We start from the raw sequence: 456,747 nt of genomic DNA on the forward strand, positions 1-456,747 counted from the left end.
ATCAACTTTTGCACCCATGCTCATGCTAATTCGGGATGTACACTTCGTAACTCGATCGTTCATTTGAGCTGAGTGTTTACAGCATGCGTTGAGGCCTGATGCTTCCAAGGCGCCGAGTCGGCTGTTGGTGATGGCCAAGGTGCGCGAAACTCAGCACGCGTTACAAAGGTGCCTCAACCAAGCCTTGGTGCTAAGGCATCCACGTACGCTGTATCACCACATGTGGCGAGTATATAACCAGATGGAAGAAGCGCTATTTGAGGCTCGGTAGGAATAATTCGCTGTTGACCAGTCCTTTCTCAAACACACTCATTCATCCTTTCGCTTCTTTCGCTTCTCTTCTACACGTTCTTTTGATAAGACATTTACCGCACATCTTTTCACCATACATCTTTCTCTGCATCCATCTCATTATATCATAATGTATACCGCCGCGTTCGTCACCGTTGCAAGCCTGGCGCTGAGCGCAACCGCCGCGCCAGTCGCAGCATCACCTCTCGACATCGGCAACGGTCACATGCAGCTGCAAATAAACATCGATCTGAGCGGCAAAGATGCTGTCGCGGCCAACGCTATTGATGCTCAGCAGCTGTTTGCTTTCTCTTCGACCCACTTCGTTCATGCTGTCCCTGAGGAGGTGGTCAACGGCACCGAACCAACCGGCGGTCTCGCCGGCGCATCCGGCACCTTCAACTTCGGCATCAACAGCGCTTCCAACATGATCTGCTACAACATTACGCTACACAACTTCCAAGGCGAATTCGACTCCCCCGCGACTACGGCGACCCACATCCACGAGGCCGCGCGCGGTGCTAGCGGACCACCCAGAATCTCATTCCCGAACCCGGAGCTGATAGAGGGAAGCGAGACGGTTAGGAACAGCGCAGGTTGTATCAAGGGCCCATTTACGACTGGTGTAATGGTTGAAGGAAAGGATTCAGGCGAGGGCTTCCATGTTAGCATGATCGAAGCCAACCCGGCGGCTTTCATGGCGGACACTCATTCCAGCTTGGCGCTACCTGGTGCAGTTAGGGGGCAGATGGCATGATTGGACCGTTGATCTTATGTCACTCAATAATTATAATGCAAACTCTGTACACGTTATGATAGTACCTGCGAAATGACAAGGGATAGGTCCTAAAAGCTTCCATTATTCATAGCAATCATGCCTCTTCCGCAGCAGTTTTTCGCTCGTTCTCTTTCGCACGGATTATTGGAACCACCCTGATACGCATGCCCTTGTACCTTTTCCTAAACCAAATTTTGGGGATTGCCTTGGCCCATTCCATTATCGAACCTGCAGGACGTCCCCGGTTCAGTGTTGCAGAACCAGAAAGGGCATAGAAGAAGTGATTCAGCATGATGCCTTCAGACTCAGAGATCTTGATGACTTTGGGTCCTTCCTGGTCCGGCTGACCATTGTGAAGCTTATAGCTCACGCGTAATTCGATCTCCTTGAGTGGAGGCCAAGTTATGAACATCTGTCGCCAAGACGCATCCGGATTGGGCAATCCGTTCCGTCTGTTGAGGGTACGAAGGAGGTGCCAGCAGCTGATGTAGGGCAGATCGGGGTCGTCGAAGGGTATGACTGACCGAAGTTTCGTGGGATCGATGAAGCGGCTCAGGAGAGGGTGTGCGATACAATCGGTGAGCACTTCCGATTCGGTGGAACAGTCGCCACGATGAATATTCCACGTCTTTTGTAGGAAGGCTTGCCTTCCATCTGAACTGCTTTGTTCTTTCATAGACGTTTCGTACCGGAATAGGGCTTTAGAGGTCTCTAGTCCGCCCCTGATCAGTTCGCACCAACGCTTTTTGACGCGTTCGCAGCGCAAGAGATCCTCGATGGACAGCATCCCAAAGGCCATATCGAAGATTTCATTGGGAAGTTGGGTGGGATCCATGATGAAGATGGTCGTTTGATGTGAAGGGTTAGTCGTGCGCTACACGGCAGAACTTATGCTAACACGATGTTTGCTGCGGGCACTGCATGGAAATGTCATGAAACTGCCGGTAGTATCGCGTTTCGGGTAGCTAGTCTGCCTTCTCCAGCACAGCAACCTTGTCCTCCGCTCTCCGCTCGAGAGCCGCCCATCTCCTCAGATACCAGATCTGCACAGCGTACCCCACGACTAACGTCAACCCCAATACGAGCATGGGGACTAGCAGCCACCGAACAGTTTTCTATACGTCACAACAGTCAGCACCTGGTCTTCAAATTTGTGTTCTTGGTTTCAATCTTACAGTCTCCACACACGCGAGCCTCCTTGCCGCATCATCCGTTGTTCGTATGACGGGGAGCATAATACACGTCGCTAGCTCACGTGTGCATGTAAACTCGTTGTTGTATTTCGTCAACACAGTCGGTATTTGGCAACGCTTGGATGACTGGTAATGCAAGATCGAGGACCATATTGCGGATGCAAGTGTGCTGGCGAAGGATACGACTGCGAGAACCACAGTTGTGATGTACACGGTATTGCCTCGGAAGAGATGTTGCGAGTTCTAGATGCGTCGTAAGCCCTGATCAAGATACAGCAATCACAAAGAACAGTACCTGTGTATCTTCTTCCATTATAGCTCTGGGCTTCGCTCGCATGATCCAGATACTCAGTACACTTGCCACGACGCCCAATACCGCTCTCGCAACGGCTAGTCTATCATACGTTTCGTTGTAGTCCACAGCGATCCACTGCTGAGTCGTCTGCTGCTCGTCATGTTTTCCATCTGTTCCTCTCCAGATGTACCAAGCGTCAGCGGGGAAGTATTGAACCAAAAGCCATTTTGCGTGACCAGTGAGACCGAGGGTGCCAATAGATGCGACCAAGAGTAGGATGGAGCTTATGAAGAGTATGCGATGAGATAGGCTGGAACAAGGCATCTTGGTGTTGGGGCTGGGAATGTCGAAGCGGGCGTTCGCGATGAAGAAGAGAAAGCAAAGTCTAAGTATGAGAAAATGTCCACAGTCTCGAAGAAATGAAGTCCCTAGAACTACTTCGTATTGATTGCTAGCATCACCGAATACCCACAGTCTCAAAGACCTGCGTTCGGCCAAACCTCGGTAGAGACGTACGTCCGTGGCTGTACCCTATCATACTGTGAGATATACGTCGATGGAAACCATTGCAGGAAATGAGGGACTACGGCCACCTGTCGTGTAGCGCATGTATGAAAAGAACAACAGCAACTGGACAGAATTTGATTCATGTCAGCTGTATGCGCAGCATTTACATTTGTCGGTGTTGATGTGGTGAGCAGGCTGGCCTATGGAGCGGCTAAATTGCCGGATCATGTCAGCACCGCTTTAATTTGCGGGGACCAGAGCGAGGCCTACATAAGCGCAGCAGCACTGCCACTTCAGGGCGCTGACTCGGGGTCAGTAGGGCCAGTATTAGTCCCAGTGCGCAAATGCTGCCTTGCTGACTGTCGAACATAGACTCAAAGTAAGGAGTGCATGCTTCGTGTGACCGGTAGGTGCGCTGGCATTCATTTCCATGGGGCGACTTCGTGTCGAGACATTGGCTGAACGTCTTACTCGAATGCTCTTGAGTCGAGAACTAGCAGCGGTACGTAAGCCGACCAGACGACGCATCACTGCCGAGGCATTTGCATACAATACTACACCGCTGCCCTCTTGGCCACTTTCGTAGCCTACTCTGCGCTCCTTCCCGCCTTCCTTTCTCATCGCCGGTCCTCTGCTTCGTGAAGCGGGACGCCACCCAATTCTGCGGTGCCATGCTGCCCATCGAGTTCGCCTCCATTTATGGTGTGTCCGTGTTTTGTCGCCGTATGCGCATACGCCTCCGCATCAGGGTATCCGTCTCTAGTCATTTCTGGCGTGCCATACGGATTCATAGAATCACCGTCGCTCGACGGGACAGCAGTCCCCGCGGAGTGGCGCTTGGAGCGCTTGAGGATGTAGAAGATAGCGACACCGGCGAATGCGATAACCGCAAGCCCTCCGACGACGGCACCCGCGATTATGGATGTATTGATTGAACCACTGATTCCAGCAGGAGGTTGATTCTGCTCGCCGGCCGGGTTCGACGTTGAGGATGGGGTAGGTGCCGAGATTGACGGATTGCTATTCGATGCAGGTGTACTGGACGCTGCCTGTTGGGACGCGACTGACGTTGAGTCCACTACAACACGTCAATAATAAGTCAAATATAGCGTTTGCGCAATGTCACGTACCATTGGCCGGAAGCGCTTGGTACAGTGTCGTCGACATCAACGGATGGCTGCCTGTCCAATCGCAGTAGATACGCGTGTACGCGTCGGAAGCGCCAAAAGTGGTGAACATGATGTCCGAGTAGCAAAGCCCATAGTCTCCGTCGCTGTCCAGCTGGTTAACGTGGCCGAGTCTACGCGAGACATGCAGCTCAACTTACCAGGTACTAGTTACACCTCCAGACCCATACACCGTCGTATGTGAGCAGCTTGTCCATGCCTCACAACCTGTCTTCGGTAGGGGGGAGGTCGTGGTGGTTCCATCAACCTCGAAAGCGGATGACGCTTTGCACGACTGATACAGGCTGCCTGTTGTAAAAAGGTAGCCGTCGGACTGAGGAAATGTCTTGATCGACCCTATTGCCAGGTCAGATAAGCGCAACTCGAGATGGACCTCGCATGCCAGTGTACTTACAGACCGGCTTATCGTCTTGCGTGCCAATGAGCTCGTATCCCATAACCACGATGCCATTTGCAGGTCCTTGCCTTGGGAGCATTGCAGGAGCTGTGGGTGCAGGCATTGGGGCATGTATCAGTGCCGCAGCAGCGACATTGACAGAGACCATTCGCAAGAAGAAAGAAAACATGGCGATGTGTAAAAAGTGTCGTATGGGACAGAGCACCAGAGCACCCAGCGCATGCACTGCTCAAGTCGGTGGAAGGAGAGCGACAGAGACACTCTCAAGGTCCGCGACCTCGTCGCAAAGTGGGTTTTGTCTTTTGGACCCCAACCATCGTGTCATTTTAGATACGCCCGACTATCACGACATCCTGGTCGTGTTCGACGGCTGTGAGTGGGTGCATGAGGCACAGAAACACGATTGAGGTTTAGGGGATATGCGGGGCGTAGCCTTCGAGCACGGGCAGCGTTGGGCCGGGGGTTTGAGAGGCGGATAAAGTGCGACTTAGTCCATTCATGGTTTGGTTGGCGCCTGCCAAGCAGGCGTTCCGTCGTGGCGGGGCTGGGAGCCTCCTAATCCTAGGTTGTGCATGCAGCCTTCCGCAAATCTCTGCGATAGGGATCTCAATGTGCGGGCAAGACTCGCCGGTCGATACAGGGCTGCAGTGCGGTCGTCGCTCTGTGAAACTGTGCAGCGATGCCTTGCAATATCCGGTCATCTCAACGTCGAGCTGATGCAGGCACGGTCTGTGTCTCCGAGCTCATCCTTCCGCCCCAAATCGCAGCGGATGCTAAAATATGCATCAGTCGGCCTACTAGCTACGCGCCAGCCGAGGCATACAATACATGAACCCTTCGACGCCACATGAAACCTCGTTGGAACGGTTCGTCGCATTGATGGTAAAGGTGCTGCAACCGGATGGCGCACATCGATCCATCTTTTTGAAGTCAAAGTACGTTCGCCAGCAATCGTCTTTTTAGCGCGTGATCTTGAAAGACAAGGAAAACTCTTAGGTGTGTCCTGAGGAACTTGTACAGAAAGACATGCTTCTTCGTGTATATGTATAGCATGGCCAGGACCCCAGGCTCGTACTGAGCCGCAAGGTGGGTCCTCAAAAGCAAAACCAGGTGCCAATTCTCTTGCTCCTTCCTTTCCATCCCTTATCAATCGGCTCCATGTCTTCTTTCGTATAGACATCGGTCTCGAGATCCATTTCGCTCGCTTTCCTAAATTTGGTCTTCTTCAGAAGTTTCCAACCGACGATCATCAATAGGAAGATAGGAAGTTCCAGGTAGAAGCTAACGAAATCCACGGCGGCAAACTTGGGGCTGAATGACGACCATCCCTGTACTAGCACGATAAAGATGTTTAGGAAGACGCAGATGTAAGGGCCCCAAGGGTACATCCAGTTTCGGAAGGGTAGCAGGTGTTCTTTTCCTTGGGCTTTGAGACCTGCGCGGAAACGCAGCGAAGAGATGCCGATGCATATCCAGCTCAGTTGGTTTGAGACGCCCACAATGTTCTGTAGCCATGTCCACAGCTGGCCTGATCCGACAAAAGAAAGGGAGAATAGGACAATGGACACCAAGCTAGTCGTCAACACAGCGATCCACGGAACTTGGTATCGCGTCAGCTTCGTGAAGACTTTGGGCGCATGTTCGTTTGCTCCGAGCGTGTACAACAGGCGCGAGCCAGCGTAGAGGGCATGGTTGCCTGCCGATATGACACTGGTGAGGACCACTGCGTTGACAAACGATCCAGCCGCTTTCGAACCGGCCATTTGGAATGCGATGGTGAAAGGCGATGTACGCGATGACTTCGTCGAGAGGCCCGGATAGTCGTACGGTATGTTGAATCCAATCATGATGGCCGTGAGGATGTAAAAGAGCAAGATGCGCCAAAAGACGTTCTTCACGACCTTTGGAAGCACGCGTGCTGGATCGCGCGTCTCTCCGGCGGTGATTGCGATGGACTCGGTTCCACCGTAGGCGAACGATGCAGTCACGAAAACGGATGCGAAGCCTCCAATGCCACCCACAAATGGCGCATCCCCAGCGGTCCAGAACTTGCCTCCGATATATCCATAGTCGGTGTTGGCACCAGCATTGACTGCGATGCTCAGGATAATGAAGATGACGATGGTCACCACCTTCAAAAGACTCAACCAGTACTCCAGCTCGCCGTAGGCTTTGACGTTGATGATGTTCGCCAACACGATCAGCACCCATACGGCTATGCCAACAGCATACCATGGGACGCTATCGCTCCAGTATTGTATCAGTAACTGCAAAGCGACCAGATCGGCCGCCGTGCTGACAGCATCGTTGAACCAGTAATTCCATGTCAAGGCAAAACCAAATGCATCGTCCACGTAGCGACCGGCGAATGTGCAGAAGGAGCCTGCGACGGGGACGAAGGCAGCCATTTCGCCAAGAGATAGCATAGTGCAGAAAACGATGAAGCCGACAATCGAGTAGCAGATGAGTAGCGAAGCTGGTCCGCCAGTTGCGAGAGCTTTTCCAGTTCCGAGAAAGAGTCCAGTACCGATCGTGCCTCCGATGGCTATCATCTGTACCTGCCGGGCACTGAGGGAGCGTCGAAGGCGATCTTCGTTGACGAGATGGGAAGGTATCCGGTCCAGGGATTCGGGCGATGCCGCCGCGACATCATGAGGATCTTTCTCAGGGTCGGTAGTCGTCATGGTCGGAGCGAGGTCTATCGCGGTGATGCGATGCGATGTAAGAGCTGAAGCTTAGAGCTGGCGCATGGAAGCTTTTCATGGCGAAGCTTACTTCTCGACTGAGCACGAGCGCGATACCCATAATTCGCAGGCGAGTCAGCGATCATTACACTTCTGGCGCAATTCGCACAGCTTGCCACGGAGCACGTCATTTTGCTCGTAGCGGATTGGTGGTGCGGGGGAAACCAGAGGGTCGGAAACATTTTCACTCTAGGTTTGCATTGCGCTACACCAAGAACGGTTAGCGCAAGACTCCTCTCGGATGGCTATTACCAAGGCCGCCTAGGGCGCGAGGAAGCTTGTTCAAAACAACCTTGGAAGTTGGATCATTCACTCGCTGACATGCATGGTCAGGGCATCTCGTCTTTCATATTCTACTTTCTAGATCTTACGTGCGACAGCTTTGCCCCCGAAAACCATCGGACCTGCATTGATCTCTACACGTCGCACCGTCCCTGTTCAACGGCAAGAATCGCGGCACCAAATCTCTCTTAGAAAAGTCCTGATCAAACCTCTTTGATGATGTCCGCAGCCTTCTCCGCAACAGCATACATCGTCGCCTGCAGGTGCGCCGCCGGTATTAACGGCAAGATAGACGCATCCACCACCCTCAACCCTTGTACACCATAGACTCTCAACTGCGGATCGACACATCCACCCAACTCTTCTGGCATCAGCGCACATGCGCCGCTCGAATGCGCATACGTCGGATCCAAAGCAGCCGCCTTGATACTTGCGTCAAAGATCTCGTCGTCGGTCTGGTATTGTGCGCCCGGCACAGTTTCGACAGGCGCATAGCGCTGCAGCAGGGGCGCAGTGGTCCAATGCTTTCTGTTCCAGCGCACGAGCTCGCCAAGCACCAGCTTGTCGACTGGATTTTGGAATGCGTTGCGGACAACGATCGGATTTGCTGATGGGTGCGTGGTGTTGAGGGTTAGCATACCGCGCGAAAGAGGTTTCTGTACTGCAGTAGTTGCCCGACCCCAGGGTTGAATCGGGTATTCACCCGTAGCCGCGTCATCGGAGAGGTAGTGCTCCATAAGGATCTTGCGCTGTGCCATAAAGCCCTTCAGCAAGGTATCGATCTTCGAATAGCGTTGTGGTAGGTAAGTAGTGGCATTTTGTTCAGCGACGAGGGCGGTTATGTCAGCGTACTTGTCCGAGAAGTCCTTGAATGCAAGAAAGAGTGCGGCATTGCCTCGTCCAAAGGTCCATGGACCTGTACGGTTAGCTTCGTACAGCTCGGCAGCTGTGGCGTTGAAGACTGGATCGGGTGTTGTAACAAGCATGTCGGGATTGGGGACGGACTGGTTGGAGAGGTTGAAGCGCATGTACAAGGCTTGGTGATCTTGGAAGTTCGAGCCAACGGCGGGAAGATCTTTCTTCACGGCAATCCCAGCAGCAGATAGTTCATCCTTCGGACCGATACCCGACAGCATGAGCAGATGCGGTGTGAAGACGCCTCCGGCTGCAAGTATAACTTCTTTCTTGGCAAAGACCGATGCGGTCGAGGAGTCGGCGTTCGACGTATACTTAACACCACTCGCCGCGAGCGTAGTACCGTTGTTGAACAATATCTCGTCCACGTGGGTATTGGTCATAAGATGCAAGTTCCTTCGTGTTTGAACTGGGTCGTAGTATGCTCTGCGAGCATGGCTCCGCTGCTTGGTGGAATTATCAATGGAATTCGGCGTCCAGAACGTTCCGATGGGTCTAGTGAGACCTTCGGGTGAGTGAGGGATGTCGGTTCTGGATACGAACGATCCCATGATGTCGACGTAGTCTTCGTATTGGTAGTTGGGTATGGATACTTTGACTGGACCGTCACCGTATCTATTCATGGTTAGTTACCGTACAATTGAAATCGACATGAGCACGTACGCGTTGGCATCGAAGGTCATGTTGAAGTGCTGGCGGACTGCCTCCGAAGGGCCATCAAAATGAGTAGACTTTTTGAAGTACTTCGCGAGGCCGTCATAGCCCCATCCTGGATTTCCTAGCTGCTCCCATGCATCGTAGTCTGCATCGGAGCCTCTATCCCACTGCATCCCGTTGACTACTGAGCCACCGCCAACAACATTGCCTACATGCACCATCCAAGTCTTGTTCTTCATGAAAGGTTCTGGAGCAGAAGTGATGGGATAATAGTTCTCGGCGTTGATGTTGGCAAAGTAAGGCACGCTTGTCGTAGGTCTGTTATCGATGGCGCCATTCTCAATGACCAGAACAGAGACTTGATGCTGTCAGTGATGTAGACCATACTGGGGAGAGGCGTTGTGCTTACCACCTGTATCTTCAGTCAAGCGATTGGCAACTACTAGCCCGCTGAGTCCTCCGCCTACGACGATGTAATCGTAGGTCCCTGACTCCGAGGACGTCTGTCGAATGCTCACCGCCGCTGCTGTGGCTGTAGAAAGAAAGCCGAGAAGGCTGACGAGCGAGCTGTACTTGAACGACGGCATCTTCGTGATCGTTGGGCTTTGGCAACAAAGGCGATACTGGATTACTTCTCGTCATGGGACCTAGACAATTTAACGTCAAGCATTGCCATCAATCCAGCGGATTTAGCCAAGGCAAGGGTTAGAGCTCTCAACATCGTTGAACCCGGTCCGCACGTGGATGGCGGTGTATTGCATCCGAGCCGTTCTGGAGGAATAAGTTGCCAGTATCAGCAAATCCATTCGCATGGTATTCATCTCGGTGTTGACCTCAATTCGACGTTGTAATGTTGATCGTGCATCCTTCCAATGCGTGTTTCCAGAGGACCCCCACTTTGGCGCCTGCCGAGCAAATCACGAGGAGTAGCGTGTGGGGCGCCAAGCAGCGGCGGCGGCGCGTCTTCCTCCGCGGGAAACAGCCGTTCCGAGGTCGCATGCCGCCTCACCCAAAACACCATCTTCCGGCAGATGTGTTCCTCGCCTCGATGCGGCTCCATTGATGTCATTTCCAGCAGTGATACAGCGAAGGCCAAGAAACGAGCGCAATCATCAACCCCCAGGTGAACTCTAGAGATCTTACTCTCTTCCTAACGCACACGTCCTTGGACTCACGTAGGTGGCAACACAGCGATTGACAACGGTACCTGCCCAGGCTCTGAGCAAATTACCTCGTCGCAGCAAAAATCCTACGGAGTTTTGGCATGTACCGAACTCAAGGATGCGATGAGCCTCGGATGAGCAGGTACGCCGCTAGGCTTTGGTATCCAGCCAATAGTAGGTATGAAGGAATACTGACCCATGCCTACGCGGGCTATGCGCGTCTTCGTATCGACATGGCTTACCCACAAGTAACGGTAAAAGCACCCGAGATGTCTGCTACCCTGTAGTGCCTGGCGAATGTCCTGCGACCACTGAGAGTCTGTCGACATACTGTGCCTCAATGGACTAGTACTCAACATGCGACGGATAAATCTCTGACAGAGGATACACGGGAAGAACAGCTGGGGAAGGCATCCTTCTAGGCAGGAAAAGGTGCATGTCCGTACTCTTGACCTTATAGCAATGATCCTCTCGTTCCGTTACGTCCCCGGAGTTGGCTTCCATCTTCCGTTCTCTAACCTCACTGCTGCGCACTGGGGGCAAAATACGCCACCAAGATGGCAGGCGACAAAAACATACCCACGATGCATCTCGAACTCATCGTTGTTTCGATTTGCATGATTTTGTTTAGCACCGCTTTCGCTGGTTGGCGAATCATCATCAGGTTCAAAGCGTCTCCGTGGATGCGAGCAAGCGACTGGTTGATGATCCTAGGAGTAGTAAGTGAGCATACCGCTTTGACCGAAGTTCATGCGTACCTAACCAATCCATACAGGCAATGAACAACTCCGCGATGGCCGTATCCATCGTTTCTGGCTTTCACGGTGCGGGCCGTCTTTTGAGCGATCCCTTTTGGCAGCCGAATACAGTGGAGAAGATGGTCTACCAGAACCGTCTCGTCTTTGCGAGCCAGCTCCTCAATGTTTATGCTATGTGGATTGTCAAGCTCTCCATTTGCACATACCTCCTGGCACTCAACTTCTCAAAGGGATACCGTTGGGTCATATGGGTGAGTGCACTACGACTAGACTTGATATGACTCAAACGCTGACATCAATCGGCTCCGACAGGCGACGATCGTTTTCGTTACGATCTTCAATTTTCTACTACCCGTGATACAACACTTTGGTCTCTGCCGACCTCTCGCATCGAGATGGGACATACGTATTACCGACAAAGAGTGCTGGTCGCCCGTAGTGCGGATAGGTATTGCATATACCCAAGCCATTTCCAACATCATCACGGATCTGGTGTATGCGACAGCACCGATCGCATATCTCCGGTCTGTCCGGCTCAGTAGCCGTACTCAGTGGAGTGTGCGGGCTGTCTTTCTTATGTCTTTAGTGTAATTCCCTCGACCCCATGATAGCCAAGAGCAAAGACTAACGAGCAACAGGTGTACAGCCATATCCGTCATGAAGCTTTGGGATTTCCAGCGGCTTCAGGGTATGAAAGAGGCTTACTACGAGTCGGTTACACTCTCCATTTGGTCGATGACGGAAGTTTCCGTGGGCATCGTGGTTGCCAACCTACCACCGCTGCGCAAATCTTTCGACAGCCTTCTCATTCACGTTCTCCCCAAGTCATCGAACGACAAATCGGCCTCAACTAGATTCCAGAGCTTTCATCTGCCAACGTACCATAGTCATCTCGACCCCAGAGCTACAACCAAAGGCATTACGGGCCGAAGCACAAGACGGCACTCCATGACTACGATTCCAGGGGACCACGAGAGCGACAAGGCAATCCTGGAAGACATACAATTGAGAAAGAGTAACGACAGCCATTACATCATTTGCACGACACACATCAGCGTGGAAAAAGGTCATCGAGGCGCTTAGACTATTACGAAACCACAAAGGTCAAACGTCATTATCAGGCTATATATTGTTGGCTCTTCGGATCATGTTTAGAGACGCTTAAACGATTCATTGTCACGATCTCGTCATAATCTATATACTAGGCGTCGGGCACCTCCGACCCTCTTTTGCAGTTAGCAGGCCACGGATGACTCTCAAATGCGCAGAACCTTGCACCTTTCTCCTGATACCATATCCCATACGCTCATACACTATTTCCAGCCGCTTACTCTGTCTGTTCCTGCTCCTGCAAGTCCTGTACCCTCCTGTCGGCCTCAGCATCAGCTCCCTTCTTGCTTACAACAGCCTGCGCAATCCACGTGCTAACAAGCACCACCGCGCAGACCAAAGTGGGAATCAACATCCTCCTGCTCGCTTGCGCTTCACCGCACATCTGTTGGCTGTGATCATCATACCCACTGGAAAGCATCTCGAATATACTGCAAGCAGCTAGTTCGCGCGTGCAGTCGAAAGACGGGTTGTAGTATGAGTAGGCAGCACTAGGTACGCATGCCTCGCGTTCCAGCCGTTTCTTGGTCTCGAAGGTCATGATTGTGGAGGTCAGTGACATGGCGAAGGCGGCGAGACCGAAGAAGATCGAGCAGGCTAGTGCCCATGGGAAGCGGGAGCCTGCGGTCTTGGGGTTCTGGAGCAGTTGTCAGCAGGGCCTCTAGAGGTTGGAGAGAATCCGGCATACCTTCTCCTTCATCATCATGAACGCCACTGTCAGCCATCCCACGACTCCGGCAACCAACCCAACACAACCGCTCACCAAGACCCAGATGTCGTTGCTCGCCACATATTGCATGTATACTTTGTTGAAGTCTCTGTTTCCGGCGTCGTACTCCTCCCAGTACGCCCTGCGTGCGGGTGAGCCGACGGGTCCGTAATATGTGTAACTGCCTTCTGGATAGCTTGCATCCATCGACTCGCTGTAGTGTGTGACGAGGGCGACCGTTGCAATCGAAAGAGCAACCAGGGTTGTCGACGCCAGGAGGGAGGTGGCTTGCAAGGCCTTGGGGAGGATCGATGAACTCATGGCTGTATCGTATACTGTAGCGTTGGGATTGAGATGTGACAGATGACCTGGAAAGGGTAGAGGTCGGGATGGAAGTACGAGTGCGATATGAAGCACAAGGCTGGCAGCCCATGACTACTATATAAAACCACGACAAAGCTACGCGGGGTAGCATTGCACCACGTTCTTCCACCCGCATGCTGGAACGGGACCGGAGTAAGAAATGCCAAAACGCACGACTGCGCCTCCGTCAGGCATCCCGCGTCCGATTTCTACGACCGCAACCCGACCGCCAAGCCCGTGCAGCGCGTGCGATGAAAGAAGAATGCGCAGACATCATTCGCGCGGATACACTTGGTGCTGCAGTGTATTGGAGCGGAGTCTAGGCAGATCCTGACGTCGTCATAGCGACTACGCCGGGTTGTGGTGTTGTTTCGCCAATGGATCCTGGACCCGAGTTCGCTACCAACGCCACGTACGGTTACTTCGACAACAAAGGACTGATCTGTTCTTTTCCTTGCCCTCGTACTCGGCTCTACGATCGCCTTTACTTCGTACAGTTTACGTGTCGCGTTGAAGAATTCTGCCTTGGAGATGGCCTTGCAATAATGCACATTGCAACTAACACAGTCCAATTTGTTGATCAACATAGCACGTTCCATTGTTCAGCCTTGCATTCCTTTCATATCATTCTCTCCATTCCTCATCAACCTCAATACTCATCATCATACCTCTGCTCGTCCCTCCCCTCATCATACGCATTCTCCATATTATCACCAAACTGCTCCACACCCTCCGTCATGTTATCCCACTTATTCTCAATATCCTGCGGTATATCCTCGACTTCCTGCACTTTCTCACCCGTCCACTCCGCTGCGTTCTCTGGGAAATCTTCCACATCCTGGACGCCGTTATCCCACTTCTGCTCGACGTCATCGCCAAAGTTCTCGGCGCGCCCGACTTGCTCGCCGGTCCAGCCTGCGGCGTTTTCGGGGAAGTTGCTGACGTCGTTGCCGAATTCGTCGACGCCGTTAGATACGTTGGCTTTGGCGCTGTCCCAGCCGTCTTCTGCGATGGGGTGTTAGAGACCATGTAGGTAGGCTGGGTGAGTGGAGGGGCACGTACCGATCTTGTCGCTCTCATGCATCAGCAGTGCACCGCCTGCGACACCTGCGACACCGGCTGCGGCGTACTTCCAGCCATTACCACCGCTCTTCTCTTCCTGTTGTTGGCCACTACGAGTCGGGTCGTATGCGCTCTGCTGGTATGCACCCTGGTTGCTGTAGCCATCCTGACCGTAACCATAACCACCTTGTGGTGGTGGAGCGCCGTAGTTGCCCTGTTGTTGCGCGTAGCCGGGTCCGGGGTACTGGAAAGTTCGCTCGCCGTTCTGCTGGTTCACGAAGATCCAACGGTTCTCGCGTTGATCCCACTCAGCATACCATGGCGGCGAGACTGGTGGTGGTTGCTGAGAGTGCTGTGGGGGAGGGTACTGTGAGTAGCCCTGCTGTTGTTGTTGGGGTGGGTATTGCCCATATCCTGACTGTTGCTGTTGCTGTTGGTCCTTTGAACCAGAGCTGGTGAAGTCGGAGATCAATTCGCTGAGGAAACCCATGATGAGTATGCTGTGGGTGTTGGGTAGGCTGAGAAGTTAGTGGAAGTTGTATGAGGACTGTCAATGTGGATGCAGGTGGGGTGAGGTATTTATTCAATGATCTACTTATGCCCCTCTTACGCATCAATCGGTCCACTACATCTGCAGCTAGATCTGTTCGAGATGGCCCACGATGCGTAACAAATGCGAACGGCCGGACCTTTGAAACGTGGCGCAATCTCGGTGAGGCGGTGAGGCGGTGAGGCGGTGAGGCGGTGCCGCTGTCCGGATTCGGCAAAAAGCAGCCACGATGGCATGCAGCGAGAGGCTACTGCAATCACGTTTGCTTCTATTCGACCTCATTCAACCGCTGGCATGTCAAACTCCAACAAATGCAGCGATTTGGATGAGGCGTTCACCATCTATGCGGAGGATGTCAAGCTTCTTTAAGCTTTACTTGGCACGCGGATGCTCCCTTCCGGATGAGCTAGGCTCTGACAGCCCCACTTGAGCGATAATTTTGAGGCGCAGTTCAGGGGCTGTTATTGACACAGACGCGTTGTACTGCGCCACCCGGCCGAGATGACGTTGAGGGGTATGGTAGGAAACAATCGTGCATACAGTCCATCTGACCAAGGGCGTGCCAAGACATAGCATAGTCTAACCTAACTAAGTAGGTAGCATGCTAGCGCGTAGAGCTAAGATGCCACCTCTCGCTTATTTAGAAGAACTCTTCTAGAATTAATTAAGAACTAATTCTAACTCTAATAGCTATAACTTCTTTATTTTAAAAGATATAAAATAACTTTCTATTATAAAGTTATAAATCTACTAGAGATCTAGACTTTTATAATTAAAATTTATTTTATATCTTCTAAAATAAAGAAGTTATAGCTATTAGAGTTAGAATTAGTTCTTAATTAATCCTAGATTAATTCTAGATTAATTCTGGATCGATTCACTTAGTGGGCTTAGCATGCCATGTCTCGGCGCGGCCATGGTCAGATGGCCTGCGTCCTGGAAACAATCTCACGAAAGCCAGCTACGCATAATCAAAATCCCCTCGAGTTGATGTTAATTGCGGCCGGATACGACCGTCCTATACGCGCGGAGCTATCACAACTAGTCGAAATCAGGATCCCATGCCCCCCATTCTTGGAAATCGTAGTCCTGAATCCACCGTGGGAACCCGTCACGCCAGAAAATGTAGTATGGTCCGAAGTTGTAGACAATCTCTAGGCTCGCTCCAAGCATTGCACTTCTCTTCTCGCTACTCCAATACTCGAAGTAGTCGATAATATCCCCGGGCAGCTGCTGGCCGCTAAGCTCGAAAAACAACAGCTCTGGTGGCCATGGACTATCCTCCAGCGTCTCTTTCTTCAACGTGTTTGGCTGATCGCGGGTTGTGGTTAGAGTTATCGCCCGTATTTTATCGCAACGCAGCAATGCTGAAAGCGTGCGGTCGGTAAGTTTGGGTGCACCATCTATGCGCACGTGTTCTAGGTTCGGCAACGCTTCGATCATGGCAACAACAGTTTCGTCTGTGATTTCTAGCGCCTTGTTGCGCGATGGATCGCCGCAATAGATATTGCAGACCTTTTCTCGGAACTCCAATGGAGCGTCGGTGATAACCTTAATCATTTGGCTGTAGCAGGCACCTCGTCAGCTTATTGGAATGTTTGCAGCGCTGGTAGCGCTACAGGCTAGAAGACTGACTCTGTGACATGGACCTGGCCCGGGAAGTACAACGTCGCAGCATCCTCATTGTTGCTGGAAATCGCCCGTCTCAAGACCTCTAACGAGTCGACCTTCACGAAAGGATCGCCATGCCCAATAGGATGAATGGAGGATGGAAAGGGCACATCTTCTCGTCCACGTTGCTCTTTCACGAAGTCATGCCCGTTGCGGCATCCGTCGACCCTAGCCAATGGCCACTCTCGCTCTCGAGCAACCCCCACAAGCCCTGCGAGCTCTCCAACTCCCGTGGGATAACCGCGTCTCCATACCGGAGGTTGCGACATGTCTTCGATGGATGTGGTGCGGGCAGTTGCGAGCACCTTAAACAGAAAAATCGGTCTGGTCTAACCCAGTCGACGTTAGTGTTAGAATGTAATTTCGAAAAATTCACGAGTGATGTAGATTCGTACGTTGACTGCTTTAAGCCGATGTTCAGTTTAACCCTTGAGCGGGGTGCCAACACAGCATGAGATGGAAAAGAGGGCCGTAGCCAATTGCGGTGTAGCCGATCGACACGCCACATCGTGGCCACGTGACCACGCGCTTTCGACCACGCCATTATCCCAAAGCGACAACAAACAACCTCAAAACAACTCGACGCGCTGGTCGTACGCACATAGGACCTGGACAATGGTTTGAAAAGCGACATTGCAACCTTCAGAAATGCTTCATCGTATTACTGTCCAAAGTCAGCGCGAGCGTGGAATGCATCAATATCACGCGGCATTCCAGAGCCACCAAGGGCGGGCCTTGCTAAGCATTTCTCAGTACCCTTTTCCACAATGACAGACTCAAGACGGGCCAGCACCCATGAGCAAGTTTTGGAGAAAAGCGCGCGACCCTCTGACGTGTTTCGTCGCCTTCACCTCGACTTTGGTCGGCCTACTTTACCGCAGATTCTTCTTATACCTATAGCAGTAGCTTGTTATATCGCAGCCTCTCTCGAATATCTTGTCCTCAACAACCTATTCCGCGCATCCCTTAAACCACTTTCTCGATCGCTTTCAAGTTCCCAAAGCACTTCAAGCTCATCATGAAGCTCCTCGCGATCTTCCTCCTTGCCCTCATGGGCCTCGTCAAGATCGCCTTCAGCGTCGCTATCACTGGCCTCTCCGACGATCTCACCGGATCTGCAGTCGCCGGAGACTGCCACAACGGCGACGAGAAGTGCACCATCCTCCCAATCATCCTCCTCGGCCGCCACTCAGTCAAGCGATGCATCAACCACAACTGGGTCGACGTCGAGATCTGCAACGTCGGGGTCATCTGTATTTCTGACCCTTCACCTCACTGTGCCCTTGCGACCATCAACGGTGAGATCGCTGACAAGGACGAGACACCTGTTGTCGCCACCAGCGGGATATCATCTAGACAACAGGTCTGTCTTGAAGGCACTCAGCAGTGCGCATACCTCGATCCGATCAAGCGGCACATTATCCAACGCTGCTATGGCCGCAAGTGGGTGAATACCAAGGTCTGTGAAGCGACTGAGACCTGTATCGGCGGAGCTGCGCCCCAATGTGTCGCTCAGACTGTTTTGTCTCGCGACGAGACCGACGAGGAAGACACCAACGAAGAAGACAACGACGAAGACGACATCGACGCCGTAAGTCCCTCATTCATCCCCTCCTATTCTAACCCGTGTATACTAACAAACCCCAGGACCTCGCCAACAAAACCGACCTCCCCTGCACCAAATGTAAGAGGATGCGCGATGATTGCTTTAGAGTGGGTCAAACCCACCAGTCCCCAGTCCCCAGCGCCCTTTGCTCCTCGCAGTAACTAACAGTGCCGCAGAACCATCGCTGCAGAACAGGCTACTGCCGCCACGAATGCCTCAACAGGATGAGGAGGTATCTGGTTGAAGACGGGCGACATGGAAGGTATCGCGGTACTTGTCAGGACTACTGCCCGCAGTTGTGTCGGTGATGCGGAAGCGTAGTCTCCGGTCGTCCTTTGCGTTTGTGTATCGATGAGCATACCGTTGGCATGAAGGGTTCGATGATTGGTCTTAGGATTGAGGGTTGGCAACGATGGTATAGCTTAGGATGACGTATATCGTAGCAGAGCTAGTTCATGTCGCGTAATGCGTGATGAATCGGCTTCTCGTCCTTCTCTTCATTGTTTGTCTTGACATCTCTATACCGAAGCTGAATGATACCTCTGCTAAACATCCATTGCACAAGAGCAAGATCTCAACGACCCCTACAATATATCATGCACAAAACAACCTTCTCATCAACAGCCCACTCGCGCAAACTTTTCTGGGGTATCTAACCTAATCAAAAACCACCTTCTTCCCAGCCGCAGGCCCCTTACCCCCAAGATCAATCTTCAACTTCTTGCTTTCCTTCGCCAACTTCGCCGCCTGCCAACTAGGATGCAACTCACCCTTATCATCCCTCTTAACACCCAGCCCCATCTTCCTATCCTTCTTATCATCCTTCTTGCCCAACGGCTCCGCATTACTTCCACTCTGCTGCACACCGCGACCACCCAGCGGCTTGCCCCGTCTTTGTCGCTTGTCGTCACCGGCAACGGCACCTCGTTTGGGGTCGAATTTCACATTCTGTTGTTGTTTCTCGAGATGTTTGGCTTTGGCGCCGAATTTCGCTTCGGCGATCTTTTGGCGCGCGCGTTGGCCGCGACGGTTCTTGCGGGGTGCGTTGTCGGCGTCTAGGTCGGAGGCTTCGGATTCTGAGCCGGAGAAGTAGGCGGCGTGGCTGAGGGCGGGGAGGAAGGCGGAGGAGGTGGGCTTTTCGAGGGCGGCTTTGGTTTTGGTCTTCTTTGTGGGTATGGCGGCTTCGGAGGACGAAGAGTCTGAATCTGAGTCGGCGGACTCGTCGGAGGCAGGGGCTACTGATCGCGAGACAGCTACAGTATCGCTGTCTTCTTCGTCGTCACTGGTGTCGTCGGGTTGCGCGACTTCTTCCGCTTCGTCCTCGCTGTCGCTTGCAGCTTCCAGATCGGCGTCAGGGTCGTGTTCGCTCTCGCTGTCTGCGATACTCGGCGGTCGCTCATCGCCGGATACCGAGCCCTCGTTGTCTTCTTCTCCCGAGGACGGCTCAGCTATCCGCGCGCTGAAGGCCATGTACGGGTCGTCCGCCTCATCGCCCGCGTCTTTCATCTCGACGTCGTCCTTGTCAGCAGCCTTCGTCCTCTGCGCCTTCCTCGCCATCTTTTCTTCCTTGTGCTTCTTCATCTCCTCTGTGGTGTATTCCTTAACGATCTCCTCCACCTTTTCGTTGTCCTTGGCTTTGTCCACCCCAAGTATGCCCTTCAGGTCCTCGATAACCTGATCCACGGCCTTCTTCACCTGTACGACTTTGAACATTCTCGCGGTGACATTTAGTGTGCTAGTATCCTTGCTGCCTTCTCTGATGCCGGAGATGTATTCCTGTAGTGGTTCCGCATCCTTCAAGCTTTTGACCCGTGACAAAGTTTTGCGCAAATGCTGGTCGCCCAGCTGCTCCAAATTGAGCGCCTTGAGGACATTGTACTCGGCGTTCAATCGAAACACTGCTTCTTTTTGTCCCTTCTTGGTAGCATACTTCTTTCTGCGACTGTACTTCTGGCGCTCGAGCTGTGAAGCATGGCGCAGAGCTTGGAGCAGCGGTTTTTGCGCATCTTCGAGGCGCTTCTGGCAGTACTTGGCTTGTTTCGCGGGGTTCATTATGACGGGAGGAGGAAGGTTGCCGGAGACGGCAGTCGTCTCGCGCTTTCGTTTCGGCATCGTGGGCGTTGTTTGGCGGTGTTGCCGGTGTTGTTGGTGTCGGACCGCTGGTGGAAATTTTGGAGATGGGCGCGGCCTAATCGATAAGCCCACGGCCAGACCTTCCCCATGTGGCCGCCGCACCAACCTTCTTTCACTCTCGCTCTCCACTCGACTCTCAAGGTTGTCACTGTCATCACACCACGCGGGCTGTCGGGTACTTCTTCATGATGCATTGCAGTCGTTTCGAAGAAGGCATATCGAGATGCATACTACAAAGACAGCTAATTATACCAGCTTGAGTGCTCAGCGCGCCTTCCTCTTTCATCACCCATCCTCTCCATTCCATCGTCATTTCGCCTTGCGTCGTCATCATCATCATCTTCTCCTTCGCGTCTGCTGCTGATTATAGAACCGCGTCTCTGGCATCCACGGGTGCTGAGGCGGTCTATCGTCAGGCGCACCTCCGCCCCGCCCGCCATCAGGAGCAGCGGGTTCAGCGTCAGCATCCTCGCTTCGGCCCTGCCCTAGTGGCCGCTCACCGAATTCAGTCTGCCCTCCTGGCTGCAGATGAGGATCCGCCTCTCCGGGTTGTGGGCCCCGGGCGTTGTTCATAGCGGGCATCTGGTGGAAGTCGGGTTGCTGTTGCTGTTGCTGCTGCTGCTGCTGTGGCGGCGGCGGCGGCGGCGGCGGTTGAGGATTGCCATGGCCTTGGCCCTGAACACCCGGACCCCGAGCTGGTGGTGCTTGGTTCGGTGCGTTAGGAGCACGCTGCGGTGCAGGGGCGTTAGCATTGTTGCTCCTGTTGTTATTGCCAACGGGTACGAAGCCTGGCGGACCGCCGGTCAGGTTGTCTGTCTCATGGTCAGCTCTTTCCTATCGGTTCTGCTTACTACATGACAGGTTGTACGATTTGGCATTCCTATCATCTCTTCGCGCGGCCTGGGGTGTTTGGCTCTCTGGTCTATTTGATGAGCTCGCCGACTGTTGCTCCAGTCTTCCCAGATTGATGGGACATGCTTGCGTACCCAATACTTCTTCGTTCGTTCCATGATGCTTGGTGAGAATACGTTGGGTATAGGAAGAAAGAAACAACCATGACGATCTTATACTGAGGGATAGTGACTGCTGAGAGCATGGAAGAGGAAGTACTGATCCAATACTGGATGCGGAAACATTTCACGGAATGCCACTTACCACGTCTTCCTGACCCGTTGCGGTATCGTCGTCGAGCAGCTCCATATCGATAACCATCATAGCTCTCGTCGCTATCGTAACTGTCATCGTACGCGTTCCTTCGGCGTCTTGGTTCTTCGTATCCAGGATATCCACCATATGTAGGATACCCTCCATAGGCAGGGTATCCACCGTATCCACCGTATGCAGAATATGAACCTGCGTATTTAGCAGTGAACTAGTAGGCTATCCTGGAAACCTTACCGAAGTGAATGGGAGGCGGCGTCCTACTTCCCCCGAAGAGTCGTTTGAAGAAGCCCATGCTGTTGACACTATGGACACAGGAATTCGATGATGTACAGAAGACGCACTTGTGGGATGTCGAAGCTGACGTCGGGAGAAAGAGCTGCTGTTTAGGATCGTCGACGAGTGGAAAAGGAGTACTTTGGCCCGGCGAAGCGCAGTGGCACTATATGGACCACGACCCAAACGGTGAATATGCAGTAATCTTCAAATTAACTACTCACAATCACAGTCCTTCGTGACATTCTAACCACCGACGATACCCTTGATATAATGAACACCAGCGCGATCCACCGTACGCCAAACGCCTCCGAACTTGAACCATATTCCGCAAACAAGAATTCAAACGTATGATCGTCCATCGAAACATCAAGGAAGAAAGAGTGCCGGCACTCGAACCTCTTCTCCACGCCTGTCTCCGTCTGGTCAGCGCCTTACAGCCGGCCTCTCGCCCTTGGAAAAATCCGGCTTCTCCCCCCCGGTTCTAAACGCAAGATACGTCAAGCCATCCTTGTTTATATTGCGTTCGTACTTGAGTTTTGCCTTGGCATAGTTTTCTTTGAGTCTCTGTTTCTTTTCGGCTTCTCTCTTGTTGTGCTGGTTCTCATCGATCTTCTTCTTGGCTTGAGGAGACGAGCCTCCCTCCGCTACCTTCGTCTTCCGAAGAACAGTTTGTGATTCTCCGTTCGGGGCTTTTCTGACTGAGACTACGCCAAGCACTGCCTTTGCCACCGACGGTGGGAAGACCATCTTTTTATGTTGCCTGGAGATGTGTATTGGTTGGATGGTCGGTGAGTTGCGTGATGATTAGGTTGATTCAGGTGTGATAAATGATGCGAAAGGTTTCGATGAATGCTGGGTATCGAAGTTGAGGCTTTATGAGTTGTTATAAAGAAAGAGTGAGGCATGCGGGAGAGGCATTTATAGGTACGGGTGGACAAATACTGCTCTCCTCGCGGACTGTATGTGACATCGTCCATTCAAAAAGCTGGATTTTGATTCGTATGTCATTGACAGTATCGGCAGACCATGCGACATGCGTTCTTCGTAAGGTTCACAGTCAGAAAGCCCACGCTAGGTTCGCACATAGGGTATTCAAGCCAGCAGCTCTAGAATTGACAGGTTTCAAGTCATCCATTAGTCTGTCCCTTTCACTGCAACGCTGGGTCACATATCTATCGACGTCAGTCAAAGCGGAGACGATGAGCAGGTTAGTATGCATTCCACAGCACTACGATACAATCTAACAATCCCCAAGGACAGAATACTCGAGGAAGCAACTATCGCATGATGGCAAGAGAATAATCATCCTACATTAAACGGGAAGAACTACATGACTAACATCAAGTGACTCATACCTCAGTCTTGTGTAACGTACACATCAAGAAGTCCAGCCTTCTACGACTTCTGTATCATCTTTACCTTCTACATCTCCGAGCGATATAGCACCCGTTTCTCATCCCCAACTTTCGTTCTACGAAACTGCGTCATGCCGCGCCAACCTTCAGACGTCACCCCCAACCAGAAACCATTCCACCTCCGATACTGTCAAATCTCATCGCGGAACCAATTCGGAGGGTACTTGTCGTAGACCTTCTGCCTTTCGTATACAAGCGGCGACTCTTCATACTCTTCTTCCTGGTGAGTTCTCCTGCTAGGCCGCTTCACTTTCTCATGTCGCTCATCCCGAGCCTTGGGCAAACGACCGCTTTTCCGACCTTGCTCAAGCTCTTCGCCCAATTGCTCATACGCCGTTGGGTATTGATGCGCAGGTGCCACGTACTGCGATGGATTCCCGGTTGGATAGTATGGTTGAGCAGGGGGCTGAGGATACGTATATTGTGGGTTTGGGTACGGCTGGTTTGTATATTGCGGGTATACGTTTGGGTAGCCGTAAAAACCGTGAGCAGTCTGCGGTTGCGGTTGTGGTTGAACATACTGCTGGTGCTGGGGGTAAGGCTGCGCATAGTGCGGTGTATACTGCGGTGGATATGGCTGCGGATATGGCGGTTGGCGATAAGGCTGGTGCTGCTGCTGCTGCTGTCTATTATGATGCGACCGCTGACCTTTCTTCCCAGATGCCTGTTCTGCTTCGCTATCCGATGGGTCTGGGCGCATTACAGGCAATCCAGCGGCAGTTGAAACCGAAACGACGCTCATTGTGGGACTCTTCTTACGCCTGGATGACCGACGATGCGTAACATCTTTCGAAGCTTTGGCAGTGTGAATGGCATTGTCGTGGTACCGTACCATCGCATTATCTTTGCCTGGTCGCAGTGCTCGGATGGTATCGGTGCTTGATACCGAGCTACTGCGACGCGTTGAAGCAGAATTAGTACGTTCGGAACGAGATCGACTTCTGGTTCTGTCGTCTTTGTGTCCCTCGTAAGTTACTCTCACTTCCGCTAACTCATCGTACGAACCCTTAGTTCGAGATGTAGTACTGCGACCACGGTCATCACGAGAAGCTTTTCGTCTACTTTTAGAACTGCTTGCTGTACTCAACGCTTGTCTAGACGTTGGCTCGCGTTCGCCACTGGACTCATGGTCATCCAATTCGATATAACTCCTGGCTTTTGACGCGATGCTCCCGCCTCGCTCACTCCGATCAGGTTTGATACTTGAGGCTCGCTTCGAGGTCGACTTGCTTTGGATTCTCGGCTCGTATTCTTCCTCGCGCGCATGACTTCTGGCTGTCGAAGCGACGCTGATATCTCGCTCGTTGCGACTAGATTTGACACTGCTCCTAGGGCTTGCAGCGATACTTGGGGCTCGTCCAGGCACTGGGGCAGTATATTCTTCAGTGTGCTGGATGACGCTTGGTCTGCGGCTCTTCGCATTGCTTTCCGCTACGCTTGAACCACTGCAGACCTCAGAATCGGCATACTCTACGTAAGCGCGGCGCTGAACGGCACTGGAACTGCTGACAGAATGTTCGCTTCGAATAGTTAATGTCACACTAGCGGCCCGCGATGCTGGGGGTTGCGAAGATGGAGTTCGTAAAGCCAGGGCTCGCGAAGATGAGGCTTGAGAAGGATCACGCGAGCGGCTCTCTTGCAGGTATCTTGATGACTCTTTGATAAGGCTAACGTCACTAGTTGCGACACTCGGACTTCTAGATACAGATGCCGGCAGCAGAAGACGGTCCTCTTTCACCGCACTTCGGGCGGCACTAGCAACACTCTTAGAACGAGAAGGCTGAGGATTTTGAATCTCGCTTGGAACTACCGAGACAGACGAAGGCGGGTGCTGCACGGATACCGCACTTGTAGCCACGCTGATAACGCTTGGGGCGCGATAGTTTTGCACTCTTGACTCAGTCAAAGGTGGGTGACTTTCAGGGACCCGACTTTGAACAGCGGATATTTTACTCGAGGCACGAGAGCTATCCCCTGACGCCGGCAAAGCCAGGTATTTTCCTGATGCCGTGCTCGGAGTGACGCTTACTTCAGTCGGTGCGCGAGATCTTTCTCTCGGCGCGGGCAAAAGCAGAGGATTCTTGAGGGGCGTACTCGGATTGATCCTTACAGTGCTTGAAGCGTGGGGGTTGTTTGTACCCTGTGACGGTATCGGAACAGTTTGTGGAGGGTGTGCGTGGTGATATCCAGGTGCGCTATGTTGCGTTTCACTCACGGTACTCGTATGACTCTTCGTCTCGCTGACTACGCTCGCAGCGTGGGCATTATGAGTACTATGAGCTATACGTGGGACTCGCGACGAAGTTTCAGGATTTGCGTTGGCTATTGCATTGCTTTGAGTGTTGCTGACGGCGCTCACAGGATACGTACTGTAAGTCACGTCCCCAGGTAGGGGTCGTGAATAGTGCCTCTCTTGGATATAACTTGGTGCCGCGCTTGCTAAACTCGCGTTTCGTGTGGGTACTGCATTTGGAAGCGGCGGGGCGACAGGTACCAGCCTGCCTAGTGTAGATCGGCTTGGTTCGAGACTCTTTACTTTAAACCCTTTTCTTTTGTCGCTGGGCACGTCTTCAACTCTCTCAATGCGAAGGTCTTTACCTTCGGAACGGCTCCAAGCTTTCGCTGTTCTGTGTTTTTGGGTTGCGGAAAAGCTCATATCTGATTGAGAGAGAGCCCGTGCATCAAAGGATGTCTTTTTGGCAAGTTTATCAGGAAGACAATATACTGGGTAACGATAGAGAGGGTAGGTTGTCTCGCGGCATGTTTAAATAAGCTTCATGTGAATCGTCATTACTCAAGTTACTCAAGTCATGGAATAGTATGACCGCCTTCAAGTATTGTGTCAACAAGTAGAGTAAATCAGGTCGACACAACAGTGACTCAACGAAGACTCACGAGTGACGCAAGAGACACTTGAATCACCATACATATCTGGTGTGAGATTTAAGCATGATACACTTTGGAGTACACGTAAAATCTGCTGAGCCATGGTCTCCTCTGTCATTCACGGCCAGTCGTACTATGAGCGCGGATAGCGGTATTGTGACTTTCTGCGCGTATACACATGGAAGTAGATCTTATAATCACGGAACGGTCAGCATCTGATCAGGATCAATATGGAAACATGTGGAGTACGAACATATCTACTCGCGAAGCTATAGTTTTGAAATATTGGCGGTGCAGGCATTGTGTGACGCATTCGGTTAAAGCCAAAGATACCCAGGAAGCAACCAATCTCATTGGGCAGGCATGGCAGGCAGGCTGTTGCTTACACTTCAACTTACCCCGCAGCCAGGCTGCCTTACAAAACCACACTACGTTAAACGCCTTTCCATGCACGACTTCAAATGTGTTATCAGGCCGTTGAACGATATTCGGTCTGTCGCTGCCTCTACTACAAGCATACGATAGACCCCTGTGCAGCGCTTGGCAAGCGAGGTCACGCGGTTCAAGAGAAGACAGTCTTGGTAGGATATGCATGCTCATCACATGGAGGAAATCATATTCCGAGGTCAGAACGTTACGAACTCAAACACCGTGCTTGGTTTGCCAATATCGTTGACAATGTCACAAAATCAGACGATAGCTCGGATGACGGCGAAAGCGTCTGTTCGACCTCGATTGCGCTAAGCAGATCTACTTCCTTCATCGCATCGGAGGGGCAAGATACTGTTGCAGAGGTTCTTGAGGTGCTGCTGGAAGACCCTCAACTAAGTTGGCAGAAATTGGTTCGCTCTCAGACAACGGATACAGTTGAGATGAAGGTGGATGATGTCCATTTCTTCCTAGGTTCGTTCGAGAGAGATTTGCGCGCCGAAGCTGACTCCACCCTGCAACATCATACTTGCGCATTCTTGCGACGTCGCTTACGTTATCTTTCGTCTAAGATATACGAACACTTCAACGTTGGAAAGATCATCGCTCGTGGGGCGTATCTAGCCGACGAAGAGAACGCTTTCGAGTCGTTGCAGCGACTCCAGCCGATCGATTCAAACGATCCAGACCCTATCCTCATGCCGGCATTTTCCAAGATCCGGGAGTTCCTTTTCGGTGCAACCGCCTATCAGGCGCTGATAGAAAATGTGAGGAATTTCGCAAGGCATACGCGCAACTACGAGGACGAGATAGCCGACATCGTCATAAGAAGTATACACCCGCCCAAATTGGGTTTGAAGTCTCCTTCCAACGATGTTGAAGGACGTACGAAATACTTCTTGGAGACTTTCCTTGCCGATCTGGCGAAAGAAGCGGAGATTCACATGCTCTCTGCTTCAGGTCGTGCCGGGATCAAGAGCACTCGGGACAGGCTATCGAAACTTTCAACCGAAATCAATGCAGCATGGTCACAACAAGTGCCAGTTTGGCATTTTTACCCGCTCGTACATGCCAGTCGCAGCTGTGCATCATCCATGACTTCTCAGGAGGATATGACAGAAAAGCAGTGTGAAGTCGCGTCTTTCGAGACCTTCGTATGCTCGAGCAGAGCGTTCTTGCGACTGGCAATATCATTTGCCCCCAATACATATAAGACTAAATGCGAGCCCAGCTATGTTCTGTCTTCTAGACTAGACAAAGTGGATGACGAGGTCCACTCTAGACCGCATATCACGAAAATTAGATTTGCATGCGTAAGCCTTTCCTGCTCTAGAACTTATATGCTTTCGCGAGACTGAACCTCGATAGTCTTGCGGAGAGATCATCACCGACGACTATAGAGAGTTTCCTCAAGGAGCTGTCATCAATGTTTTACGACAGCTAAGGCTGCTATCCGTTCGGCAGATCTATCAGCAAGCAGCGTCGCAGCAATCGCAGCGAAGCAAGACATCGTTCTCCTTTCGGGGCTTACTACCTACGTTCGCTTCATGGACCGCACCAAATGCACAGCTTCCACAACACCAACCCGTCAATCAAAAAGGCAATCATTCGAGCATAAAGCCATGTGATATGCAGAAACAAACAAATCAGCATGAACACCACTTCATTCACTGGTGTATTCCTTGGAGTCGCTACGCTACACGTATGTCTGCGCTGCAGTCATGCGGGTTCAAAACAGATGTCGATCTCTTCAGAGCTCTGAAGCAGCGCTATGGACAGTCCAAGGAGCAATACAAGAGGTTGTTGTCGTTCAAGAAACCAACAGCCTTGCGATTTGTGAAGGCAAGCTCTTCTCATGCACTCAGAGCGTCGTGTAGACTTGGCTAATAGTATGTGCAAGTTCCGCCTATACCATCACCGGCTGGTAGATATTCACGAGATCGACGATATACCACCGGAAAATCAGAACCATGAGTACGAATACTCACCAATGCCAGCGGATAGCATTCCTCCAATCGGTCCGAATCTGCTGATGCACTTCTTTCTGCATCCGGAAGAGAGCCCCTCATCCGCAGTTCTGCTTCCAAGCATCCCGAAACGCAAGAATGACAAACTCGAACCTTGCCCAGTCCGCGGTAGTAGGTAAGTGTGATCATTCTCTCCAGCGGTAATAAGACACTGACACTTACAGTATCGGCTGGGGGCTTGACGTCGTTACCGGTGTTGACGAGCTAAAACTCTTCGGCCTAGCCCTGCTTGGTACTCTGGCAAGCATCATCTTCGGGCTTGTTTGGTCAGTGGTAAAACATGACATACAGGGCGCATTCGCTGTCGCAGGCTTCTTTTTCGCGATCTCCGCGTTCACTATCGCAAGTGTCAAAGCGCTGGACTTCTAAAATTTATGTGGTAACACACAAATTAATGTACAAGGATTTAGGGTTCTCTAATATACAAATTTGCCATACCGCTTCATTCATCCACCGCCTAGATCGTTGATCCAGCACTGACCGGTACTCTCTCTTTACTCATCCACGCTGGAACGACATGGTCCGTTCTACAAGTAGCATGTCTATCGGTCTTTTTGTATAGTCTAGCCTTAGTAGGCATGTACACTAGGTGCTTTTCGACTTCTCGATCGATCATGCTCTGCGCATACGGGCGTGTTCTCTCTACGCGCGCTGCACCCACAGAAGAGGCGAAATCCTCTGGTCGGATTCCCTCGCTATGGTAAATTCCGTCATACTCAGGATCGTACTCCCCGTCTCTGTCGTACTGCTCATCTTCATATGCGGATGGAGCGCGGCTTCCGTTGCGATGATCTGAGTGGTGACGAGAGCTAGAGTGTCGACTACTGACTTCGCTTGGGGCTCGCCCTCTGTGAGATCTCGCGTCGTACTCGACATAATCGTGGAAGCGACTCGAGGTACTATGTGCACGACCTGATTGACTAGTTGAACGTCCACTGCGCTCGCGTGTGGAAGTACGGGTCTGGGAAGGGGTGTTGCGCTCGCGATGGCTATGACGATTTGTGCTGCTACCGGCTACGCTACGATCCTGCTCAGCGGCTTTATATGCATACTCCTCATCAACCCGTGACTAAGCAATTGAGATCCTGCTCGATGCCACACTGGGGGCTTTTTGTGAATAAGGGGCAGGATGTGCTTCCAGAATATGTTCTTAGGTAGCATTAACATCGCTACTCTTGTGTCTTACCTATAGCTATTATTACTTATATAATTATATATTCTATAATATATTCTATTTACTCTAGTATAAAGTTTTATACTTATTCTTACTATTTAAGAAAATAGCTTAAATACTAATTTATATCTTAACTTATATATTATAAAAAGTAAAAAGTATATTAGTATACCTCTACTATTTTATATTACTACTAATATTACTTTAAGTAAAAAAAGTAGTTTTTACTTAAAAGAGCTAGTAACTTAGCTAACTTAAATAAATAAGTAGTATATTTACTATAGCTATCTTAGCGTAAAAAAAGTATTTACCTACTTAGTATAAATCTATATATATAGCTATTAGCGTATACTTATTATAAGTTATATTATATTATATACTAAGTAGACGCTTAAGATAAAACTTATATAACTTAATACTTTATTAAGTGTATAAGTTTACGTTTACATTTATAAATATTTATAAATAATACTTAGCTTATATAGCTACTAGTACTTAGTAGTAAGTTACTTTTACTATATTAGTAAGTAAAAGCTAGTAGTATTTAATATTAATAAAAATATATAGTTAAATTAAAATTCTAAAAGTAATAAAAGTAAGAAAAAGTACTATAGTATATATATATTATATAAGTAATAATAACGCTAAGGTGCTTTATATACTTTACTTCTAACTTATATTACTATATATATAAAGTTATACTTTAGAACTATTACTTTTATTTTATAGTATACTTAATAACTTATTATAATAAGTAACTTATAACTTCTAAAATTTATATATACTTATATAATTAGGTCTTCTTAAAAAGAGAAGTATTATTAATATAAGAGCTTAACATCGCTAGTAGCGTAAGAGCTGCGACTGCTGCAAGCTGCACTTGGCATTCTTTGTGCAGGTGGCGCATCGTAGTCTCTTCTAGAGATACTACGACTGGACTTGGTCCTACTCTTGTTCGGAAGACGATCAGCAGGCGGTGGTTCAGGTGCTTCTGGTAATGGTGCGAGTTGACTCGATACGTGGCCTGATGACTTATGGTTTCCCGACCTGCGGTCTTTCGCGACCTTCACGGAATAGCCACTACTCGATCTTGCATCCTTTCCTTTGACCTCCTTCTTGTAGTACGCATCTTTGCCTTCAGAGTTCAATCCGAAGACTTCACCTTTTCGACGGACCCATTTGTTCTTCCCGGCATATGAGCCTGAGAACATGATATTCGATGAATATAATACTGTAAGATATGGTATATGATTTTTAAGCTATTTACAATGATCGCAGAGCCTGTGAGAGGTGGTTTACGGGTTTAGAAGCAGAGGAGAACGTTTTCTTTTATCACCAGTATATGTGAAGTGGTTGCTGGCGCTCCAATTGCATGCTTCAATGAATGAGCACCAAGTTCATACAACTGTGTATGAATGGATGTCATGGCCAGATTGACGCGCAAGCATTCCATTACTGGAAGCTAGAAGATGAGGGTAAAGTTTGACAAACATTCGCATAATTAATGAGGAGCGAAGGCTATTAATAGTTCCAATATATGCTTCTGCCACTGTTTTTTTTTTGTCAGGTCATGAGTAGGAATACAATTGCGACGCGGACATTAACAACGGTTTGAGAGCACTTGCGATATTATGTGGAAGAAGATGTGGAACAAATGAGTGAACAAAGTTACTGCCTAGACTGGAAGTAGGTCCACACACCATTATTACTGGAAAAAATGGCTTTTTTCCGCCGTGAATACTGCAGATCCTCCTATCGACGCCCACGCCTCTTGGCACCGCCGAAGCCAGCACCAAAGCCCACACCGGGAATGTCAGGGCCCATACCACCAGGTACACGCATACCAGCCCCACCTCCAAAACCTCCAGCTCCATCCACTGGCTCGCCCATCCCTTGAGGCATTCCACGTTCTACATTTCCATAACAATCGTCGTCGTCATCGTCATCATCATCATCAAACATTCCCCCCATATTGCGGCGTTCGCCCATTCCATGGAGGCGAGGCGGTTTGAAGAGCTTGGCCCACTGATCCGCATAGACTTTCTCCCACTCTTCGGCATCACCATATGCTTCCGTCAGCAACTCGTAGTATTCCGCTTGCGCTGAGTCTCGGCCTCTTTTCTTGAGGAACCGATCGTTAAGAGGGCTGATAAACCCATTGTTGGACCGATATCGACTGAAGATGTACGCCTCTAACTCGCTCGGCGGCTGGACGAAACGTTGCGCCCGGTCGGCTGGCATTGGCTCAAGACCATGATCTTTCCTGTGCTCATTGTGCCTTTCAAGTAATCTAGCTCTCTCTTTCATCCAAGCCTGGGCTGTCTCCGCTTTCTCTTCGTCAGTGGGAAAAAGATGACTTTTGCCTTGTGCCTTCCTGAAAGGATAACCCCCGAAAGGATACCCCCCGGACGACTTTCCAGGTTTGCCGCGGCGCCTAATGAAGAAGGGGTCCATGTTTGGAGGAAGTAGGTATTGGTTTTGGACGTTAGTGTCAAGCCGGGGTTGTTGCTAAGTACCTCGGTAGCTGTTTTGGTGTAGGTCGATGCAGAAGAAGGTATCGTAGGAAGCTGCACTGGTCATAGGAGAGAGATGTTTTATACGAAACAGCTATAACTTATGATTGTGAAGAATGATCATGTGCTGTTGATGAGGCGTGAAGTGACGCCACGTACACCGCTGCGCTCGTCAGCTGAACCAAATGTCACAGACGCCATCAACATTCGATTGCTGTAAAAATGCTCATCTATTGATCACGAGACAATTGAGTGATGCCAGATATACGTTGCGCAGCGAGCCGCAAATCTCAAACATACCTAGGTACAGTCCATGGCTTAGACTTCGTCCAGATGAAAGTGATCAGGGAAGCAGATAGTAGTCATTAACTGTACTGACTGAATGGGCGTAAAGATGCGTTTGTCATACTAGTTCAGCAATTTCTAGTACTCCTACCGCCCATGTCTCGGACATCTGCCATCCCTGCTCGATACACAGATAACAAACCCATCAGTCTCCTCTCAATCATGCATGTTCCAAGCAGAAGCCTTATTACCTCCACCAGGCCAACGCGGGCCACGCCCATCCTCTTGACCTCTTCCTCCTCCCCCTCTACCATTGTCCCATCGACCAAAGCTATGATCTGGAACAGGCGGGCCTCCACGGCCCGTCCCCATCATTTCCGCAAATCGCGCGCGACGCTCATCTCTCTTTCGCTTTGAAAAATTCAAAGGAGGAAGGTGATCAGGTATTTCAAAAGGCCCATCGTCTCCACGGTGCAAAGGTCCACCGACACCCATACGCATCAACTCATCCAGCTGTCCTTGCGGTCTGCGAGAAGGTCTGCGAGAAGGCCGTACCTCAGACGGTATATCATGAGTGTCACTGCGCCTTCTAAACTGAGGCAGCCCTTTTGCATTCCTCTCATAAAATTCCTTTACACGCGCCTCCCCTGCTACTCGTGCGTCTACATTCCTACGATCCATACCTCCAGGATCCCTGGGACCGGGTATGGGTGACAACCATGCGTTTTTGCCGGGCTCGCCGTGGTGATAGAGTGGGGGTGGGGGTTTGCTGCCTTTAAAGAAATTGAAAAGGCCCATAGCGTGTGGTTTGTGCTGCGAAAGATGTGGGTTCGTCGAGTTGACTTTGGGTCACCGGAATTTGCTTGTAGGTGTCTTGTGGTATGTAGCAGGCAGTATGGGAGATTGTATCGCAGTAGACGTCGTGGTGCTGGGAGGTTAGACTTGTCTTTATATTACAGGTATACCGTGACCGCGACGTTCTGGACTGTGGAATTAGAGGGTCACAGTACATTGTTGATGTGAGGTGGAGACGTGTCAGTTTTGTCACTCATCACCTGCACAAAAGCGGTCGTTGTTGTGATCATCTTTGTGATCTTGCCATGAAATTTGAACGCTGTCATAATATATACATGTTGACAAGCATGACTGGTGACATCCAGCCGCCTGTCAATAGCTATTCTGAGATGACTCAAAAGAATGCTGTGATGCCCTCCTTCCTCCTCAGAGCAATGTGAAGGGAGATGTATACCGCGATACCAAGTCCCAGCATACCCGAGATGACGCCGAAGCCCATGAGGTACTTTGGCTTATCGTCGGCAGGGAAGAGGTAAGCGCCGTAGATCTGTGCGAGATTGCCCATGGCATTGACAAGCGCGATCGCAATGGCCCTGACCTCCGGCTGCATGGATCCGAAGGTGGCACTAGCGAAAGATAGCGAAACGGCGTTGGAGGACCAAAGTCCAGCGGCCATGAGAACAAGCAGTGCGTATCGCGCCTTGAATTCGTAGACGAACAGTACGCAGATCGAGGTTATGAGTGCGAAACCGAGCCAGCCTGCGATGACGAGACCACGGTGGTTGGAGATAGCGTCGGCGTAGTAGGTTGTGACTGCTGTGCAGACGAAGGCGACGGCGTAGATGGGGACGGTCATGTATTGAGCGGTGACTGTGTCGGTGTATCCGAGACCGGTCATGAGGGTTGGGTAGAAGTACGAGAGGGTGGAGGATCCGACAATGACCTGACATTTGTTAGTCGAAATCTTCGTGATTTGCGCAGCATGACTTACCATGTAGCCAAGGATGAAAGAAATAGTCCTCCAGTCGCAGATAGCCAGGCGGAAAGACTTTCCCTTGCCCATCCTCTCATCGCCTTCGGTATGTGTTTGGACACCGCCCTCCTTGAGGCGGGCGATGGCGATAGCACGCTCGCGGTCGGTGAGGCGCTTGGTGTTGGCGGGGAAGTCCAGCAGGATGAAGTATGCGCACATCGCCCAGACGATAGTTGCAGCTCCCTCGATGATAAAAAGCCATCTCCATCTATTACACAGTTAGTCATGAAGTTGTTTCAATGTTCAGGGCTTGTTCCTTACCCGCGAAGACCGCCAGTACCCTCCATGCCGCCAGTAATGGCACCTGCAAGAAGACCGCCAAATGCGCCACTGAGGATAGCCGCAGACATGTATACACCGAAGCGCTTCGACTGCTCGTCTTTCTTGTACCAGGATGAGATGATCAGAAGAATACCCGGGGCGAAACCGGCTTCGAAGACACCAACGAGAATTCGAAGTGCGACAAGGTGCTTGAAATCGTGGATGACGGCCATGCAGCATGTCAGGGCTCCCCAGATGATCATGATGGCAGGCAGGTAGACGGATGGCTTGAGGCGAACCAAGAGCATGTTCGAAGGCGGCTCGAAGACGACGTAGGTAACGAAGAATACAACCAATGCAATGGAGTATTGTTCAGAGCTGAGCGAAAGGTCATCAGCCATACCGGCGATTTTCGCATTTCCGATGCTAGATCTTGTTAGCTGTCGCTACTACGTCACTTGAAATACAACTTACTTCGTGCGATCCATGTACGATAGCAGGTACATCAGCCAGATTGTCGGGAGCAGAAACAGGTCGATCTTGCGGACCAACTTCGCTTCTTCATCCTTCGTCCATGTGAAATCTTCGGTGACCTCGACATGCTTAGTGCTGTCCATCTCTTTGAAGTCGACTGGATCCTGAGAGTGGCGTGTCGACGACATAGTGTCCTGATCTGCGGTTTGACAGGTGCGACGGCGTTGTGGCAGGAACGAAGCTGCAGGGGAGGGAACCAACTTGCAGTGTTGCGGTAACCTTTGCGGATATCTCCAGATGGGTGCGACACCCGTGTAGCTTTATAGAAGGAAGATACCTCACCTCCACAGGTTTTGATGATGTTGGCTCAAAACAGCTTGGACCTCCCCAGATTGTGTTCGGCCCTTTTCCCTACCCCAGGTGCCCAGGTCGCATACTAGGAGCCGAAAGCCCGCTACAGGCCCGCTACAGACCCGCCTGCACCGATAACTTGACGGTTACGATTGGTTGTGGAACACGACAGAACGTGTTCCATGCATGAACTCGCTGCTCGCCCGGCTATGTGCCTCGAGGCGAGCTTGGTGCCACTAAGCGAAGGCAAAAGGTCGGAAGCTCACGTGTTTGTCGCGTCGGCGCGTATGCTCGCCACGAGGCCATTGCGCCTCCGAAGATGGTTTGAGCCGAGTCTCAACAACACCCCGGCCTTGTGGACCTGGTTCGCGGCGCTCTCACCCGTGGGGTGTGTCTGGTACCGATCAACAGCACTCGATTGCCACATGCCTTTGTGGGGTACCTAAATGCGATGTACTTAAACATGCGGGGTGCCAGCGAAGTGGTGGTGGTAACTCGATTTTCCATTCTCTCGCGAGACCTGCCCTCCCAAATATCCCCAAACCTTCGCAGCCTACCCTTGTAGACCAATCGGAAATGTCTCCCTCTGCCATCACACCGCAATCTGACCAGACAGCACCTGCTGGTCAGGCCGCCAGCGGTCAAGTCGAGCAAAGTGTCCCAAATCCCGTCTACCTCACGACTGAGCCGAAGGAGGACTTTGACTGGAAGATAACCCTGAAGGGCAAAGTAGTCGCTATTACCGGCGCAAACAGAGGTCCGTGCATGTCGGATCTAGATTGCGGATAGATGCTGACCTTATAGGCATTGGACTTGGTCTCGCGACAGTATGCCTCGCAAACGAAGCCGCTGAAATATACTCTTTGGACCTCTTCGAGCCCGGCGAAGAGTTCCAGGCACTTCAACAAGCAAACCCCAAGCGCGTACACTACCTGAACTGCGATGTCACCTCTGAGGAGAGCGTCATCAAAGCCATTGACGAAATTGTGGCACAATCGGGCCGCATTGACGGTATGATCGCCAACGCCGGAATGACCAAGCACCAGCCCGCACTCAACTTCGACCGCCCGCAGCTCGAGCAGCTTTTCAACCTCAACGTCTTTGGCGCATACTTCTGCGCAACGGCGGCCGCGAAGAAGTTCATCGAGCTCGGTATCAAGGGGTCCATCGTCTTCACAGCATCCATGACGTCCTACCGGCCAAACAGGGCAGCGCCATCAGCGCCATATGGAGGAACCAAGGGCGCAGTCCGCAATATGGCACACACACTCGCGATGGAATGGGCGAAGCACGGCATCCGCGTCAACTCGATATCCCCGGGTTTCGTGCGCACGCAGATGACTTACTACGTTGAGCGGGCGCCCGACTGGAACTTGAAGATGCAGTACTATGGCGGCATGCCTAGGTTGGCCGACCCCCGCGAACTTGGCGGCGCGTATGTGTACCTGCTCTCAGACAGTGCCAGTTACACTACGGGTATTGATATTCCTGTTGCGGGAATTGTCGGCGCCTGGTAGAGGTTTTGGTTGCTTCTTCGTCGCGCTACATGCATTGGGTGGAGTTCTAAACTGCCGGCTGGCTGGGATATATCTAGAGTCAATTCAACGCGTCTTCGTCCAATTCTCGTCCCCACTAGAAATGCGAAGTGATGTGTATCGATGTTGGTGCAGTTGCTGGGGTTGATGCTGATGATGTGGTGGTGCTGACTGTGAAGGATGTAGCGATCCGCCTCAAACGGAAAGAACCCGGAACGCGCACAACCACGACTGACTAAGCACGTCCTGGCATTGTACACAACCCGTCGCTATCATCAAAATACCTCCTTTCTGCATGAACGCAACTTCTTCAATTCTCACAAACAGACTTCAGGACTGTATCATGGCCATCAGGCCTCCCAACTTCTGCCGGTGGTGGACAGTGCTTTGGACTGGCGCGGGGTCCTAGAACTGTATCCGACGCGGGCCTTTTGCGAAATTGCCACAGTTTCCCAACCACCGTCTGATCGCCTTTCCTAGGTTCGCGAGATATCAACAACTGGGCTCCGCATGCGCTGTGTCATCCTGGACTAGTCAGCAGCCTGTCCCGTTGGTCAGAGACTCGTTCCCCACGGCAGGCCTAACCGCCGAAGCGGATCCTCGAGGGCCAAGCGAAGTTCCACCAGCATGCGCAACATCATTCGTGATGCAAGCATCGTCAACAGGCAATCCCAAGCCGCGCAAACCCCGTCCCTCACGAGCGCGAGTAAGTTTGCCTTTCTCCACTGCATGTGAGAGCTATACTGACTCGACGCTTCTCTTGCAGGGCTTACGTACGACGACTGGATGGTAAGCTGTTCCCTCAGCACGTGTTGTCTTGTATCACCCCATGGTGAAGCTCGCTAGCCCGATCAGCGACAGCGTGCAAAGTATCCAGTTGATCACTAGCTAACACAGACAGCCTAACCTGTAGACGAAGGAGGGTGAAATGTGACGAGCTAAGACCGCGATGCGCAACATGCAGCAAATCCGACAGAGATTGCTTATGGCCATCACCTAATGACCCCCCTGGAGGTGGTGCAAGCAATGCATCTGGCTCTGTACAGTCTGACACGTCGCCGGCTCAGGATGCCTCTTCTATTGCCACTACATCACCGGCGCCTGCCAGACGAGCGATCCCACCTGAAATTGATCCTCAGCTTTGGAACGCTTCCCCCGAGCTCCTGTTTGAATCGCCATCGACTGTCATCAACTCATTACCTTCTCCCAACTCTGCACCTCTAGCTTATTACGACCTGCTTGCTGAAGATGCCATCAACAATATCGATAAGTACAATCTCAATGTGGACCTCGACAGGAACAACTTGTCCAGACAGCAAAGTCCAGCAACCGACGCAGCAAGCTCTGATCGACATCCGCTTTCATATGAACAAACGGAAGATGCCGATCCATCGGGACACGAGCCGTGGAACTGTATCGATGTCATACCCATGTCGGACGACGAGCTTGTGCTCTTCCAACACTACGTCAATGTCATTGGTCCCATTTTGGACTTGAACGACCCTTCCAAGCAGTTCACATACACTGTTCCTTCTCTAGCGGTCCACAATGTTGGCCTCTTGAAATCTTTGCTCGCCGTGTCGGCGCGGCACATGGCACTTCTGAACGAGCCCCAGCTTCGTCGGCTTAACATACATGATCCGGAACCAGGCGCTGAAGATGGCAGGACCAGACAACTTCATAGCCCGTTGATCCAAGTTGCGACGCAGTATTACTATGAGACTCTGCATTATCTATCGAAGAATCTCTTTTACCCGTCCTACAATAAGTCCAGGGAGATCATATCAACCTCCATTCTCATCAGTACATATGAGATGTGGGACTCCGAAGGCCAGTACAGTAATGGAGCCTGGGAGAGACATCTTCGTGGTATATTCTGGATACAGCGGAGTCAGAATAACAACGGGGAGTCCCCAGATCCGCTTCGGAGAGCTGCCTGGTGGCAATGGATACGTCAAGATACTTGGGTTGCATTCCGCGAAGGACGACGGGTCCTCACTATCTGGCGACCTACCAAGCGTTTGATGGACCTCACCCCGGATGAACTTGCGTTACGAATTGTCTACATATGTGGAAGATGTGTAGACTTTGCGGCAAACGAAAAGAAGTACGATTTGAACACGCGCATCGAGCAGGCTGGAAAGCTTTTGCAAGCACTGGAAGACTGGCATGCGGCCCTCCCAATGTCGTTTCAGCCTATCCATCGTGGACCTCCACCTGGACCTGGCGCTCTGTTCACGCCCATCTGGATCCATCCTCCTTCGTACGCCGCTGCCATGCAAACCTTTCACTTTGCGCGAATCATCGTTCTCATCAATCAGCCATCGATGGGAGGTGTGGACGAGTTCAGAATTCGACAGCGCACTCTGGACGAAAGTGTAGACATGATATGCGGCATCGCCATAACGCATCAAGGTAGAGATATCGCGAGCGCCATGGTCAACTTCAAGTCTATCTATGCTGGTAAGCTTTATCAAACGCACGTCGTTCAACACAATGCTTACATTTTCTAGCGGGTCTATGCGTTCAGAACCCTGTCAAACAAACCGCTATCTTGCATCTTCTCGAGCAAACACTCGACATAACCAAGTTTCCACCCAAGACATTACTCACTGATCTCACCAGCTATTGGCGAGCGGAATCATAACCTTCCACATCGTGCCGAATGCAGCTCAAGTCCGATCTTCCTCCATGAGTGCATATCAATTTCGTCATCGCGGCAATGCGGCATCTGTCGGACCGCAAGAAGACAGACTCTCAGCCGCATGTTCAGCCGCACTTGCCTTGACTCCACTACGATGCAGGTGTGGTTCCGATGAGTTGGTCGCATGACTCGCATCCGGGTCAAGATCAGGAAAGCATGACAAGGTCGGAGTGTCACGTTGCGAGGCAGAAGTCGGAGGTTGTAGCGGAGCAGACTCTTATTCAAGCTCGCCTTCCCCACAGACCCCACACGGACATGTATGTTCGCCGTCGTGCAATTCCCTGCAGAGATGGAGTAGAAGCGGGGTACATGTTGGAGGGCCGATCGCCTCTCTGGGATGGAAGGGCCTCGTTACGAGGCACATCGGCTAAGGCCCGTCGGGCGGTTCCATCGTGCCCGCCGCGTCGCTCGCAACTCCGTCAAGGCCATCCACAGCTGCTCGCGACGAGCACCAATGACAGTCCTCAAACTCCGCGGCTTTCCCGAATCAATAAGCCGCGGGGACATGATAATAGCTTCAGTTCCGAGACGGTTCCGACATGGTGAATTGAATGCGCTCGAATTCTCCCAACACTACATAATAATACGATAGAACATCAAAGACATCATCGATATACATCATTCTATAGCCATCATGCCAGTCAGCAAAGATAATCGTACGCTCGCCATACTCAATGCCGCTGCCGCAGGCAACTACGGCGTCATGGCCGCAATCGCGTACGACACCTTCTACACGTATCAATCACGATGCTAATTTGACTACAGCTATAACGTTGAGCAACTCACAGCTCTCGTTCGCGCAGCCGAGTCAAGAAAATCGCCCCTCATTATCCAACTCTTCCCATCAACCCTCAAACAACTACCCCTCCTCGCGCATACCGCAGCGCACGCCGTGAAGACCGCGACAGTACCTCTCTCTCTACACATCGACCACGCGCAGGATGTCGAGCACATTCGGGAAATCATCGCGACACTCCCTGTCGACTCAGTCATGGTGGACATGTCACATTACGACGAAGCCGAAAACCTAGAGAAGACGAGGATATTGACCAAAGAATGCCAAGATAAGGGTATCGCAGTAGAAGCAGAGAGCGGAAGGATAAACGGTGGGGAGGATGGTATTGCTGATACGGGAGATCTTGAAGGTATGTCTTACCAAACCTTTTGGAATGCGGAGATGAAGAGTAAATACTGACTTTACCAGCACTCTTCACATCCCCCGAAGACGTCGACAACTTCATCGCCGCCGGCGTCGATATCCTCGCTCCTTCAATTGGCAACGTCCACGGCGACTACGGCCCAGCTGGACCGAAAGAAGGTCAACTACACTACGACCGCCTCGAAGCGATCGACAAGCAAATCAACAAGCGCGTCCTCGTCGCATTACACGGTACCAACGATTTCCCGCCTGAGGTCATGCAACGGTGCATAAGATCTGGTGCTGTTAAGCTGAATGTGAATAAACTGTTGCTGGAGCCAGGTAACGAGGTTTTGAGAAAGAACGCGCCAACGACGCCGCTGGCGAAATTGATTGATATGCAGATGGATGTTATACAGGAGGCGACGGAGAGGTGGATGGATATCTGTGGGAGTAGTGGGAAAGGTGTTAAGGCGCCGTAGGGTGGTTACATTGGATTTCAATCGAATTCATCTTAGCAATGCAGGGCAAACAGCCTTCGCATATTTACCAGACCACAAGTTTTGCAGTGAGACGTAAGTTGCAACAACGTACATACGAAATCTACTGCTAACTGTATAAGCAAGCTGTGCAAAGCTAAGCCAAGCCCGGTGCGAGCAGATCTCTTTCATTTTCTCGACAGAGAAGATTCGGCGCCTCTAGATGATTGTACTGTGTGTTCTCATATCGCGCTGGTCACCAACCTCGATCTGCGGTAGTTCATGTCGGATACATCTTACAGAATTGTGGTGTCATCTTACACAAGAAAAAGGCTGAACAGGCCTGCAGCCTACATTAACATAGAAGCATGCAAAGTAGGTAACTTAACGTTAACATAGGCTGCAGACCTATTTAGGTTTTTTCCTAGGTTGACGTGGTGTTGCAAAAAGAGAAGCACCCACAGCGAAAGCATGGATGCATCAACAACAACTATCCCCAAGCCCTTTCCAACGTATTAGATCACCTTATAACCCTTCCCTTCCTGTTTTTGAAGTTCTGCGCAAATATCACGCCATCATCCAGCAACAGCACTACATCCACCACGCCGCCGTCCCTTCCGTCCGCAAAAAAATCACCAACATCCCAAAGAACACCCAGCTTCTTCTCACGCATCACCCAACACCTTAAATGACGCGAGGATTGGCAAAAGGAAGGTCTTGCCCGGAATCGAACCGGGGTTGCCGGAAGACACTGATTTGAGATCAGAATCCGGAGTGATGACCGCTACCTATATGGTGATTAGCGGGGGCAAGCTGGAAGTGGGAATCTGTGAAGACGTACACTACAAAACCAATGGTAATTTGGAAATTATAACAAATATAATGACTATGTTTGACGCTGCACCCTGCCGTTGTTGGTTAGAAACGTTGGTTGAGAAATTTGATGTGTGGGTGTTTGAGTGTGATGTGGGGCTGGCTGATGAGGGGTAGGTTTGTTGGCCCACCCCGCCGAATCAGCCACCTCATTCTAGGGAAAAACCGAACACCTTAGAGCCGACGTTGACATTAGGTCACCTACATTAAACATTTCTATGTTATTGTAGGCTGCAAACCTGTTTACTTTATGCAGGTTGTAGACCTGTTCAGCCTTTTCGGTTGTACGAGGTACATCTATGGAAGAATTTTACGTGGGTGGATGTGAACGTTAACCCTGCACTGCCATTATGATACTCGAATAACGATGCGTTGATCCCTGTTTCACGTTTTATGATGGTGGTATCAGTATTCGATAATTTTCCGGTCCAACCCTTTGCATTTTAGCGGTATCGATCAAATATGCCCAGATAACGCGACGAACGACACGTCCAAGCAAGAGGTGGAAGCGATTGAGGAAATCCGGGATGGGTTTGACTCGTTTGAATCCAGGTTCACTTGCTAGACTAGCACATGGCATCGCGAGGGAGTCAGGGGGTATGGCGCCAGACGAAGTGTGCATAACGTTGAAGTGCAAACAATATGTACCTCTATAGCTACTCCCGCTGCCTAAGATCCTCCCAGCTACTATTGCGTCTCCGATACTGATGCCGTTGAACCGTTTCTCTTGTGTCCAGCGTTCCTACATCATTGCCTCGTTCTCCTTGACCATGATGTGCTTTCTTCGGTACAACAACATCCATCTCCCAACTCATACGCTCATCAATCCGGCTCCATCGCCTATCAGCCCACTCCATCTGCTTTTCCACATGCGTCGTCGCTTCATCAGCAAGCGCGTGGTCTTCGAACAGGAACGCGAGTTCTTCCAAGGTGCGACCGTAGGTTTCGGGGAACATGAAGTACTGTGTGGATGTATTAGGGGATGGACTGCATTTGGGCATCGTAGACTAGGGATGGGAAGGTAACTTACGATGAAGATAATCTCAAACCCCAGCCAAGCGCAATACATGATCAGCCACTTTCCCTGAACATGCTTCAACCCAATAGGATTAAGTATGGTCGTCGTGAAAACCGCTGTCCGGCTAAAGAACTGGAAGATAGTGATCCCCTTCGTGCGCTGCGCAAATGGGAACAACTCGACCAAAAACGCTGGAACTCCATTAGCATCCTTTTCTCCATCAAACACGCTCGCACCGACTTACTGTATGTCAACGCATTATACCCAATATTATAACACATCTGATATAGAAAGATTATCGCAATCGTCAGCCTCGCCGGCTCAATCCTCTTCGTAGCCGTATACCGCTGCATCGCCACCGTCCACGCGACATAACAACACAAGAGACTACTCGCGCAGATGAGATACATCTTCCTTCGCGGGAACCGTCGGACCAGCAGTGAGATACACACAGCATTGACCAGATTCCAGCTATTGAGCCCGACATTCACTTTCCCGACAAAGCCAGGGTCGTCGTACCCGATCATGTTGAGCAGCTGGTTTAGGTAGTAGCTCAGTAGTGTGTTTCCAGACCACTGCGTGAAGAGGCCGAGGAAAGAACCGATTATCACGCGCTTGCGTAGACCGGGGACGGCGATCATTTCGCGCCAGGAGCGTTTTGAGTGTTCGAGTTCGATGCGGATCGTGTGTTCGATTTGGGCCATTTCTGCGGCGGCGAAGGGCGAGGTTGTGGCGCCTTCGGCGTGGTAGGTTATTAGTGTGGCGTAGGCTTCTTCGCGGCGGTCTTTGGAGATGAGGAAGCGTGGGGATTCGGGGATCATGCTGGGGAGGTTAGCTTGGTGGAATGTTGGAAGCGGTGGGACGAGGTAGTTACAAGATGAACACGATTTGGAGTAGTGATGGGCCGGCTTGGAGTAGCGAAGGTATGCGCCAGGCCCAGTCGTCTTTTAGGCTTTGGGTGCCGTATGAGACTCCTGCTGCTATGAGCGAGCCTACGAACCAGAGTGCGTTGAAGAGGGATGTCATAATGGGTCGTTCCTTTGGATATGCAAGCTCGCCCATGAGTGATGAACCTGCGATGATGCAGAAGGGTATGCCGAAACCGAGGATGAAGCGCGCGCCGACGTACATGCCAGCTACAACGTGTTAGTATAAACTCCATCTGATGATTGAACGTTCAGTCCTACCGCTAATGGAGAAGGCTTGTACTACAGATCCTACGACCATGATCCAAGAGCCTAAGAAGATTGCCCATCGTCGGCCAAATCTATCGTTCACGTACGGCACTAGTGGAAGAGCGCAGATTGCGCCTAGGTTGTATGCTGAAGACATGATACCGAGAAGCGCTCCTTGTGGGTTATTGAAGTCTACGTTGTCAGCAACGGCATTTTGTGGCCGAAACCTCGACTTACAGAGCCGCCATGTTGGCGCGATTTGTACTGCGTTGATCATCTGCGAATCAAATCCGGAAGTCATCTCAATCCCAATACACGTCGGCAGCAAGAGTGCATACAGCCTCCTCAGATTCCGCTTTCTGTACCAAGGTATCTGGTCCTGATCAACAATGCGCGTCAAAATCGGTTCCGCCTGCCTCGCAGCCGCCGCAGCGCCAACAGGCGCCATCTTTGGTATCACACTTCAGACTGCAGTTTCAGCAGAAGTCGAAGGAATGTCACTAGACAGATAAACGAAGCAGTGGCGGCTAGCAGTGATGGGCGCCAGGGGCGTGCGGACATGCCCGTTAGTTCTATATACCCCAGATTTGTGCGGCGCATCATGGCTCGTATCATCAAACTGCATGCAGGTGAGAAAGCGAAACTGGAAGGGTAGAGTTGTGCTGGGGTAGGGTGCATTGACCTTTGCCCCGCACCCGGGCGATGTTGGTGGTCATATACGAGGTCCAGTAACGAATCAAGGATCGTCCTTAAAGTTGTGGTACGCGGATAGAGTAGTACGCCACGCAGATTCGCTTTTGTGTCGCTGTTCGTATGACTGTGGGCATGAAACACACACGCATCTACGTTATGTTTGTTCGGCGCTATGCGACAAAGAAATCTGTAAGTCGGAGCCAAACGACGTGCGCATGATACACGATGACATCTCATACTCGATGTAAGTATCCTCAATCAGAGGACATGCCAAGAGGGGTAAAGTGCCCAGTAAGAACTTGATTAGCGATACCAATGTGACGGCCAGCCTGTTCCAGAATGGTCAGCACGGCACCGCATCCGGAGGACGAACTTTCGGCTCCATGGCATTGGATATACAAGCAGGATATAATGAGCCGATTGCGGAAGATGGACAACAGTGGGCCGTGCGCGGTATGTCTTATGGTAAGCGATGCGGTGTAAGTAAGCGATGGTGTCTGACGGACTACTCCAGATGTTGCGAACGTATGACAGAGGCAGCGCCGCTTCTGACCTGCAGTTGCACCAACGCAGTGTAGTTGACCGGTGACTGAAAGACTGTATTCGAAAACAAAGCGACTACGCGAAGGAAGGCTGCAACTTTCCTGCGATCCTCTCCAAAATGCGCTCTGGCAGTAAGCTTTCATACATGTGATCTGTCCACTCACAACAAACTCGCCGTGTATATGCCGGATCGATAATCTCCTCGATACCAAACGCGTTCGCAGTACGAACTGGGTTCATGAGTCGTTTGTACTCGTTCTCCAGCTCGGTATAACGCCTGTCTCGCGCTTCTCTTCCTTCTTTCCTCTCAATCTCCTTGAGTTCAAACGAATGTCCAACTTCAATGCCACCCTCGAGTGGTAAGGAGCCCCACACGCCGGACGGCCAAGCAACGCGCATGCGTGGGTCACGGCAGTCCAGCATGATGCCTCCTGCTACGCCGTAGACGCGTCGCACGATGACGTTGAAGATGGGCATGGTTGTGCTGTAATAGGTCGTAGCGAGAGTGACACCGTGCCGCATCGTTGCAGTGCGCTCTGCAACGGTTCCTATCGCGTAGCCTGGGACGTCGACGAATTGGACGAGCGGGAGGTTGAATACGTCAAGGAACTTTAGCATGCGTGTAATCTTCTGCGAACCCAATGCATCAAGTGCGCCAGCATTCTGCTCGCAGTTGAGAGAGACTATGCCGACCGGTTTGCCTGCGAAACGCGCAAGGCCTACTATGGCCGTAGTACCCCAAAGGGCTCCAATCTCGAAGAACGAGCCTTGGTCGACAACTTCGGTGATGATGGCCCGCGGGTTGTACATGCGGTTCTTGGAACGCGGTATGATTGATCGGAGGTTTTCTGACATTCGGTCGATTGGATCAGAGCAGTCGATTGCTGGAGGCAGCTTCGTACCGCAGTCGGGCAGGTAGCTCAAAACCATGCGTATCTGTTCAAAGCAGCCTGCCTCGTCCGGCGCGAGGTTATCGATTGTGCCATTGGTGCAATGCATTGCGGGCCCACCAAGATCTGTAAAGGAAAGACCCTCCTCGAATGTCGCGCTCTTCACAACACTGGGACCGGCGTTGAACAAAGATCCGATATCTGCAGCCATGACCGAGAAGTGGCAGGCCACCACACGAGCTGCTCCTAGACCAATCGCCGGTCCACAAACCGCGCCCAGATTCGGTATTCCTAGGTTGACCTGTTGTACGACTTGTGCGAAGGAGGGTAGCGGAGGGACGTAGGAGAAGCCTGTGGAGCGAATGGTCGTGACGGAACCGCCGCCTGATGAGCCATCGACGAGTTTGACGATGGGAAGCTTCAACGCGATTGCGAGCTTCTCCATGTATATCTGCAATCGTCAGTACCAGCACGGATCGATGCAGTGGATCGAACTCACGGTCTTCTCCATAAGCGCGCCATCAGCGTGTCCAGCGCGTATGGAGAAGTCATCGGCCGTGAAGACAATCTTTCGACCTCGTAATCGTCCGAAGCCTACCCGCCGTCAGTACATGTTCCCAATGCAGTCCATAGTACATACCCTGCACGTTGTTCGAAGGCACGTAGTCTTCCGGTTCTTCTTTCACCGGCCCTAACTGCTTCCACTTGACTGTCCCACTCACGCTGCCCACCTCCTGGAAGCTCCCGGGATCGAGCAACTGCTCGACACGTTCGCGAACCCATAGCTTCCCTGCTTGCTTCTGCCTCACGTAGCCCCTATTGTTCTTGTCTGGCGTCGCGGCACTTTTGCGCAGAGTTGCGATCTGCCCAAGGATGTCTGAGTAATCAGCGGGCAGATCTGAGTCTGCACCCTTTCGTCGTCGTCGCTTTGGTGTGTTGGGCGCGATGTGGGAGCTGACCTGCGCGAGTCGGTCTTTGGCGGTTTCGGATGACGTCGACGCGTCGTTGGGCGAGGGCTTTGGCTCGTCACCAGCCATGACTGTTGATGAAGTATAATTAAGGTTGTTTTCGAGCTCCAGTGATGGAGCGACAACGAAATCGTCACATCTCGATGATGCGGACCAAGTTGGGATGGTCGTGGTGGAATGTTGGGGTAGAGCTGGGGAACCGAGGCATCTTCAAGCTCCCCGCGCTTGCCCTCCTCCATCGCACTCCACCAGAACGCGACCATGTCATTGTGGATGAATCGATTGTTCAACAAGCGTCCTGCTTTAACATTCGATCCAAATCGCATTCCAGCTCTCAAAAAGCCTCCTTGACGACGGACAACGTAATCTCGCCTTACCTAACCCAACGACTCGTCCACTCGAGTCATTCCACTGATGGTATAGTGGCATAGGTACCCAGGTATATCCACGAATGTACTGCTTGACCGATCCATATTGCTGGCTGGACTCCAATATGACGCGACCTCCACAAAGACCCATCAAGCGACTTCTCATCGCGAATAGGTTAGTAGTCAAGTAACATTCCGGGGAGCGTAATTAATTGTCTGTAGGGGAGAGATAGCAGCACGAATTATCTCTTCAGCGCGAGAACTCGACATTGAGACGTTCGCAATCTACGTATCAGGCGACGACTCGCATGCCGTCCGAGCAAGCCATGCGATCAAGCTATCATCAGCTTCATCCTTCATGAGTATTGATGATCTTGTCGGCATCATCAAAAAGCACCAAATCGATGCTGTACATCCAGGATATGGCTTTCTGTCAGAGTCCGAAGACTTCTCAAAGAGAGTCTGGGAAGAAACTGGCGCCGTAGTTGTCGGTCCTGGATGGGGTATCTTGGGAAATACTGGAGATAAGCTAAAAGCGAGAGAGCTTGCTCAACAATGTAAGAGAAAAGGCGCGTTAGAGTCGCGAGATTACTGACACGTGGATCAGGCGACGTCCCAGTATCTCCAGCACTCCAGCAACCAACTAACAGAGTCGAAGACGTCCAACGCTTCGCATCGGAAGTCGGCTTCCCAATCATGGTCAAAGCAGTAGACGGAGGCGGCGGCCGCGGAATACGTCTCATTCGCAGCCAAGACCAGCTTGCTTCTTTAGTGAAAAGAGCAGTCGAAGAAAGCCCATCCAAGCAAGTCTTTGCAGAGAAGGCTGCAGTCGATGGCTTCCGGCATGTCGAAGTACAGACCATCGGGGACGGTACCGGAAACGTAACGCATCTCTGGGAACGCGAATGCAGCATTCAGAGAAGATATCAGAAGATTGTTGAGCTTGCGCCCAGCGTTGTGCCTGACCGGAAGCTGATCGCGAAGGTCATCGAAAATGCTTTGAAAATGGCGAAACATGTAGGTACTAATGTTGATGGCCATTCTGTCTCGCTAATATATGCGTAGATACAATATTTCTCTCTCGGCACCTTTGAGTTTCTCGTGAATCCATCAACGAAAGAGTACTACTTTTTGGAGGTCAACCCTCGCTTACAAGTCGAGCACACGATCACGGAGTCCATCTCTATGACTGATATCGTCAAGGCACAGCTACTACTCTCCCAGGGTGCATCTCTGAATGACTGCGGTCTACCAACAGCGGAACGAGATCCGGAAATGCCTCCTCCAGCGCATTCAGTTCAACTACGTATTACAGCGGAGAATGTTCAGACTGATTGGTCATTATCGATTGGCAAGATCACCTCTTCTCAGTTCCCTTCCGGAAACGGCATTCGGGTTGACACGCATCTCACCAGCGGTCGACCCGCCGTAGTATCTGCAGATTTCGACAGTCTGATCGCAAAGGTCGTTGTAACGGCGTCATCGTGGAAGGACACCGTTCGAAAAGCACAACGAGCGTTGGATGATACGCAGATCGCAGGAGTAAAGACAAACCTCGACATGTTGAAAGCCATCGTCGCTCACCCAGACTTTCTAAACGGACAATGCGACACGCAATGGCTAGAAAGCAAACAAACCGAGCTGCTCCAATCAAGCCAAGACATCGCTTCATTGCGTTCAGAAACGTTGAACTCAGACATCGCGCCATCCTCCTCAACAGCTTCAGTCTCAACAGCCAACACCCTCTTCCGAAAAGGTGACGCTTGGTCCGTTTCGATCTCTACTCCAACCACAAAAGCGAACGAGAAACCACCACCCCACCACCTCGAACTAACCCGCGTCCTGCGCAACGACTTCCCCACGTCCCTCAGCGCAGAACTCTCCTTCACTACGCCCTCAACAGCTTCGTCTACCATGCCCCAAACAACACCCTACACCATAACCCTTTCTTCAACGTCCGCCAGCGCATCAGCCGCAACGTCACATCATAGACGAGGGAACCCGAGTGATCCTTCACACATCAGTATCCCATTCCCGGGAAAACTGGTAGAAGTGTTAGTTGACGAGGGCGATGTGGTGAAAGAAGGAGACGTGGTTTGCGTGGTGCAGCAGATGAAAATGGAGCTAGAAGTACGCAGTCCACGGAGTGGGCGTGTAACGTGGGTTACCGAAGCGGAGGATGGGGAGGACGTGGCTGAGGGAGTGTTGGCTGCTATTGTGGAAAGCTCTCAGGAAACTCGTCTTTGAAACCATAATTCACTCGTTCATTCGTCTTTCATCATCTCCATATCTACATCCCATCCCATGCCTTCCTCCTCAGCGACACACCTTACATAGTCTCACACCTAACAGTCGTATAAACATTATCCTTCGTCGCCCGACTATACGGGCAAACCTGCCTCGCCTTATACACAACCTTCTCCAGATCCTCCTTCGCCAACCCGCGTACCTTGACGAGAAGCTGGACGCGCAGACCCATGTCTAAGTCTTTCATGCTGCCGACGAGTTCGACGGTGGATTCGACGATCGAGTCTTCGGGGGTGGAGGGCATCTTGACGCCGAGGGAGGGGGCGACGGCGTTCATGGCGGATTGGACTGCGTGGGTTAGTTTGGGTGTTTTGGAGGACTGGTATGGGATGGGGGAGGGGATGGAGACGTACAGCATGCACCGTAGCCGGCTGCAAAGAGTTCTTCGGGGTTGGTCTTTCCGGCGTCGCCGGGGCCGCCGAGGGCTTTGGCCATTGTTAGGTCGACCTTCAGGTTCTCGCCGTCTACATGTCTGGAGATGTGTCAGTTTGTTTCCTCGTGTGTTCAATGGAATAGTTCATCGTACCCTGTGCGTGCACCAACAACGTGCGCTTTCGCTGAGTAAAGCTTCGGTGCCGTCTCCGTGTTCAAGAAGCGACGGCATGGTACCATCATGCCATTCCGCTGAGAGACGCGAACCACATTGCGGAGCGTTGGTGTGAAGGTCCTGCTAGCCATTTTGTATGAATTGAGGTTTGTGTGAGGATGAGGGGTAAATTGAGATCGCGGATTTTCAAAGAATGAAGTTTGAAATGACCAGGGCTGGATTGTGCGGTTCACCCAAGCTCTGCCAAAAGAAATCTGGAGCTATGACAGCTGTGACGTCCACGCGGCCATCTCGCGGACATCATGCGGCGTTCAAAGTCATGACGTTTGCATTCAGCCAGCTTGGTGGATTCTAGCGCCAGGCACTCCCGCCGCTAGTGAAGCGAGATCTGAGGAGATCACATATCACTGCGAGCTGCAAGCATAGTAGACGAGTTGCAAATCTGCTTTTCAAAACGAAAGAACGTACTTCGGAGCTCGAAAATTGGCCCAGCTGCTCGTTTGCAGGCTTGAAACCGAGCATTACCAGATTTGGGAGCACTCGAAGTTGTTGCGTATTCGCCTGGGTATCGTCCCAGGGTTGTATGGTCACAGAAGCATCGAGTGATGGTATTCTAGCATAGAGATAAATTAGCTTTCCGAGGCAGCGGGCTGGTGTATGGAATTGTTTGTGATTGCCATGTCGATTTGGGAACATTCATCTGCTTGCGCTGTTTCAGGTGCGCTGGGTCACGCTCGTTCTTCGTGCGGGCTCTTGTCTTGAGTATCTGAACCCGTTGGTGGGGCCATTTCGGATTGTCGATCTGCCGTGGGGGTAGACTCGTCTGGTTTCGATGAGTCTTTCCATACTGTGCATCGCGCAAGCGATGAAAAGACCAAAATCTTGGCATCTGTGTGGTTACTCACTAGCTTACTGTCCATGAGAATGTCCACGATCCCATCCACTTCCAGCGGTATCCTGCGCTCGGACCATTTCGCAGACCAGTTTCCGGCTTCGTCATGGTATCTCAGATCTAGCTTTTCCCACAGTGCATCCATGAAACCTGCAAGCAATTCGAAAGCAAAGTGGGCTGCTCGTGTACCCACATCAACAGCTAGGTAGCCAGGGAAAGGATCAGCATAGGCTGCGAGAGGCTTGGTTAAACCTAGCATACTCTCGATACTCAGCCCAGTGTATTCACAGTCGTCTTTTTGGGTTGCCCACTCTTCAGCTTCACCCTCTCTGACTGGTGATGCCCACTCTTCAGCTTCACCCTCTCCGACTGGTGAAACTATTTTATGACCATTGTTCAGAGGGAAGGCGTATGATGCTTTTGCGTCGATCAAGGCCTCGAGGAATTCCACCTTTTTTGTCCAGTCTTCCACGGAGAATGCCTTCACAACACATATCGTCCTACCTGTCATAGGCTTTGCATACCGCCAGAGTGCTAGGATAGCATGCAACGCTTTCTCATCCATGTACCCAGTCGTTGTCATGAGCTTTAGACGGCCGTATCGGACGCTGGAATCGTTGAGTCTACTCTCAACTATGTGCACCCACTCGACTGTACCATCTATAGAATATGAGCGGAAGGTCCGGTGCAAATCCCCAATGGCGCGTCCGAGAGCATTGGAGATTGGAGCAAGATCAGCGTCATCTTTAGATGAGAAAGATTGCAACTTTCGTCGTAGCACGATCCGAGGGTCTCCGATGCTCAGGGGGTCTGCGCTGGGCGTACTAGACATATCACCCAGCAAACCACATGGCAGAAACGCGCAGTTTCTAGAAAGAGGGTTCCTAGAAGGTTCCTTTAGCCAGGAATCACCTTTACTGGGCCATGAGCTGAGACAACAGCTGCCTATAGAGAGGGCAATCCAATTTGGATCGGATTCCAGCTGGAAATTCGTTGGCTGGTTCGATATCCCTCTGCGAATCCAGGCCCGAATACAAGTCATCAGCAGCGTGATCCCAAGCTGTGTGACTGTTGCAGACCAATGTAGCGCTCTTAACCCAACAAATTGGCAGACAAACCCAGTGAAGCTTAGTGCAACAGCAACTATGACTGTAGACTTCTGAGTCTCGGTTCTTGAGTTTGGTGCATGTTCGTCTTTCTCCTCTGGATCATATCTCGAAGTGCGAATCTCCTTGTCTTCGGCGTCGTTTAAGATGACGTATGCTTTGAAGGGCTGATCACCCATGTCTTGTTGCAGTTGCAACCGGAAGATACGTTTCACCAGATAATCGCCCGTCGGTGTGAACACCTGCTCAACAGTAGTTGCTTCAATGACATACGAGCATAGCGCTATGCTCACGACCAGTAAGCATGTTCCTAGAAGGAAAGTTGGATATGCGTAGTCATGAACAGGCTTTGAATCCTTCGGTTTCTTCCAGTGATAAGTCGTGATCGCGGGAATTGCTACGGCAACAAATTGCAGAGCAAGTCCAAGAGTGGCGAATACCCATAGCTCTCTGCTCTTTGGGAGTGTGTTGTGTACATTGAGTATGAGGTTCGGTGGCTGAATCGCAAGTTTGCTGACGAGACGCTGTGCAACGCGAACCATGGAATTCTTTTCAGCGATCTTAAAAAGAAGAAGCGTCTTATCCGTTGGGATCTGTACTCCGCTTCTAGGACTTTCTGCTAAATCAATTTCAGAGAGTTCTGCCTTCTTTGATGCAATTTCCGCGCTGTTCATAACAATCTCTGTGTGCAATCTAGCGAGATGCTTCAGAGTCTTTGATTTGTTTGGAACCGGAGAAGCCGGCCAGTACTTCCGCTTAAACCCCTCTATGAAGTCTTTGAACTTCGTCGAAGGGCCTTCTGGGGAAGGCCTGAGAACTCCCACATTGTATGCCTCACTAAGATTGCCGATATGAATCTCACCAGGGAGTCCAAGGTCGATCCCATCCTGGTTTGTGATCATCTCCCTGGATTTGCATCTATAGGCCACCAACTCGAGAATTGTGGCATGACCTGGTTGACGAACGATTCCTTCCTCGGTCCAGAGTTCGGAAGTGGCATCTGACGTCGAAGAGAGTAGCTCTAGCTCTGCTGTCGCTAGCTTTTCTCGTGCTCTTTTGACCTAGGTTAGTAAGAGTACTAGCCTAAGATGAAACTCACTTACCGTCCAATTATGGCTTTCAGAACTCTGACATTGGAAACTCGGATTGCCGAAACGACCGTGGTGATGATTCCCAGTGGGCCAACAGCGAGCAAAATATGATCAGCCCATCCGAGTGACATGCTGAGAAACTGTTTCGTGACTTGCTCTCCGAATAGCGTTAAGAGAGGCGCCAAATCGCTGCCGAGGTTGTTGATGAACTCTTCGCCATTGAAACCGTTTGAGGGGGTAGGCGTGGCGATGATCGGTATTGCTGTTGGCGTGCCGCTGCTGGTGGAAGTAGTCACGGTGGGAGGCATGACGTAAGTAGTGACGGGTGAGAAAGTAGCGAAGCACAGCTGGAGTATGGGAGAGTCGCGCTGAGAGCGTTATAAAGGCAGGCAGCTGCGGTTGAGCTATCGCGCGAACCAAAAACGCCGCAAGGCTGAGCACGGCAATCCAGTCAGCGAGGCTGTCGAGGCGGCTTGACTGATGGCGAGGCGCATAAGAAGCCTTGGTTATTACACCTTCAATTCGCGTTGCCTCTGATGAAGCCTGGGTGTCTTCCGGTATTGTCTTGGGAATGCCAGAGGAACATTTGTGGGAGGGCAGGACGAAAGTAAGCTGCGGGGCTCAGGCTGAGAGTTCATTAACATCAGCTATGCCTGAAGCGAGGGTGCATGAGGCAGATTGGTATCTGAACGAATAAGACATCAAGCCAGGTCTGACAGCAGGCGCCTACCGCTGCACTCGGGCGAGGAAGGAGCCAACGGAACGGACTTCCAATTCTGACCAACCAGGGGGGTTTGTCATCTGTCAAAAGCCAGTAGGCTATTTAGGTACATTAGAGGCGTGTCTTCTTTGGTATGCGCTTACCTCGTGCCGATGCGATTGTGATTACTTATGGTTGTGCTTCGGTTAGCAGGGGCCTGTCAGTGGGGGTCTCAATCATCGCAGCTTTGCATGCCATCGTCTCGAAGATGATTGATTCAATAGTCTATAGTCTTCTTGATCGCATCGTAGACCCCTGTCAACGTCAGCAAAAGCGAGCACCCACATGTCAATACGTCGCAACTTACTAGTAACATCGGGAATGACGAACTGCTCAAACATGAGCCCAGTATGTGTCGCCCACCCCGTCACTCTCTTCACGGGCGCCTCTAATCTGAGGAAAGCCTTCTCCTGAATCGTAGCAGCGACCTCAGCACCAACACCAGCATTCATCATACTCTCATGTACTACAATCGCCCGTCCAGTCTTCTTCACGCTTTCTAGAACCGTCTCTCGGTCCCAGGGGTATATCGTCCGCAGATCTATCAGCTCCACACTGCATCCAAAGTCCTTCTCTGCTGCTGCTATCGCAGCTGAGCATGTGTATAGCGGTGTGCCGTACGAAACGATCGTGACGTCCTTGCCAGTCTTGAGGACTTCAGCCTTGTCAAGCGGGAGGTAGAACGCGTCGACGGGTACGTGCTCGACAGCAGCGCGGTATAGTATCTTGGGCTCCATGAATATGACGGGGTCTTGACAGCGGATCGCGGAGAGGAGGAGGCCTTTGGCCTGGACGGGCGAGCGGGGTATTACGACGCGTAGACCGGGCGTGTGGGTGAAGAGGGCTTCTGGGGACTGTGTGTGGTATCTAGTGACGTGTCAGTCGATTTCAAGAGGGAGAACTGCTGGAGTCATACAATGCGCCATGTCCAACACTGCCTGATGGCATGCGGATGACTAGTCCTCCGCAGTTGACGCCAGTGCTCCCCGACCGGTATCTGTACTTGGCCGCCTCATTGTGTATTTGGTCAAACGCAGGGAAGACGTAATCGGCGAACTGAACTTCCGCTACTGGCTTCATGCCCTCTGCAGCCGCTCCGATAGCAAATCCCACCAGACCCTGCTCGCTCAAGGGAGTGTTGAAGACGCGTTCTGTGCCAAAGTCTCCAGCAAGATTCATGGTACACCGGAAGACCCCACCGAACTGCACATCTTCACCAAACACCATGACGCGTTCATCTGTTTGCAAAGCATATCGTAGTGCTTCGTTGACGGCGGTATAGAGGTTTATGCGCTTGGTCTGACCCTTTTGTATGTCCGCAGGGAACTCCGGGTTCGCGAGGGAGGATTTGGCGGTGTGGTGGAGAATGGGCGTTGCATCGTACTCCACTGTGCCATTGAGGCGTGCGCCAGGTGCTGCCGAGGAGTATTGTTTGCGTTGAGGGTGGTGTTGACAGCGGGGCCGGAGAGGTGCTTGCGGGCGAAGCAGGTAGCGCGACAATGCGCGGATTGATGGTGTTCTAGCAGCCATGTCTATAGAAATGAGAGCAACGAGTTTCCCCAGAACCCCAGAAAAGGTACATGCAATAAGGTCATGCTGGGCACAAACGTGTGAGCCGACGGTTGTGCGGGTGTATGCCGCGGCTACCAGCGGCTCTCCAGGTTTCAAACGTTGCGGAGTTTAGCGGGCAAGCGCCGAGAGAGGAAGGTGCAGGCACGTGATGTGGCTGAAAGTAACGTGACTCGAGGTTTGCCAAGACCAGAGGCGCTGCATAATGACGATTGGAGCCAGAATGGTTCGCACGGCAGGTGGAGACTAGCGCATCCAAACTTCGATGTTTTGCGACAAATCTCCTAGATCACTGTGCGATTGTGATACAGAGGGCTTGCGATTGTCGTTGCTTTGGGATCTACTGCAGCGTGTGACCAAGACAGCTATGACCTATGATCGCAGGAAGTCGGCACCGTGTTGGACTTGGCGCCTAGTCTTGAGCCTGGGGAAAGCAATACAGGCTAGCGGGAAGAAGCTCGCCCGGAGTCAACTTTGTGGCCGGCCCCTTGTACCGAAGACGCGCACACATGTGTGATCAGAGGCCAATGTCATTGTGTGATGGAGTGACAGACTGTCGTTAATTACCCCGGGGTGTATACAAACGGTTGAGGTCTGACACAATAAGACTGCACGCGCCTTTGTCGCCTTGGGGAGGCTGCATCATACGTCTAGATCCCGACCGTGCGCAGACCCACCAAACCGCTGCTTCCGCATCATTATTTGCGCGCCCACCACAAAGCTTGGAATCCACCTCTCTCGCCAGTCCATCTCCCCGACTCGGACACTCTTCATCTTTCCGCACTGAGGTGCTTCCCATGGCCATGAGCGCTCCTCGTCCACGCGCAGCCGCCAATGGCTCGATGCGGACTGCTCGCCTCGCCTTCATTGGCCTCTTCCACGCCTTCGCGCCCATGGTGACCGCGTTGCCCATGCCTTTTGGCGACGCGACCTTCAAGACTGCCGGAGAGGAGGTCCCCACGGACAACGATGGAGAGCGCTGGCTTCTACTGGGTATCGCCGTCGCGCTTGTCTTGGCCGGTGGTGTGTTTGCTGGTCTGACCATTGCGTGAGTACATCGCGGTCCCGCCATCGTGTCACAACGCGCTAACAGGTCCTCTTCAGCTTGATGGGCCAAGACGAAATCTATCTCCAAGTCCTTGCTTCATCTGGCGAGAAGCACGAGCGCAAGAACGCCGCCAAGGTGCTGAAGCTGCTCGAGCGAGGCAAGCACTGGGTTCTGGTAACGCTACTCCTGAGTAACGTCATTACCAACGAAACCCTTCCTATAGTCCTGGACAGGTCCCTCGGTGGAGGATGGCCTGCCGTTGTCAGCTCCACCGTCCTCATTGGTACGCGCATTCACCCCCAGCCACTCTGTCTACGTCTAACAAGCCCAAGTCATCTTCGGTGAAGTCGTCCCTCAGTCCATCTGTGTGCGCTATGGTCTGCCAATCGGCGCCATCATGGCACCCATCGTCCTCGGCCTCATGTACATCATGGGCATCGTCGCCTGGCCGACTGCCAAACTCCTCGATTACCTCCTCGGAGAAGACCACGGTACCGTTTACAAGAAGGGTGGCTTGAAGACACTCGTCAGCCTGCACCAGTCGCTCGGACTCGAGCACGAACGCCTGAACGAAGACGAAGTCACCATCATTACCGCTGTGCTGGACCTCAAGGCCAAGGCTGTCGGCAACATCATGACGCCCATGAAGGACGTCTTCACCATGTCGTCCGATACTATCCTAGACGAGAAGATGATGGACAACATCCTGTCCGCTGGCTACTCGCGTATTCCCATCCACACTCCCGAGAACGAGAACAACTTCGTCGGTATGCTTCTGGTCAAGATGCTCATCACGTACGACCCCGAGGATGCTCTGCGCGTTCGCGACTTTGCTTTGGCCACCCTACCCGAGACGCGCCCGGAAACGAGCTGCCTTGACATTCTCAACTTCTTCCAGGAGGGCAAGTCCCACATGGTGCTAGTCTCTGAATTCCCCGCTGAGGCACGCGGTGCCGTCGGTGTGGTTACTCTGGAGGATGTCATCGAAGAACTGATCGGAGAGTAAGTCGTGTACCCTCAAAAACTCTCCCTACATTGTCGCCGGATCTTCCTATTTGCGACTTTCTATTGTACTGTAGCCTGCAAACCAAATTTGTACTAACAAGACCAGGGAAATTATCGACGAGTCCGACGTATTTATCGACGTACACAAAGCGATCCGACGCATGGCCCCCGCCCCTCGCGCCCGCGTTCCTCGAGGCAAAGTCGTCACTGATGTCCCCCGCAAACCTTCCGAAGCACAAGCTGTAGACTCCGAAACAGACGCGGAGCAAAATGGCAAGCCAGCGCCACGCAAGACCTCTCTACCTGAAATGCCTGAAGGCCACCCCAAGCCCTCTTTCCTCCTTCGTCGCCGTAGCAGCGGCAGCAAGGGAGCTGGCTCACCTCTTCGCAGTGACGATCCGACCGTCATGCAGCACCTGAAGCATCTCGGCCCTTCGAATGTCGCGACCAGGCCCAAGCAGACGCGTATCAACACTGTCAAGATTAAGCCCGGTCAGGCAGCCGTGACTCCTGACATTCCCAAGACGATACCAGAAGACTCCCAGGCTCCAACCGAGGCAACTCCGACTGAGGGTGTAATAACCCAGGATTCTCATGCACCTGAGGGTGGCATTGGCGAGGGCTTGCTAGCATCGGCAGGTCGCGAAGCCAGCGACGGCGTACACAGCGTAGCGGTGGGATATGGCACCATGGCTCCAAGTGGCGACCGAATGTCGTGGAGATCTGGCCGATCGGGTATGAGGGATCACGACGACGAACCTACGTCTCCGAAGGGTGGTGCAAACGATGACAACGAAAACACTCATCTCCTGGCCGACAACCGCAACGAGAACGGCGAGGCGAACAGATCACGGGCACGCTCCGTCAGCACCATTGCTTCCCTGCGCTCGATGCGCTCGCGTTCGCGCAGTCCCTTGAAAAAGCGACACACTGCTCGAAGCGGTAGCATCTCTGAGAACGTTGTCGATGTCAATGGCATCAAGAAGATCGTCTTGGAGACCACAAGCTCCAGCGACTCGGAAGAGAAAGCGAACGGCAGTCAAGTCGATGGTCAAGACGGCGAAAAGCATTCTGAAGCCGAGTCTTCGCATGCCGGAGGCAAAGGCGCAAGCAAAAAGAAGAGGAAGAAGCGAGGTAAGAAGAAGAAGGGTGGTGCTGGAGACAGCCACGAATCGCAACCTCTGCTCGGAGACAGGTAACCCCATTACCCGTTTCGAGTATGTTGTTAATCCCGGTTTCTCACAGAGGTCATGAGCGAAATCGGTGCGAATGCGAGTGCGAAGTTTCTCAGTCATTTCGAGTCTGGCAAAACTAATTGGCATGCATCGGCGTCTTCTCCTTCTTCTTCCAGTTCGCCTTCGATGTTCAATGGGAAAATGGATGAGAATAATGGGCATTGTTAGGACTGGTATCTTTTCAAGGAAGTGTATTATAAAAACGTGTGTCGTTTCTTGGACGATGGGTGCCGTCTGAGCTTGAAATATATATCTTGTAAGCTCGTGTACCCTGTCCTGTCTTTCATTACGCGACATGACATATCAAAGTTGTCTTGGCATCCTCAACAATGATCGTAACGTTACGTCCCAACGCGAGATCTGCCTCTTACTACCAGTCTAGTCCGACCAGGGATCATAATTCCTATCCCCACAATCCCCCGCTACATCCGACCACGTCAACACGTCTTCATCATCCTCAAGGCGCCCACACCACCCCGGTCTCGAAGCCGACGGACGGAACCCCCTCGAACTAACCCCCTTCTTGACACTATTCTTCTTGCTTTTGCCGCCGTAGTACTCCTTCCTCTTCCTCTGCCCCCACATTCTCAACTTATTCGGCTGCTCAATACACCACAACACTACCTCCCTCGCTGCGAAAGCATCTTCAACGGAATCATGTCCTACTTTCTCGCCACCCTGGATCTTGATGTCGAGGAGTTGGCTGGCTAGGTCTTTGAGTCCCCACCGCTTCTTCACGCCCCGACCTACAGCTTCAGCGGCTAGGATTGCGGAATCGACGATGCGGTCGTGTCGGATGCCTAGGGCTGACAGGTCATGCTGTAGAGCGTGTCCGACAAGAATAGTGTCGCTATCGATGTACTTGAATAGCTCCGCGCGTGCTTCAGATGATCCTCTAAGGGCTTTCCCCTGCGACACCGCAGTCGCCATAGCCTGTCTTGTGATCCCACTGTATTTCGTCCGCCAGTCCGTGACAGGTTGCGTGGGTTCGACGAGCGTATCGATGAGGATCTCATTAGTGAGGTAGTCGATTACCGAGATGCGGGCTAAAGCTGATGTGTTGTTCGGGTTTATGCCAACCATCTCGCAGTCGATGCATATGGCTGCGCGCTTCGGGTTGGTTTGGTAAGGGATGGGTAGTGTGGTTCCGAATTTGTGTTCGTTGGCTGTGAGAACTGGTCGGGCGTGGCAGTGTAGGTTGAGTGCGGTAAGTGCTGCGGGCTGTTTGCTGTCTGGGATGACGGTCCAGTCTGGGACTGGGTGTGTCTTGGGAGTTTGCAGTTTTGGGGTGGTGGCTTTCGGTTGGGGAGCTTTCGGAGGGGGAGCCTTTGGTTGAGGAGCTTTTGTATTGGAAGCTTTTAGGTCGGGGACTCGTGTTTTGGGTAGTTGTGTTTTGGATACTTGTGTTTTGGGTACTTGTGTTTTAGGTACTGGTGCTTTGGGGGCTGGTGGTCCCTGAACTTGTGGTTTCGAAGCTTTCGATCGTGGTGTGGTTCTCTGCTGAGTGCGCTCCTTGATGAATGTAATTTGCTTGGATGGTCGCGGCGTGGAGAACACATCTTGGGCATTCGACCACGAAGGTATCCTTATATGGCATGAAGACTCAGGGTCTGTTGCGAGAGTAGTCCAAGCCATTGTCGTTGCTATCCCGACACGAGAGGCTGCGAACTCGGCATTCTTCGTAGATATTGTGCTTGGAGTATTGATCACCTCCAAAATAGAAGTGCTGTCACTCGCAGTGGTAGGTACCGCATGCTTAGACCTAGAATGATCTGATAAGGCTATGGCACTGGCGAATGCTTTTGTACAAGAAGTACATGTGAATGCTGACGAGGCGGACTTGGGGTTCTTCTTTGGTGCCATTGGAGCTTTGCTTTGAAGGGGAAACAAAGGTTATCATGAGTATGGATGATAGCGGCGGGACGGGCTGCTGGTGATACCTGCCCAGGCTTCCATGCTGTGTAACAACGGAGGGCAACACAGCCTACCCCGCCCACTCAGTGTTCGCCACGTCGGTCCAGTGTTCATGCGCCTGATACTCATTGCAGTGATAATACCTTTGCATGGTATCAGATAAGGCGTTTTCTGCACAAATGTATGATCCTAGTGAGTTCGCAGGGAAGCACGGGAATTCTAGTGAAAGGCTGAGGTGGCGTTGCCTCACGGCGCTTTCGCGACACTAAGTTGAGAGGCTTTGAAGCTTCCGTGTGGTCACTAATAAATAGTATGGGTATCAGCATCGAAGCAAGGTTTGATCAAGGTGCATCTTTCGTGCGAGTTGTAAGGCGCGGGCACGATTTGGCACACAATCGCGCTATTCCAAAAGAGGAAAGGTCTCAGAGCGGGATACGGGTTGAGCCCGACCTCAGGAGCAACATCTCAGTGCAGCCTTCACAGTCCGCACTCCGAACCACATCGTCAACGTTGTACTAGACCCACGGCAGCTCCAATGACGATCATTACGCCCAGCCAAGTTAGGACAGTAGGTGACGATCGATAAGAGAACGTTGCACGTCGCAGCTCGCGTCGTCATCTCCAAGCCCCGCGTAAGGCGAGCAATTGCGCAAGGCGCCCAGCGGTATGGCCATTCAAGTACCAACCTTGCCATCGCGAGGTACCGCCGGCAGTATTCCAACAATTGCTTGGTAATTAGGGAAGATTTTCATCAATGAACAAGGATCGCGTGGGTGTCCTGAAGCTTGCGTTGATGCTTATCGAGCTCTATATAGTGTCGCAGCCCCCCGCGAATATCGTGCTACACTACGGGCTCGTAGAACGCAAAGATGTTCTCCGCCGCCTCTTCATTGCTATCCTTGTTATTAGCATACTTTGTCTATATAACAACTTACAGAGTCTTCTTTCACCCGTTACGCAACATTCCTGGTCCCTTCCTCGCACGCTTCAGTAAACTATGGCTCGCATGGCACGTCCGAAAAGGACAATCGCACGTCCACTTCCCCAAGCTACACGCGCGATACGGACCTATTGTGCGCATAGCACCCGACCAAGTCCTAGTATGTGACGAAGACGCCATCAAAACCGTTTATGGAGCAGCGACGTCGTTCACGAAAGGGGATTGGTATCGCATTGCTGGCGCGCCTGACAAAGGCCGGAAACCCGCCGAGGAGGTTCTCGATATGCTGACAGAGACCAACATGGAGAAGTATCGCAGGCAAAGAAGAGCTATCGGGCCGGCCTACAGCATTGCGGGGTTAGAAAAGCATGAGGGATTACTTGATGCCTACATCGATCAGTTTGTTGGCAGGCTGGAAGAGCTTGGAGGGAAAGAGGTGGATCTGGCAGAATGGACCCATATTTTCGCCTTGGAGTCCATGAGCCAGTTCACTCTAGGCAAGCGACCAGGATACACGGAGAAAGGCAGTGACGAAGGGAACGGAGATGCCAGTGATGCGTTGTGGCAGTGCTTTACCGTTATTGGTATCTTCCCAGGCTTCGTAAAGCTGATGCATGCGATACCGAAAGTCGGCATGTTGCTCGTCCTACCAGCTAGCTTACTCCTGGGTGTTAGACTACCGAAGGTCTGGCCCGTCTTCAGCTTTTCTGCTCCGAACATCATGCAACGATTGAAAGCATTGGAAAGCACGAGGGATGTCAAGTTTCCAGGGGACCGTCCGGGCCTCTTTCATGATCAAGGCACAGATGTGGAGACATCGGAGCAACAAGGGGACGGCATTGAAGAGACGGATATGCTGGCTACTCTGATGCGTCTGCATCATGGCAAGGAGGCACGTTTCCCTCCTTCATGGGTTCTCTCGATAGCTCTTACCAACTTCGGCGCTGGACACGACACGCTCATGTTCACCCTTTCTTCGGTCATTTACCATACATACAGGTCGCCAGCCATCCTCACCCGCCTACGTAAAGACATGGAAAGCCAGGGCATCTCAAAAAATACCAAATATTCCGAAATGATCCAGAAGGTACCATTGTTCCTCGCCATTATGAAAGAAAGCATGAGGATCTGGCCGACGCTCGGATGGTACATTCCTCGCCTTGTACCTGCTTCAGGAGCTACACTATGCGACACCTATCTTCCACCTGGTACTACGGTCGGGACTAACCTATGGGCGTCACACTTCGATCCTGAGATCTTCGCGAATCCCCATGATTTTGACCCAGATAGATGGCTATCTGGTGGCAGTGAGGATAAGATTAGAGAGATTGGTAGGATGGACAGTATGTGGATGGGATTCGGGGGTGGAGGTAGAAGCTGCCCTGGACAGCACCTCGCGAGGTTCTTCGTTGTCAAAACACTGGCTCGGTTGGTTATGGAATGTGATGTTGAGGTGACGGGAAAGCCGGAGATTGGTGGTTGGTTCCAGTGCACGATGAAGGGCGTTGGTATTAGCGTCAAGGAGAGACAGGTGTACTGATGGCAGTGACGCAAAGATGGCGCGTACGTCTGCATATCGGACTTTTGCAGTAGGTGCAGACAGTACCCTAGCCTGAAAGCTTTCCAGGTGAGTACCTGATAATATCTCGGCAGTCGATCCTTGTTCTAGTATTTGTGGATTGCGATGGTGGTGACGAGGCGGCGCTTCTGCAACCAAAGGTGCGGCCCGAAGCGTCGGAATGAAGAGTTCCGATGTCGGAACCGCCCGGCGAGCGCATCCCACCTTGACACCCTTTGGCTTCAACGCTGAACACCTTGAAATCCAGATGATTTCTCGTTCCGCATCATGTGAATCTGTCTCATCCTGCGAGACCCTTCGCCATTCTCATTACCTGATCTGCCCCGCCGATCGCCGATCGCACTCTATCCTGCTTGATTGTGGCGTCAGTCGTCCAGTAACGCAACAAGAAAACAGCCCCCAATTGTTCTCCATGCAGCGGCACGGCGCGGGGAGTATTAGCAGAATGCTTCGCGTTCCAACGACACGAGCTGCGTACACTCTACATGTCTGTCAGCATGGAGTATAATCCAGGTAAGGGTTGCTCAGATAGCGCAATATTACCCAGTAGATTGCGTCCATCCCAAATTGTAACGGGGCTAACGAGACTCCAGCAAGCCGGGGATCAGATGAGATTGGCGACTTTCCTGATATCATAGTCACATCGCACGATGAGCTCAACACGCCGGGAAGACCACGCATCGATCTTGAACCTTTGTTCTACGATGGCCATCGCCAATATGGAACTAGCCCTGGGAGGGGGGATGCTGCGAGGAAGGTTCTTGAAGATTGGGAAGAGAGATACAAAGCCGACCCAATTTCTCAGGTCGATTTCTTTCGCCCGGAAGAGCTAGACTCAACCTGCGGCGCCTCTTCAAGAGACGAGGACGACAAACTGGAACTTGACGTTGGTGATGAGCTGCTGACGGACCATACGGTGCCCCAAATCGTTGTTCATCAGCCAGATGAATCCAACGCGTCTGCAAGATTCACCGAGAAACCATCGTTGAAGAAAGCACTTCCATTGGGGCAGGAGGCACGTTTTGCGCCGGTGAATAATCTCGAGAATACACTGAGGCCCGCTATCCGTCTACGGCGACATAGCTTTAGTAATGTCTCCGTACAAGACCTCACCAGGGAGCCAAATTTGAACGCGTTCGCGAAGCCAAAGGTCCACCCAACACCACAGCCATGGAGTCGCATCGACGCGGGCCCGAAAGGTGGTTGGAAGATGCGTTCACGGTGTTCGCCTTGGCCAGAGAGCGGGCACCTCGTCGATATTGTGGTAGTCTATCTATACAACTCCGGCTTGTGCGACACGTCTACGGACGCCGATATTGACCTAGACGCTTTCCGACATCAAGCCCAACCTCACACGGAAAGCCCTAGCAACGCCCCAACGCAGCCGATCCGCCGTGCACGAACAGATATTGGAAAAATGCATCATCAAGTTTTGCCGACCATTTTCACAAACACCCCGAACCGCATTCCCTTCGAGAGCGTCAAGCCTCGACCCGTGAGCTGGTTACAGGATGAGAACATGCTGCGGAAACGGGTGCCTGGCAGCCGGGCTATCACTGTTGGCTTTGACTTGTCTTCGATGCTCTCTACCGTACCTGATTTCGAGGCAGCAGCGCAGCAACTCCATGAGCGTCTGTGTCAACTGCGAGAACACCGTCAAGCACCAATTGTGTTTCTTGGTCACTCATTTGGCTGTTTGATCATACTGCATGCGCTAGCATCACTTTCATCTGACCATGCCTTAGCCTCGAATGTCTTACCCCACACCGCGGGGGTGTTTCTCTTCTCTTCTCCACTTTCTAATCCTGAAATATGTGCGCGATCGTTTACTAAGATCCATGGAGTGAAACCCGGTGGGAAGGTTCTCAATGACCTTCTTGGCAGTACTTCCATGAGCCAGATGCGCGAGAAGGCTAAAGCTAGCTTAGTATCTTCACGACAAGGGCAACAAGACGCGTCTAGAGCTCCATCACGTGGGAACCAGGGCCCATCAAGCCTCAAGAATATTGCGATCGGGTTTCCAATAACACAGATTCACTCCCGAGATGATCAAGGGACTGGTCAGGGCTCAATCAGCGAACTCTTGGGCATTCCGGCCCGTACCTTGATGTTCTCCCGGGATGCTGCACATGTGCTCAAATTCGCCGCTTCCGACGACGTGGACTTCATGCGATTGACAATGCTAATGAAAGCCAATGTCCAATTATTTGGTCTTCTGCGAGCGTCCATCGATAACAACTCAAGGGAGGTAGACGCCCTACTCAAAGAGGGTGTCAACCCCAATCTGCGTGACAGGCTGTAAGTATGCAGGTCTTTCTTAGCTTCTGGAGTTTTCAAGTCGAAATAGTGCGACCTTGTACCGTGCTACAAAGTGTGTTCTCTGGGACATATCAGTGTGCCAGCTGCACTCCATGAGGTGCATTTTGAGTTATGACTGATCATGTCAAACAGGCAACAAACGCCACTTCAGATCGCCGTACGACTCAATCATGAGAAACTTGTTCACAGCCTTCTCAACGTCGACGGGCTAGATGTCAACGTACGTGACAGCCAGCTGAATACACCACTCCATCACGCAGTCCGCAACGGAAAGGAGACGATCATCACGGCTTTGTTGCACCATGGCGCAGATATTGCAGTGGAAAACACACACAAGCGAACACCAAAAGCCCTTGCTGAGAGACATAAATCTCGTAGGCACATAGCGAAAATGTTGCGCAGTCGCGTGGTGAAAGGACCAGATCATCGTCCCAGTGCCCAGAGGATTGGTAATGGTCGATCACCCACTTCGAAAGAGGGTAAATTAGCCTGCAAGAATTATCAAGTTACGGTCACGGAAGTGTATGTGTCAAAATCTAGCGACAAGCATTGGAGTGTGAACATTTCTGTCGAAGCGCTCTTGTACGGAAGCACCTCTTTGAAAGACATCCTTGGGCAGGTGAGACCCAAAGAGGTTGCCGCGAAAGTACCAGTCTGTACTTGGGTGCATGTTCCAGAAAACAACGTAGGTTCACAGCCCATCTGAAATCCTCTTGCATATCGCTGACATATCACAGATGGTTTGGGTCGAGGTATGTAGCGTGCCAATTCCGATTCCTTGCGCTGACTCAGGTCAGGATCTGTTTTCGAAGCTAGGCCTACATCCTGCAATATGGCAGGAAACGAGGAGATCTGTTACAGGATCTTTGCGCAACGTGCGTTACGTGTGTAGCTGTTCCCACGTTTACTGAATGATACAGCGAGCCATAACACCTCATATCGGGACGAGTGACCATCATTCAATCTTTGTATGCTTCGCATCATAGCTTTTCGATGAATGGTGCTGATGTGCTTAGATCCCTTTCCTGAGCTATGAAGCCAACGTGCGACACGAAAGACGTACGGAATATGTTCATGAGGTCGACCAAGAGCACTCACTACAAAATACCACCGATGCGAACATACCGGGATCGGTGACAATGGAAGCGCTGCGCAATATGTCGCACAAACTATCGTCAAAAGAACCCGAACTTCTACAAGTGCCTGTCACACACAATCTGCCCTTAAAGCCATCCTCCGACGATTATGACTCCGACTTTTCAGACACCTATGATGTGGACGATCCTGATGATTTGGAAGAAGAAGAGAAGGCATTGGTCACCGCATACCTACATGACCCTCCAGCTCTGCATATCCGACGGTAAGTTGCTACTCTTTTTCTTGAGTCTATCTTCTAATGGTGAAGGACGTTGGACCAGTACTATTACCATATGCTTGACAACACGAAAGAGCGCGACATCGACCAGGTCGTGTCTCGATGGGCACAAAACATGAAGTCCGAGGCTCGGCACAATATTCTCATGGTCGATCAGCTTTGGCTTTGGTCCACTCATCAGAAACCGTCTCCATATAAAGCTCAAGACAAGGTATCTGAGATCCGGACGAACCGTGAGCAGATGGGTGTGAACAACGGAAGTAAACTGGACGAAGAACCCCAGGATCACTACGTCATATCTTGCTTCCCAAGCAGAACAGGTACGGGTCAGCATGCCCACCGCGTTATGGACGATCTTAGACTACTGGTCTTAGATCCGACCCATCGAAAACGACATCCCATCCGTAAACCGGAAGATCTCACTTCACGCATATTGGAGACCTGCTGCAGTGTTTTTGATAGGCTACTAGACGCGGAGCCGCTCCGCTTTTTCCAGATGTTCGAAGAGAGTGTTGGAACGATAGTAAGTTCGGGAAATAATGCTCTGCTTACTAAGGCTGACTTTCGAAGGACGACAAGGAGAGTCGGCTCTTTCGATCCTTCCAACGCGGATCTACACATCTTATGCAGCTCAAAGCGACCAACAAGTACTACGAAGAAAGAAAGAATAAACTTCTCGTCGATCTTCTCGACATCCGCGAGGAAGTGAAGCTCTTGGTTGAGATAAAAGACATCCTCGATGAGATCAACATCATTCTCTCAGTACTAGACATACAACGGACGGTCATCGAGCAGCGACGGAAGGCGGAAGGGTTCACCTTCTTGGGTTCTTCAGCTGCAGAGGATCTCATCAAAGCCGACATAGATGACTTCAAGAAGCTTGAAGGTCACAGCCGCACGATACAAGAGAAGGTATGGCGGACATTGCGAAGAGCGGAACAGAGCTAATTCATAACAGATCAACACTTTGATGGATCTCAAACAAAAGGCAGCGAATGCCTGGGAAGCACGAGAAGCTCGCGAAACCACAGTTGCCGCGAGTAAACAAGGAAATGTAGGAAATTTCCATATCTTCTTGTTGTGCGCAGCTTACAATCTACAGACAATCTTGGTATTCACAATTGTGACCATAGTGTTCCTTCCTTTGTCCTTCATGTCATCCTTTTTTGCGATCGGCATTGCCGCTTTCCCCAAAGATGAAACCACTGGAGAGACCAACTGGCCGCTTGGTATTGTTACCGGTCTATTATGTAAGTGGCTTTTCCCCGTTGGCGTTGTCGTCAAGGCTCCTCCCGCTAATGCATCCTCACAGTCGGCATTTCTCTCAGCGTATCCATTCCCCTCATCGTTCTCGCACTGAACATGGAGCACTGCGCAGCGACTTATCGAGAACTACGTGACAATTACTTCGCGCGCATTGGGATGTATCTCATCGCGCTGGCGGTGCCCGTAATACCAGAAAGATGGGCCAACATGTTGGGGGAAGAATGGAATGCAAAGCTGCGAAGACGCTATGCGGCATATACAGAGGATGGGTCGCGAGATATCATGTCTAGCTCCACGTTGATGGTTCACAAAGGGCGAGAGGAGACATCGATAAATTGAAGTGTAGTAGCGAATCAGATGTAATGAAATCGATGGAGTATGCTTCTATTGCAAGCTTAGCTACAGTGCTGACAGCCAGAGCAATAGCACGTTGCCTCAACAAGACTTACTTTGTATGACAAGAAACTAAACAGGCCTGCAGCCTACATAACTATAAGATCTCAAAATTTAGTCAACCCAACGTTTGTGTATGTTCTGAGGTGTTGTTGAAGTCTTCGCAACAACACCCTCAGCCAACTGCCACACCCGAACAAGCACATCCTCAGCCACCTGGCTTGCAAGCCAAGCGCGCGCCTTTTCAACAACCAATTCCCAAGTTTCCTCCTCGTCCTGCATCTTCTTCTCCAGAAACAGGACTACGACTGCAGTAGCCAGAAGCTGCTCGGAGTTTGGCTCGCTGAGTTGAGCGGTAGCTAGGCTAGCGGCGTCACGGTCGAGTTTCATCTCATCGAACGGAAGCTTATCGATAGCTTCCCATGACCCTTCAAAGGACTGCCGCGCGATGAGGCGCTGGAGGAGGGTGCCAGTCTCTTCCTGTACTTTCTGCCTTTGTGGCGGAGAGAAGGAGGGACCCATGGCCGACCGGCTCGACCGTTTCGAACCCGACCGACCCGTTGATTGCAATACTTGCGCGGGAGATAACGTGCGCAGCGCTGACGGTTGGCCAGGATGAGCCATGGGTGCTGCACTGGCTTTCTCCAAACATGCAAAGCCCATGTCTTCGTCTGAGTCGGAATCTTCCACTGCGCTATTCATACCAAATAGTGCAGGGCCAGCAGCCATCCTTCTAGCTTGGAAGTGCCCGCCCTGTCCGCCTTGTCCGCCCCCGCCGCCTCGCCCGCCTTTCCCGCCGCCAGTACGGCCAAAGGGACCGCCGCCGTAGCTTCCACGGAACGTAGCGAAGGATCCAGACCTCGCCGACGCAGATGCAGGTCCACTGGCAAATCGTGTATCGCCACCACAAGAAGCGGCTACCGGTGATCTGCATGCTTGGCCATGCTCCAGGACCTCCCAGTCATCGTCATCCGCTAGATCAGTCCGTTTCACTGTCGATTCCAGAGCTTTTTGGCGTTTCTCGGCGATTTCGGTCTCGTTAGACTCTACGGCTACGAAGGAACAGAACTTGCCGCCGACCTGGAACTCCACTCCAAGACGGACAGCCTCGCGTCTCTGAAGCAACAGATACTGAGAGCTATATTTGTTCTTAAGCAGGACGTCAGTATCGCCAACGGTAGCCTCGGATAGCCATCCATGACCCTCTTCGAGCTCCTGTGTTGCTTTGCAGGCAGCAAGCTGGTGAATCATCTCGTCGGCCTCTTTGCGTACTTCTACTGGAATCTCTAGCTCCAATGGGCCTTGGGGTGAGGTGCCCTTGAGAACAACACTCTTTGGTTGCAGGTGTGATGACTCTGGAGACATGAGGAGATAGACACAGGTACGGTTGAACGGAAAGAGCGCTGGTATCTCGTGGGGTGTCTGCAAAAGCGTTGGGCGCTTTAGCTCCGGAAGACCCGCGAAGATGTCCTTTGACTCGCCGTCCTTGGGATGCTCTTCTACTACGGCCGGATCGTAGAGCGAGATGGGCTTCGCGTCGACGTCTGGGGCTTTCGTTTGCTCTTCGTCGTTATCGTTGTCCAGGTGAAGGTTGATACGAAGGTTGTCGGTAACAGACTCGACGCTGTCATTTTCGTATTTGACTTCGAGACGGTAATTCTGGATATGAGGGGTGAGTGCACCCTTCAGCATGCGCACAATCTTGCTATCAAGCTTTTCGTTGTTTGCAACCATCTGAGCGAAGCCTCTTCCGGCCCTCGCGACGCCTTCAATGAGCGCACTAGACACACCTCCTCCTATACCGATGGGGAAGACACGGACGTTGCCATTCTTCGTGTTCTTGGAGACGTAGTCGAACAGCTGGTCTTGAGCCCAAATGTCGCCATCGGTAAGTAGCATGAGCTCGGTAGGGATTTCGGTGTTGCGAGCTTCGAAACAAGCCTTGACCGCATGGAGTGTCTCGGTCCCGCCAAAATCGGCCCTGAACGCTTCTACATGTCGAATGGCCTCCTCCAGTGTATCTTGGCCATACAACTGACTCTGTTTCCAAAGAAAGGAGTGGCTGCTACCGAATGAACAGATGTTGAACATGCAGCCGATAGGGATCGATTTCAAGAAGACCTTGAGTGCCGACACCAGTGTGGGGATCTGATCGCCCATGCTACCCGATCGATCCGCAATGAAGATGATCTCGGGCTTTTGCGACTTGAGGTTGAACTTCGGTACCAGTGTGGTCATCAATGCTCGCTGATTGGGGAGCGTTGGGTGGGTCTCCAGGATCGCCTGAGGTACGCCGACATCCTTTGCAACCACCTGTAACACAAAGTCCTTGTCCAGGCCTGTGGTACCTAGGGAAAGCGTTGCTGAACCTTGCGAGAGCAAGGCGTCCTCATCGATGGTACTTGTTGAGAGCGACCCAAGCGTTACTTCGATGGGATGTGACGGCGAGATGACCTTCTTTACAGGAATACCTGCTGCCATCTTGACATCCACGGTAATGGAGATGCCTTTCGAATCAATCTCGGCCGATGTCTCTTGGAGCTTTCCGGGATAGGATCCGTAACGGGGTGAGATGGACGCAGGCATGGTAAGACGAATTCCATCGACTTCGGCATCGTGCTTAAGCTCTTGGATGTATTTGATGGACACATGCACAGATGCGCCTCCGGGAATGTTGCTAATAGCAGTTGAGAAGACATCCGTCGCCTCATCTAGTCGTTCGAGCAGCGCTGCGGCTTCGCCTCTCTCCTTGGCCTTTTCGTAGGTATTCTTGGCTTCGTTCTTCTCCTTGACTAAGCCGTAGATGGTACGCTCGCCGATCTGGCAGAAGAAGTCGACAACGCTGACGCCATCGAACAACGGAAAGGCATATCGGATCTGATCCAATGACTCCTTGGACCGGTTCACGAAGGTCTGCGTCAGGGTAGTGCGGGCGGCCGTGGAGATGATCGTCGTGTGAGCGTCAACTTTAATTCGGGGGAGGTATGTTCGCTCCCGCGTTCCGGGATGGGAGATGTAACAACCGCACAGGTGGCTCATCGTTGTTGTTCTTGTTCGAGGATTCAGATAACAGGAAAAGTTGTTGGGGTGTCTCGAGAAACAGCGCGCACGCTCCTGATATACTTGACCGGCTGGCTGCTGCCTGTTACAACCCTGGGTGGGAATTTCCTACCGCTGAGGTATGATAGGCCCCCAATGGACACAGCACGTGATTATCATGGTCGTGCCGAACTTCGAGCTCATGAGTCACAAACTGCGGGGGCCGTACCATCAAAGGGTCCGGACTATGGTGTTGAGAGCCCCGTACCTCGTTTGACGTTGTTCCCATTGGTGAGCGCTTCTCTTTTGGTAAATACCTTATAGCTACCTAGGTAGTACTTGTTTTATTCGACCACTCCAGAGTTTCAAAGCTCGCAGAATGAGTCGTATCCCACACCCGGATGGCTACATGATGCGTGGAATCATTGGTTTAGTAGTTTGTGCTGCGTTGTAGCTGCCTCCACGGCTACCCGAACTATTCAGGCATCCTGGATTTTGAGGGGCGGCCCGGCGCATCCATTAGGCTACGCGAGAGATGTCTGAAGCAATGATTCCAGGACAGCGCGCGAAGATAAACGCCTGCAACAGCATTTTGTGATGTCGCGCGTGTGGGTTGACGGAGGAGAAAGACGCCGAAGTGTCGCGTCGCCCGATTTCTCAGACACCAACTGTGTCATGACGTCAGGCATCATCGCACACTTTTGAAACCTCGCGTCTGACCACGATGATATATACGTCGCCCATTAATTGCTCATATGTTACTCTTACAACAATAATATCTCAACAGGCTCAACACACAAGATGGAAATCCCTGGGTACGACGCGCTGGTGTATTACGCCACACCACCCAATAGCTACATCGGCACCACCATCTTCCTCTCCTACATCGTCGCAGCACTCTACGCGACTATCAAGATCAGCTACTCGCTCTACGCTCAATACACGGCCATATTCAATGCCGTCAGCTCGTCAAAAGATGAGAAGCTCAATGCAGCAAAAGCGGCGCGAGCGCGTCACATCAAGATCTACGCGTTCCTCGCTTCGATCAGCTTCGCGACACTGTCCTACCACATGCTCATGTTCTTGATCACGCACTACCTGGAATGGAGCGGAGATAAGAGTCGGAGCTTTAGTAATGTCAGCGCGGAGAAGGTGAAGAGATGGATGTTAGAATCGACTTTATTCCAAGATTTCGCGCAGGATCTGGTTAAAGATGCACCGAACGCGGTGTGGACGCAGGCCGCGATTCTGGCGACGTGGTTCTGGAATATTTATATGGCGCAAAAGGGTAAGCAGCGTTCGATGCATATGCGTGAGTGGATGCTAACGCAGATATAGCGAGAACGCGTAGATACGACACGTCGATGGTGCGAACGTACATCTTGCTCGGCCAGATCCTACCCATTTCCTTTACAGTTTCGCTATTCCTGATCCAACTCCATCTTTCATCTCCGGATATCGTAGTCGCAAAAGAAGCACCCAAAAACGATGCTACGCCCAAACGTCGCAAGCCTATAGCAACACTGCAAATCCCGAACATTCTTCTCAACGCGGCTTTACTCGCACTTCCAGCTCTACGATCCAACTCAGTCTTCAGCGGTCTACTTCTTGTTACTCGCGCCGTTTTGTTACTTCCTCACTTTTCGGCCATGAGCTTGAGGGACGCAGATGTTGTCAAATGTATTACCGTGTCTGGTGGATTTGCGGTTGCAAATGCGGCGATGATGAGGAAGGATCTCACGCCTGGCAGCGTCGTGGGATCTTTAGTAAACGGCGGATATGCAGTGAAAGCTCTGGGATGGGATGCAGTATTGGGTCTGATAGTGTATGTTGTGTTGGGTTGGGGCGGAGGGGTCTGAATACACAACCGGCTGCCTTCTAGCTATCGATCAAGTGCCGCATTCATGCTAAGAAATACCTTATACAAGCAGAGCTCTACACAGGTTTGTAGACTACATCAAGACAAAAACATGCAAAGTAGGTGAGCTGACGTTGATGTAGGCTCTACGGTGTTCAGTTTCTTCCTACTTTGACGCGGAAAGGTGATTCGTAGGTTCCCTGCTGCATTATGCGGTGCCATGTCCAAGTTTGCTTGGTGCATCTTTACCCCTTCCCTTCTTGTACCAACCCACTCTCGCACCTTCCGATACCAAATGCTGAACCAACGGTGATGTGGCTTCCTGCAGAAGCGGGATGACGTCATCGTATATGAAGTGGACGATAAATCCCACCTTCAGTCCCTCGAGGTGTTTGATATGACGAAGGTACCACAAGGGTTCAAGCTGCTTGGCGTATTGAGCTTGAGTCTTGGTGCCGCAGTCGAATTTAAGCTCGATTTGGATGTGGCGTACATGCTCCTTCGGATCGCAGCTAGTCGCGAGAACGTCGTAGTTCAGTGTGAACTTGAGCTCGTGCATGCTTGCTACCCGGAGCAGTTTGGTACGGTATAAAGTCTCCGCTAACTCGATTCGGTAGGTCTCGTGGACGTGTTCGTACACTGCGAAATGTGGAATCTCAACGCCTTTGATGGTAAATCTCCTGATACCGAGATGCTTGGGGTTGCTGGTAAACTCTGCAAGATTCCAGTCCGTGGGATTATCGACCATGAGCACCTGATGCTGGCGGTTGCTACACCGGCTCTCGAGGATGTACGTGTAGATGATATCGCGGAGTTCCCGAGGTAATTGGTGCACCATCTTCGAGGTGAGCTCCGAGCACCAGCCTGGGCTGGCGTCGTCACATACGAGTCTCAAGAACCTGTTGTATGTTATTTCCCTTTCTTATGGATGTAATGACTTGTGTCTTACGACTGGTAGTGGACTCCTTTTGGGTACATTCGACGTTCCACATCGTTGCGTGGCTCGGTGGCTGCCATCTTTGCTTTTGAAGCTTTTGTACTAGTTCATATCGTTAGGTTCAAATTCATGATGATACCAGCCGCTACAGTTTCTCCAAAACGGAGAACATGTATGCATGACTGGGATCATCATCGGCGTTGCGCCGTGGAGTCGATATGCTGAGCATACTTTTTGTGCTTGTCGAGTAGAAGTGTTCTGCTTGTTTAGTAGTCTCAATCTCCTTCGTCACGGCAATTTTCAGTAGTCAGAGGTTCTGGTGTGCGGCAAAGGTGGACGAAAGCTCAACGACCGTTTGTTTGACCAAAGGCGTCAGTGGGGGTCAGTGCGTACCGAGCTGGGAGCTGTTTGCATCGTCTAGGCAACTAAGTCTCGAGTCACGTGTCTCTTCTGCGACAACCCTCCAGGGCGATTCGGAGGAGGAGAGTGGGTGCCTTTTGTTGAGCACCATATAGAGCGGTCAACATGATGGCTCAGACCGCCTTGTTGAAACTAAGTACTGCGCGACATACGTTTCACGACTTGAGGGCATTTTGCTCTTGGATGGCAGACATTGCACGTGTAGTACGCTCCGATTGATGACAATACTTCCTATCATGCGAGCAGTGACCTGAAGGCCTCGCTAATAGGCTTGAACTTGTCAGGTTGTGACAGCGCCCAGTCACGCACCTTGTCAACACCCTCCAGATCCGCCCGCATATGATCACTCGAAGCAGTTCCATTGAGTACCACAACTCCTTGATCCATGACCAGAGCGTAAAGCGCAACAGGCAGTCCGACACCCGCTACTTGAGCCAACGCAGTAACGGGCTCGGATCTGATTAGAGAAGGATTGCCGGTCAAAGTCCAGAAGGACTGGTACATGATGTCGTGTTCTCGGCAGAAGGCGCGTAACGGTACATCGTAGCGCGTCTGAGGGTAGAAGCGATTCTGAACGACCGACGGCTTTATTGTGGCGTTCTCGTGGATGGCTTGGAGAATGGGGAGGCCGACGTTTGAGATGCCGAGGGAGCGGATCTTGTCGGGCACATAAGACTCTAGTAGTTTCCAGGCTTGCAGTGTTTGGTCAATGGTAGGTAGTGGAGAGTGCAGAAGTAAACAGTCAACGTATGATTCATCATCTGACTCGTTGTATCGTAGGTTTCTCAATGATGATGCGACGGATGTGTGTATTTGGGTGTCCAGCGGCGCGTCAGGGTCGTAGGGCATGTTGGTCAGATCTTGGCCGGCAGGCGTGGTATACTTTGTTTGCAACTGTGACGCATGAGCATCAAGTGGGTCAGATCCACGCTTAACCTACGTATAGTTGATCTCGTCCAAGGAGACCTTCGGAGAAGGCTTCTCGAAGCGCTTCACCAACCAAAGGTTCCTGGTAATGCCGTGGTTGCGCAGCTGTGTCGACGCGACGGAAGCCTTGAGCGAGAGCTTCCTTGACTAGCCTCTTCGTTTGATCTTTCTTCCAAGCAGTACCGTAGATGAAGGCAGGTTTACCATCGTAAAGACGAGATGCCTTTTGATTTGTTGAGGTAGAGGCCATGTTGCGCGTGGTCGATAAGGGAAGGATGCGGCAGGGCTTTGAACAAGATACAGCGACAGAAGTAGTGAGTTTATGAGCAGATAATGGATTTAGACATCTGGATGACATATTGCGAGCCCATCAATAGATAGATGTAGTTAGCTCATACATCCACGATGATCACGAATGTGGTACATGACGGGAAATTTGAACAATGGAAATGACCTCATGTTCCATTGGTGCCAAGCCTTTATCGCCGAGGCACAAATCCGCGCTAGTGGACCTTCCATCACGAACACGACGCGTCCAGCCACCTCAATCTTCTGGACTCGTGTACCAAAGCCCACCCCGAATTACTTCCCGCGCTTCCGTCTGAGTGAACACTCGATCCGATATCTTCACATAATCCTGCAGCACCCGTGATTGCCCGGTAGTGGTGAGAAGAATCCTGAAGACGCCCGCTGGTGACTTTTGGTGCTCGAACAGCACACGTAGAAAAGCATCGCACTACTGCACACTAGCGCTAAATGCGAGGTTATTGAGGCTGTCAATGACACATATGCTGAGATGCGCAGTTGCTGCTAAGAGTGCTGAGAACAAATCGAGGGCTGCTAGCCAGCTCTCATCCGAGCCGTCTAATCCGTGTAGGACGTCCTGAGACACTTCGACAACATCTCCGTCGGACTGAAACTGCAATAACTGCGATATAAGGCCGTACACCAGTCCTATGAGGCCGACCTTTTCTACATGGCGATCTCTTTCAACCTTGGAATGGTCGCGGAACGAGGCCTCTCGCAAAGAGAAGGCGTTGTTCTTGCGCGCTTAGCTAAAGCCGTTACAACAGGTTATTAGGGCGGCTTCATACTTATCTAATGATATCTTCTAAGGACCGCTCTAAGAACCGCGTTACGTTATTATGAGCTTTTCGCGACAGTACGCTGTCATGAACCAGAAAATGGACATGATGTGATGGCTTTGAGATATGGTACCATTTCCGATTCGAGTGAAAAGGCCTATATACACCCAAGATACTTTCATGCGTGACTTGTCGCGCCATCCATACGGATATTTTCTGCTACCAGGTAGTTATCAGTCTTACGCGACTCTTTCTCAGCTTTTCTTGCTTTCTTCGCCGCCTTCCTCTCTTTGCGCGACGGAAACTCACTTCCAGGTCCTTTCAAAATGCTACCAGGATGTACGGCTGCCAACAATACGAGCGCCAGCACCATCGGTACAGCATCCAGTCCCAACACATACCCTTCCGTGCCCACGAGAACGTTTGTCGCACCCTTGACTCCAGCCGAGAACTCGATGAGCCGGAAGATGATACGCGTGGTGATGAGCACAAGGACAGCATACAGCGTATACGTCAACCACTTCCAACGCACCGTACCTGCCCGTCGGTCACTTTCCGTATCCTCTCGACCTCGGCGCTCCACCCTCAGCATATCCAAATGGAATCTAACAATCAGCGCCAGAAACATCAGGATGAAGACCTGCTGCACGCCCACACCAACCATATACACATTCTTCCCGTACCCATTGGTCTTAGCACCAGCCTGCGGGTTCATCATCACTCCACCCGCAGCCTGAACGATGAAGCTGAAGATATCAAGCCCCACAAACCAACGTCCTATCTTGACCGCTTCGATACGCCATAGCTTCTTCCGCGGATGCAAGAAGTACACCAGCCGGCCCGCAGTCATATACACGAAAGCGTTGATCCACAGCGGCGCTAGCAGGAAGAGCAGTGTAGACAAGATAACCAACGCCTCGTTCTGCTGGTTTCGCGTACCGAGCGCGCGGAGTATGAAGGAGACAAACTCCCAGATCGCGCCTGTGATGAGCACCCAGCAGAACCGTTTGCGATGGAGGACTGCGAGGCCAATATGTGCGACTGTGAGGAGACCGAAGAGGAGGGTGAAGACTATAGCGGCGGCGAGGGAGGGGCTGTATTGGTAGAGCGCGTTGCAGGCGTAGGGTGGGACGTGACCGTTTGAGTCGGGGATGGCGGTGATGCATGCTGGTGTTGTGGGAGTGCTGGATGGGGCTGTTGACGACGACATGGTCGGTAGAGTTACTAGATCGTCTTGCTACAGCGGACTGGTAAATGTCAAGTCTGTTTTGGGATATCGAAGCGAATGTGTTAGAAAGGTGGCAAAAGCACCATGAACATCTTTATGTGGTCATGCTCCGCGCGTGACACCTCTTTCTTTTCGTCCACGCAGCATTACCCGGGCTGATATAACGCTCCAAGCATTAGGCTCCGCGGCAACACGCGTTCGTGCCTAGATAAAACCCCTTTCAAGCAAAATGGCGTGCAGGTTTCTTTGGCAAACCCTCCGAGGAAGTTTTGGCATCCGTTCCGATGTGCCAAGCCACCCGCGGAGGGTTTCCATTCCCTCCGATGAGCATATAAAAAGCTGAAGTAGGCGTTTGTGTCCCCCGACTCTGCCCTACCATAGCAGCAAGCCAGTGCTTGGCTCATGTAAGACCAATCATTCAGTACCGAATGTCTTAGCACCGATCATGGGTGTAAGCGGAAGGCCTCCAAATACGTTTACAAGAGGAAAAGAAAAGGTTGTATAGACATGATTAAAGAATAAGTATCATGGAATTACCGTCGTGGTGTATAAATATAGTCATGCCAGGGTATCATGCAAATCATCGCTTCAGAACGCCATGTCTCTTCCATCTCTCGTCTTCATATCGTTTTTGCCGCCGTTCTCACGGGCATCATTCATTATCGCGCCCAGCGCGCCACAGGGTCAATGCTGTAACCTGCAGGTTTGCTGTATGCTGTGCTTCTAGTAAGAAGTGTTAGCTGTGTTCATGTTGCGAAAAGATTAACTGAGACTTACTTTGTGCCATCACTCGCTCCAAAAACAAGAAGCGCATCATGAATGCAAGTGCTCGAAGATCCAATGCTTTCAGAAACTTTTGAATACCCAAGAGCATGCTTGATTGGGTCGGTGGGGAACGCGACACCTCGTTCGCTTTCGAAGGGTATGAGGAGGCTCATAAGAACGCCCAATGTGTGTTTTTCTATCTTGCAGGCCTCAGAATCATCATACGAGTCTGCCGATAAGCAAGCTACCATCGCTTTCGTTCGCCCGCAACTCCGGGTTGCGATAAACCGTGTGCGCCGGCCTTGGCAACACAGGACCTTGGCTATCGCAGCTATCCTGACTTGGGCTCCGTGGCTGTTCGGTCTCAGCATGTTGTATGTGTATGGTCGGAACTTCTGGTACGTTGTGGTTCTTGGAGAAAGCTAAGCGATATTTCGACCGTGCCGTCATCTTGGGCTGAAAACCGTGTGACGGCATGTCGGGTCGCTCAAGGTTGCTGCATTCGATGAACTCATCATTACGAGAGGTTGAGCGAGAGCTCTTCGGACGGCTGATGCCGGTTATCGAACGGCGGCGCCCTGAGTCATCGCCAGAGCTGAATTTGCGGGCGACGATATCGTCTAGGATAGATTTGAAGTCATCGAGGAAGATGGTGTCGGATGCGCACTTGAAGACGAGGGCGAACCGCCAGTATGGGTTGATGCCGCTACTGGCCGTGACTTTAGCAGCGCTGACGGCAACGTCGGTAAGCAGGAAGACAATGGAGAGTAGCATGCACGCCAGCATGACGCCAAACCTCCTGTTGATACCGACGAGAGTCCACAGACTGAAGGCGTAGGTCTTCTTGATGGCATGTATGAGCTTCCATGTTGTGAAGATCCACCAGGGGTCGCGCAGCAGAGCCTCAAACGGCCGCATGCGAGGGTTGATGTTGGATCCGTTTGCAAGTTGATTGAAGTAGGCAAAGTTCGACCACGCCTCGGCTATCCAGAACGGTTGGACACAGATTAGCGATATGATGAAGAAACGAGATCCCCAGAGTGGTAAGAAGGGTCGGATCTTGAGCCACGAGACGACGTTATGGAGGAAATATGATATGAAGAGTAGAGTTGCAGTCGCGCTGAGGTACCAGCCATATCTCGGGTCGTCGACGAAGATGAAGGTGCCGTGCCAGATGGCAAGAACAAGCTGAGTGGGTTAGTAATTGAGATGTACAATGAAGCCATTCGCCTTGAGGGCAGCAGCGAGACTCACCTCAAGTAGAATAAGCTTGTGAAGCCACATGCCAGAGCGGTAGTTGCAGAAGACGATCAAGATGAGGATGATCAGAGCGCCGACGTTGTATCCTTGAGCCCATGCCTCGAGAAAGCCGCCCTCGGCCGTCATGCTCTCTCTGTTTGGTGGCGAAGTACGCGTCGTAGCCGTTCCGGGGAATCGCTTCGCTACGGCCAGCATGTCCATGGTGCTGAGCGGTGCCATTGTTGTTTCTTGTCAATCGTCAGATCAGAGCGAAGCTGAGTCCGGAGCCATGTAAGGCGACTTTGCTCACGTCGCGTATGAAGTGAGAGCGCGTCGACAAAGTGGGGCCTATCGTGGGCGAGAAGACGGGTGAGTGGCAGCAAGAGGCGTGAAAGAAACCCGGGGTATTGCTGCCTTACATAGAGTGGCAGAACCGGCTTTCGGGTATACGTTATAGCAAAATGTAACGTTCATACAAACCTCTGCCGCCCTTCCAATGTGGCGGGACCGGCAACAAGGCGGTTGGGCTGGGTGGGCACAGCGAGGCTTTCAGGGCTGCTGGCCGCAGTAAGCCTCTCGCGCTGGCCACGGAAATACGGAACACATGATCGCATTGCCATCGCGACGGACATGCCGCGGCTCTAAATTCTGACAAACATATTGCGCACCAAGTCTAGGTTGCGCAGACGTCTTATTGCGCGACGGAGCAAATAGGCGGAGCCGGGTGTTGTTGGTGTGATGCGCTGTTGATCGGCGGTGATGTCAGGCGTGGCTGTGGTTGACAGGGCTGCCTTCTCATCTGCCTGAGACGAAAGCGAAAACCTTACGCTGACTCGACGCCAAGGTCTGTTGAGCCTCATTTCAAGTAGTACATAGTAGTACATTTGGGCGCGCATTCATAAGAGCTACTGCAATAGCGGTCAACTTGACTTCCACTACCTGAGGGCGAGCAGTCAGCGAACCTCGCGCGTAGTATCTGTGTTGGGCGAACTGCAAGGAGCAATCGGTGTAAGCACACTAACTGTACGACGGAGGACGGCAATGAAGGGGCGATCAATACCGTGCCTGGCAACAATGTAAGCCATGGCAATGAGGAAAGATGTCATACTGTCGCAAAAGGAACAAAGAGGTTGTTCCAAGATCTCATATGCCCGGCATGATCTCATCCGACGATTCCACCAACCTGTCACGCCAACGAGGCTGCATCAAAAGTACAGCAAAGCAGAAAAAGCCATGAAACACGCATGCGGATGTCGAAAGTTTGTCTAAAAGTCGTTTCTATATCTATGATAACATTACGGAGGGTGACGTACGATCTATGACCCGATTGGCTGCAAGCGCCAGGGCGCAAACTAAGCCAGGGGCCGAGAACCCTTAGGCAGAGGAACAAAGAAACCGCCCAACCTCTCCAATCTCCCCATCCGCTTCTTCCAGGAAGCCTGGTATCTTCTTTGTGTTCGCGATCGTCAAGTCCAGGAAGCCCGGTTTTACCCAGTGTGCGTCTTTTCTTCTTTACCCGCAACCGCTATGCGCGTCTTGCCCCACCGGAAATCGTCCATCCTCCACAGCGTGTAGAACTGCGTGCAGACGTTGACGTAGGCCGCGGACCAGGTATAGGCAACGCAGCCAATGACCGTCTGGACAACATCGATGAACGAATCGCACGATATGAGGGTGACCATCAAGTCGAAGACGCGTCGGTAGTACTCGAAAGCTACGATATAAAATATGGTCCGATCGTCCAGGTCACCTGTTAACCTGATGTTAGCAAGATTCAAGAATCACAGGCTGAGTGGTACGTACGGAAGAATCTCGAGATGAGAAGCGCTGGGTTCTGCACCCAATGCGTCAAGGAAGCCAAAGCAGACGCCCTCTCCATCCAGCCCGTCGATCTGCGGCTGAGGAGGAGACTGTCGCTTGTGAGCGGCCCCAGCGTCCATCTACGGCGTTGACTGACAAAGACCGAAGGCGTAGTCGGTGCTGTAGTGTACGCTCGCGCACTGAGGTTCACACGCGTCCGCACGTGGGCGTAGTGTGCAATGACGAGACAGACGTGATCTCTGTCCTCGCTCATCATGGAACGGACGGTTCGAAACAGACCATCGGAAGCCTTGGGATAGTATCCAAATTTCCCCAGGATGAAGTCGCCCATTGTCTCCTCGCAGACTCGCAGTAGTTGACAGCAGCCAGGCAGGCAAGTCACCTTTCCACTTGTGAGACTCTGGCGCAGGCGACGCCGGTGCTGGCCAACCATGTACTCGGCGTTCTGATAGAGATACGAAATTGTCCAACCTCCCAACGCAATCGGGTCTGGTCGGATGTAGCCGGTTACTCCCACGATCTCTTCGCCTTCTCTTGCGGTCTGCATCAGGTTGTGGACGCATTTAGTGTCGAATCGAGTGTCTGCGTCAATTCCAAGAGCGTAGTCCACCTTTTGGATGGATTGGGTCTCGAGGAAGCCTGAGAGCTCGGCAAAGAGCTTGGGCGAGATCATCTTCAAATCGGGGTTTGCCTTGCGCTGATTGAACTTGTTCAGGAATGTCCGGATGAGAATGATGCCATCTCGTTTCCCGCGGTTCTCGTTCTTGATAACGCAGATGATTGGAAGCCCTCGGAATTCACCCTTGATGATTTCAATGTCCATTGGGCCGTCGTCCCAGGCAGTGTACGCCTCCTTCATGAACGTGCTAGTCGGACGCTCAACAATATCTTCTTTCAGATGGGCGGAAGTCGTCTTGGTCATGCCCTTGCAGCTCACGCGACCATCACAAACTACGACAATAGCCTTCTTGTGATCATCCAGCGACTGCTGCTCAGCCAGCGAAACCAGCGAATTCATCATCTCTTCATACGACTCGTTGTAGCAGCAAAGCAGGTAGACCAAGCTCTCCGGTGTTGCGGGGATCGTGATCTTAGGCGGGTTCAATCGCTTTCGGATGAGGGCATGGATGACCATGGTGATTTCGATCATATCCACAACGGCTCGAAGAATTAGGTTTGGGAAGAGGACCCAGGAATACTTTGCCCAGTTTGCGAACATGTACATTATGAAAAGGCTGAGTGGCTTTATTAGCAACTCGTGTCTTGCGCACTGAGGAGTGATGGCATTGATTCACTTACTTGAATGGTATTAAGATGGCCCATATTACATATTTCTCAATCCTGAGACGATCCGTATTGACATCGGGTAGATGTTCGATAGCGCTGCTCAAAACCTTGGAGGAGAAAAAGCGCGATCGTTTCTTGAGATTGCCAGCAATCTGAGCGCCCGAGCTCGCGGTATTGAGGACATCCATCTTCATGGGGGAAAGATAGGGATTCCTGCGTCGTGATGTGGTGAACGGCGAGTGCTGCAGGAGCGAAAGATGCTATTCTAGTATGTTGTAAAAACGCCATGTACCTTTTCTCGAATTGAGGGTCAAGTGTCAGGGTACGAGCGTCAAACTAAGCATATCCACATTGGAAGTCTGGTTAATCTCTAGAACGCCGGCTAGGCGATACAGTTTCAGGCGGTGTAACGCAGGGACGCCAGGGACGGTGACAGGGCTGATCGCCGAGGTACCTCCAGGCGGCGTGACATCTTGTGCCTGCGTGCGTGGCTTTCCTAAAACACATTTTTGTGGCGATTTTTCATGCTGAACACGCATTAGTTCGGAGGTACACCGGTGAGTCCAAACATACGGACCGCTTCGGAATACTTGGTAGTACCGAAGCTAAGACTTGGCGCGTAGCGAGACTCGCTGCTAGTGTATCAATACCGGATGAAATTTTGCCATCGCAATACGGTCCTGTCTCAGTGGGATTGTGCGTTCAGTAGAGTATCAAGATAGGAGTAATTTAGCGAGTTCAAATATATACCTCGTCCCTAAACCATGTCGTCTCTGAGACTTCTCGATTACTGAGCTTGTCATTTCGTACATCACAATTTGTACGACCACGGATTATCACTGGATTACGGAATTCCCATGGAGAAGTACGATCAGGATTCCGTTGTTGCGATCATCGGAGTGGGATATGTCGGCGAACATCTCATGGAAGTCTTCTCTTCCGCTTACCAGGTTATTGGGTACGACGTCTCGGCTCCTCGAATAGAAAGACTGCGCTTGAAGCACTCCCAGAGAGACAATGTCAAATTCTCAAGCGATGAGACTGATTTGAGAGACGCGGCACACTTTCTCGTTTGCGTACCGACCACCCTGGGATTGAACGGCCAAGTCGACTCCTCACATGTTCGCAGCGCAATAGACATGCTGCAACGCTACGCAACCGACAAGTCGATAGTGGTCATAGAGAGTACCGTTGCGGTCGGCATGACAAGAGCACTGCTTGGGCCGCTGGCCGGATCGCGCGGCATTCTTGCCGGGATGTCACCAGAGGTAGGATGACTTTTTGCTCCGAAAGAACGAGGACTGGCTGACACCTACCAGAGAATCGACCCAGGCCGAATCGAGCCGCCGCCTAAATCAATACCAAAGGTTGTCTCGGGGCTCGACGACATTGCCCCAGGCTCGCTGGACGCCATTGTACGATTGTATGAGACGGTCTTCGATACTGTGATCCCTGTCAGCAAACCCGAAGTCGCGGAAATGTCAAAGTTGTACGAGAACTGCCAAAGGACGATAGCCATTGCGTACGCCAACGAGATGTCAGACGCTTGCCAGGGACTTGGGATCGACCCGTTCGAAGTGGCGCGCACAGCCGCCAGCAAACCTTTTGGGTACCTGCCCATGTACCCTTCATTGGGAATCGGGGGTCATTGCATCCCGGTCAACCCGATCTACTTCATGTCGACGTGCAATCTGCCGCTTCTCCAACAAGCACACGAGAAGATGATGTCGCGGCCGTCGCGAATCGCCAGCCAGCTTCTGGCAACTATGCTAGACGAGTGCCACAAAAATCATGGTTCGACACACCGCCCCAGGCTTCTTGTCGTCGGTGTCGGTTTCAAGCCTGGCCAGTCGGACCTGTCACATTCGCCTGGCCTGCAGTTGCTCAACTACGTGCGACAGTCGGGAGAGGTAGATCTCATGTTTTGCGATCCTCTGGTGAACCAGGAGGCGATACCCGAAGTATCAAGATTGGAAGAAGGTTCTTGGCAGCCTGACGTCTTGAGGTCGTTTGACGCCATCGTCGTAGCGGCGAAACAACCTGGCTTAGATTACACAGTTCTGGAAACCTTGGCAGATGTGCGGATTGAAGTCTGGAACCGATGATAGCTGACGCGGGCGTCAGAGGCCGACACATGTTCAGTCGCATTCGCAAAGTGGCTCTATTGGTTGCTTGGCTGGCCATCTTCTGTACATTACGGTTTTCGCCTACTTAATGGTAATACACGCCATCTTTCGTAATCGGCCCGAGGAAGTGATCGTCCGGTCTTTGCATTCGGTACCCAAGTCTAAGACCGGCTAATTTTGTCTGCACATTTGGAGATCGGGCCTAACGGGCGTTTATTTAGTCGATACCGGCGCTTTGGGGCATTGACCCCTGAGGTTCGGATGTGAGCGGTGAGCTGTTGCACTACCACCGATGGAAACTCAAACACGCGGCGAACAGACGTGAGGGAAGCTTGTGCAACCGGCTTACGGCCTTGCTATGATGGGAACGGATGTAGAAAAGCTGGACAGCGCCGCATCAGTCATCCAGATATCCAATTCATCATGAATAGTGCATTGGGGGCTTACCATCCATTCTACTACACTCCGTTGGGAAATGTATGCCCGGTGATAAATCCACTCGTCAACGTTGAGACTATCAACTACGGAAGATGTGGACCAGGAGTTCAGCAACCTGAGTGTAGCCGTTGCTGCTCGAAAGACGTGAGTAGTTGAGATTTTGATACATCAACTGCCGTCTTACTCATCATTTTACACAGGGCATTCGTATGACACATCCAAACTTTGCTGGTCAACATGCGTGTCTTTGGGACTATGGGTTAGCATGCGATGGCACCCAATGGCCTCCAGGATTCAATACATCAGATACGCCTCGGCCCAAGCTGGGAGATGTTCCATACGGGACGAAGATATTCAATTGCAAAGTGGAAAATACGCTGGCCCTCACATACGATGATGGTCCCCGGGAGTGGACAGCAGATTTGCTGGACATCCTGAAGGCCAACGGCGTCAAAGCGACGTTCTATATCAGAACAATTAACCTGTACTGGGAGCTGATAGCTCACAAGTTCGACGAGAGGTCTGCGCTTATTAGAAGAATATACAAGGAAGGACACCAGATTGCGGGGCATACCTGGGGCCACAAGGACTTGGACAAGATGACTCCGCACCAACGCAGAGACGAACAGATAAAAGCAGAGATTGTCCTCAACGACATCCTAGGCTTTTTCCCGACCTACATGCGCCCGCCCTTCAACATCTGCGGCCCTGAATGCCAGGCCGAAATGGGAGAGCTCGGCTACCATGTGGTGAGTTTGCAGAGAGCAGAGTGAAGGACCAAACTGACTGTGCCGAAAGACTGCAGCCGACCTTGATGGACGAGACTGGGCAGGTAATTACACCTATACGGAAGAGAATTTCATGGAGAAGATCAAGGGCAAGAACCGTAACGGGGTTCGGGCCTGGTTGGGCCTGGCGCACGACACCCACGAAGGTACCGTGCATAGATACACACAGTTCATGATTGACAACGCACGGGCGCATGGATACAAGCTGGTGAGAGTAGGGGAATGCTTGGATGACCCAGAGGAGAACTGGTATCGGGACCCTTTGACGGGTGACAGGCCTGTCGAAATGCCTCCAAGAGACATGCTGTGATCTATTCTTGTAATTAGCCTTTGATGACAAGCAATGATGTGAACCAGGAATCTGCCTGTCAGCAATGCGGGGATGAAAGTCAGGACCGAAAGTCAGAACCGAAAGTTACGTGTAGTCCGTCCATGGATGGGTGCTTGATTAGTGATTATGTTCGGGAACGCGATGACGTCCCTGTCGCGTGCGGAAGATTGTCCGTGCCTCCGCCCGCGTAAACAGCTGTACCAACAAGCCATCATCCTCATATACCAGCAACCATGTCTCGCACCGCCATACCACGTGTCGCACTACGTCTTAGCTCAAGAAGCCCGTTATGCACATCTTCGAGGTCAATTGAGGCGCCAAGCCGCAGTCTGTAAGCTTCAATCGCTGCTTTGCGCAAACTTCCCCGCTCACACCACTTAGGTTTATATTGCGCCCAACACCACAATGCTCGATCCACGCTATCCGGAGCTTCTCCGTAAGCCTACAACTACACAAGAAGGCCGGTAAAGCGAACAAAGCCCATGCGCGAACCGATTCCGCACCACCCGTCAGCAACCCGGGTCCGCTCACACCTACCGACGAAGCCTACGATGTCTCGGGCTTGGAGGCACAGATCCTCAAGGCCCTAGAGAAGCTTACGCATGACCTCAGCCAATTGCGCAGTGGAGGAAAGACGAACCCTGAGATCGTGGAGAACTTAAAAGTGCAACTGGGCACGGCAGGAAACAAAGAGACGGTGAGACTGGGGGATATCGCACAGGTTGTTCCCAGAGGGAGAATGTTCAATGTTATCTGCGGGGAAGACACGGTAAGTAAAACCGTTACTACGACAACACCAAAAATGCTAACACCACACAGCACGTCAAGCACGTCACAAGCGCCATCGCCGCCTCACCGCACTCGCTCACGCCTCTCACGCCCGAACCTTCGAACCCACTCACCATCCAAGTACCGCTCCCACCGCCAACGGGAGAATCGCGTCGCGCAGCCGTCGAGTCGGCCGTCAAAGCTTCTGAGCGAGCAGACAAGCTGATACAGCAAGGACGCCAGGAACACAACAAGAAGTTGAGGAAGTTTGAGCTGAATCGCGATGTGCTACCGGATGACCTTCAGAAGGCGAAGAAGAAGATGGAGGAGGTGGTGAAGAAGGGACACGAGGAGGTTAAGCGCATCAGCGATGGCGCGAAGAGGGTGCTTGAGAGTCAGTAAATAGCATGGAATGGCATACTGCATTGTCGGGAAAGTACAAAAGTATTACATTATCATGCGCAAGACTTCTGGTGCACGACGCATGCGATTGAGAAGTGTTGCGCCTGGGCAGCTTTGTGTAGACTCTGCCTTAAGTCTGCCTCATAGCAGTTTGCATGTGCTTACACAACTTCTTAGCAAAACGGTGGCCAATCGAACCACCACGTACTACTTAAAACAGATGTTACAAGGTTTTGATTGGAGAATGTAGCAGACGGCATCAACACGAGCAATCCGAGCGGCTCAGCCTCCACAACAGTGCTTGGCGCGACACTCGCGCATCATCTGGTGACCACCAAAACCACCCCATATAGGGAGTGGCTAGCCAGATTCACAGGCCAGGCTCCACATGTAGGAAGATGACCATCGCGAGGAAGAGCTATGGCGACTGTCATAGAGTCAGACGACACTGGTACAATCAGGCTTGGCGGAGTGGACGGTACGAAGGTATGTGTGCTGATACTGACAGCCTCTCGCTGGACAGATGTTGACATTATCAGGGCACTACAATCAATACAACGTCCACAACCCGGGCTGAAGGTGTTGTGGTTACTCGCCTGCCTATGGAAGACGACCTCGAACTACCACCTAGCACCGAGACCAAGTCGATCTTCCACATCTACGAGAAGCATAAGTGCCATAAAAGCATTACGCCAGTCCTTGATCCCAATCTGGAACGACGGTCTGGCCCAACGATCAAAGAACAGAAGGCTACACGCAAGGAGAAGAAAGAGCGTCAAGACGCTGGACTACTTAGTGTAGAACCAGACGATAATGCTTTCTTCCTTCACCGACCATACCTCGCCTTCCACGTACCGCCTCGCGTCCTTTACACTGGCAGCAATAAACACACCGCGCAACCAGCTATCCTGATACACGAAGGCTGTTTCTGGAAAGAGTACAGGCTCCAACTCCTCCCATCGACCCTCGGCATACTCGACCCACGCGGCGTAGTACCATGGCGTCACACCGGCGGCGACAAGAACGCCCTCAAGCACGATCACCACAAGCTCAAAGGGTACAAAGTGCGGACGTGGAGGTTGTGGGGTGAGACGGGCAAGGAACACGTTCGTTCCGTGAAGAACACCCGTAAGACGGGCGAAGGAAGAGATCCCGATGTGAATACGATGACGGATGGCAAGTCGAAAGAGCCTGCGACGGCCGAAGAAGTGGTGTATTTGCGGTGGAAGAACCCTCTCTCACGCCACACGAGATGCTATCACTTTCAATATGCTGGTATCGACTTCTTTTGGAAAGGAACAGGTACTACCAAGGAGACTCGAACTTGTGGTGCTTTGTTGCGGTTCAACCATCTGAAGTTAGTCGCTAGGCTGCCTGTGGCCGAAGAGAAGAAAGAGAGGCGAGATGAGGTGTGTTTGGGAGTACACACGTCGTCTGTTGCGAGTAGAAAGAGTGGTACTTTGAAGTTATTCGATGTTGTTATCTTGCGTCTCATCAATGAAAACGCGCCCGAGATGCTACTTCGAAGTGAGGAAGGGGCGGAAGAAGAAGAGGCGGAAAGTACGAGGATCTTGCGGATGAAGAGAAGTAGGATCTATCAGGTATTTGTGGCTACTGCGATGTGTATGATCAAAAGTGAGAAGGAAAAGAGACATACTTTGCTGGATTTGCTGGTGAATGTTGCTGAAGGTGGTGCGGGTGGCTAGTTATGGATGGTTCGCTTCTCTTGAGCACATAACCCAGTTGAAATATACTATTAGACGTCAGTTATGAAATCATGGCAGTGTGTGCATGCAGTTTGAGTGTTGGTGTGTTGATGGAGCCTCGGCTGATTGCTATCGATAAGACTCGCGCTAAACCTGGAGGTCATGACGTGGGAGATGGCCATTTCTAAGAATTCGACGCCGCCACTCCTCCAACACCCCATCTCCCTTCGCCGACTCTCCTGTATGCCCGCATTTGCGTTTCCGAGACAGTACACCTGCGCACGCTGTTTGCGCACGAATCGAAGATCCAATGTCTTCGTTCCATCCCGACCCGCGCCGGCAGGGCCTCTGAGGCGATACGGGCAGACGGCAACACAGCGCAAAGACGAGGATGACGGGAAACAGGAGCTGGAAGACGCAGGAAACAATGGTCATGGACCAGACGCGGAGGCCGAAAAGGAGGAAGGCGCATTCACGCGACGCATGCGAGAAATGAGTGAAGACGCGCTGGAATCGGGAGGGCATGGCGCCGTCAAAGCTGTGGAAGAGGCAGGCTTCAGTGCAGACCTCAAGGCACAGCTCGAACAGCGAATCGCATCTGCAAACTTCAAGTCGTCTGAAGCAGAACTGCCCGCCTTCGCCTCCCGCCACACACGCGAGCTTGCCACAACAGAAGCCTGGACGGGCACCGAGTCCATCCACGATGCGAGCCTACGCATGCTGAACGACGCCCATAAGCCGCTGCGACTCGGGCGACCAGCCAAGATGCCCGGCGTTCCTATACCCCAGTCCATTGATACCGGACATGCTCGGAGCAAGGAGGGGCGGGGCGTGAGATTGGCCAACGCACGCGACAGGAGCACCGTCTACGCTTCCATCAATGAAGACGAAAGTATCGAGGCTTTCGACCGAGAGAAGCGGTTGCAGGACCTCAAAGACCGCTTCGAACCAGGTGCGCGTACCATCGTCCCTGGCTCCATCCAAGGAATCGCATCGCTTGCGAATAAGAGAATCGAAGATGCCATCGCTCGTGGCCAGTTCAAGAACATCCCGCGCGGCAAGAAGGCCAATATCGAAAGAGACTACAACGCATCGAGCCCGTTCATCGACACGACCGAATACTTTATGAACAAGATTATACAAAAGCAAGAGATTGTACCGCCGTGGATCGAGAAGCAGCAAGAGCTCACATCGGCTGCAAACAAGTTCAGAACTAGACTACGGGCGGACTGGAAGAGACATGCTGCGCGCGTGATAGCCAGCAAGGGCGGATCGCTACTGGACCAGATCAAGACAGCCGAGGCATTCGCAAAGGCAGAGCTGATTGCCAATCCTCTGAGAAGGAAACAACAAGAGACGCTCACCACTGTTGACGATGACGGGCACATGTCACAGATCACTTTGTCGGGCGGGCTGAAGGTAGACTCAGAAGGTGAAGGATCGAATGCGGAGCCAGTAGTCACGGAACAAGTCGTAGCAAAAAAGGTCACATTTGATGCTTCCCCTGAAGCTGTAGCGCAGGACCCAGCAGCAGCTACCATAGCAGAAACAACCACGGAAACCATGGAAGTACCCGTTCAAGCTCCCGAACCAACAGTCGCACCAGCACCGTATCCCTTCCGTGACCCAGACTGGGAACGTATCGAAAGCGGCTACTGGAAAGTCGCCATCAAGGACCTCAACGACAAGGCGCGCAGCTACAACCTCCTCGCGCCCGAGCTAGCAAAACGTCCCTACTACAACCTGCAGCGCGAGCTGAACTCTTGCTTCGCCGACGTCGCGCCCCAGCTCGCCGGGGCCATCCTCGAACGCGCACGCAAACCGCCCAAGAAAGCAGATAGTTGGCAGAGCTCCGGTCAGAAGAGCGTGCTCGACAACATCATTGGAGGGCCAGTTCGCGTGCGAGATGAGCGCCGCGAGAAGCAGTATGGGTTCCGCCAATTTTGGAAAGACCTCTGGGCCGACAAGTCTAGCAACCCTTATTGAGCCAGTCACCACCAAGCCCGATCCTCGCATCCTCATCCCGCGGACTCCGAAACGCTCTCGTCACCGTGTCCTTTCGAAACCCACTCGCCCACCGTTGTATGTAGCTACCGCGCCCTTGCTGCACGACATCGAGAGAGAGGAACATGATCGACACGCACACACGCTTTCGCCTATCCCTGGCTGTAATCCTTTGTAGCGACCTCGAGGTCAGCGATCAGCAACACGAATTCCAGGTTTTCAAGTTCTTGTTCGGTGCTTGTCATGGGCATATGCACGTGTTTTCGAATGCGGACGGATCTACATCCTTTGACCCGGAATGAGCGGTGCCCCCCGCTACCGACGCCCTGGGTCGATAACGCAGGCGTGAGGCGTCGGGAGTGCCGTGACGGGCAGGGGGGTTGGATGAAGTACTACGGCTGTACACCACACCACAACAAACACCAACAAGACGCATCCATGGGGTTTCGCGACTTACCCAATGTCCCAATCTGTCGTCAGCTGCATGAATCCGCGGAGCTCGGCGAGTCCGCCCTACGTGGGAGAAGAAAGTGAGGCGTTTGTTGTTGCTTTCGAACCTGTTTACCGGGAACCACGTTTTCTCGGATTCGGATACGCTTAATACGCGACTTTCATGCGTGAATCTCGATGGTCGCGTTTAGCCAACTATTGGTCTCTCTGATATACGCAAGGGAGACGGTGCTTAGTTGAGCTGACCGGGTTCAGCTCCTCGGCTCGGATGCATTGTTACTCAACCGGGCAGTACCTGCATATGGTTTCTCGGGTCGCTCAAGCGGCAGTTCTAGGCGGTACTTCCATGCGTTTTCCTGCTCTATAGCCAAGCGTTGTAGAGCTTACACGAACCCGACAGCCTGTTAGCGTGTAGACATGCGCCGAGGTAGAGAGCAAATTATGTTGGTTATCGGTGTGCATGTCGCTTTCTCAGCACCTCGCGTGTATGTATGTGTATGTGTGGATGACGGATGACAGACGGCAGCGGAGTACACCGCTGCGTTGTGGTTGTCATGTCTTGGCGGCTCCAGATACTTGGAGTAGGTCGCCGATATCCGGGTCTCTCTTCCAATTACTACGCCTTTATCATAGTGGTCGGAACGTCTCACTGGTTGCTTCATTTTATTCAGCACTATCAACAATACACGTGCGGTGATGCTTGGGTCACCAGTGTCGGGATTTGGCGGGTTGCTCTCGATACGAGTTTGTACAGTCGAAGCTCGCGAGTAATTTACATTGGTGCGTTCTACTCGCCAGGCGTGAGATACTGTACTCTGACGTCGATCGTGATGCTTGAAGTTATCTGCGTATGCACTATCAAGTTGCTGATATGCAGCGCGGCATCCCGTTCGAAGATCAAAGCAAAGAAGACGTCAGACCAGTATTGTTGTTTGCTTCTTCCGTGTGGGGTAGTGGAGTAGCCGCCCCTGTCCTTTAGCACTATCATGATAGCGTATACTGCACCCGCATGCACATCATTCACATCTCAGAAGAACACATGAACGAAACGCAAAAGCAACATCACTTTCCAGTCCCCAGAAGAACTACTCTTGAGTCATTGCAAAGCAAGCATCATTGGTGGAACAACCCATCCCTTTCAGAAAAAAAGGTAACATTGTCGATCCCACCCCATTACCATCCCCACACACACCTCCATCGAGCCAACTAACAACATACGTCTAACCATATCGCGTAATCCTACTTTCCATTGTATCCAAAAGCAGTAACGAATGTGATCATTTCCTTCTTTCGCAGGTTCCCAAAGGGGAACGAGCATACTACCAAGCTATACCGCTTCCAGCGACGACCGCAATGCCTGTTTCTGATGAGATGTGACAAGACCCGCTTTCCTTGTGGTACCGAACTGAACAACCACGTACCCGCCCACACCTGTGTGGCAGCTGTCACAGCGGATGCGGTCTAGCCCGTCAGCTTAGCCACGCGCGGTAGCGGTGCTGGGTGCCACACCCACGCTGACGGCACTGTCACTGCGCGTTCTGGAGTGGTGATTCGAGCCGGTGGACGAGTGCCTCTTCTCCTTGCGGACCGTGGTGCGCTGGCGTACGGTATTGCTGACCTTCCGTTCGGTTCCGGTCACGACCCGCGCGTTGGGTAAGGCTGCATCCACGTCGACGTCGTTTGCGTTGGAGCGAGGGCTTTCCTTCTTCGATACGCTCTGCGTGTTTGCTGTGCGGTTGCTGCTCTTGCCAATGCACGTCTTGTTGGTAGTGCCGTTGGCTGTCGTCTTGCCTGCACCGTCGTATGGCTGGCAGAAGCAAATCCGCAGTATGTGCCCGGCAAGCGGTCCGAGGACCCCTACTTCGCGCCGAGCTGTGGGTTGACGGGGGTGTACTCGTTTCTTTCTAGGTCTGGCTGTAGCCTCACCTGCGCAGCTTCGGGGCATGCTAACGTATGCGGTTGCTGCGGCTCTACGGTTCGCAGCCTTTCGCTTGCGAAGGACCCTTCCTTTTCCAGACGAGGTGCAACTTGCGATGATGGCCGTGATCAATCGGGCTCTGTGGAACCTCGCCTCATATTTGAGGTCCTCGGCGAATGATCGAGCTGATCTGCGAGGTTTGTAGCGCGGGCGTACATTCAGCTTCTCGTACGAATGACGCGGTCTGGAGCAAGGCGCAAGACTTTCGGTTTGCGCTATGCCGTCACAGCCTTGAACTAACGGTGCAGGCAAGATGAACGAGTCTATGGAGCCAACCGTAGAGTCGATCTGCGACTGCTCAGGGCGTTTGAAGTTGTGATGGAAACGTAGGTGCATAGGGAGCGGAACCGAGGATGTGGGTGGTGTGGTCATTGGCCTCAAAGAGGGCCTTGGGGGTGGCAGGCATGTCGTTGTCGGGAACGCACGATAGGTTGCAGGTGTGGTTTTGTTATCGTAGTACGATGTGGTTGCAGTGGGTGAGCCGCTGAAGTCCGAAGCGCTCGTAGTGCCTGGCGTCGAACTACCCTCTGGCTGGATAAGATTGCCGGACGGCGAGAAGAATGAAATCTTCGGTGTGTCGTAGTTGGGGCGAACGATGCCCGATGCTGCAGCTATTGGTAGTAAAGACGTCAATGCGGATGAGGTGATTGAGCGACGCGTAGGTTCTGCCTCAGCAACTTGATCCGGCTCCGGAGGTGACTCAGAGAGTGAAGCTTGCCGTTCTAGCTCGGCCATCTGCGGAGTGAACCATACTGGCGCGATAGGTGTGGGCGAACGCGAGGGACGCACTGGATGAGGGAAGTCGTGCTGAAGGTCGACATCGACACCAACTACTGTTCCCGAGTAGGAAGTGGACATGGTACTACAGAAGCTCGCATTGTGACTAGCCTCAGTCGCGTGGTCATGCTCTGTGAGTGAATGGTTGTTCTTACCTGCACCATAAAATGTGTGTCCAGCTGAGATAGTGTTGTTGGCCTCGTTTGACAGCGTTGGTACTCTAGCGCTACCGCCATCGTGCGCCCCATCGCGTGCTTCCGGGTACACAAGACGCACAGAAGAGGACCGTTCACGCGGGCGGACTGTAGCCGACGGTGGTAATAGCTTTGACACGGCTCCAAATGCCGTTTGCGACTCGAGCGTATACGGGTCGACGTCAGAATTGGGGACTATCGCATGAGCTGAGAAACTAGGATCAGCCATGGATGACTGCCCGTTTCTGGCCTGATTCTCTGAAGCTAACGCTTTAGTCGCGCTTAGGGCCTGGGATGCAGTAGGGAAACGATATGGCGTGTCAAATGTGTCATCGCCCAGTTGAGACATGTCAGATGCCTGCAATTGACTTTGTAGGCTATCCTCGCTCGCACCCGGCCGATCGCTATGGTTCTCAACGAGCGACATCTGCGTCGAGGACGACCTAGACCGGGTTCTCGAGGCAGCTCGAACATTGTGTATAACGCCACGAAAGAAGCTTTTGACATTGCTGGTACTAGCGTCGGAGTCGGCCTTGCCATTCCGATGGGTAATAGATTGCGATGGCTTAAGACTGGGAAACGCGGATGGGATTGCGGCATCATCAGCCCGGAACGAGTTGCTGTAATCCTTGCACAAGGGCACATCGTGTGTATTGCTTGGTGCTTTCAACAGATGCCCTCGCTGCACATCTTCTGTGATGCGCTGGAGAACATGTTCTTCTGGTGTGTATGAGATTCTGTGTGACGAGCGCGTCGGCGAGGCATTTTCCACCACACGGAGTGAAGGGAAGCGGCCCACGCTGAGGAGGGAGCCATGTGAGTTTAGCGTCGAGTAAGAACCTTGCTCCACAATAGTGGCTAGAGGCGCGCCATTGGAGCGATTTGCGAGCCGAACGGCAAGATTGTAGGGAACGCCTCGAGCTCTGGCCTGCTGCTGATATTCCATGGCGTGCTGCATATCTCCGGTCCCGGTAATATCGTGGCAGGCATAATCATCGTGATCTTGTGCGATGTAATGCCGATCGCGCCCTTGGCCTTGCGTTTGCGGTTGCATTTGCGACGAGCTCGTATCTAGGAAAGCTCTGTAATAGGCGAACGGATCCGGCTGCATGGCATGGGTCGATCGGAAGGACGGAGTGGCGTGGGTCTCGTTCAACGGATCTGATGGAGCTGGACCACATATTGGTTCCTGGCCGTTGCTGCGGTCTCGTAGACTGGCGTCGCGGGGCTGTGCTGTAGGCATGATGCTCATGTCCTGTCATCGATATTGTCAAAGATGAGATCCGATCGATGCTAGATCATAATGTGCATGAGTGTGGGACCCTGCTGATAGCAGAGCAACTTTGTTTGTGCGCCGCAGGGCATCCTGGGAAGTAGCAGGCCTTCCGCAGCGCCCTTTCCGAGATTGTATTGTTTAGGCAGGAGCAGCCATGACCTGCTCCTGTGCAACCGCCCTGTCGTATCTCGTGGCGGCTCATTCACCACTCGGAGGGCATGACCACGGCCATGGTATTCGCCGACTAAAGTCTCCCGAATCGTATGACCATTGCAGTCCGCCTAGGAGACAGCTCCAGTGTTTTCTGTCCTAGCGAAGGGAACATGTTCGACGCGGCTGTGTGCGGAGGGCCATCCAATCAAAATGCTCTGTACTCGCAGCCCCTAAGCCCCACGACCCTTCCTGGAATTGGCGATGATGCGCAAAAGCAAAACTGTTGCTGTGCTTCTTCGACCTCAACGTCGGACCCTCCCGTACGCAAGTACATCGCTCCAACTTGCTCGTGGCGGTTGCTCCTGCATGCAGACCCTATGCCCCAGCCTGCCTATCTTTGGCTAGCGCCGCTGTGAGATCATGACCCTTATTCATGGACAAAGTGCTCATCCAGAATTGATTGCACAAGCAGGTGACTAGCGAAGGATTCGAAGATCACCTACGCATGCCGCAAATGGCTCCATCAAGAATGCTGGTTTTGCATAGCTTCCATAGCCTCTGTTCACAGGCTGCACAATCAGAGTCTAATGATCGGCAAAACAAGCCGGGTCCGTACAATCAGGCCGGCGACGGGATCAAGTGGGTCGTGCCGCTTACATTGTATACAATGCGTTGGGAGACGAAACGGTGCACTAATCCAGGTTCGCCGATACGGAAAGCAGGCTGGCTAGTTTGACGCAGTCTCCACACAAGCGACGTACTTAAGGCTGGGGTAGCGATGAGTTGGCCAGGTTCACCATGGACCTTGTAACCTATCACGGTCGTGACAATTATAGAGCTCTGTTCCGAGCACATGTGGCTTGTCGTACGTCTTCTTCTCCATGTACCTTCATCCATCGTCGACAAAGTCCCAGGATAGCCTGGCAAGATTGAACTGCAGAAGCGACTTCCAGCTCACACCATCCACGAGCTCTCAGAGTTACTGCAGCAGCAGATTGGATACAAAAAAGCCGCCGTTTATCCATCACCGATGTAACGGAAGGTAACAAGCGATATGTCACCTATGCGATCCATTCGGTCGGTGCGAGTGCGCTGAGAATACTGAAAATAGACACGGGATGTGTCTCGTTGTCGTCAACCTATGAGCCAGCATGATGACGGTAAGCAAGGGGTAACTTTTCCAGGTAGCTGACCGGTACTGACCTTCGGCAAGTTCAATTCGCGGTGGTCGCCAGCCGTGCGCTCGCTGTAGACTCGTTTGGCTCGGGCTTAGCCGGGCTAGAGGAGGCTGCACGACGCGGCAAAGCCTTCCATTGCTTCCAGAAGCTGTACGATTTGGTACATGTTCGATGAACAAGATCCGCCCAGCAGCGAAATGCGCATTTTTCTCAGTCTAGACACACGGTTGTGAGACTGCTCACACCTGTCCGGTCAATTGTGCTGAGTCAACTTCCATGCTTCAGTGGTGAGTGTTATCGAGCCCTGGAAAACGCCCTTAAGCCAGGCTTACTGATCACATTGAATTTCTGTCCGTTGCCCTGCACTTGACGGCGATCCTTACCTCCAGTAGCTGAGGGCGGACACAATAAGTATCACGCTGGGCCGTTGTTGACAGCTGGATGGCCTTCGGGCATCTTGAGAATTCAAGTAACTTGAATGTCTAGCCTAGGGTGTGATTTGTCGACCTGTAGAATGGAGTGGATTATTGATCTCACGTAGAGACATGACTCAGTTCGGGCCGTGTTTTCTTGCACCCACGCTCTCCAAGTGTGATGCTCTTCTTCGAGCGCCTTTGGTCCGCAGGAGCTGGGCGTGACGAGCCGAGCTCCATTCACTCCGCCCAATGCGCCACGCTCGTGAGCCATGTAGTCGTGCTCCGCGCTTGGGTGGCATTGGCTGGTCAGAAAGTCTTCGAAGCAGCCATCTCCCTGCCGACCGTGGATGCTTGTCGTATTCCTGTCTGACCAGCGCTCAAGTCCGTCGACCTGATTCTCGGGATTGCATCAGGTCCTCGACTCACCGGCCCGATGATCGCAGTGCGGATGTTGTTTTGTCGTCAGGCTAAGCTACACTATCGCTGATTTAGCTAGCGCCAACAGGAGGGTATAATGATGTGGAGAGATCTACAGGTCATTATGAATCGCTGCACGCCCATGGATCTGAAGCTATGTCCTCGCAGCAAATCAGAACAGCGGTTTTCGACGCATCTACCTGCCGTTGCTGCACGGGAGGATACGCGAGACCCATGTGATCCACCCTGTCCACGTCAATAGATCGGCGCTGGCCAGGCATAACACCTAAGATTCGCTAGCTGCATGTGAAGCCACCTCGAGAGCATGGCGCCGGGGCCAGGCGAGTAAGGGTGGGAAATGGGTATTTCTCGAATCGGATCTCCATTATCTCATAATGTGGCGTATGCGCCGTGTCACAGCGGAAGGAAAGAGGACGGGACGGACCTTGATTGTCACATGACAGCGACTCCATAAGATCTTCCTGCACGGCTGTCGACCCCAGATATAAGACAAAGAGACCTGACTTTCTGTTTCCCATATCTAATTTCACCTGAGCTGCTCTTTTCGTACCATTGGCGTGATGAACGATCCTATTAGGGAACGTCGCCATACCATGACCCAGCCGCCTCTTTCCCAGAGCGCCAGCAAGAGCGAGCTTTGCAATCGACTTAAACTCAGTGAGAGTACACACAGACTGCTTCTCGTAAGTATTCGCCTGACAATAGAAGGCCGTCCGCTAACCCACACGCCCTCCGTAGGCCGAAGCTGTCGCTGCCAGAAACGCATTGAGCTCAAACCGCTACAATTTGACCGAGCAATCGAGGGCAGACCCCTCTGTAGCAGAACCATATAGATGGGACGAGTTGTCGGAAACGTCGAAACATCTGCATATTTTGATGATCGTACGCGATGCTTGCGCGGAAACAAGACCGTATTATGACATCGGTCGTTACATGCTTCATGTCAACGAAGAGAACTGGGTCGCGAGATGGTACCTCTGGCATAGCTTCCGTTACAGGTAGGTCGACTAAGGTTGTCGTGCAGCTGGGCTCGACACTGATCTTTGCAGAGACAACCGACCGAGGGAGCGAGTTCCTAATAACAACGGTACGTATATTTTTGAGTCGATGAATAGATGTTCTGTTCGGTATCTGGTGCAGGTTAACTAACGGATAGTAGGAAACAAACCATACTATGATCCCGCACGCGACCATTACAACGGACGACAGCCCTAGCTTTCAACACCAGGAACACGTATACTTGCGACGGCATCTGTTTTTGTAGATGTTGTAGGTGTCGCGTAGGTTCGGTCCATGTTGGATGATGTAGGTGTTGCGGTTTCGGTCTACTCAGAGGATCTGTTTGCTCTTCGAGTGTGTTTCATCCAACCGTGCCCTTCGTTTTCTGGTTTTAATACTTGGTTAAGACTTTTCCTTTCGAGTTTCGATGTTTCGGTATTGCTGGTCGCAATAAACGCTCATTCCAATTTCGGTTGTTGTTGGCCGCAGTTGTTCCTGCGTTTCAGGAATTGATGACGTCCTCTCTTGCTTTGCGTGCTCTTCTGCATGCGCGACATGTCTTCATGTTACCCCAATATTCATGCCCTCAGTTGCTGCATCCAAGCTGCGCCGTATCATACCGCAAAGAAACGAAGTGAGGATGAGGTTGTGAAAGAAATGTGCCTCGTCGAGTTACTCAATAAGTGGGGCCTCTCCGAGGTCAGGGGTCCAGTGCCTGCCGAAGCAGCCCGGGCTGGTAAGAAGACATTCACTTTGGCAGGTGCGATGGACCGGCGGTACTGTGCACTTATCAAGCATTGCGAGCCTTCAGTTAGCGGTGTAGAGATTCTGCTGATATTACTTCGTGTTAAGATACATGATCCGAAAATTGTCGGCGTCTATGCACCTTCCGACCCGATGAGGTATTGATCACACATGTGGTTTGTAGCTTTCAGCATCACTTTCGGTCATGGCGGACCATTTTCGTGGAGCGCGTGTAGATCATTGCGGATTTGCGCAATAACCGACGTAGATGGCTGTTGGATAGACATGGGCATTCCCAACATCAATTGCCTCACTGACTACAATTATCATGTATCTCCGGAAAGAATCTGTGTATTTCAAAGCATGGCCTGCAATTGTTTCACGAAAATACCTAGCGGTCGTCCGATCGGCACAAGCCCTGTTTCCCAAACGCCTTCGCTATGCAAATCAGAAGGATCTTCAGCTTTTTAAAAGTACAGCACGAACATGCGATCAAGCAGTCGCGGCCGCTGTGCTGCGTGCAACTTGTTCCTGGAGAGCTTTTTTGTATTGACTCCGCGCAGCGTCGATTGCTCGAATCAAAGGGTCCACGACTTGGTTGACGGCCTTCGCGCCTCCTCTGATAGCTCCGGGGTCGAACTTCCTCTTCTTCCTCTCTCGCTGGTTGGCGAACTCATTCTCTTTCCGTGCATGCTCGATTCTTGCTTCGCGCTCTGCTTCTGCCATATCGGCTACCGCCTTGATACGGTCGAGCGATTTGTCAAGCGTCTCGATGAGACGCGCAATCTCGCCCGCGCGGTCGGGGTCTCCTGAGTAGAACACGGCCCAGAAGTAGTGCAAGAACTCGACCGTCGTGTTATGGGTCATGGTGAGATTCTCTAGAACCCCTTCCGATACGTGAAGCTCCCTTGCTCGCTCGCTGGTGGGAATGGCTTTGGATGACGTGTAGTCATCGTTGTGTAGATGGCGTTTCCTCACAGCCGCAATGATCTGCGAGGATGCTGCACTTCGCGAGGATTTACTGCCAACTTTGGTCTTCTTGGGGACCGACTCCTCCTCGTCACTACTACTCTCATCATCGATATCGATCGTAGAATGGAGATCAACGCGCGAAAGCTGGCCGTCGCCGCCGAACTTGCGAAGATCCTGCTGTAACGTCGAGAGGGCCTGTGCAGGAGTACGCTTGGTGTAGGTCGCAGCACTGGTTGAGGTGTGCACGCTCTGGCCAGCGGAGAAGAACCGGCTTTGATCCTGTACGCGGAGAACGACCCTGTTGTCGTCATCTGCACGCTGTAGATCCCGCAACTGCAGCTCTTTGTATGTCTCTTCATCGACTCCGACGGGTCCATGCCGACCTCCATCCGAAGGTGGCACTTCTTTCATCATCTTCTCGCTCATGCGATTCAAAACTCGGAGGATGGGCGCCTTCTCATAATTGGTCGGGTTCATGGTCCAGTCGGGCCGGTTACCTTGTTTCTGGCTATGGTTCTGTTCATTTGCCTCGATGTTGATGAAGTTAGGGATGGAAGCTGCAAGCAGATCCTGGTTGTCTGTTGTCTCATCGTAAGACAGATACTTGTCGAGCTTAGGATCAAGCACGTCCTTTTCTTGGATGCGCTCACCCTTGAGCTTCTTCATCAAGCGACTGTGGAAAAACCTCTCCCAGAAGTCACCCTCGCTCAACTGGGGCACGTTCTCATTGTAAGCCCTCTGGACGATTGGATGCTGCCTGAACAAGAGCTCAATCTGCTCTTTAGTCAAGCTTAGCATGAGGGTGCCGTTGACAGACTTTGATTTGATGACGGACAGCACGTTGTAAGTTCCTGTAGCCTGCGACTTTTCCGTTGCGTGAGATCTCAACATGTGCACGCGTGTAGACCAAAACTGCATAGAAAACTGCAAGACACCGACGGAATCAGGCTTCTCCGCAAGCGCTCGGTCGAAGCGTTGACGAAGGGCTGGATTTGAATTGAGAAGCGACATCTGAAGCGTTGTATCCGCAAGCAGCTTCGCGTCATCGTAGTTTTCCTCGTTGTCTTTGCCACCAGCAGTCACAGTCTGCGCCATAGCGATGGCAGCTGAGGCGCTGCTGTCCCCACCATCCTTGCTACCAGCAGCAGGAGCCGGAGACGGAGCGCTCTGCTGTTTGGAGGCCTCGATCCATTTGCGCAATAGACTGGTTATGTTCTGCTGGTCGTCGCGAGCGGTAGCGGAGGTGAATGTAAGGGTGTGGTTGCCAGCTAGGGGCGCTGGCTCGGGTACGACGATTTTTATGGAGGCCTTGGCAGCGGTCGCGGGCGTCTGTTGGAGGTCTAGAGAGTGTCAGTGGTGTATAGCGTCTTTCTCGTGAGGCCTCGACGTACTGCCTATATCTGCTATGGCTATGGACCACGGAGCAGGCGCATTGGCCGCGCCACTGGTCGACTTCCAGGACACCGTCTTGCCATCCGCAGACACGGCGACCCTGCCGTTATCCTTCTTGTACTGGGCAGCGGCGTCGGCCATGATGGCGGGGGGTAAGGTCGCGGCGATCAGTGAGGCGTGCCTGGCTTGAGGCTGACGCGGTGCTAGCTTGTCTGGGCTTCCCCAGATTCACGCGTCGCACGTGACTACGCATTAGCGAACGGCATGGCAGCCGCTGAGGCTCAGGCAAGGCTGTACCCTACTCCAAAACCCAATTCGACGTTCAGCTGGAATGCATCTTTTGTTTGATGGGTTTGGCTATGTGGCCTCTTCATCTCCTCGCCCACTTCAGAACGCGTGTCTGCAAACATGGCGCATGGCTCGCATCAGCCAAGAGAAGTAACACATCAGGCGCAACGGATACATATCCGTGCCATGCAGCGTCAGAAGCCGTCAGAGGCTGCATGCGAGTTACATAAGGCCTGCCCTGCTATTGGCTGGTGGTGCGAGAACACTGGATGAGCGACCACTTCGTCATATCGCAGCGCCGCCGGGACCAGCAAAGAGTACCACTGCAAGCCTGCACAGGTCTGCAGACTATATTTGGAGAACAACAAGCAGCCGAGAAGATGCGGTGTCAATATAGACTTCACGGTGTTCGGTCGCTCCCTTGAATGTGGTGGGTGGTGACCGGTCAGAAATCCCGCGATCCATGATACGCGCTAGGCCGGAACACGGGGCCTGTCCTGGCTGCATCAACTTCTACTGCGTGCGACGCTTAACTTCGACTGCACATTGCTACAGCTGAGGCTTTTCTTCTCTTCATCGTCGTCCGTTTGGATGTCACCCATCCCTACCTCCGCTTTGTTAATCTAATCCCCGTCATGTTGCGCAACACCCTGCGCCAGTGCTGCTCCCGCCAGCTCCAGTGCGCCCCGGCGAGAGCATCCTTCTCGAGCCTCGCACAGCCCTCTCGAACCGCTCTCTCGACATGTCGCCGCCCGCTCGCCGTGACGCAGCGCCGCCAGTATGCCGTGTCGTCGGAAGACACCAACAAGGGCGTTGTGCGTGCCTCCCAGCCAGACCCTCAAACTCTTCGACCCATAGCTAACAATGACGGCATAGGACCCCAACGACTCGTTCCTCCAGGGCAACACGGCCAACTACATCGATGCCATGTACATGCAGTGGAAGCAGGACCCCGCCAGCGTCCACTACTCATGGCAGGTCTACTTCCACAACATGGAGTCCGGCGACATGCCCGTGTCGCAAGCCTTCCAACCGCCGCCAAACATCATGAGCTCGCCCCAGGGCGGCGCCGCGAACAGGCCTGGCATGGGCATGGCCTCCGCCGAAGGTACCGACGTCATGAACCATCTCAAGGTGCAACTGCTCGTCCGAGCCTACCAGGCCCGCGGTCACCACAAGGCCAAGATCGACCCGCTGGGCATCCGCTCCGAAGCTGAGCAGTTCGGATACAGCAAGCCGCGCGAACTCGAACTGTCACATTACAACTTCACCGAGAAGGACCTGGAACAAGAGATTGAATTGGGTCCTGGTATCCTCCCGCGCTTCAAGACCGAGTCCCGCAAGAAGATGAAGTTGAAGGAGATCATCGACGCCTGCGAACGCCTCTACTGCGGCTCTTACGGAGTTGAATACATCCACATCCCGGATAGGGAGCAGTGCGACTGGCTCCGTGAGCGCATCGAGGTTCCCACACCCTTCAAGTACTCCGTCGACGAGAAGCGCCGCATTCTGGACCGCCTGATCTGGGGTACCAACTTCGAAGCTTTCCTGGCCACCAAATACCCCAACGACAAGCGATTCGGTCTTGAGGGTGGTGAGAGTCTGATTCCCGGAATGAAGGCCCTCATCGACCGCAGTGTCGACTTTGGCGTCAAGGACATCGTTATCGGCATGCCGCATCGTGGTCGTCTCAACGTGCTCTCCAATGTCGTCCGAAAGCCCAACGAGTCCATCTTCAGTGAATTTGCCGGTACTGCCGAGGCCAACGAAGAGGGCTCTGGTGACGTCAAATACCACTTGGGCATGAACTTCGAGCGCCCCACCCCATCCGGAAAGCGCGTACAGCTGTCTCTTGTCGCCAACCCGTCCCATCTCGAGGCCGAAGACCCCGTCGTACTAGGAAAGACCCGCGCCATTCTGCACTACAACAATGACGAGAAGGAAGGTTCCAGCGCCATGGGTCTGCTCTTGCACGGTGACGCCGCTTTCGCCGGTCAGGGTATAGTATACGAGACTATGGGCTTCCACCAGCTCCCCAGCTACCACACTGGCGGTACTATTCACATCATCGTGAACAACCAGATTGGTTTCACTACGGATCCTAGGTTCTCCCGTTCGACTCCTTACTGCTCTGATATCGCCAAGGCAATTGATGCGCCCGTTTTCCACGTTAACGGTGACGATGTCGAGGCCCTCAACTTCGTCTGCCAGCTGGCAGCTGACTTCCGCGCCGAGTTCAAGAAGGATGTGGTTATCGACATGGTTTGCTACCGAAAGCAGGGTCACAACGAGACTGACCAGCCCTTCTTCACCCAGCCTCTCATGTACAAGAAGATCTCAGAACAACCCCAAACACTGGACATCTACACCAAGAAGCTGCTCGACGAGAAGACCTTCACCAAGGAGGACATTGACGAGCACAAGGCTTGGGTCTGGGGTATGCTAGATGAGAGCTTCAACCGCAGCAAGGACTACGTACCAAACTCCAAGGAATGGCTTACTTCGGCCTGGAACGGCTTCAAGTCGCCCAAGGAGCTTGCGGAAGAGGTCCTGCCCCATCTGCCAACCGCCATCGAGGAGACTCAACTGAAGCACATTGCTGAGAAGATCGGCGGCGCGCCGGAGGACTTCAATGTACACAAGAACTTGAAGCGTATCTTGGCTGGCCGCACCAAGACTGTCATGGACGGCAAGAACATCGACATGGCTACCGCGGAAGCCTTGGCATTCGGAAGTCTGTGCATGGAAGGCCACCACGTCCGTGTCTCCGGACAGGATGTCGAGCGTGGAACCTTCTCTCAGCGCCATGCCGTGCTCCACGACCAGGAAACTGAGAAGACATACACACCTCTCCAGAACCTTGCCGAGGACCAAGCAACATTCACCATCTCCAACTCTTCGCTCAGCGAATACGGAGTGTAAGTTCATGCTGTTTTGATGTATTTTGCCGTAACTAATCACCTGTAGGCTTGGCTTCGAATACGGATACTCGCTATCATCACCCAACGCCCTCGTCATGTGGGAGGCTCAGTTCGGTGACTTCGCCAACACTGCCCAGGTCATCATCGATCAGTTCATTGCCTCTGGTGAAGTCAAGTGGCTTCAACGTTCCGGCCTCGTCATGAGCTTGCCCCACGGTTACGACGGTCAAGGTCCCGAGCACTCTTCTGGACGTATGGAACGCTACCTACAGCTCTGCAATGAGGATCCCCGTATCTTTCCCTCGCCCGACAAGCTCGACCGTCAGCATCAGGACTGCAACATCCAGATTGCCTACACAACGAAGCCGTCTAACCTCTTCCATCTCCTCCGTCGCCAGATGAACCGTCAGTTCCGCAAGCCTCTCATCCTCTTCTTCTCCAAGTCGCTACTCCGTCACCCACTCGCTCGCTCCAACATTGAGGAGTTCACTGGCGACTCTCACTTCCAATGGATCATCGAAGACCCCGCGCACGCTAGCGGCGAGATTGAGTCGCATGAGGGCATCAACCGTGTCATCCTCTGCACAGGTCAGGTATACGCTGCGCTTGTTAAGGAGCGTGAGGCCCGCGGTGAGAAGGACGTTGCCATCACTCGTATCGAGCAGCTCAACCCCTTCCCCTGGCAACAACTGAAGGACAACCTGGACTCGTACCCCAACGCCCAGAACATCATCTGGTGCCAGGAAGAGCCCCTGAACGCCGGTGCCTGGTCATTCACCCAGCCCAGAATCGAGACTCTGCTCAACCAAACCGAGCACCACAACAGGCGTCACGTGATGTACGCTGGCCGCAACCCTAGTGCGTCGGTGGCCACTGGACTTAAGGTGTCACACAAGAACGAAGAGAAGGCCCTATTAGATATGGCTTTCACCGTAAAGCAGGACCACTTGAAGGGCGAGTAAACGCTGGATGAGGCGTGGAAAGGGGTAGTTGGTCATTGATTGCATTACTTTATTCCCATGATATGTATGTTTACAGCGTGTAGTCTCGTGTGCTGTCGTGGAAGCTAGATGTACTTCAATGACAGTCTGAACAAAAATTCTTTACTTCATACATTATCCTGCCTTTTACATGCCTTTCTGTGGTCTTCTCTGGGTAGCTTGAAGAAAGGGTCGTAGCCGGTAACCCCCTACTTCGAAACTCGGCCTGGCGTGGAACAAGTCGCCGTAGTAGGTAAACTTAGTCCTCCTACTTGGGGCTTGGGATGTATATCTCACAACATGATCGGGTTTTGAGGCATACATTGCGTTTCGCATCAACGGTTGCTTAATTAAAGACCTACTGACGAACTCTAGACTATACCCGAAGACAACTTCATTATCAACATCAGGTGAGCAAATGCGGATTCCCCTGATACACAAAACTCGGCTTCCTGCGCGCCTTCAGCTCAGACCTCTCTCCGTCTTCCCAATGATCCCACACATTCGCATGCTGCGGGCCCTCCACCTCACGGATATAGCCCAAAGCACAGTCCTCAAATTGGACCTTGGGTTGCGCTGCGTAGAAAGCATCATAGCGATGCGATAGTGCTTGTTTGAGTGATTTGACCCTGTTGTCACTACCGTGTAGCACGCCCCAGGGATCTCTGCACGCTTCGCCCTTGCATGATTTGAGGACCATCATCAACGCGTCGATGCGGTCGATGATGGCGGTGAACGAGCGACCTGCGATACGGTAGGTGTCACGTTTCGCTATGAGGTCCGCGTCTTCGCCGTCGAAGTAGTTTTCCAGCTGACCTGGGTCGAAGCGCATGTCGTAGTACTCCTTGTCGCCCGTGCAGAAAACGGAGTAGTAGATGTTGTAGTCCTCACCGATGAGGCGGAGGCCCTTGTACGTGTTGTTGCGTACAGAGTGGAGGTAGCCACCCCAGTTCTGGTCGGGCGGATGATTCTCTTTCACCGGGTTGTCGTAGTGGCCCCATATGCCTTCGGGGATGGCTCGGCCCCAGTACTCGATGTTGATGTGTTCTTGACGTTCTGCAGATTCGGCAAGAAGGGTGTCTTCTTTTGACAGAGGCATGACGGAGCCATCGAAGTCTTCGCGCAGACTCTGACCGGCGAGCTTCATGATGGTAGGAGCGAGATCGGTGTGCGAGCTGACAATATCGGTGGTGTGGCCCTTCATTACACCAGGTCCACGCACGATGAGAGGAATGTGGATGTCAGTCTCGTAGCCACACTCCTTGCCGGCATGAAGGCGATGCTGACTTAGGTGGTACCCGTTGTCAGTGGTGTAGATGATGTATGTGTCTTCAAGAAGGCCCTTGTGCTCGAGAGTCTTCACAAGTTGCTCCACCATCTCGTCTACTGACTGAAGGGCACGAAGGCGGGAGCGTTGGAACTCATCATTGTAGTCAATGACTGTGTCGTTAAGAAGTGGAAGTCTCTTGACCCATCCTGTGCCACCCTGCTTCTCGGGATTGAAGTTGGCATCGCGTGGGATCTTGTACTCGGTGAAGAGATGGGCATGTCTCTCTGCATATTGAGGCAGATCCGCGCTATACTCCTCGGCGGGCACGAGCTTCACGTTGCTATGAGGCGCGATAGGTGCAATGGTAAGGAACCAAGGCTCAAGGTGTTGCGTTGCTTCCTCGAGAAAGTCATACGCCTTCTCTGCAGTCACATCAGGCGAGTATTGACCTTTGTAGCTTATGGGTGGCCCACCGTTGCGACTCATGTGCGCGTTGTAGTATTCGTACGTATAGGGGTCGAGGATGAAGTCGGAACCGTTGTACCCGCCGGCGTAGGGTGCATTGTAGTTGTCAACAGAGTGGTGGTTCCAGAGCTTGCCAGAATAGTAGGTGTTGTAGCCAGCGTTCTGCATCCACACTGGGAGGTAGTCATCGTTGATACCTTCGCGGACGACCTTTGGGTAGCCACCTGAGACGCGTTAATGAGGCTGACAGTATACGCGGAGATGTCTGCTAACCGTAGGGTGCAAAGACGTCAGTCACATTCGTGTTGTGGGCAGCTCTTCCGGTCCAGAGGTTTACGCGGGACGGGCAACATAGCGCAACCGTACAGAAATGGTTCGCATACAATGTACCTTCATGGAGTAGATACTTTTGCAAGAAAGGCATGTGCTCCTGTTCTTGGTGAGTCAATGTCATTTGATGCAGCGCGAGATGTACGAACCAGTGACTTCATATGCCAATCTTGATCGTCTGTCAAGATGAAGAGAATGTTCGGCTGCTTCGCTGCTGCACAGTGCAGTGCCGAAGGAAGCACTGCATAATGGAACAGCTTGAGGAACTTCATGGTGACAGGCCGTTGTCGAAGCTGACGACTGGACTGGGTGAATTGTGCCCTTATAAGGCATTATGCGGTTGAACGCGCTCTCCCCGCGTTCGAACAGAGCCATGTTCATGGTCGATGTTCACGCGTCGTTACTGGACTTGAAGACGAGGCCGGCGCCGTGACGCGTGAGTGCAGGAAGCGGGTGGAGTTCATGGGTCGATGCATTGTCACGTAGTGCGACGCTAAACCTCGAGCACGAGCCTCACCCCACACCTGGCACCAGCCATCGCGGGAAATGTCTCCCTCGTGCTATCGTCTCCGCATTGCGTGCCCGGCTACGACGCAGCAAGCCGCAAACGCCAATCCTCTCGCGGCGATTCCTAGTAAGTCGCCGAGAATGCCGGCGCGCTCCTCTCATGGCTTCTCCATGTGGAAAGTTCGTCACCGACGAGACACGCAGCCATGGACAGGACAGTGGCAAATATGAGTACCGAACAATTGTACCGAAAGAGGACATTCGACAGACTTAACCAAAGAGCTGCGAGAGCGCGGAAGAAGTCGCGTATAGCAGAGCTAGAAGAAGAGGTCGCTGATCTGAAGCGGCGCCTTACGCGCTCGGAAGGCCTCGTCAAACAGCTGCAGAACAATGAAACATGCCTTCGAGAGATCATCAATTCGGCGCGAGTGTCCCTTCAGATGGTCGATCACCACACAGTCTCACCATTCGATAGAGATGCATCCTCACCATCGACTGGAGCAGTCCCAGACCCATCCTTCGCCGAGGCCGGGCTCGACATGTCGCAAACCTCAATATCTCCTTCGAATAATATTGGGGCCAGTGCAACGTTGAACTTCGCATCGCATTCACTATCTGCTGGCCGGAGCGATGGCTCAGCGACTATCGATGCTTCAGCTTACGGCGCAACGTCGACTGAGGGTGTGCTTTTGAGAGATGCAGATACTGGGCTGAGCCTAGAGCTGCCTATCAGTGCGGACGAGTCTCTTTTCAATATGTGGGATGGCACTTCGAGTAAGTCTCGCTATCGTGAACTGATCGGATATCAGCTAAATCCTTAGACCTGGAACCAGACGCGAACAATACATACTCATTGTCACTATTTGGCGCGAATGCAGCCCAGGACGGTGTCGGCATCCCAGGGGATTGGCCTTTCGCACCAGAGCTCCCGTTGTTAGACGTGGCTGGCACATCTTCACAGCCTCCGCCGTGGGAGCGACTGCCGCTTCATGCATCCGCCACCTGTCGGCTCGATTCTGTATTGCTCGGGATCATCGTTACCAGCCGTCAGCACGTGCAATATTTAGGGCAGCTTCCAGAAAAGTCTTTCCCTAGCGTTCGGTCGTTGCTCAACCCTGCTACCCGCAATTCGCAGAATCCGATTTCGGATGCTCTAGGTCAGCATGGTAAGATAAGTATGGCAGTCAAGGGCTCAGCCGAAAGGGTTGCGTGTTTGTATTATATGAGCCTGTTGCTACGCTGGCTCATGTCCCCCACAAAGCGCAATTATGAAGCCATGCCAGACTTCTTGAGGCCTGTAGAAGCCCAGCTAACAATACCCCATCCGATTTGGGTTGATACGATAGTTTGGTAAGCTTACGGTCAAAGGTTGAGTACCACTACTGACGATATAGTTGAAGGCCTGAAGCACGGAAGCGCATACTCCAGTATATGGACTTGTCTGAGGGGCGGGAGTTCTCCAAGCTACGGGAGATCACGGGCAATTCGCTGTCAATCCATTGGCCTCACGACATATCTAGTATCCTTATTGTCGCATCGAACAGTGAGCTGCAGCTCAATCCGGACTTCGAAAGTCACGTCCGGCAGCTAAAGCACTGGAAAGTCGGGCCCGACATGGTGGAAACATTCCCATACTTGGACTGCATTCCGACTACGCCTTGATCACGCATGCGTCGAATGACTTGGTCAGCGCCGCAGCTGATGCAAGACTTCATTGTACTATACGGTGTTTGTTGATCGTTTGTAGCAATTCGGGCTATATGTCCCGGCTACACCATTCCACCACAGGCTGCCCATGGGTGACGTCATACACCTTGCGCCATCCAAGTTATTGACTCTCACGCGTAAAGAAAGGGGGGCAAGATACGTTGTCTACTCGGCCGCGTTTGCTCTCAATAGGTTTCTCTCCTTCGTGATAAGTGCGATGGAAAATGCGATGACGGAGGCGACTAGCCCAAGCACTGCCACAAGTTAGAAAAGTCAGGCCTCGAACTTTCTTTACTTACCGAACACATGCTGCGTGGCGTGTATATATGCCGGCATCAGCAGCTCGCGAAGACCATCACCCACATGCTGAATGTAGGCGATATCTGATGTTGCCTTCTCGACTATCTCCGATGCGTCATTTCTTCCCTCAAGGGCATGTTTCAGGCCTATCTGCAAGACGATTTGAAAGGCTGCAGCAGCCCCGCTGACGCCTGTAACGCCCCCCACGTTACCACTCAGGTACAATCCAGAGCCAGCAATAGCCACCTCGTCCTCCGCCACTGCGGATGTCAATCCAACGAAGACGGCCGAATGCGCCATGCCTGTTGCAAAGCCGGCGAGGAATATCAGGAGCGATCCCCAGACTGTGGTATGCCCATGCCAGAATAGGAGCAAGAGAGTGAAAGACAGTGCCGAGCTGGCACTCGCTAGTATGGTAGGAGCTTTGTAACTTCCAGTCCTGATTTGTGTTAGCTCGTCATCTTACATACGTGAACGAAAGACTGTACCGCTTGATCCATGCCCCTGTCAGGAGGCCACCGACCGTATTTCCAACCACAGAGGGTATGAGGTAGGCGCCGGCTTCGCCAGTCGATGCATTATTGGTGACTTGGAAGTAGATTGGGATGATGAACATCAGCTTGCCACTAAGTTAGCCTTCCATCTTTCAGCTACAATTGCTGGGTCTTACTGCGGTCTGAGAAAAGTTCTGCAGGAGAAGGATTCCATAAGACGTGCCAACAACGTAGCGGGTGAGTAGTTGGACAGGAAAGATTGGCTCTTTCGCGAAGTACCGTTCGTATACGACAAACGTTCCAGCGCCGATAACAGCAACGCAAGCGGATGTGACGATGACGGGGTGGTTCCAATCGTATTTCTGGCCGCCAGTGTCCAGGACGAACAGCGCAGTGAAGATCGTTATACTCATGCAAACCGCTCCGATGAAGTCGATACGTCGTAACTTGTCGCGAGCGGATTCGCAGTGCCCAGGTTTAAAAGTCTTCTGCGGAACGTTCAACTTCCATTGGACTAAGACAATCGAAAGAATGACTGGAGGAACTTGTGCCAAGAAAGCCCTGCGGCATCCATCAGTAACTTGTATGCGTAACGAAGGAACTGCCATCTAAGGACTTACCAGCGCCAGCCAATCGTGGAAGCAAGAAACCCACCAATCACGCCGCCACAGCTTCTTCCTACTGTCTGCACCACATTGACATAGCTTCGGTATAGCGCGACTTCGTGGAAGGGCAGCAGATCAGTCAACAAGATCGACACCATGCATACCATTCCAGCGCCCCCAGCACCCTGAATTGTACGAGCAGCGATGATCTGAGCCATTGACCGGCCCAGTCCCGAACCGAGCGTTCCGATCGCGAAGAGGACATAGGCCACCTGCAAACACGACTTTCGCCCAAAGATGTCGCTCAGCTTTCCGAAGAGTGGTTGCGATATACACATGGCCAGCATGTAGCTTGACAGGAGCCAAGAGCCGCTCTCGAGGTCATGAAATTCGGACGAGATCTTGCCATACGTGGCTAACACTAGCGATGTGTCCGCTTGGGAGATGAAGACACCTGCTACGATCAGCGGAGGGCTGTGTCGACAGATTAAAGGCACCCACCGATCAACAAGATAGAAATGGTTGTCACCAGCGATCGTTTCGGCGTTGAGTGGTCTTTCGCGGACCCATCTCCTCGCTCAGGATCCTGCGAAGCGCCATTGACTGCCTACAAAAACTTAGCTAACAAAAAAGGTAATTTTGGGATGAGAGAAGCTCACCTCGTATGATGATGTCAGTTCAGGAAACAAGGGTGTCGCTTCGTCGACTTCTTGAACAGCCGTCTGTGCATCCCATCCTGGTTTGACGGGGCTTCGCTGACGATTTACCATATTGTGTGAAATTTGGAGGTGTACGACTTCGAAGACAACGTAAGGTCGTGATCAATTTCGAAGCGGCTCTGAGCTGGCTTGAACTCAGGATAGACTTGACTGCCCAGATACATCTCCACTTCAACGGTGCACGCTCGGATCGACATAGACTCTGCAATGCAGTGTCATGCAAGCCGATTACGCGGAGTTACGGCACGACCGACATCGTTTGAACAACGATATCCGCATTCGTCTCATCCAATCGAAAGTATACGGTCGCATATCGGCTCCCGCGAAATCGCTATGACCGCAAACGACATGGTGCCGCTAGCATGACCTTGCATTAGCGCCCGCTTTCGTACGCTACCACACTGACATTGCATATCGCATCATGAACGGCGAGACTCAACACCGAACTACGCCATTCGCGCGGCGATACCCCGCAATGCTTGTCTATGTACTCTGATCACAGTCACGTAGCAGAGTCGTGTTCTCAAACCATCAGACTCTACGAATCTCATGGCGTGTGCTGAGCTGAAAACGGTGGCTTCGGAGAAATGTATCCACTCCCGTAATTCTCAACACAGATCGCGACATTCGCAGCCACAAAGTCGGGAAGGACGGGACTGTGTGATTCGCGTATGAATCAAGTCTTATCCCACACCATAAGTATTGCTATCAATGCTGTATCCACTTCCGACATATGTCCGGTTCAACAACAACTGGGGCAACGACAGCTATCACAATGGCCGCAACCGATAAGTCAACGCCCGACATCTCCACGATTGAGGATGTTTCGAGCATTCCTCTCAAAGACATGGAGGACGAAGACAAGATTCAGACTGACGCCGATGGCTTCGCTGGCGATGTGGAGAATCTGCCGAAGGGGTACTATCTCAGTTCCTTCTTCCTTGGTACATGTTGCGCCGTGGGCTTTGGTGCTTGGGCTGGCAATGCTGGTAAGTCCGCTACTTGATAAATCACATGAGAAAATGCCTAACGATCGCAATACAGGCTTTGCATATGCTGCACCTATTCTGGGTACCATCAATGCGGACATTGGACCTGATCCCAATATCCAATGGGTCGCACTTGTGCATCCAGTTGGACTGTCCGTAGGTATGGTACGTACACCGACAAATCTTGACTTCCACTCGTTCATCACTGACTTCGACCAGACCATCATAGGAAGACTAAGCGATATCTTCGGTCGTCGTTATTTCTTCATCGTGGGGGCATTCCTCGCTATGATCGGCACACTTATCAGTGCTCTCGCTACCAACGTCAACATGTTGATTGTTGGATCCATGATCAAGGCACTCGCAGCTGCGACGCAACTGTCCTGTTACTACACCATCGGCGAACTCATCCCATCCAAGTACCGATATCTCATGATTGGCGCAATCAACGTCTGGAATCTACCTGGGCAGGGTTTCGCCCCCGTCGTTGCACAGAGTCTAGTTGCGACTCGAGTCGGTTGGCGCGCTGTTTACTTCCTACTCACTGCCGTCAACGGAGCGTCTTTGATCTGCTACTGCGTCTTTTACCATCCTCCCAACTTCCACCAGAAGCATGGTCAGAGGGAGAAGAAGATGGATTTTGTTAAGAAGTTCGACTACGTTGGCACGTTGCTTTATGCCGCCGGCCTTACTATGTTCCTGCTTGGTCTTTCATGGGGCGGCACTAAGTATAGCTGGACGTCGGCGGAGGTGCTGTCCTTCATCCTCATCGGCTTCGCCTGTCTTGTTGCTTTTGTATGCTGGGAACTCTTCATGGATCTTAAGGAGCCTTTGGTTCCTATGAGTCTCTTTCGTCATCGCCCGTGGGTCGTATCGGCAATACTCACGGGTATTGGGGCTGGAGTGTACTACGCTGGCGCGAGTAAGTATACCCTCATCAATCATGCTAGGATAGCAGCTAATAGCCCGCAGTCATCTGGCCCCAGATCACACAGAACTTCTACGCCAACGGCGACCTTATGCATGCCGCTTTTCTTTCCTCGTTAGCCAATCTTGGCATCCTGATTGGCGGTTTCGTGGGAGGATGCCTGGCTGGACCGATCGGTTATCAAAACTGGCAGATCACCGTGGCCATGGCTATAGGTGGAGGGCTCCTTGCGTGTAAGTCTGACTTTATCGCTGCATCTACACTATATCATGTACTAACGGAGACAACAGCCGTGTCAACAGCAAACCCAAGCAACCAAGCCCAATCGTCTGCGTTAATCTTCTTTTCCGCCATGATGATGGGATACGTGGCGGACATCGCTCTCGGGAACGCCATTCTCACGATAACCGATCAACGAGAGATTGGCGCTGCTGGCGGTGCTGCTGCATCAGTACGCACCGCTGTCGCGGGTACATGTCAAGCAGTCTACAACGTCGTCCTGGCGAATAGGCGTTCGACAACGGTGCCTGCTGCAGTTGTACCCGCCGTATTGGGCGCTGGCTTGCCTAAAGATAGCACTGCTTCGATCCTCTCAGCCTTGTCGTTGGGAACGCCTGCGGCATGGTCCGCGGTAAAAGGACTAACCCCTGAGATTAGAGCAGTTGCGGTATCGGCATATCATTCGGGCCTGTCACAAGCATTCAAGACGGTTTATCTGGTGTCTTTAGCTTTTACTGGACTGGGCATATTGTTGTCGCTGCTTGCGCCGAACACGAGTAAATTGTTGACTGAAAAAGTCGCGGTTTCTCTCCAGACGCGGAAACCCAAAGAGGAAAACGCAGCATAGCGCAATTAAACCACGAATAGTCTTCAGAAGCACGGGAGTATATAGCACGAGCGTGATGGTGATGTCTCCCCGTCCGCGGTCCGGAAGAAGTCGGGCAAACGTCAGCGCCTCAATCGCGCCCCGCCAACCCCTCGTGCCCCTCCACTTTTCCGTCTCCGCACCTGCATCATAGCCTGCCACCCACGCGCTCCCGCAACAAAGCGCGTCAATTCCCGCAACACTCTGGATGCCGTCCTCAGCTCGCGGGCCAGAACCATGTCGAGCATCTTCGCTCGGGAATTTTTCCACGAAATTCGGGCTTGCTCCGGAGAAACTGGCGCAGTGACACGCGCTGACCGCCGCCCCGGCTGGAGCATCGTGAGCTGCCAGTGACGTCCGGCCAGTTGCCGAGGGCTATAGCTTCCCAGCGGCCTGCCAAACAAATGCCACAGAAGTGTGGTCCGCCTGCCCGACTCTACCCACCCTGACTTCATAACGATAGCCAGCTCCGCTTTTCGCTGAACTTTGAGCTTGATAGCTTTTTCACCATCCCTCTCTCCAAATTTCCCCATTCCCCATACTGCTTTCCCATCTTCCCTTCCACCGCTGATACCAATTTGCTTTGTCGCTTCGCTCGTCTTTCCACTTTTACACGTTGTGAATTGAACTCTACCAAAAGTTTACACCATGGCTTCCAACGGTAACGAAGGAGGCCCAGCCGGGCAGGAGAAGATCAACACCGATATCATCACCCTTACGCGATTCCTCACTGAAGAGCAGACCAAGTACGCGGAGGCAACAGGAGACTTCACGTAAGTGCCAAACTCAAGCCACTTGGAACAGAAACCTGATCATTCTACCAGACTACTATGCCACGCACTGCAATTCGCCTTCAAGAGCATTGCCTACTACATCCGGAGAGCAACACTGATCAACGTATGCAAACCATCACAGACCACACCAGAGCGCAACTAACACCCCCAGCTCACCGGCCTCCAAGGCACATCCAACACAACCGGCGACGACCAAAAGAAACTCGACGTAATCGGCGATGAGCTCTTCATCAGCGCCATGCGCTCCTCCGGCCGCGTGCGCCTCCTCATCTCCGAAGAGCAAGAAGAAGCCATCGTCTTCAACGAGCACCCCAACGCGCGCTACGCCGTAGCCTGCGACCCCATCGACGGATCCTCCAACCTCGACGCCGGAGTCGCCGTCGGCACCATCTTCGCCGTGTACAAACTGCCCGAGGGCGCCAAGGGCACAAAAGAGGAAATGCTTCTACCCGGCACCGAGATGGTGGCCTCGGGCTTCACCATGTACGGCGCGTCCGCACAGTTGGTGCTTACAATGAAGGGCGGAAACGTCAATGGCTTTACGCTCGACAACGCGTTTGGCGAGTTCATCCTCACACATCCCGATATGCGCGTCCCCAAGACGAGGAGCATTTACTCCGTCAACGAGGGTAACAGCATGTACTGGGAAGAGCCTGTTAAGCAGTGGTGCGAGAGCCTTAAGAACCCGGCTGAGGGACAGAAGCCGTACAGTGCGAGGTACATTGGTTCCATGGTGGCGGATGCGTATCGCACGCTGCTTTATGGTGGTATCTTTGCGTACCCCGCGGATAAGAAGACGCCAAAGGGCAAGTTGAGGATTCTTTATGAGTGTGCGCCTATGGCTATGGTTTTTGAGAATGGTAAGCTCACGTCCTCTCTTCTTGTCACAATGTACTCTTGCTAACTTCTGTGTTTGTAGCTGGCGGTCTGGCGGTAAACAGCAAGATGGACCGTATGCTCGAAGTCGTTCCCGAGCACATCCACGACCGATCGGGTATCTTCCTTGGGTCGGAAGGCGAGGTCCAAAAGGTTATCGATGCGCACAAGAACTACAAGAAATAGGCGTCTGTGGATAGCTTGGAACGTGGGATGGCGTATAATTGGGCTATCACGGGCATATAAGCAGATACCTTGCTGGTCAAGACTCGAGTTTACGACATCGACGCAGTATTATTGAATGACGATACCAATCTCGACATTTCTTCATTTTCGTTCTGTCATGCGCGTGTGATACCTTAGGGACACCAGCACCCAAGCAGACAGATTGGGAGTCATAACATCAAGAGCCAGTCATGAATATTGTAAGATCTATTAGGAGTATCGACTACATGCCTAAGATCTTATCTGCTCATCTCTCCCCAGCAAAGCTATCCAGTACGGACTAGATGCTTCGAACCCGTAATCCTATCCACATCTACCATGAATTATCGAGACGCCGAAAACCCGAACATTGAGAGCCAGCTTGGTATCGTAAAGCTGCTCGTGAGGTATCATACTGTTTGCGCAAAGAAAATCCATCCACACAGACCCATATCATGACGTTTCGAAGACGTGGCGCCGTCTATGATAACATGCACAAAGCGGGGAACAAAGAAAAAAACATGAGGGGAAAACCAAACTCTGGAGATGCGAGTTTGGGTGTTGTAGGCAGCCGACGTTCCAGTGAAGGAGTCAGTTGCCGGGGAAAGAGGTATCGTAGTAGGTAACTGAGAAGAGGACATCGAATCGTGAAAACTTTTTGGGTGCATGGGTCATGAAAGCCGTCCCGTGTCGTGAATGAAAACCGTTACCCGTGCGCCGTTCGCCGTTCAGAAAGATCATGCGACCATCGTAACTTGTTGCCGTTCGAGAGAATCGCGAACCGAATCCTACTCAGTGGCAACTAGAAAGAGATCTAAGCATCTTCCTTGGTCTCCTCCTTGGGGGCTTCCTTCTCAGGCTCACCCTCTTTGTTCTTGACGTATTCGTCGTAAACGCTCATGGCCTCGTCGACCTTGGCGCGGAGAGCAGACTCATCAGAAGTGCTAGGATAGTCAGTACGGAAAATAGTGCGACGGAAAGTGGGAAACTTACAGGGTGATCAACTCGCTGTTGTCCATCTCGAGGAGCATACCGGTGATCTTGCCGGCGAGCTCGGGCTGCATCTCAGCGATCTTGGGGTAGAGAGCCTCACCGAGCATCTGCTTCTGCTGACCAGGAGGAGCGCCGCTCAGAGCACCCATGTCGACGCCAGCACCGGCGGGACCGCCACGGCCGCCCTGGGGGTAACCGGGCATGGGGGACTGACCGGATCGGCCGCCCTGGGGCATGCCGCCGCGACCACCCTGAGGAGGGAAGGCACCCTGACCACCGCGCATGCCGGGAACACCAGCCATCGGGACCTGGGGCATACCAGGCATAGGAGCCATGGGGCCGCCACGACCGCCGCGTCCGCCCATAGCCTGCTGAGCAGCCTGAGCAAGCTGCATGTATTGCTGGTTCATGTACGCAGGAGGGAAGGCACCGGGAGCCATGCCGGGGGGCATGTACATGGGAGGCATCTGCTGGCCGTTGGGACCACCACGACCGCCTTGCTGACCGGGCATGCCGCCAGGGAAACCAGCGCCACGACCACCTTGCTGGCCGGGCATACCGGCGGGGAAGGGCATCTGACCACGGCCACCAGCGGGGAACATCATAGGCTGCTGGCCAGGTGCGATGAACATCTGAGGGATACCACCGAACTGCTGCTGCTGTTGTTGCTGCATGCGGAGCTGGTTGCGGGCCTGGATGGTGGCCTCGAGCTGGTTCTTGCGGACGTCCTTGCGCTGGGCAAGAGCGACGTAGAGAGGCTTGCCCTCAATCATCTTCTGGTTCATCTCGGTGACAGCCTTGGTAGCCTCGTCGGGGTTGCTGAAGCAGACGAAACCGAAGCCCTTGCTCTTACCAAGGATCTTCTTCTCACCCTTGATGGTGACCTTCTCGCCGCTGGCGTTCTCGTCCTTCTTCTCGTCAGAAGAGTCAGCCTTGGACTCATCCTTGGACTCCTCAGTCTTTTCAGCCTCCTTGGGCTCCTCCTTGGCCTCGTCCTTCTTCTCGTCGGACGGGGTCTCGGCGCGCTCAGCGGGCATGGCATCGCGCATGACCTTGGCGGAGGTAATGGTACCGAAAGGAGTGAACATGTCGCGCAGCTTCTCGTCATCGACGTCGTCGTTGAGGTTCTTGATGTAGAGGTTGACACCCTGGTACTTGGACTGCTTCTCGAGACGAGCGGCCTCGTACTGCTTGCGGAGCTCCTCCTCGCGCTCGTGCTTCTTCTGGGCACGGCCGACGTAGAGCTTCTGGCCACGGAAGTCAACGTCGTTGAGCTTCTCGACGGCGTCAGAGGCGGCCTCGTGCTTGATGTAGTTGACGAAGCCGAACCCGCGGCTCTTGCCCTGGTCATCGCGCGCGATGGATGCAGAGGTGATGTCACCGTGCTTCTCGAAGAGCTCACGGAAGTCCTCGTCAGAGACATCGAGGTCGATGTTCTTGACGTAGATGTTGGTGAAGTTGGCCTTCATCTCCTCGAACTTGCTCATGCGCTCCTTCTTGGGGATGTGGTGGCCGACGAAGACCTTCTTCTCGTTGAGCAACATGCCGTTGACGTGCTTGATAGCGTTGTTGGCAGCCTCGGCGGTCTCGTAGTGGACGAATCCGTAGCCCTTGGAGTTGCCAAGCTCGTCCTGAGCGACCTTGCAGCTGAGGATGTTACCGAAGGCGGCGAAGGTGTCGTGGAGAGCCTTGTTGTCGATGGCGTGGTCGAGGTTCTTGATGAAGACGTTGCCCTGGCCAGTCTTGCGCAGAGCGGGGTCACGCTGGGACCACATGATGCGGCAAGGCTTGCCCTTGATGACGGTGTAGTTCAGCTCTTCGAGGGCCTTCTCGCCATCCTCAGAGCTGTTGTAGTTAACATAGGCGTAACCGAGCGAGCGACGGGTCACGGCGTCACGGCAGACACGGATAGACGCGACCTGGCCAATCGACGAGAACAGCTCGAAGAGCATGGCCTCGGTGACGGAGGGGTCGAGCTCGCCAACATAGAGCGACGCGGAGTTCTGGTTGTTCGCGGGGGCAGCGGTGGTGGGGGTGGGGGCTTCGCCCTGGGCGGCAGCGACGTTGGTGTCGACCTGAGCGCCGTTGGCGGCAGCACCGTCCTGGACGGGCGAGGTAGAGTTGGCGACGTCAGACATGATGTATATCTGCGGGGTCGCAGGTTAGCGGAGGGGTCCTAATATTGCGGGCACGAGCAGCGTCGACATGTGCCAGTGCGCTCGCTTCGCAAAAAGTTTCAGCACTCACCTAAGTTGCAACAGCAGATGTGCGGGGTAACAGAGTCGGCGTATGGGACCGGGAGCGCGGGCTGTGCGGGCGCGCTGGTTGCTTCTTCGTGCGAAAAAGGTGAGACCAAGTAAGACGTCTGTCGGTTGCAAGCGACAGTGGGAGACGAAGGGTTGGCGGTGGTCGTCGGACGGGCTTTTCTTGTTGTTTTCTGTATTTTTTTGTTTCTTTTTCTGTTATGAACGGTCCACTGGGAACCGAGGGCTTGGAGAGCTGTGGGTGTAGTTGGGGGTGGTTAAGCGTTTGGGGGGGAGGGACACGACGAGGTTGCCAGTCTTTATGCGCAGGTGTGTGATTTTTTGGGTGGTCCGGGCGCCGCGCTAGCTTCTTATAGACGGCGCAACCAGGGCGGTGAATGAAAGAGCCCTGGGCAGGCAGACAATGGCGATGGGTGAGCAAATAGGAAGGCAGTCGGCTGACAGGACCGGGGGCAGTGGCTTCACTACAGTGTTCTTGTTTGTGAAAGAGCAGACAAGCGTAACAGCCGCCGCGATACTGGACCCTGACCTTGTGCGTATCACATGTCAGATACGCGAGTAGGCGTATGAGGAGGGATGGAACAGAAGAGTTTCTGCAGTCGCGATCATGCATTGTTGCCAGTTCTGTGCAGGACTGTACCGATTTGATCAATACTCGAGAGACAAGACAAAGCAAGATTATCAAGTGCGCATCGAAGCCAGCTTTGGGCCGCTGACCAGCTATCCTGGGGTAAGGTGCATCTCTGTAAGACGACGCACGACATACATGCACAAGCACTGCAAGCTAGACAACCGTCTTCGGAGACAAGCGCAATCATGCATCCAAGGCGTATCCATGTCAAGTACGACAACCTACGAGATGGTATTTTGGGTAGATATTCAAACGGGTATCGATACGGTGCGAAAATGCTAAAAATGCCGACCACGTCATCGTCATCAACAAATACTTGAACTACTCCTTGAGAGTATCATCCCACCCTCCTTGCTCGGTCAGGTGGTCTTCTACGCGTGCTTTGCAGTCTTCGAGACCCTGTCCAAGTGCCTCGTTCCACTGGCTTTCGACGAGACCAACCTTTTCTTTGAGGTCGTCCGTCAGTCGCCGCTCCTCGTCTGCCCTGATGGCTTTCATCTCTTGATTCACACCCGTAAGATCCTCGCCTTCCAAGAGTCGTTGTGTCTCGAGAAGTCGGGAGCCTGCGGTCATAACTCCAGTTTTGACCTCATGCAGTAGGCAGAGCAGATTGATCTGCGACTCGATGAATTGGTACGCCGAGCGACCGGCGTGTGCCAACAAAGTGTAGAGATACTGCAGAGGGTAGTCGTGGTATGCTGGTGTTTCCGCATACTCTTGCGGTGGGACCAGAACTCCGAAGCCATGCAAGTTGCGGGGTACCTGCTGCACGATTTCTAGTAGTCCAGGCGCAATGTCCCAGAAAGCTGACAGCTGCGCTTCGACACCCCGAGTCACGTTCTGCTCGATGACGTTCATCAGATCTTCGTAGCGCTTCAATGTCTCCTTCTCGAAGGTGACTTTGCGATCCTGGCCATCGCGCTGGAAGAAGGTCGTAGCTTCCTTGACCTTCTGCTCGTTCTTGGTCTGGACGTACGGCAGGACAATGATGTCTCTGTAAAGATCGTTGCGCTCGTCTTCCAGGTCGAACATCTCCTTGTGTAGCTGCTCCCGGGCCTCAAAGAGCCATTTGTGCAGGGTAAGCATCTCCAAGAGCTCTGGTTTCTCGTCACCCTCTTCCTGCATCTGGTTCGGATTGGGCTCCTGCGCCTCGCTGCTCAAACGCCCTTTGAGATGCTCCATCGATGCCGTGGCCTTGGTGATGCGCTCGCAGAACATGGCGTGCAGTGGATTGGCGACTTCAGCCTGAAAGCTGTCGAACACCCACTGAACTACGTCCTGAGCTCTTTGATGCTCTCGTGCTTCAAAGTCTGCTTCTGCTTTCGCCGCCTCCGCAAACGACATGACTCCATTCCGGACATTGTCCTGGATGTTGTATCGCAGTTGGGCTCTTCTGTCAGACAGCGATGCATTTTCTTGCTCTTTTCGTGCTTCAATCTTCGTCTTGAACTTCGCCTTCGTACTCTTTACGTCGTCGAGCTCAGATAGAGTCCGGAGACTAGTCCGGATAGTTGCCAAATCGGGATGGCTATTGTTGACTGCGGGGTGATGACGTGGGTACGATGGCGGGAGAGTGACTAGTCGCGATACATCCAGCTTATGTGGGTCGGGCGTTGCCGTCGCAGACCTGGGATAGTAACCGTAAGGCTGCTGCTGCGATGGCTGTAGACTGTCTTCGTGCAGTCCGACCTTCTCGGGTGGGTATTCATTGGCTCCATAAGCTGGTCGACTGCTGGATTCGCCTCGTTGCCTTGGAGTAGACAGATCTTCACCCGCCCACTGTTGGTTCTCGCGGGCCTCCTTCGGTAACAAGCTCATGTATTTGGATTCCCGTTTACTCCGCTCCACCCTTCTGCCACCCCCAACACCAGATGAGCCGCCATCGCTCTCCCACCAGCGACTTGCTGAGCGTCCCCGCGAATCTTGCTCATCAGGAATGGTACTCATAGCCATGCTTGGAATAGGCGAGAGGGAAGGATGGTAATTGTTTGCCCACGAAGCATCGCGAGCTTTCTGGCTAGATGCGCTCGAAGGAGAGGCTGGTTCGGTATGCGGAGTGAAGTTGCCAATGGAGGATGCTGGGCTGGCAGCGGTCGTTGGCATCGAGGAGAAGCGTGTATCCGGGGATTCACCGGCTACAGAACCTTGAGATCTCCTGCTACTATGACCTACAGGCGTGGCCTGAGTGTTAGGTGTAGCTGATCTGCGTCCAGAATTGCCGTACGAGCGCCATAAGTCTCTTGTCAGATCCATAATGTCTCCGGCCATTGCGTCGAAAGCTCCGGAGTACCGATCACGGCGGAGTCGCGACTCAGTGACAATGAACTCGGCAAACAACTCCAGCCTGTCTTGGTCCGTTTCCGCAGCCATCTCTTTTTCAATGAACTGTCGATGTCGCTCCATAGAGGCAGTCGCAAAAGCGTGGACGTTTGCTGGCTTCGGGGTGCTCAGCGTTGAGCTTTGTACACCCATTTTCGACGTGTTGGGTGTTTGCGTAGCCGATTCGTTTGCAGCTTCTGAGTGTCGCGTCAGATCCGCTTCTCCATCATCACTATAGATACGCAACGGTGGAGTGGGTAGCGCTTTCGAGGGAATGGAGACGGGTGCTTTTTGTGCTGAACGACTGAGATGTTCCATACCTGGCGAGAAAGGTGGCGTTGCGACGGACAAAGATGCCGCCTTTCCGTTCACGTCCATCCGAGGCGTGGAATGGGACGACCCAGGGTCTTCAAAGAGGTGTCCGCTCCTGGGCGATCGTAGGGCGCCACCACTCCTCGGTGTACCTTTGGTGATGGCACCACGACGGGTCAAGCCTCCTTCAGGCGTTCCCAAGTCGAGATTGGCAGGCTTTGCTGACTCTGCTTCCAAATCTTGCGCCCAAGGGTTGTTGCTGGGCTCGATCCGTAGCTCTCGAGCAGCACGACTCTCGCTCCTTCGCTCACGGATGCCTCTGGTACTCGTCTCCCGTTTGTCTGCGCGGTAGAGAGTGCTGCCGGAACCCGATGTGATCGTTGTTGGCCCTGAAGATATCGAAACGCTTCCGCTTTCTGACGTTGGCGCAGGATCAGACAAATGAACAGCGCGAGGACTTGTATCGATGTGTAGACCGTGTGCTGCTGGAGACCTCGATCGCACGTTCGCCTGCTCGTCCTGCCAGCCCTGGGGTGTGGGTGGTATCGGCGTTAGTGTTGTTTGACCTGGCCTCCTCGTTGGAGGCGCGGAGGGTAAAGTAGGCGCTCGATTTGCTGGCGGTTCTGTTCCGGGGCCCATACTTTGCGATCTTGAGCTGCTGGGCGGCGGGCCCGGCGGAGGCGGGGGTAATGGGGCATTTCGACTCCAGCTCCCTCCTGGTGGGACTATGGGCGACTCGTCAATAGGTGTCCGGGTCTCGTAACCTGGCACACCAGCAGACGCAGCTCTGCGAGAGGTTGGTGCCCGGATAGGCGACTGTGTGTCGGGGCTGTACCGCCGTTCTAACGTGTTCGCAATGTAACTGTACCGAAGTCAGTATCGAGTCGTGCTACAGTGTACACTGACATACTTGGAAGTCGCCCTCTGTGCGACCAGCCCAGGAGAAGCTGGTGCCCGCTGGATCGCATCGGAAGTGCTGATATGGAGCGAGTCGATGTTGCTCGGGGCAGGACTATGGTCATTGTTCCGATTCCTAAACGACGACAGACTAAACTTGGAAGCCAACTTGTCGCGCGATGCTGACCGTCCGGGCCCGTTTCTGGGCGGTGGAGGAGGGAATAGCGGATTTGATGTTATGCTCGTCGCGCTAGAGGGTATGACCATAGATCCGGGTCGGCTATGGTACCCAGATATTGGTCGCGCCGAGGAAGGGGTGCTACTCGGCGGTGGGGGAGGTGGGGGATGAGGAAACGCGCCGGCCGACATCTGAGGCGACGAGGTATTGCTATGGCTGCTCAGGGACTGTGATACGTTCGGATTCTGGCCGGGGGAGTACGGAGGCGGTGGGGAGGGCATCGACGCTGTTGCCATTAGCATCACATCTCATTATGCGCGGGAGATTCCCACGAAGGGTTTGCGCAATTGATACAAGGCTTCGACACACAGGCATTGATGCTTTGCGAAGACGAAAAGAAAGTCTATCCAATCTACTACGTATGATATGAGAGGAGGAGGAAGTAGGAAGTGATATATACCTTCCATGCCCGTCACATCCTGGAGCCTCGTAGGGACCGACGTCTGGCTATGCTGGACATGCTGCCCGCTGACGTTCCCTCCCCGCGTCCATTGCTGGGGATTGTATGGCACGGCTGGACCCGAGCCCCTCATGGCCATGGGAGAAGCAGCGGCGCTGGGGGAAGGCGCATACGCCGAGGGCGTTGGGGAAGGCGTGAAGGGCAGGCTCAGAGATGAGGAAGTCCCCGGCGTAGACGACGAGCCATGCAGGTACGCGTGGGGGGAGTGATGGGGCGGGGCGAGGGTGGTGTTGAGGAGGGGAGGTTGCACAGCGAAGCGCCGGGGAGATATCTGCGGAGCCTGGAGGTGGGCGGGATGCGGTGAGGGCGGTGGTGGAGGCAGTCGGGGCGACGGCGGCGCGGGACTGTAGGCGTGCTCCATGGCTGCCACTATCAACTTTGATGTCGATTAGGGCTGGCGGCTCCCAAGTGGTACGGGCGAATCCAGCAGCGGAGACGCGATGGGGCGGCGTTGGTCGCTGCACCACTCTCGACGTTGTCACCTAGCACGCGAACGCAGAGGCCGAGGCGCGCAAGGATGCTGGGTCATGCTGTGTGTCGGTCAACGATGAGGATGGAAGGGAAGGCGGCCAATTCGACGCCGGGCAAGCAGACGTCGATCATGTCGGGCACGCGGCTTGCACGTCTAGCCTCGATGCAGTGTCGACGACGGAGGTTTGGCCCTGTAGCGAGGCTTGACTTTTGCTTGTCCAGCGAATGGGCGCCGCCTCATGCATACGCCCACATGCACCTTATGCGGCATCCCTGCCCGCGACCAGACGTCGGCGGCTAAGTAAAGAACAGGCACCACACGGCCGCCATCCTCAGGCCATATCTGCGCCCGTCTAGCAGCCCTCGGAACAAGCACTATCAATCCCAGGTGTGCTGCAAACCGCCGATGTATTCCGGGCGAAACTCGGACAGCCTCGTGACACGTTTGTCGTCCTGTCCGACATGCGACCGTTGTGGTGTTCGTCTTGGTATCCAAGAAGAAATCCCCACACGGGGCGATATAAATAGTCGTTGTGGGCCCACTCCAACACGCGCAACGGCCCACCCCAACCCGGGCCCTAAATCTCTACACCACCATGCACCGCCATCTCGAAGTGTCCTGGTGCCGAGTTGCTTTTCGCTGGCCGAGGAGGCAACAAGTCCAATTATAACGCAACACAACATTCGTTCCCAATGTCGCATACGTGGACATTGCTACCGATTATACATGATGATGCACATTCCTTTACGAGTTGGTGGTTGTGTCGCAATCCTATCATGGACTGAGGTGTGAGACAAAAGGCAGACAGATGACCGTGGGAGGAAGCGATTGCTTGCATGCTGATGGCCGTAGTACGGTTTTCGGCAATCGTGCATTCCTAGACCCAGGTCTGACAGCGCGTTAGCCCCAGACGCGGTCATGTATAGTGGCGGCACAGTACCACGTTATAGATGACAGCAGGGCGTTCTCCGCGTCCAAACCCGGCTGATGATGTTTGATCATATTAAATCAGCCGGCGCGCCATCAGATGATCAGAAGTGACGCTCAATGGCAAATATACATATGTGGTGCAGGACCACATGTGGCAGCAATATGTACCATGCTGCAAACGCTGTCTACCGAAAATGCCCATGAACGCCTCGCTCAAGTGCTCAACCTGCAAAACCTGTATGAGCTGGTGCAATGATCCACCGCTCACTTGTCTTAGTCGTCCTTCTTCGGTTCCGGTGCCGGGTCATCCTCGTCGTCCTTGGACTTCTTCTTTTCCTCCTTCTTCTTGCGGTCCTTCTTGAGTGCTTCCTGGACCTTCTCGTCCTTCTCTTCTTGTAGTTCGTCCCACTCAACATCGTACTCGTTGGCAACAGCCTTGATCTCCTTGCGAAGCGCATTTCCATCTTCAATCAGGACTTCCCACTTGCGCAAATCGAAATTATGTTGCGCGTACAACTTTTGCTGTCGGCGAGAAACGGTGAAGTTCATGGCAGACCGGTAGCTGACTTCGCGGTTGTGGTAGAGGAACCATACGTAACCACCGATAAGAGTGGAGAGACCCACCAGGTACTGTCAAATGTCAGATAAATCCTAGATTCAAGGTGTGATCAAGCTTACTGTGACGGGCTCCATGACATCCCAGCCCAACTCTGTCTGGAAGGTAAGGTAGTACACAACGCACCACCACCCCGCGATGCCGACAAAACCAGCCCTTGCAACGTTCTTTGCTGCCGCCTGAGCGAGGTCATCGCACTCTTTCTTCACGCTCGCCATCTCGCTGATCTTCTTAGACGTCTTGCGCAGACGCATTCGTAGATAGTAGGTCCTGTCGTTGAAGCTGGGTACACCAACCCGGATCTCCTCTGGCGCACCTTCAATCTCAATGGCGAATTCTTGCCCTCGAGCAGCATCGCGAATAAAGTCGCCAATCTCGGTGGATGAAGACCATCGCACAAACTTGCGCTCGCCTTGCTTGTCTGCTGGTGCTTCCTGGCCCTGTCCGGAGTACGACTCGACGCCTCCCTTTCCAGGCCCACCTCGCAGCTGCTCAGCTTGCTCAGGTGTCTTCCGATCTTGGCTGTTGAGCTTCCCTGTTTTCTGGACCTTTCCGTCGATACGGATCTCATCGACCTGTTCAAAGTCCTCCTCGCCGTCTTTCTCGCTGAGACTCTCGCTTTCGTTACTGACTGGTGTGCTTTCCACTTCCTCCGGCTCGGCGTCGTGCTGCATTGAGTCCTCGGCGCGAAAGTAGACATTCGGCTGACGATCACGACCCTCCTTGTCCTTAATCGTGGGTAGTTCGGCTTGTATCAGGCGTTCGAGGTAGGAAATGGGTTGCTGTGGGTGGACGAGGAGTGCTAGCGGTTCTACATCTTTGCGATCCGTGTTCATGTCGCTCGTCGTAAGTGGTAGGATGATCTTAAGCATCCGCGATGGGGTAGTGAGAAGTTTGCCTGTCTCTTGTTAGTGATGAAGTCCTCATACGACGAGAGAGGCATACCCTTGGTCATGGCTCCAGCGCTCCTCTGTCGCGCGACAGGCGGCAGGTCGCTTCCTTCCCTGTGCCATGGTGTTCGTATTTGCTTGCCCCTGTCTTCCTTCAGTTTCTTTGCGAAGTGGTCCTTCTCTTCCTGTGTGATGTTCTCATTCAGGTCTGCCGCAGGCCGCGCATTGGAGTTGCTGTAGTCTCCATACTTGTCAGTCTCCTTGTCTACGCCTCTGGGCTTGGTCGCATAGCATCTGAATTGGGAGGATGCCCTCAGCTGTATTGATATGCGTGGAGAGTTGCGTGTGAATAGTGGCGCGCATCGAGCGGTCGGGAATGTTGAAGCGCGTGGGAGCGAGGCCAGCGCTGACAGTCGGTGCCTCATTGTCGGCACAGGGATGATGCAATGGCCGGGGAGATCGGATCGCGGCGTAATACACGGAGACGCGAAGACGTAGTTGTGTCGACATTTCAACAGATCTCAGGAGACACACGCGACAAGCAGGGTTCCAGCATCCACATCTTGGGCGACGTCATTGCTGGTAATGAGTGGCTTGAAGCTGTGGCTGCGTGGCTGAACGTCCTCATCAACATCGATGTGCTAGCTGCGATCTTCCAACATACCTCACCTCTCCCTAGACAAAGCAACTCGTACTAGCTGGATACAATTGCAATAATACCAACAGTCACTTCTGTAAGCTATGCGATTGTGGAACTTACCTGCGAAATTGGCATAGACAAGACATCGGTACTTCAAACTATCGATGTGGATGTGAGTCGCAACACCGGCGGTAACGGACATAACGCCTCTGAGCACGCCAATTGAAACAACCATGTGGACATCACGTCAGATTCTTCACCGACGAAATTCGGCCCTTGTTAGGAGTACGTGAGGATTAGGAGTGCGTGAGGATTAGGAGTACGTGAGGCAAAAGGGCAACGCGGCTTTAGCGGAGATATTCGACTCAACATCACTTATCCACGAAGTTGCATGGGTCCGCTAATGCGACTGGCTGACACTCTCGAAGTCTGTATCACCGAACGTATTCGAAGTTGCTACGTGTGAACATATAAGAGAGACCTCTGCTACGACAGTATACAGTACCAAGTCAGCTTGATAGCTTTCACTCCTACCGCAAACCGTCTCATCTCTACACAGCCCGCTCCAATAAAATGGTCAAGACATTCCAGTTCCAGGACACCCAAGTACCATCTCCAGGTTTTGGTTGCATGGGCCTCAGTCATGGACTGGGTAGCAACCTCAGCCTTGAACAAGCCGAGCCCATTCTCCTCAAAGCCATTGAACTCGGTTGCACTTTCTGGGACACTGCCGTCGTGTACCAGGCAGGCGTGAACGAAAAGCTTCTAGGAGACTTCATCCGAAAGCACAACGTCCGCGACAAGGTCTTCAGTAAGTTCTTCCACTTAGAGGACAAGATCTCGCAATGGCAGTATCGCTGATAGTCTATGTCCAGTTGCCTCAAAGTGCGGCGTTGCATGCTTCGATGGCGAGTCAGGCGTAACCAACAGCCCAGCTCATATCAAGAAGTACATCGATGGTACGATTGAGAGGCTGGGATTTACACCCGACCTCTACTACCTCCACCGCATCGACCCCAAAACCCCCCTTGAAGAATCCATCCCCGCCCTCGACGAATGCCGCAAGGCAGGCAAAACCAAGTACATTGGCCTTTCAGAGTGCTCTGCCAAGACACTCCGAAAAGCAAACTCCATCGCCAAAATCCACGCCATCCAAGCCGAATACTCCGCCTTCGAAACCCTCCACGAAACCGACTCCCTCATCGCCACCGCCGCCGAACTCTCCATCTCCTACATCGCGTACTCACCCCTCGGCCACGGCTGGCTCGTCGACAACTTCGACTTCCCATCACCAGACTCCTTTGCGCCCGACGACTTCCGGCGCACTGTCCCGAAATTCCAAGGCGAGAATTTCTATCGCAACAAAGCGATTGTGGAGGAGATTAAGAAGTTGGCGAAGAAGAAGGGGTGTTCGACGAGTCAGATTGCGCTGGCTTGGGTAAGTAGTCAGGGGATGATGCCGATTCCGGGGACGACGAAGGTGGGGAGGTTGGAGGAGAATTGGGGGAGTAGGGATGTGGAGTTGACGGAGGAGGAGATGGCGGAGATGAGGAGGATTGTTGATCAGGCGAAGCCGGAGGGGGAGAGGTATGGGGAGGTGCATCGGGCTTGGGTTGGACATTGAGGATCTGAGGTGATGACGAAATGAGATACTTCTGGCCGTAGTTTACCAAACAATTGTTCCAGCTTTCATCGTAGCTTTCTTCGTCAAAATAGAGGCAGTGTAAGCTGCGCTGAGGGTATATACGAACGTCCAATCCAACCTTACGCAACGCCATCTGAAGGAACGATTCCACTGTCCAACATCCGAAGTACTGATAGAAATAACCACACCAACCCCCTAACCGACCTTCACTACCGACTCCGATACGTGTCCAAAAACTTCAACCGTTCCACAATCCCACCCCACCCATCCAACGTATGTTTCTTCTCCAACAACGCTAATTGATACCCATCACCACCCTCAACAGCTTCGTCGTCTTCTTTACTCCAAATACCCCTTTCCATCGGTAAAGGTTTCCCGACCTTCCATGCATCGAGTACTTTTTCTGCCAAGTCAGGGCGTAGACCTGTGCGTTTGAGTGCTCGGCTGATGAATTCGTCGGACCATTTTTGTTCGTTCAGCTCGGTGTAGAAATCGACGATTTCGTCGCCGGTGAGAGGTGGGTCGGGGTCTTCTTCGCCTGTGGATGAGGTGGAAGGGGCTGGGGATGAGGATATGAGGAGGGGTTGAGGGGGGTGCTGCGAGTAGAGGGTTTGGTCTGGGTCTTCTTCTCCTTCTTCTTGGAGGGAGCGGCGGAACTCTTCCATGGATTGGGTGGTTGATGCGTCAGATGCTGGTTGTTCGGGGGGTGAGGAGAATCGCTGCGGTTGTCGAGGAGCCATGTTGGGGACGAAGTCTTGTGGTCTTGAGAACGTGTCTTGTGTCGGCGATGATAGGATGGCTTGAGTGTCGAAATTAGAAATCTTTTGTCGGGTGGCACGCGGTGTAGGTGTATTTGAGGGCAGATCATCGCCAGATACCGAGTCTTGTTCTTGTGGGGGAGAGAGAGGGTGTAGCTCATCAATGTCAGGAAAATCATCTGACTCTATGCTTCTCACCTCTTCTTCCTTTAGATCTTCGTCTATGTTGACGATGGTGGCATCTTCATCCACTGTATCGGGCTCTTGAGACCGGATTTGCTCTTGCATAAGCTCTTCGGCATCTCCTGACGTCGAAGTAGTCTGGGAACTCGCAGCAGAAGATATCTCCACAGGCTGGTTCTGCGTGCCCTCGGCTTTGATCGGTCGCATTGGCTCTTCCTGGATAGGCGTCGCGCTTCCGCTCTTCCGACGTTTGGTGGGAGGAGCGAGTTCTTCCTCATCTTCCTGCTTCACAAAGTTGTCTTCGCGTAATCGCTTAGTGTACCTGGCAAGCTGCTCATCATAAAAGTTCGGAGATTCTTGGCGAGCGGTGGATGATGACGGCATCTTAGGCTCTGACGCGATTTTGGGTGGGTTTCGGGGTTGCGGTAATTCCTCAGAATTCGCTCCCTCAGAAGCTGACCGCTGTACCGGCTCCACTCTAGTTCGTGTTGTTGGAGAAGGTTGTGACAGTGTTTCGTCTGGTTTCTCGATCTCTGCTGGATGCTGACTGAGCGCCTGACTCCGCCTTGCGATTTCGTCGTGCTTTTCTTCCATCTTCTTCCTGATCTTCTCCCTTTTCGATATCGGATCGCGCAACCACTGTGGACGGACTACCTTGTCGTAATACTGCCGCCACTGCTCGACAGTTTGGTTTCCCTGATTCTCGGCCCACCCATCCCAAGCAGACAGGTAATCGTCTTGTCCTTCCACGCCATCGATAAACTCTACAAAAGCATATAATTCCAGCCAGTCGTCTATGCTGAACAAGACTTCTAACTCTTCCACACTATAGTCGCTGTTCGCTTTTGTTTTGCCCATCTTATCGAGGTTTGTCTCACTTGGAGTCTGTTCTGTTTTAGGTATTTGCTGTTCTGTAGGCTTGGAGGGGGCTGGAACTGGGGGCATACGTTCGTTCGACTGATCGGAAGGAGGAGACGGAGGAGCGTTATCAGGTATCGTGAAAGCCGAGAGCGGACGTTTGCTAAGTGTCTTGACCCATCGGTCGCGCCATGACTGCCATGTATGCCGTGGGTACTGTCGTTCGTTAGCGACCACTCCCGCGCGCGTTTTCTTTGTTGGCGCATACCTTGGCTTCGAGTTGCTTGTATAGCTCGTTCCCACTGATGGAAGCGCCTTTTGATTGGGCGTCGCGCACCCATTTGGAGAGTATCCTATCTTCCTCTGCTGTGTACGCTGTCCTTCCGCTCTTGGTGGGTTGATGAATGGAACCAGCCTCTCGCGCCTCACCTAACGGTGGTCCGGCTGTGTAGTCTTCGGGATCCTGGAGTTCTCCCTCCTTGATGGACTTTTCTATGAATTCATACGACGTTGATCCTGGGGGACAATCTCTCCGAGCGTGGTCGACGATGAGGTAGTCCGCCTTCTTTTCCAACGCAACGATCTCTCCGCCGTTGGCCTTGATGTCGTCCAGCAGCCGTTTCCGCGACGCTACGCGCTGCGCAACCCAGAATTTCTTGCCAGCGAATAATTGGCCGCCTGACGCGAAATCGAAATCCTCTGCGACGTCGATGTATACGGTCGGCCCAGCCATGGTGGGGTGGTGTTGTCGGGTTATGGTGGTGGTCAATGACGCGTTGGCTCAGGCGCGACGCGTGCTCACATGGGACACATGATTCACGCGGGGTCGCTTAGCCTCCGCGGCTGCTCAGCCTTATCCGACGCTTGCGCTGTCACCTCTGTGAACTGACAGACAGAGCGCGACGTGATGCCATAGAGCTTCGATTCGCGTCTTCATTCTGTTCCGCCATGCGTAGTGTCGCAGTCTGCTGGTCTCTTTCACCATGACGGTCGCCCGCACCATCATCATCTTCACCATCACAGTGTCGCTGGTGACATTTGTAGCTTTCTTCGGACGACTGCCAGCTTTCAGGTATCTACACCCCTCCTACTCATCATCCCTTCTAACATTCCCAGAAACACGCCCATAGGCTTCCTTAACCGCCTCTTCCTCATCCACATCCCTTCCGCATTCCGAAAGCTCGATCTTGCCCTCACCAATGGCCGCATTACCAATGGTGGCGCCCGTCTGGGCAATTATCTCATGCACGACAAGCACCCGCTGGTCGTCATCTTCTTCCTCGGCCTCGTAACCGCATGCGCGACGTTATTCCTGCCCACCGTTTGGCACCTCATCCGACCGCATCACAAGCTCCTAGCCTTCGTTCTGCTGCCGCAGCCGTACATGTTCCTATATCTCAGCGCGAAAAGCAACAGCCAGACATACATCACCACGCTCAATCATGCCGAGCAGATGCGACACTACCCGTACGACAGGGTCCTATACTATCCAGGCACGCCGTGCCGGACGTGCAAGTTCCTGAAGCCGGCGCGGAGTAAGCATTGCAGTATATGCAAGACATGCGTGTCGAGGATGGACCATCATTGCATATGGGTCAACAATTGCCTAGGGCGGGGCAACTACAAGTGGTTCCTAGCCCTGTTGCTATCCACCGGCATACTGATCGCGTACGGCGCATACCTGGCTTACTACAGCCTTTCGCCTTTGGTCTACAGACATTATCTGAAGTACGAAGGATGGTACAGATACAGCCCCAAGCAAGGCGTAAACACGAAGAGCTGGTTTGGATACTTTGACAGGAAGACTCACTACTTCCTGATCTACGCAACCATCTACCTCGACATGGGCGGTGTGCGCGGGTCTGGGGTCGGACTGCTGGCTCTTCTCACATGGCCGCTTCCGTTAGGCCTGCTCGCATACCACGTCTACCTGATCTGGGCCGGCATGACTACGAACGAGAGCGCCAAGTGGGCGGACTGGCGAGACGACATGGCCGATGGCGTCGTTTTCCTGGGCCATAGGCGGGAGGATACCATGCAAGAATATCGCTCAGCAGCACCTGCACGGGAACACACACATGCCTCAGCACATTCTTCTTCGTCGACGTCACCCTTCCCGACTCCTCCGGAAACCCCGCCAGAAGACGAAGAGCCGCCAACGACTTGGCCGCTGGAAAGCAGACACATACTCATACGCACGCGAAATGGGCAGCCGCCCAAAACACTGCCGAGCCGCATACAGTCAGTTGCTAGAGAAGATAGCTTCGAGCGCGTGTGGAATCTAGCGGCCGTTGAAAATGTGTACGATCTGGGTTTCTGGGATAACATTGTGGAGGTCCTTTCGAACTAGTAAATAGCAAAAGTAATGTTTGTACCCCTATGCTGAACGAGTGCCCAAAACATTGCGTACCCTTTTCAAGGATGGGGCTCCCGGTTTGTAAGTTATTTTTCATGTCTCCCACTGTCTTCTTCCAGATGCCGACCCCATCCAAGGGCCGTACAGGCGAAAGGGCTAAAGCGTCTTATCTACGTAAGCTTCGCATCGGTAACAAGACATCGCAGAAACAATATTTCTCTCGTAGATTTCATCAGGTCGCTCCTTCCGCTCCTTCACCTCCTTCAACGAGTATCCACGCCTGGCCTTGGCATGACTGCCTACGCTAGCACTAGCGCAAGTAGAGCTGTATATCTCATCGCAACTTCCCCGTCCTCTCCAGCTCCCCGCCTTTTCACTCAAAATGTAAGTGACCCCCACATTCTGATTTCGCAGACGTGCGCTGACCTGTATAGTGAAATGGCCGGTCGCGGAAACTTCAATTTCCAAAACAACTATCCCAACCGGGGCCACAATAGCCCTTACCAAAACAATCCGAACCAATATGTCAACCCGAACCAATACGCCAATAATTCGCAACGCGGCGGAGCTTACGCCCGTCCGAATCAATTCGTCAACAATGGGCAATCCAACAGGGCATACCTCAACAACTCGAACTACTCCACGAATAATGCGCGATACGACAACTCGAGTCACCCTACGAATAATGTGCAATACGACAACTCCAATCAATTCTTCAACAATGCGCAGTACAACATAACGAATAACATAACTTACGACAACTACAATGTGTCACATGGCAATGCGCAGTACGGTGGACCTTATAACAATTCGAATGAAATTGTCCACAATACGCCATATGGTAGAGCGTGCAATTCGCAGAACACAATGGGCATAGTGACACGAAACTCGAGGAACTGTCAGTCAACTGGTATCTCTTTAGAGGTTTCGCTAATTATGATAGTTGTTATTCCCGATGCAGACAACCAGAGACATTACGATAGGGCAATGAGAACCGCGCGCGACCATCGGCAGTCGGCCATCAACACAATTACTCAAGACGAGCCGCGTGTGAATTTGCATCCTTTGCAAATTAACCAGGTCAGCGAATTCGAGGCTTCGTACATCATCTTCACGACAGCCGAGCAGAGCTTGAACCAGCACTTTGAACAACGAGACCTCCGAGCCATGGTCACTTCGGTCATTTCGGTCACTTTGGCGGTGCGTGAGTATATTGCAGCAGAGGCCTCACAACAGGTGATAGCTTCTAATTCGACCCGCAACTCTGCAAATATGCCTACGAGTGAGGAGCCAGGCAATGAATCTCTCCGTCGTTTGGCTGCTGCTGCTGCTGCTGGGAGCGGCGAAGACTGGAGTGGGCAGCAAGAGTCCAGAGGAGGATGTGACTGCGGCTGGTGCGGTGAATGTACGGGTTGATACTGATCTTGAACCAGTCAAGATACTGCATTCATCCGTTAGCCTGTACTAACAAGCCTTGTGTCGGTCACCTCGACTCGGCGGCGTGCCAGTTGACCAATACTAGCTCTGCTGGTCTACGACACTAGATTCGTCTGGTCCCCATATACTAGCCTTGAGCTGGTCCCAATACTGGCTCTGCTGGTCTATGATACTGCATTCGTGTGGTCTAGTAATATCGCTATTGCGATAGCCCATATCAGCATCGCGCTGATCCTTGATACTGGCATATGCCGGTTTCTGTTCCATGTAGTTATAGCCTCTCTTTGTAAAATCTCGATCCGTTTCGTAACCATGCAGCCATCTTCTGTGACATAGATGCAAATAACATAGCCATGTGTGGAAGAAGACGATCGAGCAGTATCAGCGTTCCAAAAGCAAAAGCGAAAGAGTTCAAAGTGAAACCCAACCCCGAGATGAGTCAGATGATCTCCAGAAACGTTCTTTCTGCCTCTGGTACCACGACAAACGCGAAAGCAATCACCTCTACACTGTATCTAACGACGAAGCGTTGCAAATGGGTTTATATGTATTTCATTGCAAAGAGATATGGAATGCCTAGATACCTTCCGCCTGATGTCCAGCAGGTCCTTGAGATATCTGAGCCGATATTGTCGTACAAAAAGAGCTCGCAACAACGAAGTAAATGGAACTCTTCCGATCAAACCCTCTAGCCACCATCGGTCAAACACGATGGCTGTTGCCTCTGAGCCTCGTACGAGCCTCGACCGTCTCTGCAATGACATCCCTTGGGCGAGTACCACTGCCCGGACGAACAAAGCCTCTTGGATTATTACCATTTCCCGGACGGACACCTCGTGGGTTAGCACCATTACCGCGAATGCCTCTTGGAATGGTATTTCGTCGACCGCCACTTATACCCCCGCCGATTCTGTTAGGCTGGGCAGCAGCATCCCGACGGCAGCCACCTAGTGGAATTTTGACGGGTGCGGCATCCCGAGGGCAGCCGCCTCCTGGTGCATGTCTGATGGGCTCAGCCTCACGTCGGTAGCTGTCGCCGCGACCCGGGGTAAGGTCTCTCTTAGGAGAACCTCCAGGGTGTCTTATAAGACCACGCTTGCGTCCACCCAAGCGCGAGCCACGATCTCGCTCAGCCAAGTCGTCTGCCGGGTCGGTGGCGCGCTTGCCTCCCCATGAGACGTTGTGGCCTCGCTCGGCCAGGGCCGCGTTCGATGTAGCGAGGCCGTCGGTGTCCGAACCACCTGCTGGGAGTCCGAGAGCTTGTTTAATGGGCTCGGCTTCTCGTCGATGGCCGCCAGGGCTGTTGATCTTGATTGCCTCAGCATCGCGCTTGGGGGTCCATGGCACTCCCTTTCCACGCGCAACCACATCGTTCGATGCCTCAGCATCGCGTGTGCGGGGCCATGTGACCAGGCGACTACGGTCGGCCAGGGCCTCGTTGGAAATAGTGACTCCATCGGTGTCCAGGTTACCTTCTGGAAGTCCGATAGATCGGTCGATAGCCTCTGCATCCGCATGTCGTCGATGACCACCAGGGCTGTTGAACTTGAGCCCCTGTGCATCCCGACGTCTTCTGGACGAGCCACCTTTTGGAAACCCGATAGCCCGCTTGACGGTCTCCGCATCTGCATCCCGTGGAACGCCACCTGCTTTACTCCCGACCCTGAGGCGTGCTTCAAGGGCTTCAACCTCAGCCTCGGCTTCGGCCTCTCGTTTTCCTCGTCCGGTACTGGTATTGACTCTGCCACGAGCTTCAATAGGCACCTCTTCGGCCTGGCTGCGTGCTTTCAAGGGCTCGATGAGAGTTGGAGGGATCGCATCTTGTCGATGGTTTGCACTAGCAGAAGAGATATCATGAAGTGATGTCTATACCCTATTAGCGAAGACCTCAGGATACGAATATGAGATGAAATACCTTAGCGTCTGAGACGGGTGCTGCGAGGACAGCAAGAGAGAAGGAAAGCAATGTGGTGACTGCGTGCACGCGCATATTGGTATGAGTGGAAAGGGAGAGTATTGATCTACGGAAATTGAAGATGCGTGCAGATTGGTTGCGGTTCAGTTGATGGAGCTATCACCTACAGCGAGAGGAAATCGCCTGGTACTTTATCCATTGATCAGGCTCACCAAGTACAAGTATAACTAGGATATCGCACGCCGTACTCATTTCCGCTACGCATGTAGTGGCGCTTCTATCCGTGACTACGCCTCACCCTGATGAACACCTTGGAAACTACTGATGCCAGGTCGATTGCATTGTCTAGGCACGCAGGATAATTTTGTTGTGGTTATCCGTATAACGATTGGAAGAGAGCCAAGAGAGCATAACGATCGCGGCACAAATCAGGCAGGCTGAAACCCAGTCACGTGAGCCTGAGACCGAAAACGCGTCGCAATGCAACATGCTGCTCCTCACAACTTCTGTCACACCACATAATCACATTCAAAGCTCCCGAGGACTTTTCAAAAGGCGGTTGTGTAGATCTGGTGTCCATGCGTATCATATAGTCCGGAAGCCTACATATAGGCATTGCTATTGAGTGTACACTTTTGTGCATTGCGTTGTTGCAGGCTCCAAAGTCAACTTGCACTTGCTTGTATTATTCTTTCCACAGCTCAAGGCAGTGCATGTCAAATCCAGCCACGTGGTGCTTGCACAGCAGGATGCGGTATTTGGGGCGACGCACTGAGATGGCTTTGACCAGACACCCTCCAACCCGACTTTGGCAGCAGCCTGATGCGAACCTTCTTCGTATCCCTCGCAGTGTGCCAAGTTGATGGTTCCTGGAATTGACCCTGAGTCTCCTTGGGCAGACTATAGATGAGAGTCGGCATGACCGATGTCTTCCAAACACCCGTTCCCGTGTCTCTTGCGGTTTTGATGATCGTCAAGACCAGAAAGATCAGGGACAGGAGGAGTAACAGGAATGGGAAACTGAGCCACTCCCACTGTATAGCAATGATGCTTTGTGGAGATAGAGCATCGCCCGAAATCATCTCTACGCTGACAGATGATCGGATGACGTTGGTCATGGCGGTTGCCAATCTCTCCATGTGGTGAGTGACGTTATTGGGAAACAGAAGTGGATTGAATGCCAGCTTGCGCAAAGAGGGTCCATCGGGGTAGTTTTTGTATCGCAGGGCTGGCTTCTGTCCCTTGATAGCGGTGTAGTACGAAGGAAAGAAATCGTCGAATCCTATCATGATGTTTGACGCGGTGGTATTAGACATGCTGAAGCTTTCGTATTCCGCAGTTGAGTTGGTACGGGTGGCAAGAGGCGGAGTGATCGTCACATCTTCATCAAAGATAGTCATGGTGCCATTTTCACTCTCCAGCTCCACCGGATAACTCTGCCATGGCCATGGCCACGGTTGATCTGTCGTGTTCAGGTAGACGGCCGATATCGTCTCACTATATTGACCCCACGCGTATGCTGATGCCACCGTCTTGACGCACCAAGCCAAAACGCATTCATGAGCAACAGGAGTTTCATTTCGATACACACTATCACGGCCGTCGGGCGCCGAGACAATGAGTGTGTCCAGGATTGGATTGCGAAGATGCCTGAAGTTGATCGAGCCGCCAAAGACCGGCGCCTTTGTCTGCATATCAGTCAATGGCATCACACGTACGAGCAGAGCCTCATCTGTTGGCTTTTCATTCCCACCACCAACAACATACCCCGACATCAGTACAGGCGATCTACTTGTTGCGTTCAAGAAGTAGCCACAGACTGTTCTCTCGGCGTATGAATCGTCATCAATTGGGCGAACATGTGTGGCGGTCCAGTCGACTTTCGTCTCTAAGCACGCGAATTGCAGTAAATTTGTCGCTTGTACACATTCGCTGCACACGCCTAAAGTTTCGTATGGGGGCCAGTTACAGATGCTAGTAGGACAAGAGAGTGGTATGTCGGGGCGTGTAGTGTTGGCAAAAGGCGTAGGGTGGGTCCCATTCCCTGCGAAGTACCGGCCAAAGAGGTCTCTGAAAGCGGGGTCCACGAAATTCGTCTCGAGTCCTTGGAAGGTTTCCGGTGCGTAGAGCGGCTCGTACTGCACTACCCTTGGTATTGATCCGGCGTTAGACTGTGTCATCCACTCGTCTGGGAAGCTGACAACTTGCTGAAAGAAGGTATCGATCGCAAGAAGTAGCACAATTAAGAGCGCGCCGAGCGCCGCTAAAGAACGGCCCTTTGTCCGGAATAGTAACATTAGGGCACCCAAAGGTCCCCTGGAAGCTTTGTCGAATATCTCAAAATCCCACATAGCATTGGATCTATGGAACCAATGCCATTTCAGTTGACCGAGCGCCTCTGATGTTGGAACGATCAACGCAGCCGAAGAGACTTTACCCAAGACATTCGTCCAGGTGAGATAGGATCCGTCCAGCGACATGGGTTGGCCGCTGATTCGAAGGTAGATGCAGATGATCGCTATCATACACGATGCACTGAGCAACCAACTCATCATCTCGAATAGCCATCTCTTGAAGACGTTGTCCGACGAGTTGTACTCGGCTAACTTTCTCTCGATTCGTTGCGTGAAGTCGAGCGATGATTTCTCGTCTTCTGAAGAGTCTAGCGACCCTGGCGCATGTCGTCCTTCATGTTGTCCGCGTTTTTGTGTCCACGAAGGTTGGTATCGTATCGCGTTTGGAATGGAAGCCATCTCGGTGAGACTCGCATAGATGAGGATCGGGCCGTGATGAGAAACACGAGACGCGAAGGGGGGTTTTCTCGCGGTAAGGCTGGTCGTTCGATCGCTGCTCGAGGGTAAGATGACAGCGCACCGGCGCCTAACAAGCTATACATCTTGAACTGCCGGCTGCGAGTATGCCTTCAGTCATGGTAGAGTCATGGCGCTAAGCTGCGCATCTTGATCTTCGACGTTGAGCGTGCGCTTCGTTATCGTGCGCCTATGGGAGCTTTGCTGTTAGCGCTGCGGCATACCAACTGGCTGGCAGCTACCGAGGACGGGGACCGACATGGCCATGTCGCGTAGGCAAGTATAGCGACTTTAGATGCAGTCAAGATCGAGGATTTCCTGGTGACCGAAGACGGAAGATAGCTCTGGGTGATGAAGCTGGGACGAAGAGAAAAGACGTGAGGGCTCAGCGGGACGCGTTGGACGAGCTAGGTTCAGCAAGCGACATTCGCCCTGCGATGACGACAGCGCGCCAACACCAGCCTCAGATGTGGCCATTCATCATAGATCACGTATTATAACAACTATATGCATTGGCTGTATTTGCATACTACGGAAAATCTTGGTAGTTATATGAAGCCAGGTGGAACTGTCGATGCGGGGTGCACCTGTCCCGACACTCTCCAGCCCTGCTTTGGCAAGAGTCTAATTCTAACCTTGCGGGGATCGTGAGGCGATGCGCTTTCCGAGCTTGTGGTCGAGATGCTATCCTTCCGCACATCTTGTGGTAGACCGTAGATCAACGTAGGCAGGGCTGAAGTCTTCCAAACCCCCGTCTCGGTATCATTCGACGTTTTGATGATGGTAGCGACCAAGAATACCAAACTCAGTAGTAGGAGAAGCAACGGAAATATGAGCCATGGCCAGTTGATGCGGACGAACTTCTCTCGATCGTATGCCTCACCGAGGAGCGCTTCAGTAGTCTTCGTGTTCGACCGCATAACGTTCGTGAGGGATGATGCCAGTCGTTCCATATGGCGCGTAACGTTGCTTGGCGCTAGCCAGGGATTGAAGTCCATGAAGCGAGTAGCGGGTCCGTCAGGGTATTCCTTAAACCTCAATATAGGTTTTGAGCCCCTACCCGCAGCCGTGTAGGATGACGGGAAGAAATCGTCCCAGATGACCATGATCTGGAAAGCTGTCTCGTTCCACACAGAATAAGTGTTGTTGGTATCAGGATAATCCACGGCTGGCGCTTCGAGAGTGATGTTTGGCGAATACTCATACCAGTTGCCGTCGACTATCCATGGCCAAGGGACAGTATCATTCGCAATGTTGAGGAATGTTGACTCGGTAGTTTGGCTGTATAGGCCCCACTCGTACGATGATCTTACTCGCTGAACGCACCAAGACAACATGCACTCGTGCACCACAGGAGGCTCGCGACCGTATACACTATCGATCCCGTTCGATGCTGATGCGACGAGACCGTCGGTGATCTAAAGATCGGTGTACAAAGTCAGCGTTTGTCTCACATATAGTTCGTACAATGATGATACTGACGGGATAGCGAATGTCTCTGAATGCGAAGGAGCCAGTGCCGTAATAGGGTTCTTTCGTGTTCATGTCGGACAGAGGAATCGTGCGCACCAGCAAGACCTCATCAGTTGAGTTTGTGGTGCCGTTTTCGCTCACGACACGACCTGAGAGAAGTATTGGCGTAGCCGACGTAAGGTTGAGGAAATGACCGCAAACGTTCCCGACCGGGTATGGTACATCTGCTAGTGGGCCCTCCCATTTGACACTCCAATCAATTGTGGTATTCAGACAGGCATACGTGATGTTTAGATCGTGAGAAACATCCACGCAGCTGCTGCACGTCGCAAGGGTATCGTAAGTAGGCCAAGTGCATTTGCTAGAAGGACAGGAAAGCGGTATATCCGGGCGGAATCCACTTCCGAACGGAACGGGTATCGATCCGTTTCCGTAAAAGTAGCTTTTGATGACCGGGGAGGTGACCTCATCGTACATGGCTATCTCATCACCCTTGATGAAGTATTTGGAAAAATACGGACTATACGTCTTGACGATGGGAATGGAGCTTGGTGCCGTTTGCAGGGCCCAACGATCCGGGAATGTCACCACTTGCTGGAAAAAAGTGTCGATAGCAAGCAGCAACACAATTAGTAGGGCTCCTACAGAGGTAAAGATATGAAGTCAGTGTATTTCTCACATGGTTCGTACGGCCACAGCTTACCTAGGGCAGCCAGCGACCGTCCTTTTGTTCGAAAGAGGAGCAGCGTAGCGCCCCATGCACCTCGTGAGGCCTTGTCGAAGATTTCGAAATCCCACATAGCGTTCGATTTATGAAACCAATTCCATTTAAGCTGTCCAAGTGCTTCCGAGGTCGGCACGATGAGTGCAGCGGATGCTATCTTTCCTAGTGTGTTGGCCACCGTGAGGGACTGCTCGCTCTTGGTCATCTCCTGGCCGCTGACGGTGATATAGATTCCGATGACCGCGCCCATGCACACCGCGCTTATTAGCCAGCTGGCTAATTCAAAAAGCCACCTCTTGAAAATATTCTGGGATGCATTGTACGCGGCCAACTTCTTCTCTAGACGTTGTACCAGATCCAGTGGTCTCTTTCCGTTTTCGCCAGGGCTGGACGATGGCGATATGTAGCGCTCATTGTTCTGGACGTCTTGCGGTAGCTGCCTTGAAGGTTCGTACTGCGGAAGTGTTGTCATTTGGTTGCGTGGGTGAGTTGAGATGGCAGATGGATAACTAGGTGGTCTGCTCATGGGAGATTTGTGGATCGATTGATGATGCCCAACGACTGGCGAGTGAATGCGACACGCTATCGCATCGATTGTATAGGCGTTTATGAGGTCCCGTTACCCCAGCTTTTAGTGGGAATGAGGTTGGTCCGGCAATTCCACGCTGTGGTGTATACACATCCTACGACTGAAGATAACCAGCCGCCGGATACACACTAAGCCTGCCAACAGGATATAAAAGCCGCCGAAGGAACGGTTCTAGCGCTTAGCAGCTGCGACTCCATGGTCGTGCAGACTTGCCATGTCTACCTAGGTAACCATGTTGATCCTGCGTGTGGCTTGGCGGTAGGAGCCAATGACACCGGTCGGTCTACCGCTGGCTTTGACGCCGACTAGGTATGCGGAGATGTTGTCGCAACACAGACGCGCTCATGCCAGGCTCGTTGTCATGTTGCGCAGAGAATCGAGGATATTGGCTGCATGAGCGATTGGTACCGAGCCTCACATGCCTTTTGCGTACGACTGGATCACATGCCAATCTTGGCGCGCACTTTGAAAAACTTCATCATTTTCGTGTGTATAACGAGCAAGACTTTGTGGCTATATAAAACCAGGTGGAGCTGTCGGCGCGGGCTGAACTATACCAGAGACTCTCCAGCCTTGTTTTGGCATGAGCCTGATCCTGACCTTCTTCGACCTTCTATGGGAGGTGCGCGTTGATGCTGCCGGTGTCTTGAGTCCCTGTTGAAGGTCTTTTGGCAGGCTGTATATCAGCGTCGGCATGGCGGAAGTCTTCCAGTTGCCGATATCATCGTATGCGTGTTGTGAAGTCTTGATCATTGTAGCCACCAAGAATGCGATGCTTAGGAAAAGGAGAAGCAGAGGAAATGCAAGCCAACCCCAATGAACCACCACATAAGTCTCCGGGGATGAGGCGCTTCCAACGATGAGCTCATTGCTGTTAGCATCAGACCTGACTGCGTTCGTTAGAGCATGTGCTATCCTTTCCATGTGGTAGGTGACGTTATTGGGAGCAAGCCATGGGTTGAACCGAACTTCTCGAAACATGACCTGATCGATGAAGCTAGTTCTGATCTTCAGATATGGCTTGGCCGATGGCTCGGTGACAGTAATCAGGGAGGGGAACACTTCGTCCAGAACAAAGATTGTGTTCATGAACGTCTCGTTTGAGACGCCATAAGTGGTCGTATAGTTGTCGTTGGTAGGTGGAGTTATCGTGATATTTGCATCAAACTCAGTCAGCGTCATGCCAAGCCCCACACTCTCGCCCCACCATGGGTATTCGATCTGTGTCGTGTTGGTAAAGGTCTCGATGACCTCCTCTTTGTAACCTCCTCGTGCGTATGAGGAGCGAAGTGTCTTTACACACCAGGATAAGACACATTCGTGAGCCACTGGGAGGGCTCTGCGATAGACGCTCTCGGAGGAGCCATCCGCTGCGCTTACGATTATCGCATCGATGATAGGATAGTTGATGTGCTTGAAGTTGATAGAACCCCCGTACAGTGGTGACCTCAAAGGGTTTGTGACGAGCGGTAGCGTGCGCATGAGAAGGGTCTCTCCATAAGGGGAATCCGTGCTGTTTTCGACTCTGTACCCGGACATCAGGACAGGCAGTGAACTCGTCGCGTTCAGGAAATAGCCACAGGCAGTACCTACACAACGACAATGTCAGCCTTAGTCAACTTTATCTTGCATAGGTTGGTCGGCGGCCTTGCTTGGCATGGCCGAGACTGATAGTCGATGATGAAAGGCTCATCTCACCATTGGGATATGTATCCTCCGTCCCAGGACCAGTTGAGTTTCTAATCCAGTCCATCTTCATGGAAAGACAATCATACTCAAGCAGGTGTGACACGTCTTCGCAGGCACTGCAGACTCCCAAAGACTGATAGGCCGGCCACTCACATCTACTAGTTGGACACACTAGTGGTATCTCAGCCTGAGGACCACCCTCGGTGAGAAACGGACGTGTGCCATTTTGGTCAAAGAAAAATGGATCCAGGGCCCTCTTGAGGTCTTGGTTCATCGTGGCCACGGGTTCATTGTCCCAGGTGCTGTCGTATGTAAGGGCGAGGGAAGGGGTATATCGTACGGTTCGTGGAATCGAGCTGTTGCCCTGTAGCTTCCAACGCTCATTGAGGTCGGTAACCTGCTGGAAGAAAGTATCAATCGCAAGTAGCAGGACTGTCAACAGGGCACCTAGTGCGGCAAGTGATTTGCCCTTCGTTCGGCACAGGAGCATGAACGATCCCCATGCACCGCGCGATGCTTTGTCAAATATCTCGAAGTCGAATGCGTCTCTGGACTTCTTCCCGTAGAACCAGGTCCATTTCAGCTGCCCGATAGCCTCCGATATAGGCAGAATGAGTGCTGCCGAGGCGATCTTCGAAAGAACCGTGATTATCGTCAGGCCTGCAGGCCATTTGTTGTGGGCTTGATCGTGGAGATAATAGAGTAACCCGATAATTGTGCCTGCACTCTAAGTTAGCATATGTACATATTAGGCCGACATGGTGCCAGCTCACCCATGCAGATAGCACTTATCGCCACACTGATGATCTCGAACAGCCAGCGTTTGTAAACATTCTGCGAAGCATTGTAGTGCGCTAGCTTTCGCTCTATGCGCCCGGGGAAGTCGAGACGATGCTTCTCGTGGACAGATGCTCGATAGGATGGCGGAGGTGGTATATTCAGGCCTTCATTCGGGGATGACGAATGCAAGTGTCGCGATTGCACAAGTGTAAGAGGTAAAAGTCCTCCGTGTTGTCGTGACATTGTGCGCATGTTCCGTTGACGAGATCTGAAGCACACATGAGCGGTCAAGAGGTGACGCCCTGAAAGCGGTGCTAGAGTTAATCATTGGTAGCCTCCTGTGGTATGTCAATTGAATCAACAATCGAGCGCTTAACGGCCGAACATTCTGCAGCTCGTGTAGAAAGCGCGACATCGCTACTGGCTTGCTTCCTAGGGCAGGTCATGATTGCCAGGTGTGCATGTAGAAATGACCTGAGCGTTGGCGATGCGAAAGCTTCTGTGTCTGCCCAGCATCACCGTTAGACCTGTCAGAGTGGGGGGTTTAGCGCCCACAGCAGGTTGCGCGGGGATAAGGTCTTATCAAACCATGAGGCCGAGATTGTGGTAGCGCTGAGCTTAGCGTTCCCGCAGCTACTGCGTATTGAACCGTTCGAGGCCACATCAAGCAGTAAGAACGATGAGCAGTTTAAGCGCTGGGGTTGAGCTGTCATCGTGGGTTGGCGGGCACGCGGGCACTAGGCAGAGCGCAAGGCGGTCTGTTCGAGGCAAGGGGGGCCGATCTTGGGAAGCGAGCTATGGAGCCGAAGCTGCCCCGAAGACTCGGTGAGCTTGCACTTTTTGAGCCGTGGTCTTCTCTTCTCTAGATGCACGTACTTTGTTCTGCGATCTCGATACACTACTTGAGTATACAGTGATCATGTTTGGGGTGGGTATGTACCGGAATGTTCTAGCTCTCATCGCATGCAGAAGATGTTGTTATTGGCATGTACGGGTATGTTTTTCTATTTCCAAGAACCATCGAGATGAGGGCGCAGGCAAGAGCAGTGTCAGAGTATTCGTTTAGGCATCATTTCTTGCTCGACTGGACGAAGCAGATCTCGTGTATTGAATACATATTGAGTGAAGCGTGTTTGAAAGCCGCGCGGCGAGGGATTACTTAGGTAGATGTAGACGATGCACAGGTGTACAAAGACATATACTGCGCCGCAACGTGGGTGCATAATGTTGAAAAAGATCCGAATGCGCGCAATCCGGTAATACCACCTAATTTAGATTGCATGTTTGTGAATCCCCATTTCCATGGACTTCCTTATAGTTGTGTCTACCCGCAGTAAGTATCATTACCTAGGTACCGGATGCACATTGATGCGATAGCTGTCTTCCGTACCCCGAAAGCTCGTGGAAGACGGGAAAGCGCGGAGGCCTCAATCCCGTGTAAGTGTAGATACTCGCTTCACGACGCCATGTGGCTTCCCAGGCGGTCATCGAGTCGGCCACAAAGGGCCAAGTACCAAGGTAGGCTGATCCGACAACCTTGAACGGCCGGAAACTTGGGACCTAGGGGCGATCGATATCACCATGCATGGGCAATGTGATGGACTGCGCATAGGGCTCGAAGACAGCCTCCGGGATTGCTGGGCGTGTGTTGCACAGTAATGGCTTTAAGACAGAGGTAAACAAAGTGACATAGCCGCATGAAGGTTGGCGTTGACAAGGTTTACACACACGCAGCGTCCGTTTCAGAGAGCCCTGGTGTCGTCAGTCTAGATCCCGGGGGGCGCTTAATCCCTACCCGCAATTGGTGAAGCTCCTTGTACTGTCTACGGGTACCTGAATCAAGTCTCTACATCGATGCGAAGCTGACGCAATGGTATGAGTACAGCGTGGTGGACGTCATTACCAGCCGGACTTTACATGGGCCTCCAATTCACAGGACTGGCCGGTAATTAGGGGTTTATTTGCATGCATCACAATGGAATCTAACTCAACGCCGCCTACAGTCGCTTGGCAGGGGTCCGAACGTCCGAACTTTACGACAGATTCTTGCAAAGACACGAGCTCAAACAGACACTCGAGAGCGTAGTTGCGTCGCAAACAGAGTGTATTGAATGTCTATCAAAATGAGCCAAAGAGATTGGAGGAAGCGTAACGCCGGAAAGTATCACGTGTGGAAAGAATCTGTGAGTCGGTCGCAAGAACGGTTGATGGGCGTGAGGTACCGATCGCGTAGAGCCAATCGCTTCAACTCCCCGGCTAAGTCCAAAACGCCGCCAAGCCACATCACATCGATAAATCCTTTTGATTGGTTAGAAATCATTCGGGCAGTTGACGAGAACTACAGCAATTACAGGTGATGAATCGTACTTACAGGATCTCGACCTTACGGACAGGATCGCCTTGTAGAAAGCCCTGCCCTTTCGAGCGCTTCGAATGTGATATCCCGTGTGATGAAATCGCAGAATTCTCCTGATCCATTGCGATGCGTTCTCGTGCCACCACAAGCTCGCGGCCTAACGCCTTGTGTTCCAACGCGTCGGTCTTTGCGTTTCACCTTGCCTCATTCGTGGTCCAGCTATCATGCTCGCCGTTCTACCTCCCAATGGTTGCACAACTTCGCGTGATGCGCGCATTGTGCCTGCGGTGCCATGCCCTTGGGACTGCATCTGTGGCTTCGGAGGCGGTTACGAGGGTGAGAGTCACCACGGGTTGAAGCGCCGGTGACCAGGGAGTGGAGATGAGCCCGTTGTGGAGGGTGGCTCACAATGTCGTCGTTATGGTTTGATGTTGATGGATAAATGCACCGACATCTCCCCTCGTCAAGGCATCATCCTCCTTGTGACAGACAGTCGAACCACCTCTTGGATACATTCATCCCTTGCCGGACAGCCACATAGCCTTTCCGTTGCCGTCTCTTATCAGCGTCGTCCAAAGACCCAACTGTTACATACGTCATCATGCGCGGCACTACCTTCCTCGTTTTTGCGTCGTTCATTCTTCCGATTTTTGCTGGTCCGGTACCAGTTCCAGACGTCAGTGACATCATGACAAGCCAAGCAAGCCTCTGAACTAACTCATGTAGCAGATTGTCGACACGGTCGTCAGCCGCACATCAACAAAGATCCTCGATGGCCGAACACCTCTTATCGAAGCTATCCCAGTGCAAGGTCGCTCAGCGGTGACCATCGAGCGCGAAGTCGAGACAGAGTCTAGTGACCTGCTTGCCGAGCGTATGATTCGCGGCGGCAGAGGGCGTGGTGGTGATAAGAGATCTGTTGATGAAAGGGCCACTCGTGGCGGTCGCGGACGTGGTGGCGACAAGAGATTGGTTGATGAGAGGGCCACTCGTGGCGGTCGCGGACGTGGTGGTGACAAGAGGTCGGTTGATGAGAGAGCCATTCGAGGTGGTAAGGGCGACAAGAGGTCGGTGGATGAGAGAGCCATTCGAGGTGGCAAGGGCGACAAGAGGTCAGTGGATGAGAGAGCCATTCGAGGAGGCAAGGGCGACAGGAGGTCGTTGATGAGCCGATCCATTCGGGGAGGCAGAGGACGCGGAGGCGACTAAGGAATGACCATGGTGGTGTCCGTTGAGCAAGTCTCGCGGCGATTACTTTCCTGAAGCCTTGTAATTCCCAACCCCCGATCATTGACGGCTGCAAGTACGGTCGAATTGGCAGGTAATTTTGTATAACAATTTCGTAATATTTCTTCTTGGAGGAACTGGCTATTCATATCCATCCCGGGGGCGGAAGGTTGGGTTTCGGCTTGGGTACGAAAGGAGAGAAAAGATTTCCAGACACCCGCCAGCCCTGGTTAGGTTGCAATCTTACTTTTAGCTCCTTAGCTCTAGCTCTCGGTGTCCCAGAACTCCCAGATCTCGTGATCTTTTGTTGCATCTCATCCGGTAAACCATAGAGTAAAGTGGCATACGCCGAAGTCTTCCACACTCCAACGCGATCGCGCTCAACAGCGGACTTTGCAACAGTTGCCGCAAGAAAAATGAAAGAAATACAGAGCAGACCGATAGGAAGAGTAAGCCATTCCCAGCGCACGGAAACATAATTCTCCCTGGTGTAAGCGTCGCCTAGGGTCATGACTTTGTTATCCGACGATCTCACAACATTCGTCAAAACTTTGGCCAATCTCTCCATGTGTCGAGTGAGATTATTGGAAGCTAGCCATGGATTCTCTTCGAATGTCCGTACTGATGGGCCGTCGAAATAGTTCTTGTACCTTAGCAAAGCTTCTGGAGACCCATCTTCTAGAGTGTAGTATGAAGGGAAGAAGTCGTCGAAAACACCCATAGTCTTGTATGCCGTTATATTATCGACTCTGTATGTTTTGTCGTATGCCGTTGTATTCAATCGGTGTAAACGTGATGGAGGCGGCTTGAGCGTGATGTTTTGGGTGTAGATAAGGTCTTGGCCAGTCTCAGCCTCATAGACCTCCCATGGCCATGAGAACGGCTCGTCAGGTGTATTCAGATAAGTGGCAGTAACATTCTCGGTGTACTTTCCCCAGTCATAGGCCGACTTGATGCTTTGAACGCACCATGACAGGATGCACTCATGTACCACAGGTGTATCGTTGCGGAACACGCTTGCTGGGCCGTCAATTGCTGATGCAATTAGAGCGTCGAGAATCGGATTGCGGATGTCTTTGTAGTTCACGGAACCGACGCCGTAGAGTGGCTCCTTGGTGTCGAAATCTGAAAGAGGTATCGTCCTGGCAATCAAGGCCTCGTTGGTCACATTCTGTGACTCGTCGGCATGCGCAACATACCCAGAGAGCAGAATAGGCGCAGCACTTGTGATGTTGAGAAAGTATCCACACACTGTCCCATTCGGGTAGGGTACCTCGTCCAATGGCCCTTGCCAAGTAGCAGTCCAATCCACGGTAGTGTCTACTAGACAGTCGAATTTGATGTCCAGGAGATGAGAGACCTCGGCACAACTACTGCAAACTGCCAGGGTTTCATACTCTGGCCATGTGCAGTTGCTCGTCGGGCACGATAGAGGTATCTCGGGCTTTGTACCGTTCAGAAAGGGAATGGGCTGAGTTCCGTTGCCATAGAGGAACTTCTTGATGACAGGAGTAAAATCGCGATCTTCTTGTCCTTGTTCTTCCCCATGAAAGAAATCAGGAACGTAAGGCGGCATGTACATCGGGGCCCTTGGGATGGCACTAGTGGTATTTTGTAATGCCCAGCGATCCGGGAAGTCGACCACTTGCTGGAAGAATGGGTCAAGAGCCAGAGAGCAGAGCATAATCATAGCTCCAAGCGCCGCCAGTGCTTTGCCTTTAGTACGAATCAACAGTAGTAGTGATCCCCACGGCCCTCGAGATGCATTGTCGAAGATCTCGAAATCCCACATCTGCTTGGAATGTTCGAGGAACCAGCTCCACTTCAACTGACCAAGTGCCTCCGATACAGGTAGTATAAGGGCAGCGCCAGCCATCTTGGAGAGAATGGAAATGTAAGTATTCAGTGTCAACCCAGTCTTCTCCGCTAAGACCCACTTCGCAAGTGGTTTGTCTTGAAGACCGATAAGGACTCCGACGACAGCCGCCATACAGCACGCACTGAACAGCCAGCTTAGAAGCTCAAGCAACCATCGTTTGTATACATTGCCTGAAGCGCTGTACCTCCATAGGGTCTCCTCAATGCGTTGTGCGAAGTTTGCGGACGGATCGGACTTCTCGTTGATGGGTGGAGAGATCTCGATAGATGGGGGCTTGGGAGGTCCGTTGACGATGCCGAGTCCCGGATGATAGTAACTGATCGGAGTCTTCTCGTTGATGGAAGGGACCTGCAGGGAATGAACGGTATCGAGACGGACTCGAGGGCGTTCAGTCGGGAAGAAGCGAAGAGTCGGTCGCCGAGAATCAGACTGGTGCTGGATCTCTGGTGGTGGTTCTGGAATAGGCCAGATGACTGACCGACAACTGGAAGTCTCGATAGTGGTTGTAGGGCTTGGCTCGGCCGGGCTGATGGGTGGCGCGTTGATATGTGACGGACTCAGGTGTGTTGGTCGTTGAGGAGGGATGATGTCTGGTGTAGTTGGCGTAGTTGGTGTTGTACCGTATGTCTTTGCTGTGATTCGTTCATCGCCTGTATCCAGATAGATTGGAATGTCGGGAAAAGCAGGCGAACGCATAGGGGTGCGTGGAGAATGAGACATGTTGGGATAGTAGCCTGATGTGGATATCGGGAAAGGCATTAAAAGAATACGTGAATACGAATTAAGGTACGAAGAAAGTGGAGAACGATGGAAAGATGTTGCTTCGTACAAGATAGTAGAGCAGTGCCAGACTGGAGAGAAGCAGTAGACTGATACCAGGTACTTACCATCGGTGTCCATCACCATACTATAACAACATCGAGCTGCAGTATAAGCCTCCACAAGCCATTTCCATGATTGGAGCCTGCTCGAAACATCAAACAGCACTGTTACTGCGGCGTACATGCAAACTATGCCTTCGTTCTGGAAACCGGTGCATTGCCGAGCAAACGCACCATTCACGGCACGAGCTAGCCGCAAGGACCAGACCCAACCTCCAGAAAAGCATGCCAAGAAAGGCGGCTGAAGGCCATCTCCACGACACCTGCGTGCGGCGCGGGCGTCGGGAGCTGTCAAGCCGGGTCACCGCTGTGGGTGTAGCCGTACAGAGCATGTGTATAACCGCTGGGATGGCCGCATGGCTAGGCTAGCGTATTCTCGTTGCCGCTGTGGTATTAAAACATATGCAGCTAGGCGTATTCTTAGCTTTTGGCCCCTCCATGAGGTCACGTTTCGATGACGATGCATCAATGAGGCACAGTCGTATAAGCGCTTCGAGCCTCATCGGACGCTGCAGCCAATGTAAGGAGCGCGGGTTTGGGGAAACATGTTGGTTTTGCTCGGTGAGCGAATGGCAATGCCGCTTTCCAGCCTCGGAGGTATCGCGTGAACTCGCGCGACGTGGGTGGTTGTGGAGGTGGTGGGAACGACGGCCTCGGGATGTTTCGACAAATTTTTGGGGGTTCAGATAGCGGGGTCGCGCTATCGTTAAGCGCGGGGCCGATAACCCCACTTATTAATAGCCACCTATCAACGCCGCGGAATATTTAGCCATGCGTCTATTTTTCGAATATTCCACGTCGCGTCTATCGTGCATTCAGCATCTCGGTGCAAAGCAAACAACGCATGCATGCATGAAGCAAGCTTCACGTGACGGCGTCTCCCAGTGTCAAGCAGGAGCGTGACAACTGCCTTCCTCTGGAGTAGCCGAAGCATACCAGGTGTGTTATGGTGGACCATCGTCTGACACCTCTTAGCTAGCCCTCCCTCTACAACCAACACTTCGCTTACTGACTTGATACTACGGTGGCTTGAGGCTGAACATGCGATTCGGTGTTCCCTAGTACTGACACGTGTACTAACACCGGCGTACGCTAAATCCAGTCTGCCGGGTCGCGGCTATCAAGGCTGCATTGCGATCGTTGCGTACCATCACTGGCCAAGCTTATGCCCATCTGTTGTTGTTTCAAAGCCGCCAGATTCCCATTCGTTCGGAAGATACCCCACAGGTCCCGATCAGTCGGAGATCTGTTTTCTGTAGCCGCTGTCGCTTGATCGGTGTCATGGTCGCATAGAAGAGCGGGCCATTGGTGCGTTGTGTCGTCGAAACAAACTTATGATGGAAGTGGAGATCCGCGCAATTTCCAGCCTCTTCAGGCGTTGCATGCAAGGTATGGTTTGATATATTGCTGCGCCGCATGCTACATCGGAACGTTGAACGGCCAGACGGGTAACATTGCAAAGGTGTTGAGCTGATGTCAGCCATGGCTTCATTAATATTGCACGACCCCAAAGTGTTTATTGCGAGCCACAATGAGCGATGCAAAATCTTACACGGAAAAGGGAGGACTAGTTCATGATTCATTACCGGAGACGACCGCGAGCAACACTGACTTGTGCTGAACAGCCACAAATTATGCATCTTCATCTCCACTATTTTCATCCACGACCGTTTCATACCCGCTCGAAGGAATGCGGCTCACTTCCAAGCGGCCTCAAAACCCGCCTTGTGAGCGCCAAATGCAACGTCATTTGCAAGATCCATCGACCTCAGTCCACTTTACTTGCGACTTAGGCCTTCTTGTCTGGCGCTTCATGAAGCTCGATGGCGTTGCTATCCTGACCCATGACCTTGGCGGTGGTTGCAGCGAGCGCATCGGCATCATCCTTCTCACTTTCAAACAAGAAAGTAAGCTCTTCCAATGTTTTTCCGTACGTTTCCGGGAACAAGAAGTAGATGAACACAATCTCGCAACACAGCAAAGCGATGTACACGAAGAGGAACTTCCAGTCAAGGTCTTCCAGTCCGATGGGATTGGTGAAGGATCCAAGCATGACGGAGCAACGATTGAAGAGTTGAAACCATGAGAGACCCTTGGTTCGGACGTAGTAGGGGAAGATTTCGACCATGTAGACATATGTGAGGGCATTGTAGGCGATGTTGTAAGCGGGCTTGTAAAGAAAGATCATGACCAGAACCGCATAGCCTGTCTCTTTAGATCCAGTCTGGCGATTACGAGCCTGAGCAATGGTCCAAGCGGTGTACACGCACAATAAGCAACTCGCGCACAGCAGATACATCCTGCGACGTGGGTATCGGGGTGTGACAGTTGCCATGACAAGCGCCATGAGGAAGCCCCATGCTTCTGAGCCGACGTTGTAGCGCACCTGGGTATGACTATCTTCAATGCCGATCTTTTCCAGGATAGGCACAAGGTATTGGCTGATGAGATTGTTGCCGCTGTACTGGACGAAAATGCCAAGGCCGGCGGCGACAAGGGCACGGTGTCGCATGCCTTTGGATTGGAAGAGCTCGGCCCAGCCACGTTGTCGCGATTCGTTCTCCAACTCCAGGGCTTTCCTGATCTCAGCAATCTCAAGGTGAGGTAGCTCAGCCGATGCATCGCCTTCAGCATGGTACTTGATCAAGATCTCAAGAGCTTCTTCGCTCCGATCTTTCGAAACCAGCCATCGAGGGCTTTCCGGGACCGTGAAAGCGAAGATGATCTGGATAACAGAAGGGCCTGCTTGGAGGATGGAGGGGAGGCGCCAAGACCAGTCGCTCGGAATGAGTAGTGTGCGGACGACTACACATCGGAGCCAAGATCAGCATGCATTCATCTGCCTTTGGTGGAGGAAAATTGCTCACCTATACCCGCTCCGAGAACTGAGCCTACTCCGAAGAATGCGTTGAAGAGACTGCCTAAGAACTGTCGCTCTTTAGGGTGGCCTAGTTCGCCGAGAAGAGCGGCGCCGGATATGATGGCATAAACGATACCGTGGCCCAGGAATATGCGACTGAAGATGAACATGGCGACTACACGTATGTTAGTTGTAAGGATCTCTGGATGCGACAAGAATGCTGAAGGTACTCACGGTTCTGCGACAAGCCCTGCATTACTGCTCCGATGATCATAATCGTGGACCCCAAGACGATACTCTTCCGCCTTCCAAGATGATCAGACACGATAGAAACGAACGGAATACTTGATATAGCGCCGAGGTTGTAGCAGGCGACAAGCAATCCGAGTTGGCCTCCTTTGGGATGATTGAAGTATTCTTGCCAGTAGTGAAGAGCTTGCACTGAAAGCGTCATACTTGATCAGTATCACATCTCAAGGGACTCCGTAGTAGTATCTACTTACTTCCATTCATCATTGAGCTATCAAATCCAGAAGTAGACTCAATGAAGAAGCAGAAAGGTACCAACAATAGGTAGAGACGTCGGAGGTTTGGCTTATTCCACCATCGTACCGTATCGGCGGCGACGAGGCGCTCGATGATACCGTCGCCAGGGCCTGCAACTGCTGGTGCCATGATTTTTCCGGTTGAGATAGGTACTCAGTGTAGCGTCAGGATGGCACTTTCTCAACTTACATACTCGAAGCCAAGCACTTCACCGGTTCAAGAAACCGTCGAACCGACAAAGGGATGCTGGATCTGCCTCGCTTTCTTCTTGGCTTTGCGGGGTTTGTGCCCGGTGGTACGGTTGACGCATCCTTCATCATGAAGCATGACCGTTGATCAAAGGAAATACGAATGCCTGTCTTGCGACGATACAAACACCACCAAGTCTCATTGCTCCATACCTGGAAATATGAGGCTGATTCTCTCTGTCGTGCGGATAAATGCCGTGCTATGCTAGTCTGCCTTACTTAACACCGTCAGCTTCAATATCAAAATCGTGTACTCAGGTCCGTGAATGTGCATGCAGGGCTGGACTCAAATGACCCGATGCCCGACATGGACCTCAGCACTAGCCATGTATGGCGCGGTCCGTGGTGCAACAGGTAAGGTTGAATGCGGGGGAAATTCTCCTGCCCCTCCACAAGTTCTTTCGCACAGTATCGCCAACTTCTCGACTGATCTGGGCGACAAAGTGCGAAAGAGGCTGGATCGGCGGGCCAAAAATCCGGGCATTCTTCAGGCGGAAAACATTGTGCGGTAGTGCCGCAACGGCAATCGATTCGCAGGCGGCTCTCAGCAGGAGCTTACACCAATTCACGATGCGCATTCTGCTCAGTAGCATTGCTCTTCCGTAATTTGTGTCGTTTCAAGCTCTGAAGTAGATGCTTTCGCGTCGGAGAAATGACGTGAAGGGCTTGACGCGCCTGCCATTAGGGGCTGGCTCCCTCGTGGCGCACAGATCACCAAGCCACACCTTCCGGATAGCTCCAGCCTCCTCAAACTCCAACACTTTCCATCATCATCCCACTATGACTGAAGCGGTGCGCGAATCCGTCCAGCACTGTGGTAAATACACTGACATTGCGACCTGGAGGTTCAGTTGAATCCCATCGCATGCGAGAATTGCAGATCGAAGAAGTGCAAGTGCGATCGGAAGCTGTGGGTAACCCGCATGCCAGCTGCAGAACTTCATCTAACCAACACAGCCCATGCTGTTCTCAGTGCCAGACATCATCGCTGCCATGCCACTATCAAGAGGGTGGTAAGCGAGGTCTTCCAGCCGCATACATCACTGCTCTTGAGAAGCGGCTGGCAGACACCGAGGCTGCACTCTCCGCAACACTCACTGTCGTCCAAAACCAAGACTTAATACGGTTGAACGACGTTAGGCTTTCAGATCCATCATCGCACGCGCCAAAGCGACAAGGCTCAAAAGCAGAAAAGCTTGAAGAATGGAAGCGCCTGCCTTTGCAGACGACCGAGCAGTTGACAGCTTGGCTGCAAGCACAGTGTCGCGAGACGGCAGCCCCGGAAATACTTCCGTCGAGACACAGCAATTCCGTCCCTGATGGCGACAGAGCGCGCGAGACATCCAGGACAGCCGAAGGTCGACCGAATAGTGGTGCGTACGCTTCTCGCCAGCTACCCGGCGATACATCCCCACTGGTGTCAGTCCTGCAGCAACTGAAAGACTGCGAAATGCCTATAGCACCAAACATGCAGCGAGCTCCCACTGACCCAGCAAGATGGCACGAAAACTACTTCTAAAACTCGAGAGGAGTGTCTGGCAGATACTGCTGCTATGCCAGTCAGACTGAGTCAGGTAGACGCCTCGTTCTCAGTCACACGAGTCAACCACCAAAGATGCCGATTGTCGGCAGCCGCAGGACCAGTTTACACTCGGAAGGCGATGCTGGCCATTCATCACGCTGTGGTCGGCACTGGACGTATGACACGATCGAAAGCTTGGAACACTATTGCTACGGTAATACATTCTAGAGTTTGAAATACATTGGGAAACGCTCACGAAACACGCAGGCTCTTCTCATCGCACGATTGATCCTCTACTCGGCTTTGAGAACACTATCGAGTACTCCGCATCTCTTCACCCAACTCCTCGCACGCTTGCCGTAAATGTACATTGGAATCGTGCAAAGTGTGACAGCGACAGTGGTTCCACCAATGACATAGAATGCGTCCCTCACACCCTGTACCGCGATCCAGTCATTGGCGTAGAACGTCAGGCCGAATGCGAAAAGGTTCTTGACGAAGTTCATGATGGCAAAGGCTTCGGCGGCCTGCTCGCGATGGCAGTCGGAGACGTAGGTTACGACGGCGGTAGTTCCTAACTGAACACCCAGGTTAATCAGACCCATGCAGACGATGACTGGGATGGGCCACGGATCGCGGTTGTGGAGTGATTGGCCCCAAGCAAAGAAGCCGGTTGCGGTAAAGATCAGGTAGGTTATCATAACAGGGAGACGGAACTCAGGTTCTAAAGCATTGTCAGTTGTTTAGAATCACAGCTTGGATCGTCTGCACTTACCGAAAGTGCCCTTGTTGCGTGTCGACATCCACTTCGCCACACCATCGATGATCGGACCGGCTACCAGCGTGGCCAACAACGACGCCACGAATGAGGACAGATTCGTTGCGCCAACCGCGCTCACGGAGAAACTGTATGGTGGCGCGGAAAAGATCTGCGACAACGTGATGGAGATCAAGACAAGCCAGGATACGCAGATGGTGAAGAGCAAGGTCGCCCACATGACTACCGGGCTCATGATGACCACAAAGGGGCGTAGGAATGTGCGCCAGAAGGAGACATGATCCCAGTAACCAGACCATGGCATGAGAGTCTTGACGTAAGGGTATGGGGCCTCGGAAGAGACGGACGACTGGACCGCATAGTCTTCGACGCGCTCGGCGGACTTCTCCTTCTCAACCGCGTCACTTTCCACATTCTTGGAGCTCGTGTCGATGTTGATGACTTCGTGGCGGTGGTAGGCGGACTCGGGCATGAAGAAGATGATGAGAATGAGCATGATGACAAAAGCACCGCCCATTGCGTGCAATGCGATGCGGTGAGAGCCGTATTGGATGACGGATCCAGCGATTGGACTCGCTAGGTTGATACCACCGAGGACACCAAGGTTGAAGATGGCCATTCGGAACCCGCGCTCATGAACGTGCCAGATGTCTCCGACGGATGCTGGGATGAGTGCTTCAAACGGTGCCATGCAAAGACCTTGGACCGCTCGGGCTGCCGCCAGAGAAGGAAAGCTGGTAGCTTCCGCAGCCCAGAAACAGGACACCGCCAGGCCAACTGTGGTTGCGAGGTAGATTGGTCGTCTCCCGAGTTTGACGGCTAAGGTGTTGCAGATGAGACTACCCACTGCGATGGCGACGATGCAGGATCCATTGCAACCCAGAGTGAACCTCTGTAATGGGACGTTGAATTGTTCTGCCAGGGGCACGAAAGCTGGTGTGAGCAGCGGACCGACAGCTACAATTGATGCGATTAGCTCAGTATGTCGTGTCTTGATATCGCAAGCCTACCTCCTACAGCGCCGCAACCGTATGCGATGACGACGGTGAACATCTCCTTCTTCCATCTTGGCCAATTGTAGGGGTCGTTCGGCGAATCAGAAGGCTGCGGCACCAGCACAATCTGCCCAGTAGGATCATGCTTCAGCAGCCCGCGATCAACATCGTTCGTGATCTCGAGATCAATGCGACCAAGCTCGCTTAACGGAGCTGTCCCAGGGACATGTTCGAGCTTGTAGTCTTGGAGTATACCCAGAGGCATGGTAACTCTATGTCCGCGGTGTGATTGGAATGGTAGCGCAAGGGAGCACACGTGGAAGGATAAACGATATGCAAAGAAGCAATCTCGATCGCACAGCAAATAGATGGAAGAAGCGTGGAAGCAATCCTAAATTGTCGAAGATGCGACGGACACTATAATGTGGTGGTGGTGGGGGATGCCTTAATGCCACGGCAGTTGAGCTTGGGCGACTGCATACAGGGAATCGTGATTCGGTGGTGTGCGGGGAAGGATGGGTAGGATGCGGGGGCTAGCTCCGGGTTGGTCGCTCAGGTATCCACTGCTTCATGTTGCAGACGGCTAGTGGTACCAGCATGCCTCGGGTTAATGCGACCGATGGAGATGCTGTCAATCGTCGCCTCTTTTGGGTGTGCGACCGCATAGGGGAAACAAGAGATCGGCAGAGGCTCTGCTTTAAACTTCACATAAGGTCCCAACAATGGCTTCGTGGCAGTGGTGGCTTCATGAGAGGTAACGTAGCCACGATCGACATGCGCGGATGTGGACGGGTGTTGCTGATCTCTGAACTTAACAATATGGCGGTTTCAAGCTATCGTGATGGCTCGCACATGGCGTTGTAGGCCTAAAGGACAATCGCATCGGCTACGAGTCAGGTTTTGCACCGGACAACGTCCGCTCCACCAGGTTGGAGCCAGCGGCTAACGTTGCCGCATCATCAGGCCCACCCCATCACGACCCTGGCTTCTACTGACTCTTACCGTAGGTGCTTTCTAGCTCAGCGCAGACCGCGTCAGTAACCTCCTTTGTCGACGCCTTGCCTCCCAGGTCGCGCGTGGCAATGCCTCGCTCCGTGATGGCTTCCACGCTTTCCATCAATCTCTTTGCCGCTTGCTCTTCGCCTAGCCATGCTAGCATCTCAGACGCTGTCCAAAAGGTTCCGACGGGGTTCGCGACACCCTTGCCGGTAATGTCGAAAGCCGAGCCATGAATCGGTTCAAACATGGACGGATGCTGGCGTGTGGGGTCCACTGGTAACACTTAGCATGGGCAATGGATGCAACCATGTGGAATTGAAGAATACGTACGGTTGCTGGTGGGAGCGATGCCAATGGAGCCTGCCAGTGCGGCTGCGAGATCGGAAAGAATATCCGCATGCTGGACGAGTCAGCTAAAGCCGAGGTGAATACTCTGTGTTACCCACCAAGTTTGTTGCAACTATCGTATCCAACGATTTCGGGTCAAGTACCATCCGGCACGTCATGGCGTCAACGAGCATCTTGTCGCATTTGACATCAGGAAAGTCTCTTGCAACTTCAGCGGCAATCTCATCCCACATAACCATGCCATTGCGCTGCGCGTTGCTTTTCGTAACGACTGTGATCTGTTTCCTCGGCCTGCTTTGAGCTGTTTCGAAGGCGAAGCGGATGAGTCTTTCCACACCATGACGGGTGAAGATCGAGACCTCCGTAGCAGTCTCCCACTTCTGGCCTTTATGCGACCGGCCTCCTTGTCCTGCATATTCACCTTCGGAATTTTCGCGTACGATGACCCAGTCTAGGTCGCCATGCTCTGCGTTCCGCAAAGGCGATGATGTTCCCCGGAAGATCTTGGTGGGTCGCACGTTGGCATATTGCTGGAAGGTCTGGCAAATCGCGAGCCGCAAGCCCCATAGAGAGATGTGGTCAGGTACATCTGTCAGGAGTTCAGTACCAACATTGCAAAAGACTCAGCATCTGGTACATACCCGGGGCACCTACAGCACCGAACAGGATCGCATCATGCTTCTTGAGCTTCTCTAATCCTCCATCGGGGATGTATTGGCTCGTCTTCTTGTAGGTCTCAGAACTCCAGTCGTAGTCTTCAAATTGTAGTCCGAATGTGCCGTCAAGTTGTGCCAGCTTCTTCAATACTTTTACGCCGGCATCGATAACTTCAGGGCCAATGCCATCGGCGCCCATAGTCGCGATAGAGTGCGTGCGCATGTTGGTGGCTGGTGAAATGTTGGGTTGGAACAGGGAGTAACGGCTAATGAGTGATCGTAACGGCGGTAAGCACCTGAGTTGATATCTCTTGAATTTCTATGCGCAGTATCTTTTAAGCCTCATAGTCCGGACTAAGAAACCCCATATTCACACTTCGTAGACGATGGGACTGTTGCCGAGCTCGCCACTAGTGCGCTAGAAAAGGGTAAGTGCGGGGGGGACGCGGACAAACAAAGTCCGACGCTCCCAAACCATGCCACCACACCCAGCACTTCGAATGAATCCTGGCGCTTGAAACTATGTGAAATCCCAATGCTGCTCTTGATCAAACCAGAAGGGGATGTCGAAACCAGAGAAAGGGTCTAGGCCGTTGGAGTACTCTGCTGATGAAGCGTTGGCACCCTCCGTTCCAACGAAGATGTTCCAGTAGCTGTTGTGCTCAAGAAAGGTGGCATTGTGGTTCAGGTTGCTCGTCGCACTGGAATCGAATGCTGCATCATATGGAGGATACTGCGCGTCATGATGAGGATCGATATCGTTCCTCCTTTGGCTACCGATTTGCTCTGGATCATCGTTGCGGGTAGGTAATGATTGCTTGTGCAGACTTGAATGTACGCTCAGTTCACCTTTTTGAGCAAGGCCTGCATCTCCCGCGACCTCCGAGTCGTATCTAGAAACCATTTGAGCCGACTTCTGCAGCATCCGAGCCCGTAAGTCTCGAATGGCCGCCGAGCTTGCTTCAGGCCAAGCACTGCCGCGTAGCGTGAGGTGTTGAAGTATGTCGAGACTTTTATCTGCGAACCTTGATCGTACATGTTAGTTGAGTAACGCGATCTCGACGTATTGATTACCTTATGACGACGCTGTGATCAATTCGGCCCTCGTGGGCGGCGTAGAACATGATGAATGTGCTGATCCATACAGCCCAGGTGCAGGAGGGCCAAAGGAGTGCCAGTTGGTCATGATACTTTGGAGGCCCGTCTTTGCCCTGTATAGCGGTGTGCAAGGTAGTGATGATGCTACGCGCAGAACAGATGCACTGTTGTAAGGCGGCATTGTAGGCGACATCTTTACTACCCGTAGCTAAGACGGGACGATACAGCGAGATAATCAACTCGTGTCTAAGTAGTGTCAGCACTACAGTCGCGTAAGGAGAAGCGCCACATCGGCTATCCGGGTCGATAAAGTCTTCAACATCGTTCCACCATTGGCCAAGTTTAGCTATGATTGATGTCGCTCGGTCAGGATCATGCTGGACGTAGTGTAGCGACTTGTTGCGCAATTCGATGATTTCGCCACGCAGCCTGGCTTGCTGGGCAACCAGGTGCAGCAGGTGGAGTTCACGACCTGCAGGTTGTGAGATATGGCACAAAGGAAACATCACCTAACTTACGAGGCTCGACGCGCGTCTGCAGATGGTGTTCCGCGAGGGGAAAGCAGACGTCGATATCGTCGTCAGGTAGGCCGAGTGGGAGGCCCATGGATTGGGCAAGAAGCCGATCAACAGCATAAAGTGACCAGAAGACGCGTTGCCGAAGCTCCTTTGTGCTTGATGTGAAGGTCGAAAATCTGGCTGGGCAACGATGAAGGCCTAGCTGTACAGCCATCCGCATTATCAGCCCTCCAAGACGGGAGGCGGCGTTCAAGCGAAGCATAGAGACCAAGAAAAGCTGCACACTGAGTGCGGCTTGTAGTGTAAGTATTGTCGTGGGACGAGAAAGTATCGTCCGGAGACTATCTACAGCAGCATCATACGATGGAAAGACGATACAGGCAGGATGTCGAGTATTCGGTAGCCCTGGCGATTGTCGATGGTCTGCAAGCGAGATGGACATGATCGAACGCACTATCACCAGCTGTAGGTCTTCCGAAGCACCATGATCGGGAAAGCCATTTCTTGCATAGCAGTCGAAGTACTCTAGGACGGTCGCGGCGTGCACGAACGGGTAGAACGGGTGCCAATTGGCAAAATAGCTCCCAGAAAAAGCGACCAGGTCGCGAAACGTTTTGTGAGAGGTCTGATCGTGTGAGATCTCAGCTTCTCGCCATAAGCGTCCGGAGGAATTCGGTTGCACTAGAGAGAGATGGTCGTCTTCGCCTGGCACGATGTCGCTGCCGGGCGTTTCGCCGTCTGTAGGCACTGCAGAGCGTCGGATCGCACCATAGACTGCCCTAATGAAGAAGATACCGCTGGCACTGCCCACGAAGCCTGTAAACTTGTCACCAGGGACGCTTCGCATCAAGCCAACCTCTCGAGCAGGTTGTTCTGATGTTCGCCGTCGCTTTGCAGGCGGCTGTTCGTCCACGAAGACCCCGGATGGCGCATCTCCATCTTGACCACGTTCCATGACCGCGATCACGCTCAGTGATATCAAAAAGCGATATGGTGCTATATCCGATGATTGTTGATGCTGATCTGATAGGGCTGGTGAAAGCGCTGGATCTGTAACATCGAGACGGAATGACGGAGGGAATCAGGCGCGCGAGCTGTCTAATACTGCGTATTTCATCACCTGTGAAGCGCGTTCGGCGATACGCAAAGCGATGAAAATGCCATTGGTGGGCGCAAACGACGCGAGAGTGCAGTGGCAGCGGCAACGACGGCGACCGTGCAAACCTCGGCGAGCTCCGCAGCTGACTTGGCGTGCCTGACGCGTGCGCGCCCTCACCCGTTCCATCGCAACTTCATCCATGGCACCACCCAAATGATGTCTTCGGCAACTCTTGATGCCGCTGCCGGGCGTCCGCTACCCACCAGGGTCAGCAAGGCGTGTGAGAGGTGTCGTCGCAACAAGAGCCGAGTCAGTCACGCCCTCCCACCGCCTGTTCCGCGCGCCGCCGACTGAGTATCCAAGTGCGACACATCGCGCCCTTGCGCGCTCTGCATTCGAGCAAACGTCGAATGCATTGTAAGCAATGTCGAAGTTTCACGCGCACCGAAGAGGAGACGCACCCAAGGCCCCTCCAGCGAAGCTTCACATGAGCAACCACAGGCACCGGTTGAGCATCATGACACGCATCAAGCGACAGACCCGGAGAACAACAGTCGCGATGAAAGCAGACGCGCCAGTATCGCGGAAGGTGAAGCAAACTCAGCCATGGATATTGCACACCAGATCTACCGACTGGGAAGTCAGCCAACATTGAGCCGGACAACATCAGCTATACCGGGCGGCAATCTCTATGGCAGAGCCCCAACATCTCGCTTAGATCGTACTCAGAGACGCCCTATAGCGGCAGTCCTTGGTCATCCTCTGCCACCAATCGACATGATGCGAGTACTTTTAGAAGAGTATTTCGACTCGGTGCATTGGTTTAGCTTGGTCATCTATGAGCCAAGATTCCGGCCAAAACTCGACTCTATCAAGGATGGCCTCGCTTATCCGTCGCAGAAGTCATTCCTCCTCCTCCTGTCTACAGTTGTGGGAATGGGTGCATGGTACAAGTCTCACAGGAAGGACGTGGATCCGGATTTTCCAGACGAGGATTGGCACGCCTGGTCGCAGTCCCTCGTTCAAGGCGCGGGTTCCCAATTGGCTGAACTGATGGACCAGAGTACCATCTCGTCTGTTCAGACGTGCATCCTGCTCGGCTCCTACTATGTCTACCATGGGAAGCCTAATCTATCCTTTGCGTTACTAGGCGCAACCATTCGAACGGCACAAGCCATCGGCCTTCACCGCCAGCCGCTACGAGGCGACCCTCACTATGTCGAAGAGAGGAAAAGAGTCTGGTGGACTATCTACACATGGGACCGGTAATGCGCCCCTCCTGAAGATACGAAGAACCTCAGTACGGAGTCTGAGCCTCCTCGTATACTGTAGCATCATTAGCTAACTTGACCAGGTTTGCTTCCATTACGTACGGACGACCCATCGGCATCAACGAGAAGGACTGCAATACACACCATCCGATCGACGTATGCGAGTCGCCCTACTTCAGAGGGACGAAATCCCCAGAAGCCGACTCAACAATATGTTACTCGTCCTACCAACGAGAGCTCAACAAACTCTACCTTATCGCGTCGCCCATCATCGAGACCATCTTCGGGATGCGGGCGGTGGGACCCAACGAACGGCCGAGCGGACCACAATACACTGATCAGATCACGGACGTGACGGAGAAACTTTGGGCGTGGCGCCGACGTCTGCCGCCTCATCTTCTACTAGACATGGCTGCTGACTGCAGTATGGATCAATCACGCACCGCACGGGTGCACCAGCTGCAGGCGTTGTCCCTTCAGCTTACATTCGACAACCTTCTCATCATCTTCAATCGCCCCTTAATCGCAAAACAAGTGGACCACCTGATCAGGACGCAACCGGAAAGCGGGCATGGTAACGCATTATCTCCAGCAAGCCTTACGAACACCGAATCTCCATTTCATGCGGTTCATGGGTCCAGCCCGCTCAACAGAAGCCATATGTCGAGCACGGAGCAATGGTGGGATGCCGCGTTGAGAACATCGAAGGTGACCGAACTACCACGGCTTTCTCAGCTAGCCACTGATAGTCACCTGGTAGCTTTCTTGGCTATCAATCTGTTCAACTCTGCCATCGTCATGGCTGTGTTGGCGCTGTCTGATCCACTCTCGGACAGAGCACAGGAAGTGAAAAGGACCATCACACGCATATTTCGCTTGCAAGAGCTACTCGGCAAAAGGACACAGCTCTCAATGCAGAGTAATGCGGTTCTCAAAGACGTCATCCAGATGCTACTGCGCAGAGAAGCAGATGCCATCTTTGGCGAGAGCGATGTGACAAGATCGCACATCGGGACGGCGCAGATGTCTGTCGAAGACACCCTTCGTCTGCCGACGCAACTGCCGACGAGTGGACACAACAGACAGCAACAGAGTACAGTAGACAGCATGCAGCGCGTTCACGAGAGCATGGCGTCAGTGCAGAGAGGTAAGATTGATGCATTCCCGAAGCTGCGTACCAATCTAATCACATACTCTTCACAGTGTTTCCCGCCGCCCTCGACAGCGTCTCCCGTGACGACACAGCTTATGTCCCGCAATGGGGCACGAACGACAGTGGTATGGATCACCTGTCTAGCGAACACAATGATTGGACAAATGCTAGCGCCGGAGACTTCAACCTCGAAGGCGAGCTGGACTGGATCAGCGATGAACATGGTGTTGATGTTACTGGCAACGGCCTATACTGGTTCTGGGATTCCGTCTGGAACGAGCCACAATTCTAGCTGTCGCATCACAAACATCCTTTGGTGGGCACGCGTCTCAATTCGAGCAATTTCATTATTGCGATATGTGTTCAGTGCATTACAGACTAGAGTCTCGGGAGATCAGACACACGCCTGTGCTGCACGGTGCGATCCTCTGCGAACGCCCTATCTATGCCTGGTCCATATATGAGCGACTTGATGCCGACTCTATCCGCAACATTCTGAAAAGCCTGTTCCGCATCTGAGAACGCGAACTCATGAGTAATAAGACTATCTAGTTGAACACGATTGGACTCTAGTAGCTGGATGGCAAGCTTGTAATCTCCTGGCCCGTATCGAAAGCTTCCTTTGAGCGTAGCTTCTTTGTCGCAAATCTGGCCGATTGGAAATGCGATCTTGGGAGAGCCCAGCCCAGCTTGAACGAAGACTCCACCGCGTTTCAATGCAGCTACACCACAGTTGATGCATGGCTCTGCTCCTGTTGCATCGATCACAACATCAAACCCTGCAGCCAGCCCAGCCTTCTCCAGAACTTTTTGAGCATTCGTTTCTGGAAACCCAGCTTCCATCATGTATACGTCATCGGCACCGAAGCCAGTCGCAAAGCTCAGCCTAGGGGCCACTGCGTCAACAACTAGGACTTTCGCAGCGCCGAAAGCCTGTGCCACAGCGCAACACAACAAGCCTATGGGCCCGGCCCCGAATACCGCCACAGACCTGCCCTGAAGAGTTCCAGCGAGTCCGCAACAATGCACAGCGATGCTTAGCGGCTCCACGAGGGCACCTTCGCGGAAGGATATGTGTGACGGCAGCTTGTAGCAGCACTCTTCTGGTAGGCAGTAGAAGGTTGATAACGTGCCGTTGTAGGGAGGGGTGGCAGCGAACTGCATCGACTCGCATAGGTTGTATCGGCCGCTGCGACATGTCTCGCAGGTGTTGCATCCTACGCCAGGTTCCAGTGCGATGCGGTCACCCACCGACAACCCTGTGACGGCTGATCCACAAGCATCGACGATACCAGCAGATTCATGGCCGAGAGTGATCGGGTTCTCGACCACATATCTTCCGATTTGCCCATGTGTCCAATAGTGCACCTATGTTACCGTTAATATCAGTGAACACATTACAGACCACAGCGGGCATTACATACATCAGAACCACAGAGGCCGGTAGCCACGATCCTTACTCGAACATGCCTAGGAGTGGGAAGACTCGGAACTGGTCCATCCTCGTATGAGAACTGCCTCGATGGGCTCAGGACGAAGGACGTGTTCATTGGCGCTGTGAGTTGGTTCTCAGGCGACGTCAAAGACTCAGAGGAATTCTCGGGTTCGTGAACATCAGCTGAAGACATGACTGTGAAACACCGTGTACGGCAATGATTAGAATTGATGTCTCCATCTTGAGGCCCTGACTATATCACCGGCCAGGCGTCCTTACCCGAGTGCGAGAGCGACTGCAGTACGGTTCCGGCGGCTCATGCAGGCTGCTGACCTTCCGATGCGCACGAGTCGGAGCCGCCAGCCCGGAGTTCTCTGCCCCAGCACCGGTTCCGCGGCTTTTGAGAAGAGCGCTTCTGATTGGCTGGCAAAGCATCCCTTAGCGCTACAGCGTTGATCAACTTCTCGAGAAACACACTAGCATATGCCGACCAAATTTCGTCGCTGCAGGGCCAACGTTAGGACCGGAACCGTAACATGACCTGACTACATACGATGATGCCGAATGCGCTCCACTACGAAAATCTGGGGACGATAAAGCCGTCAGGCTTCCCCAGATTTCTCCATCATCCCACCGCATCTCCTCTGTGTGATCCATAACACGCACTACTTCTCTGCTCTTATTTTGCTCTACACTGGTTGAAAACATGGCTGCCCGCAGTAACTCAGTCGCCAGTCAGAGCGCCAACATCCAGCAACGTGCCTCGCAAATAGCTGGACAGGTCGCTGCCGAACAAGGATGGCTTGAAAGCAAGCTAAAGCCGAAGAAGATCACGGCCAGGTATCCTATCAAGGGCAAGACGTTGTTGTTTGCAACATGTGGCTTTGGCAGTCTTGGTGATGCCTTGTTTGGTTACAATTCAGGTGTGTTCGGGTACTTGCATGTTGATCAACAATACTGATTCCGCTAGGTATCATGTCTGGCCTACTGGTCAATCCAGTCTTCGTCAGACGTTTCTTCAGCGATTACGGTGGTGCAGATGGTAGCACAGCAGCTGTGAATCCTTCCATCACAGGAATCTCTGTTGCTTGCCTACAAGCCTCTGCCGCTGTCGGTGCTCTCATCGCCGGACGTCTCGGAGACATGATCGGTCGCAAGCGCACTGTCCGTCTCGGTGGCCTGATCTACTTCCTCTCAGCTTTCATCCAGATCTTCGCTCCAGGCTTCGCAACTTTCGTCGTCGGACGTACGATCCAGGGCTTCGGAGTCGGCTTCCTATCCATGACAGTTCCTATCATCCAAACCGAGATTGCAGCACCCCATGCTCGAGGCCTCATGGTCGGCATCGAGTATACTTGCCTGATTGCAGGGTACATGTTATCTTGCTGGGTCGACTACGGCTTCCACTTTATGCTTCCGGACGCGCTATCTTGGCAAGGCCCCTTCATCATCCAGATCATCCTCTCGTTCATCTTGGTGGTCATGTCATTCTTCCTGCCGGAAACTCCAAGATGGCTGGCCAACAACGGCTTCATGCAAGAAAGCCTTCAAACAGTTGCAGACCTGCACTCCAGCGGCGATACCGACGCACCGCATGTGCAAAAGGTCTTTCTCGAGATCCAGGAGGCCGTCGTCTACGAAGCTGAGCTCGGCAAAGCTGGATGGATGGAAATGTTCACCCGCTACCGCAAGCGCACAATCGTCGGCGTTACAGTGCAGATGTTCGCCCAGCTCAACGGCATAAACATCATATCCTTCTACCTCCCCTCCACACTCTCCAGCGCCGGCTTCTCAGACGAGAAATCCCTTCTCTACACCGCCGCGAACGCACTTCCTTACACCGCAGCCACTGTCGCAACCTGGTGGCTAGCCGACCGCTGGGGCCGCAAGCCACTCCTCATCCTTGGCGGTGTCCTCATGGCCGCTCTTCTCGGCATCGTCTGCGCCTTCACAGAAGCTTCCATGCCCATTATGACCCGCGCAAACGGTCAATTCGCTTTTATCATGCTCTACAACATTGTCTACGGTTTCACCTGGGGTCCAATGCCGTGGCTGCTACCCGCGGAGATCTTCCCGCTCCGCAGCCGCAGTAAGGGCATGGCGCTTGCGACGACGTCAAACTGGATCTTCAACTTCATTATCGGCATGGTTTCGCCGGACGCTTTCGCAGGTATTGGTGGATACTTTTACCTTGTCATCGCAGGGTTCTGTCTCTTCTCCGCAGGCCTGGCGCACTTCTACTATGTTGAGACGGCGAATCATTCGCTTGAGGAGATCGCGATTGCATTCGGAGATAGGGCTTTTGCTGATGGGGATGGTGAGGTTATGGATACTGTCAAGGCTCATGATGAGAAGATGCATAATGATAAGGTATGATGGGCTGTGGGTTTCGAACAAATATATAGTTCAAGCCAGCTTGGCGATGTATTTCTCTAAGCTCAACCCGAGATTCACAACAAACTGCCACTGCGTATTACCGCGAAAGAACCTCGACCAAATGTTCAACACGGCCAGACCAAGCGCGAAGGGCTCGCTGGGTACAGTCAAGAAACCATCAGTCTCTTCAGCATCCTCAAAGTCAATCACCGCATACGCTTCCTTGATGATACATCTCACCCAGTGAAGGATTCGATGCTCAGATCGCGACAGGGACTCTTCGCGGAATGGACGAGGAATAGAGCACAGCCATTTACCGAGGAAGATGGCGCACTCGAAGCTCGATATGGCATGCTGAACGCTCCAAAAGAACGCTTGGCTGCGCGCAACCCTGTCGATACCTAGTCTGACGGGTATACTGAGCGCATGGGTTGAGTACAAGAGGGCTGATAGTATGTTGTCGTTGCGCTCAATGTCTGGGAGGTTTGCTAGGCCGTTGGCTATGACGTCGGTGTCGCGCGACTCTAGATGACGGTAAGGTCCTATGTCGAGGGAGAGCCGCACGTAAGCTACCACCAACAGAGCGCTTGATGTGAAAGGGATGGGCCCACTTTCATTGTTGGGGTCGAGCATTGATTCTGGGGTTTGCTGCCAGAGGGACGTCCATGCGCGGAGTGCGCGGCCAATGACTTGCAGCTCTGCAGCTGAGATTGTTGCAGGTGATGTGGCGGGGAAGGACAGCTCCCTGACTACATGAATCCGCTGAAGCAGTGCATGGAGAAGGATGTAGTTGCCGATTGGGCTCGGAATTGGATGGACTAGTTCTGAAGTATGTTAATTCGCGTTCGATAGCTCTTCCGATAGTAGCTTACCTTCATTTGTCGTTCCTTGCAAAAGTATCGACAACGCTTGCTGAAAGGGCATGTGATCCTCGCGTCCGTCGCGTTGTAGCGCAGCCCACTGTGCGGCACTACTAGCCTGCCAATCCGGTGTACAGCAAGGGAGTCGCAGATGAAGTTCGCTGCTCCAAAGCAGGGGATGGATGTTGTATGCAATACTATGCACGTTGATGTAACAAAAGGCCACGAGCTTTGTACGTCTGGATGACTCGCGCTGTACCCAATTATCCCACATTGCTGCTCTAGAGGTCGATATATTCCTGGGCGGTTCCTCTTCTTTGAGACCTATATCTCGAAGCGACTGCACTAGAAGGCCTCGAAGTGCGAACGCTTGCTGAAGTAGGTCTTTCCTTTCCCATGTCGCAAACCCTACCAGGATCAGTAGGGTCTTCGCCATGTCCAAAGGCGACCATGGTCCTGTGCGTCTGCTAATGAAATGCGCTTCTGGCGAGCATATGTTCGTAGAAGCGATGAAGGAAAGAGTTTGTGGCCCGAAATGCGACTCTTCCTGTCGTAGGCGTTCGAAGACAATGGCTTTCGATACGCGAAAGAGACGTTCTGAGCTTCTCCGCTCGAAGCAATACTGTGCACCAGCTGCACACATGGCCAGAGTCAACTCCAGAGGCGAACATGACGGTTTGTAAGTTGGCGCATGTATGAACGGGAAGTGCGAATGAAAACCGCCAAAGAACGCGGTAATATACCTGGTAAGGGTATGTCGGGAAGGAATCTGGAAGTCGGCGATGGGAGGAGCAAAGCTCTCAAGTAGGGATACCAGGAAGTTTCGGTGCTCATCCGTTACATTGTACGTCCCGTTCCTCGTTCTCTTTTCGCCATCCTGCGCATTCGATCGCAAATGGACCTCATCGTCAGCTGGAGCTGATGGTAGCCACGTGCTGAAAGGCGTGCCGATGTCCTCTGCACCCGGGGAGGAAGGCTGATTTGCTGGTTCTTGGGAGTGCCGCCGAGACTCCTGACGAGGTTCTCCTAGTCGCATCCAGTCAAAGTCGTACTCAGGCGTCCATTGGGCGGATAGTCCAACACCATCGATGAAGTTTACAAAGTCACGGAAATCTTCAAACCCTTCGTCGCGATATGGCGGCGCCGGCTGGAGTTCTTGGTAGGTGGGCGGAGGATGTTGCAAATCAAGCTGGCTTGCGTGGACCTGCGGGACGAGATGCGCTTCGACGGCCCCAGCGCTGGGGACGTTCAAAGCGGGTGCGTCTATTGTCGTTGCAGTTTCAGTCGACGTGGTCGACTCTGCATCAGGGTTGCCAGCATGGTGCGTGATGCGCCAATGTCTAGTAAGCAGGTCACGGCGTGTAAACGCTTGTCCGCATCGACACGAGTACGGCTTTTCTCTGGTATCTATGCTGACATCAGTTCTGACGACGCCTTCATCGTGGAGTCACTTAGAGGAAGGCACGAACGTGTACGAGTATGGCGAATCAGATGCTCTGCTCGCTTGAAGCTTCTGGAGCAATGGGTACAAACGTGAGCGAGTCCGTGCATGTGGTGTGAGAATTGTTGGAGTTGGGGGTGAATTGGAGCGAGGTGGGTCTTGGTCTTTACTTCAAGGTTTTGCCCTCGGCCAATTATGTCTGCGGGGTAAATAGCGCCGTGGTTAGCGCAAGGCGCATCTTCGGAGTAGGTGGAACGCTTACTCCAAGATAGCGGAACTCGACGGGATGGCCGCCGAACGTCTCGCCGGCAGAACGTCGTGTCGGTACGCTATCCCTTAACCATTCTTGAGTGCATTTATGCGTGTATCAGGGCAATCAGTGAGCGCGTATCTCGGTAGATCACGCTTTCACCGCCACATGGTAGCAGTATGGCATCGCTTGCAAGATTACTCCCAGGTGTAGCCGTCATCACAGGCGCTGGAGGAACTGGTAGGTGGCTATCTTATGCGACGTTGTATTGCCATGCTCATAATGATCAGGCATTGGTGCGGCCGTAGCGAAGGGGTTCGCCCGTTCAGGCTGTTCGCGAATCGCCATCACCGACATCAACCCGAAGACGCTCGACCAGACCAGGGACGCTATCCTGAGCATCAACCCTTCCGCTCAGGTCTTCCAGCGAGCTGGCGACATCGCGGATGAGACGTTTGTCGACTCATTCAACGATGAGACCTTTTCCAATTTCAAGAGGCTTGACTATGGGGTCAACTGTGCTGGTGTGCTCGGAGGCGATGTCATCAAAGCTGTAGAGATGACGACCGAACATTTTGATCGACTCAATGCTATCAACTACAAGGGGTCATGGCTTAGTTGCCGCGCGCAGCTGCGAAACATGTTGAAGCAGAAGCCGCTTGACGAGCATCCGAAGCAAAGAGGTTCTATTGTCAATATTGCTAGTCAGCTCGGCATCGTAGCGAGGCCGGGTGCTGGTAAGTTGATCGTGTCGCGACATGCAGGATCTCAACTAACGAGCGTTGTACAGCGGCATACTGCGCGTCAAAAGGTGCCATCATCAACATGACACGCGCGAATGCTATCGACTACTCCGATGATGGCATACGCGTGAACTGTGTTTGTCCTGGGGTTATTGAGACACCCATGACTACGACGTCGCCAGCTATGGTGGAAGCTTTGAAGCCTGCTATTGAGATAGCGCCTATGAAGAGGATGGGCACGCCGGAAGAAGTCGCTGATGCAGTGCTTTTCTTGTGTTCAGCGCAATCATCGTTCATCCAAGGTCATGCATTAGTTGTGGATGGTGGCTACACGATAAATTGATCGGAAAGATATCGCGATGACGAGACATATTGGTTGAAATAGCGAAGCCAGTTTTCGGATATTTTAAATGACGACATATTCTACAGCTTCGTAGCATGCTTCGACTCTTGGTCTTGTCGCACGCCGATTTGTTTCCAGTCGTTTGCCGACTCCCAGGCAAAAGCCGCATCTAGTATTTTTTGTTCCTGCCAAAGGCCACCGACCAACTGCATACCAACCGGCAAGCTGACCTCAGAATCAACACCCGAAGGAGCAAAGCCTACGGGAATTGACATGGCCGGATGCCCCGTTACATCGAAAATAGCGGTGTTGATGGTGATGCCCATACTTGGCTTCAGCGCGTCTATCGGCGCATCCTCCCCGCGCTTCCAATCTATGTTGGGCGGTGCTACAAAAGGCGTTGTCGGCATGATGATAAGGTCATACTCCTGAAACAGCTTCTCATACGCGTCGCGGAGCTGTTGGGCCACATTCATGGTTTTCGCGTAAAGGCCCGGGTAATTCTGCATCAGCGAGAGGCCGTTGATCATAGTATTCTTCGTAGATGGGAAGAGCTTTTGGAATGATTCGTTCGTCCATGGTTGCCGAGCTGCTTCGTAGGCCGTTGAGAAAAGTCCTCTGCGACCGTGCGCGTATCCTAGCATGCTGAAAGTACCTGCTATTCGCTGTTGAATGGTCCAGATAGCTGGTCCTTCTAAGTGCAGGGGTAATGAGACCTCTTCGACGGTAGCACCTAGTTCTTCAAAGGACTGAACGGCTTTTCTCACGGTTGATTTGACGTCTTGGTTTACCAGGCGGTGCTCGAAGCCTTCTTTAAGAACGCCAATCTTCATTCCTGCGACCGAGCTTTGGAGACGGTCTGCGTATTGCGCAGACCCATGGGTTGGTGCACCAAGTGTACGGTCATCATAGTCATCCCTTCCGCCGATTGCGTCAAGACACAAAGCAACGTCGCGAACTGATCTTGCTATGGGCCCAGCATGATCACTAACAGCGTCGCCACTGGATATACCAGTGTAGGGAACAAGGCCATGCGTTGGTTTTAGTCCAACACCTAGTGTATATCGTCAGCCTCGCACTACATCATGACGTGATACGCAACAGTTACGGTGTACTTACATCCGCAGAATGACGATGGGACGCGAATACTACCACCTTGATCGGCACCAATTGCGATATCTACTAAGCCACCTCCGACTACTGCACAGCCACCAGATGTACTGCCACCCGCCGAGTAACCTTTCGCGAAAGGATTGTGAACGGTACCTTGCGCTGAAGTGAATGACGATGTGGAGTTGCAGAAGTTTTCGCATATGGTCGTTCCCACGATGTCAGCACCAGCATCTAATGTCCGGGTAACTACTGTGGCGTCTGAATCGGGTGTCCATGCAGGGATGGCGTCTGTTCCAAAGAACTGCGGTACTCCGGCCACTGCAATGTTGTCTTTGAGACATACAGTCTTTCCTTGGAGGAGATGTCCTTGTGGGTTACCGCGTATTTGAAACTTATGGGCCCAAGCATTGCCGAAATCTTGCTCTTCTGCTGATGGTCGGTGAATTCGTCCTCGCGGATATCTTTCGGTATCGGTAGGTGCTGTATAGTCGGGAAGTTGGAGTACGTGCTCTGCCACATCGTGGACCGCCGCTAGCAATTGGTGGTAGTCCCGAGACTCGTGTGCTGGAATGCCATTACTGATGCCAATGCTTTGTAGTACTGATTCTGCGTCCCCAACCCGTACAAGATCCTCACTGTAATACCGTCAATACTCGCACAATTTCCATTTGGAAAGTAAAGTATTTGGTACTGACCTTAGAGGCGAGTCGAAGAAGACAGACATGATGGTTACGTAGGTGCGGCTGTGTGAATTGGATACTACGATAGCTAAAGTCAATATAAGAATTTGCTGAACGGTATACTCTGCCGCGAGACTTTTACCATATTCAGGTAGATGAGATGTCCTTACGTACCGTTTGACCAATGGTGAGCAAGTGGGTCGACGGTCCCACAAAACAAACTAAGAGATCACGCCTGAGGCTCTCCAAATGACCCCAACTCGTGGCGAACTCGATTCGATAACGTACCAGAAAGTACCCAGAGCCTCGCGTTTTTGAGGGTCTGCGTTGCTAAGTTTCATAATGTCAGACCAAAGTCCAAAAGACACGTAAAAGACACGTAAGATTCCAAGTCTGCTCGTAAGAACAAGCTCATCCCCGGCCGAACGGAGGCTTATCCTTTCATATTGATTACTAGTCGGCCTTTCATAGATGCATGCTGGTATCTTTCTATGAGGCTGGGTATCTCCGTAAAGCCCAAAACGGTCAAATGAGACGAGATGCCGTGCTTGGCTACGACCTTGAGCATGGACTCAACTTCCTCCGCACTAGCGACATAGCTGCCTTTTATGGTAAGCTCATGGAATACCATAGCTTCCGAGTCGAAGTTCCAACTGTCTTTTGGTAAGCCGAGCGGAACCATGACACCGCCGTTGCCCAGTTGCTGAAGACACCACGCGTTGGCTGGTATCGAATCTGTGCATACTACGATGCCCGCGAGACCTTCGCCTGAAGTAAACTCTAGTAGCTTCTCTTCGGCGTCCTTAGCGCTCGAGTCCATGACTAGATCAGGTCTCAAGTGGTCGGGCAAGTCGAGCGCGAGCTGACGGCCTTGTTCACGGTTGTCCATGGCTATCGTCCGGTACCCAAGGGCTTTGGCGAATTGTATTCCAAGCTGACCAAGACCTCCAATACCTACAATGGCTACGGCGTCGCCTGCTTGAACCTGGGGACTAAGCTTTCGCAATGCGCCCCATACTGTCGCCTTTCATGCTATTAGCAATGATGTCGCGCAAAGAATTTCGACAAAAGGTGGACCTACGCCAGCGCACATCAAAGGCGCTCCCTGTTCGAAGGAAACTCCGTCAGGAAGATGCACAGTGGTGTTTGGATCGGCCAGCATGTAGTCCGCGAATGCACCGTCGTGTTTAAAGCCAGCGACAATTCTGTTCTGGCAGAAGCGCGGATCAGGACGTTTGGCTCGTCGTCCATGCTGTCGACATCCTGCGCATTGTCCACAAGCATTCTTGTAGTTGAGGACTCCAACGCGATCTCCAACCATCCATGAGCCTTGCACTTTCGCGCCAATCTGTACAATCTTTCCAGCCGGCTCGTGCGATGGTATCATGGGAAGGGTCGCAGGAAACTGACCATCCCAGACCTGAAGATCCGAGTGACAGAAGCCAGCTGCGTAAACTTCGACGAGAAGATCATTATATCCGCATTGAGGCACAGCCCGCTCACACAACTGATACGGTTTCTCAAACTGACGGGGTTTGTTAGATAAGATTCGATGTGTTTCGTGACGTCATCATACCTCTACTATCTGTGCAGCGCGCATCTTATCAGACATGTTCGTAATTGACCATGGATGTACTCAAAGGCGCGCGCCGCGTTATTACACTCAACACCCTGGTTATAGTCATCGTAACTTCATGCGAACGCGTCTTGGAGAGCGTAGGACCGTTTTCGGATGTTGTTGGAGACGAGATTTGGAGGTGGTTGGGGTCGACGATAAGGCCAAGCGAGGGGCAGCTGCGGAGGCAGGGGCAGCTGGCAGCTGGCGCATCCCATGACGAAATAGACAAGCGCGCCGTCGGTCCAGCATCATTCCATCCCACTTACCCCGCCATAGCTCTCAGGTTCGGCATCATGGCATTAAGAGGAAGTAGTCCCGTGCGGGCAGTTTGGTCTGACTGTTCCCACACGAATCCGTCCGACTGATAGCTCTTCATTTGATCCAATTGACAACCTCATCAACTCATCATCTCCCATACAATACAGCTATCATGGGCAAGAAGCGCGTTCTCATCTCGTACGGTGTTGATGTAGATGCGGTATGTGGATGGCTTGGCTCGTATGGCGGAGAAGATAGCACCAGCGACATATCGCGTGGTCTGTTCGCCGGCACAGTTGGTACGCAGCGCCTCTTGAAGATGTTCAAGAAGTATGACATCAAGACTACTTGGTTCATTCCAGGTCATAGTCTGGAGACATTCCCGGAAGACATGGCAGCAGTACGCGATGCAGGACATGAAATAGGCCTCCACGGTTACAGTCACGAGAACCCCTCCGATATGAGCATGGAACAGCAACACCACGTGCTGGACAAGACGTACCGCATGTTGACAGAGTTTGCTGGCAAGCCTCCCCGAGGAAGCGTTGCGCCATGGTAATATTCCGAAAACCACCGCTGGAGACATTACGCTGACCATCTCGGTAGGTGGGAAACAAGCCGCGAAGGTGCCGAACTGCTGCTCTCGTACGGCATTGAGTACGATCACAGCATGAGCCACCACGACTGTCAACCCTACTATTTGAGAACCGGAGATACCTGGACCAAGATCGATTATAAGAAGAAGGCCAAGGACTGGATGAAGCCACTCGTTGCAGGTCAACAGACTGGCCTAGTCGAAATCCCAGCAAACTGGTATCTGGACGTAAGTACCACTTACTGCGCCCTGATACATCGCTCACACTGAATGTTAGGACTTGCCACCTCATATGTTCATCAAGGCTTCGAAGAACAGCCATGGCTTCGTGAATGCGCGAGATACCGAAGACCTCTGGAGGGACCATTTCGACTACTTCTACCGCGAATACGACGAATTCATCTTTGTAAGTATCCCAGAAGGGCCTGAAGGACTCGTCTAACACTCCTGCAGCCCATCACAATCCACCCGGATGTATCTGGACGACCACATCTACTCCTGATGCATGAGAGGTTGATCGAGCACTTCAAGAAGCATGAAGGTGTTGAGTTTGTGACGATGGAGGAGATGGCGGACGATTTCAGAAAGAAGAACCCGCCGCCCGAGGGAGCGCTCATGCCATCTGAAGCAGGACTCAAGTTGAAGGAGTCCCCGATTAACTAAACAATTTGATGTCATTTTTGATTTTCCGACTTTGCTTTTTCTGCAGATCGTCCATTGCAGATGGTAGCGAAGACCCGTGGACGCATCGCAGCAGTGCCTAATGCGAACTACGAGCTAGCTGTCACTAGCACGCCAGAGACAACATCACCACTAGTCCGTGGCATCTACAATGTAGTAAGACCACGAACACGCGCCACCTAGCTCCACATGAACGCCGTTCTAGAAGCCAGCCCCGCGCAGGAACCGCCGTCATACGCAGCCACCGGCAACTGCCAAACGAGCCACTGCAGGGTGAACGCTAACGACACCCCACCAGCAATCGGGCATATCCATCGCCTCCAACCCCCTCCCAGATTCCAAGCCATGCAGCGTCCACGCGCCGAACCACGCTCTCCGCTGCTCATCTCCGCAATCAGTTGGAGTAACGATGATCCCCAGGCGACCCTTCCCTCCAACCGGGGTGTCCATTGGAGGCACCCCTGCGCCTGAATCGCGTAGCCGATGGAGACGCCCGCACCGCTCTCTCGCCACTATCAACCTCCAAAATAACGGGGCAGAGCGGGCTGGCAAGATCCACTCCTGCCCCGGATTCTGAGAGATACCGCGTTGGCGTGCTGATTACCACGCGGGTTATCAACGTTCTACCAGGGCACCTGCATCTGGCAAGGATAGGGCCGTTGCGTGGCATGCGTACATGAACGGATATATATACAATGACCCAAGTACCGATACTTGAAGTGTTGAACAACTGTTCGGTACTCAATCTGGGTCGACAGCACAACTACCTGACGACATTGCCATCATGTCGGCTGAAAAGCAAGACGATGTCATTGCGCCCGCACCAAGCACCAGCTCGGAGAGCATCAACGGAAAGGTTGACCTCGAGAACGATGGCGAGATCTTCAAGCGAGGAGAGGGATATGAGGATTTCCGAACGGTGTCCTGGGTTCACACCGCAGTCATCTTCTTGAAGCGTAAGTAACGGCCTTCTCCAGTTCACGACCATTCCGCTAACGATCATCACTATATAGTCATTTTCGCGACAGGAGTCCTTACAATCCCCAGCGCAATGTATACGCTCGGCGCCTTCCCCGGCGCCATCAACGTGCTCGGCTGGCAAGCCCTCAACACATGGTGCGCCCTCGTGCAAGGCCAATTCCGGAACAACCACCCAGGCTGTCATTCCATCGCTGATATGGGTCAACTAGTCGGTGGCCGTATTGTCAAAGAGATCACCGGCGTCCTCTTCCTCGTCGCGTTCATCATCGTCGCGGCATCGGGTATTGTGGGTGTATCGACAGCACTCAACGCGCTATCCAACCACTCCCTCTGCACAAACTACTTTTCCATCATCGCGGCGATCATGGTAGGAACGTGTGCGAGTGTAAGGAAGTTTGAGAAGATCGCGTGGGTTACGTGGGCGGGATTTATCTCTGTTTTCGTTGCTGTGTTCATCGTCGTGTAAGTCCAACCCTCTCCAGCCCTTCAAAGCCACACGTCTAACGCATCTCAACAGCGTCGGAGTAACAACCCTCGACCGCCCCGCCGCAGCCCCCCAATCCGGGCCCTATGAATTCGGCTACCACGTAATCGGCCACCCAACCTTCGCCGCAGGCATCACAGCCGCCAGCACAATCTTCTGTTCCGGCGCGGGTACCTCCGCCTTCCTACCCGTCATGTCCGAGATGCGCAACCCACGCGAATTCAGCAAAGCAGTGAACTGGTGCATGGGCCTCGTAACCGCCGCGTACCTCTCCTTCAGCCTTGTCGTGTACAAGTGGTGCGGAAAGTGGGTTGCGTCGCCTTCTCTCGGCAGCGCAGGACCCATGGTGAAGAAAGTCGCGTACGGCATTGGTCTTATTGGACTTTGTGTTAGTGGCGCGTTGTATGTGCATGTTAGTGCGAAGTACATCTTCGTCCGCATACTGAGGAACTCGAAACATCTTCAGGCCAACTCGCCGGTTCATTGGGGTACGTGGCTGGGATGTGTTACGGGTATGACAATTGTCAGCTTCCTCATCGCATCCGGCGTGCCGATCTTCAACTATCTGCTCAGTCTGGCGGGTAGTGTGGCGTTTGCGCCGCTGGCGTTGGGCTTACCTGGATGGCTTTGGATTTACGATCATCAGGGCTACTGGAAGGGGAACTGGTGGCAGAAGATCATGTATGCGCTGCACGTTATCTTGATCGGCATTTCGGTGTTCCTGACGATCGGCGGCACGTACGGCGTTATTGTCCAGATCATGGACGCGTACAAGGATGGGTCAATTGACTCGGCGTTCTCGTGCGCGGACAACAGTAACTCGTCTTAGATGGAGTTTTGTTCTGTAGTATTAGATATTCACAGCTTGTTAGTTTGAGAGATACCCTCGGTTAGCACCATAATGAAGATAGCCACGCATTCAAATTCGTTTCAACATTGATCCAGATTTGTCAATCCACTCTGCTGTATTCATTCCAAGAGGATCGATAGTAGTGGCCAGGACCCTCCATGCCAATTAGACCACCGGCTTCTCCTCCGGTATAAGGCCAACCATCTCGAGCACCCAGGCCGTGGAGTTGATCAACCCGTAGAAGAGCATTGGTATCACCTGCGAAGACGTTAGTACGCCAACTACAAAAATGCGCTTGGTTGTTGCTTACCCCGAAGAACAGATTGCCGAGAATGCCTCTGCGAAGAATAGTTTCTGCCAACTCAGTCTTCGTGATACCAGGAGCAACATCGCTCTTGAAAGGCCCAACAAGCCTGTAGAAAGTGACGAAGCTTGCTCCGAAGCAGTATACCAGAAGCACTTTCAACCCGTGTGCCATGTAAAGTTCGCGCAACCCGGGAGCGCCACCAAAGTCTTTCGCGAGAGTGCTCATGTACGCACTATGATCGACTCCGTACTTGATGCGCGAAGTCTCTTTCGCCAAGAGGTGGTAGTGCGGAGGATCGGTGGGCATGGTCATTTGATTAGTGATGAGCGCTGTCCACCACATGGCCTGTTGTTCAGCGATGGGCGGAATGGCGCCAACACCAGGTCGCACAAAGCCGATGAAGGATACGCTAGGATCTGCGGGCGAGACAATGTTGCGGATGGTGGCATCGGCTGCTGTAGGATATGATGGGTCGAGGAAGTAGAAGGACTGCTTGTAGCCTGTGCAATAGACTACGCAATTGGGTCGTACCTCTGTGTCCTTCATGCGTCTCCAGTCTTTACGATCGGGGCGCTTCTCGAATATTACTCTCCCGGTCTCGTCTATGCGCTCCGGGAATGTGCATGTGTCTACCCATTTCTTCGACTGTGCGTCTTCGGGTGGGTCTACGTAGCCGTTGCCGAGGAAAGCGAGCGGGTGGCTCTCTTTGTAGGGTCGGTTCAGATATGGCATCGCTTTGCTGCTCTTGTTTAGGAAGACGAAAGCTCTGCCTAGTCTGTCGTGTGGTAAGGCGCCGACGTGTTGACTGTATTGGTTTAGCATGTGCCCATTCGCTATGATTAGATGGAAGCTCACTTCATGCCCGCCTGTGTGCCAGTCAAGAACCATAACACACGCTTGATGACAAAGTCTGATACAAACCATCGGAATCGACTCGCAGCTATCGCGCGATGCACGTAGGCTGTCTCGAAGAGGTTGGTGATGAGACCGTCGATAGGCAGACCTCCTTTGAACTGCTTGCCGAAGACCTTGAAACGTGAGAGAGCCTTTGGGAAAGAAAGGAAGCCCGTTCTGAAGCACATGGTGACTGAGTTGGCGTCACCCTTCATGGCTTCGTAAGCGATGTCTACAAACGTTAGCGTGTGTCCGTCTCCATGTCCTCGTATAGTGTACCCATGGCAGTCTCTCCACAGCCCATGATGAGCACATCTTTGCCTGTCAGCTGTGCTCGCTTCTTGTACTGTGAAGAGTGAAAAGCTTCTCCTTTGACATTCTCAATGCCAGGGATATTGGGAATGTTGGGCTCGACGTGCAATCCAGTGCATATAGCAACATGCGAACAATCGAAAGTGCGCTCCTCTCCGTCGCTGTTCTTGTCGACGTATCTCACACGGTGCTTCCACTTCCGATCGATCGACTTAGATATAGGCTCGATCTTGTTGACTCTGCAGCCCATCTTCATGAGCGGCTGTAGGTCGAACTTGTCCACGTAGTCCTGCAAGTAGCCGACATATTGTGGAAGCGAAATGTGGTCTGGTGCTGACACGGGGAAGCGGTGGTCGGAGAAGGTGGTCAATTGCTTTGAAGATACCAGCTCGGCGTTTTCATAAGCACGGTAGTGAAATGTGCCTCCAATATTGTCTTCGCTGGAGTGTGTTAGGTCGTGTGGTGGTAAACCCGCTCGGGGCTGAGTGGAGTATGCCTACGCCTCGAACAAAACAGCCTCTATCGGCCGATCAGGTGTCGATGCCTCAAGCAGCGTCTTAAGAGTCGTCAGTCCGCCGGGACTTCCGCCGTGTTAGCATGTGATGATTTTTGTTGAGAGGGTGGCGTACCCAGCCCCAATGACGGCGACTCGCATCGCAGGAAGCTTGTCGGTGCCTGCCATTTCCACGATCAATCAAGAAACGATATCTACAACGTCTACAGGAAAGTGGTGTTCTAGAGTCTAGAGTTACGTCTCGTGTGGCCACTGCTGGATGTCGCATGCAAGGGACGCGTCGGTGATATTCCCTCAACCAATCAAGACGCTCAATCTAAAGGATGACATCAAGACAGGACGCGCGACTCCCGACGGGCACATGTTGCTCCATGCACTTTGCTCCATTTCAGCCTAGTCCCGGCGACGATGCCGTCGCCAATTGATGTTTGCTATCAAATTGGGTAGAGACGGACGATGCCTGTTCTGAGACTGCTGCGGGCCAGCAGCCGAGGACATGCGACGATTTGCACGTCATGCCCTAAATATCAACACCATAGCTCCACACCGCTGACGTCCACGACTACCTCAGCATGGAGCAGCCACGCGAGAAGGTCGCAATAATAGGCTCCGGCCTGGCAGGACTGGTTAGCGCGAACCTGTTGTTCCACGATGTGCGCCAGCGATATGCCGTCAGGGTCTTCGAGTCGGTAGGCCGCCTAACACCCACTCTATCCGCGACTGTACTCACAAAAGTAATTCTAGGGCAAAACGCTCTCCCTAGACGCCGCCTCCATCTCCATCCCCGATGCAGCCACCGACGCCTCCACCCGCGTGGACCTGCCCATGCGCGCGTTTGCGGGCGGCTACTACAACAACCTCAAGGCCCTGTACGACTACCTGCGCATCGGATACAACTCCCAGCCCTTCCTCTTCGAATTCGCGAAATGCCGCGATGCGAGCCCCGAGTCCTTAGCGACTGGCCGCCGCGACACGTCGTATTTCACACATGCGTCGAATCTCCACCAGATGGCGCCCCGACCGAGCAGAGTTAGCAGGACCTCGTACCTGATGCAATGGCTATACCTGGTACTGGCCTACTCGTGGTTCGCGCTCTGCTGTTTCTTCTTCGAGCCTAGACAAGGCGAGACTATGCAGCAGTATCTGGACCGCACATACTGTCCGACCTACTTCGTCACCTACTACTTACTCCCTCTCTTGTCGAGCGTATCCACCTGTCCCCACGAGTCGCTACTCGCCTTTCCTGCCAGCGACATCATCGAATACAAGCGGAGGAGCCATGGCGCACCGCACTATACTGTATCAGATGGCGTGGGAGGGGTGCAAGACCGCCTGGTCAAGGGTATCGACGTTACTCTCGAGGCTACCGTCACGGCCGTAGAGCCCTCCGAAAAGGGCGTTCGGATAACCTGGTCTCAGGGCGGGTCAGACGCTGAGAAAACGGAATTCTTCGACAAAGTTATTCTTGCAGTCGCCCCAGATGTCGTCGGCCGCATCTTCAGACCTCTGCAGCACCACATGCAGCGCATACCGACTGCAGTCGTGGAAAGTGTGGTGCATACGGATTGGGCAGTCCTACACGGTAGCGACGCCAGGCACGTCGATAAGAAAGGCGCGCAGCTCATCCACCTCAATACGGCAACCTCCGGTACGCACACAACCGAATCGCATCATGTCCAACCATGTGGCGTCGTAGTAACTACTTGCCCATGTACTCCTCTCGATGAGAAATGCGTTGCTCAGCGGAGCCGGTTCACGCGCGTTCTTCGCAGCCCGGAGAGCCAGCGCATCGTCAACGCCATATTTGATAAGCGCTCGAACTTCGACACAGATGACAAGTCAGTGCCACAGTGGAGGAATGGCGAGGACAATGTGTGGCTCGTGGGCGGCTGGTGCTGGGACGGTATGGTCCTCTTGGAAGGCTGCGTTGTCTCGGCCATGCGAGTGGCTGATGCGTTCGACGTTGCGGTGCCCTGGAGGCATCAGTAATTCATGGAGACAGGCGTATTCGGACTCGGGCTGTGAAGCATGGAGCATCCTCCTGCCTTTAGTCATTTCGTAGCCTTGCAGGTAATCCAATAGAGTAGATACCCGGGCAAGACAACATGCCCATAGCATCTTAGGACTCAGGAAGTGATGTAGGCGATTCAAAGTGTTTGCACGAAAGTCAAAGTATCTGGGCTTGAGGGGTCTAGGACGCGACTTCCTGTTGTGCGTATCATATGGCGTCTCGTCATACATTCTCGCCCGAAACGGCTAGCGTATTTGCCTCGTTGAAGCTTCCCGCGAAGTCCCACAAGCACCCGATTCTGCGTCGCACCAATCACGACCACACGTCAAACAGATGTCCGCTACGCAGATATTCGCCGCAGGGCTTGCGACCCTACTGTTTTGGCTGATGATGAGAGCGCGGGGGGCTCAAGAAGACAAGGCTTCAGTTTACGGGCTGCAACATGGGCGGCTACATCTGCAGCTTCCCACAGCCATGTGGATGAACATGGGGTATTGGAAGAACGCCACCACTTCAACGACACTAAGCGAAGCCTGTCGAGACATGCTGAACGTAATCCTTGCTGAGGCTGGCCTTTCAAGCGACAAAGGCCCAGCAGCACGGAGAAGAGCCTTGGTGGATCTGGGCTTCGGATGCGGGGACCAAACCATCTATCTCATGAGCAAGGAACCTATTCAAGCGTGCGACAAAGACTGGTGGGATGAAAGAGATCGCTGCGCCACATACCAACATTACATTGGCATCACGAAAGATGCTGTGCAGGCTCGATACGCCTCGGAGCGAGTTGACGAGCTCAAGAAGAATACGACGAAGGCGGCATCTCCTGAGATGGGAGATGGTGGAAACCCCACGATATCTCTCTTCTGTGCCGACGCGTCGAAACCCATGTCCTGGGGCAAACAGCTGCAAACAAAGTTGCAGCTTGCGAAGGACGATACAGAAGAGCGTTGGGTGTTGGCACTAGACACAGCATACCACTTCGCCCCCTCACGCTGGCCCATCATCGAGTACGCTCACTCGGAGCTAGAAGCAAACTGGATGGCCTTTGATCTGTGTCTCTCTCCTACCGCTACATGGGCCCAGAGGATGACGCTTCGCCTTCTCACTGCCCTCATGGGTGCGCCCTGGGCGAACTTCACCACACCACAGGGGTACCGCGAGAGGCTGGAGCAGATAGGATACAACCCTGAAGCCATCACCATCACCGACATCTCAGAACATGTGTTCGCGCCACTAGCGGCATTCCTGAAAGAGCAAGACGACAGGCTCAAGACGTTTGGTTTAGGCTTAGGTCGCTTTGGTGTTGCGAAAACCATGTTCGGCTGGTGGGGGCGGACCGGAGTTGTGCGTGGCGTAGTAGTGGTCGCGAAGAGATGAGTTGTATGTCGGTTATACGAGATCTAACCTCGCCTGGACCCTTTACCGGTGTGGTGGGAGGCCTGAAGTCAGCCCTGTAAGGCTGAGGTGGAAATAAGACACCAGCACTTGCCGCGAAAAGTGTACGCGTTGGACGACCCTCTGCGAGTTTGCGCCATGATGTCTCATTGACTAATCTGTGGGCTGGCCTTTGAATAGGTTCACAAGGGTTTGGCACTGCGTTTGGTATACAAGTATGCCTCCCTCTGGAGCCCCTGTGCGACGATGGTGGAGGATCGCATTCCCTCGTGCCGACACCCGCTCTTAGCCCCCAACTTCAATACAAACTGCACGCCAAGACAAGAGCCAAGACGGCGCAGTCGAGTTACGCGCTGTCAGACGATAACATCCGCATGCTTTATTAAATCTACGCTACATCCCTTACAGCGGGAATCTTGACTCCCCATCTTCCCTAACGGCGGATCGATCACACCAAACATGGAGCAACGGGAGTCGCATGAGATGCACAGCGTCAGCGAGGAGACCAGACAAGCAAATGCGAGTGCACCAAAGGTCCCGGAAACTACTCACGAGCCCATGTACACGTCGAGGCTGTCGAGAGCGTCTTCCATGACCGTTCGCGAGCCCATCGTCAGGACCCTCCACACTTCGTTCTGGCCGCTGATGGTCTTCATCTTTTACGCTACACTCGCCCTATTCACCTGGATCGTTCTTTGTGTCGCGAGCAGCCGGCCGATTGGAAGCAAGTTAAGCTATACGGATAATCAAGACTACTTTAAAGATGTAGCTCGTCTCTTGGCTAAACACGAGAGGATCCTTAGGGCTGCGCAGATCCTGCAATCGGTAGTCGCCCTACTCACCATTCCCATCACTTCAGCGATATGCTCTATAGCCTTCGCTGCCTATATCCAGGCTGGCAGCTCGAGAACGAAGTTGAATCTGCGTCAGACTATGGCGCTTGCAGATCAAGGCTGGATCAGCCCAAGAATGTGGGCTAGGTGGTCTAAAGTTGGAAGTCTTCCATTGTACTTCGCCTTTGCATTGACCTTAGTGGGTGAGTCATGCCCAGATCTTGGCAGGAAGCCGGCGTTGACGCGAATACAGGTGCTGTCTTCCCGATTCTGCAGACAACGTTTATCCAGGTTACTCCGACACGAATACCAACTCGCAGCACACAGTCCGGTCTGATTAGGGTCGCTGATATACCTGCTCTAATCAGCAGCACCGACAATGACATAAATACAGCAGTTGTTCGACTCCGTAGCATTCTAGAATCGCGCGCGGAAAGAGAACATGAGCCTTACCTCTGGATCGATGAACAGAAGGATGGACTGGATAATGACATGTGTTACGATACATTCAGTGTGGCCACCAATTGTAACCGCTTCTCGAGGAGTCTTTATCAACTTGATGAGATGAGCTTAGATGCCTGGTTCTCACCCGTTCCCTTGGACTTCAGCACCGGTGTCTATGTTGACCCTCAGTACGCACCGCGCCTCAATACCACAATTGAATACAGGAACATGACAGACGCTGAGTGGCCAACCGAATGCGTTCGCGACAGAGAAGATGTATTTTTCGCACAATACCGTGGAGGAGAGACGGGATACCGGGAGTTCGATATAATAGCTTGCATACCCGCCAATATCTCTGGCACGCCTTGGCAAGCTACGTACAACCAGCAGGACATTACCGAGGACCTTTTTCTCGCAATTTCGGTGCCTTCAATGTTACGCACTCCTATTATGTGGAAAATCACCGCCCGTTCGACGTTAGGCTACTTCGAACTTCCTAATACCAAGAACGGCAATCGCGCCGGGCCGTTACTCCATAAGCTATCCTTGGACAGCGCTAGAGGCTCTTCAACCAGCGGATCCAGTCGAGATGAGAAACGAGCAACCAACGAAACATACGCAGGAAATGTGAGACAACCCATTGGAAATCACATCGGTCCGCTGACTGCTATTGGACTGGCACTATTTGGCGAAGGCTCTTTCATCGAGAGAAGAGTTTCAAATCCATCCGCCTTCCTTGTAGATCGGCCTGAGGTCGATGATGAAGTATGGTTCAGAAACTTCGGCAACAACTGCCTCGGGAATATGCCTCTCAACTTTGCCATAGGGGGCCCGTGCCTCCGCGACTACGACTACCAGTCCGAAGTCGACGTCCTTGGCCGCGTGAGACAACTAGCCGCATTCTTTGATTCGGAACGTTCTGCAAGTAGGGCGTTCACTGTGGCCGCTTTCCTCGCCAACAAGGAGTGGCTGAACCCGAGCCAATTCCACAGATGGGGAGGATTCGACCAATCGCGGAATGTATATGTCGATACGGGCGTTCCAACCAAGAAGACATATATCGCGCTTTGGGGGGTCATCACCGGGTCCGTTTTCCTCGGCCTCCACCTTCTCGGGTTGCTAGTGCTTGCCCTGTACGCCTTTTGGATGAGGCCATTCACGCCTTGGTTGGGTGCAGAATTCGTTGTCAAGGCTGGTACGGCACATGCTGATATTCTGAGCGCTGCCGAAGGGGACAAGCAGTGGAAGCAGACTGTTTCTGCGTGCCCTGGGTTCGTCGGGGACGAGAAACCCACAGATGATGTGGGTCGAATCGCATTTGGTGCTACTGCTGCCTTGAGCACAGCACGGGACAAGAAGTTTGAAGAGCTATAGTGTGGGTGTAATTCTAATAGATCTGGTTCATCGTTGATGCGGAACTTTTGCCCGCAGCTCGTCTATGGAAGGAAGCGAACAGAACTTCCGCAGCCCACATTGGTATCGAATCGAAAGTCCGCGAAACCTCAGCGCAGTGGAGACTTCTAGGCTTCCGTGGCATGTGATGAGTACGACTTTTTTTCATAGGCCCTTCAATGGACTTGAGTCACAGCTATCTGAAAATCTAAGGTTCGGCATGGCGCTCCGGCGAACAATGCGCGATCGTGCGCTCCTGATAGTACGTAACCACCACTCCTGAGGTCTCCAAGGTCAGCAAACCCACTCATTACCCACGGGCAGCGTGAGTCGCAGATAGCTTTCCAACTCAATAATTAACTCAGTACCAACGTGCTGTGTGAGTCACAAAAACGCTTCCAACTCAATAAATAGTGCTCTGTCCCTCTCTTCTCTCCATTATCCTTTCTTCATCATCCATCACATCCAAAGTCCAAAATCCGAAGAAAGTTTTACCATTCCATCCCAACTATCTTCAAACACTATTACCAACACTACTACCACATCTACCAACACAACATCACCACAATACAACAAACATGTCTTCAACCACACCTGTCTACGCCTGCAAGGCCGACTTCATCGCTGCGGGTATGTCTCCCTACCTTCTGCCCGCCAGCGAAGCAGACACGTGCAGCATCTGCACCAAAGACTTGGCCTGCGAGAACCCCTCCGCCACCAAGCTCACCGCCGCCGACAAGGAAGTCCTTGAACTGGCCTTACAACACCCAGCCAACACAATTGTCTTCAAGTCAAGTTGGCTCAAATCCACAAAACCTCTTCACAGCCACTACACCAATGAAGAGCAACCAGTGTCAAAGCTAAACGCCTGCGGCCACGTTTTCGGCACCAACTGCATCATGACTTGGTTTGAGAGGTGCAACACTTGTCCTATGTGTAGGAAAGTACTGTTCCCAACATGGGCACAGGAAGAGATGGAGAGGGAGAGGGAGGAGAGGGAGGAGGAGGCGAGCAGGGAGTATTGGGGGTGGATAGAACCTCCTTTCTGAGTACTAGCATTTCACTGCACCGGTGCAGAAGAAAGCGACGACCTCCTGGGGTGGTTTTGGCGTTTCGTTTTTTTTGGGTTTTGGGGTCTTGAAGGTCGACGCGCATCATTATGAAGTTTGCCTGGGCTGGGTCAGAGGTCACTGAATACCTCCTGGGATAGGTTTGGCGTTGGCGTCTATCGGTTTTCACGGTTGCGAATGCCTCCGCGCATGGTCGTACCGTATGGTTTCTGTAGTTCCGAATGCATTGTCTCTCACTCACTCACCCGTTCTCTGCCGTCCCCAATCACATGTGACAGCACCAGATAAGCCTACCCCACGTGACATGACCTCCCTCCCTCCTATTGCCCTGCATATGACACGCAGACGACCGCATTACTGCCCGAACCTTAGCCCGATGACTTCATCCAATATACAACCTGCGACGTCACCTCTAGGATTTTAGGCCGAAAGAGCTGCAGGATCGTATGATCGGAGCGAGATATACCCCAGATGCGGGTTTATCTCTGGGCTAATTCTAGAAGGCATCTTTGCGGTAACTCTCCCGTTGCACGCGTGTGCATTTGCGGTGTCATGTCGGAGATTTATTTCGGAGGACTGATCGGGCCGCTATTGAAAAGAAAAAGAGAGGGCGGCGTCCTTTAATATGTGTAGTGTTGAGCGAGACGGCACGACTGTTGAGAAAGAAGGTTAGAGTATATAGCAGGCATGAATGCTGTCTCAACGTGTGCCGGGAATCTCGAGAAGCAAAGTTACAATCTTGTTAGGCTTGTTGGTAGGTGGAGTTTGTGTTCTAGGTCACGATAGAAGGGCGCCACCTCGCTTGTGCCGGAACCATGACCTGGCAGACCACGCGACGAAGAACGGCCGACGCGGCGGGCTTGTTTCAGTTCGCGGTGATGAGCATGGGGGCTGCGTGATCGATAGGGGAAGCCAACCGTCGCCTCGGGGGTGTTCAGCTTCGGCAACCCCGCACGTCGTGATGCAGACATATGCGCGGATCGCCCATAGCGTTGAGTTACTTTTCTTTTGCTAACCGATCGCCTCGAGGGAAGTGAAACTATCATCAAGAAACCTACCAGAATACGGCAAAGGATTGCCAGCTTGCTATATTGCTTTTTGTCTGCAATAGCTCATGCTAGCCGCATCAGTGCCCCGGAAGCGCCAGCCCCCATGAACGGAGGGCCTGCTGGTGTGGTAGCTTTCATTGGGTCACAGGTATATGGCTGGCAGGGATGCATGCAGGTTAGCCGTGTTCCGCGTCGGACCGTCAGATGTGCGACAAATCAGCGGCGCACAGCATGAGCCCCGCCGCGCTCCCTGACTAGGTCTTGCTTCCCGAAAGGCCAACACTACAAGTACACTTGTCGCATGGGCCGCACGGCTGAGGCACCCTGGGTGACGCGAGATAGGCGTTGAAGACGGCGGACTCAACGAGCATAGTGCATGACAGCTCTGTGCTCTGGACCAGGCAATTGGGAGGATCGCCTCTTTGGCTTTATCTACGTTCACTCGCTCCGCTCGGGGCTTTTTAATCCTGGTTCCAGTTACGCCCCTCTCTTTCGACGACTTTGGCTTTGATGTGCGCTCGGTATGCGGTGAAGTGAAGAAGAGCTGGATAGTATTGATCATGGCGGGGAAGCAATCGGATCGTTTCGACATTGTCAATGGCAAGCAGCTTGCGTTGTTGATTGCGCCTACACTATGCCTTGCGGTGGCTGCGGCAGCGGTGGCGGCGAGATGGTACACGAGGAGTGTCAGACGGGTCAACACGATCAACGAAGATGCGCTGATGCTGGCTGCTCTGGTAAGACGATGGAATGCTGACGGCGGTACCATGCTAACAGTCGTAGGCTATGAGCTTTGTCGTGGTTACGCTAGTTTACGTGCTGGTGTTCCTCGGCGGAGAAGGGCTTACGAGCTATGAGATTCAGGCGGACCCGACGAAGAACTTTGACGTTGTGGAGCGTTTCTGGCTGCGGGTATGTTTAGCTGGAGGCTTCTTGAGAGTTGGCTAACAGGCTTTCAAGATACAATTCGCACTGGATATCTGTTGGGCCACATCGGTTGCAACGGTGCAGGTGGCGTTTGCGAAATCCTACCTCCGCCTGTACGAGAAGAGAGTTTTTGCTCGCGTCGCTTGCTATGCGTCTATGGCGCTCATCGCGATCTGGTACATCTGGTCGCTCGCGGGTTGGATCAGCATGTGCCATCCACCGGGGGAGTGCAAGCTGCAGAGCAAGAAGTCGTGCATCATCATTGGATCGCTGCACGTCTTCTTCAACAGTGTCATCCTCTTTGCCCCGATACCTGCCATAGCAGCAGCAGATCTCTCAGGCAAGAAGAAGGCGTGGGTGATGGTCTTGTTCCTCCTTGGATGCTTGTACGTGAAGCTAAGCGCTCGCTCCAAATAGCTCTTGCTGACACCACACAGTTGTACTATCCTAGCAGTCCTCCGTATCGACTGCGCGATCGACGTCTTCGGCAACGTCAATGATGATCCGATCGGTGCGTCGTGGTGGCGTATCTGCTTTTCCCCAATCGAGGTCGCTGTCGGTATCGTCTGCTGTTGCGTTCCCAACGTCCGTTCACTTCCTTCGTGGCGCCGAACTCCTCCACTCCCGACTGAGGATGGCGGTATCGGTCTCCGCCGGATGAAGTTCCGCACACAGAGCAACGGCTCGTCGACATCAAATCTCAACGCACCTCCTTCGCAATGGATGCCAGGCATCAAACCGCAGGCGGCTGCCTTCGTCACGCTGAACAATGAATCGGCTCCTTCGGAGAGACTGGGCTCATTGGGGCTGAACGAAATCAAAGTTACGAAAGAATATAACCTTGATCGGTTATGAGTGCGTTGTTGGGGCGCAGAGTCGAGATGGCTAGCCACAGCGATGCATGTTGGGGGTAGAGACGTTGATGCACGAAGCAGGCGCGTAGCACGGCGGCTTCTCGGAAAACATGAGGTGCTTCATTGTACGACGTGGGAGGCAAGTGTCACTTCGGACATGAGCGCACTTGTTGTTGACGTCCATGTGGCACAGTCGTGCCGCTGCGGGAGGACGCGCATCTGACGTCACAGTCACATGACCGGAACACGTCAATTGAGAAAAAGCCGAACAGACCTGCAGCCTACATCAACATTTAAACCTACTAGATAGGTGACCTAGCGTCGATGTAGGCTCTAGACCTGTTCGGTCTTTTTCTTGTATGAGGTGGGAACGTGATCCACGGATGGATCCTTCGCCCACACGACTCAAGCCAACAACATCATCCTCCTACAAACGCTCAAGCCATCATAGCCCCCAAACCCAATCTTCGCCTCGGCATGCTGCCTCCACTATACCAAGCTGGACTCGCCATGTGGTACTTGCCAAAAGATCCCGACTATGAAGAGCCGCCAGGAGGTATGCACCTGCAGAGAAGACCCGATGAGCCAGCTACACTCAACTCACACTCACTATCGGCTCAGCTCTCAAGCAGTGAGCTTCCGATGGAAGGGGCATTACGAAGAGAGATGACGTGAGGAAACGCAGATGACGATGCTGTCCGTTAGAAAAGTAGCGATTACGGCGAGGCCCGTGAGGGCAATGGAGGGGTTTGGCAAGGCTTAAGAGAGCTTGAAGAGCAGGGCAGGAGTTAGATGATTTGTCGCAAGACAGGAGAGCTGGTGAGCATCAATCACCATGGCTTAGACAAGCGCAGAATATATGCGCGCATACATAATGTAATGAGCATAGACGACCAACTTGCTTTGCGATACACTGCGGGATCCGATGATGTTCTCGTGTTCCACCCAACATACATATACCCGACTGTTAGTGCATGTGGCAAGCCATTCCACTTACACAAGAGGCGAGGTGGCACATGGGAATGGGCGCATATCGGCTCACTTTTCTAATCGCATTAATTCGCAACATCACGTTGGCATTATTTGAGGTGTGGCTTCTCGAAAGTCAGAATGAGGCCATTTGCGCAACTTTGCTTGGCGTTCTTCCCTACTGAACAACAAGCTAATGCAAAGACAACAGGCTAAGGCAATGCTGTCACTGTAGTTCACTCCACATTGCTACCTGTCTTCGGTGCTGATAGGCTTGATGATTGACGGAGATTCGATGTCTCTCTTCCGAATCCTGCTGCTGTCACGACGCGCTCACCTTGTACAAAGAAAACACCGAACAGGCCTAGGGCCTACATTAGACCAACGATGAGCAAATATGGAGGCGTAGCGTCCATGTAAGCTCCAGGGTGTTCTATGTTTTCCTTGAATGGGGTGGCGCTGAGCACCTGAGACAACCACAACTGAGCTGACATCGCGCTAGCGCACGTTCTCTGTCAAATCAATCACTGAGTCGACATAACAATCCCATTGCACGGCTCCTATGTCGTTTGGTGAAACTGGCAGTCGGACTTGTCGCTCCTCAATTATTATCACGCTCACCATGCTCCGCAATCCCTATCTGATCTTTCTCAGTGCCACATTGTTTGATCTCATATTAGCCATCGCGCTCGTATCTCTCTTTGCGACTGCATATCCCGATCGCTTCCGCAGCATACTATGGAAAGAAGGCGGCACCAAAGGCTGGAATTCCGATCCTATCCAACGTGTATACGACTATGCGAACTATCGGAAATCACCACCCATACCATTGATATGGGATGAAAGGTATCCTCCCACGTCCTCAAAACAGCAGCCATTTGGATTTCTAACACTTCAACCAGCTGTACGTTATGCAACCTATGCATTGCCATCATAACCCTGTTCACATGGCTCGTCCGCTTCTCAATCATGTCTTTCAGCAAGCAAACTCTCGACTTCCACTCCTCGATCACGGTCAACGCGTTGTACGATATCATACTGGCGGGGCTGTGGATGTATAGTGCCTCGATCCAAAACTCGGGCGACCTGTCAGATCCAGAGCATATCAGTCTCCGGCCTTGGTATCTCGAACGCGGGTGTGCGGAGGCATGGAAGGAAAACCTGTACGGTTGCGAGCTTATGAGATGGTCGTATGGACTGTCAATGTTTGCTGCGTAAGTCGATCTTGCGATTCCTCATGGCAGGTGAGCCCTGGATTGGAACAACCTCGCTGATAACGTTTCTTTCACAGGTTCTGGTTCTTTCTTCGCTGTTCGTCGACCTGCTTATACCGTGCGTACCTGCTCGGGAGAAAGCACGAGCTAGAGGATATGGTGTGCGCTTACGACAACCTCTTGTAGCATGGAACGATCTAGCCACATTTTTAGTGCTGATGGCCGCCTTGAGGGCACCAAAGCTATTGAAATCGGGAAGTGTGAATGAATGATATACTAGTGATGCCGGAACGACTCCGGTGAATGCCGATCATTCGCTATGAAAACTTATGCTCTCTGCACTCGGAAATGAGTTCGAACAAGTGCGCTTTTCGCATCGCTCCCGCTGTCATCAACGGCACGCAGATTACCCGCGCGCGATCTGACTCGATCTTACCCCAAGTGTACGTGCAAGCCGAATTGGCCAATCCTGCCGTGGTGTCATCATCCAGGCAGGACCTTGCGAGTCTAAACGTCGTGCGCCGCAGTTCACGCATGCAAATGTCGCACAGGGCGATTATTACTCAAAATGAGCAACCACCAAGTCATCTACAAGCGAACACCTCGCCCTAGCCTGGCAACTGGAGGACGCCAGACGCTCCGTGGTCTGGGTGATTCGCGGGCTCATGTCGGAGCGGTCCGTCCGAAGTGGGGCCAGCCCGATCCAACCTCAACGCCAGCCCTTCCTTTCCTTCCTCTTCACCATCGCGTCGCATACGTGAATACCTGGCGTCTTGGTTTGATTCTGCTCACGCATCGAACACTGATATGTCATGTCTATACCAGCACTCATGCTACTACAGCATACATATCAACGTCCCAACTCGAACGCCCACCATGAAGGACGAGATAACATAACAGAGCTTTCGGTAGAACATCCAAGATCCTTGCACTCGGATATCACTCGATGTTTGTTTCCATGTATGGGAAACGCTTTCTCATCTTCTCAATGGCATTGCACCATTTTCTTCTGGAGGTCCCCAGGTTTCTGGAGGTCCGTACATATGGCATGTAAGCAACTACGTTCACATCACTAGAAAGAGCAGATCTGGTATTATTTGCGGATACATCGGCCAGTTAAGAAACGCACGTAGAGTTCCTCCTGAATGTTTGTCGCATTCTGCGCTTTCAAGGCTTATTGCGTCACCGACAAACCATCCTGATGGACAGATTCTTAGCGGTGACTGCCTCAAAGTCGGTGTCACCCTGAATACTCGTACAGACCAAATAGATATACTGCTTGTGTTCGGCGTCACAGTTTCATTCAGGAGCCAGAATGCTCGGTCGGAAGATCTGTGGATTTCGTTAGACGTAGTGAAAGGCCCTCAGCGCAAACGCGTCTTGGCCAATACCCGTCACGCGCTCCACCCTTTTCTGCGAACATATACCGCATAGCCTGTGCGCTTTTTGATAGCGCTAACAGTTACTCGCACTTGCATTTTTGTATTCCCCGCCTGCGCTCAAACTTTCCTCTTTTCAAAACCACGACCCCCACTGCATCCAGCTACAAGTCTCGTCAATCTCTCATAATTCCACCTTCACCAGTGATACTGCTCGAAACCGCCTCTACTAGCGCACTCTGCCACACCTTTGAGCTTCAGCGACAATACCAGCGTCTGCTATTGTGCAGCGCTGCGAATAAGCGCCAAGGCGTAAATACTCCTATTCACTTCGAAGTCACAGCCCCGCATTGTACTATATAATCTCAAGGTACTGCTCCATCTTTTATAAACTATCCTTTCCACCTCGATTGCAGAACTTACGACTCACGACACCAAACAGTCCACCTTTACCTCAACAGTACCAAACCGTCACCTTTACCTCGACGATACCAAACGTTCCACCTTTACCCGACGACACCAACCAGCCCACCTTTACCCCAACATACACCATGAGCGACAGAGCCAGTCAAGCGAAAGAACGCCAGAACTATGCGCGGAGAACAGTTGATCTCGTGATTGAGTGTCGCAACAAGGTCCCCAGCGACTGTCCCGAGCAGACGCTCATCCTGTCAGACGCGGCTCTCCGTGCGTATGTCAGGGGACTCGAGAAGTCAACATGGGACAATAGGACGGATATAACAGACTATCACCAAGTGTGTTCAGAGTTCATTGAGAGGCTTGAGATGATTCGTGACGATCTTCCAGCCGACTGGCGAGAGTTCTCAGAGCTACTAAGGGACGCTACAAAGTACCCGGAAGGCATTACACCCAACACCACTCCCGCCCGTCCGCTGCCACCTCAGACGAACCTCGCCTTGGAGGCTGTCACTGTAGAACCCGTCCAGAAAGATAACGACATTCCCGAGGTTGTCGTCTCGCCACCCGACGATGATTCCCCGTTGCAGCTTCCTGGTATAGCTATGAGCTTTCCAGCGGTATCAGCAGTAGTAAACCCCTTCGTCGGCCCCGATGGTGCGTCCATATTCAACAAGGTTGAGACAGAGGCGAAGCCTGCAGACAAGCCTTTCCCGTCCATTGAAGCCAAGGTACCAGAAAGAAAGCTGGCACCTCTGAAAAAAGGGTCGCGCTCCAAGAAGCCTAATGGCGAGTTGGCGCCTGGCGGTCTTGATACAAGCCCAATTACTGCTGCCGCATCCGTGGAGAAGACAATGCCGCCAGTCACAGCACCGAAACTCGTCTTTGACTTTGGTGCTTCCTCAACATCGTTCACAGCTCCTTCAACACTAGAGCCTAGCTTATCGGCCGAGCCAAAGGAGAAGAGATTACGACACACTTCGACTCCCTCACCATCATCACCCAGTTTCATCAGCAAAGATGGTTCCCCTCCCAAGATCGTTTCGTCACTGGCGGTCTCTCTAGACTCCGTCCCATCGAAGTCCACATCCACTCAGACTGACCTGGCGCCCTCTCCCAACAAGGGTCAGCTGGAGATGATCTTGAGCATTCTGGAGGAAGAGAGAACTGCGCGTATCAAGGCTGATACGAAAGTCGAGGAGCTGATGGGGGCCATGAGCCGCCTACAAGTCAAGGTTGATCGACTGGTGGAGGAGATTGAAGCAAGCCGGGCGGTGACGTTGGCATCAACCAAGTCCACCGCGAAATCTCAAGAGCCTGTGAAGCCTACAATGCATGCTTCGACCTCTTATTCCCGCATCAAGGCCGACCCCGAGGGCGGCAAGCGCGTGGCGCCAAAGCGCAAGTCCACTAACGAGATCGTGAGGGACCTCAGGAAGGAGTTTCCTCCTGAGACGTTCCACGTCGTCTTCAAGCAGCTGAAGCACGGCTCTCTGCGCCTTTCTGGGCTTCGGAAAGCCCAGCCTGACATCCTTCAGGCGCAGATCGAGAAGGTGCTGTGCGCCTTCAAGGTGCCAGCACCTCAGCGAAAGAAGCATGCGTCAATGGTGATCGATTTGGCTAATTTCGGAAATGGCCTTACTCGCAACGACAAGCGATACCTTCCTGTCGACACCAAGGTTAGGGACGCGGCCATCAGATTTGCGGATGAAAAGCTGGCCAACCACCTCTTCAACGACAAGAAATGGTTGTGCTTCCGCTGCGTTTCTGAGCAGCATAGGTGCATGCAGGGGTACATGGGTGGACGTGTGGTCTTGTAGATAGCGGATTGTGGAGTTTACGTGGGCGGCGTGAGGTATATAGAGGCACTAAATGTAAGACCTGCAGAATGCAATCAATACCCTCACGTGGACATCAACCGTTGCAACGTAATGTCTCTTCCACAGTGCCATGACACGACATCACCAAGCCTTTCAAAATCCAACGTATGAAGCACAGTAGTAACACGAAACATCACCCAGCCAGTCAAAAGTCAACGTATGAAACAAGTTAACAAGCACATTGAAGTAACTCTATATGGTATCTGCCCTGTCCATCCCATTCTTCCTTCCCTTCCTTAGATATTTCATTCCAAACCCCATCATTACATCAATCGCGTCGCAACCAAATGGCAACATGAAAAAAGAGGTGCGGGGGTATTAGGTGCATGTGCATGCAAGCAAAGATAGTTGAAACTCTCAACAAAGACACTAAACTACGTTGCGGCGAAACAGCGACAACAAACAAGGTGGGAAAAAAGGCAAGTCGCTGCATATATGGGTATATCCTCATCCCATCCCGCTGGAAACACTGTTGTATACGTAAGGAGAAAGGAAACGGTAAAGGAAAAACAAGTGGCAAGCGCTGATGAAGCGTCTTGTGTGTGGGTACTATCTCCGTTGAGGTGTCGTGTAGCTCGCTTCGTCGAGGGGTGCAGGGCAGAGCCAGGACCCAGGGACGAACAGCGAGGTTCGGAGTCACCTGTTGCGGTGCTTTATTTGTTTGTTTCTAAGGAGAGTGTGCGTGGTCGGACCAGCCGAGGGTGCAAAAGGTGGTATTATGTGCGTGTATGCGCGGTGGAGAGAGTGCTGAATCAGAGTTATCCCCAGTTGGAATCGTCGCCCCAGGTTCCGCCCATATCGCGGTGCGAGACGATGCTGTGCTGGGAGATATTGCTTGGGCGCCGTCTCATGATGAGACGGGAGAAGCGGTTTTGGTGCTCGTCTTTGGGTGGTGGCGGCGGTGGCTGTTCGAGTTGAACGCCGCGGTGGCTCGAGTTGTTCGAAATATTAATTAGTCTGGGGACATAGCGACGAGAGGTTGGCGTGCTGGGCGCCTGTTGCTGTTGTTGTTGTTGTTGGTGCTGCTGCTGTTGCTGCTGCAAGAAGTTTGGTGGGAGGCTTTGGCGGGGGTAGTGCGCAAAGTTGGAGTACTGCGATGTGGGTACAGACACCATCTCCTTGGGTTGCTGGTAGTCCATGTATGGCGCCGGCTGCTGGTAGCTCAGTAGATCGGGCGTCGATGCAAAGCCGGCGTTTGGCCAGCTTTGCTGCTGAGGCTGGAAGCTTTGCGCCATCGGTTGCGAAAAGTCCGATGGCATCGACGTCATGGTGGTATCGAAAGCACCGAAGCCACCCATGGCGGTCGCCGCGCTCATGCTGTGGTGCATGTCCTGGCTGACTGGCCATTGTGATTGTTGGATATCTTGGTGATGCATCTGTGGGGGCTCCACAGAGTCGATGTCCATCATCATATGCTCAGACGGCAGACCGTGCGAGCTGTGGAGCCTGTTGTCAGACGGTAGGCCGTGCGAGCTGTGCAACCTGTTGTCCGTCATGAAGTCGTTCGACTCCAACTTGAACTCCACGATTTCGCCTTGACTGTTGTCGAGGGAGTCCGGGGCTTCGGGCGTGACTTCAGTCGTGGGTTCGACGACGTCCTTCACCTCGATTTCCGCCAAGTCGTAGGTGTCCTGCACCAACTTCTCAATGTCGAAAACGCGTGTATCCCATTTGGTCTCGAGCTTATACCGTAAGCGGTTGCACTTCTTAGACTCCCACGCCAGCGACGGCCAGTTCGACTCGTCGCCATGGCGATCGAGCATCATTTGGTTCCATGCGCTGTTAAGTTCGGGTTGCTTCAGCAGACCGAGGATGACATTGGTGAAGTTCCACTTGGATCCGCCCTTCTCTTCAAAGTGAAGAGCGATGTGTTCGCATCTTTCTTCCCAGGTGGTTAGAAGAGAAGCACAGAAACCACAACCCCAGGCGTCCTTGTCGTGCATGACGATCTCGTACTTCTTGACGCATGGCGATGCTTTCCTGCTCGTGGGTTGACCGCTTTCTCTCGGTTGCTTGCAGTGTTCACAGCCCTGTGAGATGTTAGTCTTGAATCTAGATGAGGGTAATTCTGACTTACGTGTAGCTTGGTGTGATGCTCACGGAACCGCTTGCCAGCATGGAAGATCTGCTCGCAGTCGGGACATCTCCAGGTAAGTCGCTGCTCGTGAAACTCTTCCTCGTGCGACTTCCAGTATGGCTTCGACTTGAGAGCCTTGTCGCAAAATGTGCAGGCAAAGTTCTTGGGCGCGGGCGTCGATGTGGTGGAGATTGTGGAGAGACGAGATGATGCGGTCGACAGGCGCGAGGATGCGGCACTGTAGTGTGTAAAGGACGAGTCGGTAGACGCGATGGACGAGCGCGGGTCCGAGAGCATGCTGGGTACTCTGCTGGATGGTACACTCAGGTATGATGACGCGCGGCTTCCGACGGTCGACATGGACGATCGGTCGGCGCCCGACCGACGCATACCATCTGGATACGCGTGAGCATACAACGCGCCGCCAGGGCTGAACGTTGACTGACCTCCATTGCGCGCAACGGAAAGTAGCTGGAGGATCTGCTGGTCATCAAGATGCTTCAGCGCATTGACATGGTCAAAGAGCTGAGGTGCCAACTGGTTCTGGCCAGAGTGACGGGGGGAAGAAGTGACACTCTCGGTCACGCTGCTCAAGGGCGTGGAGCTTTGTAGACTGCGCCGCGCGCGCTTGAACGAGTTGCTCTGCTGAGGGGTGCTGAATTGGTAGAGTTGAGCGTCGTCGGCCTCCATGTTATCTCGATGTATGCGCAATCGCCAGTATCATGCCGGAGATTGGTGGTTCACGGTCCGTCTTGGGCGGGCAGAGCTGTGGTTACTATGTAGGGAGGGCGAGTGCGCGCGAAATGGAAGCGTTCGAGAAGCTTTTGACGGTATACGGATGGGTATAAGCTCAGTTCTTAGGCCGCCAGGAAGACATTGATCGTCCAATTTCCGGGCGGAGACGGACGGCTCTTGTTTAGAAGAGCAACATCCGTGGTCTGTTTCACGGGTTTCAAGAGGGCACTAAGAGGCTGCCTTGGCATGCAGGCACCCAGGCATGCATGCCTCCACACCTGTCTGGTACTAGAGCAAGTGACTATTGCACGGAGAGTTTCCGGCGCTGCAGCAACTCCCTCTAGTGATCAATATTGTCCATGGTGATCTCTCCTTCCGCGATCTCAAATTCTGAACGCGTCGAGCCTCACGATGCTCTAAGGGAGATCGCCGCGCCGGCGCTGCAGGGACCCCCAGCGCTACTAACCTAGGGCCGCATTCTCAGGGGTAATTCAGCAGACCACATGAAACGTGCATCTGCTCGCCATCTGAAAGCTGTCGTACCGCTCCACCTCACTGTCGAACGCGTAAAAGGTATCTGGAGCCGTCGCTTGCATCAGACGTGACATAATCCCAACTCCTCATCCCCACCATCTACGATCCATCGCGCTGTAAGAGAAGTTCGCACTCGGCCATTGGCCCGAAATTCGTCGCAGTATGCGTTCCTGCAAAAGTGCCCTTCTGGTGGCAGTGCTCAAAGAAGTAGGGTGGCCCTGTAAGACACCTCGAACAACCAACACTAAAAAGCCAGCCTGAGGCGTTTCGCAGTCACTTCCGTGAGCAACAACAGGTACTATCGCGATGGCCGCATCGGTAGTTCCGTTGCTACAGCACATCGCGTTCGTTTCGGCGGAAAGCCACCAATGGCGCGTTACGCGTAGTAGCGTGTTAGGCGCTTGTTGCTCACGTCTGTCGTCATCTTTCAGACGCATGTGGACGCGAGATAAGGCAAGGAGTTCTGCAGATCCCGCATAACGTCGAATGATCGCTCCAGCCATGCTCGCGAGCAGTCAAAGTGAAAGTGGCCCTTGCAAGATCTGCTTGGCTGGCAACGGTCTTTCTCTGGGGTACGCGTTGCCGACGAAGGAACGGGTGCTATTTTTGGCGGAGCACCATGGTCCGATCGCAACAGGTAAGACGCCTGTAAAACGTCGACCTTCCCTCCTGCTATGACCACCACCTTGCATAAGTCGAAACGCGCCCGCTGTAGAGAGGACTGGCCACCAGTATGATCATCGTGAGTATGAGCTGACCAAGCGGGTGTTCTGCGGCGCAGCTGCCTGTGCGTGCCCAAGGTATCCATCGAGGCTGTGTGCCAGAGTTCATGCAAAACAACTCCTACACCCCGTGAACTTACACCTGCATCAAATTCGAAATCCAGGAGGCTAAGAACCTAGTTGCACGTCTGATTCACGCGCAGAGTCCTTTGTAAGCGACGATGATTCGGCTTCCATGAAACGTGATCAGGCCTCCATCGTGTTTACGCCAAATCGCAGCCTCAACAAAGGAGATAGTCAAATTGCATGGAAGTCTGCATTCATGCTGATCGTGTGTCATGTGGCGGAGCAAACTCCTGCAGTGGGTGGGCTACTGCTTGGTCAGAGAAGAGGCATAGGGCTGACGCATTCGCACTCGTATGGACATATGATGTCGACGTGCCCAATCAGTCCGCGACACGCCGTCCCGTTGGTTTCTTGCTAACAGAGACGGACTATCACGGTTAGGACAGCGCGATCGAAATCTTGGCTAAATGGATAAACAGAAGTGGTCGGGATGTGGTGGTATCGAATCAAGAAATTCATCTCTTTCGGAGCGCAACCCATGTATCTTGCTCACACAACACACGCGACGACAGTGTCATGTGGGATGGTGGAGGACTTTTTGGCCGAGAACTCAGCGAGGCTTGTGAGTGGCGGGTCACGCGGATAAAGGAAAGCGAGCTGTCTGAAATGAAGCATGTCCTGCTGGTATTCCGGTAGAAGTCGCCAACTGCGACGTTGTCTCAGACGATGCGATGTATCGTGATGTGGAGCGATCTGGTGGTGGAGAGAAAAAGGAATGGTGGCACTTAAGCCACATTTGGCAAGCGCGAGAAGTCGCGTCGTAAGTCGCGTGTCGCGACCTCCAGAATCACGCGTAGTCCAAGCTTGCTCCAACCACGACACTTCCCCGCCATGTGCATGTGCAATTGAACGTATCCAGCCTTGCAAAATTATTACGTCTTTCGATATACATCTTCAGCACTTGCATTACGCGTTTAATACCCCTCCATTTAGGTTTCCTGGTCTACCCCGTCGACGAAGACTTCACGCGGCCTCTACCTACAACCACCATCACATATCCGAACATACGAACCGCCAGCGCCTCTTAACACCCATTTCTACGAGCCCAATCTAGGGACTTCAGCATACACCATGACATCAGCACCAACGTCCCCAACACGCGCGGCAGACGCGTCCGCGAAGCCTCGGCCAAAGCTGCTAGCAGCTCTGCGCAAAACCGTGGACTCTTCAGATAGCGAAGCCGGATCTGATAGTGAAGCGTCTGCATCTGAGAATGACACAGCACCCACATTCAGCGCAAAGCCTTCAACAACAACACGTGGGGAGCCGGCGACAACGCAGGTTGACGGGGAAGACGAGAGCGATGGAGAAGACGCATACGAACTCATGAAGAAGAGGCTCGCTGCCAACAAGAGCTCATCGACAGCACAATCGGCCGCCCCGCAACAAGCACAGCAGGAAGCACCCATTGTTGCTACCATCGAAAGTAGCGAAGATGAGGACGCAATGCCTGTACGAGCGAATGCCCGCAAACCAGCCACAACCCGGACGAAGACTGCAAGCCCTCGAGCATCCGCATCGCCAAGCGTACGATCACGACCATCTTCCCCAGGCCTCTTCGTGACTCCGGGTCCATCACCGGCTAAGAAGCCATCACGGCGATCAGCGAATGCCGGCTCAGACTCCGACGAGTCTTCGCGGCCCATCCATACTACCGACCTGCAAGAGCGGGTACGACGCATTCGAGAGGAAAGGTTGGCGAAACAGCGAGAGGAGGAAGCGCAGCAGGCACAATCTAAGAAGCTCGCACGACGGCTAGCAGATCAGGGCTCTGGCAGCGAGTCGGATGGCGAGAGCGGCAGGCGGCTTACACAACAAGCGAAGCCAACCCGCAAAGCTGGAAAGAAGGCCCTGGAGGCAATGGCTCGCGACCAGCAGCGCATAAGCCGTAACATGCAGCTTACCCACCAAGCCAAGACAAAGAAGCGCTTCACAACCCAGGATCTGTTCAAGAAGTTCAACTACCAAGCGCCCAACGCCGAAGTCGTACCTCTCCCAACGCCAGAGGCCAGCTCGGCCCTTACATCGTCTGATGCAGAGGCAAACCAAATACAGGACACGCCGCCGACGAGTCCCCAAAGACAAAATGCTACGGAGGAAAAGGGTGCTTCCGTAGATCAACAAACATCTACCACGGCGCCCGAAAGCAACATTCAGCCACCCGAGCCCGCGAGAGTGGACAAGGGCAAAGGGCGAGCACCCGAGTTCCAACACTTGCCGGTACATCCTTGGATGAAGCAGGCAGATCCAGTCACTGTGCATACAGCGGCAGTGGAAACCAAAAAGACCTCCGACAATGATATGGTGGAACTTTCGGACTCGGACGATGATGCAAAGGTGGAACAGCCCAAGAGCCGATTCCCCGTCTTTGACCGGTTACCCACAAAGAAGGATAACGAGGCAGGGTCATTCGTACATCTACGTGCTCTCGCTCAGTTGACCAAGTCGCCACCAAAGGGCAAGAAGGGACAGAAGATAGTGACTCGTGGTGAGATGGAATTCGCCCTAGCTCAGAAGGCTCGCCAACAGACTGCGAAAGCCAAAGAGGAGAGAATAGCCGACTTGATCAAGCGAGGTCACAACCCTGAGACTGAAGAGGAGAGGGAGAAGCGCCAAGAGGAGATCGACGACATGGTCGCAATGCTCGAGAAGCAAAGGCAGGAGGACCTTGAACTAGCCAAGATGGAGAGGAAGGAGGCGAAGAAAAACGGCGAGACCATCGATGACCTTCCCTCCAGCGATGATGAAGACGGCGACTATGTCGGCAGCGGCGAGGAGGACGCCAACCAAGAAGAGGACGATGATCAAGAAGAAGCCGAGGTTGTTCTATCAGGCTCAGAAGACGAGCAGATGGAAGACGACGCTGAAGACAATCCTCTCATCGACGGAATGGCTGACGAGGACGACGAGCCAGAGCAGACAGTGCAAGCCCAGAACGTCAACGAGGATGTCGATATGGAAGGCGAAGATGCCGTCGCTCCTGTTCGAAGGCAAACTATCAACCGTGCCCGCAACCGGGTCGTTGATGATGACGACGACGACGATGTAGAGGCTGCGAGGCCTGCCACACCCACTCAACCAGCAACTCAAACCGACGCAATGGCCGCCTTTGGGTTCGGCAACGCCAACACCGGCATAGGCCTCACACAGATGTTCGCAGGCACCATGGCCGAGTTGGAGTCTGACTCCCAGCCCGCTGCTGCCATCAACACCGAACAAGACTCTCTAGAGTTCCTACGAAACCTGCCCGACACCCAGCCCGCCGCACACTTTAGCCAGGCATCGGAGTTCGTAGTCCCTAACAGCCAGACTTTCATGTCGCCGCAGAAGCAAACACAGACTGGTGACGAGTCTCAATTCAGCATGGGGATCAGCCAAGTTGTCAGGACTTCCCCCATGTTCTCGCGGACCCAGGTCGAGGACTTTGAACCAACACAGGATGCAGGCTTCTCCTTCTCTCGGTCGCCAGCAGGCCTTGCCCCGCCACCATCAACGACCGATACCGTCATGGTGCCCATTGCCGAGTCGCCAATCAAGCAGAAAGGCAAGCTTCAGCGTGGACGGCGAGAGGCTGCTGTTGAGCTCTCTGACGTTGAAGACGACTTGATCGATGCTGAGGAAGAGAGCGAGGACGACATCCAACGTCCTCCTAAGCTCAGCAAAGATGCTTTCATGAAGTTGCAGCAAGCGGCTAAGAAGGCCAAGGCAGCTGAAGAATTCGACAAGAAGAAGAGCATGGCGAGAGAAGCCGTCATGGAACAAGCCGAGGAGTCTGAGGACGAATACGCCGGGCTTGGAGGAGCTAGTGATGATGAGGAAGGCGAGGAAGACGAAGATCTCAAGGACATGATCGACCACAACGACGTTAAAGTCAACGAGCGCCAGATTGCTGCTTTCTACGCGTAAGTTCAACTCCCATCTTCGTGTCATGTCAATACTAATCCAACGCAGTGACAAGACCAAGAAGGATGACGAAAAGCATCTCGCCGAGCTCTACAAGAAGATGCAAAGGAAGGGTGGCCTTCGCAGAGGTGGTGGCGGCTATGACGGCTTCGACATGTCTGACTCTGAAGACGAGGCCGAGTTGCGCCAGCGCAAGAAGCGCGCTGCATTCCAGAAGCAAACCAACGCTTTGTTGCAGGACCAGAAGGTCAAGGCACTCGCCGACGACGAAAAGAAGAAGGCGTTCTTCAAGACACTGGCCGACTTCGACGACGAAGGCGAGTACGACTATCTCAACATGCCTGAGAAGGAGCCGGACATGAACGACTCGCAGTCGCAGTCGCAAGAAGATGTTCAAGGCGACGTCATCGCCGTTCCAGACTCCCAGGCCGCCTCGCAAAACCTATCAGCACCAAACAGCCCACTCAAGCGCAAGTCCCAAGATTCCCAAAAAGAGAACCGGCCACCCCCACACTTGCGCCGCACAACAGCATCCGAGAGCCTCGCGCGCAAGCCTCTCACCGCCGACGACGTCAGAGACTCCATCTCAGAGCTCATCGAAGACACGCGCATCGTAATCCCAGACTCGCAGCTCTCGGACGCAGAAGACGACCACGAACCCGCCTTCGTCTCCGCAGCGCGCAAACCCATCATCGACCGCCTGACTCTAAGCCGGCAATCCACAGTCGAGGAGTCAGTAGGCGCAGACACCAACTTGGCTTTTCATGCTCCATCGCGCGCGGCTGCGACACCGGGCTTCCGCGTTCCGTCGCTCATACGCCAGGCAACTAGTAATCTGTCTGTCAGTAGCGAGCGGTCCGTGGGCAGCAGTGCGCCGAAGGAGAGTGGAGTGAGGAGAGGTGGTACTGGACGGAGCAACATCCATGCTCAGGCAAGGGAGGCGGAGCGGAGGGCGTTGCTGGATAAGAAAGAGGGCAAGAGGAAGGAGGCGTTGAGGAAGAAGGTTGAGGGTGGGAGAAAGCAGGGTATGCGGAGTGTGCTTAGTGATCTTGGTGGTGGGTTTGAGTAGGTGCTGCGAAGATGGGTTTTTCCAGCATGTACGCGCGTGGTGTTGGGTGTTATGTAGTGCGCTAGATAGGTATTACTTCGCTGTAGCTTTTTCTTTATACAATGATGCAACTACTTATCTACCATTTCTAAACTTACCTCCACCGCCTATCCCTACTCTCCTCCTTTGACGCCCTCGCACGCATAACGCACCTTCAATTTCTAACTGCTTACCTCTTGCATCCTGAACTGAGTGAGTTCAACCGCTCACACACTAGTTATGCATTATTGAAGAAAGTGTCGCCCTCAGTACTACATACAACATGCAAAAAAAAACAGCAAAAAAAAACAGATCAATGGAACAGGCCCCTGCCTCCGCCAGTTCGATGATTCACTCTCTAACGTTACTCGAGCACATCCGGCCAAGGGACGTCTCCCTTAGTCGGACACACTCAGGTGCCATATACCCGCTAAGCAAGCCTAGCAGGTATATGATACCCGACGCCCCTTATGGGGATGAATCTCCCATCCGTTATGTGTCAGTGAGAGGGATCGAACCTCTAACCTAACCCGAGTTGGGTCGGTTGGCAAGTCGTTTGTGTTGTGCCGGACACTTGTTTTGATGGAAAATAGTCAAAGTAAGTGGTATATATTAGGAGAGAGAAGGAGGATGAATAGAGGTTAAAGTAAATGGGGTGAGTGGGTGGCAGCGTTGTTGTGGTGATGGCAGTGTTGTTGTGGTGGTGAGAGCGTGTTTTGGTGGAGTGGGAGCTTAAGTGAAGGTGAAAGCGAGAAATGGAGAAAACCACGGAGTCGGCCGAGGGACGTGTTGGGTATGAACACCAGCATCGAAATCAAAGGATAGAAGAGAAGAGGAAGGATTGACGTGTTGAAGTGAGGAAGCTGAGTATCGAATGTTTAAGACTTTTGACTAGAGGGCGGAGAAGGTAAGGAAGCATCGCCAACAGAACAATGAAGCCTTCACCACCCTGACCAGCATCGGTATCAAATAATACAAGATAAGAGACTGGCGCATGAAAGCAAAGGAGTTGAGCAGAAGATGTGTGAGAGTTTTGACTAGAGGGCGAAGATGGTAAAAGAAACATCGCCAACAGAAGAATCAACCCCTCACCGCCCCTCACCTGAAGGAAGAAAGTAAACGCAATAGCCAGGTATGCGTGTCTAATGTTACAGTATATACAAGATCGTCTCAGTCATACATCACACTACACACGTTCACTCACCCAGATGGCGCCTCTACATCCTCCTCTTATAACTTCATTCAGCAGGTCATAGGGCTTCGCGCTCTTGGCATCATTCTCCACCGCATGGTCCAGGTGCTCTAGCTCTTCATCTCTAATCCGCCGCAACTCAACCACCAACTTGTCCAGCTCGGGTCCCAGACTCTCACCCCGCTGCTCGCACTTCTTCGCCCAGTCTAGCAGCACGCGTACCTGCTCGTTGTAGTGGTTACCAATCTCCGTCTCGACAGCCTCTGTGCATGCCATGGCGGCCTCGCGGCCCATGACAGCGGTCGACCACCCGAGCATGCTGGCGGCGGCGGTCCATATGGGAGTCATGGCGGTGGGTCGTATGCGGTGCTTGGAAATGACCTCGTTGAAGAACTTGTAGTGGCCGGCTTCTTGGTCGTACATGTGTTTCATCAGCGGTCGCAGGTGCGGGTGTGACCGTGTGAGGACGGGCGATTGGGCGGCGTAGATGAGGATGGCGGCGAGTTCACCCGTCTGGTTCACCCGCAGCGCGGAAGAGAGGAACTCCTGCTGCTGCTGCGAAAGCGGCCGTATTGGTTTGCCATCTTTCTGCGTCTGCAGTGAAGGCGGTGATTGCGCGGAGTCGGGCTGTGAAGGCGGGGGTTGCGGTGCGGAGGCGGTGCTGGCCAGGCGTGACGTTTGGCGTGGTGCGCATGTGGTACTGGGGGCAAGAAAGTCGAGCACAGGGTATTGGAGGCTGCGACGGGCCACATTGCGCGATAATGCCCGCGGTGAGAGCAGGACGGGAGACATGTTCCAGGCCGGGCTATTGTGTACAGGTGAAGGGGCGAAGCTATTGTTCTCGAATTCAGTGAGTCGGACAATAGGCGGGTGAGGTATGATGCGCTCAAGGCACGCTAGCACGACCCACTTTTCAACGCGGCATGGCCTGAGCTCAACGAGCGTTTCCCCGACCTTTGGACTTCCCACGTTCTTCTTTCATCCTCTTCCCCCCCTAATCACGCCCAAATTCACTCACGGCACCCTCCGCGACACCGGGTCCGTCTCCAACGCGCCTCCACGATCCAGAAATCATCGCGAAATCCTCGCCAATCCCACCCAACATGTCGGCCGATGATATCGACGACGAGCTCTTCGCCCTCGCTGGCGGTGACGAAGATGCAGACGTCGAAGAAGGCGAGGCGTGAGTACCATCTCTCACCTATCATTCTCCTCCTCTGCCTCTGCCTCGCTCCTTTCCCTCGCTCCTCTCCTCTCCGTTCCGCTCCGCTCTGTTCTCCACCGACCGCTCAACCCCCTACCGCAACATGGCGCTGACTCCACGTAGCTCGTCGCCCGCAGCCTCGTCGCCAAACTCGTTGGGTTCCGACGCCATGGACGAGTCGGATTCAGATCGCGACGATGACGTACCAGAGCGCTCCGCAGACGTCCCCTACCCCCTAGAGGGCAAGTACATCGACGAATCAGACAAGCGCCGCATTCTGGGCCTATCGCAGCTGGAGCGGGAAGAGATTCTCGGTCAGCGTGCCGAGGAGATGAGCAGCGCCAACTTCAAGGCTGAGCTCGCCAGGCGCGCCGCCAACGTCCAGAACGACAGGAAGCGCAAGGCTGATTCCGAAGACGCCGACGAGCGCAGGAGCACTCGCCCCAAGGTACAACCGCGGAAGAACGAGAAGCTCGAGGCATACAAGCGTGAGCGAGAGCAGCGTGGCCAGCAACGACAGCGCAACGACGACCGACGCAGTGGCCGCAGGCGGTCCAGCTCCGGAGATCGTGACGGTGGCTCGGATGTCGACGCTGATGGCGAGAGCGACGTGGAGTGGGACGACCGAGCACCAGAGAAGGCCCGCGAAGAGCTGCCTGCCACCCTACGCGATTTCGAGTCGGTTCGTGTTGGCAGAGGATTCTTCTCAGAAGTCTGCTTCCACCCTGGCTTTGAGGAGGCTCTGACTGGCGCATTCGGACGTGTAGGCGTCGGTCAGGACTCACAACGGCGGACACTGTACAAGATGGCGCAAATCAAGGGTATGCACGGCTCCAGCTGTACTACAAACAATGCTAACATTCTGTTCAGGCTTCTCAGCTGGCAAACCATACGTTTTCGACGGCAAGGACGGTAAGCGCGTCGCGACCGACCAATACGTTATTGCGCAACACGGCTCCGTGAAGAAGGACTACCAGTTCCAATTCATGTCCAACCAACGCTTCACCGAGAACGACCTCGACACCTACCGGCAATCCCTCATAGAGACCAATGCCAAGGTCCCCACACAGTCCTTCCTCCAGCGCAAATACGACGACCTCAAGGCGCTCCAAAACCACCACTGGACCGACGCCGACATCAGCGCGCGCATCGCAAAGTCGAAGAAGTACGCCCACCTCCTCAACCGCCCCAACGCCGACGCCCAGCCCAAGATCGCAACCCAATCAGAAACAGCCGCCGCCCGCATCGCCGAACTGAACCGCAAGAACCGCATCCAGGAAGCCGAGCGTGTGCGCAAAGCCCAGTTCGACCAACAGCGCCAGAAGAAGATGGAGCAGAAGAAGGAACTTGCTAGGCGCAAGGCCGAGGAAGAAGCTCGCAAGGCGCAGGAGGAAGAGGCGCTCAAGAAGAGCAATAATTTGGACGTTGATGCCCTGTTTGATGGCGATGGCTCCAGCAGAGCGAGCACGCCCAACCCGCAGCAGCCGCAGAAGAAGAAGACGGAGCGGAAAGGTCTGCCCACGTTTAGGAAGCCGAAGATGGATGATGATATCATTGCTAGTATGGATATTGGCATGGATATTGAGATTTGAGCGGCCTCCAAGCATAGGGCTGGGTGTGGCGTTAGTACTGGGCTTTGGCTTGCCTTCTTTCCAGCTTGACTTCTTTTGTTATAGATGAAGACACCAAAAGCTTGCACGTTTTGGTTCTTAGCATTGCGTGGTGTTTGAGGTTGCCGGCTGCCCTGAGACCCATGGGTGAATGAGTGTCTTGGGTATTCATGGTCTTTCGTGCCAGTATTTGGTATACATTCTCGAATTAGTATTATATACCAAAGACCTTTATTTTCGAGATCAACTCGTACACTTCATGTCATACTAATAAGACTACATCACATCATGTCGAACCCGAACTCGAATGTAGAAAACCTTGTAGATTCCACAACACTATCTCTACAACCACTTCCCCAATATCTACGTCTACGTCTCAAAAACCTGTTCCACATCCCCAAAATCGCCACGCTCCCTACAATCCCAATACCCGTCCTTCCCGCCCTTGAGCCTCCAAACCTCCTCATCGCCCAACGCCGCCGCCTCCACAGGCCCCACCTTGGTAAACCACCTAGGCTGCCACTCCTGGCCATGTTCCTCCAGCACACGCCTGCGACTCCGCTGACGCTCTTCCAACTTCGCCTTCAGCGCCTCGGCTTTATCCACATCACCATCCTCCAACGCCCGTTGATCAGGTCGCAAACGGGAATCAGTGGGCGCCATGTGGTCTTGCTCAATGGACGTGACTTGGTTGAGTGCAGCAGCGAAAGTAGTGAGCCCGTAGTGTTTCTCTGCTTTGTCAACCAGATCACCCGTTTTCCAGATTGTTTTTCCAGTGGGTTGGCCAGAGGATGTGAGTTGGAGGTCTGATGTCCATTTCCCTGTTAGACCCATGGGCAGAACGGAACCTGAAGCGTCGAAGACCTGGACGGAGACTTCTTCTGAGCGGCCGGCGAACATGCCGCCGGCTTTGAATGTGCACACGGCTTTTGCGCCGGTGGTTTCAGAGATGATGGTCATGGTGCCAGAGGGTTCTAGGTACTTTTCGCCGGCGATGACGTTGCGCAGGTAGGATGTAGCGAGTGTCCAGGAGTAGTGTTCGCCTGAGGCGTGAAGGAAGATACGGACGCGACCTTCGGTGTTGATTTCGGCGCTCTTACCCCAGAACTTTTGCATGGGCGTGGGAGATTGGACAAAGGTCCATTCGTTGGCTTCGGCTTGGCAGGCCATGCGGACGGGGCGGTGGACGACCTTCTCGGCGAAGAAGCGGAAGCCTTTGTCTTCGCGGACGAGTTCGTAGGTTTCGCCTAGCATGGGGTTGAAGGGCTTGCGGATGGCGCGGTCTTTGACGCGGGCGTTGCTGAAGGCGGAGATGGCGAAGGCGGCCATGTAGGCGAGGCGCTCGCCGTTGTCTGGAGTGGCAGTCACTGCGGCGTCGAGCAGCTCGCTGTATTCTAGCTGTTCTGCCAATCGTTGCAGCGCGGATGTGGGCTCGTTAGCTGATACCGGCATGGCAATGGTTGACAAGTCTTTGCCGACATTCTTTCTGAAGAATGCGATGAGACTTGGAGGCTGAACCTTGGGGGCTGGGACTGTGCCCCGACGTTTCACAGGGTCAAGCGGCAGAGGTGTGAGCGACTTGGGACGTGTAGGGAAGAGTGCTGGAGTGGTTTCCCGCGACATGCGAGGTCGGTCCAACATTCCCACACTGCCATTCTCTGAGGAAGACTCCGACTCGCCATCTGAATCGGCATCTGGCGACTGCTCACGTTCGCGGCTGTCCTCTTGACTGTCGCGCCGGATGGTCAGAAGCTGTGACTTGCTTGCGTCGCCATCTGGCGCGTCGAAGAACTCATCTACAGACTCGGCCACTGAGTCGAAGCTGTGCCGTGATCCTACGGCAGAAAGAGGTGCAGCCGGGGGCATTCGTCTTTGTTTGCTCTCGCTAATCAGGTCAGCGAAGTCCCTGACAACAGAGTCTAGGTCTCGAAGTAGAGCCATGCAGTTGTCGTGAACGCTTTCCTCATGTGGAATGCTTGCGGAGCTCATCATGGTGCTCGCGCGTCCATTGCGTTTGGGTACGGCAAGGGTGCCATTACCGGCCGCATTGGAGGCACCAGGAGGGACGGCTCCAGGCGACGCAACTCCTACTTGCGCTGACACACTCCTCTTGCTGAAAATGCCGCCGGATGGACTCTGAGTGCCGGAACTGCTCGGCTTGCGCTTCCAGAAAGCCATCTTCTCAGGGGCCTTTTGTTCTGGGAAGTAGTCACCCGCCTCGTCGTTGGACGGCGTTGGGGAGAGACTATCGCCCATGTTTCTAACGCTCATCGCAGACGATGCGTTGTACTTTGGATCGGTATCCTGAGCTAACCTCCGTACTGCATCCCGTGTACCTGAGACTCTGCCAACCAGGGCCTCGACTCTTGCCCATTCGTTCTCTTCGGCTGAATTCAGAACGTGTGGGAGGCTCTGGTATGGGCTGTCCTGGATTTGCAGAGTTGGTGAAGCAACTGCCCCTCTATCCGAAGCGGTTCTTGAGGCGCGATCGAGCGCGTTCTTCCACATCTGAAAGTCCTTCTCATTATTTGCTCGCAGCTGCCAGATCTCGGCGCCAGAATCGACGGATATCTCGCGTGTCTCCTCGTTCGCGCCCACAGCCGCCAGTGACAAAGGTATGGCTCCTCGCAGTGCAGATGAATGGTCGTTCCGGTAGTAGGAGAGCGTCGAAGATGTAAAGTCCAGAGAGAAGAATCTCCTGGCATAGCCCTGGTTCCTCTTTCTCCTCTTCTTCTGCAGCACTCCTGTCAGGAATGAGGAGCCGGAAAGACTCCCCTGTTTCTGCCCGTATTGTGATTTCGGTCGCTCGGCGTAGGCTTGCGGTAGGGATTCGGAGGATTCGATGGGGCCCATGGAGGGGCTCGATTTCGGGAGGCTCGTGGTGCTCGCGCCCGCCATGGCCTGCGCGTAGTGCATGTGGTGACCAGACTTGGGCGCTGCGTTGGTCGGATATGTCATGAGGACGAAGGTGGCAGTTTTTGACACGGTCTTGGAGAAGGTGTTGTCAAAGACCAGTCCGTACATGCCACCCTCGCCTGGCGGTACGTCGTATGTGCCCATGGATACCAAATCAGCCTCGCATTTTCCATGCCAATGCACCTGCCGCAGCCCAATAGCCGCCAGCTTATCTAAAACGACTGTTCTGTCATTCCGCGACGTCGAGGCTCCGCGTCCGCGTGTTGTAGGTGGCTCGAGGGTCGGCGTGCCGGGCCCGGATTCGACGAGGGCAGAGGTGGGCAGCTGGGGAGTTGCGCCGGTAGCTGTGCCGGGGTGCTTGAAGATGCCGAAGTTGAGCGACTTCTTATGCGGTTGGACGCTCCAGGAGATGGTGTGGCCTGACGAGACATTGACCCATCTTACAAGGTACGACTGCCTTCAGTCAGCGAGGAAGCGCGACGTGGATGCTGTACATACCTTGCTATGCACCTCGATGTTCTCCATTCCCGCCATGGCTGGATTCTGCTACTACAACTCTGTTTGCTATGCGTTAAGGTGGTCGTGGTGGTGAATCTTGGTACAAACACGCGGGGTGCAGGCGTGTAGCGCAAGCGTGTATAAATGTCTGGCGGTGGAGCGAATGCAGGGATCGACGGTGACGATGGTGACGATGTTTCCTAGCAGCCGGGCATTTCGGAAGTCGGATTGCTAAGGGTCGGGCGGGTGTTCGGTGCCTTGTCAGCTTTCACGGGCGCGCTGGTGACGATGTTGTCGACTCGGAATGCGGATTGCTGCGAAGCCGAACAGTAGAGCGCCGATCTGGGGGTAATTTGACCCTTTTCTGGCTCCAGACTGTTCAAGAGTACTAAGGGGAACTACCACGTTGCTTCTTTGTAACAGCTATGCAAAATAATGTAGCGCAACGGGCAGACAATGTTCCAATGCGTGGATGACATGTGTCGACGCGGGCGGTCTACGCGGGCGGCTGGTAGCCAGGGTCTTCAGCCTTACTACGCCATCTTTTCCTCAGCCACGCCTTTTCCACCCATAGCTACTCGACTGACCGGCTGTCTAGCCACACACTTTGCATTAATTACCCGTCTTTCTTCCATCCTGTTTCGCATGCCACGCAGCATGGGAAAGCACGTCTTCGCTGCGCCCACGCCCTCTGACGCATTTCTCATGTGCATCCTGCTTCGGCCGATGGATGTTTTCCTGCTTTCCGACTCCCGCATCATCCCGTTCCATCCGACTGATATCATACCTGACTACGGCCGAATACTTTTTGTCTTCTAGATCTCGTGACAGAGGTCCGCTGGCTGCCGGTACGAAGTACGCCGGCCGCATCGCTATACGTGTATACGAGCGCTGATTGAGTGCCTGCGACGCGCCCCACCTTCACAGCCGACCCTCAGGTCAAGTTCTCTCGCAAATGCAACTACACCGCCAGGCGCTTTTTTATACAGTTTCTTCCCTTCTCGCTTCTCTTCCAGAAACATTTTCACTCAGTCTTTGCTTCACACCCAAGGATGTTGTCGTACGGAACGGCAGGACTGCACGCGCTCCCTTCACGCACACGGGTCCTCGGAGACGCACACCACAACGCGTTTGCATACCCCAGGAGGATACATGAATTCGTGCGCACTCTCCTCTGAGCTTGAATATTCAGGAGTCACGAAGACTGCGCCATGGCATTGTTGCCTGCATCTCACAACGTTTGCCGCACTGACCCTGCGCCAGAAGTTTCTACCAGCCACCCTGTGTCAAGGTAAGCACAGTTACAAACATCGCACGTGTTTCATATCCATTCAGATCAGTAATCTGGAGTGCAACTCCAATATCGCGCGTCGACGATGATGCTCACCGACCCACTATACCCGTTACAACACGGAGCGTCACCCTCTTCGGACCTCGTTCCGGGCAAGCATTCTACGCGTACTACTCACGCGCAAGCCGTTAGTGCATCACAAACGTCCTTCCAAAATTATTCCGCGAGCGACTCAGTGTAGTATGCGCTCTAGTTGCAATATGTGGGGTGTTCGCATACGTCAAGTAATCTCGAGCAATTTACCTCGTTCGCACCTGTAGATCGCCTGGTGACCCGGATTAGTTGGTACTGGCATCAATCTGTCCTTCTTATACTTACCGTGCCGTTCTCTCTTCAATGCCTATTCACTCGCTACCTTCATTCTGTCTGAACCGCAGATAACGGACAACATAATGGTCAAGTCAATTACCCTCGCGCTATCTCTAGCAACTACCACCCTCGCAGCTCCATACAAAAACAGCTCATCATGGTCCGGCTGGGCCAGCGTAAAACAACTCTTCGTCTTCGGTGATTCTTACACACAAACCGGCTTCGACGTAAACGGGACTCAACCCAGCGCCTCAAACCCATTCGGCAACCCGGCGTACCCCGGCTACACGTCCTCCAACGGACCCAACTGGGTCGGCTTCCTCTCTACAACTTACAATGCTAGCGACCTCCTCACATACAACATGGCCTACGGTGGCGCTACTGTTGATTCCGACCTCGTGACACCATACGCCCCCACCGTCATCAGCATGAAGAACCAAGTCCGTACGGAATTTCTGCCTGTCTACGGTTCGCATCCCACTAATGCACCCTGGACGTCATCCTCCTCCCTCTTCGCCTTCTTCATCGGCATCAACGATGTTGGAAACAGCTGGTGGCTCAACAACGCGACGCTCTACGATACCATCTTCTCCGTATACGCCGACCTCCTCAACGACGTGTACGAAACTGGGGCGCGCAACTTCTTGTTCCTGAGCGTGCCGCCTGTCAATCTTGCACCGTTGACGCTGAACCAGGATGATGGCGGTTACGCGGTGGAGAACGAGGGAAAGGTTATTCTGGATTGGAATAAGAGACTCGGCGAGATGGTGGATGCGTTTCAGGCGAATCACAGTGGGACGAAGGTGTTTGTGCATGATACGTGGGGGTTGTTCAACAAGGTTATTGAGGACCCCGCGAGCTATGAGCAAACGGCTGGATTGAAGAATGTCACGGGCTACTGTGCGGCGTATATGAAGTAAGTACTACTTGGATATGACAGAGAAAGTTGCTAACAGATTGAAAGTGGAACACCAGATTGGTACACCAAGGATGCTTCGTGCGAGTACCCGGTTAACGAGTACTTGTGGCTTAACGAGCTACATCCTACCTTCCCTATCCACAACGCCACAGCGGATTCAATTGCGCAGTTCTTGAGCAAAGATTAGAGTACGCATAGAAGGACAGTCGGATGATAGGGTAGCTTGAAGTATCATTATATATAGGTAAGCGTCACAGCACCAAGGGAAAAGATGTAAAGAAGGATGATCGATTGAGAAATTCCGTGAAACTATTATTACCAACTAGCTAACTGACACAAAGGAAGAAAAGTGTAAACTTTTGTAAAAACGATCAAAACCTGTTGATCGAAACAAGCAAAACCTCTTTCATCTCCAACTCAATGACTCAAGGAAATGTGTGAGCAACGATCAAAACGCGCTAATCGAAACAGACCAAATGCAACCTCTTAGTAGTCAATGTGAGTCTTGAGCGGAGCAACAACACCATTACCAACCATAGCACCATGCTGTCCCTGCCCATGTCCATGGCCAGCAGAGACCAGCTCCTCACTGCCAAGGCTCCAGTCGGCAATGCCGCGGAAGCCACCCTCCTGGCTCTCCGCCTTTCCAGCACCAAAGGTCTTCGCATCCCACTTCTCGGTACCCTCAACACCCTTCCACTTGGCCTCTGCGCCGAACAGACGGAAGAGCTGAGCATTAAGGTGTTCGTACTCGCTGTAGCTCTTGGGCCATCCGCCGTAGCGCTGGTACGCCAGCTTGAGGAGGTGCAAGTGCTTGAGCGCAGTGGCGGACTTGTCGAGTGTGTTTGAGTCGACAGCCGCGGGACGAGGTGAGTTGGGTGAGTTCTGGACGTTGACGCCTTCGCGAGCGAGGAGCTCAGCGGTGGTGTCGTCTTCGTCGTCGGAGTCGTTGGAGGCGGAGGTTTGGTCGTTGACGAGGACGCGCAGGATGTCTTCGTGCACGCTGATGGCCTTCTTGAAGTAGTCGGCTGCGAGGCTGGCCGTCTTCTCGCCCTTGGCGGCTTGGGCCTGGTAGGCGTGGCCGGTCGAGGTGTAGAGCTGCGCGAGGAGCTCGTACGTCTCGATGGTGACGGGGGCGCGGGGGCCGTGGGCACGGCGCATGTTGTACGCGATGTCTTCGGCGAGGCGGATGGCCTTGACTTGATGGTTCGCCAGGTAGCGGGCGCAGATGAGACGGCGACCGAGGTTGAGCAGGACTTCGGAGGGCCATGAGCGCTGGGCATCGCGGGTTTGCCAGAGAGTGGTGAGGAGCCACTCGAGGGTCTCGTAGTCTTCCTGTTCGCCGAGAAGAGCGGACAGGTGAGATAGCTCGTAGAGCTGGACTTGAGCGAAGTTGATCTTGAGGTTCTTGCAAATCTCGAAGATCTGCTTGACGATGCGGTTGGAGAGGTCCAGCATCTTCTTGCGGAGAGTGGCGTCGGGACACTTCTCACCGTCACGGCCAACGAGCAGGGAGGCGAGCTTGAAGCCCATGCTGATGGCACGAGGACCATTGTAACCGTCGTTCTTGCGGGCGAAGAGGAAGCCGAGGTTGGCAATGTCGTAAGCCTCATGGAACTTCTTCGCCTTGGTGAGCTTGGCGACGCTATCATTGCTGGAGAGAATAACAGCGCGGTTGAAGTTCTTGTTGCGTCCGTGGCCGAGATAGTCAAGGATGCCAATGATGAAGATGCGTGGCGATTCCTTGCTGAAGTCCTTCAGGTCCTGGGCGTCGCGCTTGACGAACAGACCAACGGCTTGCTCCTCGACAACGGTGATCATGTCTTGCTGATCGTTGCGGCGCAAGAAGTAGCGAAGAGGAGCGGCAGCGAGCAGAATGTTGGTAAGGCTCTCGTTGTTGTCCAGGGTCGAGTGGAACTGCACCCAGTAGATGTACTCCATGGTCAGATCAGCGTAGATCTCCGAGAAGCCAATGCTGAGATCCCTGCGCAGGTTGTACTGGAGAGATGCCAGGAAGGCAATCGCAGTGCGGCTGCTCTTAGTCAAGTCGAATGACCACTTGGAAGCGTTGCGGGCATCCTTAGCACAGATCTGGCGGTGAAGCTCTTGAACCATGGCGTGAGCAGTGCTGGTCTGCTCGATGGCCTGAAAGGTCGCGGCAATGGACTTGGCCGACTCAATCTGCTTCTGCGAGGAAGTCTCCTTGGACACAATCTCGGAAACAGCCTTGGAGATCTGCTTGACCGCGACGTCCGACTTCTGCTGGCGCGAGTACAAAGACGCGAGCTCCCTCAAGCTAGTGAGCGAGGACTCGTGGCTGTAGCCGTTTTCGCGGGTAGATTGCTGGAACTGCGACTCAGACATGCTCAGAGCACGCTGGACAGTCTCAGCCTTCATGTTGCTAGAGAGTGAAGAGTGCATCTGCTTGACGTAGAGAGATGACAACGCTTGGTTGATCTCCGTGGTGCTGGTGGTGGTGGTCACCTGCTTGCCTGACTGTTGCACCGCCTCGTAGAGAGCGATAGCCTCAGACATGTGCGCCTCGCTGCTCTGAGCAACCTGAGCAAGTGCGAGAGTTGCGCTGATAGCGGTGGTCGACTCAGCACCGAAGACGGCAATGGCAGTCTCGCGGTACTCCTTGGTAACCTTGTAGAGCTCAGACCAGTTGGCCTTAGTCTCCTCCAGGCACTGGTAGTATCGCTCGTACAGCGTCTCGACAAACTTGACGTCGGTGAAGACCTTGTGCTGCTTGGTCTGACGAACGAAGGTGTTCCACAGAACTCCGTAGAAGGTCACTGCCTCAGCGTACCTGCGGTCTTCCCAGTAGGTGACAGTAACTACCAACATGGCGTCAAGTGCGTCCTTGTGGCAGACATCAGAGTCCTTGTTGAGAGCAGTGATGATCTGCAGGTAGTAGTCGAGCCAGTAGCCGTGGTTTCGAGGGTGGCTACGGCATCTCTGGGCCAAGATGTACAAGGTCTGGATGGTGAGCTCGTGGGTGTGACCGAGACGTGCGCGATACACAACCAAGATCTCCTGGTACGTGCTGATAGCCTTGTCGGCGTAGCCGTGCTTGTCGTAGAAGTTGATCAACAGGTTCTTCGATCTCTCGAAGGTGGCTTTGTCGACCTTCTCGGTGACCAAGACCGCGCGGAAGAAGCGGTTGTACACATCATCAACCTTGTCAAGCTGGCGGGTCTGCAAGTAGCACTCGGCGAGGCGTTCGACAAGCTCGATAGACTCTTGAGTGAACACAGTCGCCATTGTGACGTCGTGGATGGAGTTGGCAAGGAATGAAGACCAAGTACGCTGCAGAGTCGCGTGAATGACGTTGATGGCAGCGGTGTAGTTCTTCTTTGCCATGTGTTGAGTGACAAGCTGCCTGGCTAGCGACATGGTGCTTGCCTCAATAGTCTTTGAGCTTGCGATGGTCGAGAAGAACACATCTTGGTAGACAGATTCCGATACAGTCGTCGTAGTGGTAGTTCCAGTGCTGTTCAGGCTGTGCTGGACGAGCTCCTTCGAAGTCTCAGACAGTTGCTGGCTGACCTCGCGAGACTCACTGCTCTCCTGAGAGCTCATGTTCTTGTGGTAAGAATGGGCGAACTTGAAGATCGAGAGAGCTTGCGAGTGGGCGTTCATGCTTCGCATCTCCTTGCCGACAGTCAAGAGGCGCGAGACGATGCTGTTTGCGAAAGATAACTGGTGCGACTCGTACTGTTGCCAGACTGAAGACAAAATGGCGGTAGACTCGCTGGTACGCTTCTGGTTCTTCAAGAACTGGGCATAAGAGGTGGCGATCTCAATGTTCTTCTCATGCCATTCCACAGATTGGACGGTGCGGCACTTGGAGGAGACTTCCATCCAAAGCTCGACGTACATCCTTTCAGCCTCCGCGAACTTCTTCATAGAGAGAAGCTTCTGGATCTGGATCAACTGAGCGTTGATAGTGGAGATGGTGAGGGCTTCAATGGCCTCCTCTTCCTCGTGGTCATAATCCAAAGTGAAGTCGTCGTAGATCTCGATCTCGCGATCGCCGGTATCCTTTCCGAGAGTGACCTTGAGGTGGTCATTGATGTCATGGGCCTGGTGCGAGTCCCTGCCGTAAAGCTGGATGGTTGCATCCTGGATGAGACGGTAGATCTCGATAGACTTATCCTCTTCGTTGATATGGGCGTAGAGCTGAGCGAGGAGCTTGCGGGTCTCAATGACTAGCTCAGAGGTGCTTCCGTACTGACGCTCATAAGTCGTGATCAGCACCTTGAGGATCTCCTCACGATGAGTCATGATCTCAGTCCTCGTGGTGGTAGTCTGGGTCTCAGTGATCTTCAAGAACTGACTAGCACACTCCAGAGTCAATGGATGCATGTCAGACAAGACCTTTCGGCTGACGAAGGTGCACAAGTAGAGGTACTTGGTCGCTTCCGGGATGTTGGAGATGAGCAGATAGCTCGTCGCGATGGACAGGTACGTCTGGAGAAGACCAGGGTGGTTTTCTGGCAGGGTGCTCTTGCGGAGAACGACCACAAGCTTTTGCAGATCCAAAGCCTCGGGGATGGGGAGTTGAGTGTCCCAGCAGTAAGATTCCAAGATGGGGAACATGGTGCTCTGGGGGAACACCTTCTGAAGCTCGGCAGTAGGCTTGAACTCGCCAGTAGACTTGGGAGCCAATGGAGACTGCTGAAGATGCAGAACCCAGTAACGCACCGCGTACTCGAGGAAAGGATGCCTTCTGAACAACCTGTCGGGTGTGGTAGGATCGAACGTGTCGAAGGTAGGTTCGGTGTTGTGGTCCTTCAGGGTGTGCTTGGTGTAAGCAAGAACCCTGAGGAGCATGTCGGTCTCACTGTCCTTCAGAGGGATGGGAATCTTTCCGTTGGCAGAGAAGTCGTGAAGGGTGGAGTGGATGACGGGATGCTTGAAACGAACGATGCGTTGGTGCAAAGTAAACAGCGGCTCAAGAGTCCTGAAGATCTCGTTCGTGTTGACGCCCTTGTCGGTTACGGTGCTGCGCTGCACGTCGACTGAGAACAAGGTATTGATCTCATCGATTGTGAGAGGTCGCTCGGCAGCCAAAACCCATGACAACAAAGTCTTTGCCTCGTTGGTGGGGTTGAGAGCGGTAAAGAGCTTGAGAGTGAGGTCCTGAACGGACGGCTTCGACGACTCAAAGCTCTCCAGAGTCTTGATCAACGCATCCGGTGACTTCTGGGTGTTCAGCAACTCGCAAGTCAAAGTGACATGGAGGAAAGATCCGTTAGACATGGTGATGATACGGTCCAATAGTTGCTCTTGGTCGAAAGGACGCTGACCATGGAAGTGGTGGTTGTGGATCAGAGCACGCAGGGCAACGGCGTGAAGGTCGTCTCGAACGTCCTCCTTGACGATCTGATGCTGAACTCCCTTGGCCGAAGTTGGCATCTTCATGGAAGATGACAATGTGATGAGTCTGACTCCGTGACCTTGTTGAGTCACCTTAGCCAGCCTCTCAAGGAGATCAGCTGGGCTGAAACCACCCATAGCTTGGACAGAGGCGCTGTTGGAGGCTGCGATCTCATCAAGACCATCAACAACCATGACCAACTCGTTGCTACCAGATACGGGCTGCTGGAGAGCCTCGCCAAGTGCCTGCCACATGGTCTCTTCGTAGGCCTTGATATCATCGGTGCCTCTGCATCGATTGTAGGCATTGAAAAGAGCGTGGTACACGCCCATGTTACCAATGCGAAGGTTAAGCAGCTGGTACAAGAGCGACTTTACCACTGCCAAGGATGTAGCAGCAGTCGGGATGTCAGGCGACAGCGAACAGAAAAGTGTGTCGTACTGTTTCTTGTTCATAGGTCGCTGCAATCGCTCGACGATCGATCCCGCCAATGTCGTCTTTCCAGCGCCCGACTGACCGGTAACAAGGAAGACCTTGTTCTCGCTCTGGAAGAACCTGGTCATGTGCTTGTTGAACCAGAGGCAAGTAAACTCGGCTTGGTTGTCTACATATGTCTCGTGGTCTCTGGTGATGGCGGCAATGACACGGTCTTGCGAAGCCAACCAGCGGCTCAAGTGCTGAACATCGATGGCCTCACCCTCTTCAAACTCACCGCCTTCGATCTGGGACTGCCAGATCAACTCGACGACGGTGTTCTGGCGAGTACGGAAAGCATCAATGGTCTCACCGAAGAGCTCAAAGATGTCAAGCGTTGTCCGGCCAGGAGTCATGCCCTTGACGGTCTTGTAGAACTTGATGGCTACATCTACTACGAGAGTGATGAGGTCTGTGTACAACAAGCAGATCTGCTCGCGGATCTCTGAGCTACCTGATGTCAAGAGCTCTGAGCGGTGCAGAACCGACTGGAACGACATGGCGAACTTGTAGAAGACGGAGAAGGCCTTGTCAAGAGCCTCGGAGTTGTGGTGGCTCAACTCGAGAAGGAGTTGTGCATGTCCATATCCGATGGTAGCTGCCGAGCTGCTGTCCTGAGCAAATGGCTTGACAGCTTGCTCGAATTTGTGAAGCTGCTCAGCGAAGTACAGAGCGCGGATCAAAACTTTGTCCCAGCGACTGCCCTTGTGAGGGAGAGTGGTCAGGCGTTCAGATCTGATCCATTCCAGGAAGGCAACGTAAGAGACGTTGCCGATGCTCTGGAACACACCGGCGCCCAGCTCGGCCATGCTCTTCTTCCGGAGAGAGGCTGCCGAGTCCTGGACCATGGATGTTTGGTACTGGTTGCCGTTTCCTCGCTTCAAGTTGTTGAACGACGACTTCATCATGCTGAAGTTTCCGCTGGTTGCGCGAGAAGAGGTGAATGATGGTAGACGACCCTTTGTGCGGAAGAGGGCTTGAGGTGACTGTGGTGGAGAGAAAACCGCAGATGAGCCGTTCGCGCCGTTCGTCTGTTGCCTAGATGAGGTGGGTCTGGGAGATTGCATGATGGGCGATGAAGGTTGTGGAGATTTGATGGTAACCACGGACTCAGATGAGATGTTGGAGCTCACTGAGAAACGGATGGGGGATGGTGAAGGAGGACTGTCTGGTTGCGGAGACAAGTCAAAAATTAGCTCCGTGTTACGGCGAGCTGGTGTGGGTGTTGTAGGAGCAACACGAGATGATGCAGGCGAGACCGAAGGTATTGACTCTGTGAGTGGTAAGGTGTTTCTTATCACTGGACTGGGTCGTACAGTAGGTTCTGGTGATGGTTGGGGATCAATTCCAGGTACTGCCGAAGTGGAGTAGCTGATTTGTGCCGGAGAGGGTCGACCTTTGGTGACTGGTAATGACGGCGGCGAAGATGAATACTTCGTGGACGGAGGAGACGAGGTTACGTCGGTCTCGATAGATGCGATGGAGGCTGAGCGTCTATTAAGATCTTGAGAATCTACGGATGCCTGGGAGGAGCGCTTCTTTTTATGTCTCTCTAGGAAGCTGGATCAGTATGAGGATATGTTGAGGATGGGAGGCCGACTCACTGAAAATCTGTAACATGAGTTGAGAGGAACATGAAAGATATGCCTCCAATGATACTCAGGTCGTCCCTATATATCCCAATGGCTTCAAAAGCTACGATCAGATGCGGCAGAGCTCACAGACCACGAGCGGGGCACATGTGCTTTGATAGTATGGATCAACAGCTTGTCGTCATAGTCTGAGCTTGTGAGTATTCCCGATGAGTATCAACAGCTCTACGCGCATGAGCTAGTCCCTCGAACCAGGATGAGCTCTGTGGATGGCTCAAGACAGCCCTAGAGTCGATAATGCAGGTCGGCGATCATGCATCCTAGCCGAGCTTGACACGTCTGGTACGTCGTTTTTGGCATGAGTGAGTGCATTGACGCGCACGCATGGTGCATGAGCTCCACCGTATGGAGTACGTGGGGAGGCTGCGCTTGCTCCGTAGTCGAATGAACCAAGCCAATGCAACTAAGGACCCAGCCGGAGTGGGGAAGCTTGAGCTATGGCGATTTGATCTGGACAAATGCCGCAGCGACTCAACACAATCGCTGCAAGGAGCGGGGCTCAGTCAATCTATGTGAAGGTTATCCAAGACCGGTCAACAGGAGTACCGTTTTGGGAGCTTTGTCATCAGCCTGGTATAGCTGGGAGGCTGCACATCGATGCCATGGCGTCCAGTAAAGTCATCTGGAGTCCTCATGGTCGAGATTCTCCGTCCCTCAGAACCTGCTTCGATCTGCAGTCTTTCAGAGCCCATGCTAGACTGTCGGAGAAGAAGATTCCAATAGAGTGGTAACCGTACCGCATCCACGACATGCATTCTGCAGGAGTGAGATATCACATGTCTCGCGTTTCATTTTCCATGATTGTTTTTGCATCACCACGCCTTGCCCGTCTCCACTCCCGTCAAACACGTTCTCTTTCCGTAGTTGACGAGGCGGCAAGCACAGGCACCGCCGTTGGGGTGCAATGTCGTTCTCAACAGCGTGGGCAAGCCACGATAGCCTGCAAGCGAGCAGCCTGTTAGCTGCTCCATGAATGGTCGGCGACCACGTCTGCCGTAGCTCTAGATGGAAGTACGAGATACCTCGCTAGTGTTGATCGAGTTTAGGAAGTAGGCGGGGTTGACCTAAGTCCTATAGTGTGGATCTCATGGCCCGCGGCGAGAGCTGAACTGTCGCAATTAGGCCAGGTGGATCTGCGGGTGGAGGAACGGTCCTCCCGCTCTTGGGCCAAGCGGCCCACTCACATCGCTGCTCGCCGACATCTGCAAGCCTCAAGATTGATCTGCTCCTAGCATCATCGATGGGCGGCCCGCTAAGGCAGAGTGCAGAGCTGATGGGAGCAGGGCAGACCCACCACTCACGTCGATCGATTGCGCTGCCGGAAATCGGGGCAGGATACGTCCGGGATCTGAGTAGAGCCATTCCTCAGCCTCGGAGAGAGGTCGTCGATGCGTCTTTGGCTTTCGGCATTTTCCTTTTAGCCTTCCCCGTCGATTTACGCTTCCACGGCAGGGCTCGCTTATCGAACCGCGACAGTATCGTTGGAATCGCTTCTCGACGACGCTCAAGACACCGGCCAGAGATTCTGATAAATGGAAGAAAGATTGGGAGAAATGGGAGAGAGCTGATTTCGCTCCTCAGATTGGCATCGGGCTCCGTATCGACGTGTCCTTCGGAATGTGTGCTTTTTGCTTGTATCCACGCTACGTCATGCGCCAGCCCGCGCCCTAGCCGCAGATCCTGGCCTCCACTCACCTCCACTTCCAAGGCTGTCTGCATCTCCAACTCTAGTTACTTTAGACGATGGCGCATCCCACCAGCGTCCTTTTTGGCACTTTCTCACCAGCCGTATTCCTTATTGGGAGCCACGAAATTAAGATTCGGCTCGAACGCCGGGTCATCGGGCTTCCCGGCAACAGCTTCCCCCAGCACGGTACGGAAACCGTGCACGGCTAATCGTCGTCGTGTTTTGAAAGCCGGAACATTTTCCCAGCGAATTCTTTTGGTTGATTCGTCCGTGGGATCTGCAGTTTTATGTGTCCTGTAAGGCAATTGGGTTCGGAGAGCTCAGACAGCGTGTAGAGTACCCGCTGACGCCAACATAGCAGTACATGCTTTTAGCAGTAGGCGTGTCGAAAAATCTCAACAATCACGCAATCTCAATGAAAGAGCGTCTCCACAAGCTGTGATGGGCAGCTGGCGTCATTGCCGGTCGTTCTTCAGTCACCAACAGGAGAAGATTCCATGTAAAGTGGAGGCAGTGAGCATTACCGCCCGGCATGGCGCTACACTAAGCGACGCTGCAGCTACCCAGATATCGGCGATGTCTTGGACTCGATACTAGCTCACCAATATGATACATCTGGAGACTGCGACCGACAGGACCCTCGTCCGAAACGGTACGAAGGCGCAGCCATACCCCCAATCGGACGGAAGTTAGAAGAAACATACAAGCGTGGGAGGCTGTGGTAACGTAGCATTGCAAAGGTTACCACGCTGATCTGCACCACCCTCACAAGTGTCAAGTATACTCACGACGACAAACACGCTACTTCTCGGCTACCGTGAACGGTCGAGCGACAAAAGTCTCCGGTGAGGCTTCGCCGGATCACAATACTCACGATAGTCTATTGTAACCCCCACCGGGTAATCATCAACAGCACTACGTCTTTATGACGGCATAATTGCTCCGCGAGTCGTTCGCGAGAAAGGCAATACATGGAGTGTTTGAAGCAGACATGCATGCCACGCGAACGTGACGAGCACAGTCAGTGCGAGGCGCTGGGAGCCGTGATTGACATTCTGACATGCCGGATTCCCGTGGCGCCACGGAACGCTCAGCTGAACGTCGCCTCGCTTGTAGTGATCTACTTCAAGTGGATCATTAGTCTGACTCGAAATGATCGAAGATACAATGCAGCAAATCGCTCCACTTTGATCCTGCATCGCAATTTCAGTGTGAGAAGGATGAAAGCCAATCAGATCGGCTGCGCATGAGAAGTACGGCGAAACCGATACAGTGGGGGTTGCGCAGTGTGGTTAGCAAAGTGTTCCTTGGAGAACTGATCGGCAGTCTGTTTCCGGTGGTCGCGAGTCAAGCAGATGTCTGGTGATATCACAGGTCAGGATACGCGCTCTCCATATTTGACATCACACATGAGGGAGAATCACCATAGACTTATCGCAATTATCCCTAACTCCAAGATACGACTTCGATGGCCAGTCTGGAGCATGGACAGGCTCCGGTCTGAGTCAAAGATTGATGCTCTTCTTCAATAAGGGAAGAATATTACGCCCTCGATGGCAGGCGCGGAGTGTCTCTTGACGTCCAAACACATTAAGATTTCTCCGATCTCGTCGAGATGTTACGCGACAATGAGTCTGCGTCTAGCACGATTACGAGACAGTTCCAATAATATACCATCTTTTCGACTGCGATCATGATGTTCAAGTGATCTCTGGCTTCCATGACTGAACGTCTTGACACTGGAAACCACCGTCGCATTCCCCAAGAATACGAAAGTCAGCATTGGAAAGACACCGTTACTCGTTTTTTGTCTCTTAATGCCCGTGTTAGAGAGAGAGACCAAGACATTTAGATCGAACTCCGACTCTATGAAGATTTCACAACCACAAAGGAATACATCAGTAACGCATGACTACCAGCCACTGCCAAATGTTGCTGTACATCCTTTCTGAAGCATACCTAGGTATGTAGTTCCATAGTAATACACGGGAACCGACATGCATATCCTAACGCAGTCACCCGGTTCCACCGTTCCACGACATGATGCAGGGTGATGTCGGTACTAGTCTTAGTACTCAAAACGCCATGCACAGCTCCAGAACGGGGACTATACTTCACCTGCATGACATGAGCACGATTCTCTCCTAGCTGACACGATTAGCGGTAGGGGTGAACGCTTCTCGCATGCATGGCGTACCTAGTCTGTATACTCAAACGTTGAGATCAGTTCGCGCTGGGATAGAAGTAGCAGTAGTGGTAGTACCTAGGCACCTTTGGTTTCCAACTACTTCGTGATTACATGCCGAAATATGTCATTTTAGTTCTCACATGCTCCTTGCACATCGCATAGTCGGTCGGCGGCCCTTCCTTGATTATGTATGGCATGTACGATTGCGTGTGGTCGTAAAACCTAGAAATACTATCACGCGTCGGTTGGAAGTTACAACACTAGTATATCCGTGTCTGTTCCGGTCGCCTTACAACAATCTGAGCAGCTTGCCTGCTTTGGTCATGTGCTACTACTGGTGTGCAGAGGATAAGTAAAATAAGACCTCGCCCTCGTACTGCGGTAGACATCTTACCAGTACACATCAAGAAATCAGGATTATAAGAACATAAGATACCTGGCTCACTGCCCATATTGATGTAAACCAGAGTATGCTTGTGAATATTAGTAATCTACCTTGAAACTGCATGTCCGAACAGTTTTAGAGATGGCTTCAATTTTCCCAACTGTGTATACCTAGCTACTAAAGTACAATTTCAATAACCAGCTTGAACCAAGACCAGGCCCCAGTCTGTGCCAAAGAAGCACTCTGTTGTTCATTCTTCGCGACTGCGTCAAAGGTATAGTAATCTCGACACCCATCCACGCAAGATACATGCCTATTCCTCGGACCGGTGTCTTCATTCCATCCACTCCAGCCTCAACCTCGCCTTCGGAAGTCTGGGCATACCGAGCTCTCACTCTCAACTCACCCCGAACCCATAATCACGGAGACTTTCCATCTCCGTTCGCCACCGTAATCATGGAAACGTTCCACTTCCGTCCACTACCGAAAACCTTCGTTGATCATAAAAGCCGAGCGGCGGTAGATACAGTTACCCCGCCCCGCCCATCACGCCCCGCACACGCATCTAGTTATCGGTCGCCGACCAACCACGTGTTGTTGATTAACGTGCTAAACGCCGGATGGGTGACTATCGGAAGCGTTCCGATAACGCAGGTGATTACTTGGGCAGATAGGGTGCTTACGTCTGTAGTTCCGAGGTAGTGACCGAGGTCGTGGTTGCCTTTGTAGGAGGGGTGGCGGTTCCCAAGGTTGGTCCGTCGCGACTTCTGTTTATTGCCGCACGTTGTAACGGAGGGCTCTTTCTACTGCTGTTTCGATACTCGTGCTACTTCGTCTTCGTTTGGAGCTCTTCTTTACCTATCAGATCTACCCGACTATATCTAAGAATACAATATGTCTCCACCGTCAGCAATCGAGCCTCAAGCAGGCGACGAGACCAGAGCGAACACGGTGGCACCGAACGAACCTGGTCTGAACCAGAAAGATGGAAAGATCGAGATGTTGAAGTTTCCCAAGCCGCCAAAGTTTGACGACCCGTACAAGGAGCGGGCGTACCTGAAGGGCCGACTGGCCGCGGCTTTTCGCATCTTTGGAAAGTACGGGTTTGACGAGGGGGTTGCTGGGCATATCACGCTGAGGGTGAGTTGTGTAGCATATGTTGTGCGCAGTATACTGATTGCCCTAGGATCCTGTGGACCCTACGACCTTCTGGGTCAATCCGTTCGGTGTCGCCTTCAGCCTCATCAAATCCTCGGACCTTATTCTCGTCAATGCAAAGGGCGAGGTCATCGATGGTGGCGAGTGCCGACTGCTGAACACGGCAGCTTACATGATCCATCACGCTGTCCATTCAGCACGTCCCGACGTCGTCGCCGCAGCACACTCGCATTCGATTTACGGTCGCACATTCTGCGCACTTGGTCGCAAACTCGACACCATAACACAAGACTCATGTGCCTTCCACAACGACCACGTCATTTACGAGTCGTTCAACGGTGTGGTACTGGCCGAGGAAGAGGGCAAGAACATTGCAAAGTGTCTAGGCGACAAGAAGGCTGCGTTACTTCAGAACCACGGCCTGCTGACTGTGGGCAAGAGCGTAGAGGAGGCAGTGTTCTGGTTCATTAGCATGGAGAAGTGCTGTCAATCACAGCTGATGGCGGATGCAGCGGCGGTCGGGCGGGGTGGCGAGACGGTGAAGATTACAGAGGAGGACGCGGTTTACACACACAAGACGATTGGAAGCTCGCTGGCTGGGTGGTTTAGTGCGAAACCGCTGTTCGACGTTATACACAAGGAGACGCAGGGAGACTATTTGGAGTAGGCGTGTTTAGTCGAATCAAGAATAGTCATCACATGCAAATTGATGGCGTGCTCCAGGGCTGTCAGGGCTCTACCCGGCCCCACCGGCGTCTTAAGTCCGCCGCCGGACCAAGATGACATATGCGAAGGCGAGACAAAGTTTTTGTTGTTTTGACCTACGCGTTCTCTTGTAGCCAACACGTGCGCGAAAGTAGAGAAAGAAGTCGACACCTGCATGCAGCAGTGAAACACCAGGCGGCAGTGTGGCGTCGAGCACAAACAGCCTAACACCAGACCAACCCCTCTCGAGCGCCCGCTCCAGCTGTCAGCGCGAGAGACGATGGTGTCATAGCGTCTGCAGGGTCGCAAAGTTATAGTGAACCCTGGAGCGTCTGCTGCATCACTTGACGCCTCGCAGCTGGCGCCTTGATTTCTTTTCAAGCCTCTACAATCGCTCTCTCCACCGACTTGCTTGTTCGTATTGGAGGCGCATTGCATACACGACCGTCGCACAGCTGCACGCCAGACGCACGCGAAGCATCTCTAGCGGGGCATGGCAAAGGGTCCTGCAGTCGTAGTCGTCGCCAGGTACCGTCTCACCCAGCCTTGACGGCTCCACATTCCGCTTCTGTAGCTGACTTCCACCCAGACACGGCGCCCGACTCGACGCTGCCGACAAGTCATGGCATCTTTCCTCGCCCACGCCGTATGATCCGCCCCTCACGTACGGCGGCTGGTCCCAGGCAAAGGCCCTCGGCCAGCGCATAGCCGCTCTCCTGCAGGAGCGAGACATCCAGCAGGCAGAAGACGCGAAGAACGCGACCACCAACGACCCCGCGCATCTCGACTTTAGCAAGCTGAGCATCTCCAAGGACGGCAAGGCGCAAGGGCGGCCCAAGAAGAAGCGCAAGATCATCATACACTCGAGTCCCTTCCTGCGATGCGTCCAGACCAGCACGGCGGTTGCAGCCGGCATCTCGCAATACCACTCGCCTACCACGCCCCAGCTCAATGTGCCGACACCCCCCTCCAAAGACGCCAATCGCTCGCTGGGAGTCCCTTCGCCCAAAGCGCCGCGCACCAAGTCGACCTCGTCGCAGCCCCGAACCTTCGAGCCCCTCGCCGACCCCAATCTCGAGATACTGCCGCGACCTCATACAGGCCCTGAGAGGGTGCTCCTGCGCATCGACGCGTTCCTGGGCGAATGGCTGTCTCCCGAATACTACGCCGACATCACGGCCCCGCCAAACTCGACCATGATGGTGGCAGGCGCCAAAGCCGATCTGCTGCGGAGGGGCGACTACATACAAGAACAGCCGAACCCGAACAGCAGCAAGGGCCACTTCCCAGGAGGCTGGATGGGGAACAAGTCGGGGACTAGCACACCGAATGGTGGTAGAGGAGCTGGCACCGCTATGAGCAGTCTGGCTCAGTTTGCGCCGCTTCGAGAGCGCTCCAGCAGTTACGCTGGCCCACTGGGTCTGGAACGAACACCATCGAAAGAAGCAACCGCACCACTGGCGATGCCAACTCAGACACCCAAGCCGACCGCGATACCCAACCGCGTCTACGAACCGCCGCACCCCTCCTACTCCGTCTCGCCCGCCGACCCGATACCACGAGGCTACGTCGCGCACGCCCAAGAAGCCTGCGTCAAAGTAGACTTCCAATGGGACAGCATGCGTGCACCACAGAATTGGGGCGATGGCGGCGAGTACGGCGACGAATGGAGCACAATGCACAAGCGCTTCAGGAGAGGACTTGCGGGCATGATGGAGTGGTACAGGGCTCACGGCACAGCGCCTCCAAAGGATCAGTTCCCTGGCTTCATGTTTAAGGAACCGCTGCGCTTGACGCCACCGCCTATGTCGCACACCAAGTCCGACCCCTTCCCCAACTTCAGCGATGATCCTACCGCGGATGAGGAGGAAGAGCTGGTTCTGATTCTGATTACTCATGGAGCAGGATGCAATGCGCTGCTCGGCGCCATGACGAACCAGCCTGTCTTGATGGATATAGGCCTGGCGTCGCTGTCCATGGCAGTCCGGAGAGATGAACCTAGGCAGACATCCGCACCGGCCACAATACACACACGAAGACTTTCCGTAGCAGACCCCGGCATGTCGGATACCTACGATATAAAACTCTCAGCTTCAGTCGACCATCTGCGGCCTGGAGTGGACCCTTCGAAACCGCCATCCGCGCAGACACAAACATCATCCCCAGCCATCGCAGCAAGTCCATCGTTGGAGTACCGGCGAAGGTTCACAGGATCATCGACGACTAGCAGTCCACTTGATTCCCCCTTCTCACTCGGCGAGCCGTACAGGAACTGGAACAGCTCATTGGGTGGTGTGCGACGGACGATGAGCTCAGGATCCAACTCGAGATTTGCGCAGAGTGCGACAAGCGGTGCTGCATCTCCATCAGGCGGATTGTGGTCAGGCGCAAGCACACCCGCCACCGAAGCCGACATGGTCCTCAACTTCTCAAACCAGCATCCACAGCCGCCAAAGTCGACTTCCGCTGCCGCAGCTGCCTCCAAATCCAAGAGTAACTCTATCGCACACTTGGACGGCGCGTCTGATGTGAGCAACCGCTTGACAAAACTCGATTCGAAAGAAGAGCGAGAAGTCAACGATAAACCCACTCCTCTCGTTAGTGCCCAGACCCGCAAACAGAGCGCTCCGAGTACTTCTGCTGGCGGTCTCTGGGGCGCCAAGGTAGCCCCAAAAGCCAACAACGGACTCTGGGGGCCGCCAAAGTTGGACGACGTTTACGAGCATAGTCATGGGCCTAAGCGGCGATGGACGGTTACGGAGAGGGAGGAGTAGTTCAGAAAGGAAAGCACTGGCACCCGGGAGCCTACATCAAGATGGAAACACGCAAAGTACGTGACCAAATGTCAACGTAGGCTCCAGGGTATCCAGGTTTTCCCTCGAATGATGTGGAGTTTTGGCATGCTAACCGTATCTTCGGTATCCAGCAATGGGCTGTTGGGGTTATTACTGTGTTTCATTGATTCATGACTAGCATTTGTAGCGGCGGACTATGGCGTTTGATCAGCGAAGGCTACGGCTATGAATGGAATACCCTACCCAAGTGGGAACAATATCTATGAAACACGTGCATGTTGTTTGCCCATGACTGCGGTGCACTCGATCCAATATCGCGCTACGTTTGCCATGCTTCCAGGCCTGGGTTCCACCTTCAACGAGTGACGCAAGCTCCCGACGTCGTCTCACGGGATCATCATCAGCTGCATTACCTACATACTGCAGGCACCAGTCCGAAAAGCCCATTCGGAACACGTAACTACCGCATCCGAGCTGCATACGCATATCGACACCTACATCTACATATCTTCACCTCTACCCCTCTATACAGCCTTCATAACTCGCCCTCCGCAGTGCACATATTTGCACTCGCGACAACCGCGCTCGCCGCGGCAGACCAGCCCCAGCCGACAATTCTCGACCGTAGCCACCCCACCGTTCGTCTCCACCGCACCACGCTAAACCGATCACTCGCATTTGCGCGGGAACCGCAACGCGAGATCTGATAGGCAGTCGGCGGTCGGGCCGATACAATCAAGGCGGGCGCTTCACGCGCAGGCACGGTTAGCGCATTCGCGGTAAGGAAGGCTGGCTTGCATTGACAGTTGGGGAGTGGGCGAACTATTCACGCTTTATCCGTGAACAAGTCTGCTGCAAGGCGGTTTCCAACCATGTCTGTCAAGTTAGTATCTTCTCTCCTCTTTCTCTCACGCTCCGTTTTCCGCTCTGCCTGAACGTCCTGTCCTGGCTTTGTCGTGTGTGCTTGTGTTGCCCCTCGCATTCCTACCCCGCGGATTGTAACGAGAAGCTTTGGGCATACTCATTTCGGCATAGCAGCATGGGGTTCAAGACACACAAGATGAAGAAGTCGAAGTCTGACCGCAAAACTAGTTGGGTTATGCTCGCTGAGAATGGCGGGTACACTCCTCTGCCTGGCGAACAGACACTATACCAGTCTCCTCCTCGAACCACCCTCTCGTTGCAGACTAGCCACCAACGTAGTCCGAGCGAGTCCTACTCACAACAATGCAAGTCGGGCGTCGTATACCTCACAAATCGACGGGTACGTACATACCATCTCCATCATGTGGAATTCGACTAACGTGACCACCAGATGATCTACCTCCCTGTCGCCCCAACCCCCCAACTCCAATCCTTCGCCGTCCCCATTCTCAACGTAACCGATTCCCGCGTTACAGCCCCCTGGTTCGGCGCCAACAAATGGGAAGCCATCATCCAGCCCGTCCAAGGCGGCGGCATACCACCACAGCACGCCGAGCTCGACCTCGTCATGGAGTTTAAAGAGGGCGGCGCATTTGACTTTGCGAGCATATTCGAGCGGTTAAAGGAGCGGTTACGACAGGCTGTTGAGGTGGCGCGGGAGAGCGGCGGTGACGTGGAAGATGGAAGCAGAGGCGTTGGAGGCGTGAACATGAACAACGTACACCTGGAAGACCTACCCGCATACGAAGAGAGCAGACAACATGCCCGAGTACCGGATCCGCTGCCTAGTCCACCGATGGACGGTTCTGCAGCGGGCGTAGGCGGTCCTGTCGTTGCGGCTCCCGTGCCATCCAGCCCACAAGCATCGAGTCCGCTGTCGAGCCCGCGGACTCAACAAGAGCGCTTCGAGCCACCGTCGGATCCGCCGCCAGGGTATGAGGAAACTCAACGTGGGAGCATTGTAGATGAGCTGGAGAGACAGATGATGAATAATCCTTGGAAGGAAGATGAGGCGAGGCGGTGAAGAGGAACGTTGTCATGATTAGATGGGTGTGTTTGAGCAGGGCGTTCGGGGTCGTCGGCTTCACATGGCCGCATGGATTATTATCATATTATTCTGATACTCCACTTGGTCTGAGTTACTGAAGAGTATAGATTGATATTTGTTCAGTCTGGGTGTTTTTGCGAATGCCGTGTCTGCATCTCATCACCTACAGATCCACTGCTTCGTACAACAAAGCATCTTCCGTCAGCATCAACAACACGACAGCCAGCACCGCAGAACCGCACATGACGAGCAAAGTTCCCACACTGACATGTGAAGCACCCCAAATCGCCCGCAGAATCGACACCTGGAAGCATGTGAAAGCTAGCTTCCCCCGGAACGGATGACGCGCCCCACAGAAGCGCTAACCGGAAGCGTAACGTACCTCGGCGATTCGCATGCGAATGACCTAATGCTTGCCGCGACCGAACGGTAGTGCTGCTTCATATACTTCACGTCGGAGCTTGTTCTTCAGCTTTCCCTTTACACAGCTTCTATATCGACGACAGTACTCAATATGGCCAACCAAGCCCCTAACAAAGGTATGTTGGGTGAGAGTAGAGGAAGTGGCGTTGGTGAATGATGGATCAGGTTGCTGACGGTTGTACAGTTCAAGAACGCCTTACGCAGGTCGAGGGCCATCTCATGGGTGGAAGTGGAAGTCCTGGGGCTGCGGGCTCCAAGGGAAAGAAGGGATTGTTGGAGAAGAAGGCTGATGACGTGAGTTACACATCTTGTCTTTGAGCGATGCGACGGCGACTGCTGGATCAGCTCAACGTCCTTCCAGCTGAAGACTCGTTAACTGTCATTGCAACATCATACTAACCACCATCTCCCAGATTGTCATTACCTGTGCCCTCCGCACTGCCTTCACCAAGGGTGGAAAGGGTGGCTTCAAAGACACGCAAGCCTCGGACCTCCTCCATGGCGCCTACAAAGCGCTCCTCCAACGCTCCGGCATCGACCCCAACCTCGTCGAAGACATCGCTGTCGGCGCCGTCCTCGCTCCAGGAGGCGGCGCAACCGAGTTCCGTGCCGCTGCCCTCGCCGCCGGCTTCCCAACAACCACAGCCGTCAAATCGCTGAACCGACAATGCTCCTCCGGCCTGCAAGCCTGTGTCGACATCGCCAACGCCATCAAGAGCGGCATGATCGAAATCGGCATCGGCGCCGGCGCAGAAAGCATGAGCACACAGTACGGTCCCGGTGCCGTCTCTGAGTTCTCCGAACTCCTCGAATCGCACAAGGAGTCTGCAAACTGCAAAGTCCCCATGGGCGTTCTCTCCGAGCAAATGGCCAAAGCGAAGAACATCCCCCGTTCCGAGCAAGACGCCTTCGCCGCATCCTCCTTCCAGAAAGCCGTTGAGGCCCAGAAGAACGGTCTCTTCGACGAGGAGATCGCGCCCCTACAAGTCAAGTGGACAGACCCCAAGACACAAGAAGAACAAACCATCACCGTATCCAAGGACGACGGCGTCCGACAAGGCATAACCGCCGAATCGCTCGGTAAAATCCGCCCCGCCTTCTCCAAAGACGGATCCATCCACGCAGGCAACGCCTCGCAAATCTCCGACGGCGCCGCCGCCGTGCTCCTCATGAAACGCAGCACCGCCCAGCGCCTCAACCAACCCATCATCGGAAAGTTCGTCCAAGCCTCCATCGTCGGCGTCCCGCCGCTCATGATGGGCGTGGGTCCCGCTGCTGCTATTCCTGTTGTGCTCGAGAAGACTGGTCTCGATAAGCAGGATGTGGATATCTGGGAGATCAACGAGGCGTTTGCTAGTCAGTGTCTTTACTGCATTAACGAGTTGGGGCTGGATGTTAAGAAGGTTAATCCCAAGGGTGGTGCGATTGCGTTTGGGCATCCGCTTGGTGTTACGGGTGCGAGGCAGGTTAGTACACTGCTTACGGAGTTGAGGAGGACGGGAAAGAGTGTGGGTGTCACTAGTATGTGTGTGGGTACTGGTATGGGTATGGCTGCTGTTTGGGTTGCGGAGTAGGATGGTAAAGTAAGGATTAGGTTGAATGTACGTTGATTACATGATGGCATGATGGGTAAAATGTTATGTACTGTGAATGATATATACAAGAATCGTTGATCGTCCTTCTTCTTCTTCTTCTTCTTCTTCAATAATGCTCCGCTCGTTTGAGATGATGTCTGCAGTAACTTCTGCGTCAGTTCCTTATGCCTCAACTGCCAACACTGCGTTTACTCGAAACGTCACTCCTGCTCTCTCTCACCTCGACATAGAGGAATGGCGCTGTGTCGTAGTATGCTCTCTCTCCCTCTTCACGCGGGGGTGTCTTCTCGTCTCCGGCCTTGCGTTCGATTCCCATGCTGCCGCGGATCTGACTCAGCCCTCCCAGGTATGTATTTAGAATATCAACGTGCTTCCCAGCACGCCTCCCCCACCCTTCAACCAGCATCAATAGTATATTCGTACGGCAAATCCCCCTCACTGGGGTTAGGATGCAAGCGAATCACACTGCCTCCACTTCCCAGCGAACTCTCGCTCGAATTGGGCAACAGAGTACTCGGACTTCTGCGCGGCCTTTCACGGACTATGACAGAGCCTGTTTCCGAGCCTGAATCCGCATGCGAGCGCTGCGAAGGTGTACGCGGTGTACCGTAGAGGGTGGAACTGCGCTGTTGTTGGCGAGACGGAGCGGTGCGAACGGTTTGCGGGGAATGAGTAGTCGAATTGCTATCAGCGGACAGTAAGGAGCTGTTGAAAGAGGACAGAGAAGCTTGGCGCTCGAGTTGCGGTGTGCGGTAGGGGAGTTGGGAGTGCGAGGAGATGCTCGTTTCGGAGCTTGATTCTGTGGGCGCAAGACTGCGTGTGTCAGACTCGATGTCTTGGGCGCGTGCTTCTTCGATAACCGCCGGGTCGACTTCTGTCATGCCGTTCAGGATCTCTGCGAAAGTGGCCATGGTGTCGCGGAACTGTGTCTCGGTTAGGCTTGCGGTGGAGAAGCGTGCGTATTCGTATTGCGCGAGGAAGGTGGCACCGAGAGAGGGTGGGTTGAGCAGCCCGAATTCTGCGAGGCGGGCGAGGTATTCACGGAGGCCCATTGCGCGTGGGCGCTGGAGGAGGGTCACGATGCGCGCGTCTGGGAGAGGCGGCGCGTTGTCGGGGTATTGTTGGGCGGTTTCTTCGAGGGCTGGGTCTGGCGGTGCGAGGGAGACGGCTTTCGCTTCGATGAGGTTTGGCAGTTCGCAGATGACGCCCCAATACTGAAGATTTGGCAGATCGGGCGATGAAGGTGACGCCCAGCCAGGATGCGAGACGTTGCCCCAAGGCGGCGAATTCGCAGACACTGGTATGATTGTCGCATCCGGCGCATGGTGATGGTGGTGATGGCCTTTCTTCTTGTTCGCCTTGTGCTTCTCTCTTCTGCTCTCTGCGGTGTTTGGTCGCGTTTCCTCGCCCTTCTCTTCGTCCACGTCGACTTCGCCGCGAACGTCCCTCGGCCTGCTGTCCCATGCGATGACCGCGCTTCTCTTGAAGTGCTTGACAATCATCCATCGCACACCCTTGCCCACCTCTCCTTCTTCAATTGGCACATAGCTCTTGGGTATCGCCGCAAGCACAGTCCTATTTGTGTAGATGCGCGTCGAGTAGATCAACAGGACAATTAGGCAGGTCAACAGGTAGACACCTCCGATGACAAATAGCTTCTGAAGCTCTTTGGATTTGATCGATTGGTATATGGTGTCGGCGGGCGTAACGGCGAGGAGCAGGAGCAGGATTATAAGAAGGGTGGTGTACGTGGTCGAGTACCAGATGCGGAAGAGAGGAATGCGCATGGCGGCGGCGGTGGTGAGGGCTCGGCGTAAGGAATGTAGGCATCGGTCTGAGGATATTACAAATTAGAGCTAGAGAAGTGAAGTGTGGCTACATGGCCTGACTGCGCTGAGGATGCAGCTATGCGCTCATGGTGGCTGCTGGTGAAAGGAGGGAAGGCGCGCCATGCTACTGACGCAAACGGCATGCATGACGCACGGCCCACGTGTTTGCATCTCGTTTCCCACACAATCAGCGACTACCCTCTAAATTCCAGGGAGCTTTTCTTGAAATGAATCCACTGACTTACAGCAGTACGCATGACCTGTATCTTTTACTCTGGCACTTTCTTCGTTTCTCTTTGCCCCTCTACATCCATATACCAGCCAGCGCAGAAACGCCGTTCCTCCATCGATACCTTCGACCGTGACGTAGCATACACGCTCGGAGAATTACCACACCACCCCTTTCAAGGAATTAATTGAACACCGACTCCTCGACAAAGTATGACTCCCGAAACAGATCTCCTGAAGCAACATTGCCTTCGAATTTTATACACATATGTTCTAATACTAATGCAAACTTCAGCGCACATGTTCAATTTCTTCCTTGTATGAGCCTCCTTGTGCAAATGTTTCGAAACATCAAAGACTAGGATCCCATATCTGACCAAGCGGTCTATGCTCGCTAGCTGAGACACGCACCAACTCAAGCCGCCTCTAACGCCTGAACGCAATAGACTTCATGGTGGAACGCGGGATGTCTCAGGAGCTTGGTACTTCCCTGACGCTTTGTTCGCCAAGGTTATCAGGTTTGTACCAAGTTTCTTAACCACATCTTCATCCTGCTGCCCAAGATGTGGTTCAACTCTTCCAGGTACTGTATAGCGCTAACCTTCCCTTATCGTTCACGGCCATGCACGTTCGCAAGGGCTTCTGGAGGTTAGGCGTACAGCTCCAAACCGGCGTGCGTTGGTCTGCACAGTGTTTCTTACTCACTTTTTCGTTTGTCTCCTGATTCTTCACGAGTCCAGCGTCACATCTTGATTTCTTCATCCTTCATATTCTCAGTTATATCCTACTTCATCACATCATCTTGCTTAGTAGCTACGTTGAACGGTAGGTTTGTTGGAAGTCTAATGGTAGGAACCATCACATGGATAACTTCGCGGACCTGTGGCTTCGAACCAAGACTACCTATGAATACACCACAACACGGTTTCGGACTGCGGTAGTCGCCGGGCTACCGTGTAGTTAATCTTCGACCAAACCTGAACCGCTCGTAAACGCCACACAGAACGAGTCAAATCGATACCCTTCCACAAAGCGTTCGAGCTACGCGGCACGCCGTTTGCCCTTTTCGACAAACCTGACCGAAGGCGTCACGCGCTCAGACGTGATGGAGCGCCGCAGGACAAACAGGAACATGCAGGAAAGGAATTCACTCCATTGGATTTCACTTCCTAAGCACTGGCTTTCACAAGGTCGTCCGAGCTCTGGGGCTATCGAAGAGCTTGGCTCCGCAACCAAGGTCCCCGATCTCTTCCCATTTCGCTCAACCCGGCCCCGAGTTACACCTTCACCGTAAACACCAGGTTTAGCACCGCATACGTTCACCTTTCCGCTTTCCAGCAAACACTTCGACCACTGAAGCGCTACATCGACCCACGTTCAGACACTGCAGCGGGCTACCGACTTCGTAGTCAGGTACCTCCTCTTCTACCCCGAAACTTCGCACAGCGCCTCCACTCTTGTGCTTTCGGCCACCCATACCACTAAGGCGGAGCCAGTCAGGAGGAAACACATAGCATGCCCACATCATCGCACACTCTCGCGCGCGCTCGCTCTGGCCACCGCCTACATTAGTGACATTGGCCGCGCGTGCCGTACAACAGAAGGCTCCATATGTACGTCGCTGGGTTCGTCTACTACTTCCACCACGACCAGCAGTTCAAGACGATGGTCCGCACCTTTTCTAGCCTTGAGAACATGGAGCAAGATGGCTTGTTCAAAGCAGGAGTATGACCCAAGCATAGTATCGCTGGTGCAAATAGGTATCCAGCAGCGACGGTCATGCTTCTCGGGTGGGCAGTCAATGATCACATACAGTCACATCACATCGCGAGGGTGGAGAAGACTATTATGATCGTGATAACATTACTGCCTAACCTGTTTCAAGGCCAAGGGTCATGTACACATACACGATGGATGCTTTGAAGCACTTCCATCGATGAGAGCTCTGGTGTCGTATCGTCAACCTTTTCGAGCTCCCGGTGCGAGCTTTTACGGTCGCACTGTCCGAACGTCCTCGCGTTCCTTCCTCCGCCCGTTGTAGCAATCTTTGGGACCATCCCCTCACGCCGCCCGCCGACGTGTTCGTACCCGTAAATGGAAAGAGAAGAGAGTAAAAAGCCTTCGTGACCCGGATTAAGAGAGGTTGAAGGCACCCCGCGTGCAGATGTCTAATCGTGTCGAGGGTAATTTGGAGTTTTGAAAAGGCATGAAGAAGGAAATGCCGCCCACCGTAACACCATGCAATGCCGCAAAAAATGACAAGTTAGAAGGAAAGGTCCAAGTCGTAGCCATGTCACCAATTAAGGTGTGTGGTCAAGGCTCTTTGAGGCCGGATCCTGGGAAGAAAGAGTGCTCATGACTTGCGGAAGTCCGACAAGACAGGGTAGATGAGCTCGAAAGCCTGGTAGATCTCCTCACGGACCTTGGCACCAGTGAGGACGATCTTGCCAGATACGAAGATCAAGAGGACAATTCTCGGCTTCATCATACGGTAGATGAGACCAGGGAAGAGCTCAGGTTCGTAGGAAGAGAAAGTGTGATGGCGAGATGCAAGACCCTCGAGACGAATGGGGAAGCGAATGTCGCAGGAGCCGACGATGTTCTGAATCTTGAAGTCCTATGGGAACGTTAGCATTGAATCATACGTACTTAGTCCGATGCGACGTACGGTGAACTTAGCGCTGAACCCGAGCTTCTGGATAATCCGCGCGTATTTGCGGGAAGCGAGGCGGCTGTCATCTTCAGACTTGGCACCAGTTACAACCATCTTTCCACTCGCAAAGACCAAGGCCGTCGTCTTCGGCTCGCGAATACGCATGATCACGGCAGCGAAACGCTTGGGGTTGTATTCGGCATTGCGGGCGTGAAGAGCGATGGTCTTGAGATCGAGACGAGCGGACAGGTTGACGGTAGCGACAATGTTCTGGAGAGTAGGCACGATACCAGAGGGCACTTGTCCATTCTGAGTATCAGGAGTAGCCGCTGGGGTCGCAACACCGTTCGCGTTGTCGGCAACCTGCTGAGTGTTCTGCTCGGCGGTTGGCGCGCTCAGGTCGAGGTTCGCGCCCTGGGGGTACGAGAGAGATCCAGGAGCGACGAACTGAGAGCGAACGTTAGAACAATTTGACAAATGGGAGACATCACAAGAGCTTACCGTCTGAGCCTGGGCGGCGGTGGACGGGTGAGAAGTGAGAGAGTTGGGATCCATGATGAGATTATTGATTGGATTTGGAGTGATAGACTCTTGAGGAGAGCGGTATCTTGACAGACTGCGCAGGTCAGAGTGTGTTCTAGAGCGGCAGCGACGGTCAAGTCGGCGGACTACGAGATCGCGAGGTATAGAGCGAGGTCGGTCGACACCGGAGGGGTGTGTCTATGAGATAGGTGGAGACGGTACCGGAGGCAGGAGAGCTACAAGCGAATGTGTCCCTCGCGTACGTTGACAAGTATGCCGTCGAGTGGTGCTGTCACAGTGGACGGCGGGTTAGTGTGTAGATTAAGTGACCAAAAGCGTAGCCAGCAAGCCTTTGGCGGGGTAAGTCGAGATTGCGACTGAGGATGAGGCTGCTGTTGGGCTGTCGCAGGCTGAATATAGCTAGCGCCGATCGCGACCTCTGAGAGAGTGGATATGTGCGAAAATGGCACACGGGGATTTCTGAGTCGCAGTATTAGAGAGCGCGCAGTTGAAAAGGTGAGTTTTCGATCTGCGGCGATGGTAGAGTAGAGGGTTGAGGTGTTGCGACAACGGCGGGCTCGGCGGAAATCTCGTTAAAAAGTTGGGGGGGAGGCCGAGTACTTATAGTGGTGGCTGCCTGCGTGCCAAGCCGTTAGCGCCCCGCTACGTCGCAGGGATTGGGCGGCGATTGGGGCTTAGCCTCAGATTCCCGGTAGCGAGAAGATTCTGCTGTGAGTAAAAGGGGCTCCCAGCGTCATGCGCAACCGTTTCCCTTCACTCCCCCAGCTTCACCCCGCATATGCGACGCTGCAATCACTGAGCCAGTTTGCTTGTGTCGACTGCAGCGCTGCCGACCGCCTCTCCGCGACACTGGAAGGTGCAGCGCGCATGTTGCTGCCTTACTGATGCGCGCAGGTCGGCCGGTGCCTTCCCTCGTTACCAGCGATGACGACGCACTGACCCGGATTGAGCGATGGCCCAAATCCAGCCCGTCCACTCGACCCCGTCGCCTCACTCTGGCCACCAGCAACGGCGCAGAACGAAGAGAAAAACTCATCGCGACACCTTTCCTTGGACCCCTTGGATTCTGCTGGTTGAGTTGCCGCCCTTTGAAAGGCGTGCGACGACCTGAGACACTTGCGGTACGCTGCGCCTCCCCCGGGCCTGTTTAGGCACGCACCCTGTGAAAGTGCAAACAATAGAACACGCAATCACGGCGACAACAAAGAACTTGATGGGCGAAGGGCGGCCGCATGCGAGATTGTGATCCGGGGATGATCGTGGAGACATTGGGAGGGTGCAGCCTGGTGCACGACTTTTTGGGTGTTGCATGGATCGTCGGCCTATGACTCACGCCCGCCCTCACCGGAAACCGACACATCTCCCCTTGCCATCAGCCTCCGCCTCCGCGTTGCTTTTGTAGTCTGGACCCCGTTTACACGTGTCTTCAACCCTGGAGTAGTTTGGTGCTGAGCCAGTTGTCGACAGTGACAGGGTCTTCACGCAGGTATAGTCAAGTGGGTCTTATCAGTTGATTGCGTGTCTAGTGAGCAAGTATATGTGTGAGTGAGCTTTCACTTTATTCCAACATGGACTTCTTTTTGCATACAAAAGTAGTGAAATTACTATGTTTGCTACTGCGCCTAGTGAATTATGCCCTCAGACGCCTGTCGTTGAATGATGCTTCTCTTGAGATCAATCATGCATCGAGCTTCCCAACATGTGGACTTGCATTTGATCAGAATGATGAATCTTTGTGACCTGTGGGCTGCCAGATATCCCATCTTTGGAAGCCTAAGTTGCAGTTCACACTGGAATGCCTAACAGAGAAAGTGCACGGTTTAAGTGTAGACTTCGAGTACACCCTATTTAAGGGAAAAACCGAACACCTAAGAGCCTACATCATAATACAAGCTTGCGAAGTTAGTGGTCTAGCGGCGACGTAGGCTCCTAGGTGTTCAGCTTTTCCCTTGTATGAGGTGAGTATATCTTATCAGAACGAGCACATTCTTACCGACTGCGATCACGAAATGTGGATTGATGGCGGGGATCGATGACTAAGGCAACCTGGGAACGGCGACAGTCGGCGCATCCAGACACGCCCGCGAACCAGTCCCAGCCCCCTCCAAATTTACCACTGCACGAAGATCACAGCAACTCACGTCAGCGTTGCCTTGTGACGTCTCTTGATGAAAGGGACGCGTTATTAGTCCTAAAAACCCTGGTTACGATGACTATCCTACCTACGGAGCAATTCGCATGACGCGCCGGACGCCGTTGCCAACCAGCAGCACGCGACGGAAACCAAATGCAGTACGAAACTAAAAAAACAGAAGACCTAATGACCTTCCCCGGCGATCTCAAAGTCTCAGCTTCGAAATCCTGCAACGCCCATGCCTCTCACAACACCCTCTTCTTGAATTGAACGACGGGACCTTCACGAAGCGAGATGTACGCGTCTCTCAACTGGAAGTGACCAGGGTTCCTTTGGCCCCAGCCAAGATCGGGGCGGCCTTCTCCCACGTTCTGTCCAGGAGCCTGACGCACGTCGTATCTCCAGAGGGTCCTACCAACGATCATACAGAGTTGTACCATCGCCATCTTTTGACCTAGGCAACTACCGACGCCCTTGGAGAAAGGATGGAACGATCGCTTCAGATGATTCACCTCCTCTTGTGTGTTGGTGTCCGAGACTATCCATCTGTCTGGGCGGAAGGTGTTGTAATCGCCCCAAAGAGCTTCATTTCGACCGAGCGACCACTTCGGAACACCAATTATGATGCCGCCAGGAAGGTGTTCACCAGCGATCATAATGCCACCCGGAAGCACGGCGCGTTCAAGCTCACTTGGGCCAGCCGGTGAGAGGCGCAAGGACTCGTATACCGCTGCTCGGAGATACTCGCACTTAGCCATTAGATCCGGAGCTGAGCCGATCTCTTCGACATCGTTGAAATTGGTCCTGATCTCATGAACAAGCTTTGTGTAGACCTTGGGGTTGCGAGTAATGAAGAAGAAGAGCGCGGTTACTGTTGCACTGGTTGTATCCGAGCCAGCAACTGTGAGCAAGTTTGCATCGGCAATCAGATTGTCGGTACTCAGCGCGTAATCACCCGTCTCTGGATCCTTCGCCGTGCATAGAAAGTGGAACATGTCTTCTCGAGCGACTGGACGTTTCTCGGTCTCATTCCTCCGCTCGGATTCGATCCGGCTTTTGGCCAGACCTTCCGTGAAGGCGAAATAAGCTTTGATCTCCTTCGGGGTGATGAGCTTCATCAACGAATCTAGGCCGCGAGGCTTCAGCCAAAGCAACAAGCTTCGGAACGGGGACTTGGCGAGCTACGGCGGTCAGCGCGACGAAGTTCGATGGAGAGGGGTGGCGACTTACGGGATTGTAAAAGCGCAAGTATCTGGTAATGTTGTGTGGGATACTCTTCAGGTCATTCGACCCTGGCTCCTTGGTGTTGTTGGAGCTGCCAAAGCAGATGTCGCCAAACATGTCGAACAACAAGTAGTCAGCCCACTTGGTTAGATTCTGTGGTCCAGACCACCCCTCACCACCGAAGGTCTCGCCCGGCAGTAATTCGTTCCATCGATCGACATGTCGAGCTACGAAGGGCACGGTGGCCTTGACAGATTGCTCGGTAAACGCCAAAGAAAGAGCCTTTCTCCTTCGAGCATGCACCTCTACATCCGTACAGCCTAGTGTGTTTAGGTCATGTTTATTCCGTCTCCAAACCTCATAGAATGGGGACTTTTTGACGTTGGCTTTGTGACCAAACATGGCATTGTAAGCTTGCGGCGTCTGGAAGAGTAGGAGATTGGGAGTTGCCCGGAACTTGTCGCCTGCGCACAACGTTAACGATATGACTTCAAGGGTCGAAGCCTGACACACGTACCATAGATCTGGAACTGCCTCCAAGACCAGATGTGGCGGTCTCCTTTACAGGCATGGTAGAAAGAGGGTATGCCGGAGATGCGAGCAAAGAGTGGTCCTGGCTGTTTTGCGAGAGGGTGGAACCACAGGTTGTATATCGTGGAGTACACGAGCTATCCCATGTAAGTTGAGACCGTGTATTAATGTGGAGTATACTGACATAGATGGCAGCTACGCCAAGAACGAGCGGGACGGTGACAGTCATGTTGGAGAGTTCTGATAAATTATAACGGTTGATACTACGGAAATCAAGACTCCATGAGACTGATTTTATATCTTGCCGCTCCGAGCCTTCTCAACGGCCTCCAGGGCTTCCGCAAACCCCGCGAGACACACTCGAACCGCCTGGGCACACTATCTCGTCCCTCAATCTCCACCTCAGACGGCCCGCCACCATACCAAAATGAAGCTTTCCCATGCGCCTTTTGCACAATTTGGCACAATCTGTCGCGACGTGTCGGGCGTGCCTTCCATCTGACCACCACTCACTCCTTCGACTTCTTTTTATGTCTTCAACGCAGCCCCAACCCGCTACTTTCGACATACTCCCGATGCCATACCATCCCAACTGAGGAAGGCCATCGCCATCAACAATCATCCGAGCATATTGGGCGAACTAGTGCTATGTCAGCGGGGCGGGGTTTGACAGTGGGGAAGTCCTCAACGCCACAATTCAATACACCCGTACGCACATGGCCCCAAGCTAACTATGGTTTAAGACGTCCCGTCGTCTTGCTTTTGGCGAGGTTATAAGCGCGATGTATGTTTTGAGTATAATGTCAAACTGCACGTAAGCGGATGTGGCTATGATAGTCATTCTTCAAGATTAGGTCTCATCGCGGCATAATGGGTTGTGGGGTTTGCTGTCATCCAGCGTTCGTTCAGCTTCAAGTCGCCGACCCCGACGACGACCAAGTTGTACTCATTTTGTAGCTCGGGCGCCTATTGAAGGGGCTCATCTTGGGGGCCACCTCATACACCGGACAGGCCTGGGGCCTACATCGACGTTAGGTCACCTACTTTGCACGTTTCCGTGATGATGTGCAGACCTATCCAATTTTTTCCCAGGTTGATTTACTATCATCAGTTATAGGGAGAATAAGGTCCTTCGCCAAGTCAACTCCAATCTCGCGTTCTAACGTTCGCTACGCATATGGGCCATTCGCACTGGACAACCTCTCCGGTCGCAATTTGGCACCACGCGACAGATAAAGAATGCAGCACTCCGGCACAGTCGATAAAACGAGAGGATTTTCGCATGCGAGCGTTTTCTATTGGACCATGGATGAGTTATGCCCAAGCACTCGGTACGGGATAAATACGGCTCCAGGTTCAACATCCAACAGGCGGCTCGCGCCTGCGCTAAGACCAGCCCCAATGGTCGCACAGCCCCGCCCCCACAACAACGATCCTACCGGGAAGGATAGGGCAACCCACAGCTTAACTAAGAGCTAATGTACTTACTATCTGCACGAATTCGGATATACCGAGGACAGCCTCACATATGGGGATCCTGATCCTGCTCGCTTATGCATGGGGCCAAAACCAAAACCCCGTTTGATTGCGGCGTTATGTGATACCGTGTTCCCGGTATAATCAGCTTACTTACTATAGACTCGCGCAATGGCATGGCAAATGGGAGGCATAACTTGTTACATCGTCGGGCTGTCAATACTCGAATAGTACTCTTCGCCGTACGCAGATGGAGAACCGCATTTTCACGACCAGTGAATGGCGCGGTCTTATCGAAAGAGCAAGGGAAACGCCATGCTTGCATACAATACGTGGCACAGTTGCCAGCCCCTTGTCGAAGCACTCTTATAATTCTATTATCCTTTTCACCTTACACATTTCCATACAAGCTATGCAAGTCGTACCTGACTTTGTGGTTCGCACTTTCCTTGGTCACCCAGCAACAGCAACAGCAGCGACAACAACGCGCCTGCCTCTCTGGACCCTTCACGAAATCTCTTGCGCTCTCACTCCCGCACTTCACTCCCGCTCTCTTTCACTCAAGGCAGGACCATGTCTTCTACTCCGAAGGACGATGCCGTACTGGATAACTCGAGTGTCGAGAAGGCGTCGACAAATACTTCCGCCCCCAATGAAGCTGAGCAGGTGGTAGCGACTGATGAATCGAAGTACATCACAGGCCTGAAGCTCTACCTGATCAATGCTGGTCTCACGATCTCGATCTTCCTCGTTACTCTCGAATCGACCGTCATCAGCACTGCCATTGTGGACATCACCGACGAACTGGGTGGCTATGAGAAGAGCTCATGGCTTTTCACGGCATATATGTTGACCTACTGCAGTAAGCACTTCCTTACCCCCACAGACTGACCACTTCGCTAATCCTGTCCAAGGTCTCCAGATGATCTGGGCAAAGCTCTCAGACATTGCAGGACGGAAATACACCCTCATCGCTTCGCTACTCATCTTCACTATCTTCTCGGCGCTTTGCGGAGCCAGTCAGACACTCATCCAGCTCATCATGTTCCGATGGTGTCAGGGTATCGGCGGCTGCGGTGTATACGCACTCACTCAACTCATGTTCATGGAGATTGCGCCACCGGGCAAGTTGCCAAAGTACATGGCAGGTGTTAGTATGGTGCTTGCGCTCAGTCTGATTACGGGACCGCTTCTTGGTGGCGGCATCACCCTGCATGGTAGCTGGCGCTGGATCTTCCTTTTGAAGTATGTACACGTCATTGAAGAACACTCGTCAAGGTACTAACATTGGCGTAGCGTTCCTGTCGGAGTCCTTACTGCTGCATCACTTTGCTTCACACTTCCGAGAACGCTGTTCAACGAGCCAGCTGCGCAACAGACACACCCAATCTTCTCGAAGCATTCCCTCAGTCGACTTGACTTCCTTGGAGCGACGTTGATGCTCGGCACTCTCGTATTACTCGCTACAGGTCTTCAACAAGCGTCGCTGAACTATGCGTGGTCTTCCAACAAAGTCCTTCCTCTACTCGTCGTTTCCGCGCCTTTCGCCGTCGCGTTCTTCACATGGCAATGGTACATAACACAGCGTCGCACCAACCCCGAGCCCGTCTTTCCGTGGCGCTTCTGTCAGAGCCGCATACAGCTCGGCATGATCATGTAAGTCCACAACTTTGTATCACCATGATGCGTCATTCTGATGTAGACATGCAGAAATACCTATCTCTCCGGCACGGTCATGTTCGTATGCATTGCGCAGATCCCCCAACGTTTTATCACGGTCAACGGCCTCTCTCCCCTTGCCGCCGCCGCCCGACTCCTCACGTACGGCGCTTTCGTGCCCTTTGGCAGTGGTATCGCTGGTGCGATGATGGGCAAGCCCAGGATACCGCCATGCTGGATCATTCTCGGTGGCTCCTTGATGGAAATTCTTGGTATTGCGTTGCTGTCGCAGATCGATACTTCGTCGCATATCGATGCTAGTCAGTATGCGTTCCAGATCATTGCCGGAACGGGAACTGGTCTTGTCAACTCGGGACTCATCCTGCTTGTGCCGTACGCGATGGATAAGAGGGATTTGGGTAAGTAACCTACTACATTCACACACGCATGGGTTCAAGGTTTTCGTTTACTAACGACCACCAGCCGTTGGCTCAGCAGCTACATCGCAGTTCCGCACCTTGGGCGGTCTAGTCGGTATCGCCATCGTTACATCTATCTCCACACCCTACATCCGCTCCCACCTGACCGACATCCTACCCTTGGAGCTTGCAGAAAGCCTGCTAGAACGGACGGAGCTAGTGCAAACTCTTTCACCGGAAACGTTGGAGCGTGTGAGGCAGGTGTTTGGTGAGGCGTATAACCTGCAGGTCAAGGTACTCATCGGGTTTGCGGTCGCCAAGGTGCCGGTCACAGGTATGATGTGGACAAACTTGAGGGTGGAGAGTAAGTGAGCGGGCGAAGATCGGCACAGAGCTTGAGCGACAATTATTCCATTTGACGAATACATCAAAGTGTACTTTGCTGTATCCCAAAGTCTTAGAAGGCCCCGAAGGTACTCAGTAGCTTCGGATAGATAGACCATTGTGGTCAAGACATCAAAGCCATTCACTACGTGCGTGCTATCCCCAAAGTAATTCCAGATATCATCGGAGACACTCTATCACTCATAAACCTTCGATCGCTTCGCGAACACTGCCTTAGCTACGCGCACATGCTGACCTTCTCTTTCCATCAACTCAGTAGAAAGTGCTAGCTCAAGTCTGAGTCATCTTCCTCGGCCTCGAAGTCCTCATCGTCATCCTCCTCCTGCTCCTCAAAATCCATATCCTCATCGCTGTCAAAGAAATCGTCGTTGGACAGCTTGAACGCATCATTTCTAGCCTCCGTTTCCTCAGCCTTCATCCTCTCCAGCTCAATTTCATGAGCCTGTCTCATACGCGCATGCTCGTGTTCCTGGCGGGCGACGCGCCGCGCCACAACGGCCATGATCGCATCTTCACCGTATTGCGGGCCCAAGGTGCGAAGAATATTGTTGATGTCTTGCTGTGTGATAGGGTCGCCAGTAGGTTCGAAGAGTAGGCGCTTGCATGTTGGACATGTGTTACCGACTTCGAGCCAGGCGTCTAGGCATTGTTGACCGATGATGTGGCCGCAGGCGGCGATTCGTACAGCACGGTGAAGCTTGGACTCCGCGGGCTTACTCTTCGTGGGATGGAGGGCGAGAGGATGGCGGCAGATGGTGCAGTCTTGCGATGCGTGCGCGTGCGACTGTTGGACCTGCTCGAGGCCCAGGCTGTTGAACATCTCTTTGCTTGCGAAGACAGTCATTATGAAACCGAGAAAGCTGAAGTTTCCGCGAGCGTGTTACGAGTTGCGGAGAGTTGAGTTCGGATTCAAGGCGGGTTGTATGTGACAAGGTGAGAGTGAGGATTGTCGTGGGTCGCGCCTTCTCGGAATGAAACAATCGAGGTGAAATAGTGCACGGTTGTCGCATCAGTTTTCTGCGATTGCTAGAATTATCTGAACAAGCGCGGGTGCGTTGGCTTGAGGGTATACATCTCTTGGAATTACATTGTGAGCGTATCGCATTCGCCAGAACTTTGGGTGTCGCCTGTCTACCATGGTTCAGGATAATTTTTTCACATTACAATAGATGGCCGGCATCTATCAACCAATGCATTGCGTGCAGCCCTCACAGAGAGCGATGGGTTTCAGCGGAGTTTACTTCGATATGCATGAAGTTGGGATTTATTGAATATCTTTAAGGGAGGCGTTAGTGCCCTGGATGCTCCTGAGGTCCGCGAAGTTTGCCGAAACGCTAGCCGTACACAGATTAGCGCTGCCATCGGTACCATCGCCCGGGCGATGCTTGGTGCCAGGCGACCGTAGAAAACACAAAGGACAGATGTACTGAGCAACCATCCTGTTCTCTATACAAAAGATCCTGCCGGAACGCTGGTGTATCTCAGCATACACTCAACGACATGTCTACCTCACACCGTCCCACCATCGAGGGCGCAGTCGAGGAGAGTGAGGAATCTCGAATGTTATTACTCTACGCACTTTACATTCCGCATCATAACCCCGCAGACATCTCTCGCGCGGATCTGTACATCCAAAACTTCATGCACGACTCATCGGACATCCAGAACAGGCGTCCGGATGTGGAGCCGCCCTACTCCTGTGCAGAGCGCTTGGCCGTCGAAGACTGGAGACAGCGGGCCAAGCTACAGCTGACGACGCGTATATCCAGCTACCGATACACACCATCAGACGATAAAAGCGCTATTCCCTACTCGAAACCATATAACTGGCGCTGTACCCGTACAGAACATCGAACGCTTCAAATACCTGAGTTGCTAGACATCATACTTCAATTCGCAGGGCCTGCGGTGCAGATACAAGCGTTGCGTGTGTCAAAGAGCTGGCGCTCCACTGCATTTGCTATCATGATTAGTCGCAATATCGCTGCTTTATACCGTACAACACCAACGCGTCCCATGACCGTAGAGTACGGGCGGCTTATCAACGAAGACGTCATTGCGCCTCTGCAGCCCAGTCTTGAGGAAATGAAGAACTTCGAGTTAGATGTTGAACGTGTCTACAAGAGATGGCTCGAATCGAGTGTAAAGGTAAAGTAGCCGCCACGAATGGCTCTCAAGATATATTGCTAACTCATTACTAGTATGTATCTCCCTTGCTATGCTTTGCTAGCGTGGTTCTAAGACATCTTATTATTCGCGCTAATAGTTTGATAGAAGGACCCTGTACTTTCCAGCAAGGTGCGCTCGAAGGCGAGATCTACCCAGTTCCTTGTCTGAGATCTTCGATCACCTGGATTCTGCCCAACGCGACCAAAATGTCTTGAACACGCCCACTATACCCCGTGGAAGAGATGTACACTGGTTAGACCTGAGCCAGGTTGAGATGAACTCGTATCTTGATGCACTATTCGCAGAAGAACATCAGAGCAAGCAGCATCTTGGTAGATGGGAGATCTGCCTAAGGCCAGAGGCAACACCAAAAACACTTCTTCTCAACTACTTCCTCTCGAACACGGTCTTGCTAGATGCCCTTGGGTCAATGCATGTTACTACGCCACCCTGCAGAGCCTTGGGCATTTACTATGATGATCTCTGGAAGACTACTGGATACGGACACAATACTCTCCTTACCAGGATCCGGAATGACCAAGGTGTACGCATTTTCGAGCTTATGGCCGCACTAAAGCGCTTCGCGCCTGTTGTGCTGGAAGCTTGGCTCAAAGACACTGAATGGCTAGTTGGTGAGATACAAAAGGCGCACTGGATTGACGACATCTGGAGAATACCCAGTGCGCCCGCGATTCGGATCTTTTTGGACAGCGCCCAGATGCCAGATGAATCACATCCTCTCGGACCAAGTCCGTCGCCAGATGAACAGTGCGCCTACCATGATTCGAGACCTAGGGTGCTCGGCTTCTCAAGCCACATCACTCGTGCTGCTCTGATGAGTGTAGAGCCCTGTAGGAGATCAAGAGAGAAGGCGTGGATATCTGAGGATCTTATCGAGCCCGCTCAAAGTACTACCGGCCGACATCCTATTAACTGGGATACATGAAGCAGTGGTTCGATCGCTTCAGGCTGCATAGGATTGACGAATACTGCACGCGAATGTTTCAGATGCAGTACATCGCCTTTGCCGATAGCCATGTGCGGCATAGAGCGAGCCTATTCCCTCAAGATCTGGTAGATAATCTATAATGTTCAAAATTCACTGCAAACACCTGTCTGAGTCTCTAATGTTGTCACAGAAGCCAATCGTGCTCCCTACATGCCGTAGAACATGTTCGCACGCATGTAGCGCCTTACAAAGTACAAAGTAGAATGGCGAACACTAGACTCTAGGCAACAGTGTCGGTAGTTGATGGTGCTGGACGTTGAGGAGATCTGGCGCAGCTGCACCGGTGGCTGCACATGTGGGGATAAGCTCAAGTACGGGAGCTAGGCTGATCTCGGACTAGTGACAGGCTACACCATACCTAGGTACTCAGCAACCGTGGAACGTACAAAGGACAGCTGGCAAAGCCAAAACTAGTATATGAACTAAATCTACACCCTCTGAAAGCGTCGCACCTCTTATCTTTCGCAAACCGTTCACGTACCATCCTCTTACTCAGCCACCATGAGTGCAGCGATATCTGCGACCCTACGATCCGAAGACGACGAGTCCAAGCTAGCTAATGATCCCAGGGGTCTTTTTCTACACTCGATCTATGACCCAGACACCGACCTGCAAGATCTCACTGGCAGACATTTGAAGATACACTTGATGATATACAAGAAGCAAGATCTGGCAAATTTCCCCGTAAGAAAAGCTCCCTCGTACTCAGAAGCGGAGCAAGCAGCATTAGAGCTCTGGAGACAGCGAGTCAACTACCATATGACAACGCGCATATCACATTATAGCATTGACTACTCCACGAGAGAACGTGCGAAGGGTGTGCCACGGGCATTGCCACCGGTCAACCGTTCAGAGCATCAGGTGCTCCAGATTCCGGAACTACTAGACCTGATTCTTCTATTCGCAGGCCCACAGACTCAAGTACGAACGCTGCAGGTTTCCACGGACTGGCGTTCCTCTGCTATATCTGTTATGTCAAATCCAAAGAACATGGCGACATTCCGCTCTCTGGCGAATCTGGCGCCCATCGAATATGGGCAACTCGTCGACGATGCCACCAAGGTTCTACCAGGGCCTGATTCACAGGAAGTTGAGCAGTTCGGTCATCATGTGGACCACATGACTGGTCTGCGGAACGAATCGTACCCACGGAGATATGTCTATTTTCCAGCTCGGCTGGCACAACTAGATGGTCTGCCACATGAAATCGCCCAATCGCTCAACGAACTGGATGTTGCTCAGCGTCACGAAGATTACCACGATCATACGCGCACAGTAACCCGTGATACAAACCTCTATTGGCTGGACTTGTCGCAATTCCAGATCAATCCTTACTTGGACCTACTATTCTCGGAAAAGAACCGTATGATGCACCACTTAGGTAGATGGGAAATTGGTCTACGCTCTAACGCGACACCGGAAACACTCGTCTTGGGCAAGTCACTGTCTGAGCAGCTGTTCATTCAAGCTATTGGAACGATGCACGTTACGAGCCCACCTTGTCGAAGTCTAGGCATATATCGCTACGACAACTGCCCCTATGCGTTGCGCGGCACGCACATATTGCTGAAGAGGATACGCAACGACAACGGCATACAAGTTGCCGAGCTTCTCGACGCGCTTACTACTTGCGCCCCTGAATTGCTGGCAAAATGGGCCGAGTGCGCCGAGCACCTCCGCAAGGCTATAACAGAAAAGTGGCACTGGGTCGACAACGTTTGGCTGATACCGGGCACGCCAAGGTTTCGCATTCATCTGGACAATTGCGACATGCCAGATGAGGTACCTGACATTGGAACCGTCAATACAATACAACTGGCAAATGCTACTGAGGCAGCTTTTGGTGCTTCATTAGGGTACCAAGCTCATATCACGCGCACCGCTTATATGTCAGCGGAGTTACCTAGAGCGACCAAAGAGGGCGAGTGGCTACCGGAAGAACTGTTTGAGCCAATGAAGACCGAGTGTGGACGTTCAAATATCAACTGGGATGCGTGAGAGCTATGAGAGTTTACGGTTCTTCGATGCATCACTGGCACGCTGCCTACTTTGCTTTATTTCTTTCTCGTCAATACAGGCATACTCAGCTCGTAAACTCCCTCTTCACACAAGAGGGAAGCATAAGGGAGCGCCTTCTTGTTCCAATTTACTTACCATACGAGTTCTCAAAATTCCTATTTTAATTAATGATGACGGGATTTTGTCTGTGTTCTCCCAGAATAAAGACTAATTCGAACTTAAACCTGGAATATCTGCCACCTTCTAGGCAGTGAGCGTAGTTGCACTTTGCCACTCTTGACCCTCCCTAACCTAGCACCATCGTAGTTTTAGTCCGCTGGCAGCTGCAGCATCCTTGATTTGATCGATAACTCCTGCGAGTCTTAGGCTAATCTCACACCCTCTCCGGCACACCAATCCGATGCTGGAAACACCAGTGATTATATGCAGTTGATGCGAACTGGCACTCCCTCCCATCGTCTGGCGCATCTCTCAAAGTCTTCGCGAACCAAGTCCTTGGGTGGAACTCGCTGCAACGGTCGCACCACAGCATCCCAGGCAGATCCCAGCTTTTGTTCTCGAGCATCAGTCGAGAGGCGAAGACATCGCGCCTCATGCGTCGCCAGTATACCAGTAGGGCGGGTTGATCGAAATAACGTCGGCGTTGCAAAATTGCGGTATGCCTGCAAGTACGAACGAGCGTTAGGAGGTCGGCGGGAGGGAGATACATGGCGACATGCTCGAGAAGCTCGTTAGGTAGACGGTATAGTGCAGACTCTCGATGATTGCGGTTCGCGATGCGAAGGTATTTCCTTTGTGTCTTTAAATTGTGCCACCACCCTATGATCGCTTGCAGATGCGAGTTATTTTCCTCCAAACAAAAGTATCTTTCATCGCGAGATACGATAAGATTGCCGTGGGTCCGCGTTATGGGTGTGACCCTGCCTGACGAGGTGATGGCCGCCCCTGTCGTGATGATGCTCATTGCCGCGAATGCAGCCATCTGCATTGTGTCGAGGCAGATAGTTTTGGGACGTTGATGTTATTTTCAAGAAGAGTTTTTAAGTATCTTGTGGTATGTCTGCTTTCTCATATAGTACCGACAGATTATATCACTAGCCTACTTATCGTCACAAGAGGTCTCATTCGAGAATCCATATCTGTTTCCATGGTTGTGAGGTAGGTTGTGAGGTGCCAGTGGCGGCTTGTTGCTCGCTACCTTGGTACGCATCGTCGACGAACCGCTCCACAATTCTATGTAGTGCGCGAGAATGTGCGAGCTGAGCACATTTGAGCTGCTATTATCGAGGCCAATGCGAGAGGCTGGATGTGTTGTCGACGAAACGTGATCGTGCCGTGGAAGATCCATGCCCGTGCAAGTCACAACGAAAGCAGGAGTTCGGGGTACCGGCGCTACTTGTCGCCGCACCCGAGCTCACGGTGTTCAACCCGCAGGGTCTTGCGCGTTGTGCGTCCATCACCAACACGCCGCTCGCGCGCTCGCGTTACGTGCGGCTTGAGCATCATCGCCGCATTTGCTTTCCTATCCTTCAGGTAATCTCAAGGCCAACGCCATAAGACTTTAGATCTACCGGCAAGGAGGCGAATCCTCGCGCATTCGACGTGTCAATCGCGCCCAGATGCCATTGTCGTCGGAAAACCATGTCACATCTCGATCACAGCTCCTTGCCTCAGCGCCTAAATACTGATCGCTCGATCCCGCAGTTGGTTCAGTGCATTAATCATTCCGCTGTCCGCTCGGCTATGTACTGCGTCGCAAAGACTGCAGGGGCTCTACTGTTATCGCGAGTCTGTTGACTTTGTATCACTGGAGGCGCTGTGGACATCCGGGAGACGGTTGCGCTAAGTCGCATCGTAACTAGCGCCCAGGCTTCCGCTTTCCTGCAACGGCGAACCACAGAACCTTGATAGGACAGCTGTACAAAGCAAACACTTATAATTTCAGCTACGCCTGCTTCCTTCTTTTCTTCACCTGCGATTCGCGTTGTCGGCACGAGAATTCGTATAACATGGGATCTGCCATTTCCTGGACAGCATCTGGCGGAGAACATTTATCCAGTTCGGATGCGAAGGAAGACTTCTTGTCTTCGATCTACCGGCCACATGACGGCACAAAACCACCTGGGTTCTGGCGAGAGTGGAATGAAGGAATGGATTTCAAGAATGCGCCCACAACGATGTCCCCGCGCTACTCACCAATAGAGCAACTAGCTGTCGAGCGGTGGAGAGAGCAGGTTAGCTATCGAGTAAAGGCACGGATAGCCCTTTGCCAGACTTGCAAACCCGATGCGATACAGAAAGCGAACAACGAGCGACCACCCAAACGTAAACGTACAGAGCACGATGTGTTTCAGATACCCGAACTACTGGATATGATACTGCAGTTCGCCGGACCTGAAGCCCAGGTTCGCGCGTTGCTCCTGTCGACTGCCTGGCGCACCTCCGCAATATCTGTTCTTCGCAGTCCTACAAACGTCGACGCGTTTCGAACCCTGCCAGTCTATGCACTAATAGATTATGGACAGATTATTGATTGGGAGAGCGAGACCCCGCTTCGACCTAGCACTGACGAAGTCGCGCAATTTTGTCTACACTTGGCGCGCATACGCGATAAGCCTTGTCATCCGCGAGCCCATAGGCTTCTCTATTTCCCCGCGTACTTCGCACAGTCGCCAGATCTACCGGACACAGTTACACACTATCTGAACGGATTGGATGTTGCGCAACGGGGCGAACCCCACATAGACGTACAGTCGGTCACTCGTGACGCAAATCTTTACTGGCTCGATCTTAGCCAGTTTCGAATCAACCCGTACTTCGAGATGTTATTCTCCGACGAGGACCGCTTCAAACATCACCTAGGCCGATGGGAAATTAGTCTACGTGTGGAGGCTACATCCAACTCTCTTTTGATCGACGACTCGATTTCGAATCAACTTCTTGTTCAGGCTATTAAGTCAATGCAGATCGTGCACCCGCCATGTAAGAGTCTTGGCATCTATTACTACGATCACGGTAGATTCAAGATAATCGGAACACACCTGCTTATGAGAAGACTTCGCCGAGAAGACGGCATTCGTGTGATCGATCTCGTAAGAGCACTATCCGAATTGGCCCCTGCTTTGCTATCGACGTGGACGCGCCATGCGGAACGACTCCGTGACCAGATCAAGGACGCGCACTGGATCGACGACCTCTGGAAGGTCCCCGGAAAACCGAGATTCCGGATCTGTTTAGATAATACAGATATGCCAGATGACTATTCCCCAGAAAACCTTCCACGAGCCGCGTTTGTCTCGCGAGAGTCGGCAGCCGTAGATGTGCAATTGGGTATGGAGGCTCACATCACTCGTCAGCCGTACATGTTCGCCGAACAATTCCGAGGAACGAGGGAGGGCGAATGGCTCCCGAAGGAGCTCTTTGAACCCATGAAAAGCGAGACAGCTCGGCATCCGATCGAGTGGAACAAGTGAACGCCATGCTCCTCCATACCCTGTAGAGATTTTAGCAAGCGGGCTTGTCTTTTGGTATCATGTAAAGTCGAGATGTTTGGGAGATCGCTTTGGATGTTTGAGATCTCCATGTAGGGGTTTGATAGTAATCGCATAGAATCCAGACGACAGACTTGTATCTACGAGGCTGATCTACTTCGTGGATCGACCCTCACCCTTACACTCGCGACATCACGCGTCACCCTCCAGCATTATCATTACCCATCCATCGTCAGCATACCAGCAACCAACCAATCCCAACTCACAAGTCCCTCGCCGCCGCAACTCCAACAACTCATACCAATGTACTTCCCAACCCCCACCCCCCGTCAAAACCACACCTCTGTCGACCAACTCGGCACCGCAGCCTTCGTCACACGCTTCTGCACCGGCCTCACAGCAACCCGCGGGTTCAACACCCGCCGATCAATCGTCCCATCAGTCATTGCGCCTCCTTCCATATCCTCTGACGCAGACTTAGGCAGCAACAGCGATTTAATCCGCGAAAATAGCGACGGCTGTGGCGATTCTGGGCCGTGCTCTCCTTCTATCTTTGGCGACAGGTCATGTGGTGCCGGGCCATTACTCGGAGGAGTGCGCAGGGGTGAGCGAGAGGAAGGGATGGCCGTTGACCCAGGAGTCAGGGCCGGAGACGGTGTTGGCTCAGGTACAGGTGGTGTCGCATGTGGTGGTGGGGGCGCGGGTGGACTGATTGGCGGTGTTGGGGTGGATGATTGTAAGGGCGGCGGGTTGGTTGGCGGCACGGACACCGAGGACGAAAGTTGGGGACGCGCCACAATGCTTGTGTTGGGAGGGAGAAGCGAGGATCCTGTAGGTGGGATACTTGGGACGCGCGGTGATAGGCTTGCATCTTGCGATGGGGAGAGTGATCGCTGCACGGGCGCGGTAGAAGTTTCCTCTTCTGCGGTTGGCATTGGTGCTGGCTTGGTTGACACAGCCGCTGCTCTGTCTATGAGATCTTCGCTTGGTCTAGGGCTTACTTCTGGTATCGACTCCATGTGCGTTATTTGCCGACCAAGAATGGTTGACGTCGGCGTCGGCGTTGGGTCATCATCAATCACTTGCTCGACAACGATTGGACCCTTCTCAGCATCATCCGGAAAAGGTCCATCGTAGACTTTACGTCGTCTGAAGCAACGGCAGCAGCACAGCATGGAAAGTAAACCTCTGTATATATTCATTCAGTAAAAGGCAGGTCTGAGAAGAGAAAGCGCGGCCGTAGCTATAAGGTGATGTTTGTGAAGAGAAATTGCGCGAATGAGTGTGCAAGGCGGTCTATATGACAGATATGGGAAGAGTGCTATGCACTCACAGGAACAGGGCTACCGCTGCAGCGAGACCACCAATGAGACCGTTCCTGATGCTGCTGTCCTTTTCGCGAGCATCAGCTTCAGACAATATATCGCCTGGGGTTTGACGGCGCGAACGGCTGAAAGGGAGATTGAATCGGAGTGCTGATGCTCCGGAGGTCTGCTTAACCTTCTGGTCGCCGGTAGCGGTGTACACTCCAGTCATGGGCATCGAGTTCGTTGCAGTGGGCTGTGGTTCGGATTCACCCGCGGTCGTCGGCACGTCCTCCTCGGATGGATACCAGATGCCTGCCTTCACGGTACCATTGCCCGCGATGATAGCTGCGTTTTCCTCCTCCGTGCAGGCAAGGATTGCTTGACGAATCCAGCAGATGGATGGAGGGCTCTCTCCTGGGTCATTTCTGTGCTCAGAGGTGCTGGGGCCTTCTGTACTGAAGCTGGACAGGTCGACGTCGCGACCGGTGCTGATATCGTCGCCATGAATGATGCGACTGAAGACGGTAAATGCGGTTTCTGGCTGAAATTTCGGGACGTAGTGACCGGAGTCGTATATCCGAGAAAAGGACAGGTTGCCATATTGACGGACAGCGCCGCCAACGTAAGCCTCGTTCACCTGAATGTCCGCATATCCAGCCTCTTTGAAAGTCGTCTCGTAGCCTGGCACACGACTGGCAATCTCGAGAGAGTTGTTCTGTCCTCCATACCAGTTGCATATGATGTCCGCGTCACCGTAGATGAGGCCGACTTTGATGCCGCGGGCGAGCAGGTCTGCCACGGCCTCCAATGCGCCTCCGCGGGCGGAGTCTCCATCTAGATTTATGGTTAGCAAAGTAGATGCGTATAGAATCGAGAATGGGGCTTGATCTCATACTGTAGCTGAAAGCATCCAAAACCATGTCATTCGTAGAAGTGAAGTTGACTGGAGCACCCACGGATTGCATAATGTGTTCTTCGTTAAGGTAGGTCTCAAGTGCATCACTAGGGCCAACTGTCGGGAGAGCTCGGATGTCGTAGATACTTCTACCAGGAAGATAGGCGGGACCGACGTTTGTTTGGCATGTTAAGAGCGCACTTATGCAAATGTCGTTCACTTCCTGGACGGTACCCAGGCCTTGGGGATCGTTGGCAGCTGCCGCAGCAGTGCACTGGTCAACCAAATCTACACAACCCCCTTCTGCATAGACTTCTGATATCGCGTTTTGATAGGTTGTGAGATCATAGCCTTCGATGCCGTAGGTATTGTTGTATGCGAAGAGCAAGCCCGAGGTTGTTGACGTCCTGACATCCATTATACCGTTGACGATGCCCACTGAACCAACGCGTATCTCCAACGTTTCAGCCGGAAGATCGCCCTTCTTTCGCCGATCGTTCTGCTCTTCGTAGTGGTCTGCAAAGACTGGACCATAAATACCTCCATAGCTCTCAGCAAACAGGTTTATCTCAGAGGGGTTGACAGTGTCGGTATCGGATCGAACACCAGGGTTGTACTGGGGAAAGGCCGACAAGAAGCCTTGAAGGAAGTGCCACGAGGAATCCGCAGCAATAACAGTCAAGTTCTCAGTTTTCCTAGAGCTGGCAGACGGGAAGGTGCCGTTTTTGAAGCGCCATTCCGGGACGTCGGCGGGAAGCGGAGAAGGTTCCATGCGCTGATCTAGATCTGCCCAGTAGCCTTTGCTGAAGTCGACCGAAACATTGACGGGCTCATCGTATGAGAAGCCGACCTGCGTAGGTTGGTCGATGAAGAGTATGTTGGAGCTGCGGTCCCATCCCCAAACCCTAGGCTGAGAGACGTAGCTGCCGTTTGGCCCTTCTACCAGCTCGCATGGCCCCAGTTCTGAGAAGAGACCAATCATGCTCGAACTTCCAGGTCCTCCACTCAGCCAGATGGTCAATGGCGCAGTTTCCGGATTCTCACGTGCTTCGAAGAACCAGAAGAAGGTGTTGATCGGGTAGTTTTGCTCGGCCGGCGACAGTGTGAACGGGGGAATGTTGACATATCCAGTATACTGCTTCTGTGTCTCAAACGCCGTTGCGCATACGTGGGCCTCGGGTGATTTGTAGGATATGGTGATGCGCGGGTCCGCAGGCGATTGGATAACGGTATCGTAGGTTACAGGTAGTGGATACTGCTGGGCGATTGAGGACCCAGCGTGGAGAGCAGACATGAGAACGATGGCAAGTAGTTGGATCTAATGACCGTCAGTGATTGGTCGATTTGCGCAGAGCAGTGTGCCTACCATGTTGGCGGGAACCGGTGTAGCGGAAAGCTATCGCGCATGAGAATGAGGATAAGAAGCCTGATAAGGTAGAGCAGGCGGCCGAATTGTTACAGTCAAGCGATGCGCAGTGCCGCGTCTTTGGTCCCGTGTTGAGGAAGTGAAAAGACGACGGTCGTTCAGAGGCAACCGCGTGTAGTGCCTAGTGGTATTTGTAAGGCGCCTTCCTTCACTTCGGACAAGCGAAGGGATGCGCGAAACGGGCAGTCCCTCGCTCACTGCAGAGCAGCGGCGAAGAGAGCGTTGCGCGGGTGAACACGCCACGAGGACTAGCGAGCGTTTGTACTACAATACTACGCGATGATGTAAACGGCAGGGAAAGGGAAATCCAGTTCGGTATCACAATAGTCGTGCACAATCACTCACAATAATGCAGCTGTACCCTTCCAATACACACTGCATTCTGTTGCTCGCCGAAGCATCTGTCCTGTCGCGCACCACTCTGCCTCATCATCACAGCGCGTTGTGTAAGACATCTCAGCCACCTTGTGCTATTTACGCGCTACGCCGCGTGCTAGAGGCTTGTAGGAACGTGTCTAGGAAATTATACTTGCCGTACCCTAGTGTCGGGTGCATACAGCCTAAATGCCGACAAGGGCTTGCATGGTCATGGATCCGGCCGCCAGCCACCCTTACGTTTGGGTCGACATCCAAGGCGCGTAAACCGGCTGTGTTGTGAAGCCATGTAGTCAACTGTTCAGAGCCGCGTTGGCCAGTTGTATCCTTCTGCCGTGGCCCCCATATATCCACGCAACCGCGTCGGCCATGTCGTTGTGGTACGGTATCCATCCTGCGTAGTGTGAGCTGAGGACTTGCAGGAGTTGGAATGAGACTTACCTTCGGGGGCAAAGCCGCCTGGCTCTTTGCCCTTCAGTTCCTCCCAGGTCTTCTTCCCGGCCAATCCTAGCTGTACAGCTCTTGATCTCTTGCCTCTCTTTGCTATGAGTCTCACTTCACCTTTCATATCCTGGTCCGGCCCTGCGACTCTCCAATTCTCGTTAACTTCGTGCCCTGGCTTCGCTGCCCACGGCTGCATAGTGCGCCCATCTTCGGTCTTCTCATCACCAGTTGCCGTCTGCTGCGCATACGGAACGATGTACATCTTGACCTCTGCGCCGAACTCCTCTCCATCCCGTTCCTTGAGGAGCGCATCCCAGTTCTCAGGTTGTGCCGATCGTTTGCGCCGATGGTCGTAGCCGGACGCGATGAAATCGGTACACGGGGTGATGTAGGTCAGTTCCTTCCAAGCATCGCTGTTCAAGAGTGTCTCGATATCGAAGTAGGTTGTGACGTCTCGCCAACCGTCGCCCATGCCGAAACCGTGCCAGCAATCTTCGACGACCAGTGTATCTAGACAGAGACCGGGAAGTAGTGTGAGCGCATTCGCTGCATAATAGGTCGGGTAGTACTGTGAGCTTCCGGAGGAGTACAACGGGAAGGGATACGCGCGCACTCGGGCATGGCGCAGACGCGTAAGTACACTCTGATCGACGGAGAGGAGCGTCTCGAGTAGATTCTCTGTACCGCGAAAGTGAAGTGTGCAATTGAGCGGGAGATGGCGGTGCGCCTCGGCGAAGATCTGGCGACAACTAAGCAGGAGCGCTATGCGATTAGAAGACTCAGAGTCGTCGCTAGGTGTGCTAGCGTGCTTGAAGCCATGTCGGATAGTGTAGCTGCTGAAGAGGAAGCCATAGATGAGTTCGCGCAACTCAACAGGTATCGTCAGAAGGTTTGGGGCGCTCATGGTGTCGATATTGCTGTCGCGCCGCGATGGTTTCAAGGGCAGGAACGTGCGATTCCCTGCTTTTAAGGGAACCAAGCGATACTAAAGAAGCTGCTATTGATAAGGAGTAGTCTATCCCAGAAGTTGGTTGCCGGACCCAAACAAGTGGTCGTGCTGCGTAAGCGGTGCAACTGGCCGATAAGCAAGATCAGGTTACATGGGAACGATCTGACGGCAGCTGTCAGTCCAGCCCAATCCTGCGGAACGCGCGGATTATAAGTCATGTTCAGCTCACATCCCGGCTGGAGCTCCCTGCCAGCGGTGGTTCTTCCGAGGGTGAGATGACGTTTGAAGCTGTTCGGCGCACTAGGCAATGGGCTAGTGCGCGCCTGAAGTGTCGCATGCGCGGTCGCAAACCACGAACGGTCAGGGTTTGGGCGAGCGATTAGCTGCGCATATGTACACGTGCCACGATAGCGCAAGATCGACATGTATTACAAGATATGGTTTGCTGTGGAAAGCCTACGGCTAGACGAATGGAATGCTCTGTTCTGGGTATCTTCGATGCTCGCTCAAGTTCAGATCTGCCTGCTTCTATGGTCCGCGAGGACTTTGCGCCATATACTATAGCCAACGCCCTCAGTCTGACTTGGACCGCCCACGCGTCCGTTGTTGTTCCTCTTGCAGCTTCTTCTGCTGCCACTGCCATTCTACCAGCACGGGTAGAAACTGCCACAGATCAAACTCGGGCCACAGACACTTCAGGAAAACGATAGACGTGTTCTCGTGGGCTTGCCATAGCATAAAATCGCTCAGCCGCTCGACGCCAGAGGTGCGAACTAGCAGGTCAAGAGGCGGGGCATCAGCCGTCATCATGTTATCGTTCAAAGTCTGAGCGCTGATGGACTCTGGGTCCAGAAACGTCGGCCCGTTATTCGAGTCATCCTTCTCAGGCGAGTTGATGGCGGTCGAGGTTGACGAGGAACGCCCGTCTTCAGCCAGAGCCGCCTCTTTCGAGGGTGACGCTGGCCGCGAATCAGTCTGCTCGGCAAGGCCCTCTGTATCCTCTTCCAACATTTGCTTGCGAATATGCTGGGTGATGTGGGACTCGGAAAAGGTTCGCTTCGAAGGGGTGGGCAGGTTGTGTATCGGCGTGCCGTACGTCTCGACAGTCTTCATCACTGCGGTCGTGATTTCGTGTCGCGAAGTGTAGGGGAAGCAAACGTTGAGGACAGCCCTGCGGATGGTCAGCGATGTCACATAATGGTCGGCGGGCAGCGCACTTCTTGTTGTGTGCTGTCATTGCAACAGCCTTGTCCACGGCCATTTGTACATCGGGACTGAGGAGCTCGCGCTCTCCCAGCACCCGGATGGATGCGCCGTAACGATCTAGCAAGGCTCCGTGCTCTGCCATTTGTTGCAGCTTGACCTTGGCCATGGACATGAGGGCATCGACTTCATGCTTGGAGCGCTTGAAGTTCTCTATGCTGAATGCGTAGATGGTGACGACCTTGACGCCAGTCTTGTAGCAGACTTCGAGGATCTGAGCTGGTTAGCATGGCTCAAAAACACTGATAACAGTCTCCCATACCCTCGCTAACGATTCGAATCCAAGGTTGTGCCCTTCTACCGTCTCAATGTGGTGGTTGCGCGCAAACCGGCGGTTGCCGTCCATTACGAACGCAACATGTTGCGGGATGGGGCCCTGCTTTAGTGACCCGATAAGAAGCTCTCGCAGCTGTCTGACTGTCCAAGCGACGGGCGGCGAGGTCGCAAACCACTTGTGTATGCGTGAATCGTGGAGGGAGCCCATGGTGAATATTGTTGAGGTACTCGGCGTAGGGCGTAGGGGCGTCGGAATTTCGAGGAGGATACAACGTCGTGTTTTATAGATGGGTGAGAAGTCGGATGGATGAGACTATGCTACGGGAGTCAGGGTATCATGGTGTAAAAGGATTGATGCCAATGCTAGACGCTACGTATGACTTCAAGGCGCAGCGATGGTCTGGGAGTCGCGTCACTTTGGGGCCCTGCGGCGGTGTGGCTGGGCTGACTGCGTTAGGCGTGGCGCACCCGTCGCTTCCGATTCTCGAATCTCTTTGCCGGCAGCCGACCTTCCGACCATCTCTCTTCTTCACCGACGCAAGCCTCACTTGCCGCGTCATCAACACTGCGCTCATCGCCCTGCTGTAGCATTCCACCCATCTCTCTACTAACATACATCATCGCCATGGCTGAACAGCCTCAGAGTAACGTGACGGAGCTCGCCGAGCAGCTCGTTGAAGGCTTTGCAGCTCTGAGTGGAGAATACCAGGTTTTGTTTGATTCACAGAAACAACTCGAAAGCAAGCTCTCGTGGGCTAAGCAACAGGTACGCCATGTCCTTTTACGCCCCTTCCTCTTATGATGAACAACTTTAGCTCTAGACCTGAAGCTGCACTCGCAGCTCTGATCGAAAACAATCACAGCTTAGCCTGACCTGGATACATATTCTGCATTTCAGCATACAATATCTTTGACGTACACTGCTGACCATACCCAGTATCTTGACATCCTGAAGCGCTTCTCGCCGAACACGTTGTCGCAAGACCACCTTACCTTCCTGCAAGATCTTGAGCGCGTAGGAGACGAACAACCGCGGACACATGTGAATTTGGTGGAGCAGTTGGCACATAGCGATGATGTAGAGCGCAAGAGCCGAGCACTGGTCATCCAGAAGGCTGAGGAGGCTGCTGTCAAGCTGCACGCCCATGAGAATACTAGCAGTGTAAAAATATGGAGTGGTCCGTCCGCAGACAAATCCGCCTCGTTACCTGAGATACAGACCAATAGAGCCACATCACCCATTGAGAAAGACTTCACTGTTGCTGGAACTCCTAGTAAGCTCGCCTGTCCCTTCGCTTCTGGCAGCGGCAGAGGCAGCCCGCTCGCTACCCCACGTAGCTCAACGTCCCGGTTAAGCGCACGTGGCCGAAGATCGAAACGACCCTCCTTTACCGATCCTATTCGAGCCGAAATATGCAGCAACAATCCTGCTGCTTCCGCAACTGCCTCAGTCGCGGCGTCTGGCTCCGCTGCCGTCTGCCCCATACGCTTCCTCGACCAACACAACCCAGAGGAGGTGGCCCAATACTTTGAGAAACACAAGCATGAGCTACCGAGAAGCCATGAAGTCTGCATCAAGCGCTTCCAGAGTAACCAAGAGAGCATAGAGCAGCTAGATCGCAAGTATGGCAATCTGGTTAATATGATCCAGGGCCTCGGTCAGAAACATCAGGAGTGGCTCCCTGAGGATCCCGACGACGCCATCGAAGAAGAGCCCGAGGCTGAAGCCCACTTCAGCACTGACGCAAAGGCGGACACCAAAGTTCAAAATTGGGCCTCAGCTGTCTCGGCAAGTCTCAACGATGGCACCCCACCGCCTGAAGAGGAACCAGAAGAAAACACATTGGACGAGTCGAGAAGCGGTCACTTTGACCGCCCGCTCAAAGAAGTCAGAGTTGGCGAATCTCCAAGTCGGCCCTGGGGCATCTCGATACCAGCCAAATACACCAATGCACACAGCTCATCCTCGGTTGGCTCAGTACCAACAGCGTCGCCGCAACTACCCCTCGAGACTGGCCGTCCAATCGGCGAGACGCCCCAAAAGACTGGCAAATGCCCATTCGATCATCGCGCGATGATGGGACAGACGCCGCAGCAGCCTGAAGTGCCACAATACACTATGCCACCGCAGTCGCAACCTCGGGCCCCAACCACACATGTTCCACCGACAGAAACCCCACCGCAGCCCCGAGCTCCTGAACCATCACAACCACCGAGAGAGACGGAAAGCCCGAAAATGGTACCGCAGATGGTTTTCAACGGGCCTGTATTCTTGGGCTACCCGCCCGAGCAGTTGGCTATACTATTGCAAAACAGCAATCTGGGTGCGTCACTGCGGTAGACATGGAACACTCACTGTACATGTTCTCGCTGGCTGTGTGCTTGTAGGTATGGTATTGTACTCAGAAGGTAGGCTCGAACAGCTGCTTCTTTCACAACTACGCCTCGCCTCGTCTTTTGGTATCGTCGTGCTTCTTGTCATGCGCTCGTCATTGCTTACTACGCTGTGCCTTCGTCCATCTTTCAAAGCTCCTGCGCGTCGATCTTCTACCTCTCCTGGCCGACCCTATGGCACTCATCTTCTGCGATCCGGCTACCGTGCTCATTTCTTCTTCAGATCTGCCATCCACGTCCGTACGCCCTTTGCGCTATCGTGTGCCGCACGAAATACTGCATCGTCGTTAGCTCCTGCATGGCTGAATTTCTCAACACCTACGTTGCCGCTCGTTCTCATCTAGGCCTCGCATGAAGTCGGCGCCTTCCCCTAATGCACCTCGTGGATTATGAGCTTGATCAGCTATGAGGGCAGCCCTGGCCTTGAATGTCTACACGGGTTAGCATATACCGTTGCATCGACCAAACACAGAACTCACATCGCTCAGTACCTCAATCATCTCTTCCTCCTCAAAGAGCTCCAAGATTCGTGCGCCGAGATTGTAGAAGTGCGGGGCGAGAGCTCGCAAATCGACGGTCCGTGGGTCGGCTTTGAGGGCGTTCAGGACGCGCGGAGATAAGGCGGATGGAGGATCGATGGTCACGAGCGAGGATGTATTTAGACTTTGACTGTAGATATTGTGAATACGGAATGTACATATGATTAGAATCTTCATTTACCTCAGTGCAAGCATCTCGCCGAGCCATAGTGGAAGCTCGACTTTTGAACCCTGCTTCATATCGCCGCTCATGTTGCCCTCGAGATAGCCGAGGCCAGGAACGGTAAGCTCAAAGGTACATGGTACCTTTTGCGCATCCGTCAAGATGGCGTCGACGTCGTAATACGAACTCATCTTCTGACAAGCATTTCTGTCAGTAAGCCGACACGTAGAAACAGGAACAAATTGACTATCTTTCAGCTGATGCTGCGGTGCGAAAGAAATGCATCAGAGGCCATCCTTGTACGAGGCAACCGACGTGTCGCGTGTCGTGCCACCAGCCTGGTGCATCGGGACGAATATGCAAGGAGATGAAAGCGCAGGCAGAATGGAGGACGCATGCAGCCCTGCGATTAGGAACGGGGCGGGAAGAGGCAAAAAGAAGGCGGGTCAGAAGATGGTAGAAACGTGTAGCTTACTGCGTAGTCGCCTCTGTGTGTATTGCGCGTCTTTGAGTGCCTGGCGGAGGTCCGATGATATATAGCGCGTTTCGTCCGAATGTGATGAATCACCGCGCACCTCGCCTTTCAGCAGCGCGTACAGGTCTCTTTGAGATTAAACGAGCGGATTAGTTGTTCTGCAAACGTTCGACCGCGACAGCGACTGTTCCCCCACGATCTCGACGCTGCCGCCGCTCTCTCGCCTAAGGTTGCAGGGTTGGAGCTCCAGACTAGATGTCATCAGGACGAGGCGCCGGATACCCACATGAACCACTGCTCGTCAACCATTGCACCCGACTACATCTCCACCCGCACTCACGCCCAACACCCGGAATCTGCTATACACGGCGCATTTGTGGAGTAAGTAGCGCGCACAGCAATCCGCCCGCCCCACGTGCTGCGGTTGCTCTGTGGTTCACAGCCCGTGACTACGACTACATCTCAACCACTTGCTGACTGTTTGTGTCTGCAGTCAATCCGTCCCGGCTGCCCTCGACTGTGAATTGCTAGCTGTACATTGATGACTGCGCATTCCCAAGACTCGTCCCTCCACTGCGCCCTAGGCACACGCCTCACGACCCCCCACCACAACCTCGACCACCACCATTCGGCACCATGGCGGTCAGCGAACGGATATCACAGCTCATGAGCGCCCTCGATACGGGCTCCGGCCCTGATACCTCGCGTGCTACGTCACCAGGTAGCGACTGGCGGCAGCCCAACGGTGGCGTCAACGGAGCAGACGACCGGCGCCGTCCACGCACATTCCCCTACTTCGAATACCTTCCGTACCAGACGGAAGACCAGAGCGATCGCGAAGAGAGCCTCAACACATGTCTGAAGCACCTCTACATAGCCGTCTCGGCCGGCGACTTTGCGCCTGGCGCTGTACATTGGACGCGCGAGATCCGAGGCTGGCTCTCGCTCAAGTTCGACCTCCCCCGCACCACGCGCGTGAAGCTCGTGAAGCTCTACTATGAGCTGGCGCTGGCTCCCGGTCTGGACTACCTGGTCGCGGAGCGCTTCGCTAGCATGTTCATGGTCCTGACCAAGTAAGTGACACACATTAGAGTTTGGATGACGGGTGGAGACTGACACGACGACAGGCGTAAACATTACCTGCGACCCGGCAAAGACCTCATACTCGACTGGCGACCCCTGTATCGAGAGCTGAAGATGTTCGTCCTGCCCTCAGAATCCGGAGGCTCACATCCGCCAAACGTAAAGCGCAATATCCGTACGTTGACGAAGATGTGCACCTTTGCGCAGTCGTACTTCGACCCCAAGGAGATACCGGCTATACTGGAAGAGCTCCTGCCCTTCTTTAGCACATCGTTCAGCGAGAACGCATTCGTGGTTGTTGGTCTATTGAACCTGCTCTTCCCAACCCACCCGGCACCCGAGGACATGCAGCAACTGCTGCCTCAAGAATATCTCCCGACCTTCTTCCATCTATGGTCGCTCGTAAACCGGTCGCGGCTCTTCGATGCGCACTACATTGATACACTTTCGAGGCTGTCTAGGGACAACCTGACCGCGGCGCATGTGCCTTTCTCACAATACGGAGTGTTTACCGGCGAGCAGTCGTCTCAGATCTTCACGGCTATCCTGCGGCTACTGGAAATCCCAGTCGGCCAAGCCACGTCACCATACAGCAATACTGTTGACCTAGGTGCAGGACTTGCTGTTATGCTTGACCGTGACCCGCGGAAGCACCCGTCGACTCACCACATCGCCCGCATCATTGCCATGTCATTATCTCCTGCCTGTGCAGAGCATTCTGACTCTACTCTGACTAAGCTCGAAGGACTCATCCAGGCTGTGGAGACTTTCTTCCATCCATCCAATTCGGGTAGCTGGACTAGACCTCTGGCGCAGTTTGTTTACTACCTAGCCGACATCTTTGTGTTGCGGTGGAATCGAGAGCACAGCGGGGAGATGGATGTGCCAGAAGAGAGGAAGCTGAACGACGCAGTAAAGAGGCGCTTCGTACTCTGTCTACGAGAGGTCACATTCATGGGCATCTTCTCCAAGAGCGACAAAGCCGTACAATACGCCTTGTCCACCCTACAGAGCTTGGCACACCTCGAGCCCAACCTGATTCTTCCCGGCGCACTACAACGCATCTACCCCGCAATGCAAGGGCTTGTCGAGGTACATCGCACCATCTCGTCAATACGTGCGTTGCACATGCTTTCCAAGGTCATGGCTAAGACAAAGGGCTTCCGGTGTCACGTTACTTCTGTGCTTGGGCTTGCGCTCCCGGGTATCGACGCCAACGACCTGGAAAAGACTGTGCATACTTTGCAATACGTCCAAGGCGTGTGCTACCTCATTCCATTCCAGGACCTCACCAAGGCGCGGAAGGCGTCGGGTGAGACATCTAGAGATGGAGCAACTACACCGGATGATGTTGGCGGCAACACAGGGCTTGCTTTGGAATGGATCACAGCACAAGTCGAACGATTAGAAAGCGCCAACGGGAATATTGAAATCAACTACGACGAGGAGCTCAGTGATGAGGATGAGGCGATGATCCTACGGTCATCTACGACTGGTCTCAACGAGTTCCTGATCACATTCCTTGGTCGCGTGTTCACGCTTCTGGAAAACTTGCCCGATGCGTCTAGAGTCCGCAGTGGCTCTCCTGAAGAGTACGTGGTTAACCAGCTACCTGCTGCTTTCACGCCGCTGCTTGCGGCACTCTCTCCGGAGCTGTACGATGTTGCGCTTGATAAGATCGCGAACTTCATCACAAACCATGTCGTTCACCAAGCCAAAGATGCCATTGCATTCATTTGCAACAGTCTCGTCAAGATCAACCCTGAAAAAGCACTGAAGCGTCTGTTGCCACATCTCTTGGCAGGCATCCGTACTGAGATTGATGAGATTGGCGCTGGATCAACGCGAACAACAGGCGCCGAGGTACTTCCCCGCGATCGTGCTCTTGTTTGGAACCTTTGCATTCTTAGCATGTGTGTTGTCCATGTTGGTGACGCAGTTCTTGAGTGGAAAGACGAGCTCTTCGAGATTGCAGAATACATGCAGCAGAAGTGCCGCGGTACCCCCACCGTGCATGTTTCCAACTTCATTCATCACTTGCTACTTAACCTTACTTGCACCTACACCATCGACTACTCGATCTACGAGCAAGATGAGCTTGCACAAGGCTTGTCGACAGAGTCGTGGGGTAGACAGGTCGATATCAAGAAGCTGAACATCAAGTGGCACACTCCGAGCTCCGACGAGATTGACTTCGCCGTCAAGCTTTTCGAGACTCACGCCAACAACTCGATGAAGGCACTCAAAGCCCTGACGCAACCAGACTCGCCGATAAAGCGCGAAGGCACTGGCAAAGATTGGTCCGACGAGGTTTCTCGAAATCTTGTCCTGCTGCGCTTGATCATCTCCGGTATCTCCGTCTTGTTTGATGTTCGGCATGATCAGGCTGCTGATGGCGCCACCGAGTCTGATGATGGCTCTGACGCTGATGCGATGGACACAGAAGGCATCGATGACGATGCTGGCCTAGGAGAAGCTGAAGATGAAGAGGTCAAGCCTACTTTCCAGTACGAAGCCGGCTACCCTCTGCGTCGTGGCGATGACAACTACAACCTCATTCACGATCTTCGCGAACAGGTTGGCCAGATGCTACACAACGTACATCAATTCTTGATCGAGAAGCAGCCTGACGACGTGCCGTGCTTCAACTCTTTGTACAACGCCTATCGGTCGTGGTTCATCGATGTTGGCATCGAGCGATCTGCCCATGTGCTTGATAGAATTTCTAGGCTGTTAGAGAACGACGAGCGACCTTTCCGGTTCAGTGGATTGCGAAAGCAATACCCACGACCTCTACTGGTTCGCCGTGCAAACGTTTATCATCTGCAGCGTTTACGGCACAACGCTAACCCACGACCCAAGACTGATCTCGACATGATCTTGCTGCTTGATCTCGCCGAATCCAGTATCTCAGTCTACACAGAGATCCGGCGCACTGCACAGACAGCCAATGAGTCAGCCGTTAAGTGCGTGCTGGGTGCTAGGCCTCTTGTCATTCCTCCTCTACTGGATGCTTTCGTCAAGGCTGTTGCCGAGAGTGACTACCCTCGCATTAAGGGTGCGATGTTCACTCTTCTGTTCGGTAGCCTGGCAAAGACCATCAGCCGCGACTGGCGATTTACGCCTAAGCTCATCAAAGCGTTCATCGAGGTTACCGGTGCCGACAAGCCTTCGGTGCAGAAGCTAGCAACTAACGCTACTTTCCAAATCATGGACATGGGTAAGGCAATGGAGCGCATGGTTATCCTCCCGAAGGAGGTTGTGGAAGCGATCGCATACGCTATCGACTCTAGCGAGGGCGATAGTGTACATACCAAAGTCAACAAGCGTCGAGACTATATCAAGAAGAAGCGCGCTCGCATCGAAGGCAAGAAGGCTGAACTGTCCAAGGAGCTTGTCGATATTGCGAAGACCGAGCACTGGAAGAAGGTCAGTCGGACTGCAGCCATCATTGTCAACCTGGGAATGCGTTACGACAGCATTGCCTCTGACGAGATGATCGATCTCGTGGCGAAGGGATCCATCGATCAACATCCTAGTCTTCGAGGCCTTTACGCTGGAGCGCTCATTGGCTTGTACTCCGTTATTCAGACCCGTGCGATCACTGGACATAACTACGAAAAATACTTGCTCAGCGAAGAGGAGCTGCCGGATAAGATCTCAGTACCGACCAAGCCAGAGGATCCAAACTGGACCGAGGAGTACCTCGCTTCGTTTGCGCAGCCAGAAGCCAAGTACTACGTCGACTTTGATTATCCTGGCTGGCTTGTGTGGAACAAGAGCATGACCGCGTTCAAGCCCAATGCGCCCCAGCTATCGTATGATGAGGTCGAGAATGGCGTCCGCCAAAAGATCGCCAAGCATCTTACTCGATCTTGGTTCTCCAACTACTTTGCCTTCATGAAGCAAGAGCCTCGTGACAACAGCGCCGACAGGTTCCGCATGTCAAGCGCGATGGTTTTGACTCACTCATTCGATCTAGTCTTCGGCGGGTTGACCGAGGCGACGTTCGAAGACATCAAGGATTTGACCCAGTCTGTCTACGCTGATGGAAGCGACAAGCATCAGCATCGTGCCACCGCTGAGATCATGGCCGCACTGCTCTCATGCGCCCCAGATCTTAAGGCAGACCAGCGCGAAGCCGTGTGGGAATACGTCTTCCCTATCGTTCGTGGCATCTTCCAAGACGGACTGACACCAGAGAACTCCGGTTACTGGACTACTTTCCTACATGTTGTGTTGCAGTCGAAGGATCCACGCCGAGGATGGCCGCTGGTCGACTGGCTAGCTAGCTTCCGCCTTGACATGGAGTCCAACGCCGCCTTCAAAGAGAGCTCCAAAGTACACTTGCTGACGCAATGTATCTGCGATGCGGGGTGGCACTTCCGTCTAGAGAAGCCGATCTTGGAAGACTTTATGAAGCATCTCGACCATCCGTACAAGGGCGTGCGAGAAGCCATGGGCCAGACCATTGCGAGTATCTTTAGAACACGTTACCACGAATCGTACAAGGATGTCGACACGCTGATGAAGGCGCAAAAGGACGCTTCTTCGATCGGCGAACGCCCTTACCAGCCTACGGAAGAGTTCACTAAAACCATCACCGAGGTCTTTGATCGCCTTGAGGTCTGGCGTGGGGAGCGTCCGGCAGGTCAACAGACACCTTCGTCGTACACGTCAGGTGGTAAGACTGTTCTTCTCTGGCTCGACTCTACGCTCTCCTCGTACGAGTGTACCTCGCTCGTTAGGTTCTTCCCCGATATGTTCATGGAGCAGCTGCTACACATGATGGACATCAAGGAGGACCCTGAATTGCAGTCGCTCGCTTACCACGTCTTCCGCCACCTGCCCAACATCCCGCATCGCCAAGGTGAGGACTCAGACTTCATCTCTGCTCTCATTCGCATCGGACGCAACGCGACAAGCTGGCATCAGCGTCTTAGAATCCTCATCAACATCCAAGTCATCTACTTCCGCCGACTCTTCCTAATGAGCGAGGAACAGCAGCAGAGCATGTTTGATTGCGTCTCCGCCATGCTGTCAGACACACAACTTGAAGTACGCATGGGTGCTGCCACCACGCTGTCAGGCATGATTCGTTGCTCGCCCATTGCGTTCCGTGACCGCCAAGTCTCTACACTCAAGGAGCGATTTACCAAGCAGCTCAACAAGAACCCATTGCCAAAGAAGCGCAACCCAGGAACACCGACAACAGAACAAGGCAAGCTCGTCCTGACACGCCACGCAGCTGTGCTGGGTCTTGGTGCGCTTATTCAAGCTTTCCCGTACCAGAGCCCTCCGCCAGCTTGGTTGCCCGACGTACTTGCGACGCTGGCTAGGAAAGCTGCGGCTGATCCAGGCATGGTCGGTAAGAGTGTCAAGACTGTTCTGGCAGACTTCAAGAAGACTAGGCAGGATACTTGGCATGTTGATGTCAAGGTAAGTTTTCGGCACTCATAGGATCATGAATCGTACTAACCTCTACTCAGGCGTTTGAACAAGAGCAACTGGAGGACTTGGAGGGTGTGCTGTGGAAGAGCTACTTTGCTTAAACGACAGCTATGCGGCGAATGGGATATTACGAACGACGCTCAATGATTCCATAAGCGACGAACATGTACAATAAGTTAGATCGGACGGGTCATGACTACGAGCGATATGAACAGGCTCTGCATCAGTGGCGCCTAGTGGAAATAGCATTTTCTAGATAGTCTCTTGCTTACACAATGAACCTTTTTGCTCAGCAGGGCTTACTCAGTCGCGACCCGACGCGCGCTCCTTCCTGCTTAAAGCCGCTTGCCCCTCCCCCGCTCCGCTGTACCTACGCCTGCACATGTGACATCATATCCTGAACCTTCCGGCCATCAACAATAAAATCACCGCTCGTTGCGCGACGCATGAACAGCACTCGTTTTCCGCTACTACCCCTTCAGCGAACTTACAATGCCATTGACTGTACTTACTGACGCGGATGTGCGCACTCTCTTGTTGCAATTGACCAAACAAGACATTCTCGACTTGCAGCAGAACCTCGCTGATGCGCTGCACCATTATTCTACCAGCACGGAAGAAGACGACAATAATGGCTGTTGTGAGAGTTTTCAGTCTGCAGGCACGAGTGTGAAAACTAAAGACGGAGGGCTGATGACGGTCGCGCCGGCGAGCAGGTATGTATGCTCCGTGTACAAGGTGCATGATAGTTACATCGACTAACTATTCGCAGCAACGATGGCCTTGGAGTCAAAATAACGACACGTCCAGAGTCAGACTCTTCAGACACAACCTCTGTTACTTCATCGATGAGCTCACTCGCTCTATCTCAACAGTCGATACCAACAAGTAAAAGCTCAGCAACCACAGCCTCCTTCTCATCAGCCCAAACATCGGCATCAAACACTAGTCTCACTCTCTTCGACCGCTCCGGAAACCCTCGCGCGATGCTAAACTCCTCCGAAATGACAGCCTTCCGCACGGCCCTCGCAAGCACAATGCTCTTTAAGAAACGAGCAAATGTCCACGACGTAACAGTCTTCGGCGCAGGGAAACAAGCTTACTGGCATATCCGTCTCGCGCTTCTCTTGAGAGGCCCTGACATCCATCATCTCAATATCATAAATCGGGATTTTGAACGCGTACATCAGTTATTGGAGAAACTATACGATCCCGACTCCGCTCCTTCGACTTTCAATCCGGATCCAAACCACGTACCCACCTACCGCCGCGCATCAGGCCCAGAGGAAAGCAAAGCAACAGGAAAAGAAACCCAACACCAATACCTCCACCGCCCCAAAATCCAAATCCTCACCCCCGGCCACGGCGAATACCCGCGCCTCCTGCACGCCACCCTCCGCTCCTCCTCCGTCCTATTCCTCTGCACCGCCTCGCCCACCCCCCTCTTCCCCGCGCCCATCCTAACGAACCCCGAAGGCCGAAAGAAAGGCCGCTACATAGCCGCCATCGGCTCCCTCTCTCCACTCGCCACAGAACTACACCCAGACATCCTACGACAAAACGTCGCGCCCGAGCACGGCCACCGCCATTTCCACAAGCACGCAAAGCAGAGCGGGGCGGTGGTGGTGGATAGTGTTGAGAAGGCTTTGAAAGAGGGTGGGGAGGTGGTGCAGGCGGGGTTGGGTCCGGATCAGGTTGTTGAGATAGGGGAGTTGGTTATGTTGAAGAGGGATGCGGAGAGGAGGAGACGGGAGTGCTTGGCTGGGAAAGGGTTGATGGAGGCGGAGGGACTGGATACAGGGGGTGTAGAGTTGGGCGAGTGCGAGATGAATCGGAGGGAGAAAACGGAGAAGACGAGGAGAGGAAGTAGTGGGAAAAAGGAGAAACATCATGAAGGAGAGGACAAGGCGCATAAGAGCTTGATTGAGTGGTTGGTCAAGGGGAATGTGATTTATAAGAGTGTGGGACTGGGTCTTACGGACGTCGTGGTGGGCGGTGACCTTGTTCGCATAGCGAATGAGCGCAGTATCGGCACGAGGATCGATAACTTCTAGGGTGGGTTGTCGCATCCATCGGAACTGGAAGTGGGATCACAGCAGTTCGACTCCTGTGAGTGCAGTTGAGGCGATTTTCATATTTCAGCATGTATAATCGAAATATAATCACAAGCAAAAAATCATGCGAATGACGTGCGTTATCGTGATTGATTCCAGTCAACGCAGTCGTTTGCCGACCGCTTTTAACCCTCCTAAACTCCGTTGGTATTGTGAACCGACTATATGCAGAGATAAGAGACACGCCGTAAAGTCATCATGAAATCGAGAAAGCACATCAGGACCCGCTTAGATCTTGATAGCGCTCTCGATGGCCTTCCTCTTCTTCTCCATGCGGGCGTTGGCCTTGGCACCCATGATACCACCTCCCCAGTGGCGGGCAGCGTCCTTGTGGTGCGACTCGAGGTAACCGTCGTTGACAGCGGTGACGAGCTTCTGGAGCTCGTTCTTGTCCTCGGAGCGGACCTCAGTGAGGGCGAGGACGGCGGCGGTCTTCTGGTGGACGACCGTTCCGAGACGGGCCTTGCCCTTGACGATAACGTAAGGGACACCTGATGTATGTCAGTGAAAGTTCGATGCTGATATGCGCATTCAAGTCACTTACCCATCTTCCTGCAGAGAGCGGGCAGGTAGACAACGAGCTCGATGGGGTCGACGTCGTTGGCGATCAGGACGAGGGAAGCCTTCTTGTTCTCAATCAGGCCAACAACGTGGTTGAGACCGTACTTGGCGACGTAGGGCTTCTTGCTGACGTCCTCCTTCTTCTTGCCCTCAGCGACGGCGGTGGCCTCCTTGGTGAGGCGCTCCTTCTTCTCGGCCTTGGTCTCGGGACGGTACTTGTTGAGGATCTTGAAAGCCTGGGTGGCAAGGTTACGGTCGGCAACGTGCTGGAACTGGGCAATCGCCGGTGGGACCTTCAAGCGCATGTTGAGGATCTTCTTCTGGCGTTGAAGACGGACATACGCGCTGCACATTGTCAGTATCTGCCATCTGCGGTGGATCGGGGTTTGCTTACGGCCAGCGGACCATGCGGCCGACGTTGCGCTGGGGCTGGATGTCCTGACCGATGCCATAGTTGCGAGGACGCTTCTCGATGAGAGGGTTCTGTTCCATTGTGAGCGGTTGTAGTTGAATGTTTGGGGAATGGGCAGACCTTTTGCTTCTTGGCGGCAGACGACTTAGAAGTGGCCTGGGGGAAAGCCGCAGGCTTCTTTCCGGATCCTTTGGGAGGCATTGTCGAGGCTGTCATAGAGAACAGAAACCATTAGCGAATGTTCATTCACTATAGGTCTGAATCTCGTAAGAGGGAGAGGGCCTTTCAGCCGCTCTCCACTCTAGCCATCATTTGTATGCGACACGCTCATGTAGAGACGTGCGATTGTGATATGCTACCGAGCATTCATGGCGGATATGCGCTTACCTGGTGTGTTGGCGGCGACGATTAAAGATTGACGACGGTGGACTTGACGAACGTTCGAAAGCGGGCGCAAAAGTTGTCGGCACCGAAATCCAGAGAAGCGAGTGCGCGCGGGTGGGGAAGAACGTTTCGCCGGCGCTAGTACCTGCCCAATGGTAGCGTGGTGCCTCACCATCCATCATCGACCGCGACAACTTCAATGCGAGATCATGAACGCGATCAATCTCGGCGCGAAAGGGCGTAACGCGCAGCTCGTCGCCATATTCTGCCTATGGAAAGCGCTGCTCCTCTCGCTCGCTGCATTCTGCCCAGGTCCCGGATACGACACCTCTGGTCTCATACTGCTCGACGCGAGCGCCCGGCGTCATGTTGAGCTGGATGTCACCTCCCGCTATGAGCGTTTTGTCCTCAATCTGCTCCACTGGGACGCATTGTACTTTGTGAAAGCAGCTGAGCGGGGTCATGTCCACGAACAAGCGTGGGCCTTCAGCGGGGCGTACTCGTATCTCCTGCGACTAACCGGTCAATGTGAGCACCAGAGGCCCAGTCATTTGGGTCGGCACTGATATCTCGCAGTGATGGCTGGCGATGCGCAGGCTCCTCTGCACTACTATGCTCTGGCCGGAATCATCCTTTCCAACATATGCCACCTCCTCTCTGTGCTAGTGCTGTATCGCCTATTGACCTTGGTCCTGGAACCTCAACGGCGACAGATCATCCCATTCATCGCCGCTGTCTTGCATATCCTGACGCCAGCTTCTCTTTTTATGAGTGCACCGTATGCCGAAGCCATGTTCTCATTGCTCAATTTCACAGGCATGCTCCTCTATGCTCAATCTCAAACTGCGGCTGAGACTGGAATGTCATGGGTTCGAGCGGACTTTCAGAAGATTGGATCTGGTGCTTTTTTCGCAGCAGCTACACTGATGCGAAGCAACGGTCTACTCAGCGGCTTAATCCTCCTATACGATGTCGCTAAGTACATGCCCTCTCTGACGTCTGCGCAGTTGCGTATACCAGATGTAAGAAGGATGCTTGTCACATGCATGGCAGGTAGTCTGATAGCCCTGGCATTCTTCGGGCCGCAGTATCTGGCATACACGGAATTTTGCGACCGAGGCAGCGGCACTGGAACTAGACCGTGGTGTGACAAGACCTTCCCGAGCATTTACTCGTGGGTACAAAGCCATTACTGGTCAGTTACCCCAATACGATGACTTACTAGTCTGACCTCTTCCAGGAACGTAGGACTCTTCCGTTACTGGACCATCTCAAATCTGCCTCTGTTCATACTAGCGGCACCAGTTTCGTGGCTACTCCTCACATCAAGTGTCACCATTCTCCGCAGCGGTGTCCCACGCCCGTTGCGTGGGCGTCCTGTACCCCAGACTGGTGAAACAGCCAAATCCAGGAACGGAACCTCCGCGATATGCAAGCTACCGGAATTGGCACTCCCGCAATTACTACTGGCTGCAACAGCCGTTACCAGTTTTCACGTCCAGATTGTGAACCGAATTGCTTCCGGCTATCCGATGTGGTATCTAGTCGTCGCTACGTGGTTGGCTGATTCACAAAGTACTCGCCCGGCAGCAAACCGTTCACGAACAGCCAGGTGGTTTATCAGAGGTAGCATCATGTATTGCTTGATACAGGGAATGCTTTTTGCTAACTTCCTCCCACCGGCCTAAATCTCAGGCCGCGCAAATACTGTCGCACACACCAAGTGGTGGCGTGAGCTCTACAACATAGCTCCTCGATTCGGACGCCCAGACAGTCTGTACGACTTAGCTTATTACTAGTAAAACGCCATGATCAGACTCCTGAACTCCAATACGAATATTTCGCAATTACCACAACACTCGGTACATCTAGAAGGTTACTTAATTCTCCGGGCGAGCTGGTGCTAAACGTAGGAATAGCTCAGGAGGACACACATTACCGAGCTAAAACCTATGTCTTACATGCGAATTTTGGCACTGCGGCAGAAGCTGAAGGATCAGTTACGAGGCCGTCATGATGCCAAGTACCTCACAGTCTCACTACTAGTGTTGCTGCTCTAATGTCCCAGCCATCGCAAGTGTCAAGACATGCACCCTACAGTAGAACTTGGAGATAACAGATGAACGTCGCATAGAGCGGCTGACCTGTCTTTCTAGCCTATCATGGAAAGCTGGTCTGACGACTTTGTACCTGCATGCGCTACTGACGCCAGCCTACCGATGGAAGCCTAGATCATCGTATAAAAGTTGGCGATGCGACAATATGGCGACATGCTGTGCCAGCATACTACTACAGTTCCAGTCCAGTTGTTTACAAAAACGTCATGATATCGAACCCCTCTGCAAGATGCGACACATTGGGCGAAGCAGAACATTGCATCATCCACTGCTTCCCTACACATGACCGACAGCCTTGCAATGTCGCTGTTTTCGCGACGGAAAATGACTTCTTGAACACCAACGCGCCATTTCAGGACACTGATCAATGCCCTAGTTTCTGAGTCAGAAGCCTTCTGCTTGAGAATGATGACCACCGTCAAGTCTCACAGCGACGCCACCTACACCAACCAGAATGTTGGAGCGAAGATGAGGGCCTCTCGGAAAGACAGAAGGAAGGCTTGGCCATGCCAGCTTTTTCACTAGTCTTTGGCATAGTGAGGGCGACTTATAAAGGTTGCTTCAAGCTGCTTTGGTTGGTAGCCGTGCTCATCAGCCTAGTCCGACCTACACTCGTTACTAGAAAACGATGAAGCTTTCTACCTTCTCTACCTTCCTCAGCCTGTCCGTGGCTTTGGCAGCCGTGCTCGACACTAGACAGCAATGCAATGAGGATGACTGCTTCCGCGCAGTTTTCGGCAGCGGCGGATTCGGTCAGATAATCAGGGCGGGAGAAGATTGCGATGACTTCCTTACTACAAGTGTCATATGGTACCCAATGTTTGTATCCCAATCAAGATGTCTGTCGAACACACTAACAGTCTACTCCAGCACCACTATCACGTCCTTTACTCTTACGACATCTACTCTGACAACACCATGCCCTTCGGAGGTATTGCCCGTTCCGACAGATGAGCCCATTACTTCCGACGAAGAAAAACTATGGATTCGACAAGCACTGCCAACCGGAACTAACTGGTCCACGACCACCGTCTTTGGACCAGTGCCTACATACGCCACCCAAGCCTGTGTCTCGCAAGAATACAGATCTGTTTGCGGATGTGCGAGCATCACCGAAGATACTATCACCTATCTTAGCACCGTAAGTTTTATGTCAGTGTGCGATGGGTAACAGCTAATCATGTTCTAGACTGTGACAGATATTGAGACTACAACGTATACCAGCGTTACAATTACCGGAACATCTTGCCCAATCATCACACCATCGTCTTCGATGAGCTCCTCAACTTCAAGCATGGTTACCTCGTCTTCGGTGTCCAGTAGTGTTTCTAGCAGCACTAGCTCTACCATCTCGTCATCCTCGAGCACGGATAGTTCTTCGAGCTCGGCTACGTCGTCGTCCAGCACAGGAAGCTCTTCAGTATCCTCGACTGAATCCAGCAGCTCGTCTAGCACGCCAACTTTAACCAGTTCTCCTACCTCTTCATCCACAACCTCGAGTAGTACTTCAAGCACGGGAAGCTCTTCAGTATCCTCGACCGACAGTAGTAGCTCGTCTAGCTCGTCTAGCTCGTCTAGCTCGTCTACTACGCCAACTTCATCCAGTTCCTCTAGCTCTTCAGCATCGTCGATTGAGCCTAGCAGCTCGTCAAGTACACCGACTGTATCCAGTTCCTCCAGCTCTTCATCTGCAACATCTAGTAGTTCGTCTACTAGCTCAAGCAGCTCATCTAGCAGCTTGTCCAGTAGTTCGAGCACATCGTCATCTACCACAAGCGATGTATCCATCACGAGCTCGAGTAGCTCATCTAGTACTTCGACTGAGCCCTCCGCCACTTCAAGCACCTCGTCCACGGTATCAAGCAGCTCCTCGACTTCCTCGGTAGAAGTCCCTGCCACAAGCAGCATGTCAAGCTCTTCCATGTCTTCATCATCCACCATGACACCAAGCTCCTCGCCAGGTACTACGTCATCCGAAAGCTCTTCCAGCAGCTCTTCATCAAGCACATCGGACATATCGAGCTTCTCCAGCAGCGTCTCGACGAGCTCAACTAGTAGTACTGAATTCTCATCTTCAAGCAGTGCAACACCTACCTCCAGCGACTCAAGTTCGTCTGCAAGTAGTAGTTCGTCATCTTCAACGAGTAGCACGGACTCGTCGTCGTCATTGTCATCAACCACTACTTTGACTCCGACCTCCAGTGCTTCGAGCACATCGGCTAGCAGTTCATCGCCTTCGTCGTCTTCAGCGAGCAGCACCGACTCGTCGTCTTCGCTGTCATCGTCCACTATTATAGACCCGACGACCTCTGGTGTTTCAAGCACGTCTGTCAGCAGTTTATCGTCGTTCTCATTGAGCACCACAGACTCGTCCTCCTCGCTGTCAACAATTACAATCATAACTTCAACCTCCAGTGATTCGAGCATGTCTACTAGCAGTCCGTCGTCCTCGACATCATCTTCTTCGCTGTCATTCAGCACTACATCGATTTCCTCAACAACCGATACATCGTCGACTACATCCACAACGAGCGCAACGCCCAGCCCACCCGTGTGTGGAGGCTTTGGCGTTGGTCTCTGTGACGGCGCCTGCCGCGACCTCGCGACTGACGTTCTTCACTGTGGCCGCTGCAACAACGCGTGCGTCGCGGGCAACCTCTGCAACAACGGAGTGTGCGCATCTCGTGCATGCGACTCCAACTGCGAATTTGACCGCCTGTGCAACAGAAACGGAACTTCGTCATGCCGGTGCGCAAGGACCATGGATGGCGCTGGTGTCTGTTACGACAAGGATGCGACAAACTGTTCTGACCCAGGAATCCTTCAATGCAGGACCTCAGCCAGCTGTCCGATCGGCACAGTTTGCATGCCTAACGTCTGTGACTGTGCGGATACTACCAAGGGCATCTGCGTTGGCACCACTGGGTGTGGGGACGAAGGATTGTCTGTCATGGGCGGGCTGATCCGAATCGGAGAGATGGAGAAGCGCAGAAGGACCGTCCGAGGGTTGGCGAACCAACTCTAAGGATGGGACGAAAGCATGGTGGTAGCATACGCAGGGAAAAGGGCGGCATCGTGGTTTGTTGTGATTTGGGAATAGTTGGGTGCCTGCCAATGTGCTAGTGGGCGTTGTACAATGGTCTTCACAACACAATATACATCCTTCGCTTCTATACCTACACCGGCAACGGCTTCCCGTGTTGTGAATAGCGGTTGGCGTCAGTGCGACATTAAGCTCGCGGTGCATAAAGGCAATTTTTTGTTGTCAAGTGACGCTGCCGTGAGCGGTCAGTGCCTCGGAGGTTATGTGCTAGCTTCTTTCGCGATGTCAACACACGATAGCGGGTGGTGCCAGTGTAGAGGGTCGCGTGTTTGGAGGCAACAATACGCGACGCGACTGGGGAAATGCAGGTGGTGTGGAGGTGTCCAGATGCAGGCCATCATAGAGCGGCCTTGTAAACCACGGCGAGATATGACGGGTGCAATGTTTAATGTCTAACGCATGAATGTGGCGTCTAGCGGGTCCTAGCGTGCTCCCCACGCGCTGGTGTCGTTGCCGTGGGGATCGCCCGCCATGTCCGCGAGGTAAACACAAAGTATGCCGGCCATGTGCCTCATCGCCTCCCCAAATATGCCCGCCATCCTTCTGCTATAGACAACCCACGTTTCAAGCCTTCTCTTCCCGGCCCCGACCTCAGTCGACGCTTCCCCAATTCCCATCTTGTTGGAGCATCATCATGTCGACGCCGGACATGGCCACCGCCGCACCTTCGCATAGACGGAACCGGAGCGCTGCAGCTGGAGTGCTCAAGTCTATCATCGCGAACAAAGGCCACAAGCGTTCGCCGACCGAGGGCGCTGGGCTGCACAACAACACCCAGATAGCCAGCCCGCCGTACATGCCTGTCTCCAACTTCCAGGCGCCGCTCCTGCCGCCAGACCACCCCCATAGCCAATTGCGCGCGGCAAACCAGACGGAGAACATTCCCACCAATCCGCCGTCACCGCGCAAGTCGCGAGACGTCAATTCGAGCCCCAAAAAGAGCCTGCACAAGAAGACGCTCAGTTCCGTCTCGCTGCGGTCACTGGCTAAGAAGGAGAACAAGGAGGAGAAGGAGAAGCCGGTCTACAAGAAGTCATTCGACTCGCGGCGATCTCAGGAAGAGGCTGAAATGGGCGAGAAGCCTAAGAAGACAAAGTCGTCGACCAATTTGGCTGCCATGTTTGGCGGGCGCCGGAGAGACAAGTCACCTGTGAAGGAGAGCAGAGACAAGGAGAACACCACACCACCCCGCTCTTCCCACGACAAGGCCCCGCCTCGCACTCCCATCTGGGCCGAGTTCAGCTCCCAGCAGGAAGTCACCACCACGAGCAAAGTCCCGCTTAACGATCAGCGACGGAGCGTCGAGGAGGAGATTGCCCTCTACACTCCCCAGGACTACTCCCCCACCAAGCAGCGCAACTTCTTCGAGGTCGGCCAGCCAGCCCTCCGACCTGCCCCGAAAGAGCGGCCCAAGTCCATGTTTGCTCCCAAGTCGACTTCCACGGCATCCTTGCTTGAGACCTTCTCGCGCAAGCGGAGCAACGAGCGCGTTCCTCTATCAGACACCAAGGGCAACGAGGGACGCACAAGGGAGAGCTCTCCTGTAAAGCCGGCAAGACCCGTACTCAGTAGGGCTAGTACCGACACCGGCAGTAAGGACTACAGTCTCAATTCCATGGCGCCGCCGCCGCCGCCAGCCACAACCAAAAAGCAGAACCGAGTCATGGCTGCCGTTGCTGCCTTTAACGGAAAGTCAAAGCAAGCTGACGGTGCTCCGGCGTCTGCCAAGCTCGATCCAAAGGCGGTAGACGCCGAGTTCGAGGAGGTTCTGGTAAGTGCTGTCTAAAGATACAAATGAATACCTGCTAATGATGCCAGGAATCTCGAAACATCCCCACACATCAACGTGCTCAGATGCGGACACTGAAGCTCGAGGTCAAGGCCGACTTTGTTCGCATGCACAAACTTGACATACCCCAGACCTCACGAACAAACTCCGCCCAGTCTTCCATTGGCGAGAACACCAAGCAGGCGCCACAGAAGTCGTCCAAGTCCCGACATGGATCTGCCGTCGAGGATGCAGAGGATGAGGCGGAAGCGGACAAGTCAGCCAACTCTACTAAGCGTGAGCGACCGCGGAGCCGAACATTCACCTTCAACAGGAGTGACTCTCCCACGAAGAAGCAGAAGGGCGAATCCGGCGAACGGAAGACGAACTCAAAACCAGCGCCTATTCCCAAGTCTCCGTCTATGAGGTCACTAAGGTCCAATGCTTCTGATCGTTCTGTGTCCAACGGAGCGAAATCGGTCAAGGCCGACGAGTTCATCTCCTACTTGAAGAAGACGCCTAAGCCACAGAACGTCGAAGTCGGCAAGCTGCACAAGCTTCGCCTGTTAATCCGTAACGAGACTGTCGACTGGGTTGACAACTTCATCCAGGATGGTGGTATGACTGAGCTGGTCGCGTTGCTTCACCGCATCATGGAGATTGAATGGCGCGAAGACCACGAAGACACGCTTCTGCACGAACTCCTTCGATGTCTCAAGGGACTCTGCACAACCGCCACGGCTCTCAAGCAGCTCAATGAGATCTCGTCGACACTGTACCCAGCATTACTGGCCATGCTTTTCGACGAAGAGCACAAAGGTCCGAGCGAGTTTACTACGCGTGAACTCATCATCGAGATCATCTTCGCTCACATCTCCATGGCACCCGAGGGCGAGCTAGAGACCCGCGCCAAAGAGCTGATGAAGTACCTGAAAGACCCTGTTAAAGAGAAGCAGGCTTCGACGGTTCCGTTCATCCTTCAGATGCACACACAGCGGCCCTACCAGGTCTGGTGCAAGGAGCTGTCCAACGTGACCAAAGAAGTCTTCTGGATCTTCATCCACCACCTCAACGTCATTCCCGTTCCCCCCAAGCCTACGGAGGGAAAGTCGTACGCGAAAACGCACTTCCCAGGTCAACGCGCAATCGTTCCTGCAGCACCCTACGTTGGTGGCGTGGAATGGGACGCAACCAACTACCTCGCCACTCACATTGACCTCCTCAACGGCATCATGGCCTCTCTCCCCACACGCACCGCACGCAACGAGTTCCGCTCCGAACTCAAGATCTCAGGCTTCGAGAAACTGCTCGGCCACCTCCGCGCCTGTAACCCCAAGTACTACGGCGCTGTACACGACAGCGTCAAAGTCTGGATCGGCGCCGCCCTCGAAGACGACTGGGACGTCAAGACTGTGCGCATGGGTGCTGGCGATGGCAAGGGCGGCAGTGTCAGTCCTGCCAAGCAGAGCCCGAAGAAGAAGACGGAACCTCCACCACAGCTCATGGCACCGCCTAAGATGGATGTTGGGCTTGGTCTCGGACTGGGTTTTGAGCGGGAGATTGCCATTGGCAGTACGAACAAAGTAGACGATGACTGGATTTGAGGTGTTCGACATCGCTATCTGTCCAACATCTACTACCACTTGGATACCAGCCTGATATCTCGTACCCAACAGCCACTCTCGACCATCTCCTCCTTTGGATGACCAACTGCTTCGACCCACCATCAACCCAGCAAACCCATCAACATTGCTTTTCCCACCGGCGCAAACACGGATACAACGGCGTTCATCACCTCTCCACTGCATTCCATCTCACATCGTCACATCGTCAAATCAACATCAAATCACAGCATGCATCAAATCTTTTCATCTCCCACCCCATTGGATCTCTTTCACGACACTCTCTCTTTGGCATTCCTGGGGTCATGAACGAATATCTCTCCCTCTTTCACATCACGACCTTAGCATATGACATGACTCTCACGACCGACACGACACGGCTGGCTTCCCTTTGCCTGGGGGGCAACGACGTTGTGTTTTCTTCCTTCCTACCTTCTTTTCCGACACACAGATACATGAATGGAACGCGTGTATAGTGTATACATATACTTGTTGTTGCGCTCCTTTTTTTATTGTTTATGCGCAATGTTTGAGATGCATGGGTATGGGCTGGGGGCGTATAATGTTTGGTTAGGGGAGTTTTCATGGAGAGAATTCAAGGCATCTATCTTCAACATTTGGTGGTTTTGTGATGACGATTGATGTGATACAAATGCCCTATCGAGGACTATATTCAACGTTCTAAGTGGGTATCTGATGTCTGACAACTCCAACTCCGCTATCCTAGGCCATAGCCATGACCATGCCAATGCCGCTAAATGATAAACTCCACACGAATGCCTCAAACCTCACTATTCGTAAGTCATACCTCATACCCCATCAAGCCTTCTTCTTCCCCTTCCTCCTCCCCTTCTTCTCACCCACCTCCACCGACGCCCCCTCAACCTCGCCCTCCTGCAACCCCATAACCTCATTCCCCTGCATCTCCTTCAACTTCTCCTGGCCACTGATAAAGAAGCTCAAATCGCGATTCTGCTCCTCAAGATCCGCTTTTTGAGCTTCAAGCTCTTTGACCTTGTTCTCAGCCTCCTCAGCCTTCTTCTCCAAGTGCTTGATCCGTTCCATCAAGCTCTCATTCACAATCTGCTCTTCTTTGTATTGCTTTGTGAGTTTACGTGCGAGTTCAGAGGCGGACGTTGCTTTCTGCGCGTTGCGCGCTGATTCGCGGGTGAGGGAAGCGATGGTATCTGTTGCTTCGGACTGGGAGGTGGAGAGTTGATCGAGTTTCTGGGAGAGCGAGGCGACGGATCGGGTTGCTTCGTCGGCAGTGGAGGCGGCTTTTGCTGCTTTGTCGACTGCGCGTTCGAGCTGTTCTTCAAAGTATGCGCGTTGAGATTCGAGCTGCGAGGTGAGTAGGTATGCGTATTCCATGCCCATGTTGTCGAGCTTCTCGCGTGGGACGGTGTCGTTGGAGTAGCCTGTCATGCCGGGTGCGCTGAAGGATTGGTTCGAGGCGGGCATGTCGACGAGTTTGCCGTCGGCTTTGTTTTGGATCAGGCGGTGGACGTAGCCGTCGCCTGCGTAGTCCCAGACGTGTTGGGTTACCACGTCCATTGCGTAGGTATGGCTTGTTGCTTCGTAGTGAGCGAATGCGTGTGCTGAGTCGTAGCGGCCACATCCTATGTTACCGCAGATTAGGCAGATCCAGAGGTTTTGTGTGGACCCGCAGACACTGCACTCGTTGTCTGGACTTTCGCCGTCTGCGCTGCGATTTGAGGTAAAGGCATCGTTTTGTGTGTAGCGACAGACTGGGCAGCCTGAGCCTCTCCATTTCTCAAGACAGGCGCAATGGAAGACGTGCTGACAGAGAATGGTGAGGAGGCCGGTCGTTTCGTCCATGCGTTCGAGACAGACGGGACAGGTCGGTAGCTCTACCAAAGCAGGTGTAGGTGGAGCGTGTGGTTTTGCGGTAAGCGAAGTAGCGATTGATGGTCCGTCGACTGGTGAAGGTACGGTGCTAGCTGGCGGAAGAGGTGCTGTGGGCTGTTTGGTCGGCGCGGGCGCGAAGGGATCGTTCGTAAGGTCAGGATACGAGGTGGGATCGCGGTTTGAGTCGCCGTTCTGGAAGTTGATCGACTTGACAAAGACAACATGACAGTACTCAGGCTGTTTCGGTTAGCTGCGACCTCTTGACTATAACGGTCCTTTGTCTTACCTCCATACTATTGAAGGCCTTGCCATCCCATTCCTTTCTCCACGACCTCGCTTTCTTGGCTTCCCTGAACTTCATCAGCACCATGTATTTGTTCGCTCTGCTTGTCCGGATGAGCCTAAAGTGCGAGACGTCCTCCCTCGTCTGCTCGCCCATGAAGCCGAGAAAGTCGGAAGGTGTCATGTATGAGGGCACCGCCAGTATACACAACGTAGTGCAGTCTTCTTCGTTGAAGTCCTTGCTCGCTCCATCCACCTCATCGTACAAGCCTGGCGTGTCCTGTCCATCGCGATAGAGATGCACCACGCCCCAGCCAACGTCTGTGTCTTTCAGATCTGAGGGTATGAACTTGCCCTTGGTCGCGAGACCACCGGCATTTGGCGCGTGTGAGGGGTGCTTGAGGCGGGCTCGATCGAGTTCAGTGCCGGTGCTCGGGTTCATGTCGATGCTCAGTACGGAGATGGTATCGAAGCGCCAATCCCTGTGTGCAAAGCTTTGTGTTCGCCTGTGTCCCGGCCTCTTCGGCGGTTTGACGACGGGTACCGGGCTATCGTGGTGATCTGAGAAGGATGGTCGCGCGCGATGACTGAACCGGCGGGCGGTAGATGTGCGATCACGGGCAGCAGCAGCTTGGCCGGCCTCACTGCTAGAAGCTATGGGTTTCGGGAGGTTATTGTATGCGCGTGATGCCGGGGGATAGGAGCCCCACGACGCTCGGCGATGGGCTGGAAGCTTCGAGTCGAAGATGTCGCTAGGTAGAAACGTCTTGTCCGGCGACGAGCGCGAGGGATACAGCTCGAAGGTAAGGTGGAAAAAGTACGCCGGCATCAGGTCTTATTGGTAGGTGCCTGCATTTCCAACGAGTGCGATTGTGAACAGAAGTTTGGAACGTACGCAACGTGTTTGCGACCTGAGCTACGTGACTTGCAGCCGCGGCAGTGGGGCAAGCGCAAGCGCGTCATTCCCGCATCTCTCCGCAAATGTTAGCGCACCAAGACGCGCACGACTTTACGACAAGGCACATCTGGAGGATTCTAGTGATAAAATATATTTCATTCTTGCCCTGTACCTATGCAGTACAAGCCCAGCTAATCCTCATAATGGTGGTCGCCCATGACGTGCCCTCAATGCTGTCCTTCGGATATTAAAAACGCCATAGCTATGCAATAGTAAAGAAAATGTAAAGAAACACGCTATCCCGACAAAGATGTCATTTCCCACACTATGTGTACGGTAAGAGAGACGGCCAAGGCCGAGCCAAAGAAAGGCATTTCATGATGCCACCTGAATAAATAAGATTCGATTGCCGTGTCGTCAAGTCATTCGCCAGAACGCGTAGTGGGTATCGCTTTTGAACATGGCCAAAACATTCGCGCCGGTCCCAAGTGGTAATGGGTGTAACTGTATTTCATGTAACTCGCAGTGTTGAATGGTAGGACAGGTTCAAGCCTGGTCCACGTCGATTAGGTCGCCCTCGGTGATATCTTCGATCTCGTGGCCCTTGGAGTTGACGACAATGCGTCTTCCTCGTTGGCCGGCGGGAACTCCGTCGCGTGAAGCACCAAAGTCGAGAACCTGCAATTGTCAGCTAGTAGTCCGTGAAGGCTGTTCTTAGTTGCTTACCTCGATGTATGTCATGCTGTTGCGCTGAACAGCAGCAACACAACGACGCTCATTGAACTTGACCTGCCATACGCCGCTCAGGTCTGTCAGCAAGTCCTTGACAAATTCGCCCGTCTTCACATTCCACATCTTGAGTGTGCGGTCAGAGCCAGATATGACTTTCTGGCCGTCGTGCTGGAAGCATGTGATGGCACCTGTGTGAGCACATAGTCGGCTTTTGCATTGTCCATTCTCTGGGTCCCAAATTCGGAGAGTTGAATCAGCAGCCGCTGATACCAAGCGCTCGTGGCTCAGATCCAGAAGACCGACGAGCGAGGTATGACCCTCAAGCGTGAAGATGCAGGCCCCTGTCTCCAGAGACCAGACTTTGACCATGTTGTCCATGGAACCACTGATGCAGCGGTTGCGTGCATGGTCGAGAACAACACTGTACACTTTCTGCGAGTGACCTTGAAGGCGTTGCAGAACCTCTCCGGTAGAGATTTTCCACACTCGGACGGTGCAGTCGTAACTGCCACTGACGAGCGTGTCACCGTGTGCAGCGATCGCGCGCACTGAATGATGGTGTCCAGTAAGGGCGCGTATGAAGTACGGATTGTCGTGATCATTGGACGACGCTGCAGCCTGCATAATGCCCCGATCGCCCGGCTTGGGAAGTTTCCAGACGCGAAGGGTAGAGTCTCGCGAACCCGTAATAATGAGCTCCTCCTTCGGCATCATGATTGGCTGGCCGTCAAGGGTCTCGCCAATCTGAGTTGGTTTGAGTATTACTAGGCATCGGACGGTGGAGGTGTGACCCTGGAAGACATGCGTGCACTTTCCCTTTTCAATATCCCACACGCGCACTGAGCGATCAGTGGAGCCGGATACAAGTGTGTTGCCCTCGTACTGAAGGGCCCACACGCCGCCTTCGTGCCCCTCAAGGCGGCTTCGTAGCGCTCCTGTCTTTGTGTCGTAGACATTGATGTTTGTATCATCACTGCCTGTCAAGATTTTGTCTGTGTCAAACTGAAGACATGTCACCACATGGCGCTGATGGGCGCGGAATGCAATGTGTTTCGGCTTTGTGTCAGTCGCCATCCAGCTCTTGCGAATGAGATGATGACGTTGATATAGAGACTTGAAGAGATGCATAGCACGAAGACCAGGCAAACCAACATTGGGATCGGAAATGGCGGCCTCTGCTCGCTTGGCAAAAGCATGCGGGCCTTCTTGGCAGTCTGCGGGGCGCGAATAGAGGGCCATCTGCGTCCTAGTAGAGGGGCGACTCTTACGCGCTTTCTTGCCGCTGCCGCTACCATGTTTACTGGTAGCCTTCCTCTTCTGACGTATGGAAGACGATCGTGTCACTGCACCCTCCTGGTCTAGCAAACCACTGGAGAAGCCCGAGCTGGAAAAGCCTGAATGGCCTTCGTTGTCAGATCTAGATGCTACCGATTGAGCTCTGAGGTCGCGCTCGTAGCTGTCAGCAGAATGAGGATACTGCCAACCCCAGCCTTCTTGCACAGCGCGCTCCAACTCGCCATACGGCAGCTTGTAGCCATCCTTGTCCAACAGATCTTTCCATGCAGACTCGTGGGTATCGGTGAGCTTCCGCCAGTACTTCGACACCTGTGCGGCACTGCACATGCTCTTGACGTCCAGATACCCGATAATCTCAAGGCTGAGCTCCGTAGGTAACGAGGCGATGAAGTCGCGTTTTAGGGCGGGATTGACGACATCCGCAACGAAGTGTAAGGTCGGCTTCTTACATCTTCTGAGCATCTGGTATAAGACGTACGACTTCATCTGTTCCGGCAGAGCATCGAACGAGTTCAGCATGTTCGGTATGTCCATGGCGGAGGGTGTGGGTAGTTGCGTATTGGAGCTGTCGGCGTTGTCACGCTGTCGGGAGCCAGGAAACAGGGTGAAATCCCCCACGCGTGAGCTGCTTGAGGTGCCCTGTGACAGGTCAAGCCCGGAGACGTCGTTCGCATCGAAGTCCATGTCTGTGCCCGAGAAGGAAGCCCCGCCATTTGTTTGTTGGGCGAGGTTTGCGGCCGCAGTGATGGGCGACAAGCTCGGACTAGGTAGGCTCGCGTCTTGTGCAGACGTTGTGTCAAGAGGCGTGAGGCGTGAGGGGGTGAAGGACGCGTCGTCGGCGAAGGGTCCAACAGGTTCCAGATCAGATTCGGCGATTGGGGGTGTAGCAGCTACGCCGGGGCCGTCGAATACACCTGTGGGGAAGGCGTGCTCGGGAGAAGGCTCGCGATGGTCCGAAAGACTACCGCTAGAGTGTGATGACCGAGCGCCTGATTCTTGGAGCCGCCATCTGGGCGGCGTTTCGTCTGGTGCAATTTGCTGTGACGTAGTCCGTAGCTTGGAGTTGTGTAGATGGGCGGCGGTGCGGAGTTTTGCCAGCTTGGATGGTCCGGAGCCTGCCATGCCGGTATCGGGTGTGGCCAGCTGCGGATCCTCCATGTCATCCGAGGTGGAACGGGAGGCCGTACGTGTAACGTCCTTATTCTCGTGCTCCAGCCGGGGCTTCTTGCTTTGGCGATGGATGCCGAGAAGCTCGACGGCCTTTGTTATTGACGGTGGCGGCGGCGAATCGTCTGCATTATCCCGTTTCCGACGGCCAGATACCGAGCGTAGGCCTTGGTGAGGAGCGTGTGGTTTCGGACGCGTCGAGCGGCTGGGTGTCGTGAAGACTGGCGGGCCGTCATACGACTCGACCTTTCTGAGAGTGCCGTTGGTCGATCGTAGGTTGCGTTGGAGTGTTTTCTGCTACAGTAGAAGCGTTAGCCGGTGGTTGGCAGATGCGACGTGAAGGGCCTCAGCCGCAGGCATATCCCTGGCATGAGGAATGCGTACCTCTCGCACCTTGTCCGATGCGGCATCTGCCTCCTCGAAGCAGGCCAGGTTGCCTCCAGATTCAAAGTAGAACTTGCGTATCGACTCGGGTGCCTGGACGTGGGCCAGCGGGTAGTCCTTGGGGTCCCGCTCGCTAAGGCTGCCGGGGGCGTTTACACACAAAGGCGGGAACGTGGTCGTCGTGGTGTATGTGGTCGTGACTACGGTAGTCTTGGTGGCAGGCGCGAAGGAGAACTGTCCCATGGTGGCGTACGGGTCTGTGGCTTCGGTGTGCACCGTCTTGGCCACGCCGTCAGCGCCGGGGCCAGCAGCGTTGGAGGCCATGTTGCACGGACGTGACGAGAGACTGAGGACGTGAAGGCTCTTTCGGGATCCAGTAATTCGTGGGAGGATAGGCGTGGAGAGCCTGTTCGGGACACTTGCCGAGTGAAGAGGCTCGCGGAAACGTTAGTGGTGCTGTTCCGGGACCTGAGACCTCGGGATCAAAGCGCGAGCTCGGAGGAGCAGAAGACAGGCGGGAAGAGCAGCAACTCTAGTAATCGTACATGTCGCCAGTCGGTACGCTCGTCGTGTACGGGCTCGTTGTGGTGATCACGGGAACCTGGTACTTTGCTATCCGACGTGTCGCCGCTGACGGAGAGATAGGAGCCGCTGGAGACGTGATGCCGTGGCGGAACGCGAAGTGCAAGGTGGCGGTAAGGTCGGCACGCGGTGGATCGGGGAGACGCCAGAAACGAAGGTTGGTCGTGTAGTCGTGTAAAAGGCAGTGTGGTGGACTGACAGTGGTGGTGGGGTCTAAGGTAACGAAGGCACCTGGCTGGTGGGCAAAGCTAGCTTCCTCCATCCATGCAGGTGTCAACCGCCCCAATTCACACATATCACGCGCAGCGGCAAGCTTCTAGTCTTCGCGGCGGGGCAAATTATCCCAGCAATACTCTCCAGCATGTAGAAATCACCTCAATACATCGCAACGCCTCTTCCTCTCTATGTCGAAGCTATGGTTCCTATGACATGAGCTATCGCTGCACCTGCGCAGCTTGCGGGTGGATAGTGTTCTCGCGTCACTCGGCTCAGGCGCCTTCGTGTGATTCGATCACTGCCCCATCGACTTTTCCCGCCGTGGCAAAATCATAACAACAAGCGCCGCCCTTATGCTTTACAATCGTCCACTTTGTGATAGAAAAAAACTCCCATAACGAACGATACCTTGGATACGTTCGGTTTCCGAGACTACACGCTGTGTATGCGTCGGACACATAGGCAGCAGTGTTGCAAGAGACAGCTGCACGACGCCGGAAAGCGCCACATTGCATGACACATCTGGACAAACACAATACCCAATGAGCAATACAGCAGCAGCAGCATCCAGCAAGAGTGACTGTCAAGATGCAGTCGCAAAGACATGGACGGTTGCGTGGTTGAAAGCCCGGCTGATGGCCACATCGCCACATTGGCGACTTGTCATGATCAGATGTCTTCTTAATACATATCGAAGGAGCGTACGTCCGACATGTGGCGTGACTCACTTGAATCTGCATAGTAATAGGAAATCATTGTTGCCCAAGTGTGTTGTATAAAAACACGTGACGACCTTCTTTCATCGTAACGTGACCAGTGAAACCGAGACGATGCTTTCCGCTAGAACCGCACATGACGAGCTGTCGTCGTATGATGTGTCTACCATGACCTGCCTTCTCATCTAAGGCAGCATCCTTCATCAAACCCTTTCGTTGCGTTTGCGCCAGCAACGTCGGCGTCTTCGTGCTAGAGTGTCTGAGAAAGCGAGAGAAAGAGATTTCATTGTCTGTTCGCTGTCGTTCTCTCCACCCAATATAAAAGGAGGAAAGATATCTTGATACCCAAAGCGCAGTTACTTATCATCGTTCCAGTCGACCAGGCTCCCGGGCTCGGGGTGACTGAACGATAGTTTGAGAAGAATGTGTTTTAACTTTTGGATGTGCGTCTAATGTTTCAGCTGCAGCATCTCGGATATTCATCACAGAGAGTTCGCATTGTCGGGTTCATGTTCGTTGCTCGGGTTCGGGTGGAGGAGCTTGTAAACTCTACTACTCAGACTGCGGATGATGTGTGTATCTCCTTCGTACGGCTAGCCAGGACCTGCTCCGGAGTCACCCATAGGGAGCAAACATGAGCGCACCGAGCAAGCTGAAACGACCTTCCCAAGCCCGAGAACCCATAGTACCAGCCGGACCTGTCAAAAGTTCGCGGTGCAATCTATATTCATAGTAACACGGCGAAAACTCCGACAGCCCCTCAACGCCACCAGATGCGTTCGGCTGCGTTCTTTCAGCCTCGTTCTTGGGCCTAAATGGTTTTGTCACGCTGACATGTTGGGTTCGATTGACCCTGAAAGTAGGGCTGTCGTTCACGTCCGGGCCTTCTTTGAACGGCCTTTCAAGGTTTAATGTAGGGAACAGAGCGTTGGACAGCAACGCGCGACAAGCTCTCGCATCAGCACTACGTGAAGTATAATGATTGTGTTCGACGCGTACAGGACATGGACCACCTTGGTATCACAAACTAGCTGTGATGGACTTCCAAGGGGATCGCGCTTTCGTCGCGAGGAGATAGCCGGATCGGCGAAGAGCCGGCTTGGCTTTCGTCCGTCCCCACGAAGATGTCCATTGATCACCGTGGAGTAATCCACACCATATCCTTATAGAGACGACCTGCGACCAGAAGGGAAGGACGCGGGCGCATCACACGATTCATCTCGCATCCCTGAGTATGCTCGACAACCCGAGATACCCAAGATACCCAATGTACCCAACTTGCGGACGCCTCAGCGCTGCTACCCGCCTTGTGTCGCAACTCTGTGGATGAACGCGAAGCGAAATGCGACTTGTGCGACACCACCTGCGATGACGGTGAGTCGGAAGTGAACCCGATGGAGGAGGCAGTATGCAGGTACGAAGGGTGGAAATTGGCGACTTATGGAGGACCACGATAACACGACCATGCTCGACTTCCTCGTCCATATTCGGCATGCCACGAGCTAGAGCCTTGGCAAAGGCTAGCGTGTCGCCTACTGAGCATGGGCGATCCTACAAACTTCGGTAACGCGAGCTCTAGCTTTGCTCAACCACTTGAGCAATTTCTTTCCGACAGATCCAGCCTCGTCTGATGCGGTGACGGGCAACAGGCGGATATGCTCGAGGCCGTGCCTCTCCGCACTGCTGCACATTCGGGTCGCGGCGGCGTGCTGTCATCTGACTGGAACCCAGGGAATGCATGTATGCGACGCAGCAGTGTGGCTTTTGGCTCGGAGCTTGTGCCTTGCTGCGGTCCGCACGTCTTGCCGAATGGCATGATACCCCTGAAAGCCTACTACGATGCGGATCCTACCACCACCAGCTCCTCACAAGCGGTAAATTCAATGGATCCTTGGGTTAATACTCGCGGGTTATACCCGCCATCGCCCATCTTCCTGGGAGATCTCGAAAGCTGGTTCTTTACTCCGCCATCCCCATCGCCCCCAGAAGCAGCAAACTCGATAGTCCTGGAGCGGCGCTGCATGACATCGTACTACTTTACGCCGCGCTGCCGTTCCTGCAGATAGCACTCAACCAGTCCACGCCCGATTAGCGCTCAGTGCAGCAGCGCAGTAGGGGCCCGCAGTTGAACCCTTGGATTCCTCAATTGAGGTTGCCGGATCTCTCCTACCGCATATCGGATCGTCATCTGCACCAAAAAGCAAACATCACTTAATGCTGTCAGCGCTGGCCGGGGGTAGCACAAGACGTGCCATTCGACGCAATTACACCCTATGTGGGCATTGACTTCGTAGCGCCAACTGAACTGGTCCCGCGATTCAGTCTCGACTGTCATATCTCTAACTACCCTGAGTCGCGCCCACGCCGGCACCACAGCCACCAATCTTCCACCATCATGGCTCGCGGCGACCGCGCACCCAAGAAGTTTTCCTTCCCTCTACCTCGCCGCTCGCGACCCAAGAACGACGACCTCGACGCCCGCCCTGCACCGTCGATTGCCTCTGGCCCCGACAGGCCCTCTCGTCTCGAAGACACCTCCAGCAAAGCACACCGAATCCTAGGGACGTCCGATGTCCTGCATCGCACGGCATCTCGGCAGTCGACAATACCACCAAGTCCTGGATTCATGTCCATCACTGTGTCTGAGGCTAGCTTCGGCTCCCACATCGACGAGAGAAACACGGCAACACCCACCGAGAACGACGGATACCTGAAACGTCCCACCATGGCAACACGAGCCTCGTCAAACGTTCTGGGACGCACATATACTGGGGAAAGCAGGCACGGCTCTGACAGCAGTTCCCTCCATCGCCGGCTACACCCTCAAACGTCGAATTCGACCCTTCGATCACATTATGACGCAAAGAAGTCGCCGCTCGCCATCTCCCAGCAGACTTCCGACTCGGCAGTCAGAGACAGGGCTTTACGAAGAGGGTATCCCCCGGTATTGACGGATCATGGGTACGACAATCACGAAGCGAGTCCAGTGTCGCCTGTCATCCTGGAGGAAACGAGGAAGAAAGAATACCGAAAGAGTAAGCCAGCCCGGCTAGATCTTACAAAACTGTTCCCCAAGCCGAAGGATGGCAGCGACGGTCATGGCGGTACACTGCTTTCGCCTGCCAAGATGGTCAACTCGCCGGCCGCTATGTCATCCACCTCTGAGTTCTTTCCTCGCCCAATGACGAGACAACCGACGCCACAAGTACAGCCTGCCAAATTACAGAAGAAGAAGAGCATGAAGTACCATGATCCTCCAGTAAAGCCTCAACCTCAACCTCAACCTCAACCTCAACCGCATATGAGTCCAGTACGCAAAGTCAAGAGAGATCAATATGATAATGCCAAGATTCACGTACGGCGTCCGCCAAAAGGCGTCCAGCACTGGTTCGATGCGCTCGATGAGGATAGTGAAGAAAGTGAGGAGGAAGTACGCGACTTAGAACCCAAACGCCACAACAGCGTCGCGACTGAGCCAGACCTTATGCCAGACCTGGTGCCTACTGCTATCGAGGCTTGGCAAGGAAGGAATGCATCTCGTTGCGATAGTCGATCGCAGAATCCCACACCAGCGTTTAAGAGGGACAGTTTTGCGCTTGAGGATATCGTCGACATTACCCATCTGACCTCACCCAGCCAGTACTCTTTGGACACATATCGCTCACATACCTCAGCAAAGACCAAGACGTCAGCTATCTCCAAGACTAATCTCCAGGACTCTAGTGTCTTGTCTTTCTCCTCGTCTGAGGATGAAGCTGACGACCGGTCACGATCCCGCAAGGGCAGCGTCCGCAAGAGCATGGATAGCGCCGACTACACAGGGGAGATCGTTATCGGTCGGGCGCAAGCTTACGAGCTTCCACCACATCGCCGTATGCAGTCGTCGGGAAAATTGAGCATACTCTCAACGTCAACAAACGCCACTATCGAAGTTATGTATGCACCAGAACCGCCTTTCCCTTCGTATCATCACCCTCGTGGCAGTACCTACAGCGGTGGCAGATTGTCCAGCCACGTCAGGCAGCCCTCGATCATTCACGAAGACGACGACATCCGTCCAAAGACCGCTGTTACCCAGCCGATTTCACCAACGGCACACAGTGTTGTGAGCACGCGCACGTCAGCCAGCGCACCACAGGCTCAGTCCGAAGGGTCACGCAAATTTATGCAAGTCACGCCAGAAGAGGAGGCTTTGCTGGAGCTGATGAGGAAGAAACGTGCCGCTATGAACAAACAGATCGAATCATCGCAGTCATCTACACCGGAACAAGATTGGCATCAACATAAGTCAACTAAACGTCCTACACCGCCGCATCGCACGTCTGCCTCTCTTGCAGAAGGTATGTCTCCCAGCTCTGCGCGAATGGTTGAGTCACGGACCAAACACCGAGCACCCACGAGTGCACCTTGCTCCATCGCGCCATCACGTGGCAGGTCTTCGACGACAGAGAGTCGTGCAACTACAAGTCGACTCCGCGACACCTCGGCCAGCACCACTTGGTCAGATCGAAACTACTCGCCTGTCAGTCGCGGGAGAGTGTCGCACCAACTGCTCACCCCGTCCGTGTTCTCGCCACAGGACATGTTGTCTCCCCCGTCTCCGCCGCTTGCTGGGAGCTTCGCATCGCCCACTACTACCGGCCATCCATCTCCCTTGCCCTCGCCAATGACGCCTGCTCTATACGCCGACGAGAGAGACGTCGCTGTGAAAGTTGCGAGCAGCGACACAAGCAACGAGCTTGACGAGCTAGCTATGCTTGATCACGGTATCATGCGTATGCCCTCCGTGGGTGCGAAGTCTGAATCCTCCCACCGACGACGTAGGACCGCATCCAGCGACGCCGAGATAACCTTCCCGGTGCCGCCCACATCCACCAGCTTCCGCGACCTGACTCCAGTCTCAGAGGCATCGTCCCGTGCTCCTAGCATCGTCGAACCCGCACTACCAAAGATGCCGAAGAAGAACGCGCGACACATCAGCGAACTCGCGCTCGCGAGCATAGAAACCCGGAGTCGGCAGAGCAGCATTCGTTCTACTGAATCCCGTACGTCGGTTTACTCGCAGTCATCGAGCTACTACAAGCCCGCCAGCAAGGGGAGAGCGCGCCATTTGAGCCCAGACGCCAATGTTACGAGCAGTCCCAGGATGACGAGTAATGATCGGGATAGGGACAGCGTCAGTGATGATGTCCTGGCTGCCTGGGGCAGTCTGGGAGGGACGTACTAGACTTCTACTTTTTTCTTTTCTCCTTATTTCATCTGACCGTTCTATTGGATTCGGCTACGACTCTTCTTTCCAGCATTCACATCATTCCCATTTCAGCGGTATGATACCCCTCCGCTTCTTACCCGCCGCGCATAGTTCAGTCGGCCTATTCACCTTAACTTGTAAACCTAAAGTCGCTATTTGTTGTACGATTTCCTTTGTCGCTTTTTATCACTGCATCGCCTTCTCAGGATTTCCAGCATCAGATGCATGGGTTTCGTTACCACTATTACCATTATCGCATGAGGACGGGGGCTTGGTGATGAGGTTGGGCCATTCACATTCCCATCATAGATACTTTCCACGACTCGTAACCCGAGTCTTCAACCTAGAGTTGAGTCGCACATCAAATTGCGCTCGACAGTCTAATCACATGACTTTTTCCAACGCAACTCATATTCCATGCCATGATTTTTGTCATGTTCCCCCACCCCCATGATGCGCCCCCCTTTTTCCTTCCCATGCACAGTTTCTTTTTTTGGTTATCAACAGCCGCCAGCATGTCATCGTGTGTCCGTGCACCCGGCCCTATCTCGCTTCTGCACGCCCCGTGCGACCCCAACGAGAATGGGAAGGAGAATGAAAGTGGCGTTTGTCATGCAAGCATCAAGGAAGAATGCAGGATGCAGCCACCCGTTCAACAACATATTCCGCGTTCCCGCGTCGTTGGGAAAAAGCGTAATGAGACTTTCCCACCCCCCAGAAAAAAACAAATATTTCAAATTCCCGAACGTGACACAACACACCGCGAACTCTCATGGACGCGGTACCCGAATTGTCGAAAAAGCATGACGGCCCTCTCGCTGGCTTGTGGAGAGAGGTTGTCGTGGTGGTGTGAGGGTGTCTACTTTGGGAAAGAGGGAGTGAGGGGAAGGTGGGGAGCATGCTGATGGAGTCACCCGTTTGGGATGTGTTGGGGTGGGCTTGGTGTTTCTTTTGGTTGACTGCGATGATCGCTGTGGTTATCGTGATCTTTAGGAGTTGGATGAGTTGAGGATTTTTTGCCGAGTGTGCAAGTGTTTTAGGTCGGTCTTACGAGCACTATAGTGGCTTCTTACGACGTGCATGGCATTGGGGCTCACTGGGTTGTCCAGCCCACGATTACATAGCCTTTTGTCTCTCGCTTGTTCGATACATCCCCAGTCTTCGGGTTCTTGTGGCTGAGAGTATCACGGTACTTGCTCGTGGTTCGAACAAACATTACTACTACGTATGTATACAGACTGATGATTGGAAGTGTGATACACGAATAAAAAGGGAAGCCTTTCGATATAGTACAAAGAGTTTACTAAAGCACTCGAAAAATAGCTCTCATCAACGATCCTATACAGCCCAATATCAAGATACTTCCCAGCTCCTAGCAGTAGACTCATGCACTTCCGCGCTATCAACCATCCACCCCCCCACATCCCCATCTACTGACCCTGAATCTGCACCGCAACACCCCCCTGAGGAATATACGCAGCCCCAGACACCGTATTATCACCCCTCGTACACCGATCCATGATAACGCCAGCCGACCTCGCGATATCATTACTAACCCCACGCGTTAGCACACCGTCCACATCATCACCCTCACACTGTTCCAACGAAAAGAAGACATCACAACTTACCAGTTCACACTCTTAGGAGCATCATCCCGTCCCCTTACACTAACCACATCCGCACTACCCAATCTACACTGCACCCGTGCGGTAAACCCATCAACGTTACACTCCTGGCCCGCATTGCCCCTGCTCGCTAGATCATTAATACAAGCCACGGCGTCGGGCACAGAAGGAGGTCGTTGAGAAAGTTGTTGGCAGTTGGCAAAGGCTTGGCGCTTGTCCAAGGCAGCATCGGAGGTGGAGGCTCCGGAGGTAGAGAGGCCGGGGTTGGGATTGGGGTTTGCGGTATTGAAGGCGGCAATCGCTTCCTCGGGGCTCATGGCATGTGCTGGGTCGGCGATTAGGCTGTCGACCCAGGAGGTCCAGGTGAATGTTGAGCGGGGGGATTTGAGGGCGGTGCTGCTGGCGAGGGTGGCAAGGGTGAGGGTTGTGAGGAGAACCGTGGTCTTCATGTTGGGTGGGTAGGTGGTTGGTGTCGTTGGATGGTGGGGGATGGTTGCGGATGTGAAGAACTTGGAAGCGCCGTTCTCCTAGTCATTTATACCTTTGTCACCTCCCACATCGCCATAGCAATCCGTTCGAAACCTTCTCTCAGGCCTCCAAGGCAACCATATCGTGAAGCTTCCACTCGCACACCGGTGACATTCGGTGTCAGCCCGGGGACCCCTCTGAGTTAATCGGCTAGCATGAGGATAGAGCAGCGATATACTTCCTCATAGTAAATACAACAGACAACCAATGACAAAGGGAATCCGATCGCCGAACACGTAACACAGCCACTGTACCAGTTCTTCAGGCTGCCCATGTGGTAGCATACTCGGACCATTGAAGTCAGGCACCTCGCACAATCCGCCCGGAAGAGTACATCCAAGGCCACCCGTATACAGGGCACTGCAAGTGGATATGTAGGCCTTCTCTTTGTTCGATAAGGCCGCACTTCGGAAGATGGCACTGGTGTCGCATGGGAGCCTCATAGGTATCGGAGCTGAACTGGGGAAGTTGCACAGGTTTGTTGCTGGAGTTCAGGCCTATGACAGTTCGCTCGATCGATCTTTGACCTGAATGACGTTGTATGACGGCAGCACGTAAGGTTCATGTGAAGGGTAGACCATGATGTGATGCGGTCCGAATCTGCGGTGGCTTTGAGCAATGTGGGGGCGCTAGTAAGCGTCTATTTTGTAAGGCGTCCTAAATCTTCTTCTCTGGGCGCTGGGCAGTGGTCAAATGTCCATTAGAAGAAGGCGTTTTGCAGGAATCAATGCGGCACCCCAATTTTGTTCCGCTCACTCCATGGACATCCCATCACAACGGAACAAGAAAGACCAGATTTGTCTGCGATATGATGCTAATGGCATTTCAACTGAGAAGCACAGCGTATACATTACTTTATATGCAGATATGCTTTCCACTATAGCAGCAGCGATGCAACGCCAATATGTGTTGCAATGCAAGTCCCAAACTCCGCGTGTAATGCGTGAATGATAACGGATCCAGAAAGGTACAAAGTGGGTATATAGAAATACAAAGTGTAAGAAGAAGAAGTGAAGTTAAACGTAACATGGCGATGCAGTCAAGCGACTCGGCGTTATTGTGGCGTCGTCATAGTGCGGGAGAGTTGAGAACGTTGTGGCATAGCGTCTTTGCGTAGCTGCCGAACAACGGCTTCGAGCTTTCGTCGTTCTTCTTGTTCCGCCTGTATATCATTAGTGTTCTGCAAAAGAAGCGTGTGTGGAAGTGACTTACCCTCAGCGCCTTCAACCCCTCAGCCGTCCGGTCCCTCATCATCTTCCTAAAGTCTTCTCTCAACATGCGAATACTAGTCGCGCCCATGTCAAGCTGTGTAGCAGCGCCATTTGGCATGCCGGGTCCAGGACTCCTAACCCCGAGCCACTTGACTTTCTCGTCACTGAGCTCGCGCTCCAGAGCTTCCTTCTCGTCGCGCAGCTTGTCGATTTGCGCTTCAAGGACTTCGCGGTCCTTTTCGTTTTGAATGGCGTCCCGTGTGAGGGCTTCGTATTCAGCAGCCATACCGGACAGCTCGGCTTTGAGGTTGCGCTCAGATTGTCGGGCTTCGGCTTCGGATTGTGAGGCAACGTCTTGCACTTTGCGGAGCGCTTCTAGTTCGCCAAGGAGCGCTTGGTTTTGCTCGGTGAGCTCGTCGAGCTCTCGCTTGATAGCAGGGTTGGCGGCGGAGTCAGCGGCACGTTGCGCGCGCGTACCGTAGGCGCCGTCGAGCTCTGCTTTGGCGAAAGTGAGTTCCGTTGTAAGACGAACAATTTCGCCTTCGAGGTTGCGGAATTCCTCCTCCTTAGCATTGAGGGAGTTGGTTGCGTCCAAAGAGCGAGCCTCGGCAGCTTGCTTCTCGGCAGTTACGGCTTCGAGAGCAGCTGTAGTCTCTGTAATCTTCTCCATGGAATTGGCAAGTTGAGCCTGGATCGTTGCCGCCTCGGTACGAGCTTCGTCCTGAGCATCCCGCAACTTGGTCTCTAGCATGAGAGCCCGTTCCTGCGCGTCCCGAACCTGGGCTTCGTAGCCAGCAGTGCGTTGCTCAGCCTCTTGTGACGAGACGTTGTATGCGGTGTTGCGCTCCTGGTGATCCTTTAGCTCTTCCTCGAACGTGGCCGCACGCTTTTCAGCCTCTTGCATTTTGCTCTGGAAGTTTACAGCTTGCTCTTGCACGTCCTTGAGCTGGTTCTCGTACGCGACAGCGCGTTGCTTGGCCTGGTTCAGTTCAGTCTCAAAGGCCATCACTCGCTCTTGTACGTTGATCAGCTGAGCCTCCAGACCAGCGTTCCGCTCCTGCGTCTCGCGCAAGATCTGTGTGTCAGTCGAGACCTTTTGCTCATCGAATTGCTGTAGCTGTTCCATTGCACGCTCGAGCTCACCCTCCATGGACTTCTTCTCAGATCTCGCGCTTAGCAGATTGGTATTGAGTCGCTCGAATTCTGCCTCTTTTTGTGCGTCTGACTTGCTGTTCAGTTCACGTTGCTGCTTGATCTGGCGCATCAGAACTGATTGCTTGTCTTTGAGACTAGTCGCCCGCCTGAACAGTAATTGCACCTTTGAAGAGAAGGCAGGAAGAGAGTAGCTCTCGTTGACGTAGTCTTCATCTGGCGAAACTTGTTCATTGGCATCGGGATCTTCGGCAAGTAACTGACGTCGCTCGCGTTTGCGCTCACGTGCTTCTTCTTCGCCAGTGAGGATGGTTTGCCAGAGGCCCATGATTGTAGTCTCGTACTTCTCAGCCTTCTCAGCGCTCTCGGACTCGTCAACCGCAGGACCCTTAGAGCGAAGCTCGTTGATTTGCTCGTTCATGGCATACTGGATTTGCTCGAGGTTGTAGAAGGAGTCTTCCATGTAGTTGAGCTGTTCGGTAGCGCCACCACCAGTGATGGCGGGTGGCGGTGGGATCTTGTCGGACTGTTCGTTTTCGGATCGAGATATTACCGCATACAGTTGGTTGTTCATGCCCTCCAGACGGCCCTCGACTTCGCTCAGAGTATGCCTTGAATTGTTGCGGATGTTGGACTGTTCGGCGGCGATGCTGCGGAGGCCCTGATCGAGGAAATCGAGCTGGCGATCTAGGGTTGACGCGTCGGGCGTTCCTTCAAGAGCCAACGGTGGCAGTGAATAGTCTTCGTCACGCTCGGGGTTCGCCTCGATGATGAGTGATCTGAGACGCTCGTTGATCTCCTGGAGTCGCGTGGCAGTCGCATTCAAGGCTTGATCGTGACGCTCTGTGGAGGCTGTGAGATGCTTGCCGGTTTGCAGCACGTTCATGAGGTTGTCGAGATTTTCCGGCGTCCTGTAGAAGCTGCGCTCGTCGAAAGCGCCGTTGAGTCTGCCGTCTTCGTAGGTGTTCAGGCTTGCGGGGCTGTCTGGTCTGCGGAAGCGGTCTTCTGACAGTTCAGAGTCGTCTTGACGCTGCTTTGGTCCCTTGTGCGTGAGCTGCAGTACAGCCGCAGTGTGCATCAGGAGTTGCATATCGATCATGCGCATGCGAGACTCTATCTCGAGGCACTCCCGAATGAACTCCTCGACCTTCTTGTTGCTTGACTCCAGCCCTTCCTCTGTCTTGGGGTCGTAGTCCTGCGCGGGATTGCTGCCTTTGCTGCTCTTGCTGCTCTGCCCGCGCTTGTGTCCGTTTGCCTTCTTCGACGCCAGCCGTCCGAGGGAGCGCGTCGCATCGCGGATCTTCGTCTCCGACTCCAGCTTCCGCCTGACCGTGCCCAGACGAGTGTCCAGGCTCTTCTGCTCCTGCTTGAGCGCTTCCACCTCCTCGACCGAGAGTATGTCGAAATACTGGCTGTCTCCAATTGCCGTCTCAACAAGCAGATGCATAGCCACGGGGTCGGTATTCAGCGCGTCGGAGTTTCGCTTGCCAGAGTTTCGCGGTGTGTAGACGCCATTCTCGCGAATGGTCTCCCTGCGGCCGTCTACGAAGACCTCTGGGGGCGGTATGAAGGCGCTGGCACCGAAGCGCGGGGAGATCTGGTAGGCCATGGGGAAGAAGCTGGGCGAGGCGGTGCCATTGATGCCGGACGGGTAGTTGGACGTGGGCGAGGGAAAGTCGTAGAGGGCGCGGGGACTGAGCGTGTCCCCGACGTAGGGGTACTGGGTGCGCAGGCCATTGGCGGTCATGGTTCTGAATCTGAGCGAGCGACGCGGCGACTCGGGGCGTTGGGGGGTGATAAAGGACCGGATGGAGAAGGCGACGGGAGCGCCCAACAGTAATACTCGCGCAGCCAGCGGGGGTGGTGGGCGCGCTCACGGCGAGCAGCTCAACATGGTTGCAATTGGAGAGGTGGCTCAGGAGACGCTACTCTAGCAGTCTGCTCCTAGCACTCGACTGCGCCTGTCAAGGGGTGAATGAGCCACTAGCCGGCGGGAGTTCACGCGTTCATGCGCGCTTGGCAGGCACCGCCCATCCAGACATTCCCCACCATCCCGCGTTCTCGTCCCGTATTCGCTGCGCAGTCCTGACGACACCATATCTGGCGTCTCGTAGCGTGCCCCGCGCGAAATATTTCTCTGTAGTGATTCTAGTGCTGCTGCATCTCGTGGTGAAATTGCTGCTCCCATCTGATCGCGTCTCAGTTCGCCGCATGCCAAATTCGGATCTGCACTCCGCTATCGATAACGTCCGTGTCAGTCAACAACATGAGCGCACGCGCAACCTACACCAGAGACCAAATAACAAAGTACTTCGACCGCCTGGGATTGCCTGACCAAAAGAGAAAGTACGATGTAGCCGGTCTGGACCCCGAGAGCGCACTGGAGTACATCGCACTGCTCCAGAAGCTGCAGCTAGCAACCGTGCCCTTTGAGAACATCAACCTGCATTATTCGGCCCATCATTCCATCTCTATCCATCCGGAGGAATTGTTCAAGAAGATCATTGACGATGACAATGGACGCGGTGGGTATTGCATGGAGAACAACAGACTATTTGGCACGCTGTTGAATTCGCTGGGGTTTACCCTGTATTCAGGCGGCTGTAAAGTTTGGGCTGCTGACAGCTGGACGGGCTGGTCGCATATGGTGAACTTTGTCACCATCGGCAACACCAAATACCATGTCGATGTTGGCTTCGGGGCTGACGGGCCTGTTGTCCCAATGCCTCTCGACCGCTCGGGCACAGTCCAAAAGCACATCCAGCCTGCATCGGCCCGTCTCCAATGGCGCAACATTGCAGACAACACTGACCCCGACCAGCGCTTCTGGGTTTACGAATACCGGAGGAACGACGAGAGCGACTGGGAGACCAAATACTCGTACAGTGAGCTGGAATTCCAGCCTCAAGACTACGCAGTCATGAGCTACTACACTTCCACCAGCAAGCATACCTTCTTCACGCAGATGGTAGTGGCCGACAAGAAGATACTGGGTGATGACGGGGAGCTGGAAGGGAAGATGAGTCTGGCGGCTGCTTCGTTGAAGTGGAATATCAAAGGTCAGAAAACTAAAGAGATCGAATTCAAGAGTGAGGGAGAGAGGTTGGAGGCGCTTGAGAAGTACTTTGGGATGAAGTTCCGAGACGTGGAGCGAGAAGGCATTGCCGGACTGCCATCAGAGATCAAGTAGACACCAGTACTGAACATTGAGAATTGTTAATTGCTCGCATGCCTACTATTGCTGTACGTGCCGTAGACCCACCCAGCGCGATGTAGTTACTATTGGGTATGCTGTATGCTGTGTCGGAGTATCTCGCATCGTCTAGAGGAATCGCTTCTCGCACTGCCCGTGGTTAGCATCTTCCAACAGCCCAGCACCTCCATACGCACCCTCCATGGGTTGTTGAGCTCGAAGCCTTCCGGAGCAATCGGCTTGTCTGTCTGTCCGCGCATGAATCCTGTCAGCCGGCGGTCGCGCTCCATCACTGGGTCTCGTAAGTATGTCGCATGAGGTCATCGTGAAGCTGTCGTACTTTGCTGTACACTTGTTAGCTTACTCCTGGTGCGCGTACGTCTCTCGCAACCTACCCTGTCCCATTGGTCGATACCTCTCCTGGTCTTCTTTCCTCCGTTCTGGATCTCCTTGAGCTTTCCGACAGACACGGCGCTGAATGCGAAGAACTGGCCCCCGTGTTAGCAGCCTTTCACTCACAGGCGCGCCGATTACTCACGCCCGTCATAATGGCATAGGGCAGCAGAGCCTCGAATGGGACACCCATGATTGCGGTAGTGTGTTCAGGCGCGGTGGTGTTGCGGGGTGGGCTATCAGTGCGGACTGGCTGGAGGTGCCGTCGGCGTGAAGTGAGGTGCGGCGGCCGTGCGTCAACTGCTCCTTGGCGGCGACCCCGACTACGACCAAGGGTGTCATTTCGGACGACGACAGTGCATCGCCCATACCATTTCCTGCCGAGCGACAATTATTCTCGGTGTCGCACAGACTCACCCTTTCATACGAGGCGCGAAACCCGCAACCTTCAGCCGCCATACCCCCGAAATAATTGCCTCCGCCGCGATCGCACCTCCGCCTTCCCCACAGTCACGCCCAACGCGACTACGAGACCGCCGCATCTGCCTCTGGCGATTCACGACCTCTGAAACCCATTACACGATACACCTCAGTCGAAAACACGCGGTTATAAGTTTCACGGGTCACGACAACGCGCTAGGACACAGACACGACGCGCTCACCAACCACTGCATGAGAGAGCCTCCGCGGCTGCTACCGCTCGCGCAACCAATGTTCTAAGACTTATACCAATTGGACTGCGACAGTGGCGTATCTTGCCTCCAAGGTGGCCTCTGCCGTCAACTTCGCAATGGCGGAAATAATGGGCCAAGCCGCGGCCAACACCGACCCGGACGACATCGATGCGGATGGCGAATACGAGATGGACGATGTAGAGTACGCGACCGGCCCGCCTATCGAGGACATGCCTGATGCTGAAGGCCAAACTACAGACGCTGAGGGTTCAGACGTGGATGCCGAGGGCGAAGATGTCGATGCTGAGGGTGAAGATGTGGACGCCGAGGGTGAAGACGTGGACGACGATGAGGACGAAGCTGAGCCCGTCGGTGCTGTCAAAATCGCACTGCGTCGACCCAGGTCCGACGACGAGGAAGAGGACTATGATGGCGACGATGTCGCGAGAGAATCATCCGATGCCAAGTCCAGCGACAGCGACGAGTCAAGCAACCTCGATTCCGAGGAGGAGAACCAATGGCAGGCGAGCGATGGTGGTGAAGAGGATGAAATCATCAGGTCGAACAACCCCAACGTGTGCATGTAAGTATCGCCCCAGAATATTGAGCATGTAAAACCATTTACTAACTGAGCAGATATTGTAATCTAGACGAGGACAACGACCCCAGCCCGGAATTCGAGGAGTACCTCTCTTGCGCCCAGTGCGGAGACAATGGTGAGTACTCAGTGGGGAGGTTCGACTTACGATGTGGTAGCTCACACGTTGTTGGTCCAGCACATCGGCAATGCGCGCGCAACGCTAATACGCTTAGTCCCGATGACGGTATGTTCCCCTGTCAGGCCCGAACCACACCTTACTAACGACGAACAGATGCAAAGCTTTGGCGCTGCGAAGGATGTATCAACAACTTCCCAACGGAAGCAGAAGAAGAGGCAGACGAGCCTTCTACTCGTCGGAGACGTTCGTCTGCGAACAAATTGACCAAAGAGTTGCTCCCTTCACACCGTGGGGTTGACCCCGAAGGACATTCAATCTTCAAAGAGCTAATTCTTCCCGACGAATCAGCAGATGGAATACGTTCGCTGCGCAAACGCAAGACTTCGCAGGAAGAGGAAGCGCCGATTCCGTCGAGGCAAACACGGAAGAAGCGGAGACCTTCCGAAGCATCCAACTCAGATGCGGCGCCATCAGTGCCTGCAGTCTCACCCCGGCCACCTTCAAGAAGCGTACGAAGTGCTCGTAGCGTCATGACGGATGGTCACGAGAGTGGAGGCGAGGCAGAGCACACTGGTTCAGATCGAGAGGCAGGTCGCTTACGACCAGCGCGAGCACGTCGTGGTCAACCTAAGAGGACCGACAAACGACCACTCGCATGGATCGAAGAGGCCCAGCCTGGAAGCCTGATCATCGCTTTCCATCTTAACAACGAGAAAGTCCAGAAAATTGTCACCGCCAAGCCCAAAGTAAAGACACTCACGCGCGAGCAAGAGCGACAGGAGAGGCGGCGCGAGAGGGATAGAGAACGTCGCGAAAGAAATCGTCGGGCTGCACAGGCTGCACGAGAATCTTCAGAGGTCTTGCATTACCCAACAATCCACATTCAAAATGCCGCTCCGTTCCCAGGCTTCACCGACAGGGAGCCCGACGAGGTCAAGAGCAAGCCTTACGGTGGTGTACTTTCAGAAGCGGATGCCGATACATCCAAGACTTATCCTTCGCCCGCCGACCGGAAGCGGTTCGACGATGCTCGCATCAAGGCTGAAGAAGAATGGAAAGTGAAGCAGGCCGCACTTTACCCGCCCGAACCACTCCGGTCGCACAAGCAAGCAACCACGGCGAGCAAGATCAAATGCGTCAATTTCGGTGGCTGGGAGATCGACACCTGGCACGCTGCGCCATATCCTGAAGAGTACAGCAAAAACCGGGTGCTTTACATATGCGAGTTCTGTCTCAAGTACATGAACTCGGATTACGTGGCATGGCGGCATAAGGTAAGCAGCTCGACTTTTTTCCATGACCATGTACTAACAAACGCAGCTCAAATGCCCAGCGAAGCACCCTCCTGGCGACGAGATTTACCGTGACGGCAAGTACTCTTTCTTCGAGGTCGATGGCCGAAAGAATCCAGTGTACTGCCAGAATCTCTGTTTGCTCGCCAAGTTGTTCCTCGGTTCCAAGACGCTATACTACGATGTTGAGCCCTTCTTGTTCTACGTCATGACAGAAAATGACAACTTCGGGTGTCATTTCGTCGGCTACTTTTCGAAAGAGAAGCGTCCCAGCTCGCTCAACAACGTTTCTTGTATTCTCGTACTTCCCATTCACATGCGCAAAGGCTACGGACAATACCTGATCGAGTTCTCCTACCTCTTGACCCGTGTGGAGAGAAAGACTGGAAGTCCTGAGAAACCTCTCAGTGACATGGGTTTGGTGAGTTATCGGAAATACTGGAGGCTTGTCTTGTGTGAGGAGCTACTCCAACAAAAGGCTGCGATCAGCATATCGGCCATATCGGATCGCACCGGCATGACACCTGATGACATTGTATCAGCGTTGGAAGGCTTAAGAGCTCTCGTGCGCGACCCTGTCACGAAGAAGTACGCGCTTCGCCTTGATTTGAACTACTTCAAGTCATACATTGAGAAATGCAACGCTGCAGGCAACCCAAAAATCAACCCAGAGTGTCTGATATGGACACCATACGTCATGGGCCGTCTGGGCCAGTACGAAGATGGACCCGCCCTACAGACAGTGCAACAGCGCGACGAAATCGAAGAAGAAGACAAGCCCGCGCCCGAGGAAGGAGTCCAGATGGCCGCAGCAAAAGCCAACGGTACAGGCGATGAAGCAGACGGCCCCCACCCAGCCGAAGACTCCATCAACGGCGGCTCACCAGCCCCCGGCACACCCCTCGCAAACGGCTCCACCGTCGCACTCGCCGGCTCCCACATGGACGAACCCGCAATCCCGCCCTCCCGCTACGAAATTTTTCCTCCCATCCCCGGCCAACCTGCACAGCGCCGCCGCCCAGGCCGCCCCTTCGGCACCCGCCGACGTACCAGCACCCCCAATCGCGTCCGCAACACATCCCTCTCCATCCACACCGCCCCCGTATCGAAAATGCAACTCTCGCCCAGCCGCGGCGCAAAAGCCCTTATGTCGCCCTCCGCCAACGGCGCCCTCACGCCCGGTACCATTTCGCTCCGCCGCACACGCAGCCGCCTCGGCGAAAGTGTTACAAACGGCGACGACGTCTCAGATGGCGGCGCTGTTAAAGCCGTCGTTGTTAACGGGAGAAGGAGTACACGGAGCTCTGCTAGCTCAAGGGGTAGCATTGACTTCAAGGGCAAAGGCAAAGCGCTGCCCATTGAAGAGGAACAAGAACAAGAACAGGAGCATGATGAGGACATCGACGCCGATGGCGACTATGATGAGGAAGAGGGGGATATGGATGTTGATGCCGAGGGCGAGGAGGACGATGATATCATCATGCAGGATGCATGAGTGTTGCTTAACACCCTTTTCACTTCTCCCGCTCACGTCTTGTAATAATATTTAGTGTTTGGTGGTCGGTGTTGATCTGACACCTAACTACTTTTTTTCTCGTTCCCCTTTCTATTTATGTTTCAGCGCGGAGAACTAGGGCTTCGATTCTTTGTAGTGTTATGGTTGTAAGCTGGTTGGGGCTATTGGTGTATATGCATTATGGAGATACCTTGGGATGGGATGGGATTGCGAAGCGGGGGCGTTGTTCAATGTATCTGCACATATCTCCTGAGTTGAGCTTGGTGTGTGGTTTTTTTCCGAGAAGAGAGTGTGAGGATTCGTTTCTCGGGCCCTCTTCTCGAAAGAAAAAAACACATGTTGAGTTTCAATTTAGGGTGTGTGTTCATCTATGAAATACTCTCGGTGATGCCTGTCGGTCTGAAGTTTCTGAGGCTGTGCCACTCTTTCACTGTTGTTGCTGGTGATATCTCCGGCGAATGACGAGTATCAATGACGCTGTCTCAGTTCTCTTTCTCCTACACTTCAGCCATAATCCTCATTCCTGCTCAACTTTCCACTGTTCTCTCATCTCAACGCACTCGATCCAGCTGACACCCCCAGGGCGCTCGAGCTAGGTAGCAATACGAATCCCAAGAGTGCTGCTGTGTCCACATTCCGCGCACATGCTCGGCTAGACACTCCTGCAGGTTATGGAAGCGATGTCATCATGGACACACAGAAAACAACACGGTGGATATGCAAGTAGATGTAGTTGCCTGATATTGATCGAATCATCGTTCTTTGAAGTGGAGTAACATGCTGTAGATGTCAAGACTACTGAATAATAAGCCTGTGATTGTTCGGATATTGTTAATGCAGATACCCGCGCGCATAGTTACAGTCTACTTTGATGAACGAATATAGCATATCAACATCACATATCCACTTCTACTCCAGGTCCAATTGTCTCTTTCTGGACACTGTTGTTATACTGGCATATGAATTCATCTTGAAGAACACATTGGTGCCTCAATAGGTGAGTCAGTAGAACCCCGTATCTGAGACTGAACCTGCTGATGTAGCGCGCCAGTAAATCCTAAGGTATATGTCCAGCGACATCACTACTTGGGGCCTCACTGGTACACTAGTGGATGCGCATGCGACGAAGAATGGCAGAGATGGGACGACAGAAGCGTATGGTACGAAGTTCAACCTTCGGAGTTGGGGACTGGTCGGGCAATTGCAGGATAGAACAACGATATACTGAAATCTCACGCACAACAAGGGTGCGTATCGCGAGCATGAGAGTACATCGCTCATCCATCCAAACTGAGCTTTCTCCTTTCCTCATCGCGTGGGACGTCTAATCGCCCTTCTCGACATTCAGTCCCGGACTTCCAAACTGTATCCCGTACCGAACCTCGCACCGCAGCGGACACAAATTGTTTACCGAACAGGTCGTGTTACAGTGCACAGTCCGTCACCCACCAGTCTCCATGGCATTTTCAAGTGAGCATGACCTGGGATCTTCTCCCGGCTCCATACATCGCCCCAACCCCTATGATATCACCCAGCATACATCTTCCCATCTGAACGATTAACGCCCAGTCCGATCTTCTCTGCACGCAAGGACGATCTCATACGGTCTGTGTAAGCAGAACCCGTTTTTCCGCTCGTCGTTGGTAAAAGTTGCTGAACACCGGCGTTCCCAAAGGATGAACTCCATCTTCAATGTAACTCGCCGCTTTCGCTCCTCATTGCATCGCAGTGCAGCGCGTTGCATTGCATTCCTCTAGTGACTTGTGCGACGTGAAGCGCCGTTGGGGTGCCGATACCGCATGCCAAGGCTGTGAGCACGCGATGATCGTGTACTGTGACACATTCGTCGTCAACCCCTTTGCCAGACATCCACCATCAATCTCGATTCGCGTGTTGAGACTTGAGGGAGGCTGACAATGTTCGTGGCTGGATAGCGACGGATAGGGCTGAGAGCACTAGTCCTGATGCGGTTGGACCGGGTTGCGATAAGAGTGATGTGCTGCGGGGATGTCAGAGTGGGATATCCCGATCGAAGCGGGACAGAGCCCGAGTCTAGCGCTGTCGTTCGCAAGGCGTCGTTGACATCTGCCTTTTCTTTTGCGTTCCTGCATTCTCGAAGGCGCCTCTACAATTGCTTTTGGGGGTTGTGGCACGATACAACACGATGCTCGGCCTGTCCATTTCCGCCCTGGGTATCCTTTTCCCACTTCTGCTCATCGTCCAAGTGCTGGCTAGCTATGTGCGCAATCCACTGCGAAAGGTCCCCGCTGCCCATCCGCTGGCGCATATCACTTCACTCTGGATGCATTCAATCCGATGGCGGGGTATCGAGAATGCGACACTGAAGGCAGCGCATGACCGCTTGGGCCCAATTGTGTGTTTGGGACCCAGCGAGATCAGCGTGAACTGCGTCAAAGGAGGGATCCGAGACGTCTATGCCGGGGGATTCGAGAAAAGCAGTGCCAAGGATGGGTACAATTGGTATGCTTTCTTTTCGAATTATGGAGGGTAAGCACTGTCAGATGACCGGCCGTGCGTTTATTGACTCATCGTAGAGTCGACAACATGTTCTCCACTGGACGCAATAAGCCGCATTCGCAGAGGAAGCGAATGCTGAGCAACATCTATAGCAAGTCTCATGTCACGGCAAGCGAGGCACTGCTCGGCCAGACGTCTGCCATTATGTACAAGCGCTTTTTGCCGTATCTGGAGACAACGTTCGCCGAGTCTGAGAAGGGTGTCCTGAACGTCTACGCACTACTCAGCGCGACCACGATGGACATTGTGACGTGCTTCATCTTCGGGCTCAAGGCAGGCTCGAACCTAATCGATGACCGAAAGCAGCTTGCGTGGTTTCTTGATTTGCACAACTCGCGTCGATCCTACAACTTCTGGCCGCAGGAGTTCCCACGATTTACTAGCTTTGTGGAGAAGTGGCTTGGCTACCGATTGACACCGAAGTGGGTCGATGAGGCGAACGGTGAGATCGAGAGGTGGACGGTGAGGATGTGCGACGATGCTAGTGCTGTCTCGAGCGCAGGCGATGCACAGATCGAGGATCGACCTGTGGTGTGGCAGCAGCTCCAAAACACCATGACAAAAGCCGCGAAGGAGGGTGGGGAGAGCGCACTACAGACTCAAATTGCGAGCGAGGTGCTGGACCATCTTGCGGCCGGGTTCGATACGTCCGGGATAACACTGGCCTACGTCGTCCACGAGGTCTCGCGACATCCGGGAATCCAGGCCCGTCTTCGCGCTGAGCTGCTTGGTCTCTCGCCGCAGCTTATCCCGTCATCAGCGCCGACACTGCCTGATGCTAAGGCTGTAGACAGCCTACCATTCCTCCATGCCGTCATATGGGAGACCCTGCGTCTTCATTCGGCCATTCCGGGCCCCCAGCCACGCTTCACGCCGCCGCAAGGCTGTCAACTTGGGCCTGAAGAGGCTTCGTACCACATTCCTAGTGGAGTAAGGGTGAGCGCAAGCGCGGGCCTATTGCACCTCAACGATGAAGTGTTCGAGCGCGCAACCGAGTGGAGGCCAGAGCGATGGCTGGACATGGACAGGCTAGACGAGGAGAAGCGGAGGGATATGGAGAGCCGGTGGTTTTGGGCCTTTGGAAGGTCAGTACTACTTCTCGAAGCACGTTGACCGCTGACACTCACTATCATGGACAGTGGCGGACGCATGTGCGTTGGAAGTCACTTGGCGATATATCGTAAGTGCTGATCCTCCATGGTTGCTTTTGGGCGCTCCGTTCCCAAGACATGGATGCTAGACGCTGACTGAATCCAGAAATGAAGTACATCGTCGCAGCGCTGTATTCCAACTACAGCACCACGATCGTCGACGACACAGGCATCGAGCAGATGGATTCGTATACCGCGCCGCCCAAGAGTGACAAGCTCATGGTAAGACTTGCAAAGGTAGAGTAGAAACGAGGCTTGCTGAAGGCTCTTACCTCAATGATCAGGCATGTTTGGACCCTGATCTCCGACACTGACAAGGAAGGAAGCATCTGCCCCGTCGCACGTGCAACCAGTCTTAGCGGGGAATCGCCTTGACGTAAAAGCAAGCATACGGTCGGCAGCCGTACGGCGAATTAAGAGTGTGCGGCCGGTTCACGCCGCTGAGATATTGTACCATGGTAGAGCTGTGGGAACCGCACGTAGTTGAGCCAATCAACAGTCATAAACTCATGCGCTATCGTGGGGAACGCAGCGTTAGAATCCTTCAGGAGCGTTCAACTCGTTTTTGGCGGGCTGTGAAGGCTTCGACTGTTTGGACAGGTTTCTGTCAGTGCGGTGGTATGCTTCTTGTCTCATCTGGGCAAGAGATGATGCTTGTTGATCTGCTTCTTCCATCAATACAAACGCATCAGCTTTGGCATCAGCTGCATTGCACCGGCCACCCGGCTAGACCAACGCAAGTCTTCGTAGTTCTGCCACAGTTTCGTACAGCCAATGGCGACCTGGAAGCCGCGGGCTCGCTCGACACCGGCTATGCAGCATCCCTTTGTCCAGGGATCATGTCGTTCTGCGCGACCAGTGACCTGCTGCGTACATACATCATATCTTCTTGGCTCATAGGTGGCCAAATTGCTGGTGACAGTTCAATGTACGCGGATCGCCGAATTCCGCTCGCGATATCTCAACTCTCGGCTACAATGTATCATGAGGGACACGTGTGTATGATACAATGATTCGCGGATTGGTCTGGCAGTCGGTGAAGCTGCTCGACGGTAATAAGCTTGCGTTTCTACGCAAAGCGATCCATGTGGAGTGGTATGTGGAGTGTTCGTTGTGCAAGGTAGGGGCGGTCGGGAAGAGCTGTGACCAATATGTACAGCAACAATAACGGAGTTGGAAGTGTTGTGGATCTGGACTTGGCCGCATTCGCATTCGAGGGGCACTCGACTCGAGTAGCTAGGGCAGGCGAAGTGCAGCCGTGCTACACTCTGTCAGTCAAGTGCCGTGTAACCCAAGACCGGTGTAGTGATTATCATGCGACAGTATCCTGCTCGGATGGATGATGGATTTCGGGGCCGCCGGACGGTAGTTGGCGTCGAAGCTGCATGTAAGCAGTCGTTAGTTGCTGCGGCAGAGAGGCAGCGCCATCTGGCCCTATTGGGGGGCTGATAATAATCCCATAGGTACTGCTGTGAATGCCGATCAACCCGTCTGAGATGTACGCAACCGTCATGTCTACGGTGTGTGCCGTTGATAATCTGCAATGTACACTCAAAGAATTGTTTGACAAGCTTCACAGGTAGAAAAGGTATGCCGGGATGCATATCTACTGACCGCCTCGACGCATGCTCATGTCAAATCACCAGCTGATCTTACAGATCAAGGCTGTTGTTACTGACATCTTAGCTCAGACGCACGGTGGTGTAGTTGCAGCGAGCCGTCCGGTCTTTGGCACGAGAATGTACTATGGTCGTTAGTGCATTGTTTGTGAACCATGTGTGTTCATTCTTTCGATCATTGCCTTGCTGCGGCAGTTGTAAACGTGGCTATGGCGCCTAAGACTCATTGCGTCCACTGCATACGGCTCAACGGAACCAGAAGCCTAGTCGCGATGTGTCCCAAGATACCAACCGTGTTTGTGCAGTAGAGATCTTAGATCCAACAAGATGCAGGGAGAATGTCCACGAGGTCTTTGCGATAGAGGCCATGTCACCACCCCACATCCGCATGAGGGGCCCACAACCGCGAGGCACTGGAAAGGTTTCCGAGCTTGCACAATGCAAATATCCAGATTAAGACGCTTGGATGGAGGCCGGATACCAGAGCAGAAGGGCAACCCTTTTGTTTGGACTGTGCAGGCAGATTTGCGATATCCCAGAGTGCACGCCTGACTAGTATTGCAATATTGAGTGACAGTGAACCTCATGGCAGCCCGTGACGGCAGCTGATAATCTCTCGACAACGATGAACAGCCCGAGCCTCCGCCGTAGTAAGCGAAAAGTAAATTAAGCGCATACAAGGTCGATGTTGGGACAATATTTGCAACATCTGCAAAGGGCCAATAGCGGGAGGCTCTCGTATCCTGCAGGAACAGCGGCATGTCGGAGGACGGAGAGAAGACGTGGTGCACGAGGGAAAGCTGCCGAGACAACGAGACGATCTGTCGTAGAGGCGCAACAAGCAAGCAGCTAGCACTCAGATCATCGTGCTTTGACGACAGCGAGTGTTACCTGGTGATGGTGACCCGGCAAGACTTCGCTAAGGACATGGCTGGCTATAGCGCTGCTGTCTGAGGTAGACTGCCGGCCACATGAGGCATCGCAGGAAGTGCGCCGGCCTCTCACTCGCTGGCAGTTTGTGGCTAAAGAGGTGTTGGACGGGGATGCGGATGACGGTGTAACATCGTAGAATTTCTTTCATGAAGAGAACGGAGCATTCGGCGGTCTTCGCTTGGAATCGAACCACATCCCTGCAGAAATCCTCCCAGCCACCGCGCGATTTGACGGCGATCATCCTCCCCACATGCATCTTCATAGCCTCCAGACGACATCACCCGCCCTCAGCCCGACGAACGTGAATGCACAATGCGTCATTGCCCCATCCGTCTGCAGCGCCCAATGGGGACGTTTCCTGCACGGTTCGACGCCCGTTCCAGGTCCGATTGACGACAGCGAGCGTACCGGGCACTCTATCGCAGCGTGCGTGCCGTCTGCTGCAGTGATACGCGACGATGTTGTGGGTATCCTAGCCTTGACTGTCCTGTCAGTTTAGCCTTCGAGTCCTGAGGCACGTCCCGGAGCCGCCATCGTGCGCCGTCGGAAAGCGTGTGACAGCCGCCATGTGTGTGGACGTGTTCAGTACCACTGCACTCGCCTGCGAGTGGTCCCGACGGATATGTTGGGGTCCGTTCATCAGCTAACTCGAGCGCTCTGTGCCTCTGGCTACGGATCAGAGGAACCGTAGCAAACAGGCTGTCGAACGGCGTGATGCTGAGATATTGGGCGCCAATGGATCATTATATACGACCTCTCAAGTAGAGTAGTTGCAGTGGCTAAATTCCGAGCGTCTCTGTGAGTGTCTACAGACATGGGGCTCTTCCGTTGCATGCAACCGGGTCCCCCGTTCGATGCCCTTGGACAGTGCCCTACCAACCCCAAACCTGGGATTGCCGTTGAATCCAAGCCGTCTCGCTATCCTTGCTCTACTGCCGCGCAGTCTGTGCAGCCAGGCTCTGCCATCCGGCTGCATGGGTTACCCTCGCTCTGGCAGCATAGTGCGGACGGGCTATTGCTGCATTCTAGCGCCAAACGACCCTTGGGCTCTCTTCGGCTTCATTCGAAAGTGCTGTTGAGCATATAGAACAGTCGCTGCACTACGGCACAGCATCTGCGACCAGCCTGTCTTCTTGTACCTCGTCCCGCCGTGCCGTCCTTGCACGCTGACACATGCACCAGCGGGCTGGACAAGGCCCCATCTCCATCGCGAACCCGGTATTTCGCTGAGTGCATACCGTCCTGTCGTTTTCGATTGTACCCTCGACGTCATCTGCAGAACGCATCAACCACACTGCAGCCCTCTCCGGACTCGACGAGGTGCAAGAGCAAAATCAACCAGGCCTGTGTCAACAAGCGAGAAACCTTAGCTTCCAAAGCGACCGTGCCTACAGAAGAAGAAAGAAGCCCAGGCGACGTTCGATTGGCTGCACTAGAGCTTGTTCGCATGATTCACGCCGCCGCTCGTTCATCTCTTAGCACGCTAGCTCGGAGAGACCCTACAGCACTGATCGGCCGCGCTCGGCACCAGTTGCACTCGAGACTAGACGGAAAGCGACGAATCACCGTCGAAGCCGCCACGGAAGCACGAGTGTAGAGGAGCCCCGATTGAGACGACTACCTCGAGGTACCCTTGCCAGCTCTTCTATCTTGTGTCTTACTCTTGTGCGTCTTCCTTCATGAGCACTGCGACGTCGTCGCTCTCGACGCTCTTCCTCTGACCTTCACTTCTAATTCCATATATTACCAGATTACCCTAGACTTACCCCCCGACACGTCATCGCTGCTTGACTGGTCGACCAGCACGACACTAATACCCTCGAAGCCGTTGGAAACGGCCCTCTTTGTTGTAATATTCGGAGCACACCAGGGCACTCTCGACCACGGTTCGGTACCAGACCTGCGTAACCTCAGTTCAATCGCAAACTCCTCTTCGACATCAAGCTGGTGCTATGCCTTGCGGAGACAGTGCGAAAAGTACAGTGTTCTACGGGTTCCACACTGCAGGTGCTGAGCGACGCAGGCGCAGTACACATTTTTCGTTGTTGCTTATATCTGCGCCTATTTCTGTTGGAAGTCACGGTCAAGGGTGGAGTCAACCTTCTCTCCGCAGGCGGGCCTTTAGTTCGGTCCCGTTGCAAGGCGAGCGCCAGATCCACTCCCGCGCGCGCCATTCTGATATCGACGCTTTCCAGAGGTGCCTCCAATTTTGAGAAAGGCAGCGCATACCATACGAGGACACGCATTATTATCGACTGTGCTGGACTGGAACAGTCAGAACAGGCAGCCGCGCTTCGACGGTACTTTCTCCGAAAAGGGTCCTCCACCCATGGAACGGTGATCCACTCGCACTTTCATCGCTCATTACCACTACAATCACTGGTCACGCAGCACCTTCGGGCGGCACTGCACTCCGTAGTGACTCAAACCTTTGTTCGATTGGTCACCTTTCGCGTATTTCTCTCCAAGGCCGCTAGCCGAATTTCCAAATTCTCTTATGTTCTCAGTATTTTTCGACCGGACGACTCCATCTCACCACCACATTTTCGGGCGTCTCTGAGACTTGATCCTTGGGTTCCTTACAACACGATTACGACCGCCGACCTCTGCTACAGAGGGCCAGACCATGAACATGAACATCCCAACCATGTATCCGCACCACCCGATGCCGCCGCAGTACAACCAGCCCTACTATCAACAGCACATGCCTGTCACACTACCAGTCGCAAGTCAAGGCCCCGAGCCTTTGAGCCCGAACAACTGTTACCTGTCCGTCCGCCAGCAGCCTAAAGAGGCACTGGTCGCGGTCAAGAGCAAGGAAAAGTTCCGGAAGCCTGTGGATCCTCCACCCATTCTCCAGCTCAACCTTCGGGATGGCGTTGACGCCTCGAACAGCTTCTTACAAAACCCGTACATCTTCCTCAGTGCATCCCTGTACAAAGCGGACAGAGATGAGCCCGTCGAGCACACTCCCAATGAATCCATGGCCGGCACACTGGTGTCGTCCCTGCATCGTCTTAAGGATGTGAATAACAAGGACGGCGGTTTCTTCGTCTTCGGCGATATTTCTGTCCGGATTCAGGGCAGCTTCAGACTGTGTTTCAGCATGTACGAGTTCCACCCTTCACGTGGGGAGGTACAGAACCTCGGCTCTGTACTTAGTGAGAAGTTCGACGTCGTACTTCCCAAAGACTTCAAGGGTCTCGAAGAGTCGACGTATCTCTCGCGAGCGTTCTCCGACCAGGGCGTTCGACTCAGGTTGCGCAAAGAAGCTAGAGGGATGATGAACAACAAGCGTTCGTTCCAGGGAGACGCAGAGCCCACCTCCCAGGCACAGATCGCACCCAGCTACGAGTTCCAGTCGTCCAAGAGAAGAAGGGAAGAATACACTCTACCCTTAAACCCAGAGCCGACCACACAGGCACCCATCGACCACTCCGCCTACGAGTACGAGCACTCCAACAAGAGGAGGAGAGAAGACTCTGGCTACATCCTGCCTACCAACTTGGGCTCTGATCCCCCACCTCTGCCAGCGTACCCAAATAGCATGAATTTGTACGCTTCCTCCACTCTCGCACAACCACCACGGATGCCATTCCACCCAGGTCATTCAGGTCATCCAGGTCATCCAGGTCACCCAGGTCACCCAGGTCAACAGGTGTACAACTCCATGAACTTTAACATGGTACCCTCGTACGTCGATCATCAAAATGTTGATCCATGGGATCAGAAGATTCAACAGGAGACAGATTATAAGGTCTAGGAAGACCGCGATCGACTTCCTCCATATCGAGATTTTGCGATCGACTTGCCCGAGGTTTGGCCCGATATCAAGATTCAACAGGAGACGGATTATAAGGTCTAGGAAGACTCCGATCGACTTCCTCCATATCGAGATTTTGCGACCGGCTTGCTCGAGTTTCGCCCCGATATCAAGATTTTGTCATGCGAGGACGAGGCGGAGGAAGAATTCCCCTGGATGAACATATGATGACTAGGTCGAGTTCACATAATACGCACACGTTGGAGAAGGCATCGCACCACGCGTCCGTCTCGTTCATTCAGTTTTCGATGGGTATTTGACTTAGCGGTCTCAACCCTTTCTACACTCTCGGTTTGCGCGTGGTTTCGGACGTCGTCGTCCCCACGCTTTTCTTTATCAGCATGGTGTTATGACGAGGGCATTATGCATTTGGGTACGGAGTCATTAATCACGACAACATGATGTCGTCTTTCTTTTTGTTCCTTTCTTATACATCGCTACGGTACTAGGTATCACACTGTCAACGGAGAGAGTAGTAACCCTACCCTCCTTGGGATCAAAAAAACACACCGCCCACCGAACTCAAAATACAAACAATTCAAAATTACACACTGAATCCCTATGAGTGATGCGCTTGAAAATGAGACCTTCCTTTGCATCGCGTCCCCCGATGCCGTACCTGCAGCCGCAACATACACTACCAGCGCGCGCAAGCCCTGAAAGATTTGGAAGACAAAGACGGCCACTCGGCTCGTTACCACCGTCACATGCGAAAGCGAATGTGTAGCGTAGATCTCATTGCGCACTTCCAGTCTCAGACTCGCGCTTGAACTAGTGATCGACAGCCGCGAAAACCTGCCTGGTGACATCGGGCGATGCCGTGCAGTAGCAACACACCGGGGTTTCCCGTCACAGCTGACGAAAAATGGTACGAGATTCTTGTGCGGGCAAATTTGTGCCTAACTTAACACAGGCCATGCTCATGCGGCGATACGGAGACGAGATCTTGTGCTAGCTGGGTTCGTGGTTTCCGTGTTGGGCTGCATTCTCATCGCGCAGTGAGGATGGAGAAGGTTTGGGGACGGTTGAGTGACAGGATGAACGTGTCGCAGGCTCTTCTGGTAGGGAACTGGTCCATCTGTCCAACAAACAGGTCATTGAGACCGTGGAATACATTTCTCTCGAGCCGCAGTCCATCCCATCTCTCTACCAGACACTCCCATCAATGCAAACACGTTACACTACTCCAACCACAACCCCCATCTGCTTACCCCAGCAAGAAAAAACTGGTAATGGTTCGGTTCGCTCCAGCCCATACTCGCACCACTTCCCCCCCTCCCTTCACTGCCGGACCCAACCCAAGCTACCCAGCCCCTCGCCTCGCTTCCCCCTTCGCGTGCTTCGCGTACATTCGCGCGTCTTCGCGTTTAATCCAAGCCACCGCGCCGCCCGTCAAGCTCAAACGCCACACAGCACCCTAAACCTTTCCCACGATCGCCGTTTCACACTCATTGCCTTGAGGATCGTTGGGCCCCACTTTTCGCGTCGGCTGTATGGCTGGAAAGGGCATGGTTGGTGAGATGACGCGCATGAGATGGAGGTAACGTGACTTAGTGCGTGGTGCTAAGGGACGGTTGGGCCGAGAGAGTTTGGGGGCTTGGCAGAGGGGCAGGTGGTGATTGGTGGGGGTTTGATGATTGTTGAGGGGTTGAAAGGGGGTTTGCTGAGGGAGGCGTGGTTGGAGGGGGTGATGGGGTGGTTGTGGCGTGGTCGTAGGATGGGGTGTTGTCACGGCGGGAGGAGGCGAGGAAGTTCAGAGTGCATTTGAGTTTGAGGGAAGTGGCTTGTTAACTATCTGTGTAGCTAACGATGACGCTCCTCTTCAGAAAGTGGGCGTAGTGAGGACACACTCATATGGAAGCCTGAAGGGATCCACAAAGATACTCCAACGCCACCAATGTATGCTCCTGCTCTTGCATCGTATGTCTCACTCTGAAGCAGCAACAATCGTGAAAATCCCGTCCGAAGCCTACAATGAAGTCACCATCGCTGTACAACGCCAGAAAGTCTGCATGTCGGCGGCAGACAGCTTGATGCTCAGCGTCAATCATACTTCGCGGTCAGAGATCCGTATCTCTTGCCCCCGACAGTGAGGAAGAACTCAAGAGAGGACTGCAGGGAGATATTAACAGTACAGTCGACCGTGTAGTACTTCCGACCAGATGCGCTAATGTTCAGACTCAAGGTCTCCTCAGGTATGTCACTCAGATCTACACGGAGTGTGGCAACCCGGTAGACTGCCTAGACGCGTATGTTAGCTGTGTCAACAATGTTTTGGACTAGGTATGCTTACATCATCAGCATAACGCGACGGGGCAACGTTTGAGTTGCACGCGACAAGCTCGAACTCGGTGATTCTCTCCTCATCAACCCAGTAGTGGGGATGGAGGTCCACAGTCGCATGCATTGCTTTGGATGCGTGTAGATCTTGACCTTTCTTCACCAACCAGCTCATCTGGTTGTAAGCCATCTTTCTGCCGTCGAACGGGTCGTAGTATATGTCCCTTTTGTCATGCAGACGTCTGCTGTATGGTAAAGAGTATGGAGTTCCATAATAACGACGGCTCTTTCGCTTTAAGACCGCATTGTTGTCGGAACCTTCGAGACCTTTGGCCGTAGCACCCCGAACCACCGCAGACCAGCTGTTGATACTGTTGTTAGTCGGGGTCTATATTGTGGGAATATGAGGAGACTTACGCATTGGAGGGACGAACTGCTTGTATGCCGTCTTTATCGACGAAGCTCTTGATCTTTGCGTACATATATGGGGACTCTGAAAAGCCGCCAACCAAGAAGACGTACTACTCACGTCAGCATGCGAAGAAATAAGTGCCATGGCAAGTGCCAAAGGAGAGGGAACACAACAACAGTAAGACGGTTCGGTGCACGATTGCCAAACCGTCTTACACATGCTGAGTATCCCCCCAGTGACCCGGACATGAAAACGTACCTTGATCTTCAGCTTTCTAGCGCGGGCCTGCTGGATTTGCTCTTGAATCAGCTCTTGAGTCTTACGGAGAGAAGGATCGAACATCGCCATCGTGTCGTCGCTGTTCAAGTCAGTCTAAGTCAGGAAAATGTGGTCGGCAGTACTCACGCTGTGATAGTGAGTTCCCCATCGCTGATACCTCTGCTCTCATCATCATCGATTGCGCTTAGCGGGTTCGGTAGTAGTATGTAGTTGATCTGAGTTCCAGAGAAACCACCCTTGACCTCCATAGTGAAGTCTTGGAGCAGCTTCGCCGCTTTGCGGGTGAGCGAAGTACGAGGTATATCTCCACTGTGACAACCAGCGATCTTGAAGAAGTCTCCAGAGCCTAGACGGTTCTCGAGAAAATGGAGAAAGTTGCGATCCACGAAGCTGCCACCGCATTGAGCACCGTTACCCACTGTGGCCTCCTCGATGGCTGTTGGATTGACACTTGAAACCCGATAGGCGATGAGGTCAACAGTACCACCACCCATATCGCACACGATGAAACCGTCGCCAGTTACGAGCTTGGTATCCTGGGCAGTTCCGCGAAGTGACTTGATAGTATGGATCGCAGCAGCCTCTGGCTCTGAGACCACTACAATAGGCAGCAAGAGTCGTGGGAACTGTAATGCGTTGAACCCGGCCTTGTCGACAGCCTGCATAGTACGGTGTTTAGCCACATCAGACCACACTGCCGGGTAAGTGACCACCAGCGTGATAGGTAGTGTGCGCCACAGTTCTTTTCCGTATTTGTCGTCCAGATTGGTAACCAACCAAGCCTTGACTTGCGTGAGAAAATCGGCGATGATCTCGACAGCTGGCTTTTGTGTCGCGTCCGGAGGAGATGAAAGTTCGGCAAGGATCTTAGCAACTTCACCATCACCGCGGTTGTCAAGCTCGAGCTTTGTCCACATGTGGCGCTTCTCGTATGGCGGAATGTCGGCACCCCATCGCAGGCCTTCTTCAAGATAGGCCACCTCACTTGGAACTTTCTCCCTCGTGCCTATTTTACCATGACGGGAAGGCCAGTTGTGGATGACCTCGATGTCTTGTTGACTTGAGTTTGCGTCTGAGACTTCGGTGAAGGCCACACCTGTCACAAGAGGTTAGCTATGCGCGTTTGAAGGATCCGGCTATGCCGCTTACCTGTGTATGTCGTCCCATAATCAAGGCCAATCACCAGCCGGCTGCCCTCCATAGCGATCTTGGATGTTGACAGCTCCGAAGTGAGTGGTAGGTAAGTGTAGATTGTGAGTTTCGTTGGTGGCAGCTTGCCCGAAAAACTAGCACTGCGGCAGCTCGTTTGTGATTTTGGTGAAGGTGAGTTGTCATGGAGACGCAGGGCGGATGCGGTAAGGGTGGCCACAGAGACGCGCGGTAGACCAGGTGAAGGTGGAAAAGATCTGAAAAGTCTTGCAATTACTCTAGTCAGCACAACAATTAGCCAACGATATTCCGCGAGCTTCTATGGCCACACAAGAAATAGCAATGGACGACGAAGACGATAGCACCTACAACCCCAAAAATGTAAGCACATTACCGACCTGCTATAGCCTTCTCTCACACTTACGATCAGTCTATGTCCCCCGTCATGGACGGCGCAGATGATCCATCGACGCCTCCCGAATTCCGCCGCAATCGCAACAGTCAAGCCTCGAGTGAGGATCCTACCGATACCAGGAAGAGGGTGACAGGATCGGCAAGGTCCTCTGGGAGCTGCACCGCCAACCACGAAGACACACCGGTGTTTGTGGGAAGGGCTCTGACTCGGCACGAGGACGAGAATAGCGCAGAGCTGCGCAAAGAAAATGTACATATGAAAGAGATGGTTGAGGGGCTGAAAGAGGAATGCCACCAGTTGGAATCGTTCGGGGAATACTGGAAGTATAGATATGATCACGTCGTCGACGTGGCTATTCGACCCTATGCAGAGTCAAAGCATCTAGCGTTCGACGAGTTCACAGAATCCTCTGTCAACACCATCAGGAGGCTTCTTCTCGACGACGCACTACAAACTGAAGACCTACACCACCATCTACACAGCATGAGCCTCCAGATACAAGACACGAGGGACGAGCTCGTGGCTTCACAGATCCAGTGTCTATCGCTAGAGGAGCAGAACATCACTCGGCAGGCCGAGCTCCAAGACTTGGTTCAGAATCTAGGAATTTCTCAAAGTGAGACTCAGAAGATTCATGTGCAGATGCGCGCGCTACAGAAAGAAATGCTTGCCAACGTCTCGAAAGTCCAAGCCGTTTCGGACGAGACGTTCTCTCGAGATTTCCACGCCCTTGCGTCGTCCATCAGATCACTAGGCCGTTCAGTCGTACCGGCACAGGGTGTGGATGTACTGGAGATCCTTCAGCCTTCGGAATTCCTGGAAAAAGTAGGCAAGCATCAATGGAATACCCGCGCACGTAAGAAGGCTTACGTCGAGGCTTGGATCTGGTGTGCCCTCATAAGCTACGTCTTCTTGAACCCTTTCACGTTCTTCGGGAAGATCGCTAAAAATCTCGATGTCGCCTGGACCTGCATTTTCGGAGAGGAACACGGTGAAGAATGGCCGGATCCATCCCCAGACAGCGAAGCCTGGCGACTCAATACAGTCAAGAACTTGTTGAAACAGATCGGCCGAGAAACTGTTGCTGAAGGCCAGACTGGGGGAAAGAACTGGCACGCAAATAGGGTAATCGGAGACCTGCAAGAATCAGTGCTCGAAATGCGCGCGGCTACTGTCAACACAATCAAAGGAAATCTTGAGGCAATCTCCCCAAAAGCGGACCTCGTGCAGATTTCTGACATTGTCAACCAAGCATCCACTTTGGCTATGAACCTGTCACTTCAGCGGTGCCGCCTTCAGGTCACCTATCCAGATATCGGAGAGCGGTTCGAACCAGACGGTATGTCTGCAGTACCTGATCGAAATGGGCATGACATTCGCGAAGGAGTCGTTGCGTTCGTTGTCAATCCTGGTCTTACCAAATGGGGCGATGCCAACGGAAACCATCTCGAAGAATGGTACGAGATCGTTCCTTCGCTCGTCCAGCTCGAGCCATGTTAGAGGCCAATATCCAGCAATGCTGCAGAGCCGATAACGTTTGTCCGATCATTCATCAGGAAATGAAAAGAGATTCTGCGTCCACTGACATGAAGACTTGTCAGCAATCGGTCTCTTGAATGCGTTGGGCTAAAGAGAATGATATGGGAAGCGAAAATGCCATTCTGTATACGAGAGCCATTCCCGACTTATTGCGGTTGAAAGACTAGGTGTGCTTCCGAACGGTGGAGGACACAGGGAGGAAAGGTAGACAGGAATCGAGAGCGGATCATCCGAACCAATTCGTAGCTCTGTGCTCAGTATAGCGTGATGAGATAACGATAGGACTATTGATGTAGGAGATGAGTCGCGATCGGAATCGAGATGAGGGTGAATGTTCACGTCAGAGGCGCGTCCGAGCGAAGCCATTTCCGCGGCTAGCGCCGAACGCGTCTCGGCCATCCTCGATACCACACGCCTACGAGCTGTGCAAGCACCCGCACCCACGCATGCCAATTGCCCTTCTGCCGTACTCTTTATTTTAATCACGTCTTCTATTATTCTCCATGCAAATGCAGAGCATACCATAAGCTTCACGCCGCCCCACCAGCCCCTCTCAAATCCTCCCGACGCGTCTCGCAGCGCGTTTTCTCGACACCCGCACGCAGGGCAAACCACTCTACCGCCGCCGCCATGTACCTTCCGCGAAATCTGATAGCCCACCTATACCAGAACCTCATAAAACGCACACATGCCGCCGCACCGCCCGTTTTACTCCTCGTCGCCCTCGAACCAGACGCGCTTTGTGCCTGCCGAATCCTCACCGCGTTATTGAAGCGCGACTACATACAACACAAGATCCAACCGATAGCCGGATATGGCGACCTATCACGGGCGGCAGAAGAGCTGGTACGGCCCATGCGGACGACAGACGGCGGAAGTGGAGGCGTCGTAATATGTTTGGGCGTCGGAGGCATGGTGGACATGGAGGAGATACTAGGCCTCGATGTGGATGAGGATGGCGAGGGTGGCACTGGCGATGTCGAGGTCTGGCTCTTGGACGCGAGACGGCCGTGGAATCTGACCAACGTTTTTGCCGCCCCCATAAGTCAGGACCCCGCAACGGGAGAGTTTGTGCGGAGACAAGCGGGGGTGGACAAGGGCAAGATCACGCAGTCATACCAGTCGTCACGAGGTGGAATCATAGTCTTTGACGACGGTGACATCGACGAAGAACTACAGGCAGAGCGTGAAGCATACGCTGGGCTTGAGGAGATGCCAGAGGTGGGGGAAGAAGACGACATCAGCGATGACTCGGACGACCAGGATGATGAGGAGCCGCCATCTGGACAAGCACCGAAGAAAAGGAAGTCTTGGGGCGAGGAAGACGACTCTGAGGATGACATGACAGATGACGAACGGCCAGCACAAAGACGGAGGAGTAATTCGGTATGCATAATCGACGTTCAAACGGAGTCCATACTAACATGACCCAGGGAGGCTCAATACCATCGTCACCCGAACCGAGACGGCGAAGAGGTCTACTAGCAGCGCAACAACTAGGCGGCTCTTCCGACTTTTCTCGTTCAGACTCCCGCAGCCGCTCCGCATCCCCATCAGTAGCCGCACAGAAAGAGAAGTCGTTAAAGAGCCTTCGAAGGCAGCTGATCAAGAAGCGGAACAAGTACGCATCCACGCTCGACAAATACTACGGACTCGGTACCTCCTACTCAGACCCCGTCTCTTCTCTCGTATACAACCTAGCATCGGAACTCGGCCGCGAAGACAATGATCTGCTATGGAATGCCATCGTTGGTGTCAGCAGTCTGGAACTATACGGGCGGACAGGAAGCGGTGTTGGCTTGAACCCCCTCTCAGCACAAGGAGGTTCGGCGGGATGGAACGGCAACCGCGGAGAGAACATACGCTCTGTCCTTCGAGACGAAGTACGGCGACTGAACCCTGTCACAGACGCCTCGAGTGTGTCTCGCAATGCAACAATGGGCGAAGTGTGGGGTGTCATCCCCACAAGCGCTCTCTCAGCAACAGACAAGTCCATCCGCCTCTCCCCAGAACCGCGCTTCCTCCTTCTCCGGCACTGGTCTCTCTACGAAAGTATGCTCCACTCGCCCTACCTCTCCGCCAAGCTACACATCTGGAGTGATGCAGGGCAAAAGCGACTTGCCAAACTCCTCGCCAAGATGGGTGTTTCACTCACTGAGTGCAAGCAAAGATACACGCACATGGATATGGAACTCAAGCGAGGCCTCCGAGAGCGTCTCCTCAAGTTCGCCCCACAATATGGTCTCGATGGTCTCGTACCACCAAAGTCAGGTACAGGCGACCCCAAAGACGGATGGGGTTTCGTACGCTGCTGGGGCTGGAAAGCATGTCTCTCCGCCATCGACGCCGGCGTAATCCTAGGAGCCATCCTCGAAGTCGGCGACGCAAAGAACCTCAACCAATCCGCCCTCGACAGCTCCAACTTCGTCGGAGCCAACGACCACACTGAGATGCCCTCCTCCACGCAAGAACAACAAGACCTCGCCCAAGAACACATCACCAGCCGCTTCTGGACCGCCTACGACGCCCTGGGTGACATCGACCGCCTAGTCGAGCACATCAGCACAGCCCAGCATCTACACCGCGCAATCCTCCGCACCGGAACCGCCCTAATCGAAAAGAAACAAATCCGCCACCTCCGCGCCTTCCGCATGGCCGTCGTAAAAGAAGGCCCCGACGTCCAACTCTTCACCCACCCGGGCGCCCTCACCAAACTCGCCCTCTGGATCGCCGAAGCCATCGTCGAACTGAACGGCACAAAAGGCAAAAACAAAGGCAGCGAGCTCGTTATGGCTGGCCTCGACGACTCTCGTGGTCTCTACGTTGTCGTCGGCCTTGGCGGCGGCGGCGCAACTGAATCTGCTAAATCACGCCTTCAGAAACGAGAGGCTAAACTTAAAGCTAAAGAGGCGCGGCAGGCGCAAAAAGCTGAAGCGAGGGAATCCCGCCGTAAAGCGCGTGTGGCGCGGAATCTAGCTGCTGGGCTTGAAGAAGACGAGGTTGCTGATGACTCGGAGTCCGAAGCCGAAGAATCCGATTCCTCGGATAACGACTCCGAGGATTCTGAAGATGAGGATGAGGAGAGGGGGTCAGGCAGGAATCGATTCGGCAACGCGTTTCAAGAGGTTGTGAGGGAGACGGGAGCACGAGTAAGAATGGACAGTTTCGAGGCGTGTGTGATTGAGATTAAAAAGGAGGATCTCAGTGGGTTTTTGGAGAAACTGAGTCAGAAGGCTGTCGTTGGGTAGATGGATGGACGGGTGGATACCGCGCTCCGGTTATGGAGGTTTTCTTTGTGTCACGTACTGATTCTGGGGTAAGATGGCGATGATTTGGATTTGAATTGGTAAGAAAGGGAAGGCAAGATACCACTTTTGCAGGAGGAAAGGTTGGATTTTGGGCACAGCGCGTTTGCATGATTTGGCATTTTTTGGATATGGGGATATCCGTAACTTCTTTCTTCTATTGATTCAGGCATATTTGTAGGCAGGGCGAACGATGTACAAGCGATGATTTACAAGAGCACTTAGCATAGCACAACCACAACCACAACACAGCATAGCATTACAAGTAAGCATAGCAAGCAAATCGTATTTCATGCATAACATATCCAATTTTCAACCGCTGGGAAGAAAGGAAAGTGGTATCTTTAGTACTAACGCACAAGCAAAACGGACACACCGCTCATCCAAACTACGATGACGACCAAAAACTACTTGGTATACGAGCGCTCTTTCCTTCCTCCCATTGTTAGGCCCTCACCATCTTCACCGTCGTCCCAACTTCCTTCTCCACTACTCCTTCTTTTCCTCGTCCGCTGCTTGACACCATCTGTCAGCCTCCTCTTCACCTCGTCCAGGTTGCCGTCAATAGTACTAAAAGGTTTGAGCTGGAAGCCGCCCAGGTTCGCACTGCTGCTATTCCTGCTACGGCTCTTCTTCGGCGTCTGCGGTCGACTAGAGAAGAAGTCTTGGTTGGCAAGGTCGTGGAACGATTCGTTGCGCGGTATCTCGTTGATGGAGCCGGGCGAAGCGGGGTAATCGTATGTTTCAATATCCTGACCTGCCTCTCTTTCCGCGTCTTCGTCCGACTTTTGCGGTGGTGTGTTGGGACGCTCTTGCTTGACGAAGGGATCCTCGACGATGCGTTTGGAGTGGAAGTCCTCGTACATCTCCGGTCCGAGTTCGTTGATGATGTCGTTCACGCGCTGAGCGAGATTCTCACGGCGCTCTTGTAGTTTGACGAGTTCGTTGTTGGAGAAGGGGTTCATCATCTTCCAGAGGGGGCCGAGGGACTTGAGGATGTCCATGGCGACTTCGCCGAATCGGAGAGCGCCGTATGTGAGGGTGACGTAGACGACAAGTTGGGGGATGATGAGCCAGCGCTTCTGAATGCCAGCAGGAAGGTATCCGTTGCATTGGTTGTAGGAGTACCAGTAGAGTCCCAAGCAAACATACCAGGCGTAAGCTGTTGGGGCGGCGGCCATGGCAACGAGAAGCTTCCACGTAGCCATGACATCTCTGGCTTGAACCTTGACGTTTGATGCAGCAAGTGCCTCTCTGGCCTTCTTGATCGAGACAACCTTAGTGACAATGAAGACCAAGCTGAAGAGCAGAGTTCCGGGAAGGACGAGCATGCTCAGGAAGAGCAGCTTTCCAAGACGGTAGAAGAAAAGCCCAAACGCCGTGATAGGATGCATCTTGGCGTATTGCACCTGATGATCTCGGAGGCCGAGCGCCTTAAGCTTGCCATTGTAAGTGGTGACCTCCTTCTTGAGTTCGACAATGCGAGGGTCGTCTTTGTAGCGTTCGTAACCCTGGACGAGGCGGCGATTAAGCTCCACGATCCTGGGAAGAGGAAGCTTCGTGCCTTTGGAGTTGTAGAGGCGGCGCACAGCTTGGATGACCTAGAAGGGTCAGCAATGAGAAAGACTATGGGTTCGTATTGCACATACCATGAGTGTGTCGTAGTCGGGTGTTGTGACCGTGACGGAGATAAGACCCTGACGAATGGTTTCCAGCATCTCGCCGATGGCCTCGCGTCTGCCAGGGCCATCGAACTTCTGGGCTAGCTCAGGTGGGACGTGGATGGGGGTACCGAACTCGATGACGGCCCTTGACCGGAATTTGTGGGCGTGGAAGTAGTTCATGCCGACGGGGATGATGTTCAGATTGCAGTCAGGCTTCGTTTGCACTGTACCGAGCGCCATGATAGCAACACCAGCTGGAAGGTGTTAGTACATGGAAAATTCAAGCTGTGCGATAACTCACCTTTCAGAGGAAGAAGATCAGTTCTGTCGTGGCTACCACCCTCAGGGAAGATACCGATGCTTCCACCGTGGTGAAGAACCGCATGTACCGCGTCGTAAACCTCCGTCTGGTCGAGCTTGGGCGCAACTTGGAAGGGCGTCCCCTCGTAACCATCAGCGATACCCTTCTTCGCATTGGCTCCGTCCACGAATGTGCCGTCCTTAGTCATGTCATTTCGCCCAGTCATCTGCTGCATGGCAACACCTCCCTTGAAGCCACGCTTCAGCCTGATCTCTTCCGGGCCCTTGATCTCGAGTATCTCAGCGGTCGCCGCCTTGTTGTCCACTTTAGGCAGTACGAGGGAGCCGCCGACCTGGAATTTCTTATCTTCAAAGTTGGTGCCCACACCGCGAACAAGCGTCGGGTCGTTGATGGGATCGGGGAGGTATATCTTGCCCTCTGCAGGCTTCGTCATGTCCATGGCTCTTCCTACAGGCACGACACCTGTCAAGCCAGCCATTGCGCCTACGAACTTGCGCTTCATCGATTTATCGGCGATTAGGAATTGGATTCGGCGGTCGGATTCTTTCTTTACGACTCTCATCAACATGAGGGGATCGACAAACTGCCATCTGTCAGCATACATCCTGGAAGAGTAGCGTCGCAACATGTCCTACCTGGTTCGCATGCGGTGCGCACACGAAGATAACGGGGCCTTCCTTTGGCACCTTCCAACTACTCCTAGGATGCACTTCTCGGAAGAAGAGCTCCACCAGGATCGAGAACGTCCACAAGAAGGCATCGTACACGTATTTATTCATGACGGCGAGCTTCTTGCCCTTCGCATCTCTCTTCTGGGTCGCCATGGCGGCTACCTAAACCACGATTATGCTGCCGGCGGATGTAAAGAATATGGTATGCGCCGCCAGGAGGGCGAAGTTGGTGTAGCCTCCTATGGCTGGTGATGAGTATCCGTCCGCGGACGCGATGGCGAATGCGACAGGAAACGAGGGGTGACGAGGCACGAAATGCGCGCACGGCGGAACAGGGTCGCTGACGATGAAGCTGCGTTGGAAGCTACAGTATTATTCCTCGTTAGCATCAGAGCGCAGACTCAGACATGTTGTCACGCACCTTCACGTTCTAGCACTTTCTCTACGTAGGTCGCGTGCAGAAGAAGAACATCAGGCCACAGTAAAGGGAAGTTCCGAGTCTGCGCGGATCTGGATAGCCGATACCCGACGAGCGCTGGCTCTGGTGAGGCAATCAAGCTTTCAGCAGCGCATATCCGCAGCGCTATTTTCGTTGTTGAGCTCGGATATGTGGAGGGTTGCAGATAGGGCCGGGGAAGTGGGATGGTTGCTATGTCATCGCACATTAATTGTTGGCGGCCCTTTTCTAGTGGGGTAGCAGCCAGCTGAGCCCGCTCCACCAAATGTCACGGCTGAGGATGCGCCACACCGATGAAGGCATATGGCAGAAGTTTACCTGCATTGTTACGCTATTGGAATCATGAATTGATGACTGAGTCAAAATCAAAATTACACATGTGGATAGTCAGATGAAAGGACCATTATACATTCCAATCTATCAGAGGGTGCCGTCAAGCGGCCCGGGAATATGGTGGTCTATAAAGTAAGAAGGGTATATATGTACAGTAAAGAAGATGAAGACAAGATACAATGTGCAGATTAAGGCTTACACCATAGCAAAGGCCATCGCTGCCACCAAAACGGTGACAACAGAGGTGCTGACGGTGAGGGCAGAGCCAGCGCCGAGGAACTGCTCTGGAGATGTCGGGTTGGGCAAGCTGGTATTAGCAGCTGGCGCCGACACCAACGTGGTAGTAACAGGAGGTACAACCGGAGCTGGCGAAGAGTCTACGACGAGGCCCGTGGTTGCCGATGCTGCCGGTACGTAGACAGTCTCGGTCACGCTGGGCGTGCAGCTGCTTGTCGCGGAGGAGCGAGCGAGAGTCACAGTCCGAGTCACGCTGCGGGCGCAGCTGCTGGATGAGCCTCCGTTGGACTGACTAGCAGGCTTGCCTGAGGCCGAGGGTTGAGAGCTTGAGACTGATGTGCTTGTTACGACGACGACTGATGAAACAACCTGTGTGGAGACAGGAGCTTCATCAGCCTCCGGGAACTTGGGAACGATGTTGTGGTTGTCGTTCGAAGGCGCCTCGGTGGATGGGGCCTTGCTGGGTGCAGGGGTCTCGCTGGTGGCGCTTGAGGAGGGAGTAGCTTCGCTGGCAGCTGGGACTTGACTAGACATAGAGGTGGCTGAAGAAACGGCGTCGCTTGTCGCAGGAGCAGATGATGGGGCCGGCGTAGAGCTAGGCTTGGTGGAAGGGCTGCTCGATGGCTTCGGCGCGCTGTTGCCCTTTGCAGGCAGGGTACCCTTTTCGATCATCAAGAGTGCCTGGGTGACCTCCAAGGCCGACAGCTGCTGGCCGACGCCAGAGGTGCCGTCCCAGCTTCCAGTGTACCACTTGCTGCCGCATGTGACGCCGTCAGTACCTCCAGAGCAGGCCTTGGCGGCACCGACAGCGGAAGCCTTCAGCAACGGCACAATCTTGTCCTTGGTGAAAGGAGCGACCATGGCAGTCTTAGCAATGAAGCGGGAAAGGTATGCCTTGAACGATTGCTGATCGAGGTTGCAGTGTCGGCCAGATTCGCCCGTCTCGCAAGCCCACTCGTACATGATGTCTGTGGCGTTCTCGTAAGGGCTGAAGAACAGCACTTCAGCATGATCCAGGAAGCCGGAAGTACGATCCTTCCAGGTGCTCTCGCCGTTGGTGTAGTCGTACATGAAGGCCGATCCATGGAGATACATGGCATTGTTGTAGCTCCACTGGGTCTTGTCGGCGACTGTGGCGCAGTTGGTCTTGTCGTCTGTGCCATCGAACACCTCGTACTGGTCGCTGATAAGTCCAACCTTCTTTGTCCAGTCGTAGATTTTGACAGCCCAATCCGCGTACTTTTGCTCGCCAGTGTAGCGAGCAAGGCGCGCACCGAGAGCGAAAGCGCAGCCGTTGGAGATTGAGTTCTTGTAGTTGTAGCCGTAGCTGTTCTCAGGGTACACCTGCCACTTCAGTCCTCCACCGCAGCTTGTCTCGTCCCAGCGTCCGACAATATTCTCGAAAGCGTTGGTCACGACCTCGAGGTAGCTCGCAGGCGCATCTGCGGGATCGGGGAACTGGTATTCGACCGCGCTCATGACGGCAAGCGCCCAGAAAGCCTGGTCATCGTTGCCAGTTTCTCCTTTGCGGTAGGAGAGGATGAAGTCGTTGTCGGGGCCGTAGTTGGCGGTCAATGCCTGTTGGAGCGTCTTGACGTGTGAGTCGTCGCCGGTGAACTGGCTGTACTCGATCATGCCACCCCACGCGGCGCCACCTTCCCACCAGTAGTGGGGCTTGGGCCAGACTCCGACACCCTCGATGGATGTGCCTGTGGCGTTGCCCTGGTACATGGACATCAGTCCGTACGCATATTGTCGAGTGACGGCGAGGATTGACGCTTCTAAAGGTTAGCTTTGTAGCGCGGTTGCTGCGAATGTCCTCACCTTCATCCTCGGGGTCGAACTTGATACCGCCGGCGGTCGCTGTAAGGGCACTGAGGAGCACTGCTCCAGTAGTGGTAAAGTACTTCATATTGGTTGAGAAACGAATGAGTAGAGTTCAAAAGAAGGTAACGACAAGAAGTCGGGAAGAGAAAAAGGGAAGAAAAGAACGACTGTATAGCGCCGAGGCTGGAGAATGTGAAGGAGAGCAAAGCACGCATGGTGAATGCCGGGAGTAGGGCTTATCTAAGATCGAACTCGCGTGGACCCATATTTCTTTCGGTGAAGGCAGCCGGGGAAGGAGCGCGCGGGTGCAGCAGGGATTGGGTAAGCGGGCGTTTCGAAACGCAGGAACAGATTTGGTGTCGGCCAATGGCTAACTAGCACGCATGTTTCAGGTCCGGCGGCTGCGCTGCTTTTGGGCCTCCATTTTGGCGCCACTGTACGGTCGTCCGGGCGGCTTGTCCTTCATTATTTGGCCTCCTCAAATCCCTTGTGTCCACTGGCCGTGCCGACATGCTGTTACTTTGCTATTGTTTGGCTGCTAAGAAAAGATCGTCGCGTGTCGCAGTGCTCTCACGACCAACACCAGGACCGACTGCACGACCATCTCTTACGCTACGGATGATCAGCTAGAGGTACACTACCCGCACGAATGAGGGGCGAGAGGGGCCGTCTTAGTGCTAAGAGCGCGGGGATCATCACAACCATAAGCAACAGGAAAGAGTGTTGAATAATGAAAGTCAGCTTACGGACCCATGGCTCGTTCATGAGGCGGAGTTTAATCAAATCCCCCAACTCATGCCTCGGCCCGTTTGCGATCATGCGCTGAGGCGTCTCGTCCCAGGTCTACCCAGAACGCCCCCATATATGAATAGTACGCGAAAGTAACACAGCCACTCAGTTGACCCCCACAAGCCTCTTCTCCTTCTTCTCCTTCTCTGATTCGCGCAAAGCGGCGATCTCCTCTCTGGTCATGTTGTACGATGCGTTGACTTGGTTGAACGGGTTTTCGGGGTGCTTCTCGAACTCCTTGCGGATTTGGTCGATCTTCTGCTGTCGTCGCAGACCCTTCTCGTCCTTCATCTCGTCCAGTCTTCGTTCCTCAAACGCAGCGTATGCGGCCTTGAAGCGCCTCTCGGGATGGCGGTCCACCTTGTCCTGGCTGTTGCCTGTGATATCCAGAGCGTCGAGGGCGTTGTCGATACCGGTGGCGTTGAGCGCGCCAGGCTTCGCGTCGAAGGAGCCGAGCGCTGAGTCGATGCCGCCCCCGCGGGGTTTCTTCTCGGCTTTGGGGTTCTTGCCCTTGGGCTTGGAGGGCAGGGAAGCCTCCTCTTCACGGAGCAGGGCTTCCTTCTCAGCCTTCTTACGGGCTGCTTCAGCGGCCTTTTCTGCTGCGGCCTCGCTATGATATGTTAGCTGCTGTGTAAGTAGGGGCGGAGATGCACGTACGCCTTTGCATTTGACTTTGCGCCCTTGTTCCATTCCTCTGCCTCTGCCTTCTCAGCTTGTTGGTTCTTTGCAGCCTGCTTCGATGCAGCGGCGTCTGCCTTGCGGGCTTGTCCTTGTGCCTTCTTCGAGCCCCCTCCATCGCCGCCGGCCGCGCCCTTTTTCGCCATTGTGTTGTGAGGTATGCGAGATCGTATTTGTTTCCAAAGTGGATGGACGTGGTGCGCGAGTATTTCGACGTGTGGTGTGTAGTTGCGAGTGAGTCAAAGTTTGGTATGCGGCGCCTGACAGCGGCTTGCGGGCATCAGCGGGGCACAATGGCGTCAGACAACACCGACACGCGTGAATGACTAAGCAAGACTGAAGGCTCTTTCCACGCGTACTCGCAAACGTCTTCGCTCTTGTTGAACAGATGAGATGCTATTCAGTTCGGCTTACAATCACCTTTCTATATACATCAGGAACAAGTAATACCTCAATAAAGGGAACTTGGCTGTTTCAGAGCCTGCGTTTCTGTTCATGGAATATCTACCTTGCCAGGCCTCATGGTCGGATGCAAAGAACAGACTGTTATACAATCCCCTCTTCTTTCTCTCTCCTTAGGTGCTCTCTCCTCGCTCGCATCGCGTTACCGGGAGTGAGCTGCTTCAAGCCAAGCCATGGCGAGTTGATAGGACTGGGTCCCGTGTAGATGAAGATGTCGTAGAGGAATCCTCCAAACGCGCAGCCAAGGAATGGTGCCACCATCGGGATCTAGACATGGTCAGCAAGAGCTATCAGCGCCATCAGAAGACATACCCAGAAGTAGTAGCCGCCAGCGGACCACACCTCATGACCATACCCGACCGCATAAGACATCAGTCTTGGGCTAAAGTCACGAGCGATATTGATCGCATAACCAGTCTGCCAGCCGAAGCAAGATCCCAGCCCGAAGATGAGGAAGAATAGGCACAGTGGGAACCATTTGTCGGACTAGAGGAAGGTCAGCACATTCCTGCTGATCATTCTAGCGGCCGTACCTTCGGAACACCATTATTGCTCGGGTCTTTCAACGCGAAGATGACGAACATCAACAGTGTACTTGCGATGAACTCCGAGAAGAACTGGTTGGCCTTGGTAAGGAATGGCTGCGGATAGGTGCAGAAGATGTTTGCTGTAGCCTTCTCAGCCGGGGGCACTGTTCGCATCTTCCCGCCCTCGAACCAGTCGATGGAGCTGATGTAGTTCGCGTATACGATCCCGGACCCGACGAAACCACCAAGCATCTGTGCAGCGAAGTACATCGGGAACCGCCGCCACGGCAACTGACGGAAGATGCAGTTGCTTAGAGTAATCGCCGGATTGAGATATGCGCCCGAGTCGCCTGCGACGTACAGCCCGAGCATGACACCTAGGCCCCAACTTGATGGTGTTAGCGCACGTTACCGTCTTCAACACATCAGCAATCGACTCACCCCCAGTTGATCGACTGATACTGCCCGAACCCGTTACCACCTGGAGCAGTCGTCTGTCCAGTCGAAAGTAACACCTGCGCAACCGCTCCGTCACCGAACATCACCATTATAGCGGTGCCCCAGAACTCCGCGAACGGCTCCCTCATCACCGTCCTTATACGCGACCAAAGCAACTCCGACGCCGCACCGTGGTCATGCTCTTCGTCGATGGGTGCTTGAGGGTGCAAGCCGAGGACCGATCGCTTCCGTTGTGCGCTCGACGACGTTCGATGGGCCGAGAGTTCAGAGTTGGTAGAATGCGCCGAATGCTGTGTCTGCGCTTGGGTCAAAGGCGTGGCGCTCGTACCAGACGTAACACTGTGTAGACGATCATCAGAGCGGTCGTCTGCCCAATCCCGTGTAATCGACGGCCCTGGGGCCATGGGCCCTTGAGTAGTCATGCTGAACGCACGTCAAAGCAACACTAAACGAAGAATGAGGGACAGTCTAACCCAAAGCCTGTGGAGCCTCAACACCAGTGCCAGAGCGAGGAAAGTACTAGCAAATGCACAACAAACAGCCTACTCAGCGGACCACGACTGCTTAAGCATGTCTCTTTGCCATGCCCTCGGCTCTGTGTACCCCGTATGCTAGAAGACGTCACAGCATAATCCCTCATCGCGATGCCGACGCCATTGGAAGCCGATCTCGTACTTCCCCTCATTCTGCTAGTCAGATCTCCCGGATTAGGGGGAGGGTGCCCGCGCCATGAGCTTGGGACGTGACTGTTGCGCGCTAGGCATGACGTCTGTCAAGGCTGGAGGCGTTATTTCCGTGGGAGGGGCTGGGGGATGGGGATCTTCATGGAATGGTGGGATAGTGTGGTTAATTTGTAATCGAATGAGTGTGATTTTGGATATGTAGCAATGCTGTAGGTGAAATCGGATTGAACTGATGCCCCGTTATTCCCGATGAAAGAAGTGGGCTCTGAATCTGGGGTGCAGATGCGTCCACGGGTCCGGCGATCGCGATGTCCTTTAGCGCGAAGTTTGTCAACCACCATCTAGTCAATGCTCGCCCATTGACCGCCTATGCCGTTCTCCTATTCTGATGTTTCCCATACGTTCTTTTTAACAAGTTACTCACATGAAGTACACCTTCTGTTTTGTTGATCAATATACTCACAAGGCTTGAGCAATGCAGATAAGCAAGCATGATGTCATCATGCTGCGCATGAGGTGGCAGCTGCCTTGTCATATACTCCGCACTCACCTACGTTCTACTCATCGAAACCTCAAGCTTTCATCTGATCTTTACTCGAGTTATTCCTCTAATGGTCATCTAAAGGCTGATACTCTTCCAACTCAGCATCGTCCGTATGTCCAAGGGGTCCTAGCCCCGCATTGGTCTACAGTGGCTGGTGGCCTTATTATCTGCACGAAGAGTCTCATACGCGTGGTCGCCCTCCAGATCGCACAAATTTGTCACGCCATCGAGATATGGTGCAGTGTGCACTTTGCAAATCAGTCGCAGACGCGATAGAGAAGAAGACACCCCATCCCAGAGAGTACGTGTAGGAAAATCGCGATGTCCAGGAGAACGCTGGATGTGTTACATGCCAAAAAATAGCGCTTAGGTTCGGAATTCATACATAAGCCAACTATGTAGGAGAATGGGTCGGCTTTGTCTACTACCGCAAATCCGATGGTGATTGGACGTTACGAATTATGGGCGAGAAAATCGAGGGTGAGGAGATACTTTCCGGTTGGTTACTCGTGGAAATTCAACCAATTCCAAATGCGTCCCGATTTTCCCTGTTCCACCAAGAAATCAACATCGGGGGCATTAAGACATGGATCAGTAGTTGCGAAAAGGACCACGGTGGCGTATATCATACAATCACGAGCCCAGGGACTAAGATGCCGGATACCACAGACTTGAGATTCATCGACGTTGAGAAACTTTGCCTCGTCAATCAATCACAGCATGGCGGCGACTGTCGATATGGTAGTACTGTACTGTATTGGTATCTGCCAGGCTGCCCTTTCACAGCGCGAAGTCCAGCGTCATCAGTATGCGAGACAACGACAAGGACTCACCCCGCCGCAACTATCTACTCCATGCGCTCTCCAGGAGCCAACATCTCCTCCTCGGAGTCAGACTCGGCCTTGTCGGGAAGCCTTGTCTTCCTCAACTTCTTCTCCACCCTCTCCATCGCCTCACCCCCAACCGGCATGTCGGTGTCTACGGCCTGCTCGGTGGCCTTCGTGTTCTTCCGCTCGGACTGGCGGCGGTCGTTGAAGCCGGCCTTCCGCTTCCTTGCCGGAAGGGCGCCTTCCTTGTACTCCTGGACATGATTAGCATAGTTCCCAATTCGTCAAAATGGCTTCAAAGAAAACTTACATCTTCATTGAGAGGATGCAGCAGATCCCGAATCACCCTCACCACATCCACCGCAATCACCACACCAAGATTCTTCTTCGTCCTCTTGTCGATGTTCCTCAATTCTACCGCCGAATTGATCTGGCCGCCCATGTAGTCGCCCTGGCCCTGCGTAAACTCCGACAGAACCGCCAGAGTCGCCAACAGGCGCAAGTCCCAACTCGCCGCGTCGCCAGCGGGACGGAAGGTGCGGCCGCCGTACATAGGCGGAGGAGGAGGGAAGGAGGTCATGTCGACGCCCCAGTTGTCGTCGATGAGAGCGAGGGACGCGGAGGCGGGGTGCGTAGTCGCCAACTTGTTGTTGGGGATGCTCGCGAGGGTGTCGAGGAGGTCGCGAATGCTCTTGGGTGCCATGGTGACTTGTACACCGTCGAAGGGCTCGCCGCGAATTATATCGCGCTTCTCTTTGCGGGTGAGATCGGAGAATGTAGACATGATGTAGACAAAAAAGCTTTAAAGTGATGATAGCTTGATTGTATGTGGGTGGCTAGAGGAAGCAGAATTACGACTAGAAGAAAGTTTTATATGGACCAGGCTCCAGTGCGTAAAAGTCCTGCAGTGAAGGAAAGTAGTGAATTCCCCTTCACGCTCACATTCACTTCATATTCACGCCAAATTTCCACACTCACTGCGACTACAATTAACGTATACTCACGCACTAGGACTGAATCAGGTAGGAGCAAAAATGACGCTATCTCTGATTTTGAGTGAAGGCGAGTGAAAGGCATCAAAGTGAGCAAAAAAGAGCAAAAATAAATAATCACAACACTGCGGTAGACTATGAGGATCGAACTCACTCACCGAGATGGCTGTTATCGACGGTATTACCAAGGTCAACCCAAGGTACACATCCAGGGATTATTAGGCCATTCGGAGTCGTGTTGTGATGGAATACTGCTTAATTAATTAATATAAATACACATATCAGAAGTCATAGGCGAGTTTGTTGCGGGGAAATAAGTGAGAGCAAACGCGGTGGTGCGGAGAGTGAGCGCGTACATGCGACAATGACGCAAACGGCGCACACCAACCTTAGCGAGGAGGCTGTCGCTACATTATAGATTGACGGACAAGAGATATCGATAGAGCGGGGAATATCTCATCTCAGTCCCAGGCGGTGGAGGTGAGTAGACAACAGAGCGAGGAGGATATCAGTGCGACCCCCAGCAGTGGAGAGCTAGGACATGAAGGACACTGAGGATGACATGGCAATGAGACATATTCAATCCGCTGTGCAGAACGTGGTGAAGTATACCAGGCTTTGTCATGAACAGCTTTGGCTATGACCATCTAAGCTTGCCCAGGTGTATTTCTATTGGGGGAGGAGGTATTGTGTCTGCCAGTACACACGAATTCGATATTAACCGACGTGCAAAGACTCGATGAGCAATCGTCCCACTGTCTAACCAAAGATTACCATCATCAAACGCCTTGCTGTCCGGTTTAGGACTACTATAAGCAATCGCCCTCTTATTCTGTCTGAGATCAACGTAAGCAATCACCCACTTGTCTAGTCCAAGACTACTATAGGCAATTGATCTCTTGTCTAGACCAAGACTTCTATAAGCAACCGCCCTGTTATACTATAAGCAACCGCCCTGTTATATAGCCTAAAACTACCATACATACTCACCGTCTACCAGTTACAGTAGAGTAAGGACAACATGTTCTGCCTCTCAGGGACGTGCTCAGAAACAGACTTATGAATGATCGACATATCTGATGGTTGCGATATCTCTAATCCTAGGAATACCTTTACGTATGGGATGGTTGCGGGGATCATGAGTGGCTCGTCGGTCTCTGTCACTGCAGTACCAGTGTGAGCAATCGACGATGGGTACTTGGTAGAAAAGGCATAAGTATGGCCTTCAAACCTCCCAACAAACACCACTCACATTCTCAACAATATCAACGACAATCATCCGACTCAGGAGGACCATCAACATGCATTCCATCAAATCTATCAGCCTGGCGTTCATCGCCCTCCTCGCCACGGTACACCTCCCCTTTCCCTCATATTCTCCCAGTGCGCCAAATCAAAACTAACGTCGACCTCAGACCAAAGCTCAGGTGAGCCTTGACGACGGCGGTACCTTCGGTGGCTGCCCCGGAGGCTGCTGCATCCCCGTCTGCAACTTCATCGTCGGCGACCAAGATTCTCTGGGCGCATTCGGAACAGTGGATTTTGCTGGCACATGCAAGCAAAACTTCGATATGAAGAACGGGGGTACTCAAGACTTGGATGACGACTACCAGGCAACTTGGGTCTACGAACAGAATGGGGCTGGTTCCGTTGCGATCGATCTATTCCGCAAGAGCGACAAGATTTACAATCGTTTCGAGGTTTCCAACTGCCAGTTGGCTAGTATTGGTGGGACGCAGTGCGCTCCTGCTGACGGAGGCTGTGTAAGTTGTGGGTCGTGAGAAGTGAGCGCTGTGCTAACGGATGCGTGTAGGACTTGAAGTTGATCCTCACTGAGGCTCAGGGTTAGAGTAGTGACAGTACTTACGGCGGTATGTGGAAGATGTTGCTATTGAGATGGTGACAGGGTCGATGTTCATCGACTACTCGCCAAAAGCTTCTACTTCTTGGGTACAATCTTTTGGCACTACACTCGTTTTATGAACTACTATCAATGAATTGTCACTTCCCTGGCACATACCTTTGAGATGCGTTCATGTCTGCTTGTGTTCACTCGCCACACGCCTACCGCTATGCATATAACATATGCCGAAGTAGCTGGCGAAGCATTTTATTAGTAGCGCTGATGTGCAGTTTCACATCAGACCAGGATCCCACCACCACACCACCACCACATCCCCATCGCCTCTCCATCTCGAGTATGTCTTCTTCTTCGTATATGTATGAAGAGACAAACCATGAAACACGTAAATCACATCTGACACACCCGTTGAACCAGTATCTCGGCTTTCGTGGGAAGAAAAAAGCATATACGCGGGAAAAGCAAAAGTCATACAGTAGCTACCGCACACCCGGGTAACAGTTTGCAGCGGCTCATGCCGATGCATATGCAAACTCTGTGGGTTTAAGCGTCTAGATGTGCGTTAGCTTCCTGTCACATGCTTGATTAACGTGTTGAGCGTGGTTGTGAGGGACGTTGAGGCTGTTGAGATGGTAGAGGATCTACCTTTCTGTCAATAGACTTGCTCGATATGAATGATGTGAACAACGTATTCCCACGAGAGTTGATGTACGCGGTTGAACGTATGGAGTAACGCGGTGAAGGAGATGTGCGTTTTGGTTTGCCGGGTACCGAGATGGAGGAGGGATGGTGAAAGGCAGCCGCGGGGATATGTCGACAGGTAGGTACTTTGTATATCTCCAAGTAAACATAGTACGTTATCAGTACACGTTGATCACATCACCTATCTTCCCTCTCCTTAAAGCAGGAGAGAGGAACGGAATGCAAACTCTTGCCTATCCATGCCTTACCTGTACGTACATCGACATACCTGAACCCAGCAAACGATACAGAACAGCCGGATCTTACCTCACCGCCATCTTACACCCTCCTCCCTTATCCCTATACCATGTGGGACCTACGTGGTTGACAGCGAACGATCATACCTTTAACACCTAGCTACCTCCGTCCATGCCTCTACTCCTTCCTAACTTGTTCAAGCGTACTGTTACCCGCGCAAGTGTACCACCAAACTCATATGGTCAGACCCTGAGCAGCGCTACAACATCAACTTCCTCCCTAGCCGCATTGTCCGTCGCATACACCAGCGACAAACTCGACTTGTCAGCGGCCCCCAACGCCACGCGGCGCCCGGGAGATGTCCAATCTGCATGCCTAGGCTTTCGCGACACTGAATACGAGGAACGGTAGAAGTCCGAGTGGGGCCGTATATGAGCTGAACAATTGGCATGTATGTTCACATGCATGTTTCACATTCCCTTTCTCTTTTGTTTCTACTAGTGACGGCGGTGCCAGTGGCGGGGACGCGCCGCGCGAAACGTGGACGATAAGATAGCGAAGAGCGTGTTGTTCTCGCGTGGTACACTACGAGTAGATGCAGGTAATCGGTTTCAGCCACGCTGTGTGCGCGCTTCTGCGAACGTGTGGATAGCTCGGGGACCGAGTTCGGCATTGCGCATCTCGCGACGGGCGGGAACTGAGAGGTCAGAACTTCTAGAGTCTGTTGACCAACTGGCCACGTGTGACTAAGGTGAACGGAAACTGTAGCATGGGGTTAGTTGTCCGAATGACATGTCTTGACAGGTGTTGCGAGCAAGATGAACGTCGTGGTAGGGTAACGTGTCTGCCTGGCGACGCCGTGGGCTGTGCCTCAGCACCGTCGAAAATGTCAGATGCCTTTCTCATCGCTGCCAAAATGTCGCAACACTTTCCACAACAGCAACATTACCAGTCGCATGCAGCGCATAAGATAGTCGATATCATATCAAGCATGACTGTTGTGTTGTGTTGTGTTGTGTTGTGTTGTTGGTGCCGCGAACTCTTCACGCCCGCCCGGCACTCTGATCGGCAAACCTGATCTCCTGCGCTGCGCACGCAGCACCAACCGAGAACGCGTTTGATCGACAGGCACCACATCCGCACCAGCGCAATGGTGCCGACTCGTCCTCCGACCGAACCACGCTCCAACACAACTTCGCGCCCGCTGCCAATCCAGACTTTTTCTGACGGACTAGCACGCGCGTACTCAGAAACGTTCGGTGGCTTTGAACTTGTTTCGGCGGCTTAGAAAGAAGAACGTTGGGGCGTTCTTGGTGCCATTTGGTTTTTGCGTGGTAGCGAGATTGTGTTTGGGATTGTTGGGTGAGGGGTGCCTGTGAGGGGGAACCGCTGGTGCTGAGGGGTGTGTACATGGGTCCCCGCTACTATGGCAGATTGTTGTTGCTGTTGTTATGGACGACGATATTTGCACTCAACGCAAGTGCGCAGGGCAGGCACTGAGTTCTACAATCCAACATTCCGCCTCATGGCGACATGATTGAGTCATCACTACGATCGATATGGTCACTTCCGCCTCGATTCGAAGCCAGATGCCACGTCCGTCATGTTGCATGCCTGCTGCCCGATCTGACCGATATCTCCACCCGCTCACGCGGTTCCATGACCTCTGATCGCTTATACCCTGTCAACGGATGTGTAGTCGCAAAAAGAAGATTCTGCCAGGAAGTACTCTTCCATCATCTAGCAGCCAGTCGAGCATACAACCTCGAGGTATGACTGGTAAATCCGCTCCACAGCACCACAAATCCCTCCCACAAGCGAAATTACCTGTAGTTGTCTAGAACACATCCGCTTGTTGGTAGTCTTACACCTAGTGATGTCACACCAACCCGGCTCCGAGTAGGTATCGATAAGCGGGCAACACTTGCGAACGTCTTGCATGAGCTTTTCGTCGCCGGCTCCGCAGGACGTTGCGCTTTTCGTATGATTGGTTCGTGTGAAAAATCATGATGGTAGTGTTGGTAATGTCCGCCAATGGGAAGTTTTGAGCGACAAATGCAGGACTTGTCGGTCCGGCAGATAATAGTAATCGTATGGCTGGATGAACTAGAGAGCATGTGTGTCGCCTAGAGAACGGCGGCAGGAACAGAAGGTGTCCGCATGCAGTAGTGTTTCCGTGTAGCTCTTGGTTTCGCAATGTCTCAGTTGGCGCATAGAGGCTGTGTTGTTGCTCTGTGCAAGGGCAGGTTGCTCGACCAGATGTACAATGTCGAGGGCGACACGCAGCACAACCATGAAAGAACCAAGACAGATGATGGAAGCACAAAAATGACCGCGTCACTACTCTCGCTGGCCATGAGACTACTCTCGCTGGCCATGAGAGAAGGTCCAGCAGCCGGTGAGCAGAAGGTACACATGGTTTTCGCTTACCGGTCCGTTTCTGCTCGGAGGAGCGTCACAGGGAAGATCCAGCGAACAGCGACCCACCACGTCGTGTGAGGCTTTTCTGGTCACGGCTGGCGGTGTCGCTGTACACCGTACTAGCAGTGGGTAGTCTTCCAGATTTTCACCATGCATATACCGGCTACCACGTTGCGATAAAGAGCCTTATCGTCCCGCTGACGGCACCGGGGCTCCACAAACGTTGCATCGGCACATCTTGCTGATCCGTGAATGGAGAGAATCCTGCCTAGGTGCAGGTGGGCTGCAGATGTGGAAATGGGCGAGGCAAAAAGTCGTCGTGTGGACGGTTGCGTCACGATCCTGCGGAAGGACTGCATGCCCTGACGGAGTTGGAGAGTTACGCATGCATAGCCGAGGGGGAAGACGTGTCCGGCTCACAGACTGTCGCGGCTGAATGGAGTGTACATTATGTCTGCACACGGCAGTGACAGTGATAGATGAAGGTTGTGGACTCGTCAGGGCGACGGAGACTAGACTCGTTGGGTGAAAACACGTGCCGGAGTGTGACAGGAACACGCAGGCAACGCGGCGCCGATGTGTGGAAAACGTTCTGGAATCTGGAGGGTCAGTATCCACGGGCGGCTGCCCCAATCACAGCTGTTTGGGTTCCACACTGTGTAGATCGCAATTGCGCGGCCTTCACGACGTCGCCCGCGGGTGCTGAGTCGAGTGCCGCGCCTTGGGATTGCGCACTGTCGTTGTGAAAGTCGAGCGACAACTCTTTGCTTCCTTGCCGCTTGCGAGTCTGGCCAAGGGGAACGCGGCTGCGACAGGCGATGAAGCGACGAAGAGAGATCAAAAGCGGCTGAAACCTTGGAGCGCCAACTGTGCCTGGCTCAGGCACACCAATGAGAAGCGCCAGCCAAGTCAGGATCGCGCGCTATCCAGGGGTGCAACATCCGGTGCAATTGGCCCTGACTAAATTAGTAACGGGGATAGTCCGCAGCGCGCTAGGCCAATTCTGTCTCCCAGGAGATGAGATGGGGGCAGCCCGGCTGAAGGGCCACTTACCTTTGTGCCTGGCCGCTTGTTTCCCTTTTCCTCCTTCACCCCAACATATAATCCACACATTGTCCCTCTTTTTGAAAAGGCAAATTCGCGCGTTCACTCTTTCACGCCCGTCTTGCGCCTGCTAGCTCTCGCTCACCCAGTCACTCATTACTCATACCTCAACTACTCGTTGACCAACCACTACCAGCGCATCACGACACGCCGTTGAACGACGTTACGACCTGTCCGCAGTATAAATACCTAGCGCTTACCTCACTCAATCACCCTTACGCAACTTCACGATGCGTTACTCTTCCGCCGCGGTGCTGAGCACCATCGTCGTTGGTCAGGCTGCTGCTGCCAACCTCCACAACCGTCACGCCAGCTTCCACGCCCGTCGTCAAGCGTAAGTAATGCCTTCGAGTCGACAACGAAACCAGGATGCTAACTCTTCGCAGTGAGGTCAAGCGCAGCGCTGCCAACGAAGTTGACTGGAGCAAGGTCGCATACGATCTGAGCGATGTCGACTGGAGCTCCGTCTTCGCCACCCCTACTCCCACTCCTGCTCCCGCGGCTGCCCCCAAGGTCGCTGAGGTTGCCGACTACAAGACTCAGGCCGAGCCCACACCTTCCTCCACCAAGCAGGAGCCCACTACCACCAGCGCCAAGCCAGCTGCTACCTCTGCAGAGTCTAACGACCCTCTTGGTGACCTCGGCGACGCTTTGGACAACGTTGGTGACGCTATCGGTGGACTCGTCAGCTCCATCTTCGACGATGTCCAGGACTGGGTCGAGGAGCTCGGTTGCAAGAAGGGAGTGAACAAGCAGTCACAGTGGGATGGTATCTGGGTCGGCGGTGACAGCAAGTGGAAGGCTGAGTTCATCAACGACCGTTCCGATCAAGACATGCTCCTGTTCTGCTGGAGGGCACTCGGCTACTCTGGCATGTCCGTCAAGGCCAACCAGCCCGACATCTCAGTCAAGATCCCTGCTGGCAAGTCCCTCGAGCTCTCCTGGAAGGAGGGTGTCCCCTCCGCTTGCGCCCCCGTCTTCCCCGGCTACAAGGATGACGGCTTCCAAATCAACAACACTTGGTGGGAGGTCACCTTCGGTGCCTCGGGTGCCTTCGATGTTTCGCGTAACATCAACATGAACGGTGACAGCATTAGCTCCAAGGGCTCCAAGTGCGTCTCCGACATGAACACCTGTGTCTTCAAGTGCAAGAACGGCATGGACACCTGCGAGCAGGGTTCCGACTACGACCTCTTCAACTGCAACTCCAGCGGTGGCGGCGGTGGTGGCTACGACCCAATCATGGCCGGTACCGGTGGTGGTTGCTCCATGGGCCAGAACGGTGAGACCGTCAAGGTTGTCATCTCCTAAACGCTTCCGACATGAACATGCTTGGAGTTGGATTGCGCTTTGGGTCATTTTGTGTATTACTCTTCGCCATATTCCCCCTTTGTACCTTGTCGACCTGAACGTCTCCTTGCCTAGGCAGTCATCTTGACTTAGTTGCCTGGCAAGATGCCCACGTTCACTTTGGGTAGTGGTCGCAGGTCCATTCGCGTTACTCGTCACGGCTCTTAGCGGTCTATGTGTATTTTGTAAATGTTTATTGTTAGTATCTCGCAAATTCCAAAAGCCATAAAAACTACATCACCTTTCTTGCTTGATTGACATCTAACGTGAAGCTCGCGATATTGCACGCGTCATCACGTCTAATTGCGTGCTGTGATCGGCGTGGTTCCCGTTCGGGACTATCCTGGTTCTCCAATATTGACGCTCAGACATAACGTTTGCTGCTATCTCCAAGGTTGTTGCGTTCCTAGACCAGGGCCAGAAACCAGGACTTCGCAAGCAAATTTCCGGCTGTGGAGCGTATTGCCTGGGGTAGGTATGTATAGCCGTTATTGCTGCACAAGTGGAGCGATTATCGCTTCACGATCCAAATCTTGCGTGGTCCAGGGTTTGGAGGCCGCTGTGATCAGAGGCCGCGTAGTCTGTTCGTAGCTTCGATGCATCGTTGGGCTATTAGAATATAGCGCTGGCTTAACGAAGCGACCAGACGGTGGATCGATCGACTGCGACGACTCTGCGCGCGTCTCCCGATTCTGTTTTCGAACGACCTGTCTGTTGGTGTGTATCGCGCGTGCCTTCGGTTGGGTGCCGCATTGTTGGTGACGGTGGCACGGTGGTTAGCCAGCCCTAGAGGTTTATCCGCAGCGCGTGTGTTCACCATCCCTAGGCGAGGTGTAGGATTGATCCAGCGACGGCAAGCGAAAGTCGAAGAGCGATGGCCAGACATATCCATCACAGGTAGGAACGACCAGGCGACAGTGTTTCGAGCGCGGCAGCCATGGTGTCAAATGGGGCAGTCGCACCATATGCGTAGAAAGAAAGCGCAACCCCCAGACCAAAGAACCAAACCTCGCAGCACTGTCTTGGAGTGAATAACTTGCTGTAAGCCCGGCAGATGAACCAAATACATCTCTGGCGCTCCGCGTTCTGTTTGGAAAGATGTTGAGTGTAAGAACGCTCGCAAGGGGAAAGCGCAACCACGGCACCAAACGAAAGAACCCCGCGTGACAACGAAAGAGAAAGGAAGAGCAAGTATCGAGTAATTTGATGGGCGTGATCATCAGCAGAGTCCTGGAGCATGTTCTTTCCACACGCGACACGCAGACTATGAGTAAGGAAGGAGCAACAAAGACACGATGCACGTTAGCAAAAGGAAAACATGGAAGGGAAACCCCTCACTCAAGTACACGAACGATACGAGAACATGGCATGACACTATCGAATGTTCAACATTCCTCTAGAACCTCGATTTCGTTGGTACACCAGCTCACCGGACCTTTCTCCTGGTAGGCTAAGCTGGGTAAAGCGGCACATGCGATACGAGAGCCTCGAGGAAGGAGCCTTCTAGATGCAGCTGTCAAACAGAAAGACACGGGCTAGATTTTGGGTCGCAGTTTGTAGAATACATACGGTTAGATCTTGATGAGTAAAGATGTTCTAGGGTGGTGTATGTTCCTACGCTATGTATCATCATCTGGCCACCCCTAGGGACGAGGCCACGAAAAGACACTTCCCATACAAACACGTTTTGGCGCGCGCTCGACTGATGACGGTGAAGCACATTCCGGTCTTTGGCCTGGTAGTTGCATGATATACAGTACAGTCCACACCTTTCGTCGACCACAGACTTGTGACGAGATGTAGCAGGGTATGTGTCGGGCATAGCCTTGGTACCACGTACGCAGCAACATGCGACACGACTGCAAGCAACACCAAGCATCATTGGAAGGACAAAGTGATCTCATAAGTATTCCATTCCATGTGAATACGCCCATGACTGGTAAAGCAAACTGCGCATATATCTGAGTGCGTCTAAGCAAGCTATATCTCCATCGCGAAAAGTGCTTTTCTACTCATACATAGGTGCCAATGCAACCAAAATACGGCATGAAGGATGCAACATATATGGCGACTCTACAGTCAACCATCTACAACTCGTCGTGGTCATCGGGCATCTCATCGTCACCACCGGGGCCGCCAGCGCCGTAGAGCTTGGAGGTGATGGGGTAGGCGACGTCGGACAGCTTCTGGAACTGCTCGTCAAAGTCCTCAGCGGCGGCCTCGGCGGCGTTGCTCTCGAGCCAGTCCTGAGTCTCCTTGACGGCCTCGAGGAGAGACTCCTTGTCCTCCTCCTCGATCTTGCCACCAAGACCCTCGTCGTCGTTGACCTGGTTCTTGAGGCTGTAGGCGTAGTTCTCGAGCTTGTTGCGGGACTCAATGCGCTCGCGGTTGGCCTTGTCTTCCTCGGCGTACTTCTCAGCCTCCTCAACCATGCGCTCAATGTCTTCCTTGCTGAGACGGCCCTTGTCGTTGGTGATGGTGATGGATTCACCCTTACCAGTGCCCTTGTCGATAGCGCCGACCTTGAGGATACCGTTGGCATCAAGCTCGAAAGTGACCTCAATCTGGGGAACACCACGGGGCGCGGGAGGGATGTTGGTAAGCTCGAACTTTCCAAGTTGGTTGCTGCAGACATAGGTTAGCAAATCGATCTTTGTAGTGGACATGCAATGGCGCGGTAGATACTTACTTGTCCTTTGTCATGGCTCGCTCTCCTTCGAATACCTGGATCAAGACTACGGGCTGGTTGTCGGCGGCGGTGGAAAAGATCTGGCTCTTCTTGGTGGGGATGATAGTACCACGCTTGATAAGAGTGGTCATGACACCGCCAGTGGTTTCAATACCGAGGGTAAGAGGGTTGACATCCATGAGAACGACGTCGCCGGTGGCGGCGTCACCGGTGAGAATACCACCCTGAACAGCAGCGCCGTAAGCGACAGCCTCATCGGGGTTGACATCCTTGCGGGCCTTCTTTCCGAAGTACTCCTCAAGCATGGCCTGGACCTTGGGAATACGAGTGGAACCTCCAACGAGAACAATGTCGTCGATTTCGCTCTTCTTCATCTTGGCGTCCTTGAGAACCTGTTCAACGGGCTTAAGGGTCTTCTTGAAGAGGTCGTTGTTGAGCTCCTCGAACTTGGCGCGGGTGAGGGTCTCGGAGAAGTCCTTGCCCTTGAAGAAAGACTCAATCTCGATCTTGGTGGTCTTCTGGGAAGAGAGAGTACGCTTGGCCTTCTCAACCTCGCGCTTCAACTTGGACATGGTCTTGGAGTCCTTGGTGATGTCGACGTCGTTCTCCTTGTTGTACTTCTTGGTGAAGTAGTTGATGACACGGTTGTCAAAATCTTCACCACCGAGATGAGTGTCACCAGCGGTAGACAGGACCTCAAAAACGCCGGATTCGATAGTGAGGATGGAAACATCGAAAGTACCACCACCGAGATCGTAGACGAGAACCTGGCGTTCCTTCTGGTCGGTCTGTGGTGCGTTAGCTGAGTTGCTCCAACGGAGGATGCTGATGTCTTACCTTGTCGAGGCCGTAAGCCAGAGCGGCAGCGGTGGGCTCGTTCACAACACGGAGAACATTGAGACCAGCGATAGTTCCGGCGTCCTTGGTGGCGGCACGCTGAGCGTCGTTGAAGTAGGCGGGAACGGTAACGACGGCGTTCTTGACAGGCTCGCCAAGGTAGCTCTCGGCCACCTCCTTCATCTTGCCCAGAACCATGGCGGAGACCTCCTCGGGGGTGAAGGTCTTCTCCTCGCCGTGAACCGCAACGGAAACCTTGGGTTGACCGCTCTTGTTGACGACCTTGAAGGGGAAGTGCTTGATGTCATTCTGAACAGACTTCTCCTTGTACTTGAGACCGATGAGACGTTTCTGCTCCACAGTCAGTATGCCAGCCTTGCAACAAGGGTATACGGGAGTGTACGTACGATATCGAAGATGGTGCGTTCGGGGTTGGAGGCGAACTGGTTCTTGGCGGCGTCTCCGACAAGACGCTCGTCATCGGTGAAGGCTACCCAAGAAGGTGTGATACGGTTACCTGGAGAGGACACATGTCAGTTTGGGTGTGTGAGATGGTCGAGCACGCAGACTTACCCTGGTCGTTGGTGATGATCTCAACCTTGCCGTTCTTCATGATACCGACACAAGAGTAGGTGGTTCCCAGATCGATACCGATGACGGGGCCGGAGACACCATTGGCGTCCTCCTTGATGGGCTCCTGGTCCTGGGCGTGTGCTGTCTTAGCCAGCATCAGACCGCCGACAAGGACGAGGAGGAGGTAGAAGGCAATGGACCATGTTGAGCGCTGGTTGGCGCCCCGCGAGCTTCGTGCCATTGTGATGTGTGTGTAGTCGTCAAGACTGGGGGTATGGCCTAGATGCCAGGTGCAAGTGCGGGCGTAACTCTCTGGGAGCTCGCAATGTGTGGAGTAGACGGGGCTCTCCGGGTATCGCTGGGAAAGAAACAAAAGGCGAGTTGCGGTGGTTGCAGTTGCAAGGTGAGTGGAGGAGGGAGGGCAAGTAGCGGTGGGCGGCTACTGTTATATGGACACGTCGTGGAAGTATTTCGAAAGAACACCTTGCGATCTCGAGGATCTTGCTCCGCAAACGGTCTAGCGCGCACCTCGCCCATGGCCCGTTCACTTTGCCCCAACCGCCCGCATCAGCCTCAATTTCACCTGCGTTTGACGCAGCTGGCTACAGGACACGTGTAGTTCGCTAGCACTGTGGTTTCACTGCGCCCGTGTAGCAGGTGTGACTCCGCGCTATGCAGACCTATAGGCCACAGTAGCTTCTTGTGCAGGCGATGATGGGGAAGTCGCAGCTCCGTCGTTATCTGCTATCGTGCCTCTAGGCCAATTTACCCCTCCATCTAAGCGAACGCGAACATCTACAAACCTCGGTGCTCTACCATCTCAACGTCCAAGTCGCGAATCAATGCATCTGAATTGCAAAATCGCCGTTTCCTCCATGCGCGAACCCCAGCCAGTCTGAGTCGCTGCGTCGGTAATCTCGGACACGGCCCTCGTTGTCTGTCCCAAGTTCCAGGTGTCCTTCCGGTGGTCTTCCAGTCGCTAGGCAGACCGATCTACACGAGACACCGGCTCCACCGCACCGCCAACACCATTCACCTCGATGACTCCTTGGTCGATATGCAACGTTTCCTCAATCTTTTTGCCACGGGTGTGAACACGCTGCTTCAAATCTTCATAGCTGCCTAGCAGAAGGACGGATCAAAGCACCCTGCCCACCGTGCACAACCAATCACCATACTTGCACATGTGAAAGGACTCGCCTGTAGGTAAAACTGGCCTCTTTGAAAGCAAGAAGTGCGAAAAACACCATAGTGCGTTGTTTGATGCTCCATTCCGGAATAGCTTGAGATTTGCTCAAGAGAACCTTCGCGACCGTTCCCCTGTCCCACTCTGCCGATCAGCCGCTTCGCCGACACAACCATCGGAACCCGTCACCAGGCCTTTGCCAAAGTCTCCCTGAAAGTACTCAGTATCTCAGCCCACCGCGCACCAGACCTGCTCTTCCACACAGCCAGACCGAGAACGCCGACACCCAGGGCGGAGGGTATCGCCTTCTTGGCAAACCTTGTCGCAACGTGTCTGAAAAACATGTCCTGTTTCTGCCTTACCCGCTTCACATGCTCGTCTCTCTTGTTCTTGACAGGGAATGGCTCCTCTGGCACCTCTTTCTCGAGGAACTCGCATAGCGGCTTCCAGCCATCCTCCAAGCGGAACTCGAGCAAGCGCTCGGCAGGCACCGCAGCACGGATTTCTGCATAGTGTTTCCTATATCGATCCTTGGCAACCCGCCGCATCTCATGCACATTACGCACGCCATAGAAGCCCAGCATGATCTTGCGAATCGTCTTGCCGCCATTGAGACCGTACAGTGGTCCCAGTACGTTGATCACGAGATCAGCGCGAAGCCCCCATGTCGTGCTGAAGATGGCCGCCTCCATACTGTCGTACCACTCGTCGATATCACGTTCCACCAAGATTAGCTTCGCCTCGGGATAGGCTTCTATGAGCTGCGTCGCGAAGAACGAGCTCATGTCGGTGACGGCCTCATAAGGCCCAAAGATAACGTCCCAATCGGCGCGTGTGAAAGGTGCGCCTGTATAGGTCGGCAGCGAAGGGTAAAAGGCATCGCATGCTTTGCTGAAGAACTCCCACTCAATTGGGGAACTAATGGCCTGGATGCCGTGGTGCACGCCTTGATATCCGAGAATCTCGAGAGCTTGAGTAATGGAGGCCGACCCTACGCTCGCTTCAGTCAGCTTCTCCCGACGGCTGTAACAATAGCAAAAGCAAACGTTGGAGGAACCCACCAGTACGCGTCATCCCCAATGAAAGCACCTTCAGCTCTCGCTTTGGGCGGTCGGCAATGGAGGTTGGTGTTGCCATGGCTTAGACCAAAGCTGGTCTCAATCACGCAGAATGGCCGACGAGTGAAGATGGTTGGGAGTGGGACAGAAGGTGATATTTCTTGACCATTGTAAGCTCGGCAGAGAGGTGACTATCCCAACTTGCTGCCCACCGTGGACCGTGGTAAACATTCCATACTCATCTACTGGACCGCCTACCACGTGGTCAAAGGAGTGGTCATCTTACTTGCCGCTGTCTAACTCAAATGTGAGCGCCGAAGAGCGCCCACTGCTATCAATACGATCTACCGGTAGACCCCATCCTAGTTCCAACACGCTCGGGCCGAAGTGTAACGGGCCGAGTAAAGTGCCACTGCAAACGCATCGCGCATAATTGGTCTACACTCCAAGAGTACAACGGAACACGCGCTACCAACATCCTGGCTTGGTAAGAATGTTATCGAAAAGACAGGCTTTCTGCTGTCGAATCACATGAGGTAAATCAACGATATCCGGATCTGATACACGCACACACATCATCACCCGTATTCACCGTATTCACCGTACAGGGCGTACTTGGCCGTCATGAGGCCTACGCAAGCGTTCTGTACACTGTTCTGACGCTGCCGGTATGCATAGCCTTATAGATTTACGTGCTGATACAACAGATGCTCAATCAAGTTCTGACTACCGCTTCGGCCTGATGGAGACCATGAGCGGCTTCTTCTCCCAGACCAAATACGACTTTTGTGTGATCCACCACTTCTCACTGTTTGGGCTGAGAGAGATGTCAAAGTTCCAGAAGAGCTTAGCCAAAGCCAGTCTCATCTCATTCATAGCCATACTGGAAAACCATGAAGTCAGCAATCGTTCCACCGATACCGAAAAGGGAAAGAGAGATCTTACGTTTGTCCAATGCAATCATGTCTACCATAGGAGAAAGGACGAGATGCACCTCGGTCATCACGAGCAAACTCCCCATCTTTCGTCTGCAGCCACCTCTCTGGGATAAAGTCAAGAGGCCGATGCCAGTTCCATGGAGCGTGACAGGCTGAGAGATTGTGCACGCCTACAGCTGTCTGTTGGTCGACTAGTCAGTACAAACTCGCCACGGCCGAGACGCGAACAAATACTTACACCTCCCGGTACCCATTTTCCATCTATCTCCTCTCCACCCTCTGGAACCCAGCGCGGCAAAGCTGATGGCGTAGGCGGCGATACACGCATCGACTCCTCGATGCAGGCCTTCAAGTAAACCAGCTCACCAGCAGCAACCATGGTAATCTCCTCTTCGCTCGCAAACCTACCCCGCACCTCGGCAATGACCTTCTTATAAGCGTCCGAATGCCCACAAACGAAGAATACAAATGCGCTCATCGTATAGGTAGTCGTGTTACTGCCCGCCACAATCAACGCGCTCGCCATACCAAAAAGATCCATGTTACTCAAATTCTCACTCTCGTTACCAAGGATGTAGCTCATGAAATCCCGTCTCTTCCCTTTTCGGGTGCCAGCGCGCTCCTCATCAATCCGTCGCTGTACCTTTTGGAGGGTGAGTGTTTGATGCCGCTTCCGCGCCTCCATGGCCGCTTTGGGTGCCGTCCATTTGAGTATCCACTCGATATGGTAGTACGTAGCGAGTTGATACCAAACAATGCTTTTGACGCGCGACCCAATAACGTCAAGCCAGGGCTCATCGGCGCGGTCGAGACAGCCGGCTGGTTGTCCAAAGGCCAGGTCGCTCATGATGTCGAAACTCAACAGGCTGAACCAACGGAGGATATTCTGCTCTACAGCATGATATTGCGGTTTCCGTAACTGAGCAACAAGCCGATCAGTGTGGTCCCGAAAGAAATCTTCTTGATCCCGCAAAGCGCGTTCACTAAACGCTGGCTGAAGCGCACGCCGTAGTACGGCATGGCGCTCAGGCGTCTCGGTAACGATACTACGACGACCGTTCACGACCGCAGGAGCGATTCCACGGCCATCCAGACACTTTAGAAATTCGCGTGGTGGGGGCGAGCCGTCGATCTTCTTCAAGGCTGTGCTGCTGGTGTAGGATAGCTCGTCGGGTGCGATGCGTATCACGGGGCTGTTGTAGTAGATGTGCATGTCGCGGATGCGCCATGCGAGGTCGCCGCGGAGGTTGACATAGTGCCAGGGGAGGCGGGAGATGGCCCAGAGTTTTGGGCCTGGGAAGCGTGAGAGGGGGTGGAAAAAGAGGTAGTAGAGGGAGCGGAGGAGGAAGTAGAGTATAGGCTGTGCGCGGTCAGGATATAGAAGCCCACCAACGGTGTCAGAGGTGCTAACGTACACTCAGGAAGATGAGAAGGGTTATAGTGAATAACATCTCGGCGTTGAGCTTGGTGTTCGCTCGTTCTGGTTCTTCTGCTCAAGTCTCAGACACTGAGCTTCATGGCCACAAGTTCAAGGTAGTGACATCGACACATATCTTCTTTCTCGTAAGTAAAGCGAGCCAATCACTTCCACCTCAATTGCTGATTCTCTGTCGTTCGTAGGGTAGTTCTGGTGTCGTCGCCACTGTCGTAGATGCAGTAGTCGACGAGCCAATGGGAGAAAATGCATACCCACGTGGTTGATCGACTTACTGTGAGCGTCTGATCTCGAATGCGACTCCACTGGTAGTCCTCGATATTGTAACCCCACGCGGCACCTGCTCTCGGCGATACTAATACTTCGATCCCGCATTCGGTCCGGGCTCGTTAGTGAGGCCTAGTCGCCGCTGGTAGTTGTACTGACTCGGGAGCTGCATGACATCGTTACGAGGGCGGTGTTGATGGAAGAGGAAAGAACGAGGGCTCAGCGTATATTCTGTCATGAGCGGCTGCTTTCAAGATTTAGAGTGACGGCACGTGACTACACTCTCACTGCCACCACCATCCAAGAATTGAGCCACAGTCGAGTCAGCTAACTAGAACAATGCACCAGTATCTACTCAACAGCAACCCTCAATCTACACAAAACCGCCTTCTCCCTCTCCAAAGGACTCCCCGGACTGCACACCACGGTAAAATTATGCCAATCCCTCTCCAAATCCACGTCCAGTCCTTCAATAACATCATACCTCTGCATCATTCTCACAATCACATACCCCGCCTCCGTAAGAGCAAATTGCTGCCCAATACAAATGCGCGGCCCCCCATTGAACGGGACGTACTGCCACGTTGATCCCGGTCTCCTCTTCTCCCAACGTTCGGGTACGAATTCATCGGCGTCTTCGCCCCAGAGGTCTTTCCGGCGTTGCATGACGTGCGTGCTGAAGTTTACTTCTGTGCCGGCGGGAACGAAGATGGGGAGGGTACCTGAGGGGCCACCGCCGGTGGGAAGGGTGGTGTCGCGGATGGCGCAGCGGGAGTTGAAGGGGACGACGGAGTGGAGGCGTAATGTTTCGCTCAGAACATGCTGTAGATAAGAGCAGCTCTTGAGCTTCTCGAACGTGATACTCTGGCCAACGATGGTACTCGAGTAAGACCCGAATTCCGCGAGAATGACTTCTCGCAGCTTTTTGTATGCCTGTGGGTTCCTCACTAAGCAGTAGAAAACCCATGATGTGAGTGATGCTGTCGTATCTCGACCTGCGGCTAGCAGACCGAGAACTTGCTCGCGGACTTCGGCGCGGTCAGAACAGCGCGATCGCAGTGTTTCGAGGAAGTCGTAGCGGAGAGACGAGGAACCTTGTTTTCTCGCTTGGTCTGCGGCGTCGATGGCGCGGTCGACGAAGGTGTGGAGTGTGTTGATGCATTTGTTTAGTTCGGTGTTGCCGTAGAGCCAATAGAAGCTTCGGAGGCGCATTCTGGTTCCGAGGATGGACAGCATGCGCTCGAATGCGTGGTCGAAGCTGTCTTCTACATCATTCTCGTCGCCTTCCTTCTCCTGTCGCTGCTCTTCAAGCAACTTATGGAGTGACCCCGTACTCATCCCCAGGAAAAACTCCGTCGCCGAATCCATCGTCAGCTTCGGTAACAAGGCCGCCAAACTGACCGGCGCGGACCACGCCCTCCCTTCGTCGTCCACCCTCAATCCCCCTTCTTTCCCCTCAATGACTCTTAACAAACTCCCCACATGCCCCTCCAACACCTCCAGCCTAGAAACATTCTCCCTACTAAAAAGCGGCCGCATAGTCTCCCTCGCCCGATGCCAAGCCACCCCATCAACAGCAAAGATACTGCGCCCGAGCGCCCTCTTCAAATTCGTACGCCGCGCTGTGCCCATGATGAAGTCGTCGAATTGCGTGGCGAGTAGGGCTTGGATGTTGCGTGGCTCGGCGGTGATGAGGTTGGTGGTGCCGAGCAGGGATATAGCCCATGTGTACCGGTTCATGGCCGTGAAGCGCGAGAAGACGAAATCGGGGGTGCGTTGCTCGCGGTCGGCGAGGAGGCTGCGGCGGATGGTGTCGATGCCGAAGGGGAGGTGGTAGGGCTCGACGGGGACGGGACCGCATCCTAGGTGGCGGCTTTTGAGGTAGTTGCGGAGGGGCTTTATAACGAGCGTGTTGGTCAGGTGAATGAGGAGAAGCAAGCTAGCCCCTATGATGAGGAGGTGTGCTTGCATCTTTGGTGTTGGTGCTTCTGTATTCGAAGCTGCGTTGCTCTAGAAGTGCGCCACCTTCAGCTTAAGTATGCTACTTGGGTACCGAGCTATTCATCCTAACGTACCATCTTTGACCCACGTGCATAGCACTAAGCAGGGGATGGGTATCCAGTCGAGTTTCTGGATTTTGAGCTGGAAACCGCCCGCTTGGCATTGCTTGTGGGAATGACCGGGAGCGAGTCATTGCGCTCACAGTGCATGTGCGATCATGATCACATCGCGGCCGTATTCTCGATACCTCGCTATCTACATCACTACATGCAAGGCAGATACATCGACATCACCTGCACGGCTTCATCTTCGACTGCCGCTACCCATCCAGGTCAGACACAGGCGTCAGCTTGACCATCAAAGGCAGCTTTTCCCACACCAAGTAAGTGCCCTGCTTATTCCACCAGTCGTTACCAGGATCATGAAGTTCCCAATCAAAGACCCGTACCAATTTCGCCATCGTAAGCGACATCTCAGCATAAGCCATAGATCGTCCGATACAAGCCCTCTGACCGTACGAAAACGGCTGGACAGCAGAACGGTCATCGTCCTTGAACTCTTCCGGTGCGTCATCTAGCCATCGTTCCGGATGGAACTCACGAGCCTTCCTGAAGTTACGCTCCGAGTGTCCGGCTGCCAACTGATTGACAGCAACGGCATAACCACCAGGAACCCATTTGCCCTCGATCATTTCGCCCTTTCCAGGGACGAAGCGTGGTAGTGAGCCCGGAGTTGGTGGGTAGAGACGCATGCCCTCGTTGAGGCAAGCGCGCAGGTACTTGCAGCTGGTCACAGCTTGGAGGGTCATGTCTGCGCGGCTTTTGAACAAGCCACGTATCTCTTGCTTGAGCTTCTCGAGTTTATCTGGGTTGCGCAGGAGAAGATATGTCAGGCCGGACATACCGCCTGCCGATGTACCGCTGCCAGCTACGATGAAGTTGGAGGAGAGCATGACCAGTTCAAGGTGGTTGAGCTTCTCGTCGTTTTCGAGGATGTAAGACCTGATCAGACACTGAGTCAGTAGTGTTTCGGCTGGGTAATGAGTCGATCGAGCTCACATGAAATCCTTCCCAGGGTTCTTGGCTTCGACACGCGCCTTCAACTTGGCTTCTGTCATCGCGATGTGCTTCTTCCTTGACTCGGTGACGTATTTAGGCGTCATCCAGTTGAGTAGACCCATGAAGCCGTACTGCACGGCAAGCTGGAACCAAACGATAGCCTTTGCGCGAGCGAGAATCGCTTGGATCCACGGTTGCTCGGGGTTGTTGACGCAGCCTGACGGTTCGCCGAAAGCCAGGTCGGATACGATATCGAATGCGACGAGGTTGTACCATGTAGTCATGTCGACGGGTCCGTCTTTGCTTCGTTCCTTCAGCTTTTGGACGAGGTTATCCGAGTGGTCTTGAAAGTAACTCTCTTGTTCGCGGCTGGCATGAAATCAGTATTGTCATAGCATGCCTGCATTTCGTCGGATAGACTCACAGCGCCCTCTGACTAAAAGCCGGATCGATAGCTCTTCTCAACCTCAAGTGTCGATCTTGATGCTCAGTCATCAAGCTACGTTGGCCACCTATACTCGCAGGCGCGATACCTCTACCGTCAAGAGCCTTCACGAACTCAGGGTTTCGCTGTCCGTATATCTTCTTCCACGCCCCCGAAGTCGTGTAAGAGAGCTCGTCAGGAGCGATGCGCACAACAGGGCCGTATTGGTCGTGGAGCTCGCGGATCTTCCAGCTGATTCGACCCTTCATGTTTGCGCGATTCCATGGTAGACGAGAGATGGCCCAGAGCTTCGGGCCCGGATAACCAGCCAGAGGACTGAGGTAGAGATTGTACACGACCTTGGAGAAGACGTGAAGCAGGATCTGATAATCTTCGTGAGCTGACGCAGAAGCCAAATCAGGATTTGCGTAAACTCACGAGCACGAAGATACCGGTGGTGATGTTTCGCAATGTCAGCGATGGCGCTTGGCGTAATTGTTGCCACAGGCTATCTGGTATGAAAGCAGCGGCCATGATCTTGTGAAGTTGCCAGACTGTGACGAAACTCAGAGCCAGCGGTTCGAGAGCCGGGAGATAGACAGCTCAGTCTTCTCCAGCTCATCACCTCGTTGAACGCTCAAACTGCCGGAGGCATCTATCCCGACGTATTCGATCCATGCGGCATCTGGCAAAAACCTCCAACTCCCCTACTATCGCCAAACGTCGCACTCGCCGACCAATGGTGCAGACCAGAAGTAGCCAATTGCATCCCCTCCATTACGCACGCCCTGCTACAGTTGGTGTTTAGAGAGACTGAAGTTTTCCGCGGTGAAGATACGAAGGTGAGCTCAGGTGACCCGGACTTTCATTCGGCCCTTGGTTGTCGGGCCGATCCTCTCTCCGAAATGGCTTGCAGATGGTCGGCTGTGCGCATGCAATTGTGGATACTGGCGGGATACATGGGTGTGACAACGGTGCGCAAAGAATTATGTGCAGCTGGGCCACGTGTTTGGGGTGAATGGTGGAAGCTTGACCACGAGTACGGAGAAATATGACTCGTGATTACTACACGGCGATACAGTGTAAGGTGGAGCATTTCTACACCCCTGTTGATTTGGAAGAATGCCAGTTCCTCTTGCGTAGTCTCCAGCACGCGGTATCGCTGGGTTGCTGGCCTGTCAATGTGTCCAAGAGATGGGCTGTGATGACGAGCTGGTTGTCTGTGGGTATCTGAGCATCTCGTTGTACGAAACACCATCTCTTTTCGGTCTTGACGTCTCTCTTTGGTATCGCCAGTCCACGTGGTGACATCTGTATCACCAAAAAACATGGATAATCAACATGGCTCCGACGACGTACTTGCCTCATCGGCAAAGACAATCCGTGCCGAGCTTCAACAGAAGCTTTCCAGCGAAGCGCGCATCCATCTACCGTTCGACGAGGACAAGACAGACTTCGACAAGGGCAACCTTCGCTTCACTCAGTACGAGCGCCCAACATACCTCGCTGTCGTCGAGCCAGGTTGTGAGAACGATGTAGTCGAGGTCGTCAAATATGCGCGGGAGAAGGGTATTCCATTCACACCCCGTGGTGGCCACCATGCAGTCACTACCACGATGAGACATTTTAAGAACGGCATATGCATCAACATGCGCCCACTCAACCACATGCGATGGGATGCTGAGAAACGGCATGTTACCGCTGGTGGTGGAGCGATCACTGATGAGTTCGTGCGCTTCGTGCATGATTTGGGTATGGAAGTCAGTAAGTGTAACAAAGCCTCCAGTGGCAGCCAAAGTACTTACAAAGCTGGCAGATGTGGGATCGTGTCCTACGACTGGTGTCGTCGGTGTAGCGTTTGGTGCAGGCCTAGGCCGTTTGCAAGGCAAATATGGCTTTCTAAACGACAATATGGTCTCTTGTAAACTCGTACTCGCCGACGGAAGTCTGGTTCTTGCATCTCAGGACTCGCATCCGGATCTGTTTTGGGCCATTCGTGGCGCAGGCCATAACTTTGGTATCGCAGTCGAGGTCACGTTTCAGGTCTATCCGCAGCCGCACGGAGGCATACACCATACTTGGGATCTGGAGTATACATTGGATCAGTGCGATGCGGTATTCGAGACGCTGAATAGCGTCTACGAGACTATGCCCGCTGACTTGGCAATCTTCGTCCTATGGTTGCGCCAGAGCAGCGGTCGCAAGGTAGGTCGCTTAACGAGTAAGGTATCCACGCTGCTAACAAGGCCCAGCACATCATTCTCGTCAACCTAGTCTGGTCCGGTCCAGCTGCGGGTGCAGACCCCTATGTGCAGCGCTTCGAGTCCCTGGGCCCAGTCTTGATCACCGGGCGGAAGTCCGTGTCATGGCCAGAGCTACCGTTCACCACCTACAAAGAGATAAACAAGCTCTTTTGCAATCCCGAAGTCTGGCTCCGAGGCCCCTATAAGATGATGGGCGCAGCCTGTGTCGATAAGTTTGACCTCAAGACGACACGCGAGTTCTTTGAGAGTGTCAAAGCCATGAGTGAGGAGTGGGAGAACCGCGGCTGGTTCAGTGCCATGTTCGAATGCCTGCCTGACCAGCGTGTTCGCGAGATTCCCGACGATGCGACAGCCTTTCCGTGGCGCGGAGGTTCGAATCATTTCCTGTGAGTGTACCGCATTGGTTCTATACGAAGCAAGTTCTGACTTATGGGATGTAGTATGCTGAATGCGACACCAAAGCGACTGGAAGACCGCAAGGTTTTCGAGGACCATCTCAACTACTGGAAGCAACGCTTCGTCGAGGCGTCTGGATACGGCCGTTTGCAACAGTATGTGAGCTATGGTAATGGCACGGCGACCTTGAAAGACCCGCCCGAAGCACTGTACGGCTACGAGCCCTGGAGGTTGGAAAGGCTACGGCTTCTCAAGCAGAGATATGACCCTGACAATGCGTTTCGATGGTACCAACCACTCGTTGAGTCATGAGGTACCTACTGTAGATATTTGGAGCAGCATCCAATGCAGACATAGCTTACCCACGATTTTGTTTGATGAAAACCGTATTAAGCAACATGATCCTGCCTGCGCTTACGCGCGGGCCTTTGGACATGGCGGCGACACCCTTGGTGTACCTCTGAGCGTTTTGAGATATTCGATAGCTTAGCAGATACGATGCCAACTCCCTGCCGAACAGTAAAAGGCCGCGTGCGTACACGTGGGCATGAAGAGTGGCCTATAGATGTTGCTAGAACTCCGAAATCTGGCCAAATCGTGGGCGCAGTAGGGAGTGGGTACTCTGGCGCATCGTGACCCACGCTGGACTTCGAAGCGAGGACAACAGCAGTACGATCTGGGGAAACGTCTGAGGCCGAAGCTAATAATTCTCCGAATATAAGGGCCTTCGGTGGGTCGAAAAAGTCTTGGGGAGTCTTGTTTAGAGTGGTGGAGACACACCTGAGTCGTGGCTTCGGTTACCCTGGTCGCCTTCAGATCTTGGGAAGATAGTCGAACACGTTCACCTGTATCGGGGAAACAACATGCTGCGTGCTCAAACAACCCAGCGGTATTGGATAGTTTTGTCGAGATGTTTGATCGGCTTCATACCGCTCCTGCCTAATTGCAGTGCGGATGCGTGGGCTTGAGAACGGTGATCGGGCCATTGCGACGCGAAACCTGTAGCATTAGTAGATGAGAGTCTCATGAGACCCTTTGGAGATGATATGTACCTGTAGCCTTCACAGCAGGCTTTTACGATTTTTCTCCTCCCATTCACCACATTATACGGCGGTGTACTATTCTTCCCAACCCTCCATCCTCTTCAGGCTGTCACAATGAACAAACCAATCGCCATAATCGGTATCTCTTTCCGGGGTCCAGGCGATGCTCGCGACCCCGAAGCCTTCTATCGTATGCTCGTAGAAGGTCGCAGCGCACGCACCGAGATACCCAAGGACCGTTACAACGTCGACGCTTTCTACCATCCCGATCCAGAACGGCTGGGTAGCATCCAACAAAGGTAGGCTCAATCTGTTGCCATGCGTAGGTTGTTAACCCTACTGATGTGCTGTTGCAACAGACATGCGCACTTCCTGGAACAAGACTTCAAGGTGTTCGATGCTCCTTTCTTCAGCATCACGCCAAAGGAAGCGAAGGCCATGGATCCGACACATCGCATTCTACTGGAAGCCACGTACGAGGGCTTCGAAAACGCTGGCTTGACCTTGGAGCAAGTCTCAGGCACACAAACATCCTGCTACATCGGTACCTTCACAGCAGACTTCCCCAACCTGCAAGCCCGCGACAACGAAGGGCCTTCAATATACCGTAAGTGATCAAATCAGTATAATGCTGGTCCAAGCTAAGCCTTCTCTGCAGACGCGACTGGCATGTCAGCATCTCTAGCCTCCAACAGATTGTCGTGGTTCTACAATTTGCGGGGGCCTTCACTGACAGTCGACACGGCCTGTTCATCAAGTTTAACAGCATTCCATCTAGCCTGCCAAAGCATCCGCACAGGCGAAGCCGAGATGAGCGTGGTTGGTGGCGCCAATCTAATGTTCGGACCAGATATGTCTATCCTCTTGGGCGCTGCCAAGATTCTGTCGCCTGAAGGCAAGAGCAAGATGTGGGATGCAGACGCGAATGGTTTCGCCCGTGGAGAAGGATTCGGCGTCACGATTTTAAAGGTGTGTACTAAGCGCTTCCACCGCGGTTTCGGTATGAGGAATTTGACTGACGAGTGGCGGTATGTAGCCTCTAGACGCAGCGATCCGCGACGGCGACAACATCCGAGCAGTCGTGCTGGCCACGGCCGCTAACGAAGATGGTCGCACACCAGGCATCTCGTTGCCAAACAGCGAGGCGCAACAAGAACTGATCCGAACCGCATACCGGCAGGCTGGTGTGGATCCAGCAGAGACAGGATATGTCGAAGCGCACGGAACGGGTACACAAGCCGGCGATCCACTCGAAGCCCGAGCCATCCTCAAAACCATTGGATCAGGCGAGAACCGGTTGTCGGATCTATACGTCGGATCAGTCAAGACGAACATTGGTCACCTCGAGGGCGCAGCTGGTGTAGCGGGTATCATCAAGGCTGCGTTGACTGTTGAGCGAGGCATGATCCTGCCGAATCTCTGGTCAGTAGATCGCTGAAGCTCTCAATCTGCATATACTGATATCCTCCAGGTTCGAGAAGCTCAATCCCGACATTGATTTACCAAAGAATGTCAAGATAGCTTCCAAGTTGACGCCGTGGCCACACAGCGGTCCTCGCCGCGCAAGCGTCAACAGCTTCGGTTTTGGCGGTGCGAATGCACATGTCATCCTTGAGGACGCGGCATCTTTCCTGTCACGACATGGCTTGAAGGGTCGACATGCGACAACGCCACCCCTTCCCAGCCCTGGCAGCGTGCGCGTTGCTGAGCTCAGTGATAGTCCTAGTAGCTCTGCAAGCACTGTTGAGACGATCAATGGAGACTGCAGCGACAACACGAGTGATGTTTCGAGCGAGATCTTGCGCGACCTTCATCCCACATCGAGGGTGTTTGTCCTGTCTTCCAACGACCAAGAAGGAGTCAAGCGCAACGCCGAGCGCCTGCAAGACTATCTGGCCTTGAAGACATCCACGGTACCTTCGTTCCTCAACGACTTGGCATTCACGCTGAGCTCCAAGAGAACTGCGTTGCCTTGGAAATCGTATGCCGTCGCCTCGAGCGTCAGCGGCCTGCGAGAGAAGCTTACGAGCCTTGCTCCAGTGGTCCGTTCCTCCACTTCTGCGACACCACGAATTGCCTTTGTCTTCACTGGCCAGGGCGCGCAGTGGTATGCAATGGGGAGCGGTCTTTCGTCGTACAAGGCCTTTGCTGAGAGCATGCAGAGGTCGGAGGCCATGCTCAAGTCATTCGGTTGCCCGTGGAGCCTTGGTGAAGAGCTTAGTCGCAGCGAGGCTGAGTCCAAGCTACGTGAGACTGACTACAGTCAGCCGGCTTGTACCGCTATTCAGGTCGCACTCGTGGACCTCTTGAGCAGTTTCGACGTAAGACCTGTTGCCGTTCTCGGCCACTCTAGCGGCGAAATTGCGGCTGCGTACACTGCTGGCTTCATCAATCAAGAAGCGGCAGTCAAGATTGCTTGGTTGAGAGGCCAGGTCAGCAAGACTGTGTCCAAGAACGGTGGCATGTTGGCCGTCTCTGCAAGTGCCGATAGCGTACAGGATCATCTCAATGGCTTGAAGAGCGGTCGAGCAGTCGTGGGATGCTTCAACTCCACCAAAGCCTGCACCATCACCGGCGACGCTTCAGCCATTAGTGAGCTGGAGATGCAGTTGAAGGACGCGCAGATACCGTGCACACGACTGCCCATGGACGTCGCATATCATTCGTTCCACATGGAGTCAGCTCGCGAACAATATGAGAGGGCTTTGGAGGGCATCCCACATGGCTCCAGTGCGACCGTTCCCATGTTTTCCTCGGTAACGGGAAGTTTGGTTGATCCTGCACAGATGAAGCCCTCTTACTGGGTGGATAACCTCGTGTCTCCTGTCAACTTTGTCGCGGCTACCCGCTCCCTTCTGAGCCACCCCCAAGAGAACAAGTCGCGCAAGGCCTTCGCCAACCTGTTCGTCGAGCTCGGCCCTCACTCTGCCTTGCGCAGCTACCTCCTAGACATCTTCGCCAGTGCGAACCGTGCTGCTGATACGACCTACACTAATCTGCTTCGCCGCAACCACGATGGCGCTGCTACTATGTTGGAAGCCATGGGCCATCTCTGGGCGCATGGATACAAAGTCGATTTGAGCAAAGCCAATGACGTTTCTCCCGACAACACCAGCATGTTGGTAGACCTAGCTCCATACGCCTGGAACCACAAGGCGTACTGGGACAAATCCCACCTCAGCCGGCAACACCGCCTTCGCAAGTCGCCACGTACCGACCTTGTCGGCTATCGCCTTACTGGAACGCCAGAGCACACATGGCGCAACTTCCTGCGGTGCAACGAGAACCCATGGATTCGTGAGCACAAAGTTCAGGGCGACATTCTGTATCCAGGCGCGGGTATGCTTGTCATGGCTATTGAAGCGGCGCACCAACTGGCCCAGGAGACCAATGCCGACGAAGTGTATGGTTTCGAATTGCGCGACGTTAGCATCGACACTGCGCTTCGCGTACCTGATACGGAGAAGGGTATTGAAGTCATGACACAGCTACACAATCGTCGTACTGGAACACGAGCTGCGCCGTCGTCCACGCTTTACGAGTTTGTTGTCTCTTCCTGGAGCGAGGAGATGAGCTCTTGGAGTGCTCACGCTCGTGGCCTCGTCTCCGTCGTCTTCAAAGCCTTCTCTCCTTCGATGGAGCGTGAGCTGGCGCTTGAGAACGAGCGCTACATGTCGTCTCTTTCTAGGGCTAGGGATGTCTGTCAGAAGCCGGCACGAAGCTTCTTATACGACACAGTCGAGACGATCGGCATGCAATACGGACCGACCTTCCGCAACATGACTGAGCTGTATGCTGGTCCTAGCTCCAGCTATGGCATCATCAAGGTACCTGATACCAAGGCAGTAATGCCCAAGGGCTTCGAATACCCGTATATCGTTCACCCTGCCACGCTTGACTCGGTCCTGCATCTCGTCTTTCCCAGTATCTCAGGAGATGAGCAAGCTCTCAACGAGGCGGTCGTCCCTAGGTCCTTCGATCGCATATTCGTATCCGCCGCTATACCAAAGACCGCTGGTTCGGAGCTACATGGCTGCTCCTCCGCAAAGAAGCTGAGCTACACCACGTGGACTTCCAGCATCACGATGTCCGAGGCAACCATGACCGATCCAGTCGTCATCATGGAAGGCGTTGTACTAGCATCCGTGGGCGCGACAGACAATGCTTCGAAACAGCTTGAGACGCGTGCGTCTTGTTTTGCGCAAAACTGGCATGTGGATGCTGATCTCTTGTCGCCGTCTCAGATCAAAGAACTCGTCTACAAGCGCACGTTGAAGAGTAGAGACGACGATTCAGTACTTGATCTGCTCGAATTCGTCTGCCTTGTTTACATCTATCGCTGCCTTGACTGGTTCCAGAGCGAAGCAGGCAAGGCACATGTTCCGCAGGACGGCTTCTGGAAGTCCTACGTCGAGTGGATGCATGACACCATCAAGCAATTCCCTCCGCTGCCTGCGGACGTCGAGGGCGAGATGCAAAGAGCCAGGCAACGCATCATCAAGTCGGAGAGCGGCGATATCACGGTGCAGATGGTGGACCGCATCGGACAAAACCTTTCTCGCATCTTTACGCGTGAGGTCGAAGCTCTGCAATGCATGACGGAGGGTGATCTTCTTTACTCCTTCTACCGTGGCGCTTTCGGCACGAGTTTCAACACCAATGTGGCAGAGTACGTAGGTCTGATTGCTGACAAGCAACCTGGACTACGCATCTTGGAGATCGGCGCCGGAACGGGTGGTACTACATACCATGTTTTGGAACGTCTGCGCAACCCCGATGGCAGCTCCAAGGCCGCTCAGTATTACTTCACAGACATCTCTCCTGGTTTCCTTGCTAAGGCGGCAGACCGATTCGACAAGGATGCATCCATCATGCAGTTCGGCACGCTCAACATCGAGAATCCACCTACGGAGCAGGGGTTCAGTCCTGAGTCCTTCGACCTCATTGTTTGCGCCAACGTACTTCACGCGACGAAGAGCATCCAGGAGACACTAGCACACTGCAAGATGCTGCTGAAGCCAGGTGGCCGTCTTGTCTTGTCCGAGGTGACCATCAAGCGTATCTTCTCCGGGTTCATCATGGGACCGTTGCCTGGCTGGTGGCTAGGAGAAGCGGACGGTAGGAAAGGAGGTCCACTCTTGGATGCTGACGAGTGGAATGTCGCATTGAAGTTGGCTGGATTCTCGGGCGTTGATGTCGATATCCGCGGTGATCGAGAAACTTCGAAAGAGCCTGTATCGCTGCTCATTTCGACTAAGCCCGAGACTACAAGTCCTAGCCTGCCTCCTTGCTTGGTCATTACCACTGAGACTGAAGCGACGGGTAGGCTTGCCTCTGCCATCCAGAGAACATTCGCCTCCGCCGGCCATGATACAAGCATCGCTCAGTGGAATGACATCTCAAAAGCACATGTGGAGGGCAAGTACTGTCTCTGTCTTGCCGAATGGGATGACGCTATCCTCGCCAATCTTACCGATGACAACTGGGGCAGGTTGCGCGAAGTTGTTCTCTCATCCCAGGGTGCTTTGTGGATCACAGGTGGCGGTGCTCTTGACACGCCATCTCCCATGAAAAGTCTGATGGTTGGGCTTGCCAGAGCCATTCGCAACGAGGATGCCGGCGTTCGCCTTGCCTGTCTCGATCTGGAGGCGTCATCGATCATTGACTTCGAGAGAGCGGCACAGAACACACTCAAGGTCGCTCATGAGCACATCCGCGGTGACGGCACCGAGGGTGAGTTTGCCGCCCGTGGTGACATGGTCTACGTACCTCGTGTTGAGCGAAAGTTGGAAGTGGACTCGTCTTTGCGCAAGTACGAGGCCAAGGGCGATCCCGAGATGGTATCATTCAAGAGCTGTGGACGTCCCCTCAAGCTGACCATCAAGACGCCTGGACTTCTCGATACGTTCCAGTGGGAAGAAGACGAGACGTACCACACACCATTACCTGAGGATTGGATTGAGATTGAGGTCAAGGCCGTTGGTCTCAACTTCAAGGATGTACTCGTGGCGTTGGGTAACCTGGCTGAGAACAAGCTCGGTGTTGACGCCTCAGGTATCGTCACTCGTGTCGGATCAGCTGTCACAGACATCAAGGTCGGCGATAAGGTCATGACTGCATCTTGCGATACCTTCGCCACCTACGTCCGCTTCCCAGCCAAGGGTGCCATACCCGTTCCCTCTGGCATGAGCTTCGAGGAAGCCGCCTCAATGCCACTCATCTTCCTCACAGCCTACTACGCGCTAGTAACTGCAGGTAGCATTGTCTCTGGCGAGAAGATCTTGATTCATGCCGCTGCTGGCGGTGTCGGACAAGCCGCTATCATGATCGCGCAAGCCAAGGGTGCAGAGATATTCGCTACGGTCGGCGCGGACGCGAAGAAACAGCTTCTTATGGAGCAGTATGGAATCCCCGAAGACCACATCTTCAGCAGTCGCGACACCAGCTTTGTCAAGGGAGTGCTCCGTGCCACGGGCGGCAAGGGTGTGGATCTGGTACTGAACTCGCTGGCTGGCGAGGCTCTTCGTAGATCATGGACTGACTGCCTGGCCAAATTCGGTCGTTTCTTGGAGATCGGAAAGGCGGATCTCTTCGCCAACACCGGTCTTGACATGAAGCCCTTGTTGGACAACAAGAGCTATATCGGTGTCAACCTGCTGGACTTCGAGAACAATCCGACACCGCGAGCAGTAGCGCTCTGGCATGACACGGCGAAGATGATCCATGAGGGGGCGATCAAGCCCATTGCGCCACTCCAGATCTTTACCATGGCCGAAGTCGAGAAGGCCTTCCGCCATATGCAGGCAGGAAAGCACATGGGCAAGGTGGTCGTTCGCGTTGACGATGCAGACTTGGTCCGTGCCGTACCTCGAATTCCACGCGTACGTGTCCAGTCTGACGCGACGTACGTGATTGCCGGACTTGGTGGTATCACGCGTGAGATTGCGCGTTGGTTGGCAGAGAAGGGCGCGAAGTACCTGGTGTTCCTCTCTCGGTCTGCAGCCAGCGGCACAGACAACAAAGCATTCGCTGCGCAACTGCAGAAGACGTACAGCGTTACGCCGCTGGCGTATGACTGCGACGTTGGTAACAAGACCGCTCTGCAAGCAGTCTTGGATGACCTGAAAGCTAAGGGTTTGCCACCTGTCAAGGGCTGTGCGACTGGCGCCATGGTCCTACAAGACTGCCTCTTCGACAAGATGACGGCTGACCATGTGCGTACGACGGTCGGTCCCAAAGTCCACGGCACCTGGAACCTGCACGAGCTGCTGCCACGCGATATGGACTTCTTCGTTATGCTATCTTCGCTAGCCGGTGTGATGGGCCATCGTGGACAGGGCAATTACGGCTGCGGCAACAACTTCCAAGACGAATTTGCTGCATTCCGGCGCAACCAGGGCCTACCGGCGATGACCATCGACATCGGCTATCTTCTGTCGGTAGGTTTCGTGGCTGAACATGACGAGTATGTCGACCACGTCAAGGCCATGGGGCTCAAGGTCATGCATACCTCGGATCTTCATGGTCTTCTAGCGACCGCCATCGAGGGCCCCTCTCAGCACCCTGGGCAAGTCATGTGCGGTCTGCCTTTCAATGAGCACGACGACGCGTGGTACTGGATGACCGACGCGCGATTTTCTGCACTGCGCAACGTTGCAGCTGGCTCCTCGGCGAAGGCTGGACAGACCATCTCGTTGCGAGAGGAGTTGACACGATGCGGCACGGCGAACGAAGAGGCCGTGCAGCTCATCACGGCCGCCATCGTGCAGCGTCTTGCGAGCCTGATGATGATACCCGAGGCCGATATCGATGCTGGCAGGCCGCTGAGCGCGTATGGTGTTGATAGTCTGGTCGCTGTTGAGGTAAGGAATTGGGTCGCGCGTGAGATGTTGGTAGAGTGCTCCGTGTTCGATGTTCTGCAGAACATCCCGATGACACAGCTGGCACAAAGCTTGGCAGAGAAGAGTAAGCTGCTCCTTGCGCAGGCTTGAAGCTGTGTGTACCTGGGTAGTTCCAATAGTATTTGCTTCCCGCTATGTCTATCTTCGCCCTTGCTCAGATGTTGTTCGTGATGCTTGCTGAGAAGGAACGACGAAGCAGCCACGCAAGCGGCTTAGCCACATCTTCTGATTGGCCAGTAGCTGATCATAACGTCATCGACTCGTTGCACCGTTTGGTCGTCACCAACGCTGGGCCGCGGATTCGAGCTTGATTGATGTGTGAGCTACGATGATGCCTGATCGTTCAATACAAGATGCATCCAACGGTACATAAGTCTACCTGTCGCTCCACCTAGCAGATCTACTTGCCCGGCCTCCTTTCCCGATAGACCAGTCACGGCTATTACACTAGTTCATCGTCGGACTTTACTACCAGCATGTCGGGCAACGTTGTCGACCCTGAGGCACGCGACAAGTACCTCCTGCAAGGTCCGTTGGGGTGAACTGGAATTATCCCACAGAACGCTGATGATATGTAGTGACTGCCGGACCATCCTATGATGCCTCAAAACACGAACAGGTATCAGTCAACGGCGCAGAGCCCACACACGTCGAGAGCGACTTAGTTGAAGCATGGATCCGCGTCCGAATCAAAGACTACCATGGCCTACCTCGCGGTTCACCAGCTTCATCATCTTACTTTGATCACCCACAGCATACCTCTGATAGATACTCCATCGCCTACTCATTCGTTCCCAAGCAGGATATGTCCGGCTCCGATCTTGTCATGGGCTTCGATTACGGCCATTCGATCAAGCACCAGCTTCCACCAGGTTTCAGATACGCAATGAAGATCGCCACGAGCATGCTCGACCCAGGGCTCTACTCAGATGCATACTCTGACGAGCCGTATCTCTACGGACCCGCGCTATCGAGCTTCTTTGCCTTTCGCATTGGAGATCGGACAAGCGATGTATCAGCACAAGATCAACTCGCAAGTCTCAGTCAAGAAAGTGATGATGTGATCGAAGAAGGTGCGTCGGGGAGTGGCAAAGAAGTGCGCAAAGCGTCGTCCATGCCTTCAAGATGGAAGAAGCGGCGGAAGCATTACCTCGATGAACAAGCCCTTTCAGCCTTTACGTTCGAGAAGGGTCGCATGTACCATGCCGACTTCTTCAACCCACACCTTGACTTTGCGAACTTTTCGTTGAGGCTGCCCGGTTTCTCGATCAGTGTGGCCAAGTACGTGGATGAGAAGACGCATCATCTAAGATATGTACTTCGGAATCGAAAGACGGAGGAGGTACTTCTCGTGGTCTTCTTCAAGTTGCTGTTTGGCAAGGAATTGGATGATACGTTGGAGAAAGAGAAGAGGAGGGAAAGTGCGCCGCCGGCTGTGGCTGTAAATGATCAACCAAAGCCAGAGCGGACAGGCCACGACGAGCTAACGAGAGTACGTGCTGCTGAAGAAGCTGAAAGACGAGCTTCACAACCTTCTCCTCGGATGGGTCATGAGGAGTTGACGAAAGTTTGCGCTGCTGAGGAGGCCGAAAGACGCGCTTCGCAACCTGCACCTCGCGCTGTACAAACCGATAATACGCCATCCTCTGCAAAACCTACCCGTCAAGAAGGTTCAGCGTCTGGAACAACCGCTCAAGTCGATGGCGAGGCGCAAGAGGATCAGAGTTACATCAGCCAAGCGACGAGCGCTGCGACAAACCTTGCAAACTCAGTGGTGGCTGTTTACGCAGCCTTGGGCTTCGGCAACTCATCATCTTCCTCGTCGGATTCCGAACCTTCGAGCAGGAGTAGTTCGGCGCAGCCAGCAAACAAGTCGATGGCAGCTGAGATCGACAAGATGGACGATGCAACGGTAGAGCAGTATTTGCGGGGTCGACACGGAAGTGTGTGATGTTCTGTATATGCATCGGTTCTTGGGCGATAGCTGGTATAATGTTGTAGTAATCAACATCTCAATGCTGCGAAGGTCTGTCCTCTTGATCTAACTGGTTGAATTTGAAATGATCAGCACGCTACCTTAGTGTAATTGAGGTCGACCGTGGATCCGGATTTGGGAATCTCTAGCACCGGAGGATTGTGATTGTAACTTTGTCCGCCGCCGTTTCACGGGCTATAGCCAACGCCACAACGCTGCCGTATGTAGCGCAAGGAGCCCATGGATTTAGGTTCCGTATAGAGTGCTGATGAATACGGATGACGTACGACTGGATGATGTTTGGCGAACGGTCTTCTCGCATAGCTTCTGTTACTACTCTATCGAAGAGGAAGCATCGCGACTGCTTCATCTGCGGCGCGAGCAATAAGCCCTACCAATGTATGCGACGCGTGCTTCAGAGCCTTGGAAGAACACATTGCCAGAAGCGTGGTGAAAGAGCAATCAATGATATGAACCGGAGAATACATGGCGCACGCCAGTCGGAACCCAGGCTAACATGCACGTGCGCGCTCGGCCCCGCAAGCATCTCGAAGCCGATGAAACTGCGACCTTGTCTCCTTGACACACGCACTGCACCACCCGCCATTCCAACGGCAACAATACACGCCCTCCCAACGCGCGGGCGCACTCAACCAGCAAGTGCAGTCGGGCCTAAGCATTTCGATGCGCAAGGGCTTACCCTAGCCCATCGGCAGCATGCCTCCACCTGACAGATCAGCGTCTCGGAAACTTGCAGTTCCATGGCACTAGTCACGTTTTGACTCTGGTCTTTGCTCGTTTGCTCGTTCCAGCAGCCCAAAGCACCGCTGCGTCTCGCGCAGACGCTGTTGCGGTCAGGTACGTACCTGATTCACCCGGCGTCAGTCGTCCCGCTCAGCTGCGGGTATCTGTGTTCCAGTACTCGAGACCCTTGCGGCGCCCTTTTAGTGGCGCGGATTCATGCGTTGCCGGTGTGTATAGACTACCTTTATGTAGCTGAAAAAGTCCTTCATTACGCCAAATGGGCTGGCGCCTTTTGCTGTACTACCAGCCTTTTCACATGATCAGCTTTTCGACCGTCTAGTGTTTGTCAAGTCGGCCCGGAGGTCAATCTCAGCAACCATGATAAGCACTTGTTTGGACCTTGCGCTTTTGTGCCATCCTGTACTCGCTTTCCTCTCGATACAACGACCAAAAATGGCGGCTCCGATTTCGAAATGGCAGTACTTCCTTCTCAGCTTTCTTTCGCTGCTCGCTATTCGCTATGCGAGTACGACGAACGCGAGTCCTCAGGTTCCGGTCGTCCATGAAATTCAACAGGCTGTCGAGCAGGCTGTTTGCCAGACGGTTGACCAGCCAAACCCCATTGCGTCACAGTACCCAACAAATGCGACGGGAACGTTGAACGGCACAATCTCAGTCCTACCAATTTCCCTGGATCTCGCACGCAGTCTCATTCCCTCGCAATACCGCATCTTGGAGCACGCATACCGCCATCTCCTCCCTGACTTCCCGGAAGGAATGTACCCAGCCCTTCTCCAGGCAGTCCACGACCACGGCGTACAAGCTTTCGGCTTTCAAATACCCGACTTCTCGGTACGATAATGCGCCTAACCTTAGATCGTGATCCACGGTAGTAGTGCTAACTTTGACTAGCGTGGTGGCATCGAATTCCCATTCCTCGATCTCCTTGGCGACAATGCCACGTCCTTCAAGTGGACGCCATCACTGGTTATGTCGGCTGAAAACGTCATCGCTCTTAAGGGCGCCGCGGACTACGGAATCAAGACTTACCCGTCGTTGTTCGAGCCTGCTTGCGATGCATACAGTGCGGTTCCCGACGCTAAGGAACCGCGAACTACGTCTTTCGAGGCGACGAGCGCTGAGGCTGGCGCCGCATCCATTAGCACGCGGTTGTCACTTACGTCGGAAGTGAAATACCCGCTGGGTTTCTTCATGAACATCACCAACCAAGTCATGTTCGGCGACGGCAAACAATGCGACAACATGATCCGTCTCTTCAACACCAGCTTGACAACAAGCCCCAACAAGATCGAGACCGTTAAGGGCACCGTCAAAGTCAGTGGTTTCCCGCTTGAAAGCGAGCAGGAGTTCGAGTGCGCGTATGGAATCAGGTTCAGCTCGGCGTTCATCGAGAACAACTATTTGCCTTGCGAGAACTTCAGGAACTACGGCACTGCTTAGATGGTGATGGGGAGAATAGCAGATGTAAATTGCGTCTTTTTTCCTGTCGCGAACACATGCTCCGAAGAGAGCACAGGACGTTGGGCGAATGTCCGCAAATAACGATACCCATTAAGCCACGGTGGCTAGCGAATACCCCTTGGATTGTATATAGAATTTTAGAGGAATGCACTGGTGTATATACATATCGTTTGTCTTGTCCAATCGTCGACTTATCCGTCGCGGATCATTTAAAACCCCAATTTGACATCCTAATCAATCAAGAGCTGATCGAGCCACATATGTACGAAGAGGCCAGGTTCGACCTGGCCGAGGTCATGACAAGGAGCATGCAGAGATATGTCGCGATCTGCGAATTTCTCATGCTGCGAATACGGCTGACCATACAGCAAGTGGGTATATCCGATGCTTATACGACTTACCTCGAAATGCGTATAGGCCGGAAGGTCGGGCTTATGGTGTAAGTTTACGAAATCAATAAGCACTTCATGTCAAACATGTCATGACCAGGGCCAAATGTTGCGTGTCACATTGCAGAAACATGCCACAAAAAGCGCAACTCACCTGCGACAGTGTATAGCAGGCGGGAAGATCTCATCTCCTCCAACTGGCCAGCGATCGCACAGAAATCCCTTGACGGTGGTTAGAAGCATGTCAGGTGCATGTTGGAGAAAAGCGTACATGTTCTGATTGGACTGTCTCAAGCTCATACGCCCGAAAGGGCCTCCAAAGTCGCCATTTGTTGTACAAGTACCGCCGAGTCGCGGTAGTCTTCGCATCAATACTGCTGTAAGCCGAACCTTTTGGGAATCGCATAGACACACCTTAACGCCAAATTCCGGGGATATTTACCAAGCGCCTCTTCTGCCTCCGCGACGACCTCCTCGTCCACCACGGAAGCCACCGCCACCGTATCCACCACCACCTCCTCCCCAACCTCCACCGCCGCCTCGGTCCATGTCGCCGCCGGAGGGAGCGTAGGAATTGCGGGGTGGCTGGCGGTCCTTGAGCTCCTTGGTCAGGGCTTCGTAGGACTTGCGCATTTGAGCATAGCCGAGATGCATCTTTCCGTAGAAGTGGTCTGCTAGACGCCGATCATTGTCAAGACGGCTGAGATACGCACCACATACGTCGCACACTTGGAGCTTCTGATGTCCAGATGGACCTCCGGTGTCTGACAGAGCGCGCAGCTCCCTCTCTCGCTCCTCCTTCTCGGCTTTCTTGTAACGGACCTTGGTGAACTCTTGGACGGCCATGTTGACCATGCCTTCCTCGCCCATGATTTGGATCTCGAGCATGCCGGCGTCGATCGATTTGGTCAGTTCGTTAATCGCTTTGAGCTGTCGCGCGTGAGCAGATAGTGCAGGTCCCCTGGCCGGGATACTTACAAGAGCGTTTGTCTGCCTGATCTCTTCAGGCGTCTTCTCCAGGCGGCGCTGGGCAGTGTCAATCTTGCGATTACAGCTGTCAATGTGATGCTGCATGTCGCGCATGTAGTCAAACTCGAATCCCCATTTGCGCTTCTGTTCCGCGTCTGCCTCCTGGTACTCGGTCCGCAGCGCCTCGTTGTGCACCTTGGAGCAAGGGCCCAGTTCGTTCTTGGTGTTGGTGAAGAGGTCATGGGGGCAGTTGCCTACGAGGTAGGAGCGACAGACCTTGGTGTCGTTGATGTTTAGCTGGGGCGCGCGCTGGTCGGTTCCGCTCATGAGCTGTTCGCCCATAAGCTGCTCTGTGTCGCGTTAGCATGGAGCTGTATTAGTAATAGTGATTTGGGGAGACCTACCAAGCAGCCTGCGCGTCTCTGCGGCGGCCATGGTGTGTAGATATTAGGAATGCGCGGTTGGGTCGTGATGTGGAGAGCTGCAAGGTGAGTGACAGCCAAAAGAAATCGCGACCGCGGCAGTGCCAAGTATCCACGCCGGGTGACCAATCACCGGTGGGGCGCCTTCACTCCACATGTCCGCCGCAACCCCAACATCAAGGGCCTATCGTCAGTCTTCCCGCTCACATTTCGCGTAGAGAGCGCTACGATGCTGCGATGCTCTCGTCTTTTTATTTTGTGTTGCTCAATGCCTTGATCGCTTTCGTCTCTGCGGGCGCCGACTACAGCGAGCGCCTCCTCCTGCGACCCCTTCCCCAGAACACCCTTCTGGCCTCTTTCAACTTCCGGAGCAACGAAAGCGCGACTGCATTCGAACAACAGAACTTCCGATACTTCCCGCGATCTTTTGGACAGATTCTGCAACATGCGCATACGAGGGAGCTACATTTAAGGTTCAGTGTTGGAAGATGGGATGCTGAGAATTGGGGACAGCGGCCATGGAACGGCGCAAGAGAAGGAGGGACTGGCGTTGAACTGTGGGCTTGGGTAGAGGCTGATACTGAGGAAGAGTACGACTTCCATGCATTGGGCGAGAAACTTCGACTAATTGCAACAGAGCATTTGCACGATGGCTGAAGCTTACCAACGCTCTGTCAGGCCTCTTTTGTGCCTCGATCAACTTCATCGATGCCACCAAGACCATACGGCCTGTCATGTCGTTCGATCCCGAAGGCCAGCACCGTAACGCGTCCAACCTCCACCTACTCCACGGCACGCTACCCCACGAGGTCGTCTGCACGGAGAACCTCACGCCCTTCCTCAAGCTACTTCCCTGTAAAGGCAAGGCCGGTGTATCCAGCCTACTGGATGGACATAAGCTATTCGACGCTTCGTTCCAAACCATGGCCATCGATGTACGACCGACGTGCGAAGAGGGTAGCTCAAGCTGCTCAATAGAGATGGAGCAAAGCGTCGACATGGTCCTGGACATTGCGCGAGCCAAGCGACCTAGAGACAACCCTATCCCGCGACCTCTACCAATCAACCAGATGGAATGCGATACCTCCAAGCCATACAACGGGCACGATACCTGCTATCCCTTGAACAAGGGCACCGAGCCCGCCTGGACACTAGAGGAGGTCTTTGGAAGACCGCTCCGGGGAGCCTGTCCACTCGCAGATCAGGCTGAAGGAGAAGCGAATAACGTTTGTATCAACTTGCCGCCGGAGCGCGAACTCGAGGTCAAGACAACAGGAGAATTCACCGAATCGAGACTAGCATCAGACACCCTCCGATGCTACAAGCTCCCCATCGGCGAAGACCTCGACCTCGTCCTACCCGAGCAGAAAATGAAAACCGGTCTTGTCCGTCCCGATCCTCTAGTCTTCGCGGCAAGATCCATCAACGGGCACGGCCAGGAACGCGGTAGTACACAGTCCGTCATCAAGAACCCGTCCGCCACCAACGCAGTCGAGATAGTATACCTAGAGTCTCTGCCCTGGTTCATGAAGCCATACCTTCATACGCTGCAAGCCCGCGTCGACACCACAGACGAAAGCCCCATAAAAGAGACCTACTATCGACCAGCAGTCGACCGCAAGCGCGGCACCCACCTCGAGCTACGCCTGGTCATCCCACCAGCCTCCACCCTCACCCTGACTTACGACTTCGAGAAAGCGATTCTGCGCTACACGGAATACCCGCCAGATGCGAATCGAGGCTTCGACGTCGCACCTGCTGTTATCCGTATTCTGTCGCCGCAGTCAGGAGATAACAAAGGTGTCTACGTTCGCACTACTTCGCTGCTACTTCCTCTTCCTACGCCGGATTTCAGTATGCCGTATAACGTTATTATCTTGACTAGTACGGTCATGGCGTTGGGCTTTGGCAATATTTTTAACTTGCTTGTGAGGCGCTTTGTGGGCGTTGATGAGGTGCCTACTATGGGTGCTGGGGGACTGAAGGGTATTATTCTGGGGAAGGTAGCTAGGCTTAAAGGCATATTGGGGATGGCTTAAGAGTTGGTAATGCATGAATCTCTTCAATGACGTACGCGATGCTGTCGCGCTTGTACGTGACTTCAATCTGCATAAAGATCAAGCTGTTAACACTCAACGAAGCGCATCAATTACGCCAACGTGCTCAGATTCATCAAGCGGACACGTAGCGGAGACCAGGCTGAAAGCCTGCAAGGTTGACATCGTCGCAAGGCTGGGCTGATCCCCGCATTGCCGACTCCGTTGAGTGGACGCTATCTGCGGCAGGCGCACTGCTGTGCTGCGCCTTCTTACAAAGTCTTATCATCTGCCCACTTTCCAGCCTTTCGCTTCATCGCTCCTTCCATCTCTTTGTACGCCCGCCATGGCCGAAGTGGCCGGCACCATTGTTGGTGTCATATCTCTGTCCCTGCAATTGTACGACAAACTCTCCGAATATACGAATGGTGTCAAAGATGCGAAAAAGAAGGCTGAACAGATTACTCGCGAACTGGACACACTGGTCAATCTCCTTGAGTACCTGGAGACCGCTACTAGTAGGATGGACCCCACTACACCCATCGCATTGGTGAAAGCTATCATACAGCAATGCGCGCTCTCCATAGAGTCGATCAGGACGAAGGTCGGGGATGACACTCCTCCGACGAGCTCCAGCAAGTTCTCGACCCAATCGCGGAAAGTGATCAAACGGCTAGCGTATCCGTTCAAAGAGAGCGATATCAAGTACTGGAGAGATGCTTTAAGCAGTATTCGACAGAACCTGCAGATTGCATTGCAGGCGTTAGAGATGTAATTGCTGCATCGGTGTGTGAACGATATATCAGCTAACAGGTCTTAGGGATCAGTGGCAACAGAACTTCGCGACTGTACAGGGACAGCTTGGTCAACTTTCGCTCAACACTCAACTGATTCTCGATCAGCAGCGACGCACTCAGACTTCGCCCAATGGTTGCTTTATCGAAAAGAGCTGGAGCACAAACGTAGAGTTAGCCACCAGTCAACGACGTTCAGATTTCATACAGCCCTTCGTCAGCCGGCATGATCATATATTTGCCCAAGATCTTCCGATCGGAGTTCACTTGCCGAGTTCACCCGCAATATGGCGACAAAAGAGTTCCAGCGATGCACTACTGCCAATGTCTGCAGTAACTCTAGAAGAGGAGACCAGAACTGTGCGAAGATTCGAGCAGAACATGCGGCGATTGCCCTCCCGACAGTTGGAGAATCTGAATGCTTCCGTCCTGTGCACATGCCGCAAGCGCCTGCTAAGGAAGCAATTTGTGCGGTCACCATTCGTCGTGTCACGGAACGAAGCACACTACCATGATACAAACTGCCCATTGTGGACGTCTGGAAGCCACGAGATGACAATCGGATTTGGGATGATACTTTGTTACCTGATCCTCGGCCTAAAACTCCGTTTGTTCATGCAACTGTCTATTGGAAGTGGCACTTTCTCGATCATGCCGAGCTTATCGTTTCGTCGGATTGTCACTGAGGAATCTTCACCGGCGTTCAGGCTGATTAGAGACATGCTACATCATTCTGATGAACTTGATTCCTTGAATCACTCTACGGAGCTCACAAAGATATTCCAGACACGACAGGCTTCACCGCACGAACGTTTAAAGGACGGAAAAACACTATTACACGTGAGTTTTCAACCGCCTCATCTGACTATTGGGGGCATTGCTAAAACCTAACAGTACTTTTGTGCACTTAGCAATGGCACGGCGAACCTCATGAGCCCCAACAGCCTTGATACCTATCAACTGTTCCTAGATCAGCTTCTAAGTTACATGACTTACGCAGATGCATCGGATACTGATGACAGCGGAAGGTAAACAAGACACAATGCTGAATCCCAGAAATGACTGATCATATGAGATTAGAACATGCGTAGATCTCCTCTTGCGGGATTCGAGCAACTACACCGCGTCCAAATCCGTATTCAAGATCTTGGGGTTCGATCTTCTGCGTTACGACCTAAGGATATCGACAGCTACCGACGTTGCCCAAAGTTATAGCTCGTGGGTCGGAATTTCGTTCACATCCTTTCCAGATCCTTTCTTTGGCCTTAGCGACATCACTGTGTCAGCGTTGCTGAGATCAGAAATGGACTTTAGCAGTGCGACACAAACGCATAATTCTAACCACACGTGGAAAAAAGGAGAGATTTCAAAGTTGTATCATATAACAACTCTTATGGGCTGGACACGCGGCTGCCAGATCCTCCTCGATGCTCATTTGAGCTATACATCAGATGCGCCTCCGGTATGGTCGCGGGCCTTACTTCTCTTGGAGGCCGTGGACTCTCATAGTCAAGATATGGTGCAGTTCTGGCTTGATGTACGCGAAAATGCTACGGCAGAATATCTTGCAGACATTGGGGGTTTAGAATCTGCCGTTATACACGCATTGGCGGGATCTCAAGTGGATATAGCAGAGATCGTGGCCGCACATCTGATCGAACAGAGACACCAGCTTCGACAGATGATAGAAAAATCTGGCATCGAATGCGAGTGCGTCGGAAGATCAAGAGGCGTTCTTGACGCCCACGCCACGTGTGCAACACATGCACTTGACAGAATAGGCCTCAAGATTCCGCCCTCTCTTCGGCCGACTTCAGTCAACATATACAAAGTCCCCACAATATATAGCGAATTTCTACAACCCGATGCAAACTTTTCGTCAATTCCGACGTTAAAGATCTTACAATTCCTGTACGACACTGGCTTCAAGGACCTTGGTATAGTAGACAAAGAATGCTGCCACGATATAGCTTGCTCGCCATTGTTCCTCGCAATCGCATTCTGGGCGAAAAATTATAACCGTCCTGCGGAAATACCCGAGTTTTTCGGAATGATAGACTGGTTCATAGGCAAAGGGGCGGATATCACCGATTGCTGGCTGGGGTCAAAGATCACCGCGTTACATTTCCTTAGCACAAAAGCGGCCTGCATCATGCTCGACAGCGAACTGGCAGTTATAAACGATCGTTGCGATGTAATTGCAAAAGCATTCCAACACACGATGACAGACGATTGCCAATGCAGCTGTAGTACGCACGGCTGTACCAGCATGGCTTCTTTCTTCAATAATGCCAGTTCCCAGTACTTCTGGTTAAGAAGTGGAAATTCGGAAGGGATATTGGGTCTACTAAGGTTAGATCGCGTTCATGTTCGCAATCAAGATATGTATCAAACGTGTAGGAAGTCTTTGCAATGCGTAGGAGATGTGGCAAAGGATGCGGCGAATAGGTGGACAATCACCAACCTCATCAGGCTATGTGTCTTTTCATGGCTAGGCGTTCGGCACACCTGCTGCAACCTCGTGCGGTTCATGGAGTCCCTCAACTATGCGATCGAACCCGACCTTCAGCGTGCGCCTCCACCGCGATACCCCCCAGACGAGTTGCGTCGCATCCAAGAAGAAGACGCCTATCTCGTACGTCTGCTAGAAGACTTGGTGCCTCTCTTTGACGCACGGTACGACTCACATGACGGCGATCTGTTATCTTTCGTCGACGACGTACTAGTACCGGAGGTCAACTTCGTACTGGAACGACTGAAGCAAGAGGACGAGGCTGCACATGCTGCGAGTAGGCGAGAGATGGGCGTCGTCATGACCGAGGAACATGAGAGTTATGTTTACGAAGAATACGAGAGTGACTCTGCAGACGAAAGCGAAAGCGATGATCGTAGAGAAAAATGGGGGTGAAGGGGACGTACGTCGACATGGATTTCTGGTGTGGATTTACTAGTTAGTATCGAATTCACTGTCCTATTTCCTTTCCTTCGAACTTCTTCCAGCATTTGTGACTCCCGTGATATAAAGAGATTCGTGATCTTGACGACTTGTCCCTTCCCTTTGGACTCTACGTAGAGATGTACACCAAGTTAGGCTCTTAATAGAGACGGCAATAATTCGCGCCGTATTTTTAAGGTGTGCTCAAGTATTCAACACTGCGCAGACTTTCCTAGCCTGATTTCGCTGAGGGCAGGACCTCGTGGCATTCTTGGGTGTTAAAGAAACCAAATACGCGATGTACGAGTTTAAGAGCAACTTGATCCGTCGAAGAGCGATGCTGTGGATGAGTGCGAATACGGTGCGCTTTCACTCGCCTTTCGTAATCACGGTGTACACTGTGCCATACCCTTAAGTCTGTCAAAATAAAATGCCGCGCAAGTTGTCAGGCAATTGCACAGCTGAAGGCACAGGACTTCAGATTCCAGATATGTGACAGAGCAAGTAGACAAACGAATCTCATTACAAAATGATACAAGCCTACGATTCAGACCATCATACCAGCTCACCGCTAAAAGGGGGTATATCCATTACAAGAAAGAAGACAAGCATCGCTCACGCACAACCATACCACAACCACGCTCACCGCATCTAGTGGAAAAGATCCTGAGCCGCAACAGCAGTCGCCTGCGCCTTAGCAGCCTCATTCGCCGCCGCCATAGCAGCCGAAAGATCATTATCAACCTTCTGCTGCGAAGAGCTTCCAGGCCGGTTATTATCACCCGTTCCTTCCCGTTCCCCTACTGCGGCTGCAGCGAGATGTTGCAGGCCGGCCATGTTGGGTTCGAGCGCGGGGCTGGCTTGTTCGGGACCGGTGTAGGGAGGTGTGGAAGACTTCTTCTTGTGGAGTAGGTCGCCGATTGCTGTTTCCCAGCCTAGACCGTCGGAGCTGCGGTGGATGATTTGGCCGTTTGATAGGGCGTCGCTCATTTCTTTGATGGTTGTGCTTGCTTCTGCTTTTAGTTCGCCTCGGTCGTTTAGTTCAGTGAGGGATGTGGCGACTAGGGCAGCGAAGATGTGGTGCAAGGGAGTGATAGCGCCGCTCATGAGGTTGCTGAGCAGGTCTTTGGTGACTTCGAGAACCTCGGCTGAAGACAAATTCTGCCCTGAAAGTCGTGCGATGAAGACTCTGAGATACTGGTGCGCCAGATGAGGGGGTGAGTTATTCGTCAAGGTGGTCAGATCGATGGACTGCTTGATTTCATCTAGTGCTCCGTTGAGGTACTCTGACTCCGTGGTTCCGGGTTTGAGCGCGGAAAAGGCGAAAGGAGCTGCTGGGTCAACATTTGGGATGCTTCCTGCGCGATTGACGTAGGCTATGCGGCCAACGAGTAGGGCAACACCTGATGAAGATTAGTCTCGGATAGTCATCAATGGAAAGAGCTTGCACTTACGAGCGAGATAATAAGCGACTTCACCCAGGGCTGAGTAATCGTCTCGCGAAAGTGTTCCAGAGTATCGTCGAATCATCATGTCCGTCGATTGACTAGACGCGTGGAAACGGTCTATGATCAACGCAGTCCAATATACGCGGCGAGCTGTCTGATACACTTCGAGATCTTGTTCTTTCAGTCCAGCCAATGTTCTGGCATCATTTATTCCGACATCTGCAATGCACGCTGAGACACGGGCGAGCAGTCCAGTAGTACTACCTATAATGCTTGGGCCAGGCCTGTCAGATGCTGCTGCAAGCAAGATCAGTGACTGGCAGTATACCAAGTGGTTATAGAACCGTCGTGAACTATCCGTGTCATGAAGACAATAGTTCGCCGCGTCGACTGAAGTAAAGCACTGTTGCAACAGCTGATTAAGACTGATATCGATAGGTGGCAGAGCCTTCGATGCGATAGACCGGATACAGCCTTCTAGCACGAGGAAGAACGTCTCTCGCAGCTTCGACGGACAGTTTGTAAGGCGGTTCAGTTGTGACTCGTGATGAGGTAAGACAGGCAGCGTGGGATGAATGATGTTGTAATACCTGAGATATGGTTTAGTGTCTGGCAAATTTCATAAGTGCGGGTATACGTACGCTTTGAGAATCTCTTCGTGAGAGCCTGTGATAAGACTGCCGCCCAAACTCATTTCTCCGAAAGAGGTACGACGGTTGCCATTGAGCGACGAGTCTTGATCACCTAGTACAGGCAGACCGTGTGCATCTACAGATCCACCATTACCGCGATCCTGTGCGGACCAGTTGGGCCGGCTGAATGCCTCGTGGAACCCGTCTGTCATAGAATGAGTGCGCTGGCGCTTGAATTGTGGTGGGCTCTGGGTATCAGGAAACGGCTGATCACCCAATGTTCCGAAATCGAAGTTATGCGACTGGGCCGGAGGATGGTGAATCTGGCTTTCGAGCGAATTAAGCCGGTCCGCAAGCTCTTTGATGTATCTGAAATGTATCAGCAGGCACTCCAGATTGAGACATCCGCAACATACCCTTTGCTCGGGCCGCGCTTCATAGGCTGACGGCTGAACTGACAGCGCGCCCCAGTCCGTTTGCAACTAGAGCAGGCTTCTGGGCCGTTCTCGCTGGTCGCGTCGCATCGAATCTACCCAGAGTAAGCGCATGTTGTGCAGAAAGAGAGGCATCGCATACCTTCTTCCTTCGGCATTCGTCGCAGGCGCGCGAAACTTTGGAGCGTTTGCGATTCGGGTCGTTGGGATCGTACGGGTCGTGGTGTCCGTCCATATTCATGACATGTTGCGCCATTTGCTGTGGGGAATGCGTAGGGCGCGTTGGACCTGCAAAATGCGGATGCGCGCCCATTGCAGGCCCCATATGAGCCATCTGCTGGTACTGAGGCTGCTGGGGACCGACTGGGTGCATCATGTCTCCACCGTCGCGCAGCTGCTGTAGATTTTCCTGTAGGCGCAATTCGGGATCAGTCAACTGGTGTTGCTGCGCGGGTGGTGTGCCATTCTGGTTCGCGTATTGGCCTGGCCCTCCTCCCATTTGCGTATCCGAGTCCCCGTAGCCAGCCATTTTTCAGCGCGTCGTATTCGAGATTGCAGGTAGAAATGTCGTTGGTATTTATCCAGAGCACCGGTCCGGTATTGTTGCGCGATCGCGCGCGAGTTTCTGGCGTGGGAAAGCGAGAGGAGCGTGTTGTGTAAGAGGCCGCCGAGGAGAGTTGTGCGAGCTTTGCGATTTTTGCGCTAGCGTGAACCATGGCAAGAGAGAGCAGGTCCTCATGGCCTTGGATGAATGGGAAAGTGACAACAACATTATGGTGGTTGTCGTTTTCCTAAGACATGGGAGATGTTATCTGCTTGCAGCGTGGATCGGAAGCTACTAACTGGTCGGTGACGACGTCGCTGTTGGATTATCTTTTCACCGTACGCGCTCCGGGCGGCCAGTGGGAGCACCATGCACAGCCATCATCAGAAATGCCCGCACACTGCAACCGATGGTGAAAAGCATTATGGACGTCAAGAGACTGCTGAATTAGCCATATTTTTCTGCTGCCACTGTACTGCTGCTGCGCGATATTGACCTCGTCCTGTCTATCATGCGCTGATCCATTGGTGTTCAGATGATGGTTTTAGTGCCGACTTACTTGGGTCACCACACACTACAATGAGCTCGCCATAAAAAGTCCCCGGTGCACTTGGACACGTTGAGCAAGACGTTCAACAATTTCGAGCCATTGGTGGGTACGGGGTCTGGAGAATCACCGTATCATATGATATACGTACACCTGTTCACGGGTCACGATTATGTACAAGGCCAGTGCATACCGAATCCGAAGTCGTTCAATGTCAGATGCTGTAATTACTCCGGCTCTCGTAGATTAGCGGTACCAGAGTTCCACGAGACGATCAACGACTTGACGGCTGGCTGCAGCGTCAAGCGTAAGATCACCAGGATCTCCCGTATAAGAGCGGTGCAATACACCGACAGAGTATACCCCACGGAGAAGCCATGGGGTCCCGTTTCAAAAACATTATGCCAACGCTGTGCCCAGTGGTCCCAAGGGCTAGACGCTCTGTTGGATCTAAATTCCATTTGTCCCACAAAAGGGCAAATTCGAGTCGACGGGCTAGCGCTCCCTGGGCCGGAGGATTGATGTGAGATATACAAGCGGGCACTGTACCTGAGAGTAATGGATAGGCTTGCTTCCGGTTCTATATGTGCTGGACGCTATCGACGCAGACAATAGTGATGATCTCCACTTGGCAACGGGCGACGGATGCTTCGAGTTACGGCCGTCGCGGTAAGGGAAACATGCTGACTCGACAAGCGAATCGCGTCCGCAATGAAACATGCCGTGCGTGGAGTCCCGCATGATTAGAGGCGGGTTGGCGAGGCCAGCGCAGCACAGGAGCAGGCTCCGTCGCAGGCGTCGTAGGCGTCCGGTGTGGATCGCGACGGCGGCGGGCTGGCGGATGGCAGGATTCATGCGGTGAGAAGGTGCTGCTGGCTCGCACCTGCACCTGCGCTTGCACTTGCATGCAAGTGTGGGATTCCAGCGCTAGCCCAAAGGAGCCGCCGTCATGATGGCTGATCGCGCTTGCTTCGAGCGTCGAGGTCTGAGCGCACTTGCCGATGACGCTAAGCCCCACAGCCAATTACACGCCGCGCAGGGCCGTGTGCGTTCCTCTTAACCTGTTCCTCCCGCTCGCTCTCTTCCCTCTCATCACTACCTCACCCGCACAACACCACATAGTATACTGGTCTGGTCGTTCCCAAGGAGCTCCGTCTAACGCTTTCGGCCAGCGCCTCTTGCGCTCGGTTCCCCTTTGATCTCCCACTCCACTCTCCACTCCATCCTGTCGTCCTCGGTCTCATTCCCCGGCGTTCACGGTTACAAGTCAGCATACCATACCATTGCCCAAGATACCCTCTGGCGTTTGAACTAGCTTCTCTTGAACCTTACTATTCTTCCCTGTATCTTTACCCAGACGCTCACACCGCGCGTGTGGCATTATTTTCGTCATTTTTCGCCGCTTCTAGCCTGTTGGCTCCCTGGACCGCTCCTACCCAGCTGCTCGTAGCCAGCTGCGACGACCGCACTCGGCCGTTATCGCCCCGGTATGCCTGTTATCGATGGCGAGAAATGGGCTTGCTCGTCCTGCATCAAGGGCCACCGTGTGAGCGGTTGCAACCACACTGGTATGTCGCTCAGTGCGACGCTTCACAACCTTACAGTGCTAATTTCGTCTTGAAGATCGGGATCTCCACCACATCAACCCCAAGGGTCGTCCTGTCAAGCAATGCGAGCACTGTCGCGGTGCGCGCAAGTCCAAGTCTCATCACGCCAAGTGTGATTGTGGCGACAAGAAGGACAAGGACTTGCACAAAGACAAAGGCGACGCGAAGAGTGAGCTCACATCTGGCTTGGCCGTCCCCGACATCTCTGACGTTACTCTAGCTCATGACAACCGCTGCCAATGCCATTCCGGCGGCAAGTGCTTGTGTGGCACCAAGAAGGAAGAGATCGATCTCAAGATAGACACTACTCGGCAGACGCTCCACGATGCTCGCGCGAAACCCAAGTTGACTGCGACGCACTCGGAGAGTCACTTGACCGTCTTCGCAAACGGCCACCACAAGCCTTGTCATCGCAACAACAACTCGGCTCACGTCTCTGGCCTTCCGTACAAGATTCCTCGTCCGCATACGCTCCACGGCCATGCCGCCTTCTCCGCTCTCTCGCAAGAGAAGAGCACTCGCAGCCAGCCAGAACCGCCTGCTACACGCTCCATGGACACGCTATCGTTATCGAACAACGACTTCCACACCATGTTCGGCTCTACACAGCGCTGTGCCGACAAGTCGCCGACTCCCAACGTCGGCGGTAGCCTCGACACATTCGGTTTCAACGAGATGTTCAGCAGTCAGCCCGGCGTCTTTCAACAAGACGGCGAGTCTCCCAACAGCAACGTCAGCGACACGTTCTCGAATCAGTGGCCATGGATAGCCAACAGTGTAACACCCGTGAACAGTACGTTCGGTCTGGGCAGCCTGTCCACTTCGCCATCGCAAGATTGCCTCCCAAACATGGATAGCGACTGGTTGACAGCATCTGCTGGTTTTGACCACGTCTGGTCTGCTACTGATCTCCCGCTGGACCCTAGCAAGTTCAACGACGACTTGGCGCAGCCGATCTCACACAGCGGAGAGTCCAAACTCAGCGGTCCCGGCCTTACTGTAGCGTCGTCTGCGCACTCGGAAATTGGAGAGCCAGCCCTCTTCGGTGACTTGGACTTCAAAGCCCCTCAGTCGGCTGCCAGCGATTCGCTCTTCTGGGAAGATACCCCTGCGTATCGCTTTAGCACTGCCGTACCGAGTGAATCCGTCAACGCGCCCATGCCAATGGCCACTACGGCACCCATGCCGAACATGCTTGGCTTCGATCCTATCTACGCCAAGAGCATGACTGCTGCGCCAGCAACTATGACGAGTACCGCCTCGCCTGACTTTGCCGACACAGCCGCCCTCTCGATGCCTAGCAATTTCGAAGATGTTGTTCCCATGGACCCATGGCCTATAGATCAGACCAATGGTGCTTTCAACGCGATGAACAACTTTGATCTATCTTATACCAACAGTGGTTGGTTTTAGACGCCTGCGAAGGGACAGCCAGCTCTCGCAGCTACTGTCGCTTTTGATGACGCCATGATTGATGACGCTGCTGGTGCGCGATGATACCAACGCCTAGGCGATCTCTATTCATATCTTCTTTTAGTCTTCATGACTACCCTTTTGACTATCGGTCGCCTGTGTATATTTTATGACCTGGCCCGAACCATTCGCTTGATGTGCGTTTGAGGCCGTTCTGCATAGATCGCCGCCATCACTGTTTGTTGCATTTGAGTGTTGAATAAGCAAGCATACGTATATACAATGGGATGGATTTGGGTGGTGATTTCAATGCTTGGGCGGTTTGCCCGTGGGGGTTTCGCAAAAGTATAGACGGAGCCTTTGGCGTTCTGACGTCTAGCCCACAATGAAATAAGAAAGTAAAACAATCCTGCATCTTCATATGCTTCTCATCGTGAACACGCATTGTCAATTGAGGCATCTCAACGGACCCCTCAAGCCTCGTCGAGTGACGTCCTTGAGTCGCATCAGGGCGTGCCGCACGGCCGCAAGGTTCGTGTTATCCTCCTCCACCAATTAGCGTCTCTGCCAATCCAATTTTTTCAGGGTTCCCGCCTCGCCCACACGACGTATCCCTCAAGCGGCCAGATGAGACGCCCTGCATGCGAAGCGTGGAGCGCAGAGATTTTCGCTGACCTTCCAAGTTTCCTCTGATCGGTCGACAGGGATAGGCTATCTCCCAGCAAAACCGTGATTAACCTTTTGGACGCGCATGCTCTGTCAAGATCCCACGTTGGGGTCGTCCTACACCAAAGGACGATGAGATGCGTGGATGATCGGCGACAGATGTAACACCACTACGTCGTCTCACGGGATGCGCGACGAGAGCGCTACGCCAGCGCTCGCGGCGGCAGCGATTGAATCGACGTGATCACTCGCAATGCGGCGCACTGCACAAGAGCATGTGCCGGGACGGCCTCGGTGGCATCCAGGCTACCTAGGTATCAAGGCTAAACACCGATGTCAGTCGCAACACACCTTGTCGTAGCTCCAGAGCCGGCTCAGCAAAGCGCGGCAAAGTCAGTCAATTAGCTAGGCGCATCGCACTGCACCGTCAGGAAAGCTAAATCAGCAGCATGACCACGAGCATGTCATCCCACTTACGAGCCTGGTGCTTGCGGATGCGTTCACAATCCGGCGCCCGCTGCACAGCACAAACAAAGAACCGCTGTTTGTGTGTGTTGTGCATGCCAATGCCCAGTGCACAGCCTCCCTTTTACGCTTCTTTACGAACCGCCAGAGTGGGAGGTGTGCAGTCGGCGTTCTGGCGAACCAGATGCGGGTAAGCTGGGTGTGCTCACGCGTTTTCGTAATGGGGGCGGGTGCATACTTCCTCACGATAGTGCTAGTCTGCCGTTTTTACCATCCCAACAGATACTAAAGAATGGAAGGTATTGTAGCAATTGTCCATGAGGATGGAGAGGTAGCTCAGCTTATCAACAATGTTTGCTCGAACCGAGCTTTCGTGATAATCACTCATCGCGAACTTGCAGCCGCAACAGCAGTATCCTCTCTTCCGCCTTCGTGACGAAGCCTTCCAATAGCGAAAATCACGCACGCATGCAATGCATCTATAGACTTTCGCATATGTAGCCGCGGACAATCCCGCCTAGCGAACTGAACTTCCTTCTCGAGAGTCGCGGCATAGCGATATGTGAAGGTTGTATGGCACGTCTAGACGCCATGCGTCGCATCGCTTGCATCATGATACTGATTTCCCGCGGGTTTTCGGGCGTTCGCAGACTGCGTGGACTTTGCGGGGTCTGGTGGAAGAACAGCAGCTCATTGGCGCTAAGCAACCCCGTCCAGAATGTCAGAAGACGAGCGCGCTCTGTTGGAACACCATCTTGAAGGTTCTGGTGGTTCTCAGATCAATCCAGACGTACGTCAGTCGACCTCAGGGACCCTTCCTTCAGACAAGGCAAGATCGTCGATCCCTGAATCCCCTACCTTCGGCATCGGCCGTCTGTACTGCTGTCTGTCTGCTGTCGCACCTGTCGCACACGCTTCTCTATCGGACCTTTCGGCAGGACCCTGAAAAACTGCCCTTGTCCTTGACCCTGGCGTCTCTCTGACACCCGTTCAAAATGATGTCAACGTCTCGTGTTTGTCCTTCGCGTTCTTCGAACCGAGGCAGAGGCAAGCGAAGAGACAACGAGGTTCCACCGTTCCACCGACTTTTTCCCCTTTGGGTAATACAGGCAGTTGGATATCGCGATCGCCAACGCCGACAATGATTCAGTTTTTTTTTGCGAGTTGGAGTTCGCGCGTGTCTGTATTGTGGGGGTTGTGGGGGTGCGGAATCATCTGCTTTTACGGTATTTCGCTGCGCATCGGATCGAGTGCACTTTACTGGTGAGAAGAAGAATGAGGCGGAACATGCCCGGGCAGCTGTCATTGCTGCGTTTCGCGTACAGTACCCAGGTAAGGGTAGTTCGCGATGGAAGGTCAGGTAACACGAGACACGACGTCATCGCCCACGAGGTCGGTTGCTAATAACCGTCTCATTTCCGAGCGTAGACATGGGGATCAGCTGTCGCTAAGCAAGTCCCCGGATATGCTGTGAACACTAGTTCAACGTTATGCTTCTGTTCCGATGCTGAGGTGCAAGGTTCGGATGTAAGTCATCTATCACATGCACGGCGGAGAATTTCCGCTTCACCCTGCATGCAGCTGGAGAGTCGATCGCTGGAATTTGACGGTCAAGCTTCCTCTTAGTTGCACGTTGCACGGCGGGATTGGTGGCGCGTTTACCGCGTGTAGGTGTCGCATGGATGGGACTGGCGGTGTCGACGCTGGAAAAGTAAGCTGCATGGCGCAGACGAAAGGGTGTACGCTCGGTCTTGGTCGACTATCGATGCATTGAAAGCGGTTTTGCTGGCGGTGTGGTGTACTCAGTATGCGCGTAGGCGTAGAAAAGGAAAAGGAAACTAATCTAGATGATGAGTGTCGTGAAGGTGACCGATCAGAAGAAGTGAAGATGCGCCTCTGAGGCAAGCGATACGTATCTCCGTGAGGCAACGGCGAACATCGAATGAAGGCTGAGGAAACAATTAATAATTGAAAGTATCTCCGAACGACCAATTCGAGGAGCCAACCGTTGAATATCAATACTACATCAGGGGGGAAACTCATCAATATTATACACAACACACCCTGAACCAATTCATCCCTCCTCACACCTCATATAAGGAAGAGACTGAACCGGCCTGCAGCCTGCACTAAAACAGCAAACAAGAAGACGTAGCGTCATAGTAGACCCATCGGTGTTTGATTTCCCCCTTAAACAAAGTGCTCGGCTCGCCTTCTCTTCACCTGCACCCTAACCATCCCCCTCCATCTCCACTTCTTCATACCCACTCCCCCAATCAATCGGCTGATACCCACTAAACAAACTATCTCCCAACTGGTACCCCGGTTTGCTAAAGTACGTCGACATGCGCCCCATGAAAACGGGTGGTGTATCGTAGTCTTCGTCCGTGTAGTAGGAAGGCTCTTGAGGTATGGCAGTGTAGTTCGCTTGCGATGGCCAATAGGATGAAGATGAATTTTTTCTGGCAAGAGGAGTAGGGGGAGGTGATGTTTGGGTTGCGGTGGTCGTGTAGGTGGGCTTTTGCGAGGGTGGTGAGGGGTTCGGTGTAGCGTGGCAGTTGCATGTACATGGTGGATTTTCTGAAGTGGGTCTTGGTTGAGGTGGAGGACTCTGTTGTGGTATCGTGGGTCCCGGGGTCAGGGCGGGCTGTGATGATGGTGGCGATGGTGTGCTCTCAACTGGTGCTGGAGATATCGTCTTCGTCGACACCGGCTCGCGGTCTGGCTCTATCACTGGCTCGGTGCCGGTCCTCTGATCTGACTTTTGCGGCGACTCCAATTTCTCCGAATCGCCTACACCCGAGCTAAGAGCTGTCCACTGCGATATATACGAAGGCCGTCCCGGTTGCCTCATTTGCCCCTCAACAATCGTCTCCCCCAACAGCGAAATATCCGAGTTCGTCCTCGAATTCGTATAACTTAGACTCGGTGGCCGACTCGCTCGTTGCGAACTAATTGAACTCGACCGCTTGCTTCTATTCGTATCGCTCACTCCACCATCCGATCGCATGCTCGTTTCCGACAATGGCCGCAAGAACGAGACCGTTCGCGATCTCCTTAGTGCTTGCCTATCAAGCTTCTCGTCATCTTCAATAGGTGCCGGCTTCTTCAGTTCCGGCTCTTTGTACTCCAGCTTGCCTTTCTTGTCGGATGCGAAGTATTCCTCGCCTCGGCCGAAGACGACTTGAAGGGACGCGAAGTCTCGTGTTGTGCCGTCGGTGGGGTAGAGCCAGTCTTTGAGTGCGGGAGGGAGATCGTAGCCATCTTTTTGGTTGTTAGCATGGAGCTTCCCCATCTATCAGATAACGTATGCGCACCTTGCCTAAATTCTCCTCCTTTTGTCTTCCAGCAAACGTAGTATCGCTCAAAGGCGCCGAATGCGCAGACTATCAGATCGTCCAGACTTTCAGGGTCGTTCGGGTCTTCTGGTATCTCTCCCAAGCGTTTGTATAGCCTTGTCGATGCATCCATGGTGGGTACTCAGTTAAGTGGAAAGAAGCCGTGTAGGAGTTGCGGATCAGTCCCGTACGGAAACGGCCACGGAGTGCGTTAGTCGACAAGATTAAGTAAGTGGACCAAATGCCACAGGAAAGTAAAAGATAACATGAAATGTAGGGCTTAGCCAAGTTCCAGTCGTTAGCAGTCAGTGTTAGGCATGCCTAGGTAGTTACCCCAGCTTTCAAGGAGCGATCACTTCACCGCACCACCTAGCATTACCATATTCTCCATCAAACAGTTCTCGCTACATGACGCCTTGTTATCGCGTGATCACTAGCGCTTGCGACATATTGTCAAAACGTGTCGGAAACCTGACGCACTTGCGATGGGTGAGTCGGTCGATGGTGGGTCGAGTTTCACAATTGCCGGTCCGCATGGACATGCAACGGGTGGATTAGCCGGCAGATCCGTCGTATGCGGTAAAGTTTAACATCAGATCGAATGTGGTGTTCGTTCAGCTCCGGATTTTGGATGTTGTGGGAATCAGTGTTGTGGAAGAGAGAAGGTGGTTTACCGACACTGAGCGAATTATGGGAGGTGGCATTGACGCCTAATCGATTTCGGGCATCAACACAGAACGTGATTACTCAACCGTGCACTACTTACCCTCGAAATAGATAATATGATGTTTGATGGAATCATCGTATTGATTTTTATCTTTCATCTTCGTGATGGTGTTGCAACGCTATATTATTTCGTCTTCCCACTCTCGTCCTCCAAGCCAACCAAGTCATCAATTTCCCTAAACAACGCCGACGTAGTCTTCCTTCCACCCGTTGTCGCCGCCCTGTCCCTACCCCTCCCACTCACAGAACTACCACCAGCTTGCCTACCCACTCCAATCCTATTACTCATCCCCTGGTTCCCCTTCCCACTGGTCATAGTCCTCGCAAGAGACTGGCGACCCGATGTCGTAGTGGATGATCTAGGTGACGAACGAGACGTAGCGGCTCTGGAAGAGGATGGCGATGAGACTTCAGAGATGGATCGATCTCTTTGCCGGCGATCGGGCGTGAGTCTTTGTGTCGACTGCTGCGAAGTTGATCGTCGTGATGAAGGACTTAGGCTTGGGCTGGGAGTGGATCTATTCGGATTTGGTCGACGGGGTAGAGATATCACCGGTCTGGCGTTTGATGTGGATCGAGCTGCGGATATGGCTGGGTCTTCTCGGATGGAGGGCGCGCGTTGGCGGGGAGGTGTTATTGGTCGTTGTATTGACGGATCGGATACCGGCTTTGATGTCGTCGATGGTTGTGATCGTGTCGCCAGTGCTTTTGCTTGTTTCGCTTTGGAGACGGCGAGTGCTAGAGGGGCCGGTGTTGGTGAAGCTTGGGGCACTGTGCTGACCCCCGGCACACTCAATGAGGTATCTTCGTTGGAGTATACAGAAGAAGTGTTGCTATTAGCACGAGATTCGCGTTCACTCGATCGTCGTCGAGGCTCAGGAATAGGCTTTTGCGCTGCTGCCATGGCTTCGAACTTCTGAGCTTGGGCTAGAGCTCGTGAGCCGCTGCTTCTGTTCAGCTTGGGTGTAGTTCGCTTCTCGTCGGGAGATGTGTATTGCTCGTCAGGTGAAGATGTGTAGTCTGGTTTCTCCGGGGTGCTTCGAATCTCATCGATAAGTGTCGGCAGTAATTGAGCCTTTGGGACGTTGGTCTCATGTGAAGGGCTTTCAGTCTCTTCAACGAGTGTTGACTGGGCTTCAGCTAGCACCGATTCCGTTACGATAGGAGACGGGGAAGTTTCCACGACTGGTGGGCTGTCATCCTGACCCATGCCAGATATCTCAACAGATGCTCCGTCTTGTCTTCTCGTCGGAGCCAAGGTTTCTTCGTCAACCCCTCCGGTAGGAGAATACGCCGGCGGCGGTGTCCTTGACCTAAAAACTAAACTCTCCACTATCGGCGGCGGATCTTCAAAGATAGACTTAGGTATCTTCATCGGCCTCCAACCCTCTTCCTTCCCCTCTCCCACTGCAGCACCAGCCCCCGGTCTGACCTCCACCTTCTCTCCACCCAACGGCTTCTCAACCGGCGCATCCTCCTCCCTCTCAACAGCCCTCTTAGTAGTATGATCCGCCATCTTCTCGTCCGCCTCTTTCTTCCACCTCTTCTCCTTGCGACTAAGTTCAATCTCCAGTACCCTCGTACCAGGCGCGACTCTGGTTCTGAGGCCGTCGTCATCGAGATCAAAGTACAAGCCCCATAGCCCGGGTGCTTGTTCAACTGCGCACCACCCCTCCCATCCATCGAAGGTAAGACGCCGATCTTGACGCGTGCAATCGAATGGACCAGTGAGATGCGGTTGTGCATCAGCTCTCACTCCGTATTTCGCTTCTCCCGTCTCTTCGTCAACATACACCCAGTTCATAATCGGCGCCACATCCGTAATCGTCGTGACAAGCCCTTCGTAACTCGTATCCGGGTACGGTAAGTAATACCCTGCATAAGGATGACCCAGTGGACTTCCATCTTCTGTCCCGGTATCGATCCAGAGCTTCCCGTTTCTCAGTACGACTTGCCGGCCGTCAATTTCGCGGCTGCGATGTGAGGACTTGACGCATGTGGCGATGAGGTTGCAGCGGCGGGCGCGGTGTTCTTCGCGCTTCTCTTTGGATTGCGATTGCCGGATCGCTTCTTGCGAGCCGAGGAGGCCGGGGGCTACGATTGTGGCGATGAGGATTGAGAGGACCATTTTGCGTGTGCTGCATCGTGGGGATGCGTTTGCGGGTGGAGGTTGGCATGGACATGCACCATGTTCAGCATCGCCTGCGGATGGGATTCGGTTGGGTCTATGCGCATTACCGTGGTTCCATAGAATCGGGATCGCTTGATAACTCCGGTGGTCTGATGGTCGCTCGACTGAGAACAAGAGTGTCCGAGCTGAGACGGTCGCCCTGAGCTTCACCAGCCCCTGTGTGTTTCATCGTCACAGCCGCCCCGCCGGCAAGCATAGCACATCCCCACAACATTCAAGCGACTGCGGTTGATCGTCTTGTCTGGACCCTTGATTCCCTTTCGGTAGTGAGGCTGGTACGAGACTCGGACGATGGCAGCGACTTTGAGACGCAGGAGTGCCACAACAGCCGTTTCGAGCGTTCAGCGCGACATCGACTCATGGCAAAGGTGGATGGTATATGCTGTTGTCGTATCTGATGGCGACTTTGCTTATAAGGCAGAGATATGGCACTTCATCAAGGCCAGTACAGTTGACCTGCATCTCATCCTCATCATCCACCATCGCCAATACCCAGCAACGGCCCGGCGCCTGACCAGCTTGAACCACTTGCCTAATACCTAATATCGACTTCTTGTTATATCCAACCATCCATCAGAATGTCTACCCTGTAAGCAACACTGGTACGAAGGGTTTTACATGTGCTAACCTCAATCAGCGACTCCACCATCCGCCCAACAGCCTACGGCTCCGACACTGAGAGCGACGGACAAGCCTCCGGTGGCCGTAAGGTGTCTTCCACTTCCAAGGTTGGCCCTGTCCCATCCTCAGCCACACTCAACCGACCGGCCGGCAACATCATCAAGGGACCAGTGGACGACAACGGCAAGCCCAAGGATGCGGCGTTGCTCCTGGGTATCAAGCTAGATTTGGAGGCAGAGATTCACTTGACGGCAAGGATTCGTGGAGATATTACGATTGGATTGTACTGAGCTACTGGCATGGTGGACTACGGACAATTCTCGACGCGTCGCACGAAGATTCCAGGACATTGATTGGAAGACGCTTGGAGCGGCATCGCGAGAGCATAGGAGGGCGTTTTCAGTCACGGGATTCATGGAAAAGGGTTGAGATCTGAACATATTGTTAGCGTTTGATGCATCAAAAGTAATCAATATGTGCAAGTTGAGGGTGTTGATCAGACTCATGCCCTGTCACAGGCAGTTATCACCATTGCCGTAGCTCGGTAGACCGTCGTGATAAATTGAATGTTCATCTTGTAAAAGGAAGTGGAGGGGATGGAGGAAGACTTACCATAGAGGATAGCATCACGCTTGCAACATGAGTATAAGACCCTATGCAACTCATCAGTTGCTGTTGTATCTCATCTTCATAGTGCAACACAGTATAGTGTGGATCAGACAGGACAGTTCTCGTCGTCGCCGAAGCTTGGACATATGCTTGTCATTGATAAAGTCGTATCATCATATCGAGGAAGGAGATAGGCGGCGAGCGTACCGATTGTAGTGAGGCAAGCACTGATGGATCTGGGTGGCAAGTTAGCAAAAGCTTCTACCAGTGAAGAGAAAGCAAATAGTATGCATTGAAGTGGGATCAGTTGACATGAATGGATATTTTGATTTAAGTCTTCACCGGGCGAACCCGTCGGACTCGTCATCAAGTGTTCATCATTTCCCGGAAGGTGAGCAAGAGGAGTGCGCTTACCATTGAGGATGTTACAGACTGTTGTTGGAGAACAGACTGATTGCGTTGTTAGCCGAAGCTCTACGACGCTTGTATGAATGTGCAGTGTTGGCGAGCGAGGTCAGTCGGCGAGGTTTCTGAGGCCTGCCATAATGAGCGTATCCGTCACGAATTGTCGGTGCCCAGTGCGGAATCATCATATGGTGTTCGAGGAGGGTTCGAGAGGGAGAAATCGTACCATTTGGGGCGCGGAATGATAGTATCTGCAACGCGCGAGATGTTAGCGAGAGCTACAAGCGATGTTGAGAAGAGCAGTGAGTTGAAGGTCAAAATCAGAAACAGCCATTGTTTATCGGCACCGGCAGAAGCCTTGGTCGGTAATTTCCAGCGTGCCGTAGCACAATCTGATCATCATTGGACGAGGGGAGGTGGAGGGGGGATGTGCTTACCAGTGATATCGCAGAGCTGCGAAGCTACCTGTGGCAGTCATGAGCGCGAAAGCGCAATGCGCTCGAGTGTAAGTGCATGTCAAGAAATTCTGGAGCTGGTTAGCTTGATGCTCTCGTCGCAAAAGTCAAGGACGAATGTGGTGAGCGCAGTCGCGATCAGACTGACGTGCAAAAGTTTGAGTTTCATTCCCCTAGAGGTCAAAGACTCTAATTTGTTTTTGGCTTTGTGAATCATCATGAAAGCGCAGGATGGAGGGTAGGGTACTTGTACTTACAAAAATGAGCGCATGCTGTAAGCAGTGCTGTTAGTGCTGGCGGTTAGTCGTAGATCTTGTGCGCACAACAGCAAAGCTTGCTGTATCGTTGATGCGCCATTCCTGTGTGAAGCAGTAATGGTGTAGGAAGACAAGTTGTAGGCCGCTGAGAGAAAAGTTAAGCTATCGGAGGTCTCGCTAGTTTTTCCGCTCCACTAGCGCGTTTGTGACTAAGCCAGCATCTCGCGAAGGTGGACCCCCAGCCTCATAGAGACACGGGCCTCAGCACTGAGAACATCGTAGAATCACATAATGACTACTGAGCAAGGCACGAGGGGATCGCGAATCATGTTGCCTCGCTCTGTGAAAATTTGGTGAAATCACTGATCGCATGTCTCTTGCTGCTCTATCCTTGATCTTTCCACCCATATTGACGCCAAACTGATATGCATGCCCTTCTCCGACCTGCGCCTTTACTATGACGCGTGAGAGACTATCATGGCGCGTAACTTGGGTATTTACATGAAGTCGTAAAAACTGGAACTCATAGAGTCGCGTGTATGGAAGCCCCTTCGCCTGTACATCCAACCTTCCTATGCAGAACACGTACTGGCAACGATGCGAACAAAAGTGGCGAAGCTGTCGTCTCTCATGAGGCAAAGATGCGAACGTTCAAGTCGACGCAGCCTGTCGCAATAACACAACGTATTCCTGCTTTGGCTGCTTCCTCTTCTTTCTTCTTACTGGCACCGTTGGTTGCGCCGTTGGTGGCATCTCCGTTGACTGGTACGTCCTTGATGACGTTGGGGGCCCAGCGCATACAGCTTACGAAGTGCCCATGGGCGTCGGTAACAGTCTTGACGCATCGGCCTTCCTGCGTGAGGTCCCAGCATCGGATTGTCTTGTCGTCACTAGCCGATAGCAAGTACTTGCCGCCTGGGTGGAAGACCAGCGACCGTATCCAATTGTCATGGCCAGTAAGTGTTTTGATGAGTGTTCCCCGTCCGTCCCATATCTTTATGGTCTTGTCTCTTGATCCAGTCGCTACGTACTCGGCGGAGCTACTGAGTGGTGGTGGTTTCTTGAGTCCGGCAAGTGCTGCAAGGTTGGCGTACGATACCGGAGGCGCGATTGTAACGCATTCGATAACGTGCTCATGACCGAGGAAAGTGCATTTGGGCTCTCCTGAGCTTGCGTCCCATAGCCGAGCAGTCTGATCGTTTCCTGCAGACAAGAGCCATCGGCCGTCAAAGCTAGGGGCTACGTCTCGTACCCAGTCGGCATGCCCGCGTATCGTCTTGACGCAATATCCCGTTGTGACGTCCCAGATGCGCAGTGTCTTGTCTCGAGACGCAGAGACTAGTAGGTTGCCCGACGAGGGGGATCCGGCGGCCCCACTAGGAACGAATCGAATCGCAGAGACGGAGTGGTCGTGCCCGGGAAGCGTCCTGATGTTCTTGTATTCGTCCGATGGATCCCACAGCTTGATGGTCAAGTCGCTCGAGCACGAAGCCAGCAGTGTGCCACCTCTTGGACCACCAAAATCGACGTCCAGCACTCCTTTTGTGTGTCCCTTCACCGTCCTTTCCAGCTCACCCAATTCCCAATCCCATATCTTGATGGTAGTGTCTTCCGAGCCTGAAGCGAGTGACGAGAATACGGGGTGGAAGGCGACGCAGGTTATGGGCGAGCGATGTGATTGGAGGGTGTGTCGTGCTGGAGCCCGTGGTAGCCAGGCGGTGGGGTCTTGGTTTCTCCTGATGAGTGAGGTTGGCGTTGTGGAGTCGAGCTCGTTCTGGAGGCTCTGGTTGCGTTGCTCGAGTTCCAAAACCTGAAGACCGTAAGCGTATGATTTCACTGTAGGTATTGACGCGCAAGTACCTTCTTCTGCAGCCGCACTACACTGGTCCATTTCTTCTCCAGCAGCCCCTCGTACTTTTTCCGCGTGGCATCGTCGAAACTCTCGGCTATGTTGGCTTCTTCCCGGAACGCTTCCGCCGTCTTTGGCGCGTTTATAACGCCCAGATATGCGATTATGGCCTTGTGCCTGGCTCGTCGTCAGTCATGGCTCTCGAGTCACTTGCTGTCTGCAATGCTCACAGCTCTTCCGCTTGCCGGTCTGTCAATATCGCGCTCATGGCGTAATGGCTAGGTCATACGCGATTGACGCTAGACGGGACCATGCACTATCGCGACGTGGTGCGTAGTCGTGTGCGGTCGAGGCGGAGGTTTTTGGTGGGCGCGGGGAATTGCGGTGAGCGGAGGATGTCTGCAGGGGTGGGGTGTCTTGGGCGGAAATTAGAGGTAGCGGAATGGCGACGGCGGGAGGATAGCGATTGTCTCGAAGCAATAATGCGGGCGTGTGTTGGAGGTGGCGTGTGTGCTGGACGCTGTAGGTGGGTTGGGCATTCATGTGGTGCAGGGATCTGTTTAGGAAGGAACACTGCTGTTCGCCCGGACAACGAGCCCTGGAGCGCCCGCCAAAACATACTTGCACTTTCTACATCATCACCTCACACCATACTCGACCCCTCACACTCCGCTGTTATCGCTATCCGACACTTTGCGATCCAATAGTCTCACAAAAAGCAATCGACAACATTGTCTACTGACATCATCTGGTACGTCTCCGCCGCTCCTGCCTCCTGCATCAGTCATGGTCCACTGCACGCGCGCCCATCCGCGCGCATATCACTGTTGTCCACACAGTGTTTGGACTGTTGCGCCACTTGCTATAAGGCATTCCAACCTTCCCGAACTCCGCGACTTACTCTTCATTAGCTTTTCTGGTTTCTTAGACGACCCCGCATTACATCCATCACATTCCATAACAGGCCATGGCCGACGCCGCGGAGGAAGATTTCAGTTCTCTGCCGCTTCCGGATCGCTTCGTACACAAGGTCTGGAAGGTGCGGAAAGAAGCATACGAGGCCGCCGCCAAAGAGTTCAGTCTCGCCGCCAGTGAATCAGACCCCATTGTGCGCCAGTTCATAAACGATGCGAGCGTATGGAAAGGTGTTGCGGGCGACTCCAACGTCGCGGCACAACAAGAAGGTCTCGGCGCACTGTGCGCCTTCCTCGAGATAGCAGGAAGGGAGGGCTGCGTACGGTAAGTACTTTGCAAAACTTTGCGCGGCGCAATACTAACGCATTGTTTAGGTCACGCGGAAACACCATCACAACCATCGCCGAGAAGGGCCTACCCTCAACGCGACCGGCAGCGAAGGCGAAGGCGCTCGAAGCGCTCATGCTATACATCGAGACCGACAAGCCCGACCCCGTAATCGAAGAGCTTCTACCAGTACTAGGAAACAAGCAACCCAAAGTCATCGCCGCGACTTTAGACGCCCTTACACAGATTTACCATGCCTACGGCTGCAAAACCATCGAGCCCAAGCCCGTCCTCAAGGCGCTTCCAAAATGTTACGGCCATGCGGACAAGAACGTTCGCGCCAAGGCGCAGGAGTTGACAGTCGAACTTTACCGATGGCTAAAAGAGGCCATGAAGCCGCTCTTCTGGAACGATCTGAAGCCTGTCCAACAGCAAGATCTCGACAAGCTATTTGAAAAGGTCAAGGAAGAGCCCTCGCCAAAACAGGAGCGACTGCTCCGTTCACAGCAGGCTGCCAAGGAAGCCGCTGCCGCTGCGCCAGACGTCGAAGAGGAGGAAGAGGAAGAAGAGGCCGCCATCGATCTTGAGCCCGAGTACGAAGCCGTTGATGTATTCGCAAAGATTCCCAAAGACTTTTCGGAGAAGTTGGCCTCGTCAAAATGGAAAGACCGAAAAGAAGCGCTCGACGACACGCAAAAAGCTCTTGATCACCCAAGGATCGCCGAAGGACCTTTCGATGAGCTAGTACGCGGCTTTGCGAAGACCTGCCTGAAGGATGCGAATATCGCCTGTGTTGTAACTGCTGCGAACTGTGTCGAGCTTTTAGCCAAGGGCTTAAAGAAGAGCTTCGCCAAGTACCGCAAAGACGTCATGAACGCAATGATGGAGCGCCTGAAGGAGAAGAAACAGACTGTGACTGACGCCATTGGAGCTGCTTTGGACGCCTGCTTCGCATGTACGAGCTTTCAAGAATGCTTGGAGGAAATCCTGGAGTTCCTAAAGCACAAGAATCCTCAGGTCAAACTTGAATCGTCAAGATTCCTGGTTCGATGCTTGAAGAACACCCGCGAAGCCCCAACACCGGAACAAGCCAAGGCCATTGCAGAGGGCTCTACGAAGCTCCTCACTGAATCTCAAGAGGTACAGCGAGCTGCTGGTGCCGAGGTGCTTGGTACGCTGTGGAAGATTATGGGAGACCGTATCATGAACGCTCATCTGGACGGACTTGACGAGATCCGCAAGACCAAGATCAAAGAGTTCTTCGATGCTGCGGAAGTCAAGTCCAAATACAAGCCAAAGGCTGCGCCAGCGCCCAAGCCTGCAGCCGCAGCACCGACTAAGAAGCCTATGGGTAAGCGGCCAGCACCGGGTGGTGCAAAGAAGCCGGCTCCTGCGGCAAAAGCACCCCCGCCTCCGCCTGCGGAAGAGCCCGCCGCACCTCTCGAGCCGAAGCCGACTTCAAGACCCACCGCGTCCAAATTGGGGGCTAAGCCCGGTCTTGCTGCGCCATCAAGGCTCGGTGGATTGAAGAAACCAGGTCTCGGGGCTCCTTCGCCGCGGAAATCTGTTATTTCACCTCCTCCCGAGGAAGAAGCACCGCCGCCACAGCCCAAGTTTGGTGCCGGTCGTGGTCTCGCAGGTCGTCCCCTAGGAAGGCCTGCTGCTGAACCCGTCGCCGCCCCAGCACCACAAGCGCCAACCGGCCTCAGCCTGGTGGAACGTGCGGAACTTGATGAGCTACGAGCAGAGGTTGAACGAGTACGGCGACAGAATGAAGATTTGCGTGGAGAAAGGACAAACCTCACTTCGCAGATCCATGAGCTCCAGAACCAGAACGCCCAACTCATCGAAGATCACACCCGCGACGTGCTCTCGATAAAGGCAAAGGAGACGCAGCTCGTCCGTGCGCGCTCAGACTTTGAAGCGTCCGAACAGACAGTACAGAACCAGCGCCGCGAGATTGATAGATTGAAGCGCGAACTCCTTAGGCAGGCGCGTTCAAATTCTCCGCCAGCTACAGACGTCGGAGACCAGATCTACACTGACAACGGAGTTGGTAACACCAACGGCGCGCATTTCGGTGACTCTGGCTACGGCAGTCGGGCCATGCACCCAAGGCGAGAGAGGAGTTTTGCCAGTGGGCCAGGAAGCCCGGGCGGCGATGGTAAGGAGAACTTTGATTCTCTATCTCGCCCTGGCAGTAACTTGAGCGGAAAACTAAGTCCACGAGCAGATGGTCTGTCGTCGATGTCGCGTGATGGCAGGAGCCCAACAGAGAACGGAACAGCTCAACGGGTACCTTCCGCAGGAGCATCTGGTGCGGAAAGCTGGAAGCGCGCAGCAGAGGTTACCCAAAATCTCAAGCAGAGGATTGAGATGATGAAGGTCAGTTCCGACACCTCCCACTTTGAAGAAGACCGCCGTCTTTGTTTTACTTTTAACGACGAAGCTTACAATTCCTCAGGCTAAGCAAGGTATCGGACGGCCACAGCAATAGAATAGCGACTTGCCGATTCGACCTCATTTTCTCGACGAGCAGTCATCTTTGCGCTTGCACGAACGAATTGCCGCGCTTCACCCAAAATCGAGACGGGCCCACACAGATTTCCTCGAGGGCGCTCATGGGGCTTCGTAGCTCTTCGCTTATCTTAGACCCTGCATGCGCTCTGCATGCATTTGACTGTGAGCATCTTCAACGGCGTTGGTCTGGCTTGGGGCATGCATTTGTGTAATAGTGATAGGCAGGTTAGGGCATGAGGCTTAGGATAGACCAGGGGAGAAAAGCACGCGTGCAGGCTCTATGACTTGCATGGTCTTGGTGCAGAGGGGAGATGTCGTTTTTCCCTTCCTTGACTTCTTCAGAGATTCCCCACACGCTTGTGTTTATTATCGCGAATCGAATAATAGATTTTATAGTATTCACTCCGTCCTCTCTTCCTACTCTTCTTTGAGATACCCATCCCGTCACCGTATCGAAGCTATGACCCGTCCCTCGCCGGCCGCCTGCCCAACCAACAGAACGCGTCGCGTCAGCCCCAGGTTACCAGTCCACTGGGTCCTCACAAATAACTGTGCCGCAGACCGCAGCGACCACCCTTGGCAGCACACCCCGGACAATGAGATCGCAACGTTTTTTATCTGCGACAGCGACGTGCTGCAGGGTCACTTTCCCCACAGTAACCACCTCAATTCGATCTTGGACATAATACATCACGCATCGCCATACTACATCCTGCATACTGAATGCGCAGCACGCGCCACCTCTCCGTCTCAGCCATGATGGACCCGGGACTGTCGCGACGGGCGCGGAACGCGCTCGACGGGCTTGCGCCTGCGCTTGAGGGTACCGCACCAGAGACGTTTGACCCTTTTGGCAATACGATTGATCTTAGTTGTGGGGGGAATGAGGTGTTGTATCCCGAGTTACAAAAGTTTCTGGGGGATGTTGTGAGGGATGTTGGGGCGGTTGAGGTATGTTGTTTCCGATTTCGGTTGCGAAGATCGTCGGGATGCGTTGATACAAGTATAGTTTTGCGCATGTACTAATTCGGTATGAATCTACGATAGGCATTTACGTCCCCCACGGAGTCTCTTAACGGCGGCGATTTAGGGTTGAGGAGTGCTCTTGCGGGCTTTTTCAACTCGTATTTCAAGCCGGTTCATGCTGTGAGGGCTGAACATATCGTTCTTACAGCTGGGACTACGGACGCGATTGAGAATGTTATCCATGCTGTTTGCGACGATGGGGATAGTGTGCTTGTTCCTGGTCCGAGTTGTCGTAAGTCTCCCACATTAGTATCCCCGGTCAAATCCATAATTTTGTCCAACCCTCACTTACAGAATTGCCCTCTTTGACTGATACAACCACAGCCACCCTCTCGCTCTTACTGAAGCGAAAAGCAAACGTAACACCCATCCCCGTCATCCCACCAACCCACATCCACTGGGACAACTACCTCGTCCCTTCCCTGCAAGCTGCCTACGACTTCTCCGACTACAGAACGCGGATTAAAGCTGTTTTGTTGTCTAATCCCAACAATCCCCTCTCGCGATGCTACCCCCGAGAAACGCTACGGGAGTTACTGGAGTTCTGTCAGGAGAGGGGGTTGCATTTGATTGTTGATGAGGGGGCTGGGCTGATGGCATTAGATGGTAAAGACGGGGGTGGGGGTGATAGTGGCAGAGGAAGGATAAAAGGAGGAAGAAACGGTGCGGCGTTTGTAAGCGCATTATCTCTGACGGAACCGTTAGTGCCGGAGGGTGCGGTAAAGGTCGATCCGAGTCGTGTGCATGTGGTGTGGAGTGCGAGTCGGTTATTCGGATTAGGTGGACTACAAGTTGTAAGTCTGACTCTCTTTCCGTGGAAACCATGCATGTAGGTATGGTCAGGAGCTGACACAAGTATCTGTAGGGCTGTGTGGTATCCCAACAGAACACCCCTCTCCTCTCCTCCCTGGCACTGACGGCTACACACCCCTCCTCCCTCTCGACCATCTATCTAACCTCCCTGCTTACATCATCCCTCCTCCCCTCCCTTCTCACTCTGAACACATCCCGCTTGTCAACTTCCTACAACATGCTCGCTTCCTTCCTCCGACGCCGCGACATCGAGACCGTGGTACCGACACACGGCCCCTTCTTCGCTGCTAAACTAGCAAAGAAGACTAGGACAGGAGAGGAGGAGAACGCTTTCTGGAGGGAGTTGGAAGGAAGAGGTGGGATCAAGGTTGCGCCTGGGCGGGCGTTCAATGGGGTGGAGAAGGATGGGGGGTGGGCGAGGGTGAATTTTGCGGTTAGGGAAGAGGTTATGCAGGAGGTGGTGGGGAAGCTGGAGGAGTTCTTTGGGGGGAGTGGATGAGGGCGTTATTATCGTCTGGAGTGTATGGCTGGGAGGTGGTTTGCTTGCCTGGCCTCGGCGCGTACTGTGCTGTTCGCGATGGGCGGGAACGTTGTGTTTGCTTTCCATGGTATAAGCGTAGGCGGAGCTCGTTTTCGTCGGAGTGTATAGAATGACATGTGTACGGTTTTCCTGGCTTTTGGATAGAGAAGCTTGCGCTGGATTGGAGTATCTAATAGTACAGTATCAGGTTTTCTTCCATGCCATGACTAAAGCGCGTGTATCCTCAAAGTGCGCCGACACCGTCCACGTACAACATACCAACGGGATCATCTCCACAATGTCCTTCCTCTCATGATCGCACCTTTACCCGGTCCCTTGCCCGCCTCAAACTATGACGACGTGCCCAAAACCCCATCATTCTCCTCAATGTACCTGACCATATCATCAATCGTGCACACCTTAATCCCCCACTTCTTGCCAAAAGCCAAGCAGTCATCCCTCCTCATCATGCCCCCACCGATCAACTCCGGCTTACCAGGCACCTCATCGCCATCAGTAATCAACTCGCAGATAACACCCACGGGTTGTTTACCCGCCAACCGACACAGATCTACCGCCGCCTCTGTATGCCCCCTCCTCTCACGTACACCACCATCCCTTGCCTGCAACGGCAATATATGACCCGGTCTCCTGAAATGGCTGGCTTTGGCACTGGGGTCGGCGAGCATGCGGCATGTTAAGCTGCGGTCGGTTGCTGAGATGCCGGTTGTGACTGACGCATCGGATGAGTCGATGCTGACGGCGTAGGCGGTGCGGTTGGGGTCGGCGTTGTCGGCGACCATTTGCGGGAGGTGCAGGGCTGCGGCGCGGGAGACGGGGAGGGGTGCGCAGATGTAGCCGCTTGAGTAGCGGATCATGAAGGAGGCTTTTGAGGGGGTGAGGGCTTCGGCTGCGATTATCAGGTCGCCTTCGTTTTCGCGCGAGGGTGAGTCAAGGACGATCACGAATTCGTCGTTTGCTGGAAGGCGCGTTAGTAAGGGTTGTGCGGGGTGAGGGGTATGGTAGCTTTGGGAGCTGGAGGTGTTCGCAGACACGTACCAAAGGCTTGTATGACATCTGGTATCGAGTCGAAGGCTGGGTGTGCGGGTGTGGGATTTGAGAGCTCCGTCGCGTTGCCGTTGACACCATTGGTGCCGTGGGCAGGCAGCCCGTTCTGTAGTTCTGCCGGCATGTTTGGGGTATGACTCTGATCCAATTGTCTTCGCCTGGTATCGCCTTCTCTTAAAGTAGTCGTGTCAGGGAAGAATAACGGAGCTTGGTGGTTCCGCGTGCTTGCAAAGCGTAGAGCTCGCTACCACTCTGCTTAGAAAAAGATCTCGTAAGCCACCGGATGTCGGCGCCTGGAACTTCGAAGTATGCTAAGCTGTAGAATGGTGCTCTTTATTTATGCTGTGAGTCTGTTTGTATGCTGCGAGACAATGCGAGAGTTGATTGAAGGAATACGAGCGGAGTCAAACAGTAGTGATGTTGCGGAACCGGTTCGTGCATCACGAGTACATCGAGAGGAGGTACCTAGAGGCGGGGCGGGGCTTGCCTCGGAATCGGAGGCGGCAACACCGATGGCCGATGGCCGATGGCACGTGGTGGCTTGAGGTCGCGACTGCTACAAGACCAATGTTTGACAAGTCTGGATATCCTAGCACATGCACACGTCGTTGTCCATCTTTTGTAAAGAAGGTCTATCCTATACGCCCCGATGAGACCTCCGAATCCATGACATCCCTTTCGCGCAGTGCAGCTCCACTTCTGCAAGCGGTAAGCTATCTTCGCACAGCCAGCTATCAACGCATCCCTAGGATGTTCAGGGCTTGTAAGTGAGCACACCGTCCTTGTGGTATCTGATAATGTCAGTGTTAGATGTACTGATACTGAGAATCGTCAACAGGGTGCATACCTGAAACCATCTTTGCCGTCGAGCTCTCGGCAGAAGGAGAGGATGTCCTGTCGGGCAAAGGTAGCTTGAATTCTCGGATTCAATCCTTGCCATTCGGCCAGCGTAGTATTGTCCAATTCTTTAGCCGTAACGGATGATCTTTCCTTGTACTGGAACCATTCGACCATGGTAACTTTGAACTCTTCGAAAAGGCTGATGCGCGATGCAGTCGTGGAACTTGTAGTAGCTGCGGAAGCTGTGCTGACGATGCTGCGCATTTCAACTTCAAGTTCCTGAAATGTCAGGATCGCCTGGTCGAACTGAGCTCGCACATGCTCGGGCATGTACGACTGGCAATCGAAAAGGAAGCTGACCGCTACGATACCGGCAGAACGCTCGTCCTCTCGATCAACTCTCGCCGTTCCGGGCAGTTGGCCATCATCGCCAGTGCTTGCTTGCTCTCCGCCTTCCGGCATCTTTCCCGTATCCCCTTCTCCACCTTCCTCGTCGCCGCCAGTGGCTTCTTCTCGGCCCTCTTTATCTTTCTTATCTTCTCCTACTGGCACAGTACCCATAGCGACTGTCTCGATTACCGGTTCCATGGGGCTTGCCGTAGAAGCTTGGTGTACGCGGATCGGAAGAAGTTGAGTGTCCCCCATCAACGCGTTACTCTCGCCTAACCTAACGCTCTCGGCTTCCATATCCGCCTCATCCTCGCTGTCGTCTAGCTCAACTCCATCTGCTTCTGAGTCCGTCTCGTCGTTGTCGTCCTCTCCGTCTTGCTCAAGCATCCATGCCCTGTATTCCTGGAGATATTGGTCTCGCTGCTCAGCCAACCAGTCAAGCTCCTCACGGAGATCTTGTAGGGCGGCGAGCGAATTGGTATCGTTCATTTCCGTTGCTCGCCGTACCGTGTTACTGTGACAGCTCTCCTGATACGACACGGTCGAAGTCAGCCTGTGTCTCACATCCAATCTGTATATTGCAGATCTTACTGCGGCGAGCCTCCAGTCATTGCCATCGTCCCAGTTATCCATAGCGCTCGTGAGAAGTATACAGTTTCTTATAATGTAGTACGGCGGAAGAGTTGTGTCGCTGGGAATAGTCAGTCGCAATACTAATTTTGGCGGATGCTTTGTTACTGCCACTTACGTTATGTTGTACTGAGCTGCCAATATGCAGCCAGCTATATCGCCGCTGTCGAAGAGCGCTTCTGCGTCCTCGAATCTCTTCCGAAACAGTTTCAGTGCTGCGCATGGATCAGACATTTTCGCCTTCGTTGTACGCAGATTTGTGGGAATTCCAGTATTGCGTCAGCAAAAGTGTAAGGAAGAGCAAACGCAACGACGTAGACACCAGAGTTTAGATGCCAAGCATTGCGTATAGGACAACAACCAACTTGTTTGCTATGCGAGGAGGCAGAAAATTTTCACTCCGTTTCACTTTACACCGGCAACACACCCCTCTGCAGGTTTCGTTCTGGATCTCGGTCACGTCTGCAATATCCAGCAATCGTATCAACAACTGCGCCATAAGTTACTTCTCGCGCTAGACAAAGTCCTCGGCCTCCACATGACAGTCTGTTCTTGATGATATGCAAGAGAAGACGTCGGAGCAGCTGCCGTAGTACCCACGTCCAGCATCGTCGTCGAATCGCCCACCGAGCCTACAGCGCCTCTGTAAGACGACGGCCAGCCCGCTCGCAGTCTGCAAGAGTAGAAAAGTAGAAACTTCGGCGGTGTTGTAGCCAGTATGTATGCCTCTAACAAGTCGTTGGGCAGGAGCAGTGGCAGATTGGCGTTGTACGACTTCGCGGAAGATGAGGATGAGGACGGGGAAGATAAGGGCAGCAAGGATACCTAGGTAAGGATAGCAAGCGTGTTTGAAGTGTGACGTATGAAGCACGGTGTCACGCAACGCCCCGCATAGGCAGCGTGTGTTGACTGTGCGTCTTGGACTTGGTTGTTGCAGTTGGGGAGTAATCTGCGTTGTTCCAAAGAGCGATGATTGAACGGTTACATCTCAAGGTTCTTGCCTCGGTCGGTAACTCGGATGTGGCGCTGCCGATGTGGCTTCAGGTTGCGCCTGCTGCAAGAGCGGTGTCTGACAAGTCTGGATATCCTTGTACGAGATGGGCTGAACGTCAGACGTCGTGCGCTGGTGGCTTTGGAACATGGCGTTATCTCACTTTGTGATGATCCAAATGTGATCACATGCGAAAATTCTAAGGATGAAGATGTGAACTTTAGTGTACCATTGTAACCAATCCGATCTATATCAGATACAAGTGAGGGTATAATCGAAGAAAACTACCCGCTTCGGCGCGCATGAAGGCGCCTCGACGTAATAACGCCATGTATACAAAAAGGTCGCAAAATGACTATCAAACTCCCATATACAATCTCAATATCAAAGCAGACACAGTCTACGAAGCCCGCTTATCGGTGACGAACTCCTTGTCATCGTGAGCCGAGCTGCCTCCGCTATGCGGCTCTGAGACACCCATAGTCTCCGGGTCAGATCTCCAGAAGTCCTTCTTTCCGCTGGCGAGCCTCTTAACCCACGGGGGAAGGAGGCCGCCCTCGAGACGCCAGGTCCAGTGCTCTTTCTCGTCCTTGTTGGGAGGTACAATGCGACCACCAGAAGCCAGCTCGACGAGCCAGACGGTGCCGTTGATGAGAATGTACGAGCAGATACCGGCGATCAGACCGTAGGCGATGGAGTATGTGAAGGGCATCACTGCGATGGTGAGGAAAGCGGGGATGGAATCGCCGAGGTAGCGCCAGTTGATGTCCTTGGCCGAGGTTGCCATGAGTGAACCGACGATTACCAGGGTACAGCCGGTAGCCCAGGGAGGGATGGATGCGAAGATCGGAGCGAAGAAGATGGCGATGAAGAAGCAGATACCAGAGAACATGGCGGTAAGACCGGTCTTGCCTCCTTCAGAGATACCGGCACCGGATTCGATGTAGGCGGTGACTGGAGGGCATCCCATAAGCGATCCGATACTGATACCGAGAGCGTCGACGGAGTAGGCGATGGAGGAGTTTTCGAAGTCCTGGGTGCGCTCGTCGATAACACCGCAGAAACGAGCCATGGAGTAGAGGGTACCAGTGCCTAGTGATGTCAGCATATTACTCAAAAAGTGTCTAACGCGCAACTTACAGTCCAGAATATCGACGTAGAGGAAGGTAATGAAAGCTAGACCCCATTGACCAGCGTGCTCCGAGATGTTCCACTGCTGAACAGCAAGAATCTTGCCAATCGGGTGGAAAGTAACGACCTGCTTGAAGAAATCGAAAGCGGAGTTGCCAGTCTCGGTGTACGGGAAGTAGGTGACGCTTGTTGGGCGAGGCCACGAGATGATGGAAACGAGGAGAATGCCGATGATGATGGCACCCTTGACGCGGTACAGCATAAGCATGACGGTCAAGACACCGCCACAGAAGATACCGATCCACATGGTTGGGCTCCTCATCTTGACACTTCCTGGGCAGACGCCATCAACCTGGTCTGCGGCAACGCAACCGGCGAGTTCGAGAGGGGTCGATTGAGCACCGGTGATGAGACCGATACCAGCGGAGTAGGCGAGACCAATGATAGTCAGGTACAGTCCGATACCGACACCGGTGGCAAGCTTGATACTAGCAGGAATAGCTCGTGCAAGCCATTGTCGGATACCCAACATGGTAAGACCAACAAAGACGAAACCCTCGACGAATACAGCAGTAAGAGCGACCTCATAGGGGACCATGCCTAAAAAGCAATTAGCAACGTTCAATGAAGATCAACTGGTACGACCCGTGGCGCCGGTAAGCAGACCCAATTAGGGAACCGCATAACGGGGATACATAAACGGGAACGGGGAATGGCGCATTGGTGCGACGTACCTGTACCATGGAAACCAACTACGGTGTACGCAAAGTAGGCGTTCAGCCCCATACCCGGAGCCAGGGCAATGGGCAGATTGGCGAACAAGCCCATGCAGAAAGTAGTCAAAGCGGAGATGGCAGCCGTCGCGGTAACCAGATCACGTCTGACTTCCTGGACACAGAGGGCGTACTGTGGGTTGGTCTCGCAAATGGGGTCGTCCGGGAGGCCTGGGCACACGCAAGTACCACCAGTGTCTGACACGATGGATGCTACACATGGTCATCAGATGCGGTTCTGTCAACGACATCCCGCAATGGACATACAGTTAACAGAGATGATATAAGCCATGGCGAAGAAGGTGGCTAGTCCCGCGCGGAACTCAGTGAAGAAGTAGCTCCCCTTGCGCTCTTTGGGCTATAGGGCTGTTAGTGCATGTACCGACTATCGACATGCGATATACATACATGCCCTGATCCCTCGAGGCGAAAGTACCGTCCGACGGCGGAGCGCGCGACCGCGCCATTGACCTTGTGAACAAAGCCCGACATTGTGGCAGAATTTTTTCTCGACGGCACCGCGGTTGATAATCGCAAAATTGAGTTGAGTTGTGTGCGATGAAGAGGTACAGTTGATGCGGAGTAGACCGGCGAGAGGATCGACGTCAAGCTCTGCTCGATTTACCAGTGAAGGCGAAGCGAGTCTTTTAAGTCAGGGTGCGTTCGTAGCACAGGGCCTGGACGGCGGATGTGAATGAAAGTGTATCCCGCACCAAAAAGATAAGGACCAGCGGCGACGACCAACCCTGTCGCGTTCGACCTCCCGCGAAGAACCAATGACCCATATCAGGCCGATCAAGCCCTGCTTTAGTTGGACTAGTCGCGCGGCCCATGCGATTCCACTTCGCGGCAAGCTAGGCTGTCTCGGCGTGCTGCGCGTGAAGGTGACCGGCCGCTTCCCTCAGCCTAAGCCTGGGGAACGTAGAGTGAAGTCCCGGGCACGGCAGCTCGCCTTTCGCGACACCTCATCTTGGCGCATACACATGCTTTTCCCCCTCGAAGCCACGCCAGCCCTGGCGTATCAGCGCGGACGCGCTATTCGGAGGTCGCCGGCCGGCGCCCGCAGCCACGCCCTGTGGAAGTCGCCTCTTGTCCACGGGTATCTAGGACCGAATCTCTGTTATCGTAGCTGACGAGACGCACACCACGGGCGCACCTCGTCGATTGCAAATGGAATCTTGTCAATCTTCGGAATGGGTCGCTCGTGTTGGAAATAAAGGTGGAGCTAGTCCATGCGACGGTTGACGGAGACTCGCCTAGTCGCGTTAATGAAGTTCTGATAGCACCAAGTGGAGTCCTTGGAATGCCGTCAGCCTTCCACTGCCTGCAGCGCTGTTTCGCCTGCATATGTCGTCTGCCTTCGTCCTCCATTGCGCAACACGACCATCCATATTGACGTTGGTGACACCCGTGTCATCGTTGGGTCGCTTCTCCTCACATGCAGGAGCGAACCCGGCAGCCAGGGCATTGGGGATTAACTGCATGGGGCCGCAAATATATCGCAAGGTGCCCCTTGCCCAACATTCACCAACAAACGGCTTTCTACACACCACCTCCGGGGAACAAACACATCGCTTACTATACATACGATCTCGCATGAACGCTACGAGTATACTAATTGGCACGTTCCTTCTGCTGGGGTAGTCTACGCCCACGGGAAGAACTCGCGGCCATCGAGATTCGATAAACTAATCAAGGACATCTAGCCTGCTTGTTTGTTCTTCCTGCCTCGAACACCACCATCTCGACGACTAATCTCAAGAGTCACACAAGAACGACGTGGCTACACCAATCGCCCTCCAGCCCTAGACCATGCCACCACGATACCTCGCCTCGCAGCATCTCAAAAGCAATTACGCGTCTTCTGGCCTTGTGGGACTCCACTGGGCCACATCTAGAATGCCCCGATCTCAGGTTTCATGGCGCTTGATGCGGTTTGCCATGCTATCCGCGCCGCAGCTGTGCTGTCGCCGGATCTAGTGTAACAAACAATCCACATGGAGTATTTTGAGCGCGGATTAACGCCGCTTTCCCGATGCGCCACGGGCCGTGATGGTCTGAAACTCGCCGCGGGGATCTAGGAGGATGGATATTGTCGCAAGGTCACCTACTTTGCATAGGCCTGCTGTGGAGATTGTTGACGGCGTGATCGATGTCCTGAGACCGTATCGCCGATACCGGAACCGAGCATCTCGGCGGTCGCAGACTGCACTTCAAGCTATCTGTGTCGCTACACAGAGAGCTGAGTATCCAGACGCCACGCAACAAGCACAACGATTGTTCTAACCGATATGCACTACGTGAGCTGAACGACGGTGCGGGGATCGTCGCCTCGCTCCTAGCGCTGCCATGTGGCTACCCCTTGCGCTAGCAACATGTATTGGCTGCTAGGGGAAATGCAATATGCATCTTGCTCTTTAGAGCGCCTCGCTCACGTGGCATAGGAGACGTCACGATAGAGCATTGTCTGGACATGACAAGCTTAATAAGCTGGTTAACCAATCGCTCCTTCCGTATTCCACGGCTACATATTTTTCCGTGCTGTTGGCTCTTCCGTTTGGCGGCCTGAAATTGAGTCGCCTAATCCATCGGAATGTCAGGAACGACAAACTCCCCTTCGGCTCAAATTGATCCTCATCGTCGCCCAAGGCATTCCTTCCATACACCGTCGATACTTGGGTAGCCATCGGGCTGCTGGTGTCGCATTCATCGATTGTAGCGCGGCCTAGAGCTGGACTAGGCAGACCTAGTACGAGTGATCATCGCATCCCGGAGTAAACATGAGCGTGGAGAGTTTGAAATGAGGGGATGACGAATATAGAGTTTGCGGAGTAAATCCTCTGCCGTCATACTGGAGTGCGATCGCGCCGTTGGTCCGCTCCGTATACACCTGCCGCAAGTTCACCTAGCTGACCGTATTGACGGTTGAGTCTACCTCATCAGAGGCAAGGGCCAACGTGGAAGGTTTTGCATATGTCAGCCTCTAAATTCATGGCGCGCGGAAAGCCTGAGCCATGCCACCTTTAGTTATCAGCTCTTTCGAGACCCAGATGCAAGCAAATTCTGTAAGATTATCCATGAAAACTACAGTTGCCGCAATGTTATACAGAACACATCCCGCGAAGCGCTTCAGCTCCCTATCTATGCCGCGTCTCCGTAACAAATCTTCGTAGCCTTCTCCATATCCACCACCCCATCCCCATCCATAATCTCCTCCGCCCTCAAATAAAACAACGACCACGTCTCATTCAACTCCCCCTCCTGCATATGAACCTGAAACATCAGCGCATCCCGATAGCTAATCCGCCACTCATACCACGTCCTCGCTTTGGGCGGAAGCACCCATTCGTTATTCGGCCCCAAGCGCATAGTCCTCTCACAGTACGTATAGGCCAGGAGAGTTTCATCTTTTGCACTACGCGCATCGGCGACGAACATGATATTTTGGTTTATGAAGTTTACGCTGTATTGGTTGCGTAACAGCCAGTCTTTGCATTCTGATGTGGAGGTGAAGGGGGAGGGAAAAGAAGGGCTGGAGGGCTTTTTGGTGTAGTCGGTGCGGGCCTTGGGACTGGCTTTGGAGGAGGCGATGTAGAAGGGGGAGAAGTCGGAGGGCATGTTGTGAGTGGCTTTGTGGACGAACTGGGATGGGTGTTAGGCTTGTGAGAGGGGTGGGGTTGGGAAGAGGTAGGACTTGCGGGCTTCGCTTCCTCGGCGATGCAGAATAGCATCACGCCTGTCATCTTGAGGAATGATGTAGTCTCCTGGCTTGTTTGGAGTGAGACCGCCGGTGTCAGGCACTACCTGCTTAGGTAGGTAAGAATGAAGATGTGACTGTGGCTGGCCTTGAGCATGTGAGCGGCCGTGGTGTCACGAATTTTCAAGGGACGCAAGACTCATAACGATGTTGACAACGAGGCGTAAACTTAAATATAAATCCTTCATAGAGCGTTGGTTGAGATGCATCTAAAGAACCGCCATTGGTCGGGTGCCTTTAGGATGTGGGGTCGTGATGACGTACAGGCAGTACATGGACGCCTAAAACGCATTTCAACGATCAAAGTCACTGGGACGGTGTAAGCATGTGATGTGTGTCTGGTATCTAATGGAATGAAATTACAACTACAGACCTCGGGAATCAGGAAAACTCTGAAGTAAAGTTGAAGCTGCAATAACCTGACCGTCGTTGTCGAAAGCAACATGTCAACCTAGACAGACCACCTTCTGCATCTCCGCCTCCTACAGCCCACCCCCTCCCAAATTCTACCTCCACCAAATCAACTCGCAGACCACTCAACGCCCCCAATTCCCCCTATACAGCCCATCTAGTGCATCGTTCAAGGCGTTCAAGTCACTCCAGTCGCCACTCAGTCTTCCATCCGCACTTACACCTTGAACCTTCCCATTTTTTAGATCCTTCTTAGCTTTAAAAATGAGTACAGACAAGACGATAACGACGATCACCAAGGCCAGAACGATAGTGCAGCAGCAGCAGATGTCTTCCTCAGAATTCGGCTTCCGCTTCGGCGTCGTGAGTGCAGTGCTGCGCGAAAGGGGTGGGGCCTCACCTGCTGGTAGGTGGGTTGTGCGTTGGGCTTCTGCGGCATTTGACTGCAGCGAGGAGAGGGCGATGTTCGTAGTGTTGGAAGCGTTTATTAAATGCGATGCGGCTTCGATGTCGTAGTTTGGGTCGCTGGGTGCGGAATGGTGGTGTGATGAATGGTGGTTTGATGAATGGTGGACGGGCTCTGGTGAGGAGAGGATGTGGTCGTGAGTGTTGTGTGTTGGTGGGTGGGAAGCGGTGCTGCAGAAGTTGTCTGATGCAGTATATGACACATGTTCATGCGTAGAGTAGGAAGGTGGGCAGTCGAACGACTGATCGTATGACGTGAAGGTGTTATCGTCTGACATGGCTACTTTGAAGTCGAAGGTTTTGTGTGAAGGTTGTTTTGAGTTTTGTGAGAGGTGTTGTAGTAGAGGAATTGTGGGTGAAGAAAGTAGTGTTAAAAGTATTGAGATCTTGCCCATAGTGGGTTCTACCATACATTGTAATAGCGAACCATGGGTCTACGATCATGAGTCGTCCACTCCAAACATCAGCATTACCGCCAACGGGGATTTGAGCAGATTACACCGACCTTAGAAAACTTAGGCAGACGCGCAATGACCGCCATCCACTCTGAGGTCGGCACCAGTCATGAATCTACTCCCTTCTGCTAGCAAGAACACTGCGGGTGCTTTGAAGTCATCCGGTACACCAAGTTTCCCAAGCAGTGCGCCAGCCATCCACGTCTTCTCTACATCTGGATCTGCTGCGAGAAGTTCGTCGGTCATCGCAGTTCGGATATACTGTGGATGCATTCAGTATGATGTCTAGATAGCGAGATGCAAATAGACTTACACCTGGCGAAAGCGTGTTCACTCGAATGCCATACTGGCCCCATTCTTGCGCTAGCGAGCGACACATTTGGTGCACAGCTGATTTGCTGGCGTTGTAGGCCGTGCATGTAAGACCCTGAGATTGTTGTTAGATCCACTAAATGCTTCAAGACGGAGGCAATATACACACCCTATTGGCGACCTGACCCGACATACTAGCGATGAGCACGATAGAGCCACCAGTGCCCTTGTCCTTCAGTATCCTCGCAGCTCTTTTGACCGATATGAACGCGCCGACAACGTTCACTCGTAGCATGCGCTCAAAGTCTGATGCTTCGTAGTCGAGCGCTGGAACTCTTTGTTGGATACCCGCGCATGCGACCATGCCATTCAATGGCGCGCCTTGCTCATCAGCCTCGCGTGATATCTCATCAAGGACTTGGGTGACTTCCGCTTCGCTAGTAACGTCACATCTGCGGTATGTTGCTGTAGTGCCCAGTTGCTTCGCGAGCTTTGTCAAGGCTTGCCATTCTGTGTTGCTTGGCTCTGGAAGGATGTCTAGGCAGGCTGCGTGTCCGCCTGCTTCCACGACAGCAAACGCGAGGGTTATCCCGAGTCCGCGACCACCTCCTGTGATGGCGATTGTCTTCCCAGCGAGAGAGAAGAGTGCCGGTGTTTGCGCGGTTGATGTTTGAGTCGTGGATGAGGCAAGAGCGGTAGTGACCGTATTGATGGCTGATGGGCTCATTTTGCTTCGTGGGACGTCAGAATCTCCTGAAGATCAAGGACTGGTGTACGAGAGGGTCTGAATGCAAAGTGTTGATGAACGACGACGCAAGCAGCTTCCATGTATACCGAAGCTCATGGAATATATAGACGCGCATTTTCTCCACATTGGACATAAAAGCCGCATATGTGGAACTGATTCGCTGGAATCTCATCGTCGCAGATCCAGCGAGGCGTGTACGTGGATGGTCGTTGGTGTTGGCAGCTCTGGTGTGGGACCGGAGGTTCATGCAGCTTCCGAGTTGATCGAACGAGCAATCTTAACCGCTGCCAAGAGAAACCACCTCGTTCAAGGTACTGTTAAGCTGCGCATGTGGCTGCCGCATCAGGAAAGACAATGTCGAGGGATGTCGCCGAAGTCTGTTGATTCCTGGTATAATCGTGTTTGGAATGCTCGAAATCAGCAGGTAAAACATATAGATACCCGTGCTCTTGTCTGACGCATTTTTCTACTCTCCCGTCAACAAGACACTTGGTTAAAGAAATCCGCTACATCAATCAGGCAACTTCGAAAGAACCATCGATTGCAGCTGTGCGACGGTGCCCTACCATGCGCGTTGCATGCCGAAGCCACCGCCTTAGGCGACTTCCCGACCACCATGGATCGCTTGTTAACTACTGACAGGCCGTACAAATCCAAGCGGGGTCGTCGTACCCTGCAAGCTCACCACCCGAAAATACCACGTTGGGCAAGTTCAGCAAAAACCATCGATCACAGCTGCCCTTTCGTGCCCTTTCCACGCGACGCCTACAGATCCATCCAATGACCGTCCAACGCCGTCGTGCCCTCTGTGCCCCCTCATGCACGCCACCGGAACCTCAAACTACTCTGTACAGTAACTTCCAGCCCACCCATCGATTCCCCCGGAGCACGTACATGTGCATACGTCTCTTTCAAGACACCGCCGCAGGAAATACGCGTTGTAGCGTCGTACGTCCAGGCGGTGAGGGTGGTTCACGAGACCCTCCATTGAGGCTGAATGACGTCGTTTGCTCCGCGCGTGCATTGAGCTTATCGAAGCACCTGTCACCGATGGGACCCGACACCGCTTCCACGATATACACAAACTTCCTCTGCCAGCATGATCCCTTTATCCTAGATCTCCTTTTGCCTGTCTCTCTGTGTTGTTCTCTTCCTGCGCGTTCAGTCCCTGCATATCCAGCGTCCAGCTTTCAGCGTGTCGAGTCATGTCTTTCCTTCAGCAAGTCCGCAACACGACGCGGCGCTTCCGCCGCACCCAGCTGCACAACATCGAGACGATAAAATCCCAACCGTTGGCCGAACTATCTGGTTCGCTGGGTGATCTAGGCACATTACTCCCGCTCATGACTACCCTCGTCCTGACAAACTCGATATCGCTCCCCTCAACCCTTCTCTTCACCGGCGCAGCAAACGTACTCACAGGCCTCGCCTTCGGCATTCCACTACCAGTGCAACCGATGAAAGCCATTGCAGCAGTAGCAATCGCACGCCAATTCACGCTGGAACAGAATGCCGCTGCGGGGCTAGTGGTCGCGGGCCTGGTCGGTGTATTCAGCATCACAGGATTGATTAACTGGGCAAATCGCGTAACGCCCATTCCAGTGGTGAAAGGGATTCAAGTCGGAGCAGGCCTATCGCTATGCCTGAGCACAGGGACAAAACTGCTGTCATCACTTACCTGGACGGGACCATGGTGGGGCGACAACCTCTTCATAGCCATCGCAGCAGTTATGCTGCTACTATGCACATTCCCCTACCCCCGCGTACCCTACGCGATGATAATCTTCCTAATCGGCATCTTCCTCTCCTTCGCATCCCCAACCAACGACAAAGTCTCCGTCCCACACGCCGCAATACCCATTCTGCATCCCTCAGCCAAAGATTTCCTCGAAGCAACAACAACAGCATCGCTCGGCCAACTCCCGCTCACCTTACTCAACTCCGTCATCGCCGCTTCAGCACTATCGTCTGACCTGTTACCCTCACCGCCTTACCCCGCCGCCCCCACCGTAACGGAACTAGGCATCTCAGTCGCGGCCATCAATCTACTCGGCTGCTGGTTCGGCGCCATGCCCGCGTGCCACGGTTCCGGTGGACTGGCCGGCCAGTTCCGATTCGGTGCTCGGAGCGGGAGCAGCATCATTTTCCTGGGGGCAATCAAGTTCATGCTAGGGCTTATTGCGTTCTGGAAAGCGGATGCGATTATCAGCACGTTGCATGACATACCCAAAGCGCTCTTGGGTGTGTTGGTTCTGGCTGCGGGCGTGGAACTCGCGAAGGTGGGGGAGAGTATCAATACCGATGCGCGCGATTTGAGGGTGCTGGAGAGGGATATGACGTGGGATGGGAAGAGGGTCAAGGAGTTGGATGAGAGGGAGAGGAAGGAGAGGTGGATGGTTATGCTTGTTACGGTGGCTGCGTTGCTGACGTTTAAGAATGACGCGGTTGGGTTCGTGAGTGGGTTGGCGTGGCATTGGGGGTTTGTGGCGGCACGGAGGATTGAGATGGGCAGGGCTGAGGAGCCGGTTTGGAGGAGCGTGGGGAGTGAGAGGGGGGAAAGGGCGGGGCTGTTGGCGCATAGTGAGAGTGATACTGTTGCTTAGATGGGGTAGTCATCATATAAGAGTCGTGGCTAGATGCCGCTGGTCTTCATAACATGATACACATGGCATTTCGGAACGGTTTCACAATCACAAACACTTCTAGTAAAAACCATCAAGTTCAACATTCTAGTCATATCAACGTAATGGTACGCAAGCTGGCAAGCGGACCATTGTTGGATTAGGTGAGGTTGTATGTACATACATGTAAGAAACAAAACATGCTTGATAAGATATGTGCTCAGCGCTTGAGCGTATGAGAAACAGTAGATCTAAGTCTTGAGAAAAGGTATAAAAGACATCGCACCAAAACATGTATACAACTAATGTGTCGTCATGCAGCGAGAACGCCCATAAAAAAACGAAAGTACGAAAAGCAGTAAAGCAGAGTCATAAAGGACGATTATGCTTTTTCTGAGATCTCGGTTGCGTGCTGCGGCGGTGTGGTCGTTCCGGTGATGGAAGCGTACCGCGCAGTCTCGGTGTTCTTCTCGGCGTGTTGCTCGGTGTTGGAGTTGAGGCTGCTGCCGACGTGCGAGGGCTGGTCGAGATGCTGCTCCTTGACGGCGCCGGCGTGGGCGCCGACTTCCTTCTTGTTCTTCTTCTCCTTCTTGGGCTTGGGCATGCGGAGGAGGTAGTAGAAGGCGAGGGCGGCGACGACGTTGAAGATGACGTAGACCCAGAGGATGCTGTGAGGTTGAGTTAGTAACAGGTTCGAAATGGAAGATGTAGAGAGAAGTGACTTACCCAAAGTTGCGCCAAGCGTCGCCGTAGTCGGAAGAGATGCTGCGGAGGAAAACATTGGTGTCCTCGATAGCGCAGAAGTTGCAGTCGGTCATGGCCTCGGGGTTGGTCATCTTACCACCGGCAGATGCTTTCCAGGCCTCAATGTATTGACCGCAGTTTTCGCCTTCGCGAGGGTCGAAGTGAATCAACTCGTTCTGCGCGCACTGCACATTGGCGTTGGCTAGGCCGACAGACAGCAATCCAGACACCATGTACGTAAAGGGCGAGACGCGGTACATGAAGATCCAGAAGCGGGGGAAGGTGGAAGGCTGGGCAAGGACACCACAGAAGATCAAGCAGAGAGAGAACATCAAGTTGGCAATGTTGCCACCAGTCTCAGCGGAGTCGATACCAGCGATGACCATGTGTGTGAATGTCGACGTGAAGATCAGGAACATCCAGACGAAGAGGAAGAATTGGAAACCACGGTAGGTGACCTTGTCGGTTTGCGCTGCGTTGTTGTACAGGCCAATGGGGTAGTACCAGCAGAAGTAGATGATCACGGCCATGAGCGAGTTCCATGGGAGTTCGACAGCGATGTTGGAGATCATGAAGGCCTTCCAAGAGTAGGTCTTACTGGGGCGTTCGCGGACCTCGTACAAAGCACGCTGAGTGACGAAGTGAGGCATGATCTGTTGGACCAATTGACCGAAGATTGTCAGCAACATGAAGATACCGAACATTTGGTTCTGGAGACCAGTCTGGGTATTGGGCATCTGGAAGAGGGAGAAACCGATGAAGAGGGCCGAGAGCGTGCAGAGGAAGGTCTTGGAGTAGATGTACGAGGGTGTGCGCCAGTACTGGGTCCAGACACGGGACATGGTCTCGCGAAGTTGAACCATGAAGGGGGCGGCGAACTCGCGATAGGCAGCCTTGTCCTCTCGCTTCTGAGCAGACATGGTGCGTTGAAGAGCCTCGGCTTGGCCACGTTCGGATTTGAGTTCGGCGAGATGGCGCTTGACCTCACGGTACTCAGCGGAGTCGCGCCAGGTCTGGTGCCAGTCGATGTCTGTGTGCGAACCGGGAGCGGCACCAATGACTTCCAACATCCATTCGGCAGGGTTGGCGGCAGGCGGGCAAGGAGGACCACCGTTGCGAACGAAGTAGTCGACGAGGACGTGCGAGTTTTCACCAACATCTCCATAGTAGACAGTGCGTCCACCACGAGCCAGGAAGAGAAGACGATCGAAACGTTGGAACAACATGGCACTTGGCTGATGGATGGTGCAGAGAATGGCCTGACCGTTCTTCTTCAACTTGTCCAAGAGATCGAGAATAGCCCAAGAGGTTTGCGAGTCCAGTCCAGAGGTGGGTTCGTCCAAGAAGAGAAGAAGAGCAGGCTTAGCAGCCAGTTCGACACCGATAGTAAGACGCTTGCGCTGCTCAACGTTGAGACCTTCACCGGGGACACCGACGATGGCATCAGCGTATTCAGTCATCTCCAGAAGCTTGATCACCTCCTCGACGTATTCGACCTTCTCTTGACGAGAGACGTGTGCGGGTTGACGGAGGACGGCAGAGAAGGTGAGGGCTTCGCGGACGGTCGAGGTGGAGAGATGGAGATCTTGCTGCTGAGCGTAACCTGAATTCGAAGTTAGTGTGTGTTCCTAATGTTGGCGATAGTATGGAGACATACCTGTCTTGCGCTGGAAAGAGTCGTCACGAGGCTTGCCATCGACTAGCATCTGACCGGTAATGACACCCATAGTAGTACGTGTAGCCAAGCAATCCAAGAGAGTCGTTTTACCAGCACCAGAGACACCCATAAGCGCAGTCAAAGTACCCGGCTTGACCCATCCATCAACGTGGTCGAGGATACGACGAGGCTCCTTCTTGATAGTGATGTCGTAGCAGACGTCTTCCCACTGGAAGATGGCGGTTTGGCGTTCGATGATGGCGATGTCGTCGGAGCTGTTCTGAACAGAGGCATTGCGTGCAGGTTGAGCGGCTTCCAGATCCTCTTCGGACTTGCTCTTGGGCGCAGGGAGCTTGTGGCTACGCTGGAAGACAAGGACTTCGCCCTTGGACTTCTTGGCGGTGATGAACTCAGTACCAGCGAGGTAGACACCCATGAGACCGAACATGAAGACCCACATGATGCCGAAGTTGCGCCACTTGTTCTTTGCGTAGTAGTTGAAGGCCGAGTTGATGTAAGCATCACCACTAACGAATGGCTGTCCGGGAACAGAGCCGATGGTCCTGCAAGCTTGTTGAACACCAGAAACGTCTTCGTAGCCGGGGCCGAAAGGAATGAACTCGTTGCACTCAAATTGCCTGTTGTGAAACTCGTTGACCATGAGGGCCTCGAAACCGTAACTGACAGGGTTGATGTAGCGGATCCACTTCGACCAGCCCAGCATGTAGCTGGGAGGGATAGCGAAACCAGTGTACATGACGAGACCCAGGATGAGGATGGCAGCGGGTGCGAGAGCCTGGACAAGAGAGCGGGACAGAGAGGCGATGGAACGGAAGAACATAGACATGACGAGCGTCAATGTGAAGGAGATGAGGACGAAGAAGAAGAAGTTGCCGGGCTCTCGTCGGAGGTTCGTCATGAAGTACAGGACCAGGTTGAAGGTGATGGAGTTGACAATCTTGTATGGCATGTCGGTCAACATACTGGCAAAGGCTTCAGCGGACGGGTGGTACAAGGCGTAACGAGAGTGCTTTTCAACAATGGGACGTTGAGCGTAAAGGGTCAGAATCTCGAGGGCGGAACCGAAAGCGTTCATCAGGATGGCGAAGAAGAGAAGGGCGGATCGAGAGTAAAAACTGGAAGTGGTAGGCTGGAGGTTGTAGAAGACGGACGAGATGACAAGACCCATGATGGAGTTGGCGATGAGTTGCGTGATGGTGATACTGGGGTCAGCCTTCAAGCGAACGAAGCCTCGCCACAAGCAAAGCTTAACCTGCTGCATGTACGAGAGAGTGTATGGGGACTTCTCGCGCTGACCCTTGGCCTTCTGAAGCTGGCGCGACTCCTTGAAGCGCTGGCCGGCCTCGCCACCAATGGGGAACTTTTGCTCGTAAGCTTCGATCTCTTGTAGGAGAGCTGCTCGCTCTGCGGACTCGGCCCAGCGCTGCGCGAACTCATCCGGAGTGCGTGGGACACGGTTCTCGAAGCCCTCGCGAACAATACGCTCCAAAGGACTGGTCATGGAAGTCAAGAAATCGGCATCGGTCTGACGGTCAGGGCAAAGGAAACCCATGTTGACGAAGAAGGCCTTCGCGTCGGTGGTCTTTCCGAAGAAGATTTGGCGACCCTCATAGAGCACGAGTACCTTGTCAAACAGGTCGTAGGCAGCCTGAGGTGCCTGGTAGATGGCGACACAGGCAGTGGTACCGTTGATCTCAGTCTCCATGCGGAGGGTCTTGCAGAACTCGATGGCGTTGGCGGAATCAAGACCACGGGTGGAGTTGTCCCACGCTTGCAGTGGCGCTCTGCTGAGGGAGGCTTCGGCGATGGTAACACGCTTCCGCTCTCCACCAGAGACACCACGAAGGAAGTCGTTACCGACGCGAGTGTTGACGGTGTGAGAAATTCCATACAAGGCCATGATGACATCGCGCTGGTGCTCGGCGTACTGCTTTACACTGACGCCGCCTGGAATGTTCCTTGGCCGACGAGCTTGAGCAGCAAAGTAAAGAGTCTCTCCAACAGTCATCATGGGGAAATGAACATCGACTTCGGCAGTGTAGATGGCTTCACCGCGGTAGTTCTTGTTCATGAGCTCTGGGCTGACACCCTGGTAGTTGATGTGCGAGCTTGAGTCGACGACGAAACCGTGCGTCTCTCCAGTGATGGTCTTGAGGAAAGTCGAGCAACCAGATCCAGGAGGTCCAAGAACGACCAACATCTCGCCAGCCTCGACTAGACCATCACAGTGCTGCAAAATGTCGATCTTACGGCCCTTATCGCCCATGATCTTCTTGACAAACGCAGGTCCATCTAACCACACGTTACCAACAGTCTTCTGGTAATCGGTGTCGGTTCCGAAACCGTGGACGTTGAGATCGCGGAAAGATACACCCGCAGTTCGTGTAGGAGGCGCATTCTCGTCATTCAGCTGTAGGTTCAGCATAGCCTTGGTCCATGCTCGTGCGTTGAAGTGCTCGCCATGGGGGTCTAGAGCGGAATTGGGTGCCGCGTTGAAGGGATTTTGGTTTGCTGCAGATTGTTGACTCTGCGAGGTAAGTCTGCGAGCCAATTGGTGAACGGCCTCTTCTCTCCGAGCAGCCTCGGCGATTTCGTCGGCGTCATGTGTGTTGTAAGATCCATCCTTGCGGTCGGTGTGGTTGTTGTGACTTTGTGGCGAGCCCTCGACAGCTGCTATTGTGGATGCATCTGACTCTGCTTGCTCGTTGTCGTTGTAGTGGGAAGGCTGTCTGCCGCCCATCTCTGGTGGTGGAACGCCGCCGGATACAGCCTCGCGGTCCATGTTGGTTGTGAAATTGCCGACTAGACTCATGGTGGGCAAGAGATCGCCACTTGGGGCAGAGATTAGTCAGGCGAAGGAGAAATGCAAAGAGGGACAGGTATTAAAAGGTAGTAGAGTGTGTATGGCAGGGACAACAAGGCCAGGCCGGGGGGATGAGGTAGATGATAATAAAGGTAGCAGCAGCTACTGCTAATGAGGACCCAGGCGCCGCCCCAGTAAAGGATTTGGTCCAGCGGGCGGCGGACTGACGGCTTGGCTGGCGAGGACCAGCGCGCCGGATGGCCTGCCTGTCCGTCTCCGGTTCGCTTGCATCGAGTGCGCTAGTGTCACGCCTCGGATACGGTAAATACGATACCCATAAGGTCTTCTAGCCAATCAACGCGTACACACTACGGCCACGCGATATCGACTCATTCTACATCCACCACTGTCGTTTCGCGAAGAACGGTCCGAACAAAGTTACGTCCGTCGTCGTCGATCGCCGTTCGGCCATGCGGCTCTGAGTGCCCTCTCTGGTAACCACAGTGGTGGAACCTGCATCGCCCACGGAGTACTGTACTGTACAGTGTCCTCTGTATACAGCACCACATCCGAGCTAGTTCGTCCGACCAACGCCCGCGGCTGCCCCTAAGCCTTGGCCAAGCTCACATGCAGCCCATTTGCCCTCTGCGATAAGCGAAAGAGAAAGCGAATCCCCGCCGACCCCTAGAGAAAAAGAAGGTCTTACAGTCGACTGTCTCAGGCAATCGAGGGCTGCATACGCCATCGCAACACTGCACGCAACCGACAGAAACAAACACATCAACACTGTAACCTCATCTTGACGTCGTGCATCTCCGTTTCCCCTGCGCATGCTTGCATACCGCGCCAATCAAACGCACCCCGGTACGCCCCTCCCAAACGAAAGAGCCCCAGACCCCTCCCTCGCACAAGCACAGCGGACGAAAATCGCAGATCGCGAGATTCAGGGTGAAGGCAGAGTGGATCCAGCCCCCGGAGTGGTTGCGTGGCCATCTGCTCGGTGTTGGTGCTGCATCCGGTTCGACCTGCCGTTTCGTGGTGTTGTGGTGGCTTTTCAAGGTTGCCCGGGTGTTTGTGCTTGCACCATCTTTCTAGCGCGATTCGGCGGCGGATGTAGCGTCTTCCGTGGGACCGGAAGACGTTCAGCCCTACCCTGACACCTGCCATGTGCGCGGCACGGTGCTGGTTCAAAAGGCTTCCGGGTCCCGTTGCTTCTCGATACTGATTCTGGAATCTCCACTGCTGACTGCGGCTGCTTATCGTCGTGCCGCAAGAGAGGGTCTGTGAGGTCGTTGGTCCCCGGGATACGGCGAGGATAGCGGATCTTGGCCTTTCCGATCGCCGGGGGCTGGTCTGTCGACATATACCTCAAATGCGCGCGCGGTATGTTGTTGGTATGTACTGCTGACTGTGCGCGCTTTTTCGAGCTCGTTGTATGCCGTTTAAACGGTGTGCATCTTACGACTGCTTTATGCCGGTCAGCGCTGGCATGTTACGCTCCGGGTAATATTATGCCACTCACAGTCATCTAGGCAGTCATCAAGCCATCGATCGAGCTACTGGACTTGCGATAGGTTCAGTCAGTACTTGGCCTCTTATCTGCAGACGCCAGATATTCCTCAACGATCTGACGACTTCCTTGCAGCAGGGCCTCAGGCAGCGATTCAACATAATCAGTGCGACCAGCTGTTGCCCAACTTATCGCGAATACAACAAGATGGCCAAGAGTGCGACACTGGAGCCTATATAACAGTAGCAACCTTACTCAGGCGTTCATTAATTCCCACCGGTCTCATGCTGTGCAGCCCGTCGAGACCGCTACCGAAGAATTGATATGGCGATATTCTTACCCGAACCGCTGAGTGCAGCGAGACAGGAAACGAATTCAGGATCAAACCGCTGGATTTTCCAACATCGCCGAGACGTGAGAACCTATATATGTCGTAGCATCCGCAGTCGGGGACATGAAGGGGTCCGGCTTACTATTGCGTCTTCCCTCCGCACAGATCCGTCGGTCCGATTGCCCACCCAGATATATCTCTAACGTTGCGGGACGGCCTGGGGTAGTGCTGATGAGCTTATCGAGACAACCGACGGCACGTCTGAGCAATGGCCGTGTCGTTCCTTTCAAGACTCATTTTCATAATTACTTGATGGAAATTGAGTGTAAACCACATGACGTAAATGTGCACATTAAATCCATCCATAGATCTAAGAAATATCAACTTACATGCAATCTCCCCAACCCATTTCCCATCTCACAACTTCCCCTTCCCCTTCGCCAGTGGCCTCAAAATACACTGCTGAGTCATATGCGCCACACACCTCCCTCCCTCATCCCAAACCCAACCCTCGCCAAAACTCCTGCCCTCCCCCGCAACCTTACACCTCAACTCCCTCAGCAACCACCCCTCATCCAATTTCAACTCCTCCGTATCCACAAACAGCCTTAAGGAGAAATCCAAACTAGACACCGCACTCGCATCCCCAAACCACATATGATTGAACGACAGGGGTAAGAACGCGATGCCTAGATCCATGAGAAAAGTCAGGGAAGTCATGTTGTCGGTAGTAGTGGGAAGCTGTTCCCGGCTGCGGATCCAGTCCGCGGTGCTGCGCTCCGATGGCGCGAGCGTGTCTTGGGTGTGCGGTGCTGAGGCGGCGATGCCGTAGAGGTTCTGGGTGAAGACGCTGCCTGGGACGAGGCGTTGGTCGTAGAAGTGGGAGATTAGATTGAAGCTCTTTTCGTGGGCTTGCTTCAGCTTTAATGGGACGGTGCCCTTTTCCACGAGCGCGGTGAAGGCCGCCTCCGGTGTAGGACAGTCGCGCCAGTTGGGGTGGGTGTGCGTTTGGGAGTAGGATAGGAGGGATGTGGGGGAGCTGATTATGAAATCGGCGGTTGCGAGGAGGCATATTCTGCTCTCTTCTTTTTGGCCTTCCTTGGGAGTGCTCGTTTGGCTTACTTCGACTTGGCGCGTTGCAAAAGTTCGGGTCTGGCGTACTGTTCGTACGCTGGCGCGGAGAGGTCTGTCGGTGTATGCTGGACCTAGGTAGTTTCCTTGGAGGGAGTAGAGGTTGTAGCCATCTGGTACGGTGAGACAGGCTGCTTTGCAGGCTACGGCGATGGTGTAGCCGCCGTAGGCAATGTCTAGTGGATTGCCCATTTTCTGAGGGAAGTTGATCATTTCGAATTCGTTTTCGCCGGTTTGGCGTAGGGCTAGTTGCTCCATGAAGGGCTTTTGTGGGGGATTGGGTTGGTTGGTCATCTTGGTTGGATGGAGAGGTTTGACGTGTGTTGGGTGTGGCGAAAGTGTCAGATTGGTGTTTGAAGGGTTAGCAGGCGGCGCTGATGTAGTGCGTTGATTTTAAGATGACGGATCTCCAATGATAAAGCTTGTGATCGATGTATATATGTTATGGGGGATGTTGCGGCCGTTGCGGCCGTTACGGATGGAAGTCGTGCCGCTAGCGTGCTGCACCAATCATCTAACCTCGGCAGGACTTTCCGCTGGTAAGCAGCCCCTCACCCAGATCAAGGTACCATTGCGAGTGCTCTCCAGCATCAGTAATTTGGCGTATGTATGGAGAAAGTCTTGAAAAATGATTGATCAGTTGATAATATACAACATACAATTACCCCAATCACCAAATCCTCTTAGCAACCATCGCATACCGACTAACATGCCCAAAGCTCGTCCCTCTCTCCCTTTCCTCCTGCTCCTTCTTCCTGCCCTTTTCATCCCTCTCCCTCAGTCTCTTCAGCGTCTCAGGATCATCATCGTAAATCACCTTCCTCTTCTCCTCGTCTACATCCACAACGCCCCATCCCCCGATTCTCTTACCCCCTGTCTCCACATTCATCTTCTCTCGTTCCTGCATACCGTGGTATCGTTTGCGGCTGACGGATAGGAGGAGCATGCCGAGAATGAGTTTGAAAGCGAGGAAGATGAGGTAGCCGACGAGGAAGACGATGAGCATGGTTGAGCCGGCGATGAGGTCGTCGAGGGTGTAGGAGAGGGGGTTGTACCAGGCTTGGGAGGGGATGCCGGCACCGAAGGAGGAGCGACCTAGGGCGCGGCGGAAGACGTGGTCGATGTGGGCTAGTGCTGCGGTCGTTGTGGGGGAGGATGTCGGGTCCGAAGAGAGGGATGTTGATGTGGTGTGGAGGGGGGGCGGCATGTGCATCGCAATGAACATGTGGTAGGTTTGGATGGCAGCACGTATGAAGAGGCATGACAGTGGTATAACTGGCAGACCAAGACGTCGTGTCAAGTCCGCGTCAGCAAAAGCCTGTGAAGTGTTAGCTAGCAAAGTATACTAGGATTTGACGGCTTACATTAGAATAGTAGTCCTTTGCCAGAACGTCAAAGAACTTGCTATACACCTCTGGCTTGTACTGATTGAACTTGGTAATGTACGCATGCTTCAGCCAATCGACAAACATCTCGCTACCCAACACCAGCAGGAACGGGTTGAGTACCTGTGCAATGTACTTTGGGAAGATAGTAAAGCTCATAGGTATGATACTCGTAGCCTTGAACGCGGTCGCAGAAGACGAGTTGGCAGATCCAGTGAACATGGCTGTCCAAGAGGTGTCGCTGCTTTGGATACTCAAGCCACCTACTTCGACAACGTTGCGCATTGCAATGATGAGAAGCATGAGCCAGAGCTGGAAACGCTCTACGATATCTGCGCAGGTAATCTGGAAAAGGTTCTCCTTCTCAAATTTCTTGAACACCGTGCCCTTGATTTCGACGAATTGGTTGGACATCAAGAGCGTCAGTAGTGCGTTGGAATAGGAGTTGACGGCCACGTTCAGCGTTATCACTTGGTAGAACAGCGCTGTAGCGTGGGCGACGGTGTATACCAGTGCAAGTGCGAACATTCCAAATGGACGGAGGACCTTGCTTCTGCCGTCGGGATTACGGTCCAGCGTCTCGCGAGAAAAGAGGCATTCCAGCACATCTTGACCGACGGCTGAGAGCAGGCGATCACAGACCTCGAGGACGTTGTAGATGACGTACAGCTTGATAGCTGACTGTCCACGAATGCCATGATACATGCGACTCGCGTCGAAGCGCATCAAGACGAAGCAGCTGGCAATGACCAGTAGACCTTTCAGTATGTCTGCTTTGTGGCTGGGTTGTAGTGTAGAAGGCGTGGACTTGGTACGGCGGTGACGGAATCGGGAGTTTCGAGGCCGGCGCGCCCTGAGCTCGTTCATGTCTGGAAACTTGAATGTCGTCGACATCTGAGGATTCTGCCTGGCCGTCGTATTGGCCGAGGGAACGGTAGAAGATGATGGCTTCCGCGACATGGACGGAGGCACCTCCTCAGCAGGTGTTGGTAAAGGCGTAGGGCCATCGGTCTGCTTCCTGCGCTGCCAAAGGCGAGGAAGACCGTCGTAGACAAAAGCCCAGAGATGGCGAAACTCTTTCACAATGACTGAGCCCCACCATTTGACCAAAATGGCAATGGCGAGCAGAAAGCGAAGGGGCAGAATTGTCAAGACGTGCATCCATGCATCCAGACAAGCCAGCGCTCCAAATCCAAGTATGCCCTCGATCTTCAGTGGTATCCTTAGGAAGTTGAGCAAGCGCTCGTACTTTATCTCGGATGTTTCGTAGGGAAAGTCTGTCGTCGCGGGCCGGTATATGTACAATGGAGAGGGACGGCTGGCGGAGAGTTCTAGGGAAAGAAAGGTAGGCATCGACATTGGCGGCAACGGGAGAGCGATTGGTGTCGGAGAGACCTGCTCACGTATCTCGCGTGTCTCCTTGTGTCTGTCGTGGCCCTTGGACGTGCCATCTCTGTGGTCCAGACTCAACGGCGGAGGGATATGCCTGCTATGTCTCCGGTCCTCTGTCTCTTGTGTCTGGTTGTGTGTGCGTGATCGCGACCTTGACGTGGTCCTTCGTGGGAGCGAGGGCGTAGTGACGGATCGTGAGGAAAGCACCGGGCGGCCGTTGCGCAATTCGGTTGCAGGTGTCTTGATCAGGACGACTTCCTTCTCTCTCCTCGATTCACCATTGAGCTCCACCGGCCGCTCCAGCACGACGCCCAAGAGCTTGTTGCTGCCCTGGCCATCGCCATCTTCCAGCGGCGTGGCGTCTTCCAGCTCGTCTTCGAGAATCGGCGTGGCTGCTCGGATGGGAATGCTCGCAGGCTCGCTCGTGAGTTCCTGGATCTGGCGGGGACTGAGCTTGAGGATCTTCTCGTGCTCCGACACGCTGCTCCTCCGCCGCCCGTCTCCAGGCCGCTTGATGGGCCGTATCTTCTCGCTGGTGTCGGAGAGAATGGCCTCTTCGTGCACGCTGGGCCTCCTGCTCGGCGCACTGGAGCTGATTGCGCTGTTTGGCTCGGCTTTGGCGCCATTCGTCATGTTCTGCAGCGGTTCCTCGCTTTTGGCTTCATGGGCGCGGCGGCCCCTCGGAGGTGCCACATCGTCCGGTTCGGGCGTCGAGGAAGGCGTGGGGAGCTGGCCCGTCGTATGCAATTCACCGTATTTCCGTGTTTCTGCCCCGTTCATGGCGTGAGGGGCTGAAGTTGCTGGTTGAGTGCATCGTGTATTGCTCGAAGTGGTGCTGGGCAGTCGCGACGTGTTCGGGTCGAACCGAGGATCGGGAAGCACCAACATTAAGCGGACCCCGGCCACCACCAACCTCGTACCCTCAACAACCCATCTAGGTGAAAGTGCTTCCAACGATTTCATTATGGATTGAAGTCTACAGGAACAATGCGCCACACCTTCAATAGAGGTCTATGATCTAATACTCCACCTAGGCGGCCTGATTGCCTTGGGCCAGATGTTTTCGCCTGCCTGGCCTGTGAAGGTCGATACCAATGACAGCGAGCCAGGTCATCGCCAGGACAAGAAGACTCACTGGTCTCGCAGTTCACATGGCAATTGGTAGCGATGGTAACTCACAGGTACTCATCGGGTGTTGGTGGAAGCGAACGTTCAGAGCTTGTCTTCGTATCTATGACACCTTGGACAGAAACCTGCACCAAATGTGGAAGCAACGCGACCTCGACATTCGGAAAAGGGCCTATCCTTCTTCAGTGCTATCAAATCCTCGTCTACAATTCTACTTGTCGACTGGAACGACGCGAGCATGACTACCGCGTTAGTTTTAGTCAAGACAACACAGGGAAACCGACCCTGGAGAAGGTCTTCTCGGCGCTCCCATCGTGTCGACCAAGAAGGGCAACAAGAGGGTGAATAAACCTAATTCTCATAGCCGGATGAGGAGTGCATCAATTCACCCACGGAGTCTACCACATTGCTCGTTGCCGGCCTCAAGGATTTCTTGCAAGACTGACTTCAAAGAAACCAGACAAGAACGTCTGATGCAAACAGCCGGATTACGCCTCGCGCCGTTCCGGCCGACCCCGTCACATCCCTCCCTCCCAGATACGTTGGAAGGGTTCTTTGACAATCCGGAGATGTTTCGGTATACGAAGATCTCGTCAAGGCCTGCATCCAGACCATCTTAGACAGACTTTCTTCCGCAGACCTCGACTGTACGTCGTGCAACATATATGCCTGCTTACGCCATCTGCATGCTCGACTCGACCGCAACCAGATCTTAGTGTATCACCGCACTGCACATCAATATAAAAGAAAGATGGTACAGTTTGGCTACAATCTATGCGATTTCAACGCCGCGAACTGCGCTATCTGATCGACTCACCTTCTTTCCGGCTTCAATTGACTGCGCATACAGCCAAATCCATGTCCGCATGCGCCGTACTACCCGAACCTCGTATTCCTCACAAGCACGGAAAGCTACATACAGCATCAAGTTTGGTACGCCTAAAGTCACTATGGATATGATATGGCAAGGGTCAGCATGTGTAGCTTATCGTAAACAGACTTCTGTAGCTATCCACAGGTTCATCCATGTTACTCACACACCACATGGCATCTCGCACAGCAGCCCGTAGTACAACGCTACACTAGACATCAGCAACACCAAAACACTTATCCCCAGAGTATAGTCAAACCCTTGCTTTTGCGAAGCTATACCAAACTCATAGTATGCTGCCTTAAAAAAGCAAAGGCAACCTCCATGGGTGCCCGTCGATCAGCACCCGATCTACGATATCCTTCATGCACGACACCTTCAGCTTCTTCTAGAATCGCCACTGGGGCGCTCGAGGAAGTATTCTTCCGTCCAATACTTTCATAGTTGGGAATCGGCAGATCGCCATGCACGGCACGTGCCGCACAGCTGGCTGATATCGGGCTAGCTAGGGCTGAGAGTATGTGGAGTGTTGGGGGTTTACCCGATGATAACCCGGGTGGTGGTGGTTGTGGTTGTGGTTATGTGTCTTTCTTCTTCGCCCTCATTCTGCCTCCTTCCTGTTCGATCGCCAGAACGAGTGAGATCTAGTGGGACTTGATGTCGATGATGCCTCGACTGGAGGATGTCGACACCTGCATAGAACATACTTCTCTTTTTGTGACGTGCATGAGTGAGGCTGTACTCTATTCGGTAGAAGTCACATCAAGATAGCTTCCATAAGATCAGCGAAAGCCGTGTTGTGGTAGACATAAACCCCATATACGAGCAAGCCAATAGACCTGGCACAATGCCTTCACACTCCGTTCAAAACACGGTGAGTCGCTACCGCCTTCCTTCGCCCCTCATAGACTCACGCTCTTCGCAGCGGAGATGCTGGTGGTAGCAGGGTCTACGCGGGTCCATGCAGATCCGACTGCGCTCGCTACACACCACTATACCAAGTCCACAGTGCGTCCGTTCTCGCATGGAGAGTGTTCGAGACCAGAAGCCAGTCAAGTGACTGGCTCAGTAGCAAAAGAGCCCCAGCCTGTAAACAAGAACACTATCTGTTCCTTCCCTCATCTTCTGCACACATATGCCGTAAAACAACCAACGGCACAGTTAGCCTGTTCGCGGGCAGACAAAACAACCATCTCGCATGCTGCCTGATTCTTGTGGGCTTCGCGCTCGAACTTGAAGTCTTTTCGCGAGGGACTTTGGGTGTGTATATTGGTGGGCTGATAAGTTGATCACCGCGGTTGCTGCCTGAGTTTGAGTCTGGGCCCTCATTCACATCGCATCACTTGTTCCGTCTTCCTCTGCCTACACCACTGCATCTCGGCTGCAAGACGACAATACCTGCGCAGAGCCGGCACGCCACTCCTGCCCTCGATGCATCAAACGCCATCCTTGAAACCATCGCTGGTTTGCTCTTCCTCGTTGCTGTTATTTCCTTCTTTGTATTCGTTGGGTATTTCTGCATGCAGATACTTTTCCGCTGATTACCATCGATGCGACATGTAGGTAACGTCAGTCCCACACTTACTCTACGACATGAGTTCTAGGGGGTTGAAATCACCTGTAGACTACTTGTTGTGACACAGGAACCCTTGAGTCGTGGACTATGAGGTAAAGCTGCGTATTGTTGGTTCTTGACCTTTTACTCGTCGAGTATGGGTCAGGAAAGGTGATGGTTTGTCGTTTATCAACTAATCTTTTCTTGCTTAAGTCTTCGTCAATGATGATTCGTTTATCCTGCTTTCTCATCGGTACAGATAGGCTTGATGAAGGAGATTGCCTGGAGTTCCTGATGGACCAACCATCTGTGTTCGTGCTATTGTCTAGGAAACGATCGGCCCCTAAGAGTACGTCGTCCTGATTTTGCCACCTATCGTTGGAGTGCGAGCGTGTTCTAGATGTTGGGTGGCTGTTACAAGGCTATCAAAGTGGTTGCCCATAGTTGTTTACAGCAAGTTGCTGAAGACCCTTTTGACCTCGATGTATTGCTCAAAGTGCGATGCCGTATGGTGGCGGATCGTAGTCGGGACGAGAATAGATCACTCCTGTTCAAGGGGAAGAACAATCACCTGGTATGATAGACTGTAGAAGCCTATGTTAATTCCTTGATCTACATGCTCCACCCCGGTGCAAGCTGCAGATATCTGTCCAATCTTTCCCTTGCATGGTGTACTCGTGATCACGTTGGCGGTGTGCTCCACTTATGAGAATATGGACAGGGTATGGGCGATCATCTCATCAATACCGGCCTTGACTCTTTTCTGGCAGTTTTCCGGGGTACATGCAAGCCACAATCATCGATTCTTTTGCCCGTCAATACAGCGATCAGCACGAGTTTTCCCGTCCTGGACCACGCATACTATCGTGGTACAAGAAATCATCTGCACACCCCAAACTCGTGCGTGCTGGGATATCCATAGCTTACGTGCATGAAGTGGAGGTATTGCACCTAAGCGATGTAGGGATGTGAAGACAGTTTTCGTCAGGCTTTTCAGCCACGTTAATGGCGACATAATCGACTCCCCCAATTTGGTTCTGGAGAGAAGGCTTTCAGCATCTTCTCCGCAGCATGAGTCCAGGCATTGCAGGACCACTCTGCGCTGGACGTTATTCAAACGCCACACACTCTTATATGTAGTCCGTGCAAACAGGCTCTGGTTCCGATGGCGCTAAGAATAGGCAAAAGCACTGCTCGCAGAGAGAGCTCAGCTGGAATGTCGAAGATAAGTGCTTCACATCCTGTGGGTGGTCCTCAGATGCATAATAGCGCTAGTACAAGACTGGAGTTTCCGGATGTGATGCATTCGGTAGTCAGCATTGCGGGATGTAGGTCCAGCCAATGAAGGCAACGGAGGACCACCAAGGGGCTCTTGACGCCCGCCTGTTGCAGATTAATGGATCCTTGTATTAAGCGAGAGTCGCAGAGGAGGTAGCTCATCGTGATCCTGATGTTCGTGGTATTCGAGTTGGTTGTGCCGCTCGAGCGCATTTCTGTAAGGCTGGATCCCAAGACACTGGATAGCAGCGATCGATAGCCGTAACACCACTGACTGGACAGACATTGGACTGCTTCGCGGGTGCGAAACCAGCAACAAGGCCTTGGGAACGGGGAAGCTGTGGGTAGAATACCGTTGCTCGAAGATTGGCTGCCAACGCATAGGGGGCTGCGTCAGGAGTTTGCTGTGCCGCATGCAAGCAGGATGGGCGTTCGAAGGGTTGCCCTGGCATTAAGGTACCGACACGAGGTGTATGCGTCTAGGGAAATGAGCCACAACTGTAGCCGGATCCAAAGGTGATTTGGAGACAGCACTAGGGTGGGCGCACTGCAGCAATAGGTACTGACGAGGCTGAAGAAACCCACCTGGCTGCATGAAGCACGCAGTAGCCGCGTGGTTGTGTCCACATTGCTGCACGTTCGGAGGAAGCGGAAGTCTTCTAGAACGCGACCTCTTTAGCCTGGTGTGGGTGTAGTCAGCCGAAACTTTGTCCCTACGCGCACGCGAACAGACACGTGCAACTGCAGCGGAGTGCATCCGCGAAAGGGTCTGTTGTCTGTGCCCACGGTTGATGAGGTGTCGTGCAACATTATGTCAGTGGGAGGAACTGTTCGGGCCGGAGCGGTGGTGGACAGGGATTTATGCATGTCGACTCAGAAGGTCCCGAGAACAAGAATGCTATGACAATGAGGCCGTGGTGTTCGTCGCGAGGAGTGAGAAGTGAGAGTTAGTCCCGGAGAAGGCGCGAGGGGCTGCCAAGACTATTACGCCTAGGCCATAGAGGAGAGATTTGAAAGTTTATACAATGCGCCGCCGCTCTTCGTCGAGGTCTGCATGTGAGCACTGGCTCCTGCTCTCCCCGCCTGCATTGCTAGGGTGCACATATCTGATCATCTTGGCGACTGTTTGTTCTCTTGGACTTTTCGTCGAGGCTGCGCGAAGGATGCCAAAGCAATTCCGGTTGACGTGGAGTGGACTCGGCGGCTTGAGTACCCGCAGCTGGCTGGAGGCAGAGGTGGTCGCCCGTGGCACGGTTCTACGTTGTTACCTAGTAGAAGAAAGCGGGTCTAGAAAGAAGAAACTAGGAGACGCCAATCGGCGCCGGCTCCGCGAGGGCTCTCTGGGGTCTGTCAACGACGATGAAGGCTGTAGACAGGCTAACATCGGCGAGAGGGCCGTTTGCTGCCAGCGTCGACGAGATGGTTGCAGAAGGAAATTGTCACGAACGCCGGACAAATGCATCGCGTGCTATGACTGCGCAGCGTCCCTGTGGTTGAAGATGTGTTTCAGCACGTGTCCGAGCTTAGCTAGGTAGTGCAGATCAGACGGGAGCAGAGCAAGACGACGACGTCCGTCTCGCTCCACCCCGGAAACCTTGGGCTCAGATAGAGTGCCCGTCCCGTGACAGCTCCGCGTGGGAGACCGGTGGACTGCACATGGCAGACGGGGGGATTGTTGCGTGCTGCAGCTGTACCCCAATAAGGCCAGCCCTAAATCTAGACATGCCATGGCGCTCGATTATCGTGCGGCCAGGCGTTGTGGTGTGGCTGGCACGCCATGACTCTAGGGAGCGTCGACGCTTAGCTCTGGGGGGGTTCGGTCGCCTTTGATAGCCACTCGTGTGAAAGCAAGGATGCGACTCAAACGTGTTACCCATGCTAGTTCCTGCCGACGCTAAGGGCCACGCCTGCGAAACGTGCCTCTTCAATCCTGTCGGGCCCTCCTTTCGACGTGCTGCTCACTGCCATCACGAGTCCGACACCTGTTGCTTCTGCCTTAATAATCCCCGACTACCCGCCCGCCCAAGCCTGCCCTCCTGCCCACCGCCGCCCGCAACCACGGCCCCGTCCCCACCCGATCCCCCCGGCCAGCTTTCCCAGTCGCCTGATGCATTACTAGACACGCATTCCACTCTCCAGGCAGTCTGCCATAGAAGCATCCAATGGGTCAGAGCAACGGCAAGCCCGTCGTCTTTACCGACCAAGGTGCGTCCTAGACATACAGAAGATAAGGGCATTCGGCATGGACTATCAGACTAACACCATCAGTAAACCTCAACCACTTCCGGCTGCTGCGAGTCGTCGGCAAGGGCGCATTCGGCAAGGTGCGCATTGTCGAGCGCAAAGACACGGGTCTCACCTTTGCGCTCAAGTACATACGCAAAGATGAAGGTTCGTCTCCATGCCCTGTGCATCCTCCCAGCCCTACTCGAGCTGACGTCGTGTCACAGTCGTACGCTCGGAGAGCGTCCGCAACATCATCCGCGAGCGGCGCATGCTCGAACACCTGAACCATCCCTTCCTCTGCAACCTGCGCTACAGTTTCCAGGACATCGAATACCTGTACGTCATACCTCCCAGCGATGAGTTAGCACGCGGCTGACAAGGGCAGATATATCGTGGTCGATCTAATGAATGGCGGTGACCTGCGCTTCCACATCTCGCGAAAGACATTTACAGAGGAGGCTGTGCGCTTCTGGATAGCCCAGCTAGGCTGCGCTGTGCGCTACATCCACCAGCAGGGCATCGTACACAGGGATATCAAGCCAGACAACGTGCTGTTGGATTCCGAAGGTCATGTCCATCTGGCAGATTTCGTAAGCTCGGTCCTCATCATGTCTCTGGCCATCACTAACGTCCCCAGAACGTCGCTTCCGACTTTGTCCCCACCAAGCCGCTGACGAGCAAGTCCGGCACGCTCGCCTATCTTGCGCCCGAGGTCTACGAAGGCAAAGGATACTCGTGCGAGGTCGACTGGTGGTCACTGGGTGTGCTCTTCTACGAGTGCATCTACAACAAGCGACCCTTCGAGGCTAGCAGCCACGACTCTCTCGCCGCCAAGATCTCCAAGGGAGAGCCCACATACCCCGTTACCAGTCCGCCCGTATCCATGCCCTGTCTACATGCCATTAGCTCGCTCTTGGAGAAGAACAGGACAAAGCGCATAGGCGCCATCGGATTCGAGTCCTTCACAGACAACCCCTTCTTCCGCCCCATCGATTTCATCGCGTTAGAGCGCAAAGAGATTCCGCCCGTCTTTATCCCGTCGAGCGACAAGACCAACTTCGATGCCACCTACGACCTGGAGGAGCTGTTGTTGGAAGAAGCACCGCTTGAGGCAAGAGCGCGGAGACAGAAGCCTAGAGAGGCGCTCAAGGACGATGCGACCGAGCAGGAGATCAGGGCTGAAGAGCTGCACAGGATGATTGAGACCCTCTTCGAGCCCTTCAACTACACCACCGCTGGTGACCAACGAACGCCTGCCGCCGTCGCAGTCGTAGATCCTCAAGATTCTGTCGGCGGCTCAAGGACGAGCAACCAAAGCGCACCGGATCAACCCCCCACACCGTCAGTAGATCCCTGGGGTCGCCCAGTTGCGAACAATCCCCAGGACGCAGAACTCCATCCCACACGCTCCGCCGCTACTGGCCGATCGACGCAATCTCCCAACGGCAGCCCTCCCCTTGCAACCAACATACTGAACCAGACCGCCAACACCGGCTCACCCACCTCGCAACGTGGCGAGCACGTCGACTATTTCCCCAACGACGGCTCCGAAGTCCCCACCCCCTCCTTCTCCCGCCCGATGAACAACCGCCAGCGAGGCTCGCAACGCAGCATCAGCACCAGCGGAGGCGTACAGGTAGTTCTCAACGAGACCGGTTCTTGGACTGAGATGGCTAACCAAAGTTCCGCCCTCGTACAGAAAGATGCCCAAGCTGAGAAACCCTCCGGAATGCTCGGCTTCCTCAGTCGCAAAAAGGGCCGGGACAGGAGTCCCAAGGCGAAAGAGAGGGGTGTGCTGGGTAAAGAAGGCGCCAGAGTCATCATCAGCAATACTTGAGATGCCTGCTCTCCTTTCCTCACCCTTTTCCGCTCGCACGCCTTCTTTCACGTCACGCCCACACAAAACGCCCTTTCTTCCAACGAGTTCCCTTGCCGTAGATGATGTTTTCCCAGGAGATTATTTTCCCGAGGCCGATTTCTTCTTCCTGCGTGGCGTTTTCCGGCGTGCTGTCTTAGGCTTCATACATGCCAGCCCCCCTACATCTCCTTCAGCGATGACGCCTGGAACATCATGGTCGTCGCTTCCTCTCCTTATCCGACCGCATCGAAGTTGCATAGTTCCACCACCCTGAGAAAAAAGAGGTGTGCGCGAAACGGGCGTTGTAGGCATTTGTTTTTTCCCATCAGAGAGACCGCAGGACACATGGGGCAGATGTTGCCCCGTAAGCACAACGAACGAAGAACGAGATTAGGGTATAGATTGAGGAAGGCAAGAGAAGAGAAGGGACAGATGAGGCGTCGATCTTTTTACTCTTCCCCAAGAGAAAGATCGCGCTGTTGTACATTTGAATGTGTGGGTATAGAGACGTCGGGATGCTGAATGCATGGGCTATGGGCAACGCTATGTGCCGTCGCTGCTGTCGCCGCTATGAGATCTTATGAGTGGAGGTTATGCTGGGGATGGATGTTGTATTCGATAATTGTGCGCGAAACGTTAAATACCCATATTCCTACTCTTCATATGCGCTCTCTCTGGACTGTGTTCTACAAGTGTAATGCTGGCTAATGGACAACAGATGAAACAGACGTTTACTCTTCTCAAAGAAGCCGTGATATTACATTACTTGCCTCATTCCTCCTTGGCCTCATGTTCTGCTCGCTCTTCCGCTTTCCCCTTTCCAATCCGTCTACGACATACCTTCACGTGTCTGTTGAAGTTGTCTTTTCGTAGAAAGAGCTTGTTGGGTGTAGAGCAGCCGGGGATGGTGCACTGGTATGTTTCATCACTGTCGAGATGCTGTCGGTGCACACTTTTCTTATGACGCTTTAAGTCTGCTGCTAGACCAAACACCCTGTTGTTGCATAGTTCGCATGCATAGCGGCGGTCATGTGCACGGTTGTAGTGGTTGCTAGGGGATGGTCAGATATTGTTTGGTTGAAGTACGGGCTGTTGTTACCTGAGTTCACCTGGTTTTTCGTGTGTCCTGGAACAGATTGGACATTTAAATGGCAGTTTCGCCCCGCCTGCCATATCGCGTGATGTCAGCGCAGGCTCAGGTGCTGATGGCATCGCAGGTATTGTATGTAACGAATTTTCCTCAACATTTGCATCTCCGCCTTCTCGGAAAGGTAATGCTGTCGCGAAATTCGAGACCGTGAACACCTCGAGGAAGTCATTTCGATCGCCGTATAAGATATTGTATCGGTTCGAGGCCCCTTCCCCATTGTCGTTCATACACTGCTGACCCTGTGGGACTTGCCTAGTTGTTTTAGTCCACGCTTGTCAGGCAGGACCAGCGTCAAACTTACTCGTGAGGGACATTTTCTGGTTTCTTTGTAACATCTTCTATTGAACGACCGTCTTCTGAAGTTTGGCTCGAACCTGAGTCCAAAACACTGATTGAGCTGATGGCGTTGTCAATCGACGAAAGTGTGTCCACGATTGATGATGCTGGGACAGTCTCGCTCTCTTCTGGGCGTACCTCGTTCGATGATTCGGCGTATGCTGGAAGTTGAGGCTGTAGTCGCGGTGTTCGCGGCGCGAGATGGGCAAAGATGATTGGGTTAGGCTCGAACTCCACATGCCATGGGTTGACTCCTTGCTCCTTACAGTACTTTATCTGTTCGTGATCGCGTTTACTGCTTTGCGAATCGCTCTCCTGTCGGAAAGGATGTACCGTGATGGGGTGTGCGTTCCTAGACACTTATAATACGGCATCAGTACGTTACTGACTGTACTGATGGTGGGAGGTCTAACATTCGTCATGCGGCAACCTCCTTAGATAGGTGTCATCATCTAGTCCCAATATCTGCTTCGGACTCAACGTGATTTTCTTCTTGTGTCTCGCTGGTCCAGGTAGGGTTTGGTTCCGATTTCGACGCCATTGCTGGAAAAGGTTGCTCACAGATAGAGCCCCTACGGCCAGTACTACCGCAACGATGATTGCAACAAGGCCAATGATCCCTGGATCGACCATGGCGGCTTGGGGAAGTTTCACAACACAGGGAGAATGTTAATGGTGTTCGAGAGAAAGAAAGTAAAGACTGAGGATGCAAGACAAGATTTCAGTCGTATCATTGTTGCACGAGACAACAAGAGGCATACTGGTATCTCTTGGCAAAGTTACACGCCCCATCACATTTGCGCATTGCTACCTGCATCACCGAACCGAGCTTATTATAAATTGTGAATCCAGCCAAACGACGTTGTCACAAATCCAAAGCTCGTTCTTTCCCTTTCCCACATCCCCTATCAGCTCCCATCACTTTCGCCGCTCTCGCCTCACAGCTCCTTACATGTCTCATAAAATTGTCCTTGCGTGGCCACTCCAGATTCGGCGTCTTACAGCCAGGTACCGTACACCAGAATCGCTTGTTGGACCGGAATAAGTCTACATGTACTGTATGTTCATGGCGTTCGAGATCGGCTCGCACTCCGAAAGGACGCAAGCAGATGTCGCAGACGAAGCGGAGATTGTGTTGGCGATTGTAGTGTTTTCTGCAGGGATAGAATTAGTATGGGCTTGGTTAATCATTGAAGGTATTTTAAGGTGGAACAGGCAGGGAGAGTACGTACTTTTGCTGGCCTGGGGTGTTGAACACCTGCCCACAGTCTCGGCAGATGGGTTTGTTGTCTGACGGGGTGAATGGCGTCGCGGGGGAGTCGGCTCCTATAGACGGTGTTGTGATAGCTGTTGAGCCTGGTGAGGGGACCTGTGTGGCTGTGGACGCGAAACTCAAGTATGTCATTGCAGAATCAGGCGTTGACTTGCTGGACTGCGGACTTGCTGTGACATTCGCGGTCCGTGGTGACGACGTTTTGGGCATCAACGCTCGTTGATGGTGACGCCGTCTTTGTCTTGAACGATCGGTATTCGTGCGGTCGTGGTTGTCGAATGGCTCGGTCTTTGCGCTGTTGATCTCTAACCGGCTTAGTTCGCGGCCGGCTTCTCTCTTGCGTGGTGCCAGATTGGGGGTGGATGCTAGAACAAATGCTGGGACAGGGTCTTCTGCTTGTGGTTTGGGACTATAGCTGGAGACTACGTCAAATACCGGTTCCCGATGGATACTGGGACTCCTTGCACTGTCAATTTGCATTTCCATCTCATCGTCTGGATGAGCTTGTGCGAGATCACGACTTAGCGGCGACGTGGCATCTCCTTGTATGGTATTTATGAACGTCTTGTTACCATCAGGCGTTGGGTGGCGCATGTTGAGCTCATTGGGATCAGCCATTTCAGTCTCTGGTAGAGGCAGATCAAAATCAAACGTGACGTGATCGCCGAGCGTTTGCACCTCAGTGTTCGGAGAAAGCGCCTCGATAGATGAAGTCAACTCGGTGAGTAAAGCCGCGTCTGGTTTGTTCGATGGACCCGGAGGTGGTGTTGGAAAAATCACAGGGTTTGGACCAAACTCGACTTCATATGGATCAACATAAGCTTGTTCAGGCTGTTGATTCTGCGGTATGCCCAGTCTGTCGCTATTCCAAATACTTGCAGGAGCAATATATAGGCTTGGTCGGGCTGCATGTATCTTATCAGCGGACGCAGTAGAGTAGCTAGGGCCAAACTTACCTCCGTAAATTGATAATCGTTCCAAGGCAACCCTTGTATTGATACCAAGTATCCGCTCGATGGCACTACGCTTTTCAGACTTTGAGGAGTCAAGTGTCGTTGAAAGCGTCGGCTGAGACGCCGAAGCATTATAAAGGGCTGGGTGTTGGCACCGTAGTGATTCCGAGTAATCAGGTGGTAGGGCAGCCTTAGTGTCTACTAATCTTGGGGCTGCAGGTAGCTCGTGTACGTCGGGTTCAAACTCGGGTGTGTGCTCAGATGTGGGCTCAGACACGATCGAGTTACATTTGAGTTCGTGTCGAACAGTTGTTGATTCAAGCTCGGGTAAGCTTGGCTTCGTCCTCCTCCCCCTTATTCTCTTCCACCAGAATAGCCAGCATGTTGCTCCAATAGCGACGGCAAAGCAAGTGACCAAGACAGTGACGCCAATTACGATTGAAGGGGCGTTGGCCGCAGGTAAGGCTCTTTTGCTCCGAGAAGGCGCATCATGCAGAATTGCGGAGCGGACAGCGAAGGCGATGGGGGCCATGTCGTCTGTGTAAGGATACTCAACAATGAAACATATATTTCGGGGCGGCCAGAGACAGACCATGTCATAACTATAAAGTATGTGGATAGACCATGAGGCTGAGTGAGGCATACTCATACTGCTGAGTTGGAGCCAATCACAGGTGCAGGTCGCACCAACTCGAAGGACCCCATCTTGCACATCATGCAGATGCAGATTGCCCTCATGAAGTCAGGATAGATGATATCTCTCCTGTCTTCTATTGGCACACATCGTGAGAGGCGGCATATGCACGTCTCCGCTTTGAACGGTTGCCCTATGATATAGTTCCGGAGACGCGCAATGCCTAAGTATAGCCATATTAATGGCACTCGCCAAACTGGGCGAGTATGTTCACTGTTACGCCTCTGATAGAACATGAGACTGTGATTGATTCAAATTTGAGTCCTTCAACTACACTCGGTATGCCTCATCAGACCGGATGCGTGTCTTGTTCAGTACTCGACTCGTAGTTCTCGGTGCAAATGTCGTCCTTGTGACTTTCCAAACTCAAGTTCTCGTTGGATTTGCTGTAGCGATGGTCCTCTCACAACGCTGCACATGTCGTGTGAAGTTATCTTTCCGGGCGTATGTCTTTCCCGGAGTCGTACACTCAATGTTTGGGCATCGAAATAGTTTCGTGGGAATGGCGTGCGTATCAAATCGGTGGACGTTATTTTTGTGCCGTTGGAGGTCCGCTCGTAATCCAAATCTTGAGCTGCAGATTGTGCAAGGGTATCGGAGGTTATGTTTACGATTTTGATGGTTTCTGACAAGACTCTTGTTAGCATGTATGTCACGATTGCTTGTGCATCTAGACCACGTACCTCCTCAAGCCTGGTGTTCGAAAGCTAAGGTGGCATAGAGGGCAAGGGAACGTTGTATCAGTGCTTGTTTCGGTTGATATCGAGGGAGACACTAAAGCTTCCACTGGCTTCGACACGCTGGGCAGTAATGAAAGTGGTAATGCTTGCGAAGCAAGATCCATCGCGCCGCGGTCCGTCCAGACATGGGAATCAAATGACAAGGTGGCTGTGATGTCATTGTCGAAGTCTTTCGAGGACTGATTCACTGGTATAATCGCAGCAAAGTTGATGAGTTCGACCGTTCCAAGCTTGTCTAAGCACCGTTCTTTACCTTTGAACAGCGAGAATTCTTCAGACGTTACTGTGACAGGTGATATTGATTCTACTGAGAGCTCTGATGTACTAGAGCCCAGCGAATGTATCGTGTCATCCGAAGACTCAGTCATGTTGGGATGAAGTGTCAATAAGGTGCCTGGATCGAGTGTTGTAGGAGTTGCGCATGGGGCCGGGGGATCGTCGAGGCTGATCACATGTGAGGCACTCATCCCAATACAGTCCCCTGGCGTTGACTGCATCTCTGAACCCGAAGCGCATGCTGTGCTATCATCCATATTCTGTGCCGATGTGACTTTTACTGAAGATGACAAGTGACAGAATATAACCGGATTGGGCTGGTGCTCCACATCCCACGGATTGACACAGACAGCATTATCAAAATCACACCTCCGGAAGGTAGACAGTTCTGTAAATTCGCCTTCCGCAGTCTTTGTTACGATCGCGCGGCTTTGCCTCGGTCTGATAAAGGCAAAGCAATCGACAGTATCTTCACCATCGGATCGTGGTGAGTGCAATTCCGCTGACGTGCTTTCTGACGCACAATGATTGTGGGTGAATCTATCAGGCCTGAAGTCCTGAAGCCAGCTTTTAGAGCATTCAGTTGATTGTAGAGTCTCGGGTGAGTCTCCAGTTCCGAGGAATGGCGGTTTAGAGCCAGACCCTACACTTGCTGGAGCTGCGGTCAGCCATGGTGCTTTACCTAAAGTTATGTCAGTCTCACGTGCCTGAGCTCAGCCAGATATTTGGTGCACTTACGATCATGCGACGTTATATCGTTCAAGTACGAAGCATCGTCGGTGCCAAGAATGCGCTTCGCATCTACCACGACCGGTTTCACATCCTCGGTAGATGTCTGGCGTGTTGATGTGTACGCTTCGCGATTTCGTTGAGCAATCATGAATGATGACCCTAGCGGACGACATTCTATTGGACCAGGCTGGAGTTCTGATTTCGAATCATCATAATGAGCCGCATCCTGCAAGTCCGGCGCCTGAAGACCCCGTTCGCGACCAGCCGTGTAAAGATCCTTTGCGCGGGCATGGCCTTTCTCAGCCTTGTCTACAACCGAAGTTGATAGATGTTTTGCTCTGGTGAAGATACGGCTTCCAAGCAGACAAATCCAAACGATGGGGACGAGGAGGATAAGCAGACCGAAGATGCTTCCTATCACGATTCCCGCGATTGCGCCATCGCTGAGACCATTTCCAGTAGCGGCGCGTGGCTGAGGAGAAGTCGACGAATGGATGTTCCTCGGTAAATTGGACATGGTGTACAGAGGCTGATAGATGGTGTTTGGGCTAGGAACGTCTGTGAAGCGTCCTTACAGTGTTGTGCTTATAACAACCACGACGGAAGCTGGAGGCATAGTAACGGAGTTCTATACGTCCACCTTAGCGACCGGAAAGTTACTATCTGCAGGAAGATTCTGCGATACGTTTGAGACGATATGGGAAGGTCTGCATGCGGCATGACACAA

General features: G+C 53.3%; 154 protein-coding genes across 154 annotated transcripts; 67 read left to right on the forward strand and 87 right to left on the reverse strand.

Annotated features, from left to right (window-relative positions):
* Positions 1-421: 421 nt before the first annotated feature.
* On the forward strand, positions 422-1,048 carry J4E79_005398 (uncharacterized protein; the record flags this gene model as incomplete). Its single annotated transcript, XM_049354276.1, has 1 exon — positions 422-1,048. One exon carries the CDS (start codon positions 422-424, stop codon positions 1,046-1,048), a length of 627 nt encoding a protein of 208 aa, XP_049211141.1.
* Positions 1,049-1,163: 115 nt separating this feature from the next.
* Positions 1,164-1,904, reverse strand: J4E79_005399 (uncharacterized protein; the record flags this gene model as incomplete). Its single annotated transcript, XM_049354277.1, has 1 exon — positions 1,164-1,904. The coding sequence occupies one exon, from the start codon at positions 1,902-1,904 to the stop codon at positions 1,164-1,166; it is 741 nt and encodes a 246-aa protein (XP_049211142.1).
* A 3,838-nt stretch (positions 1,905-5,742) lies between these two features.
* On the reverse strand, positions 5,743-7,332 carry J4E79_005400 (uncharacterized protein; the record flags this gene model as incomplete). Its single annotated transcript, XM_049354278.1, has 1 exon — positions 5,743-7,332. The coding sequence occupies one exon, from the start codon at positions 7,330-7,332 to the stop codon at positions 5,743-5,745; it is 1,590 nt and encodes a 529-aa protein (XP_049211143.1).
* A 545-nt stretch (positions 7,333-7,877) lies between these two features.
* J4E79_005401 (uncharacterized protein) lies at positions 7,878-9,833 on the reverse strand (the record flags this gene model as incomplete). The annotated part of the gene is made up of 3 exons (XM_049354279.1): positions 7,878-9,204; positions 9,253-9,604; positions 9,656-9,833. The coding sequence occupies 3 exons, from the start codon at positions 9,831-9,833 to the stop codon at positions 7,878-7,880; spliced, it is 1,857 nt and encodes a 618-aa protein (XP_049211144.1).
* Positions 9,834-12,494: 2,661 nt separating this feature from the next.
* J4E79_005402 (uncharacterized protein) lies at positions 12,495-13,307 on the reverse strand (the record flags this gene model as incomplete). The annotated part of the gene is made up of 2 exons (XM_049354280.1): positions 12,495-12,914; positions 13,041-13,307. The coding sequence occupies 2 exons, from the start codon at positions 13,305-13,307 to the stop codon at positions 12,495-12,497; spliced, it is 687 nt and encodes a 228-aa protein (XP_049211145.1).
* A 691-nt stretch (positions 13,308-13,998) lies between these two features.
* Positions 13,999-14,901, reverse strand: J4E79_005403 (uncharacterized protein; the record flags this gene model as incomplete). The annotated part of the gene is made up of 2 exons (XM_049354281.1): positions 13,999-14,354; positions 14,412-14,901. The coding sequence occupies 2 exons, from the start codon at positions 14,899-14,901 to the stop codon at positions 13,999-14,001; spliced, it is 846 nt and encodes a 281-aa protein (XP_049211146.1).
* Positions 14,902-16,002: 1,101 nt separating this feature from the next.
* On the reverse strand, positions 16,003-16,521 carry J4E79_005404 (uncharacterized protein; the record flags this gene model as incomplete). The annotated part of the gene is made up of 1 exon (XM_049354282.1): positions 16,003-16,521. One exon carries the CDS (start codon positions 16,519-16,521, stop codon positions 16,003-16,005), a length of 519 nt encoding a protein of 172 aa, XP_049211147.1.
* Positions 16,522-17,650: 1,129 nt separating this feature from the next.
* On the forward strand, positions 17,651-18,466 carry J4E79_005405 (uncharacterized protein; the record flags this gene model as incomplete). The annotated part of the gene is made up of 3 exons (XM_049354283.1): positions 17,651-18,223; positions 18,280-18,345; positions 18,407-18,466. The coding sequence occupies 3 exons, from the start codon at positions 17,651-17,653 to the stop codon at positions 18,464-18,466; spliced, it is 699 nt and encodes a 232-aa protein (XP_049211148.1).
* A 429-nt stretch (positions 18,467-18,895) lies between these two features.
* Positions 18,896-20,350, reverse strand: J4E79_005406 (uncharacterized protein; the record flags this gene model as incomplete). Its single annotated transcript, XM_049354284.1, has 1 exon — positions 18,896-20,350. One exon carries the CDS (start codon positions 20,348-20,350, stop codon positions 18,896-18,898), a length of 1,455 nt encoding a protein of 484 aa, XP_049211149.1.
* A 357-nt stretch (positions 20,351-20,707) lies between these two features.
* J4E79_005407 (uncharacterized protein) lies at positions 20,708-21,682 on the reverse strand (the record flags this gene model as incomplete). The annotated part of the gene is made up of 3 exons (XM_049354285.1): positions 20,708-21,183; positions 21,223-21,271; positions 21,527-21,682. 3 exons carry the CDS (start codon positions 21,680-21,682, stop codon positions 20,708-20,710), a joined length of 681 nt encoding a protein of 226 aa, XP_049211150.1.
* Positions 21,683-22,234: 552 nt separating this feature from the next.
* J4E79_005408 (uncharacterized protein) lies at positions 22,235-22,558 on the reverse strand (the record flags this gene model as incomplete). Its single annotated transcript, XM_049354286.1, has 1 exon — positions 22,235-22,558. One exon carries the CDS (start codon positions 22,556-22,558, stop codon positions 22,235-22,237), a length of 324 nt encoding a protein of 107 aa, XP_049211151.1.
* A 798-nt stretch (positions 22,559-23,356) lies between these two features.
* J4E79_005409 (uncharacterized protein) lies at positions 23,357-23,968 on the reverse strand (the record flags this gene model as incomplete). The annotated part of the gene is made up of 2 exons (XM_049354287.1): positions 23,357-23,538; positions 23,875-23,968. The coding sequence occupies 2 exons, from the start codon at positions 23,966-23,968 to the stop codon at positions 23,357-23,359; spliced, it is 276 nt and encodes a 91-aa protein (XP_049211152.1).
* Positions 23,969-33,729: 9,761 nt separating this feature from the next.
* J4E79_005410 (uncharacterized protein) lies at positions 33,730-35,291 on the reverse strand (the record flags this gene model as incomplete). Its single annotated transcript, XM_049354288.1, has 4 exons — positions 33,730-34,278; positions 34,327-34,576; positions 34,630-35,055; positions 35,104-35,291. 4 exons carry the CDS (start codon positions 35,289-35,291, stop codon positions 33,730-33,732), a joined length of 1,413 nt encoding a protein of 470 aa, XP_049211153.1.
* A 739-nt stretch (positions 35,292-36,030) lies between these two features.
* On the forward strand, positions 36,031-36,971 carry J4E79_005411 (uncharacterized protein; the record flags this gene model as incomplete). The annotated part of the gene is made up of 2 exons (XM_049354289.1): positions 36,031-36,211; positions 36,259-36,971. The coding sequence occupies 2 exons, from the start codon at positions 36,031-36,033 to the stop codon at positions 36,969-36,971; spliced, it is 894 nt and encodes a 297-aa protein (XP_049211154.1).
* Positions 36,972-37,616: 645 nt separating this feature from the next.
* J4E79_005412 (uncharacterized protein) lies at positions 37,617-39,636 on the forward strand (the record flags this gene model as incomplete). The annotated part of the gene is made up of 3 exons (XM_049354290.1): positions 37,617-37,695; positions 37,968-39,452; positions 39,503-39,636. The coding sequence occupies 3 exons, from the start codon at positions 37,617-37,619 to the stop codon at positions 39,634-39,636; spliced, it is 1,698 nt and encodes a 565-aa protein (XP_049211155.1).
* A 691-nt stretch (positions 39,637-40,327) lies between these two features.
* On the forward strand, positions 40,328-41,313 carry J4E79_005413 (uncharacterized protein; the record flags this gene model as incomplete). Its single annotated transcript, XM_049354291.1, has 3 exons — positions 40,328-40,410; positions 40,459-40,838; positions 40,898-41,313. 3 exons carry the CDS (start codon positions 40,328-40,330, stop codon positions 41,311-41,313), a joined length of 879 nt encoding a protein of 292 aa, XP_049211156.1.
* A 1,526-nt stretch (positions 41,314-42,839) lies between these two features.
* J4E79_005414 (uncharacterized protein) lies at positions 42,840-44,824 on the reverse strand (the record flags this gene model as incomplete). Its single annotated transcript, XM_049354292.1, has 6 exons — positions 42,840-43,145; positions 43,214-43,392; positions 43,446-44,023; positions 44,076-44,337; positions 44,389-44,568; positions 44,614-44,824. The coding sequence occupies 6 exons, from the start codon at positions 44,822-44,824 to the stop codon at positions 42,840-42,842; spliced, it is 1,716 nt and encodes a 571-aa protein (XP_049211157.1).
* An 863-nt stretch (positions 44,825-45,687) lies between these two features.
* On the reverse strand, positions 45,688-47,539 carry J4E79_005415 (uncharacterized protein; the record flags this gene model as incomplete). The annotated part of the gene is made up of 3 exons (XM_049354293.1): positions 45,688-46,953; positions 47,002-47,096; positions 47,143-47,539. 3 exons carry the CDS (start codon positions 47,537-47,539, stop codon positions 45,688-45,690), a joined length of 1,758 nt encoding a protein of 585 aa, XP_049211158.1.
* Positions 47,540-47,963: 424 nt separating this feature from the next.
* Positions 47,964-50,085, forward strand: J4E79_005416 (uncharacterized protein; the record flags this gene model as incomplete). The annotated part of the gene is made up of 4 exons (XM_049354294.1): positions 47,964-48,013; positions 48,061-48,395; positions 48,497-48,855; positions 48,904-50,085. The coding sequence occupies 4 exons, from the start codon at positions 47,964-47,966 to the stop codon at positions 50,083-50,085; spliced, it is 1,926 nt and encodes a 641-aa protein (XP_049211159.1).
* An 82-nt stretch (positions 50,086-50,167) lies between these two features.
* On the reverse strand, positions 50,168-50,823 carry J4E79_005417 (uncharacterized protein; the record flags this gene model as incomplete). Its single annotated transcript, XM_049354295.1, has 3 exons — positions 50,168-50,433; positions 50,499-50,617; positions 50,672-50,823. The coding sequence occupies 3 exons, from the start codon at positions 50,821-50,823 to the stop codon at positions 50,168-50,170; spliced, it is 537 nt and encodes a 178-aa protein (XP_049211160.1).
* Positions 50,824-51,420: 597 nt separating this feature from the next.
* Positions 51,421-54,089, reverse strand: J4E79_005418 (uncharacterized protein; the record flags this gene model as incomplete). The annotated part of the gene is made up of 3 exons (XM_049354296.1): positions 51,421-52,399; positions 52,703-53,743; positions 53,794-54,089. The coding sequence occupies 3 exons, from the start codon at positions 54,087-54,089 to the stop codon at positions 51,421-51,423; spliced, it is 2,316 nt and encodes a 771-aa protein (XP_049211161.1).
* A 669-nt stretch (positions 54,090-54,758) lies between these two features.
* J4E79_005419 (uncharacterized protein) lies at positions 54,759-56,071 on the reverse strand (the record flags this gene model as incomplete). The annotated part of the gene is made up of 3 exons (XM_049354297.1): positions 54,759-54,796; positions 54,849-55,408; positions 55,458-56,071. The coding sequence occupies 3 exons, from the start codon at positions 56,069-56,071 to the stop codon at positions 54,759-54,761; spliced, it is 1,212 nt and encodes a 403-aa protein (XP_049211162.1).
* An 836-nt stretch (positions 56,072-56,907) lies between these two features.
* J4E79_005420 (uncharacterized protein) lies at positions 56,908-59,362 on the forward strand (the record flags this gene model as incomplete). Its single annotated transcript, XM_049354298.1, has 4 exons — positions 56,908-57,158; positions 57,215-57,441; positions 57,491-58,160; positions 58,270-59,362. The coding sequence occupies 4 exons, from the start codon at positions 56,908-56,910 to the stop codon at positions 59,360-59,362; spliced, it is 2,241 nt and encodes a 746-aa protein (XP_049211163.1).
* A 414-nt stretch (positions 59,363-59,776) lies between these two features.
* Positions 59,777-61,033, reverse strand: J4E79_005421 (uncharacterized protein; the record flags this gene model as incomplete). The annotated part of the gene is made up of 1 exon (XM_049354299.1): positions 59,777-61,033. The coding sequence occupies one exon, from the start codon at positions 61,031-61,033 to the stop codon at positions 59,777-59,779; it is 1,257 nt and encodes a 418-aa protein (XP_049211164.1).
* A 1,148-nt stretch (positions 61,034-62,181) lies between these two features.
* J4E79_005422 (uncharacterized protein) lies at positions 62,182-66,133 on the forward strand (the record flags this gene model as incomplete). Its single annotated transcript, XM_049354300.1, has 4 exons — positions 62,182-62,213; positions 62,250-63,595; positions 64,425-64,981; positions 65,666-66,133. The coding sequence occupies 4 exons, from the start codon at positions 62,182-62,184 to the stop codon at positions 66,131-66,133; spliced, it is 2,403 nt and encodes an 800-aa protein (XP_049211165.1).
* A 1,174-nt stretch (positions 66,134-67,307) lies between these two features.
* Positions 67,308-68,583, forward strand: J4E79_005423 (uncharacterized protein; the record flags this gene model as incomplete). Its single annotated transcript, XM_049354301.1, has 4 exons — positions 67,308-67,510; positions 67,556-68,048; positions 68,096-68,437; positions 68,518-68,583. 4 exons carry the CDS (start codon positions 67,308-67,310, stop codon positions 68,581-68,583), a joined length of 1,104 nt encoding a protein of 367 aa, XP_049211166.1.
* A 715-nt stretch (positions 68,584-69,298) lies between these two features.
* J4E79_005424 (uncharacterized protein) lies at positions 69,299-72,223 on the reverse strand (the record flags this gene model as incomplete). Its single annotated transcript, XM_049354302.1, has 1 exon — positions 69,299-72,223. One exon carries the CDS (start codon positions 72,221-72,223, stop codon positions 69,299-69,301), a length of 2,925 nt encoding a protein of 974 aa, XP_049211167.1.
* An 801-nt stretch (positions 72,224-73,024) lies between these two features.
* On the forward strand, positions 73,025-74,082 carry J4E79_005425 (uncharacterized protein; the record flags this gene model as incomplete). The annotated part of the gene is made up of 2 exons (XM_049354303.1): positions 73,025-73,511; positions 73,562-74,082. The coding sequence occupies 2 exons, from the start codon at positions 73,025-73,027 to the stop codon at positions 74,080-74,082; spliced, it is 1,008 nt and encodes a 335-aa protein (XP_049211168.1).
* Positions 74,083-74,289: 207 nt separating this feature from the next.
* Positions 74,290-74,919, reverse strand: J4E79_005426 (uncharacterized protein; the record flags this gene model as incomplete). The annotated part of the gene is made up of 1 exon (XM_049354304.1): positions 74,290-74,919. One exon carries the CDS (start codon positions 74,917-74,919, stop codon positions 74,290-74,292), a length of 630 nt encoding a protein of 209 aa, XP_049211169.1.
* Positions 74,920-75,672: 753 nt separating this feature from the next.
* Positions 75,673-76,615, reverse strand: J4E79_005427 (uncharacterized protein; the record flags this gene model as incomplete). Its single annotated transcript, XM_049354305.1, has 2 exons — positions 75,673-76,332; positions 76,379-76,615. 2 exons carry the CDS (start codon positions 76,613-76,615, stop codon positions 75,673-75,675), a joined length of 897 nt encoding a protein of 298 aa, XP_049211170.1.
* Positions 76,616-77,628: 1,013 nt separating this feature from the next.
* Positions 77,629-78,660, reverse strand: J4E79_005428 (uncharacterized protein; the record flags this gene model as incomplete). The annotated part of the gene is made up of 1 exon (XM_049354306.1): positions 77,629-78,660. One exon carries the CDS (start codon positions 78,658-78,660, stop codon positions 77,629-77,631), a length of 1,032 nt encoding a protein of 343 aa, XP_049211171.1.
* Positions 78,661-79,662: 1,002 nt separating this feature from the next.
* On the reverse strand, positions 79,663-80,922 carry J4E79_005429 (uncharacterized protein; the record flags this gene model as incomplete). Its single annotated transcript, XM_049354307.1, has 2 exons — positions 79,663-80,631; positions 80,698-80,922. 2 exons carry the CDS (start codon positions 80,920-80,922, stop codon positions 79,663-79,665), a joined length of 1,194 nt encoding a protein of 397 aa, XP_049211172.1.
* A 1,247-nt stretch (positions 80,923-82,169) lies between these two features.
* Positions 82,170-83,984, reverse strand: J4E79_005430 (uncharacterized protein; the record flags this gene model as incomplete). Its single annotated transcript, XM_049354308.1, has 3 exons — positions 82,170-82,432; positions 82,486-83,738; positions 83,803-83,984. 3 exons carry the CDS (start codon positions 83,982-83,984, stop codon positions 82,170-82,172), a joined length of 1,698 nt encoding a protein of 565 aa, XP_049211173.1.
* Positions 83,985-84,647: 663 nt separating this feature from the next.
* On the forward strand, positions 84,648-85,895 carry J4E79_005431 (uncharacterized protein; the record flags this gene model as incomplete). The annotated part of the gene is made up of 2 exons (XM_049354309.1): positions 84,648-85,058; positions 85,110-85,895. The coding sequence occupies 2 exons, from the start codon at positions 84,648-84,650 to the stop codon at positions 85,893-85,895; spliced, it is 1,197 nt and encodes a 398-aa protein (XP_049211174.1).
* A 696-nt stretch (positions 85,896-86,591) lies between these two features.
* J4E79_005432 (uncharacterized protein) lies at positions 86,592-87,452 on the forward strand (the record flags this gene model as incomplete). Its single annotated transcript, XM_049354310.1, has 3 exons — positions 86,592-86,613; positions 86,646-87,103; positions 87,153-87,452. The coding sequence occupies 3 exons, from the start codon at positions 86,592-86,594 to the stop codon at positions 87,450-87,452; spliced, it is 780 nt and encodes a 259-aa protein (XP_049211175.1).
* Positions 87,453-87,878: 426 nt separating this feature from the next.
* On the forward strand, positions 87,879-88,643 carry J4E79_005433 (uncharacterized protein; the record flags this gene model as incomplete). Its single annotated transcript, XM_049354311.1, has 3 exons — positions 87,879-87,909; positions 87,944-88,242; positions 88,293-88,643. The coding sequence occupies 3 exons, from the start codon at positions 87,879-87,881 to the stop codon at positions 88,641-88,643; spliced, it is 681 nt and encodes a 226-aa protein (XP_049211176.1).
* Positions 88,644-89,063: 420 nt separating this feature from the next.
* J4E79_005434 (uncharacterized protein) lies at positions 89,064-92,335 on the forward strand (the record flags this gene model as incomplete). The annotated part of the gene is made up of 3 exons (XM_049354312.1): positions 89,064-89,129; positions 89,183-90,203; positions 90,693-92,335. 3 exons carry the CDS (start codon positions 89,064-89,066, stop codon positions 92,333-92,335), a joined length of 2,730 nt encoding a protein of 909 aa, XP_049211177.1.
* Positions 92,336-94,277: 1,942 nt separating this feature from the next.
* On the reverse strand, positions 94,278-96,995 carry J4E79_005435 (uncharacterized protein; the record flags this gene model as incomplete). Its single annotated transcript, XM_049354313.1, has 2 exons — positions 94,278-94,911; positions 95,023-96,995. 2 exons carry the CDS (start codon positions 96,993-96,995, stop codon positions 94,278-94,280), a joined length of 2,607 nt encoding a protein of 868 aa, XP_049211178.1.
* Positions 96,996-101,448: 4,453 nt separating this feature from the next.
* J4E79_005436 (uncharacterized protein) lies at positions 101,449-103,461 on the reverse strand (the record flags this gene model as incomplete). Its single annotated transcript, XM_049354314.1, has 2 exons — positions 101,449-103,268; positions 103,320-103,461. 2 exons carry the CDS (start codon positions 103,459-103,461, stop codon positions 101,449-101,451), a joined length of 1,962 nt encoding a protein of 653 aa, XP_049211179.1.
* Positions 103,462-107,915: 4,454 nt separating this feature from the next.
* On the reverse strand, positions 107,916-109,846 carry J4E79_005437 (uncharacterized protein; the record flags this gene model as incomplete). Its single annotated transcript, XM_049354315.1, has 3 exons — positions 107,916-109,468; positions 109,635-109,674; positions 109,724-109,846. 3 exons carry the CDS (start codon positions 109,844-109,846, stop codon positions 107,916-107,918), a joined length of 1,716 nt encoding a protein of 571 aa, XP_049211180.1.
* Positions 109,847-112,079: 2,233 nt separating this feature from the next.
* On the reverse strand, positions 112,080-112,995 carry J4E79_005438 (uncharacterized protein; the record flags this gene model as incomplete). Its single annotated transcript, XM_049354316.1, has 3 exons — positions 112,080-112,527; positions 112,577-112,707; positions 112,759-112,995. 3 exons carry the CDS (start codon positions 112,993-112,995, stop codon positions 112,080-112,082), a joined length of 816 nt encoding a protein of 271 aa, XP_049211181.1.
* Positions 112,996-114,681: 1,686 nt separating this feature from the next.
* J4E79_005439 (uncharacterized protein) lies at positions 114,682-116,670 on the forward strand (the record flags this gene model as incomplete). Its single annotated transcript, XM_049354317.1, has 4 exons — positions 114,682-114,895; positions 114,951-115,817; positions 115,868-116,056; positions 116,114-116,670. 4 exons carry the CDS (start codon positions 114,682-114,684, stop codon positions 116,668-116,670), a joined length of 1,827 nt encoding a protein of 608 aa, XP_049211182.1.
* Positions 116,671-117,336: 666 nt separating this feature from the next.
* J4E79_005440 (uncharacterized protein) lies at positions 117,337-118,544 on the forward strand (the record flags this gene model as incomplete). The annotated part of the gene is made up of 4 exons (XM_049354318.1): positions 117,337-117,461; positions 117,513-117,585; positions 117,634-118,342; positions 118,402-118,544. 4 exons carry the CDS (start codon positions 117,337-117,339, stop codon positions 118,542-118,544), a joined length of 1,050 nt encoding a protein of 349 aa, XP_049211183.1.
* An 832-nt stretch (positions 118,545-119,376) lies between these two features.
* PAB1_1 (Protein phosphatase PP2A regulatory subunit B) lies at positions 119,377-121,693 on the reverse strand (the record flags this gene model as incomplete). Its single annotated transcript, XM_049354319.1, has 2 exons — positions 119,377-119,506; positions 119,556-121,693. The coding sequence occupies 2 exons, from the start codon at positions 121,691-121,693 to the stop codon at positions 119,377-119,379; spliced, it is 2,268 nt and encodes a 755-aa protein (XP_049211184.1).
* Positions 121,694-122,771: 1,078 nt separating this feature from the next.
* On the reverse strand, positions 122,772-126,755 carry J4E79_005442 (uncharacterized protein; the record flags this gene model as incomplete). The annotated part of the gene is made up of 3 exons (XM_049354320.1): positions 122,772-125,943; positions 125,992-126,442; positions 126,617-126,755. 3 exons carry the CDS (start codon positions 126,753-126,755, stop codon positions 122,772-122,774), a joined length of 3,762 nt encoding a protein of 1,253 aa, XP_049211185.1.
* A 1,596-nt stretch (positions 126,756-128,351) lies between these two features.
* On the reverse strand, positions 128,352-130,009 carry J4E79_005443 (uncharacterized protein; the record flags this gene model as incomplete). The annotated part of the gene is made up of 3 exons (XM_049354321.1): positions 128,352-128,708; positions 128,757-129,592; positions 129,640-130,009. 3 exons carry the CDS (start codon positions 130,007-130,009, stop codon positions 128,352-128,354), a joined length of 1,563 nt encoding a protein of 520 aa, XP_049211186.1.
* Positions 130,010-130,797: 788 nt separating this feature from the next.
* J4E79_005444 (uncharacterized protein) lies at positions 130,798-131,736 on the forward strand (the record flags this gene model as incomplete). Its single annotated transcript, XM_049354322.1, has 3 exons — positions 130,798-131,035; positions 131,100-131,662; positions 131,713-131,736. The coding sequence occupies 3 exons, from the start codon at positions 130,798-130,800 to the stop codon at positions 131,734-131,736; spliced, it is 825 nt and encodes a 274-aa protein (XP_049211187.1).
* Positions 131,737-132,078: 342 nt separating this feature from the next.
* Positions 132,079-134,401, reverse strand: J4E79_005445 (uncharacterized protein; the record flags this gene model as incomplete). The annotated part of the gene is made up of 2 exons (XM_049354323.1): positions 132,079-133,884; positions 133,937-134,401. The coding sequence occupies 2 exons, from the start codon at positions 134,399-134,401 to the stop codon at positions 132,079-132,081; spliced, it is 2,271 nt and encodes a 756-aa protein (XP_049211188.1).
* Positions 134,402-134,651: 250 nt separating this feature from the next.
* On the forward strand, positions 134,652-136,018 carry J4E79_005446 (uncharacterized protein; the record flags this gene model as incomplete). Its single annotated transcript, XM_049354324.1, has 3 exons — positions 134,652-134,740; positions 134,785-135,203; positions 135,279-136,018. The coding sequence occupies 3 exons, from the start codon at positions 134,652-134,654 to the stop codon at positions 136,016-136,018; spliced, it is 1,248 nt and encodes a 415-aa protein (XP_049211189.1).
* Positions 136,019-138,163: 2,145 nt separating this feature from the next.
* J4E79_005447 (uncharacterized protein) lies at positions 138,164-139,451 on the reverse strand (the record flags this gene model as incomplete). The annotated part of the gene is made up of 2 exons (XM_049354325.1): positions 138,164-139,327; positions 139,377-139,451. 2 exons carry the CDS (start codon positions 139,449-139,451, stop codon positions 138,164-138,166), a joined length of 1,239 nt encoding a protein of 412 aa, XP_049211190.1.
* A 610-nt stretch (positions 139,452-140,061) lies between these two features.
* J4E79_005448 (uncharacterized protein) lies at positions 140,062-140,776 on the reverse strand (the record flags this gene model as incomplete). Its single annotated transcript, XM_049354326.1, has 2 exons — positions 140,062-140,147; positions 140,179-140,776. 2 exons carry the CDS (start codon positions 140,774-140,776, stop codon positions 140,062-140,064), a joined length of 684 nt encoding a protein of 227 aa, XP_049211191.1.
* Positions 140,777-142,734: 1,958 nt separating this feature from the next.
* On the reverse strand, positions 142,735-144,855 carry J4E79_005449 (uncharacterized protein; the record flags this gene model as incomplete). The annotated part of the gene is made up of 3 exons (XM_049354327.1): positions 142,735-143,604; positions 143,654-144,300; positions 144,363-144,855. The coding sequence occupies 3 exons, from the start codon at positions 144,853-144,855 to the stop codon at positions 142,735-142,737; spliced, it is 2,010 nt and encodes a 669-aa protein (XP_049211192.1).
* A 630-nt stretch (positions 144,856-145,485) lies between these two features.
* J4E79_005450 (uncharacterized protein) lies at positions 145,486-147,684 on the reverse strand (the record flags this gene model as incomplete). The annotated part of the gene is made up of 3 exons (XM_049354328.1): positions 145,486-146,561; positions 146,815-147,381; positions 147,435-147,684. 3 exons carry the CDS (start codon positions 147,682-147,684, stop codon positions 145,486-145,488), a joined length of 1,893 nt encoding a protein of 630 aa, XP_049211193.1.
* A 2,714-nt stretch (positions 147,685-150,398) lies between these two features.
* J4E79_005451 (uncharacterized protein) lies at positions 150,399-151,006 on the forward strand (the record flags this gene model as incomplete). The annotated part of the gene is made up of 2 exons (XM_049354329.1): positions 150,399-150,458; positions 150,524-151,006. The coding sequence occupies 2 exons, from the start codon at positions 150,399-150,401 to the stop codon at positions 151,004-151,006; spliced, it is 543 nt and encodes a 180-aa protein (XP_049211194.1).
* Positions 151,007-151,605: 599 nt separating this feature from the next.
* On the reverse strand, positions 151,606-153,599 carry J4E79_005452 (uncharacterized protein; the record flags this gene model as incomplete). The annotated part of the gene is made up of 2 exons (XM_049354330.1): positions 151,606-151,645; positions 151,675-153,599. The coding sequence occupies 2 exons, from the start codon at positions 153,597-153,599 to the stop codon at positions 151,606-151,608; spliced, it is 1,965 nt and encodes a 654-aa protein (XP_049211195.1).
* A 1,974-nt stretch (positions 153,600-155,573) lies between these two features.
* On the reverse strand, positions 155,574-157,319 carry J4E79_005453 (uncharacterized protein; the record flags this gene model as incomplete). The annotated part of the gene is made up of 4 exons (XM_049354331.1): positions 155,574-156,589; positions 156,652-156,819; positions 156,879-157,085; positions 157,148-157,319. 4 exons carry the CDS (start codon positions 157,317-157,319, stop codon positions 155,574-155,576), a joined length of 1,563 nt encoding a protein of 520 aa, XP_049211196.1.
* Positions 157,320-159,253: 1,934 nt separating this feature from the next.
* J4E79_005454 (uncharacterized protein) lies at positions 159,254-160,998 on the reverse strand (the record flags this gene model as incomplete). Its single annotated transcript, XM_049354332.1, has 3 exons — positions 159,254-159,684; positions 159,736-160,695; positions 160,749-160,998. 3 exons carry the CDS (start codon positions 160,996-160,998, stop codon positions 159,254-159,256), a joined length of 1,641 nt encoding a protein of 546 aa, XP_049211197.1.
* Positions 160,999-161,721: 723 nt separating this feature from the next.
* Positions 161,722-162,959, reverse strand: J4E79_005455 (uncharacterized protein; the record flags this gene model as incomplete). Its single annotated transcript, XM_049354333.1, has 4 exons — positions 161,722-162,005; positions 162,063-162,132; positions 162,179-162,669; positions 162,722-162,959. The coding sequence occupies 4 exons, from the start codon at positions 162,957-162,959 to the stop codon at positions 161,722-161,724; spliced, it is 1,083 nt and encodes a 360-aa protein (XP_049211198.1).
* A 297-nt stretch (positions 162,960-163,256) lies between these two features.
* On the reverse strand, positions 163,257-164,440 carry J4E79_005456 (uncharacterized protein; the record flags this gene model as incomplete). Its single annotated transcript, XM_049354334.1, has 3 exons — positions 163,257-163,629; positions 163,811-164,306; positions 164,353-164,440. The coding sequence occupies 3 exons, from the start codon at positions 164,438-164,440 to the stop codon at positions 163,257-163,259; spliced, it is 957 nt and encodes a 318-aa protein (XP_049211199.1).
* Positions 164,441-166,228: 1,788 nt separating this feature from the next.
* On the forward strand, positions 166,229-168,167 carry J4E79_005457 (uncharacterized protein; the record flags this gene model as incomplete). Its single annotated transcript, XM_049354335.1, has 3 exons — positions 166,229-166,716; positions 166,806-167,869; positions 167,926-168,167. 3 exons carry the CDS (start codon positions 166,229-166,231, stop codon positions 168,165-168,167), a joined length of 1,794 nt encoding a protein of 597 aa, XP_049211200.1.
* Positions 168,168-168,253: 86 nt separating this feature from the next.
* On the reverse strand, positions 168,254-169,503 carry J4E79_005458 (uncharacterized protein; the record flags this gene model as incomplete). Its single annotated transcript, XM_049354336.1, has 2 exons — positions 168,254-169,243; positions 169,300-169,503. 2 exons carry the CDS (start codon positions 169,501-169,503, stop codon positions 168,254-168,256), a joined length of 1,194 nt encoding a protein of 397 aa, XP_049211201.1.
* Positions 169,504-170,016: 513 nt separating this feature from the next.
* J4E79_005459 (uncharacterized protein) lies at positions 170,017-171,686 on the forward strand (the record flags this gene model as incomplete). Its single annotated transcript, XM_049354337.1, has 2 exons — positions 170,017-170,233; positions 170,281-171,686. The coding sequence occupies 2 exons, from the start codon at positions 170,017-170,019 to the stop codon at positions 171,684-171,686; spliced, it is 1,623 nt and encodes a 540-aa protein (XP_049211202.1).
* Positions 171,687-171,716: 30 nt separating this feature from the next.
* J4E79_005460 (uncharacterized protein) lies at positions 171,717-174,097 on the reverse strand (the record flags this gene model as incomplete). Its single annotated transcript, XM_049354338.1, has 3 exons — positions 171,717-172,510; positions 172,559-173,953; positions 174,016-174,097. 3 exons carry the CDS (start codon positions 174,095-174,097, stop codon positions 171,717-171,719), a joined length of 2,271 nt encoding a protein of 756 aa, XP_049211203.1.
* Positions 174,098-174,416: 319 nt separating this feature from the next.
* Positions 174,417-175,323, forward strand: J4E79_005461 (uncharacterized protein; the record flags this gene model as incomplete). Its single annotated transcript, XM_049354339.1, has 3 exons — positions 174,417-174,477; positions 174,528-174,974; positions 175,028-175,323. 3 exons carry the CDS (start codon positions 174,417-174,419, stop codon positions 175,321-175,323), a joined length of 804 nt encoding a protein of 267 aa, XP_049211204.1.
* Positions 175,324-175,403: 80 nt separating this feature from the next.
* On the reverse strand, positions 175,404-177,160 carry J4E79_005462 (uncharacterized protein; the record flags this gene model as incomplete). Its single annotated transcript, XM_049354340.1, has 3 exons — positions 175,404-176,377; positions 176,443-177,071; positions 177,132-177,160. 3 exons carry the CDS (start codon positions 177,158-177,160, stop codon positions 175,404-175,406), a joined length of 1,632 nt encoding a protein of 543 aa, XP_049211205.1.
* A 389-nt stretch (positions 177,161-177,549) lies between these two features.
* On the reverse strand, positions 177,550-178,728 carry J4E79_005463 (uncharacterized protein; the record flags this gene model as incomplete). Its single annotated transcript, XM_049354341.1, has 3 exons — positions 177,550-178,140; positions 178,198-178,641; positions 178,693-178,728. The coding sequence occupies 3 exons, from the start codon at positions 178,726-178,728 to the stop codon at positions 177,550-177,552; spliced, it is 1,071 nt and encodes a 356-aa protein (XP_049211206.1).
* A 436-nt stretch (positions 178,729-179,164) lies between these two features.
* On the forward strand, positions 179,165-180,250 carry J4E79_005464 (uncharacterized protein; the record flags this gene model as incomplete). Its single annotated transcript, XM_049354342.1, has 4 exons — positions 179,165-179,547; positions 179,599-179,815; positions 179,865-179,993; positions 180,041-180,250. The coding sequence occupies 4 exons, from the start codon at positions 179,165-179,167 to the stop codon at positions 180,248-180,250; spliced, it is 939 nt and encodes a 312-aa protein (XP_049211207.1).
* An 802-nt stretch (positions 180,251-181,052) lies between these two features.
* Positions 181,053-182,562, forward strand: J4E79_005465 (uncharacterized protein; the record flags this gene model as incomplete). The annotated part of the gene is made up of 3 exons (XM_049354343.1): positions 181,053-181,224; positions 181,297-181,711; positions 181,767-182,562. The coding sequence occupies 3 exons, from the start codon at positions 181,053-181,055 to the stop codon at positions 182,560-182,562; spliced, it is 1,383 nt and encodes a 460-aa protein (XP_049211208.1).
* A 186-nt stretch (positions 182,563-182,748) lies between these two features.
* On the reverse strand, positions 182,749-184,778 carry J4E79_005466 (uncharacterized protein; the record flags this gene model as incomplete). The annotated part of the gene is made up of 6 exons (XM_049354344.1): positions 182,749-182,841; positions 182,894-183,695; positions 183,746-184,016; positions 184,064-184,536; positions 184,597-184,677; positions 184,726-184,778. The coding sequence occupies 6 exons, from the start codon at positions 184,776-184,778 to the stop codon at positions 182,749-182,751; spliced, it is 1,773 nt and encodes a 590-aa protein (XP_049211209.1).
* A 404-nt stretch (positions 184,779-185,182) lies between these two features.
* J4E79_005467 (uncharacterized protein) lies at positions 185,183-186,599 on the forward strand (the record flags this gene model as incomplete). Its single annotated transcript, XM_049354345.1, has 2 exons — positions 185,183-185,299; positions 185,355-186,599. 2 exons carry the CDS (start codon positions 185,183-185,185, stop codon positions 186,597-186,599), a joined length of 1,362 nt encoding a protein of 453 aa, XP_049211210.1.
* A 496-nt stretch (positions 186,600-187,095) lies between these two features.
* Positions 187,096-188,402, forward strand: J4E79_005468 (uncharacterized protein; the record flags this gene model as incomplete). The annotated part of the gene is made up of 2 exons (XM_049354346.1): positions 187,096-187,965; positions 188,250-188,402. 2 exons carry the CDS (start codon positions 187,096-187,098, stop codon positions 188,400-188,402), a joined length of 1,023 nt encoding a protein of 340 aa, XP_049211211.1.
* A 73-nt stretch (positions 188,403-188,475) lies between these two features.
* Positions 188,476-190,667, forward strand: J4E79_005469 (uncharacterized protein; the record flags this gene model as incomplete). Its single annotated transcript, XM_049354347.1, has 2 exons — positions 188,476-189,052; positions 189,247-190,667. 2 exons carry the CDS (start codon positions 188,476-188,478, stop codon positions 190,665-190,667), a joined length of 1,998 nt encoding a protein of 665 aa, XP_049211212.1.
* Positions 190,668-191,263: 596 nt separating this feature from the next.
* On the forward strand, positions 191,264-191,734 carry J4E79_005470 (uncharacterized protein; the record flags this gene model as incomplete). Its single annotated transcript, XM_049354348.1, has 2 exons — positions 191,264-191,601; positions 191,626-191,734. 2 exons carry the CDS (start codon positions 191,264-191,266, stop codon positions 191,732-191,734), a joined length of 447 nt encoding a protein of 148 aa, XP_049211213.1.
* Positions 191,735-193,364: 1,630 nt separating this feature from the next.
* Positions 193,365-194,586, forward strand: J4E79_005471 (uncharacterized protein; the record flags this gene model as incomplete). Its single annotated transcript, XM_049354349.1, has 4 exons — positions 193,365-193,541; positions 193,588-193,716; positions 193,765-194,117; positions 194,169-194,586. 4 exons carry the CDS (start codon positions 193,365-193,367, stop codon positions 194,584-194,586), a joined length of 1,077 nt encoding a protein of 358 aa, XP_049211214.1.
* A 4,112-nt stretch (positions 194,587-198,698) lies between these two features.
* J4E79_005472 (uncharacterized protein) lies at positions 198,699-200,384 on the forward strand (the record flags this gene model as incomplete). The annotated part of the gene is made up of 1 exon (XM_049354350.1): positions 198,699-200,384. The coding sequence occupies one exon, from the start codon at positions 198,699-198,701 to the stop codon at positions 200,382-200,384; it is 1,686 nt and encodes a 561-aa protein (XP_049211215.1).
* An 818-nt stretch (positions 200,385-201,202) lies between these two features.
* On the reverse strand, positions 201,203-203,211 carry J4E79_005473 (uncharacterized protein; the record flags this gene model as incomplete). Its single annotated transcript, XM_049354351.1, has 2 exons — positions 201,203-202,474; positions 202,522-203,211. The coding sequence occupies 2 exons, from the start codon at positions 203,209-203,211 to the stop codon at positions 201,203-201,205; spliced, it is 1,962 nt and encodes a 653-aa protein (XP_049211216.1).
* Positions 203,212-205,709: 2,498 nt separating this feature from the next.
* On the forward strand, positions 205,710-209,610 carry J4E79_005474 (uncharacterized protein; the record flags this gene model as incomplete). Its single annotated transcript, XM_049354352.1, has 2 exons — positions 205,710-208,540; positions 208,590-209,610. 2 exons carry the CDS (start codon positions 205,710-205,712, stop codon positions 209,608-209,610), a joined length of 3,852 nt encoding a protein of 1,283 aa, XP_049211217.1.
* Positions 209,611-210,814: 1,204 nt separating this feature from the next.
* J4E79_005475 (uncharacterized protein) lies at positions 210,815-211,612 on the reverse strand (the record flags this gene model as incomplete). The annotated part of the gene is made up of 1 exon (XM_049354353.1): positions 210,815-211,612. One exon carries the CDS (start codon positions 211,610-211,612, stop codon positions 210,815-210,817), a length of 798 nt encoding a protein of 265 aa, XP_049211218.1.
* Positions 211,613-211,923: 311 nt separating this feature from the next.
* J4E79_005476 (uncharacterized protein) lies at positions 211,924-213,616 on the forward strand (the record flags this gene model as incomplete). Its single annotated transcript, XM_049354354.1, has 3 exons — positions 211,924-212,003; positions 212,148-212,845; positions 212,895-213,616. The coding sequence occupies 3 exons, from the start codon at positions 211,924-211,926 to the stop codon at positions 213,614-213,616; spliced, it is 1,500 nt and encodes a 499-aa protein (XP_049211219.1).
* Positions 213,617-214,003: 387 nt separating this feature from the next.
* On the reverse strand, positions 214,004-217,084 carry J4E79_005477 (uncharacterized protein; the record flags this gene model as incomplete). Its single annotated transcript, XM_049354355.1, has 2 exons — positions 214,004-217,003; positions 217,049-217,084. The coding sequence occupies 2 exons, from the start codon at positions 217,082-217,084 to the stop codon at positions 214,004-214,006; spliced, it is 3,036 nt and encodes a 1,011-aa protein (XP_049211220.1).
* A 1,707-nt stretch (positions 217,085-218,791) lies between these two features.
* On the forward strand, positions 218,792-219,814 carry J4E79_005478 (uncharacterized protein; the record flags this gene model as incomplete). Its single annotated transcript, XM_049354356.1, has 2 exons — positions 218,792-219,624; positions 219,673-219,814. 2 exons carry the CDS (start codon positions 218,792-218,794, stop codon positions 219,812-219,814), a joined length of 975 nt encoding a protein of 324 aa, XP_049211221.1.
* A 299-nt stretch (positions 219,815-220,113) lies between these two features.
* J4E79_005479 (uncharacterized protein) lies at positions 220,114-226,551 on the reverse strand (the record flags this gene model as incomplete). Its single annotated transcript, XM_049354357.1, has 1 exon — positions 220,114-226,551. The coding sequence occupies one exon, from the start codon at positions 226,549-226,551 to the stop codon at positions 220,114-220,116; it is 6,438 nt and encodes a 2,145-aa protein (XP_049211222.1).
* Positions 226,552-232,290: 5,739 nt separating this feature from the next.
* Positions 232,291-233,221, forward strand: J4E79_005480 (uncharacterized protein; the record flags this gene model as incomplete). The annotated part of the gene is made up of 2 exons (XM_049354358.1): positions 232,291-232,536; positions 232,583-233,221. The coding sequence occupies 2 exons, from the start codon at positions 232,291-232,293 to the stop codon at positions 233,219-233,221; spliced, it is 885 nt and encodes a 294-aa protein (XP_049211223.1).
* A 531-nt stretch (positions 233,222-233,752) lies between these two features.
* Positions 233,753-236,033, forward strand: J4E79_005481 (uncharacterized protein; the record flags this gene model as incomplete). The annotated part of the gene is made up of 2 exons (XM_049354359.1): positions 233,753-233,787; positions 233,849-236,033. 2 exons carry the CDS (start codon positions 233,753-233,755, stop codon positions 236,031-236,033), a joined length of 2,220 nt encoding a protein of 739 aa, XP_049211224.1.
* Positions 236,034-237,093: 1,060 nt separating this feature from the next.
* On the forward strand, positions 237,094-238,002 carry J4E79_005482 (uncharacterized protein; the record flags this gene model as incomplete). The annotated part of the gene is made up of 2 exons (XM_049354360.1): positions 237,094-237,318; positions 237,370-238,002. The coding sequence occupies 2 exons, from the start codon at positions 237,094-237,096 to the stop codon at positions 238,000-238,002; spliced, it is 858 nt and encodes a 285-aa protein (XP_049211225.1).
* Positions 238,003-238,540: 538 nt separating this feature from the next.
* On the forward strand, positions 238,541-240,023 carry J4E79_005483 (uncharacterized protein; the record flags this gene model as incomplete). The annotated part of the gene is made up of 3 exons (XM_049354361.1): positions 238,541-238,565; positions 238,634-238,743; positions 238,863-240,023. 3 exons carry the CDS (start codon positions 238,541-238,543, stop codon positions 240,021-240,023), a joined length of 1,296 nt encoding a protein of 431 aa, XP_049211226.1.
* A 416-nt stretch (positions 240,024-240,439) lies between these two features.
* J4E79_005484 (uncharacterized protein) lies at positions 240,440-241,831 on the reverse strand (the record flags this gene model as incomplete). Its single annotated transcript, XM_049354362.1, has 1 exon — positions 240,440-241,831. The coding sequence occupies one exon, from the start codon at positions 241,829-241,831 to the stop codon at positions 240,440-240,442; it is 1,392 nt and encodes a 463-aa protein (XP_049211227.1).
* Positions 241,832-244,454: 2,623 nt separating this feature from the next.
* Positions 244,455-245,309, reverse strand: J4E79_005485 (uncharacterized protein; the record flags this gene model as incomplete). Its single annotated transcript, XM_049354363.1, has 3 exons — positions 244,455-244,718; positions 244,770-245,201; positions 245,256-245,309. 3 exons carry the CDS (start codon positions 245,307-245,309, stop codon positions 244,455-244,457), a joined length of 750 nt encoding a protein of 249 aa, XP_049211228.1.
* A 2,367-nt stretch (positions 245,310-247,676) lies between these two features.
* J4E79_005486 (uncharacterized protein) lies at positions 247,677-249,415 on the reverse strand (the record flags this gene model as incomplete). Its single annotated transcript, XM_049354364.1, has 4 exons — positions 247,677-248,612; positions 248,662-249,119; positions 249,173-249,323; positions 249,371-249,415. 4 exons carry the CDS (start codon positions 249,413-249,415, stop codon positions 247,677-247,679), a joined length of 1,590 nt encoding a protein of 529 aa, XP_049211229.1.
* Positions 249,416-251,235: 1,820 nt separating this feature from the next.
* Positions 251,236-253,112, forward strand: J4E79_005487 (uncharacterized protein; the record flags this gene model as incomplete). The annotated part of the gene is made up of 5 exons (XM_049354365.1): positions 251,236-251,524; positions 251,577-251,907; positions 251,959-252,318; positions 252,373-252,740; positions 252,805-253,112. The coding sequence occupies 5 exons, from the start codon at positions 251,236-251,238 to the stop codon at positions 253,110-253,112; spliced, it is 1,656 nt and encodes a 551-aa protein (XP_049211230.1).
* Positions 253,113-253,410: 298 nt separating this feature from the next.
* On the reverse strand, positions 253,411-253,989 carry J4E79_005488 (uncharacterized protein; the record flags this gene model as incomplete). Its single annotated transcript, XM_049354366.1, has 1 exon — positions 253,411-253,989. One exon carries the CDS (start codon positions 253,987-253,989, stop codon positions 253,411-253,413), a length of 579 nt encoding a protein of 192 aa, XP_049211231.1.
* A 656-nt stretch (positions 253,990-254,645) lies between these two features.
* Positions 254,646-256,260, forward strand: J4E79_005489 (uncharacterized protein; the record flags this gene model as incomplete). The annotated part of the gene is made up of 2 exons (XM_049354367.1): positions 254,646-255,293; positions 255,583-256,260. 2 exons carry the CDS (start codon positions 254,646-254,648, stop codon positions 256,258-256,260), a joined length of 1,326 nt encoding a protein of 441 aa, XP_049211232.1.
* Positions 256,261-256,824: 564 nt separating this feature from the next.
* On the forward strand, positions 256,825-258,321 carry J4E79_005490 (uncharacterized protein; the record flags this gene model as incomplete). Its single annotated transcript, XM_049354368.1, has 1 exon — positions 256,825-258,321. The coding sequence occupies one exon, from the start codon at positions 256,825-256,827 to the stop codon at positions 258,319-258,321; it is 1,497 nt and encodes a 498-aa protein (XP_049211233.1).
* Positions 258,322-260,519: 2,198 nt separating this feature from the next.
* Positions 260,520-261,815, forward strand: J4E79_005491 (uncharacterized protein; the record flags this gene model as incomplete). Its single annotated transcript, XM_049354369.1, has 1 exon — positions 260,520-261,815. One exon carries the CDS (start codon positions 260,520-260,522, stop codon positions 261,813-261,815), a length of 1,296 nt encoding a protein of 431 aa, XP_049211234.1.
* A 1,347-nt stretch (positions 261,816-263,162) lies between these two features.
* J4E79_005492 (uncharacterized protein) lies at positions 263,163-265,404 on the reverse strand (the record flags this gene model as incomplete). The annotated part of the gene is made up of 3 exons (XM_049354370.1): positions 263,163-263,974; positions 264,036-265,353; positions 265,402-265,404. The coding sequence occupies 3 exons, from the start codon at positions 265,402-265,404 to the stop codon at positions 263,163-263,165; spliced, it is 2,133 nt and encodes a 710-aa protein (XP_049211235.1).
* A 725-nt stretch (positions 265,405-266,129) lies between these two features.
* J4E79_005493 (uncharacterized protein) lies at positions 266,130-267,184 on the reverse strand (the record flags this gene model as incomplete). The annotated part of the gene is made up of 2 exons (XM_049354371.1): positions 266,130-266,230; positions 266,278-267,184. 2 exons carry the CDS (start codon positions 267,182-267,184, stop codon positions 266,130-266,132), a joined length of 1,008 nt encoding a protein of 335 aa, XP_049211236.1.
* Positions 267,185-267,802: 618 nt separating this feature from the next.
* Positions 267,803-268,976, reverse strand: J4E79_005494 (uncharacterized protein; the record flags this gene model as incomplete). Its single annotated transcript, XM_049354372.1, has 3 exons — positions 267,803-268,400; positions 268,447-268,706; positions 268,755-268,976. 3 exons carry the CDS (start codon positions 268,974-268,976, stop codon positions 267,803-267,805), a joined length of 1,080 nt encoding a protein of 359 aa, XP_049211237.1.
* A 417-nt stretch (positions 268,977-269,393) lies between these two features.
* Positions 269,394-271,109, forward strand: J4E79_005495 (uncharacterized protein; the record flags this gene model as incomplete). Its single annotated transcript, XM_049354373.1, has 2 exons — positions 269,394-269,534; positions 269,706-271,109. 2 exons carry the CDS (start codon positions 269,394-269,396, stop codon positions 271,107-271,109), a joined length of 1,545 nt encoding a protein of 514 aa, XP_049211238.1.
* Positions 271,110-271,370: 261 nt separating this feature from the next.
* PSF3 (DNA replication protein) lies at positions 271,371-272,055 on the reverse strand (the record flags this gene model as incomplete). Its single annotated transcript, XM_049354374.1, has 4 exons — positions 271,371-271,438; positions 271,485-271,593; positions 271,642-271,831; positions 271,883-272,055. The coding sequence occupies 4 exons, from the start codon at positions 272,053-272,055 to the stop codon at positions 271,371-271,373; spliced, it is 540 nt and encodes a 179-aa protein (XP_049211239.1).
* A 920-nt stretch (positions 272,056-272,975) lies between these two features.
* J4E79_005497 (uncharacterized protein) lies at positions 272,976-278,974 on the forward strand (the record flags this gene model as incomplete). The annotated part of the gene is made up of 3 exons (XM_049354375.1): positions 272,976-273,412; positions 273,467-278,861; positions 278,912-278,974. The coding sequence occupies 3 exons, from the start codon at positions 272,976-272,978 to the stop codon at positions 278,972-278,974; spliced, it is 5,895 nt and encodes a 1,964-aa protein (XP_049211240.1).
* A 903-nt stretch (positions 278,975-279,877) lies between these two features.
* J4E79_005498 (uncharacterized protein) lies at positions 279,878-280,927 on the forward strand (the record flags this gene model as incomplete). The annotated part of the gene is made up of 1 exon (XM_049354376.1): positions 279,878-280,927. The coding sequence occupies one exon, from the start codon at positions 279,878-279,880 to the stop codon at positions 280,925-280,927; it is 1,050 nt and encodes a 349-aa protein (XP_049211241.1).
* A 288-nt stretch (positions 280,928-281,215) lies between these two features.
* RPL8B (60S ribosomal protein L8B) lies at positions 281,216-282,161 on the reverse strand (the record flags this gene model as incomplete). Its single annotated transcript, XM_049354377.1, has 4 exons — positions 281,216-281,478; positions 281,532-281,893; positions 281,943-282,031; positions 282,081-282,161. 4 exons carry the CDS (start codon positions 282,159-282,161, stop codon positions 281,216-281,218), a joined length of 795 nt encoding a protein of 264 aa, XP_049211242.1.
* Positions 282,162-285,646: 3,485 nt separating this feature from the next.
* Positions 285,647-286,888, reverse strand: J4E79_005500 (uncharacterized protein; the record flags this gene model as incomplete). The annotated part of the gene is made up of 1 exon (XM_049354378.1): positions 285,647-286,888. One exon carries the CDS (start codon positions 286,886-286,888, stop codon positions 285,647-285,649), a length of 1,242 nt encoding a protein of 413 aa, XP_049211243.1.
* A 1,310-nt stretch (positions 286,889-288,198) lies between these two features.
* Positions 288,199-290,936, forward strand: J4E79_005501 (uncharacterized protein; the record flags this gene model as incomplete). Its single annotated transcript, XM_049354379.1, has 2 exons — positions 288,199-289,335; positions 289,383-290,936. 2 exons carry the CDS (start codon positions 288,199-288,201, stop codon positions 290,934-290,936), a joined length of 2,691 nt encoding a protein of 896 aa, XP_049211244.1.
* An 837-nt stretch (positions 290,937-291,773) lies between these two features.
* J4E79_005502 (uncharacterized protein) lies at positions 291,774-293,934 on the reverse strand (the record flags this gene model as incomplete). Its single annotated transcript, XM_049354380.1, has 2 exons — positions 291,774-293,060; positions 293,110-293,934. The coding sequence occupies 2 exons, from the start codon at positions 293,932-293,934 to the stop codon at positions 291,774-291,776; spliced, it is 2,112 nt and encodes a 703-aa protein (XP_049211245.1).
* A 615-nt stretch (positions 293,935-294,549) lies between these two features.
* On the reverse strand, positions 294,550-297,906 carry J4E79_005503 (uncharacterized protein; the record flags this gene model as incomplete). The annotated part of the gene is made up of 3 exons (XM_049354381.1): positions 294,550-294,681; positions 294,730-297,495; positions 297,583-297,906. The coding sequence occupies 3 exons, from the start codon at positions 297,904-297,906 to the stop codon at positions 294,550-294,552; spliced, it is 3,222 nt and encodes a 1,073-aa protein (XP_049211246.1).
* A 3,585-nt stretch (positions 297,907-301,491) lies between these two features.
* J4E79_005504 (uncharacterized protein) lies at positions 301,492-304,323 on the forward strand (the record flags this gene model as incomplete). The annotated part of the gene is made up of 2 exons (XM_049354382.1): positions 301,492-303,436; positions 303,602-304,323. The coding sequence occupies 2 exons, from the start codon at positions 301,492-301,494 to the stop codon at positions 304,321-304,323; spliced, it is 2,667 nt and encodes an 888-aa protein (XP_049211247.1).
* A 1,588-nt stretch (positions 304,324-305,911) lies between these two features.
* On the reverse strand, positions 305,912-306,421 carry J4E79_005505 (uncharacterized protein; the record flags this gene model as incomplete). Its single annotated transcript, XM_049354383.1, has 2 exons — positions 305,912-305,942; positions 305,976-306,421. 2 exons carry the CDS (start codon positions 306,419-306,421, stop codon positions 305,912-305,914), a joined length of 477 nt encoding a protein of 158 aa, XP_049211248.1.
* A 1,133-nt stretch (positions 306,422-307,554) lies between these two features.
* Positions 307,555-310,610, reverse strand: J4E79_005506 (uncharacterized protein; the record flags this gene model as incomplete). Its single annotated transcript, XM_049354384.1, has 2 exons — positions 307,555-307,662; positions 307,713-310,610. 2 exons carry the CDS (start codon positions 310,608-310,610, stop codon positions 307,555-307,557), a joined length of 3,006 nt encoding a protein of 1,001 aa, XP_049211249.1.
* Positions 310,611-311,129: 519 nt separating this feature from the next.
* J4E79_005507 (uncharacterized protein) lies at positions 311,130-312,053 on the forward strand (the record flags this gene model as incomplete). The annotated part of the gene is made up of 1 exon (XM_049354385.1): positions 311,130-312,053. One exon carries the CDS (start codon positions 311,130-311,132, stop codon positions 312,051-312,053), a length of 924 nt encoding a protein of 307 aa, XP_049211250.1.
* Positions 312,054-312,185: 132 nt separating this feature from the next.
* J4E79_005508 (uncharacterized protein) lies at positions 312,186-312,642 on the reverse strand (the record flags this gene model as incomplete). The annotated part of the gene is made up of 4 exons (XM_049354386.1): positions 312,186-312,206; positions 312,254-312,348; positions 312,472-312,544; positions 312,595-312,642. 4 exons carry the CDS (start codon positions 312,640-312,642, stop codon positions 312,186-312,188), a joined length of 237 nt encoding a protein of 78 aa, XP_049211251.1.
* Positions 312,643-313,239: 597 nt separating this feature from the next.
* On the forward strand, positions 313,240-316,629 carry J4E79_005509 (uncharacterized protein; the record flags this gene model as incomplete). Its single annotated transcript, XM_049354387.1, has 5 exons — positions 313,240-313,706; positions 313,760-313,839; positions 313,900-313,947; positions 313,996-315,116; positions 315,163-316,629. 5 exons carry the CDS (start codon positions 313,240-313,242, stop codon positions 316,627-316,629), a joined length of 3,183 nt encoding a protein of 1,060 aa, XP_049211252.1.
* A 2,185-nt stretch (positions 316,630-318,814) lies between these two features.
* Positions 318,815-320,585, forward strand: J4E79_005510 (uncharacterized protein; the record flags this gene model as incomplete). The annotated part of the gene is made up of 3 exons (XM_049354388.1): positions 318,815-319,158; positions 319,206-320,273; positions 320,486-320,585. The coding sequence occupies 3 exons, from the start codon at positions 318,815-318,817 to the stop codon at positions 320,583-320,585; spliced, it is 1,512 nt and encodes a 503-aa protein (XP_049211253.1).
* Positions 320,586-325,538: 4,953 nt separating this feature from the next.
* Positions 325,539-326,654, forward strand: J4E79_005511 (uncharacterized protein; the record flags this gene model as incomplete). Its single annotated transcript, XM_049354389.1, has 1 exon — positions 325,539-326,654. The coding sequence occupies one exon, from the start codon at positions 325,539-325,541 to the stop codon at positions 326,652-326,654; it is 1,116 nt and encodes a 371-aa protein (XP_049211254.1).
* A 2,103-nt stretch (positions 326,655-328,757) lies between these two features.
* Positions 328,758-330,886, reverse strand: J4E79_005512 (uncharacterized protein; the record flags this gene model as incomplete). Its single annotated transcript, XM_049354390.1, has 6 exons — positions 328,758-328,955; positions 329,008-329,365; positions 329,412-329,464; positions 329,665-329,764; positions 329,812-330,781; positions 330,835-330,886. The coding sequence occupies 6 exons, from the start codon at positions 330,884-330,886 to the stop codon at positions 328,758-328,760; spliced, it is 1,731 nt and encodes a 576-aa protein (XP_049211255.1).
* A 290-nt stretch (positions 330,887-331,176) lies between these two features.
* J4E79_005513 (uncharacterized protein) lies at positions 331,177-332,749 on the forward strand (the record flags this gene model as incomplete). The annotated part of the gene is made up of 2 exons (XM_049354391.1): positions 331,177-331,215; positions 331,265-332,749. 2 exons carry the CDS (start codon positions 331,177-331,179, stop codon positions 332,747-332,749), a joined length of 1,524 nt encoding a protein of 507 aa, XP_049211256.1.
* Positions 332,750-333,418: 669 nt separating this feature from the next.
* Positions 333,419-336,036, forward strand: J4E79_005514 (uncharacterized protein; the record flags this gene model as incomplete). Its single annotated transcript, XM_049354392.1, has 2 exons — positions 333,419-334,174; positions 334,222-336,036. The coding sequence occupies 2 exons, from the start codon at positions 333,419-333,421 to the stop codon at positions 336,034-336,036; spliced, it is 2,571 nt and encodes an 856-aa protein (XP_049211257.1).
* Positions 336,037-336,500: 464 nt separating this feature from the next.
* On the reverse strand, positions 336,501-338,903 carry J4E79_005515 (uncharacterized protein; the record flags this gene model as incomplete). Its single annotated transcript, XM_049354393.1, has 4 exons — positions 336,501-337,694; positions 337,743-338,011; positions 338,059-338,662; positions 338,715-338,903. The coding sequence occupies 4 exons, from the start codon at positions 338,901-338,903 to the stop codon at positions 336,501-336,503; spliced, it is 2,256 nt and encodes a 751-aa protein (XP_049211258.1).
* An 832-nt stretch (positions 338,904-339,735) lies between these two features.
* Positions 339,736-341,689, reverse strand: J4E79_005516 (uncharacterized protein; the record flags this gene model as incomplete). Its single annotated transcript, XM_049354394.1, has 2 exons — positions 339,736-341,555; positions 341,602-341,689. The coding sequence occupies 2 exons, from the start codon at positions 341,687-341,689 to the stop codon at positions 339,736-339,738; spliced, it is 1,908 nt and encodes a 635-aa protein (XP_049211259.1).
* Positions 341,690-342,498: 809 nt separating this feature from the next.
* On the reverse strand, positions 342,499-343,217 carry J4E79_005517 (uncharacterized protein; the record flags this gene model as incomplete). Its single annotated transcript, XM_049354395.1, has 2 exons — positions 342,499-343,003; positions 343,051-343,217. The coding sequence occupies 2 exons, from the start codon at positions 343,215-343,217 to the stop codon at positions 342,499-342,501; spliced, it is 672 nt and encodes a 223-aa protein (XP_049211260.1).
* Positions 343,218-343,617: 400 nt separating this feature from the next.
* On the reverse strand, positions 343,618-344,941 carry J4E79_005518 (uncharacterized protein; the record flags this gene model as incomplete). The annotated part of the gene is made up of 4 exons (XM_049354396.1): positions 343,618-343,800; positions 343,846-344,019; positions 344,067-344,448; positions 344,502-344,941. 4 exons carry the CDS (start codon positions 344,939-344,941, stop codon positions 343,618-343,620), a joined length of 1,179 nt encoding a protein of 392 aa, XP_049211261.1.
* Positions 344,942-346,593: 1,652 nt separating this feature from the next.
* On the reverse strand, positions 346,594-347,357 carry J4E79_005519 (uncharacterized protein; the record flags this gene model as incomplete). The annotated part of the gene is made up of 2 exons (XM_049354397.1): positions 346,594-346,827; positions 346,884-347,357. The coding sequence occupies 2 exons, from the start codon at positions 347,355-347,357 to the stop codon at positions 346,594-346,596; spliced, it is 708 nt and encodes a 235-aa protein (XP_049211262.1).
* Positions 347,358-348,866: 1,509 nt separating this feature from the next.
* J4E79_005520 (uncharacterized protein) lies at positions 348,867-349,414 on the forward strand (the record flags this gene model as incomplete). Its single annotated transcript, XM_049354398.1, has 3 exons — positions 348,867-348,917; positions 348,993-349,328; positions 349,379-349,414. 3 exons carry the CDS (start codon positions 348,867-348,869, stop codon positions 349,412-349,414), a joined length of 423 nt encoding a protein of 140 aa, XP_049211263.1.
* Positions 349,415-354,120: 4,706 nt separating this feature from the next.
* J4E79_005521 (uncharacterized protein) lies at positions 354,121-355,201 on the forward strand (the record flags this gene model as incomplete). Its single annotated transcript, XM_049354399.1, has 2 exons — positions 354,121-354,224; positions 354,277-355,201. 2 exons carry the CDS (start codon positions 354,121-354,123, stop codon positions 355,199-355,201), a joined length of 1,029 nt encoding a protein of 342 aa, XP_049211264.1.
* Positions 355,202-357,327: 2,126 nt separating this feature from the next.
* Positions 357,328-359,580, reverse strand: J4E79_005522 (uncharacterized protein; the record flags this gene model as incomplete). The annotated part of the gene is made up of 5 exons (XM_049354400.1): positions 357,328-357,865; positions 357,930-358,717; positions 358,767-359,117; positions 359,174-359,283; positions 359,340-359,580. The coding sequence occupies 5 exons, from the start codon at positions 359,578-359,580 to the stop codon at positions 357,328-357,330; spliced, it is 2,028 nt and encodes a 675-aa protein (XP_049211265.1).
* Positions 359,581-360,710: 1,130 nt separating this feature from the next.
* J4E79_005523 (uncharacterized protein) lies at positions 360,711-361,662 on the reverse strand (the record flags this gene model as incomplete). Its single annotated transcript, XM_049354401.1, has 2 exons — positions 360,711-361,516; positions 361,587-361,662. The coding sequence occupies 2 exons, from the start codon at positions 361,660-361,662 to the stop codon at positions 360,711-360,713; spliced, it is 882 nt and encodes a 293-aa protein (XP_049211266.1).
* Positions 361,663-362,309: 647 nt separating this feature from the next.
* Positions 362,310-363,972, reverse strand: ALT1 (alanine transaminase; the record flags this gene model as incomplete). Its single annotated transcript, XM_049354402.1, has 4 exons — positions 362,310-362,466; positions 362,529-362,701; positions 362,760-363,881; positions 363,937-363,972. 4 exons carry the CDS (start codon positions 363,970-363,972, stop codon positions 362,310-362,312), a joined length of 1,488 nt encoding a protein of 495 aa, XP_049211267.1.
* Positions 363,973-364,574: 602 nt separating this feature from the next.
* Positions 364,575-366,194, reverse strand: ALT2 (alanine transaminase alt2; the record flags this gene model as incomplete). The annotated part of the gene is made up of 1 exon (XM_049354403.1): positions 364,575-366,194. One exon carries the CDS (start codon positions 366,192-366,194, stop codon positions 364,575-364,577), a length of 1,620 nt encoding a protein of 539 aa, XP_049211268.1.
* Positions 366,195-366,543: 349 nt separating this feature from the next.
* ALT3 (Cytochrome P450 monooxygenase alt3) lies at positions 366,544-368,240 on the reverse strand (the record flags this gene model as incomplete). The annotated part of the gene is made up of 4 exons (XM_049354404.1): positions 366,544-367,225; positions 367,283-367,651; positions 367,707-368,089; positions 368,145-368,240. The coding sequence occupies 4 exons, from the start codon at positions 368,238-368,240 to the stop codon at positions 366,544-366,546; spliced, it is 1,530 nt and encodes a 509-aa protein (XP_049211269.1).
* A 794-nt stretch (positions 368,241-369,034) lies between these two features.
* On the forward strand, positions 369,035-370,678 carry ALT4 (FAD-linked oxidoreductase alt4; the record flags this gene model as incomplete). Its single annotated transcript, XM_049354405.1, has 4 exons — positions 369,035-369,470; positions 369,562-369,911; positions 369,959-370,356; positions 370,411-370,678. 4 exons carry the CDS (start codon positions 369,035-369,037, stop codon positions 370,676-370,678), a joined length of 1,452 nt encoding a protein of 483 aa, XP_049211270.1.
* Positions 370,679-371,523: 845 nt separating this feature from the next.
* On the forward strand, positions 371,524-379,400 carry ALT5 (Type I Iterative PKS; the record flags this gene model as incomplete). The annotated part of the gene is made up of 5 exons (XM_049354406.1): positions 371,524-371,708; positions 371,769-372,016; positions 372,068-372,378; positions 372,446-372,831; positions 372,881-379,400. The coding sequence occupies 5 exons, from the start codon at positions 371,524-371,526 to the stop codon at positions 379,398-379,400; spliced, it is 7,650 nt and encodes a 2,549-aa protein (XP_049211271.1).
* A 386-nt stretch (positions 379,401-379,786) lies between these two features.
* Positions 379,787-381,261, forward strand: J4E79_005529 (uncharacterized protein; the record flags this gene model as incomplete). The annotated part of the gene is made up of 2 exons (XM_049354407.1): positions 379,787-379,838; positions 379,889-381,261. The coding sequence occupies 2 exons, from the start codon at positions 379,787-379,789 to the stop codon at positions 381,259-381,261; spliced, it is 1,425 nt and encodes a 474-aa protein (XP_049211272.1).
* A 1,221-nt stretch (positions 381,262-382,482) lies between these two features.
* On the forward strand, positions 382,483-383,490 carry J4E79_005530 (uncharacterized protein; the record flags this gene model as incomplete). The annotated part of the gene is made up of 2 exons (XM_049354408.1): positions 382,483-382,881; positions 382,942-383,490. The coding sequence occupies 2 exons, from the start codon at positions 382,483-382,485 to the stop codon at positions 383,488-383,490; spliced, it is 948 nt and encodes a 315-aa protein (XP_049211273.1).
* Positions 383,491-384,338: 848 nt separating this feature from the next.
* J4E79_005531 (uncharacterized protein) lies at positions 384,339-385,304 on the reverse strand (the record flags this gene model as incomplete). The annotated part of the gene is made up of 3 exons (XM_049354409.1): positions 384,339-384,830; positions 384,879-385,219; positions 385,274-385,304. 3 exons carry the CDS (start codon positions 385,302-385,304, stop codon positions 384,339-384,341), a joined length of 864 nt encoding a protein of 287 aa, XP_049211274.1.
* Positions 385,305-385,528: 224 nt separating this feature from the next.
* J4E79_005532 (uncharacterized protein) lies at positions 385,529-387,330 on the forward strand (the record flags this gene model as incomplete). Its single annotated transcript, XM_049354410.1, has 2 exons — positions 385,529-385,881; positions 385,929-387,330. The coding sequence occupies 2 exons, from the start codon at positions 385,529-385,531 to the stop codon at positions 387,328-387,330; spliced, it is 1,755 nt and encodes a 584-aa protein (XP_049211275.1).
* A 343-nt stretch (positions 387,331-387,673) lies between these two features.
* Positions 387,674-388,147, forward strand: J4E79_005533 (uncharacterized protein; the record flags this gene model as incomplete). The annotated part of the gene is made up of 2 exons (XM_049354411.1): positions 387,674-388,098; positions 388,141-388,147. The coding sequence occupies 2 exons, from the start codon at positions 387,674-387,676 to the stop codon at positions 388,145-388,147; spliced, it is 432 nt and encodes a 143-aa protein (XP_049211276.1).
* A 2,243-nt stretch (positions 388,148-390,390) lies between these two features.
* Positions 390,391-391,029, forward strand: J4E79_005534 (uncharacterized protein; the record flags this gene model as incomplete). The annotated part of the gene is made up of 2 exons (XM_049354412.1): positions 390,391-390,473; positions 390,522-391,029. 2 exons carry the CDS (start codon positions 390,391-390,393, stop codon positions 391,027-391,029), a joined length of 591 nt encoding a protein of 196 aa, XP_049211277.1.
* A 678-nt stretch (positions 391,030-391,707) lies between these two features.
* Positions 391,708-394,099, reverse strand: J4E79_005535 (uncharacterized protein; the record flags this gene model as incomplete). Its single annotated transcript, XM_049354413.1, has 5 exons — positions 391,708-392,459; positions 392,511-393,094; positions 393,146-393,505; positions 393,553-393,665; positions 393,713-394,099. The coding sequence occupies 5 exons, from the start codon at positions 394,097-394,099 to the stop codon at positions 391,708-391,710; spliced, it is 2,196 nt and encodes a 731-aa protein (XP_049211278.1).
* Positions 394,100-396,150: 2,051 nt separating this feature from the next.
* On the forward strand, positions 396,151-397,681 carry J4E79_005536 (uncharacterized protein; the record flags this gene model as incomplete). Its single annotated transcript, XM_049354414.1, has 3 exons — positions 396,151-396,229; positions 396,285-396,437; positions 396,489-397,681. 3 exons carry the CDS (start codon positions 396,151-396,153, stop codon positions 397,679-397,681), a joined length of 1,425 nt encoding a protein of 474 aa, XP_049211279.1.
* A 3,992-nt stretch (positions 397,682-401,673) lies between these two features.
* Positions 401,674-402,283, reverse strand: J4E79_005537 (uncharacterized protein; the record flags this gene model as incomplete). The annotated part of the gene is made up of 3 exons (XM_049354415.1): positions 401,674-401,763; positions 401,805-402,076; positions 402,130-402,283. 3 exons carry the CDS (start codon positions 402,281-402,283, stop codon positions 401,674-401,676), a joined length of 516 nt encoding a protein of 171 aa, XP_049211280.1.
* Positions 402,284-403,286: 1,003 nt separating this feature from the next.
* Positions 403,287-405,004, reverse strand: J4E79_005538 (uncharacterized protein; the record flags this gene model as incomplete). Its single annotated transcript, XM_049354416.1, has 2 exons — positions 403,287-403,394; positions 403,541-405,004. The coding sequence occupies 2 exons, from the start codon at positions 405,002-405,004 to the stop codon at positions 403,287-403,289; spliced, it is 1,572 nt and encodes a 523-aa protein (XP_049211281.1).
* Positions 405,005-405,645: 641 nt separating this feature from the next.
* Positions 405,646-405,978, forward strand: J4E79_005539 (uncharacterized protein; the record flags this gene model as incomplete). Its single annotated transcript, XM_049354417.1, has 2 exons — positions 405,646-405,656; positions 405,705-405,978. 2 exons carry the CDS (start codon positions 405,646-405,648, stop codon positions 405,976-405,978), a joined length of 285 nt encoding a protein of 94 aa, XP_049211282.1.
* A 2,064-nt stretch (positions 405,979-408,042) lies between these two features.
* PAC1 (protein with putative role during mitosis) lies at positions 408,043-409,531 on the reverse strand (the record flags this gene model as incomplete). The annotated part of the gene is made up of 3 exons (XM_049354418.1): positions 408,043-409,224; positions 409,275-409,440; positions 409,494-409,531. 3 exons carry the CDS (start codon positions 409,529-409,531, stop codon positions 408,043-408,045), a joined length of 1,386 nt encoding a protein of 461 aa, XP_049211283.1.
* A 699-nt stretch (positions 409,532-410,230) lies between these two features.
* Positions 410,231-413,002, forward strand: J4E79_005541 (uncharacterized protein; the record flags this gene model as incomplete). Its single annotated transcript, XM_049354419.1, has 3 exons — positions 410,231-410,502; positions 410,553-412,890; positions 412,970-413,002. 3 exons carry the CDS (start codon positions 410,231-410,233, stop codon positions 413,000-413,002), a joined length of 2,643 nt encoding a protein of 880 aa, XP_049211284.1.
* A 1,872-nt stretch (positions 413,003-414,874) lies between these two features.
* Positions 414,875-415,363, forward strand: J4E79_005542 (uncharacterized protein; the record flags this gene model as incomplete). The annotated part of the gene is made up of 2 exons (XM_049354420.1): positions 414,875-414,880; positions 414,917-415,363. The coding sequence occupies 2 exons, from the start codon at positions 414,875-414,877 to the stop codon at positions 415,361-415,363; spliced, it is 453 nt and encodes a 150-aa protein (XP_049211285.1).
* Positions 415,364-415,734: 371 nt separating this feature from the next.
* Positions 415,735-416,576, reverse strand: RIB3 (3,4-dihydroxy 2-butanone 4-phosphate synthase; the record flags this gene model as incomplete). The annotated part of the gene is made up of 2 exons (XM_049354421.1): positions 415,735-416,363; positions 416,444-416,576. 2 exons carry the CDS (start codon positions 416,574-416,576, stop codon positions 415,735-415,737), a joined length of 762 nt encoding a protein of 253 aa, XP_049211286.1.
* Positions 416,577-417,206: 630 nt separating this feature from the next.
* On the reverse strand, positions 417,207-418,546 carry J4E79_005544 (uncharacterized protein; the record flags this gene model as incomplete). Its single annotated transcript, XM_049354422.1, has 4 exons — positions 417,207-417,243; positions 417,300-418,210; positions 418,274-418,373; positions 418,431-418,546. 4 exons carry the CDS (start codon positions 418,544-418,546, stop codon positions 417,207-417,209), a joined length of 1,164 nt encoding a protein of 387 aa, XP_049211287.1.
* Positions 418,547-419,703: 1,157 nt separating this feature from the next.
* J4E79_005545 (uncharacterized protein) lies at positions 419,704-421,699 on the reverse strand (the record flags this gene model as incomplete). Its single annotated transcript, XM_049354423.1, has 5 exons — positions 419,704-420,395; positions 420,444-421,034; positions 421,169-421,420; positions 421,475-421,565; positions 421,616-421,699. The coding sequence occupies 5 exons, from the start codon at positions 421,697-421,699 to the stop codon at positions 419,704-419,706; spliced, it is 1,710 nt and encodes a 569-aa protein (XP_049211288.1).
* A 4,656-nt stretch (positions 421,700-426,355) lies between these two features.
* Positions 426,356-427,334, reverse strand: J4E79_005546 (uncharacterized protein; the record flags this gene model as incomplete). The annotated part of the gene is made up of 3 exons (XM_049354424.1): positions 426,356-426,556; positions 426,609-426,722; positions 426,777-427,334. 3 exons carry the CDS (start codon positions 427,332-427,334, stop codon positions 426,356-426,358), a joined length of 873 nt encoding a protein of 290 aa, XP_049211289.1.
* A 1,226-nt stretch (positions 427,335-428,560) lies between these two features.
* On the forward strand, positions 428,561-429,958 carry J4E79_005547 (uncharacterized protein; the record flags this gene model as incomplete). Its single annotated transcript, XM_049354425.1, has 1 exon — positions 428,561-429,958. One exon carries the CDS (start codon positions 428,561-428,563, stop codon positions 429,956-429,958), a length of 1,398 nt encoding a protein of 465 aa, XP_049211290.1.
* Positions 429,959-430,358: 400 nt separating this feature from the next.
* Positions 430,359-435,210, reverse strand: J4E79_005548 (uncharacterized protein; the record flags this gene model as incomplete). Its single annotated transcript, XM_049354426.1, has 3 exons — positions 430,359-430,644; positions 430,703-432,323; positions 432,378-435,210. 3 exons carry the CDS (start codon positions 435,208-435,210, stop codon positions 430,359-430,361), a joined length of 4,740 nt encoding a protein of 1,579 aa, XP_049211291.1.
* Positions 435,211-437,491: 2,281 nt separating this feature from the next.
* Positions 437,492-438,467, reverse strand: J4E79_005549 (uncharacterized protein; the record flags this gene model as incomplete). Its single annotated transcript, XM_049354427.1, has 2 exons — positions 437,492-437,501; positions 437,527-438,467. The coding sequence occupies 2 exons, from the start codon at positions 438,465-438,467 to the stop codon at positions 437,492-437,494; spliced, it is 951 nt and encodes a 316-aa protein (XP_049211292.1).
* Positions 438,468-438,843: 376 nt separating this feature from the next.
* Positions 438,844-441,730, reverse strand: J4E79_005550 (uncharacterized protein; the record flags this gene model as incomplete). Its single annotated transcript, XM_049354428.1, has 2 exons — positions 438,844-439,491; positions 439,538-441,730. 2 exons carry the CDS (start codon positions 441,728-441,730, stop codon positions 438,844-438,846), a joined length of 2,841 nt encoding a protein of 946 aa, XP_049211293.1.
* Positions 441,731-447,944: 6,214 nt separating this feature from the next.
* J4E79_005551 (uncharacterized protein) lies at positions 447,945-449,845 on the forward strand (the record flags this gene model as incomplete). The annotated part of the gene is made up of 5 exons (XM_049354429.1): positions 447,945-447,987; positions 448,051-448,173; positions 448,233-448,344; positions 448,394-448,598; positions 448,646-449,845. 5 exons carry the CDS (start codon positions 447,945-447,947, stop codon positions 449,843-449,845), a joined length of 1,683 nt encoding a protein of 560 aa, XP_049211294.1.
* Positions 449,846-456,747: the final 6,902 nt, after the last annotated feature.

The sequence above is a fragment of the Alternaria viburni genome, assembly GCF_023758015.1.
Source record: "Alternaria viburni strain BMP 2772 chromosome Unknown scaffold_10, whole genome shotgun sequence".
Lineage (NCBI taxonomy): Eukaryota > Fungi > Ascomycota > Dothideomycetes > Pleosporales > Pleosporaceae > Alternaria > Alternaria viburni.